The sequence below is a fragment of the Anabrus simplex genome, chromosome 5 (genome assembly GCF_040414725.1).
Source record: "Anabrus simplex isolate iqAnaSimp1 chromosome 5, ASM4041472v1, whole genome shotgun sequence".
NCBI lineage: Eukaryota > Metazoa > Arthropoda > Insecta > Orthoptera > Tettigoniidae > Anabrus > Anabrus simplex.
Genome location: NC_090269.1, coordinates 18,842,584 through 19,333,194, shown reverse-complemented (window position 1 = coordinate 19,333,194; position 490,611 = coordinate 18,842,584). Strand labels below are relative to the sequence as shown.

General features: G+C 38.4%; 2 protein-coding genes across 4 annotated transcripts; one reads left to right on the top strand and one right to left on the bottom strand.

Moving 5' to 3' along the window:
* Nucleotides 1–59,405: 59,405 nt before the first annotated feature.
* Nucleotides 59,406–117,928, bottom strand: Atg13 (Autophagy-related 13). Of its 3 annotated transcripts, none has more exons than XM_067146786.2 (5): nt 117,278–117,928; nt 116,840–117,188; nt 108,094–108,280; nt 83,843–84,161; nt 59,406–63,794 (listed from the first exon to the last, which is right to left on the bottom strand). In XM_067146786.2, the coding sequence occupies exons 1-5, from the start codon at nt 117,446–117,448 to the stop codon at nt 63,582–63,584; spliced, it is 1,239 nt and encodes a 412-aa protein (XP_067002887.1). In that variant the 5' UTR covers nt 117,449–117,928; the 3' UTR covers nt 59,406–63,581. The 3 variants fall into 3 exon arrangements, with proteins under 3 accessions (XP_067002887.1, XP_067002888.1, XP_067002889.1); XM_067146787.2 differs by having other exon boundaries at nt 83,852–84,161; XM_067146788.2 differs by lacking the exon at nt 59,406–63,794 and adding an exon at nt 71,812–72,202.
* Nucleotides 117,929–146,637: 28,709 nt separating this feature from the next.
* Taf1 (TATA-box binding protein associated factor 1) lies at nt 146,638–467,060 on the top strand. The gene is made up of 29 exons (XM_067146785.2): nt 146,638–146,902; nt 161,905–162,233; nt 231,713–232,059; nt 245,030–245,245; nt 257,263–257,445; nt 259,384–259,500; nt 259,746–259,933; nt 264,963–265,355; nt 266,205–266,445; nt 271,399–271,533; nt 274,244–274,467; nt 282,665–282,785; nt 282,872–283,013; nt 310,583–310,713; nt 334,794–335,015; nt 335,108–335,233; nt 349,581–349,714; nt 360,167–360,335; nt 360,423–360,570; nt 376,900–377,360; nt 382,736–382,918; nt 385,685–385,927; nt 392,214–392,358; nt 408,845–409,138; nt 415,375–415,517; nt 422,001–422,144; nt 446,082–446,220; nt 450,610–450,765; nt 466,663–467,060. Exons 2-29 carry the CDS (start codon nt 161,924–161,926, stop codon nt 466,908–466,910), a joined length of 5,703 nt encoding a protein of 1,900 aa, XP_067002886.1. The 5' UTR covers nt 146,638–146,902; nt 161,905–161,923; the 3' UTR covers nt 466,911–467,060.
* The last annotated feature ends 23,551 nt before the right edge of the window (nt 467,061–490,611 follow it).

Sequence of the window (490,611 nt, the reverse complement as noted above, 5' to 3'; positions counted from 1 at the left end):
TGAAGATGAAAGTGTTGGGACAAATACAAACACCCAGTCCCAAGCCAGAAGAATTAATCGGTCATGAATAAAATCCCTGACCTGGCTGGAGATAAAACCCGATAGCCTGAAACCGAAGGCCTCAATACTGACCATTCAGCCAAATAGTTGGACAAATGGGTTACTAACACTATTTACATTATTTTCATTGTTATGATTCCAGATGATTACAGGTTTAGTAGATTGTTATCTGTGTGATATAGGTGGAAAAACAAGGAGTGTTACACACAAAGCCTTTTCGCAGTCAGGTCACCAGTACAATTTCTTTCCTCTTCTCGTGGGACCAACACACAACACATCTTCAGGGAGGTTTTTTCCTTGACGCTGTGCTGGGAATATCTTCCGGGAAGCAGCAGCTGAGGAGACGAGATGGCCTTCGTGATTTAGAAGGTCGACCCATTGTTGGCTGCACCACTCCTCTAGACGATGACAATATTTCACCAAGTGTGAGTTGGAAATAGAGTCTCTGAAGTTTCCTGCCTTGTTTCTTGTAGAGGACATAGGCATTTAGGCAAACCATATCAATCCAGTATTGGAACAGCTTGAGACGTTCTTGAGCACTTTTATTGCTATGGAGTTGACTGTCATTCTTATCAACCCCTCCCATGTTCTTATTATAGTCCAGGGATAACACTGGTTTCTCAATAACTCCCTTCCTCGAGTTTATATTCTCCATGGAATCGTCATAGCAAGTGCTTACAATAGCGATATCACGCTTACCTTTCCACTTCATAATCATCTGTTTTTTCGATAGCCTGAAACACTTTTGCCCTTCTGTAATTTTGCCTTCTTCAAAAAGTCTGGAAACTCCTTTCTGTTAATCCTCATGGTCCCTACATCAGTTTTCCTTTCACAAATCTTATCTACCAATCTTGAGCTAGTATGCTAGTTATCAAGGTACAAACAATATCCCTTGTCTACTAACTTATAACTCTCTCCTGGATGGTTCTGACCATATACAGTATCCTTACAAATATACACAGTAAATTTCCAAACATATTCAAAACTAAACTCTCACAATTTGTTTCATGCCAGATCTGCTGCGTTTTTAGGGTATGAACTGTACCCAGCTTAGTCGTCCTCTCTAGAGGAGAAAGGATTCATCAACACACATTTTGCTCAGGAGTATAGATGGAAGAAAATTTCTTTAGGAGATGGTCGAGGATTGGCTGCGTTTTGTACAGTTCCCTATTGTGGGTCTGAGGATCAAACTTGGAATTATCTGCAAAGTGAAGGAATTTCAACAGCAGGTGGAATCATTTTTCGGACATAATTTTGGAGAAATAGGACATAGCTATACTTTCACATTTTGTGAAGTAGAGACCATTTTCTGGTTGTTCAACAACACCCTGTAGAAGGAGAAGTCTAGGATAGTTTTCATTTCAGCAGCATTTGTGTCTCTCCAGCTTCTCACTCAGGATCATGGTTTGAGGTTAGGGTTAGCAGTTAAAAATTGGCTAGCATACATGTTAGTCTGTTCAGCTAATAACAGGAATATATCATCTACGAACGCGCTGAAGTATTGTGCATCATTGTGTACGTCACTGAAGTCTATATTTATCTTATTTACCCCTGTAAAAGCAAACCTTGGTCTTGGGGCACCATTCACAACAAACTGAGCTGGCTGAGTTACGTTCTTAACATTGTCCGCGTCACTTGCTTCGTCAGGAACCTCTTCACTTTCAGGATCACTTTCACTGTCCTCTTCTTCAGTATGTATTCACTCATCATCAGATAAAGAAGATACCTCATAATCACTCTCTGCTTCTAAAACTGTCAAAATACCCCTACCAGCAAGCCAATCTACTTTATGTTTGGAAGCCATGTTTTGCAACATAAATGGCTGCGCAAGAGCTTCATGCAAGGCGCCAAAACAAATACATTTTAGGAAGCTGTGACAGCTCTACAAAACAATACACAGCGTGATATTGTGGAAAACATATCAACTAATACGATAGATTCCATAGTATCATCATATGCCTTCACCCTCAAGATAAATACGTGATAAATTTTACGATTGATTAGTGTCATCGTACCCATTTAAGGTTCAAAATATCATTCAAAAAGACAGAAATTATGTTCCAATAAACCAACATCATTAAAGGAAATAAGCATAAATGTTATGTTAAGAAGGAAGCCATGTTTTTCAATGTCGACTTAAGTTAACATACCTTTAAGATTTTTCAGTCTGTACAAAGAATGAACAAAGAATGACATGTTTCGTTCTTCAATAACTTCCTCAGATTCTATCAAATTACTTTAAATTATGCTTATATTTGTTCAATATTGTTTATGATGCATAAACTTGCCAATGATTGAGAGTTAGTAATATTATGAACAAGTATTAGCAAATAAAGATTGCAGTAGTATTCAGCCATCACCTTATTAACTTATAGAAGTGTTTTTGTACTTATCTGAGCTGTTACAGAGTAGCCCGTTGCTTCCAGACTGGTGTGGAAAGCTTCTGTGGGCATTAAACTCTGTTTCACGAAGTAGAGAGGGGAAGTAGGGGAGTGTTGTGGATCTTGCCTTCTGTCCATTGGAGAAGGTTATGTTTCTTCTTCATGTTATAATGTATGTTATGCATTAGGGAGTAAATACATCTTATTGGTTTTGATTAAATAAAGTATGGAATTGAATTTATTGTAATATGTTAGCTTTAGTGCTAAATATTATCCTAAAAATAAGTTTCAAGTGGCAAAAGACAGTGCATCAATTTAGAGAATTTACTAGAGATAAGAATATCCTATCCCACGTTCCAGACATTTAAATCAGAGATGACCTCCTGTGGGATTCATTAAGCGCTAATGCAAAAAGTACCGAGCTTGATAGCTGCAGTCGCTTCAGTGCGGCCAGTATTAGGGAAATAGTAGGTTCGAACCCCACTATCGGCAGCCCTAAAGATGGTTTTCCGTGGTTTCCCATTTTCACACCAGGCAAATGCTGGAGCTGTACCTCAAATAAGGCCACGGCCACTTCCTTCCCACTCCTAGCCCTTTCCTGTCTCATCGTCGCCATAAGAACTATCTGTGTCGGTGTGACATAAAGCAACTAGCAAAAAAAAAAAAAACACAAAAAGTGTAAATGTTGTCCAGATATTAATTCAGTAGGGTGAAGAGGTGGGAGTTTTTTAAATGTGAATGGGCATTCAGGTTGGTTATGTTAGCTTTTTAGGTATGTAAATTTCAATTGCTGCTTTAATATTCAAAGATTTGCTTTTATTTTCGACGTGTAAAATTTTTAGATCTGTGTTGATGTCTGCGAAATGGCGTCAACTGACATACGTGCTCTCCAAATGCTGAATGCCGATTGTATCTGATCGCATTTTTGTGTTCCTTGTATCTCGTGTGGAAATTACCAATGCAACATATATAAGCCAAATAAAATGGAATTATCAAAGATCTAAAAATTTTACACATCAAAAATGAAAGCAAATCATTAAATGTTAAGCCATTGGCATATTGATTTTCTAGCACTTTGCATGCCCACGATTAGAATTTACTTTACTTAAATCACAGTTCATGAGAACTTTAATTTATTAGTTATTACAGTTTTCTTATGCAAACTTTAATTTGGAAAAATTTGTTTCCCGTCATTCGACCAGGTCAGGAATGGAATGAATGAATGAATGAATCCCTCATTTAGCAGCAAGGATAGCAACTGTGCTGGCTGCCAAAGCCTGTCACACTCATATGGGGCAATGATTAATGACTGGCAAATGAAGTAAAATGGTGAGGGAGGGTTGTTGGAATGAAAGATGACACGAAAAATCGGAGTACCCGGAGGACAACCTGTCCCACCTCGATTTTTCCCAGTATAAATCTGACATGGAGTGACCAGGGTTTGAACCACACAACCCAGCGGTGAGAGGCTGGTGCGTTGCTGCCTGAGCCACGGAGGCACGCGAAACTTTAATTTATGAAATGGAAAAATCATAAATATTACCTTCGGATATTTTGGCATTTCAGTAGTTTTAATTTTTCATCCTTTTTAGCACTTCTGGCACGTGGCACTTGAACATTAGACACATCAACTATCACTATCAGAATTTTCTGATTCACTGTCACTTTTCTCGGATCCACCACTGTTACTATCACCACTGAACTAAATAATTCTTCACAGTCTGATGTTTCTCACTCACTTTCGGTATTCGTTTTGTTCATAATATCCGATATATTACTGCTAGCTAACAACTGCCTTCTACAAGCTATGCTACTCATCTACTTACCTTGGATAGAGACAGAGTGGGGAATAATTTTCAAGATTGATTATAATGCGAACTGTTTGAGATAATCAAACACAATTAAGATTGCAAGAAATAGCAACTCATCCTCTTTCCGAAGTTATATAACGTGTTAGTTCCATCACTTGATGAATGAAATACACGCTCAAAGCTACTCAAGCTCGGCTCCATGGTTGCAAGCCGTCTTTTCAAGGTCTATTGTAATGCGAACTGCTTGAGATAATGAAATACAATCTCCATTGCGAGAAAAAGCAACTTTTCCTCTTTCCGACAGTAATAATATGTCAGTGCCATCTCTTGGCAAACATCTGAAATATGTGCTCAAAGCTACTCGTGCTCGGCTCCACCGCTGCGAGTCGTCAAGCTACGTTATGTCCCGCGAACAATCGCACGGCTGAGAGATGTCAATACATGCCATTGAGTTTGTTCCGGGAATATCATGGAATGGGCAGACAAGGAAATAACCAAAGCATAAGTTAAAGCACTAAATTTTGAATTTGTTTTCTTTCCTTCATTTTTTTTACTTTAAAATTTTGAATTTAAAATCTGAATAAACAACAACAATGTACTAATGAGCTCGTCGGCTCCCACAAAAACAATGACTTAAAGTCAAAAATCAGGTACAAAATTAGAGAGAATTGTCAACTTGATAATATACAAGGGGATGAGCATTATAGCCTCGAACAGGTACACTATTTGTAAGAGCATGTTTGCTCCACTAATTTACATAGCCTAGGAGTCTGAGCTCCAAAAATTAATACAGTCCAGCCTCTCAGAGGCATAAGTTTCTTACAAAGTAATGCCTGACAAACTTTGCAGTCATTTCTTCTCAACAGTTACACACTGGTCTATAAACTAGTGATGGGCAGTCTGAGACAAGGTTTCGAGATTTCTTGAAATTTCTCGAGACTAGCGCAGGCACTATTTCTCCTGAGAAGTTTTGAGAGATCTTGAGAGCGTTGTCCCCACATTGTGTGATGAGCAGCATGCCATAGGCCTACAGGTATTCGGAGCTGAATGTTGTTTGTGCCGAGTTTGTGAATAGCAAATCACTCGCCTTCTCCATTCCGTAAATGTGTGTCACCAAGCGACTAGTGCGTTCATTTCTACTGAGGTCTGTTTTGTCGCAGTATAACATAATTATAAAGGATACGCATTCTGGCATTGTATGCACTGGTAGGTACACAAATGAATCGGCTAAGTACAGAAACTGACGTCTAATGTAGGTACACCTACCTGGATACTGGAGGCGTGGACTATTCAAACTCGAGATGAGGCAAGATGCGCCTTGCTGCACATGCAAAAACCATTACGCATGAGTGGAATTGTAATCTAAAATGCTTGAGTTTGCTCCAATTCTTTCGACAGGTAGGTAGAACTGCCAGTTGATGCTCCCACTCGGCACGTCTATAGAATAAGCTGTACATCGTTATCAGACCCCACCTTCAATATCACATGACCACTGCTTGTGTTTACCAATATTTTGGTGACGAAGGAAATAATTCCTTACAATATTATAGATTATTTGCGTCATAAATAGGTACTTCAATATATGACGGAACAATGTGTGATTATGTCTAGTTGTACTCAACAACTTGAAGATGATGTCCGAAACGCAAGGTAAGTTGTGGATTTTGGTTATTTTGAAGAGATGTCACATAGAACAGCCCGCTGTTCCAAAGAAGTAAAATGTGTCAGCTGAAATATACTTCTGGAATGGTCCGGCACTTAAAAATGCATAAAACCAATGAAAAGGAATCGTCACAGAATACCTCCGGCCCGGTCTGCATCACAAGAAGCTACCCTGTCGACAACGATTGCGAGGTATCCAGGTAGATGTACATCCTATCCACAGTTATTAACAAATTATACGGGTTATTCAGCTAAGAAGTCCACCTGAAATCACTCGTGAACGGTTTAAGATACTGACATTCTGTTTTCACTTTTGTTAATGGTATTAAGGGCCTCATAGTTCAACATGCAGTGCTTTCCTAGGCTTTTGACAAAATTTATCGTCACATACATTTCCATATGAGAACTGCCGCTGATATACTATGAATGTTACACTCGTAGTTACTGGGACGTCGCACAGCTTGCAGCACACGAGAATTGGTCTCGAGAGCGTTGCCTATCATCCGTATCAAAAGAATTGGAGCAAACTCAGGCATTTTAGATTACACGTCCACTCTTGTGTAATGGTGGTTGCATATGTAGCAAAGCACATCTTTCCCCATCTCAAGTTCGAATAATGCACGCCTATAGTATTCAAGTAGGTGTACATCCTATCTACAGTTACTCACAAATTATGCAGGGTTATTCAGCTAAGATGTCCACCCCAAATAAGTCTTGAACAGTTTAAGATACTCACATTCTGTTTTCACTTTTGTTATTGGTATTAAGGGGTTCCAGGCTTTAGACAAAATTTATTGGCTCACACATTTCCATATGAGAACGTTATTTCATGCAGTAACTGCTGATGATATTCTATCAAGAATATACTCGTAGTTGCTGGTACATCGCTCAGCTTGCACTACAGGAGAATCTGTTTCGAGATCTGCAACGTCAGTCTCGAGCGAGAGCGTTGCCCATCACTACTATAAAGAATTACAGTTTTAACAGCGGCAATGAGTGCCCATTTTAAATGGCCGTAATAAAAATAAAAAAGGGTTTAACATAATCGGTCATGAATAAAAGGCTGGGAGGCGAAACACTTACACTCCTTTTAGGAAAATTCTTAAAACACTAAGTGGGCTTATGGTCCGAAGTTGCGGAGGCTAAGCCTATTCTATAGAGGGTTGACTAAACAAGAAAGATTAAATGCCAAAAATGTGTTAAAAATTTAAGAGATTTGGAAAATTGTAGTCACCCCATACCAAGTTGAATGGGAATCAACAGAGGGTAATCGTACTTGTTCCCTTAATTTACATGTTTCCCAGCCAGGATTTGAGCAGAGTCCTCAGACTTGCCGAAAATCTAAATTTTAACTATTGAATAGAACTTTTACATAAACAGAAAGAGGTTTGAAACCTTCCTCTCAAGTTATCTGCCGGAGCTATCACGTTTAAGAAAATTCTCCCATTGTTTAGCTGGGCCTTCCGAATGCGGACCTATGGCCCCTGCCTCCGAATAACACGCCACACTCACTGAACTGGAGCGATGACGATGACAATACGGCGTAAAAGCGCCCAGTTTATATAGCATTTCGAGGGAAAGTTTCCAGAACTCTTTACAGATAGGCTGGATGCCAGTACACATCCCCAATACTAATTGGCTAGAGAAAATATTCACAAAATTTCTAATTGTTTATTAACTAAGGAAGAAGGAAGCAGTAGGCATACCTGCCAACCCTTCGTATTCATCTGGAAACTTTGCGTTTTTTAACTCGTCTTCCGATTTTCCGATTTATTTTTACTTCTTCCTATGTTTGAGCAATATAACGTCCAGTACGGTCAATACTCTTCCCCTAGGATAAATTATTGTGTGCTTTTGTAATTTACGCAACCCCATTTTCAATCTATTTATTTGATGCTTCATTTGACGAGTCTAAGGTCCGCCACCTTCGTGTATCGTATTTCCCACTCACTACAGTATTGTGTGTGTTTTACAGCTGGGAATTCGGAACGGCAATTGTCCTACAAGCGGGAGATGCTAGCAACTCCATTAATCGGGACGAAAGATTGAGTTCCTTATTGTGTTGTTCGCGCGTTGTTAAAATTGTTTCTGTGCGTAGTTTCGTTGGAGTTCTAGGCCGCGTCTGACTGTCCTTTTCTTTGCGGTTCTGTAATTTTCCCCCTGCGGAAGTCGCGTGTTAATAATATATGAGGTATTGATCTGTTTTATATGTGGTAGTTTTGTGTATTTCAGTGCATTCGTTCTTAGTTCATAATTTTAATGATTTGAATGTATTTTAGAGAGTTGTGTCATGTCGATGACAGTTTCTGGCATTTTCTCTTCTCATTATGGCCGCAAAACATAACACACGTTATCTCCATGTGTTCATTGATAGGTACCTATTGTACCCGCCCCTACCCAAGAAGGCACCGGCGTGAGATATCTACAGGGCGACCAAGGGTTGAAAGTATATTAGAATAGGCGCTTATCTAACATCTTAAAGGCATACTGGGTAGGAATACGGGTCATACCTAATTACAATGAGAACACATTCGGGTTAAAGTTTAGATTAACACAAGCGATTTATTAGGCCTTGATGATGATGAAAATGACGCATTTATAGTTACAAATGAATTACATGTATTATTATCAACTGTGGTTTGTTGTCGACGTTTAGTCGTGTGTGATGGATCCGAGTATTGTTTATCGCAGAGCAATTCGCCATGACGTGATACGAACGGAAAACATTTACCACAAACACTGAGGCTATATGATATTATTAACTAATAAGAGTAACCTGCATGCAATAAGTCTGAGCAATCCCTATACTAAAACACACAATTATTACCCAACGAAATACCAAGAAAGAACTCACATAAATATGGAACAAACGCCCGGGTTTGAACCGACCCTCACTCTGATACAATTCGCTGCCCTGATGATCAGGACCATCGTCAACACTAATTATTATCACAACATGATACATAAACAACTCAATGAAACACAGATTATATACAGTAAACACGTGAGACACCCCTCCTTCGTTTTGGCATTTTGGAGTACCAATGCCGACGCAGGGAACTGAACTGACACCCCGGTGGATGGAAGTAGGACACTGAAACCGTACCTATATTATACTCAAATGAATAATGACAGTAAACTAACAAATATTGGTACCAATCGCCGTTTCATTTAATAGCGAACACATCATCCCGGCGTGTTGAATATTTCCATTATTAGGCGATTCCTACAGGCCTTGTTTCCTTTAACTCATGGCTCCCCTCTTATACGAGCGGTCAAGCACACAAAAAAAACACTTTTCTTTACTAGGTCAAACGCCCCAACCCCCTGCCGTGGGCAGTTGATGGCTTTGGCCTTGACATGCGTAACACGGCCTTTCTTAACAAAAACACCCCATCTCGAGGTTCGTTCACAATAAACTGAGCTCTGTTGCTCATTAAGCAAATTGCATCGGCCCTTAGTACTTCACCTCAATTCAACACACTTATTCCTTCTACATTATCATGACGTCACGACGTGACGCCCGTTTCGATGATACCAATACTTACATGATTACCTTCATTACAATTTATTGTTATTATTATTATTATTATTATTATTATTATTATTATTGGATTCATCCTTACACTATCTTCCTACATGACTTACCTGGTAATTAGATCATACTGTGTGATCATACCGAACTTCCTCGTAATGACGACGTAATCAATCGCTAATAAAATTCGTGATTAACAGATAATTAATTTCTAATTACGTCACACGGTAATACAATGATGAATTAAATATTCACGCAGTGACCAACCCAATTAGATTTTCATACGGTGAATACTCAATTAAATATTCACATTCAATTATCCTCACGAGACTTACCTCATCCTCATATTGCACTTAACTTGTGATAAGCCTGGCAATTTATTGTAACAATGCCTATCTAAATATTTCAGTGGAGGGGCCTGTGGTGTCAGTTCCGTAGTCATCTCTCGTCGTTATGGGTGCTCACATAATCTAATTACACTATTTACCAGCCATGCATTATCAACGCTGGACAAACTACAAGCTAACTTGAATTATTCTGAATTACTAAAATTTGGTCTCCTGACGCATCAATAATTACAAGTTCCCCAAATAAAATTAATAAGTCAATCTACTACTGCATGCAAACTTATCGTATTATACCTTTATTTACAATTAATTGCTCAGACCTATTATTAATTAAATAAAGTAAATAAAAGCTACGTGCATCATGATAGCACATCTACATTAACTGAAGTTACAATCTCTAACATTATAGCGTCAGGTTATGATAACTGCTTCCCGCCCCATCTGATCATGTCATATTAAATATGGTTAATACTCATCTCCATCACTTGATGACCCGTTGTTGGCTTGGGAAGTCCATTACTGGTTTAGTGCTGACCCATGGGTACCAAAGCAGTTACTGGTGGCACCATTCTTCCTCGAGGCTAGGAGTCCATGGTTCTAGGTTGACGAAACCGCTGGCAGTAAATCCTGTGCACAAACACGTCACTGTTTTAATTCCACACACTGGTTAACAGCGTTCAGCGTGAACGTCCGGTCACGATCTCGGATACGACTACGTAGTCTGCGGTTCAGTACCGAATCTCGTCTATCTCTCAGCCACTATTCAGACTGCTGCTACGTAATACTATCGTGCTATAGTAATAATAATAATATTACTTTCTGCACTGAATGTTTGCGACACAACACGGTTTTATAAAAACTAACACTGGTGTCCCGGAGACCAAATCTATACACTGTTTATGCGAATTCTATTATTTCACTTGAAATTGAAGTTAAATTCACTTGAACAAAGAACTAATGAGAGCTTAACCAAACATAGCTTCGCCGTCGGTAAGCCGCGAGTCCCGAGTGACGCTCGTCCCTCACTGCAGTGGTTTTTACAAGGGAGCAATACCCCTTCCACTAGTTTGCGTACTGCCTATCCCCGGCACACTTGAGGTGTAATAGTACGGCTAATCAGGTGACCAATATTTAGTTGATGTGATTGAGACATATCCATTCAATTATCCTTCGGTGGATCTCCTTTAATTAATTAAAATCTGTCCGGCTTCCCCTACCACGCGGGGTGAACTCCCTCCGTCAAGGACGTGTCATGAGAATAAACAGATGGCCCCGGTACTTTTCCACGCAGAAACAACACAATATTCTTTCTTCTTCTGAAAGTTATCAAGAAAGGGGACATTAGACACTCTAAATAAATGTCCCAGTGACATTTATCCCTTTTAAATCGGGAGACAACTCCAGAATTCGAGTTTCATTAATTTCTAGATCGTAGATAATTAAGTTGGCTAGTCCGAATTCAGGATGACTCCTATATTTCGTTTCGAAAAAGTTGGTTTCCCCTCATTCTCTGAGTCTTGAGGAGGGATGTCTTCTCTCGAGTGATGTCATGGCGAATCCCCATTCATAACCCCTCTCGGGTCCAGATGGGCTTGCGTTCCACTGCGGGCCCTTGCTACACAAAGGACAATATGGCGCAATAGGTCGCAGACATAGAAATCTCGTAAAATAACTTTAAAGGACTCAATTTATCTATCTTAATGGTATGAATATTAATTAGTTTCAGTATTACCTGTATTAATGATATGAATATTAATCAATTTCAGTATTGTTTTCCTTAAATAGCATTGCGTGCGTAATTACGAAGATCAATATCAAACAAAGGTCCTTGGATCATGCCCCTGTCGGGTTCACTATAAAATTGAATTTTCATATTACAAATAAAGGAAACTATAATGCACTTTGTTCCATGTTTGCTACATTTTTTTGTAAACATTTTTGTTTTCCTATTATAAGATTTGTAATTTAATGGTTAGTTTGCCTTGTAACTGTTTATGTTGTCCTTTTTTCATCGAGACCGTGGCGCAATATACGTGATGAAATCGAAGAATTAAAAAAATCTTCCTATTTTTTTATGTCTAAATGTTGGCAGGTATGAGTAGGAGTGTTGACAACTTTGATACATGAAAAAAGAATCTTCAAAAACTAAGGTTAACCAACATAGAAAACTGAAATTTCCTTAAGAATTAATTGTCCTTAATCCCGCCAAAGGGGCCAATTAGGCCGAAGATAGAGACATCTAACAGTTGCAAACCCAAGTATCTTGCGTTAAATTAGTTGAAGTTCCATAACACAGATGGCTTTATAGAAGGCGTGCAGTTTAACAGGACGGAGAAGGTGTACCCCGGTACAGAGTTAAAGAAGGTATCGAAATTTACATTGCAAAACGAAAAGCTAAACAAGCCAACCTCAATGACCACACACATTTAAAAAATTAACTCCTATTTACACTACTTAATTTCTGAACAACATTCCGCACCTTTTGCATTAGCGCTTAATGAATCCCACAGGAGGTTACTCTTACTTAAAGGTCTGGAATGTGAGTTAGGATCTACTTATCTGTAGTAAATTCTCTGAATTTATGCAGCATCCTGGCCAATCCAGAGATTTTAGTAGGTTATCATTTATCAATAGAAATAATGTCTTATAAGATACACTTTAATACATTTCATACTTCGCTCAGTCAAATCATTAACATAAATTTAATCCCAAATAAACAACACCAACAACGATAATAATAAAACTACGAGTATAGTTCCACAAAAGGCATTCATATAAACGAAAATGACATATCGGAAAATTAGCCAGCCATTAAAAGCACATTAACCCTTAAATAGTTTTCAAAAACAGTTTAAAGTATGATAACAATATAGTAATAATAAAAATTAATTGCTTAATTTGAATGAACTCAAATATCAAGTAACAAACTGCAACACCATACATATATATATATAGCCAATCCAAAACATCATTTCCACTTTCCACACCAGATTGTAAAAAAGAAAAATAATAATAAAACTGCTAGTACAGTACCAAAATAGTTTACATAGGCAAAAATTGCATAATAGAAAATGACTGGTATAATGGGCAACCCATTAGATGCTCGTTAAGAACCCCTGCATAGTTTACAAAACAATTTTAATACAAGGATAATAATAATAACAACAATAATATTAAGGGGACCACTAAACATCACCCGAAATTAAAATACAGCATGTCATTGACCTAGCCAGTGCAGGGGACATGGCATGGCAAAAGGTCAATTCACTGACTAGTCAGCTGGAATCTTGCCAGCAATAGAGGGACAGTTTTGGAACAACTTGCATTCTATGCTAGCGTGGAGAGTAGATAGGACTTCATTAAGGTAAGTCCCAAATTTCAATTGTTTAAGGATTTAAACATAAATGTTCATACATTTCTAAATATCTTGAGTGTGATTTGATAGAATCTGATGTTCTTTCAAGAAGGAAACATGTCATCTATATATTAAAGGAGTTGTCCGACTCGTTGGCTGAATGGTCAGCGTACTGGCCTTTGGTTCAGAGGGTCCCGGGTTCAATTCCTAGCCGGGCCGGGTATTTTAACCTTCATTGGTTAATTCCAATGGCTTGGAGGCTGGGTGTTTGTGCTGTCCCCAACATTCCTGCAACTCGCACACCACACATAACACTATCCTCCACCACAATAACATGCAGTTACCTATACATGGCAGATGCCGTCTACCCTCTGCCTTATAAGGGCTGCACCCGGCTAGAAATAGCCACACAAAATTATTATTGTTAAAAGAGTTTACTAGAAACAGCTTCGTCCAGGCCATCCTCTCTACTGGACTTATTTGCTTCATTTTTATTTTATTCTCTCCAGAATTACATGCCAATGAATTATCAGGAATTGATAGTTGTCTAAATCCAATCAACTTTGAGTAATACTAAAATAAAATAATTAAATGATTACTCGAATAATTGCAGGCAAAGGAATACCCTAGCCTGTCAATACATTCTGTACTTAGTGAGTTGCATACAGTTAAGGAGGAATATCTTTATGTAAAGATATCAGCGAATCTAAATAATTAAAATGATGACTATAGGCAAACCTGCAATTTCAACCAAACTTGGTACACGTATGACTTAATGCTATCGGGAGAGAAATGCTGTGAGAATAAGCCACACTTAGCACGCCTAGGGGTGGAGTGTGGATGGACTGACATATAAAACTTTTTAAAAAAATGTATATTAGTGTTGAATCCATAGTTTTCGGGGTCGTTGAGATGAATAGTGACATTCTGGATGACATTTGAATCCAAATTCAGCCACTATCGGCATGAGATGAGAAAGAAAATGTCCAAAATGACCAAGATCAGTACTAAATTCACAGTTTTGGGGTTCTCTAGGCTGATTGGTGACAGTCCCAATGACACTTGGAATCGTGGATATTGCTGGGCTGAGCGGTTCAGTCGTTCAGGCGCTGGTCTTCTGACACCAACTTGGCAGGTTTGATCCAAATACGTGAGCCTCGTGTCTGTAGATTTACTGGCACATAAAAGAACTCCTGCGGGACTAAATTCTGGTGCCTCGACATCTCTGAAAACCGAAATGTAGTTAATGGGACGTAAAGCCATTAAAATTATTATTATTCATGTATATCATATCTATAGCGTGACTTCTAAAGACATACAATTACCACTTTTTTTTTTTTTTAGTATTTGAATGGATCAGTTACTTCCTAGACAGTCTGGGCTTCTACAAGTACAAAATTTCACACGAAACAAAATAATCTATAATTAAAACTTTAAATTAAACACACAACAATAACTCTAAAACTACAAAATAGTTTGTAGAAACCGAGTGAGTGGCTGCGCAATTTGGGTCACATAGCTGTCAGCTTGCATTGGGAGATAGTGGGTTCGAATCCCTGTTGGCAGCTTTGATGGTTTTCCATGGTTTCCTATTTTCACACCAGGCAAATGCTGTACTATAATTAAGGCCACGGTTTCTTCCTTCCCACTCCCAGCCCTTTCCTATCAGTGTCAGTGCAACATAAACAAATTGTAAAAGAAAAATTTGTAAATTATCAATCAGCGTCACAATAAAGAAATCTACAAGAGATCACTTCGCACATAATTAAAAGGTAATAAAAATCCTAAAGGTAAACGTTCAAAAAAGTGCCCGGGCAGCGCGTGGAGCAATTTCATATCAATGTACGTTATCTGACCTTGACCTATACATAACAAATGCTGCGGAGCAGCACGAGTCCTCTAGTTCTGTTTTAATTAAGTTGTTTTTTTTTGTTTTTGTTTTTTTTTTGCTAGTGGCTTTACGTCGCGCCGACACAGATAGGTCTTATGGCGACGATGGGATAGGAAAGGCCTAGGAGTTGGAAGGAAGCGGCCGTGGCCTTAATTAAGGTACAGCCCCAGCATTTGCCTGGTGTGAAAATGGGAAACCACGGAATTTAATTAAGTTGTTTCATTTTCAGGTATAATTCTGTTACCATCTGTTTTCTTTTTTTTCAGGTATTTTGTACATTAATTTATGAAAAATTAGACTTGACAGACCGAAGAACCTATAACAGTTATAAATTAAACAAGAATTGTCCCATATGAAAAGATAAAGTTGTACAGCATCCAGTATTTCTGCTCCCTTTAATAAACTCATTGAAGCCCTGAAACGAATTAATAATGGTATAGCTCTTGCATTTGTCATAAATCCATAATTTTTTTCACACTATGGAAAAAAACACAAGGAAATGCCTATTGCAGTTCTCAAATACAGTATCTAGATTTTGGGGAAATGACCACCAGTGTTTAAATGGACAGAATCCTTAACATCCCAAAATCTGAAAAACTAGCTGACCATGCAGAAAGTTATTAACCAATTACATTATTGAGTATATGTTACAAACTTCTGGAATGGTTAATCTGTAATTGGATCAACCCTTTGATTCCTATCAGTTTCCCCAGTCAGGCACACGTCTAGTAATGTACAGTCTCGAAAGTTCCTTGCTGTATGGCCACTCTTGCCCTAGCTAATCTTGGAGCCTTGGGAAGTCTGCATGTTGACACAAAGATGCAATTGAATAACATTATTTTCAGTAACAGTTGTCAACATGACATTGCCCAGAGCAAGGTCTGATGTAAAAATCATACACAAGATGTATCCAGAAACCATACTTTCCGGTGTCGACTCAGTTAAATGTAACCTAAAAGCTTTACAGTGTTCGACAGACTGAAAAGCTTTTAAGTTACTGTACCTTTAAATTTCAACAGCATTTATACACTGCTGAGGACTATGTGAATGTAAAGAGAAACTGAAGGCAGAAAAACCCTATTGTTGGTCAACAGATGGACATCACATTGTTCTTCAGTTTAGTAGAACTTGAAAAAATGATTGTGAATTGTGAAAGGACGTGGAAGATTTCATGATAAACTGGATAAAACTAAAGCTCTTGAAATCACGGTAATTTGCTATTTATGTCAAAACTAAATTTGATGGCGAATCTCGGGAAGTAAATCTAGAAAAGTCAAGACTGGGATGACCACAGGAAACTAGAGTTCAACTTTCATCGAGCATTAATACCTTTATGGTTGAATGGGAAACCTACCTCTGAAGCCAATCTTTGTGACCTTAAGTTGCTGATGCACGTTATACCTGCAGAATCCAAACAATTTTACCAGAAACTTGCAGGAGATTAAGATATAGTGGATGACATATATAGATTCAATGGAGATGCTGATTTTTAGTTTGAATGAATTTAGCTTAACAATCTTATTACCTGTCCAGTGTTTTGTGCGTATTTATGGGAGCAAATATTGCTTTTAATCACATATTCTCATCCAATTTTTTGTTTGACTGAGATAAGTAAATTTTGAGAGAAGGTAAAATCTATAATCCTGCAACACCAGTAATCCCAAATTTAGCAAAATCATGTTTGCTTGAATTTATATATATACCAAAAGTTAAACGTGAAGATCACGTAACCAACTTCTGGCGCTTGGTCTAGTGATGCATAACAGCATCCAATTATTCTTGCGTTTGTTTCAGTGTTCAACACTTTGAGCTTTCTTTTATTGCCTTGTTTTGGAAACATTGTGACACAGATAACTTAAATGCTCAGAGTGAGAACTGAAGCTAAACTGACAATAGTTGACAAGATGCAACCTTGCAATAGACTTTCTGAAACCTTTGTGAATGATTGGTGACGAACAGTAGGTCGATCTCAACAGCTGCCAAGAAGGCTCCCCCTCGGTCAACAGATGAGAATACCATGTGTTGTGAAGGGCAACTGTTGCTTCACACAGGGTATTTTCTGGGATGCTTTATACCTTATCTTTAAAGAAGATGCACAGTTTGTTATATTGTGGCAGGCACACAGAATTTTAGCTGAGGTTATTTAAGAAATGGAAAGATTATTGGATAATCTGGTGATCAGTTAATTAAGGTTCTACTTTGTCTTAAAAGCAGGAGAAATTTTGATTGTGCCTTATCCTAAGATGATTCATAACTTTTGTGGCGAAAGTGGTGAAAGCAAATTACCCTAAAGTAGGTCTTAATTTCTTCAGTGAAGAAAATTTTCTAAAAGTAAGATTACAACTTCAGAAAGAAATGCATACTGAAATACAACTTTCTTCATAACTTTGGAAAGAGGTGATAGTGGTGATTATTGTTTAAAGAGGAAGTGCACCTTAGCAACCGTACTCTATTAACACTAATGAGAGGAAAAATATGGAAGGGACTCGAAACTTCAAAAAATAAAGGTATCAGCTAAAGAAAGACAAGGGCCATGAATGGCATGAAGAAGAAGACTCCCTAGACCTCGCCACCTAAGAAAAGATTTTGACCAAGGGAGGTCAGATAGAATAGATGAAAGTGAGGAACCTGGCACAAGTAAGTGGAAGCAATGTCAGGACTCAAAATTTAAAAAGAATTACAGTGAAAACCCTGCTTAACTGAACTGAAGTGGGCAGCACCCTTTCGGATAACACATTTTTGCAGATAAACTATGGGAGTTATTATTAGAATGGACAAATATTCTACTCCTATGTATATGTAATATTGTTTAAATTCAAAATATTTAAGTATAAAGTACAGTACTCGATCAATCAATGATTCATCATTGATCTGCATTTAGGGCTGTTGCCTAGGTGGCAGATTTCCTTTCAGTTGTTTACCTAGTCTTTTCTTGATTTCAAAGAACTTAATTTATTGAACATAACATGTGATAAATTATTCCAATCTCTAATTCCTCTTCCTATAAATGAATATTTGCTCCAATTTGTCCTCTTGAGTTCAAAATTTATCATCATAATTATGATCTTTCCTAGACACACTATGTTATTTCATAAAATTGGAAATTTTCTTTTGAACTTCCTTCTTGCAATGCTTACAAGCAGCTATATCGTGCCACTGCCTGACGAGCATTGTGTCAACTGGTGTGGATTTGGCTGCTTTGTTTGACAAACCATAAGTATAGGTCAAGATAATGGCATTCCTTTAGTATGTTACTGGATAAACCACAGAAGTAGGGTTGTTTAATTTCTCACATTCAACTTTTTTCATAGTTTTGCTATTTGAATTGTTTGACAAGTGTTCCTAAAATATGGCTTCGCTTTTACCCAGTCAGGTACTGACAGCATATCATACTAGCACGAAAGCATGATTCAGTTGCTAAGTTTTGTAATAGCTTCCCATTTTGTCTAATTGCTTCAATTGTTATCGCAACATGTTTTCTTTTCACCGATATCTTAAAACGGCACATTTAAAGCTCTGGTAAATGTCAAAAGTAAAATACAATAGTACGCAAAAGTAACCCCTCGCCAATAAATGGAATGTGAGAATTTATGTTGCTTGCTGCAAGCAACGTTGCAAGCTTAATTTTGAGCACTGGTTCTGTAAATTACTTACTTAGTCATACCTCTTGTACCTTGTGGTGTCGAGGTTTGGCAGCGAGACCGCCAGGTCCAGTTGTCTCTCTTTGTGTACTTTAAGTAATGGGGTTTCAGAATAACAGGTAACTGGCCTGCTGCTTCCTAAGTCTGGTGGAAGGGCTACTTCCTCATGGCCTCCAGACCTGCCATATAGATAGTTCGCTACTTAGTTGTAGTTCACAGTTACTTCCTGAGATAGTGCATTATTCTCTGGCACCCTCATGTGTATCCAGAACCCTCCTCCTTTCTCAACGTGGGCTAGGGACCAGCTATGGCAGAGTTTCTGTAAATTAATGTGTTTCTTTTCACGATCAGTTTGGTTAAGCGAAGTTTGGTTAATCTAGGTTTTACTGTATTGTTATAGTCTTCAAAATACGACTGCACTCTGCCATGCCAGGAACTACCGTTTGTTTATGTCTGGTGCTCTGTCATCTGATAGAGGGGTGAGCTAAATCTACGACTGCTCTGTTTGTCAGTTGGTTAATAATAATTTTATTGTTTTTACGTCCCACTAACTACTATCAGTTGGTAAGTCCTTGGTGGTACAGTGGTTCCTTTTATCCTAATGTTCTGTGGATTAATGTGTATTGTATTGTTCATTTGCTCATGCTTATGTAGTTTTTCACACTATTGTGTCTGCAATTAAAATACTCACCTTAATTGTACTCTAAAATTAGTCTTGTCCTGTTGATAATGCGAGACTTACGCAATGACAGTACTCAGTCCACTGATGTGTCCGCTGCTTTCTATCCACTGTGATAAATACTATCACTGCCTTGTCCAAGCGCAATCATATCTTGAATAAGTAGATAATAGAAGGGAACACACAAGTACAATTCAAGTCGCACAGAAAGACGGGAATAATGAAAGGAATACATAACAGAAAAAATCCAGTAATAGGTCAGTGTGGGTAAAGGGAGAAAACACAAAAGTGATGATTATTATGGTGATTATTGTTTTAAGAGGAAGTACAACACTAATCAGAGGGAAAAATGGAAGGGGTCTGACACTTTGAAAATGAATGTGTCGGCCAAAGAAAGATAAGGCCTCAATACCTAATACCATCGAGGTCGGAAAAGAACAAAAATTGACTAAGGGAGGTTGGACACGATAGATGAAAGTGAGCGGCACAAGTAAGTGGAAGTAAAGCCAGGACTCAGCTAAGTGCGCCGTAGTTGCCAAGTGACACTCTCAAGTTCAGAGTCCCCAGGACCCCTTTTAGTTGCCCCTTACAACGGGCAGGGGCCACAGGGGAACACAAAAGGACAAGGACATTGAGTGAACCTCGAACCAACCCTCAGGACCAGGTGAAAATTCTTGACCTAGGCGGGAATCAAAACCATGACCTCCGGGTGAGAGGCAGGCACGCTACACTTGGCCCACGGAGACCGGCATTTAGGTAATGATAGAGGACTATATGTGACTATAAGGTTTAGCAGAGAGTAAGTGAAAAGTAAATTGAAGTATGATATGTGCGGAGAATCAGACTGTAGGACATGTTTAGGTCCAAGAACTTCCTTGAAGGAGACAGGAGGTTGAGGAATGTTGTCGGGTTCATTGGGACAAATTTCCACAAAATGTTCTCCAGAGACATTATCATATTCATTATCACTAGTTTCATCTACCGCTATATTCAGAGTAGTGCTGTTAGACACAATTAAACGCCTCTTCTTTAGCTGCGGTGATTCCACGGACATGTCCGGTATAATTTCGTCGCTACTCTCTGAACTAAATTCCCTATCGCTATCCGATAAATCATCCGTGTTAACTACGCACTGTTCCAAATACTGCATTAATTTATTGTCATCAATACCTGCTGAAAAAATATCACGTGAACAACATGCCATTTTCCTGTCACAAATCCACTCACTGCAAGGAGCAATCTCTTACTGACCGGTTAGTGGTATTTGTAAACACAGGAAACGACTCTTGTGAAAGGTATAACACCCTCTTAGAACTGCCAAAGCAAGACCAGGCACACAATAACATGTAGCCCCTTTACTACAGGTTGTAACAAAAGTATGCACGTCACTATAGGTTGCCTCAAAATTATGTATATCACAGAATTTTAAGCCGGCCGATGTAATCGGCTCTGGCAACTTCCGACTGGATTGTTAAAGTCCGACCAGATCGGCTCTGGCAATTTAAAGGGCGGATGCTCGCACTATCACCTGGCACCAAGAGAGTTAAACTAATCAGAAGGAAAGTGGAAGAAATCTGATACTTTGAAAAATGAAGGTATTGGCAAAAGAAAGGAAAGAACCACGAAGAGCGCAAAAATGAAAGACTCCCTAGGCCTTGCAAATATCTGGGTCAGAAAAGAACAAGCGTTGACCAAGGGAGGTCAGATAGGGAAGGTAAGAGCGAGAAACCTGACGCAAGTAAGTGGAAGCAACGCCAGACTCAGTGGGGGACCCGTCGCTGACAACCCACACTCCCAAGTTGAGAGGCCCTGGTCCCCCTTTTAGTCACCTCCTCTTACGACAGACAGGAGATACCGTTGACGTTATTCTATCATCCCCACCCATAGGGAGATGTAAGATTACTACTAAAATGTGATGCAGGAAATGGTCCGACGTAGTCTATGTACGAAGGTTGGAACTTAAATAATGGCAACTATTTATTTACACCAGATACATGTTAGCAACCTTTACTGTCCTTCAGTGTATTCATCAGCGTTGTGTACAACCCGTTGCCAGCGATGTGGAAGTCATAGAATACCTTTAGCAGTGCCTGTTCTGTTGATGGTATGAATGGAGTGGTCTACTGCCTGTCGAATCACTGCAACAGTTCTGAAGCGAATGCTGATGAATCGTCTGGTTTCAATCACTGTCCAGTAACGCGGTAAGACCATGCACTTCTTCTTCACTTGTAGGACGACCTGCCCAATGAATGTCCACCACAGTTTGCCGACCATCATTGAAGGCTTTTACCCAACATGCCACTTTTCTGTAAAGCAATGCAGATTCCCCGCAAGCCTCTTGAAGACCTTGATGACACTGTCGTGCTGTACGACCTCTGGCACATTCAGTCTTGATCCAACTCCCTTGTTCCTGTTTGGAAAACATAGTGACAACATTATGTTAGACCGCTAGCTCACACGTGACTGTGTTTCTCTCGCTTGTGCACACGCAGGTGATGTGGGAAGGGCGAGTCCATTTGCTCTGAGGTAAGGTAGGTATGTAACCAACGTGTGCTATCAGCAACAATATTAGATTCCGTTGCATAGCGTCTCCACAGCAGTTTTGCCACTATTTAAGTTCCAATCCTCGTATAAATGCTCCATGCCGCGAGATGCCTGATGAGATGACAATAGCCATAGCTTAGTCAACAATGTGGGCATACTAAGTAAGCAAGATTTACATGCTTTAACCATTTCTCTGATTTTGCCATCCATACTCTTCCAATAAACATTTCCCTGATTTTTTTCTCTTGTTTTGAAGATGCCTAAATGCCCCCCTAACTGGGTCTCATGATAGTATTTGAAGATCATAGGCCCAAGCACAGCTGGAACCACTACTTTCATCTTCTGATCGTGCCTTGAAGGGCAACACAAAACCCCGTTCCTCAACACATAAGGGACAACATGTTCCCCAGAAGAAAGGGTTTCCATTATAGGAGCCAGCACCAGATCTTCACATTGATATTTTCCAATATCACAAAATAACATAGGGGCATCAGTCAAAATAGCACTAATGCTAGAATGTATGGGCATAGGACGAGAAGAACTATCCTTCCTACTCACTGGTCTCAACCTCATGGGAAAAGATGCAGCTTAGTCCATCACCAACTACATTTTCTGATCCTCTAATATGTCGCACATCAAATTGGAATTCTGAGATCCTGATAGCCAAACAGGTGATATGCCCAGTACGACGAGGCCTAGTTAAGACCCAACTTAAAGCTTGATTGTCTGTTTCTAATTGAAATTCGACATGCTCCAGACAGAGGCAGAATTTCTCCAGGGCAAACAGGACTTCCAAACCTTCTAATTCATAGATATAGTTCTTGGCTTCTTGAGCCAATAAAGTCCTAGATGCATAGGCGATAGGCCACCTTCCAAGTTCCGTTTCCTGAAGAAGGACAGCAGCAACAGCAGATGAAGAGACATCAGTTTGGACTATGAATTTCTTAGAGAAATTGGGCATGGCTAATACAGGGGCGTTACAAAGAGCTAATTTAAGGTCTTCAAAAGCGGCTTGCTGCAACGGCCCCCATTTAAATTTGACACCTTTCCTACAAAGTAGGTTCAGGGGCGCCGCCCTATTAGCGAAGTTAGGAATAAATTTCCTGAAAAAATTCACCGTGCCTATGAACCTAGCTATTCCTTTGATGTCCTTAGGAGGCTTGAAGTTACGAATAGCCTGAGTTCTGAAGTTTATTTATTCGTGAAAATGAAAACCTACAACCTGTTTTCCAGTCATTGACCGGGTCAGGAATGTAATGAATGAAGTAGATATAGGCTATTAGTACGATGGGGTCGCTACTCCCAAAGTGATTTATTAATGACTGATAGATGCTATGAAATGAGAATGGAGAGTGTTGCTGGAATGAAAAATGACAGGGAAAACCGGAGTACCCGGAGAAAAACCTGTCCCGCCTCTGCTTTGTCCAGCACAAATCTCACATGGAGTGACCAGGATTTGAGCCACGGTATCCAGCGGTGAGAGGCCGACGCGCTGCCGTTTGAGCCACGGAGGCTCTACTTATTTATTCGTATCAGAAGCATACATTTTACATAGCATAATGGTACTTAATGACATACATATCAAATAGTGTCTGCCCAGAATTTTGCCAAATCACGGGCATTAGGTGTTACAGCCATCAAGTCCTCCATTGTGCAACTTAAAGGACACTTACTACAGTTCATGAAATGGGCTGTGGTTTGGTCTTCACCACATTTACATTGCCTGAATGTGCCAGAAAGCCCCACTTTACCATATTGATTCTTGATCTACCAACCCCAGTGACATCAACTAGTTCTGGAGTAGTCTATAGAAACACCATCGGGCGACACAATATGCCCTAAGAATGACATACAAGGCTTAGCAAAAGCTACCTTAGATAATTTAATAGTCAACCCAGCCTTACAAAGGCGACTGAAGACTTCCTTCAGATGATCTAAGTGCTCTTGGAAGGTCTCCGAATACACGACGACATCGCCAAGGTAATGACAAAGATATTCAAATTTGATGTCAAAGAAGACCCTATCCAGTAGTCTAGTAAGGACCGCCGCTCCCGTGGGAAGCACGAAAGACACGCGGTTGTATTCATGCAAATTCCAATCCATGGCAAAAGCCATTAGGTGTTTTGATTCTTCTGCCAGAGGTATTTGGTTATATGCCTGGTTAAGATCTAAGATGGTAAAGAACTTAGCCTTGCGAAACCATGAAAAACAAGAATGAACATCAGGAAGGGGCACAGATTGTAATATGACCTTATGGTTCAAAGCCTTATTATCAATAACAGGCCTGAAACCACCTTGGGGTTTCGGTACAAGGAAGATGGGCGATGAATACGCCGACTTTGAAGGTCGAATAATATCATCCCCTAACTTCCGATTAATAATTTCCTTAAGAGCCTTCATTTTAGGTGGAGATAGCCTATAAGGGGGAAACCTAACTGGAATAGAGTCGGTTAGCTCAGTCTTATATTCAATAAGGACAGTGATGCCAAGGGTATCTGGAAAAGACTGACACAACCTTCTAATACTTTCAGCTTGCTCCTCAGGTAGATGACTAAGTTCTAACGACATCTCACTCTGGGTAGGCGAAATAGATGAAAATGACATACAATTACATTTCAAAAGAGGAATTTTAAGATTACTAACAAACTTGAAGGTGCATGACTTGCTCTGAAGATCGAGTACAAGACCGGAATGAGACATGAAATCGGCCCCCAATATTACAGGCCAAGACAGTTGTTTAGCCACAAATAACATAATTTTCCACAGGGGTTTGTCAGTCACATAGATCCTACCCTTCCAAGGGCCTGGCTCAGACTGAGTACTTCAGACCTGCCACTCACCGGGCGCGCTTTTGTACATCACGTCACTCACCCAAACCCCACGTGACGAATACGGCAGCTCCTATTGGTAGAAACATCTCGCGATTGCTATTGGTCGATTTCGAGTTGAGAATTCCCAGTCGATTGGACTGTTTATCACTTTGATAGTTTGTATATGTGTTTTGAACCTGCCAACCCATTTTTAATTTTAATTTCACTATATGCAGCAGATCTACCTTCAACTAATGCTAGGAAGTTTATATACGCTGACGACATCTGTTTGGCAGCCCAGTCTGGTGATTTTGCTGGAGCAGAAACCACACTCACTAAAGATCTCTGCAGAATTGATAATTATTTTAAAACCTGGTGCCTTAAACCAAACATAACAAAAACAGAGGTCAGCTGCTTTCATTTGAGCAACAGACAAGCCAATTATGTCCCTCAGGTTCAATACGGAGGTCATATACTGAAGTTCAATCCTCATCCAAAATATCTAGGCGTTACCTTGGATCGACCCTTTCTTTTACAGCGAACATCTGCAAAACATGTGCCAAGATCAAAACCCGCAATAACATCCTGCACAAACTCACAGGAACAAGCTGGGGCCCATCTGCATCCACCCTCCGAACTACAGCACTTGCGTTAGTATAACCAGTAGCCGAATACTGCTGCCCAGTATGGCTCAACAGTGCCCATACAAAGAAGATAGACACTCAGTTAAACGATACAATGAGGACTATATCAGGAACCATCCAATCCACACCTTTGGATTGGTTACCAGTTCTTTCAAATATTCCACCTCCTCATCTCCGAAGATAAATGGCACTGAAGAAAGAATGGGTTAAATGCTGTGACAATCCCCTTCTACCAATACATCAAGACTGCCTACGTGAAGATCTCAGGCTGAAATCTAGGAACCCTTCTTGGTTACTAGGAAAGAGACTAGCCCAAGATGAATTTCATACTAACACTGCCTGGCGCGATGGGTGGGCAGCTTCAAACCCTGACCGATTAGGTCTAATTTCGGATCCAGTTATGCAACCTCCTGGTTTCAACTAACCCAGAAAAATCTCGTCATCACTTAATCGGATCAGAACTCAACATGGCAGATGCAACTTCTGGAAACACAAGTGGAAGATTACCAGCGACCCTTATTGCGACTGCTCTGACGTGCCTCAGACCGTTCAACATATCACCACAGAGTGCCCACTCCGAAGATTCAGTGGGACAATAAAGGATATCCACGAGGCCAGTGATGAAGCAGTGAGTTGGCTAACAAAACTGGACATTCAGCTTTAGCAGCAATGCAGATATTGATGAGCTCAAATGTATAAATATTGTTTGTTTATTACGTACTTGTTCTGTGTGTATAGATGAAACTTTTTTTTCCGTGTAATTGTACATATTTGTAAATAATCAAATTGTAACAATGTATCCTCATGCCATCATACATATTTATCTCACGTTATGGCCTTTCGTATGAAATAAATCCGTAATTATCACTTTGATGACCATGTGCGAGACCAGTCTACTTTGTCACCTTTGTTTATCATCTTGTTTATTTTCGTTTTAATGCTCTTTGAGTGTTTTTCACTGAAATTCTGAGTGGAATTTCTTGTTTGAAGAAGTAGAATATATTTGAGGTAAATGTTCCTTATTATTCTTATTTTATTAACCTCCTGAGGCCATAATATGAAAAGCATATCACACCAATTTAAATGAAATTCCAATAAATTAGATCACCAACTTTCCAGCTTGCTCAATGTTCTATTTATTTTATTGTTTAAAATATGTTTTGCGTGATATTTGATTCTATTTTTAAACAATGTCCTCTTACAAGGACACTGAGCCACAGGAGGTTTTATAAGTTATTAAGTTGATGATTGATAGCTGTTTCTGTTCCCAACAATATCTTTTTTAAAAGTTTTTTGCGAGGTGGTTGTTATTAATAACAATGACATGTGTATCATACATATTCATGTCACCTTTATGGCCTTTTGGCTGAAATAAATTCTTAATTAATTTAATTAAATTCAGTTGATGTAATGTTATATTATTTCTGATAAGCCACTATCGTTTTGATGGTATTGAAATTAGCAGTAAAAATATAAACTGATGACAGTGCATTTAATTATTTTCTTCTATTTCTTTTTATGCCTCAGACCATGCATGGAAAGTGAGAAATTTGTGGGATATACACCGATACCGAAGAGGTCCGGCAGCAGGGAATCTTATCTTATTTCATTATTTCCCTGTTCCTAGGCATGATATTTGCTTAGAGTGGCTGGACATTGTGGGAATCCAAAGGTTGCGGCTGCTTTCTTCGCAGCTGAGAAACCGCACTATGTGTTTGAGACATTTTTGCCGCTTCATCTATCCAGGACCTCTATCAAACATACTATCCCAGATAGAAGTAAGTAATTAGTATTATTATATTATATTATATTATATTATATTATATTATATTATATTATATTATATTATATTATATTATATTATATTATATTATATTATATTATATTATATTATTTGCAGATGATATTGTGATTTGGGGAGAAGACGACAGGAAGGTTCAAGAACAGTTGAATGTGGTGAATGGGAAGATCGAAGAATGTGGATTGAAAATAAGTGTAGAAAAGAGTAAACCTCCTGTTATGACTAGAGGGGAGAAAGAAGGGAAAGTTAAGATCAGACTTGCAGACAAGCCCCTGGAAGTAGTGAAAACGTTTAAATACCTGGGGAGTGAATTAATGGAGAATGCTCGACTGGATGCTGAGATTAGTAAAAGGATTCAAGCTGGAAGTTGTTTCTATCATAGTGTAAGAAACATGTTATGGGACAAAGATGTGCCAACAGAAGCAAAGGATACTATGTATAAGATGTATTACGTACCCATAACAACTTACGGAGCAGAAACTTGGACAATGACAAAGAAGGATGAGAGTCGAATACAGGCAGCCGAAATGAAGTTCTTGAGGAGTATGATACAGAAGAGTAGAAAAGACAAAATAAGGAATGAGAAAATCCAGGAAGAAATTGGAGTGGAAAAAATGAATGATAGAATAGAGAAGAGCCGACTAAGATGGTTTGGGCACATAAAGCGAATGAGCGATGAAAGAATGCCAAAAAAAGTGATGGAAATGCAAATCCAAGGAAGGAAAGGCCATGGACGACCACGATTGGGAAGGATACCATCCAACGCAGCATTATAGAAAGAAACCTGGACTGGGACACATTGTTGGAGGAGGAGTGGTGGAAAGACCGAAGAAAGTGGAGAGGAACCACATTTGCCTCTACCCGGCTACGGCTGGATAAAGGGAAATGATGATGATGATGATGATGATGATTAATATTATTAATGTTCACAGTACTGTTACCTATCAAATTTTCCTGTGGTTCATTTCAAATTGCTCTCCAGAGGTAATTATGATAAATTCATAAGTGGCAGACGAGGGTGAACCTCGCTTCTTACTTACTTACTTACATACTTACTCCATGGCTCTACGGTCCTTTAAGGACCTTAGCCTCCTTGACCACAGCTCTCCAGTCGTCCCGGTCTTCAGCACGCCTACGCCACCTCCTGACTCCAACGGTCCTCAGATCAGTCTCCACATCCTCCAGCCATCTCATCCGGGGCCGACCTCTCCTTCTCCTGCCCCCCAGGGTGTCCTGTCAGTGCTTTCCTTGGAAGTCTTCCCTCCTCCATCCATTGTACATGCCCCAGCCATCCAATTCGTCTCATTTTGATCGATGTCACCAAGTCCGGCTCCTTATACAATAATCTTATTTCTTCATTTGTTCTGATTCTCCATAAATCTCCCTCCTTCACCGGTCCAAATATCTTCCTCAGTACTTTCCTTTCCCACACATTTAATCTCCTCTCTGTGGCCTCAGTCAATACCCATGCCTCACTCCCATACATAAGCACTGGTTTAATTATTGTTTTGTAGAGAGTCAGTTTTAATTTCCTGCTTAAGTTTTTACTTCTCAGAAGGGGATTCAGTGCCCTGTAGGATCTGTTGGCAGCCTTAATTCAATTTACAATATCTGTCTCAACTTTATTTTCTGATGTTATTACTGAGCCAAGTTATGTGAAGCTATCTACTGCTTCAAAGGTGTAACCATCCACTTGGAGTTTTTCAGTGTTCCTTCCATTTCTCTCTGTTACCATATATTTAGATTTAGCCTCACTTATCTCCAAGCCCAAGGATCCAGCTGCATCTTTCAGCTCCCTCAAGGCAGTTGTAAGTGCCTCGTTACTTCTAGCAGATATCACCACATCATCTGCATAAGCCAAAATTTGGATCAGTCTATTGTAAATATTACCACCCGAATTAGTAGTTACTGATCTTACAGCTTTCTCCAACACTAGATTAAATAACACTGGTGATAAGGGGTCTCCCTGCCTTAGGCCTTCTTCGGTTCTGAAAGATCTTGACAGACTTCCCTGCACTTTTACCTGACTTCTGCTGTTCTCCAGGGTCATCTTAGTCAATTTTATTAACTTCTGTGGGAATTTAAACTCCTTCATTGTTTCCCACAATGTCGATCTCTTAACTTTGTCATAGGCTTGTTTAAAATCTATAAAAAGATGCCTTAGTCGAACGTTGTATTCATATGTCTTTTCCAGAGTCATTCTCATGGTGAAAATATGGTCCATCCTCGATCTTCCAGGTCTAAAACCAGCTTGGTACTCCCCTATAATTCTTTCCGCTCTACTACTAACTCTCTTTGTTATGGCTGTAGAGAGGATTTTGTATACTATACTCAATAATTCTTGCATTGCATGCGTGACCCCTTCTTATGTATAGGACATATATTTGCTAGTGTCCAGTCCTCTGGCATTGTACCTGTTTCCCATACCTTTTTTATTATCTCGTGTATTTTCTTCACCAACACTTCTCCTCCATGTTTTACCATTTCTGCTGTTATGAGGTCATTCCCTGGGGCTTTACTGCTCTTCAATTGTTTTATAATATCTCTTATTTCTTCAATCGATGGTGATCCCATATCGTCTTTATCCTCATCTCCATTCTCCTCATCCATCTCTTCCTCCTCACACTCATCTCCATATTCACCCTCCTCATCTCTCTCTGAAGTTTCCATATGGTCTGACAGAAAGTAATGTTTCAAAATGTTTTGCCCATTTTTCCAGAATTCGTTCTTTCCCAACAATGAGTCTATCAGTCTCATCCTTAAGCACATTCACTCTGGGTTGATATCCCTTCTTTACTTGTCCAACCGCATGGAAGAATTTTCTGCCTTGTTTGTTTTCAAAATTCTTCTGCATTTCATCCACTCTCTCCTTTTCTTCTATTCTTTTCTTGTTCCTTATCAATGTCTTTGCTATTCTCCGTTTCTCTTTAAAAACTGCAATATTATTTCGAGTGGGTCTCTGTAGCATTCTTTGTCGGGCAAGATTTCTCTCTTCCAGAACCTTATCCACTTCTTCGTCATACCATTTATTTCTACTCTGTTTCCATTTCTCTCCAAGTACTTCCTGCGCCGTTGTATTTATTGCTAGCTTGGTTTCCTCCCACATTGTGTTGATGTCCACATCTCTGTTTCTGCCCATCTGTAGTTTTCTTTGCAGCCGGTCTCTATATTCTTCCTCCTTCTTCTCATCTTTTAACAGTTCTACATTATAGATCTTGCTCTGCTCAGCTCTGTCCCTGGGTTTAATTGCCAGTCTTTCTCAGAACTTGATCCTCACCAGTATGTGATCTGAATCACTGTCTGCACCACACATGCTTCTCACATCTATTATATTGGAGGCATGTCGCGCATCTATCAGCACATGGTCTATCTGGTTCTTTGTCAGACCATCCGGTGATATCCATGTCTCTTTATGGATCTCCTTATGGGGAAAACATGTGCTCTTAATCACCAGCTCCTTGCTAAAGGCAAAGTCAATCAATTTCCACCCGTTTTCATTTGATTCTTGGTGTTTACTATGATATCCTGCCACTGGGTGGTTTTCTTTCTCTTTGCCTACTTTGGCATTATAATCCCCTAGGACAACTTTAACATCATACTTGGGCAACTTGTCATATACTTGCTCCATTTTTTCATAGAAATGTTCTTTCTCTTCCTCATCGGCATCCTCTGTTGGTGCATGGACACTAATTAGTGATATGTTGGCAAATCTCCCTCTCATTCTTAACCGGCATAGTCTGGTGCTTATTGCTTCATATTCAATCACATTATGACTGACCGATTTCTTGACCATAAACCCTGTTCCTATTCTATTTTCTTCCTCCCCACTATTGAACAAAATGTAGTGCTGTAGATCTGTCACCTCGATTGTCTTCCATCTTATCTCCTGTAATGCTGCCACATCTATCTGATATTTAAGTAATTCCTCCTCCAATTTTCTACTAGCCCCGGCCTGAAAGATACTTCTCACATTCCATGTTCCAATATATCCGTATCGTTGCCATTTAGTGCGCTTTAGTCGTCGTAAGTTTGGGGCCGTCCGGTTATCTTGATTTGGTTTCTGAACAATATGTAGTTTTGTGGTAGTGGAGTTGTTAGCTCCACGTACCAACCCCCAACCTGGAGGACCAGGGTATCACTCTTAGTCTGGATCATCACCTTAGACCTGTCCGGCTTGGGTGGCCCTACCAGGAGCATATGCTCCCGCCGGCATAGCTCTAAGGATCATTTGAACACGCAAGCCTCCAAAACACCCGGCAAAATGTATTTTGCCTTCGTCAAGGTGGTGATACCATCGGGAGGGAAACTCGCTTCTCATTATGAAAATTATTGTAATGCCCGTCATACCTAGTCTTGCCTTACCTAGTAAGTTGAAATTTGTACATCATTACTTCAGCCCAGTCTAAAAAACTTTCACACACGCATAACGACTGTCGTTTGTTTACACGCTCTCGGCCTTCTCGGGAAGGATGTTGTCAAGCAGTGCTCAGAGCTGCCAACCTCTGTACTTAGGAACTAATAAGTGAGTGGTGCTTCGATAGCTGGTGGAGGTGATTAATCATTAGTTCAGACCGTGAGCCAACATTTACACAGACACGTAACGACTGTCGTTTGTTTCCTTGCTCGCGGCCTTCTCAGAAAGGATGTTCTCCAGCAGTGCTCAGTGCTGCCAACCTCTGTACTTAGGAACTATGCTTCTATAGCTGGTGGTGGTGATTAGTTACACCATTGTTACAACGGATGAGATTCTTGCTGTGCGGACGGTTAGGATATGATCTGGACAAGATTCTTGCCGTGCGGATGGTTAGGATATGATCTGGACAAGACCATTGGTCTGGATGGTTAGAAGTCGCAAAGCGGCCGTAGGCCTCTAGTTTCGTTAGGAAACACGATTGGTCTGGACGGTTAGGATAGGATCTGGAAAAGATTCATGCCGTGCGGACGGTTAGGATAGGATCTGGACAAAATTCTTACCGTGCGGACTGTTAGGATAGGATCTGGACAAGACCATTGGTCTGGACGGTTAGAAGCCGCTAAGCGGCCCTAGGCCTCTGGTTTCGTGAGGAAACACGATTGGTCTGGACGGTTAGGATAGGACCTGGACAAGATTCTTGCCATGCGGACAGTTAGGATAGGATCTGTACAAAACCATTGGTCTGGATGGTGAGAAGCCACGAAGCGGCCCTAGGCATGTTAAATTTACTTGTGCTTTTATTGTGCTGTGGTTGGTAACGGATTATGATTAACTTTCTTCAAGGGAAGGAGATCACGTGCCACTTTACATTGGCCAGTAGGAATACAAGTAGCTATTTCAGAAATGAAAATGGCGTGTTATAATCTTAATTAGGTTATAAAAGTAAATATACTTCTTGGGGCGGGATGCTGGGTTCCTGGACATCGCAATGAACACATCTCTCCTCTAAGACGTTCTCCAAGTAAGACTGCAGTAATTTCCACTTATTTGTAACATTAGAAACATGTTGGTTCACGGGCTGAATTAATACCGGAGATTATTGTTACATGATAGACCATTGGTCTGGAGTGGTTCCTGCCGTGCGGGCAGTTAGGATAGGATCTGGGCAAGACCTGTGATATAGGCACATGCGAAGTGGGTCTGGGGGCATAAGCCCCCATGTTAGAAGCCGCGAAGCAGCCCTAGGCCTCTAGTTTTGTGTGGAAACACTATTGGTCTGGACTGGTTCTTGCCGTGCAGATGGTTAGGATAGGACCTGGACAAGACCATTGGTCTGGAGTGGTTCCTGCCGTGCGGGCAGTTAGGATAGGATCTGGACAAGACCTGTGATATAGGGACAAGCAAAGTTACATTTTTTTGCGCTTTCATTGTGCTGAGGTTGGTAACGAATTATGATTAACATTATCGACAAGAATGACAACAAGTGCCACTTTACATTGGCCAATGGGAATGCAAGTAGCTACTTCAGAAATAAAAATGGCGTGTAATACTCTTCATTAGGTTATAAAAGTAAATGTACTATTTGGGGCGGGACGGTGGGTTCCTGGACATTACAATGAACACATCTCTCCTCTGAGGTGCTCTCCAAGAAAGATTTCATTAATTTCCACTTACTTATAACATTAGAAATATGATGTCAACTGGGCTGAATTAATACCATTTGTACATCTCTTAGAGGCAGAGTGTAGCTGAAATTCTGAACATTTGAATGTACCTTTTTAAATTTTTGTCCATGTTCCTCTCAGCATGCAAGGATCTATTTTTGGAGACAGAGAATATCAAATTTGCAATAACAGTAAGATTTTCTTCATTAATTTCAACCAAACATGAACAGAGCAAAAATCAGTCCTTTAATATCCCTCAATAAAGTCAAGTGCTTAACAAATTTAGGTGGACAACTTGCTCAATGTAATTTTATTCCTGTTTTTCGTGCCTTAAGAACTGTAATGGGGCCATAATAACCATAGATGTTTATGAATGAATGATGTAATAAGATTTGAAAATTAATACCCTGCATTCACTGTAGTAGGGGAGGAAAAATTTCATATCTTACTTAGGGTTTCTTTTTTCCTTCCAATATAGATGTGCCTCGACATGAGTCTGGTCCTCGGTCAGGTCCTTCAGCTGCTACGAGTTCTGCTACTGCTGCTCCCACTGCCTCCACTCCTGCTGCTACTTCTACCACTGTTACTACCACTTGTAGTATTGCTGTTTCTACTACTACTGCCAATAGTGATACTGTTGAATCCTTACCAAAATGCTTAATTCCTTTCCGTTTCCTACAGGCATTGGCAAGCTTATCTTCAAAGTGTTAGAATCTAGAGTCAGAACGGTGAGTAGGCTAGTGCTCAAAAAGTTTGGTCCCTCATTTTTAATGAAGTTTCCTTTCCTGCTGGACTTCGTTACAATGTGACTTTGGATTAAATTAATGGGTACAAAGACTATGGACACCTAGGACGTACCAACAGATTTGCTGATCATGCCTTGGTGTTTATGGTTAGAGGTCTCCTCAGAAAATGGAAGCAACCTGTTGCTTACTTTTTCTGCAGAGGCACTGTATCCACTGAGAAACTTGAAAGTTTTGTTAAAGGATGTCATTCGTACTTTGCGGAAAACTGGCTTGGAAATTGTAGCAGGCGTGTGCTACTAGGGTCCCACAAACAGCAGGGTAATATGAGAGCCATGCAGTGAGACTCGCACTGGCTATCCTGGTCCGTTCTTCATAGTGGGAGGAAAGGAGATTGTTACAATCTTTGATCCTCCCCACCTTCTGAACACAACTGGAAATAACCTGTTTTCCCTTCCCATGGCGTGTTTTATGAACCTGGGAAGAAAGCGGAATGGAAACATCTAGTCATATTGTTCGAATATGACTCACAGAGGACGTTCCGCTTTTGTCACAGGCTCACAAAAGACCACATTCACTCCACAGGTTATAGGCCCATGCAAGTGAAATTGGGAGCCTAAGTATTCAGTCATGTAGTAGCAGCTACTATTGAATCATTGTTGGATGAACAAGCCAGAGTCCATGAAATATGTGTTATGCTCTCTTCCTCTATTTGCAGTTTGTAAGCATGTCCTTCTACACAGTAGTATCTGTTCAGTTTCTAAGTAATTTATGTTTCTGAATTTTGTGATGGTAAGTCATTCATATCATATGATGGAAAGAGTATTACAAGCTTCAGTACCTAACTACATATATAAAATAAGAGTTTTGTCTGTACATTGCTCAGAATTTTAAAAGAATAGTATCAGTCATGTCAACAGTAACAAGGAAATGCACTTTTTAGTTTTCCGTAATTTCTCTCTGTCTGTCTGTACGTACACGCAGCACAAGAATTTTTTGTTGTTGTTGTTGTTATTTTGCTTAACGTCGCACCGACACAGATATGTCTTATGGCGATGATGGGATAGGAAAGGTCTAGGAACTGGAAGGAAGCGGCCGTGGCCTTAATTAAGGTACAGCCCCGGCATTTGCCTGGTGTGAAAATGGGAAACCACGGAAAACCATCTGCAGGGCTGCCGACAGTGGAACTCGAACCCACTATCTCCCGATTACTGGATACTGGCCGCACTTAAGCGACTGCAGCTATCGAGCTCGGTCGGCACAAGAAAACGGCTCAAGAGAATTTAATGAAAACTGGTGTGTAAAGTCGGGGAATAAGTTGCTACAATCTAGGCCATAAACAATTTTAATCACGGTGAGTGAAATGGTAGTTTAGTCGAAGGCCTAAAATGTAATTCTCAAATATTTATGTTATTAGCGTTCCTATCGATAAATACTACATAAATAAAGTTATATAGCATTAAATTTCCAATCATGTCTGTCTTATACATTTTTACTGTACCGGCTATGATAACAGAGATATTGATGAATTTGTATTTTTATTTCTAAGTCCATATCAGTACCGAGTCATGAGAAAATGGGTAAACAGATTTAATGGAATGGTCTGTAAAGTCAGGGAATAAGGAACTACAGTCTATGCTATAAATAATTTTATAAGATGCCCTAATATCACAAAGTTGGAAGAAAACAAAATGTGAAGGCCTACAATATAGAAAGCTCATAAAATTGATCAACAGTAACATTACATTGACCATGGTTTGTTGTGATGTTCTTCGTCTCCCATGGTGCCACTCATCTCCGATAGATGGGGTTACTGCTGCGTACCGAATATAAGAATCTGCCCGAATATTGTTGGCAAGTAGCTGGGGAGTTAGATCTTTCTCTTTTTTAGCATGCCATTCCTCTGGTTCATAAGTTTTCTAATTTAATAATGTTATTTGCTTTACATCCCGCTAACTACTTTTATGGTTTTTGAAGACGCCGAGGTGCTGGAATTTAGTCCCGCGGGAGTTCTTTTACATGCCAGTAAATCTACTGACACGAGGCTGACATATTTGAGCACCTTCAAATACCACCAGACTGAGCTAGGATCGAACCTGCCGTGTTGGGGTCAGAAGGCCAGCACCTCAACCATCTGAGCCACTCAGCCCGGCCATACATTTTCTGATAGTACTGGTACGTAACACACTGGTTCATCATAGCATTCCAGCAGTGATTCCAGCCAATCAATCCCTACTCTGAAGCACTGATTGGAATGAGCCGTGTACACATTTAACGGAAAAATGGCAGAGTAGAGTTCGCGACTGTCTGCGGCCTGGTCATTACAGCACTGGGACTATGGACTGTAAGATCGGCACCGCAGACCTATTTGTGCGCACCGAGCTCAAAGCTGCAGTCGCGTAAGTGCGGCCAGTATCCAGTATTTGGGAGATAGTGGGTTCGAACCCCACTGTCGGCAGCCCTGAAGATGGTTTTCCGTGATTTCCCATTTTCACACCAGGCAAACGCTGGGGCTGTACCTTAATTAAGGCCATGGCTGCTTCCTTCCCAGTTCTAGCCCTTTCCTGTCCCATCACCGCCATAAGACCTAGCTGTGTCAGTGTGACGTAAAGCCAATAGCAAAATAAACCTGTTTGTAAAAAGTGAGAAAATGTGCGCTTTTCATTTGATCGAGTATTTTATATGATAACATTGGTTTTAATCACTACAATCCTACTGAAGTCATTGTAATGACCTATGTTGACTGCAGTTGAGAAAACTACAAAAAAGAGTCTTTTTGAGAATTCTGTAGCGAAGTAAGGGTACATCAGCTAGTAATTACATATGTCCATATTCATTCATGATGTATACAGTGTTCTCCCCAGAAATTTTCGTTACCTGGCTGGCAGGAATGAGTAGCCGGGCGTGGAATACTCGTAAAAAATAAATATGATAAAATTTCAACTTATTCCCCTCAGGCGATTAAAAATAATATTAGACAGGTAAACATTAACTGCAAAAATCAGATGTTTTAGTGGTATAACGAAGAAGACATAACAGAGTAGTTTGAACTTCTGATGTTCTACTGCTCGTTCATAATCACTATGGTTGCTGTGGAGAGCCAGAAGGGTTTGTTACATCCCGCAGGATCTAGTGCTCGCATGCGATTCCACGCTAATCCAGACACCGCTCGTGCACAACACTATGTGGTAAGCTGTACTCCGATGTAACTAGCGCAATTATGCTGACAATAATGAAGATTTTTCATTTAAATAAATGGTTTTGCAATGTTTACATTTTAATTTTGAACACATAATGACTGAAATATGTGTCGGTAGCTCAGGTGGCAGCACACTGTCCTCTCACCGCTGGGTTCCATGGTTCAAATCCCGGTCACTCCATGTAAGATTTGTGCTAGACAAAGCAGAGGCGGGACAGGTTTTTCCCCGGGTACTCCACTTTTCCCTGTCATCTCTCATTTCAGCACCACTCTCCAGTATCATTTAATCTGTCAGTCATTAATCATTGCCCCTGAGGAGTGCAACAGGCTTCGGCAGCCGGCCCAATTTCTATCCTCGCCACAAGATGGGGCCTCATTCATTCCATCCCTGACCCGGTCACTGACTGTAAAACAGGTTGTAGGTTTTCAGTGACTGAAATGTCTGTCTGTCTGTCTGTCTGTCTGTCTGTTAGGTCATCAGCCCACAGGCTGGTTGGATCCTCAAATAGCACCACCAACGGCTATGCAGTTACAGGGAAACTGCAAAAACCAGTGGCAGAGCCCAAATGAGGTGTACTAGGCAAGATGAGGAGTGAGGTAGTTTGCCATTGCTTTCCTCACTGGATCAGAAGGTGCTACTGCAACACGACTAATCCTATGAGCAACACCTTTCATAACACTCAGACACTAGTTGTGCCCCAAATGTCATTACTCAGCACCACCCATACCCCAGCAGCTTCCATATTGTCATCGCCATGGATGAGACTGGGACTTTGGTGGAAGCTACACTTTGCTCTGGCCTGTGCCAAGAGACGGATACAAAAGTACTGCATCCATCAAAAAATATTACGTAAACCGAGTGTGTTATTAGTGTGCAGCTGTGAGCTTGCATTCGGGAAATAGTGGGTTCGAACCCCACTGTCGGCAGCACTGGTGTTGGTTTCCCATTTTCACACCAGGTAAATGCTGGGGCTGTACCTTAATTAAGGCCGTAGCCGCTTTCTTCCAACTCCTAGCACTTTCCTATCCCATCATCGCCATATATCCTATCTGTGTCGGTACAACGTAAAGCAACCTGAAATATTGTGTAACTAGCACATGTGGGTTACGATAGCCGGGTGGTCAGTGAAAGGTCCTAGGGAGAACACTGTGTATGGGTTAAATATCGTTGAAGACTTCAAATTCAACAATTTCAATTTGTAAAATCCTAATGATTGGGTATTAATGTATTTAATTTTGTATTACAAAACACCCAGCAATTAGGCTACACACTGTGGTCACGTATCTGTGAGATTGCGCTCGGGCAGTGGTGGGTTCGAACCCCACTGTCGGCAACCTTGAAGATGGTTTCTCTTCACAACACAGTCCCTTGCACATGGTAATGTTGTGGAAGGTAGCAGCATATTTTTCATAATACTGTACATAAATTAGCGACCAATTCCTTGGACGTAGATCTTAATAGGTAGAGCTATCTTGTGACGTGGCATGGGAATGTTTTGTGCTGGATCAGTTGCCGTATTATTGTACGTAGATCCTGATGCTACATATTTCTTTCAATTTATTGGAACTCCTCTCCTGCGGATGGACTGAAAGGAAGCATTATTTGTACCCCCTGCACGTTGTAAGAGGGAACAATCACAGAATCTGTAATCACTCTCTTGTCTTTTAAGCCCACAAACATATTCATGATTCTATCCTTTTCCGTGTAGCACATAAATTTAGATATATCATACTGTCACATAAAATAGAACATTTTTAAGTACTGTAAATAGTGCGGAACAGTGAATACAAGGGATGCATACAATTTTGTACCTTGACATTGTTTATTATCTAAATGCAGATAATTGATTGAATGATATGTTGTGTTTTGGTGCAATATGTGGGAACAGAGTACGTGCTATCATGTCTTGGTTTCTTCAAACACTACTCTGCCAGAGACTTGTCATCCTCTAGCAGATGCAAAAGAAGTACAAATCTCAATATTTCTCAGTGTGTGGCCCTAGGTGCCTCATTTGACAGACTGAAAGATGTATCATAAGTTCCTTGAGAAAATCCAAATGGTGTTGCAGAAAACTTTTGACATGTCAGTGCACCGTTAGACTGCAGAAAGAGAGAAAAGTATTATGTTGTAACTTGTCAGTTCCAGTCTTTCTTTCATAAATGAATGATTTTGTATTTGTTTTGTATTGTATTCTAACTGATGATTAACACTACTGAATGTAATGTCATGAAATTATGATATAATATGATCACTAAAATTTTGGGAAAATTTCTACACAATCTTTATACTTGTAATTCTGTGGATAGTAGTAGAATATAGCTCCATAAATCAAAAGATCATGTTTGATTTCAGTTTACCTTTGAATCCTACAAACTCCATCCTTAGCATCTGAGTTTGCTAAATCACTTTTGTTCCTGTATACCATATTGCTTTCTTTCTTACATTGTATTTATATTTCGTTTCCTGCATAAGTGGCATATCTTGATACTATTGACTGTTGAGGTTGGCTTAAATAGTGTTAAAGAGGACTGACGTCCGAGGTGATGTTAGTGTCTATTTCTGTCGTAGTTCTCAATCAGCCATAAGGATTGCCAATCCCACTCACCTTCTGGTCACTTTCTTCCTTCCTTCATCCCTTTGTGAGTTAGCTTCTTTTTTCCTCAGCAGAAAAAAAAGCAGCACAGGCCAGGCCTGTCACTCTCATCCTTCATGGGTTTGTGAATTAGTAAAAATAAAATTATAATAAGCGGCACAGGCTGGTAAGCTTCTTTTCTTCAGCAAAAAATAATATAATTAATAATAATAAAGCACAGGCCAACCTCCAGGTGTATCATTGTTCAGTATGAAGTATTTCAGAAAAAGGTAACAGAAAGAAAGAAAAGAAAATGGAAAAAAGGTATGAAAGAAATGAAAAAAAAAAAAAAAAAAAGAAATGAATGAATAAATTTAATATAATATTTAAGAGTGAAGGGAGGATGTGAACCTGGGTACCCTCTGCGCTAAATGATTTAAATCGCCCGCCCGGTAATTTTAGTTCAGACCTCCTGATGGCCAGAGGCACTAGCATGCAATTCCCAGCAATCTTTGCGGCAGCCGTTGCGTACAGAAGTGAAAAATAACATTGAGAGTTGTCTCTTACTCATTCTCTATAATTTTCCAAGTAAATTTTGAGATTCAAACTTCAGCAAAAATGAAGCTTAAAATTTCTAATGGTGACGAGTTTGCTGAAACACATTTAATAGAGGACAAATAATAGTCCAGAAATCTACAGCAAGCCTTTAGTTTAGAGTACTACTCATCGGAAATAATGGAGCTAACCACTCCCTGAATCTAATAATGTTGTGATTGGTTCATTATTCACTTCAGTTTTCAAATATGGCACAAATCTAGGGGTCTCAGAAGCAATTTTAAGGCATTCCCTAGTGCCTTCGAACAATAATTTAGATGACGGTTCTTCCGTGAAGCATTCGTTGCCTAATTGAAGGGGGGGCTGAGCCTCGGGAAGGTGAACATGGTGACTCAGCCTATGACTATCGTCTGTCTTCGTGGAAGTAGTACCAGAAATTGAACAAGATGGTGTGCTGCTAAGTGAAGTGCAATTCTTGGCAAGATGGGAAAACGACCCGCTCTTGAAACAACCTTGGGATGGACCTGCTCCGTTCCTAGTTCCACTAGATTTATCAAGGGGCATTTTTTGATCTGCACGCATAACACTTGCGTGTGGAGAATGTTCGGCGAGATGGTGGCCGAGAACTGTTAAATGACGGAGGGGGCTCCCTGGCGATTCGTAATGTGTCAGCGTACCTCACTCCTTCAGCTGACACTGCCATTGTCTCGAGTTCTGAGAAGGTTTGGGGTTGAGAGGCGAAACATAGGTATGACCTATAGGGCGGAGAGATTCCTTCTACTATGGTTTGCACTATTTGATTTTCTGGAAAATGGATAGTGAATACCCTAGTGTAAAACTTTATATCTTGAATAAAGTCGGCAAGGTTGTTGTTCAACCTCTGTACTCTGAAGTAATACTTCTGTATTAGGGATGACATTGCTCTAGCAGGAATAAAGTTAGACAGAAGATGGGCATGGAAGTCTTCTATTAAAGATCTATCAGCTATTGCTTTTACTAATTTGTCCGAGAGGACGCCTACAGAATAGGGGTAAATTATTTGTAGAATTTGGGAATGAGTGAGAGCAAACACTCTGGCATGGTCTTGAAATTCAATTAAGAATCTTAGAAATAAAATCACCTCATTAGTTGAATTAATTGAAAATTTGGATATGCCTTCAAGCAACATGGCTAATGGTTGGGGCAAACTGCTAAAACCAGGTGGCATAATAGGTGATGGCATTGGAGGTTGAGGAGGTTCAAACACTGCATTACTCATAAAGAAAGGCAGAAGTTGTCTTAGATTTTCAGACACTTGTTCCGATGGGGCAGATGTTTGTTGAGTAGCCACAGATTTCCTACTCTCAATAGACCTATTAGAGCTCTCTTCCACAGCCAAGTTTACAGTTTGAACAGGGTCAATTTTGGCACTAGCGTCCCCAGACAACAATTGACAAACCCTATTAGACATATCCAATAAATGTTCGACCAAGTTACTAGCCTCTTTTGCATGATCATCCTTTAGTTTTAGAGACAATAGGTCCCTAGCCCTATTATAAAAATGAAACAGTCTAGCTTGAACTCTTTTAAGTTGATTACCAGAAGGATCACTTACTTCAAAAAAACTAACTACAGAAGCTAGCTTGGTGGTATTATCCGTGATAGTGGACAGAGCCTCATCAATATATTTATCCCCAAATGCTGGGTTACAAATCAGAAGTTCTAAAGATTCTTGAAGTTTGCAATATCTGCCACAACCGTGCCACCAAATTGGACCTTCCTAATTACAAGTTCGTAAATCAATTCCTCCTTGCGCAAGTACACGGGTGCAAGGACTTCACGAGGACCTGACATATAACAAATTTTGAAAATTTCCAGCAACCAAGAAAATTTTTAGAGTTTGGTGTTGATTTCTATCAGAAGCCATCAAAAGGGCTTGATCCAGACCCATTCAACCATGCTCTGCTACCACTTGTTCCGGGTATACCGTGGTGGACAGAGGTGAAAGCAGGTGCGGGCATGAATGGGTCTATCTAAGACAGTCAAAAGATTAATTAAAATTTTAAAATTAGTGTTATATTTCTTTCTTCAGGTATCTTTTGTTTTTTTCAAAGACAAACTTTATAATTCAGGTACAAAAGTTCATAAGATAGAGTAACGTTTAGAATATCGAATAACAACCACCTTGAGCTTGAAGCTTCCTTCAAAAAAACAGTCAAGGAGACGGACCTCCCGATTTCTTTTACAGAGTATTCAAAATACACAATGTTTCAAGAGCATCTTTTGCTCCACAAAATTATCTAGGAGACTACTCTCCGAACCTTATACCACACCGGCCTTTCAAAGGCACCATTTAACCATTACAGGGAAGAAGCGTCTTTCCTCTACTAAAATTTTACACTTGGAAACCTAGTTCCAGAAAGGTCTAGGCCTATCAAGGGCACAACCTACATTTTAACAATTCAAACAGTATTCACTGTCTTAGACACTCAACAGTCTAACCTCTTAACATACAAGAATGAAATTGAATTTTACAGGGGTATCGAATACCCATTCTACCGGGCCTTTGTGGAAAATAGCAGGTTAAAGTTACTGGCCCAAAAATCAAAATGATATGGAGGCGGACACTTGCAGTCCTTGAAATTTGCAATTAAAAGATCAAAACCCTATTTGGGCTTTTGGCCCGAAGTTACAGAGGCTAAGCCTAAACTACTGAGGTGACTACATAGAGAGAAAATTTGAATTACAAAGATTTCAAACTGAAACTGGTTATGAAATCATAGTTACCTCAAAATCAAGTTGATAGGGAATGCAAGAGGGTATCACACTCCCTATTCCCTGATTTTGGCTAAGTTCTATTGACTTGTTTGAAGTTTACATTTTAGAAAATTAAAGTTACATTAGTAAAGGTTGGGAACCTTCCCCTTGAGCTATCTTTCAAAGACTATCATTTAAATAGGACTGCCATTACTTGGAGCTGCTGGATTACTCCGCAATGGACGAGGCTCCCTGCCTCCTTTATAAACACACACACTAGACTGGAGCAATGAATAAGACCACATGGTCGAAAACATGCCAGCTTTTGTACTGAGAGGAAGGTTCTAGAGAGCTCTGGACTAAAGCCCGACACACCCCCAATTTCCATTGGGTAATTAAATAGATACAAGATGGATGTGATTGGTTGAAAAATAAATATACAAAATTTTCTATTGGCCTGCATCCAAAGTTGGCAGGAAGAGGTAGAAGTGTTGTGAACTTTAACATACAAAAAACTAAGAATAATCAACTCAGTGTAGTAAACTTCAAAATAATTTTTTTAAAAACCCTTACAATTTTAATAATTCCTCTTCACACCAGAGGGCATAAACATAGTTTGTAGTAGAGACATCTGTTGACAAAAGTTCAAAATTCTTGCGCTATGTGGTGCAAGTTTTAGATTCAAGATGGCATTTTCCAAGGCGCTTCATTTAAGTGAACGAGGCGGGTGTACTTCCCGGTACAATTCATTCAGCAAAATGTAACATATTTACATAATTCAACAAATATACTGCTTGATTTTACAGTGAAGTGTTGTGTGAATTTCCTGTTCACTGAAATTGAAAATAGTATTTAAAATTTATCAGGCGTCCGATGATAATATCTAGCCTTTAAATGGTGGGGGTTCCCATCATGAGTAAAGTACAAATATGTAAATGTATTTACCAAGTACATGTGAGTCGCCTAAAAGCAAAACTGATAAAGTTCACTCCAGCACATTTCCAGAAAATGGCAAAAAACCACTACCACCTTCCGTTAAGGCAGTTGCTTACGAAATATAAGCATAAAATCACAAAAAAATATCACTGATGATTAGAACAAGTAATAATGCTCGTAGTATTATTATTTAGACTGATATTGTTGTTTTAAAAGTGGACTTTATTGATTTTGCTTCTAAGAAGTGGACTTTATTCATTTTGCATGTAAGCAGTATGGATTTTACTCGTTTTGCTACTATTTATTAAAAGCACAAAATACAAGACGACATAATATCCACGTTTCTTTCACTATGGTTTAAGAGTGCCCTGGGTAGACATTTAAACACACAGTTCATGAGCTTTCTCTGTTGCACAGTTAAATTCATTATCGACATTTTCTTTGACATCTGACTAATGACTCTCCTAAGAGTCGAAGAAGTCAATGTAGAATTTCAGTGATGGGCTCAACTTCCATTCAGAGCCAAAGTGCAATTCAAGGAGCCTTTTCTCACATGACACTTTATTCTTGTTGACTGAAGTAGTGTTCTTTAGAACAGTTGAAGGGTTTATAGCTGACACTTCTTAGTTTTCATCAGGGATCTGTAGGTTCCAGTTCTATGATAGTAAAACGGCTCCCCATCCACAAGGACCATGAGATGAGACGTTTTTGTTCGTCTGAAAAAGTAGCGCTTGCAAGGTGCGAATTTAAAGTGCCATTGTTGAATAAGTTTCATGTGCTCTGTTGCTTCTTGTTTCCAGCTAAATATATCCATGTCAATCCCTGGCTGACGAATGGTTGAAAATCTTTCAATGATGTTAATGTAGGTTTGTGAATCTTCGATTACTTCTCTCTTCTTGAATTCTTTTTCACAGAGACCGAATAACCGATCAGGGGGAATGAAGGAATGACCTCTTACTGCAAAAATTAACTGTACTCCTCTACGTCTCTTGGTGCTTGCAGGAGCCAACTTCGGAGCATAGCTATCATCGTCCTATCGTCAACATTAGTGTGTTCTCTTGTACGAAAGCAAGCTAGCTACTTATCTCAATTCTTTTGCAACAGCTCTCTTAGTCGCACTGTGATTGACTCTTTTCTTTCTCGTCTTTGATGGAGACACTACAGAAGGTGATACTTCCATTTTCAAAAACAAGCAATCTCTGATATAAAACTACGAATAAAGCACTAGCAGACAGCATGTAGCTTTAGCATAATGGTAGCCATGTTATATGTTGTTGTCACGTGCCATAGAAGTAAGGTTCTGGTTGGTTGAAGCTTCCTTTACTCATTTTGCTTTTAAAATGCAGTGGACTTTATCCGTTTCGCATCTAACCTGAGTTTTTAAATGGGAAATATTTAAGGATGGTATGGATTTTGCTAGCATATTATTTCATGCTTCAGTAGACACATCTTTCACCGATATATTTCTACCATTATCTCATTTTTTGTAAAAAGTGGACTTTATCCGTTTTGCTTTTAGGCGACTCATGTACGGTATACCATCAAATAAATAACGTAACTGATGGTATTCCCGGTAAGTACGACCGTTTGTGAGTTATCTCACATAATTTCAACCCAAGCAACCACAAGCCACAGCTTATCCACCTTAACTCTGTATTGTATAGAAATGCTTGTAAAGCACCTCTTAAATTTGAATAGTGAAAACTGTAATTCATTACGTACATTACAAAAATATTTCAGGTTGTAGGCCTTTTTATTTTATCTGGTCAAAATATATGAACTGCAATGAACATTGTACTGGGAGGTACACCTCAACGCCGCACATTCATAATTAGCGCCTAAATAAACTCCCCTATCGAACAAAAGTGGAAACTACTACAACAGGAACTTAGAACTTTAATCAGATGTTACCACTGAGGAATCAGGTAATTGTTTAGTTGTAAAGTTTCCTAAACTAAGTGAATTTCTCCTTGTTTTGTTTGCCATTCATCAAGTAGTTTGGACATTTTTCTACAGATGACACTACTAAAAATTATCATCATGCACTCTGGTGCAAAGTGAAAGAACTTATATTTTAAAGAATTTTTGTATTTCTAGGTTTTTGTAACTGATTGATGTTCATTTATTTTTGGGTTGGCAATATTTCCTTTTTCTTTCTGCCAGTTTTGAATCTGGCCAATGAAAAATTTCTGTAATTAATTTTCAACCTATCACAGGCTTCTTGTTCGATTCTGAGTGTAGCTTTGAGATTAACCAATTAAATTGAGAGGGGGTGGCTGGTTTAGTCTTGAATGATCTCGAACCTTCCCCTAGGGCTTATAAACTGTGGCTCTTCACGGTTCTTGGCCAGTTGATCGTCGTCTATTTGAGTGTGTGTGTTAAGTACTCGGCAACCAGAACATCTATAAGGTAATGACCACATAACTTTATTCTTTCTTGCTACCTCCGCAGTTTAATCCGAGGGAAAAGTCCAAATCTTTAGTTATGTAACCTACTTTTCTAAAATGTAACTTTCTTCCGGCTAATGTAAAAACTTCATAAAATCTTTAAATGTAAACCGGGGATAGAGAGTGAAGTACCCTCTTGAGCTCCCCTTCATCTTGGTTTGAGGTGACTACGTTTTGGTAACTGTTTTTCCTTCTGTAATGTGTTAAAGTAATTTCTATACGAGTCACCTCAGTAATTTGGGAATAGCCCCTGTTTCATCGGCCGAGAGCCCTATAGGTTTTAATATTTCATTATCTGGAGCGCAGTGTACGCCTCCTTTCAGTTTGTGTTTCAGGCCGTTTACTTAACCGGTTATTCTTATTTAACAAAGGCCCTATAGGTTGGGTACTAGATACCCGTTCAATTTGTAAGTTGGGCCATGGAAGGCCAGAGAGTGTTAGAATTGTGTGTAATGTTGCCTTAAGCGGGCGGTTAATATTGGATGAACGTTGAAGAGCCTGTTAGCTCTTTTTCCAAGTTTTGATTATTGTAAAGAGTGCCTCTGAAAGGCCAGGTATTGTATTTAGGGAACAAGTGCTCTTGATTTAGGGGATTTCTGCCCCTGACTTTATGGTTCCTAATTTTTAACTCAAATGGTGTAAACTGGATCCGGTATATCTGACATTGTAAAATAGGGGCTTGAAGCCCAAAATTGTTAAAGTTCTGAATCTTGGATTTTCCTAGTCTTGTACCTGATATTCTGTTATTTGTTGACTTCTTGTTTTTTTGAAGAAATATAACCTTCAGTTCAAATTTTAAATTAAGTTTGATATTGAAGTTAGGCCCATTCAAGCCCGCACCTTCTTTCACCTCTTTCTGCTCCACGGGTGTCCCTGTAACAAACATAAATAACTTATTTCTTACAAGGTAATTGAAAATGACGTGGATTTTTATCCTCTTTGTTTCATTATTTTCTGCCTCCAATTTCTAACTCGTGTATCGTTGCAGTGATCGAGAGTGACTGGGAGAACTTCGCCCAACCTTCACGACTTGCAACGTAACCACGTAACTGTGGCTGAATAGCATACGCTCATCACCTGCCTGCCTCTCTGTACGTTTACAATGCTGCGAACCCGCGGGACGAAATGCCCAGTGTAAGCACCTCTGTTCTACACCCATTTCTGTCCTTTGTTTATCTGGCTTTCTTCTTATCCGAAATTAAGACTAAAAATCTGTCAAGTTCCTCAATAAGTGTTGAAGCCCACTCTCCTGATGAAGCTGGGCAGCAGAAATGAGCTCATCAGGTGCTGAGGGAAAACATTGAAGTGGCAATGGGCATGGCATTTAGCCTGAAGGAAGGAAGGCCACCCGAAAGTTGGGATAAGGGCATATGAAAGATTGCCGGAGAAAACTTGCAAAACACTGCTCAAGATCGCAGTGTATGTGGAAAAGACTACTAAGCACTTATATCAGTTGCCAATTTTAAGAGGCCACATCATTCAGTGATAGAACTGCCTGACTGTGATTGAGATATGTGCATGTGTGCATTTCGTGGGTCATCCTGAAACAAATTAAGACTAATAAAATAGACACTGTTTTTTTCGTAACAAAAGTTAGAATACACACCACATATCGGATATAATTGTAATCAGCGTTAATCAGCGGATCAGATACTGCAGGTTTCCATCGCCATCAAGAGCATTCTAGGATATCTCTATGTAGTGTATATATCTCGTGTTAATTTCCTCATGCCAGTTTAGACCAGAGGTCACACAAAAATTGAAGCTCAGTTTAATGCGCTCTTTGATATGATGAATAAGATGGGGGAGAAGATGGAAGAAAATCAAAAGAAGACAGAAGGCCAGAAAATGATGGAGAAGTTGGAAGAAGGTTATTAGAAGATGGAAGAAAGCCAGAAGAGGATAGCAGAAATTCAGCAGTGGCTGATAAAGGAGATGGGAGACTGTCAGAAAGAGATACAGTAGATGAAAACCAGAAGATGATTATGAAGGTGATTGAAGGTGACCAGAATGAGATGGAAGACCACCAGAAGATGATTTGTGACGGACAGAGAAAGATCGTCTACGGTCTCCACAAGATAAAGCATGTTCTGCAGGTCAATGCTCTGTCCTCAAGACTGCAAGTTCTGCTGCAGGAGGGAGGCAGAGCACCAAGTTCCCTGATGAATGACCACCGTGGAGTTTGAAGGAAATTGGAGCCATGACACCTGGATGAAAACACAGAGGGACGAGGACCTCACCTTTCCCTGCTCCCCCTGGCAATCTGCAGTACATGAGGCTATGGGATCTGCACCAGCGAAGACGCTGATTGAAAGAGAACTGCACTTTCCAGGGAATTTAGCATTTGGCCGACCTGAGGACCATCCTGCCTTGACCGACCGGTACTGCTTGGATCTGACAAGGAGACCATAGGTGTACACCCCGCTGTCTGGAAGAGTTCAAGAATAGAGAATGACCGATTGAAGGTACGGTATGACCCATGAATGGGTGAATATCATGGGATCGACCTGGGGTAACTTTATAACCCTGTAAAGAAGAGAGAATTGTTTTTCAAGCTCCAGAGAGGATGTGGAAAGGCCCTCATCACGTTCTGAGGAGGATAAATTATGTCAGCCATAGAGTACGACGGAGGCCAAGATGCAAGATGAACGCGGTTACTTCTGGACCGACGGGTGCCATACCGAGGAACAGCTAAGAAGGCAATTGATTGAGATGATTAGCTCTCGAAGGGGAGTAATGTTATGTGTCAGTCCTGTGGTAGCCCCTCGGTACTTCCTGGAAGGACTAGCGAGTCAGACGACTGAGCAGCTCCCAGCTGGCTTTTCCATGTATGGTTCTCTGTGCGTTTCTGCAAGGTGCAACAAGAATGTTCCATCTCTAGCAACATCATGAATATTTCGGCACACATCACACAAGGTATTAAAAAAAAAAAGGCTAGCCACGAACAGTTAATTAGTGTTGGACTCCTTGTGTGTTGGGGTTTGGTGGCTCGGCTGAGGGCGAGAGCAGTTTTGGCTGTTGCTAGTGTCCCAACGAATTGTTGTTGCATCAGGGTGTTGAGTGAGTAGCTGGACTGAGGATGGATGCTGGCTGCCACCAGTGTCCCAATGGAGTCAGAGTATCGTAGCGTAAGGAACAGAAGACTATGTACTGCCTTAGAGCACTGTGTGTGTATGTGTGTGCGTGCTTCTGTGGACTGAGGACCGTCGTAGAGTCAGCAATTGGTGCAGCTATCATGAATGTAATTGGTACAGTGTTAATGGTCATTGTTGTGAGGAGTATAGGAGTGTTGTCCTGCTGTTTAACACTGTTGAGCTTTTGCTGTTCACTGTATTAGACTGGGTGAATTACTGGATTGTCTCTGGAGTCAAATCACAGAACAGTCATCATGTGTTGTGTGGCCAGTAGCCCTGTGGTTAAACTTAGTAGTCTGCACGCAGCTGCTATATGAGTGACTGTCTTGAGAGCAATGAAAGGCTTGTTAATAAGGATTACTGTCCCTCAGGTAATACCAACGAGCTGGACTGCCTGCTGTGTGAAGAGAACGAAGACTTGTAAATAGCCAGCAATTAGTGAATGTAGTCATTCATGACTGAACAGAATTGTGTGTGTTTATTGGATCTTCCTGAAATAAATTAGAGCAATAAAACAATGTAACAATATAAAAAAGAACTCATCTTTATACATTTTATCAAACTTAATTCTGCTTCCTGTTCAACTGCACATACTCGATTTATTTATTCCAAATACCTAACTGAAAATTAATGGCTTCATAAAGTGGTAACATTAGGGATCTTGGCCCTCTCTTACACTTAACCACATATTGGTACTATATTTGAGATATTTGCTATATTAAATTGCCTCATTGTGAGATATATTGTTTGGTTTAACCTTTGGATGATTCAATCAAGATATGATGCAAGTCTTTTAGAATAAATAGCACATAAATGATGCCAGCTGTTCATTGAATTAACATAAAAGGTCTGAGCAAATGTGCCTATAGTTAAAATGAGGTAATTACTTAAAAGATTAGTATTTTCAGACAATATTCATAAGGGTGTTCAAGGAGAGTGGTAACATTTCAAATACCAGTACACAAGAAGTATTTTTGACTACAATTTATTCTCAATCTCATCTCACTTATATACATGGCAGTCCCTCTTAATATTCCTCAACTATAAATTAAAATATATAAATTTATATAATACACTTAACATACTTATAATTTAAATTCTATGTTTATTAATATACTTCAAGTTAGTTGCAAACAACTGCATGATTTTTAAGCAAAGAACTGGAAATTTAGATATTGTGACTTATAGTATATTTTGTACAAATTTCCCAAATTCATACACATTAGGTAAGCAACTGAAACATGTCCCTCAATCTTAGGCTAAGGGTTTCTATTCTACACCGAGGCTGATGATTTATTTATAATTTTGTGTGGCTATTACTAGCATGGTTCAGCCCGTTATGGTAGACACTTCAATGGCAATAGGTAGTGTCTATCATGTACTGGAAACTCTGTTATTGTGGTGTGCTAGTTGCAGGAATGTTGAGGACAGCATAAACAGCCAGTCTCCAGACCAAGGGAATTAATCATTTACAATAAAAATCCCAAGACCTGGCTAGGAATCCAGACCAGGAACCTGAGGCCTTAAGGCTAAGATGCTGACTAGACAGTCATGGAGCTGGACAGGGTGATTATTATTATGATTAGTATATACAGAGCGAGTTGGTCATGCATTTAGGGGCCTCAGCTGTGAGCTTGCATTCGGGAGATAGTGGGCTCAAACCTCACTGTCAGAAGCCCTGAAGGGGGTTTTCCATTGATTCCCATTTTCACACCAGGCAAATGCTGGGGATGTACCTTAACTAAGGCCACGACTGCTTCCTTCCCACTCCTAGCCCTTTCCTATCCCATTGTTGCCATAAGATCTATCTGCGTCACTGTGACTGGGAGTAGCTCTAAAATGCCTTTGGGAGTGGCGAACCCATCGTGATAAAAACCTATATGATAAGTGTACTGAAGCCTCGGAACAATGATAGGGCGTTCCCCACAAGCGACGTGCAAGTCTTGTGGTGGTGGGAGAAATGGCCGACCAGCAACCAAATACATCAAGATAGCAACCGTCAATGTAGTGACACTAACAGGGAAAGTGGAAGAAATTGTAGATTTTATGGTTGATAAAGATATAGCATTGCTGTGAATCAGTGAGACCAAATGGAAAGGAAAAGGCGAAAAGAAACTAAAGAAAGGATACACCTTATACTATAGTGGAGGAAGAGAAGCCAAAAATGGTGTAGGTCTCATGATTAGAAAAGACCTAAAGGAATACCTAGAATTGGTGGAAACTTAAATGACAGGTTGATTAAGGTCAGATTGAGACTTGAAACTGGTGTTACAAATATAATTCAAGGGTATGCTCCAAAAACAGGAAATACAGATACGGATCTAGAGGAATACCTTGAATATCTGGAAGACCATATACAGGACAAACAGGTTGTGATCATACGAGACATAAATGCCCAAATAGGTCAGGAAAGAAAAGATGAAGAGATTACAGGTCCATTTGGATATGGGAAGAGAAACAAGGCTAGAGATATTTTGGTAGACTTTTGTAGAAGGAATGAGCTGATCATTGGTAACACATGGTTTCGAAAGAAAAACAGTCAAGATAACAAGATATAGTTGGTATAACTGTAATATGTGGTGGGACGGAGAACTGAAACTATGGGACATATAATTTTAAAGTTTTTATTAACATGTCTGAAGGATTTCATTTTTGTTTGTAACTTCAAGATATATTGAACAGTATGAACACTGCAAGATGCAAAAGAGTTTTGAAGTGATTTTGTTGTATGTAAACTTAAATTAATGTCAGCAAGCATGTAAAAAGATACTTGGGACGTTTTAACTTGAAGAATTTCTTGAAGAATCGTTTGAAAATTATTTTTTGTAATTCTATATGTCAAAATTGTAATCCGATGGAAATGTAAAGGTGCTTTAGTTTGAAACATCCTATACCACACGCGTGGTTATTGCTGTTGCAATAAGTGTCGCAATAGGAACTCTCGAAAAGTTGCTAACTATCTTAATATAACCATATATGGTCATGGAATTCCATTCGCTAAAATAACGAGATTTCCTATTGGCGAAAGGATAGGGAATCTAGTGGAATTTGTTTCCCATTGGTGGATTGTGATTTGTCAATTTCCGGCCTTAGACCGCTTTGCGTGCGGGAGGCAAGTAGGCAGCGTCTATTCCATCTGACCGTCCTCTAGTGCAGTTGTGCTCGAGGGTTTCCTCTCCGGGGACCCTACCTCCTTATTAGCAAGTGCCATTTCAATGTTTTCTGATTTTGTTTGATTTAATTTAATTCCTTTACGTTTCGGTATATTCTTGCTTAACGTCATTTTCAAAGTTTTAAATTCAATGGGTTTGAGTTTGCCCTAGATTCCCGCTGTTTATAATTTCAAGTCTTTCACCTGTTGATTTAATCAACAATCCATCCATTTGTGTTTTTGGATTCATAATTGTATCTGTTTGTCAAAAGCGTTAAGTATCAGCTGCTTTGTGATTTAATTTTGTTTCTTGTAATTTTTCGTTTGTTATTTTTAATATAGTTGTGCTAGACGGTGATTCTTGCAAGTCTTTTCTCCCCCATAACACCATACCTTCCCATGGACCTCATAGGGTTCCAGTACCTTCCACCCTCTCAATTATTTTTAGGCCTGTAAGTGTTCCCTTGTATTTGATTTAATTTTCAGTATTGGAAGTTTCCATCACGTTTCCATGTTCCAATGTGAATTTTCCGCCACTGTGTCATTTTACTATTTCCTTATTCATATTATTAAGTGTCTATATTATTTTATCATGTTCTTTAATCACATTATTTTTTGTATTATGATTATTATTATTTATTATTATTATTATTCAGGTTTTATTATTATGCGTAAATGGTCCCTTTCGGAACACACGGAGCTTTATTTATGATTTCGTTTGCGGAGGATCCAGGATGCTTTCATCTGTTTATTATTATTATTTTTATTATTGTGTACGTGAGTTTCGAAGCCAACGTCACAGTAACAAAATAAAAAACTCAGACAGATTACATTTTGGTTGAGAAAGGCAACAGGATAATGTTGGTAGACGTAACAGCCCTCCCAAGTGAATCTTTCGAAGGAGATCACAGAGTTGTGATAGCTGAGTTAAAGATGGGAAAGATACAAAAGATGACTAAGATTAGGCAGAGAAAGCTAAGGGTGTGGAAATTGCAGAAGGAAATAAATGAAGAGTTCCAGACACACATTAACACGTTCAGTACCTGCTTCTGAGCGGGACACTTGAATGCCTGGACCAGCCATTTTCATGACCGGCCCTCTTGACGTGCATCAGTTAATAAAATTTACAATTACTCCTAAACTATGAATGTTAGAAAAATGATACTTTGTGCTTACTTCTTGTGAATATTTAAGGTGTGATATCTGGTGTGACAGGTTTCAAAATACATCTAATTTTATACAGCCTATCTGTATTTTCGGCATAATGATTACTGTCACTGAAGTGAAGAAATGAAAGAATATGAAGGAAACGTATTCGGAACATTGTTTTAGAAAATATCGGAGTATGAAAAACAGGGTCTTCGGTCCATTATATTTTTATATCAGGATTTTGGACTAATTGGTTTACACGATTGCATGATCGAATTCTTTGTGAAAGGCCGGGGCGCCGCACTTATCACTTGACTCGCGTATAAATTGGTCTGCTCACACACATACTGATAAAATTCGTCATTCATGAAAATACTCACGTAACTCAAAATATCCTGCTTATTTTCTATTTGAACATTTATAACTGAATTCTCTGTAAATAGTGGAACAGGTGGACAATAACTAGGATGATATGTATCAGGCACTTCACCTTCCTCTATAGGCCTATCGGATTCGGGAATCGGAATTTCCTCGTCACTCTCACTTTCACTATATGAGTCTATTTGAGGAATAAGTTCATCACCAGAATAATCATTGTGAACAATATCTAATAATTAATCTTCCGTAAGAAACTTTGTTTTATAAGCCATTATACTACACGCAGTAAGAACGACACGCACTGAATTGAAATCTCAAGTCCCGACTTGACACGCGAGGAAGTGCTGAGATATTCCCGCTAAAACAGCTAAGATAACATGAGCCCACTCAACGCCAGGGTTATCTCAAAAAGGTAAACCAACTTCCTGCTACAACCAGTAACGCTGACTAAGGTGTAAGACTGCATAGATGACGAATATAAACAGCATTGCTTCGCGCGGAACATTAAACGTCTTACGCCGTCCGCAGCATAGGAGCAAGCTTAAACGTCTTACGCCGTCCACGGTCCGCAATGAGTTAAAACAAGTATACCTAAGGAAGACATAGGAAGGGTTAAAGAAGAATGGGCATATTTTAAAACAGTCATGGTTGAGTTTGCAGAAAAGACCTGTGGAAGAGTATCAGGAAGGAAGAGACCCCAGAGCCGAGCACGAGAACAACCGTCGGTAAGTGAAGTATCTCTTGTTCAGGAGATATAATTTTAGCCTTCTTCTGGATTATTATTATTATAAAGATCAAGAAATAATAATAATGGGAAGAAACAAGTTTGGAAAAGATGGCTGAGAAACAGAACAACAGAATGCAAAACAGAATACAGGCGCAACATGAAGGCGTGCACCAAGGTGGTTCAAGAAGAGAAAAAGAAATGCTGGCAAAAATTCACTGAATCTCTGCAAGAAGATACAACCGGAAACAAAAAGATCTTATTCCAGTGGGTTAAAAAGAAGAAAAACCCAGGTGGTGCTAATTTCATTAAAAATGAACAGGAGGAAGTGATGACACAGAAGCAGGATATATTGCAGACGTGGGGAAAATACTTTGAACAGCTTTACAACGTGCAAAATACCTCAGTACAAGGAGAAATCGAAGAACCAGATTTAGTGCAGATGGAAGATAAGGAAAATGAGGTGTCCATGGCAGATATTGAGTGGGCCACTAAAACAATGAAACGAGGCAAGGCAGCTGGAATTGACGAGGTCACCACAGAAACGATAATAGTAGCAGGAGTAGTTGGTCTACAGTGGTTGTATAGACTCTTCCAAGAGTGATATGGAGAGAAAAGACTGTTCCAAAAGAGTGGACAAAAAGTGTCATCATACCAATTTTCAAGAAAGGAGACAGGAAGCAATGTGAAAATTACAGCTAAGATCCGTGAAAGAATCTTGGATAGACGAGTAAGAGACAGAGTAGAGGGAAAATTGGTAGAACACCAGTATGGATTCCACATTTGACCCAATATTTACATTGCGTCAAATGATGGAAAGGTATTGGGAATATGGAAAGGATATGGTAGTAACATTTCTAGATATTGAAAAGGCATATGACAGTGTCCCAAGGAATTTGGTATGGAAAACATTAACAGAGGCACAGATTGGGAATGAAACAATGCAGATGGTAATAGCATTGTATCAAAACTGCAAAAGCTGTGTTAGAACCAAAGTGGGTCAAACTAAATGGTTCAGAGTTGAAACAGGCTTAAGACAGGGAAGTGTATTGTCTCCCTTACTCTTCATTGTCATCATGGATATAATTCTACATAATATCAAGAAGATGATGGACGAGCAAATGAAGTCTATGCTCTTTGCTGATGACATTGTAGTAGTGATAATGAAGAGGAAATATAGACAAGTTGATTGTTGGAATGAAGAAGGTAAGAAATTCTGGAATGAAGATTAGTACTGCGAAAAGTAAGACTTTGATCATGACGAGAGGGAACAGAAAATTCAAGGGAGTGATAATAGGAAATTAACATCTTGAAGTACTGAACAATTTTAAATATTTGGGCAGCATGATGTCACAAGATTGAAATTTGGATGCAGAAGTTTCTACCAGTGTGTGAGAGACATTGTATGGAACAAAGATGTGCCAATGAAGTGCAAGAAGGTTTTATACTCGTCCTATTATAAACCTATACTGACCTATACTTCAGCAGCCTGGACGTTAACTAAGCGGAACTAAAGATACAAGCAGCTGAAATGAGGTTCTTGAGGAGCATACATGGAAAGACAAGATGAGATAGAATACGAAATGAGGAAATAAGGAGAAGTGTGGGAGTGTGTAAACTTCAAGAAGAGATTGATATAGCAAAGCTAAAATGGTTTGGACACATGATGAGAATGCCAGGAGAGAGAATACCAAAGAGACATTCATGGATACAGAGACTGAAAAGAGGCCTAGGGGACGTCCTAGAATGAGATGGAGGAGCTCTGCTGTGGACTGTATTGCAAATAGAGGAGTCGATAGCAAGAAAGTACTAGAAGAGGAATGGTGGAAAGATCGAGTAAGGTGGAGGGCTTTGGTACACTACCCTACCCAGAGAGAATCTGGAAAAGGGAATGGATGAAGAAAATATTGCCGAAGTTTTGGAAGGATAAGTAAATGTTTATGGAACTGAGAATGTGTGTGTCAGGATTCCTTTGACGAAATATGCAGGACTATCTCCCTTGTGACATTGAACAGTCCTCGTCCAGGTATCGTTCATTCTTCTGAGACAGCTGACCATTTCAGTTGGAAAACTTGGAAAAAAATTTCGTTCTTCATTGCAATAGTGAGATTTTTTATAGTACATTCTTGAAATTCTGTAATATTGAAAATATATGTATTTTTCCAATTTTTACGACATAAGAAAATATAATTTCCAAGATTTTTAGCAAATAAAAATCTGTTCCTTAATTACACATAATGGATAGCACATTATTCTCAGGTCAGTATTAAGTTCCTTTTACATTTTGTGACATTTTCAAAATTGGAAATTTTCAATGAATGGAATGTAAATTATCTTCATTCACTATTTTGCAACTGAATGTTCTCTTGCTGTAACTGATGACTTTCCTCACACTAGTATTGTGCGTTTCCACCCTTGGTGACAATGACAGATTCCACGTGATGCAGCGTGCTACCCACTATGTTCTGGATCATTTCCTGGAGGATGTGCATCGACTCCCTCAATAATGCTGGTCTCATTTTGTTCACGGTGTCAATATTTTGACACACACTTTACTCAACTATATCCCATAGGTGTTCAGTGGCATGTCTGGGCTTCAAGCTGGCCAGTTCAGGGTTTGTACCCCATCACGAAAAAATTCCAACACAAATGATATAGCGGTAGGCATTGTCGTGCATAAGTCTCAAGTTTTCGCCAACATAAAAAACAAAGGGTATTACATGCTCTGTTAACACCACCTTGATGCATCACTGTGCGTTCAGAGAACCTCCTGCAATGATAAGCTCCGTTCACAACTCAAAGCTGATACCACTCCTAACCCATGACGACACCTCCAAATGGAATCCTCTCAAGATATTGCAGGGTGAATATCATCCCACAGCCATTCTCCTTGATCTTTCAATATCATCAGGTGACCACAAACAAAATCACTATTCTTCTGTAAAGAGCACCATTAACCACTGATCCACAGTCCAGTTGATGTGCAAATTCTAACTGCTCTGCTTAGCACTGGGGAGTAAGCTGCATATAATATGGGCCTTCTTGATCTCAAATTGGCTCCCAGAAGTCTTTAGTTTTTACAGTCCTCTCACTTACAGCTATGTTTCTGCCTCTTGACAATTTCTGGCCTGAACTGTGATAGTGTAGTAATCATGCAAGGACCAGGAACTTGGCTGTTGTAGAACTCCGACAGCCTGATCCACTATCTATTAATTTGACCATATCTGTGGGCCTATATTGGTCCATATTGGCTACTTGCAGTTAATCTCAATCCTGTGAACCAGGAATTTAACTGGAAAGAATACAATCTCAACAACATAATACAATAGTGCATCAAAACAACTGGAACTAACAAGACAGATTCCAATTAAATTCCTGGTTCACAAGATCAAGATTAAGTACCCAGTTCACTCCATCATCTCAGCAGACGTTGGGTACTTCCAAGTGATGGATCATTCACATTAACTAAACAATGAATGCTTCGTCCATCATCTATTATAGCGATAGCTCTCATCTCTGCAAGTAGGAATCTTTTCTTTACAAATTGAAGAAATGTTACTTTCAGCAAAATTGATACCGTATATTGATAAACTATCAACAGCTTCTGCTTCGGTATCGTAGAAGCAATTAGAACATAAAAGGTTTTATTATCCTCAGGTACAATAAAATCAGCACCTAGCACTCATGAGTTAAAAAGCAGCTCATGGAGTGGCATTATGATCTCTTATCTCTAAAAATGGTCGAATACATGTTTGTTGGTTAGTAAGACTGCCCTAAATGGAAGCTGTCTCTGTATGTTGGTGTTTCTTCATTTCTAATTTAATTTTTACACAGTGATCCACTTTTATTTTTTTGCCGGTCAGCATATGTACACTTATAATCCTAGATGTGCAAATGGATGCATTCATCATCAAGTATTTGTTCTGGATGTAGTTTGAGAAATATATTCTAACCATCAAGCAGTCTAAGGAAAACAATCTCACCAACACAATACAATAAAGTATCAAAATACATACCATTATGTGAATTAAGTTACGTAGATCATTAATGTTGGGCATCTTAAAGTCAAGTAACGTAGTTCATTAGCACACCATTAACAGACAATATATAATGCACATTCCAACCCCCACTACATCAAACATTTCTCCAAAAGAATGAACTTGCTATGTACAGACTAATAACATTCATTCAAATATTCTGTATTTATCAAGAAAACAATTTAACTATTAATAAACTTTGTGTGAAATATAAAACTGCAACAAGAAAAAATAGCACCCAGTACAACATTTGCAGATTAGCAATTTCTTCCTTTAAATGGGTATTCAAAAAGAACCAGAGCCAAACAAAAAGAACTTTGATCAACATGTATTTGAAGTAAAAATTACTTGCAAGGAAGACTTAAAATCAATGCACAGCCATAATTATCCATGTGTTAGAATGATAAAGAGCTGCAGAGCTGGGACATGAAGCAATCCCATGAAGTTAAGTACAAATGGAAAGGGGTTATGAAGAGCAAAATCTAGCAACATATTACTCAACGGTAAGCTCAAGGGAAAAAAAACAAACAACAAATTAACAGATGAAGTAACATATTGTATTTAGATGCCTTAAATAGTTCATGAACATTCTTCTTCATATATGCCCCAAACAGGGTTTTAGATAAATTATTTTACAGATTACTTAATATTTTATCAGTCTTATAATAATATCATACTCTATGGTACCAGTAATATACAGCATGACTACCCTCGCTCAAAATTAACAATGTCCTTTTCTTGGATCATCAAGTAGCTGAATTCACAATAATTAATAGGATGCTAACTTTTTCGAAGGCAAATAATTCACAGTCTACAACAGGCATATGAATATAAAGGAACTTTCTTTAAAGAGCAATTTTAATACTTGCAGGGTGAGAAAAGGAAGAGCAAGACCACACAGGCAAGCATATATCACTCTGTCCCTCTCAACCTTCCTCACATCTCAGCGAGCACAAAACTCTCCGTCTCAATCCCTGCATTCCACAAAATTGTCAAGATTAAAATCTCGGAACAGCACAAGTGACTTGACATCTATTACACATATCGTATCTGAACACCTTCAATTTATTGGTAAACGGTAAATCTGGTCAAGAACCTTTTAGCACTTTCATTTTAGCCAGCTCCAGTCACATATTGTATACCAGATACGAGATTTGAACTGAAGGTGTTGCTATAAAAACAAGACATAATACTAAAAAAGAAGGGAAAATTCACCATCTGTCAAATCACAAGATGCAAGGAATGTAATACAGTCAACTCCACATTGTGCTGTCGGAAACAAACCAATTTCATTATCAAAAGCTATGCTTATGGCAACAAACGATTATTTTCAACTTTTAAAGTCTGCCCCAGCAGTTCAAAGGTAGTGTCCATAACATCATTCCAATTGTATGGGTAGTGGCATGATTTTTTTTCAATAATATTTGATTTTGCAAAAAGGAAACCACTGTTTGCAAAATAGAGACATGACATATAGCTTGAATTTTGCTGTAATTATTTTCTAAAATTATTCATAAAAGTCTCATTCATGCAATTTGTGGCATTATTTATGTAAAAGAGAGACAATATTGGTAATCATTCATTATTCCTTATGTAATCTCAATTAGGAATCAATATTACATAAATTACCCTTTCGCCCTGTATGGTGGCCATACCATTAAGGGATTTCCTAGAATATTAAGACTTACAGGTACTTCTGTCGAACTGGGAAATCCTTATACTGTCTTCCAATTCTCTTCAGACATGTAACGTTAGAATACATTTTCAAGCTCCTTATTTACCGTAAATTTCACTCCAGTTTTGCACTTATCGTAAAATAAGTAAATTTTGCTTTAAACTGGTCTTATTGCTTTAATTCACTACAATTTGCAAGAATAAAATCACTAGTTTCTTAATCAGAATCATATGATTTGTTAAGATATCTCAGAATCGCTTCAAATTATTTTTTGTTGCTTTTATCATCAACGCAAATAAATCATGCCTCTTGCTAAGAAAATTTCTGGCAGTCCATGTTATAATTGTTCACATCAAGATCTCTTGTGAAACACTAGTCATTCACACGATAAAAATAACTCTGATTTAGAAGTTGTCCAAATGTGTTCTGCTAAGCTGCCACATTGCAGCATAACTGAAACCTCCTTATAGGACTGCAACCTGGAAAATGATAATACTACCACTGCTGCATTTTATTAGCATCTCTTTTTACAATTCCCTTAACACTATGGTTTACAGCACTTTTCAAAATTAAAATTCAAACAGTAAATTTAATCTCGTCACAATTTTAATTTTTCAAGCCAATTTACAGAAAATGAACTGCTTAACTGAAACCGAACAATAATACCTCTTACAGTTCAACAAACGTTAATGAATTTATTCCAATTCCCCTCTTGAAAATGATGGAAAAAGCAACCTGCATTATGCCTAAAACATAATTTTACATCCATCAGCACAAAAACTACTCCCTATTCCAGAACAGGACAGCCTGTTCTGCAAGAGTTAACAAGTGAAGTCAAATTATCAGACAGAAGATATCTCGTAGCATTGTATGTAAACATACAGTTATTTAACAGGCAGACTAAAGATTAGTGTTCAATGAAGATATTGTCGTAGCTGAAAATTTGTAGATGGAAGGTTAATTACAACTTTAGATTGTTTCAAATGCTTACAACCTTACAATCTGAGATAAGACAGTTTAGCATTACTTATTCAAAAGAATACATCTTAATCCAAACATTGCTTTCAAACGATACTGTATATTGAACCATTTTGTTAAGTTTCAACTAACACTGAGCAAGGTATTTGAATTATTTTGTAAAATAATGCTGTATTCTATGAACATACCAATTTCAGTAATAATTCTCCATTAAGATTTCACTAAAAAGTTATTTTTCTTACACTCCCTTTTACATGTTCTGTGATGAATTTACCTCTACTGAAGTCTATAATACAAATACAAAAATCTAGAAAATTAATATTCCACACTTTTTAAAAAAATTATGTAAACACACAAATATAAATCAGGTCACACACAGGTATCACACAGCCTGAATAATGAAATGTATTTCCATGAAATGAAATAATGCATATCACAGAAAGAAAATTAATATTATTGAGCGTGCATATTAACCATACATTAAATAATTCGAAGGACTAGTTTAAACAGGATGTGCTCCACATGGCTGTTAATTTTGAGCACCATTTCTGTCCTTAAGATAACATGTCAATAATATTACCATGAACACTTCTGAAAATTCAGTTGTGTCATCCATAAAACCTTATTTAGATGATTTAATTATCTTCACAGAAAATAAAAATATCTTTCAGAAATAAATCCACAACCACGGTATTGAATACATTATTTGCTTAGCAATTGGCCACGATATATAAAAATATTTTTACAAAACATTAAAAGGTAATATCACCGGGAATTTCTGTACATCTCTGTTCATAATGTACAAGTAAATATACATCGTATATATATATATATATATACTGTATGCACAATGGACTTCATACTGATGAAAGTACTTTTGTAAAAAGACTCCTCGATGTTTCATAATTAGAGATACATGCAGAAAGATATTTAACTTTAGTACAATTGTACAGTTTGATTTAGCAATGAAAACCAGTAAAGAAAAAGAGGTACTTTTATGATTAAAACTAAAAACTGGTTTCCGTTTGTATGCTCTCAACTTCACATCTCAGATTTCTTGGAGCACATAGGATTTGTGTACACAAATTTAAAACAGTGAAATAACATGAATCTATTTTGTGATGAACAGATTTCATTTTCCTTTCCTCCATGAATTTTAGGATGCTTTGTATATGAATAAATAGTGAAATAAGATGAAACTATACATGGCATCCTACAGACATGATTTACTTTTTCTCCATGAATTTCAGGAAGCTTGCTTTTACATAATAATCCCTCAGGTGGAACCAAACATCCAGTTCTAAATAAATGCAATTTTTTTTAAAATCTATAAATAGATTATTACAGTAAATTGTTAATATTTCAGGAAGACAATAAAAAATGTACTTGATACTTCTGAACATAAAACCATTAAGAACAATCTCTGTGTTCTTCCTTTAATGTAACAGTTGCTCAGAAAAGGATCACTACAATAAAAAGACCTCTACAAATTTCTGAGCCCAATTTGACTTGTTTGATATCCTAGCTCAGTCTGGTGGTATTTGAAGGTGATCAAATGCACAACCTTTGTGTTGGTGTATCACCGCACGTTTTCAAAAATTAAGCAAAAATTTTCAATTTTTAAGAATAGCATTATGGTACTAGTAACAAGAACGATATGAAATCTTAACCTTATTTGTAGATTTCGTGTTATTTCACAGTTTGACATTTTTCTAAATGGCTAAATTATGATCTTAACATTCAAAGTAATTTTAAGAGGCAAGAAGTCATATAAACACATCCCTTGAAATTCGCTTTTGGTTCACTGCACAGACAAACAGATCATTATCGTATTTTCTTGGAGGAAATGACACCGCATCATTTACCACTGTTGATACTGCAAAGGTAGTATATTCACAAGTATTCACTCATCACTAAAGATGTCTGTTTAGTTATTGTTGTCATTCAAACAAAGAGAATTTAACATTTCATCATACTCTTGAATACAACTTTCGAATGCTTCTAGTGTCTTTGAAATATCTTCTACTTGTTCAGCCAGCGTGGGCTGTTCAGAAAATGTCTTCAGTGGGGGAGCACTTTGACACTCTCGATAAAATGCACCCAGGTCACTATTTGCATTATTGCCAGCAAAAGGAGTTTTCTGAAAACAAAAGTAAATTAAATTATTGAATATATTCCCAATACCACAAAGTCTAACAACTTTCCAGAATGTGTCATAATGAGCATAAGTGTCTACTCCCTGTGTCAGCTAACAGGAGGCAATATAAAGAAACAAAAAAAAAACTCTTGTTAAATGTTATCAATAGGGCTCGGATGTTTAGGAAAAGTCATATTTTTTCTTTGTCTCTATTTTCTTGCCTGATTGGATTTTCGTGCAAATCAGGTGATTATAGTCACAATTAAGTGATTTTTATTTGTCATATAAATGAATATTTTGGCTATTTTTTGTCATATGGTCATATTTTGAGCTATTTTCGTAGAAATGTCATATTTCGGCGGTTTGGCGACAGCTGTAGCTGTGCAAAATCGTCAACTTTCTGAATGAGAACTAGTATTTACAAAACTGCTTTTCCGTATCACATCTGTAGTTAATACAAATGTAATACTCTGCCTCTTCTATCAAGATCGTGCAGGAATTTTTTTCCTACAGTTTGTCAGCAAAATATATAGGAAATATATATATTAAGTCGAACTTTGGAATTATATCGATTGCAATTACTCGTTTAGAAGCTGCGAGCTTAGAAATTCATGCAAGTATTGAAATTGTGAGCCCAACAATCACATGGAATAGTTACATCAGTGTAAAATGGAAACTTTACAATGTGCTTAATCGAAGTGTCGGTTTTCGCTGTGTGTGCAAGATAAATGACGTTCTTAGAGTAGAAGGTACCAGTACATTTCAAGATGAGTGCATACTCGACAGCAGTGATTTAATATTATTTAAATATGCACCAATAACGTCTTGTAACGTAGAAAGGAGCTTCCCTTCTTACAAGAATGTGTTAAGAGATAATTGGAGGTCTTTTGCGCCTGATGCCTTAAGATGAATCCTGTCATACACTTCAATACTACCCGCGGAGGAGAATGAAAAAGTTATGTAAATTTGCACTATATGCCGAGCCGCCCTACCATGATGTATCGAAATACATCCACTTAATTCGTTTCATGGTGCTCAACTAAAATTTTAACACATTTGAGCAATATTAATGTAATCTGGGTTTAAACATTCCAAAATATGCTTTAAAAATAGATTGATTTCTAGTTTTCTTCGTATTTCAAATGACCAGTGAAGGGTACAAACATATTTTTACTTTTAAGATGTTGTGTGATCTATAATCTTAGCGAACTTAGTACTTTATTATAGGTATGCATTAACAAGTGAATCGAGGACAATAGACTGAATAACTGCTAAACATGTATATTCAGAAAATTAATGAAAGTAAGAATAAAGAATTTAGTTAACAAAGGAATTGCTGTTTCGATTTATAACTTATTTTAAATTGGCCACATTTAGATTAATAATTTTCGGGTTATATTTTGTAATTTTTACGACATATTTCGTCACTTTTAAGGTCATATTTCGTCACTTTTGAGGTCACATTTGCTTGATTATTTGGGCTATTTTTAGTTCTTAAACATCCGAGCCCTACTTTTCAATAACCTGGAGGTTGTGAAATGAATTTCCAAAACATGTAACAAATGTACGTTACACTTCATTCTTTTCTGTTCGTCAACAACAACTATTTTTAGATTTAATCTTAAGGAGAAATGTGATAGAACTCTGCAAAAGAGCCTAAGGAACAGTACTGGTGACCAGCATAGAAACATCCAAACTGCACACAGTGAACTGCTATTGTTGCATCAAGTTATGCTATGCTAAAAAAGGTAAACTTGTGTCCTCATCCTGAGGTGGTGCAGCTCTTTTCAGGCACACCCCCAATGGAGGAGAGGTGCATGTACCATTTCAACCACATACCAGCCCTCCTGCCATTCTTAAATTTCCGGCAGTACCGGGAATCAAACCAGGGCCCCCGAGGACAGCAGCTAACAACCCTAACCGATATGTTACGGAGGCAGACTATGCTATGCAGATCTGCAGATTTGAACTTTAACGTAAAGTGTGTAATACTGTTAAAATAGTTTTATCTATACTTGTCAGTGTAATTTAATTTAGTATTCTGTGTGTATCAAACTGCGAAGTGGCACCATTACACAAGACTACCACACTAGTGATTTTCACATACACCATAAGCAATTAAAGCTACTTAAGGGCCCATTCACAAAGCAAACGTAACCGTAAACTTAACGACGTAACGTAACCGTAAAATTAACGTAAAATTTGTGGTATTCACAACAGACGGACATACGTAACGTAAAGAAGACCCAGCAGCCAATCAAAACACTGCCGTGTACACAAGCAGGAAAGTCGGGTTATACATTTCTTATCTCGGAGTTTTGTTATATTTCAATACCCCGATGGAATCCAACAACGTGCTAGCAGAATTGATGTTACTGCATACATCTCTTGCTTTGCTCCTGGGAGCTGTGTATCTGAAAAGGCGAAATAGACAACGGCGCAGAAGATGGTGGGTTCATCCTTTGAATCAAAGGAGGTTATCACAGGGCGACTTTGGTAATCTACTGCAAGAAATGCGAGAAAATGATCCTCACGAGTTCTTTTTGTACATGCGGATGAAACCTGAGCAGTTTGACACGATCTTAAGTCTTGTGTCACCTTTTCTAATCAAAAGAAGTGTAAGGTCTCCTTTGCCGACGTCTATGCGCCTAGGTATCACTCTCCGGTAAGATGTTCCTTTATGATATCGTTTTCGTAAACTAGTAGTCAATCAATCAATCATTACTGATCTGCATTTTAGGGCAATCGCCCAGGTGGCAGATTCCATCTCTCTTGTTTTCCTAACCTTCTCAAATAAGTACAAATAAATTGGAAATTAATTGAACATCCCTCTTGATAAGTTGTTCCAGTCCCTAGCTCGCCTTCCTATAAACGAATATTTGCCTCAACTTGTCCTCTTGAATTCTTACTTTATATTGTGATCTATCCTACTTTTAAAGACACCACTGCAACTTATTCGTCTACCGTACTAATGTCATTCCACACCATATTTCCACTGACAGCACGAATAATACCACTTAGTCGAGCAGCTCGTCTCCTTTCTCCCAAATCTTCCCAGGCCAAACTTTGCAACATTTTTCTAACGGTACTCTTTTGTCAGAAATCACCCAAAACAAATCGAGCTGCTTTTCTTTGGATTTTTTTCCCAGTTCTTCAATCAAGTAATCCTTGTGAGAGTCCCCTACACTGGAACCATACTCCAGTTGGGATTTTACCAGAGACTTATGTGCCCTCTCCTTTACATCCTTACTACAACCCCCTAAATACCCTCATAACCATGTGCAGAGGTCTGTACCCTTTATTTGCAATCATATTTATGTGATTACCCCAAAGAAGATATTTCCTTATATTAACACCTAGGTTAAGACAGTGATCCCCTTAAGGAATGTTCACCCCATCAACGCAATAATTAAAAATGAGAGTACTTTTCATATTTGTGAAACTCACAACCTGACTTTTAACCCCGTTTATAATCATACCATTACCTACTGTCTACCTTTTTTTTAAACCTAGGAATTTCATTTTTGTCCGTATTGAACTGAGAAAGGATGATAGGAAAACTTAAAACGGTCCACCTTTTAATACAAAAATTTTTGTATTGAAAAGGTGGACCGTTTTAAGTTTTCCTATCATACTGTCTATCTCACAACATTATCGAGGTCATTTTGCAGTTGCTCACAATCTGGTAAACTTATTTATTACTTTGTACAGAATAACATCATCTGCAAAAAGCCTTATCTCTGATTTCAGTTCTTTACTCATACCAGTATCATTTATATATATATAAAAGGAAACAAACATCCAATAATACTGCCTTGAGGAATTTCCTTCTTAATTATTACAGGATCAGATAAAGCTTTGCCTACTATAATTCTATGAGTTGTATTTTCTAGAAATATAGCTACCCATTCAGTCATTCTTTTGTCTACTCCAGTTGCACACATTTTTGCTAGTAGTCTCCCACATCCACCCTATGAAATGCCTTGGACAGGTCAATGCCTTCTGTTGAGCCGGTTATTAATTTTGCAAACAAGTGTAATATAATCGGAAACAAGTACTTCAGATATTGTCTTTAGTATATCCCCAGGAATCGTATTAATTCCAGTTTTCAACTTTTGTACTTTATTGTAAATGTCCTTGTTATCATAGATACATTTTAATATTTCTTTAGTATTAATCACCTCATCTATTTGAAAATTAATAATAATAATGTTAATAATGTTATTTGTTTTACGTCCCACTAACTACTTTTTAAGGTCTTCGGAGACGCCGAGGTGCCGGAATTTAGTCCCGAAGGAGTTCTTTAACGTGCCAGTTAATCTACCGACACGGGGCTGTCGTATTTGAGCACCTTCAAATACCACCGGACTGAGCCAGGATTGAACCTGCCAAGTTGGAGTTAGAAGGCCAGCGCCTTAACCGTCTGAGCCACTCAGCCCGGCTATTTGAAAATTATCCTTGTAACCAACAATCTTTACATACTGCTGACTAAATACTTCTACCTTCTTAAGATCATCGCATACACTCTCCCCTTGCTCATTAACAATTCTTGGAATATCCTTGGAACTGTTTCTTCCTTAAAGGACCTACACATACCCTTCATTTTTCACAAAAATTTGTATGACTGCCAATTATATTTGCCACCATGTTATCCTTACCTGACTTCTTTGCTAGACTGAATTTCCTAGTAAGGTTCCTTCAATTTCTCCTTATTTCCACAGCCATTTCGGACTCAATTTCTTTCCAACTTGCACCTCCTTCTCTTTATTTCTCTGTTAGAGTATGTGGGTCTTTATCATTCCTTAGCACCTTTAAAAGTACAAACCTGTTTTCTCATTCCTCAATTGCTTTAAACCCACCCCACAGTATGTTATGTTTTCATTTACTGTTTTCCACCGATATTAGTTACTTTTTCAAAACTCCCTCATGCCTGTTTTATCAGCTATATGGTACTGACTAATAGACCTACTTTTGAGATCTTTCTTTCTATCCCACATAGCATATTATCTTATCAAATAATTCTGAATTGTGTCAGTGCTACCCCTTCCTGGTCTCTCTGCTCCAAAGAGATCAAGTTGCCTATTATCTTTAGAGATGAGTCTTACACCTAGAATTTCATGTTTGTCATCTTTAACTCTTTTAGCTTACAGATTCTTCTTTCACCAGAATGAATACTCCCTCTCCTACCATTCGTGTGCTATCTCTACGATACACACTCCAGTTCCGTGAGAAAATTTCAGCATCCATTATATCATTTCTCAGCCATGATTCAACTCTTGTTACAATATCTGGTTAAGTATATATCTATTGAAGTACTCAATTCTATTCCTTTCTTTATAGTACTTCTAGTTCAACACCAACATTTTTATGCCATCCCTACTTGACGTCCAGATCCCTGTACCCGTATCACTGCTTCCTGGACCACCCTGTTTCCCAGAATGTATCTCCCTATAACCCTCTTAAACAAATTTCCTAACATATTTACCAATGCTTTTTAAATGAAGCTCATCTGAGTGCAGATCCCTTTCTCCCACCCACCCATTAAGATATAGAAATCTCACTCCGTTTCCTACATACCCACTCCATAGTCTCGTACCACAATCTCCTTTCACTGCTCTTTCTCTTCTACTTTCCTCAACACCTGCCTTAACTTAATTCCTGGTTAACACTCAACCCCAGTTCCATTTCCTCCATGCACTTTCCCCACATGTCTAATAATGAAATCCCCCATGCACAGAAACTCAATCCTACCCACCCCACTTGATCCCCTCCCTACCTGGCAGCTGCAGAAGCTACTTCCTCCACCCTTTTCTCCCTCCCACGACCCTGTTACACCTGTCTTTTTTCTATCCTGTACTGTACGTTTCCATATCCTTCTGCTTTCACACTTCTCAGTATTGTAGTGTAGGAGTACATTAAGTACCTTACTGTCGTGTGATCTTTTTGTACTATCCTAGACAATATTTCTTTCTTTCCTTGGGGGAGAGGGGCACAGAATAATTTATTTTTCTTTTATTTTCATTCTTCCCCTTAAAATATTAAACCACCTGTCTTCTACAATTCCCCCTTTACTTTCTCATCCCTCTTTTACACCTACTGTATCCTGTACATTGTTTGAGGGAGGCCTTCCTGCATGTCCTCCAAGAGTATGCTAATTATCTCCCTCAAACTCTCCAACTCCTCCCTCATACTCCTTAACGCCTGGCCACATCCACAGTCCTTGGTCATTCTTTACAGAATAATGAAAAGAAAAAATAACTGATTCTGTGCCCAAAAAAAGAAAGGAAATAAATATTTTCTAGGACAGTACACAAAGATCACACGATATAAGGTAATTAATGAACTACTACCCTACAATACTACTTAGTTGTACTATATTTTATCCTACAACATCCTGACACCATAATTACTGAATTATAAGCTATAAATTTCTTTTTTTCCATATTAAAGTGAAATCATAAGAATAAATGGACAACCTTTTCAATACAATATATCAAGTAAATGATATTACATAAGTCTTGGGATTAGTTTCAGCCACCTATTGGCCATCTTCAGCCAAAGAGTGCTTGTTCCCTATCCACTCCTTTGTTAACATGGCCTACCTGCTTCCTAAAACAAGTCAGTGCTTGTTCTACGTCAGACATTAGAAGATTATAACATTAATTTTTGTTATTATATGTATTTTCATGTTATAGGCCTAGTTATTCCTACAACACTGTTTTTGTCTGGTATACATATATTTTAGTTGTCACATAATTTGTTTAATTTTTATTTGGATGAAGATGGCCACTAGGTGGTTTAAACTAGTCCCAAGACTTATGTAATATCATTTACTTGATATATTGTATTGGAAAGGTCAATTTATCCTTATAATTACTGAATATCAGTCATAATATTAAGACATATTGTATCAAAACTTTGTTCTGTTTCAGTTTCCTAGCAACTGGCGATTCTATCCCGAGTCTAGCATGGAACTACAGGATTGGAAAATCAACGGCATGCCAGGTGATAAATGAAACCACTCGTGCTATCTGGGATGCACTTCATGGGACATATCTACCGCTGCCTACTGAAGAAGATTTCCGGAGGATTGTGCAGGAGTTCTACACACAGTGGGATATGCCAAATTGCATTGGAGCTATACATGGCAAACACATTGTAATTCAAGCTCCAAGTAACTCAGGCTCACAATTTTTCAACTATAAAAAGACATTCAGCACAGTTTTAATGGCAGTGTGCGATGCCAATTACCGCTTTACTTATGTTGACATTGGAGCTTATGGCTCACAGTCTGATGGGGGAATATTCCGTCAATCGGATTTTGGACGTAGACTTTACGATGGTTTGCTCCCAATCCCTAACTCTCATCCCTTTCCAAATTCAACAAACCCCATGCCATACTACTTTGTTGGTGATGAGGCATTCCCCCTGAAAAGAAATTTAATGAGACCATTCTCAAAGGCTTCCTTAACTAGCCTAAAGACAAAGGTATTCAACTATCGCCTCTCGCGCGCTCGGCGAGTTATTGAAAATACTTTCAGTATTTTGGTTTCTCGGTGGCGTATTTTTCATAGAAATATCAATGCTAAGCCTGAAAATCTGGACAATATAATAAAAGCAACTGTGTGCCTTCACAATTTTTTAACAGTATCTGAAATGAATTCTCCAGCTAAATTATATTGCCCATCGGGATACACTGATAAAGAAATGGATGGCCAGGTACAGGATGGTGATTGGCGGATGAACATTCCGGGGAATATGGGTGCAATGCAACGTTTAAGGGGTAATCGCCAACGAGTTGGTGCACGGAATGCAACGTTTGAGGCCCAAGATGTGCAGGATAAAATTGCCGACTACCTCGTTTCACCGGCAGGTGCAATAGATGGGCAAATTGAATACATTTTGAGAGGAACTTTACTCGCTGGCTAGTGTAAGTTTCATTATTCATGTATTGTGATTTTAAATAAATATACATGTTAACTGAAAAATAAAATAAAAATATAAAAATAAATATCCACTTGTTTCACTGATCTTATTTACAAATTGTTTCTCCTCCGTGCCTTCTCTTTCGCTTCCACAGCTTGCAATCCACAAGGATAGTCATAATCTTCAGCGTACACTCATCCTTTATGTCCTCTGGCAGCTGAGATAAGCTCTTAGCCACGAACTGTGAAAATAAACTTTCTACACTATTTTGCATTTTCTCTGTGATTTTACTTGCACTCTCTGCCACTAGTTTTAAATGTTTCTCTATTAATTCATCTTGTGGTGTAGAGGAGCACCGTTTTTTACCACGGCGCTCAATGGATGGGCTGGCCAGAGTTGGAGTCCACTGAGCAGTAGGGGGAGAGAAAGCAGTGACATCAGAGCTGTTGTCACTCTCTACCTCCGTACCCCCAATGTCGAAAACTCTGAAAAAAGGAGAGAAAACACATTTAAACTGATGGCCGATTTGAGTGTAGTGAAACAGTAAGTAAACAAGAAAACATAGAAAATAATAATGTAAACAAGACATATATCAATATATATACATACCCATCATACTCAACGACGCAATGTTCAATTGCAGAGCAGCTGGGATCTGACTGGGAATTATCAGTACTGGAATTATTTCCCAAGTCTGGAAAATTACTGTACGTTTTTCGGGGCTTTATGTGGTCGTCTAAAAAAGACATCGCCTCCATTAGCGGCCACGGTTCTTGTCTCCATTTCGAGTATTTTTTTTTTCTTTACAATATCGCTCTCTCAGGCATTTCATTCGGGACTGGCAATGAGCAACTGAAATACAATGAAATATGCTGTAATGCAAGTGTAGAAAATGTATTTATTTTCACAACCTCTGCTAACTTCTATGTCTCATCAATGTGTCGTATAATTAATTAAACTAGTTAGCTAACTAGTCTAGGTATGCACGAAAATTAAGGTTATGGGAAATCTCAAACTGTACTTACCGTCAGATTTCATTGCTACAGCAATTTGCTTCCACGTATTATCTCTCAATACAGAGTCCTTGTAAGTTTTTTTCCTCTTATCATACAAACAAGGATTGTTCTGATATAAAATTACCAGTCTTTCGTCGAAAGAAGCCATCGCGCATGAAATACAATTTTTACCGGTACCTATGTTCTGATTGGCAGGTTCTCAAACTTAACGTAAAATTAACTGCAAGAGCTTGGAGTTTGCAATCGCTTAATTTTACGGAGTTGCGGTTAAGTTTACGTTGGCGCATTGTGAATGGTTCCATTAGATAACATGGCCACTAACTTCTAACTTAACGTTAATTTTAAATTTACGTTACGTTTGCATTGTGAATGAGCCTTAAGAGTGATAGAAAGTATTTGTAGAATTAATTAAAAGGATCAGTTACAACCCAAGTAATATACAGAAAGAAAGAAACTTGAAAATGAACACAAAATAGGGTACATTCATTTTGAAGTTCATATCATGCTATGTATCACAGTATTTTGTTAAATGTTGTCAACAGATTCTGACAGCAATCCCATACAAGTGACAAAGCTATTGGCAGAGACTATCAGTGTTTTCAGGACGAAAGCCTGCAGGTGGCCAGGATCGTTAAAGCATCACGTTTTTATGGTCTGACACCGTGGTTAGCCGGTTTGAGTCCCAATGGTGGAAAAAATGTTTACCATCAGAATGTTAGCTGGCAAGGTAGGAAGGGTGGTGGTATACAATTTCTAATCACTAGATTGCGTGTCAAATGTCTGTATTCAATTCTAAACCTTTCTGTAGTGTTCATGCAGAGTGAGAGCACTTGATGCTGCTGATGGCGATTCATATTTCGGATGGGGACGTTAAGCACTGAACCAGTCCCCTTCATGTAAATTGGCGGGAGTAGGCTATTTACCGACATTGGGTATCGCCTTCTCCCTGCCTCATTATCGGCATCACACACTACTAGATGTGCCAGGTCGCCCATGGCCGTCAACTAGAAAGACCCGCACCAGGCCTGCCACATGACATCACATCATATTAAGATAAATATTGTTCCAGTCAGAAAGGATTTCAAACTACTGGATAAATTATCAGGTATGATGCCTTCCTGAAGGCAGTAATTCAGCAGAAAGTTCACAAATTCTCATTCAGAATAACTGATTCCTTTCAACAACAAACATATGTCAATAACCTTTACTGTATACATTACTAATTGCAATTTTATGAAGTTTTGAATATGTTAGGCAGGGAGAAATTTAGTTACGTGGAAATGTAGTAAACAGGCTGGTCTATGCCGACTACTTTGTCTTAACGGCAGACTGTGGTGAAAGCCTGCAATCTAATATCTTCGAACTTGAAGTAGGTGAACAAATATGATAGGAAAATTAGCCTTTCCAAGACTGAAGTATTGTCAGTAGTGAAGAAACTTAAGAGAATTGAATGTCTGGTTGGGAATACAAAAACTCAAACAGGTAGATCATTTCATGAATACGATGTGTATTCTCCCACGATTATAGTGTAATAAGCAAGATTGAGTTAAGGTGTAGCAAAGTTAATGCAGTGAGCTTGCAGTTGCGATCAACAGTATTCTGTAAGAAAGAATTCAGCTACTGGACGAAAGTATCTTTACACCAGTCAGTTTCCAGACCAGCTTTGCTTTACGAGAGTGGAAGCTGTTTGTCAGGATATCTTATTCATTAATTAGATGTAACAGACATGAAAGTAGAAAGAATGATCACCGGTACAAACAACTGGGAGGACTGGCAGGCGGATACTAAGAATGAAGAGAGAAATATTAAGTTAAGAATGAACTCGACTGATAAAGCTGTACACAAACTGGCTTTGGTGGTGAAGTCATAAAAAGTGAATGGAGGGGCACAGGTTACCTAGGAGAATAATGGACTCTGTTTTAAACCTAAAACATTGGAGGGAGATGGTTAAAGTCTCTTTCTAACGATTTAAAGATAAGACTATGGACCAAAACGAGGCCACAGAGCTAGTTACAAATCGAGGATTGTGGAGGCTTTGAGTAAATTCATAGAGGCTTGCAAACAGCATGCTGAAAGGCAAAACAGTGTATAATGAAGATGTATATATGTATGTATGTATTATTAATAATAATCTTTACCATAATGGACAGTACTGGGTCTGTATTGATTTAATCACAGTAAATAGAGATGGATAATTCACCTAGTCAGTACTATGTATTAAAAATTTATTTGCATTTCACATTTACAATATATTATAACCTTCCAATGGCTGCTGGAAGAGAGTTAAAGAGAACATTGGAAGTTTATGGTAATGTAAAATTAATGAAATCATACGTGCAGGTACATCAGTAAATGAAATAACTCGCTCAGTTGAATAAATCTACTAAGTAAGATTACTGAATGCCTTTTGAAGGCTTGATATTGTTAGTTGGGAGCCAGTGCTCCAGGCATTAGGGGATTTCTGCCCTTAAGTAAAGTTATGATCCTTGTAAAGTTAAGTGTGTAGCTCAGGAATTATTAAGTGAGGGCTTGAAGCCCAAGATCTGATTATACCACCAATCTTGTCTTTCCTAGACTTGTTTATTGCTACTGGTACCTGTTACATTGTTACTTGTTTTTTTTTTAAGAGAAAAAAATATAACCTTTGTTACAGTTTTAAATTAACTTTGATTTAGTAGTTAAGACCCATTCACCCCGGCACCTTCTTTCACCTCTGCTGGTCCACGGGTAACCCCGTAACAATTATGATTAAAACTACAGATTTCTATGAATTTAACAGAGCAATCATGAGGCCAAGTTTGAATACATTACCTCCCATGTTAACTGAAACAGAATAGTCATAGTAATTGAGCTTATTTTAAGACTGTAGTTAGAAAACAATGCAAATGGTATAATAAAGGAGAATAAATCAAGAATACTGCTTATCAATACAACATTCTCAGCATGATATTTAAGCACTTATATTTTGTCATGGAAAAGGAACAATACACTTATTTGGTAATAAAACTTTTACATTAACATCAAAATACTATTAGGAAAGGAAATAGGACTGACAAATATTTAGTAATTTTAATGTTAACTCAAGCAGTTATAAAAATTTCATGCAGCTCAATGAAAAATATATGAAAATCTCACTACATCCTCAAAACAAACAGAAGATAGCTTTTAAAAATAGCATAACTACAATAAAAAAGAGGATTCCAATTCAAAGAAAGTAAACGAACTTCATGCACCAAACCAGGAGTTTAAAATACATTTTTTAAATTACAAATCTGGAGATTTGGAAAGACAAAAGGTGTAAAAGTGCATTGATAAATCACTAGAAAGAGAAAATCACCAGTTCAAAATTGTTCAACGTGTAACCACTTTGTATTAATACAGAGGCCCCAAATGGAAATAAGAATTCCCCTACCCTCATTAAAAGTAGTGAGATAAACTAATGTAACTAACAGGTAACTAAAAGAAGTTGTGTTAAAAGAATGATAAAAATATCAAATGCATAGTTTGGATGAATACACCTAGAACTACAGAATGAAATTCTCCAGTAATACAGTGCAAGCTTCAGTCTAGCTGTCAGTTAATCCGTGACATGTCTAAGTGGATGGTGCAATAGCCACCTGACCCATGTAGCTCACTCAGTAATGTTATGATCTCAGCTAGTTTGTGGTAGGGTTCTGTATATCATATGGCGTGTGTGCATACTTTCCATACGCTGTAAATCTTAAAAGAACGAATCTCCTGGAAGGGTAAGAAGAGAACTCCACAAAAGATTTCCTGAATCACAAGAGCCAAAGTATTACCGAATTAATAAAATTGTTAATAAATTTAAAACCACAGGTCAGTACTAAAGATAAACCAAGATAAACAACTGCTGTCTTAACCAACAATGAAAGGAAAAGGAAAAAAATAATTTTTTATGATGAGGTATGGTTTTATCTGCATGGCCATGTACATTTGCAAAATAACTGCCACTGATCAGAATAATTCATGAAATGACCTCAAAATAGAATGCTAAAAGAATTTTAGGGCAAATGCCTGAACAATACTACATTAATTCTGACCGATACACAGAATTAATACTGAAGAAGTTTCTTCCTCAACTGACATAACAGGAATAGCCACTCTGACATTTACAAGACGGGGCTACAGCACATTATTATTATTATTATTATTATTATTATTATTAAAGCGTCTTTATTGTGGCGAAGTTAGGGCTCCCAGCCCTTTCTTACACTTAACCACATTACAGCACGTAATTCAATAAATACAATGTGTAATATTTTCAGAGACAGAACAATAGTGCTGGCTTATAGCCAGCTTGGTCGCCCAATCTAACTTCTTGTAATTTCTATTTATGGGGTTGCGAGTGTATAGAAGTAACCACTGCAATATAGAAAAACTGAAAAATGCAAATTCACACCAGAATTTTAAAGATTCATGAAGCTGTATTGCAGAGGATGAACTGGAATATCACACGCTACAAAACACTTGTTTACAGGCAAAACATTGTCAATGAATCTGTGGTATGTAAACCTTCATTTGAATATTGTGGGCCGTGCGCCTAACTCATAATTAATTTTTTTAAGCAAAAACCATGTTTATCGACAGAAAAATGTTCAAAACTATTTACCAACCATTGCTGTCGATTAGTATTAGGTAATCAAAATGATTAATAATCAATTTATAGAAAGTCACAGTTTTTTATTGATTATTCCCGATAAACTATATCTGTAAGACACGATGTGTGTGTCATTTTCTTCCTGAATTTCTGGTTTCATATAACTTTCCTATCGATTATTACCAAAAAGCCAAACTGGCAACAGACATGACGCGAGATGCATGTTTCCACTTCCCGTCATTCCTGTTCGAATTTTGTTGTGCGTATAAGGTGATGTATTGTGATACGGTGTTTTATTGTTTTTTCTACCTGTTTTTTCAATCTCATTATCCATTCATCGAATTTTCTAAGCAATATTATACTGTTCTCAGAAATGACACTGGTGGTCAAGTGGTTAGTACCTTCGAGTTTCCAGTATTGCAGGTTTGATTCAGATCAAGTTTGGGAGATGACAAGAAAATGCAACAGCCACCTTTGTCGTTCGTCACCAATTTACACACACAAAAAATTATCCCTCTTGTTTATACAAGTTTGGCTACAGTGACTGACCCTAGTATTACTTCAGTGGTATGAATGAGGAGGAAAACTAGAATATCAACTCACCAGCAAACCCGCAAAAAAAAAAAAACTCCCAAAATTTCTTCTTAACGAGATTTAAGGAAAATGAATAATAATGATTAATGGTGCAAATATATTTGTGCCGAAAAACTCTTCTCATCTCACTGCATGACGTTTTATTGACAACATCACTCGTTAGTTACTTCCCTCCCTCATTTTAGACTCAAATTAAGTCAACTATCCCCTCTTATTCAACTCAAAACTCACATTTGACTGCATCATTCGAAGGGAAATCACTGACCCGCATAGAGAATACAAAATCTGCAAACTGCTGAGACTTCAAAATTGGCACAATTTCTAAGCCTCATGAATGACTACATCTGCAGGAAGATTGGGGAGGAGTAGGAGAAGAAGTGAAATTGTATATTTTCCTCATAATAACTTCAAATGACTAATGCATTCTTTAATTTAATTATAACATTTCCGTTCTCGAGAAACTACCAAAATTTTCATTAAAACTCCCAACATTTTTATTTACAATCTACAGATTTTTTATTTGTTGACCTGGCAACACTACTACTATGGTATGTGCTTAATACGCTGTTTATGTATGTTGAGTGTTCACCTGTTAACAATGGCCTTAAGTTGCTGAAAAGGCATATCAGGGAAACGAGTGAGTAGTGAAGTGTGCCTCATATTCATTACGAACTAGAAAATTTCACATTTTGTGATAGCCACAAATTTAAGACTGAAAATGTGAATAATGCAAAATAACCAAATACTTGCAATTTTGTAGATCATTCATTATAAATGAGTTATTTTTTTAAGCAAAAACCATGATTATCGACAGAAAACCATTTGAAACTATTTACAACATTAGTATTAATTGAAATGATTTAATAATTTATAGAACTGTCATATAGCTCCTTATCGATATTACCGATAAACTATATCTGAGACACTGTGCCTGTGTCGTTTTCTTCCCGAATTTCTGGTTTCATACAACTTTCCTACTGATTATTACTGAAAAGCCAAACTGGCTCGAGACATGACAGATTTCGGTTTCCACTTTCCGTCATTCCTGTTTGAACTTTGTTGTGCGTAAGGTGAAGAGAAGATATTTGCATCCGAGGTTATGAGGCGGGCGCACAGCTATAAATGACCACGAGAGGGCTTGGCAATATTCACATGAAGGTTTACATAGCACAGATTTATTGACAATGTTTTGAAAATTTTGTAAATGCAGAGTTGCATGGGAAAAAGACAGTATTGTAAAATATATTAACAGTGAAAAACACGTAACAAAAACACTGGTGACCAGGAATGAGTTAGCTGGAAAATTTATAATGTCCAATAACAGACCAACTATCTTGGTATTATAAATCTATTCATTCGGGACAAATATTTCAGGTTCCCCAAGGGAGTCAACATCTATATCATCTGATGACCAGGCAGGCATAAATTTCTTTAAATGAGACAAAGTCTGCCGGTGGCTCCCAGTAGCCTACGCAGTGACCTTCATGGTATGCACTAGCCATGCATCTTGGTAGGTGTGCTATTTACCGACTGATGAGCCCAAATTAGCACATTGGGGCGAAACGCTGGCGACCAGGAATGAGTTAGCTGAAAAATTTATTATGTCCAATATCGGACCAACTATATTGGTATTATAAATGTACTCATTCGGGACAAATTCATGGACATCCACGAAATTACTGTCTTGGCGGATACAAACTGTACAGTAGTGCAGATAATTTTGCTGACAATTTCTAAATAATGACGGTTACTGATTTTCAATCAGGTAAACTCATTTTCACTTGTGGTTAGGCGACCCTTGACAGTGGTATGGGAGAATGGCAATGTTTAAAGAGTCGTGAAACTATAAAGCCCTAAAGCTAAGCCAACCAGAATTCAATCGTTTAATTAAAGGTACTTTTCCCGAAACAATTACCCTTTCTCCTACACCCTTCAGCTCTGCCTTAAATTCCCCACCTCCTCCCCCTTCCAACCTCTCCCAAGCCACTTCCACTCTACCCAACCCGCATGCGCCTGTCTTCCTCCCCTCCCATATTCCTCCTTCCGCCACCGGTCGCACACTATCAGCTAAGCTACACACCGCAGCACGAGGTGAGTGTCCATTTGCCTTGAGGTAATCTTTTCCTCTTTCTGCGTACTTTGCATTTTACTGGCTTTTCTCAATTTTTATACATCCATTTTGTTTTCTGCTATGAACTGAGAGTTCCACCAAATTAATATCACCATACGTAGTGTCTACTTTCTCCTCAAGAAGAATTAAAAAACTTCATATTCAGTTTGCCCAATAATCAACCGCACAGCCCTATCAACATGTCTTGGTTACTTAATACACCAAGTACCAAATTCTCCTCTTAAGCTGATACAGTGAATATTCGACTCTTCTTCTAGAGAGTATCAACTACACAGTTTGTTACTCAGACATTATACATATTTGTATATTTTTATATATGTGTCAGTTTACATTGTGTTCATTCTTAGTACCATAGCACTCGGTCCACAACCATTATGTATTACCAGAACCTACTGAATTCCATGAGTCGAAAATCATACTGAAATTTTTAACCTACAACACAGAGCACCTCATTTGTACTTTTATGCCAGACTTTCAGCATGTTTAGTGCATTTGTATTATTTAATGCTTACCTATGTCACATGAAATATTTCAATTTCATTTGCAGCATTTTAAGTGCCATAGCCCTTGCCCAATTCAACCACACTTCATATTGTAAATTACATATTCATAAGATTCCTACTGCTTAGAAACATGTTTTAGGATTTCATCTGATTTTGTGAATGTTTAATATGGCTGATGATGACCCCGAGTAGGGTTGAAACTAGTCCCATGTAATGTAAATAACATTGTAAATACAACTTAGTACTGAATAGGTGGAAAACTCCTGTGTATAATTTGTGTGTTATCTCAGTTCAATACGGACCAACAACATGAAGTTCATAACCCTTTACGATGAGAGTTCTTGTAAAATCTAATATGGGTCAAAATAACCCTTTTGTCCTTCTAGGGTAATTGAATTATAGGGGCCAAGCTGTTAGGGCTGGGGCATCCAAATTTTAACGACAGCAAATAAAGCCTAAGTGATGAAAAGCCATACAGTCTGAACGAAATCTAAGATAAATTATGGCACAGCAGAGTGTTGAATTTATAAAAGGGTCGAAAATGACCCCTCCGTCTTTCTAGTGTTAAGATATCAGTTGAATATTTAAGATTTCAGTATACAGTATTTCTCATTATGTTACACGTGTCTTATGATTGCTGCATTTTACAGTGGCATTCGTTCACATATTTATTTAGTGTACCTAAGACAAAGGGATGAATTTTTGGTAAATTTCCAATTTCAATGCAACACAGTACTATTTTTTAAATTCATATATGTATAAATCTTAATCATTGAAGTTTATGTATCTGGAGATGTGCCATAAGAGGGACGAAACATGTCCTACATTTTAACACGACTTATTATCCTTGGCGATTTAAAGTATATCACGATTTGTATTGAAAGATGGAACTTGCTCGTGTATATCTCTTAAAAAGTCCATAGTAAATGGTTTTGCAAAAACTATAGGAGATGGGTTTATTCTACAGAATGATAATGCTCATCCGCATTGTGCAGCAGCTGTAAATGGATATCTGGAGGGACGTGGGATCCACAGAATGGATTGACTGGCGTCATTCCCAGGTGTGAACCACACAGAATAATGTGGACCTTCCATAAACGAGCAATTTCCAACCGTCAACATCCACCACTAATGATTCAGGCCCTATAAGATGCTGCAATTGAGGAGTAGGAATGTTTGACTCAAGAAATGCGAAGCATTCCCTGTCGCATTCCAGAGGGGCTCGGGATTTATGGAGGACCAACACGTTATTGACTCGTGATTGCATAGAAAACCGTCTTTAATTTGTGATGTTCTTACTGTGGAGATTCCTTAACCCCTTGACGCCGACCTCCATACATTGTATAGACCTCCTTTTCTTCAAATGTTGTCCACCACCATGCGTGGTATAGACCCCAGCAGGCTTAACTTCATTTTATTCTAGCTTGTAAAGTTTTAAAGTTGTACAGATGGAAATGGTATATCTTGGAATGTGAAGATCTCCCTTCCTTGTATATATGAATCAGCCCAAATCAGCGGTTTTTTTTTCTTTCTAATCTCTTTCTGCTTGAGAGCATATAGACCTAAATTTCTGCTGCATACTAGAAGATGTGTTTCAATACACTATATTGCCTTATGTAGACTGATATTATAAATCGACATCTCTTCACTGATATGAATGTTGACATCATCTGATGAGAATTCCTGTAAATCTTTCAACACCTTGAAACTTCTTATGACTGGCAATCACGTGACTCACCATCACTTTGAAATACGATATTGCGTGGCACAGAAGCATGGCAAGGTGCAGTCTGGATGAAGGGAAGTAATTAAGTTTTAATAAATCAGATGATAACAACACTACATCAGACTGAACTGAACAAAGCGAGCGTTGAACCATAATATAAGGAATGGGAGGGCATGGTGCATGCAGCCAAGTAATGGACAACAAAACAAGCCAAATTATATGCCCTCTTTCTTATGAAATAATCGTCACATTAACCTGGGATTTGTGCTAAATGAATCTTTGAACTATTGTTCCCGGTTCTTCCGCTCAAAGTTCCTGAGGCAACAATTACCCTAGTTTTCGCTGCATTGTGAAACAACCACGGAAAATACAAGAACGTCACTTCCATTCCATACAAAACGTGGAAAGGTCTCATCTCCATTACTATGCTATAAGGTAAATATAATTATTAATGAATGTAAACTACATTATTTTGAGTCTCTACTGTAAACATTTGAAAATCTGAGCCAAACTGTTGTAACAGTGAATTTTTAAAGAGATTGCTGTATTCTCCTAATGCTCGCTTTCTGAATTCCCTCCATCCGCTGGGTAAAGCAGCACTCAAATGATCCCGGTCTCTGAGAGATTACTGGGTTTGAAATTACAGAAGTGTACATTTTCATTGTATTCAATATTTCACATCAATCGGTTTCACCTCAGAACAACAATCTGGTATATGCTTAACATTTCTGAGGAGTGTAAAACATAAATCAAACCCATTTTTTACTTTTTTTTTAAAATGCCGCCTCCCCCCACAAATTAGGATACATGAATTATTTTCATATGTATAGTATTTCTTAGCAGGATTCAAACTTTCCCCTAGAAACTTCAACTGGCACACACAACCATGCTAGTGAAGGAATTTTGCATGTCAATTCCTCCTTGCAGTCCAAAGTAATAACAGCTGTCTTGAGGATGTGCAAAGATTTGACTTTTTTTTTTGTTTTCCAAGAGAAGCAGAAAAATTGCTCTGTTAAGCTCATTAAGATGTCATTCCTATACTTATGTACAAGAGGGATGGCAAAATCTTGGAAAGAGTTTCAATACTACAACTCTCTTGTTTTTTTGATATCTTAATATATATCAAAAATATCAATATAGCACCCTATATGTAGAGGCCAATCAATTTATGCATCCCACTGTTAAACTATAAACGTTTATTGAAAAAATGTCAACGTAATCCAATTTCCTGATTGTGAGCATAACAATTGTCTAGGATCCCTCTGATTCTCTGAAACAGTGTACCAGAATGACAAAAAATATATAATTCTTGATAGTATGAAGTATAATTTCCTAGTCCATTCTCATTCTCAGAATTACTGATATTAAATTTCGTATCTTTTTCTACACAGCCTCAACCCTGGCCATTCTACAATATTATTTATCAAAATTTTCAAAAAAGTTAGTAATAAGCCATTCAACATGCAGTTTAGTTTGGTCAGTAACATGCCACTACCCTCAGTTAGTGGGTGGGGTTAATTTGGGAGCTTATTATTACCAAGTCTACCATAATGAAGTCCTCATTGGCTGACACCATAGAGCAGCTTGAACGTCTTGAGTCTGCAGCTGAGTTACATCTAGGCGTAATGTTCCCATTCCCATCATCCTCGCCATCATCCCCACCAGTCACTTCATTATCTTGGCCAGTTGTCTGATGAGATGGCTGAGGAGGTGACTGCTGCCGTGGAGTCAGTAAACTGCTGAAGGGAATAGTAGGTATGACTAAATCTGATTCTAAAGGTTTAGGTGGAGGCCGACTACTGTCTGCAAAGGCTCCCACTTTGATTGTTTCACTAAGCGATGTATTATTTTCTTCACTGTAAAAAATATGGGAGAAATAAAAATAATCAAAATCAATATTATATGATGATGAAACAAAATGAGTACATCGGGTACATAAATAAAACCAAGTGAGAATGTGGAAATTAAAATTATAAGGAATATAAAAGGAGTTGACAAAACTTGCTAATGATTATTATGGTAGATGATTATATGATATATTTATATTGATACATGTAGCATACAGGGTCTCTCATATGAACTAAGACCATCAAAGCAGTGTTTTTACTCCCCGATATGTACACTGCAGTATGGGAGGCACACGCATAGTCCTTGACCTTGCGAGCAGCCTGCACATGTTCGAACTGGCAAGTATCAGTCGCCTTCTGAATCTCAGCTGTTAACATGATGAGACAGTTATTATTGCAACACCGTATTTTTGTATGTAAAAATTTTGGTTTCATCTTAATGGTTGTTTGAACAGTCATTACTCTTGCTATTGGTGTGCTGTTAGTGCAAGATGAAAAACTGGGCCTTTATTCTCCTTTCTTCAAGAAGACACTAAATGCAGAGAGGTACTAAGATGACATTTTGACACCATTCTTCCATTAATTAACAGAAGAAAAACTGCAAGGGCAGTTTCAACAAGAATCAGCTCCTGCTCATACAGCCGACGATTTCCTTCTTACAATCTCGGAAGTGTTTGCAGACAGAGTGATCAGTGCTGGTCTATTTCCCCCTCATTCTCCATATCTAACAGTGTGTGATCTTTACTTGTGGGGTAAACTGAAAGAAAAAGTGTATCGATCAAATCCTCACACATTGGAAAAAGTGAAAGAAAACTTTACAAATGAAATCAGAAATATTACAGCGGTAGAACTCACTCATGTCAGCCAGAATGTTGGTTTCCAGATACAATTCTGTACAACCCAGGAAGAACAACACTTCCAGCATTGTTTACAAGGTAAGATTTCAGGTCCTGCCAGCAAAGGCATAACAGTCTATAATGATGATGGATGCCTATTCACATTCATTCACATTTGCAATAACAGGGAATGAGTTGCCTAGTTGCATGAGAGTACTGTACATCTCGATCACGGCATGTTTGATTCCTATTCCCAAATAACAGGCATTAAGTTGCCTAATTACATGAACCTCCTAGCAAGAAAGGTCCTTCATAAAACATGGCGGCGTGTTCCCGTCCTCCTATATACAGCAATTCTTACCGGACTATAATGATGTAGCATAAGTCGTTCTCGCCTAGCGACAATCTGTCCATCAAGGTTGATTGAATCTTGGTGTGGCTTTGTAATTAAATTATAATTCCATAAAATTACTCATTATAAAAATCTACATATCCGATTTCGTTCAACCACTTCCTAAACACGCTCGTATTCTAATGCACCGTTGTGTCAAAATTTCAAGTCAATTGACTGACTACTTTTAGAGTTTTGCGATCACAAACATACGCAGGCTGAATTTTTATATATAATATTGAGGCAGCTGCCATAGCACAGAGTACAAAAACTGTGCGTTCGATCTTAGTTCATATGAGAGACCCAGTATATAGGAAGTTTTTCAACAGAAATTAGATAATACCAACTTAGCAATAGAAGTTTTTTTTAAACATTTTAAGCAAAACAGTTTATGAACATAAGAGATTTGTTAAAAATGCCAATAAGAACAGGAAGCAAGTTGTGAATGGCAATATTTAAGTATTAGGAACTGTGTCCTGAATCAAACATTCAAAAATGCAATGTTACTTCTCAATCAATGTAGCCTGCAGGCTAGAGGACAAACTGAAATTTATATCTAAGTGGTCAATAAATGATCATTTTACCATATATGGTCATCAAGAGATACAGTCTTGAACATATATTCCATGCAGTCGTATTGTCTGAAAACTTGACATACTGTGACCACCAGCAAGGTGACATCTGCCTTTTTCAGTGAAGTGCAGTTGCCAGCAACAAGATCTATGTATTCTTTTGAATGAGAAACAAAAGTTGCATCTCTAGTACATAATGATTTGTAAAATCATTGGATAATTTTGTGACAGGTGTTTTGTTCATTGACCAAAGATTTTGTGATTGTCTGCAATATCATGTAAAGCAGTTCATGGTCTAAGCAATGGTAGCCCATACTGACAGCAACTTCTTCATTCAATCAGATTCAGGAGGACACTACAGAAACTAAAAAACTACACCCACACTGATGATGCAAGAATTTTTTTTTTTGCTAGGGGCTTTACGTCGTACTGACACAGATAGGTCTTATGGCAACGATGGGATAGGAAAGGCCTAGGAGTTGGAAGGAAGCGGACGTGGCCTTAATTAAGGTACAGCCCCAGCATTTGCCTGGTGTGAAAATGGGAAACCACGGAAAACCATCTTCAGGGCTGCCGATAGTGGGATTTGAACCTACTATCTCCCGGATGCAAGCTCACAGCCGCGCGCCCCTATGCGCACGGCTAACTTGCCTGGTAATGCAAGAATTAACAAGCAAAAAGGGTGTTAGGTCCACCAGGACAATGCAAAGTCCATTTTTAAGGAATGAAACATTGTGACCTATCATACTTCATTTATCTGTACACTGCAATTCAGGTTAAATCTTTTTATATTCTCATTCTCTTGCCACTGAATTCCAGAATAAAAGCATCACAAAGGTTCCCATTTGAAGAGATCACTTTTCCTTAACATTTCCTCAATTTGCCTAATATTAAGTTCAAGCATTACATTCTCTGCCTTTCTAAAAATTTCTATTTCTTTTAAATAAGCTTTCCTGCAGTCTGGTCTATGTTTTAATTCACACACACAATATATGCACAACATTCTCTTGACAACAATTTCTTAGCATCTGTTCCTTTCAGTGATGTACAATAAGTCAGTGCTCACACCAGTCATCGTCCAGCTGTGAAACCCCTAGATCTGTATTATATTTTTCAATTTCTGATGCGTAAGCCCATTCTGATGTTATGCACCTAAGTCCTGTAGCTGCATAGAGTCTGACTGCTACATACATTAAGAACAGTGGAATGGTCCAACAGAACATTCCATTCTCCAGGAAAACTCTTCAATTTCAAGTTCATACATTTCCTACCATCAAAAAAAATCTTGAAGTTATTGCAACAGTGTTGTATAAGGGAAATAAAATTTAAACTGCACAAAAAGAAAAGGCATCAAAATCAAAGAATCCTCTTTGGAAGCTTGCTTGTTCTTTTAAGGGGCCAACATCGAAGGTCATCGGGCCCCTCTTTGGAAGAAATTATCTACCAAGGCTCACAAAGGCCCCTCGAATAGTTCAACCTAATATATCCACAGCTCTTCCTGTGGTGTCTGCCTTGTGCCTAAGCTTATTGGGTCATAATCTTGGATAATTCTAGAGATGACTTTGGTGAGTTTGCTACCTTAGAAATCAGCAACACAGTTGCCTAAGAAGATACTGTCAAATCTCTTATTCCTGCTCCAAACACTGTTTATTCCTTTGTCAAAGAAACATTTCCCACCATTTGTTTAACATTTTATATACCATATCATTGATACATCTCAAACCGAACCAAGTTTAGGTCAGTGATCGACAAATTCCCGGGATTCCATGACGAACCAAAACTTAACCGTGGGTGGACGGTAGAAAGAAGACAGGCTGCCAGATGCTAAAGTTTTGGGCTGTGAAGAAGGCTTCCAGAAACATGTAACTGTTACCTAACGTGGTCTCTAATGGCCATAAACAAATATATATATATATATATATATAAAATACCTTATTATAAATTCCTCTCAAACTAAACCTGTCTTACACATATTATTTAACAATCACTTATCTCACTATGTCAATCTGCATTTTCACATTACAAAGAAAAAAAAGTATCATCAATTCGCTTGCCTCTGTCAATGAAATGGTTTCTGTGGTCAAATAGTAGCACTTTTCTTAATGAAGTATGGTTTACGATTAATGACTATTCAACCTCAATACTTACCCTCCTTCAGGCCTAATGAAGTACAGTCGAAGAACATATGCAAACGCACATCATTCAACATTACAAAGAAGTAACACACTCACGAAAATACCAAAAAAATTACCGTGGAGTGGTCAAAACTGAATAATGACTGGTCAGGAACTGGACCCGTGCCTCTCATACAAATAAAACCCAGTATAGAAAGGCAATAACCCAAGACAGATGTAGTTTAAAACACAATAGGGTTTATTAAATTAAACTTTGGCTAAAGCAAGGATAAAGCAGTGGAAACGCAGAGGAAGTGAATACAACTTACATGTATAATCATGGACCTCTTAACGTTGCTTGACGTGATTGTGAGATCTTTTTAATGTCACCATCTTCTCATTCAATTGCATCATATTTTCTTCACAATAATATAATAATTTTGAGGCTGGGGAACAATCATCGATTTACAATATAATGAGATAAGGTCAAAACATTTCTTTCCTTACATGGAGATATCGTATAGTAACCAACTGGTAACCATAACCTTATCAGAAAAAGGGGACGAGGTCACACACATAAAAAATAATTCTTCTTCTTACGTAACAACAATCCCCAAGGAAATAGCATAGAGAAAAATATAATACATGGGCAAAGAAGTACTTTTGCCAAAAGATGAATCGTGAAATACAAAGAGGTTATAGGGAAGTGAAGGAAGCTAAAGGTTGCCATAGCTACAAAAAAAGTATACTCCCAGAGCATAAAATAATAAAAGTATAATGTGATCCCAAACTACAAATAGAAATGGCGGAATCAGCCTAAAATGGGGAATGAAACCAGCAATATGCCCAACCGAACACAAAAAGAAAATAAATGCCCGTAAGGATATATGAGAAATAAAGACAGAACAAACCCATCACTCACACTATCCATTCATACATGAATACACACAGATCAAATGTCCAAGGTATCACAAAAGCAAAACAGAGACAAACTGCATTGGAATTGCAGCAGCACAAGCATGCAAGCTCACAGCACATGGGCTTGATCTGAAAGATTAGATCCAAGATTCAGGGTGGCCGTAAATATAAGACAAGGCTCACCCCATCTTATAAAATCACAGAACAATCACGCTATTGAACACATTCATATCTGCTCTAGAGGCGAAAATGAATTGACCCAAGATAGTGTTATATGTACACATAACATAATGAGCTCAAGATGACACGTTTAGGAAGGAGACATAGATACAGGTCTCGAATACATAACCAAGGCAGATAATGACGTGCACCCATACACACAAAACGGGCTGCGTTACCTTCTTGTCCTTAGATAATAGTATAAATACATTCAGGAATAATAATAATAATGCGAAAGGAAAACAGAATACCACATCGCAACGATAAAAAGAGAAATAACACAAACGGGATCACAAAGACATTAAATCAAGTAGCCGTGGCAACCAAAGAAAAAGGTAAAATAACAAATACCTGGGGTCAAATTCCGTACACATTTGGTGATCCTGAACATAAAGTCAGGACAGAGAATTAGGTAAAGCAAGGTTTGCATCTCTTTCAAAAACCATTTGTACCACATGATACACATTTTGCAAGACAGTCTTGCCATCTTTTTGTTAAAAGCCCCTCTCCTTTTCAAGGAGAATATAAAAGCAAAAGGGTAGGGAAGAAAGAAATGTCTTGGAATATCAAAGTGGCATGGTGGCACCATCTGTCAAGTTAGGGAAGAAGTAGTTGTCAAGTCCAAGAAAGTTACAATATTGGAACAACAAACATATGGTATAGCCTCTAGAATATAGAATAATAGCACAGCTAGAGCAATGGAGCAAAAGAACATTTGGTTCGGCACACTATTTAGTTAAAATTAAAAATAGGAAAGAATTTCCACCAATCAATACTTGTTTATTGCTTATATTAAGCTACAGGACCGGTTTCAACCCCATATACAAGGTCATCTTCAGCTGAACCATGAATACATATTTATATGATGAAGCTTTGATTAAGACATGCCCCATTTGTATGTGACTAAATGCACATCATCATATGACATTCCCTTGACAATGCAATTTAATCAAAGCTTCATCATATAAATATGTATTCATGGTTCAGCTGAAGATGACCTTGTATGTGGGGTCGAAACCGGTCCTGTAGCTTAATATAAGCAATAAACAAGTATTGATTGGTGGAAATTCTTTCCTATTTTTAATTGTGTAATTCGTCAATACGGAAATGAAGATTATAGATTACGACACTATTTAGTTTTCAAGATTCTAGTACGTGAAAGGGGTAACTTGCCAACATTGTCTATTTTTAAAGCAGTCTCCTCTGCATTGTGCTACTTCTGAGAAGACACTCCTTCATATGATGTAAATGTTTCTACTGGTTTTCTAAATCAATGACTAATCAGTGCTTCCTTGTTAACATTGATGCTTTCATGGGACGTACTTGTAAACATGATAATTCTAGGCTTTTGGGTTTATGCCATCATAAGCCCATAATTATCATGTCTACAATTTTTCCTTCCCTGTGGGAAATAGAAACAAGATGCAAAGACCTTGACTTGGACTGAACAGTGGATGTACTCCTGATTCTCGCACACATTTCATTGTTTCCCAAGGTGTGCTGCAGAAATCTACAAATACTGGAATTAGTCTTCTTTCTCTTAGTGCTCTGAAGACCTAGGGAGAGGGCAAACTGTGGAACACCAACCAGTAGTACACCGCTTCTTGTTTGCTGAAGTGGAGAAGTTATGATATTTTGCAGAGAATAAAATGGCAATAACCATGGCAACTTAGTAATGATGATGACAAAGTATACAAATTCATATTTGTCTAGAACTTTGTCATGAGAACTTTCAGAACAAAATACCTAAAATAACTGGTACAGCCCACAACCATATTTAAAATGAATGAGACTAAATTAAAAACATTCTGAAGTGGTTTCAAAATTATTATTATTATTATTATTATTATTATAATAATAATTTGAGGATATTAGGTCGCGTAACGTTTATAATCTGATGCATTTCGATCCTGCGATCAGGATCGCCTTCAGAGCAATAAGAAATAATGTATTGGCAACTGTCACTCCACAGCAACCAGATTCAAGACAGAGACCCTGTTAGAAATATCGTTCATTCCAGGGCACTCCAGAGTCTGCCTCAGCAGACATCTCTGGCTGGCAAAGACTTAATTGCCTACAATGTTCTTTAACACTTGTTGCTACCTTCCTACATGTTTGGCCAACATAAACCGATCCATGGGAGCAAGGAATCATATTTCAGCACAGTTTAAACCAATAGGATCTTTAACATATCACAAACAATTGCCGCTGATGATATTAGGCTTAAAATGGTCTCGATATTGTGCCTTCTGAGAATATTGCCAATCCTGTCCGTGACAGATTGTACGTATGGCAAGAAGGCCAGGCTCAAAGGACGAGAATCACGTGACAATCTGTCTTTTAGCTTAGGATGTAGCACTTCGTCAATCCATTTCCTTGAGTAGCCACTGCTCAGGAATGTTCTGGTTAGGAACTCAAGTTCACCGTTTAATTTATCCTCCTCACAAACCTCCCTTGATTGGCTGACAAGGGTGTTAAGCACAGCACACCTGTGACAAGGATGGTGATGAGAGGACCCATGAAGATATCCATTAGTATGGGTGGGTTTATGGTAAACCAAATGACCTAAAGTTCCATCCGATTTCCTAGAAACGGAACCATCTAAGAATGGCAATGTTTGGATGTATACCGTTCGAGAGAGAGAGAGAGAGAGAGGATAATTCATGTTTGCCATGGGGCCAGATAACAAATGTGGCATTGACATCTCAACCAGATGGAAGGCTTGAGCGTGCAAGATTGTAGACAATGCTCTTCAAACTCTTGCATATAGAAATTAGCGATCACTGGTGCAAATGGCGATCCCCTGGCAACACACTAATCCACTACTAATTTGGATACTACTTCTATGTCTGGGCTCAAGAAGGGATTTAATTTTCACAATTTCACCTCTTAAGCTTCTGATTGAGATCATCTGTGGTGTTGAGGCTTCTTTAAAGCCTCTACCGGATCATTTCACTGAGGAGATCCATCTTGAAATTTCTACCATTTTTGTCAGACATTTCAAACCGCCTTGTCCTAACCCTGCTTCCAAAGAGCGGTATAGTCTTAAACAACTGAAAATGAACAAGAACTTGGTGTTGAAAGCTGATAAAGGCAATGCTACTGTGGTTATGAACACCGTTGACTCTAATAGCAAGATTGAGGAACTTCTTAGTGATCCCATCTATAAGGTGCTACAGAATGAGACTACCAATAACACTGATCGGAAAACAAGAATCTCTTCTTAAAGCTAGATCGATTCTGAGTGATGTTTCTCACTGTTTGCATCTGCAGGCTTCCACAGTTCCCCGTCTTTATGGTCTTCCTCAGATCTATAAAGACAGAGTTCCCTTTAGACCTATTGTCGATAGTATAGGTTCCCCTACATACAACCTTGCCAAATACCTTAGAGAACTTCTCGAGCCATACATAGGTAATGGAGCGTCCATCAGGAATTCATTGCAGTTTACTGGCATTTTATCCAATTTGCATGTCTCTTCTGGTGATATTCTAGTCAATCTACTAGCTTCTTGTTCCGTATTGATAATTCCAATGATCACAAGTATAAAGATTGGACTTTCCACCTAATCAATACTATTATTTATTATAAGGTACTTAAATTTACATCACAGTACCAGTTTCGACCCTATATATGGGTCATCGTCAGCTGTTGAAGATCTTTTTTAAAAATAACATAATATTAAAACACTACTTATTCTAATTTTAGATGGCTAATTCTAAGTTACACTGATACGTTGTAGTGTTTAAATGTGCTTGGATGAGAAATTTAAGTCTAAAATTGTTCAACAGTTCATTATATGACACTGATCTTGATGTTCAATCACACACACATTCTTTGATTTCTTTATTACAATGTTAAGTACTCTTAAGTTTAAAAAAAGTTATTTCTAACATAGCGAGTAGAAGGAAGAAATGTGATCACTCCCCTAGTTCATCGGTTCCTCCACTAGGCCGCTCTTCCAGCAGTATTTGAGCTTGAGCTTACAAGTCAGCATATGAATAAAAGACAATTATTGCATGCAAAATATTATCCTTTTGCTTACCATTCCAGAAGTCAGTTGTCATTTAGTTTAGATAGCTTCTGGATAGCCTTTGTGGTCTTAGAAGATTTCAGTTCCTTTCACATCTGTCTTGTTACAAAATAAAATCCGACATTTCATTTAATGTACCGGTAACACAAGCTTAGGGATAACATCCGCAACATGGTCATCGCAGTATCCTAATTCTTTTGAATTAATAATGATACTGTGCAAACTGTCCAAACACTCGTAAAATATATTGCCCCATGGACTATGTTCACAGGAGAGTTTTTGTTCCACTACACTTTCAACTTGCATGAACACATTATAAACTGCTCTTGAAGGATGTTTGAGGAAAGTACTATCAGTGCTGTATTTATTGCTATAGTCCCTAATAAATGTAAGGTCTGCGGCAAGTATTTCTTCAGTAAGCTTTCCGTGAAGCAGGCCAACACATTTATTACATTTTGTGACCTTGGATACATTGCGTACTATATATCCTCCTACAGTCTGCTTTCGTAGCGTAACGGTTAGTGTTATTAGCTGCCATCTTCGGGGGCCCGGGTTCGATTCCCGGTACTGCCAGGAATTTAAAACTGAAAGGAGGGCTGGTATGTGGTTGAAATGGTACATGTGCTCACCTCCAATGGGGGTGTGCTTGAAAAGAGCTGCACCACCTCAGGATGAGGACAAGTTTTTTTTATCCTCCTAGTTAATAAATCAAACACTCCTTTGCAAGATTGCGGCTACCACTGTTAATTAGACCTAAATTGTTCTCCCAGTCCGGTAAGAGGTCATCCATGTTCTCAGTAAAGTCTACTGCTTATCTTATTTTATTTTGTTTTATTTTGTTTTCTACTCCAGCCTTCTTAGCCAGTGTTCTCACTTGATTGACGAATGATGCCAATGTCAGTTCAAATTTGGGCTCACAATTACTACCCGATGACAGGGCATGTTTGGTTGGGATATAAATAGACTGCAACATGTGTAAATTCAAAAAATCTATTGTTGAAGGGTGGTCGTCACAACTTCATGAGCGTAGTATACCAAAGTGCCGTTCTAGTGTATCTTGATTAAATTTGGCTGTGAACACATATCGGAATCCATTATTCCATAAATACTCTGACACCTGTATGGTGCTCTCAATTGTTGCTCTTAGGGATTCACGAGTTCTTTCTGAAGCAAAAGTATTATTCTTCCCACTGAGGTTATCTCTCCATTTTATTAAGGTTTGATGCCCTATTGAATCTTTATAAAGAGCCCCTGCCGGTGTAGAAGTATTTAATACACGTATTAGGATGTTTAAATCTCTTGTGAACGTTTCTGTCGGTTCGCTGTCTTCAAATATCTCAGAGTTTATCTGTCTAAAGAACTTTATGCTGTTTGCAACAGAATTACTAAATAACTGAAAAGCAAGTCTCACGTTCATGTGCTAAAATGAGGCGAGGTCTATATGTGCAGACGTTAGCTTGTGGCAAACTTTCAAACCTGCAAATTTATGGCAGTTATCCATTTCAAAAACTTGTCGATAGAATTTAAAGTCCACAACTTCATTACTGTAATACACTCGCCTTTTGTCATGAAAATTATTTCTGATGCACTTAATTATATGTACAGCATCTGGAAAGGCCCCAAGTCTCCTACTAGAATCAAAAGGATTAGAAATAGAGCACAAGACCTTCCCTCCTTTTCCATTTATTCCTAAACATTTCCACACCTTTTTATTAGACTGACTTCCGTCTGAGGTGAAACTTATAATTCTGGCGCCAATTTGCTCCAGTTGTAAAACCACCTGGATTAAAATTCGTGACAAATTATCACCAGGTGTGGAATTTTGGCTTGCATACACAGCAACCGGTTGAACCCAATTATGCAATAGGGGCACACATACGAACACTAACGCATGATTTGAGAGTTTATTTTTCCCGCATTCTTGTGCGTGTTCTCCTAAATTTACGAATCCATCAACTTTTAATGAGTGTGTTAAACCGAACCTCTTCTCTCAGTTTTTTTTTTTTGGCTAATTGTTTTACGTCAAACCGACACAGATAGGTCTTATGGTGATGATGGGACAGGAAAGGGCTAGGAGTGGGAAGGAAGCGGCCGTGGCCTTAATTAAGGTACAGCCCCAGCATTTGCCTGGTGTGAAAATGGGAAACCACGGAAAACCATTTTCAGGGCTGCCGACAGTGGGGTTCAAACCTACTATCTCCCGAATACTGGATACTGGCTGCACTTAAGCGACTGCAGCTACTGAGCTCTGTCTCTCTCAGTTTTACTTCGTCATATATGGGAATTCCCTTGCGATTGTTTTCACTCTTCTCATCGCAGAAACAGTTCTCAATAGCACTAATGGCATGGGTGTTCACCCCGTACGGGCACTTAAAAAGACCTTTAACTAATTTTCGCAGGTGAGCCTCTGAAGGGAGGGGAATCATGTCATGCCTTAAACAGCGTCTATATCCCTTAGATGATTTAATTTTAAATAAGACTATCTAAAAGGAATTCATTATCATATCTCATCCTTTCTTATTTCTTAGCCGACATTTTTTAGCATGGTGTCAATAATCACCTTTTGCTTTCTGCTTAATGTCAGCTCACTTGAATAATTTGGCTGTAATTTGGAATCTTAGTTGTTTTTCTAGCAACAAAATCTTAGTATTAGCTATTTTCAATTTATTACGGATAGTCATTATAATACGTCCCTGTCCCTTTAGTTTGCTTCTAAGTGAACTTATTGTCTTTTCAGTTGTGTATGAATCTATTTCATTTCTTTTAGCACTCTCAGAAAAAGCATCGAAATTTAATTCGCGGTGAGACCTGTGTGATTTGTGTTTTGAACCTTCCTCTGTCTTTGGAGGCTGTCTTTTATGGGGTGATTTTCTTTTGTTTAAGTGTTTCGTGAGATATTGTGGCAAATTGGAGAATATATGAGGGACAGCGCCAGTTTTCAGTTTCCATCTATCTCTAGGAATTTCTGCCTGTTCGCCTTGTATTACAAATGAATCTGATTTAACAATAAATTCAACAGAAAAATATGAATCGCACACACAACGCTTATCAGAAAGCTTTTTGTCCTTTCTGAGAAATGCCTTTTCCCATTTTGAAAATTCTGCCTAATTTTTAGGTGGTGTTTACCTTTTGTAGTTTTGTAGCCAGACTTACATCCTGGAACGAAGCAAGTAGGCATTTTTTCCTCGTCGGAATTTTTGTAAGGTTTATAAACTCAGCACTACATTTACACTAAATAAAAGAATACCATCACCACGTAACACGCTCTTCACTTTCACTTAACAATAACCACGACAATTAAGTTTCTGCCTTCACAGAACACTACCGAACATAACCACATTAAAAACACAGATACCAATCCTCAGATAGCAACGGTGCTGCCCCTAGCGGACGATTCATCACAGTCCCTATACTAGCCAACAGGGAACAACTTAAGAGCTCACACTTTCTCTTCTACTCGTTATGTTTCTAATTTAAATGGTAGAATGTTTTTATAAAACTTGCGTCAGTAGAAAGTCTATGTTTTCTAAAAGTTTAATAATAAAGTATCACATGTCTTGATATTTTTAGTATAGTTTGAATTCCACAATAAAACAGGTGCGAGTTGTGTACTTTGAAGGGGCGTGGCGCGTACCCCACAAGTACACAGGTGACAGGTTAGGAACTGCAAGAAAATAATCCGACAGCACACGTTGTATTATTCACTTGACTCATAGTTACAAGCCTTGTAAAACTATCAATTCAATAGTTTTACCACATGTTCATTTTTATCCATGACTTTTTCAAGATTCTTTTTAGTATAGACTTACTGTAACATTAGTTGTTAAGTCAATCAGGAGCCTGATTTTATTTTAAGGTCAAATCATGGCTCATGATGCCTGCAAAATTTAAGGCGAAACATGTACCATATTTTTAAATAACATGTCAACAAATATTTTAACAAGGACAAAATCCTAATTGTTTGTGTCTAATTAGGTGGACAAAATAATGAAATAACTTATTTTTATTATATAAAGACAGCAAAATTCTCCAACAGATCGCAACTATGAAGAAGGGAACATTTTCACCACCCCATTTCAGATAACGAGGCATTAAACTTAGACAACTTGACCTTGAACAAACTACATAAAGATTTTAAATTTATTCACCCCTTCAAAACACACAACTCGCACCTGGTTTAGTGTAGAAGTCAAACTATGCTAAAAACATCAAGACATGTGATACTTTATTATTATACTTCTTAGAAAACAGACTTTCTACTGACACAAGTTTTATGAAAACATTGTACCATTTAAATTAGAAATAAGATTTTTTAAAACTTAAAATAAGAGTACTTAACATAGTAATACAGAAATCAAAGAATGTGTGTGTGTGATTGAACATCAAGATCAGTGTCATCATAATGAACTGTTGAACAATTTTAGACTTACATTTCTCATCCAAGCACATTTTAACATCACAACATATCAATGTAACTTGGATTTAACCATATAAAATTAAAATAAGTAGGGTTTTAATTCTTCTTCTTTCCGAATTTGGCCGCCTATGGACCGCATTGAACCTAAGGCTTCTTCTTCTTCTTCTCCTCCTCCTCCCAGAACCTCTTCATCCTTTCACTTCTGATCTTCCTTTCCTTCTCAGATATGATCAATCTGGGTCTACATTTTGGTGGTTTCTCCTGGAATGTTTTGATGCTGTCCACTCTGCTTCTAAATTCTTTTCTGTTGTAAATCATATCCATTGTAAGTCCATTTTCTATTGCATCTCTTTTTACCTCTTCGACCCACTTTGTCGAAGTTTTCAGTCCAGTGATTTACTTGAATATTTTTTAGCTGTTTCTCGTCCATTCTTTCTAGATGCCCATAGGATTTTAGCCTTCGCTTTTTTTTTTCTTCTTCAAGTCCTTGAAGCTCACCCTTTTTATTCATTGTCAGGCTCTCTGAAGCGTAGAGACCCTCTGGATTTACTACTGTGCTGTAGTGTCTAAGTTTCGCCTTGTAAGATATCGGTCTTTTGTTGTATCTGTTCTGAGTTAACCCGTAAACTAATTCTAGTTTTCTAATTCTTGCCCTATTCACCTCTTTATCCAATCTGTTAGGTTCTATCCATTCCCCTAGATATTTAAATTTCTCAGTTCATTTTACAGTCCCATGCTTCACTTCTGTCTCTCCCCTGATGTCCACATTCCATGTATTCTGTCTTCTCATATGAGACGTTGAGACCAGTCTTCTCAGCAATCTCATGTAGAGTATTCAGCATAATTTGGGCATTTTCTCGGTTGTGAGCCAACAGGTCAAGATCATCTGCGAAAGCCAAACACTTAATTTCTAAGTTCTGTCCTTTCCTCCCTAAATGTATTCTCCTTATTCCTTTCACTTCCAAAGCTTTTTCCCACGTCCCAATGATTTTTTCTAGGGCAATGTTAAAGAGAATTGGTGATAGGCAGTCCCCTTGCCTGACTCCTGTTTTAATTTCAAATGGTTCAGAAATTTCACAAAAAAATTTGACTTGAGAAAGTTTCCGTCAGGGTTCGTTTTATTAACATTCTTGTTTTCCTGTCAATTCCGAATTCTTCTAGGATGTTAAACAAAGTCTGCCTGTCAACTGAATAATACTTTTTTTTTTAAATCAATAAATACTACATGGTGTTCTGGCTTCTCAAAGCTCTTATTCTGAGAATGCTTTTCAGGTTAAATATTTGTCCTGCACATGATCTTCCTTTTCTAAATCCAGCTTGGTACACACCTATGAGATAGTCTGCCTGTTCAACTCTTCTCATTAGTACTTCAGAGAGTATCTTATGTGTTTGGGAGTAAAGAGATGACTCTATAGTTATTGATGTTCGTCCACTGTCTTGTGAAGTGGGTGTATAACAGCACACTTCCAATCATTGGGGGTCTTTTCATCTCTCCAGATTTTTCCAATGACGGCATGGATTGCTTTTGCTGCAGTTTCTCCTCCGAACTTCCACATTTCTGCAATAATTCCATCTTCACCTGGTGCTTTGCTGTTTTTAAGCTCATTTATTAGAGCTTCCATGGCTCAGACGGCAGCCTCTCACCGCTGGATACAGTGGTTCGAATACCGGTTGCTCCATGTGAGATTTGTGCTGGACAAAGCGGAGGCGGGACAGGTTTTTCTCCGGGTACTCCAGTTTTCCCTGTTATCTTTCATTCCAGCAACACTCTCCATTAACATCTCATCTGTCAGTCATTTATCATTGCCCCAGAGGAGAGCGACAGGCTTCGGCAGCCGGCACAACTCCTATCCTTGCCGCTAGATGAGGGGCTTCATTAATTCCATTCCTGACCCAGTCGAATGACTGAAAACAGGCTGTGGATATTCAAGCTCATTTATTATTTCCCTGATCTCTTCTAGATTTGGTGGTGTGGAATCTTGGTTATCCCGAGATAGATTTTTCGTATCCAATCTTTACACAGGTTCTGCACAATTCAGCAACATTTTGAAATTAACTGCAAGAAATTGACAATTTTCTTTGTTGTTTGTTACTACACTACCATCCTCCTGCTTGAAACACAAACTTGATGGCTGGTATCCCTGCAGTTCCTCTTTGAAGGTTTTGTAAAATGCTCGAGTGGTGTTCTTTCAAAAATCATCTATCTTATCCAACCTACTCCTATCATAATTTCTTTCCTCTGATCGTATGATCTTAGCTATTTCCTTCCTCTCATCCCTGAAAGTTTCCCCCATCTCTCTTCAGTTTTGTTGGAATGCCACCTCTTCCATGCTTGTAGTCTTCTGTCCAAAGCTTCATCAGACTCTTCATTCCACCACCTGTGTTTTTGTTTCCTCGCTGGACTCCACAAAACTTCACCTGCTTTAAACACTGACTTTTTGATCTCTTCCCAGCTGTTCATATTCAACTTCGACAATTTTTCACAATATGTCTCTTTGTTTTGTTTCAGAGTATCTGTAACAATTCTAAGCTTCCTCTTGGTTCTTTGTTTGTTTGTGTTTGTTTGTTTGGAATCTTACTTTAATCTCCGAGAGGTGGTGGTCTGAATCTATGTTTAAGCTTTTTCATACCTTGACGTTCAAGATTTTCCTTTGGTTTCTGGTTGTAATAGCAACAAGGTTGATCTGAAATTTCCCCAACAACATGTTAGGAGATGCCCATGTTTTCTTCTTGCTCGGGAGTGCCTTGAAGTGTGTACACATGAGTCAAGTTAAAATGTCTGCAGAAACTGATTAATCTTTTGCCATTACTGTTTGTTCTGTTATGTGCTGGATAGTCCCCCACTATTTTTCTCTACCTTCTTTCTTTACCTATCTGAGCATTGAAATCACCAACCAAAATTTTCACGTGGTGTTGTGGAATTTTGGACGTTATGTCTTCCAAGAATTTCCCAAAAATCATCTACCTTCTCTGGGTTTTTCTTGTTATCGTCATTTATTGGCGCATGTGCATTGATAACCGCATAAGCTATACTGCCAGATCTAAAGGACAGAAACAAGATCCTCTCTGTTGGTGAGGTGAAATTGATGGACTCCAAAATGTTACTTTTAACCATAAAGGATCGTTATATTTGCATTGTTTTTTATTGCCAGTTTTCCTTTGTAAATTCTATAACCACTACATTTCATGTGATTTTCATCAAGGTATCTTGTCTCTTGAAGTGCAAGTATGTAAATATCTCTTTCTCTCAAAATATCAGCAAGTTGTTTTAATTTTCCAACTTTTAGGAGCATGTTGATGTTCAGTGTTCCGAGCAGATGTTTTTGCTTGGTTCATATCTTTCTTGAGTAGGTTCTGGGAAGCTCACTCTTCCCTGCATGACGTTCCAGGCTCTCCAGAATCCAAAGGCCTGGTTGCACCGCTCACGACGGTGGGGGATTTCCATTTCCGGCTGCCCCCTGGAGTAGTCTTTCCTGAAGGCGTTTCCATCATGCCTTACGTTGAAGTTTGTTGGGAGGGTAAGCATTCCCTGCTCCTCCGAATTAAAACTGAGGTTGTAAGCCCCAGGGTTTGCTTTTCCACCCTCTAAACCATCGGGAATTTCCCTCTTCTGCTTTAGGGACCGTTGACCCTTTTCTTTTGCCTCAGTTGATCCGCGGGTGTTTATTTCGATGAACCTTATTCACACCTGTCCTGCATATCTACAGGAACCTCCCCTATCAACCATGGGGCCGCGCCGTGTCAGGGTTGAGGCCCCCTGCCCAATACCTTATGTAAGATCATATCCAACCCCTGCTTAGTTCCTGGAGTATGTTTACGTCCGCACCTCTGGAGGACAAATGCCTCACACCGCTGGTCTGAAAGATAGCCGACATTATAGGTCGGCTGTTTGATCTAAACAACGCCAAGAATTGAAAGTAGAATGCTCATCTTCTTGTGGCTTCTATGGTAGCAATGGCAAAGAAATAAAATGGGTGCCAGTTAGGGCAGATAGTTTAGTGAATTATATCGAGTGACTCTTGACTGTTATCTATGGAATAACTGAAGCAATGAATAAGACGGCTGACACTTACAGCATAAAAATTAATAATAAATATGAACCAAAAACACTATGAAACTACAGTAAATTCACTAGATAATACTACCACAAACTTAGTACTCAAAAGGAAGTCACAAATACTCCTCAGAAGCCACAAATGTAGCGCTGATCTTCTATATAGGAGGATATTTGACGCAGCACCATAACTGCTCAACTGCTGGACACGGAGTGTTTTAATATTTTGTTATTTTTAAAAAAGATCCAAGGTTCTTCAGCAGCTGAAGATGACCCACACATAGGGTCGAAACCGGTACTGTAATGTAAAATATTTTAAGTACCTTATAATAAATAATAGTATTGATTAGGTGAAAAATCCAATCTTTATACTTGTGATCATCGATATTCTAGTCAGTTATGATGTGTCTCTGTTCACTAGGGTTCCAATCATGGACACCTTGTCTCTATTGGGTAAAACCTTTCCTGGTGACATTGTTAATCTGTTTCACCTTGTCCTCACCACCTCATATTTCAGTTTTCCTGATACAACAATATATGAACAAATAGATGGTGTTGTCATGGGATCGCCATTGGCACCAGTCAACACTGATTTCTATATGCAAGAATTTGAAGAGCGTTGTCTTCAATATTGCACGCTCAAGGCTTCCATCTGGTTGAGATATGTTGATGACACATTTGTTATCTGGCCCCATGATGAACACGAATTAGTCTATCCATATTTTTTGGATCTCTTGAACAGTATACATCCAAACATTAAATTTACTATGGAGACTAAACATGTAGGATATTTGCCGTTCTTGGATGGTTTTGTTTCTAGGATATCAGATGGAACTTTAGGTATTCGATTTGCCATAAACCCACCCATACTAACAGATATCTTCACGAGTTCTCTCATCACCATCTTTGCCAAAAGCGTGCTGTGCTCAACACTTATCAACCAAGCAAGGGAGGTTTGTGAGGAGGATAAATTAAATGGTGAACTTGAGTTCCTAACCAGAACATTCCTGAGCAATGGCTACTCCAGGAAACAGACTGACAAAGTGCTACTACATCCTAAGCCGAAAGACAGACTATCACGTGATTCTCGGCCTTTGGCCAAACATGTAGGAAGGTAAAACAAGGGTTAAAGAACATTGCAGCCACTCACATCTTTGTCAGCCAGAGATGTCTGCTGTGACAGAACATGCCATACGTAATGACCATTTCATTTTTGACGCAACTTCTGTCATTTATAAAGAGAAATATTTTATGCCTAGAATCATTTGTGAGGTGATAGAAATTGTTAAACAACTGAATAATTTTAACAAAGGTGACAGCTATATACCAAGTAGATCATGGCTACCCTGTATAGTTAACTTGTCAAAATCTTTCTCCTTGACTCTGGAGGCGTTGGAATAAACTATAATATTACTAACAGGGTCCCTCTATCTTGAGCCTGGTTATTATGGAGTGACAGCTGTCAATACATTATTTGTTACTGCTCTGAAGACGACCCTGATCGCAGGATCAAAACATGTCAGCAGACTATAAACATTATGTGACCTAATATCCCCAAATTAAATGTTATAACGTCATTTAGTGGTCGTACAAGTATATGTATTAAGATGGTTTCAAAATATTTATGCACTCAATCTCACACTCCGTCAGAATCCATTTTCCTGTCATATTCCAGTCACTTCTGGAGAAACTTTTCATTCTGAAGATGTGTCCTCAAGTAATCTTCACACAATTCTTTGCTGAAGATACTAAAGAAAGTCATTATTTCCCGCCAGGTGCATTTCTGACTCGCAGCCATATGATCTCAGCCTCAAGTACTAAAACTCTGCTTAGCAAATCAATGTTTAGGACAATGAAAAATACATTGATTGCTAGTCCCAGCAGCAGAATAGCAAACAAAGTTCTTAACTACGTTAAGTGCACCTTTTGTAGAATTATGAAATGTGAGCATATTTGGATTTTTCCCTTCAAATGAGAACCTATGTCATCTCTATGGTGTAAGCTCGAAAGCTGGAAAACCACGTCAATTTTCTTTGAACAGTAAGAGACCTAAGTCTTTCTTCACTGATCCCAAAGATGCTGGATTTAACTTATCAGAATTTAGTCTGCAAGAAAATAGGAGGAATATATTTTTTTTTTTCCTAGCAGACTGTTTGGAATAGTTAGTCTATTGTTACAAGTGAACTATGTAGGATGAGTGGAATGTAAATTTTTTTAAGACTTTATTGGCGAAGTATCATATAATGTTTTATTTATCATGACCTAACCTGTACTGTTATTTGTAGAGCATAAGATAATTTAATGACCTAACCTGTACTGTATAATGTTGTAACATAGGCATTTGTAAATAGTAGAATTCTGTCTATAGTTCCTGGAAAGATCTAGAAAGTTACATAACTTTTGTACTGGGTGTGTTACTTTGTTGGTATGTGTTCTAGAAAGTGTGTTCTGTTTATTCTGGAAAAATACGACTTTCGCGATCATGCGTATTCTAGAATGTTAGTCTAAGTTCTCGATCAAAAGTAAGATTGTGATTGGTGAGTCTAGGTGGGGATAGGGAACACGTGCGTGCTGATTGGTTGCCTCCAAGGCCAGTAATTCCTATATATAGTGAGCGAGGCAGTGTTCGAGAAATTCTGTATCCTGAATTCTGTCGGTCTCGGTTTATCTGTCTGCGAGCAGCCTATCTGGTTGACGTCCCCCGGCTTCGGGGATGGCACTCTGCTCGGGTAAGCACTCTTGAATTCCGTTCCTGCTAAAAATCCCGTAATGTTCCGATTTGCTTTTCATACAGGAGTCTGCCCTAACCTCGCCTAGATTCACCAAATTAGTTACTTATGACGCCTTAGTTTTTCTGCTGGACTTACCTGTTCGTTTCCGAGGCATTCCCGTTTTGTTTCACTAAAATATGTATGTTGTAGTTTAATAGTATTTCCCTTGGGGTTTGCCTCTTATAGTTCTGTATCACTCTAGGTACGCTAGATTTTGGATAACCTGTAAATTTGCATTGAACTACTGCATTGGTAACTAGATGTACAGGTGATTTGTAATTTGAATTTACACTGCTATGAATAACCTATGTATATCACTGAACTTATAGCTCATAACTTGGAATGTATTTGTAGAATTAACTTGTAAATAATATTTTTAAAAACTAAGGATCACGGTGATTCATTTCGGAATCCGCTATCTAAGCCATGTCCATGCCTTTGGTAGGTTCCCAGCCCTTCCATCTTCCCGTTTGGTCGTTCACTAGTTGGCCCTACTGATAGTTACGTACTTGTTTTGTTGGAGATCCGCGTAATGCTAGTTACTGTTTTTCCGAGTGTGTAGTGTTTTCTTATATTGTGTATTGTATTCTTACCTTCCCCTTCTAACTGTGTTTGTGGTTTTTTTAGTGTTACCCCTGTAGTAGAGGTAACATCTATGACTAGTCAGAAGATTTACAAGCAAGAGGTACAGATATGAAGTATGTGTCAATAGTTACATTCAAACTAAAACCACTCATAGGTCACATCAGTCTTTCTGAAACACCACCAGAAGTATTATTCAATTGGTATGACCTTGTTTCCCTACATAGAACTCCAATATGACAGCCCTGAAAGTTTTTGAACAGCAAAGAGCGCCTATCTTTACGCCACACTTTAAGCACTCAATCTTAAATTGACAGTCCATTTTCCTGTCAGAGTTAGCACAGCTAACGTGTGAATATTGCATGTTCTTTACAAATATAGTACGTACACTCACTGCACCTTTTTTTTCACCTGTGATTTTTCTTTCAGTCATAATTGTAACATTTTTTCAGGCTCATCTGTGTCCTGGCAAAAGCTTCACTGGTCCTTAAAATGATCCAACACTTCGTTTATAGTGACATATTCAGTTGGAGCATAGGCACAAACATGATTTTCCACAAAATGTCTCAAAAAGAGTTCTTATATTTGTAATTGTTGAGTTTTTACCAATTCATTCAAGAATTACTGATATAGTGACTAAGAAGTTTAAAAGATTATATATTCAGGCATGTGCAAAAATATTCCGCTTCTACACCATCAGTCCACCGAACATCTTTTAAGCTGATACGAGTTGCTTTCAGAAGTCCTCCCAACTACAACATACCTCCCGTACAACTGCTTTTATTTATGTTTTGTTCCTGTTTACTATATCACTATCATGGGAATAATTAGGCTGCCCTTTAACAATTCTTTGGTTAGTAAAACTTACAATTCTGTCCGGCATATCCTCTGTAAAAAAGTACATTCCAAACTTCTAGAGTATTGATTAGACTATCAAGTGTAAGCAGGTGATGGTAAATCACCTGCTCCCGCAGCAAAGTCTTTCTTGACACCTAACTGTCCAGAATTCAGAATTCATCAACTTCCGCAGAATCATCTTCCTCTTTATTATCCAAAGCCAAGAGAGAACTGAACAAACATCAAACTCATCACTTCCCTAAAAAATGAACTGGCACTTTACAGCTCCCACTTCATTCTGACTAGCATTTACAACAGAGATGAGCACCACAAATTTCATTCTAGGGCGCTTGTCCATATTCAGCCTTTCCTCTTCACTTCGGCGGACCTAGATGAGAATGAGACAACAACTCATCATCGTCATTAACATCGTCCTACTCCAGTTGCCCGGGTGTGGTTACCAAGCCTCCTCCACTCCTTTCTGTCCTTCCACTTTTCCTGCTCCATTATTTCCGCCACATCCAATCCAGCTTCTCTAATGTCCTTCCAAATCTGATCCACCCACTCTTCTTCTCGGTCTTCCAACTGGTCTCTTTCCCTTAGCTTCTCTTTCTAATTCCCTTCTTGCTAGCCGTTTCTTTCCCATTCTTTTTACATGTCCAAACCATCTCAGTCTTGTCTTTTTTTAACCGATGTTCTTAAAAAATCATTTCTACAGCTTAGATCTTACTATCTTGCCTCTTATTAGTTACCAGCGTTTCTAGTCTGTATGTTACAAATGGTATGAAATACTGTTTATATAATGTTAATTTTGTTCTCTTGGGTACTCTGTCATCCCATAAAAGCTCTCTGACTTGAAGATAAAATGCTATAGGCCTACCTTTATTTAATCTGTTATTAATTTCAGGGTTGGTTTCATTACTTCCACTAAAATGCTACCCAGATATGTAAACTGTTCTACATTTTCTAAACGTTCTCCGTCTATGCTCACTTGGCTTCTCTTTTTCTCTTTTCAACAGTGCATGACTACAGTTGTCTTCTTACTAATTACCATTCCAAACTCCTTCAGATTTTCATTCTAAATGTCCAGTCTCCTTTGTACTTCCTTTCCTCCCTTTCCCCAAATCACCACATCATCTGCAAATACCAAAGCATTCACTTTGTCACTACTGATACTCTGTTTTACACGTTTTATGATTTCATCATTCAATATAATAAACAATAATGGTGACAGTGCACTTCCTTGCTTGAGACCTTTTTAGTATAAAATGTTTCAGTCACCACTCCCCACTTGTACACTGCTTTTATTCTCATGATACAACATTTTAATCTTTTAATTAATGATTTTGGTACAATCCTTTTCAGTAGGCATTCCCATATATGTTTTCTCTTGTATCACAAGCTTTTTCTAAATCTAAAAATATGAAGATGATTTTCTTGTTCCTTTCCAGATGTTTTATCATTATCATTTGCACTGCAAATATCAAGTCTATTGTTGATCTATTCAGTCTAAAGCCATACTGTTTTTCTTCTGTGTTTCTATTATATCCCTGTCTTTTGTCTATGACTTTCTCCATTATTTTTAGCCTATGTGATAACAGGATTATATGTACAAGTAAAAGACACAGACAAGTGACAAACAGGATAAAAACAACGATAGGTCAGCGAGGGAAGAGGGGGCAAGTGAAAGAGGAGATGAGGACAAATCCTATTATCTTTTTGTTTCTTCCCGTCTGATGCCTTTATTGTATATTTCCTGCATCAGCACAACACATCAGGTTTGGCAAAATGGCCTCTCCATGAGCGCAGATGCCTGCTGTCCGGATGAAGTTGGGATGCAGAAACAAACTTTGTCAGAGACTGAGAGGAAATGGATGTAGAAGAGGGATTGATGAGGAGAGCCAACCTACGTGAAGACAAGAGTATATGAAGATGTGGAGATCGTTCTTGTCCTTGTGTTCTCTTACAACTGTCTCCCTGTTGCTGTAACTATCTTATTTTGTACATTCTTATTTCTATATGTCTTGTTTTGTCCCTTGTTTGTTATTTTCCTTTACCTAGATCATCTTGCTAAATGGTTTTTTTTTTAGATGCAAACATTTTTCTTCCTCTAGGCATGAATATCAGACCCCCACACAAAAAAAATTAGAAAGTCTAGTACTATGCTAATATTTCTGACAACTAAACATAGCTCCTTACCTCTGCTGATAACGAAGATGCTTAGGACTCAAGTCAGGATGAAAATGATCACTCTTCACCATAATTGAACTATCTTTGCCAGTATGTTGAGGGGAGATAGTCATTTTTGTTCTGTATGCCACTTTCAAGTGCAAGGTTCCAACCGGTGTGCATAGTTGGCCAACTCTTACTTCACTATAGCCTTCACCTGGAAAAGGTTCACACATAAAAAGTAAAATGTATTTGATCTTTCACAGAGAATGAAGTTACACTCGTCTATACGTAGTAAAATTACCATACCATTTTAGAAAAATTAATGTGAAATTGCTCCTTCCTCTTCTGAATGACCTATAAATGAATGGGAAAAGGGCATCTTCTTTATTGCAACCAGGATCACACATTGTGCCACACACAGAAATAAAATGGCTCAGTCCAAAGGTATTTGAAGGTGCTCAAACAAGTCAGGCTAGTGTTGGTAGATTTACTGGTAAATGAACTGATGGACAAAATTCCCGGCTCCTCAGCTTTTCCGCAAAATCACCAAAGGTAGTTAGTTGGAGGAAAAACCGAGGGAGTTGGCCATGCAGTTAGGGGAGTGCAGCCATGAGCTTGCATTCGGGAGATAGTGGGTTTTAACTCCACTATGGGCAGTCCTGAAGATGGTTTTCCGTGGTTTCAAATTATCACACCAGGAAAATGCTGGGGCTGTACATTAAGGCCACGACCACTTTCTTCCCACTCCTAGCCCTTTCCTATCCCATCATTGCCATAAAACCTATCTGTGTTTGAGAGACGTAAAATAACTTGAAAAAGAAAAGAACTGATAAGAAAAAATAGAAGGTATATCCATAATCTAAACGTAAAACTGGTCAAGAAAAGTGTACCGGAGGTACACCCACTCCATACATTCAAACTGAGCGCTTTTTAGAAGGCCATCTGTTATATGATCAGTGAACCTTATATCAGAAGAAGTTTCAAACTATCTTCAGAGGTCTCTATTGTCGACTTGTGTGCCCCCTCTGGTGAGAGGATGGACAATTAATTATTTTGCTAAACTGAAGCATTTTTAGATTGTTTTTTGTGTTCTTAGGTTACTAGCACTGCTATCCCTTCCTTCTTCATGAAAATTTTCCATCAATCACAAATTCTGGATATTTATTAAATTAGCCAATCAAAATTTAGGGTGTGTACAGACAGAGCTTCGGCCCAGATAGTTCTGGAACATTCCTCTCCGCTATAAAAGCTAGGACCTTTTGGGCCATGTCGTCTTTTCCATCGCTCCAGTCAAGAAGTTTAAAGTGCGTTTGTAGCGGAGGAAAGCCTTGCCCATCGTCGGAAGGCCCACCAGCTCAAGATAATGGCAGACAAATTTTTAATCATGAGATAGTCTCAGAAAGCTGACTTGAGGGGAAGGTTTCAAAATTCTTTCGTAGTGTAAAACTATCAACTTTTCAATGTAAATCTCTAAGCAATAAAGAGGGTTAACCCTCTTTTAATTCCCATTCAACTTGGTTATTGGGTGACTATGATTTCATAAAATTAAAACTTTTCCCTTCTTTTGGAACTTAACTTTTCTCCATCTAGTCACCTCTGTAGTATAGGCTTAGCTACAGTAAATTCGGGCCATAAGCCTAAATAGACTCTCAAGATTTTTAAGACTAATTTCAAAGGAGTGCAAGTGTTCACATCCTAAATGTTCCGGGGTTACCCGTAGAGCAGAAAGAGGTTAAAGAAGGTGCCGAGGTGAATGGGTCTATCTACAATATCAAAATTGAATTAAAACTTTAAAAGGTTATATTTCTTTTCTAAAAACAAACTTAACAACATATCAGGTACAAAAGCAATCTTGAAACAAGACTAGAAAAATCCAAGAATCAGAACTTTGACAATTTTGGGCTTCAAGCCCCTAGTTTACAGTGTCAGAGATACCGGATTCAATTTACAAAATCTTTAATCCAAACTAAGGAATAATTTATCCAAGGACAGAAATCCCCTTAATTCAAGAACATTTGCTCACAATATCTTAGCCTCGCAGAGGCACACTTTACAGTTACAAAATTTTGAAAATGAGCTAAAAGGCTCTCAGTTTTCCAAGCCTACACAAAGCAACATTACATCAAGATATCCCAATCTCTGGCCTCTCAAGCCACAATTTACAAATGAACTTATTTCTACACACGGGAAGAACAGGTAAAATAAACGGCCCGAACACAAGCTGAATGGAGGCGTACACTGCGCTCCAGAAAATGAAATATTAAAACCTATAGGGCTCTTGGCCGAAGAAACAGGGGCTAATCCCAAGCTACTTGAGGTAGCACGCATGGAAATAACGGTAATACTTTATAGAAAAAAAAAAAAAAAAGGTTGCTAAATCGCAGGCACCTCAAACCAAGATGAAGGGGAGCTCGAGAGGGCAACTCACTCTCTATCCCCAATTTACAATTAAAGCTTTATGAAGTTTTACATTAGCCAAAAGAAAATTTACATTTTAGAAAAGAAGGTTACATAGTTAAAAATTCGGACCTTTCTCTTAGATTAAACTGCGGAGGTAGCAAGAAAGAATGATTTTATGTGGCCATTACCTTATAGATGTTCTAGCTGCCGACGAAAGAGGCCGCCCGCCTCCTGCTTAAACACACACTCAGAAAGAAGATGATGAATTGGCCAAGAAACGTGAAAAGCCGCAGTTTATAAACCCTCAGCAAAGGTTCAAGATCATTCAAGATGAATCAGGACACGCCCTCTTAATTTTATTGGGTAAACACAAAGTGAACAAGAAATGTGGGATTGGTTGAAAATTACAAAAATTAGCGATTGGCTAGATTCAAAACTGGCGGAAAGAAAAGGAAGTATTGCCAACCCAAAAAATGAACATAGATCAGTTATGGACAACCTAGAAATAAAAAACTTTAAATTATAAGTTCTTACATCTTGCACCAGGGTGCATAATCATAGTTTTTTTTGGCAGTGTCATCTGTGGAAGAATGTCCAAACTTCTTGATGAATGGCAAACAAAACAAGCAGCAATTCAGTCAGTTTAGGAAACTTCACAATAACAAAATTACTTAATATTTCGGTGGAGACATCTTCTGATTAAAATTCCGATTTGTGTCATCAGTTTCACTGTTTGACCAATAGAGGAGTTCATTAAGGCGCTTATTTTGAATGTGCGGCATTGAGGTGTACCTCCCGGTGCACTAAAATTTTGGTTTTCGCCCGATAAATTAAACATTTTTCATTAACGTCATGCAGAATAGACACCTTTTGCCTCTGTTGAAAATTTAACTATTCCTATTTAAGTATAACTCAGACTGTCGAGCGGGTAAGACAGTGAAAACCGTTTGTATTGATCTAGTGTTAAAATTTAGACTGTGCGTTGGAGAGGCTTGATTGTAATAAGTTTGGAGAGTAGTCTACTAGAGGATTTATTGAATGGAACGGCGGTGCTCTTTTGAACATTGTATCTTTGGAGCTTCAAGCTCACTCCGTAAATTATTGTGTACCTGATTGTGTTAGGGTTCTCAAATCACAATTGTTACTAGAGCTGACGAGCTCAATCTTGTCTATCCAACTGTTATTTGGTGTTGTTCATCTAGATTTGAATTCAGAAAAGAACAAAAGAAAGAGAAAGAAATAAAATTTCGAATGTTAGTTTTAAATTAAGATTCAATCTTTTCTCTGTCCACCCATTCACGCCAGCACTTTCTTACACCTCTGTGCTCCACGAAATCCCCATAACAAAAAGTGTAATTTTATCTCCGGAGTTTTTTCAACCAGTACTGGGCCCTCAACAGAGGAAATGCTGCTACAAGGATACTGAAGGTAGTCTCTATACTCTAGAGGAGCATCTACAATACGCATCTGGGCTCCATGCCAGCAGCCACCTAATTTACTTGCAGGCAATAACTCAAATGCATGGCAACAAGCCCAGTCGCATCCTTATGGAATAGTTCTAAAGTCTAGGGCGTCCTCCAGGGTTGATGAGAGTCAACAGAGCCTTGTCGATAGGAGAAATACACAAGAGCCACCATTGCACAGCTAGCGATGGCTCCACAAGCTAGGTTCCACATACCATCTTTCAATCTTTTATCCCTCAGTGTAGGCAGCATGACTGGACAGCATCACGAACTGGCGAAATCCCTCAAGAACAGATGCATCGATGCCTATGCTGAGCAGGAAATGCAACAGAGCAGAGAGAAAGCACATAACATTGGATGCGCATACATATTACAATAGTACACTCGTAACGATCAATAGTGTGGGTATTAATGTATTAGGAAAATTTTGATGGCTCTGTTTCTGAAGTCTAGCAATATGATGACAATCTGATGAAGGTATATATTGCTGATAATAGAAAAATTCACTTTTTCAGCAACCATGCTCCACAGGTTAGGCCTAACTTTAATGGAACCATACTCTAGTTAGGGTCTTACCGGAGACTTATATGCCCTCTCCTTTATATCCTATGGGAAAACATGTCTAATTACGTGAGTCAAATAGAACATCGTCTAAAGTATTTCTTTTTTTTTTCTAAATTTATTTTACGTCGCACCGACACGGATAGGTCTTATGGTGACGATGGGACAGGAAAGGCCTAGGAGTGGAAATGAAGCAGCCGTGGCTTTACAGTACAGCCCCAGCATTTGCCTGATGTGAAAAGGGGAAACCACAGAAAACCACCTTCAGGACAGCCGACAGTGGGGCTCGAACCCACTATCTCCCGGATGCAAGCTCACAGCCGCGCACCCCTAGCCACACGGCCAAATCGCCCGGTGTCTAAAGTATCAGTTTTAACAAAGCGTCCTCAAGTGAGCTACGGTTCTTAGCCACTTTGGCTAGTTGATAAGGACAGCCTTGCAGTAAAAACTTTTTTTGTTTACTATGTTTGGCTGAAAGATGAGTTTGTAGCCCTTTGGTTGGCCCTCCTAAGGTTTTTAATAGAGCCGGGAAGTACTTACACTACGCTGTTTTGCTATCTTTAGCGACCAAAAAATGGCTCCACACTGACGTTGCATCTTCGTCTTTCTTATGTTTGACGAAAAACTTTCTTTAGATAGAGACATAACCATTATAGTATGACAAATATCTTTAAAGAGAGAAAACTACATTAGTGCAATATCAACATAACTTACAAGAACTGCAGGAAATATACTTGTTTGTTATTGATAGCTATAAATTCAAGTACCTACTAATTACAAATCAGCTAAACAATAAAAGATGCTACTCAACTCGTATAATAAGAAGCGCAGTTTTTCACAAAACATCTCGGTCTGCTAGCGCAAACACTATACTAAAATCAGCTGGCAAAACAAGATGGCTGATGTCAGTGACAAACTGACAGATAAAAGGAGATGGCCAACTCGCTGACATAAAACGCACTGAGCGTTTTGCTTTACGCAGTCTATTTCGCAACTTTTTTAAAATTATGTCAATCCCAAAAATCTTGGGATCAAGAAAACTTAATCCCGAAAATTTTGGGATTTAAAAGCAGTCGGGATCTCAGAAATGAATCCTCTAGTTTCAGATCTCTCACATACTCCACAAGGATTTCATTTTCTGTGTCATTATATACTGAAATTGCATCATAGCCCATCTGGTGGCCATGATCGGTAAGGCGTGAAATCTGTATAGTCTGACACCGTGGTTAGCCGGTTCTAGAGAGGATCATTAGATTGTGTGCCAAGAGCCTGGATTAATTTCTAACCTCACAATATGGAGCGAGGGCATACGACACTGTTGATGCTGATTCGTCCACCGGATGAGGACATTTAAGCCTGGAGCAGACCAACTTGGTGCTATTCGACAGGAATAGGGTATGTGCTAGCACTGGGTTTCCCCCTCTCCCTTCCTACTATCACTCAATAATTCCTCTGAGGAGGATGACGTCAGGAAGGGCACCCAGTCGCAAAAACTCACTACAAATATTCATCTCACTTCATACCCGACACCATAGAGAAACAGGGCAAGGGTTGGACTTATACATCATGGATAACTCAAATCTGGCACACGCCATGACAAGTCACTTTCAAACTCTGCAGTTTCATTATTTTCATGGCCAACGAAAGAGTCTCTCGAAGGGAGTGTGGCCCTTGAATTGTTCACGACAGAATGGGCCACACATGATGCAAGAAACTGCCCTGCAGCCAATAGGAAAAAACGAAATGGCCTAATTTGAGATACTGAAACAGTGTCTTAATTTTTTCTATAAATATTAATTCTGGGGCAGGTTGATGGGTGCCTGTTAAATAAAAATAAAGGATCTCTCTTATCTACAGTGGACAGTGTGTTCACATCTTTGCATGATTTTCCCATTCCTAAAAATTTAAACTAGCTAGTGAAAAGGGCATAATTCCAGTCTGATTCACGCAACATTAGTATCATACATGGGTAACCACTTGCATCGTCAACATCTAGGCACAGTATGACTGCCGTATGTTTTATTTCTCGCAGATGATGTGATCATGCGGTGAACAAGGCTGCCAACCCCTGTCTACTTAGGAACTAAGACTAGTGCAAAGATAGGCTACAGGTACTAAACGACCTTTTTCTTGCTGTGCAGACCGTAAGCACCGCGGCCAAAGGGAGTCTCTCGAAGGGAGCGTGGCCCTTGAATTGTTCACGACTGAATGGCCTGCCATAGCAGCGCATTCTACGTGGGTTAGTGGTGAAATGCTGAATAATTTAGAATGACAGATAATTACAAAGCATACTAAATTGTTCTTGGTAGGTAAGGACTCAAGATCGAGACAGCAGTGTATTTAATGTCACAACATCTAGGCCCATAACCATTAATCTTTTTTGGATAAACACCAAATGTGTCACCAGAAATCTTTCACAAGCTGAGGGCCTACGACATGGGAGTGCTGAATGGACTCTTACAACCTTCAAAAATCCAAATACTGCTGCTGGGTTTGAACCCGCAATTAGGGATCTGGACGCAGATACACTACCAATGATTCAGAGAGTGAGTGGTTTGTCAAGGAAAAATCCATAAACATTAAACACACACATGTACATGTAAGTAGGTACTTAAAATTTACACAAGTACAATATTGCACAAATGGTGGGAGGTGCATGCCAGATCAAAGTCCTGTTTATGAAGAGTAAATATCTGAGAATTTTACACAAATACTGTCCTACTACATGTATTTTCACGAGAGTTTAATCCTGATGTAAACAAAACCTTGCCTTAGCACGTGGACATAGACATAGCTGATTGGAGAAGCAACCGTCGCTCTCACTCGACTGTATGCGAGCTCGAAGGAAAGTAGTACGTCGCGTTAATTTTAGTTTAGTTTATTACATTTAGAGAGTTTGGAAGAGAACGTAATCAAATTAAAATATGGTTTTCATATATACCAGTGTGTGTGTGTGTGTGTGTGTGTGTGTGTGTGTGTATATGCCTATATATGTTTTTTAATAAAATAGTGATTAAATAACAAGAAATGAAGGCACAAGGCATGGTGTAATACAGGAAGTCGTCTTGTAGTGGGGGAAAGTCCCAAGTTGTTAAGGGTGGAGGTAAGGTGTGGCATCTTGCAGCAGCAGTCAGTGAGTCAGTATTCATAGTGAGAGAAATGGAGCAAGAGGTAGGACCATTGCTTGTAGTAAAGCACAAAAGAGTAAAACCGCTCAGAAGTGACCAAAGGCAGTGCATTGTTATGAACGCAACTGCCTGTATTTGTCTTTTTGAGTTGTTTCTTTTCGATAGATGTTGTTACAGGATTATCAACAGTTCCGTCCGACATATCAGGAACTCTACAAGATAAGTGATATAAATTTCAACTCAAAAGTTGGTATTATATAAGGTTAGAGTCTACATGGTGAACATTTCAAACAGCTGTCCTAAGATAAACCTTCCGTGTGCAATTTTGTGGTCTAGCCAAAGAGAGCTTTCTTTAACATTCAGAAATGAATAAATAAATAAACGTAGGCCCTAATCTTCAGATGTAGATCTCCCTTCAAATCCCACAGTTTAGTTTCACACAGTTCAAAAACTGTTCATCTATTTTAAGTAGTGTACACAAATATGTTTATTCAGAAGTTCAGATCTTCGCACCGTTTTTGTATGCGATGTGCAGCCCTGTACGTCCGAACACGAGATCTTGGCGGGGTGGAGGTCAGTACTACACGCCCAGCGAATCACAACTTTTTCTTTGGCGGAGGAATGGACACACCCTGTATACATCAGGATTAAACTCTCGTGAAAAGCAGTATATTAACAGGAGAGGCATCTAGTTTGAATTCTGACATTTAAAACACTTTCTTTACAAAGTCAAGAAGTAACTTTGGTAGGCTGGTGTAACCCTCGTAACAGACATCAGCAATTTTAGAAGACACGCAGAGCCGAGTAATGTCAACATAGATATTTTCCAGCGATGTACAACTCTTTCTCATTCGTGCAGTGTCAGCATAGGATTAGCCGATATACAAGTACGTCTACAGAATTTTTACCCTTGGTCAATGATTGTTAGGTTGCAGTCAGTGATGAAATCATGTTTGTGTGTTTGCCATATAAAGAGTTAGATTCCATATTTTAAAAAATTCACCATTGATCAACAAATAGGCTACGACATTCTCGTAAAGGCAACTAATCACTTATGCCTCACAATATTGAACCTACGCCCACCATCTTACAGTTTTCCTGGTGAGTTCCAGGAGCATGCTCAACATGCTGTCTCAAGAGTACCCATCAAATTACGAGTTTTATTATAAATATTATTCAATAAGAAAGAACGAAAGTATCAGAAATTAAGAAGAAACTTACCTAAGTTATGTAACTGAGGCTCTCCCATATAGATGCGATAACAGATAACGTATGAATCAGGACCTTGCCGACGCGACAACTTGTAGGCTGGTGTAACCCTCGTAACAGATACCAGCGATTTTAGAAGAATGCCCATACGATTATAAACAGTGTATGTAACTCTCACTGATGGATCACACTGATCAGTCAACACACCTAAGCACCATGTTTCAAGAATCATTGTGTCACCTTCCACAGTTCGCAATGATATTTCAACAACCAAGGGAAATTGTGCAGCAACTATTCCAGTGCCTAAAGCTTTCTTCGTCTCCGAGAGTACATCTGGAATGTCTTGAATAGCTAAATTGAACTGTACAGAAAGAAAATAAAACGCTATAGAAAGAACACAGGAATCGGAATGAACAAGTACAATATTATGAATTCTACATATCCACTCACCCAGTCTGTGCCTGATGAATGTGGCTTGCATTTTGTATGAAATTTTTCACCTAAACGTGACTGCACAATAATCTGAGCAGCTTTTAGAGCAAAAAATTTGGTGAATTTATCCAAGTCTTTCTTGTCTTGAATACTCAATTTAACTGTAGCCATCTTCATGTCAATCAACATCGAATTATCCAATACTCTTATTACAAGATAAATTGAATAAATTTTAACCTTGGAAATTAAATGCAATGATTTCGGCCACGGTCACGTTTAAAATCACTTTTTACAAGTCAATATAAACGGTTTAACCTAGCTCTTAAGCCTACACGGCATAACTTGCATAAAATACAAATTAGAGGCATCTGCTTATAGATGACACTAATTCAATATCTATAGAAACCGGGGAAAATATTATTAGATAACCTCGTCACATTTTGCAATGGCGATCTTGAACCACTCCCACCACTACGTCAAAGCCGGGAGGTGTGTGCTGGAAATCCAATCACGAGGACGAATTCTCCGTCCACCTCCAGTGATTAGACAATATTCAAATTAGCCAAGCAAATTTCAAAGATAATGAAAACTGCACTTTCCGAAAACGTTCATCCAAACAATACGATAAACTATAGAAGTTCGCCAAATGTAGTTTCACACACGGAAGTCAATTCCACAGGCGTGCAACTTAAAATGAGTTGACGTGTTAAGAAGTCGACCTTCAATTGTTCCGGAAGGAAAAAGGGGAAGGACTCTTCAAATATGCACGGCTCGGATGAGGAGGGGACAGCAAATAAACCTGACATGTGGATGGCTGAAGTTGCTTTGCTGCCACAATGTGATTGGTTCAAATGAATGAAGAGCAGGGGGTGGGGCAAGACAGTTTACTATTAACCATAAATGTTCCTGATTTTTAAATGTATTCAAATCTACAAATGCAAGCAAAATATTGCCAACCGGAGTCCATTCTTCGTGGATTGAGGAATTAAATAAAGAGCCAACGAAGACGAGAAGTAGAAACAAAAGGACGTATATTTCCTTCCAGCGTATTTGAAAGTTAAATGGCACAGGTGGGACCGCTCAACCAGAAGGAATAAGTGATCATCCCTTCTATTCTCTATCCGAAAAGCACGACCGTAAAGAAAAATGGGTGGTTCCACATTCAGTAACATCAAAGTTATCGAGTGCCACGTCCTCTTAAATTAAAAAAAAAAGAAAGGCATGTTATCTTATCCAGCTATACACAAGAACATATGTTATTAATAGACTCAAGGTTGTCTGTTGCTCGCACAGAATATGCAAGGTTATTCACCTAAAGGCCGGTCTCCACTGATTAACATTTAACACCAACATGTTAAATTTAACATGTTACAATTGACATGTATATTGTGTTTGTGTCTTCCAATTGACTTTGCATGTTAACTCAGAATGTTGAGGTTAACACTTTTAACATGTTGGCGTGTTTTCCGCTCCAAGTGGAAAACATGTCAAGTCAATTCGTTCTTCGTGAGATGTTGGCACAGCTTCGGCAACTTCCTTGCCGTTTCCACGTCAACAGATAGCCAAACGGCGCAAACGACGTGCTTCTCGTGAAGTAGGATTATAGTTACAACACTCCGCAACACTCATTCTCTTTGTTGTAAGCTACAAATACAGTACCAGTACCGGTACGCGTACGCGTGTCGTTCTCTCTGCACTAGCCTATACTCAAATTTATAGTCAGAAATGGAGTGGAGCAAGATTCAGTTGGACTTAATTAATGATATAATAGAAAGGCCTTGTTTGTGTGATGTCTCATCAAAGAAATACAGAGATAAAGCGAAGAAAGCCGACAATTTCCAGGAACTCTATATTATAATTATTCCCGCGAGTGCATCGAAAAAAACCTAGCGTACCTCCGCTCCCAGTACAGTCGAGTATTGCAAAAAATCAGAAAAAGTCTGAAGTCGGGGGGCGGGAACGGACGAAGTTTATACCTACTTCATAGTGTCTTGCTTTTGAAGCAATGAGCAGGATGAGGGGAGGAAATGTGTCTAATAAAACTGCATTTGTAAATCATAACAAGAAGCAACAGTGGCAATAACAAAGGCCACATCTTTTTCATCTGAGTCCTTTGTCCTTGTTTGAAAATACTAGACACCACCTAAATTTATTACCGCAAACTGATATGATGAACTACCTACATATAAACAAAGAAAGTTAAGTTTTACATGTTTATTAAGTGTGGACACAATGTTAAATGAAACAGTATTCAACATTTAACATTTAACATGTTGATGGTGTCACCAGTTAACATTTAACACTTTTAACATTTAACATGTTGTTGTTAAATGTTAATCAGTGGAGACCGGCCTTAAAGGATAATGAACAACTTTGTCGACAGAAGTGTGATCAGATATTTTCCTTTTTCTTTTAGAACTCCGTACACATGGAGTACCTACCATCTACAATATTGCAGAACACAATGGTTTCAATAGAACCTTCATCAGTATAACCATCAATAGATACAAAAGCAGACCCAAGACTACCCTAGTAAAAGATTCCGCTCCTAAAGAAAAATTTTCCACATTCACTTTTAATAATAGTAGCATTTACCAAATTTCTAATATTTTCAAGAAACACAACATCAAAATAGCTTACAGAACCTCCCACACCAACTCCAAACTCATTTTCAATCCACACACTGTCAACAATAACAATAGCAACATCAACAACAAATATTTGAACTGGAGTTTACAAATTAAAGTGCCAGTCCTGTAATTCCAGCTACATAGGTCAAACAGGCCGCAATTTTGTCATAAGATACGCCGAACATCGCAACGCTCTCAAATATAATCGTTTTTCAGCTATGAGTGAACATCATAAAGCATCCAGCCACGAATACACTTCAATAGATAAAGACCTGAAAATCTTGCATTATGAGCAAAAAGGCACCTTGCTCAACGTTCTCGAGAGCATCCACATCGATTTAGATCAGTTTATGAACCCCATTCACGATTTAAATGAAGTCAGCGAGAAAGAGAACATTCTACTTGAAACATTAATTCCATACATTTGTCGGAATTTCCATTACACAAACAAACCCCACCTCCATCTCCCCGACTCACCAACACTCCCCCCTCCTCACACCAGCCCTGCACCACCCCTTCCCCCTCCGCTCCTTCCATCCTAACAAACACTGCCAAACCAACAATAGACTCGATCACACGACCGAGACCATCACTTTGAGAAGGCCACGCCATTCGAGCTTTAGAAGTCGGCGAGTAAACTAACATCCTCTTGAAACATTCATTCCATATATTTGCCAAACAAATCCCACCTCCATCTCTCCAACTCACCACCCCTCCCTTCCTCAAACCAGCCCTGCACCTCCCCTTCCCCCTCCGCTCCTTCCATCCTAGCAAACACAGCCGAACCAACAATAGACTCGATCGCGCGAACGAGACCGTTACTTTGAGAAGGCCAGGCCATTAGAGGGGACAACCACCTACTGCACACCGTAAGTTTAAGCTTTCTTCACAACCATTCCACACTTTTTACTTATCAACCCATGTTTCTCATACAACCTCCTTTTTTCCATTACAGATTAGAACTTCATTGACGGTTTCCACTAGATTACTTACAGTTTACTATGCATCTGTCTTCTACCTAACACAGCTTCTCAATTTTTATACGCGGCCCTTCCGACCCCTTTATAATACGGCAAGACACCAGCCAACATTATGAAACAATAATGACGCAGTTTTTAGTTTCAATTATTATTTTAAATTAACACCTGTTTCACTGAATTTTGTCGCAATAAGTTGTTTTTAGCTCTGCATATTGATGTAAATATTGTATATTTGTGCTAATTTTGTTTCCGTCTAGGCTCTCTTTGGTTTGTTTTTTCATTTGCTCTTTCATTATGTTTTTTAGCATTTTTTCAACTTATATTATTTAAATTTAAATTATTCCAACCCCCCTAATTTTTTTCACTGAAGATGGCTCAAGCGAGCCGAAACATGTTTGAATTTGTTTGCTCCGTCTAATGACGGAATATATGATGTATTGAATAGGAGGATACTCTCATTTTTCGCCATTGTAAAGTAAAATGTGAGAATGTTCAAGAACTAACAAGAACCACCTAGGTAGTAGAAGTGGATGGAATTACCGGTACTGTGGACCAGGAGACATGAACTATGTAAACCTACCAACTGTGAAAGTTGTAAGCATGTATTTTAATCAATAAAAAGTTGTATTTAAAAAATCCAAGGCCATCGCACACTTAAAAAAAAGTGTAGTCTGGGTTATTCCAAATCCGAGGTATCTTCTCCCCAAACCCCAATGACCTCGGATTATCGAGGCTCTACTCTATATAAAATATATAATATATAAATATATAATATAAAATATGCCCATCACACATATAATACGCATACAGCAAATTTTCTCTTTCTTTTCAGGAGATCAATTTAATAAGTGGAGAAATCTTACAGATACTTACTTCAAATTTCTTAAAACTATTAAAAGTACTAAAGGCCAGAATACAAAGAACTATAAAAACTGGCAATGGGCGAAACATATGGACTATTTTAAACCTTTTCTTGCCTACGCTAAAACAGACACGAACCTTGCGCCTCTGTAACTACGGGAGACGGAATATGACCTGGATTATAGCGAAGAATTGAGTGCAGAGCCTCATTCAGGTACTGAAGATGAGGGTGCAAGAAACACATCTGGTGAATTTGAAAGCATCCCGTCAACTACAACACAGCAAACCGCTACCGGTATTAATTACTTTTTTGTAATTCTTGCGAGATAAAGGGATAGTTAATGCTCTGAGGACCATGCTATTGTAAGCTGCTTCTTTTTTATGTATGTCTGGGTGCACAGAGGTCTGATGGATGGTATTGATGGTGTATATATTGAAGGATAAAGTGTTGTTGCTGTTGCGCATAATGGTTAAGTCCAGGTAATTAAGGGCTTTATTGTTTACTGACTCTATGGTGAATTTTATATGTGGATCAATGGAGTTGAGAAATCCAAGTACTGTGTTGCTGTTAGTGATGAGGGTGTCTAAAATAACAAAGGTGTCATCTACAAAGCGTGTCCAGTGTTGAATGCCATTGATCTGGCCAATGATCTGAGAATGCTCTAAATGATCAATGTAGATATCTGCAAGGATTCCTGAAGCTGGTGACCCCATGGGAAGACCTATCTGTTGGTAAATGACATTATTGAAAGTGAAGAAATTGTTGTTCAAAGTAAATTCCAGAATTCGAATAAATTCATCTATTTCGCCTATACTTAAATTGCTGAATTTGGAGAGATTGTTCTTGATCAATTGTACGGTGCTGTTAACGGGAACATTAGCATACATGTTAGTAATATCAAAAGAATGAAGAGTGTGGTGTTTGGATAAATTAAAGTGTTTGATCTTATTGCAGAATACTAAGGAGTTCTTTACGGATGTGTTGGCTTGAAAACGATAGTGTGACTTGAGGAATTTGTGAATGAATCGAGATACTTCATAGGTCGGACTGTTTCTGAAAATTGATAATGGGTCTTATGGGGATGTCTGCTTTATGGATCTCGGGTAGCGCTTTGGCTGTGGGAAGTTTCGGATTCATGATAATCATTTTGGATTTTTTAAGGTCATTAAACAGAAATGAAATGTTCTTGATGATGATTTTCAGGTCTCTTTGTATTTTATTAGTTGGGCATCTAATAAAAATATATAAACTAGATTACTATGATCATACTTGGTATGGATTAATAAAATGCAGAGTTACAGCACCAAGAAAATTATATCACCCTGTTCTTCCTGCAAAAATCAAAATTGACAAGAATGAAAAATTATTATTTCCTCTATGTTACAAGTGTACAGAGGAACAAATAAAATGTTGTAACCATACCGAAATAGAACGAAGTTTTATAGGCACATGGACAACGGACGAGGTCGGCAAGGCTATAGAAAAGGGATATAAAATACTAAACATATATGAAGTCTGGCATTTTGAAAACAAGAGCAACATATTATTTAGAGGGTATGTGAAAATCAAACTGGAAACAAGTCCTTGGAAAGATAATTTCGATAGCAAGGAATACTATATATAGGCTGTTAATGAAAAATTAGATATTAATCTAGATTTGGACAATATTGGAGAAAATCCAGGAAAACGCAATGTTTCAAAAACATGCTTAAATTCTTTATGGGGCAGGTTCGGTCACAGACAAAATATGAGTAAAACTGAATACGTAACTTTGCTAGACAGATTCTATGAAATTCTTCTAGACGACAGGTTAGAGAAAATAGATCTGAATTTTCTCAATGACGATATGGTTCAAATGAAGTACAACTTTAAAAATTATTATATTGAAAATAATACTGCGAAAAAAGTTTTTATTGCTGGGTTCACTACTTCAAACGCAAGACTACGCCTATATCACATGTTTGAAAAATTGTGGGATTCTGTGATATATTTCGATACGGATTCAATCGTGTACAAAAATAATGTTTTAAATACTGTAGAAACAGGTTGTATGTTAGGTGAATGGACAAATGAACTGGGAAAAGGTATTCACGGAATCGAATGGGCGTCAACAGGTCCTAAGAGTTATTATCTAAAAAAGAATGATAGTTCCGCTATTACGAAAATTTAAGGGCTTCACTCTAAATTGGAGAAATTTACAACGTCTGAATGGTGAAGCTATGGTAAAAATTATTGAATGCGAAGTAAGGGAAAATATACCATTACACTACGAGTTGCATTCAAGTTCTAAGGCCTCCGATTTTTTTTCTAACTAACTACTCACCCGAAAACGATGAAACTGGCGTTACTTCTCGACGTAATCACCCTGCAGACGTACACATTTTTCACAACGTCGACGCCATGATTCCATGGCAGCGGCGAAGGCTTCTTTAGGAGTATGTTTTGACCACTGGAAAATCGCCGAGGCAATAGCAGCACGGCTGGTGAATGTGCGGCCACGGAGAGTGTATTTCTTTGTTGGAAAAAGCTAAAAGTCACTAGGAGCCAGGTCAGGTGAGTAGGGAGCATGAGGGATCACTTCAATGTTGTTTTCACGAAGAAACGTTCGCGTAATGTTAGCTCGATGTGCGGGTGCGTTGTCTTGGTGAAACAGCACACGCGCAGCCTTTCCCGGACGTTTTTGTTGCAGTGCAGGAAGGAAATTGTTCTTCAAAATATTTTCGTACGATGCACCTGTTACTGTAGTGCCCTTTGGAAAGCAATGGGTAAGGATTACGCCCTCGCTGTACCAGAACATGGACACCATCATTTTTTCAGCACTGGCGGTTACTCGAAATTTTTTGGTGGCGGTGAATCTGTGTGCTTCCATTGAGCTGACTGGCGCTTTGTTTCTGGACTGAAAAATGGCATCCACGTCTCATCCATTGTCACAATCGACGAAAAGAAAGTCCCATTCATGCTGTCGTTGCATGTCAACATTGCTTGGCAACATGCCACACGGGCAGCCTTGTGGTCGTCCGTCAGCATTCGTGGCACCCACCTGGATGACACTTTTCGCATTTTCAGGTCGTCATGCAGGATTGTGTGCACAGAACCCACGGAAATGCCAACACTGGAGGCGATCTGTTCAACAGTCATTCGGCGATCCCCCAAAACAATTCTCTCCACTTTCTCGATCATGTCGTCAGACCGGCTTGTGCGAGCCCGAGGTTGTTTCGGATTGTTGTCACACGATGTTCTGCCTTCATTAAACTGTCACACCCACGAACGCACCTTCGACACATCCATAACTCCATGACCACATGTCTCCTTCAACTGTCGATGAATTTCAATTGGTGTCACACCACGCAAATTCAAAAAACGAATGATTGCACGCTGTTCACGTAAGGAAAACGTCGCCATTTTAAGTATCGAAAACAGTTCTCATTCACGCGGCTGGCGCTAAAAGTCCATCTGTCGTATAGTGCTGCCATCTCTGTGACGTTTTGACAACGAACGCGGGCTCCTTTTAAAACAATGCACTGTTTCTATTTCTTTCCAGTCTGGAGAAAAAAATCGGAGGCCTTAGAACTTGAATGCACATCGTAGAATCAAATATCCGGAGACGTTATACCTAAAAATTTAGTAAATAAGGACGTAACCAAACAATTTTCATTTGCGTACGATAAAAGAGTAGTTCTTCCTAATTATGATACCGTTCCGTATGGTTATTAACATAGCATAGACTAGATGTACTCTTATACTAACATATACACACTAAGATAGGCAAAACATACACACAGACTTGTGGGTATTTACTACCGCGACAGAGGTCTTTCATTCACAAAGACTTGTAGGCGTTTATAGCCGTTCCAGAGGTCTTTACATTCAAGGCTTACAGGCGTTTATAGCCATTGTCAGAGGCCTTCGTTCACTCAGACTAGCAGGCGTTTATAGCCAGAGGTCTTAACATATACATCTTTTATTTACAAGCGCTGTTAGATATTGCAAAACTCCGAACTTCGGAGAAACCCTGGGGGATTTTTCGAAGCCAGAGCTGGTTTTCTAATTTTTCCTCGATCTAACCCCAGGGTTTTTTCGCCCTTCTTACTCCTTCTACTATCTCTTCCCTTTCCTTTCGCTCGGAGAATCTGTAACGTTTCCAACCAGCTTCGGTTGTTAAACCTATCTGATAACGACATACAGTACGCAAGGGGCGAATCGTTCTACATAATTATCTCCTTCTCCTTTATAGCTCAGAATTTTTGAAAGGAATGAATAGAGATTCGAACCATGAGAGTAAGGGCCCTTTTCTCTCAAAAGAACAAATCCTAGACATTTACCCAATATCTAACCACCTGAGCTAACGTGGCTCGTTCTGCTAGGGATATATATACGAAGTCTTATAAATTCTTTCCAATACTTGGACTCGAACCGCCGATGTTAACATCACCAGACTAATACGTTACTCACTGCGCCACGATGACTTGTAGAGTGAATGCTAGATTAACTGGGTATATGATTTAATATTAATACCAGTATATTTCTGAAAGTCCAATCTGTAGTCATAAGAGTGCGCTTTGATTTTCTTTGTCTCGTAGTTAGCATAAATCACTGCTAGAGACCGGTAGAACTAGGATGATACAGTCATTGTCTAAAAGAGTGCACCATTATCGGAATTAGATTATGTCACTACTACATGCAATGTGTGGTTACATCATCACAGAGTAGTTGTCATTGAAAGTGGTATTGAGGAAGTGACCTTGCTAGCCGTGGTAAAGCTCCAAGAAGGTCGTTTCATCCGACAACACTATGGATGAATGAATGAGTGCTGTTAATTAGGAAATAATAATAATAATAATAATAATAATAATAATAATAATAATAATAATAATAATAATAATAACATAAAATTCTTAAATTGTAGGTATTTTATATTTTCATTTGCAGGGGCATCAGGGACAAATATACTAGTATTATAGTCCTAAATTTTTGTGTTTTCCTAGCCTTTTCATAAATGACTTCAAAGAAATTGGAAATATATTGAACATTTCCCTTGGTAACTTATTCCAATCCCTAACTCCCCTTCCTATAAACGAATATTTGCCAAAATTTGTCCCTTTGAATTCCAACTGTATACATTTTGATTTGATTTCACATTTTCCACTGTTCATTGTTACTTTTTACAAACTCCCTCATGCCCGTTTCATCAGCCATATGGTACTGCTTATAGTCCTAATCTTAATACCTTCCTTTCTTTCACATTTCTTTTTTAACTACCACAAAACAGCGTCGTGATGACTAATACCATCTATTACTTCGGTTTTTCTACAGAGCTCATCTGGTTTTACCAGCACCACATCCAGAATATCCTTTCCTCTAGTTGGTTCGATCACTTTCTGAATCAGATTCCCTTCCCATATTAACTTATTTGCAATTTATTGGTCATGATTTCTGTCGTCCGCATTACCTTCCCAATTGATATTTGAATTGAGATCACCAAATACAATCACGTTCCTTTCCATAGCATTTCCCACATAGCTGATTGTCTTGTCAAATAATTCTGAATCTGCGTCAGCGCTACCCTTTTCCGGTCTGTACACTCCAAATATATAAGTTTTATTATTATCTTTAGAGATGAGCCTTAAACCTAGAATTTCATGTATGTCATCTTTAACCTTTTCCGTAGTTTACAATTTCTTCTTTCACCAGACTGAATACTCCCTCTCCTACCATTCTTATCCTATCTCTACGATAAAAGTCAGTCGAACCAGCTCTGTCAGAAAAACTAATCACCTTCACAATAGCAGAGGGGACATTATCAACACGCTTTCCTACAAATTAGAATCAACACTCAAGCATCACTTCATATAAGGAATGAGTGTCCCCTTTTGACCTGTAGCATAACAAGGGTCAGCAACCATAATTTCAGTTATAGGATACAACCAGTTTTGATCTGCTGAATATCCATTCTTCACTTTTACAACGGAAATTAAGAAGAACGCCGGATTCGAATAATATGTTCTTTAATAATAATTATGCCAGCATATCGTCTTCTAGATTGTTAAACGTCCTTATACATTAAAAATAATACTCATTCACAGGGCGGCCACAAGACACAATTTAACATCAATGATTTGTACGCAGGATTGCAAAAAGTTTCGAGAAGGCAACAATTTATTACAACCAAAACCTGTTTGAATTTTTTTACCCATATTCTATTGAGTGTCCTAATCAAAAGCAAATGTTTTCTAGTATTTTTTAAATTCAATATAGGAACAGAATTTGAGCCATAGACATTCAGACTAAGCTTGAAAATTGGACGAGAGAGTCAAAAAATGTTTATTTTAATTCATACGATCTCTTTAACATTTAATAAACAACTCAGCCCAGCTGATTACTTACAGGTTTTTATTGTGGTCGCCATTGATGCTTTCACGGCCCCTTACTTATATACATGATACTTTATAGGCTTTTGGGATTATGCCGTGTCAAGGAAATAAGGTGAAAATTCTGCGTCCTCTGAAGAAATCTCGACTGTCCACGAGAAAGTCTTCTTAAACAATGACACTTTAAAATTTAGACATTATAATAGAAGTGGAAATGTTGCGTTCATTAGTGACCAGATGGCTCCCAGGACGTGGCACAACGCTAGCGTTCGAAGAGGAAGCTGACCGAACCCTAGAATCAGTCTAAGCGGTTCACATAAACGTGTGTAAGTAACATATGACATTGACAGGTGTATGATATAGACACCAGCCTGAATGAAACATCTGGCGACGAAGAACATGCGAATTTGGAAAACATCGAGACGAAACAACAACAGTGAAACGACAGGGAAGGGAACTACCTACGTAAATTCTTAATGGCTAACAACCAGGTATTCCTAATTGATAGCCGGTGTCCCTGTTGAAGTTGTCAGAATATCTACGTATTTCCACAGCTTCTCGTATAATCCTGCACGCGTAGTGTTTAGTGTGGGTAAGAGCTCGAGCATCTTGGAACATGACATCATGACCCGACGATAGAGCTTGCTCAGCTATTGCCTATTTGTCTGGTTGGTTGAGACGAATATTACGTTCGTGTTCTTTGATACGGGTACCAATGGACCAGCATGTTTGGCCGATTTATACCTTACCGCATGTATAGGGAATTTCGTATACCCCAGGGTGTAAGAGTGGGGACAATTTGTCCTTGGTTTTACTCAGACTGTGAGCAATTTTAGTGGCGGTGCCAAACACGGTTTTCAAATCAAATCAACTCAAATCAAATCCAATCAAAATCTCTTCCTTTGCAAATGAGGTGTCTACCTCGGTGGCAAATGGCACACTAAAATACATTATTGTCAAGCACTAAATATTAAATTAACAAGAGAAGACAATTTTCCTATAATACAATATTATACAATTTACGCTAACAATTTTTTATATTAAGCACACAGCTCATTCTTAATAATTTTATATTGTTTACTAAATTCTACTTATAATATCTACTGTACTACTTACAAATATAGTCAACTGATATACAGTATGTGGAATTACTTCAAATGATACTATACAACTGGTATAAGATTAAAATTTACATTGCATTTTTTTACCCATTCTGGAACCTAAGTAGCATAAGGACCTGCTGCGTCTTAACCAGAGCCCCTTTTGCCACTACTTTTCAGAGTTCCTGAAGGGACTTCACAGCTACCGTAGCGGTCCCAGGGCCCTCGAAGTCCCCACTGTACTTCACCCCTACAGGCAGTCCCCTACGTTGGCTGTCCAAACTCCTTAGTCCAGGGGGTGGAATTAATTAATTCACACCCATTTTTTATTTACATTAACCTGCACTCGTCGAATGCCCTCTAACACTTCATTTATTTTCTCTGTTGCTGTTTAATCTCTTGTTGAATATCTGTACACATTTTGGAAAAGGATCAAACACTACCCCTGGTAAACTGTTCCACTCCTTCACACCCTTCCCAATGAATGAAAATATACCGCAGTCGCTTCTGCTAACATTCCTGGTCAGTCCTGGTCAGTCCTGTCGATATAATTATTTTCCAACTGAAGCCTCTCACGGAAATCTCCCCATGCTTCTTCTCTTGTATAGGCTCTATATAATCCTATAAGTCTAGTTTTCTCCCTTCTCTAACTTAAAGTTTCCCACCCAAGTTCCTTTAACATATCTGATACACTACTCTTCTCCTGAAAGCCCCTGTTACAAATCTTGCTTCTTTCCTCTGCACACTATCTCTTTCTTTTATTAGGTATTCTTGGTGAGAAACTCAAACACTGTTTGCATATTCCAATAATGGACGAAACATACTTAAGTAACTTTTTTCTTTTAATTCTTTGTTGCATCCTTTAAGTAGCCTCATTATGACATGTAACGATCTGTACGATTTCCCAACAATGTCATCAACATGACCCTTCCAGTGCAAATAACTTTCAAAGCTCACACCTAAGTATTTGCACTTGCCATCTTTTGGGATAACTACCTCATCCAAAGTATATTCAAATTCAGTTTTAATGCTCATGTTTGTAAAAGTTGTAACAGTTGATTTGCCTCCATTAACCGTCATATTATTTTCTTCAACTCATTGTTGGATACTTTCAAGGTCCCTTTGTAATTGTGAACAATCCTCAATGTTATTTATGTCCCTCTAAACAATTATGTCATCTGCATACAAGCTTATTTTCGATGTTACATTGTTCCCCAAATCATTTGCGTATATTAAGAAAAGTAACGGACCGATTATACTACCCTGTGCAATTCCCTTTCAAACTTTCCCTTCCTGCAATACATTATTTCCTACTTTGACTTTATGAACCCTTGAATTTAGAAATGTTTTTATCCAACGTGTAACTCTTACATCCAATCATATTCCCTCCAATTTCTTTAATAATATTCCATGTTCCACTCTATCAAAGGCTTTGGAAAGATCTATGGCTATGCAATCTATATTGTGTTTGCGGAGGACCTTGGCAATTCGATCTGTGGTGTTGTGAATGTAAGGCAAGTAGGCAGTTCCCTACACTTCTTCCTTCTGTGAGCTTTGCTTGGTCGTTTCTCTGGATGCAGTTCCCTATGAATCTGCAAATCGCTGTGACCATTGCGGAGGACCTTGGCAATTCGATCTGTGGTGTTGTGAATGTAAGGCAAGTAGGCAGTTCCCTTCACTTCTTCCTTCTGTGAGCTTTGCTTGGTCGTTTCTCTGGATGCAGGTCGCTATGAATCTGCAAATCGCTGTGACCATTACCCTTGAACGCGACTTTGAGCGTGTCCATCTCCTCCTGGGTATATGATGACTCACAAATTCGTCTCGCCCTCTGGGAGAAAGTGTCGTGAGAATGCCTTGTTTTTGTGCTGGATGGTGGTGAGATTCTGCATGAGAACACTGTCAGCTATATTCATTATAATCATGCAAATGATAAGACCCCTTTATTTTCTGAAAATTTCCAACAATAGCTAAGCCATGTGCTAATTTTTGTGTGTAAGTTAAATATTGAAAATTTGTTACATATATCGAAACTAAATTCCTAAAAGAATGTGTTTCAATGTGCCCCAGTCTCCCCTACTTAACTTAAGTCACGGCCGCTTCCTTCCCTCTTCCTTGTCTACCCCTTCCAATTTTCATATTCCCCACTGAGACCCCTGTTCAGCATAGGAGGTCAGGGAGCCTGGGAGATGTACTGATCGTCCTTCCTAGCTGTATCCCCCGACCCAATGTCTCACCCTCCAGGACACTGCCCTTGAGGTGGTAGAGGTGAGATCCCTCGCTGGGTCCGATGAAAAAGCCAACACTGGAGGCTAAATAGATTAAGAAAGAAAGAAGGAAAGAGAGCAAGAAAGAAAGAAAGGAAAAATAACGGATATATTTTCAGCACTTCAATAGATATTTATGAGTTTATGAGTAGCCTGCCATACGTTTTTCATGATGTGAACTATTTTCAATTATTGCATAATCGAGACTGCTAGACTCTATGATTTTGATGCTCACTAGTGTTAATTTATTATGTGCCATTTCATCATTTTCAAAAGATATTATCTTATACGAAAGTAATACCAATTATCAGGTCTTTCACTTTTATGAAATTACATCTGTACTGCTAATAAAAATGCTGCCGTGCGAGCTATAACATACTCTCAGAAGGGGTGTGGTAACACTTTTCAAAACGTCACACGTCACCACTGTTAGCTCTAGAAGTTCAGTCCATCACTTGCTCCGTTTATATCAAATAATCTATAAGTAGAGTCCATCACTTGCTCCATATATATCAAATAAACAATAGCTCTAGAAGTATAGTGCATCACTTGCTCCATACATATAAAATAAACAATAGCTCTAGAAGTGGAGTGCATCACTTGCTCCATATATATATCGAATAAGCAATAGCTCTAGAAGTAGAGTCCATCACTTGCTTATATACGGATTATCCGAGAAGTCCCCGTCCTCCTAGTTTCATACGTTTCATATTACTTTTTTGTTATATTATGTAATGGACAATTGAGTTTGCATAATTGGGGAATTCAATAGTTGTTTTATTGCTATTGGTATCACTGCTGCTTGCCTTGTTGTCAGACCAAATACAATAGAGACAATACACGACACTTACGGATTTCGCCTTGCTAAAATGGGAGGCAATTCGATGGTGGCGCTCCTATTGACTTGACCTGAACAAATCGCGCTAAATTCAAATATCAATGGAAATGTATATTCGGAAATGGATAAATAAATTACGTCTAGAAAGAAAGTGGTACTGAGATATTAACTTCGAAGTTGCTAAAGCAGTTCTGGATAAATGAATGAAGAATTTTTTAAAAGGTTATTATTCAAATACTGAAATTAGACATATAAACAAGGTGTGAAATGGACTGCTGTGAAATGGCTTGATCTTTCATTTATGCATTACTTTTTAGCTTTAGCATATCTGCCTGAAATCTTACGGTTGGATTTGTCTTTTTTCCTCATTTAAAAACATTGTATCATCACATTAAGACATTTGTCAATAAAAATATCGGCACATTCCTTACACATATGATGCAATGAATTAACATTTAATAGCTGGACAATTTTCCTCTTAACATGAAGCCTACTAACAGAAAGAAAATCTATAAAATCCCGGCTTTAATCTGAGAAGAGGGATAAAAGAAAGAAAAGTTTGAAAATGTTGTCGATAGTGATGCTTTGAGGAATATTTACGTACAATTAGAGTAAAAATGTAACATACCCTTGGCTGTAGAATCGAGGATTTTTAAAGTCGCTGGCCTGGAAATGATCTGAACAGATCTTATAATTCTTATGCAAGCGTAACGTCCCTTCTTTCTTGTACACTTTATCCAAATCGCTTCTGTGACATTTCAAAACCCACAGATCACACCTACAACAACACATCGGTATTGAAGTTTAACTGCTGCACTATACAACCAAATATGCGTATTATATTTTAAGCCCGTTAAAACCTGGGTCGAGCAGGTCAGAAGATTATGAAGTACTATAAAAATCTCTGTCACTGGAAGAATATATATGCAAACACAATATTACTTACATGTTCTTGTCACGAGGGAACCTGAAGAACGACCGCGCTTTTTTCTCTACTTCGTAATTACTGCAGCCAAACACAGCACATACCTTTCCCCTCATGTTGAGAGGAGATATCTAGGAATGACACACGCTACTATTTCATTATGTCAACTCACTGAAAACGCATAAATAACACCAAAAACTTCACAAAAAAATACACGTGCTCTTATGACAGAATCAGTACCGTTCAGGTCTATCCGCTAGAGTGAGCTCCAATAGCTGTCCCTCGATATCTCGCTCAGTGTCGCGTATTGTCTCTACTGTATTTGGCCAGACTCATTTCAGTTGTTAGTCATGGCGGACGTGAGCAGACACAGCTACACTGTTGAGGAACGATTGGTGGCGTGTGTGTGGGTCCACGGACGACCACATACGGGGCAAACAATGACAGTGATAATCCGTGCATTTAGAGATTGCTTTGGCAAATCCCCACGTCGTAAGGCTACTCTGCTTGATTGGGAGAAACGTGTGTTTGCTGCAGGCAGTGTCAATGACAGGCCAAGTAGTGGACGTAAGGTGACGCGGGAAGAAACTTGTGCCGCCGTCGCTCAATCAATTGAGCAGTCTCCATTGAAATCCATTCGCAAAAGAGCAGCTGAACTTCAAGTACCGCGGTCAACAATGCATGACCACATTAAAAGGGATTTGAAAATGAAAGGATTTAGGCCTATGCATGTGAATGAATTATCTGACATGACATGGAGCAACGAGTTGCAGCCTGCCATGCTTTGTTGGCACAATCCCCAACTGCCGTGTCTCACTCAAGAGTGTTATTTTCTGATGAATGTGCGATATATCGCAGTTCACATAGGAGGAATGTGGTTTTCTGGTCTAAGGAAAATCCTCATTATGTGCAAGATTTGGAAAGGAACCCTCCTCATGTTATGTTATGGGCCGGGATATTATCGCGTCACTTGTGTGGACCGTACTTTTTTTGATGAGTATGTGAATAGAAAATCCTATTTGCATATGTTACAATCTTGGTTAATACCTCAGCTTCAAGACAAGGGAATCATGGGTCATGTGTGGTTACAACAGGATGGGGCTCCAGCACATTTTTCTATTCATTTGCGCGAGTTCCATGATGAACAATTTCAAGGCCGCTGGATTGGCTGTGGCTCACCAACATCTCCAGCCGCGTTGAAATGGCCACCACGAAGCTCGAATCTTACCACGCTTGACAACTCATTATGGGGAATAATCAAGTCCCATGTGGCTCAACGTCGGTACACGACTAATTAAGATTTGGGTCAAAGTGTGGAGGAAGCCTTTCGTTCCATAACTCCTGAGATGCTCCACAAGGTGTCAATGAGGACTTGGAGACGGATAGAACTCTGTGTAATTCATGATGGTGCACATACAGATTCCCTAGTTTCATAGTTTTATATGTAAGTACTCCACTATAATATGAAACGTATGAAACTAGGGATACGGGGACTTCTCGGACACTCTGTATATCAAATAAACAGAAACTCTAGAAGCGCAGTCCATCAGTTGCTCTGTATCTATAAAATAAACAATAGTACCAGAAGCACGGTCCATCAGTTGCTCTGTATCTATGAATAAGCAATGGCACCAGAAGCACAGACCATCACTTGTTCCATATGTATAAAATAAACAATAGCACCAGATGCACAGTCCATCAGTTGCTCTGTATGTATGAAAGTAAATAACAGCACCAGAAGTATAGTCCATCACTTACTACACATATTTAAAATAAACAATAGCACTGGTAGCACAGGATGCAGGAGCTATGCAAACATACTGCACAGGACTGAGCCAGTTAGATAAGTTCTTTCGCAGGGGAAACTTAGTCATTAGACTGAATTAGTCAAGGAGAAAGAAAAAGAAGAAGCAAAGTCCATCATATGCTCCATATATATAATAAACAATAACACCAGAACCACAGTCCGTCAGTTGTTCCACAATACCAGTAATGAGATGTGTATGATGTATCAGTGTGAGTTTATCCTTATTCTGTCTTGTAAATAAAATTAAAATGTGAATTACAACACTTGAGGAACACGAAGAAAAGAAATCACACTAAACGGAACTGGCCAAGAACTTTAACCATCATAGTTAAGTTCATTATCACCTTCTTGCAAATGATAGAGCTCTGAATGCACTATGGTTTTGATGGAAGCAATGGTTTTATCCTGCACTTCATTACTTTTAAGCTTTTTGAGGATGACTTTTTGTTGAGAAGAAAGACTGTTTTTGAACCTTCTTGTTGGAGGTTCACACTATACTGTTTGTGTTGGTGTAAAGCAAATTTCATTCTGACTGTCATTGGAGCATAGTGATGCTTTATAGCTTCAACAGCTTTAAGCTGCTTCAGAACTTTTTTAACTTATGCTTATCATTTTAAAGTAGTTCTAATTTCTCCATCGTTACCTGAATTGTTTTTAAATTTCTTCCATAATACATTCTGCCGTAGCTTCTGTAAGTTTATGCAATTGCTTCATGTGACATTGCAGTTCTAAGCAACCATCATTTTGTAGGGAAGAGGGAAGTGCTTGTTGAGAGGTACCAGCAAGGTTTTGTGTTAAATGCATGATAAAGTAGTGAACATATTTGCATATCATGGTTCTGGTAAGATAATCCAGGCATCTGCAAGAGAATGCCTGCACACAGATTTTGCGCTTATCACAGAGCAACTGACAACATTTCTCCAGCAATTTTTTCTCAACATGGTACATGCCTACTTTCCATTCATATTCTTTTTCATGAACTATTTCTTTCTGAATTACCAATGCAGTTTCATGCATCTTTTTAAACTATTAAAAATATTTATGGTGCTTGCCATTTATTAATTTCTGTATTCTGTCAAATTCCTTATCTTACACTAACTGTACCGTAAGGGGAATGTATACTCTTATCAAGTCCTTTAACACGGACACCTCCCAAATATTCATACTTTATGGTTCTATGAACTCTTTCTAGATGCATATTTGTGCTTATCTCACAACCTATTCTGAAGCATTTTGCCCACATCTGTGGAATACTTCTATAATATCTTCCAAAATACAAACCAAAGTTTTGGTTCTCTGGATCTTGTGCACATTCTTCAAAAAAATCTTCAAGTGCCCGTGAAGAATCCTTTTGATGAGGAAGAGACAGACGAATCTTCAAGGAAGTCATGACCTATTCGTGTTTTTGTGCATATTTAATTTTGGAGGAATTTTCAGTCCACCGAACTCGATAGCTGCTGTCGCTTAAGTGCGGTCAGTATCCAGTATTCGGGAGATAGTAGGTTCGAATCCCACTTTCGGCAGCCCTGAAAATGATTTTCCGTGGTTTCCTATTTTCACACCAGGAAAATGCTGGGGCTGTACCTTAATAAATGCCACGGCCGCTTCCTTCCCACTCCTAGCCCTCTCCTGTCCATCGTCGCCATAAGCCTTATCTGTGTCGGTGCGACGTAAAGCAACCAGCACAAAAAATTCAGTCCATACTTTAAACACATGCCATAGACATAGCATTCTCTGACCTGGCTCTCCCATGATATTCTTCCATGCCATGTGATACGTTTCAGTAATGTCAATCATAAAGTGTTTGGTATATAGAGAACCGGTTCTTTCCTTAATTTTCATGAAGAGTTATTCATAAATATAACAGTATCTTCAATTAGAAAATATGAACAACACATTTTCCTGAACAGAATTTAGCACCGTTTTGGCAGGCAGACCTAAACTTATCTGACCTGCTAAACACTCTCTCTCTCTCTGCCTTTGTAAGTTGTAGACGTTTTATTTTTCCGCCCCTGACCATAATGAGTAGCCCAAAACACTATATTTGTTTTTCTTCCCACTGTCACTCTGCAATGGCTGGTGCAACCTTCATTGATCTTTGGATATCCCTGTGTTTTAGAAGCTCTCAGCCTTGGTGCTCTACATTCACGAAACTTTCCTGAGCGATTGCAGTCATAGTAAATCACTTCGGAACCATCCGTTCTTCTTCTTCCTGTCCTGCGACAATACTGTGAATTGTTTTCTCGTTGCTTCTGTCTCAGCCACTCTTCAAATTCTGAAAAGGAAATAGTTAAAATAACCATCACATCTCTGCAAGCTCAGTAATTTTGCATTATAAAATCATCTGGAATGGTTCGTGATGTAGGTTACAGTAGTCACGTCCTAGTTCTTGAACTATGGGCAATGGCTGAGTTGACTAGTAAGTGGTTCTGTGGTTCAGGATTATATTTGCTATAGAATAGGAGTGGCTTATGCTCAAGTGGCTAGGACTGTACAGTCCACCGGTGGTCTGTAGCTAGACTACAATCCACCATTTATCCCTAGTCCTTTAGAGAAGAAATTCTCACCGGGAATATGTGTAAGTAGGGTACGGTAGCATCCTGCTTTACAGTATATTTACCAAGAGCGCTCAGAACATTTTAAGCACGCATTCGACCTATGGGATAAACAGAGTTCCACTTCCAGTTGACAGGTAAGGGACTCCTTGGAAACAATTTTGCGTAAGAATTGGAATTCGATGGGGAGCTATCAATTTCAATAGGGCTTATGGAAGAAAGGAAGTAGAACTGGCTGATTCAGCAGAGGATATATTTATATGGGTCATGAGTTAATAATATTACAGTAAGGTAGATAATGACAAAGTCTTAGTAAGTTATAATGTGTTTAAAAAGGGAACGGCAGAATGTGGGTTTAAGACTTTTCCTCTGGAATAGTATTGCGTGCAACATAGTTTTTGTTAAGTATGTAAATGGGCAAATGATGTGGGTAGATTTAGCATTTGGAGGAATTAGTATGAGAACTATCTCATTATATTTACCATCTGAGGATGAAGTTGACAAGTTTCATGAATCGGTAAGTGACATCATAGTCCGGATCAACTACAAGGATAAGATAGTGCTAATAGGCGATTTCATTGGTAGAGGTGGAAATAAAACTGAGAGATATGACAAGGTGATGGGTAAAGTGAGGAAGATGTGTAACAGGAAGCTAATAGCAATGGGAAATCTTTATTGGACTGCAATGCTAATATTCAAGCATAAGGCTATTCTCTGCTACATAAGGGAGGGTACGGGCACCAGATCCATAATAGACTATCATAACCAACTTTGTACTCAGAAATTCTGTCAGGATGTTCAGATATTCCATGGATTTTTGATGATACCATTATCTAACCTGTAGCGAACTAAATATCTCTAATCGTAGGATAGAGAGTGTGAAATACGGCATGTCTTCAGACGAATTAGTGTAGAAAATCTGCAGGATGAGGCAATTAGACAGAAGAATATGAATGTGATTAGTAAACATTTCAAAACAAAAGACAGTAAGTAAGTTCAGGATACAGAAAGGAAATTGGTGGCATACAGGGATGCTGTAGTAGAAACAGCAAGGGAATATCTAGGAACAACTGTGTGTAAAGATGGGAAAAAGCGAACGTCTTGGTGGAATGATAAAGTGAGAGCAGCTTGTAAACGTAAAAAGAAGGTGTATCAGAAATGGACGTTAGGACGTGTGCCATGCCACGGTGCTTCATGTCTTCCATTAACTCATTGTCAGTGTTCAAGATAAGATGACAGTGGTAGCTAACTCCACAAACCAGGTTCGAGGCTTTGTGCTATTTTCCTTTGATGGGGATTTTGCAAAGGGGTCGCACTTGAGCAACTGATCATCTTTAAGTGGGGTGCGGGTCTTGAGTAGCAAACTACCATTATGAGTTTTCTTTAAGTCTTCCAGTTTGCCGTAGACACCTTCAGTGTATCTACGGAACAAAACTCTCTTCACCACCTTGAAACCTTGCCCATCAGTTCTGGTTGCACGCAGAAACCTAGGGAATTTGTATCCCTTACTTTCATGCTGCGCCTCTTTCCGAGGGGTTGGCCTCATGAGGGAATCACAAGTTAAAGACTTGGGTGGCGGACGAACCTGGGCAGACCTGAGACGTTTAGAAGCCATGCCGAGAAACATCCTCCCCAGATGCCACCTACTCCGATCAGGGGCCTCTGTAGCTGAACCAAGCTGGCAAGGCAATACTCAAATGGAAATTCTAATTTCCCATGGAGGAAATTAGATTCTTTTCCACCAGTAGAGCATATCAAAAATCAGATCAAAAATTAGATGGATGGCTTTTCCGGCGTTTGCTCTATTAACCAGCGTTTCGTCTTAGGTCTGACACTAGACTCTTCAGAGTGGGATGTGTCAGACCCTACCCACTGACGCTGGGGTGTATGCAGGTGAACTTTTTTTTCCCACAAGGTTGGTTCATTCCTCCCCACATAGGGGAGGCGGGCCGCCAGCTGAACATTGCAGCTCTTTGGCCAATAGGAAAGAAAAATTACATAGAATTGCAAAACATAGAGAAGTATGTGTTGTACATACATATGGAATCAAAGTATATCATATCGCAAAGGATAACTGCAAGCAGAGACTTGTAATACATAACTGTAATGGAGAAAAAGCAACATTATTTAGATATGTAGGAAAAGGAACGGCAAGAAGAGTTATATATAGGATAAGTGATAAGGAAAAGGCATGACGGATAAGAGGACTGGAGAAAAAGACCAAGGTGTAATAGCAATAAAGTTATGTGATAGCACGGTTAGTGCCTTTGGATCAGTTTCACTGACATAGTGGGCATGTGCCAACACTGCCAAGAGCATCCTAAAAAATAATGATGAGAGCCGAAAGTAATAGTAGTCAGGGCAGTGGGGCAGCTAGAGGGGGGAAACTACGTGACATCAGAAGGAAAGAGGTGGGGGGAGGAAGGGGTAGGAGAATGACGATGAATAGCTTTAGCAAGAGGAGAAAGATTAAACGCTTCAGTAATGGAGAGATTTTGATGTGTGAGACCGGAAGTGAGGTAGGCGAGCCGGAGATCATGGATATGGGTGAGAATGGAGGGGAAGGAATGGTACGGTTGGAGGTTGGCAGTAGGTGTATCGTAGGGGAAATGGTAGGCTATACGTATAGCATGTCGGTCTAATGTAAGGATTTTCGTATATGATGTGGCGTCGGCAGTCAACCAAGTCAGAGAGGCATAAGTTACTACAGGGCGAATGAAGGTTTTATAGATATGTAATATTTGAGAAGGTCGGAGTCCCCACGTATTTCCGGAGAGAATACGGAGGACCCGAAAACGTTGTAGGGCTTTCTTATAGACTAGGTTAAGATGATGGAGCCATTTAAGGTTGTTTTGGAAAGTAATTCCGAGATATTTAAGAAGGGACGTTTCAGTTAATGGGATGTTATACATAGTGAGGTGAACACGATGGCGAGGACGACAGAGACGGGATTTAGTACGAAAAACGATGAATTGAGTCTTTGTAGGGTTAACAGTAATGTGCCAGGAATTTAGCCAGGAAGCCAGAATGTTTAGATATGTTTGCAGTTTACGTGTAAGGGTGGTAACAGTAGGGGTAAGAGCAAGGATAGCCAGGTCGTCCGCATATTGGTAAAGTCGAAGGGGATGGTCGGGATGAGGAATATCGTAGGTGAAAATGACGTACAGAATGGGAGAGAGAGGGGATCCCTGGGGCAGTCCGACTGCCACAGGGAAGGAATTTGAAAGTGTGCCATGAAGGAGAATTTGTGCAGTACGTTGATGTAGAAAATTATGAATAAAACGGGCTATGGTAATGGGAAGCGGGAGGTGACGAACTTTGTAGAGTAAGCCTGGATGCCATACAGAGTCAAAGGCTTTATTAACATCGAGACATACCAAGGCTGCAGTACGGCGAGGACGTAAGTAGGCATTGAGGGAGGCGGAAATGTGAAAGAGATGGTCCTGGGTAGCATGAAGGGAACGGAAACCGACTTGAGATTGGGGAAGAAGGCCTAGGGAGCGGAGATAAGACGATAGGCGCTTACTCAATATACCTTCGAGAATCTTGGAAAAAACCGTGAGAAGGGATATGGGACGGTAAGAGTGGAGGTCCGATAGAGGTTTGGCTGGTTTAGGAAAAAGGAGGATATTGGCATTACCCCAATGAGGGGGGTAGTAGCCAGTATAGAGGAGAAAGGTATAAACAATACTAAGTTGTTCAAGAAAGAGTGGTGGGGCTTCTTTGATATGGCGATAAGTGAGGCGGTCAGGGCCAGGAGAAGTGTTTTTCTTATTCTTCAGATAGTGGGAAATATCCGAGGGAGTAATAGGAACATTAATAGGATGAGTATAATCGACAGTAGGAAAGTGGTGAAAGGAAGGTTGAAATTCAGGGAGACGGGGGTGAGTATATTGGTGAATGATAGGTTCATCAGGGTGGAAGAGGTCAGGCGCAGCAGAAGGGGTGAAGAGAAGACGAAGATGGTTGGCAAAGAGGTCCGCTTTATCTTTGTCTGAAAGAGGACGGGGTGCGGGGGGGGGGGGGAGAAGTAAGTATGGGGTAAGAGGGAAGAGGTTTAGTTGTTTTCGTAAGGCGTCGGTAGGTGTGCCAGAATTGTCGGGGGTCATGGTAGTCAGCAAGATCAGTACATTTATCCGCAGGTGAACTTACCAGAAGCTTATTTATGAAGCATAGTCTGATAACTGCATACGGGAGATAAAACTCCACAATGGAATTAATGCCCGCTTAGCACTTCCAAATGGAAATTCTAAGTTCCCATGGAGGGAATTAGATTCTTTTCCACCAATAGAGCATATCAAAAATCAGATAAAAAATTAGATGGATGGCTTTTCCGGCGTTTGCTCTATTAACCAGCGTTTCGTCTTAGGTCTGACACTGGTGTCAGACCCTACCCACTGACGCTGGGGTGTATGCAGGTGAACATCATCATCATCATCATCATCAAAAGGTTCTTTCATTCCCACCTCAACTGAGGTGGGCGGGCCACAGCTAAACTAGTAGCTCTTAGGCCTAGTGAAACAGAGGGAAATGAGTAAAGTACACAAATTGAAAGTCGTATGTGTCGTACATACCGGAAAAGAAACTATAAAGGATGAGGCTCGGGGAAACCGCGACAAAAGGCGGGCCCAGGGGAGACCCACAAAGCACCCCCCAGGCAAGACCCTGCAAATACTAGAGGAGAGAGGTAAAGTTTATCGATCATGGATCTCGGGCGCGCTTATGAAGAAAGTAAAGACAAATAATTGTTACAATGGCATGAGTAAGTGCAGAGAGTACAAATATATAAGTAAATAAACACAGAGAGTGACAGAGCTACGGAACACAGTACCTAGAAATCTTAGTTCAAGAAAGACCGGGGCTGGGAAGGGAGAAATGTGAGAGGAGGAGAAGGGTATTGTTGCAAAAGAAAGTAATAGACAGTGGTGGTCATATTAATGAGGGACGTGGCAAATAGACGAAGAAGATCCAGGAGCGGGAAAGAGGGTAAAAGAGAGGTAGGTGGCGGTGGCAGGAAGGGTATAGCGGTCGGAGGGGGGTATAGAGAGGAGTGGAAGATAAGCGAGGAGAAGGAGGAATGGGTGGAGAGGAAGTTGGACGGGGCGGGGAGCGAGAACGTTCCACTCTATACGTTCGCCGGCGGAAAAGGACACCATTACTAACAAGATGGTCGACGTCAGTGGCGGAGGGAAGTTGCAGGCGAACCATGTAGGTTGGGCCGTCATCGTTGTAGATCCGGAACGCCCGATGCACGGAGACGCCGGCCTGTCGGAGTTTTTGCAGGACAACCTGATCAGAGATGGTAGGGTCCAAGCCCCTGATGACACAGCTGTGAGAGGAGGATGGGGAAGAATCAGAAGTAGCAGTGGAGGGGCCGGACATAACGAGACCCGTAGTAGCGACGGAACTGGCTGGGAAGAATGAGGGGTTGTCAAGGACGGAAACAGCAGAAGTGGACATGATAGGAGTCGGGTGGCTGACTGTAGATAGAGCAATCGAAGGAGGCGTGGAAGTGGAGACGGACGAAGAGGAGGTGGTAACAGTGACGGTTGAGGCAGTGCAAGTAGTGGAAGTAAGCGGAAGAGTGGTAGACGGTGTGGAAACCACAGGGGGGGATGACTTGGCGAGTTGACTGGAGGAACGACTTGTGGCGGCGTTTAGCGGTGCAGGAAAACGGCGACAGCTCGCTAAGAGCCCGTCAGGAGGTGTGACAGCTTCATGGAAAACATCCTTGATGATGACGCCCTCCCTGAGGATCTTCTGGGCCTCACACAAGTCAACGCACGAACAACGAATTGACTTGACATGTTTTCCACTTGGTGCGGAAAACACGCCAACATGTTAAAAGTGTTAACTCAACATTCTGAGTAAACATGCAAAGTCAATTGGAATACACAATCACAATATACATGTCAACTGTAAAATGTTAAATTTAACATGTTGGTGTTAAATGTTAAACAGTGGAGACCGGCCTTAATACAAGCTGACTGAGGCTATGAGCACAAGGACTCCCTTCCTGAAATATCTTGCAATAGCATGTACCCCATAGCGTATAAGAAACTGACCATCGCTAACTTGGGTTTCAGAACCTTTTTAACCTAAGGGTGAATCCTACCATGTCCTAAGAAGGACCTTAAGGCCGGTCTCCACTGTTTAACATTTAACACCAACATGTTGAATTTAACATGTTACAGTTGACATGTATATTTGTGATTGTGTCTTCCAATTGACTTTGCATGTTTACTCAGAATGTTGAGTTAACACTTTTAACATGTTGGCGTGTTTTCCGCTCCAAGTGGAAAACATGTCGAGTCAATTCGTTGTTCGTGCGTTGTCGGCACAGCTTCGGCAACTTCCATGATGTTTCCATGCCAACACATAACCTAAACGACGCAAACGACGTGCTCCTCATGAAGTAGGATTATAATTACAACACTCCGCAACAATCCTTCTCTTTGTTATAAGCTACAAATACAGTACACGCACGTGTGTCGTTCTCTCTGCACTATACTAAAATGTATAATCAGGAATGGAGTAGAGCAAGAAGATTTATCTGGACTTAATTAATGATATAATAGAAAGGCCTTATTTGTGGGATGTCTCATCAGAGGAATACAGATATAAAGCGAAGAAAGCGGACAGTTTCCAGGAACTCGAAAATATCTATAATTGTTCCCGCGAGTAAATGAAGAAAAACTAGCGTCCCTCCGCTCCCAGTACAGTCGAGAATTGCAGAAAGTTCAGAAAATTCGGTAGTCGGTAGCGGACGAAGTGGTTTGCTTTTGAAGCAATGAGCAGAGTGAGGGAAGGAAATGTGCCTAATAAAACTGCTTTTCTAAATTGAAACAGTGGCAATAACAAAGGCCAATTCCTCTTCACCTGAGTCCATTGTCCTTATTTAAAAATACTAGACACCATCTAAATGTATTACCATCAATTGATATGATGAACTACCTGTATATAAACAAAGGATGTTAAGTTTAACATGTTTATTAAGTGTGGACACAATGTTAAATGAAACAGTATTTGACATTTAACATTTAACATGCTGATGGTGTCACCAGTTAACATTTAACATGTTGTTGCTAAATGTTAATCAGTGGAGACCGGCCTTTAGGTGTAAAATTAATGATTTTTACAATTTGTAAGTGATTATTAAATGAAAATGTTTGCCAATTTCTAAGACTATTTAGCCACAGTAGACATGTTTATGATGTCATAGTTCACAGTCATCTTGTTGAACGTCACCACGATTAAACTATGACATCACAAGCCAACATCTGACATCTAAATTTGCGTAAAAATACAAAGCACACCATGGATTACAGCAGAAAATGATCCCTTCACATCACAAACTACTACGTTTACCTCAGAAATCACAATATCCTTTTTAAAGGACTTGGTTATGGAGGATAAGATAAGTACAGGGAGACCAAGACAATGATGGTTAGACTCGGTTTCTAATGATTGAAAGATAAGATGTATGGAACTAAATGTGGTTACAGAGCGAGTTAGAAATACAGAATTGTGGAGGTACATAGTAAGTTCACAGTGATTTGCAGACTGAACGCTGAACAGTCTATAATCAAGATGTATGTAAACGAACTAGTGCATTGCACTATTATGAACGGTTAAATCGCCAACGAATAGTAATTATTTTAAACCATAATAACAGAATCTGAGAGAGCAAAAATGTAATTGAATGTTTAAGTGGTCCGCCTCTGTGGTGTAGTGGTTAGTGTGCTTAGCTGCCACCCCAGGAGACCCGGGTTCGATTCCCGGCTCTGCCACGAAATTTGAAAAGTGGTACGAGGTCAACTGAATAGAGGTGGGTTCTATCCCCACGTCAGCCATCCTTGAAGTGGTTTTGCATGGTTTCCCACTTCTCTTCCTTGTAAATGCCGGGATGGCACCTAACTTAAGGCCACGGCCTTCTTCCTTCCCTCTTCCTTGTCTATCCCTTCTAATCTTCCCATCCCCCCGCAAGGCTCCTGTTCAGCATAGCAAGTGAGGCCGCCTGGGAAACGTACTTGTCATCATCCCCAGTTCTATCCTTCGACCCAGAGTCTGTAGGTCCAGGACACTGCCGTTGAGGCGGCAGAGGTAAACAGATAATGAAGAAGAAGGAAGAGAATGTTAAATGACATAGGATATGTAGATAAAGAAATATCTTACCTTGGAAGGAAGCAAATATCAACTGTTGCTTAGAGCTATGAATTTGATGTTGTTCCTCAAGATGTGTTATTAAATCTACTTTGAAATGGAAGCTTGCAGCGATTCATTAGCGTAGACCATACTGCCTCCTTCTCTCTATGGTCTAATTGCATATGTCTTCCAATTTTTTTAAAGGATAATACTCATATTACACTGACAGCAAGAGATCTGATAAGTTGACAAAGTCCATACAGAATCCAAGAGAGTGTACCAAAAATCAAGCGGAGTTCAACGCAATAATGGATCAAGTGAAACATACCGTGTAAATTTATTAATTTACCACCAAACCGCTTGGCACTACAGCCCTTGAAGGGTCTTGGCCTACCAAACGACCGCTGCTCAACCCGAAGGCTTGCATATTACGAGGTGTCGTGTAGTCAGCACGGCTGAGTGGACCACGAATCAGCCGTCAGGTCCAGGTAAATGTCCCTGATTATTACTAACTAAAAGACAAGATAACAGTAAATCGTGCAAACTTCATCCAGAATCCAAGACGATGTACCAAAAACCAAGCAGAGTTATACGTAATAATAGAAAAGCCCAGAATAATAACTGTAAATCGAGAATTTCATCCATAATCCAAGACAAAGACGCTACGAAGTACGTCGCTCTAAAAATTAAAATCATCGACCCTTGCCGCCAAACGCTAGGAAGGAGAACGCGGTAAAAATCCGAATTCGCTAGGAAGTAGTATGCGATAGAAATTCAAATCGCCGGCTATTACCGCCATTCTTATAGTTTAGTTTAATGTTAATAGATGGCACATGAGATACACACCGTTCGTGCTCAAATGGCCCTGAAAACAATTCTTCTTACCCCTCATTACAAGCATTGTCTTTGCTTACAAGGTGTGCACGTGCAGCGAGGAATCCAGTTGGCCGAGTGCTGGACTCGTATACGTTTCTGTGTAATGTCAAAACGTCATGTTTTGTTTATTTGTTTGTCAATAGTGTGTTCGGTGCTTCGTTTAAGTATTTGTGATGATGACGGTGGGAAGCTGATGGCTTAAACATTTATTGTTCTGGACTGTAACACAAATGTTTACTGCACTTTTTTATGTGTGGAACTAGAAATGATTTGTGTTATCCGTCTGAGATTTTGTAAGTTTTTCGATATTGCGTATGCTACTTAACCTCACTAATTTTGCCGTACCTTCCAATTTTGTCGTGATATTGTTTTGAAAGACATATTTTTCCCAGCTACTGTCGGTACCAAGTAATAGTGTACTGCTTTCTGTATCATTGCTGAAGAAAGGCTTATCAAATTATGTTGTTGGGTGTTTATAGTCTTCTCATTTGACGCCAAATCTGTTAGTGCACCGCTGCTCGAAAGTATAGGGCTTCGATCTTGCGGGGAGTTGAGTGAGATTTATTCATTACGTTGGTCAATTAATGTTATGTATCTATAAGACCTACTGTCTCTCATTGTTTCCTCTTTTCTCTGCAGGCTATTTTCTTTCCTTTTTCCTGCCCACCCCCCTTGGTCAACTATTTTCTTCTAGCGCTTGTTGTACAGGGTTTGCGAGATCCAGTAGGCCCCTAAGTCCTTTACTTCCCCAACCGTAATAGCCTTTTTAAAAATTTTCTTTAGTTGACATCTTTATTGTCCGAGTAATGTTAATAATAGTAATAATAATAATAATAATAATAATAATAACATTAAGAAACAATTCGTTTTGTTTAGTATTTTACAATATTTTCAGAAAGAGGTATAGGCCTATCCCTCTGTTTCAGTGGTTCAGGAATTCTTGGTGTTCATGTTACTATAATGCTATTAGTCTGAGTGGCTCAGATGGTAGGCTTTCTAAGTCCAAGATGAAGGGTTCTGTATAGACTCAGTCTAGTGGCATTTTGAAGTTGCTTGAATTCTTCAACCTAACATTAGTACCTATAGATTTACTAACATGTGAATAAATTCTGTGGGTAGTTCAGTATGTACTACGGAATTTCTATAGTATTCTAATGGAGTTGAAATGATGCAAATTTTCCATGGAATACTTGTAGAGGAGAGATGTGTTTACTATGAGAACCAGGGATCCAACCGCCAGCCCCTAGAAGTACATTTACTTTTATAACCTAATTAACTGTGACACGCGCTGTTCTCCATTAATCAGGAATGCACTAGCATTTCCATTGGCTGAGATATAATCAGCGATAGCGTCATTCCAGCAGTCATTCGGTCACTATAAAAACACAGCTAAATGCAACCTCTAAAGGAAACAATGTAGTGCTTCGCAGCCTATCTTTGCACATCCAGGCCAATCTCTGTCATGAGAACAGTGGCCCCTTTGGGGCCACATTCCCTTGAAGAGGCTTTTTTCTATGGCCACGACACTTACTACCAGCACAGCAAGAAGTTAGGTCATTTATTGGCTGTAATCTATCTTTGCACATCCAGGCCAGTCTCTGTTCTGTGTACTCCCCTCAAGAGGCTATTCTCTATGGCCACAGCGCATACTGTCTGCGCAGCAAGGATAAAGGGAATTTATTAGCTGTAATCTATCTTTGCACAGCCAGGCTAATCTCTGTCATGAGAACAATCCTTATTACGAGAGGCCTTTTTCTTTGGGCACAGCGCATCCTGTCTGCACGGCAAGATAAAAGGTCATAACTGATATTGGTCATGTGAGAATCCAAGAATAATTCATGAAACGCCACTTCATGACCTCAAAAGACGACTTTGGTGGTGTAGTATTACTGCTAAAACAACTGTAGGGCCAATTTCTTTTACCACCACCATTAAATTTCACCAATGTACAGAACTGATACTGATCGCAATTTGATGAATAAAGTGCACATGGTTTATAGGATAGAACAATTATGGCCAGCATGCTCTGCCTTTATAATGCCTTATGATTTCTATTTATAGGGTGATATTGTTATTTTATCTGAGACTGCAGAAGGTCTTGAGAAGCTGCTGAATGTTATGGACGAAGTCTTGGGTAAGGAGTACAAGATGAAAATAAGTAAGTCCAAAACGAAAGTATTGGAGTGCAGTCGAACAAAGGCAGGTGATGCAGGAAATATTAAATTAGGAAATGAAGTCTTAAAGGAAGTAAATGAATATTGTTACTTGGGTAGTAAAATAACTAACGATGGCAGAAGTAAGGAGGACATAAAATACAGATTAGCACAAGCAAGGAATAGCTTTCTTAAGAAAAGAAATTTGCTCACTTCAAACATTGATATTGGAATTAGAAAGATGTTTTTGAAGACTTTTGTGTGGAGCGTGGCATTGTATAGAAGTGAAACATGGACGATAACTAGCTCAGAAAGAAAGAGAATAGAAGCTTTTGAAATGTGGTGTTACAGAAGGATGCTGAAGGTGAGATGGATAGATCGGATCACAAATGAAGAGATACTGAATCAAATTGGCGAGAGGAGATCAATTTGGCTAAATTTGACGAGAAGAAGAGATAGAATGATAGGACACATCTTAAGACACCCAGGACTTGTTCAGCTGGTTTTTGAAGGAAGTGTTGTTGGTAAGAATGGTAGGGGTAGACCAAGGTATGAATATGACAAGCAGATTAGAGCAGATGTAGGATGAAATAGTTACGTAGAAATGAAAAAGCACAGGATAGGGTGGCATGGATGGCTGCATCAAACCAGTCTATGGACTGATGACTCAAACAACAACAGGGTAATTTGAAAGACAGAGTATAGAGAAGTAGTCACTTCACAACACAAGAACTGAAGAACTGAAAAATGCAATTTGCACTGAAATTTTGAAGTTTCATGAGGCTGAAGAGCTGGGACTTATCCAGTCATCATCTCCCTAGTTTCAAGTTCACAAGTTGGCAGCATTGTCCACCGTGTACTCACGTCTGTGAGAAAGAAACAAACGACAGTGAAAGCACGCCTAGATGTCAGCTGCAAATGGTGATTCATGGTACTAATATTCCACATTACATTTGCCCATTAATGTTTATCATCGCTATAATGTTTCATAACAAGGGAACTAACTTTTTGGGTTGGACCGGACAGATTATTTCAGTGAACCTTGGGAGAATGATCAGTTAATTTATCTTCAATTTAATGGCGATAACTAATTTTGTCATAAATCTAATGGTAGTGATAATTACTGAATGTAGCTGAGCGAATGAGAATATAGTTAGGGCCTAGTTGATGATGATGATGTAAAATGACCTTGCATGCATACTGTAGAAATATTTCAATAGTTCTTTTATAAAGTCTCATAAAGCATGTCAGCAGAGACAGAAATTCACGCTCCAAAAATCAATTTTACTTAGATGAATAGTATAGGTTTTCTGTACTTCTTTATTATTGATAATAGAAGCTAATGTAAAGTATAAATTCCGTAAGAGTTGCTATCCTTCCCGTGTGCGGCATGTCGGTAAACGAGAACATGGTCGCTGTCACTCCATTCCTTTATACTTGTAGCCAGTGCAATAGATAGAAAAACAGTGAAACCTACTGCATTACAGTAAAGTGCTGACTATGCTTTCCTTCAGTCTGTTGACGAGCATTGTAGCATGTGATATTCCAGTTTACTAGAGCTTTTCAGCCTCATGAATGTTCAAAATTTCAGTGCGAATTGCATTTTTCAGTTCTTGTGTTGTGCGGTGATTACTTCCCTACAGTCTGTCTTTCAAATTACTCCATAAATAGAAATCATAAGGCATTAAAAAGGAAGAGTGAGCTGGCCATAAACCTGCATTACTATAATCTTTCTGTCCCATAAACCACGTGCACTTAATTAATCTAATTACGATCGGTACGTATCAGTTCTGTATATCGGTGAAATTTAATGGTAGTGGTAAAAGAAATTGGCCCTACAATTGTTTTAGCAAACTAGCTGTGACCATGACATCACTGGGCAAGATATATGGGTGAGGTAGCTATTGCATCATCCACTTACCCAGACACAGTACAGGGAATAACCAGCAACTTGATTGAGACTCACACTAGGAAAATAAAAGGGAAGTCACCCACCATTCAGTACAATACTAAAATGAAATGATTATAAGTTACCGGTACAACATTTTGTATTTATGGTACGGGTTTTGATCTTCTCTTGAGGTTATCCTCAGACATACAATTCAAAATCGGCAAGTGTTGTTAAAAATGTGTACACAACATTTTAAAAATACACTTAAAGAATAACACTAAATTTACAAGACATGAGTACACGTGTGAAGAGCAGCGAAATGTAGTTCGATATTTGTGGGCCAAAGGGCATTCACAGAAATTCACAGAGACATGCATGGCGTGTATGGGGACGACTGTCTGGACTGTAACAATGTCTCCAGGTGGTGTGCATTCTTCCAAAAGGGCCGTGTGAACGTTAGTGATTTGCTGTGCTCCGGGCGGCCGGTAACGGCTTCAGCTCCGCAGAATGCCTGCGCCATTGAGGCAGCAATTTTGAACGTCTGGCGTGTGCACCTGTGAACCTTATCGCAGACATTCAACATTGCCTATGGAGCAGTGTACAATATTGTTCATGTGACATTGAAACTCTGTAAAGTTAGTGCTCGCTGGGTGCTTAAGAACCTGACAGACAACCACAGGGGCTAGTGAATGATGACAAGCATGGATCACTTAACGCATTATGCCGCAGGAGGACATGACTTTCTGAAAGGAATTGTCGCTGGTGATGAGTCATGGGCGTACCACTACATGCCTGAAACCGAACAGGCCACTATGGAGTGGAAACATGCTGGTTCCATAATACGAAAAAATTCCAAGTGACTCACTCTGCTAGGAAAGTGCTTGTGACAGTGTTTTGGGACATGTTTGGTGTGTTATTGGTGGACTTTGCTGAACACGGGTCTACTGTGAATGCTGCAGCCTACATTAAAACTTTGCTCGAGTTGCTTCTTGCCCTTCGTAACAAATGCCACAACATTAATGCTGGCGGTGGCAAACTTCTTCATGACAATGCCCGTCCCCATGTTGCTGCTCCTGTTCGTGAGAAACTTGCCAAATTTGGCTGGGAGGTGCTCCAGCATCCACCATACAGTCCGGACCTGGTACCTCCAGACTTTCATCTGTTTGGCCCCATGAAGAAATTCCTGGCCGGCCAACACTTTGCGACAGATGTGGAAGTGAAATCAGCAGTCCGCAGATGGCTATAGACCTACTCCAACCAAACGGACTTCTATGAACTGGGCATATTGAAATGGTACCACGATGGTGACTATGTAGAAAAGTAGGTCAGAAATGTAAATTCATTTGTGATTTGTTTGGTTTTGGTACATATTAAGCTTTTTTTTGGGGAAAAAAAATTGTGCGTTACTTTCCAATCTGTCCTTATAGCCTACATCTTGTACATTTCCTATTTACATTTCATAGGAACTTCTCTGTTCCGCACCAGGTTCCTTACATTCTGGTAGAATGTAGAAAGTATTAATATTAAAACATCAGTCTTCTAATCGCGGGTTATGAATCATTATAATTCTGGGTATCAGCAAAACCTTACAGCATAAATATATTACTCCTTGGTGCCAAACAGTATGCACATAGTATTTGTCATTTTCAGGAAATACGAAATTCCTGCGGCTTATATACAGACATACGTATAGTGTCGAAATTGATAGCAAAAAGTAAGTTAACAGGAAAGGCTCCAATAACAACGGCCAAACAACAAGCACACATCTATGAAATGGCAGCAAACAGTGAACAAGACGAGCGCCATCAGTGTGATAACTGTAGCAAGGCATTTGGAGGTAACGAGAGTGCAGTACAATGTGAAGCTTGCGACAAATGGCAACACATGGTTTGTAGCAGCATGTCAAAAGGTGAATGGGATATTATCATACAAAGACACCGCAAGCTAATATGATCATGTGCAGAATGTAAACCATCCAATCTAGAGAAAATAACTGCAAAGCTGGACGACATGCTAGCTAACATTGGGTGACCCGATGTCCAATTTTTAATGGGACTGTCCCTTTTTTTCATTGTGTTGTCTCATTCAGATTTTTAACGTGATGCCAAATGTCCTCTTTTTCCATACGTGGCAGTAAACTGATCTTTTTGCACTCCCTTTGTTTTGCATTTGAATTTGTTTTTGTGTCATTTTGATCTGATTCATTTTTATACTTCCTTAGTTTTGACATGACTTGAATGTTTTAAGGGAACGCAATTTTGGATATAAAAAAAATGATGATCTCTGGTTTCTGACAGCTCTCACATTCAGATAGTTCCTGTCAGGGAGCAGCTTTAATGCTTGGCGTGGTGAGCTTGCTCCATTGCACTCCATTGTTTGTTGTTCGAGATATATGTGCGTGTTAATATGGGGAAAATAAAGTGTACTTTCTCCAAAACCCTGAAAGATGAATTTCCTTTCTTGAAGGACGGAATGTACTTTAGGTGAAATGTACTTTATGTTGTTCAGCTTTTTCCGTTGAATATGGAGGACATGCCAATATTACATAGCACATTAAGAAAAATAAGCATATGTTGGCAGTTTCTGCAAGAACTTTCAATAGCATAACTTCCTAAGTACAATTAGACTACAAACACAGGAAGATCAATGTATCACTGCAGAAGAAGGGCTGTTTGCATTTCATACTGCAAAACACAACCATTATTTCCGTTCAATGGACTGCACAGCTCTTATCATCCAAGAACTATTTGAGAAGAAATTATTGTGTTCCAGGACAAAGTGCAAGCAGAACTGAAACATGCTAAGTATGTGTCTGTGATGGTTGATGCATCAAATCACAAAAGCTTAAAATTAACGCTGATTCTAGTTAGGTATTTCATTCCTACGAAACGTGTTCAGTGCCGAGTAATCTGTTTTCAGAACATTGGTGGAGAAACAGCAGATTTATTAGCTACGTATGTTCTGGACAGCTTTAAAAAAATATCATTTAGTTGACAAGATTTTCACGTTTTCTGCAGATAACTGTAACTCTAACTTTGTTGGGTTCAAGAGGGCCGGAACAAACAACCCATACAAGGTTCTATGACAAAAAATGAGCAGAATACATCGAGTTCGATAGCTGCAGTCGTTTAAGTGCAGCCAGTATGCAGTATTTGGGAGATAGTGGATTCAAACCCCACTGTTGGCAGCTCTGAAGATGGTTTTCCATCGTTTCCCATTTTCACACCAGGCAAATGCCGGGGCTGTACCTTAATTAAGGCCATGAATGCTTCCTTCCCACTCCTAGCCCTTTCCTGTCCTGTTGTCGCCATAAGAACTATCTGTGTCGGTGAGACATAAAGCGACTTGTAAAAAAATGAGCAGAATACAGTCAAACTGACATGGGAACATGGAAAACACATCTAACCAAAATAATTGCTTCAAGGAACACTAGACCACCATTCAGGTACCCAGAACGCAGAGAACAATCAGAAGTCATAACGGAAGATAAAATTGTACAAGCAATCAACGAAGGAAGAAATCGTAGAGCACCAGGACCAAATGGAGTCAGAAATGGGCATCTAAAAGAGACCATGAAGGAAATTTTACTGGTGTGGATTATTGTACTAACCAAATGTTTTGAAACTGGCAGCGTTCCATCAGACTGGAGGAAGGCAACAATCAGAATGCTGTATAATTGAAAAGGAGACGCAGGTGACCCGAATGCATACAGAGGAATCACGATGGGACAAACTGGATTGAAACTCCTAACAAGGATTCTAACAAAGAGAGTGGTGAATGAATTGGATCCACTGTTACCAGAAGAAAAATTTGAGTTCAGACAGAAAAGATCTACAATGGTGGCTCTGGAGAATTTACTAAGTCATATTCATGTCACCCTAGAAATATCAAGAGGCAAATTATTTATGGCATTCGTCGACTATTCCAAGGCATTTGATCTGGTGAACAGAAGACTTCTCATGGATAAGTTGGAGAAGCTAATTGGAACATCTAAAGTCACAACACTCATATCAAATCTGCTGGCAGAAAATTATGTAAAGGGGACGTCAAGCTGGATGTCATAGACAGTAGAAGTTCTTTAAGCCCTATATTATTTAACAGTTTCACCTCAGATGTAGCATCAGAGATAAAGGAAAAGATCAACATAAAAATGTACTTGTATGCTAATGACATGGCAATTGCGGCTGAAAACATTACAGAACTGCAACATGCGATGAACTTGCTGGTGGATTGGGCAAGCAGGAATGAAATGAAAATGAATCAGAAGACAGAACTAGTTGTATTTAGAAAAGGGGGTTAAACAAAATTAAGAGAACACGTGTCATGTAATAATGTCCGCGTCCGCAGAGTTAGCATTTTCAGATACTTTGGTGCGACCTTATGTGCAGCAGTTTCAGAATTCATCTAAGAGCTAGAATGGTCGTAGCATTGAGAACATCTCACAAATAGCCGTAGAGACAACCATGATGCTATTTTGAGTAAAAGTGTTACCGGTATTAATGTACAGGCTTGAGGTTATTGGAGAATTTCTGAGTGTAAAACAATTTGAAGATCTGGAAAAGATAAAATTTAGATATCTAAAGCGAATCCTGAGTGTATCAAGATGACTTGTTTACGAGCTTGCGAGGGGGAACTTTCCTGATCAAAGACCTGAGATATAATCTTGTTTTACCAGCAGGTGCTGCTTACGATAAACTTATGCCTAAGCTAAAAGAAGAAAAAATAGGGACATTTGGGATGACTTCTACTCGATGGAGATATGGAAGTAAATGGGCTACCAACTGAGACATACAGTCACAAGGTTGGCTGTTCACAGTTTCCACTTCAAGATGTGTGGGAATAAAGTATTCCATGAACCAAACATAAACTGTGTATGTAGGGTATGTGACCAAGTATGAGAAAGATACCTTATTCAGAAGTGTTCCTCGAGGATCTGTTCGATCAGTGAGTTTATCACGGATTAACATTTATGCCGAGAGCATTAGTGTGATAGGTAATATGTGTTAAGTTTCAGGCACTGTATGGAATTGCTTGTAAAGTTTTGTAGTGGTGATTAATGAAATGTTTCATCTATGCACATTGTTTGTCCAATCCTTGGCCCGTTGCTCTACGGGGTCGGGTATGAGGTGAGATGAATCTGTCGTGGCAGGTTTTTATGACTGGATGCTCTTCCTGATATCAACTTCATTAGAGGAGTTAATGAGATGAAATGAATGACGTGATATATGATAGTAGGAAGGGAGAGGGTGAAACCTGTTGCCGGCACATAGCTTACTCCTCTCGAATAGCACCAAGGGGTCATGTCATGTCGTTCTCGTCGGGGTATTTTCCGTGTGAGTGGAAGAAAGGTTATGTCATACCAGTGTTCAAGAAAGGAGACTGTGTTTGATAACTATAGGCCTGTTGTGTTATTGTCCCTGATTTTAAAGGTGGCAAAGAAGATCGTGTATAAGAGATTGTACTGTTCAGTTTCACAGTATATTGATCTAGCACAGCGCGGTTTTGTACAGAAACGCTCTACCCTGTCCAATATGGCGGTTTACATCAATTTCACCATTAGAATGTTGGCCGGCAGGGTAGGCGAGGTGGTGGTATACAATTTCTAATCACTAGATTGCGTGCCAAAAGCCTGGATTAAATTCCAAACCTCTCCGCAGTGCTCATATGGAGTGAGGGCATATGACGCTGTTGATGGTGATTCGTCCATCGGATGGGGACGTAAAGCCTTGAGCAGACAGATAGATAGATTTATTTATCATCAACAGCTTATGTTCCCAATTAAAGATGATTCAATAAAACATAATATACAACAAATACACCTTAAATAAATAACACTAATTTCCTAAAATAATAACCACGTTCAACCTAAATCTAGAGACCTTTTATATATGCATATTTACAACACCTTAAATAAATAAATAAATAAACAAATAAAACAAATCTCCTTAAATAATTGACATTATTAAACTACATCTAGTAACATTTTCATATTTACGAGTACATATTTTACAGATAGGGCCGTACATTAATGAAGTCATTAGGGCAAGTCTGATTTTAGACAGGGGTGAGTGAAAAAGGTCCACTGATTCACCCACCTCATTCAGTGATGTTTGTGCCCTCACAAGCCATGAGTTAGCCCATGCCACAGTTCTCACTTTAGGCAGATGAAAAATATACCTTTGCCTAGTATTGGGACGAGGAACATGTAATGGAATCAGCTCCAATAATGTTGAGCAATCCACTCTGTTCGTCAGACACTTATAAAGAAAGAGGGCTTTGGCACATCTGTGGCATGAGTGCAATGTCCTCATGTTCATAGTCTCGCAAAAAAGACTTGTAATTGGACGAAGAGAAATACCCAAACCCTTGTAGCTGATTCACTTCATGAACCTTATTTGGACTCTTTCCAAGTTTTGTATTAAATACAGCTGATAAGGTAGCCACACCTCGCAGCGGTATTCTAACGATGGCCTGATTAGAGTGCAAAACAAAGTTATTAGAGTTCTAGGAGAAATAAATTCAGCAAAGTTTCTTTTCAGACAGCACATGAACATCATGAACTCCCTAATCTTCTGGATGAGTTGCCAAATCTTCACGACCTGTACACAATTTCCTTTGCTAGGAACAAACTGCATCTGCTCATCCAGTATTTGTGGGAGGGAGGTCTTTAGCCTGTCATTCAGTATCGTGAACATCACTTTGCTGGCAGAGGACACGAGGACTATTGTGCGACAGTTCCTGAAGTCGAGTAGGGAGCCATACTTGAACAATGGTATCACAGCTTCAGCCAGTTCACAGATGTCCAAATCTTCTAGCTCATGTTGGGGAGTATGTGAACACCCAACTAGCCCATGTTCTTTAGGAGTTTAACAGTGATTCCATCAAAGACTCTTGCTTTCTGATTTTCAGCTCCTTCAGTGCATGTTCCACTTCTTTACTTTTGTGGGGATTGCTGATTTGAGGTCTTCAAAACCTGTTTTTCTAGCGTGGACCATTATGAACAGCCCTATGCAGTTCTCAGAGTATACTATACTGCAAGATTTTACAAAAAAAAAAAGCCATCTTGAGAACATTAAACACAGTAATAAGTATTCCCTTCGAAGAAACATTTCCTAAATTATGTCTGCCTACATGGTTGGGGTCGAATTGACAGTAGCAAAATGCAAGGGCTGGGGATTAAGTCACGGCAACTGCTTTTTTCCCCCCACATTTGTATGGTGTTACCATACAAGGGTCATATGTGCTTATGGTATATGGGCATAGTATGAGATGATGGTGTGTTGGACAGGCACAGTGTACAGGACTACCAGACAATTTAATATTTTTAGAGCACATCAGTGTTGAACAATTTTTTGTAAAAAAAAAAAAAAATTGTCATGCATTTGCAGTGTTCTCCGTAGGACCTTTTTAATGGGCGCATGGCCTGGCTAACATAACCTAGATATGTGCAAATGACATAATACAGTATTAATACATATTTGAGTCATTGGGGGCTCTGAATTGAAACATAAATACTGTAAAGATGTTTGTTTAAATGATAAATCTTCATTATTGTCAGCATATTTGTGTGTATTACATCGGAGTTTACATGTTTGGCTTGACTGTCATGTAGTGTCGTGCGTGAGCGGTGTCTGTACTAGCATGGAATCATATGCGAGCATTAGATTCCGCATGACGTCGCAAACCCGTAGAGCACTGCACAGAAGCCGAATGGTTCCTGGTGTTACATGGTTATGAACAAGCAGTAGAACACTAGAAGTTCATATTACTCTGTTATGTCTTGTTCATGATAATAACACTAAAATAATTCAATTTTGCGGTTAATGTTTACCTGTCTGATATTGTTAATGCCCTGAGGGGAATAAATTGACATTTTATCGTACTCATTTTTTACGTAGTATTAATCCCTGCCCGGCTACTTTTTCCTACCACCCGGCTGGTGAAAATTTCTAGGGATCATACTAATTTGTATTATTCCAATGTGTTGAAAGTTAACTATTACAACTTGCTAATGAAAAACAATGGCCGCATGTGCAGTTATTGGAATTACACAAATTTGTTTATTTCACTTCACATTTTTTCATTAATTAGTTGTTTAGCTTTTAGTTCATTTAGAATGTTTTTGATATTTGAAAACTTATGACTTATAAATGACAATATAAATGATATATGACATTTTCAATATTTAAATGTACATTCGGTTCTAACCGGCACCACCCTCTAGGACCCCGGTAACATCCTAGCGGTGATGAGGTTAATAACCTTACCCACCAGCTGAGGAAAAAAAAGGAAAAAGAGAGAGAGAGAGAGAGCCTGGTGTGAAGGTTGCTATTGTGTCAGCCCCAAATGGGTAGATTAAGCGAACACAAGAGAGAACAAGGGGGAAAGTGAAACAACAAGTCACAGTACATAAAAAAAATTCAAGGATAGAAACAACACGAGCAAACAACATGATATTAAAATTACCCAAAAGGAAGAAAATAGAGACACTTACCCAAAACGTGGAGGAAAAGCGGCTTAAGGCCCGTGGACACCCAAACCAAGAAATAGTTGCAGCGCTGCACCAAATGTGGTAAATGAAAACCAACTTTTAAGTGATATGAAAGAAAACTTTAATAGACATTTAAATGAGAGGTAACAATTCAAAAAGATGATATCTGGAGTGCACCTAGGTTCATCATTAAAAGTAGATTAAAGTCAGATAATAACTTGAACCAGGTTGTTTAAAAGAATGTAAATACTCGATTAACAGTAATTGGATTAACTTGCAAGAAATTAATATGATTAGTAAATAAATAGCCAACAAGGCAGCTTTAAATAAGAAAATGTAGACTTCATTTAACAAATAATAAAGGAACTAATCCGTAAATATCAACAACAAAAAACAACAGTGACCTCCATACCTCAAATAAGATAATTAAAATATTGATTTAAATGTGATCGATCACGCGATTAAGAGAAAAACAAATACCATGTTTAGTAAACAATCCGTAGTTCAATGACCTTTAGGCCGGTTGCCTTTTAACTTTACCACAATTCGTTCCAATTTCTACCAAGGGCAATTTCCAAGGGCACACGAAAATAAAGGTCGAAGTTACACATTTCGCCCAGACAAGGAACGAGACGAAACGACAGAGAGGTTGGCCGAAATAAATCACTTTATATGAAAGAAATGCCAACGATACCAGGCAACAAAAATATTTTCATCCAAGCAGCACACACGAACCAACAACAATCACCGTTAAAAACAAAAACCCACAACAATTACCCAAACACACGTTGCCATAGTAACGGACAAGCAAAGCACCATCTACAAATGAGAAGTAAAACCAACGGTTTAAATTAAAATTAAACAGAGATCCCAGAAACAATGCAAAAAAGATCAAAGAAAGGAGAAATAAATCCCAGAAGGCAAGGAACCCGAAGGAAAGCTAACCCCGCTACCTTGGAAACAGCGCCTTGGTTCACACCTTATGGTACAATAAAGTACAAAAAAAAAAAAACTTTTACTTAATTTTAAGATAAACATACTAATTTCTTTCACCGTGCGAACTGCATTCTAAAATGATTAAGTGCCGAAACCCTTTCCTATGTTTCACAGACGCACACGATATCCAGCACAAATTTCGAAGAGGAAGTCTTAATCCAAATATTATTATTATCATTACAGTTATCTTGAAGTACGCCGAAACACATAAATCTTCTTGCTTCCCCAGAATTACTTTAATCCAAAACAGTTACATACCTTTGAGTCCAGAAAAATTGAGAAGTTCAAACCTGGCCATTGTTATAGAAGACCGGCAACCACGAGGCCGTGAACTAAAGTTGTTCACCAAGGATCCTGGAGAATTATCGTAGCAAAAACATAATCCAATGAAACAGTAGGAGGCCAGCAACTAATGGAATAAGGGATAATCCCTCTTAAGGGAGGTATCACGGTGGTTTTAACACAACCACCCGCCGCATAGCGGAACACACACATTCACGTCCATCCATGGCGGCTGCAGAACGCCAACTCAACGGGAAGTAGTCGTTAGCAGTCAACAGCAGACTCGCGTCACACCACTCGCGCATGCGCAGTAGACGCAGACACAGAACTCAAAACAGCCGCGCAGGGCATGCTGTCCTCAAAAAAGTATATTGGCAAAAGCCGATTGACACAGAATTTCCAAATGGCAACACACACGCCAGTTCGAAAAGGTTATGGGGGGGAGTCTCAAACTACTTAATACTGTCTCACGGTAATTCTCTGACACTTATTGATGTAGTATGATGGGTGAGCTTGAATTTGTGATGAAAGCAGATCCAGTGTTGGTTGGATCTTCAAAACAGCAATACGCAGGTCCCCTTCCAGCTGCATTTGAGACCGATGCTTTGTCTTGATGATGTATGCCAATGCAGAAAATGTTGACTCACACAAATTGAAGCGAATTGTGATATCGATGTCCATTGCTTTTCTTACTAAATTTGGATATTCATTCCGAATCTGCACCCAAAAATCTGCACTCCGATTTAAATTAATTTTGAAGTGATATACAATAATAAAGTTTTATTATGAATCCACCTGTTCAATACATTATAATGTTGTCACATTTGAAATAACTTCATTAGCTAAAAAGTTAGAGATTATTCACTTGCAATAATTTTGAAGTGTTCGGTCACTTGACAGTTCTGTTAGCTTCTACTGTTGACAAGTGGGCTGTTTCGTTCGTATCAAATGGACTGCAAATCCAGTCATACTCAGCTGAAGGTTCTGGAAATTTATTCTCAAATTTTTGACAAAGGTTTTGGAGATGTGGTACGACAATTCCACTAATTTTACCAAAATCAAATTAATTTTTCTCCAGGAATTAATTCAGACAAGAAAGCATCTCACATTTACCTTCATCCATCTGGGTTTCCCAAAGTTCAAGTTTTCTCTTAAACACAAGCACTTTTCCACTTAGATAGATAATATTACTATTTCGTCCTGGAAGTGATACGTTAAGATCATTGAATTTCTCAAACACGTCAGCCAAGTAGTACAGTGTTAGAAGCTTTTTTTCATCCAGAAACAGAGCTGGGTCCATCATATGGGAATCTACTATGCTTATACACTGGACCATAGTGTTGATGTGTAATGAAAATGACCTTAAAGTGATGGTTTTTACACACTGAAGTACATAATATTTTAAGCTCACTTGCCTTCCCTGCTAATTTCCTGATTTAAAAAATATATACTTTAACAGTGCTTATTTTTTTCCCTTTTCAGATTGAATTGCTGAAACAAGATGGGTGACAGTGATGACGAAAGAGGGGGGTCAGATCCTGGGATTGATCTTACTGGTTTTCTCTTTGGTAACATTGATGAATCAGGTCAGTTGGAAAATGATGTCTTAGATAATGAATCAAAAAGACATCTTGCTTCATTGGGGAGGCTGGGGTTAAGCTCATTGCTGGAAGAAATGATCGGTGGTGATGTGAAGGAAGAGAAACTTAAGAGCGAGAGTGACTCTGACGAAGATGGTGATTTGCAAGATCATGATCATGCTCGAGAAGCTCACCGTCATCATGAACACGGAGAATCAAACAAGGATGAAAGTGAGTGTTTAAATAAGTTCTTTTGCTACAGTAGATTGTCGCGTTTCATCTTATACTCATGAAACTGTGTATAATGTATTTAGTTCATTGTATCAGTCAGTCCTCACCCATTGTATTAAGTCAGTACTGTTTGTTTAAATCTAATTTGTGGATACTTTTTGATGAAACATGTATCTAAAGCCTTTTAAAAAGATATAGAGGTGCATTCCAGGGCTGTACGAATAGTGGTTCTGTACCAGTAATTTTCTGTCTAGCATAATTAATTATCTCCTACTCTGTTATGTGACTGGTTTCACTGGAATGTTACATTGTTTTTGCGGTTTTGATCAGGTGGTACATTAGTCCTTTGCTGCTTGCTATGTAATACACCGTGGATAAGTGACTCATCTAGAGTTTGTGATGATTGTTATGAAGTATCGGTTCTGTTCAAAAGCTATTGAAATCTTTAGCAAGTACTGAGTATTCTTAAGGTTTCACTGTCATGTACTGCTATCTGTCTTCACAAATGAAATGTAATGCATGCATAGATTTACCACTCAGCTTCCAAGTTTCCCTTCTTTTATTATTATTTTACTGAACTCTTGGTTGGTGTGTGGATTCAGAATATAGTGATTCTAGAGAAGGCTTTCTGCATGCTTAAGTTTGAGGCGTCTGAATCTGTTATGATGTGACTTAAGATCGGTTTACATTTTTAGAAGGATATACATCATGAGAATAACATTTGTAGGTGGAAAAGAGACCTTTAAGAACCGGATGGTGTTAAGGTAGGTAATAGTTTAGGCTGTTCTTGTTTGTCTAATGATACTGCTGATAGAATGAGGGAGGCACATGACTAGAATTCAATAAAATAGCTGGCCAGAGAGTGAGAAATTTTGACTGTGAAAGATGTTATTGTAAACCATTAAACTGTGAAACTGTACAAGCTAGATTACTACTGATGATGATGATAATGGCGTGTGATCTCCGGAGAGGCCTGGTGCAGGTTTTTCAAGTTAACACCTTATAGCTGGTCTGTGAGGATGGGGTCCTAAGTATGATAAATTGTAATACTGAAGATGGCACACACACCCAACTCCCGAGCCATCGGAATTAACCAATGCTGGTTAAGATCCCTGACCTGGCCAGGAATTGAATCCAGGACCCCTTGGACCAAAGGCCAAACACACTAACCATTTAGCAATAGAGTCGGACCCCACTGTTCCACAGAGGGAGCTACTGCATATACTGTAAGTTACAGACAGGCAGGGCTTGTCCCAGGACATGTAGAAAAGGAGTGAGGAAGACTTTTGTGAAAGTCACATTTTCAATGATGAAGCATTTATTCTTCTGACTGGAAGGGGTTAACAGACTCAATGTCTATGTCCGAGTATGAGCTTGATTCTCTAAAAGTTAGCTTCCTTCATGCTCCCTTTCATGGGAAAGTTTATGGGCCTCTTTTCTCCTCTGAAACTACAGTGCGAGGTCCTCTCAGCCTACGTGATTGCAATTGAGGAGCTGTCTGATGTTGAGGTGGCGGCCCCAGTCTATAAAGCAAAGAGTAACGACCAAGAGGTGAGGCTGACTGGTTCAGACAGTTGAGGCGCTGGCCTTCTGACCCCAACTTGGCGGGTTCCATCCTGGCTCAGTCCACTGGTATTTGAAGGTGCTCAAATATGTCAGCCTTGTGTAGGTAGATTTTCTGGCATGCAAAATAACTCCTGTGGGACAAAATTCTGGCCCCTCAGCATCTCTGAAACAGTAAAAAGTAGTTGGAGGGACGTGAAAACAATAAGATAATATTAAAGACCGTAATCTGCAGGCCAAGGCCCATCAGGGCTTTTGTGCCTTTTGGTTTTTGTTTGAAGCTACAGTGGCTGTTTCTGCTTGCTATGACTAGCCACGTAATGGGTTTTCGCCACTATTGGACCATGATTACTGGGGAGTAAATGTTGTCGACCTAAAAAATCACTGAAAGTGATCAATAAAATGCCCTTAAATTTATGGACAAATTCTATAAAATTTGTAAAAGAAAGACTTCAAAATATTTGACCAAACTAAATGCTGGTGAAAGTGCAACAAAGGTTTTACAAGTAATATGTCCCTGCTCTATTCACTGCACAGCTCTCGTTGTACAGAAATATTCTCCTAATTTACATGGAATTGTATATAAATATTGACATAATGATTTGCTGGATGTAGTTCTTTGCCCCCCCGAAGAATGTGGGAACACTTATTGTTCTTTGCAATTGTTATAGCGTTCATTTTTTTTTTTCCTCTGTTTAATGTAATACTGGGCAAGAAACTTCCTTTCTGCACTCAGTTTAACACTGCCCAATTTTAACAAAATAAAACAAGCTCATCTGTTGTAAAAACGTCTTTCCCAAATTCATTCACTAGCTGAATTTAAACTACACTTTGTGAAATACCAAAGAAGTGGCTATGTGGTTTGGGTCACGTAGCTATTAGCTTGCATTCAGGAGATAGTGGGTTTTCCATGGTTTGTCATTTTTACACCAGGCAAATGCTGGGCCTACATCCTAATTACGGCCATGGTCACTTCCTTCCAACTCCTAGCCCTTTCATATTCCATTGTCGCCATAAGACCTATCTGTGTTGTTACGACGTAAAGTAAAAAAGAAAAAAAAAACACTTTGTGATGGTTTCACTTTTGGCACTTTTCTTGCAGAGAACTACGTACTGAAGGAAAAAGTTATGTATATAACTGTTGTTTCCAATCCCTTCTCGTTTCCATTTCTTCTTGGCCTTGAGGTACTGGGGGGTGTAAATGACTGGCTGTGTAGGGGCGAGGTCAAAGGTTGGTGCATTCCTTATGCTTAAGATATGTTAGGAAATACTTTCTCCTAATTATCAGAGTTCTGTAATTGTGTTCCTGCTCAGACCTTGTAAACACAAGACTCACAGGTATAAATCCTTTCCTTACCCTTACTTAGTCACCAACAACTGCTGTCAGTTTACTTGGTCATGAAAGATATTTAGCAAATTTAACCATATGTAAGAAAACATTTATGATTTTTTTAATGTTGTATTTGTGGACTTTTATCATATATGCATAAATTAAAAAAAAAAAAAAACTTTTACAATGATGTAAACATTCTTCAAAATACTATATATCGACCAAAAACTTTATAGAAAGTTGAAATAATAACTGTTCGTCCCAAATCAGCAAAGAATGCCAAATAAAAATGTGTTATTAGAGTTTGTTTGAATGTCTATATTACTGTGCAACATCCTAATGCAAAGGAAAAAAAAGATGACATTTCAGCAACATCCGCCCCCTAATGATTACAATGGCTGCATTTTCCTATAGTTGGTCTGAGTAGCTCAGGTGGCGGAGTGGTGGCCTTCTGAGCCCAATTTGACCGCTTTGATCCTGGCTCAGTCCGATGCTATTTGAAAGTGCTCAAATGTGTTGTCCTTGTATTGGTAGATTTACTGCCACTTAAAAAACTCCTTCGGGAAAAACTTCTGGCACCTCTGCATCCTTGAAAACCACCAGATTGTTTGTAATATTAGGGGTAATGTCAAGTTCTGGGGTTTACTAAATATTCATAATTTTTTCAGTATTAAGTATTGAGAATTAAGAATTACAGGCCCAAGTTGCCATAACATCACTAAGCATTATTCAGTCTAGATGAAATGGTTGAAAATGCAGTGGAGGTATTTACAATAATTTGTTAGGGCCACGTGGAGGATTTAGTGGATGGTACAAAGGACAAAAATAGGGGAATGTTAGAATGATTAGGTTTTGATCCCAGCTCCCTTGAAAAGGAAGAAGAAAAGGGTAATATCAGAGCCAATAGTATATACTCGTGTATATAGAAAACTTCCATATAAAAATTACATTGGTTCGTCGTTAAAACATTATTTAAAGACTATATGGTTCAAGGCCATTTTTGTTCTGTACTTAATATCTCTTCAACATGTACTAAATGTACGTAACACGACCTAATAGGTTGAAAGTCGGTTTTGATTACAATGCAGTCGTGAAAATTCAATATTCATTGACTTGGCTCTCAACGGGCGACTCAAACGCACTCTACAGAGTGATGGCTGTAGTGCCAGACCTGTAGCTTAGATCCTTTCCAACAGAACGAAGATGGCCTAGGCCACCATAGCTCAATTGGTAGAGCAACCGACGCGAAATCGGGAGGTTGTGGGTTCGGATCCCACTGGTGTCCGGTTGGCCATTTTTGTTCTGTACTTAACATCTTTTCAACACGTACTAAATGTACGTAACACGACCTAATAGGTTGAAAGTCGGTTTCGATTACAATGTGGTCGTGAAAATTCAATATTCATTGACTTGGCCCTCAACGGGCGACTTAAACGCACTCTACAGAGTGATGGCTGTAGTGCCAGACCTGTAGCTTAGATCCTTTCCAACAGAACGAAGATGGCCTTGGCCACCATAGCTCAATTGGTAGAGCAACCGACGCAAAATCGGGAGGTTGTGTGTTCGGATCCCACTGGTGTCCGGTTGGCCATTTTTGTTCTGTACTTAACATCTCTTCAACACGTACTAAATGTACGTAACACGACCTAATAGGTTGAAAGTCGGTTTCGATAATCTTTTTTGTTGTTTTTTATTTTCCAATAGTACATCAGACACTCTCACTAATGGCTCAATAGGGTTATCATTTGAGAAAATATTTTCGACCCATTTATAATGAAAGAGTATAATACAAAGAACATGAAAGATTGCAGGAAAGACTAGAACATTATCATAATATCTAATGAATAATGCCAAAATTGTTTGGTCCCTATAAACCATTTAGTAGGGCTAGGAAATCCGTATGTAAATAATTATAGTTAAGAGAAAGGGAGAAAACATGAACACATTAATGCAGAGGTGCACGTGAAGTTCAGAAAGGATCATATAATATAAACTATGAGAATATAGAAGGGAAATATTCGTTAATGCCCACAGTCTTCTCAGGGACTCCATGGAAGTAGATTAATTGGCTGAAAGAAAATGGGACTGGCAATGAAACATGGATATCTGCACATAATTACGAAAATGGGCAGTTAATTCAATTCATTAAATGTAAAGTACAATGAATTATCCACATTACTGAACTTCCTATGATTGGAAAATTAGCCCAGCTATGTTGGGAGATAATAGGCTTGTTAAAATGTAAAAAAAAACTTTCATAAAAATTACAATTAAATTTCAGAGACACTCAAGCACCTATTGTTTTCCATCTGAAACAGGCTAGCAATAGAAGAATGATTCAGGAAATGTTTGGAACAAGCAAACTGCAAAAAGCCCCCATTAATGGCAGCGTTTAAAAGTTTTTTAAAAAACGTTAAAGCAAGTCCAAGTCCAGCTTGCACCATTAGATATTGAATCACAGGAAACATGATCGAGAAATTGGAGGCAAGCTTTAAGAAAAAGTCTTTTAGCTTGAAGAAGCTAGCTGAAGTTGAGTTACCTCCTCCTTTCCCCTGCCTTGGCATGATGACCAGAAGTTTAAGCATGGGTGGCGTAGAGAGACTAGCCAAGGAGATTTTCAGCTCCACCTGAGGAGAACTCCACTTGTAGCCAGAGCAATGTCACATCCAAACTATCTTTACAGTCTAACTTAGTCCCATATTTATACAAGCTAAGGCAGGGCATAGAGAATATGAGAAGGTTTGAGAATTAAGCGTGGTAAGTTGAGTCAGACATGTGACGAAGTGACGTCACAGTTCCGGCGACAGCAGGCAGGCCATACACAGTTGATTGTGAGAGATATGCAGTGTAGGTAGCAAAGCAAGGAGTCGTAGAACAGACAAGGTCTAGCGTATGTTCATGAGTTTCCGTAGATTGTTGGAACAACATAGTGCAGTTGACGATTTCTCAAGTACTATGGTCGTCTGATGAGAAGTCGTGTGCGTGCGGGGTAGGGAATGTGGAGGGTAAGCATGGCTGCTGCACTTGCGCCAATCTCAAGTCTCAAGGCCTGACAAGAAACATTGGTTCCGTCCAGGGTGATTCTTGTGAACTAAGGTGCTACTGTGAAGTTTCAAATTGGTACTGGCAGGCCAATTGTGCTTAGTTACTGTAAGTACTGCATAATGAACACGCATCTGTTTCAGAGAGCTTGCACTGTTTATCGCAACTGATTTTTGCAGCATAGTGCATCTGCTCTAATCTGCTTGTCATATTCATACCTTGGTCTACCCCTACCGTTCTTACCACCTACACTTCCTTCAAAAACCAACTGAACAAGTCTCTGTTACTCGTGCCGTGCCTACAAGCTGCCGCGTTTTTTCGCGAGACGCAGATAGTAGGGCATTAATAATTATTATCATTATAATCAGTACATACCCCATTCCTGTTTGCCACTTGGCAATGGAATCTATGAGATGTTGGAAAAGTCTGGTTCATTTCTCATATTTGCCCAAAGTACTTACACATGACTTGTGATCACACTCATTTAGTACGGTAAGCCCACATGGGCATAGCATCTATAGAACAAATAGAATACCATTGAAAAAATGGTACTTGGCACATTTAGAATGTTATGTCTTCAGTTCATGGTACAAGTCAGAATCATGTCATCTTTCTGCTGTTGTTGTTTGAGTCATCAGTCCATAGACTGGTTTGATGCAGCTTCCATGCCACCCTATCCTGTGCTTTTTCATTTCTACGTAACTATTGCATCCTACATCTGCTCTAATCTGCTTGTCATATTCATACCTTGGTCTACCCCTACCGTTCTTACCACCTACACTTCCTTCAAAAACCAACTGAACAAGTCCTGGGTGTCTTAAGATGTGTCCTATCATTCTATCTCTTCTTCTCGTCAAATTTAGCCAAATCGATCTTCTCTCACCAATTCAATTCAGTATCTCTTCATTCGTGATTCGATCTATCCATCTCACCTTCAGCATTCTTCTGTAACACCACATTTCAAAAGCTTCTATTCTCTTCCTTTCTGAGCTAGTTATCGTCCATGTTTCACTTCCATACAATGCCACGCTCCACACAAAAGTCTTTAAAAACATTTTTCTAATTCCAATATCAATGTTTGAAGTGAGCAAATTTCTTTTCTTAAGAAAGCTCTTCCTTGCTTTTGCTAATCTGCATTTTATATCCTCCTTACTTCTGTCATCGTTAGTTATTTTACTACCTAAGTAACAATATTCATTTACTTCCTTTAAGACTTCATTTCCTAATCTAATATTTCCTACATCACCTGCCTTCGTTCTACTGCACTCCATTACTTTTGTTTTGGACTTATTTATTTTCATCTTGTACTCCTTACCCAAGACTTCACCCATACCATTCAGCAACTTCTCGAGATCTTCTGCAGTCTCAGATAAAATAACAATATCATCGGCAAATCTCAAGATTTTGATTTCCTCTCCTTGGACTACGATTCCCTTTCCAAATTTCTCTTTGATTTCCTTTACTGCCTGTTCTATGTAAACATTGAAAAGAAGAGGGGACAAACTGCAGCCTTGCCTCACTCCTTTCTGGATTGCTGCTTCTGTTTCAAAGCCCTCCATTCGTATCACTGCAGACTGATTTTTATACAGATTGTAGATAATTCTTCGTTCTCGGTATCTGATCCCTATCACCTTCAGAATCATAAATAGCTTGGTCCAGTCAACATTATCGAATGCCTTTTCTAGATCTACAAATGCCATGTACGTGGGCTTGTCCTTCTTGATTCGATCCTCTAAGATCAGGCGTAAAGTCAGGATTGCTTCACATTTCCTCTGAAGCCAATTTGATCTTCTCCCAACTCAGCTTCAACTTGTTTTTTCATTCTTCTGTAAATAATACGTGTTAAAATTTTGCAGGCATGAGATACTAAACTAATGGTGTGGTAGTTTTCACACCTGTCAGCACCGGCTTTTTTGGGAATTGGTATAACAACATTCTTCCGAAAATCGGATAGGATATAAATTCATTTTCTACCGTATCATACACTCATATGCTCTCTCTTTAATATATATTTTAAATATTCGTACGGTTGCAGAATAAATAATGTTATTGGTTTTACATTTCACTTAGCACACAAGAACAAATTCACCAACTTGACCTCAGGGCTCTGCTGCCTGAGCAACTCAGTCTGACTTTGACATCCTTATTAGTAGGATATGTGTTATAGTAGAATTGTATTAATAGTTATACTGAAAATTGAACATAAATGTTGACTTGTAACACTAGTTGGTGTGTGTGCCTCTGATCTTGGGTAAGTTAATACAGAGGGGTCCAGAAAAATGTAGACACTCTTTGATAGTCAATATTAGTGGAACAAAATGACATACCATTATTCTTGCACGGGGGGGGCGAAGCTGATTTTATGTGTTCAAAGTGACACCCATTAGCAGCCAAACAACATCGATGCCACTGAACTTCTGACCGAACTATGGCTGTCAGTGTTGCCTTTGTGATAGCTGCACAGGACGCCTCGATGGTTTCTTGTAGCTCTTTCAGTGTCGATAAACTTCATTTTTCAAGGTCCCCCATAGGTAGAAGTCAAGAAGAGATGTAATTTCTGAAGACCGTGGTGGGTACTCAACAGCTCCTCTTCGACCTATCCATCATCCAGGTACATTTTCACCCAAGTAAGCTCTGACATCTATGTGGTAGTGAGGCAGAGTGCCATCTTTTTGTAGGTAAAATCTTTCATTTCCAAACACCTTTGCACAGGTGAAAAGAATGAGTGTATCCTCCTAATTCAATACATCATATATTCCATATGATACATATATTCCATACGATGTGTTGAATTAGTAGGATACACTCATTTTTTCATCTTTGTATAGTGAAAACCGTCAATATGGAATGATTTTAATATGTTGTAATAATCCAAACACCTCTCGGATGGCAGGTAAAATTCATGTTTGCAGAATATGAAGATACACCTCACCAGTTACGGTACTTTCAAAGTACATGCAGTTGTGGCAGTTTAGAGTAGCATTCAGTTTAAATTGCACCTTGTCAGACTAGATAGCCATCCTTAAAAAACGTTCACCCTCGTGAAGCATGCCTTCAAACCACTCGCAGTACTCCATCCTTCGATCTGTGTCGTCCTCGTTCATAGCGTGCAGTGATCTTGGAATGTACACTTTTCCACTTTGCAACTTTCAGAATTCGTCGTACGGTTGATCGGCTTACCCCACTTTCACATGCACCCTGATTCATAGGTGTTTGAGGTGACCTAGTAAAATGTTGCAACACAGCAGCGCTGGAAGCTGGACTTGTTAATGTTTTTGGTCGACCAGACCTCTTCTTATGTACATCCTGAACAGTACTGTCAGCTTCAAACTCGAATACGATATATTGTTGTACGTGGTGGTGGCTGAGTTCCGTACACATTATGCCATTGCTGTTGAACCTCCATCATGTTTTTGTACTTCCAGTACTGCTTCCATACGGCCTTGCATTGCCCAAACGACAATCTTACTTCATTCATTGCTGTACTGTCATCTGTTGGAAAACATGCGTCAAGATTGTCATGCCATTCATGTAACCTTCATTGTCTGTTGAGAAAAAAATGAGACTATGCTACTGTGCAAGAATTCCAACAATATGTTATTTTGTTCTAAAGATATTAACTATCAGTGAGTGTCTACATTTTTCTGGACCCCTCTGTATGGTGTGTGCGTGCTTGTGTGTGTGTCTCTCCTAGTTTACTCTAAAAAAGGTATGTTGTTTGTATTGTTTATTTTCTTTCTTTTCAGCCCTGCATGGATTACCCAGTATTTTAGCATCATGGAATTTGGATGAATAAGGATATTTGTTATAGAAAGTATAATGTTGCCAGTTTTAATTAACGAGTAACTGAAAAGTACAAGAAATATTATTTTGTTATTTGCCATAGTGTATATATAATTTTTGTTTCATTTAATACTTTCATGAAATATGCTATTGAATATCAAGTTATGTCTCTGCAATTTTATCAACAAATATGAATTATTTATAACTGTATATTTTGTACTTCTTAACACTTTATGGACCTTTAATGGTTATGCATATCTGAGATATGGTGTTCATCAGGTAGTGAATTATTGGATTAGTATTCCAGAAACTATAAATATTTATATTTTTTAAAGTAAAAGCCAATATTTATGTTGATTTATGAAATAAATCATTGAAAATAATTTTTATTGTTGTTTTCTAATGCCATGATTCTTAGATTTGATATTATTAATCTTATTAGGCTATTTGACTCTTGATAGTGGAAATGTAACTTTAGTTAATGGGATTATGTTTTCACAAATATAGTATCATGCTATGTGTGGAAGGTACCAAATAATTTAAAGTGACGAGGCATCCCATTTTGAACAGAACAGTACCGTTTCTCAAGCTGTTATTCCGTTGATATGTTTTCTTGGGATGCCTATTTGTCCCATTTTGTTAGAAAATCAATTTGTTTTATGTTTATTGTAAAAAAAGTAACCAGTCAAATAGACAAGAGTGTTATTTGCTGCATCGTCTTTGTCTTTCATGGCCTTTTCCCCAGTTATCCATGGTTGGGACTAATGTGGATTAAATCTAATTAATCTTACGGCCAGATTCCCTTCCTGACGCCAATACTATGTTGAGGGATGTGTTTATTTATTTATTTATTTATTTATTTATTTATTTATTTATTTATTTATTTATTTATGTACATTTTATGGCCTACAAAGAATTTTTCAGTTTTCTGTCAGCCCAGTACTTCTTCATTCTCTCTGATCTTATCCTTCTTTCTTCATCGGAAATCACCCTTCCTATTCTGTTTGTTGATTCTGGTTTGCAGTCTGGTTTGCTTGTCTGTGAGTCTCCTGATTTTGTTGGTTTTGTTTCTTAGGTCTTCCGCTGTAATTTGTAGTTCATCCATATCTTCCTTGATTTCTGTAATCCACTGAATGTTGCACTTACTATTCCATAATTTTTCTATTATTCTCCTGATGATCCTGTTCTCTGGTGTCCTGATTAGATGTCCAAAAAATGAAATGCATTTCTTCCTGATTGTTCTCATTACTGGTTCTATTTCCTTGTAGACTGTTTCATTAGAAGCTACTCTCCAGTGTCCATATTTTTGGTATGATATGTTGATGCACGTTCAAATGATTCTTCTCTCTATCTTGAGTATTTTGTCTATTTGTGTAGTGTTAGTTGTTTTGAAGATGGTTTCACTTGCGTATGTTATTTCTGTTTGAGTGACTGTTTTGTAGTATTTTAATTTTGTTGCTATTGACAGGCCCTTTTTGTCGCAGGTATTCTTGGTGACATATTGTGCTCTGGTCAGTTTATTTATTCTGTTATGCCATGCTGGCTTTTCATTGAGGTTATATGTTATGATTTCTCCCAGATATTTAAATTTATCTACAATTTTGATTTCTTGGTTTGCTATGGCAATTTTGTTTATGAGTGGTGGGTCAGTTACTGTATTTTCAAAAGATATTCCAAGACCAATTTTCTGTGGTATTTCCTGTAGTAATATAACTTGTCTGGTGTCCTGAATATTGTTGGACAAGAGAGCAAGGTCATCAGCAAATCCTAGGCAATTTAAACTTATGTTGTCTTTGGGTCTTCCAATTCAGATGTTCTTTGGGTTAATCTTGTACCATTCCCTCATTATATATTCCAAGGCACAGTTGAATAACAGTGGTGACAAGCAATCTCCTTGTCTTAAGCCTGTTTTATGATGAATGGCTCAGAGAATTCCTCTCTGAACTTGACTTTTGATTTAGTATTGGTTAAGGTGAGTTCTATCAATTTGATTAATTTTGGATGGAGCCTAAAATTTCTTAAAATTTTCAACATTGAAGTTCTATGGATACAGTCGTAGGCTTTTTTGAAGTCCACAAAGGTTATTGTAAGAGGTTTGTTTTGCTTCTTCTAACATGCTATGGCTAATTTTAAAGTGATGATTTTTTCTGAACAGCTTCTCCAAGGTCTGAAGCCTCCTTGGTATTCACCTAATTCTTCCTCTAGTTGCTCTTTGATCCTCCTGTATAGGATTCTGGAGAAAATCTTGTATGTGCAGTCTAATAGAGAGATACCTCTGTAATTGTCTGGATTGCTTTTATCTCCTTTTTTGTGGAGTGGGTGGATTATGACTGTGGTCCAATGTTTGGGGAACTTTTCTGTTATCCAGATTTTTGTTAGGGCCATGTGTAAGGATGTTCAAACTGTATCACTGGCATATTTCCACATTTCTGCGAAAACTTGGTCTTCTTCGCATGCTTTATAATTTTTCAACTCTCTTGAGTGCTGTTTCCACCTCTTGGATTGTTGGGGCGTTTATGAGTTCAGGCGGAGTTTTGATGGGCGTGTCTGTATTAATTGCTAAAAGTTCCTGGAGTTCTTCACAATTCAAAAGTTTAATGAATGCTTTTGCCATGATTTTGGCATTTTCCTTGTCATTACGTGTCATTTTTCCATCCTCACTTTTCATTATTAATGTGGAAGGGGCAAATTTTTGTACTTGTTTTCCAAACATTTTGTAAAAGTCTCTGGAATTGGTTTTGTGGTAATTTTCGTATATTGAGTTGATTAGATCTTTCTGTGATTGTCTCTTGGTTTGCCTGATAATTTGTGTGAACTTTTTCCTGATATTTTTGAGGTTCGTTGCATTTTCTTCTGTTTTGTGTGTTTGAAATTTTAACCATGTCTGGTGTCTTTCTTCATGAATTTTGTCACATTCTGAGGTCTACCAGGCATGTTTTTTACGTGTGTTCAATGGGGCTAAATTTTCAGCTTGTTGCCTGAGAATTGGAACCAGTTCTTCTAAGTTATCTTTCAGTTTTATGTTTTGTGTGACTTCTCTATATTTATTTCTAATTAATTGGTGTGGATCAAAGTTTCTTCCTTCGTTTATTGCGTTTTGGTTTCTTTTTTAGTGGTGTGAACTTAATTTTGATTTTGACTATGTAATGATCTGAACCTATATCTACTCTTAATACTTTAACATTGTAGCTTTCTCTGTGGAAGGTTTTGTCCATAAATACGTGATCCAGCTGCCATTCACCTTTTCTCCAATCAGGATGTTTCCAAGTTTAAATTTTTTTGCGGTGGTTAGTAGTGTAGTGTGTTGTTTGTGAATACATTAGGACCATCGTAAACACCTAGCCCTGAGTTACATCAATTAACCAAACGTGGTTAAAATTCCTAGCCCAATGGGGAATCAAACTTGGTGCCATTGAACCGAAGTGAACGACACTGACCATTCAACCGAGGAGCCTGACAGTGTTATTTATCGAGTAGTAATAATTGAGTAATGTAATAATTTAGCCTTGTATTCATGTTAAATAAATAGGCCTATGCTTTTTCTATTTACATAATTTTCAAATAAAAAATCGAATGGGGCTGTTTTGGGGGTCACAGCTGCAAATATTTATGCGGGATTCATACTGTGCGAGAGATATCATTGAAAAAATCTGATCAGTATAGGTTTGATATTTTATTTCTTGATTCTGAACAGATTTACATGTCTTCAAGACCATGAGTTCCAGATCATTTTTCACAACTGGTACAATAGATGTCCTGCACTGAGATTCCAGCAATACAGAACTTGCATCATGATGCTCGGCTACTGTAACTTTGAAGCATTCTCAATAAGCCTTTTTTTTTTTTCATGCTATGCTAGACATTGGTGATTTTAAAATTTTTGGAATTCTGAGACAAGCTGCTCGATTCTCTTGAATGCGTTTTCAATCATTCTGAAGACATTTGTTGTTGATATTTCACAACATGTTACAAAAGGAGAACATTTTTCTCACTTCTCCGCACTACAGTTTTCTCAATTATGCACTTGGATTTTGTTTTTGCCATATACATGTTGAACCAACTGAGATTAATCAAAGGACACCTTACATGAAAGCAAGAGTCCAGAGCTACACTAATTGTTAGTTGCGTGGCATAACAGTTTTAGTACCACAAGATGGCAGCACAATTGTATCACTTCATTATGCCATACCAGGGTCAGACTCTTGTTGCCAGACATATTGGTACATTCCTTTTAAAAAGATATATTGAACACTGTCATTGTATGTATTGTCTATAATGTGTGTCTACCCTAAAAGACAGTACATGTTAAATGGGTACATTGATACCATATCTACTGCACATACTAAGTTGTGCAGGGCCATGCATATGATGTGATGAAACTGTTATACAGACTGGTTTTTAGAGAAAAATCTTGAAATTTCCATTATATTTGTTTGTTGCATATAAGTGTACCTTATGCTCTACAAATCAAATAATGGTACAGTTATTTAGTTACGGTGTGGCAAAGTTCAGATTGAGATTTAAATGAACACATAATAAAATATAATTTTAAAATTTAATTTCAGGTTTCAATCAATGCTAAATTCAGACACTACCAGGCAGTGATCTGCTGATTTAGCCACAAAGATGCACACATAATGCTGTCAGTTGGTACACTTACTTATTCACAATTATTTACAAATTAAATACACATAACCTAAATCACTGCCGTCACAACAAAATGGTTCACTCCGAAACATCAATAAACCACCATTCTAACAACTGCCTATCACGGAGCACATGGAGATTACAACCTTGAAACAGTTGACTGCTGATTGCCACAGCATGTCTGCCCAAACGCCACACTAGGTCACAAGTACAATTCCTGTTAAACCATAACTCCAACTAAACAGTAACTCGTCTCTACCATCAAGACCACCTCTTTATACCTGTGCCTGGCCAGGCTTCTTGAAAGATATGTTACAAAATACCTTCTCGTAAATTCTAGAGTGCTTAATACATAGATATAATGTACAGAATATTCTACCATCATCTGGTGCCAAAGGTACGTCATTCTGGATGTTACAGTGTGTTTCACAATACTGTAGTGGATTACACATGTATACAGGTAATAATAAATTATATACAGGTTCTTACATTAACTGAACTTATATAAATGTCTATATACAGTACATGTTTCATGACATAACCTCAAAAACAATGCAATCATCCGACTATGTAAATAATAATACTAGATGGATGTAAACACTTTATAGCTATACATTACTAGTCATAATAATGATAATAATAGTTGTTCCGGGGTTATATGTGGAACGCAGAGGTGAATTAACGTGCTGGTGGGAATGGGTCTAGGTACAGAGGTAGTTTTGTACAAAATAGAAATTCAGGAAAACCAAGAATTGGTAAGTTATGATTTGAGCTTCAAGCTCATAAGTTACAAAGTTTCCAACATCTCTAATGTTGCGTTTAGTTAGATAGGCAAGGAGACAAATCTCCCAATTTCTTTCACAGGAAATTCTAAATCACAATTTTGAAGAGCACTTTGCTCCAAAGGTTACAAAAGGCACCCTTCAATATCACACAAATATCTATTACATTACAAAAGAGCCTCTATGCTCTGTAATCCAACCAAGGAGACTGCGCTCCCAAACCCTAACCGCCTACTCAAGGCAACTTTTACCTTTTACACTAGAGATTAGTGTGTCTTTACTCAATAAAATTATACTTTCAGGCCTCTCTAGGCCCAACCTACAATTTACAATACCATATCAATTGCTTTAATTTTTTTAGTTTATACAGGGATATCTAGTACCCATTCTACTGGGCCTTTATGAAAATCAGCAGGGTGAATTACTGGCCCCAAAAACAAAATGTATGGAGGCGAACACTTGCGCTCCTTGAAATCAATGGTTAAAACCCTGCTGGGGCTTGTGGCCCAATGATGCAAAGGCTAATCCCAAACTAATGAGGTGACTAGATGGACAGGTTAATTTACAATTTACAAGTGAAAACAGTTACAAAATTGTAGTTACCCCAAGATTAATTGAAGGGGGATTTGAGAGGGTAACACACTCTCTATCCCCGGTTCAGTTAAGTACTTATGACTTACTTGAACTTTCACATGAGAAGGAAGAAAGTTTACATATTAGGAAATTGATTGTTACATAGTTAAAGATTGGAACCTTTCCCTCAAATTAGCTTGTGGAGATAACTACAGAGATAGAAAAATGGTGGCTATTACTTTAGCTGATGTTCTGCCTGCCGATGGGTGATGGCGCTGCCTCCTCTCTTAGCACACACACTCAATAGCACGACGATCAGTAAGACAAGTCAACTCAAAAAGGCGTTAGCTTTTATACCTGAGAGGAAGGTTCGAGAAGGCTCTGGACTAAAACCGGACACACCCTCTCACTTTATTGGCTAACTAGCTGATGTAACCGTGCTTCACTACGGAATTCTACATTGTATACAGAATTGTAGGTTAGGTAAAGTACACGTTGTGAGCAAGACTGTATTAAATTGCATAGTGGGGCCGATGACCTCGATGTTAGGCCCCTCTAAACAACAATCATCACCATCAAATTGCATAGCTTTTAACATTACCCTAGAAACGCGACAGAGAAATCACCAAACATCTTTTCTGATATGAAGATTGTGTTAGGGAATTTTCATTGTAATGGCAGGCCCGCTTGCCTACCATCAATCGCAACGAGGTTGGGGAATTGCAGTATAATGGCAAAGACACTCACTCTTCACCTGCCTTTTCACATCCTCAGAAAGACTGTCTTAGTGGTTTCTCCAACTGAAACGAAGTAGGTCATTGCAATAACGTCAGTAGGAATGGCACGAGTAAAAGCATTGATTTCACGTGATATACTCAATCAAATTAAAAACCACACATTTTCTCACTTTTAACGAACAGTACTACGCTGCGGATCTAACAGTCCAAAGTTCTAGAGCTGGAATGACCAGGCCATAGATTGCCGTGATCTGTGAACACTTAGTCATTTTTTGGGGGGGGGGGGGGAGGTCGAATAGTGGAGAGTCCCGGGGCCTAAAGTATGCCCTCTTACTAATCTGTTTCCTAGGAGTACCCAATGAGTCGGAAAATCTCAGTTCACTACACTGGCAGCGGAAAAATCTATCTAACTTGGAGGCAATTTTTTCCTCCAAGCCAGAGGAGAAACCCCCTCTTCACTGTTAATTTTGAATAAAATGAATGTAGAATTTAATGAAAGTGAAGAGGAAGGAGCTCTTTTTAAGAAACAGCTCTTTTCGTGGTTGAATTTTGAGTTATTTATTGAATTGTGGTGCTATAATTTGGAATATGCCTAAACTGTAATTCTAGACCAGATTATACCACTACTAAGTGAGCCTCTGCCTTAAGAGTGCACACTGCTTATTCAAAACAGCACGTCAGAGTAGAGAACGAATAGCTGGAATACTATGATGAACCAGTGAGTTCCGCACCAGCAGATGGCTAAATGGTTAGCGCGCTGGCCTTTGGACACAGGGGTCAAGGGTTCGATTCCCGTCAGGGTCGTGAATTTTAACCATAATTGGTTAATTTCTCTGGCACGGAGGCTGGGTGTATGTGTCGTCTTTATCGTCATTTCATCCTTATCACGACGCGCAGGTCGCCTACGGGAGTCAAATCAAAAAGACCTGCATCTTGCGAGCTGAAACTGTCCTCGGACACTCCTGGCACTAAAACCCATACTCCATTTCATTCAGTACGGTATCAGAAAAGTATGAACCAGAGGAGTGACTTGCTAAAGAAGAAAGTTTCTAACTCCCTAGCTATTTTCTGCCAATGTTCATTCAGGCTTTTATACTCGGTACGCAGCAGTAATCACATCTATCGGAGTTGAGCGGTGGTATGAGAGACAAAGAACTTCACCACAAAAAATGGTCAATGTAATGTTATTGTTGATCAATGTTATGCACTTTCAGTATTGTAGGCCTTCACATTTCGTTTTCTTCCGACTCTGAAATACCACTCTTATGCCTATTGCTCACGGTAAAATGTTTCGTAAAATTTGTTGTACAATTAATTTTATAAAATTTTGGTAAAAACAAGTTGTGTTGCTCACGGTAAAATTATTTTTAAAAATCCGTCGAAGCATCAGGATGGCCATCTATGAACTCACTTCCGAACTAAGATTTGTATGTGCTGCCATCTATTGATAAACTTTTAAACCAAGAATCAGCTGTTCAACTTACAGTATGTTTGAGAGTACAGCTCCAACAAACAAAGCTAAACTTGCTGCTTTAGCTGCACTTATATGTTGTACAATGGTAAAAAGGAAGAAAAGAAATGCCAGGAAATGCTGGACTCGGGATTGGATCAAAAGAAGAGAAGAAGGTAGAGGATTGCTGTCCTTGCTCGAATATTAGTTGAGGTTAGAAGTCCAGCATTCATATAGGGATTCAGCGATTGTGTTTTCTGCTTCTCTTCTTGCATTTCTGTTGTGGTCAAGTGGTGTTTTAACTTCTTACAAACAAGAATATTTCTGGTATTTGTCAGTAAAACACTAACAGCTTCTTTAGTCCACCTGGATCCTGCCATTTTAGAAAGAAGTGTTTGTCTACAATCGAGCTTCACAATCTTCTCACGGCGTAGCGCCAACATCATCGTGATGTCAGCTTCGCTGATTGGTTCATTTCATAAAATTAATTTTACGGAATAGAACATGTCCTATTTTATGAAAAGTTTTATCAAATGTTTTATAAAACTTGAATTTGACCGTGAGCAACAGAAATTTTATAAAACTAAATTATTGTACAATAAATTTGACAGAAAATTTTACCGTGAGCAACAGGCGTTATCATAGTCGGTACGGTAAAATTGAATAAAACATAAATTGTCGGAAATTGTATTCTCTATAACTTTTGTCATGTAGTACTTTTCGATAGGACCAATAACATACGTATTTAAAAATGAAATTTTAGGTGCCTTCCCCTAAATTACAATTTCACACAGGGCGAATAACATTGTTTATAGCTTAGACTGTAGTTTTTTATTCCCCGACTATATACAGACTTTCATTAAGTTCTGTTAACCCATTTTCTTGTGGCTCGCCATTGATATGGAGTTGGCAACAAAAGCACAAATTCATGAATATCTGTGTTATCATAGCCGGTACGGTAACAATGTATAAGACATAAATGATCAAAAATTTAATTCTATATAACTTTAGTTATGTAGAAATTGATAGGACCACTTATAATATGAATATTGGAGAATTAAATATTAGGCCTTCCACTAAACTACCGTTTCACTCAGCGTGAGTAAAATGATTTATAGCCTAGATTGTAGTGGCTCATCCCCCGACTTCATGTACCGATTTTCATTAAATTCTCTTCAGCCATTTTCTCGTGATGCGTGTACATACATACAGACAGACTGACAGAAGTTACGGAAAAGTAAAAAGTGCATTTCCTTGTTAGTATGGACATGACCGATACAGAAATACCATTCATTTCAAATTCTGAGCAATATACAGACAAAACTCTTATTTTATATATATAGATTACATGTGTACAAGAAGTGTTTGATTGGCTGAAAAATAAATACACAAAATTTATGATTGGCCAGACTCCAAAGCTGGCGGGATGAGTAAGAAGTGTTGCGACCCTTGAAGTATCAAAAATAAGGAAATTCAGTTCAGAAAACCTATAAACACAAAATTTCTTTAAATTTCTAGTTGTTCCACCTTGTACAAGAGTGCCTGACATCAGTTTTTTAATAGAGACATCTATGGAGAAAAGTCCAGACTTCTTGAGATAGTTGTTGTAAACTGTGATCCCCCCCCCCCCCAAAAAAAGAAAGACATCCGATTAGTTTAGGAAACTTTAAAATAACTCATTACTCTATCACTTTAGTAGTGACATCTGTTGATCAATGTCCCAACTTCTTTCACTAGTTGTTTCAATTTTTATGTGATAGATAGCGTTCTTCAAGGCGCTTCATTTAAATGCACAGGGTTGAGGTTTACCTCCCGGTACAGACCTTCCCCCTCAAGTCTCTCCTCACAGTTGAAGTTGAAATTTACTTGTTAGGAAAAACTTAGTTGTGACGGACATTTTCCTGAAACGATTCATTGTTAAGAATTACATTGAAAACGACTCTTAAAGTCTTCTTGTAGTCGTAGACTGGGATATACAATTCAAGTTTGATGGCAAGATTGGCCGTCGCCACCAATACCAGGGTAATGTCTGTTGGACCCATCAAGTACCCTCAGATACACCTCTCCCGCTACCATGAGAGGGGTAATCATGGTGATGGTCGCCACAGACCTGATATAGTAATGCTGCTCCATAATGTGTATGCAGTTGAGTTACCGCATCTCAGCCCTTGCCGGAAATAATGGAGCTCCGGCACGCCGTTCAGCAGGAGACTGGACCAGAGTAGAGTGGGCCCATATCCCACGCCGGCATCGCTCGCTAGATGTTGAGACACGGCCGCCGACGACTGAAAGGGCACTGAAACAGTAATTTATTCGGCAACAAAGATTGTTTGCTGGAGATTGAGGGTCTTTATTTTTTGCAGGTTCTGATGAAGCGGGCGGCCTGTTTGGCCGGGATTTGGAGACCGGGGCTAGGTAATGGCCACCAAGCCATGGACAACAGGAAAATCTTATGTGAGGGGAAGGTTGTACAAGATAATTCCCTTATGGTCAGGGCAGTAGGCCTCAATATTTCAAATGCTCTTCATCTAATTAATTTTAATATACAAGACTTACTGTAAGGAATATAACCTTTTCTTACTGCCAAGATTTAGTGGCCTATGTACTACCACAAGGAATTTATACTGGTTTCACCTGAGAAAGGTGAACCATAAATATCCTCTCAGTGGCTGGGTTGCTGACCAATAAAGTTACTGGGGTTAAGAAATCCAAAATAATACATGGCCCATGAAATCTGGGGGCAAGCTTGCACGCAGGTGAAGAATTTTTTACCATAATCGGATCTCCGACTTTTAAATTGGTGGGCCTCCGTCCATGATCATACCCTTTTCTAACATTTTCGTGAGAAGATTTAAGGTTACTTTTACCCTTTTTCCATAGATCTCTAATATTATCGGGATCTATTGTCTGGCAATATGTCATTGAGTGACCATAGATTAGACAGCGGCGTATTGGGAACAAATTTGAACATGAGAGATGCTGGAGTGAACTTGTGGGACTCATGAACAGCCGAATTTAAGGCAAACGATAACCAATGCAACGAAGTATCCCATCTGGAATGATCTTCATGATGAAAAGCAATCAACGCCGATTGAAGATTACGATTGACCCGCTCAGCCAGAGATGGTTGAGGTTAATAAACAGAAGTTGTTACATGTGAAATGGACGGGTCGAAACAGAATTTTCGGAATAAGTTGGATGTGAAAGCCTTAGCATTATCGGAAACTATGTATTGACCAGGACCAAAAGAAGCAAAGATAGTATTAAGACAAGAAATTGTAGACTGAGCAGTGGCCAGCTTAGTCGGAAACAACCATGAAAATCTAGTGAAGCCATTTACACACACCAGAATGAATTTATTTCCGTTCCCCTTTGATTGGGGGAAAGGTCCGACGTAGTCTATATATAGACGCTCTATGGGGCGAGATGCTTGATGCAATGACAACAGCCCTAGCTTATTAGACAAGGTGGGCTACTAAGCAAACAAGGTTTACAAGCTTTAACCATTTCTCTAATTTCACCGTCGATACTCTTCCAAATAAACATCTCTATGATCTTTTCCCGAGTTTTTAAGATGCGTGAATGCCCCCTTAATGGGTCTCATGATAGTATTTGAAGATCATGGGTACAAGCACAGCTGGAACCACTACTTTCATCTTCTGATCATGCCTCGAAGGGCAACACCAAACCCCGTTCCTCAATACATAAGGGCCAACATGTTCCCCAGAGGAGAGGGTTTCAATAATGGGAGCCAGGACTGGATCTTCATGTTGATATTTCTCAATATCCCAAAATAACAGGGGCATCAGTCAGAATAGCATTAATACATGAAGGTATAGGTGTGGGAAGAGAAGAACTATCTTCCTGTTCACTGGTCTCAACCTAATTGGAAAACATGCAGCTTACTCCATCAGCAATTACATTTTCTGATCCTCTAATGTGACGCACATCAAATTGGAATGCGGAAATCCTGATGGCCCAATGGGCAATACGTCCAGTATGATGAGGCCTAGCTAAGACCCAACTTAAGGCTTGATTATCTGTCTCTAATTCAAATTTGACATGTTCCAGATAAAGGCGGAACTTCTCTGGGGCAAACAATACTGCCAAACCCTCAAGTTCATAGATAAAATATTTGGCTTTTTGAGCCGATAAGGTCCTAGAAGCATAGGCGATGGGCCGCCTTTCGAGTTCTGTTTCCTGATGAAGGACAGCGGCATCCGTTTGGGCTATGAATTTCTTAGAGAAATTACGCATGACTAATACAGGGGCGTTACAAAGAGCTAATTTCAGGTCTTCAAAAGCAGCTTGCTGCAACGGCCCCATTCAAATTTGACGCCTTTCCTATGCAGTAAGTTCAGGTGCGCCGCCCTATTAGCGAAGTTAGGAATATATTTCCTGAAGAAATTCAACATGCCTATGAACTTGGCAATGCCTTTGATGTCCTTAGGAGGCTTGAAGTCACAAATAGCCTGAGTTCTGGAATGACCGAGCTCGATAGCTGCAGTCGCTTAAGTGCGGCCAGTATTCGGGAGATAGTAGGTTCGAACCCTACTGTCGGCAGCCCTGAAGATGTTTTTCCGTGCTTTCCCATTTTCACACCAGGCAAATGCTGGGGCTGTACCTTAATTAAGGCCACGGCTGCTTTCTTCCCACTCCTAGCCTTTCCTGTCCCATCATCGCCGTAAGACCTATCTGTGTCGGTGCGATGTAAAGCAACTAGATGGTCTATGGAAACACCATCGGGCGACACAATATGTCCTAAGAACGACATAGAGGGCTTAGCAGAAGCTACCTTAGTTTGACAGTCAACCCAGCCTTCCGAAGGCTATTGAGGACTTCCTCCAGATGATCTAAGTGTTCTTCGAAGGTTTCTAAAAACACGACAACATCATCAAGGTAATGATACAAATATTCAAATTTGATGTCAGAGAAGACCCTATCTAGCAGTCTAGTAAGAACAGCTGCCCCTGTGGGGAGCCCGAAAGGCACGTGGTTGTGTTCATACAAGTTCCAATCCATGGCGAAAGCCGTTAGATGCTTCGATTCTTCTGCTAAGGGTATCTGGTTATATGCCTGATTAAGATCAAGGATGGTAAAGAACTTGGCCTTCCGAAACCATGAAAAACAAGTGTGAAGATCAGGAAGGGGCACAGATTATAACACCACCTTACGGTTCAAAGCCCTGTAATCAATAACAGGCCTGAAGCCACCTTGGGGTTTCGGCACAAGAAAAATGGGCCGACTTGGAGGGTCGATTCATACCATCCTTTAACATCTGATTGATGATTTCCTTAAGAGCCTTCATTTTAGGTGGGGATAGCCTGTAAGGTGGAAACCTAACTGGAATAGAATCAGTTAGCTCAATCTTATATTCAATAAGGTCAGTAACGCCATGCGTATCCGAAAGTACGACATTAAAGGACTGACACAACCTTCTAATAGTTTCAGCCTGTTCCTGCGGTAGATGTCTAAGATCTAACATCTCACTCTGGGTAGGCGAAACAGATGAACATGAAACAGAATTACACTTCAAAAGAGGAATACTACAGTTACTAGCAAACTTGAAGGTGCACGACTTGCTCTGAATGTGGAGTACAAGACCAGTATTAGACATGAAACTGGCGCCAATATTACGGGGCAAGACAATTGTTTAGCAACAGACAACTTCACTTTCCAAGTAAACTTCGAAATGCAAATTTTAGACAAAAATGAAACCTAAAATTTCTAATGAAGAGGACTTAGCCCAAACACATTTCATAGATGAGATACAATAGTCCGGAAATTTACAAGAAGTTTTTAATTTAGAATACCACTCCTCGAAAATAATGGAACTCGCACTTCGTGAGTCTAATAGAGCCGTGACTGGTTCGTTATTTACTTCAGTATTCAGGAATGGCACGAATTCTGGTTTCTCTGGTGCAATTCTGAGGCATTCTCTAGGGCTTTCAAAAGACAGAAGAAATTTCACTTTTAACAGAATTTTTTCTTGGCTTAACAGGGGCTGAGCCTCGGGAAGGTGAACATGCTGATTCCGCCGATGACAATAGTCATTTCCTAATATCAGGGTTAATGGAGGTAGCACTTAAGATCAGTGCAATTCTTGGCAAGGGGAGCAAAGCAGCCACATTTAAATCAACCTGGAGAGGAACCAGCTCCGTTCCTATTTCTCCTCGATTTTATCAAGGGGCATTTGTTTTGAAGATGTTCGGTTGATCCACATGCATAACATTTGCAAGTGGGAAAGGTTCGGCGAGGTGGTGGCCGAGGACTGTTAGAAGACGGAGGGGGCTTCTTGGCGATTCATGTCAGCGTACCTTACCCCTTCGGCTGATACAGCCATGGCCTCTAATTCAGAGAAGGTTTAAGGTTGAGATGCAAAACATAGGTACGACTTATAGGGCGGAGAAATACCTGCGACAATCGTCTGCACTATTTGATCTTCAGGGAAATGAAGAGCAAATACCCTGGTGTAAAACTTAATATCCTGAATAAAGTCAGCAAGGTTTTTGTCCAATCACTGTACTCTAAAATAGTACTTCTGGATTAATGATGACATGGCTCTTGCCATAATGAAGTTAGCCAGTAGATGGGCATGAAAGTTTTCTATAGATGATCGATCAGCTATTGCTTGTACTATTTTGTCCAAGCCTGCACTCTTTTAAGTTGGTTGGCAGATGGATCACTCACTTCAAAGAAACTAACTATAGAAGATAGCTCGGTGGTATTGTCTGTGACAGTGGATAGAGCCTCATCAATTTCTTTCTCCCCAAATACCGGGATGCAAGTAGGTAGTTTTAACGACTCTTTAAGTTAGGCACTATTTGCCACAACCGTGCCTCCAGATTATACCTTTCTAATGAGGAGCTCATAGATCAATTCCTCCTTGCGCAAGTACCCGGGAGCGAGGACTTCGCGATGACCAAACATGTTTACAGAAAATGAAACAATTTAGAAAATTTCGAGCAGCTTGTCGATGGATCCAAAAATTATGAAGAAAGTCGCAGATCAAATATATAAATGTATTACGAAGCAAGTTCTTGAAGAGTAGATCGGCACTGTACTTCCAAAAGTTTCGTAAGTTGATCTGTGACTTTCTTCATAATTTTTGGATCTATCGACAAGCAGTGCTATTTCCTAAAATTATACAGTGCCTCATGGACTGCAGCTGAACTCTTCAAGAATGTACTTCATGCTACATTTAGATGTGTATTTAATTCTGGACTTCTTCACACACAGTGCTCTCTAACACATCTAACTCAAGAGACTTTTAGAAGCACAGTGTCAATCTACTTTTCAGGAACTTGTTACTTAATACATTTATGTATTTGATCGGTGACTTCTTCATAATTTTTGGATCTATCGATGGGCAGTGCTATTCCCTAAAATTATACAGTGCCTCATAAACTGCAATTGAACTTTTCAAGAATTTGCTCAATACTATATTTGGATACGTATTTGATTCTGGACTTCTTCCCATATTGACTATTTTTCAACGCACAGTACTCCCTAAAGATTTTAGTGCTTCAATATCAGCAACCTACAGAATTCTTTATACTTCGCATTTATTTATCTGTGCATTGTTTTACACTTATTTGTGATTGGTTGATGATGACCAAAAATACTGGACGAAACTGGTACCAATTTTAATTAAATAGGAATGTAAATTTACATTTCTTATTTTAATAGTATTGAAAGGTTGAACCATTTTATACTTTCTTTTAACTTATTAGTGAACTCACTTCAATACAGAACAATATGAAATTCTTATCTCTTAATTGTCTTTCCTGTCATACTTTCATACTTCTTAGGAATTTCATCTCACTGGCTTGAATTCTACTCTCTTCACAATAATAATTAAACTTATGTGTAATGGTTCACCTTTTCATTACTATATTATGCAATGTTTAAATTACATTTCTAATTTAGATTGTGATCACAATTTAATACAGATCAAAACCATGATTCTACTCTCTTGCCTGCTAGTCAAAGTCCAAGTCTCAGCTGCATAAGTCAGTATGGGTACATAGTATATTTTGTACATTCTCTCTTTACTTTTCCTTGGTACTTCTTTGCTCCAAACAAGTTTTCTTACACTTTGGTAGAATGCATTGCCCTGCTGTACTCTCCTGCTTATCTCCATGTCCACCCTACCATTTTGCATTAATTCATTTCCTAAGTAATTAAAGCTGTCCACAATTTCCAGTCTCTGACTTCCAATTTTCACAGTGCCCTTTCCTTGTCTTTCCCCTCTCGACATCACCATAGTCTTGCTTTTATCTGTACTGATTTTTATGCCATACTTCTCAATTTTTCGTTCAGTACACCTAGTTGTTGTTGCACTTCTTTGTTGTTCTTTCCCCAGATCACATCATCATCTGCAGATAGCAGTATATTCATGTCTTTATCTCCCTAGGCTTCTTTTGTTTCCTTTACAGTTTTGTCGATGACCATAATAAACAAAAGAGGTGACAGCACATTCCTCTGTCTTAGTCGAGTCTTATTCCTAAACCATTCTGTCTTTCCAACTGGGGTTAGTACCCTGCTAACACAGTTGTTGTACATTGCTTGCACCATTTCTAATATTTCTCTTCCAAGTCTCTTTTTAACCATGGTTTCCCAAACCTTCTCTCTGGGGACATATCATATGCCTTTTCTATATCTATGAAAGTCATGATCAGATCCTTTCCATATTCCCAGTTCTTTTCCATCAGCTGTCTCATGCTAAAGATTATGTCCATTGTAGATCTTCCACTCCTGAAGCTATATTGTTCTTGCTGTAACTCTCCTTCATCTTTCTTCTCATTCTTTTTTCTAATATCCTTGCCAGTACTTTAACTATGTGCGATATAAGTGTGATTCCTCTATAGTTACCACAAACTTTGTTATCCCCTTTCATAAACACTGGTATTATTATCCCTTTTTTCCAGTCTTCTGGTACACATTTGTGTTTCCACATACACTTTAGTTGTCAGTACAACCATTGCATACCAACAGGTCCAGCAGCCTTTAGCATTTCCACACTGATTTCATCCATCTCTGTTGCTTTTCCCATCTTCGTCTTCTGTACCGTTAATTCCACCTCCAGCATTGGTCATTCTCTGTTGTTGAGGCATCACACTGTATTGTTTCTATCTCCTCCGTACAGTTGTTCACATTCAATAGCATATCAAAATACTCCTTTCATCTTTATCTCTTCTGGGTGTGGTTAACAATTTCTCATCTTCCTTTTTCACTAGCTTTGAGATAACTCTTTCTGTCCTCTTACTTCTTATAAGTCCATACAGAATCCTTTTACTGCCACTTACATCCACTTCCATTTTTTTGTGTAAATTCTTCTCAACTCTTCTTCTTTTCTTCTCCTACCACCTTCTTACATCTCCGTTTGCTGTTGAGATACTTCCTTTTGCTTTCTTCTGTTTGATCTCGGATCCATTCTCACCAGCCTGTCTTGTTTTCTTTCACCACTTTCCTCACTTCCTCATTCTACAACGGTGTCTCCTTTTCTTTCACTGTTGTAGATGTCCTGCCACAAGAACCCTCTGTTGCACTAACAAATGCCTTTTTAAAACTGGCCCAAACCTCTTCTACATTTTCTACTTCAGTAACTGGGATTTGTTGCTTCAATCTCTCCTGAAAATCTTCCTGTACATTTTCATCTTTCAATTTCCATACTTTAATGTTACTATCTCTCATTGTTTTTCCATTTTTCCCAACCTTAATTTTGTTACCACAACTCGATGGTCCCCCTCAAATGCTTCTCCTGGTAAAGCTGTCACATCAATCAACTTTCTGCGATTTGTCCTTTCCACCAAAAAGTAGTCAGTTACTGATTTTGTTCTTCTGTCACCCTACCCATATCTCATAATTTTCCTGCTTTTTTCTTTCGAAACTATGTACTTCCCACTATCAGTCCATTCCTTTCACAGAAGTCCACTAGTTCCTCTCCGTCACAATTCATTTTTCCGTATCCATAGGGTTCAATGACTTCTTCCTTTCCTTGTCTCTTGCTTCCGACCTGTGCACTCAGATCTCCCATAATAACCATTTCCACACCTGAAATTTCTCTTTCTACTTCCTCCAAGAAACCTTCAATATCTTCTTCCCTGTTTTCCGTCTGTGGTGCATACACTTGTATGAAGTCCATCACTTCATTCTTCATCTTTAGTCTATTCCTCATTATTCTGTCACTCACACATTCTACCACTTCAACATACTCCTCCAATTGCTTCAAAATGATTAGTTTCACTCCATTTATTGCCTCTTGGCTACCACTCCAGTATAATGTGTATCCTTTCCTAAATTTCTTTCTTCTGTTACCTTTCCATTTCACTTCACTCAGCCCCATTATTTCCATCTTCTTCTCCTCCATGAAGTCTACTACTTCCTCAGCCTTTCCTGTCAGGGTCATAAGATTTACTATTCCTATCTTAATGTTGTTTACTGGTCACCCATTTCTTACAGTTCCCCCAGTACCCTGAGAACTGCACGTTGCCTGCAGGGGACGGCCTAACCTTTTCCAAGGCTGATTTACTAGTACCATATCATGTATAGGCTATATTACGACGGGCATTTTGTACCTGCTGCCAGGTGTTATTCTAGGCTGCTCCACTGAAGTACAGACACCTTCTGTAGCCGCTCCTATGGAGTACAGACGCTACAAGTTTCCCTCTTCCACCACCGATGTCGTACCAAAGTCCACCTTCTCCGCCACTGATGCAGTTGGGGTTTCACCCATACTCTGGGCTTGGGCCCTTCATATTTCTTACCTCTGGAGAGAGGGTGTCCCAGTATTTTAAAGCCCCCAGGAACTAGGCTACGTATTTCAACCAGCCGTACTGAGTTGTAGGCTGATTTACTAGTACCATATCATGTATAGGCTATATTACGACGGGCATTTTGTACCTGCTGCCAGGTGTTATTCTAGGCCGCTCCACTGAAGTACAGACACCTTCTGTAGCCGCTCCTATGGAGTACAGACGCTACAAGTTTCCCTCTTCCACCACCGATGTCGTACCAAAGTCCACCTTCTCCGCCACTGATGCAGTTGGGGTTTCACCCATACCCTGGGCTTGGGCCCTTCATATTTCTTACCTCTGGAGAGAGGGTGTCCCAGTATTTTAAAGCCCCCAGGAACTAGGCTACGTATTTCAACCAGCCGTACTGAGTTGTAGGCTGATTTACTAGTACCATATCATGTATAGGCTATATTACGACGGGCATTTTGTACCTGCTGCCAGGTGTTATTCTAAGCCGCTCCACTGAAGTACAGACACCTTCTGTAGCCGCTCCTATGGAGTACAGACGCTACAAGTTTCCCTCTTCCACCACCGATGTCGTACCAAAGTCCACCTTCTCCGCCACTGATGCAGTTGGGGTTTCACCCATACCCTGGGCTTGGGCCCTTCATATTTCTTACCTCTGGAGAGAGGGTGTCCTAGTATTTTAAAGCCCCCAGGATCTAGGCTTCGTATTTCAACCAGCCGTACTGAGTTGTAGGTTCCCCCTATTGCTACCTGGGGACGCGCCCTCTAGGGGTTAACAGGCTCCCCTGAAGGGAAGTTTGTGATTATTTGACCTAATACATTTGATGCTTTTGTACTTTTAAGAACATATTTAGTCATGAAAACGTTAATTTTTTAAAATGAATTACGTACCCGATGTGAAAGACCCAGGAACAGGAAAAGTGAACATACAGCATCATTGGAGGTAATATCACGGATAGTAGTGAGGCAGTTGCATCCGGGAGATAGTAGGTTTGAATCCCACTATCGGCAGCCCTGAAGATGGTTTTCCGTGGTTTCCCATTTTCACACCAGGCAAATGCTGGGGCTGTACCTTAATTAAGGCCACGGCCGCTTCCTTCCAACTCCTAGGCCTTTCCCATCCCCATCGTCGCCATAAGACCTATCTGTGTCGGTGCGACGTAAAGCCCCTAGCAAAAATAATAAAATAAAATAAAAGTAGTGAGGTAGTAGCTGATAGTAGTTGCTTCCTTTAGAAGCACCGTAAGGGATATATTTAACCCTACAGCAACGATTGTATTAAATGTGTAAGTATGATAGATATGAAGGGTGTAATGCTTTGTACACAAAGTGGGTCACACAGTGCTGTACCCGGCCTTTGCTCTTTCTCATACCACGTCCACTAACTTCTGTTACCCTCTAGACTACATGAATATGTGACTCATTGAAGATAGACTGTTCTTATGTTTTAATTTGTGATTTCGTCCTCAATTTAGAGTGGCATACAGAACTTTTAAACTAGGAGTTTTTCAACCTTGCCACAACCTCGTATTGTTTTAGATTCATCATGTCAAACTTGTTTGTATGTATTCTTTCTCATTGGTTTTAATATTACTCTTTCCAATATTTTTATGTATAGTTTTTTCATATTTTTTCATTGAAAATGGTTCAAAATGATCCGAAACATGTTTGATTAAAAATCATTGCATCAAAAGATGGATACATGTATTGAACGGGAGGATGTAAAACTTTTCTTTTGTAAAATGAAAACCATCAATACAGAATGTTACTAATATCTTGTAACACAAATGGGTGTCGGGAAATACTCGACATGCTGCAGTTTGAAGAAATTAATAATTCATAGTTTAGGGGTGACCTTATTGTCAGACTGCTGGAGGACAGAGGATGTTTGAGTAAATCATCGTCAACCTCCTGAATCATTCTGACTGTAATGTGAGGGAACTCCCTTGAACTGGAGAGGCTGTGTGAGATCTAGGCTGCTTGCCAGAGAATCATCTCATTGTCAAGTGCACATGGATTCTAAAACATCCAGAGATGTGTAGTGTCTTAACTGGGTATCACTTTGTTGATCTACCAGATTGCTTGACAGCTTGAAGACTTAGTGCTCCCTACTTCATCTTCCATTAATTTTTGCTTTGGTGGCTTCACTTACAGTGATGGGGTTATAAATTCAACTCGGATGTCACTAACTCTGGTATTTAAGGTACCTGCTCAGAAATTGAGAAGTTTTGGATTAGAATATCTGGAGTATTCAATATTTTCAGTCCAGTTATTTTTAACATGCGATGTTGTTATTGCAAATAATGTGTTATATAAATTGTTTTATATTTAATTCCTATGTCTCCTTGTGAATCAGAGGGCATGCAGGAAAGCTCTCCATTTGGTACATCCTGCAGCCAGTTTTTAACTTCATCCCACGTTTTCCCAATTCCAGTCAGTTCCTCTCTAACTGTTCATCTCCAAGTGTTCCTTTATATTCAAGAGGTCAAGTGAACTTTATCACTATTTACCCTATCCAAGGCTTTTGATAGGGTAAATCATGGGAGACTACTAACAAAAATGAGGGCTGTTGTGCTACAAAAGAGTCGTTAAATGGGTGGCTATAATTCTAGAAAATAGGACTCAGAGAATTAGAATAGGGGAAGCTTTATCTAATCTTGTAATGGTTAAGAGAGATGGGGGTCCCAAAAGGCAGTATTTTTTGGCCTTTGTTTTCTTATATGTTCATATAAATGATACAAGTAAAGAAGAGTAATCTCCACCTGTTGGTAGGGTTTACTGGAATGTAAAATTCCTGCGGAATAAAATTTCGGTATTGTAGCATCTCCGAAAACCATAAACATAGAGGAAGATAAAACTAACAACAGAAACATTATTATTAGTTAAGATTGTGTGCGACTACATAAAAGACCTCGACAGTGTTGTGAGATTGATAGCAGATGTTGGTAAGATGGTAAACGGGATGAAAAGTCAGGTTGTGAGTTTCACCAAAACAAAAAGTTCTCTCATTTTTAATTATTTTTGTTGATGGGTTAAAAGCACCTCATGGGGATCACTGTAAGTACTTTATTGAGGTTGTAAATAAAGATTAAAGATTGCATTGTATGTTTATAAAGTTATTTAGGGATTGTAGTAAGAATGTAAAAGAGAAGGCGAGTAAGTCTCTGGTAAGTCCCCAATTAAAATATGGTTCCAATGTATAGGACCCACACCAGGATTACTTGAAATACCAATACTTGATACGAGAACTGGAAAAGATGCAAAGGAAAGCAGCATGATTTGTTCTGGGTGGTTTCCGTTGAAAGAGTAGTGTTAAGAAAATGCTGCAAACTTTTGGATTGAGAAGACTGGGGAGTAAGAAGATGAGCTGCTCAAGTAAACCAAGAGTTTACTCATTTCTAAGCCTGACCAACTGTGAAAATAATCATGGATTCCCTGAGAATATAAATTGGTGGTGAAAGGTAACACCCTTCCAAAAACTCGGTTTTTCCTCAATATTGACCATGTCATTCATCCCTAGTAGTTTTGAGAAGCTTTTATAACTCTGTAGTAGTTAATGGTCAGGCTGAATAACTCAGAAGGTAGAGTGCTGTCTTTCTGAAACTAAGGTTCAGTCGGGTGGTATTTGAAGGTGATCAAATAAGCCAGCCACACGTTGGTGGGTTTACTGTCATGTAAAACTCCCACAGGATATATATATATATTTTAATGGCTCCACTGTGGTGATTCCCTTGTCCTTTTTTATAGGGAAATTTGATATTTCTTTATAATGAAAAACATTCAGCCATTGTAACGATGGAGATTGTGGTTGATATCATCTTGTTGCGTCTGCTCTTAATCGAAAAAATTCCTCTGCTGGATTTGTTACGGAAGTGATCATCAGTCTATTTTTCTTTTATAGCATTGTAAGCAATAGTATCTAACCCTTAAGATGATAGAAAATTGTCTCTGTTTCAAATATAAAATATGTTGGAAGTAAAAGAAATTTTAATTTTGAAGCTGATACAAGTTGTCCAATGAAATGTCATATGGCTTTTAGTGCTGGTATATCCCAGGACGGGTTTGGCTCGCCAGGTGCAGCATTTCTACTTGACGCCCGTAGGCAACCTGCACGTCGTGATGAGGATGAAATGATGATGAAGACAACACATACACCCAGCCCCCGTGCCGTAGGAATTAACCAATTAAGGTTAAAATCCCCGACCCGGCCAGGAATTGAACCTGGGACCCTCCGAATCGAAGGCCAGTACGCTGACCGTTCAGCCAACGAGTCGGACGCTGTTCAGTGATAGTACTATACTACGCTACTTCAGTACATTATCAAGGAAAACTGGTTGCAATCACAGTTTAATCCTTATAAAGGAATAATAATGATAGCACACTTTAAATAATAATAGAACAATGTATCCTTAAGATATGTTGAACATTCACCATTGTAAATGTTCCCAAAATTCTTTAATGTACGTATGGCGTTTTTGATCATGAGTTGTCCGTCTGATCGAGATGTTAAGCTTTGAGCAGATCCCTTGGAGCTATTCGACAGGATTTGGCTATATACTGGCACCAGATTTCACCCTCTCCCTTCCTGCTATAGTGTATCATGTCATTCATTTCATCTCATTAACTCCTGTGATGAGGTTGACATCAGGAAGGGCATCCAGTCATAAAATGTTGCTACAAAGATTCATCTCACTTCATACCCAATCCCATAGAGAAATGGGCTAGGGGTTGGAGATAAGAGACTCTCTCTCTCTCTCTCTCTCTTGGGATCTCTTTTTGGAAGGAGAACTGAATGATGCTGTTATTTATTTCATTAAGTTCATGTTGATAAAACAGATTTCAGCATTCAGAAGATTACAAGGAATTTGTTAAATAGCAAGCTGGCTATACAGTATTTAGGCACTCAGGCAATCAAGCACTCCTAGGCTTATGTCGGATGCATAGTTTTAGCTTTCAGTGAGAGTCTTATCCAACCAATCACATTAAATAAATCAAAAGGATCTTAACAACAATCAACATGAAATCTGCCTTTAAATACATTTAAAATGGTTGACATGGGTCACAGTTAACTGTGCGTTTGTACAATGTTGAACAGAGTTTTAAGATAACATTTTTTTTTTAAAGCTTGAAGTTGAGGAATATTGTAAAGTTCTTATTTGTTACTGTGGTTATAAAAAAAACATATGTTCTTTAAAGAACTTGAACTGATGATGATTTCAAGGAATTGAAACCGGTTTTCACTTAATAAATATTATGTATTATATAAAGTGTTGAATGGAGGAACATTCCTCAAATTGATTCCTGTTATATCTGGAGTCAATTTTAATGATGGTGCAGACCTTCATTTCGAGGTATTTTGTGGCTAAATGGTAAGTCGAATCACAAAATGGATGGCACAGTCTCTTTTTAATTTAGTGTGATCTACAACTCTGGTCCTATGACTTTTTGTCGTATCTCTATCCCTTATGTGTTAGAAAGAGTAGCATTTCTCAATTTTACATATACATTTGTATATTTTATACTTTGGCACACTTATAGGAAAGATAGTTATAAAATTTGGCACACACATTGACACGACCGATGGTCATATGCAAGTCAAATTTCATGATTTTAGCTTTCTGATAAATGTGCAAGAAATAATGTAAAGTGATAAAAATGTACACAAATTTCACCCTATTCAAAGTTTCTAACTCAATTTAACCCATAAGAGAAGAGATATGAGAAAATGTCATAGAATCAACCCTTTAGACCGCCAAAAGAGGCGTCTTGTAGTGCAGTCCGTTTGTCCATATAACGTACCATTTAGTAGCAGTTATTCTGTACATGAAGGTCTGCAGTATTGAAAACGCATATACTTTCATATGCCGATCTACACTATGTGATAAAAAGTATCCGGGCACCCCCAAAAACATACGTTTTTCATCTTAGGTGCATTGTGCTGTCACCTACTGCCAGGTACTCCATAGCAGCGACCTCAGTAGTCATTCGACATCTTGTAAGAGCAGAATGGAGCGCTCCGCGGAACTCACGGACTTCGAACGTGATCAGGTGATTGGGTGTCACTTATGTCAGAAGTCCTTATGCTAAATTTCCACACTCCTAAACATCCCTAGATCCACTGTTTCATGTGATAGTGAAGTGGAAATGTGAATGGACACATACAGCATGAAAGCGTGCAGGCCGACCTCGTCTGTTGATTGAAGAGACGACAGTTGAAGAGGGTTGTCAAGTGTAATAGGCAGGCATCTATCCAGACCATCATACAGGAATTCCAAACTGCATCAGGATCCACTCCAAGTACTATGACAGTATGGCGGGAGGTAAGAAAACTTGGATTTCATGGTAGAGTGGCTGACTATATGCCACACATCACACAGGTCAATGCCAAACGACGCTGCAAACTGTCTGCAAAATTTCTTGCCATAGTGGAGCAAATCTAGATCTCCAACTAACATATACACTATGTGATCAAAAGTATCCGGACACCCCCAGAAACATATGTTTTTCATCTTAGGTGCATTGTGCTGCCACCTACTGCCAGGTACTCCATAGCAGCAACCTCAGTAGTCATTCAACATCGTGAGAGAGCAGAATGGGGTGCTCCGCGTAACTCATGGACTTCGAACGTGGTCAGGTGATTGGGTGTCATTTGTGCCAGAAGTCTGTACGCGAGATTTCCACACTCCTAAACATTCCTAGGTCCACTGTTTCTGATGTGATAGTGAAGTGGAAACGTGAAGGGACACGTACAGCACGAAAGCGTACAGGCCGACCTCGTCTGCTGACTGACAGAGATCGCCGACAATTGAAGAGGGTCGTCAAGTGTAATAGGCAGGCATCTATCCAGACCATCACACAGGAATTCCAAACTGCATCAGGATCCAGTCCAAGTACTATGACAGTTCAGTGGGAGGTGAGAAAACTTGGATTTCATGGTCGAGCGGCTGCCCATAGGCCATATATCATGCAGGCCAATGCCAAATAACGCCTCGCTTGGTGTAAGGAGCGTAAACATTGGACGATTGAACAGTGGAAAAACGTTGTGTGGAATGACGAATCACGGTACACAATGTGGCGATCCGATGGCAGGGTTTGGGTACGGCGAATGCCTGGTGAACGTCATCTGCCAGCGTGTGTAGTGCGAACATTAAAATTCGGAGGCGGTGGTGTTATGGTGTGGTCGTGCTTTTCATGGAGGGGGCTTGCACCCCTTGTTGTTTTGCATGGCACTATCACATCACAGGCCTACATTGATGTTTTAAGCACCTTCTTGCTTCCCACTGTTGAAGAGCACTTCAGGGATGGCGATTGCATCTTTCAACACGATCGAGCACCTGTTCATAATGCACGGCCTGTGGCGGAGTGGTTACATGACAATAACAGCCCTGAAATCGACTGGCCTGCACAGAGTCCCAACCTGGATCCTATAGAATACCTTTGGGATGTTTTGGAACGCCGACTTCGTGCCAGGCCTCACCGACTGACATCGCTACCTCTCCTCAGTGCAGCGCTCCGTGAAGAATGGGCTGCCAAGCAACCGTCCAGCATCTGATTGAATGTGTGCCTGCGAGAGTGGAAGCTGTCATCAAGGCTAAGGGTGGGCCAACACCATATTGAATTCCAGCATTACCGATGGTGGGCGCCAAGAACTTGTACATCATGTTCAGCCAGGTGTCTGGATTCTTTTGATCACATAGTGTGTATATATTCATTGAAGTTGATTTGTAGCCGCAAATGAGTAAATTGACGGATATCGAAGTAAATTACTGTACATGCAGTGAATAAGTTTTTTTTTTTAATTGCACGTCTCTTAGAGTTATCCAAGAAACAGCATGGGGAGGTCCCCACATGTTGTTTCCAAAGTAAAGTGCGAGTTGTGGAGCTGTCACTTTCTGTACTTTTTGTTTAGCTATTTGTTTTACGTCGCACCAACACAGATAGGTCTTATGGCGATGATGGGATAGGAAAGCCGTAGGAATGGGAAGGAAGCGGCCGTGGTCTTAATTAAGGTAAAGCCCCAGGATTTGCCTGGTGTGAAAATGGGAAACCACGTAAAACCATCTTCAGGGCTGCCGACAGTGGGGTTCAAACCCACTATCTCCCAATTACTGGATACTGGCCGCACTTAAGCGACTGCAGCTATCGAGCTCGGTATATCAGATGTTTAGGCTGAACCTGAGCACTATCTTATGCTTAACTTTGGAGTCATTCAGGGTGAGGAGGTGGGAGGATTAGGGTAAATGTTGAATGACTTTAACAGTGATGGATTCTGCAAACTTATTTAATGGACTAGAGTGTGATCCAGTGTTGGGAATTTTTCCGCACTTCTCTTATTAAATTCTAGGTGCTTTTAGATCTTCTGATTCTATACATGTTGTACAATTCTGTTGTTTGAAAAGAATAATTCCATAAAAGACAAATTAACCCCGTTCACTCCTAAACCTACTGAACCAAGTTTGATGCATCTGTTAAATTCTTTCAACATTTTCCCTATTTTCCCACTTTGTGTTCCATTCTCTATCTCTATCATTTGATAGATGCAATCGCTGAAGTGCAGCCAGTATCCAGTAATTGGGAGATAGTGGGTTCGAGCCCCACTGTCGGCGGCCCTGAAGATGGTTTTCCTTGGTTTCCCATTTTCACACCAGGCGAATGCCGGGGCTATACCTTAATTAAGGCCATGGCCGCTTCCTTCCAATTCCTAGGCCTTTCCTCTCCCATCGTCGCCGTAAGGCATATCAATCAATCAATCATTCAATCACTACTGATCTGCATTTAGGGCAGTCGCCCAGGTAGCAGATTCCCTATCTGTTGTTTTCCTAGCCTTTTCTTAAATGATTGCAAAGAAATTGGGAATTTATCGAACATCACCCTTGATAAGTTATTCCTATCCCTAACTCCCCTTCCTATAAATGAATATTTGCCCCAATTTGTCCTCTTGAATTCTAACTTTATCTTCATATTGTGATCTTTCCTACTTTTAAAGATACCATTCAAATTTATTTGTCTACTGATGTCCTCCCACGCCATCTCTCCACTGACAGCTCGGAACATACCAATTAGCATCCTACAAACATAACACTTAGTCGAGCAGCTTGTCTCCTTTCTCCCAAGTCTTCCCAGCCCAGACTTTGCAACATTTTTTAACGCTACTCTTTTGTCGGAAATCACCCAGAACAAATCGAGTTGCTTTTCTTTGGATTTTTTCCACTTCTTGAAACAAGTAATCCTGGTGAGGGTCCCATATACTGGAACCATACTCTAGTTGGGGTCTTACCAGAGACTTATATGCCCTCTCCTATACATTCTTACTACAACCCCTAAATAACCCTCATAACCATGTGCAGAGATCTGTACCCTTTATTTACAATCATATTTATGTGATTACCCCAATGAAGATCTTTCCTTATTTTAAGACCTAGGTACTTACAATGATCCCCAAAGGGACTTTCACCCCATCAACGTAGAATTAAAACTGAGAGGGCTTTTCTATTTGTGAAATTCACAACCTGACTTTTAACCCTGGTTATCATCATACCTTTGCCTGCTGTCCACCTCACAACATTATTGAGGTCATTTTGCGGTTGCTCACAATCTTGCAACTTATTTATTATTCTGTACAGAATAACATCAGACGGCAGTGTGTCGGCCTCTCACCGCTGGATACCGTGGTTCAAATCCTGGTCACTCCACGGGGAGATTTGTGCTGGAGGAAGCAGGGGTGGGACAGGTTTTTCTCCGGGTACTCCAGTTTTCCCTGTCATCTCATTCCAGCAACACTCCATACTCATTTCATAGCATCTATCCATCATTAATCAGTTACTTTGGGAGTGGCGACCCCATCGTACTAATAGCCTATATATGGTTCATTAATTACATCCCTGACCCGGTCAAAGACAGGAAAACGGTTGTATGTTAAAAAAAAAAAAAAATAACAGAATAACATCATCTGCAAAACGCCTTATCTCTGATTCCACTTCTTTACACATATCATTGACATATATAAGAAAACATAAAGGTCCAATAATACTGCTTTGAGGACTTTTTCTCTTAATTATTACAAGGACAGATAATAATGTTGTCATTGGAAACTGTTCATAATAGAGAGGAATGTGCTTGCAAAAGCGAACAGGAAGGGTTTCAGTATAAAGAGGGATAATTATATGATCCACTGTCGGTAGCTTTCAGCTAGGAGAGAAGACACAATGGAAACAGGTAGGAAAGTTCCACTAATCATTTTCTAATCCATTAAACTACAGTTTGCAGCTGTATTGAATATAGTTGAATAAGGGCATATTATTTAGAAATGAATATATCCTTATGTGCAAGTTGTTTTTTGCTTAGTATGTAATATTGTACTTTCAGTTTTTCCTTCACTCCAAAATTATCTGGATTAAACACGCTAATTCTTTCCACATACAGTTATATTATTATTTAGTGATAATGTAAGCTATTTATATTTAATAACAAAACAAGGAAGGAAAAAATTAATGTTATGGTTCATAGCCCTCTAAGATTGGTTGATATGGGGTACAGAGTCATTTTAACTAAGATATTTTTATTTTTTGTGTAGTTTTTTCTTAATTGATAGCTTATGCCAGTTTTGTTATGAAAATAAAAAATTTTAATGTGAAGTAGTGGAGTTACATAACTTCTTGTCACATCTTAGTCTGTGAAGCTTGGACATTCGTTGCGTGGTCTAGTCATGTGTAGTGTCTGTAACCACTTTTGAGTGCATTCAAATAAAAAGAAAGACATTTTAAACATGAATTCAATTTAGAATAGTTGACACACCATAATTGAATCAAAATTAAACAAGGTTAAAATATACAACAACTAAGACCAGGATGTGGACAGCGGAGGAAGCCCTACGAGATAGTGGAACTTTGGTTTTTCGTGGCCAAAACATTTGGAAAAAGTAACTTTTCTAAGAGCTCAGTATATTTTTAAATGACATTTTTCAAAAATCAAAAAGGATAAAGCATGATTATGGAAAAGAAATAAAATTTAGTACAATATACATTTAAAAAACAAGAGGCACTTTGTGCTAAGACACCGAAATTTGACCATATTTTGAATGTCGTGGTTAACTCATAGGCAGTTCCATGAATTTCTGACCTCACTGGAAACAGACTATCAGGTGGTAACAGTGGTGGTGGTGATTATTGTTGTCATGTTAGGTGACTAAGTAGGGGTAAGACTCTTAAGCGATTCGTTCAGCTGATTGAAGAGATAAGGATATTTATGGGTATAAAGGGAAAACCTGTTCCTGAACTTTCTGATCCTGTCTGGATCATTGACTTAGCCTTTCTTACAGATACCACCATCCATCTGGATGCTCTAATATAGCATTGCAGGGTAGTGATCAGCTGGTTGTTACAGTGTTTGATAAAGTGCAGTGTTTCAAGTTGAAACTTGAACTGTGAAAAAACAATGTCGAGATCACAATGACATTCATTTTCCTAGTTTAATTGCTGTCGCAGCTGATATTGGTGATGATCACTGGCAGATTTCATTAAATAGGTCACCTTCAATTGCTTTTCCAGATATTTGTTTTGCCATTTTCAACTGATGTTAATTCAGCACCCTCTGACATCCAATTGGACTTAATCGATCTTCAGTGTGACAGCTATCTCCGAGAGAAGTGGAAAGCAGCACTTAGTATGGTTGATTTCTATTCATTTGTTCAGCAAGATCAATTTCCACATCTACATCAGCAAGCAGCTAGGATAATGAGCATCTTTGGTTCCATGTATTTATGCGACCAGATTTTCTTTGTCCTGGAAATATGTAAAAAAGTAAACACAGGTCACTCTTGTCAGATGATCACTTAAACTGTTTTATTCATTTCCATTCTTCTTAAAATATTATCCCCTATATTCAGTGTCTTACTGCACAGAAACAAAAGATACATTAAATTTTGAATTGAAAGGGAAAATTTGTTGTCCACAATAAGAGAGACAGGAGGTGACAGAGTGCAGAAAAATTAATAATAATGTTATTGACTTTACGTCCCACTAACTAAATTTTTTCCGGTTTTCGGAGATGCCGAGGTGCAACAATTTAGTCCCGCAGGAGTTCTTTTTCATGCCAGTAAATGTACCGACACAAGGCGGACGTATTTGAGCACCTTCCGATACCACCAGACTGAGCCAGGATTGAACCTGCCAAGTTAGGGTAAGAAGGCCAGCGCTTCAACCATCTGAGACACTCAGCCCAGCCAGAAGAAGTAAAGGACAGCAAACGTTCATTTAAGCATTCATTTTTGAAGTGCTGATTTTATTTTGTTTTATTTCCATTGGGCAAAATCCACGTCATTTTCAATTTATGGTGTAAGAAATAAGTTATTTTTGTTTATTGCAGTTTATGTTTTTTGCCCGGATACAATGCAATATTTTTCTACTGTATCCAATGAATTACAATTTTCACTAATATGTTTTAAGAGGCCCACCTGGTGGCTGTAATCGATAAGGCGCTGAAGTCTAAATGGTCTGACACCGTGGTTAGCCGGTTTGAGTCCCATTCGTCAGAAAAAAATGTTTACATCAGAATGTTGGCCGGCGGTTAGGGGAGGTGGTGGTATACAATTTCTAATCACTACATTGCGTGTCAGAAGCCTGGATTAAGTTCCAAACGTCTCCACAATGCTCATATGGAGTGAGGGTATATGACGCTGTTGATGGTGATTCGTCCGTTGGATGGAGGCGTTAAGCCTTTAGCAGACCCCTTGTGCTATTCCACAGGAGTAGGCTATGTGCCGGCACCGGGTTTTACCCTCTCCCTACTAACATATATCACGTCATTCATTTATTCTCATTAACTCCTCTGATGAGGTTGTCATGAAGGGCATCTGGTCATAAAAACCAGCCATGACAGATTCATCTCACCTCATACTCAACCCCGTAAGGAAATGGAACAAGGGTTGGACAAACAAAAACTAACATATTTTAAGAGATGCTTTAGAAGCATTTCTAATATAATAAGGAGTTAAGGCGGATAAGCTGTGGCTTATGGTTGCTTGGGTTTAAATTATCACCAACAATCCAATCATGCTTACTGGGAATAACATCACTTAGGTTATTTGAGGGCATACTGTATATCTGTTTGGTAGAAGGATTTACATTGTTGTTGTACTTTAGTCTTGAATAGTAAATATTTCTATCCTCGCTCATGATGAAACTCCCTCGCATTTAGAAGCTAGCTATTAATCATCGGACGCCTGATAAGTTTTAAATGCTATTCTCAGAAATTTAATGAACAGGGAAAGTCGCATAACACTGTAACACTTTGTAAAATCAAGCAGTAAACTTGTTCAATTATGTACGTATACTACAGTTTGCTGAATGAATAAAAGGAATTTTGCTTTGTTTAATGGAAATACTGTCATTCCCATCCAAGGAATTGTAAATGATGGCTTGTACGCTTAAACCCTGTATCTTCATAAATTGTAATCCAAGACCTGTCAGTTTTCTTTGAATGTATAAATATAAGAAAATAAAACTGACTGCACAGTATAAATCCAACTGGAGTATCTTGGAAAGATTGGTTATCTTGCAGTTATGAAGTTATTTTTCCAATACTGTAATCCAACTAAGGTTATTTTACAAGGAGATTCCCACCTTCCAATACTTGTCGGTTTCTTATAGCTATATATATATATATATATATACACACATACAGATAATCTGTCAATAGGACATGAAACTCATAAATTACGATTCTTATAGCTACCCAATTGAGATATATCAGGAACGAAACCCTAGCCAGAATATTAACTAAATAACAGATAATATCAATATATTGTTAGAAATGGCCACCAAATTGGATTTATCTAGGAAAGCCATCAAGAAGGATCCGGAAAAGCATCCAGTATGCTTCCCCTCCATTAGCCCCACTCTACGTACCATTCCCCCTACTTCCCCTACTCCCCCTACTTCTCCTTCCGCTTTCCCTCGCCTACTACAAGCTCCTCACACACATACAAACTCAGTCAGCCGACGACATGACGTAAGGGAGGATGCAAAACATAACACGACAATTTCACCTCATCACTGTACCTAATTCTCATGAGGTTTTCTCCTTTCTTATTTAAATTTTCTTTCTCGTTTCAGACTTATTTCAACAGTCAAACTTTAAATTCAACTCCAACTGTGGTGGTTTTCAAGAGTTCCCCCGAAAGTCATATTTTAAGAAAATCTTTTATATTGTTAATTTTACCATCAAGATTCAACAAGCATATACTTCTCCAGCCTTAAAAGAAGACCCCTTACGTAAATTTTATTCATTAACTTTGACATTGACTTGTTGGAATTTTTAACCCAACATGAACGAACATTTTATCTAATCATCATTATCATAATCATCATAAGTGTTTTATTTGTCCTGCCAATCTTAGTTAAATCTTTTAGCTGAAGATGTTCCGTAATTGAAACGAAACATGTTCTATTTAATATTATACTCGGAGATTAAGCTGGATTATTTTATGTAAATAATAAACTAGCTATAAGAAACCGACAAGTATTGGAAGGTGGAAATCTCTTTGTAACGTAACCTTAGTTGTGTTGAGCCAATATGGGATGAAAATGAAATTTATACTGTAATCCAGTCAACATTTCTCTGAGGAGGATAGTTTCATAGTCACAATTGAACATCACTTTTTCACTTCCCTGCCAAATGTGTTGAAGGCAACATGGATGCATGCTATGTAAGCTTCCCACGTTTACATCAGGTCAGCCCAGCTGAGCACCTCTGATGCACACTGTTCCCATTGCTCTCTGCCCTTGTCATGAACACCGTCATGCGGGACCTGTAGAGGAGTGGTCTCTTGGGCTGTCTTATCTGCAGGCGATGCCGCATTTGCCGATACCACTAGGAGAGGATTGCAGGGTCAAGTTAAAGACTTTTATTTATTCAGTCTGTAAAAAAATAATTTATGAGTGAATACATTTAGAAACTATCTAAGAAAGAGCACTTCAATTGTTTCTTTCTAGGTATAATTGTGGCTTTTTTTTCAGGTAGTTTCTAAATTTATTTATTAAAAATTAATTTTGGCAGACTGAAGAATCTAACAGTTATAAATGAACTGAGTCAAAACTGAAAAGAAATAGCTTCATATATCACAAAAAAATAAATGGAAGATTCAAGTTGAACATCACTCACAATGTGGTCTTAGACTGAACAAAAAGGAGACTGAATACCTGGAAACCATCCCAATCAACGACTCCATCCAAGTTGATGGTGAGAATTTAACGAAGATCATAAGCTTCAGGTATCTAGGATCTTGATGAATTGAAAAGTAGGATGAAGGCAGCATGGATGAGATGGAGGGAGGTCACAGGAATACTCTGCGACAGAAGGATGTTGCTACATTGAAGCCCAAAATATACCACACTGTAGTACGTCCTGTTACTTTATACGGTGTTGAATGTTAACCAGCTGACAAAGCTACAAAGCACCAATTACACAACATGGAAGTGTGTGTTTCATTGGTTGATGGGTATCACACTCCTGCGTCCTGTCAAAAACGACACAGTTCGCCAGCAAATGGGCATTGCACCCCTCACTGAGAAGGCACGCAAAATATGTCTCCACTGGTATGGTCACGTCTTGCGTGCCACACCTGGAACAATTACCAATTTCACCCACTCCTTTGAACATCCAAAACAACGCTGACATGGCGCAGTAAATGCTGATATGAAGACTCTCAACTTAAGACCACACAGTGCCCAAGATCGTGCAAATTGACGAGCCAATATTAAAATAGCGGACCCTGTACCAGCAGGAAAACAATAGAAGAAGAAGATTTGGAATGTAGATAATTTATGAATTGATTGTTGATACCAAAGTATTGTATTGAATGCGCTATCGCAACGTCCTATATAGTCTATATAGTTTATAGTCTTGGTGCAATGCCTCACGAATGCTGGGGCTCCAAAATTGTCAAACTCTTTGTGCGATGTATATCGGTTACTAGAATTAAATATTACGGTTTTATTTCAAGAAGTAAATTATGAGAAAAAGTTATGCTAGGTAAAAGGTAATGTTACAAGTAAAAATTACCTACTAAAAAGTATTTGTTACAAGTACCAGTAATTTGATTACTTATTTCCAAACTCTGGTCAAGGTATTCAAGATGATATTGGAAGGAAGATTGAGAATGAAATTAGAAAAGAAAATGGAAGAAGAACAGTATAGCTTCAGGAAAGATAGATCAACATTTGATCTGATTGTTACATTAAGGGGTTCGAACCCCACTGTCGGCAGCCCTGAAAATGGTTTTCCGTGGTTTCCCATTTTCACACCAGGCAGATGCTGGGGTTGTACCTTAATTAAGGCCACGGCCGCTTCCCTCCCATTCCTGGCCCTTCCCTGTCCCACCGTCGCCATAAGACCTATCTGTGTCGGTGCGACATAAAGCAACTAGCAAAAAAAAAAAAAGAAGTTACATTAAGGCACGTAAGGGAGAAAAAAGGGAATTTGCGAATCAATTTGTGATGACTTTCATACACTTTGAGAAGGCCTATGACAGTGTGCCAAGGCTGTTGTTTTGGGATGCACTGAGGAAAAACAAAAAAAAATAGACAGAGCAGAAATGCAAACGATAAAAGCTTTGTACTAGGAATCTGAAGACCTAGGTAAAAGGAACAAAATGGTTTCATGTGGAAACATGACTTTGGAATAGAGGCATGCTGCCTCCCATACTCTTTATCACAGGATGCCCGCCTGGTTACCATAATAGTAAATGCATCAAGTCTGTATTTTGGTCCCTTTGTTGGAAAAAAAGTTTTACATTCAGAATGTTGGCCGGTAGGTAGGAGAGATGGTGGTATACAATTTCTAATCTCTAGATTGCATGAAAAATGCCTGGATTCAATTCCAGATCTCTCCACAATGTTCATACAGAGTGAGAGCATATGATACTGTCATGGTAATTTGTCCAGTGGTTGGGGACGTTAATCCTTGAGCAGGTTCCTTAGTGATTTTTGACAATATTAGGCTATGTGCCAACACCAAGCTTCACTTCCCCACATCATCATCATCATCCCACATCCACATGCGCATGTTGCCCATGGGCGCCAAATAGATGGACGTGCACCAGGCAAGCTAAACATGTCCTCAGACACTCCTGGCACTAAAAGCCACCATATGATAAATAAATTCGTCACAGTCATGGATGAAATCCACTAGTGTATAAAACAGAAATGGGAAGAAGTATAGCAAAGGCCCTACGTTTGTAGATGGCATAGTGGTATGGGGGAGAAGATGATGGCTGGTGGGTGCACGGGGTCTGCCCGTCTGCCATTGATTCATCACTCCATCCTCCATGGAATAGCAACAAGCATGGCAATTACCTCACTTTTGCTGTTGTACTCCATGATTAGAATGTTCAAAAAGTTTTGATCTGTCCCTTCAACTGTTCTTGAGTTATGAAGTATTACAGAGTCTTCAGAACACAATTTTGAGGTGTATGCCCTCCACATAGAGATACCATATGTAAACTCATAAACAAATTGGGAGGAATGGTTTCTTTACTCGATAGGAAGCAAAGGGTTAAAAAAGTGTGCTTAAGGTGACACTCCAGAGATAAAAAGATATTTTTACCTAAGGCATGGATTTTCACGAAACTTTGTGAAAATATCCCCTACATAAAAGTAGAGGCATCACAAACATTTCATTCATATACAATTAATAGTTTCCCCCCCAAAATTTGAATTTTTTTGAAATTTTTAATTCCAGTTTTTTCATGATATTTAATTCATGTTTATGTAAGTTCGTAATTTCGTAGATAATACTTCTTTTAAAAGTACTACATATTGATTTTTCTGTATGTAATTTATATAAGGGGGATATATTGTACTAAAGTTTGTGTAATTTTTACGTTCTAAAATTTTGGACTTAAAAATCTTTACTACTTGAAAAAATTCTGCAATCAAAAATTCCGTATGTAGGTTTCTGAATATAGCTGTGAGACATATACCATACAAATTTTGTTACAATTGGCTGAATATTATGGGAGAAAAATGGAATTTAAATGTACAAATCACAATTAGTGGGAAAATTAAAGCGAAGTTCAATTGGCACTTTCCTCCTGATTCATTACCTAAAAGTCACCAGAACCATATGTTTTTCCTTCCCTTCCTTTCTTAGCAGCTTTTGTACGAATACTGGTAATTGCAAAGAACAGGCGTATTTGATTGAATTACCTAACAAAGCAACTCAGCAGATGTCTCACCCCTTTCTGCTGTGTGCAAACTGGTATTATTAAAGTGATAAATTGTTTAAATTCAACAAAATAACTTTGTAACAATAAAGAAGAAACTCAATCCTTTCAATTTCAGTCATAAAAATTTTTCCAAAATAACCAAAATATCGATTTTTATCTCCGGAGTGTCGCCTTAATGAGACGAAAGTAAACAAATTTGCAGAAAAATTAAAAGATATGCCTACAAAATCCCTACGATGACTTGGAAAAGAAACCAGAGTTTTGAATAGCTCAGCATGGCGAGCTAAGAAACCTACTAGGAGAGAAATAACCTTAGTTACAGAAGACAAATTAATGTGTGTGAATCAGAATTTCCTAACGATGCCAGAAACGCGTGGATGTAGGAAGAGAAATTTCCAACACCTGTTTTAAGGTATGTACTTAGTTTCATAATTTTAACTGTTATATCATGTTGTGCGATGCTTGTTGCTATGCCTCCGCCAGCCAACCAGTGATGAAAATTCACCGTACAAGAACAAGTTAATATATGGAATGAGGCAGTAGAAGAGTTTGTAATGAGAATAAGCATAGAGAAAACAGTAGTAATGACAAGAGGGGGGAAGATAGTAGAAAATGGAAAACCGTAGAAGTGTTGAGAAGTTTCAAATACTTGGGAAGTGTAATCACAGAAAGTATTTATAGAGAAATCAACAAGAAAGAGACCACAAGTAGGACCTTGATAAAAGTGGATGGATTCAGTGGAGGAGAGTTTAGAGAAAAGAAAGAAATGTGTGGTGGAGAGTCAGGAAATGTTAAGAGGTCTATGGTTGGTTATTATTTATTTATTTATTTATTTATTTATTTATTTATTTATTTATCCCAGGAGAAAATGGGAATTGAAGAAGAAGGAGAAGAAGACATTTCACTTATGGTATTTGTTGATACTGTCAAGAGAAGGATATCCTAATGATGTAGAGAATTCTAATTCATGGTTATGCTACTATTCAAGATGAGTTTTGCTAATACAGCGATCTGAAAAATGTTAAGTGTCCATACACTATGCATTACTTATTTTCATTTACTATTGTGTGTAAAAAAAGTACAAATCCTAGTGGTAGAATGTCAAGTGATACTAGCAGATGAAGTAACAGTTCTGGTTACTTTTTTCATCTCATGTTATAATTCCTTTTCACACACTCACAATTTTTGTCCTGTTTATTTATGTATGTATCTATTTATCGTATGGCTTTTAGTACCTGGAGTGCCCGAAGACACGTTTGGCTTGCCTGGTCAGTCTTTCTATTTAACGCCCTTGGATGAGCTACATGTCCGGATGCAGGATGATGATGATAATGAGGAAGGGAAAGGGTAAAACCCAGTGTTGACACATAGCCTATTCCCGTCAAAAAATACCAAGGGGTCCCCTCAAGGCTTAACTTCTCCATCTGACAGATGAATTGCCATCAACAGTTTTATGTGTCCTTACTCTGTATGAACACTGTAGAGAGGTTTGGAATTGAATCCAGGCTTTTGGCATGCAATGTAGTGATTAGAAATTGTATACCATCACCTCTCCTACTCTGCTGGCCAACATTCTGATGGTAATATTTTTTTCCACCAATGGGACTTGAACCAGCTCACCAAGATGTCAGATCATGTAGACTTGACGCTTTAATGATCGTGACCACCAGGCAGGCTTTGTCCTGTTGACAGGTACTTGTCCATTTCTTTGAAACTTTCACGCCATAGATTGTTGCATTTATGTACATGAACCTAGGTAAGCTACTTGTGAGAGTAATGAGTGATGGATTTGTTTGGCACATTATGGCTCTTGTCTCGCTGCCACTGTATTAGACTCTTGGCTAGCGAGTTATTGACCGAGCAAGTGGCTATGTGGTTTAGATCATATACCTATCAGCTTGCATTCGGGAGATAGTGGGTTCAAACCCCACTGTCAGCAGCCCTGAGGATGGTTTTCCATGGTTTCCCATTTTTCACACCAGGCAAGTGCTGGGGCTGTAACTTAATTAAGGCCACGGTAGCTTCCTTCCCGCTGGTCCTGCAGTATAGGGGTAGCATGCCTACCTCTTAACCGGAGGACCCGAGTTTGATTCCCTGCCAGGTCAGGGATTCTTACCTGTATCTGAGGACTGATTCGAGGTCAACTCAGCCTATGTGATTACAATTGAGGAGCTGTCTGGTGGTGGGATGGCAGCTCTGGTCTAGAGAGCCAAGAATAACAGCTGAGAGGATTCGTCATGCTGACCATACGACACCTCATAATCTGCAGGCCTTAGATCTGAGGAGTGGTCGCTGGTAGACCATGGCCTTCCGGGGCTGATGCGCCATAGGTTGGTTTTTTTTTAGCTTCCTTCCCGCTCCTGGTCCTTTCTTATATCATTGCCATAGACCTATCTGTGGCGGTGCAACGTAAAACAAATTGTAAAAATGCAAGGGCATTCAACTTGTTACTATTATATTCTAAAGCTACTGTTTTCTACAAAAGCACTTGTTCAATTAAAAAAATCACAGTACTGAATGCAGATAAACAAGATATTTTTGTGGTAAAAAATGAGTATAGTTTTGTTATAGGAGAACAGAGTTGGTACCAAGGGAGTTTGCATTATTAAATAAGATAAATTAACATACACAAACATCAAAAACTGGTTTTTATGCAAAGATAACAATCAGTATGATTATGGACATTATATGGAAGTCTCATCATGAATGTTTTCCAACACCTAATAAAAAAGATATTTTCTACTATCGTATACATTAAAAAGAAAGTATAATATTCTGGGGACTTTTTGAACCTAGGGTTATTTCCATGCTTAAAGTTTTGTTCACTGTATAGGTTATGAATACCTATGCATTTGATTTGTTTTATATTTATGCATTTGTATTATCATTACTGATTTAATGTTATACTTATTTGAGAATTTTTGAGTTTTTAAAAGTTGAAAAAGTTATAAAGTGAAGATAGTGTAAAGTTGGAATTCAAGAGGACAAATTGGGGCAAATACTCGTTCATAGGAAGAGGAATTAGAGATTGGAATAAGTGTTTGCAGTGGCTACACAGGGTGCTCAATACAGTTTGGAAAAATGACAAGAAACATGCTGATTGGAGCAAGGATGTCATTATCCCCCTGTTTACGAAAGGAAATCACCAGCAATGCTTCAACTACTGGGAAATAACACTCCTTTCTCATGGGCTCAAGATTCTTAAGAAAATCTTTAGAGAGCAGATTGCAAGTCATCTTAGCGCCACAGTTAAGAGGAACAATATGGCTTTAGACCTAATAGGTCCACATCAGACCTAATCTTCAGTGTCTGTATGTTAATGGAGAAATATTGGGGAAAAGGCAATATCTGTTTATGGTTTTCCTTGATACTGAGAAGGCATATGACAGCATTGCAGGAGAGAAGTTATCAGAATGCCTGAGAAAGAGGAATGTGCCAGAGGGACTGGTGAGGAAATTTCAGATGCTGTATGAGCGCTGTATCAGCTGTATGCAAGTGGGTGATGGGCGTTCATGATGGTTGCAGACCAAAAGTGGAGTCCAGCAAGGCAGTGCACTATCCCCAATATTGTTTATCAGCGTCATGGATGATGTAATGAAGAACATCAAGAAATCCTCTGGTGAACTAAATGCAGGGACTTTTGCTGATGACGTTATGATTTGGGGAGAAACTGAGGAACAAGTACAGTTGAGACTCAGTGAATGGAAGGTTAAGTTCCAGGAATTCGATCTCAAGATAAGCAAACCTTAAACAGTAGTGATGGCAATAAACAGAGAGGGACGACCTGTGAACATCATACTAGAAAACCATCCTGTAGAAAGCATGGAAAACTTTACATACCTTGGCAGTGTAAAATCTCGGGATACACTAGCCACAAAGGATGTGCCAAATAGAGTGCAGAAGAGCTCCCACTTTTACCAGCAAGTACGAACACTCTTCTGGGATCACAAAGTACCAATAAAATCAAAGCTGGTGATGTTCAATCAGTACTTCATACCAATCTGAACATGTGGTACTGAAATACGCACCCTTACAAAGAAGGACTGATTAAGGTTACAGGCAACTAAGATGAAGTTCCTGAGGTCCATAATTTAAAAAAAAACTGGATAAGTTAAGGAATGACGTGGTTAGACATGATGGGATTGAGACATCGTTGTTAGATTGAGTCATCATGTCCAGGTTGAGTTGGTTTGGGCATGTAATGAGGATGGAGCCAATAAGGACAGTGTATGTTAATTTGGAGAGACATGTGGCAGGAAAACTTAGTTTTAGAAAAGTAAACCTGTGTATATATGTTAATTTGCCAGAAAAAGAAAATTAAGGATGTGGAAAAGAATCAATCACAGATAGCATTTTTTACAAATTATGTGAAGAGATCACTCCCGGTCGAAACTATCTTTACACTGGTCTGTTTTCAGACTAACTTTGATGTGCAGGTGTGAAAGCTGGGTGGATATCTTATTCATAAGTTAGAAGTATCAGACATGCAAGTAGCGAGAAATATCACTGGTACAAACAGGTGGGAGCAATGGTAGGAGGGTATTTTAACAATAACAATGGAGCAATAACTGGCAAGTGTCGGTTACAGAAATTAGGAAGAAGATAGGTCGAGGGTTGGATGGATGGAAGAAAATGGAAACCTGGAGTGAACTTCAAAGGAATCTTTTAATTTTTCGTTTGAAGGATGTAAAAGGTGTGAATATGCCGATATTGGGTACTGAGTTACAAAGAGGAGGGAGACGGTGGAAGATAGAGTGTTGTTGTAAGGTTAGGCGCGGACGGGGCATATAATGAGTGCGCCGGTTGCATGTTGGGCGGGGAGGAACGTGTACAGGGAAGTACGCTGGAAGAGTATTACATTTGGTGTAGCCATTGATTATTTTATGGAGGTAATATAGATCAGAGAATTGTAAATGGCTTCTCAGGTCAAGTATACCCAGATAGTTCAAAATGTCAGATTTAGTTTTGTTCTTAAAAACAGGATTGCGAGTCTTAACAACGGAAGTGAAAAAGAGAAAAATACTATTTAGTTGAGATATGTTTGTGATGGCAGATGAGGACCAAATAGGGGAAACAAAAGTCAATAAAGGGGGGAACATATGAGACAAAGTATAATTTTAAGGCGTTAATATAATTAATTTCAGTGAATCTATAAAGAATGCCTAGGGTACGTATAGGATGGGATTTTATAGACTGAATATGTGCAAAGAAGGTTAGTTTACAGTCTGTTATAACACCTAGGTCTCTTAACTGAGAAGCCGATTGCAATGTATTTCCCTGCATAGCATAGGCACTATTCATTCCTTGCTTTAGCAATGAAAAGGAGATTGTATTGCACTTCTTAACATTGGAAGAAAGATTCCATTTCTTAAACCAGTCACCACACGAATTGAGCATAGTCTGTAATTCATCATCAGGTGTAGACACCTCTCTTAGAATTTTCAGGTCATTGGTGTACAAGAGGACGGCACACTGACTATTTTGGGTGCACGGAATTATGTCATCGATATAGAGAATAAAGAGTAGGGGTCCCAGAATACTGCCCTGGGATACACCTGACAACACAGATAACAATGATGAGGCAGATTCAGGGAGTACCACTCTTTGTTTTCTGCCAGAGAGGAAACTTGTTATCAATGACAAGACGGGGCCATGGATATTAACTCTGGTAGCGAGCTTATGAAGAAGAAGTGTGCGATCCACTGAGTCGAATGCTTTGGCCAGATCTATATAGATTACATCTAACTGAGATTTATTTTCTATTGCTGAAAAGATTTGGTTTTTGAGAACTGTGAGGTTAGTGAGGCATGATTTTCCGGGAGTGAATCCCTGTTGTTCTTCAGATAGGTACGGCTGTGTGAAAAAGAGGAGTCGGTGGGGATTATTCTTTTAAGGCAGAGGATAGTATTTGGCGGTATGATGAGATACCATGTTTGTTGCCAGATTTGGAAATAGGTGTGATATCAGCTTGTTTCCAGCTGTCAGGGAATGTACCAATAGCCATACACAGATTTAAAATTGTAGATAACGGTGCACAGAGAGATGCAGAAATATTCTTGAGTAATATAGGGCTAATATGATAGGGCCCGGTGGAGCGGTGTGTTGGGAGACTATTGAGAATATTTTGAACTTCGTTAGGGGCCGTTAATATTTGTGACAGTGAGCAACTGCAAACACTATTGATCTGTGGTAGTTCTGTGATAGGTGAACGAGGGGTAAAGGTAGAGTGAAAGTACCTTGTGAATTTTTGAGACCTTAATTCAGTTGGGACATCATCACTGTGTGGTTTAAGATTCAGTGGAATCCGGGGTGACTTTCTACGTGATGAAATGAGGGTCCAAATTTTTTTAGGGTTGTTTTAAAGGTTTCCAGTTATAGAAGTGATGTGCCGGTTATAGTAATTCTTAAGATGCGATTTTGACATTTTCCTGAGTTGTTTAAAAGTATTATACATGTGTGATTTGGGGATAGACTTCCAGAGCGACCACGCACAGCTTTTGTTCTTTAGTAGCAGTTTAGTTTTGGCACTCAGCCAGGGGGGATATTTGTGTGTTCTGTGTTTGGAGAAAGGTACATGCTGTTTAATAGTGGTAAATATTAAGTCCTCAGACAGGGAAACTGCACTGTTGATGTCATGCTCAGCTGATAACCAGCACCAAGGGAGGGATGACAAGTCCTGATTGACAACTGGCCAGTCTACTTTACTGCATAGAGGAAATGCTTGCCTCGCAGCGTGTGGGAAGTCTTTATGTCGATAAACAGGTAGACCGAGGGTAGCTTCGATTGAGTCATGGTCAGTGCTAAGAATGTTTCTGCCAACAGACACACTAACACTAGTTACTGTAGAGAAGAGGAGGTCCAATGTTGCCAGATTTGTGGTGAGCTTTAAGCAGAACTGATGTAGATGAAAACCATTTATGAAATTTGACAAAATAAATGAGTCCACATTGTCTGTTACTGTTCCAGGATATGTGTGAATTGAAATTACCAATTAGCACAATATCGTTGGATTTATTCAGAGCCAAAACCGTTGAATTAAAGCAATCTTCTAACGCTAGAGGGTGGGCGGTAGAAGTAGCCAACCAACAAATTTTTACTTCTGGAGATCGTAATTTCGACCCAGGTTATCTCGCATTCGGTTTCTAGGTCGGGTCTGTGACGGGCGTTTTTATTACTAACTGCAATCATTACACCGCCCCCATGATGACCAGTACCTCTGTTTTTACAAAACACTGAAAAGTTAGATGAGAATGGAAGTTCACCGTCCGAGACAAAATCAGGTAGGCCTAACCAAGTTTCAGTGAAACATAAGATATCAAACTCGCTAAATCAAGGTTCACTGAGTGCACAGTCAGTTAATTTGTTTTTCAGACTCTGGGTATTCTGATAATAAACATTAAGTGGTCCTGGATTTAAATTAACATCGCCAGAAAGAAGAAATAAGGAAACAAACACAGCACATGAGGAAGTATGGCGACCGTTTGTCCTTTCACAGGAAGAGAGAGGAGTATGGTGAAACATAGGGAGATCAGAAATGGACAAAGCGGAGAAAACATAATGCCATTCAGTGAAGCACCATTGTCGTATTGAATCATACGACACTTCACTTGCTTCAGGGATGGTTGTAGATATGAAAGCACAGTACGACACACTTCTGTACACAAGAAAGACTAGGAAAAGAAAGTAATATGTCGGAGGTACAAAAATACCACTGTTGCTGGTTGCTGCCATCTTGCCACTAATGATTTAAAGATAAGAGGTATAGAATCAAAAAAGGTCACAGAGCACACACAAATAGAAGATTGTGGAGGTATTTAGTGAATTCAAGGAAATATAAAGAGAGGTTGTCCACGAGGTGTTACCATTTATTTTATTTTATTTTATTTTATTTTATTTTATTTTATTTTATTTTATTTTATTTTTATTTTATTTTATTTTATTTTATTTCAACTTTCCTCAACTGGAGATTGCCCCTGAGGATGAAGAATCCTGTAAAACAAGAGAAATTTTAAAAGTAATTGTGAGGAGTTGATAACATAATGGTTGGTTAGTATATTTAGGGCAAGTAGTTCAGCATTCCTGCTAATGTCAATTGGTTTTTACACAACTGCATATCCTAATATGAAACAGCTGGAGCTTGCCGTCGCTAGACTGCTGGGCTTCTGCACATAATTTAAATACAGATTAATGTGTCTATTATTGGGTGTTCAGTATAACGCACTTAAGTACTGTTGCAGAAAGAAATGGTAAAAAGAATTTCAACGCAGAATACACAGACTGAAAATGCTCACCTCCATTTTGAAGAAACTTTAAATACTTTTGTTGCTGCTTTAGACGAAGGCCTGGACTTCGCCTTTATATTTTCTTGATCCAAAACATAAATCTGGAGTTAATATAATGAAATACCATTTTGGGTAAATATAATAGCAGATGATCTTCTGAACAACACAAATTTTGAAACACTTGAAGTTCGTTCATTATCTCTACACAGTTTGAAAATACACTACCTGACAAAAACAGTTGAGCACCAGTTGAAAGTGAATGAAACTACATATCGTCGTTGCTGGGACAAAACCTCCTATGTGATAATATTTTGGGGATACTGACCCGCAGCACGTACATTATGAAAAGCGAGAATGTCTTGGCAATATTCACACAATATTGCACCTTAAATGACAGAAACTTACCGGTCTAAGTTCTAAGCTAAAATATTTCACATAGGAGGTTTTGTCCCGCCAGCAACGATATGCTGAAAGACCATGTGCCACCGGGTTATACTTTAATTAAGACCACGGCCACTTCCTTCTCACTCCTAAGCCTTTCCTAGCCCATTGTCGCCATAAGACCTATCTGTGTTGGTGCGATGTAAAGCAACTTGTAAAAGACCATGTGCCTTTACTGAACTGATTACAATATGGGATGAAAGAGACAAGGCCATTGGCAGTTAAAGGTAGAATGTTGGTGCTAGGTCACCGCCCCTGTCCGCAATGCATGCCCTTATGCGGTTCAGAATAGTGTTGAACAGCCTTTGGATCCTCCCCTGAGGCAAGTTCGTCCACAGTTGTTTCAGCTGTCCCTCTAGATCCAGCAGGTTGGTACTGGTACAGAGTTGCCTTCCATTGTCATCCCACACTTGTTCAATGATGGAGAGGTTCGGGGAACTTGCTGACCAGGGGTGGACCTCACCATGCTCTAGGCAGTCCATACACACACGTGCTGTGTGTTAATGTGCATTATCTTGTTGGGCCATAAGGGATAGGACGTGCGGATGTATCGCTGTGCCGTCAAAGTCTGCCAAAGCACTATTAGAGGTGACCTGAATGCATATCCCATGGCTCCCCATACCATGATGCCAAGTATGTCTTTCCATAATGTGGGCAGGATCTTCCCTCTTCCTTTGATACCGCCAAACCCGAACACGATGGTCATCGGAGGTTATGGAGAAGCGGGACTCATCATTGAACATGATGCGATGCCAGTCATCCACTGTCCATGCCTCCCGGGCAAGGCACCACTCCAAACGCAGGTGTTCGTGTTCTGGTGTCAATGGCAACCGACGCATGGGGCGGTAGGACCCCAATCTGGTGGATTCGAGTCGTCGAGACACTGTGCGGGAACGCACAGGATGTTGTAGAGTCTCCAGTACATGTTCGCAGATGGTGGGTGCCGAAGTTAGGGGATCTTGCATTGCTTGGTGCACCATAGGACGGTCCTCCTTCGGGGGGATGTTTCTTGGTCGACCCGAACCTGCACGACATGATTGGGTGCCCTCATGTACCCATTGAGTCCAACATTGGGCCACTGTGACATCTGAATGGCCCAGATGCCTGGCAATTGCACAATAAGGCCAACCAGCCTCATGTAGTCCCAAAATACGGCCTCTGTCAAATGCTGTAATTTGGTGGATAGGTTGTCTAACGCATCTGCGAGGCATTGCGAGTGCTTTATAATGTACGTAGTCCTCTCTGCACGTCTTGCTTAACTGTGTGAGACTGAACTGCTCCTTGGGATGAGTAACCCTTCAAGGAAGGACTAACTATGGAGTTGTAGTTCTTTAAGTCCCTACCGATCAATGAGACGCTTGCATGCAATATGAGCAGGACGTGGTGGAACTAAAAGTAGGACTAAGATTACTCAGAACAGAAGGTTGGCCAGTGATTAGTGAAATGTAAATTTACTTGTGTAGATTGTTTGTATTATGTTATAGCAGTTGCGAAACCATAAAACTATCGTAATCTATAATCTTCATTTCCGTATTGACAATTGCACAATTAAAAATAGGAGAGGATTTCCACCAATCAATACTTATTTATTGTATATATTAAACTACAGGACCGGTTTCGACCTCATATTCAAGGTCATCTTCAGCTGAACCATACATACATATTTATATAATGAAGCTTTGATTAAGATTGTGGTGTTGAAGGAATGCCATATGATGATGATGTACATTTAGTTACATACAAATGGGGCACGTCTTAGTGTGAACTGGCGTATATGTCATTCTGTACAATATTGCAACTGTATGTCTAAAATGTTCTTGAGTATAAGCCCAAGAAGAACACGAAGTAGTACATTACAAGCTCGCATGTCAAACACAACTCAGCTACACCAACAACAACAAACATAACATCATTGCACAGCTACAAATGGGAAAGGAGCCACTACTTTGAAACCAATGTCATCCAAATTTACGGACGCCAAAAAGACAACATGAATTGGTTCTAATAAAAGGGCAACACACACAGCAGAGCGGAACATATTTTACTTGAATTTCATCCATACATTTGGCACCTTTTTTAAAATTGAAAGTGTTTTATCTCACATACGCACAGGAAGACAAAACTTTTATCCATGCAATTTTACAAACTCTAAGAATAGCAGCTGAAGTGTACAACTGTGAATAAGACTTAAATACGGAAGTTAGTCGATGTATTGACCACCAAGCAAGAACGAATGTTCATATGCATGAAGTGTTTTTATATATTGTTTTTATCTTGTACATATATATAAGTTAGTTTAGGAAAAGACGTGTTTTATACACTAGTTTTAAGACCTTCAACATTTTAGACATACAGTTGCAATATTGTACAGAATGACATATACGCCAGTTCACACTAAGACGTGCCCCATTTGTATGTAACTAAATGTACATCATCATCATATGGCATTCCTTCAACACCACAATCTTAATCAAAGCTTCATTATATAAATATGTATGTATGGTTCAGCTGAAGATGACCTTGAATATGAGGTCGAAACCGGTCCTGTAGTTTAATATATACAATAAATAAGTATTGATTGGTGGAAATCCTCTCCTATTTTTAACCATAAAACTAGGTGTACATTTATGTGTCAGCATCATCTTTTACATTTTCATGTCGGAGACTAGCTACGGAGCTGTAGTTCTTTTAGTCCCAGCCGACCAGTGAGAGGCTTGTATGCGATTTGAGCGGGATGCGATGGGACTAGGAGTAGAAGGTTGGCCCGGGACTCATTTACAGGATTGCACGGAGAGAACTTTCTACTGAAATGTAAATTTACTTGTGCAGATTGTCTGCAATATGAAACACCAGTATGGAAACCATAAAGCCTGGCCTAATGTAGGTATCGACACAATTTTTTTTTACATTTTTGTGTTCGTGATGTAAAGTACTAAAATTCAAATGCACTTAATGCGATATTTATAGGATTTGAAATCATAGCCCAGATTTCATAATCAGAATATTAATAATGTGGAATCACCAAACCTCATTGCTATGCCCTTTAAAACAGTCATGATCGTTAATTTTTAAAGGTACATTCGACTGCTGTGGTGTGAAGTGTGAGCAGGTATAACATACCCACTAGGGTGTCCCTTATTTTTCAAAGTTTTAATTTTGCAATGCGTAGGTTATTGTTTTATTCATTTGGGCCTAAAACACCCGAAAACAATTTTTTTTTTCCTGATTTGGAACAGTGCAACCCGTGCCAACTCGCGCGCAAACATGTCCATACAAGTTGCGTCACAAGAGTGGCACGCTGTCAATGTTATTGCCACTTAGTTTTCATTTATCGGGTAACTAGCACGGATTGTTTTATATTTCAAAGATGTCAGTGGAACTAAGGAGCAATAAAAAAAGCATTTTCTTGGTTGGTGAAGTAAATCACCAAATAACAGGCGCAAAATTACCGCCTAATCGTCAAGTTCTCGCACTTCTATTTTTCAACATACGTGAGGTTAAGTTGACTGTTAGTGAAAGCGCAAATCTTGTCATTCAAGAGTGCAATATATGGGAAAAGGCTAGTATACCTACCAGAGCTGTGCCTAATTGTGTTAAGAAGTTAGTGGGTCTCTATCAGGTCTGGCGAGAACTGCAAAAAAAATAGCAAGAAGATTCAGGATGTATATAGCCGCCGTGAAGAGAACTTTCAACTTGAATTAGATAATTTATTCGATATCGCACAAGCTGTTGCTCTTGAAAGAATAAAAATCGAAGAAGATAAAATATGTTTTCAAAAGCAAAGAGAGTCCAGGGTGCCTAGCGGGTGTTGACAAAAAGTTGGCTGAAATTGAAGAAAGGGCAAGGCTGAGAAAACTCGCAGAAGATAAAAAAAGACTAAAGCAAATGCCTTCCGCGAGCTCATTGGAATCTGCAAGTTTACAGACCTTTGATATACATGAAGACATAGAAGAACAATCTACAAGCTCTGAAGAAAGCCTGGAAGAATCTCTGCCATCCACATCTCAATCTGTTAAGTTCTTTAGCTTCGTCGACAAGAAGAGCAAGAAAACATTTTATCACATCTGAATTAGTTGCAACTTTAGACAGATGTCAACTAAGCATCAGAGATTCTGTTTATATAATTCAGTCTGTAGTAGAAGCACTTGGTCTTAGTTCTGACAATTACCGATCAACAAATCTTCCATCAACGCATTCGAACACAAATGAAAAAAAGATAGAGCGAGATCCATTAAATCCGATTTTCAGAATAACGTGCCCAAAGTAGTTACTGTTCATTGGGATGGAAAATTGTTACCTGCTCTGGATGTAAGAAGTTCTAAAGAAGAACGCCTACCAATTATTATTTCATACGACGAGGAAGAACAACTTCTTGCTGTGCCGAAGTTAGACAACTCTTCTGGCAAAGAGCAAGCGAAAGCAGTGTCAAATGCCCTTCATGACTGGAACCTGGACGATAAGGTACAAATAATGTGCTGTGATACAACAGCATCTAATACAGGACACTTGAACGGAGCTTGTGTGCTTTTAGAGCAAAAATTAGAAAGGGAGTTGTTACTCTGCTCAAAAGTGTGTTTGAATCAAAGATCCAACAAATCACTAGCAGTCCTGATATTCTGCTGTTTAGAAAGTTTAGAGACAACTGGAAGAATATTAATGCTAGTGCCATCGAACCGTGCACTAATTTTGTCCAACAACATCTCTGTGAGGCAAATATTATAGAATTGGTGACGTTTTTTAACTGGCAAAATCGACTGTACAAGATGATTATCGCAAGCTCATTAACCTTTTCCATCCCATGCCCGAGTTAACTCGGATGTCAATATTTCTCCTGCTGTCCCAAACACGAGTTAATTTGGATTTAAAGCAATGCGCTCTTGTTCACTTCCGAGTTCAGTCCAACATTGTTGACATGCTTTGTTCAGACGATGGACGATTCATAAATCGCCTTACCGTTTTTTGACGATAATTGTGTGCCTTGTGTTTTTTTTTTTCACAGCTGTCTTCGGAGATCGGTGCACGGCAGCATAGCAGAAGATTATATTTTAGAAATTTTAGGCAGTGATGACGAGTCTTTTTTTATGAATATAGTGGAGATAAGTTTCATTGAAAGACATTTATCACGCCAAGTTCTTTCAAGTTTTGGGAAAGTGTTAGGAGAAATCTATTGCTAATATTGTCGTTCTATGACTTTTCAGTAGCTGTATAAATACAAAGTATTTATGGCCTATTACAACCACTGTCGAAACGTCCAGAAAAATCTGGTATGGGGCATGCATAAGGCTGAAAGAAACTGGGAGTGAAAATGTAAAGCTCGCTATTGTTTTTCTGGGTGGAGACATTAAAAATAAAATAAAAATCAGACCTCCTGGTGCAATGCATCAAGCACGATGGATGGCAAGAGCTATTTACTCCTTAAAAATGTGTTTACTGAAGTCCCATTTAAAATGAGCGCTAAGGACAAACAAGCTTTACAAGATGTTTGTTTATTCATTGTGGCAGTTTATGTGAAGCCCTGGCTTGGATGTAGTTTGGCGATAAAAGCGCCGAATCAAGATTTTTTTATAAAGACCTTAAAAGATTACGAGAAAGTTGACAAGTTGATTTCCAATGCGGCTTTAAACAAGTTCAGTCTACACTTGTACTTGTCAGAGGAAATAGCCATCCTTTCAATTTTTGATAATGAAGTTGATGAGCAGACCAAAGGAAACATTGTAGAAAACTGACAAAAAGAAAGCATTGGTGATTCCAGAAAGAGATATGTTCCATTGAAAGAAGAGATGTCTGGCTCTCTATATGGTACATAGTAGACCAGTAGTGTTTAATCTGGTATTTAATTTAGAACTTATTTGTTTTATTTATAGGCAATACAAGTACTTTTTATCTTGTTTCAGGGAAATCTTTGAGTAATTTTGTTTCTGTCAAGAGTAAAGATTTAATTTCACGACTATTTATGAGGCACAGTCTGATAACTGCATATGGGAGATAAATCTCCACAATGGAATTATTGCCCGCCTAGTCGAGCAGCTCTTCTTCTTTCTCTCAATTCTTCCCAACCCAAACTTTGCAACATTTTTGTAACGCTACTCTTTTGTCGGAAATCACCCAGAACAAATCGAGCTGCTTTTCTTTGGATTTTTCCCAGTTCTTGAATCAGGTAATCCTGGTGAGGGTCCCATACACTGGAACCATACTCTAGTTGGGGTCTTACCAGAGACTTATATGCCCTCTCCTTTACATCCTTACTACAACCCCTAAACACCCTCATAACCATGTGCAGAGATCTGTACCCTTTATTTACAATCCCATTTATGTGATTACCCCAATGAAGATCTTTCCGTATATTAACACCCAGATACCTACAATGATCCCCAAAAGGAACTTTCACCCCATCAACGCAGTAATTAAAACTGAGAGGACTTTTCCTATTTGTGAAACTCACAACCTGACTTTTAGCCCCATTTATCAACATACCATTGCCTGCTGTTCATCTCACAACATTTTCGAGGTCACGTTGCAGTTGCTCACAATCTTGTAACTTATTTATCACTCTATAGAGAATAACATCATCCGCAAAAAGCCTTACCTCCGATTCCACTCCTTTACTCATATCATTTATATATATAAGAAAACATAAAGGTCCGATAACACTGCCCTGAGGAACTCGCCTCTCAACTATTACAGGGTCAGATAAAGCTTCACCTACTCTAACTCTCTGAGATCTATTTTCTAGAAATATAGCAACCCATTCAGTCACTCTTTTGTCTAGTCCAATTGCACTCATTTTTGCCAGTAGTCTCCCATGATCCACCCTATCAAATGCTTTAGACATGTCAATCGCGATACAGAAAAAATCATAACTCGAAGATTTTCTTATGATATTTTTATTTTATCTGAGTCTGCAGATCTGGAGAAATGGCTAAATTGTATCCTCTTGGAGAAGGAGTACAAGATGGAAATAAATAAATTCAAAATAAAAGTAATGGAGTACATTCAAATAAAGTCAGATGATGCAGAAAATAATTAGGAAATGAAGTCTTAAGGTGAATAGATGAATATTGTTACTTCGGTAGAAGAATGACTAATGATGGCAGAAGTAAGAAGCACATAAAATGCTAACTAGCACAAGGAAGGAAGATCTTTCTTAAGGAAAGAAATTTGCTTGGTTCGAACATCAATATAGGAAGTAAAAAGAAGCAAAACATGGACGATAAGCAGCTCAGAAAGAAAGAGAATAGGAGCTTTTGAAATATGATGTTAGAGAAGAATGCTGAAGGTGAGAAGGATAGACCAAATCACGAATGAAGAAAAACTGTATCAAATTGGTGAGAGGAGAATTGTTTGGCAAAATTTGACCAAAGGAAGGGATAGAATGGAAGGACATCTTAAGACACCCAGGACTTGTTCAGTTGGTTTTTAAGGGAAGTGTAGGTGGTAAGAACGATAGGGGTAGACCAAGGTATAAATATGACAAACTGATTAGTGTAGATGTATGATGTGCGGTAGTAGTTACATTGAAATGAAAAGGTTAGCATAGGATAGGGTGGTATGGAGGCCTGCATCAAACTAGTATAACTCATGACCCAATCAACAACAGCAACATAAAGAATTAATGTCGCACTACTACGAATGTGGTCCAACATGGAAAAAGGGGTGGGGGAAGAAGTTGCCATCATTGTTACGATGTGTACAGAGAAAGTCAAGGTATTCCACTAATTTTCATTGAATTGGATTATCTGTGTTTTTCGGTTTTTGGTGCACGTTCTCCCCTTTATTAGCCCAAATAACTGATAATTTACTGTATTCTTTCACTTTCACCCATCTTACAGACCAACGTGAAGATAATTTCATCAAGAATCAATTTCTTTTTCACAAAATACCGTTGATCTCTACTGTAAACTCACAACATTAGCTTTTGGTATACCTTGAGTTGATTTCTCTTAATATACTATCACCCAGGAAAAATACACATATTAAGTACTTGAAATAATCCATCTGTTCCAGTTTCGTATTGCCTACCTACAGTTAAGTTTCTTATCTACAGACATCATTATAGTTTTGGAAATTCTAATTTTTATGTCATACTTGCTGCAACTTTTTTCACTGAGCAAGTTGACCGTGCGGTTAGGGGCGTGCAGCTGTGAGCTTGCATTTGGAAGATAGTGTGTCAAACCCAACTGTCAGCAGCCCTGAAGATGGTTTTCCATGGTTTCCCATTTTCACACCTGGATAATTTAAATTTAAAGAACTAAAAGCTAAACAAGTGAAAATTGTTATATTGATTTTTATTCTTTGATGTTGTAATTAAGCTAGACTTTGATGATTTCTGATGAAGAGAATGTATATGATGTATAATTTATGAAAATCTTATCAATGCAAGAGACAGTGAGCTACATTTTGACACCTTATGAATATTGAATGTTTGTCTGGATTTTGCCTCTGTGTATAAGGCTGTAAAATAATTAAATTTATTCATAACATTTTTTGGAAATTTGGGCCATTAATAAAAGATTATATATCTCACAGTCCCCAGATCTCTTTGTAGGGGGAATTTGAAAAATAAAGGTTATGGAACAAAATCCTAATTTAGAAGAACTGAAATAAAATATTGTGAAAGAAATGGATACAATTTCAGATGATCAAAGCAAATTTCATAGAATGATGACAAATGTGTAAGTAGAAGAGAACATTTCCAACATCTTTTGAGATTAGACAGACACATGCTTATAACTGAAAGTGTGGGAATTCGAATCATTACAAAGCTAACATTTCCAGTTGCAGGCATGTTATATCGATTTCTTTGCTGGCTGGGCAACTTTGCAGTGAATGCCACTGTATTTGGTGAAGTGCAGCTTGCTAGTATCTCAGAGATGGTACTGGACTTAAATCCTCATTTCATGATCCAGACTTATGTGGCAAAATTAACTTTTCATTACATATCAAGTCATGAACCTGAAACTGTGTGATTGTCCTAATATAACTTATATTAAAATAATGCACATAAAACTCACAATTATACAGATGATGAGAAAAATTAAAATATAACAATTTGGATAAATTATCTGTTAAAAACATCAAACTTGAACTAAAATGCTATTTGCTTTAAACAAGTTTCTGCTGGAACAAAATAATTATATTAATTTGCTTTTATTTGTATATCTTGCCACAGTTAACAATATCTTCAAGTTCATTGATTGCACTGATACCTCATTTTGTACTCCTCTTTGGGGTTCAACCAATCTTTTTTCAGGTTTTCTAGCATTATAATTGCTTCAAATTTGATTTTTTATATGCTGCTGGAGAAACTTAACTATTTCCTTGAAAAAGGATTTTAAATCCAGTAATCTTTGATATCTCAAAGAGGAAGTAGTGTTAGATGTCCCAATAGAGTTGCTCTTATTCCGTGTGGGTGAGGAACGCAGATGAAGACTACATCCACGGTATCCCTGCCCTTTGTAAGAGACGACTAGAAGGGGTGTCCAAGGGATGATGACATTAGAACCATGAGATCACTTGTGATTAGTACCATTACGTACGGAGCACTATAGGTTGACCTTAATTGCGACTAGTATCACCTTGCAAGGAAAACCATAGGTCTACGTTATGTAGGAGCAGTAACATTGTGTGAGAACACCGTGGGTCTGAGTGTTACTTGTGATAAAGGTCATCATGTGTGTTCCGCTGTGTTCAGAATGTGACTGTGTTGCCTATGAGTAGTACCACTTTATGAGAAACACCATGAGTCTACATGGCCTGCGGTTAATACTGCTAAGAGAGAAACACCACGGGTTTGGCTGGTGCCCATGATTAGTACCACTGTGTGAGGAAAACCATTGATTTGCAGTATTATTACTTGAGGAACATTATGGGTTTGTGTTGCCTGTGGGCGTTACCATAATGTGTGATACACCGTGGGTCTGAATTGCCTATGGTCATTATCACTATATGAGCGACATGTGAGTATGCATGACTTGTGATTAGTTCCACCATGTGAGGAACACCACGGGAATACCGGCACCCGTGATTAGTCCCACTATGTGGGGAACACCATGGGTCTGCGTTGCTTGTGAGTTGTGCCCTTATGTGCGAAACAGTAGGGGTTTGTGTTACCTGTGAGTAGTGCTATTGTGTGTGACATACCATGGGTCTACATTACCTGTGATTAGTACCACCATGCGAGAAACACCATGAGTCTACGTTACCTGTGATTAGTACCACTGTAGGAGTAATACCATGGTTCTGCTTTACTAGCGATTGGTACCATTGTGAAGGGTTGATCTAGATTTAGTTTTAATGTTATTTTGCTTTATGTCCCACTAACTACTTTTACGGTTTTCGGAGACACCGAGGTGTCACAGAAGTTTGAGCACCTTCAAATACCACTGGACTGAACCAGGATTGAACCTGCCAAGTTGGGGTCAGAAGGCCAGCACTTCAACCATCTGAGCCTCTCTGACTGGCGATCTAGATTTTGGACCCCTTTAAATAATAAGCACAGTAATTTAGACATTGTAAATTGTATCCACTGATTTTTTTTTTTTCACGATCATTTTATCATAGAGGAAGAAGATCCATTTTAGTTTTGGACATATTTTTAAGTTAGATTGAATAGGACCGACAAGTTTTAATTGTGTTAAAACACCATTAATTTATGTTACCCACAGTTATGTTTTGTTCACATTTTAAAAATTATTATCCTGGCATGTTAGTCTTAAGAGATTATTAACGTTCGTATATTATACTATATATGGTTAAAAAGGTCCCAAACTTTGACCTAAAGGTTGTCTACAGGCTGAAGATGCCCAAATAATGGGTGATACATGTACCTGACCTTATAAGTCTACATAAATTCATGTTGGTTCAAACCACATTAAATGTGGAAAGTATTGAATAGGTGATTTTATAAATTATCCTTGAGATTCTATGCCATTTTCTCATCACCATTCGTTTTAGATTCTAGTCAGTGGGTACATTTTGAAGTTTTAATTTGCATTTTGTTACACCTTGTACCATTAGGGGCCTATGACCTAGCTGTTAGGCCCCTTTAAACGACAATCATCATCATCATCATCATCATCATCATCATTGTCGTCATCAAGAGTTGTCCCTTGTTAACTTCTTGCAGAGTACAAAGATTTTGACGTAGATATGTCTTAGAGCTGGGGGTCATCCGAAAATTAGTGTAATGAAAACAGTGTCATGTAACAAAATGTGTGATGGAAGTGTAATCTAACAACCATGCAGGCTGTGATGTAAAGTACGGATGGATGGCCACGACCGAGAGACATATAAGTCATACTTATGATTATTTAATTTTCCCATAGAGAAATTTGACACCATTTATTTTTGAAGCTTATGGCAACACCCAGATGATGTAAGTAATGTGGGTTCTCTTCAGTGAAATGAAATGGCGTATGGCTTTTAGTGCTGTGAGATCCCAGGACGGATTCAGCTCGCCAGGTGCAGGTCTTTTTATTTGAAGCCTGTAGGTGCCTTGCGCGTGATGATGAGGTTGAAATGATGATGAAGACAACACATACACCCAGCCCTGTGCCAGGGAAATTAACCAATGATGGTTAAAATTCTCAAATCAAACCTGGGACCCCTATGGCCAAAGGCCAGCACGCTAACCATTTAGCATGGAGCCGGACTTCTCTTCAGTGTAAATCCTACTCAACTACTCTATTTGCATACTCTATGCTTGTTTTATGCTGAAGCTCAATCAGGTAGATGCATGTAAGGCAGTATATTGCCACACAGTAACACTGTTACCTATCTTTTTTCCTGCTTACTCTTTTTCAGTGTGCAATAAATTAAACTTCATTTGACATCCTTAGTAAATGACGGACAATATAGTTGAGCTTGAAATAAGTATGAAGTCAGAATGGTAACATGAATAAACTTTAAGAATTGAATAACTGGGTGACCTGGCCATGCGGTTAGAGGTGCGCAGCTGTGAGCTTGCATCCAGGTGTTACTGGGTTCGAACCCCACCGTCGGCAGCCCTGAAGTTGTTTTTCCGTGGTTTCCCATTTTCACACCAGGCAAATGCTGGGGCTGTAACTTATTTAAGGCCACGGCCGCTTTGTTCCAACTCCTAGCTTTTTCCCATCCCATCATTGCCATAAAACCTATCTGTGCCTGTGTGTCATAAAGCAGATTGTTAAAAAAATCCTGTATTTAAAACCAGTTTTGAATTAGCTCATTCTTACTGTAGTACAAAGATTGTTTTTGCTTTCTAAGATTTTAGAGGAATTAAGTTTAGAGTGATACACATACATATAGAAAGACAGAAATGACAGAAAATAAAAAAATTGGACATGAACAGTACAGAAATACCATTCTCTTTTAATTCTGAGCAATGTAGAGACAAAACTCTTTATTTTATATACACTCACAAGCAAAAAAGCGAAACACTATGTATTTCAGACAAAATTTAATGTTAGTTAATGTTAGTTTTATAAATTAAATGTAATGACATTGCAACAATATAGCAATGCATCGTAAGTTAATTAGCCCATTTCAGAAGTTTCAGCAGAATCATTCTTTACATGGAGAATGGAAGTCTAACAGCCCTCTGGTACATCGAGGAGATTTTAGTGGATCACGTGGTGCCTTTTACACCTGTCATCGGCAAGAACTTTATCCTGATGCATGACAATGCTTGCCTACATGTTGCCGTTTTTGTAGAGTACCTGGATGAAGTGAGAATTGAGCGCTTGGCATGGCCTGCTCGTAGTTCCAGTCTAAACCACACATAACATGTCTGGGATATACTTGGGATACGTGCTTAGAGTCATTCCTCTGTCACACTGGTTCAACTTCAGGGTGTGCTCCAAGTAGATGGGAGCTCATACCACTAGAGAACATTTGAGATTGCATCCTGAGCATGCCTGATCGAATCACAGTTTTAAGTACAGCTAGAGGTGGTAATACCTGTTACTGAGGCAATGGAAATGTGTTGAAAATATGTGGACAGATGGACTGCGTATGAAACTGTGCAAAGCTCCAGGTTTCGACATTTCCAGATTCGTGTTGGCGGACTGTTATGATTGTCATGATCAACAATCTTTATCAGTTATTGCGCTGAAACTTCTCAAATGGGCTAAGTAACTTATGATACATTTCCATAGTGTTATAATATCATAATATTTGATTTTTACCATGTTTTAAACGGACTAACATTAACATTTGTCTGAAATATGTAGTGTTTCGCTTTTTTATTTCCGGTGAGTGTATATAGATGTACGCCAAGTTTTTCATATTAGATGTCAGTTGGATAGAATTATTGTATCCAGAATGGCCATTATAATTATTTTAGATTACCTGAAAAAAGTTCCATTATTGAGTCCTCATTGTTGACAGTACATCTCAATAAATAACAGTTGCTCTGTCTCTCAGTGTGCCAATGTTGTAACGAAAAGGAGACCATATATGGATCTTCCATCTCCGTTTTCCTTTAGTCTTATAATCTACGGCAGATTTTTGTGACAGGTCTCTTGTTTGGTGCAAGGAGTACAATTACAAAATCATTCTCTCTCCATAGTGCAACACTACCTGTATGGCGTACATAGTTTGTAATTTGTAACCTTTTGCTTCTGCAGCCTGTATCTGTTTGTAGATTGATTCTGTGTAATTGTTCTCCAATTACTCTCTTTAACTCTGCGTGTATTAAGAAAAAGTTGTTTGCTATTCTGTCATTTGGCAAACTCAAATATCTTGGGTCAGATACATAAATAAAATTAATTCATCCCTTCACCATATCACATCTTCAGCAAGTAGTGTTTCATATTCATTGTTGTACTGTTACACATGCAATTATTGTATGCTGCCTTTACAGAAATTTCTGTATATTTTCAGATTATGATATTAAGTCACCATCAGCAGTGGATTACTCAGATATCAATGAATTGGCTGATGATGATTATGCTGATTTCAAATCAGTATTACAGTCCTCAGCCATTAAGACTGAAGATGGTACAGATTATGATGCTGATGATGAAGGCACTGGATTGAAATCTGACACCCAGCTGATGCCTCCACCTCCACCATTGTTAGGGACAGATAAAGATGGCCACCCTCTTGAAGATGCAGCATCAATTGAGGCGAGAAAAAAGAAATTGGAGACACCCCTTGCTGCAATGTTACCTTCCAAATATGCTAATGTTGATGTCACTGAATTGTTTCCTGACTTTCGTATTGATAAGGTATGTGGTTTCAAATTATGTAGGAAAGTGCTTACAATTCACTGAACCGGTTGTTGACAGGTTAATGTTTATACTGTTGCGGTGGTAATGCCATTTAGCAGAGATGAGTGGTAGCCAAAAAGAGAGTACCTCTCACTTAATAGCGTTTACTGTACAGTAGTGTTATTGTTGATCAGTTCTAGGACATTGTAAGCCACCGCATTTAGTTTTCTTGCAGTTTGGCAATATTAGGACATCCAAGGTCATGGAAGTCTTTTGTTTTCACCTCTTTTTAGGATTAACTTTTCTTGTATTATTTTTTGTTACGTTTCCCTTCTCATTTTATTGTTTACCTTCATTATCATCCTGATCAATTTCAGTTGATTATCACACGGTTTTGTACGTTAAAGAGTAATTGCGACAGGAAGGACCATCATCGCCATTTAACTTGTTGCCTTGGCATTTGAACAATATTTCTTTGGCAGTGGTTTTTGGCGTTGATAGACATGGCATGGAAAAACTAAATTATTGAATATCTCTGTTATCATTACTCATAATTAATCTGTATTGTCATCCTCAACAAGATCATCATCATCATCGTCATCATCATCATCATCAATGTCCCACTCCAGTTGCCCGGTGTGGTTAACAAGCCTCCTCCACTCCTTTCTGTCCTTCCACTTTTCCTGCTCCATTACTTCCACCACATCTAATCCAGCTTCTCTAATGTCCTTCTAAATCTGATCCATCCACCTTCTTCTCGGTCCTCCAACTGGTCTCTTTCCTTTAACTTCTCTTTCTAATTCCCTTCTTGCTACCCGTTCCTTTCCCATTCTTTTTACATGTCTGAACCATCTCAGTCTTGCTTTCTGCATGTTCTGTACTAACGGTTCGATATTTAGCTCTTCTCTGATTTTAATATTTTGAATTCTATCTCTTCTTGTCTTTTTAACCGATGTTCTTAAAAATTTAATTTCTACTGCTTGGATCTTACTATCTTGTCTCTTATTAGTTAACAGCATTTCTAGTCCATATGTTACAATTGGTATGAAATATATAATGTTAATTTTATTCTCTTGGGCACTTTGTCATCCCATAAAAGCTCTCTGCCTTGATGATAAAATGTTGTACCTTTACTTAGTCTGTTATTAATTTCAGGATTGATTTCATTACTTACAAGTAATGTATGGCCCAGTGCAATCTCTGGGTATACCTAAACTTAAATATTGAGTTTTTAACAAATGTGTGCGTGCATATGAAAAGGGACCACATGTCGGGTATTGAGATAAAAGTACTGTCGTGTTCCATAATATCTAACTAATATCATGTAATTGAATCGAATGCCTCCGAAAGAAATTAAGGCCTTAAATTAGCATGTAATGTTGGAACTTCAGATTTCATAACTTTAGCTGTTTAAAAATTTGGCTGCTTTATGACACAAATAACTACTAAACTATTTAGAAGTTACACTGGCATTTACATTTTTATGTTCACTGGTATTATGACGTCGATTTTTTTAAAGAATATTACCAACAGGTATTATCTACAGACATATTTTTTCGTGGAGATCTATCTATCGATGCTAAGTCTCTGAGGTTTCATGACTTGCAGAAGGTCACTGAAGACAACTATCCTGCCGGGCGAATTGGTTGTGCGGTTAGGGGCGTGCAGCTGTGAGCTTGCATCTGGGGGATAGTGGGTTTGGGCTCCACTGTCTGCAGCCCTGAAGGTGCTTTTCCGTGGTTTCCTATTTTCACACTTGGCAAATGCTAGAGCTGTACCTTAATTAAGGCCACGCCTGATTCCTTCCCACTCCTAGGCCTTTCCTATCCCATCGTCGCCATAAGACCTATCTGTGTCGGTGTGATGTAAAGCAAGGTGTAAAAAATAAAAAAATAAAAATGAAGACAACTAATTGGCAACACTATTTCACTTTACAAAAATTATCACATACATTAATGATCATTAATCACAGCCAGCATAAGACAGGAATATCAGTTATTCATGCTGAACCCTACGTTTTGGGCATATTATATGCCCTTTCACCATTTGGTCCCAAAGTCCTACCTCTCCACAGTAGCTGCAGGTGGGTCAAGACCTCTTCTTTGAGGAAAACTTTCTCAGAATTGGTGGTTTTCTTTTCTGAGCCTTAATTATTTGTTTAGGCATTATACTTTTTCATACCTGCCAAGTATTCCGGTTTTTCCATAAAATATATGGATTTTGAGTGTGTTTTACGGTTGTACGGATGAACAATGTTATTGTACAAATTTTGAATATCCGCGCTTGGTTTCGCTTTCTGACGTCAAATCGGATTTGACTTTCGATAGTAGCTGGTAATACGAGATGCAGTGTTTGAAATTCGGCCAGTAAATGTATCGCTAATCGCATGATCGATTATCACAGAATTAACAGGTAATGAGCAAATTTTATTGTGCATACTTTAGAATAGATTGCTGTTGGAAAGGGCAAACGAGGTGCATTGGATTTGACTCGTAAAACGTTTTGAGGGCCAACGTAACCATGGAGGGCAGCTTAAACGATATAAGGATGTTCTAAAGTATAATCTTAAAAGATGTCATATTGATACGATCAACTGGGAAACTACAGCCGAGGATAAGCCCAAATGGCGTAGCATTGTATACAATGGAGTTTAACATCTAGAAAAAGATAGGAGAAGATTAGAAGCTGAGAGGAGGAACTGCAGGAAAGAACGAGCGAATGTGAGGGATGGCATTCTTGCACAACCATCTGCTGCAACTACTAGTGTGTGCTGTCACTGCAATAAAATCTGTGCATCCAGAATCCGACTGTTCAGCCATCTGAGACGACACAGTTAATATGTCCAAATGACATTGTATTTATATACTGCATATTCGCTGATGAATAAATGCCTATGATGATGATGATGACTGATAACTCACTCCAAAAGTTGGCACCTCTGTAATAATAATAATAATAATAATAATAATAATAATAATAATAATAATAATAATAATTTAAATATTTGGGAGAAATTATTCAGCCCTCTGGTTTAAACCGCGAAGCAAATAAAGAAAGAATTTCCAAATTACAGAAAGCATACAGGATCACTTGGAACAGGTATAATAAAAAATCAATATCTCGGAATGCAAAACTCAGACACTATATTACAGTGATCAAAACTGAAGCGTTATATGCCTCAGAAACCTTAATCATTGGTGGCAGTTCTTTAACCAAAGACATTGAGAAACAAGAAAGGAAAATTTTACAAAAATTTTTTTGGCTCAGTTTGTATAGATGGAATATGGAGAAAAAAATCATCCCAGGAGATATATTGTCATTCTGAAAAAATCTCTCACACTTTTCGGAAAAGACGATTGAAATTTTATGGACACATTATCAGAATGAACACTAACATGCTAACTAAAAGAATTCTCAACCTGGCCCTCTCATTAAAAACTAAGAACAGCTGGCTTTATGAAATTGAAACAGATCTCCAGGAAATCAACATCTCAGAAGACATTGTACAGGACAGATGTAAATTCAGAACCAAAATTGACAATCACCACTTTGAAGATAAATCCAACACCAGAGCTACTATAACTTGGACAGAAGAACGAAGGAAGAAGTTCAGCGAGAGGATGAAGAGATTTTGGGAGGAAAAGAAGGCCAACACATCAGCTAAGCAAGTTCAACTGTGCTCCTGAGTAGGGCATAATGATGTAAAAAAAAAAAAATCAATCAATCAATCAATCAATCAATCATACTGATCTGCATTTAGGGCAGTCGCCCAGGTGGCAGATTCCCTATCTGTTGCACCCTAGCCTTTTCCTAAATGATTTCAAAGAAATTGGAAATTTATTGAACATCTCCCTTGGTAAGTTATTCCAATCCCTAACTCCCCTTTCTATAAATGAATATTTGCCCCAGTTTGTCCTCTTGAATTCCAACTATCTTCATATTGGTATTATAAATTTACTCATTCAGGACAAATATTTTAGGTTCCCTATGGGAATCAACATCTACATCATTTGATGGCCAGGCAGGCATCTATTTTTGAAAATGAGACATAGCTCTCATAATGCATTGGCACTGCTGGTGGCTTCAAATAGCCTATGCAGTGGCCTCCACGGTATGCACTAGCCTTGCGTCTTGGGTGGTGTGCTAAGTCCCAACTGACGAGCCTAACTTAGCACACGAGGGCGAAACGCAGGCAACCAAGAATGAGTTAGCTGGAAAATTTATAATGTCCAATAACGGACCATTATATTGGTATTATAAATTTACTCATTCAGGACACATATTTTAGGTTCCCTATGGGAATCAACATCTACATCATTTGATGGCCAGGCAGGCATCTATTTTTGAAAATGAGACATAGCTCTCATAGTGCATTGGCACTGCTGGTGGCTTCAAATAGCCTATGCAGTGGCCTCCACGGTATGCACTAGCCTTGCGTCTTGGGTGGTGTGCTAAGTCCCAACTGAGGAGCCTAACTTAGCACACGAGGGCGAAACACAGGCAACCAAGAATGAGTTAGCTGGAAAATTTATAATGTCCAATAACGGACCATTATATTGGTATTACATACCACTTAGTCGAGCAGCTCTTCTTCTTTCTCTCAATTCTTCCCAACCCAAACATTGCAACATTTTTGTAACGCTACTCTTTTGTCGGAAATCACCCAGAACAAATCGAGCTGCTTTTCTTTGGATTTTTTCCAGTTCTTGAATCAGGTAATCCTGGTGAGGGTCCCATACACTGGAACCATACTCTAGTTGGGGTCTTACCAGAGACTTATATGCACTCTCTTTTACATCCTTACTACAACCCCTAAACACCCTCATAACCATGTGGAGAGATCTGTACCCTTGTTACCGTGATTCCGTGGTAGATAAAGATGAATGGGTCGATATAAGACAATCAAAAGATTAATTTAAAACTTTAAAATTAGAGCTATATTTCTTTCTTTGCTGTCTTTTGGTTTCTTTTCAAGTTTTAAATTTTACACTTTGCTAGGAAACCAACAATCCAGGTACAGAACTAGCTTGTTAGCTTAGGTAAAATGTTGGAAAAATCAGAATAATCAACAAATTGCCAGTGAACATTCTGAGCTTAAAGCTCCCAATTTACAAATGTTACTTGAGCACTACTCCTCCATTTAATCAAAAATCAAGGAGACGGATCTCCCAATTTCTTTTACACCATTAGTAAGAGCATCTTTGCTCTACAAGTTTATCTAGGAGACTACTCTCCAAACCTTATAACATTACAGCCTTTCAAAGGCACCATTAAACCTTTACATTAGTAGACAGAGCGTCCTGGCTCTATAAAATTTACAACTTAGGAACCTATTTCCAGAAATGTCCAGGCCTATCAAAGCCACATCCTACGTTTACAAAATAGAACAGTATTCACTATTTTAAAAGATCAACAGTCTAACATCTTTACATGAAAAGAATGAAAAGAGTTTAACAGGGGTATCGAGTATCCATTCTACCAGGCGTTTGTAAAAACGACAGGTTAAAGTTACTGGCTCAAAAATCAAAATGGTAAGGAGGCGGATACTTGTGCTCCTTGAAAATTGAGATGAAAAGCTTAAAACTCTTTTTGAGCTAATGGCCCGAAGTTACAAAGGCTAAGCCTATACTACTGAGGTGACTAGATGGAGAAAATATTTAAGTTACAAAGGTTACAAACTGAGAAAGTTTACAAAATCATAGTCACTTCAAAATCAAGTTGATAGAACACGAGAGGGTAGCTCACTCTCTATTCCCTTATTTTGGTTAAGTTCCTTCAGCTTTTTTGAAATTTACATTTGAATTTTGGAATTTACATTTTAGAAAATTAGAGTTACATTGTTAAAGATTGGAAACCTTCCCCTCGAGCTTTCAAAGACTAACACTTAGTTAAGCCAGAACTGCCATTACTGTGAGCTGATCAACTACTTGATGATGGACGAGGCACCCCGCATCCTTTATAAACACGCACACTAGACTGGAGCGATGAAATAAGACAACCTGGTTGAAAATAAGTCAGCTTTTATACCCGAGAGGAAGGTTCCAGAAAACTCTGGGCTAATGCCCGACCCACCTCAATTCTAATTGGTTAATCAAATAAACACCAGAAGCGTTTGATTGGAGGAAAAATCAATATACAAAATTTTCTATTGGCCAACATCTTAAGTTGGCGGGAAGAGATAGAAGTGTTGTAAAGTTTAACACACCGGAAACAAAGAATAATCAGTTCAGTTTAGGAAACCTTAGAATACAAAATTACTTTACAATTTTAACAGTTAATCTTCACACCAGAGGGCATAACATAAGTGTATAGTAGAGAAATCTGTAGGGAAATGTCCAAACTTCTTGAATTAATTGTTGCAACTTTTAGATTTTAGATGGCATTCTCCAAGGCGCTTCATTTAAATGAACAGGGCAGGTGTACCTTTCGGTACAATAATCATAATAATAATATTATTATGCGAAGAAGATCAGGAAACTGATCACGCAAAGCTCACTTCGAAGTTGTGCATTTCCTTCTTTGCCAGGCAGCCTTCAATTTTTCTCTCATCGTGGTTCTTTATTCTTCTATCCATTTGGCTCCTGTCTTCTTCTTGTAGTTTCTCTCTGACTCTACTTCCCACTTGTTGATTTTCGTTCTGTAGCAGGTTCGGTCTGCAATATCGCCCACTTTGGTTCTTGATTTTTCCAGGTCTTGGTGGATTTCCGATGTTTACCTATTTGTTTTGCTGTTTTCTGTTGCCGGACTTTGAGGTGACGCTGTGAGTGTGCTCCGTGTTTATCCCGCGCTAACTGCATTTAAAACAGCATATATAGTCCGTAAGTTGTGTGAAAAGTGGTGTTAAGTTGTAACTAGTAACTAGTGTACGTTGGAAGATGCCTTCAGTCAAAGGTGCACACGAAAGACTGGATAAATTTGAAGCAGCTATGAACAGGTTCGAGGCACGCCTAGAACTTGTTGATGGCTCCCAAGGCTCCAGCACAACCAACCCTGCTGGTAATTCCCTAGCTTCCTTGAGGCAGGAATTCATGGAATTTAGGTCAGCGATAACCAGTGAACTCAAGTCGCTTAGAGATGAACTAAATGATCTTCAACATAAACTGGAGGAACATGACGAGCTACTGGATGAGGCAGAGCAGTACAGTAGAAGAAACTGTTTGCTCATACATGGTATCGCCGAGGAACCAAATGAAGACATTTACAGAAAAGTGAAGGACGTATTCTCCAAACATCTAGAGTTGGAAGTGCCCATGGAAGGGATCGATAGAATCCACCGAATTGGAAAGCCTCAGAGGACAGCAGCAGAGGTACTAACAGCGGGTAAGCGGCCGATTATCGTCAAGTTCACTCGCTACTGGGAACGTGAACGCGTGTGGGGTGCTAAGCGCAAGCTAAAAGGCACGAAAATCCTGATCACTGAATCGCTGACAAGAACACGTAAGGCAATTTTAAATTCTGCTCGGGACAGATTCGGCATGAGAAATGTGTGGACACTAGATGGTCGTATTGTAGTTCTGCTTCCAGACGGCACTAAGAAGATTATTACCACGAATGCGGATTTGAAATCTTTAAAGTTTTAGTGGGATAAACGTTAACAACTATGTTTCTTGTAATTATTATTGTTGTTATTATTATAGTGTTTTTAAGAATGTGTGAATGTGTGTGTAAATGCCGGCAAGTGATTGTTAGCTGTCTCATTCTCCAGGAAGTCGAGGTGAGTTTCCTTCTTCTAAATAGCATGTATTGTTATCTTATAATCTACTTGTTGGAATTCTTAGTATTCAGCTAGACAGTTATTGTGCACCTGGACCTGACCTTGGCAGTGACAATATCAATAATCCCTCACTCTCGGTCTCTCCCTTCTCAGCAAGTACCGGTACTCTGTTGAAACATGCATTGTCGTCCTCTTCTTACAGTCTACAGTGTTGCCATGTAAATGCTCTTTCTCTTCCGGCGCACTACGACGAAATTCAAGCAATACTAACGGAAAATAATTTACATATACTTTGCATCTCTGAAACCTGGCTGTCTCCTAGCATCCCTTCCTCCATGGTTGATATCGATCGATATGATCTAATACGCTTCGATCGGTCGGACGGAAGGCGTGGTGGCGGGACAGCGATTTACTGTAGAAACGATCTACAGAGCCGAGTGGTATGTACTTCTTCCCAGGGTGTACGAACACGGCCGGAATTCATGTTCGTTGAAGTAAATATCAACAGACAAAAAGTGATGTTTTCTGTCATATACAAACCGCCTGGTGTAACTGATATGACCGAATTCGAAACGTCTTTACTAGACTTCCAGGCTATTTATGAACACATAATCATTATGGGTGACTTTAACTGTAAACTACTTAATACGACTCATGACAGTAAACGATTAGTAGATTTGTTTAGTACCTGTAACATGACCATTCTCCCACTACAACCCACGAACCACGTGTATGCAACAAACCGTTTATCACACACACTCATAGATCTCATTATAACGAACAACCCAGGTAAAGTAATAACCCATGGACAAATCCCTGTACCATCCATTTCGACCCACGACCTTATATATTTATCCTATTCCCTCAAAGTGCCTAAATACAAACCCAAGTACATAACTGTCAGAAATACGAAGGACTTAAACTTGGATTACTTGAAATATGACGCTTATCAACTACCGTGGGACGATATACGGAGTCTAAATGATACTGACGCTAAAGTTAACTTGTTTAATACGATGGTAAAGAACTTATATGACAGACATGCCCCCAAACGTCGAATAAAGGTTTCTCGCCCTTCTTGTCCATGGCTAGATGATGAAACCAAGAGAATGATGGCCCACCGTGACTCTTTATTTCGACATTATAAGCATACCCTAGATGACGCAGACTTCGAATCTTACCGGATCTTAAGAAATCGCACAAAGCAATTAATCAGAAATAAAAAATGTGCATATTTCCGGAATTTAGCTAACAACATAAATTCTAATCGTGCTTGGGACCAACTGAGAGCTCTGGGAATAGGAAAACATCAACAGAGACAGACAACTCCTGACATTCCACTTGACGAACTGAACGATTACTTTAGTAGAATAAATATTCAACCTACCCCAATTAACTGTACCGTCTCACCGCCCTCCCCTCCAGCCAATCCACCATTCACATTTCACAGTGTCACAGAAAATCAGGTTAAAAAGGCTTTGTACTCGATTAAATCAAAGGCCACAGGTGTAGACGATATTCCTATTGCTTTTATACATAACATTATGGGTGCTGTCCTGCCTATACTGACGCACATACTGAACGTTTGTTTACTAAACGGAACTTTCCCAACTGTTTGGAAAACAGCCAATATTATACCGGTACCTAAGAGTTTAGACCCACAATCACCCTCTGACTATCGTCCGGTGTCCATACTCCCTGCGCTTTCTAAAGCCTTCGAACGTTTAGTATACGAGCAGGTTCTGGAGTACCTAAATAAAAATGCTCTTTTGGACCCTTTGCAGTCTGGATTTAAGAAGGGGCACAGTACCGCGACAGCACTTTTGAAGGTTACTGAAGACATTAGAAATGCTATGGACAAACGACTGCTTACTATACTTATCCTTCTTGACTTCAGTAGCGCCTTTGACACTATAGACATTCAGACTATGATAAAGAAAATGGAACTACTAAATTTTGACCTGGCTGCGCTTAAGTTTTTTAGTTCTTATTTGAGTAACCGTCAACAGCGTGTAACAGTAAACGACAAGGTCTCTAAATGGAAAATGAAACTTAGTGGTGCCCCACAGGGCAGTATTCTAGGGCCCTTACTTTTCTGTATTTATATCAATGACATATCATCGGTGACAGGAAATAACACACATCACCTCTATGCTGACGATCTTCAGATTTATCGACACTGCAAGACTTCAGACTTAGATGAAACAATACAAGATATTAACAATGACCTCCGACGACTCAGTATATATGCACAACGAAATTCTCTTATACTAAACGCCACAAAATCTCAGGCAATCATAATAGGAACACGAAAATTACTGAACTGCTCAAACAATATTGCAATCCCGCCTATCCTACTGAATGGTAACATTATTCACTACAATAAAACAGTTAAAAATCTGGGCGTAATTATGAATGAAACACTTGATTGGTCTGATCACACGAAAATCATCTGTAAAAAGATTTTTGGAGCGCTACACCCTCTTAAACGGCAAAGGGATGTATTTCCATTTGAGCTTAAGGCCAAACTAATACAGACACTGGTTCTCCCTATTCTTGATTATTGTGACGTTGTTCTAGTTGATATGACAAGAGAAGAAACACTTAAACTTCAACGAGCACTGAATTCCTGCGTGCGATTTATTTACAATATTGGGTACGATGTTCACATTACTCCATACTATAAGGCTCTCTCATGGCTGAAGCCTGATAAACGTCGGCAGCTACACATTTTAACGATGGTATTTAGAGTACTAGCGGAAAGTCAGCCACTGTATATTTCTTCTAAATTCACCTTTCTATCATCATTTCACAACTTAAATACACGTTCCAGATCCACTCTTTCTATTCCAGTGCACCGCACAAATAAAATTAATAGATCGTTTGTAGTGACCGGCACCAGATTATGGAATTCCCTGCCAGCTCAGGTCAGAGAAACTAGCTCTTTACAAAGGTTTAAGGTCACCTGCCGAGACTACCTGCTGAGGACAGCTAACTGAATGGTTGAAGTATGAATGTGTGCGCGCCTGAGGATAAGTCATTATTAAGAGTTCTTACTTTTAATTAGTTTTATTATTAACTTAGTAATGTATTTAAAATTGCTCTCAATTCTATTAATTTTTTGTTTGGTTTTAACTATTTTAAATATCTCATAACTTTGTGTATGGTTTTGATTAGTATGTGGTTAAGTGGAAGAGAGGGCCTCGAGCCCTAACTTCGCCACTGAAAAAAAGGCATTAATAAATAATAAATAAATAAATAATATGTCCATAAAATTTCAGGCGTCTTTTTCTGATGTCAGCTGCAATGTTTGAGAGCTCCTCGGTTTTTGTACGAGACTGCAGTTGGTATCCCTCGTCAGTCACTTTTGGGCCGAGAATTTTCTGATGATTTTATGTTCCTCTTTCAGTATATCTAGATCCAGTGTTTCACTCGCGTATAGTATTTCACATTTGATAACGGTGTTGTAATGTCGACTTTTGGTGAAGATTGAGAGGCATTGTTTGTTGTAAATATTTTGCATTCGGCCGAGGGCTCTCTTGATTTTCTGGATGCAGACCTCGAGGGCCTTCTTTTCTTTTCCTGTTGATATTACAATTTCTCTGAGATATCGGAAATCAGTTACTTTTTCGATTGTGCCATATTTCGTGTTCAAATTCTGGAGGTTGCAGTGGTGGTTGTTGTTGTTGTTGTTGTTGTTATTATTATAGGATAATTATAATAATTATTATTAAGAGGTGTAAGAAGGTGCCAGGGTGAATGGGCGGACAAGGAAATGACCAGAGCATAAGTCAAAGCACTAAATCTTGAAATTTTTATTTCTTTCCCTTTTTTTAATTTTAAAATTTGATTTATTGAAGATTTGGAACAAACAACAACACATGAGCTCATCAGCTCTGATAACAACAGCAGACTATAAACCAAAAATTGGGTACAATAACAAGGTAACATATAAGGTATGAGCATTATATATTTGAACATGTACACTACTATAAGAGCATGTTTGCTCCACTAATATAAATCCTAGGAGACTGAGCTCCAATAGTTACTACAGTCCAGCCTCTCAGAGGCCAGAAGAGTGTGAAGAATTTAGAGGTTTAGAGAATTTGTCACCCCATACCAAGGTGAATGGGAATCGACAGAACCGGGCGAGTTGGTCGTGCGCGTAGAGGCGCGCGGCTGTGAGCTTGCATCCGGGAGATAGTAGGTTCGAATCCCACTATCGGCAGCCCTGAAAATGGTTTTCCGTGGTTTCCCATTTTCACACCAGGCAAATGCTGGGGCTGTACCTTAATTAAGGCCACGGCCGCTTCCTTCCAACTCCTAGGCCTTTCCTATCCCATCGTCGCCATAAGACCTATCTGTGTCGGTGCGACGTAAAGCCCCTAGCAAAAAAAAAAGGAATCGACAGAGGGTGAGCACTGTTTGTTCCCTTCATTTACATGTTTCCCAGCAGGGATTTGAACAGAGTCCTCAGACTTGCCGAAAATCTACATAGTTTTAAAAATAAGTTTTAGTTTAGTTTTAGTTTAGTTTGGTTTTAGTTTAAAAAATAACGTTGTGTAGTGCACAAAACAGCAAGGTCTGTAATTGACTGTTGTACAAATTAAGTGACCCTCGTATTCTATGTGCAATTTGTGTGCTTTATTGTTGAACTTGGAAAGGAAACAACTACACTTTGAGACATCTAATTACCAGATTCACCGTACACCGTTTCCAATTCAAGATATGTGTCAATGCCCGTTTTAATGATCCATATGAAGAATGGGAGATATCATGTGTTGGAATGTAGGAAACTCTTGGTGTCACTGTTGAAGTTTTTCACCAGTGAGGGCTAATAACTCTCTGTGTAATTATAATCATGGCCATTGGCTGCAATGAAGTTTTTATCATTTATTGTTTAAATAAAAAATTAAAAAATCACAATCATTCTAAAGGAAAAAAAATCCAAATTTTATTTTTGCCTTTTTGGTTTGTCAAGCTGGTATGTCATCGTATTCAATACAAGAAAAAAATATAGCTTTTAGTTTGTAAATGCTGAAGTAACATTTAGTTGACATTTTAGGATAATCAAATTGGAATGCAATTGCATTAGGTGATAAGGTTCTGACCCGTTTTGTTTTTTATTTATTTTGAAAGTGAAGCATTATCTGGTATGTACTGTAGTTGTGGAACTTACTTATTTTGATTTATCACTTGATGTCCTTGAATGATTTGTTGACATTTGGTAACACTGATACCTTTATCTTGTATATATATTTTCTTTCTCTTTAGGTACTTCGTTTCTCCCGCCTATTTGGTCCTGGCAAACCTAGTAGTTTGCCTCAAATCTGGCGAAGTGTGAGGAAGCGTCGCCGACGGCGTAAACAAATGCATCAGGATCATTCTGATTCTGGTTCAGATCAGGATACCCAAAGGGATAGGAGGCGAGGCTGGACCCTGAACTATGCTCCTCCTCCTGGTCCAGAGATGTGCAAGTCAGATGATGAGGCAAGTTATCATATTTGAAAGCCTGACTACTCTTACAGATTAATTGAAATATTCAATCTTTTGAGCTTTCCTGTTTCTGTAAAAAGTAAAATTCTTATTTGCGATGCCTTTTACCTACATAGATCCTGTGCCAGGTAAATGGTTGTGTATACTATTTTGGAAGAAATATGCCATATCCTCACACATATTTTTCAAAATATGGTGATGAAAAAGACGGGGTGTGGGTATTATTTCCATCAATGTTGATACAGTGCTTGTTACACAAAAATCTCTCTGCCAACTCTGTTCCTGCCACAAACAAGAAGCATGCCATATATACTGTATGTACCGGGAGGTAAACCTCAATGCCGCGCATTCAAAATTAGCGCCTTAATGAACTCCTCTTTTGAAGTAATGTGGAAACTACTACAACTGAAAATTGGAACTTTAATCAGAAGATGTTACCACCGTAATATTATGTAATTTTGTTATTGTACAGTTTCCTAAACTGGGTGAATTTCTCCTTGTTTTGTTTGCCATTCATCAAGAAGTTTGGACATTCTTCCATAGATGACACTGCCAGAAAAACTATGATCATGCACCCTGGTGCGAAGTGAAAGAACTTATGATTTAAAGGTTTTGTATTTCTAGGTTTTTGTAACTGATTGATGTTCATTTATTTTTGGGTTGGCAATATTTTCTCTTTCTTTCTGCCAGTTTTGAATCTAGCCAATCCCTAATTTTTGTAATAAATTTTCAACCTATCACAGGCTTCTTGTTCGATTCTGAATGCTACAAGGAATTCATCCAATAAAATTGAGAGGGTGTGGCTAGTTATGATCTCAAACCTTCCCTGGGGGTTTATAAACTGCGGATTTTCACGTTTCTTGGCCAATTGATCAACGTCTATCTGAGTGTGTGTGTTAAGCAGGAGGCGGGTGGCCTCTTTCGTCGGCAGCTAGAACATCTACAAGGTAATGGCCACATAACTTTATTCCTTCTTGCTAATTCCGCAGTTTAACCTGAGGGAAAGGTCCAACTCTTTAGTATGTAACAACTTTTCTAAAATGTAACTTTCTTCCGGCTAATGTAAAAACGTATAATAAAATCTTTGAAAATTTATCAACCTTAGCCTTCTGAGGCATTTTCTGGACCTTAATCAAATTATGAAGTCCAGGATACCTCCTTATTCATATTCTTACTGCATATGAATTAACAAAGACAGTGAACAGAAACCCCCAGCATTCATGGACGACCACTGACTGGGGGAAAGAGCATCCGCCCATCACAATCATCGCAATCACAAGCAACTAGGTTTGTTAGTTGTAAAAAAAAAACACCAACACAAATATATTCCAATTAACAAACTGACACAACAGATGATTAAACTATAACTTACTGCTACAGTACCTATTCTATGAATGTTATTATTGAGGAGAGCATTTTAAAGTTTCAAAAATTTCAAACAAATCAGGGAGTTTTTCAATATTAACTGTACCCGGCGGTACACCTCTACACCGTTTATTTAAAAGTTGCGCCAGCTGAAACTCCTCTTCTGGAGGAAGGTTGAACTTTATCTATTCTATTAATTCTCTACTTTCTCAGAAGATGTCACCACGTGGAAAATTTTGAGTTTGTGAACTGTGTCATTTTCGACGTACTTTTGTTTTGCTTGTATTAAGAAGTGTGAACTTTCTCTTCCAGAGGACACTACTGTAGATCAACAATAGTGCAACCTAGTGCGGAGTCAAAGAACTATTTTGTTGGAGAAAATTTAATTTCAGGAGTTTGTTCTTTGTTAAATTTCTTTCTGTCATTGTTTAAGTTGGCAATATTTACCCCTTTCTTCCCCTTGCTTTGAATGTATCCAATCACGAATTTCTTCAATGAATTTCTGACCAATCAGGGGTATCTTCCCCCATCTTGTATCTGTTGCGGGGTCCTACCCAATAAAATCTTTGTGGGAGGGTGTTTTCTTTCCCCTAACGCCTAGAATTTTCTGCGAGAGTATTTAAACTGCTGATTTTAGGGTCTCCGGGCCACTTCTGTTCCATCTTTCAGTGTATTAAGTACATAGCAGGAGGCGGGAAGCGCCTCTTTCCTCGGCAGCGATCTACTACCAGGTAATGGCCTATTAATATCTTCTTTTCTTGCTAGGTCGGCAGTTTAACTCTCGCGGCGGGTTCGAAGCGTTTTCCATCATGTAACCTTTTCCTAAAATGTAACTACTCTTTTCTTCTATTCTCTTGTAAAGCTACATTATGGGATAGAGAGTGCTAACCCTCTCGAGTTCCCACTCACATCGTCTTGAGGTGAACTTATTTTTCTCAACCAATTCTCCCGTAATGTAATGTAAATTGCCTTTAAGTCACCTCTGTAGTATGGGATTAGCCCTTGTATTAACGGCCTAGTGCCAAGTAGGTCTTAAGCAAAGTGTATTAGGAGTGCAAGTTCGCCTCCTCTCAAGTTGTATTTTAGAGGTCATGTATTAATCTTTTCTCACCTAATAGACCTCAGTAGGTTGGGTATTTTACCCCTGTGTATATGTCCTTTGAGGACAACTTGAAAGTTGAGTTTGGTGTGGCCTGGGAGAGGCTTAACTTTAAGAGCGAGTGGCTCTTTTCTAAAATTGAGAGTTGTATGCCTCGAGGAGGCTTTGCTGTGTAATTTGGAGCAAGGGCTCCAGGGTTTGAGTGGGGTCTTCTGCCCCTTTTGTTGAAATTGGTATATCGTAAAGTTGAGCTAGTTGCTCAAGAATTGTGTTTTCAGGGCTCGAAGCCCAAATTCTTTAATCCCTGTAATTGTACATTTCAAGTTGTATTTCGGCTACTAAGTACCTGTTCTATTTGTTGTTACCTAATTTTGAAAAGAAAATATAACCTTGTTAAATTTTAAAATTTAATTTCTCTTTAGTAGCTTGAGACCTATTCACCACCCAGCACCTTCTTTCATGCTTAACTACCACAAAAACTCGGTAACAAGTGGTAGCAGAGCGTGGTTGAATGGGTCTCAATTTTGCCCCTCTTGACGGTCAAACATTGCTTTAATTCAAACTCTAACCATTTTCTCAGTTGCTGGCATTTGTGAGTTTTTCAAATTCGTTCTGTCATCATGCCCGGCCCTCGCGATGTTCTCCTTCTTAACTATTTGCGCAAGGAGGAGTTGATATATGAATTGACTATTAGAAATGTGCAATCTGGAGGCACGGTTGCAATAGACACTAACAAGCTTAGAGAGTCCCTTGATTTACCCATTTCCATCCCCAATTTGGGAGAGAAAGAAATTGATGATTCTCTTTCCACGATCGTCGAAAATATTACTGGGCTAGCATCTGTAGTTAGTTTTTTTGATGAAAACGATCCGTCTCCTAATCAAATTAAGCGTGTGCAAGGCAGGCTGTATCACTTTGCAAATAGAGTTAATGATCTGTTGTCTCTAAAGGTGAATGACGTTCAGAGGAAGGACGCTAATACACTCCTTGAAACTATTTCTGAATTGTCTAATAAGGTCACTCAATTGCTAACCGGCGAAGTTCCTCCCAAAACTGATCAACCCGCCACGGTGAATGTAGGTAACGAGGAAGAGCCTCCTCAGGAGAAGTCAATAGGATAACCGTTGCTGCTCAAACTATCTCTGCCCCATCGAACAACGAATCTGAACGCCGTGCGTCATTGAGTAACATCCGCTCTGAATTAACTTCTTTGCCCTTGAAACCTTTAACGACTATGACACCTGGGTTCAGCAGCTTGCCTCATCCATTGGCAATGTTGCTTAGAGGTATCTCTAAGTTTTCCGTTAACACCACCAGTGACGTAATTTCATTTTTAAGATTTCTAGTGGAATTTCAGGATCATGCTCTTGTTTTTTCTCTTTCGCCATGTCAAATTTTGCAAATTATCTATCCGTATGCTATTGGTATTCTCTCTGATAAGATCGTAAGAGCCATTGCCGAGCAATCATCTATTGAGGATTTCCACGCCCATTTGCTAGCTAACTTCATCCCGGCTAGGGCCAGGTCCTCCCTTATTCAGAAATACTATTATCGGGTACAGCGCTTGGATGAAAACCTGGCAGACTTCATCCAAGATATTAAGTTTTATACTAGGGTGTTTGCTCTCCACTTCCCTGAGGATCAGATCGTGCAAGCTATTGTTGAAGGGATTTCACCACCCTACAGGTCATATTTGTGTTTCGCGGCGGGCCCGCAAACTTTCTCTGAACTTGAAGCGTTGGCCGTCTCAGCGGAAGGAGTTAGATACGCCGATTCTTTGCGTGTAGCGAAAGAACCCCCGCCTTCCTTTAGTAACACTCGGCCTCCACCTCGCCGATCAGTCAATCTCCGTAAATGTTATGCTTGCGGGTCGCCTGACCATCTGCGCAACAAGTGTCCACTGATCAAGCCAAGTGGGACTAGGAATGGAGCTGGCTCATCACAAGGCTGCTTTAAATGTGGGGCTTTCTCACATATCGCCAAGAATTGCCCAAACTCAAATAGCACCCCCTCCTGCTCAACTTCTGGTGCAAATTCCAGCTATTCCAATAATAAAAAGTGACTAGCGGCTTCGGCTGAGTCGACTAATTCTGCTTTCCAAGGCTCAGCCCCGGGCAAAAGGGTCGAGAATTCAGGGAATGAGCAATCTTCAAATTCTTTTTTTGAATGCCCCAGAGAGTGTCTTAGGATTGCGGCGGATACCCCCGCACCTGTTCCTTTTCTTAAGATTGAGTTAAATAACGAGCCTATAACAGCTCTCTTAGATTCAGGCAGTGTTTGTTCCATTATTTCGGCTGATTGGTATTCTAAATTGAAATCTGTTTGTAAACTACCTGTCTATGACTCTTCTCGTATTCAATATGTTTCGGCTAATTCATCTCCATTAGAAATTCTTGGTTCCGTACTGGTCAAAATTCGTATTTTTAAATTTACCTGGAAAATTAAACTGTTCGTGGCTAAACACTTGTCTTGCCCCATCATACTGGGAGCGGACTTCATTTCTCACACTGGTCTTGTGCTCGATCTCCAGTCTAGGTCGTGCACATTCAAATTTGTTTCTAGTTGTAAAATACCACTATTAAAGTGTAATTCTGTGTCGTGTTCTTCTATTTCGCCTACCCAGGATGAGATGTTGTTAGACCTTAGACATCTACCTGAGGAGCAGGCTGATAGTATTCGCAAACTGTGTCAGTCGTTTCCCGAGGTGTTCTCTGATTCTCTTGGTGTTACTGACCTTATTGAATACAAAATTGAGGTCACGGACTCGATTCCTGTCCGTTTTCCACCGTATAGGCTATCTCCACCTAAAATGAAGGCTCTGAAAGAAATCATCGATCAGATGTTGAAGGATGGTATTATTAGGCCCTCTAAGTCAGCGTATTCTTCGCCTATTTTTCTAGTCCCGAAACCCCAAGGAGGCTTCAGGCCTGTCATTGATTACAGGGCTCTCAATCGGAAGGTGGTGTTGCAATCTGTGCCCCTTCCCGACCTTCATTCTTGCTTTTCATGGTTTCGTAAGGCCAAGTTCTTCACCATCTTGGACTTGAATCAGGCCTATAATCAAATTCCCCTTGCCGAAGAGTCTAAACATCTTACAGCGTTTGCCACGGACTGGAATTTATATGAATACAACCGCGTGCCTTTCGGGCTCCCCACGGGAGCAGCTGTACTCACTAGGCTACTAGATAGGGTCTTCTCCGACATCAAATTTGAGTACTTATATCACTACTTGGATGATGTCGTCGTATTTTCAGAGACTTTTGAAGAACATCTAGATCATCTGCGAGAAGTTCTCGATCGCCTTCGTAAGGCTGGGTTAACTGTTATGTTGTCCAAGGTTGCCTTTGCTAAGCCCTCAATGTCATTCCTAGGGCATATTGTGTCACCCGATGGGGTAGCTGTCGATCATTCTAGAACACAGGCCATCCGTGATTTTAAACCTCCTAAGGACATCAAAGGTATCGCTAGATTCATTGGTATGGTGAATTTCTTCAGGAAGTTTATTCCTAATTTTGCTAATAGAGCGGCGCCCTTAAACCTTCTTCGTAGGAAAGGCATCAAATTCGAGTGGGGACCTTCTCAACAAGCCGCTTTCGAAGATCTTAAATTAGCTCTCTGTAATGCCCCTGTACTTGCTATGCCTGATTTCTCGAAGAAATTCATCGTCCAAACGGACGCGTCGTCGTCAGCTGTAGCTGCAGTCCTTCTTCAAGAGACTGAACTAGGGAGGCGTCCCATCGCCTATGCATCTAGGACTCTATCGGTTCAAGAAGCCAAGTATTCCATCTATGAGCTCGAAGGGTTGGCAGTCTTATTCGCCTTAGAAAAGTTCCGTCTCTATCTGGAACATGTCAAATTCGACCTGGAGACAGATAATCAAGCCTTAAGCTGGGTCTTAGGTAGGCCGCGTCGTACTGGTCGTATAGCCCGTTGGGCCATCCGTATTTCTGCCTTCCAATTTGATGTACGACATATCAGAGGTACCGAAAATGTTGTTGCCGATGGACTCAGCCGTATGTTTCATAACGACGTAGAGACCCACGAACCGGTCGACAGTTCATCACCTTCCGAGTCCATACTATCTGGTGTTAATGCCATCTTAACAGATGCTCCCATGCTCTTTAGGGATATCGAGAAATACCAACGTGAAGATCCGACGCTGGCTCCGATAATGGAAATCCTTTCTTCTGGGGAGCATGTCGTCCCTTATGTTCTGAGGAATGGTGTTTTATGTTGCCCTTCGAGGCATGACAAATGATGAAAGTTGTCGTTCCAGCTGTTCTCGTGCCTATGATCTTCAAATACTATCATGAGACCCCATTGGGGGGGCATCTTGGAATCTTTAAAACCCGTGAAAAGATTCGTGAAAGGTTCATCTGGAAAGGTATGGACGGTGAAATTCGTGAACTTGTAAAAGCCTGTAAATCTTGTTTGCTTAGTAAACCAACCATGTCCACTAAGGTAGGCCTTTTGTCTTCTCATCAAGCATCGCGCCCCATGGAACGCCTGTATATTGATTATGTAGGACCCTTCCCCCAGTCGAAGGGAAATGCCAACAAATTTATCCTTGTATGTGTAGATGGTTTTACTAGATTTTCCTGGTTATTTCCGACTAAGCTGGCTACCGCTCAGTCCACCATTACCTGCTTAAATTCTATTTTTGCTTCTTTTGGTCCGTGTCAATATATTGTATCTGATAATGCTAAGGCTTTTACATCTAATTTATTTCGTAAATTCTGTTTTGACTTATCAATATCTCATGTAACTACTTCTGCTTATTACCCGCAACCATCTCTGGCTGAACGAGTTAACCGTAATCTCAGGTCCGCTCTCATTGCTTATCATCATGAAGATCCTTCCAGGTGGGACACGTCCCTGCATTGGTTAGCTTTTGCTTTGAATTCGGCGGTTCATGAATCTCACAAGTTTACTCCAGCTTCTTTGATGTTCAAGTTTGTTCCCAACTCGCCGCTCTCTAACCTCTGGTCTCTGAGTGACATTCTGCCCGAGACAATAGACCCGGACAACATCAAAGATCTTTGGAAGAAGGCTAAAGCCAATCTTAAAGTGTCTCATGAAAAGGTTAGGGAAAGGTATGATCGTGGACGGAGACCCACCCCTTTGAAGGTAGGTGACCAGGTTATGGTCAAAAATTTTGTTCCCGCGGGCAAGCTTGCCCCCAGATTCCATGGGCCTTGTATCATTCTCGATTTTCTTACGCCGGTTACCTTATTGCTAAGTAATCCAGCCACCGAGAGGATATTTAGAGTTCACCTGTCCCAGGTGAAACCGGTGTAATTTCTGTGTTAACTTGCTTCATATTAGTTTGAAAGGATATGAAGGTTATATATTTTTTTTTTTTTTTTTTGAGTTTTACTTTTAAGGCATTCTGCACTACCTATAATATTTTGTTTCAGATGTAAGCTTTTTGTAAAACCTGTCCCGACCCGTTAAACTGCCATTCTGTCCTTGCCACGGCCATTACCACGCTCCCGTCTCCTGCTCCACCTTACACTGTGGCTTCATAATGTTTAATGCAATGGGTATCTACACGCCGCTGGCCCCTCAACCTCTCCATAAAGCCTGTACCCTCAAAGAAAATGATTGTCCAACACAATTCTGCCGTCTAGCTTTAATGTTTCAGCGCCCCCGCAGCCGCGCAGCGCCGTGCAGCGACTGGGGAGGGGGATGGGCCCCCTCCTCTCCAGCGAGGACGACATGTGCACGGCGAGCCGGAGCTCTCCTCCCGGCCAAGGCTGATGTGCGGCGCACGACCTGCTACATGCCCGCAGCCTGTATCTGTTCACCGCGGGCGCGGCGTACTTCAACACCTCTGCTCCCCTCATAGTGCGGGCGAGCGGTATCTCAGGGTACTTGAGGGGTCCGAGCGGCCTCCGTTGGACGCAAGCTGCAACGGCCGGTCCGGCCATTCGACTCAATCTACATCAACTACATGGACAGTCACCATAAGCAATAATTACATTTGGGAATTTAACAACAATATTTGGTGGACATCGCAAAACTTTTCTTCACTTTTAAGCATTAAAAGTTTATCTTCAGAAATTCAAATTCTACAAACTTAAAGACTTTCATTCACCTGCAACAACAACATTTTGAAACTGAATTAAGAAATCTTGTAAATGCTTCTGCTATCTATCTTCGTATCAACATCATTACTTGGACTTTGTTTCAAACTGATTTCATGTGTCACCCCTGGAGGAACTTTTGGGGGGGGAGGTCTGTACCCGGCGGTACACCTCTACACCGTTTATTTAAAAGTTGCGCCAGCTGAAACTCCTCTTCTGGAGGAAGGTTGAACTTTATCTATTCTATTAATTCTCTACTTTCTCAGAAGATGTCACCACGTGGAAAATTTTGAGTTTGTGAACTGTGTCATTTTCGACGTACTTTTGTTTTGCTTGTATTAAGAAGTGTGAACTTTCTCTTCCAGAGGACACTACTGTAGATCAACAATAGTGCAACCTAGTGCGGAGTCAAAGAACTATTTTGTTGGAGAAAATTTAATTTCAGGAGTTTGTTCTTTGTTAAATTTCTTTCTGTCATTGTTTAAGTTGGCAATATTTACCCCTTTCTTCCCCTTGCTTTGAATGTATCCAATCACGAATTTCTTCAATGAATTTCTGACCAATCAGGGGTATCTTCCCCCATCTTGTATCTGTTGCGGGGTCCTACCCAATAAAATCTTTGTGGGAGGGTGTTTTCTTTCCCCTAACGCCTAGAATTTTCTGCGAGAGTATTTAAACTGCTGATTTTAGGGTCTCCGGGCCACTTCTGTTCCATCTTTCAGTGTATTAAGTACATAGCAGGAGGCGGGAAGCGCCTCTTTCCTCGGCAGCGATCTACTACCAGGTAATGGCCTATTAATATCTTCTTTTCTTGCTAGGTCGGCAGTTTAACTCTCGCGGCGGGTTCGAAGCGTTTTCCATCATGTAACCTTTTCCTAAAATGTAACTACTCTTTTCTTCTATTCTCTTGTAAAGCTACATTATGGGATAGAGAGTGCTAACCCTCTCGAGTTCCCACTCACATCGTCTTGAGGTGAACTTATTTTTCTCAACCAATTCTCCCGTAATGTAATGTAAATTGCCTTTAAGTCACCTCTGTAGTATGGGATTAGCCCTTGTATTAACGGCCTAGTGCCAAGTAGGTCTTAAGCAAAGTGTATTAGGAGTGCAAGTTCGCCTCCTCTCAAGTTGTATTTTAGAGGTCATGTATTAATCTTTTCTCACCTAATAGACCTCAGTAGGTTGGGTATTTTACTCCTGTGTATATGTCCTTTGAGGACAACTTGAAAGTTGAGTTTGGTGTGGCCTGGGAGAGGCTTAACTTTAAGAGCGAGTGGCTCTTTTCTAAAATTGAGAGTTGTATGCCTCGAGGAGGCTTTGCTGTGTAATTTGGAGCAAGGGCTCCAGGGTTTGAGTGGGGTCTTCTGCCCCTTTTGTTGAAATTGGTATATCGTAAAGTTGAGCTAGTTGCTCAAGAATTGTGTTTTCAGGGCTCGAAGCCCAAATTCTTTAATCCCTGTAATTGTACATTTCAAGTTGTATTTCGGCTACTAAGTACCTGTTCTATTTGTTGTTACCTAATTTTGAAAAGAAAATATAACCTTGTTAAATTTTAAAATTTAATTTCTCTTTAGTAGCTTGAGACCTATTCACCACCCAGCACCTTCTTTCATGCTTAACTACCACAAAAACTCGGTAACATTAACGATGGTGGATTCTATGGAATGCATTTACTGCCTAGTTTATTTTGCCCCAAGAAGGGTGTTTTAATGTATTAAATAACCCAATTACATATAGTTACGATATTACTGAATTGGAATTATCCAACGAAGAACATCGTATGTGATGAAGTTACAATATTCTTTATTGGAGATGTGTGAACAACTAATTGCATAAGTCAAGTTATGATGTTTTTGTTTTGACATTTTAACCCAATAATGACCATCAACTTCAAGTTACGTCTTTTTTAAGTTAAATTTTATTTTTACTCCTTAAAATGAGCTGAAAGGAAGAATGGACTGAACTTAACACTCCTGAGACTGTTGCCTGTGAACAACACATCTTTAAAGACCATGAAGTTTGATATGTCTTTCAGAATAAATGATCATTTTACAGGTTAGACGATTTGGAGGTATAAGGGTATTTTTTAAAATTATTACCGGTAAGTATGAATTTTACCTTGCCAATTTTTTATTGTTTTGAAAATACAAATATAAAAACCTAACCAATGTAACTGTGAGACCACTATTATAAGTCGTTTTTAGTCACTAATTGCGCCTCTACAGGCATCAGATCAAAAGATCTACATTTGGTGAGCTGAACTTGTCCCTGGACACTCCCAGCACTAAAAGCCATACACCATTTCATTTACTAATTGTGCCTGATTCAGTTAGTTTGGCTAGAGTAGTTTGCAGATTTTTGTAGAATATCTGAAATAAGATTATGTGCACAAACAGACAGCAGTTCCTTCTTCTCTTCTGGAGCTACTGGCAACATTCCCGTATTACCATTACCAAGTTTTGAAATGTGAACTGATTCCCATCTTCCTTGTCGTTTCTAGCTAAACTTCCACATTTCTCCCCTAATCGGAGGCTTTAGCTGTTGTTGGTGGAAACTACCTTTCTGACACATAAACATGACTGGTCCTGCTGAACAAATGAATATACACTTACCTTGTAATTGAGTTGAGCAAACAGCCATGTTTTTCACTAAATCAACCATCAATTTGCATCTTGAATACATTTTGGAATGGGTAAAAGACTACATACGATAATCACCTTAGCATTTTAGATGGCATTTTACATTTCACTGGTAACATTTCTGCCTGTACTGTGTCTCGACTTCAGTGACAGGAAATGTCTCTCCCCAGTTGCTAAAATGAGAACTGCAATCAACTGATGATCTCTCACAAAGCAATTAGAATAGAAACTTGGAACATCTTGGTGTGTCAATGCGGCAGATACCCAAATCAGTGCTATCCTTAACATGCATTGTTGAACGAATGAGTTCAGTAGTTCCTGTAATATGATCGTAACTTTGCTTTTACAGGACTTGTTAACTTGTTATAAACAGCACTCCATTTAACAACATTGAACCTTAAGTTACGATGTTCTTAATTGGGACAAATTTAATAATAACAGTTATGATGTTCTTAAATACTGAATTAACAAAAAATATGTTGCAAATCAGGGTGGAATAATTTTTCAGCTGATAGAGCTCATTTTGTAAGTTCATGATAAGCGAATAATCTCAAAAGTACAAAAATGTCAGTTACTACGTTCTTAGTTGGAAGGGAAGTAAGACAACATAAGGCTATTAATATTATTACAAAAACAGAAATTGTCTTCCAGTGCAAAAAATAAAAATCACTAGCTTACACAAAAGCTTTGCACACGTTAAACTCATAAACAAGACAAATAAAGCAATGTGGTCTAAATAGTCCTTTACTCAGCATGTTATAAAGTACCGTAGATGTATACTTTTAAATAATGGTTGAATTAATGTTGATTTATTTGTTGTAGGAGAAGCTGTTATGCCCAGTAGAAGACAAAACTGAGGGAGGCAAGCAAGAACCGGGAGAAAACAATGATATGGGTCCAAGAGTTGCAGATTGGAGGTTTGGGCCAGCACAAGTTTGGTATGATATGTTAGAAGTGCCTGAAACAGGAGAGGGGTTCAACTATGGCTTCAAGCTCAAAGAACAGGTAGGTTTATACACCGTTTGAATTTTTTTTGTAGCACCCTAAAGAGTGATGTGCAATTGAATGTGGTTACAATAGTTGCATTTTGGAGAATTATAGTTAAACTGATGAACGTTTCAAAAACATCAGTCAGCAATTGGCGTGGTACCCATCACTTCATTGTGCTGTGTCCAGCCATGAACTGTACAGTATTGTGCACCTGGAGGGTTGAGTGTTGTTTGTGTGTGTTGCAGTCAAGTCATGCCTTGAAGATGGTTATGTGCCCTTGTTGTGCAGTTAGAGCCTGTTGAGGGGGGTTGCATCGTGGGACTTAACGGGACAGAATGGACGTATTAACAGATTACTGCACATGTTGGTCTTGATACACCCGTAGTGCAGGGATGTCATCATTGGCTCTCAGTTGAATTGGTACGCACTTTTAGGTCATATTCGGGACAGCTGTACCTCCAGATCAGTATATTTTTAAGACATTAATGGCAGACCATTATGCATCTGTAGCAGAGATCTAACTGAATGTGGCACGCGCACACACACGCGCTCTCTCTTTCTCTCTCTCTCTCTCGAGTTGTCTACATACGGTAGGACACATGTGCCCTTAGCCTAGCTTCCTCTTCTGTTGCAACACCATCGTGCACACTTCCTGTGGGTTTGGGCAAGGATTTAACCAGAGAATAGAATAGTGTTCTGCTCTGTTGTGTTTAGCAGTGAGAACAGATTCTGCTTTCATTCAAGTGATGACTGTTTACATATTTGCATCATCTTCTGGAGTGTATTCGCTCTCAACATAAGGGCCCAACTCCTGGTATGGTGATGAATGTTGTAAGCTACAATTCCTGTTTGAGACGGATTGCATCAGGAGAATTCATGCGGCTGGATGGACAAATTGATGGACTGTTGCATGCATTGGCCATGATTGGTGGTGTGGTGATGTTATCAACAGTGGTCACATGTAGACCAGGTTTAGTGTGGCCACATATGGGCATACATCAAGATCAGCATATTGTTTGGACATCACTGGCAGAATGTAAGACATCTGCAACAACTATCTGAATGAAAGTGGCACCAGCAGGATGCACATGTACCGTTGGGAACCATCTACTGGCACCAAGACTACAAACACATGTGCCTTTGGTCTGCCTTCCTCTCCTGTGGCAACACCATTGTGCATGTCTTCTGTGATATCGGACAAGGATTGCCTGGAGAATAGAATGGCATCCTGTTGTGTTTAGCAATGAGAGCAGGTTCTACCTTCATGCAAGAGATGACTGCTTATGTTTACAACATCTACATGGAGAGCAAATATTTCAGCGTGTATTCACCACTAACATATGGGTCCAACAACCTACAATTCCTGTTCACCTTTGGTGTTTGTGGTGAGTCCGTTAAATAGTGCCCTCTACATCCGGGAGATTGTTCGACTCATCCTGTTGCCATTCCTGCAATAGGATGTTGGTATACTGTTTCATCAGGAGAATGTTCGTTCACATACTGCTGCTGCTGCTACTACACGAGGTACTTTTTGTGGTGTTCAATTACTGCCCTAGCAAATGCATTTCCTAGAACTCTCTCCCATTGAACAATTATGGGACATGATAGGATCACTCAAACTACTAACCTTGTGCAGTTGCATCAACAGGTGCAAGAGGCATGAAACACTATACCACAGGATTTGTCACCTGCATAATCATCTACATACAAGAATTGAAGCCTGTGTGCCTGCTTGTGGGCGGGGGATTTACACTGTATGTTGATGTGGTGCTAAGCATCTTTAGTATTTGGTGTCTGTCATAGTTTGGTCATCAAACTATGTTACCTGTAGGTTGGCTTGGCATGCAGTCACATGGTGCATTTTTTTTCCATCAGTGTATTTTTATATATTCATTGTCCAATTTCTCCTTGTATTTATTATGTGAAACTAAAACGAGAATTGTTTTGTTTCAGGCAGAAGAAACTGAAGAAAAAGTATTGGGAGATTTTCCTGATGATTCATTTCTAATGGTTTCACAGCTACATTGGGAGGATGATGTAGTTTGGAATGGAGATGATATTAAGCACAAAGTAAGATATTTTTTCTTCATTAAATAATTATTTCTTAGAATGAGTCTGTGCAAGAAAATAATAATGTTGGCGAGAAGGTAAAAGTCCACACACACTCACATAAGAAACTTCGTGTCTCGGTATTAATATTCGTAATGTGTGTTTTTTGCCTAATTTCTCTTTCTAATAATGGAAATGTAACTAGTTCTAATTCATTATCATAATTTTAGATAGGAACATTATATCATATTTAAATTTTGCTCCAGGTGATGCAAAAATTAAATTGCAAAACGAATGCTGCTGGGTGGGTTCCTAGCAGTAGTAATCGGACTGCCCAGGCATTCAGTCAGCCAGGGAAGGGTGTACCACATATAGTTGGAGGAGCTGTGAGGTTAGCATCTAGTCAGATGGTCAATCCTTCCTCATCAAGCAACAAGCAGAACAAAACACAAATGTAAGTAAATGTTGTAATATAGTGATTCCTGGCTGGGCTTTAATACTTCTTTATCTTGTTCTTACTTCTGATTTTAGTTGGTGCTAGTCATCAAGTAATTAACCTGCTAAGTTCTTGATTTGAGATTATGGTTTCGATCCTGGCAGATACGGTGGATTTTTTAAGACAAGAAATTCCGAGCATGCCATGTGTTTCTTTGTAGCATGTAAAATAACCCCAGTGTACACATTAAGTGTTCATTTGACTAAGTTCACTCTGCATTCTAATCCTTCAGTATATAGTTTTGGTTTCTTTCATAGGAGTACTAACTGTAGTTGATGCAGTACTGTATACCTAACCTCTTAAAACATTCTTCTCCAGTTCCCATTTCCAATGTTTTCCTGGGTTGGGTTATGAATCAAGGACCTCCAACATTAACTGGTTATCCACCACTCTTTTCCTGCTTCCGGTATTTATTCTATCTTTCTCCTCTTTTCTCTATACTGTCTTCCACCTCTTTCAAGGCCTTCCTCGTGGTCACTTTCATATTGGTTTCTCTGTAAAAACCTTCTTTGGAACTTGTTTCTCCCATTTGCATCATGTATCCATACCATTTCAGTTTGCTTTTTTTTTTTTTTTTCTTTTCTTTTTTTTTGCTATCCATTTCTGTATTTTGAAACTCCAATCCTCTTATTGATCTCTTCATTTCTATTTCTGTCTGTTCTTGTCTTCCCTGCGAAGCCTCTAGGGTATTTCATCTCGGCTGTCTGAACTCTACTCTTATCTCGATTTTGTTGTCCATGTATCTTTCACATGTGTCAATCTCATGATATTTAATAATGATCATCATCATCATCATCATCATCATCATCATCATCATTTCCCTTTATCCAGCTGTAGCTGGGTAGGGGCAAATATGGTTCCTCTCCACTTTCTTCGGTCTTTCCACCACTCCTCCTCCAGCACTGTGTCCCAGTCCAGGTTTCTTTCTATAATGCTACGTTGGATGGTATCCTTCCATCTCAATCGTGGTCGTCCACGGCCTCTCCTTCCTTGGATTTGCATTTCCATCACTTTTTTTGGCATTCTTTCGTCGCTCATTCGCTTTATGTGCCCAAACCATCTTAGTCGGCTCTTCTCTATTCTATCATTCATTTTTTCCACTCCAATTTCTTCCCGGATTTTCTCATTCCTTATTTTGTCTCTTCTACTCTTCTGTATCATACTCCTCGAGAATTTCATTTCGGCTGCCTGTATTCGACTCTCATCCTACTTTGTCATTGTACAAGTTTCTGCTCCGTAAGTTGTTATGGGTACGTAATACATCTTGTACATAGTATCCTTTGCTTCCATTGGCACACCTTTGTCCCATAACATATTTCTTACACTATGATAGAAACAACTTCCAGCTTGAATCCTTTTACTAATCTCAGCATCCAGTCGAACATTCTCCATTAATTCACTCCCCAGATATTTAAACGTTTCCACTACTTCCAGGTGCTTGTCTGCAAGTCTAATCTGACCTTTCCCTTCTTTCTCCCCTCTAGTCATAACAAGAGTTTTACTCTTTTCTCTTTAATAATAATAATAATAATAATAATAATAATAATAATAATAATAATAATTGTTACAAGAATATTGTGGATCACAGAGGTGTAAGAAGGTGCTGGGATGAATGGACGGACAAGAAAATGACCAGAGCAAAAGAAGCACTAAATTTTGTATTTTTCTTTCTTTCCTTTTTTTTTTTTAATAGATAGAAAATCTGAGTAAACAACAAAAGTGAGCTCGTCAGCTCTGATAACAACAGTGGACCATAAGTCCAAAAATCAGGTACAAGAAGAAGAGAAAATTATCCACATGATAACCTACAAGGGATGAGCAATATACATTAAAACCTCATTAAGACATTTCTGCAGGACACAAGGAAAGAGAACATGTTAAACGAGAAAATGTACTACTGAATAGACAAATAAAAACTATCCAACATAGATATGGAAACACTATATACGATTTTTTCCGACATGGCATTTTACTTACATAAATTCAACTTCATGGTCTGTATCACACTTTAACAGATTCACAATTAAGTATTTTTTTTTATTTTCCACCTTGTCGATACATTTGTTGCTTATGGCGACTTATTGGTTAAAAATGGTACATGTTTCGTATATTATTAACATCTTCAGCCGCATAACACTGTTTAGATGAAAAATTCATATATAGACAAAGTATCAGTGCTTTGAGAGAAAGTGTTCACTTGTTGTTTACTCATGCTATTTCAATTTGATGCTGCACAGGTGACCTGCGTGTCTGCAAGGATGGGGCGGTACCTACAGTATGATGAGTGCTGATATCTCTCTCTCTCTCTCTCTCTCTCTCTCTCTCTCTCTCTCACAGCTAGAAATCGAACCTGAGACCCTTTGGACTTGAGGCTAGCACGTTAACAATCTACCCATGGATCCAGACGCATTTAATCATGAAAAACATTCTTCTATCTCACCTAAGTGCAAATGTGGTGACCATATAGTTTTGATCAGATTTTTTGAGAGATTATTTAGACCTATGTGCTTATCATCCTCTGTATGATTTTATTTTTGGAAAATGTATATAAAATGTAAATTTGACTTCAATAAAAATGATCCGTCATGAGAAATTCTCAGCGTCTCAGAATTTCTTTTCAATAGTGTATATGTGTGTCAAATTGCCCATTGTTAAGAAGGTTTTCATTCTCTTAAAAATGTTTATGAAGGTGCATAATTTTGGAAAATTTAGGAATAAGAAAAGTGTTGTGAATGTTATTTAGCTGCAGAATACCTACCAAATTGAGGTTGCATACGCTCTCAGGATATATACCTAAGGCATATAAGTCATACGATAAGCCTAATTCATTAGGTTATATATATTCCCGTTCATGAGAAGTTATCCAACATAGCCATTCAACACTGCGACTTTGTTAATTTCTTTTATGAAAAAAAAGTTAATTCCAATATTTATGGAAAGAGAGGTTAATATTAAGTATGAACGAGCAAGTGGCTATGTGGTTAGGATCGCGCAGCTGTGAGTTTGCATTCGGGTGGTAGTGGGTTCGAACCCCACTGTCGGCAACCCTGAAGATGGTTTTCTGTGGTTTCCCATTTTCACAGCAGGCAAATGCTGGGGCTGTACCTTAATTAAGGCCACAGCCGCTTCCTTCCTATTCCTAACTCTTTCCTATCCCATTGTCACTGTAACCGTACGCAAGATAATTATGCCTACACATACTAATAATAATAAATATTATAATAATGATAATAATAATACAAAAATGATGAAAATAATAATGATAATAAAACTGACACTTAATATGAAAAGTAAAATTGTGAAATGACACAGAAGCGGTGGTTACATATCAAAACGTGGAAACATGACGATTAACTAATCAAAACTTAAAATAGAACCAAATGCAAGGGAACACTTACAGGCCTAATAATGACAACTAAGAAAAGATTGTGGAAGGTGCAGGAGCCCTATAAGGTCCATGGGAAGGTATGATGTTATGGGGGAGAAAAGGGTTACAGGATTCACCCTCTAGCACAACTATATTAAAAATAACAAAGAAGGTTTACAAGAAGCAAGTTAAATTACACAGCAACTGATGCTTGACTCAACGACAGATACAGATTGACTAGCCAAAGCGAAAACATAATCAGAATATTTAAATCACCTAGTAAAACACAAGTTTAACATATGCAGAATTACACATGGGTTGTCATTTAAAAATTGCAGGTAAAAAATTTGAAATTACAACCAACAGGAATCTAGGGCAAACTCAGACACGTTCAATTTAAAACTTTGAAAATTACATTAAGCAAGGAAATACTGAAATACAAAAGAAATTAAATTAAATCAAACAAAATCAGAAAACATTGAGAATAACAGGAAAATAGCACTTACCGTGTAAAGCTTGAGTTCCCGAGGGGACTCCTCGAGCGCATCCGCACTCGAGCACGGTCAGATGTAAATGACGCCGAGCACACACATCATTTTCCTGAAGCTGGCAGAAGGCCGGAAATTGACAAATCACAATCCACCAATGGGAAACAAATTCCACTAGATTCCCGTTTTTTTCTCCAATAAAAAAATCTGTTATTTTTGCCAATCCAATTCAATCCAATTGTATAACCATATATGGTCATTTCCTGGCCTACTGATGCGTGAGGAATTACATCACCTGTTTCAACATCGGTAACCGCACGTGCGGTATAGGATGCCTCAAAATTAAGTTACCTTTTAAATTTCTTAATCACGTTACAAACATCAAATTAACATTTGGTCAAGTTACATAAAATTTGAATACAACAGTCACTTCAGAATACTTCTTGCATCTTGCAATGTTAATTTACAGTTCCATATATCTTGCTGTCCTAAATTACATTTTAAAAAATTATTACAGACATAATAATTTCTTTCAGTTACATAAAAAAATAATTCCAGCAGAGTCCAGAGTTCTTATTTCTTCATTTTTCACAATACAAAATATTACAAACAAAAATGAAATCTTTCAGACACGTTAAATAAAAACACTTTAAAAATTACATTTCCAAACACAATAATTACTTCTTGCAACGCACAATGCTTAGTTCCAGTTCTCCGTCCCACCACAGATTACAGTCACCATAAGACCTGTGTCAGTGCAACGTAAAGCAAATTGTAAATAAATAAAAATATTAAGTACAAAGTAGATTTGAACAATCATGGATAGTTATGAAAAGTATATCTTTTGTGTTCATTTGTTACTATTGTTAATTCTTGTTTATTCCTGCAAAGTTTATGAAATGAAATCAGAGTACATACATCTTATTCAAGCTGGATTAGAAAAAATTACATGAAGCCTAATTACTTATTTTGCTCCTTAGTTTACAGTGTTGCTTTTCCAGATTTTTAAATTATATTTTTTATTTTCTTTAGATTTACTAAGTCCTGGGAGAGAAGAAGGTAAAAAAAAAGTACAGTGCACTGTTTTGTTAATTCTGTAGCAAAGGATAAAATACTCATGTTTGGCTTACAGGTTGCTTAGCAAACCTCAGCAGCGATCAGAAGATAATACAGATGACACATGGTACTCAATATTCCCTGTAGAGAACGAGGAACTGGTATATGGTGCATGGGAAGATGAAGTTATATGGGATTCAGAGAATATGGAACGTATTCCAAAACCTAAAATTCTCACGTTAGATCCAAACGATGAGAATATTATTCTAGGTATTCCAGATGACGTCGATCCAGCTAAGCAGAGGCTTGATTCTGCCACTCCAGCAAAAGTTAAAATACCACATCCTCATGTGAAGAAGTCAAAAATCTTGCTGGGTAAAGCTGGTGTTATTAATGTAATGGAAGAAGACCCACCTCCTCCACCGCCAAAATCTCCTGATAGAGATCCATATAATGTTTCTAATGACAGGTAAATATTGTTGATCATTGAAATAGTGCTTGAAATATAAATATTTTATGTGTGAATGTTTATAGTTGTCACATCAATAATAATTTATAGATGTAGCCTCATCCAGTTGTAATTGATCGTTTTGTTGATATTTCCCCTTTTTAGAACCACAGATTGTTAGTCCTTTAGCTTAGAACCATAAAAGCTTGGTTAAGAAGGCTAAGAAATGTGTAACACACATTGAGGAAACAGTAAAAGATATTATACAAAGAAGATATTTCTTATGGTTCAAACTCTTTAGTTGTACTAAATATTTTGGAGGTCAAGGGTTGTACGAGAATTTTGGATCCTGTGATATTTTATATCTCCCTCTCCTCTTCATACTCTAATTTCTGTTATCTATTCCTTTCCAATATCATCTATCCTATTTAAAAGGCAGGAAAAATTGTAGACTGATAAGTTAACTACCATGCAGCAGCAGTGCAACTATGAGGTTATTTCATTTCATATTCATCCTATTTTAAAGTTTGTTCCAGTCCAAAATTGTATATTTTAAAAGAGACGCATATCATAGGAAACTTTGATATCTTTTTTACTTTTTTAAAAAGTTATCACTGTTTATATTTCAATCTGTATCTGCAATATTTTTCAAATCAAAGTGGAAGTAAATTTGAATAATTTGTGAACATTCTTATGTAATACTATTTATGATTTATCACTTGTTTCTTTCATGTACTCCTAAGTAATCACTGTTTATATTTTCTAGGTGATTTTTATGTAAGAGAATTTTAAGTATTCTTTTCGGTATAAATTTTGAAAGTTATTTTAAGTTTGCTGACTCATTATAATTTCCAACATGTAATGTTTTAGGTACTATATGCCTCGATGCTCTGAATCATCATTAAGATTAAAGGTTGGAGGAGGAAATTTGATCCAACATTCAACTCCAGTTGTAGAATTACGAGCTCCTTTTGTACAAACACACATGGGACCCATGAGACTCAGGAATTTCCATCGTCCTCCTATGAAGAGATTTTCTCATGGAGTTCTTGCACATCCTGGACCCCATTCTGTATTGCCCCTAGTAAAACATATTCGAAAAAAAGCCAAGGTAAGAAGGAGAAGGGGAAACTAGAGAGAGAAGGAACAACAAGAACTGAATAAGTAGAACCTGGTTTTTTGTAATGCAAAAATAGTATGTTTAGAAAGTGTTTGCTGTAGAATAGAAGTCAAACTGAGAATGATTCACTCTGGAAATGAAAAATATTCTTAACAACAGAAAGGAGAAAAGATACGTTTCATGTACTTTTGATCTATTTATTATTTGCATGATATAGGCAACTGGTTATGGAATTAGCTGGTTATGGAAGGGAAAACTTTGAGAGAAAGAATTCTTAACCTAATTTAGAACACAAAGTACTTCCACATAATCTCACACTGGACTGTTTTATTAAACTCTCGCTGATTGTAAAATGCCTAAATATTTATTCTTTTGCTCTAACCTATTCTAGGAAGTGTATATCATTCACAATCTTGTTTTGATGAGTAATTCTTCCTCTCAGTTTCTCCTTGACTGTATTACTTGTATTCTATACAAGGAAACCCATACAGCCAATGAAGAAGAGTTTCGGAAAAGGGGCCACATTAATAGTTACACAGCTCTTGGTGCAACATGTCACAGTGCACATGGTAGAGCTACTTATGTTCATAATAATATCCAAGTTGCCTCATTGCTCTTTCAAAACGAAAACGAAGACATCCATTGTGTTGCTGTGCAAGTGGCAGATGTTACTATTTTTAACATTTATAAACCCCCAAATGCACAGTGGCCAAGTACCGTTCTACCTACTGCTCAACACCCTGCAGTTTATACAGGCAACTTCAACAGCCATCACGAACTATGGAAGTACTGGAATAACAATGAATGTGAAACGAAACTCGTAGAATGGACAGAAATGAACTATCTCCATCTGATTTTTGACCCAAAAGATCTTGGTACTTTCCAATCAGCTGCATGGAATAGGGATTTCAATCCTGACCTGTGTTTTGTTAACTGCAATGAGGGAGGACAGCCCTTACATACCAGTCGTAAAGTGTTAAGACACGTTCTCCACAGTCAACATCGCCCCATTGTAGTGGATATTGGCATCAAAATTCCTGTTGTATGGTCAATACCACATGCTCGGTGGAACTTCAGAAAAGCAAATTGGTCAACATGTACCACTGACCTCAATAAATGTGTTCGGTGGATTGCTTCCATGCACAACAATTACAAGCGTTTCGTAGGTGCAGTTATGATGGTGGCTAAGAAGAGAATACCTAGAGGCTATAGAAAAGAATACATCCCTGGTTGGAATGTTGAGACTGATGTATTCTATAACGAATATCTCCAGAGTGGTGATGAAGACATAGCTGATGAACTTCTTTCCAGAATGGATACTACCCGGAGAGAATGGTGGATTGAAACAGTGGAGAATATCTACCTAACTCATTCCAGTAGAAGAGCTTGGAGGCTCCTCAGAAAACTTGGAGGAAGCACACCTTTGGTGAAGCAAAAGCATGGAGTTACTCCGGATGAAGTAGCATCTCACATCGTCACAACTTCTCAAACTCCATCAGATAAGAAACATACCAAATACATACGACGCCAGCTCCAAATTCTGAAATCAAGAGCACCTCCCACATCAAGGTATTCACAACCGTTTACAGTGCAAGATATCAATGCTGCTCTCAAAGACGTAAAACCAAATAAAGCTCCAGGTTTTGATGGCATTCATCCAGAATTTCTCATTCATTTAGGAAAGAATGCAAGAAGTTGGCTGGCAAGGTTTTATACCGACCTTCTACAGAATGGACAACTCCTGGCAGAATTCAAATGAACAAAAGTGGTTTCCATCTTCTAACCAGGTAAGCCTGCCAATGACCCAAGCAGTTATAGACCAATTGCCCTTCTTAGTTGCTGTTATAAGGTTTTTGAGAGGCTAATCTACAACAGAATCAGCGCAACTATTTTTCAGCATATTCCAGTTGATGAAGCCGGATTCGGGCCAAATCGTAGCTGCTGCGGTCAAGTGCTTTCACTGACATCCTACATTGAAGCAGGTTTCCAGAAACAACTTAAGACCTCAGCTGCATTAATTGATCTTACAGCAGCATTTGACACAGTCTGGAGGGAAGGATTAATTAACAAGCTTCTCCGAATTGTACCCTGTAGGACCATCGTGCAGGTTATAAATAATATGCTCATTGCCAGAAGATTTCAAGTGTGTATGGAAACAGTATGAGTAGAGAAAGGAAGCTCAAAAATGGATTACCTCAAGGATCGGTACTGTCTCCCCTACTGTTCAATTTGTATATCTCCGATCTCCCAGAAGCATCATCACGAAAATTCTGTTATGCTGATGATATAACACTAGCCACTCAACATCGAGACCTTAGTGTGACAGAAGAAGTGCTACAAAGAGACTTTATTTCACTTGAAACATACTTCAAGAAATGGCGACTGAATCCTAAACCGAGCAAAACTAAGTGTCATGTTTTCACCTGAATAATCGCCAAGCTGGCATTAAACTTTACATATGTTTTTGCCATTGTGAACTTCGGCACAGCTGGCATCCAAAATATTTGGGCATTACACTTGATCGCACACTATCTTACAAACAACATCTTATGAATCTGTCCGAAAAGCTCAAAACACATAATAATATCCTTCAGAAATTGTGTGGCTCAAGTTGGGGTTCATCAGCAAAGACTTCAAGATCTGCTTTGGGACTGGTTTTCTCGTGTGCTGAGTACTGTGCACCAGTTTGGCTGAATAGCCCATATACAAGACTCACTGATACTTAACTGAATGCTAGCATGTGGTTAATATCTGGTACTATCCAGTCCACACCCCTTTATTGGCTCCCAATTCTGTCAGGTATAATGCCGCCTGATTTAAGAAGATCAAATGCTCTCATTCGAGAGTTCAAGAATATAGAAATGAACCCTCAACTGCCTGTTCTGGATGATATTACTGTTCTCAAGATAATGAGGCTCAAGTCACGTCATCCATCTTTGCTTGATGATGTCACATTGGCTGATGGGAATTTTCACCCTTTAGAAGAATGAAGAAGTCGCTGGAAAGTTGCCACAGACAGTTCCTTACACAACATCTTTTCTGGTGAACATCTTCCTGGTGGACATCATCTACCGCGTAAGATTTGGACCACTCTGAATCAGGTGAGAACAAATCATGGACGATGCAGGGATGCCCTTCATAAGTGGAAATTTATTTCATCACCAGAGTGTGACTGTGGTGCATCTCGGCAGACGATCCCCCATATTGTAAGTGAATGTACACAACGTTCCTACACAGGTAGCCTGAGTGACTTTTTGGAACCAACAGAGGAAGCCATACAGTGGATCACCCAACTGGACATTCTGTTATAAAACATGTTTCTTGTCTGTGTATATTTGTAAATATTATATACTTGTATATACAGTAGAACCTCGATAATTCGAAATCGGTTAATTCAAAATCCCGCCTAATTCGAAGAAGCTCTCGTACCCGGAAACATGAGATACAGTTTTGCATGTTATTTAAATTGTTTAATTCGAAATACGGATAATTCGTAATTCGAAGTACAATGTCGGCCCCATTACCGAAATTCAGACTTTTAATTCGAATCTGCCTTTACATTTTAAAACAATAGTATGTTACAGAGTAATTTCTACTCGAAATTTATCCGCTCCGCGTCATAATAGAACGCGCGTTCCTTAACGTGGAAGGGTAGCTTTCCGCACTTACACTCACTTCGGTGGGTTTACAGTGCGCTTCATGATTGCTAAATTGAATGAAATCGGAATTCTTTTGTATTCAACCTTTTAATGAACGCCGTAATATCACTCAACAGGCAGTGTGTGGAAAAACAGAATCCGCGAACACTGGCGATGCCGGCAGTTGACGAAAAAGCGTAGGCACCGAACAATATTGTCATTGCCGGTGAAACTGCATTGCTTTATTTTAATGCAAGCCCAAACGGTCTTATGGTTTTAAATGGGTCATAGTAGTACGTTGCAATGCTCATGGGATGGAAGCGAGAAACTTTATCCCCTCGTCATAGGAAAGTTCGATAAACCACGATGTTTCAAGGGCGTCGGGCACTTTCCATGCCAGTACAAAGCATATAAAAATGCGAACAGTACAGAAATCCAAAAAAATAATGCATTTGCACAGGGGGACCGGCATAATTTATCCTCGTCTTTGATTGTGTGATTTTTTTTTTCTTTCGTTGCGTGAGGTTATGTTTGTCAGTGATTTATCCAAGTGCATTATTTGAACATTGTAAATGTACCTTGTTGGATACATGTCGGAAACAGTTTTTTTCCATGGCATTTGAAAGGTTTAAACTGTGAATCGAGGTGATTGCATGTATTAATGGGTCTTAGAATACTTTGTGACGCGGCAAGTGTTTACATTTCTGAAGTACGAAAGAAGTTGGCGGGAAATCGTACAAGGATATAGAGTCATAGAAAAGTTCGATTTTAAGGGCATCGGGTACTTCCTTTGTAAATACAAGGCATCTAAAATGCATTAAGTATAGTAATCCAATTAATAAAGCACTTGCACATGGGAGCCAGCATAGATTTCTCCTCGTCTTTGAATCATGCTTTTTTTTTTTCTTTCGTTACGTGAGGTTATGTTTGCCAGTGAGATATCCGAGTGAATTACTTGAATACTGTAAATGCACTTTCTTGGATACATTTTGGGAATAGTTCTTTTTTCATGGCATTTGAAGGGTATAAACTGTGAATCAAGGTTAACTGCATGCAGTAACAGGCCATAGAATATTTTGTAATGCGGCAAGGGTTGGTACTTCTGAATTGCGAATTGGCGGTTAATTCGAAATCACTTAATTCGAAGTCAGATTTTTGAGTCCCAACGACTTCGAATTAACGAGGTTTTACTGTATGTATCTAACTTGTTGCCTTATGCCAATAATAATACTTGTATTCGACTGTTATTTGATGATATTTCAACCATCTGAGATACATACCTGATGTTTTCTTTCTGTTCCATCAGCAAAGGGAGCAAGAACGTGCAGCGTCTGGTGGTGGAGATGTATTCTTCATGAGAACTGCTGAAGATCTTACTGGACGCGATGGGGATTTGGTTCTTATTGAGTTCTGTGAAGAACATCCACCTCTGATGAATCAGGTATACATTGACATTTGTCGTTTTAATACTTGATGGTGACTCAATGCAATTGTAATTTTGGAATAAAACCATACTTTAGTTTGAGGACATTCACTCTGGGGGCAGGAAATTCTAGTATTATATTTTTTATCAGAAAAAATGAAGTAGAAATAGTTGCATTAAATAGGTACATGTGAAGTTGTCTAAGGTAAATTTCATTTCTTTAAATATGTCCTCAGTATTTTATGGAATCGGATTAAGTTAATTTATCTCTTGGTTTTCTGTGGCATTAACCTGAAGTTCATATGACATTAGGTGGTTTGGTTCATGGAAGTCAGTGATAGATTTTCTGAACTTGTATACACAGTTTCTTTATTATATAAATATAATGGTAAAAGAACAGTGAAGTGTATGAATATACATCAAAGCCATGTAGGAGTTTGAAATTCTGAGGAAATAGATCAGTGTCAGATAGATGTATGGCAATTACTAGTTCAGATCCAAGGAATACTGACAGATCCTATCCCAGTCAAATCCATTCTAAACTAGGATGTCTTGTGATAAGAAAACTAAGAAATAGACATTGAGGCTTAAAAGTAGGGACTGACAGATCATCTGGAGAACTTTGCTGATGACCTATATTTGCTACTTATAATAGCTTCAACAACATGGGAGCAAATATGATGATCTGAAAGACAAAACAAAAATTGTCACCGTTCTAAAACAAACCATGCGGATTATCATTGCTGTCATAAAACCAACCCCACTGCACTGGCCTCCAGTCCTTAGCCTCATTCTTCCTCCATTCTAGACTGCAGGACCAAATAAAATACAGGCCAAAAAAACACTTCCAGTTCATCCATAGAATCACATCGGCCTGACTGAAATCCAGACACCCTTCTCTATTGCTGGCTCAAAAGCTGTTGAAAGAAAATTACTGTGGATTGTGAACCTGGAAAGAAGAATGGAGTGCAATCTTCAATCTTCGAGCCTATGCAGCCCCCGCCCAGATTTCATCTTTCGCAAAGTGTATGGGTCCCACTAAACAGAGTGCACACTGGACATGGAAGAAGGGACTCTGCAATGTATTCTTGACTGCAGGGAAGAATTCCAGACAATGCAACAAATCACCTCCAAATGCCCACACAGAACCTTCTGCAGGACTATTGTTGACATTCTGACTGCGAAAAAAATGGTTATTCAGTGGCTGCAACAACTAGATATCCCAGTTTAGTTTACTCTGGTGTTGGTATCCGTACCAAGTGCATGCAACTTACGAAAAACATAGGGACATTCACTTCAAAACAAATTAAACAATAGATCACTACATCTGATGAAAAGGGAATACCTATTCAAATTACTAATGTTCCCCTTAAAGCTACATAAGTCATTACCCATAATACTAATACTAATAATACTAATGAACAAACATAAATTATCAATCAAGTTGCTCATCTACACAGATAAGGATACCAACTCCCAGATCAACTTGAGAACATTGGCTGCTGTAGGAACAACGAAACAGTTCAGCATCATCCACAGCAGTTTTGATGTGTTATTTAATCTTAAGTTTGGATATGTTTGTTTGGACCTCATCAGTGTTTTAAATTAAGACTGTAAATTGTGTCATACCATAGTGTTTATATTATTATTGGTTATATGTGTGCTTATGTCTTCCAATTGGAGCGTGGCTGAAGGTGACCCAATATATATGGGGTCGAAACTAGTGCCAGTTTTATAAGACAATATACTGTACATCTAAAGATATTGAATAGGTGGACCCTTCTTATCCTTTGATAGTATTTTGTGGATTCAAAAACGTCATGAAATTCCTTACTAATGAGAACAAAATTAAAATCTATCAGAAAGTGGACTGGCACCCGCATCTTTAAGCGTGCAGAGGTAGTGCGAATGTTGAAATGTTTGAGTTTCACTCGAGTTTTGACTTGATCATTCAAGTTGGTTGAATCAAAGTTTTATTTATTTTAAAATGGCGGCCAAATTCACAGTTGAATGTAACCTCCAATTCATTGTCTAAGAGTGTGACCAGAAAATAATGTTTAATAACCCACTGCTCCAAGATAAAAGCCTTCTGCTGACATTTGTTTTTAGAAAGAGGCTGATCTGCAATAATACTTTGATATTTTTATTGGCCCCCATGCAAATGTTTTCATATTTTTGTTGTCTGATGTTTTTCACACCTTTCAGTGCAATTTTGTTATTTTATAATCCCCAGCAGAAAGGTTTCCTCATATTTGTTTTCTCGTGTTCTTCACACCTTTTAATATTCTCCTCTCATCCTTAGAAATGGTAGATAATAGTTTTCATTGTACCTGCAAATACATGACATTAAATGCTGTCGTATCGGAAAAAATCGCATCTAGTGTTTTCATATTCCTGTTGGATAGTTTTTATTCAAGTATTCATTAGTACGTTTTCTCGATTAACACATTCTTTCTCTTGTCCCCTGCAGAAACTTCTTAATGAGGCTTGGCTGAATATATTTAGTTTCATTTCTGTATGTATTTTTCTTTCTCCTTTCTGTATTGTACATATCTTTCTCTATTTCTGTATTGTGTTTTTCTTTCACTTTTCTGTATCATTTGTTTTGTAAATTATTCATTGTGTTTTCATCATATTCTTTCTTCCTCAGTTTGTGCTCGATTTCCTTTGATTCTACTTAAAAATTATTTTCTCTTGTGCATTTCCATATAAACTATTGTACTTGTAGGTTGGAATGTGCTCTAAAATCAAGAACTACTACAAAAGGAAAGCTGGTAAAGATCAAGGACCTCAAGAGTACCGCTATGGAGAGGTGGCATATGCCCATACATCACCATTTTTGGGAACATTACCTCCAGGCCAGTCACTACAAGCAGTTGAGAATAACATGTATCGGGCCCCAATTTATGAACACAAGATTCCAGAAACAGATTTTCTAGTCATTAGAACAAGGTATGTATATTTATCTAAGAACTTAAAGTTATTCTTCAGTGTTGCCATCTAAAATGTAGAGTATACAGTATATTAGCACGTTTCTTTAGTTATGTTTGGTTGAAAAGAATTATTTCTGTGGGATATATGGATAGTTCCGAGCTTTTTACAGTTGAACCTGCCCTAACGGGCAATTTTATTCAGCAGACACCTCTCTATACGGACATTTTTCCAATAAACTGATTTTATTTTACATAAGACGTGTTAAATAAGCCTCATTTAAGTGGACACCTCAAATTCCGGACAGCAGACATTGCCATTCGTCTCGTCCACTTGTCTTAAGCGGACACTTTACATGTTCCAGGACAAAATGGCCAAGCAGGCATCAATTTTTGTGGTGGGACAAAGTCTCTCATAGTGCGTTGGCACTGCCGGTGGCTTCAGGTGGCCTACGCATATCATCGTCATCATCATCATCATCATCATCATTTCCCCTTATTAAGCTCCTGCCGGGTTGGGGTATTTATGGTACTTCTCCATCTTCCTCTTTCCCACCATTCTTCTGCCACGATCTTGTCCCAGTCTAAATTTAGTCTTCTTATGCCGCTCTTCACTGATTCAATCCATCTTGTTCTAGGTCTTCCTCTTGCTCCCTTGCCCTCGCATTTTGCCTCCAGCATCTGTCTTCGAATTCTATTCTCCTCCATCCTCTTTATATGTCCAAACCACCTTAGTTTATTCTCTGCCTTTATATTATTCCATAACTTAAGTGTTTGAAATTGGTCCATTCAGCTTTGTAAGGAACTGTTTCATTCAAGAAGTAAAATGAAAATCGACATAAACTGAGATAGTCTACCTCATTGATGAAGTGACTCTGTACTGTCTCATGAGTTGAAAGCTACTGTTAAGAGATATAAAACTCTCTGCAGCGTTATTGGGATAAGTTGTTGTTTTTTTTTTTTTTTTGCTAGTGGCTTTATGTCGCATTGACACAGATAGGTCTTATGGCGACGATGGGATAGGAAATGCCTTGGAGTTGGAAGGAAGCGGCCGTGGCCTTACTTAAGGTACAGTCGCAGCATTTGCCTGGTGTGAAAATAGGAAACCACGGAAAACCATCTTCAGGGCTGTCGACAGTGGGATTCGAACCCACTATCTCCCGGATGCAAACTCACAGCCGCACGCCTCTAACCGCATGGCCAACTCGCCCGGTGGGATAAGTTTATTTTCAAGGAAGCAGAGTTAATACTATGATGGAAAGTGTTTTATGATTCCAGTTTTAGCAAGAATTTGAGGGTGGTAGCTATTTATTATATTGACATTAAGCTCTGTCTGTCTGTCTGTCTGTCTGTCTGTCTGTCTGTCTGTCTGTCTGTCTGTCTGTCTGTCTGTCTGTCTGTCTGTCTGTCTGTCTGTCTGTCTGCAGAGTATGTAAAACCACTGGTATAGACTGAAGCTACAGTAGAACCTCGTTAATCCATCACCTTCGGGACTGAGGCATGGTTGGAATCCAAGAAAGGTCGAATTCCCAGAGGAGCATTGGTATTTAATGTAAACTGTCATAATGATAAAAGTACAATAAGTACAGTTAGAAGTCCATTATAGTGAGAATTCATAACAGCAAAAAATTTATTCACTATAGTGGATTGTCATTTTACCAGATTTTTGTATAAAGTCGGAAGAAACCCCATACACATTAAAATCGGTATGAAAAGGCAATCAGTTTATTCAAAACTTGCGTTTCTGCAGATGATATCCACACTACGGCTTACTTCTTTGTTATTTTTTGTGAAAGTGTAAGTTTAATTTCATTCTGAAAAAATTTTAGTACCGTATTTCTCTGAATCCAAGACGAACCCCACTTTTTCCTTCAAAAATTTAAATCAGGCTCAAAAAGTGCTTTGTAAAATCATACGAATGCCTTTGTTGTACAGTACGCATTGTAGACGCTGAACATTGGCTTTTGTTTTGCCGGTTTTTTTTTTTTTGCAGCTGCACAATTATTCTTTATTTCTGCAGGTTTAATGACCATTAACTTAAAATTGGCATCATAATAGCGAAGAGAACCTGTTGAAAATTTGCCGGCAATACCTATTCCATGTGTCTCTACAATACGACGATCCATCAGGAAAATATTCTTGCTGCTTATAAAACTGTTACTTTTACTCAGCGTCAGATATAACCGGCTATTGTTATTCGTACGTCTCGCTGGCCGGATTCGGCCAATTTCAGCGGCTAGCAATGTATAGGCCTATTCACAGACGCTGAAGGTCAAGGAACGAGTTTATTGCGCCGCGGTATTGGCATTCTGCCCTTGAGTTTTTCGTGCACATACCTCACATTTTCATCTTCGACTTCTTTAAAGCATCCTTGTTGCGGACCACTGAATGCATTTTTTGTACAGTACGCATTTTTTAAAGCTGTCTTTGTCTTCATGCTAATGTCAAATATTGGCTTTAGTTAGCCCTGTGCACAATTATTCTACATTTCCAAGTGTTTAATAACCATTCACTTAAAATTGGCATCATAATATCGACGAGAACCCGTTGTTAGTTTGCCGGTAATACCTGTTCCACGTATCTTTGAAAATGACTATCCATCATGAAAATGTTCTTGCTGTCTATAAAACTTAATTTTACTAAGCGTCAGGTACAGTAGACGCGTTATAACTCTGCCACTCAGTAGTCGTGGCCTTTCTAGGAATTCGAAGGCTCGCATTTTCCGATGCCATTCTGCTGATTTGAGAAACTTTTTGTAGAGGCTAATGGAACGTCATTCCCTCTCCACTATTTCCCAAGATCCAGTGACGTTACACATAGGCACTGTACAACTGGTTGTCGCGGCTAGCGATGTATGATAAAGAGGTGGTCCGTTTATTGTCAGCGAGTTTTCTGTGTACGTGCGTGTGCGGGGGTGAAAAGAAGCAGCATGGTTACCGCAGTAGTTGCCAGTGGTATTTGTTACTGTTAGGTCGGGAATGCAAGACAACCCATTGATTTTTCACATTAAATTCTGAGAAGAAAAAAAAGTATTGGATTCGGAGAAATGGGGTATCGCTGAGAGGCTTCTGTGGCAAACATTTCAGATTTTTTCTTCAAACAGCGTCGCCTAACCTAATCGTGTATGTATCATGAAAACGTATTTGAAATGCATGTAGAGAAATGATAACCTCCTCGCTAAAAGTTTCCATGTGAATAGACTTTCCGAAATGTAACCAGATGCGAGAAAATATGAACTATCCTCTGAAATCAGTGATGTACTCTGCCATATCTTGAGGTGTATCATATTCTTACTTAACTTTAGCCTTTATTTTTAACAAGTTAACAACTGCTATTGGCCACGTTATTTATGCATTTATTACGAAAACGTGTTATCCTCTTTCATTTCAAATTTTCTTTATTTTACAGCAGTCAACGAGTATTAATTATCGACTCCAACATCGCCTTCGAATTTTGACGAGAGAGCTTGTAAATGCATATAGTGAGAAAACTATACTGTACCGAAGATGATTGATTGCATTTTGTGGCAAACGTTTCAGTTTTCTTATTCAAACATAACCGGGCCGACGACCTTCGATGTTAGGCCCCTTAAAGCAACAAGCATCAGCAGCCTAACATAACTGTACTATACGTATGATGAAAACACGCTTCAAGATCCAGTAGAGAAATTATAACCTTCTTGCTATAAATCTACATGATAATAACCTTTCCGTAATTTAACCAGATGTGAGAAAATATAAACTAACCTCTGAGATCAATTATGCACTCTGCCGTATCTCGAGGTGTATCCCATTCTTACTTAATTGCAGTATTTAGCATTAAAATTAAGCAATCGTTTAGTCAGCCTTTATTTTTAGTGAGTTAACAACACTTATCAAACATGTTATTTATGCATTTGTTATGAAAATGTCTTCTTTCATTTCAAATTTTCTTTATGAAACAGCCGTCGACAGGTATTACTATCGACCTTAACATCGCCTTCGAATTTCGATGATAATAATAATGTTATTTGCTTTACGTCCCACTAACTACTTTTACGGTCTTTGGAGACGCCGAGGTGCCGGAATTTAGTCCCACAGGAGTTCTTTTACGTGCCAGTAGATCTACCGACACGAGGCTGTCATATTTGAGCACCTTCAAATACCACCGGACTGAGCCAGGATCGAACCTGCCAAGTTGGGGTTAGAAGGCCAGCGCCTTAACCGTCTGAGCCACTCAGCCCGGCGAATTTTGATGAGAGAACTCAATAGTGGAAATAGCGATGAAACGATACCGAAGGTAATCGATCACATGCAGCATAATTGCTGGGGTGCATAAATATTGGTAACGGGAAAAATCGCACGCGCTTAAGCGTTCGTAATAACAGATGCGTCAGTCGCCGTGACCGGAGGATAATACACAGTTGTAACGGGGTTCTCGTTATATGCCGTACTTGCTATAGCGGACTTCTACTGTTCATACAGTACAATAATAAATAGGCATACCTTAAAGAATAAAAAATGTTGGTAATGCTCATTAGTCAGACAGAGGACATTTGAGATTTGACTGCTTTATCCCTCTGTTTTCTTATCTGCAAAATGTCCATGGGTATGGAACAAGAATTCTGTTTGGTGTACAGAAGAGCTAAATTGAAAGCCTGCTTGGTATCTGTATGGGATGTTCGACCAGGAGATTTGTCATTTTCATCATCATCATCATCGTCTTATTGTTCAGTAGTGTCTGCACTCTGGACGGAAGCTGCCATGATCTGATATTCATCTATTTCTTCTTCTGTTGTGCAGACAACATCAGTATGAGAAAGCCACTTGTCATGAACATCAAATTTCAAGATTTGCAAGTCTTGGATGTTTGCGTGTGTATCTTCATTTTGATCAATTTCAGCTGCCATGTGGGAGATTTTAGCCCTGTCCGGTTAATTCCTCTGGCTTGAAGTCTGGGTGTTTGTGTTTGTCTTATACTCCGTACGGCTCTAAATTGGCGTTTTGGCGGATTTTGGCTCTGTCTGGTGGTTATGCGCTGAAGCATAGACATCCAATCAATCCCAAGCTGTCATTCATATCGATTTATATCGGCAGAGCACGATCTCCGAACCTAGTTGCCAACTCTAATATTTATATTTACCACATGGTTAACCTATCTCGTTCAGCGTGTGTGCTATTCGGTACGGTTCGCGATATTTTGCATTTTCCTTCAGTAATTAGTGTGTTTTTCATATTGTTGGAGGGTTCCAGTGACTCTGAGATCAATAGAGTGTTCCCTTTGTAGGCCATAACCTCCTTCCAGTACCAGCCATTAGCGGTGAGTGACGTGTTATTTCCTCATTCTCTTTTATTCTTAATAATAATATATTCCCTTTTAGTGTCAGATGTTGTTAGTAAGTGTAGTTTTTGTGAATTTGTTTTCAATCCATATTCATTAGTTTTTCTGAGTGCGGTATTACATTTTACGAGGGCTGTTTATCGCTGTTGTATTGCATCAGCTGTTCTCGCGGGCGTAGCACGCTGGCAACAGAGGAAAGGCAATGCTCATTTGTTTTGCGAAACTTCAATTTAGAAGTAAGGCCGTGCGGAGTATAATACATACCTCATCATTTACACAAATTACCAACCACCATAGAAACACAAATGTTGATTACATTCCTCCATATCTATTTCGTATTAGGCATATGGCTGTAGAACTGGTCCAAGTCTACGTATGATGCAGATCTCACCCCCGACCCCACCAGGTTGTGGGAAAAGTGTCAGAGAAAAAAAAAAAGTAAAAAATCAAATAAATGTGTATAAATATATATATTGTAGCAGTAAAATAGTCCGACTTTATGAATGAATTTTAAAGTTAGCACGAAGTAGATCTCAGGGCAATACTGGATGATTAGGGCTTGGTACAGGAGGCAGGGTCCTATCTACAAGAAATTTTTTAAATAGATTGAATAATAGTTTTTTATTCAGAAAATGCATTTTAAAGTGCATATCACCTTACTGTTGATAGTTGGATGTCTTCAACATCGCCTTTTGATGACCCATGCTCCCCGTTCACCAGGCTGAATGGGACTGGGACACGTTCTGCAAGTTGCCAATATTACGTTGAGATAAGGCCGAAACACCCGGTCGGTTTGATATGGGTTTGAGTCTCAAACTTTCGACGTTCTGGACGATCTCTGACGATCTCCGACGATGTTGCGGGGTAATCACTCGTCACATAACGTATACGAGTGTCCAGAATTACACAGTCCCCCGACACTTTGGTTTAGCAGCACTGTTTCATTTAATGTGGTTGTGATATGCAGTCGAATTCACTCTTAATCTTGTAGACAGAATTTATAAGTTCACTAAAGATGAAGATGCGGGTAGCATCGAGATTGGAAGAAAAAAAGCATAGTTCATGAATGGAAATAATGAAACTGAAAATTGTTCAGGCACTTGGCACAGTTCGTGGTGATCTTACACTAAATAAAGTAGCACTTGACGTTGAAAGAAATGTATGACTGCTCTAGAGTTTATCAAAGACACTGCTGTCAGTCATGAAATAATACTAAACACTTTGATGAAGAAATAAGGTTGAAATGAAAAGCACAGTTCATTGTTAATCGCACTTGACATTAAATAAAATAGGTGACTGTTCAAGAGTTTATCAAAGATACTGCTGTCAGTCACACACAAATAATTTACACACTGTTCAGAAGAAATAATACACAGTTTTGTTTGAATTGGATAAAGAACACAGTTTGAGTTTGGAGTGAAACACTGGTGTCGTAGCACACGATTATGGTAATCACTTGCATTAACATTCATGTGAAAGTTCGAACACTTTCATAAACACCCTTGTTTATTAAATTATGCGGACTGAGATTTGACAAAAATGTCAACAGTTAATAGTATAACATAGTAGTGTCACACTGAAATTAATGATGTGTTCAGAGATTAAGTTCTGCTGACTGAGATTTAAAAAGAAACATCACAGTTCCTAGTATATCGCAGTAGTGTCACATTTAATTAATAATATTGGTTCAGAAACTAAGTTTCACACAGGTAACGTGGTAATAATAAGTTATATTGAGAAGTTTCTACAAGCGCACAGAATATAAGTTCAGCTCAACTGTTGTCACCTAAGTCTAATACATGACTTGTCATAATCAGAGTTCCAACACACGCAGAATTTATAAGTTCAACTTGACGGATATAATCCAAGTCTACTCTATAAAGACTTTGAATAATTTGATCTTTATCACACTCAAAAATTACAAGTTCAACTTGACTGATAGACTCAATGTCCATTATAAAGACTTCGTTATACATTAGAGTTCACACGCGCACAATTTATAATTTCAGCTCGACTGTCAGATTTCAAGTCCCACACGAAGACTTTGAATCATACGAAGTTAGACTTTGTCAGCACTTCGACGAACACTGCAGCGTGGAGAGTCAGGCTAGACACCCAGCTATGACTGTCTGATCAGGGTCAAGTGTGCTCAGCTTATATTCAGTTTGGGGTTCCTACGTCATCAGATAATGTGATACCTTTAAAGTTGATTATCTCGTGAATGCCTCGACGGATTTTCTTGAGATTCACAATTTGAGACGTTTATGTTATCCTCTTCAAAATGATGTATCACTCAAGTCACTGCAATTATTATTAGAGAAGTTTTTAAAATTTTTCCACATCGAATGTTCGCGAAGGGGTGACGTTCATATCCAGAGCGTACCAGGCCATGCAGGCTACACGTAGCGTCGGGCGGGTAGTTTGTCTTGTCCCTGCAGCTATGTCACACACACAGCTGTTGCCGGCTCATCTGCTCGCTCCTCCGTGCATAAACAAATCAAGTTCGTTCTGAATGTCTTGTGTGGTGATGAAGTACAATTAATAGTCAAAAAGTACGGCATGTACAGGTTGTAACTGGTACAATATATACATATATCAATATTTATTTATTTCTACTTAAGGAGTGCTTATATGTTGTTTAAACTGATCTTCTGCGCAATGAATCTGTGTTGATTTTGTGTTGATCTCCTGTAAAGACCGATGTAGTATATTCATTTATTTTTCAAATTGAAGTGAGTTAACATTTTTTTAAATCCCCTGGATAAAAGATTAACATGCCAAACTAGAAATTATCAGGCACAAATTTAAATCATGAGACTAGGATCTCAATTCTATGTAGCTTATTAGAAGCTACCCTCAAAATTTATTATAAACACATGATTTTTAACTGTCTTTTGCAGACAGCAGTATTACATCAGAGAAATTGATGCATTGTATGTTGCTGGTCAAGAATGCCCTTTGTATGAAGTACCTGGACCAAACTCTAAACGTGCCAACAACTTCGTGAGAGACTTCTTACAGGTATGAAATATTATGTAAGACACAAGTGATGTAATTTTACGTTGTTAGATGTTCATCATTAATACTTTCTCATTCCCATATTTTAGGTATTTATTTATCGCCTCTTTTGGAAAAGCCGTGATGTACCTCGGAGAATTAAGATGGATGATATAAAGAAAGCATTTCCTTCGCATTCAGAAAGTAGTATTAGAAAGCGGTTAAAGTTATGTGCAGACTTCAAGAGGACTGGTAAGTGGATTAATCAAATGTCCATTTAAAAATTATTCAAAGATAGGAACTTCAGCAGAGTGTTAGCTGTCTGTGGTATGTGACGGTTTGTCATTTGACAATTTCTTGGACTCATTATAGCTTTATTGGTTTATAAATATGATAACAATTTGGATATGTTAAATACAGTTTGATACATGTCTTCAGTTTTTCATAAATTAACATTCATAGACTTTGGAGAGTTTTAGTTGTATTGTCTTACCACATGTACATAATGTTTAGTTTTGTAGGTACAGTGTAAAACATTGAAATTAGCCTCAAGTACACAAAGTTATACTGGTATATATGCTAATTACTGTGTGTGAGGCATGTGCTCTATTGTGAAGTTTTCCTTCCTTCTAGATCCTCTGATGAGGAAAGCACAAGCCATGATAAATAATGATAATATAATCATTAGTAAGCAAGTCTCCATGGCTCAGACGGCAGCGCGTCGGCCTCTCACCGCTGGATACCGTGGTTCAAATCCCGGTCACTCCATGTGAGATTTGTGCTGGACAAAGCGGAGGCAGGACAGGTTTTTCTCCGGGTACTCCGGTTTTCCCTGTCATCTTTCATTCCAGCAACACTCTCCATTCTCATTTCATAGCATCTATCAGTCATTAATAAATCACTTTGGGAGTGGCGACCCCATCATACTAATAGCCTATATCTGCTTCATTCATTACATCCCTGACCCGGTCAATGACTGGAAAACAGGTTGTAGGTTTTCATTGATTTTTTCATTCATAAACATTAATAGAACCCAGAAGTTCAGCAAAAGTCCTTTTTTTATCATCATCATTTTACAGTTCCAGTTTCCCGGGTACTGCTGGCGAGCCTCTTCCATTCTGTCTTATTGAGATACATTCTGTTGTTAATGACGTCCTCCAGTGTCCTTCCCCGATCTGCAAGGTCCATCTTTATGATGTCCATCCAGTAGGTTCTTGGTCTTCCCACCATCCGTTTCCCTGCCACATGTCGCTCCAAGTTTACATACGCTGTCCTTATTGGCTCCATCCTCATTACATGCCCAAACCACCTCAGTCTGGACACGCTGATCTGATCTAACAATGATGTAACAATCCCAGCTTCCTTCCAAACCACATCATTCCTCAACTTGTCCTGTATGGTTTTTTTGAATTGTGGACCTAAGGAACTTCATCTCGGATGCCTGCAACCTTGATGAGTCTTTCTTAGTGAGGGTGCAGGTTTCAATACCATAGGTTAATATTGGTACAAAGTACTGATTGAACATCACCAGCTTTGATTTTGTTTGTACTTTGGGATCCCAGAGGACTGTTTGTACTTGCTGGTAAAAGTGAGAGCTCTTCTGCACTCTATTTGCCACCTCCTTTGTGGATAGTGTATCTCGAAATATTACACTGCCGAGGTATGTAAAGCTTTCCACACTTTCTAGTGGGTGGTTTCCTAGCGTGATGTTCACTGGCCATCCCTCTCTGTTTATTGCCATCACTACTATTTTTAGTTTGTTTATCTTGAGATTGAACTCCTGGAACTTAACCTTCCATTCATTGACTCTCGACTGTACTTGTTCCTCAGTTTCTCTCCAGATCATAACATCATGGACAAAGGCCATTGCATTTAGTTCACCAGAGGTTTTCTTGATGTTCTTCATTATATCATTCATGATGGTAATAAACAATAATGGGGATAGTGCACTGCCTTGCTGGACTCCACCTTCGGTCTTGAACCAGGGAGAATGTCCGTCACCCAATCGCACACAGCTGGTACAGTTCTCATACAGCATCTGAACTTTCATCACCAGTCCCCCTGGCACATCCCTTTTTCTTAGGCATTCCCATATTTCTCTCTTGCAATTCTGTCATATGCCTTCTCATTGTCAAGGAAATCCTCTTTCCCAATATTTTTCCATTAACATACGGACACTGAAGATTAGGTCTGTTGTGGACCTGTTAGGCCTGAAACCATACTGTTCCTCTTCAAACTGTGGCTCTAAGATGACTCGCAATCTGCTCTCTAAGATTTTCTCGAGAATCTTAAGCCCTTTGAGAAAGGAGTGTTATTCCCCGGTAGTTGGAGCATTTTTGGTGGTTTCCTTTCTTAAACAGGGGGATAATGACACCCTTACTCCAATCAGTGGGTATCTTGCCATCTTTCCAAACTGCATTGAGCACTCTGTGTACCCACTGTAAACCCTGGACTCCTGCAGCTTTAATCATGTCCATGCTGACTTCATCGATTCTTGGGGATTTCCTTTGCAGCATCTTCTTAAGAGCTGCTTCTGTTTCTGCCCATGTAATGGGAGGTACCTCTGTGCAGGTTTCAACAGCTGGTTCTTTTGTTCTCTGACCTGCTTCTGTCCTCTTCAATAGGTGATCAAAATGATTCCTCAGAACCTCTCTGATGTCCTCTTCTTTCGTGACCATGTTTCCATTAGGATCCTCAATTGCTTTGATGGTTTCATCTGAATTCCTGTTGTTTTTGATCACGCTGAACAATAGTTTCATATTGCCTCTGCCTTCTTCCTCATTTTTTGAGTAAATTTCTCCCACCACTTTATCTTCTCTTCTACTACTCTTTTAACTCTCAATTTCTTGTCCACGGTATGCACTAGCCAGCGTATTGGTAGGTGTGCTAGGTACCAACTGATGAGCCCACCCTAGCACATGAGGGCGAAACGCTGGCAACCAAGAATGAGTTAGCTGGAAAATTTATAATGTTCAATAATGGACCATTTACATTGGTATTATAAATTTACTCATTCGGGACAAATATTTCAGATTCCCTATGGGAATCAACATCTATATCACCCGGTAAACTTGTTCGAGGTCTCTGATCTTCCCCTCATCCTTTACCTACTCTGGCTTGGATTTCTATCTCATTATTTTTGTGCCATGTTCCTTTCCTTTATTGAGGATCTTACTCCCTCATTCAGCCAAGGTGTCTCTTTTCCCCTTACTCTCGCACTTGTCTTCCCGCAAACCTCTATTTCTTCTTTTATCAAGGTGTTTTTAAATCTTGTCCACTCTCCACTTCTTCTCTAGGCAGTTGTCCTCTTATACGGTCCTGATAGTCGGTCCTTTTTCCAATCTGTTGTAGTTCCCACACCTCAATCTTAAGTAATTTCCGGATTGTTATCTTTGGTACATTAATGTATTTCAGATCTGCTACTAATAAGCGGTGGTCGCTATTGAGGTTCTCACTTGGAATCGCCTTGACATCAGTCACAAGTCTACTTCTTTCTTTATCTGTAATGACATAGTCAATGACCGTCTTACTCTTTCCATCCCAGCTGTAGCGGGTAATCTTGTGACTGACCCTTTTGTTGAACCAGTTGTTTTTTAGTACCAAACAGTTCCTTATGCAGAAGTCTAGGAGTTGTTTGCCTTCTGAATTCCTTCTCCCATAGCCATGTGGTCCCATCACCTTCTCATAGCCATTCCTGTCTGTCCCGAGCTGTGCGTTGAGGTCCCCGATGATGATTACCCTCTCTTCACTTATGATCTCTTCTAGGTCTTCAAGAAACTTGTTCTTTTCATCTTGATTGCAGCCTGTCTGAGGGGCATAGACTTGCACCAGTGTCAGCTTCTCTTCCCCAAGTAGGACTGTTGCCTTTATTATCCTCTCATTGATGTACTGGATCTCTGTAATACCATCCAACTCTTTAGACAATATCAATCCTTCTCCATTTCTCATCTCTCTGTTGTTACCATTCCAGTAGAGAGTATAGCTTTTCTTCAACTCTTTCTTCCCTTTACCTTTCCATTAAGTTTTACTCAGTCTAGGATTGATATTTTCCTTCTCTCCATGATATCCACTAACTCTTCACATTTCCCAGTCAAACTGAGTACATGGATTGTTCCTATTTGAGTGTGTTGTCTTCTTCAGGGTTGTTGCACAATCGGAAGGCTTGGTCTATCATCAGGCGTAAGCCATCATACCTGCCGTGGGTCTGCGGGTGCTGTTGTCTACTCTGAGTTCTTTGTTTGCAACTGAGGCTCGTGTAAGTGTTGAAAGCGATTGCAGTTACTCTCCAACTGACTTGCTGGGCCTAACGTTAGAGAAGATTTTCTGTCAGGGTTATCGCCCTTAGCGTTTGGCAGTCCCCTACCACATCTGCAAGGCAGCAGCTTCCAGTTGAATTTATGTGTCATTTTCTACACAATGGCTTCAACAAGCCCCCTAAGGGTGAACTCCTCTGCCCATAGTCATTGGTTCTCCCTAGTTTGTCAAGTTTGGTAACAGCCGCCCAACCCTCGGCCAGACAGTCGCAGGTAGTACCATCTACTTTCGCATACGGTAGTAGGATGTACCTGACCTGACTTTTTCATCTAGGTGGATATATCGAAGTTAACATAGAGGCAAGGATGTTTCCATACGTTTGGGAATAGTAGGACCAGTTATTATTTTGCCTTTTTTGTGTGTGCCTATTTTAGCTTCCGTAGCCTATTTGGTAGCTTAATGCCTTTTTTTTGGGTGCCATTTCTAAGTTGTTGTGGATATTTTCTGCTGTTATGTATTAAAATTAATAAATAGAAAGAAAAATATGTAATTCTAATGTACTGTATTAATTATTTAATTAATTAATTTTAATTTTTTAGCCAACATAGGACTATTTTAGTCAGGTCCATACCTGCCAACCCTTCCGATTTACCCGGAAACTTTCCGATTTTTAACTCATCTTCCGGTTTTCCGATTTATTTTTATTTCTTCCTATTTTTGACCAATATAACCTCCAGTATGGTCAGTACTCTTCCCCTAGGACGAATTCTTATGTGTTTGTGTAATTTCCGCAACCTCATTTTTAAGCATATTTACCGGTATTTGATGCTTTATTTCGCGGGCGGATCATCCGTCGGCTTCGTGTATCATATTTCCCGCTCACTACAGGAGCGTATGTGCTGTTTCAGGTGGGAATTCGGGACGGAAATCGTCTTACGAGTCAGAGAAGGTCATGCGCACTAGCGACCACTAGGGACTCCGTTGATCGGCATGAAAGAGTGAGTTTGTTATTGTGTGGTTCGCGCGCTTGTTTCTGTGCGTGGTTTCGGTGGAGTTTTAGACAACGTGTTTTTTCTTGCGGTTCTGTGCTTTTCCCCCTGTGGAAATCATATGTTAATAATGTACGAGACATATTGATTTGTTTTGTATGTGGTAGTTTCGCGTATTTCAGTGCTTTTGTGTTGACCAGAGTTCATAATTTTAATGACTTCAATGTATTTCAGAGAGTTGTCTGTGACAGTTTGTGGTATTTTCTCTTCACATGATGACTACAAAACATAACAAACGTTATCTCCAAGTGTTCAGGGATACCTATAAAACTGAATTTCCGTTCATTTTACAGTCTAATAAAGGAAACTATTATGCATTTTGTTCCGTGTGTCGGTGTGATATTAATATCTCACATGGAGGGAAAACAGATATTGTAGCCCACAGTGTCACACAGAAACACAAAGATAGTGCTAGCTGTCTCGAAAGGAACAAAAAATTAAGTAATTTTTTTGTAGGTGGGAAGGAAGATGATGCAGTCACTCGAGCAGAATGTTTGTTCACGGCGTTCATTGTCGAACATAACCTTGCATTGTCTTGTTCGGACCACGCAGGGCCATTGTTCAGAAAGATGTTCCCAGATTCAGACATTGCGAAGAAATATGCGTGTGCTAGAACAAAAAGCATCTGCCATAATTAATGAAATGTCCCGTGATGCAGATAGTCAAGTGATTCAGACTTTAAAGTCTGAACCTTTTGCGATTTCAACTGATGGTAGCAATGATAAAGATAGTAAGCTCTATCCTATCGTCGTCTCGTTTTTCAACAAAGAATTGAAAAAGATTCTATTTCTATTTGCTATCCATGGAAAATTTGGAAGGCAATTCTACTGGTATTAATATTGCTAATTTGCTCCTGAATGTTCTGAAAAGATATGACGTTCCGATGGCAAACTGTATAGCTTTTAGCGCAGATAATGCTCCTGTTATGATGGGAAGAAAAAACGGTGTTGCTGCTAAACTAAGAGAGCAGTGCGAAAACATTATTATTATGAGATGCCCATGTCATTTAATTAATTTGGCTGCCATGAAGGGTGCAGACTCCCTTCCTGTCAAAATTGATCAGATGCTAATTCATATTTATTATTATTTAGACAAAAGCTCAAAGAGAAAAGATCATTTCAAAATGTATCAAGCTTTGTACCAAACTGATGTTAGAAAAATATTAAAGCATGTGTGTACACGCTGGTTATCCTTGGGGAAATGTTTGGAAAGATTGATTTCAGAGTTGGAGCCACTTCAGAGTTTTTTAAGGATGAAGTAAAGCAGTCCAATGGCACAGACACATCTCTGAAGTATTTCCAAATTCCCAAGCTAAAGGCACATGAAGATACCGAAATGGAACGTGGTCCTTGTGTCAGTAGAGTACAAGACCAAGCTTCTGTTATTTCTGGGAAAAGGAAGGCTGAGAGTAGTTCATCCTCATCTGTGAAGAAAATAAAGGAGTCTAGTTGCACTGCCAGTATTTCACGAGAGGAGAGACTATTTCTTTTTCTGTCTTCAACTTTAATAAAGCATTTTGCTCATTTCTGGCATTTATCATCCCTACATTTGAGAAAACTAATAAAGTTCTTCAGTCGCAAGCACCTCAGATTCATGTCATAAGATCAGTGCTGACGGATATGTTGAGGGACATTCTGTGTAGGTTTTTTAAGCCAGTGGTTATAAAACAATATCCTACAGTTTTAGAAGTCGTCTATCACACGAGAGAGAATCAGAAAGCGGATGATGATTTAGTAATTGGCTGTTCAACATCTCGTCTTGTAGAAAATCTGGCACCTGAGGAGAAGAAAAACTTTTATTTGCACGTCAGGAACTATTTTATTGCAGTTTGTGATTATATTATTCATAAATTTAATTTGAATAGTGATGTTTTTGTTAATGCTCAAGTAGCTCAGATAAATTCTTTGCAGGCTTCTTCCTTCAATGCTGTAAAGTATTTTGTTTCAAAGTTTCCTGTTAGGCCTATATTGCCAGTGAAAGATGGTGAAGATGAACAAGAAGCAATGGATGCATTACAGTGCCAGTTTTGTGTTCTCCAAGTGGAGGATTTACCATTGTCTGTTGTGCAAGGAGAAAGAGTAGATTGTTCTTGGTCTGCTATAGGGGATATACGAGGTGCAGATGGGTGTTTCAAATATGATAGAATCGCAAAAGTAATGCTCTCAATATTGACAATTCAACACAGCAATGCCGAGTGTGAAAGATTGTTCAGCCAGGTAAAAAAGACGAGGACACACTTCCGATCATCTCTGAATGACGAAAATCTCAGTAAACTGTTGGTGGTCAAATCAAGTCTAAGTGGAAAGTGTTATGAGCAGCAGTATGGCAGTGCATTGTTGAATCAATGCTAAACAAGTAAACACAGCAGTCTCTGTATCACCTACATGTGTATATTCTTCACCATTTGGTAAGTTGTAGTCAGTTCTTGACTTATCTGTCTAAATGTTACTATTCGTATGTATGTGTCATAAATTAGAATGATTATTAGGTACGTTTTCTTGCAATCGTTTGTGTTTTCTTAGTTTAAGATTTTAAATGTAATGGTTAATTCGCATTGTAACTGTAGATATGTATGCCTTTTATCTTGTCCTCTTTTTACCGAGACCGTGGCGCAATACACTTGATGAAATCCAAGTATTAAAAAATCTTCCTATTTTTGATTTCTAAAAGTTGGCAGGTATGCAGGTCTATGGAGGTTTTTCTTTTTTTTTGTCACCCCAATACTGTTTCATCCTTTCTGAATATGATTTTCTTTCTACTTATGGAATCACTCTTCCTATTCTCTACTTGTTGATTTTTGTCTGTAGTCTAGTGCTTTTATCTTTCAATATCTTGAGTGTACAGTATTTGTTTTGTATTTTAAATCTTCTATTCTCATTTGGGCTCTGCCATTGGTTTTTGCAATTTCCCTATAACTGCATAGCCTTTGGTGGTGCTATTTGGGGATCCAACCAGCCTCTGGGCTGAAGACCTAACAGACAGACTATTGTAATGTGTAATTCTCTCGTGTCTTCTTTAAGTGCTTTTTATTTATTTATTTTTTTTAAATTTATTTTTTACAGAGGGGAAGTTAGGGCTTGAAGCCCTCTCTTACACTTAACCTCATACTGATCAAAATCATAATTAAAATACTAAGTGCGCCCTTCCCGCATCCAGGTACGACTCAGTAAAAATTTCCCGACAGCCAGATGTAGTCTCAGGCCAATTCTTCTTATAAGAAAAATATGTAATTTTTCTTCTTTTTTTTTTTTTGGCTTAGATTAACGTGAGCTCCAAGAGAAGACAGGGACTGCTCGCAACATTTATCGATGGAACGTCTCCATTCTATCGCATTCTCGAATAAATCCTTCATTCACCGCAAAAATTCGAAGAAAATCGTATGAAAAATAACCTACTAACTAAATCTATCTACATCCAGCCTCTACAAATTATAACTCACTTAATTAAGAAAATATTAAAAGAAGACATTTATTAAATTAATCATGAATGAAAGAATAGAGAACTCAAATTGTCATGAAATTCCATCATCGACGTTTAAAATCAATCATTATTTACAATACTTTATATAAGTTAGCGCTGGCTTAATTAAAAAAAAAATTCATTAGTTCTGAAATGAACTTGTGTCCTCTAACATTTCATCATGTCTGAGAATTAATTCAGTTATTCAATTGTCATGTAAATAAATAATTAACTTGAAAGAAAGTTCATGGTTCATATCATATCACAATAACATTGAAATTAAAACTCAAATATTTCCTTAAAAATTGATAAATTTTGGATCTTTGTAATCTGAATTTGTTATTTAATTCATTCACTGGCATAGAAATATTTTCTGATGATTGATGGGCTAAGGTTACTGTCCCTTTTGCCTATCAAAATCTAGGCTCCTAACATCCTAGCCTATCATCTAAAATATTATATAAATTATTAATCACCACTCAAGAATATAAAATAATCTACAACACATTTCTAACTAAATAATTCTTAATTCGCTACTATATGGCTCAATATGCATATACTCACTCACTAGGCTCATATTTATTATATCAAGCTTGTCCAAGTGACTCCGCAAGTATTTTCATTGTGATATCCCGATATTATTTACCTCTGTTGTTCATGATGGCTATATCGACTTAATATACCTGTCACTGTATACACATTACGAGAATATGTCATATGATACAAATATTCTAACATCAACAGCTGTATTTGACATTATGGTAACCCTTTAATCTTAACTATACATATGTATCCACCATTCATACCTTGCATTATGTTATTCCCACGGCGTATATCTTTCATTGTGGTTGCATATCTTATTTGATCCTTCTGTTAATATTTCAACATTTACCGACCATATTTACGTCTTATTACAACCTAAATTAGCTGCCTCTGTGGATCAGCGGTAGAGTGTCGGCCTCCGGATCCCAAGATAGCGGGTTCAAACCCGGCAGAGGTAGTCGGATTTTTGAAGGGCGGAAAAAGTCCATTCGACACTCCATGTCGTACGATGTCGGCATGTAAAAGATCTCTGGTGACACATTTGGTGTTTACCCGACAAAATTCATTAAATCTCAGCCATAGACGCCCAAGAGAGTTTCGGTTTACTCGGTCTGCCATCTAGTGGGGGCCTAGAGTAAAACGGAACGTCGAAATTGACGAGCAGACAGCCAGATGGCGTCAAATTGAAATGTCTGCACACGGTAGCTGAGGCCATACGATTATTATTATTATTATTACAACCTAAATTCAGATTACCTCTCTCAAATTGCTTCACGTAACTTCACTCGCAACTATTTAACCTTCAATCAATTTGATATCATCATTATCAATACCACATTTCATATCTCATAACCTCTTCCTAAATAAATACATTTATTAAGACGTATTGTTCTTCTTTGCATTAATATTCCCCTATATGGATCAATTCTCTTCTCGTATATTGATGCTTAACCTTAATGTTTCATTCATGCATCTAGTGACGTTATTTGACAAGGAATAACTTGTATATATATCCCACTTCTTCTCATATCACCCATTTGTGACGTAATCATAACCTGAATGGCTTCACGAGACCCGTAAATAATATTTAACATTCGCAAATACACATATCTAGCTGTTCGATAGTCTACCTTCCTTCTCGTAATTTCAATGACTATGATTATCCACTTAATTTATGCATAGTCATTTCCTTCAAGGTATCGATCTAATTACATGCTAACTTAATATAGTATCAACAAACTATATGTAACACATGTCACTTCACTGTATCACTTGCACTTCTAAGTATCTCACACTTATAATACTTTATATTATATGCATATGCCTAGCTAAATTAAGAATTAATATATTTATAGTAAGACTTAGCTCGTCATTCATCAAGTAAGCCGTCTGTAGCTCTCTTTCTCCGTCACATCGCTGGTCACAACTGGTCACGGTCTGCAGTTTGGCTGGATTCCTCCTCTCACATTAGGTCTGGTGTACTGGCTGGATCATATCTCCCTCCAGATTGGTCCATCTCGAGTTTAGCAAGACATCATCATCTTCATACTGCAGCTGTCAATATCATCAAACAAATTTGACAAGTAACCGTTCATTTTGAAAATTTCTTAAAATAACATTCTCCTTTTAAGTATTCTATTATTTTTCTTTGCACTATGGTCAATCAGTTATCTATATTTGCTTAGAATCTTCGGTCTTGTCTTAGAAGAATCTACTATTTTAAATTATTTATCTTCTGAAAACTCAATTATTCCTTAATTCTTCTTCTCAAGGAATGATTCTTGCTTATCTTTCTCTTCCTTCAACACTTCTGGATAGTGAGCTCCAAAGTGTTGCTATATTGCGTATCGGATCTATTGGCGAACATATTTAAATAAAATACTTGTATTTTACAGCGTCCTTATATTTTTTTACTGTACTATAGCAAGTATCTTGCCGTATTTTCTTATTTAGAAGCAATAATACTTCTGAAATTCCGATATAGACGTGATTATTCCTCTTTTCTGACGTAGTAGTAACGACTTGCTTCCTATCGCCTTCAGCTCAATTTTTCAAGTGTGAATATTAATAATAGATAATATTTTAGTTGTTTTTTTGAAACAATTCACCTGACATTGCTCTGTTCTTCACCGCCTTTTAAAAGTGTATGTCCCAAGTTAGTTATGGCCTCCTAATATACTTATATCTTGATTCTCTTGTATACAATTTTCGCCTGTGTGGTCCATACATTCACTTAACGCCATTTTGTAATACGTCGGAAAATGCAATGGGCACATCTTTCTTCCCTGCATCGGAGGAAGTCGTTCTCCTTAAATGGTGCGCGGAATCTTTTACTTCTTACTCTCTTAAGCCTCTTCTCAGATTGATGTTTCAACCTTTCTTTGACCATCCTAGCTATTTCTTGAGCATCGGGTTTCTTTTCTAGTGATACATTGATTATATTATCCGATGTCCTTTGTGGATAATTACTGTTATGTACCACATTGGGAGTCTGACCGATCGACTCGTTTACTGTGTTGTTAAGGCTTTCTTCTATGGTCTCGAGTACATCAATCCATCTCCAGTGACATTGGCTACAATATATTCTACAAAACTTGGCTATCTCTTTCATGTACCTTTCCACTGGATTAGCTGATGGATGCCATACCGAATATAATATATGTCTTATATCCATACTTCTCATCTGCTCTCAGAACTTAATAGATGTGAATTGTGTTCCCCAGTCTGTTAATATCTTATCGGTTTTTCCCATTTCAAGTAGGCTATCACTTTATTAGTTAAGCATCGCAGAATCTGCTTTGTATTTGCCCGTTGTATAGGCGGAAGAGAAATGTATTTCGAGAAGTCATCTATTATTACCAATATATATATTTTCTTCCTTTCTTAGCCATTGGTAATTTCCCAAAACTATCAATTGCGTAGATCTCTCTTGCTTTTGATGGTAAAATAGAAATGGGTTGGTGGCTGTTAATGTAGTTGTTGTGTTTTACTCGCTGGCATATGTCACATGTCTTCACGGTATTCCTGACCAACTTTCTCAGTACTGTCCAGGCGAACTTTTCCATTAGAGTACTTATTTACTTTATGGATTCCTGTGTGACCTGTTATTTTATGGGTATGCCATATTAACACGTTGAGTACTTGCTTCTGAGCGGGACACTTGAATGCCTGGACCGGCCATTTTCATGCCCGGCCCTCTAGACGTGCATCACTTAATACAATTTACATTTACTCCTAAACTATAAGTGTTAGAAAAATGATACTTTGTGCTTACCTGTAGTAAATATTTAAGGTGTGATATATGGTGTGACAGGTTTCAAAATACGTCTAATTTTGTACAGCCTATCTATATTTTCGGCATAACGATTACTGTCACCGAAGTGAAGAAATGAATATGAAGGAAGCGTATTCAGAACATTGTTTTAGAAAATATCGTAGTATGAATAACAGGGTCTTCGGTCCAGTACATTTTTATATCAGGATTTTGGACTAATCGGTTTCCACGATTGCATGATCGAATTCTTTGTGAAAGGCCGGGGCGCCACACTTATCACTTGACTCGCGTATAGATTGGTCTGCTCACACATACTGATAAAATTCGTCATTCATGGAAATACTCACGTAACTCAAAATATCCTGCTTATTTTCTATTTGAACGTTTATACCTGAAGTCTCTGTAAATGGTGGAACGGGTGGACAATAACTAGAATGATATGTATCAGGCACTTCACTTTTCTCTACAGGCCTATCGGATTCGGGAATCGCAATTTCCTCACCACTCTCACTTTCACTATCTGAGTCTATTTCAGGAATAAGTTCATCACCAGAATAATCATTGTGAACAATATCTATTTAATCTTCCGTAAGAAACTTTGTATTAAAAGCCATTATACTACACTCTGTAAGGACGACACGCACTGCATTGGAATCTCAAGTACCGAATTGACGCGCGAGGAAGTTATGAGATTTTCCAGCTAAAACTGCTGAGATAAACATGAGCCCACTCAACGCGAGGGTTATCTCAACAAGGTCAACCAACTTCCTGCTACAACCAGTAACGCTGACTAAGGTGTAAGAATGCATAGATGACGAATATAAACAGCATTGCTTCGCACGAAACATTAAACGTCTCACGCCGTCCACGGCCCGCAGCATAGGAGCAAGCTTGAACGTCTTACGCCGTCCACGGTCCGCAATGAGTTAATTCCCATTGCAGCTCTTGTGGTACTATAATTCTTTTCTTATTCATGGTGCTGTCCACATACTTGGTCAATATGCCATCTACTATTTCTTATTTGGGTTTTAATAAAGATTCCGTTTCATCTCCTGTTAATTTATCAATGATGGACTTTAACATTTCATCTGATCTCTGAAATTCTCACAAATTTTCTAATTACCTTAACAGCTCTTCATCTTGATGATCCATTATCATTTGTAAGATATTTTCTTCTTGGTCTGTTGGATTCTGACTCAATGCCAGCCAAGACGTTATCTTTGCTACTACAATGCTCGATTTTAAGGTTGAATTGCTGGGTAAATAACATCCATCTTGTCACCCTTTCGCTTACCATTACCGCTTTCAATCCAAATGTGAGCGCCTTGTGATCTGTTCTTATGATCATGGGGTATCCATAAATTATTCGTCTCCATTGTTGCAGTGCATGTACGATAGCAAGAAGTTGAAGCTCAGTAGTTGTATAATGTTGCTCATGTTTCCGCAACTTTCTACTGGTGAAGCCTAGATATGTTCGCTTTCGATTTTCCTTTCCTTCCTGATATAAACATGCTCCAACACCAACGTTCAATGCATCTGCCTGGATAATGAATTCTTTTTCATAATCTAGGTATCCCAACTTGATACTTGCCTCATCAGCTCTTTCATTTTGATGAAGGCCTGCTCAGTTTCTTCGTTCCATTTCCACCTGTTGTTCATTTTTAACAGATTCTGCTGTGGTGCAGCTATCTCTTTGTAACCTTCACAATGGTCAGAAAAGAATTGGGTCATTCCCAGGAATTGTCTAATATGTTTCACTTTTGTAGGACGCAAAATTTCACAAATTGCTTTTATCTTTACAGGGTTATGCTTTATCCCTTCGCCGTCTATCACATGTCTGATGAACAATACTTGATTTTAACAGAACTTAGACTTTGCCAGATTGATTTTAAATCCGGTCTTCTGCGAGTTACTCAGTAATTTCTCTAATTTCTCGCAGTGATCTTTGAATGTTACGCTGCCAAACACTAGATCATCGATATAGCAATTTACGTATTCCTTTACCTCCGCAGTTAAGTTTCTGTCCAGGGCTCTGATTAGCACTGCACAACTATTTTTCAAGCCGAACGGTAGCCTACAGTAGTGTATGTTTAGTTATTGAACATGAATCCGGTTAATAACCTTGACTTTTCCTCCAGTACGATATGGTGGAACGATGAAGTACAATCCATGCTCGAGAAGTATTACATGTTCCTAAACTTCTTTATTATGTCTTTGATTTTTGGTACTTGGTTATATTCTGGAATGAGTTTTTCGTTGAGCTTTCTAGCATCGAGACATACCCTCAGGCTTCCATTACTTTTCTTTACTATCACTAGCGGGTTTAGGTACGGAGTGGTAGTCTTTGTAATTATCCCATCAGCTAGCATCTCGTCAATAATCTTCTTTACTTCCAGGAAATATTTTTCTGGGACATCGTAGATTTTCCCTCTATAAGGTGTCCAGTCGTTGACCAATAATTTATATTTGAAATTAGGTGTCCTGGTTTATTTTTAAACACCTCTGTGTATTTTTCTAGAATCCCATATAGCTTTCACTTCTCTATTGACGATATTTCTGCCTCAGAGTTACTCCTCCAGATCTCATGATTTTCTTCTTCCTCCTCTTCAGTAGTGATTATCTTCTCGATTTTCTTAATCAATTCTAAGTCCATCTCTTGATAACATTCAGTTCCATCCAGTTCCTGATTTTCTCTGGTGATGATATCTACTTCTTTTCCCTCAATTTTCAAATGTCCATTGTCATCCATGGTATTACTCAGCTGGATAGTTTCTATTGACTGCATTCCATTGTCCTCTGTTACTGGAAATCTAACCTCCTGTTTCCCTATGTCGATTGTCATTCATGTAGTCAACGTGAAATCTATTCCGGAAATAATAATATACTTTATTTTCTTCATTATTATGAAGGGATGCTCAAATTTATATCTTCCATCCATTATGCTGAGATACACTTGGATATTGCACTCTAGTCCGGGATTATCCCTCTTATTTTTACTCCAGATACGGGTATCGTTGGTATATAAATTTTCTTGCTTATCTCTTGAAAAAGTGCATGTGCCATCACATTAATGCTGGCTCTTGAATCTACCAAACAGTGTATTTTAATATCAGCTACTGTCACTATCATCACTGGTAAACTGAATTTACTTTTTTCTACACCAGGAATATTATCCTCAATTAGTTCATCTGGTTGAATATCCCAATGATCAACTTGTGCAATAATCCAACTATGAATTTTGTCTGAGTTCTCTCTTCTTTCATCAGTTACTATTTCATAACTCTTCAATTCGTAATTGGCATTTTTTTCCTTTTTATTTTCTCTCAGATGCTTCTGAGTTACTTGTAAATTCTGCAGTATCTGGGTTTAGCCTTTCATCTTCTGCCCTCCTTTGTTTGTAATGTTTCAGTTCTAGACTTTCTGCACCCTCGATATCTCCATTTATATCCTTATCGCGAATAGTATTCTCCCATCGATTCTTGTTCCTTGTTGCTTCACGCAATTCTTGAATATACTTCCCGTTATCATAATTTCTCCTATAATTATTTTGTCCTCGTCTGTCATTAAACCATGTTCTAGTTTTGTAATATTGTTAATTTCTGTTTCCTCTATATCGTGGATTAACTCTATGATATGGACTGCATCTATTATTATTCTGTCCGTATCCTCCGCTTGAGTTTCCACTCCATTGACAACTACATCTCTCCTGCCCTTTTTCTCTTTTTCTGCTGTAGTTTGTCGACCTATTTTCCGGCTTCTTGCTTTCATTATTACTCATATTCTCGGATGTAGTAGTATTTACTGCCTCTTCTTGGCTTACATTCCGTGGATTCCTGTATACCGTATATGTTGACGTCATATCTATCTGTCTCAAAGTATTTTCCATGCTGACTGCAGTTTCTATATTCAGGGCTGCTAACAATCTCTGCACCTCTGGTGGAAATTGTCTTTGGATGATCCTTATGGCCTCCAGTTCACTTGGTGCTGAGTCTAAGTCCTGAAATCGATTGAATCGATAGGAGAAATTATCACTGTATCATGTCTGGTTTGTTGAAGCATATTTTCTTGCGTATAATTCGAGCCTTCATTGCTGTTGTATTTCAGAATTCCAAAAACCTTCTTAAAAATGCAGCCTTAAAATCCTCATAATCGTGGAAACTGTATTTAAAGGCTTGGAACCATATATTTGGGTTTGCGTCCAGAGGTTTCTCTATTACCCACAATTTCTTATCTTCAGGCACCCTGTTTTCTCGAAAATGCTCTTCAATCTCCCTAAGAAATTGTTTAGGTGAGATTTTCGCTGTATTGTCAAAATGTTTGGGACGATCGTCATAAGTTTTTATTATATTTATTATCGACGGTCTATCTCTATGGTTACTTCCACTTATATCATTATTCTGCCTGTTCGAATCAGCTATCCCTGATGACGTGGTTTCCCTTTCGTTGATTTAGAGTTCAATTGCTTTCTGTTTTTTGCTGTAACTTGACATAACAGATTTCTAATACCAATATAATGGTCCGTTATTGGACATTATACATTTTCCAGCTAACTCATTCTTGGTTGCCTGCGTTTCGCTCTCGTGTGCTAAGTTGGGCTCATCAGTTGGTACTTAGCACACCTACCAAGACACAAGGCTAGTGCATACCGTGGAGGCCACTGCATAGGCTACTTGAAGCCACCAGCAGTGCCAATGCACTATGAGAGACTATGTCTCACTTCCAAAAATTGATGCCTGCCTGGCCATCAGATGATATAGATGTTGATTCCCATAGGGAACATGAAATATTTGTCCTGAATGAGTAAATTGATAATACCAATATCTATCTATCTATCTATCTAGGTATTCTGCCTTATGGCAGGTCTTGTCATGGGATGAACCTCTTCCACTGTTGCCTGTCCTGCGCCAAGTTTTTCATGTCCGAATATTTATTTCCTTGGATATTGTCCAACATTTGATATTTTTTCCTTCCTCTTCCTCGTTTGCCTTTCACCATTCCTTCTATTCCTTCTTTCAGTAAACAGTCCCTCCTCAAACAATGTCCAACCCAGTTCATTTTTCTCCTTCTAATGGTTTGTAAAATACTTCGTTCTTCTCCAACTCTTCGTAATACCTCCTCATTCCTTACCCGGTCTTCCCATTTCACTCGTTCTATTCTCCTCCATACCCACATCTCTAGTGCCTCCAATCTTCTCTCATCTTTCTTTCTCAATGTCCAAGTCTCTGCGCCATACAGCGCTATGCTCCAAATGTAACACTTAGCAAGTCTTTTCCTCAAATCTTTGTTTAGTGGTCCACAAAATAATTTTGATTTTTTCCTAAAGCCTTCTTTTGCTATGGCAATTCTTTTCTTAATTTCTGTTGTGCAATACATATCATCTCTGATCATACTTCCCAAATACTTGAAGTTACTGACTTGCTCTATTTCTTCTCCTCCTATACTAATATGACAACTTCTACCTTTTCCTCCAATTATCATACTTTTGGTCTTCTTCTTATTAATTCTCATTCCATATTCTTCTAGTTTCATGTTGAGTTTATCTAACATTTGTATCATTTCACGTTCGCTTTCTCCCATCACAACCATATCATCTGCAAATCTTATACATTCTACTCTCCTACCTCCAACACAAACTCCACTATTTCCATTAAAACTTTCATTGATTATTTCTTCGAGATAGATGTTGAATAGTGTCGGTGATAAAGAGCAGCCCTGTCTTACACCTCTTCCTAATTCAATTTCTTCACTTAACTCATCTCCTATTCTCACTCTTGCTCTCTGGTTTATATACAAATTCTTTATTAGCCTTCTATCCCTCCAATCAACTCCATGTTTCTTCAGGATTGTCATCAATTTGTCCCATCTGACACAGTCAAAAGCCTTCTCAAGGTCAATAAATACAGCATAAACCTTACTTTACTTGTGATGTAGTGTCAGTGATGGTTTACTTGATTAAATTTTTAGTTTTTTCATCTACCCCAAATTCCTCCAAAGTGCTTATGAAGATTGTTCTGTCGATTAAATCATACGCTTTCTTGAAATCAACAAATACAATCACTAATTTTTTGGCTGTGAGAGCGCGCAGTTGTATTATGGAGTTCAAATTGAAAATTTGTTCACTGCATGATCTTCCTTTCTGGAATCCTGCCTGGTATTCGCCCCTTTCTTTTTTCGATTATCTCCTCAATTCTATTTTGTAATGCCTTAGATAAGATCTAAGAAGCAACTGGTGGAAATGATATTCCTCTGTAATTATTAACATTTATTCTGCCTCCTTTTTTGTGCAGTGGGTGTATTAATGCCATTTTCCAATCTTTTAGGATACTCTCTGTCCACCAAATTTCCTAAAACAGTGCTTCTAGTTGAGGCACTAGGTGTTCGCCAGCGTACTTCAATAACTCTGCGTCTATTGAATCATCACCTGACGTCTTGTTGTTTTTCAGTGCTTTTATTATTATTTGTCTGATTTCATCTTTGTTGGGTGGTTTTGAGTCCAGTATTTTGTTCATGGGTTTTTTAAATGTCAGAGTTTCTTCAGCTTTTTAACAGTTATGGAGTTTCTGGAAATAATTTGCAAGGAGCTCACAATTCTCTTCATTTCCAGTGATTAGATTAGGTAATAAGAACGGACATATTTATTAAATTGTTAATATGGTACATGTTTCACTCATTTTTGTGAGCATCAGCCAATTACAGTAAAACCTTGTTAATTCAAAGTCGTTGGGACTCAAAAATCGGACTTCGAATTACGTGATTTCGAATTAACCGCCAATTCGCAATTCAGAAGTACCAACCCTTGCCGCGTTACAAAATATTCTAAGGCCCGTTACTGCATGCAGTTAACCATGATTCACAGTTTATACCTTTCAAATGCCATGAAAAAAGAGCTATTTCCAAAATGTATCCAAGAAGGTGCATTTACAGTATTCAAATAATGCACTCGGATATCTCACTGGTAAACATAACACCGGGCGAGTTGGCCGAGCGCGTAGAGGCGCGCGGCTGTGAGCTTGCATCCGGGAGATAGTAGGTTCGAATCCCACTATCGGCAGCCCTGAAGATGGTTTTCCGTGGTTTCCCATTTTCACACCAGGCAAATGCTGGGGCTGTACCTTAATTAAGGCCACGGCCGCTTCCTTCCAACTCCTAGGCCTTTCCTATCCCATCGTCGCCATAAGACCTATCTGTGTCGGTGCGACGTAAAGCCCCTAGCAAAAAAAAAAGGTAAACATAACCTCACACAACGAAAGAAAACAAAAACCACGATTCTAAGACGAGAAATCTATGATTCCCATGTGCAAGTGCTTTATTAATTGGATTACTATACTGTATGCAGTTTAGATGCCTTGTATTTACACAAAAAGTACCCGATGCCCTTAAAATAGAACTTTCCTATGACTATCCTTGTACGATTTCCCGCCATAGCACTTCTCTCGTACTTCAGAAATGTAAACACTTGCCGCGTCACAAAGTATTCTAAAACCCATTAATACATGCAATCACCTCGATTCACAGTTTAAAGCTTTCAAATTCCATGGGAAAAGCTATTTCCGAAATGTATCCAACAAGATGCATTTACAGTGTTCAAATAATGCACTTGGATAAATCACTGACAAACATAACCTCACGCAACGAAAGAAAAAAAATCGCACAATTCAAAGACGAGGATAAATTATGCCGGTTCCCCTGTGCAAATCATTATTTTTTGGATTTCTGTACTGTTTGCATTTTTAGATGCTTTGTACTGGCATGGAAAGCGCCCGAAGCCCTTAAAACATTGTAGCTTCAGTAAATATGTTGGAAGGTAGTCCGCCTAGTCAATACAATTCATTTATTTACCTTTCATCTTAACATCTAGTACATGTTTCGAGAATATTATGCATTCTCTTCCTCAGCTAGTGGATTAAAATTCAGTATACAATAAGACCTGACTAAAATACAGGGGCCCCCATTAAAATTCAAAACAATGAGTATGACAATGTGACACTTAAAAATTTTGGATAGTACAAACATAGAATTAAAATCCCATTTTGTCAAGTACAAATTAAAAACACAATATCGTCTAATTAATGTCTAATTAAATACAACGTCTTGTGATGATATGAATTCACAGTGTCCTTGAAGTTGCGTTGCGTAGTTCAAAAATGTTGAGTTAAGGATGAATGAAATTGCATTAAAAATTGAAGTCCTGCCGATATCCACCGTTAATGGGTGTTAAAATGATGTCTATTTAAATTAAAATATTGGACACAGCGTCGTATAATGATGTGAAATTACGGTGTCCTAGGAATTATAATACTATCTTACGTAGTTCAATTGGATTTGTACAAGAATAAATGAAGTTGCGTTAAAACTTGGAGTCCTGCCATTATCTTCGGTTGATAGATGTATTATGCAGCCAGGTTGAAAATAGGTTAAAATGGTCTATAAAAAGGAAATGAATTAAAAATTAACAAAAGGCTCCGACATGAACAAATGAGAATACAACGGGGTAAAAATATTAAACCTTACCAGTGTGATGATGTAAATATTACGTGTGGCATGCATGTGTTAGATAGATGTTGAGGCACCTGATGTTGTATGGCAACTGGTTACAGAATTACATTGGGTTGCGTGTTGGATGGAAGGAGGGGTGGAAGGAACCGCCCCTGATACTACAGTCATACTTCCCCCCTTACACGCTTGACATCATTTGGCCTCTTACTAGGGTATTGGGTTACCAATTTAAACAACTGATTGTCTTCTGCAATGTGTTCATTTAGGTTGTTCTCATTATCAAATTTTTGCAATTTGTATATTTCTAATTTCTCTAAGGCATTCATTTGTTTGCCTTTGCTTAATGAATGTAATAAAGTCATATCACGTTCAATATTTGTGAAATGATGGTTGCTTTCATGCATGTGTTCACACATTGCAGACTATCTAGAATGTTTTCGTGCATTGACATGCTCTTTATACCGTACCACCACACTTCTACCTGACTGTCCGACATATTTTTTTCCGCAATCTTAGCACAACAGTTTGTATACTCCTGATTTACTGAACCTACTGTTGGTGTTTACGCTATTCGAATTGAACAATAAATTGTTATTATTATTGTCTGTCCTAAAGGATACATGGATATTGTGTTTTCTAAATAGTTTAGCCAAACTGTATGATTGTTTATTAATGTAAGTGAATGTAGCGAATTTCTTTTTTTCTTCCTTATTTACAAGTAGGGTGTTAGGTCTATTCACGACCTTACTCTTTATCCTATTGACATAGCTTTTGGGGTAACCGTTTCTTTTGGCAATATCTTGTATAATGTTTATCTCTTTATTAAAATCATTTCTGTTTAATGGTATTCTTACTGCTCTATTGATGAAGCTGTAAAATGCCGCTTTCTTATGTTCTCCTGGGTGGTTCGAGTCTTTCCTAATAACAACATCTGTGTGTGTAGGTTTTCTAAATACTTGGTAAATCAGGTTTTTATTGTCTCTAGTTAATGTTACGTCTAAGTAGTTTAGACTTTTATTATCTTCCGACTCGATTGTAAACATTATATGTTTATCAAGGTTGTTTAATTGGTCTAACAGTTCGTTTGGCTTGAGTTCTTGTTCGTTAATGATAGCGAACGCGTCATCAACAAACCTTAACCATAAGTCTAATCCTTTTATTTTACCGATTATTTTATTAAATTCCATATGGTCCATAAATATATCTGCAAGAATACCAGACGCTGGTGATCCCATGGCCAACCCATTAACTTGTTTGTACACGTTGTTGTTGAAAGTAAAAAAGTTGTTTTCTAATATAAACTTTAATAAGTTGATGAATTCATCAATTTCTACTTTACTCAACGAACTATGTGTGTTTAAGTTGTTCTTAACAATGTTGATAGTCTCCGTGATCGGAATATTCGAGTACATATCTTTCACATCAAAGCTATGGATAGTATTATATTGCGATAAAATTAAATTTTTTGTCCTATCACAAAAATCTATGGTATTGCGGAGACTTGTATCTACATTAAATCTGTAATGTTTCTTTAAAAACGTGTGTACAAATTTGGCCGTTTTATATGTAGGACTGTTTCTGAAGTTAACAATTGGTCTAATAGATATGCCTTCTTTGTGTACCTTAGGCATAGCCCTCAATTTCGGTAATCCTGGGTTCATATTTACCAAGCATTTTGTTTCATTCGAATTCATCAAAAAATTATTGTTAGCTAAAATTTGTTTGAAAGTCTTTTGCATGTTGTTAATGGGGTCCTTCTTTATCTGACGAAAGTTGTCTCCCTTCAGGAAATCATTCGTTTTACTGATGTAATCATCTTTATTCATTAAAACTATAGTGTTACCCTTGTCAGCTTTCGTGACAATTATGTTATTATCTTTAATCTTCTTATTAATCTTTCGGAGATTGTTATTAGTGTGGGTATCTGCGATGGTTTTATGTTCCATTATTTTACAAATTTTATTTTTAGCCTCGAACCTCATGTTCTCTTGTTTGTCTATGGGTACCTCTGCAATTGCTACTTCAGATTCCGCTATCAGTTTCACTAGTTCTCTATTTTGGACAGTCTTACTCGTGTGTGGCCAGTTATGTTTGGGACCCTTACTTAAGATTTCGACTTCGTCATCGTTGAAATCAACGTTGGTCAGGTTTTTGAGTGGCGCATAAAATGTGTGTGTTGTCGTGTATGTGTTGTTATTTCGTATTTCATCTTTGGTGATGCATTTGTCTTCAATGAGCCTCTGGTATTTTCTATCTAAAATATCTTGTTTTTTCTTTAATATTGTAAATAATGAGAGGTCAATGTTAAATTGCGCCTCCTCCCATTCCAGAGTCGAAATTTGACTAGTGATGAGTAGGTGTAATTCATAAAGCGTGTTGTTCAGCTTCGTTTTTTTAAGGTGTAAGAACCTGATTTCATCTTTAATCCACAAGTGATTTACTTTCCGCTGTGTTCTCATTTCATGACGCAGCAATCTATCTCTCTCTACCACATAATATACACACTGAGTGCGAGTGATGTATATGTCACTAAATGTGAATGTCCAAACCCGCCACCCACTTCACTGCTTCGGGTGTTGCTGAGTTGAGGTCTTCCATGGTGCCAGTGAAAGCATGGAGTGGACATTCCTGCACTACATGTTTCATTGTTTGTAGAACCTCCCCACAATCACAGTATGGAGAAACTGACCAGCCCCAGGTGTGTAAAGTAGATGCTGTTCCACCTACTCCACATCTCATGCGGTTTAGTCTACTCCAGGTGCAACGTGGCAGATCAAAGCCTGCCAGCTTTGTGGATGGGTTATTAATATCCACTATTGCCCGAGGTGGGGATAAAGACCACTCTGTTAACCATTTAGAGGTGGGGTTGAATTCGCTAGATGTTATCTCCACGGCTGTCTTCCAAGCAGGCTGGCGAGACTTCAGGCGTGTGCATTTCTGTCTGATATCCTCATGAACAGGTAGACGTTCATTCTTTAGCATTCTGGTCCATAGCTGAAAAAGGGCCTTCTGTCTCCTGATATGTGGAGGTAGTATATTGACATGATACTGGATAGGCTTTTGGGCTTATGCCGTGTCAAGAAAATAAGGTAAAACTCTTTACGTTTCACAGAGAACTGTGCTCTGCATCATCAGAAGAAAATCTCGACTGTTCACGAGAAAGGCTTCTTAAACAAAGACTTTTTTGAAATTTAGACGTTATAATAGAAGTGCAAATGCTTCGTTCATTCGTCACCAGATGGCTCCCCGGGCATGGCACAGCGCTAGTGTTCGAAGCGGAAGCTGACTGAACCATCAGGATCAGTCTAAGAGGGTCACATAACATGTGTACGTAATATATGACATTGACAGGTGTATGACATTGACACAAGCCTGGAATGAAACATCTGGCGATGAGGAACGTACGAATTTGGAAAACACCGAGACAAAATAACAATAGTGAAGGAACAGGGAAGGGAACTATCTATGTAAATCCTTAATGGCTGGCAACGAGGTATTACTTAATTGATAGCCAGTGTCCTTGTTGAAATTGTTAGCATTTCTACGTATTTCCACAACTTCCCATATAATCCTGGACCTGTAGTGTCTAGTGTGGGTAAGAGCTCGAGCATCTTGGATTATGACATCATGAGCCGATGATAGAGCATGCTCAGCTATTGCCAATTTGTCTGGCTGGTTGAGACGAATATTACGTTCATGTTCCTTGATACGGGTACCAATGGACCGACATGTACTTACGATAAGGTATACATCGGCCAAACATGCCGGCGGGTATACGAAATTCCCTGTACTTGCGGTAAGGTATACATACGTCTTGGTTCAAGACCTTTCTAGATCAGCAACTGTATTTACAACTTGCTTCATAAGATACTTTCAACGCACCATTTCAACAAGAACCTCGGCTATTTTACAGTGTTTAACACATATCACTTAATATGATATAATAAACATACAAGAGGACAAACCAATATAAAAAGACCTTTCCACTAAAACAGTTTGCTTGTCATTATCAACCTACATTGACATATCAACTTAATTTATTTATCTTGGTTAAAATTGACATTGCACTGAAATTCTTCATCTGTTAACTCCAAGTTGAAGCCCTATTAGAATATTCTACATTCTATTGTGTATATACTCGTGAGGAACAATTTATGACTAAGTGTTTGTTTACTTCTATTAACATGTCAAACATAGCTACAACGTCTCTTTAAGTCGGGCTGAGTGGCTCAGACGGTTAAGGCGCTGGCCTTCTGACCCCAACTTGGCAGGTTCGATCCTGGCTCAGTCCGGTGGTATTTTGAAGGTGCTCAAATACGTCAGCCTCGTGTCAGTAGATTTACTGGCACGTAAAAGAACTCCTGCGGGACTAAATTCCGGCACCTCGGCGTCTCCGAAAACTGTAAAAGAGTAGTTAGCGGGACGTAAAACAAATAACATTATTATTATTACGTCTCTTTAAAAATTAATCAGACTGTTCAACAGATTAAAAATACGACAGATCAAAAGCTGATCATTATATTTTACTGCAAACACATATAGTAAAAAAACCAAAATTTCTTTTAATATGTCATTCTTTTTATTACATTTACCAAGGTGTACACCTTATAAAAAATCGACCACTGTTGTATTAATGACTATCAGTTTATACACGTAAATATTACTTTAGTTTTAATCTGTATATTTTCTAATTTTACTAGTATGATACTACTATAAGGGACATGATCAATGTATTTTATTGTTCTTGTATAATTTATTCTAGGCTGATGATGACATACAGTTTTGTCGAAACCGGTACCAAAAGTTCATAAATGTGATGATTTAACAGAAATGTAGAAATTTTAACGTAATATATAGTATTGAAAAGGTGGATCTTATCATTTGCTTTGTTTATTGTGAATCTTGATTCAATGCGGAACCTGAAGAAAGAAATCCTTTAAAAAAAAAAGGCGGCATGGCTTGGCCGCCATCTTCGTCACATACCATAGTGTACATGCAACAAGCGGTAGTTACCACAGATACAAACATTCACCGCGCTGCCATCTGTTGTCATTTTTGGGTACTGCTTGCACTAGATTGATCATAAGATTACTTACCATACTATACATGCAATAACTCGATTTTGAACAAAATGTCACTTACCATAGTTTACACCCAAGCCTCATTTATTCCTCCATTCAATATAACTTCATCTGCAGAAAGCCTTATCTGTGATTCCAGTTCCTTATTCATATCATTATGTATATAAGAAACCATAGAGTTCCAATAACACCACCTTGTGGGACCCCTTCTTAATAATTACAGGATTATGTAATGCTTCACGTACTCTAATTCTCTGAGTTCTGTTTACTAGAAATTTAGCCATCCGTTCAGTCACTTCTTTGTCTAGTCTAATATTCCTCATTTTTATTAGTAATTTTCCATAATGTGTCCTGTCAAAGGCCTTGGATAGGTCAGTAGTGATAGAGTACATTTGATGTCGTGAATCAAAAATATCTGCTGTACCTTGTTGGAATCCTCCAAGTTGTGCCTCACAGGAATAACCTTTCTTAAACCCAAACTGCCTTCTATCAAACCAATTAGTAATGTTGCAAAGATGTTTCCCTAATATAATCTGAACGAATGCTTTCCCAGAGCTTTCATACAACTCACGTCAAGCTGATTGACCTGTAATTATACACAGTTTTATCACCCTTTCCTTTGTTCATTGGAGCTACTATATAAACTCCCCAGTCATTTGATGTAGTTCCATCATGCAAACAGTAATCAGATGTGTGCTTCAGTTCATCATCACTTTCATTTCTCCTTGTCTAGATCCTGCCAGGTATTTATTTACCATCACTCATTTTTAGGTTATTGGTATGATGGAGTCGCCACTCCCAAAGGCATTTTAGAACTACTACCAGCCATTATTCAGGCCGCCCCTTACATGGGGAATAGACTCCCTTGCAGCCGCTAACGTGGGTAACAAACGCTACTGATGAATAGTGTACTCATACTATTCCCTGAATACTGGGCTGCCTCTTCCACAATCTCCACCGTTCTGAAGTCCCATCTTCTCCTCTGTAGATTCCGTTGAGGTCTTCACTCATAAATCCAGAGGTGTAGAGCCACAGTAGAACTGGTTGACCATGGACTAGCCTTGGCCACTTGTAGGCTTACTCTGGAGTGTCCTTCCTGGCACCTATTTCTGCCATAAAGCACCTGCACATCTCCTTCCATGCTCTGCTAAATTCAGTTCCGTGGTAAGTTCCTTCAGTTTCTCCTTACTTCCATAACCTTTCCTAACTCTTATTTCTTTCCAACGTGCACTTCCTTCTTAATCAAACCTGGGCAAGAATAAGAATGAAGCAGTGGAAGCAGCATAAACTCCTATAAGTTATATTACTTTATCCATAACAGAGATGTGCAGGGACTTAAAATAATTTCTGAAGTAGAAATGCATCAAGAAAATTAATCTTCAATGCAAACTCTCATATCATATTTTTTAATGTAAAGAGGAAAATTAATGTCATGTCTTTTTATTTTAATCTAGAAGTTTCACTGCAATGTGTTAATGTTTATATTACTGTATTAGATTATTCCCACTCGTGGAGTGGTGCGTGTGTTAACGCGCTACGGCTTTGGTTCCAGGCGTGTTCATGTTAAAGTTATTTTACTGTATATGCATAATTTGGTAATTTTACACGAATTTATCATATATTTATTTAAGACTGCAGACTACATGGTTGTTTTTATCTTAACAGGAATGGATTCTAATTGGTGGGTGATCAAACCAGACTTTCGCCTTCCAACAGAGGAAGAAATTCGAGCTATGGTGTCTCCTGAACAATGCTGCGCTTATTTCAGCATGATAGCTGCTGAGCAAAGGCTCAAGGTATGTAACTTTTACGTTAGAATGTTTATGTTTTCACTGTTTGTAGCTCTACATACTGTAGCAAAATGTTGTGTCTAAATAGAATTTTCTTACATTTTTTCAAAAACCATTCAATCATAAATAATATCATGATGAATAGAATACCTAGTAGGATCACTCCGCTCTCTTGACATTGTCGTTGGTGGCCCTGCCGGAGTGTGGCGCTGCAGTCGCAACGAACCAGCTGCAACAGCACGTGTGCCAAATTGTCAACGAAGGTAATAGCGCGTGTGTGTGTGTGAAGTCATGGTGATAATTTTAACGCCCATCGAGGGGTTCCTGATTCTAAATTGGGTTACGGAAGGAAGCCTGATGGTAGACAATTTTTATACCATCAAAAGAAAATAATCTGTTTGCGGAGTGGGCGAGAGTTATTCCATGGAAAGATAAGCAGTTGTCAGCCAAAAGCAGAATATGTGACCTGCATTTTTTGGCACATTTAATTAACATAAAGTTGGACTGTTTCGTTGTGAATGGTAAAAACGTTGAACTTCCTCGTGTGAGGTGGAAATTAAAACCAGTAGTGGTGCCTCATATTTTTTCCAAATTTGCCAAAATACCTAACCACTGAGGTAAAAGAGCGAAAGGCACCCAGTAGGAAAAGGAATGAAGACAGTATCAAGAGAATAAGTAACAAGAATCACGATGTGAGTGAAGCAGTGATGGCAGCAATAAGCAGTAAGGTTCAAGGTCAGCCTGGTTGTAGTCAGATTCATGGCCAGTCTAGTTGTTTTACCGATGCCCAAAAGCCAATAGTGTCTCTCAGAAGGCGACTAAAGAACACAACTCATAATTTAATGCGAGCTAAATGTCTCTTTCCTCAGTCAGAGCTAGGATTAATTTCCTAAAGGGGCAGATTAAGAACATGGAATGTTTAATGTTTTATGTGCTCTGTTTAAAAAGTATTTTTTTTAGAGTATGTAAAGCGCAACATTGTTTTCGCTTTTCGTAATGTTCCATTTTATCTCGGGGCCGATAACCTTCGAAGTTAGGTCCCTTTAAACAACAAGCATCATCATCATCATCATCATCACCATTTTATCTCGTGTGTTCTCTTATTAAAGTCCAAAGATATTTCTTTATGGGGACCAAGAATATTTTTTGCAACTCTCTGAGAGTATCTATCTATATATATAAAAGCAAGTCGGGCTGGAGCGATGTATATATAAATATTTAAAAATGAAAAAAGACGTGAATTAATGAGGCACTTCCAGAAATCTCAGAAATTTGAAACTTGGTACGAGGGAAACTGATGACCCCAAGATCCCTAGAAAAATCCGAAATTCTCAAAATTCCCTGAAGGGGGCACGCTGGGGGGGCTCAAATTTTGGGCTCAGCATAAGAACACAGTCGTATAGTATATCCAAAACGATAACCTATAGGTTTCGTGGGCTTAAAAATTTTCGGGAATTTCCTCATTTTTATCCCCTATCCCCCCAAATCAAGATGGCGGCACAACCTGCCAGACGAGGTAGACAATTGAAATTTGGTGAATATATAGCTTTTGGTCCCTAACCGACGGGAAAATTCCAAGATGTTCAAATTTTTCACTTTTTACCCCCAAAGATATCGAAATATGGAGGCAATTTTAATGACTGTGCAGACATTCCTTTTGAGCTATTTTTTGGCTAAACGGTAAGTCGTATCACAAAACGGATGGCACAATGTCCCTTCAATTCGGAGTGATCTACAACTTTGGTCCTGTGACATTTTGTCGTATCTCTCTCCCTTATACGTTAAATTTGGCCGTATTTCTGGATTGTTCGTATATTTGGTGATTTTTACAAGTAAATTTCAATGTTTGACACACTTATAAGAATGATAGGATGATCGCGCTAGGTGTGCACATTGGCACCATTAAGAGACATATGTGTACGAAATTTCATGATTCTAGCTTATACATAAGTAGGCAAATTGTAATGTAAAATGTTAAAAATGCACCCAAATTTCACCCTATCCAATATTTGAACTCAATTTACCCCCTTAATATGGGAGATACGAGGATATGGTTTAAAAAGAAAGATTTAGAGCGATAAATGAGGCGTCTGATGGCGCAAACCGTTTCTTAATATCATAAACCGTTTAGGAGATATGAATCTCGAAGTGGAAGTCTGCACTTTTCAACGTGCTCATGCTTATCCGTCATCTATCTATATATATAAAAGCAAGTCGGGCTGGAGCGATGTATATATAAATATTTAAAAATGAAAAAAGACGTGAATTAATGAGGCACTTCCAGAAATCTCAGAAATTTGAAACTTGGTACGAGGGAAACTGATGACCCCAAGATCCCTAGAAAAATCCGAAATTCTCAAAATTCCCTGAAGGGGGCACGCTGGGGGGGCTCAAATTTTGGGCTCAGCATAAGAACACAGTCGTATAGTATATCCAAAACGATAACCTATAGGTTTCGTGGGCTTAAAAATTTTCGGGAATTTCCTCATTTTTATCCCCTATCCCCCCAAATCAAGATGGCGGCACAACCTGCCAGACGAGGTAGACAATTGAAATTTGGTGAATATATAGCTTTTGGTCCCTAACCGACGGGAAAATTCCAAGATGTTCAAATTTTTCACTTTTTACCCCCAAAGATATCGAAATATGGAGGCAATTTTAATGACTGTGCAGACATTCCTTTTGAGCTATTTTTTGGCTAAACGGTAAGTCGTATCACAAAACGGATGGCACAATGTCCCTTCAATTCGGAGTGATCTACAACTTTGGTCCTGTGACATTTTGTCGTATCACTCTCCCTTATACGTTAAATTTGGCTGTATTTCTGGATTGTTCGTAAATTTGGTGATTTTTACAAGTAAATTTCAATGTTTGACACACTTATAAGAATGATAGGAATATCGCGCTAGGTGTGCACATTGGCACCATTAAGGGACATATGTGTACCAAATTTCATGATTCTAGCTTATACATAAGTAGGCAAATTGTAATGTAAAATGTTAAAAATGCACCCAAATTTCACCCTATCCAATATTTGAACTCAATTTACCCCCTTAATATGGGAGATACGAGGATATGGTTTAAAAAGAAAGATTTAGAGCGATAAATGAGGCGTCTGATGGCGCAAACCGTTTCTTAATATCATAAACCGTTTAGGAGATATGAATCTCGAAGTGGAAGTCTGCACTTTTCAACGTGCCCATGCTTATCCGTCATATATATATAAATAAAATCGTAACGACCGTGTGTCTGTACATTGATTATTTTGGCGAAATTTCCGTACAGTTATCCGCTTCAGGTGTAATAATGACCATCTGCATCATTTTTAGCTTTGGTGTCTGTTTGTCTGTTTGTTTGTCTGTTTGTCTGTTTGTCTGTCCTTCTATAACTTGAAAACTACTGGATATATTTCCACCAAACTTAATATTTAGAATCCACCTCTCCTTGGGTAGGTTTTAGCGCAAAAAATAAAATCGTAACGACCGTTTGTCTGTACATTGATTATTTTGGCGAAATTTCCGTACAGTTATCCGTTTCAGGTGTAATAATGACCATCTGCATCATTTTTGGCTTTGGTGTCTGTCTGTTTGTTTGTCTTTTTGTCTCTTTGTCTGTTTGTCTGTTTGTCTGTCCTTCTATAATTTGAAAACTACTAAATATATATATTTCCACCAAACTTCATATTTAGTATCCACCTGTCCTTGGGTAGGTTTTAGCGCAAATATCGTTTCTAAATCCCTGAACTGAGTGGGGATTTTTACGAAACCGAAACCGTGATTTTGCACTCCCTCAAAGTATACACAACCGAACTTAATGGAAATCAACCTGCCTTAATGAAAATTAATTTCTAAACCTTTTTTTCTCATGTGCATCATTTCGATAACAGGATTTAGTAAGGGAGATATCATTAACGGACCGTTTTTCGGTACAAATCCCAGCGGACTTAACGCAAGAGCGGGTGCGTGTAAAGCGTACTTCTTACAACTTGAAAACTAACAAGATATTTGAACCAAACTTTATATATAGCATCCATCTGTCCGAGGGTAGGTTTCCTTGGTGTCTGTTAGTTAGTTAGTTTGTTTGTTTGTTTGTTGGTCTGTTTGTCTTTCTCTAACTTGAAAACTACTGGATATATTTCCACCAAACTTCATATTTAGAATCCACCTGGCCTTTGGGGAGGTTTTAGGGCAAATATTGTTTCTAAATCCCTGAACTAATTGGGGGTTTATACGAAACCGAAACCGTGAATTGCACTCCCTCAAAATACACACAACAAAACTTAATGGAAATCTACCTGCCTTAATGGAAATTAATTTCCAAACCTTTTCTTCACATGTGCATCATTTCAATCACTTACAGGAAAGATAGTATGATCAAACTCTACACGAACATTGGCCCGCCCAGTACCCATATATGAGCCAAATGCTATGTCACATAATTATCCGAAAAGTAATGCAATGTAAGATATTCTTACACAAATTTCAACCTATTCAACGTTTCTGATTCAATCTGACCCATGAATAGATTAGATGCGAGAAAATATCATAGGACCAGCAATTTAGATCGCTAAATACTGCTCCTTACGGTACGATCCTTTGTCGATATGACGTACCGTTTAGCAGCAGTTAATCTGTAAATGAAGGTCCGCAATATTGTAAACATTCATATACTTTCGGATGTCCATCTGTATATATTCATTGATGTCGATTTGTAGCGATCGAGAAAGGATGTGTCTGCTATTGTAATCAGTACTCCCTACAACGACTTTGACTGCTGGCAGTAGGAATGGGGTCCTTCTCCAACTCCTGTGTAACTGGCATTAGTAAGGAGGGCCTACCATTTTAATGAATAATTCACTTTTCGATTTGTCTTGCAGAAGGCAAGGGATCATGCAGTTTTGTTCGAAAGTCCCCTACTCTATTGTGTTTGGCTCTAGGCCAGGGTGCCCGCCATTATAAACAAATGTTCCAATCTAAAATTTGACTAGCATTAGGCATAGTGGCCTGCTATTTTCATGGAAACTCACTAATTCTGTGTGACTGGCAGTAAGCTGGCTAGCAGCAGTAAAAAGGGACTGTCATTATAATGATAACTGCACAACTCAATTTTGACTGGTGGTAGGGAAGTTTTATTATAATAAAAACTCCTCAACTGTAACCTGTCTGAAAGTAGGAAATGGGTCTGCCATTGTAACTAAAACTCCCCAAAACGATTGTGACCGCGCAGTAGGCATTGGGGCCTGCAATTATAATGTAAACTTGCCAACTCGATTGTGAATGGCAGTAGGCAAGTGAGCCTGCCGCTATCATCACAACTCCGCAACCCTCACTTTACATTGGAAACAACGTATGTGGACCTCCCCATGCTATTTCTCGGATAAGGCTAAGAGACATGCAATTTTAAAACAATCTCATTTGATGAACGCACAGTATTTACGTCGATATCCGTATACAATGTAGAATACCGTAGCGAAGCACGGGTACATTTGCTAGTATATATATAAAAGCAAGTTGGTCTGGAACGATGTATATATAAATATTTAAAAATGAAAATAGACGTTAATTAATGAGGCACTTCCAAAAATCTCAGAAATTTGAAACTTGGTACGGGAGAAGCTGGTGACCCCAGGATCCCTAGAAAAATCGAAAATTCTCAAAATTCCCTGAAGGGGGCATGCTGAGGGCCTCAAATTTTGGGCTCAGCATATGAACGCAGTCGTATAATTTATCCAAAACGACAACCTATAGGTTTCGTGGGCTTAAACATTTTCAGGAATTTCCTCATTTTTATCCCCCGTCCCCCCAAATCAAGATGGCGGCACAACCTGCCAGACGAGGTAGAAAATTGAAATTTGGAGAAATTATAGCTTTTAATCCCTAACTGACGGAAAAATTCCAAGATGTTCAAATTTTTCACTTTTTACCCCCAAAGATATTGAAATATGGAGGCAATTTTAATGACTGTGCAGACATTCCTTTTGAGGTATTTGTTGGCTAAACAATAAGTCATATCACAAAACGGATGGTACAATCTCCATTCAGTTTGGTGATCTACAACTTTGGTCCTATGAGTTTTTGTCGTCTCTCTCTCCCTTATACGTTAAATTGGGCTCTCTTGTTGGATTGTACCTAAATTTCGCACCTTGTACACTTGTAATTGATGGTTTGAATCAATTATCGGAAAGATAGGATCATCAAATTGTACACGAATATTGGCCCACCCAGGAGCTGTATGTGTGTCAAATTCTATGTTTTAAGCTGTGACATAAGTATCTGAAAAGTAATTCAACATGTGAAAAGCTTACACCAATTTCACCCTATTCAACTTATCTAAACCAATCTTACCTTTAAATAGATGAGATACTTGTACATGTGGCCAGAGGCATCTTTTCGTACAATCCGTTTTTCGATATGATGTACCGTTTAGGAACAGTTATTCTGTAAATGAAGGTAAACATCCATATACTTCCGTATGACGATCTATATTCATTCACTGAAATTGATTTGTAGCAATCTAGAAAGGGTTTGTCTGCCATTGTTATTAAATACTTTGCAAATCGATAGTGACTGTTAGAAGGAGGGCATCTGCTATTGTAATCAGTCCTCCCCACATCGACTTTGACAGGCAGTAAGAATGGGGTCATCCTCCAACTCCTGTTCACCATTGTAATGAATAATTCCCGTCTCGATTCGACTAGCAGAAAACAAGGGAGCGTGCAATTTTTTTCAAAACTCTTTTGCCCGATTCTATTTGTCAGTAGGCAGGGGAGTCTCCCATTATAAACAACTTTACCCATCTAAAATGTGACTGACATTAGGCATAGTGGCCTGCTATTATAATGGAAACTCACCAACTCGGTGTGACTGGGAGTAAGCTGACAGGCATTAGAAAATGCATCTGCCATTATAATGATAAGAACACAACTCAATTTTGACTGGCAGTAGGGAAGGTCCTCGCAAATATAATAAAAGTTCCTCAACTGTAAAATATCTGAAAGTAGGAAATGGGGTCGGCCATTGTAATGAAACCTCCCCAAATCGATTTTGGCCGTGCACTAGGCACTGGGGCCTGCCGTTAAATGAAAATTACCAACTTCTTTGTGAATTGCAGTAGACAAGTGTACTTGCCGTTATCATCGCAATTGCGCAAATCGCACTTACATTCGAAACAACATCTGTGGATTACACAATGCTCTTTCTCGAATAAAGCCAAGACACATGCAATTTAAAAAATCTTATTCACTTCATGTGCAGTAATTTACTTTGATATCTGTATACAATGTAGAGTATCGTAGCGAAGCATGGGTACATTTGCTAGTTATTCATAAGTCTAAACAATTGAGTGTGGTACTTGGTTATTTGCATATCAGTGTAACCTCCACTAAAACAGCTGACCATGTAGCATTGGCAATTGGCGCTTGAACTCGGTGAGTGATCTCACTAGGTATTCTATTCGTCATGATAATACTGAAGTTGTAGGAAAATTATGAGATTCCAATACTCTGTAAATAGTTTTTTCCATACAGAGAAGTATAAATTCAGAATTGCAGACTTAAAAATTTCTAAAATGAAAATTCATGGCATATAACAAGACAAACATGAATGGTAAGAGGTTGATAGAGTTGTGTGAGAAATTCTACCTGAATATCATGTTTGCCAAATTCCAGAAGAAGCCAAAGAAACAAACAACGTGGAGATCCCCTAACAAATTATTGGGTGAATTCCAGATTGACCATGTTGCGATCAGCTATGACAATTCCAGGGAAATTCAAGTTGGTCCAAGGGGCCAACTTCGACTCTGACCACTACCTAACAAAAGTTAAGATGAAACTAACACCAGAAAAGAGAAAAAATGGTGGAACAAGAATTGCAAGGTACAGAATAGAGGATCTGAAGCTCAATCAGCAGATCGTGGATGAATACCAGAGCAGAATAAACAAGATTCAAAGCCACAGTTGGTCTGACATGGCAACATCAATACAAGAAGCCACGGAACAAACAATCTTACAAAGTAAAAAAGAAGAAACATCCGTGGTTGAATGAAGTTTGCGAGGAAGCACTACAAAAAAGAGCTCAAACATGGAAGAAATGGAATGCAACAAAAAAAGACAGAAGACTGGGAGGCATTCAAAGCATAAAGGAAAACAACTTCCAAAATCGTAAGAGGCGGAAGGAAATGCTACGATACACAACAACTAAAGAAAATAGAAAAATATTTCATGAAAAATAATGTACGTAATTTCTACCAAACATTCAGGCAGTGGTGTGTGTTGAACTTATTCGTTACCCCAGTTGCAAAAATGTTTTTTAACTATAAGCAATCATAGCCCACTGCACTCTCTAAAGTCAACATTACCATTTTATTAACTCACTTGATAACTAAGTGGAAATATAACAAGCAAACAGACCAAACAAAGAAACAAAAAAACAAACAAACAATAAATAAATAAATAAATAAATAAATTTTAGATATTAAAAAACTTTTGAAATTAGAACTCACATGAATGATTTTTGGAGGTGAACTCAGCTGCATATTTGCCCAGTAGCTGGTACTCTGCTGTCGGGAAGGGGGGTTAAAATCTAGCTGAGATTTGTAATGTGAAAGAGAGTTTGGTGCACCTTGAAGAATTCCTCCGAGATGATATTTTGCCATTCTGCCAAAATAGTGAGCAGTAAATGAGGTTATTAATTTTGTGTTGATTAGTGACAGAGTGGTCTGTCCTGAATCATGTCAACAACGTTGACATCATCATTTAAAGGTGAACTCCATTCTTCTCTCCTGCATAGCAAAGTAGCAAACAGTTCTTTCAAAAAATGAATCTTTCTGGCGAACATCTTCCAGTAATGCTACTTCAATGGAAAGCAGTGCCAAGCTTTGAAAGTCTTTTTTCTCCCATTCTATTCCTTGAGTAGGTTTTTATTCTTTTTAAAGCTGAGAAGGTCCTTTCCATCGATGCAGTAGACACTGGTATGGTACAAATGATCGCAATTAACATAGAAAGTTGTGGGAAACAACAAATTAATGATCATTTTGTAAAGAGGCTCATTAATTCATACTGTAGAACACCGTTAGTTCATTTCTCAACCTAATTTCATCAAAATGGCCAGGGTATGAATTTAGAAGACTAGAAATTTCAGCTTGAGGGATATTTTCCTGATAAATTTCATACTTTCCTCTCTCCGCAGATATTAGTCCTAAGAAGTTCAGCTTCCATAATCCTGAAAGTGCATTTCGAGGTGACTGTCAACATTACAAATATTTCCCAGTAAATTTGTTTGTAATTAGGACTGTTTCTTTTTGTTGGCTCACCAATTTCTTGTGCTGTTTCTTCATAGATGAACTCAAATTCGCCCCTTAACGAATAAATGGCCTTCCGAATTTCATCAACTTTTCTCTGGCAGAAAATGATGTAGAAAGTTTTTGTCTGGAGGATATTGTAGAGAACATCAGTGAAAGCAAATATTTTGTCAAATGTCCTAAGGAGAAAACAAAATGTGAAATCTTTCAGTGTGAGGAGGTAACCTTTCACTGGAGCTAAAATTTCATTCTCAATTTCGAGAGAATTGCATAATATTGAGTTAAAAACTTCACACAAATCACTTCTGTGAATGAACACGGTGCTCACTAACCTGTTTGTATAGTTCCACCTAGTAGGTTCCATTGGGGGTACGCCTGGAAAGAGCTGCACCACCTCAGGATGAGGACACACCTAGTAGGTGAAATACTAGGAAGTCTTCTATGCAAATACTCTTCCAGGAATTTAGCCCGTTTATGTGAACGTGAAAAGAAGGCAGCAATACCATTAAGAGAGCTAAAAAAAATATTTTCCATTCAGACAACTTGTTCACGGTATGGGACAAAACTAGATTTAACCAGTGTGCATAGCAATGAATAAATAAAGCTTGAGGATGTGTTATTTTAATTAAAGCTTGCACTCCATTCATTTGCCCGGCCATTGAAGCAGCTCCATCGTAAGACTGCACAATTAACTTGTTATTACAGTCAAACTCGGTCAAATATTATCTTACGATTTCTAAAATGCCTAAAGTTGTTCAGTTTTCACTGACGTCATTATACCCGACAAATCTTTCCTTTGTTTGCCCATTGTAAACAATGTAGAACAATGGAGAGTTGTGCAGTGTTGGAAACATCAGGTGTCTTGTCCACTAAAACCAAAACAAACTTGGCTTCTTTCAATTCAGATTTTATTTCTTCCAGCAGCGAGTTTGCCACTGCATCAATTAAATCATTCTGAATTTTTTTTGATACACCCTTAAAAACGGATGTGATTCCCTGTTTGAGCTGGTCATCTAGTTGTGTGTCTATCCTAACTTTACCAAACAACACTAAGAGATAAGATGCTCTGACTCTTCGTGAGGAACAGCTGCAATGGTTAAATTTCCCAGATTAATATACCCTGTTTTAGTCCAGCTTGTGTTTCTGTCTTTACCAAAAAGAAGGCAAGACCAACAGAACAGAGCATTCACTTTGGTGCATCCTGTCAACCAAACATATTTTTTGTACGAAGAAGCAGTGAAGTGTCTAGTGAAACCTTTTACTTGTTTTGTTAAATCTGGTAAATTGGTCTACCCTCTTTTATAAGGCTGCCTTTTTTGTGGAAAGGTCTAGCTGAGAAAGGCCTTTCAAGAATATTTTTCACTACACACTCGCACATATTTCCAAATTGATATTCACGGCAGTGACGACACCATCATAACTTAATGTACAGCATCACGACGCATAACACACGTTCATCATCATCATCATCATCATCATTTCCCAACTCCAGTTTCCCGGGTGTGATGTACAAGCGCTCGCCATCTCCTTCTGTCTTCATACATCTTCTGATCCAGTACATCCTCCCATTTGTATCCTCTCTCCTCCACATCTGACCTTACAGTCTCTATCCAATGTTTTCTTGGTCTTCTTCCTACGAGATTAAGGTTGAAATATTTTCTGGCAGGTCTTTCCCTGTTCATTCTCATTATGTGCCCATACCACTGAAGTCTGCATTTCTTTATGACACTGATAATAGGAACCTCAATACCAGCTACTTTCCTATTCACTTCATTTCTGATCTTGTCCCTTCTGGTTGTTTGGTTCATGGTTCTAATGAATCTCATTTCAGTTGCTTGGGTTCTACTGAAGTTTTTGTTGAGTAGGGTACATGTCTCTAAACCGTACGTGAGGATTGGTACGAAGTAAGTGTGGTACATGATTGTTTTCGCTTTCTGTGGTATTTTGCAGTCCCAGAGGAGATTTCTGACTTGGCTGTAGAAGTTCGATGCTTTCTGTGTCCTGCTGAGTATTTCCTGCCTAACAGTGTTGTCTTTTGATATTGTGCTTCCGAGGTACTTGAAGTGGGAGGCTGATTCGATTTTTGCTCCTTCTAGAAATATATTCGAGCTTGTTCCTTCCCTGTTGATGGTCATTTCCACTGTCTTTGTTTTGCTCATCTTCAGTCCAAAATTTTTGAATGTGTTGTTCCATTCATTAAGTTTCTTCTGAACTTCAGCTTCTGTCTCTCCCCATAAAAGTACATCATCAGCAAATACCAGGGCGTTTGGTTCACTGTCCATTTTCTTGATAGATTTGATGACCTTGTCCATTACTATTACGTGGTGACAGAGCACTTTCTTGTTGGACACTTCTCTTTGTTTCAAACCATTTTGATCATCTGTTGCCTATCTGGACACAGCTGTAGCACTTCCGGTATAGCACACATTATGTTCACGAATAATGGCATAAAACTCACAAAAACTTAACCTGTAATCCAAGAGGAACACTACAAAAATTCACTATATACCACCATTACAGACAACCAAATACAACATTCGCTTAGCTCTGTGTTCATGCTTGGGCAACCTAAATATTTTTCTGCGACTATCGGAAAACATACTGCGGTACACGTGCCATCATTGAATTGCTTGAAAAAACTTTATACGTGCCGAAATCCAAGAATAAAATATATTCTTTTATATTACAATTGATTTCATAAACAGGCTTAGATTAGTAGCATACAGAGTATAACAATAAGGTATGGCTAAACTTTCAGAACACATTCCTCACTTGTAGAAGAAGAAAATATGTTGTGTAGACATGGGTCTGGAAATGCTTTATTTCTGTACTAGCTGATGTACCCATGCTTCGCTACTGGATTCTCATAAAGACTGTCTTTGTGGTTTTCCTACCTGAAGTCGTCAGAAGGAATGTAATGATTAAAAGCAATGTTATATAAAATACTCGATCAAATTAACAAACCGCACATTTTCTCGCTTTTAACGAATAGTACTACGGTGCCGATCTAACAGTCCAAAGTTCCAGTGCTGCAATGACCAAACCGCAGACCCCCGTGAACACTTCTTTGCCATTATTCCGTTAAATGTGCACACTGCTCATTCCAATCAGTGCCTCAGAGTAGGAATTGAATAGCTCGAATGCTATGATGAACCAGTTTGTTACGTATCAGTAGTATCAGGAATTTATCTAACTCCCCAGCTACTTCCCGCCAATTTTCAGGCAGGCTGTTATACTCGGTACGACCGGGTGAGTTGGCTGTGTGATTAGGGGCGCATAGCTGTGAGGTTGGATCCGGAAGGTAGTGGGTTTGAACTCCACTGTCGACAGCCCTGAAGATGGTTTTCCGTGGTCTCCAATTTTCACACCAGGAAAATGCTGGAGTTGTAACGTAATTAACGTAGGGGCTGCTTCCTTCCCACTCCTAGCCCTTTCGTATCCCATCGTCGCCATGAGTCCTATTTGTATTGGCGTAACGTAGAGAAAATTTAAAATAGAAACTCTGTATACAGCAGTAGTCCCATGTATCGGAGATGAATGGCAACAGAGACACAAAGCAAATCACAACAAACAATGATCAATGTAATGTTATTGTTGATCAATGTTATGAGCTTTCTGTATTGTAGGCCTTCACATTCAGTTTTCTTTCGACTCTGTAATATAAGACCGTCTTATAAAATTAATTATAGCGTAGACTGTAGTTCCTTATTCCCCGAATTTACATACCGATTTTAATTAAATTCTGTTTACCCATTTTCTCGTGACGGCGCTGATATGATCTTAGCAACAAAAATCCATATTGATGAATATCTCCGTTATCATAGTCGGTACGGTCAAAATGTATAAGACATAAATGATCGAAAATTTAATTGTATGTAACTTTATTTATATAGTAATTGTCAATAAGATCACTAATAACACAAATATTCGAGAATTAAATTTTGAGCCTTCCCCTGAACTACCATTTCGCTCAGCATAAATAAAGTTATTTATGGTCTAGATTGTAGCGACTTATTCCCCGACTTTGCATACCGATTTTCATTAGATTCTCTTTAGCCATTTTGTAGTGATGCGTGTACATACATACAGACAGACGGACGGACGGACGGACGGACGGACGGACGGACGGACGGACGGACGGACGGACGGACGGACGGACGGACGGACGGACGGACGGACGGACGGACGGACGGACAGACAGACAGACAGACAGACAGACAGACAGACAGACAGACAGACAGACAGACAGAAATTACGGAAAAGAAAAAAGTGCATTTCCTTGTTACTATGGGCATGACTGATACAGAAATACCATCCTTTTAAAATTTTTAGCAATGTACAGACAAAACTCTTATTTTATATATATATAGATTAGAACTCATTTTCTACAAATCTGCATAGTACCAGGTGACTTGGCCATGCATTTAGGGGCACACAGCTGTGAGCTTGCATCCGGGAGATAGTGGGTTCGAACCCCACCGTCGGCGGCCCTGAGGATGGTTTTCCATGGTTCCCATTTTCACACCAGGCAAATGCTGGGGCTGTACCTTAAGCCCATGGCTGCTTCCTTCCCACTCCTAGGCCTCTCCTATTCCATTGACACCATAAAACCTATCTGTGTCAGTGTGACGTAAAAAAAAAAAAAAAAAAGAATTCTGTATACTACATTAATCATGGAAAACATACAAGAACAGAATATACCAGGATACAACATGAAACTACTTTCTTACTTGAAATGTTCAAAACGCATTTTGTTAGCATTGATACAAGCATCACCCTGTATCATTTTCTTAAAAGTTAGATGCTGGGTGGTATCAAACTTCAGCAAGTTAATAGCATTATTACCGATCTATGGAAACAATCATAAATTTTTTTGTGTTACATACAGGTAAAATGTAAACTCAGCTGCACAAATGTGTAAGCTGGCTACAAATACCTTTCAGAGAATATAAAATTAGGCATAACCTTGAAAAATCCTTTATTATATCTGATACGGATATATTGTGGATCATAGAGGTGTAAAAAGGTGCTGGGCGGACTATCGTTCTACGTTGCGATTTTATTTTACGTAAATAAATATCACACGAGAACACGTTCACTTCCTTATATAAATTACTTTATTTACACTGTACGTCACAACACACAATTATACACAGTCGCAAATGACACTATATACAACACTCAATAGCGGAGTACCCTGAAGTCGGTTCTGACCAGTACAGATATCAACAACACTGACTCACGCACTACAACATGCACTCTCTTGAATTCACCGCCTCACTCGAGTCCAATACTTAGACTGTCTCACTGACTTGACAGCTCGATATTTGTACTATTCGATCAGCCATCTTAGAATGATCGACTTCTGGAAGAGTTCTTACAACACTCACTCGAAACATTGATTGACCAGCTAGTCTAATGGGTACTTGAACTTTCCTCTACTATTTACAAATGTACATGGAAATATCTACAACATTCATAATATCTCTACATGTATCTGGATAATGAAACCTTACAGTAAGTTTCCAGAACCCTTCATATATACCAAATTGTAGTACAATAAGTCTAACATACGAACATTATGAAATTTTCTACTGCTTTCGACTCTATGGATTGTGGGGTTAAACTTATACACAATACGTATTTGTGGTTATACAATTTTATACTACAGTACATATTTACAGAGAAACCATAATCATGTTTAACACTTAATAAAAGATAATTTAGCATTAAATAAACTATAATTAAAATATATTAAACATACTAATTGAAGGTTTTACACCAATTACGATGTCGTACCTACGACAGGACAAGGAATTGCCCAGAGCATAAGTTAATGCACTAAATTTTGAAATTTTATTTCCTTCCCTTTTTTTTACTTTAAAATTTGATAAATAGAAGTTCTGAATAAACAATAACAATGATTTTAAATCCAACAACAGGTACAATACTAGAGAGAATTATAAACATGATAATATACGAAGGGATGAGCTTTATAGCTCTGAAAAAGGTACACTATTTTACAAGAGCATATTTGCTCCATTTACTTACATAGCATAGGAGTCTGAGCTCCAAAATTAATACAGTCCAGCCTCTCAGAGGCATAAATTTGTTATAGCACACAAGGTTATACCTGACAGTCTTCGAATAAGGTATGTACAGTCACTTAGCCCTGTTTTGGGCTTATCTTCTGTTCAACAGTTTTTCACTTTCTTTTACAGGAACATAAGCAGGGGCAGTAAGTGCCCATACTAAATGGCCTTAATCATCATCATTACCCGTTTCCAGCTTCCCGGGTCGGGTTGTGAATCAAGGACCTTCATCGCTGCCTCTCTCTCCACCACTCTTCTCCTTTTTTAAGTACATCTTCTGGTTTTCCTCCCCTCTTCTCTATGCATTCCCACACTGAATCTGTCCACCTATTTCAGGATCTTCCTCGTGGTCTCTTTCCTGTAAACTTGCCTGAAAAAGCTTTTTTTTTGCACTCTCTCTTCTCAACATTCTCATCATATGCCCATACCACTTTAGCTTTGTTGTTTCTATCCTGTCTTGAAGTTTCAAGATTTCTGTCCTTTTCCTTATCTCTTCATTTCTAATTCTATTCTTTCTGGTCTTGCCCTCAATACCTCGTAGGAATTTTATCTCCGCTGTCTGTATTCTACTCTCCTCTCGTTTTGTTGAAGTCCACGATCCAGCTGCATAGGTTAGTATGGGTTCATAATAGGTTGAATATAATACTTTCTTACATTTCTTCGGGACATCTTGGTTCCATAAAATACCCCTTACACTCTGGTAGAAGCTGTTTGCTTGTTGTATTCTTTTCTCAATTTCCTCAGTTATCTTTTCGTCTTCTGTGATCACACTTCCCAAGTACTTGAAACTTTTAACCACTTCCAGAATTTTACCATTCAGTTTTATCTTTCCTCTTCCTTCCTTCCTTCCTTCCTTCCTTCCTTCCTTCCTTCCTTCCTTCCTTCCTTCCCCTTGTCATTGCTATTGTTTTACTTTTCTCTGTGCTTACTATCGTCCCCAGTTTTTCTATCTTTTGATTCCATACATCTACTTGTTTTTGCACTTCCGTTTCATCCTCACCCCATATCACTATATCATCTGTAAACAACATGGCTTTTGTTGCCTGTCTTCCCAATCTCTGTTTAATGTTCTTATGAATTTCATCCATGACTATGATGACTATGATGACTTCCCTGTCGGAGACCAGTTTCAGCTTTAAACCATTTTGTTTTTCCTATACTAGCCTTCACACTGCTAACACAATTTTTGTACATAACTTTTATCATTTGCACTTCCACTCTGTTAACTTGTTTTTTTCCTTAATATGTCCCATACTAACTGTCTGGGCACACTGTCATAAGCTTTCTCATTGTCAATAAATGTCATCACTATATCTTTTCCAAACTCCCATCTTTTCTCCATCATATGTCTCAATGTAAACATCAGGTCAAATGTTGATCTGTCTTTCCTAAAACCATACTGTTCTTCTTCCGTTTCTCCTTCTAACTTCCTCCTCAGTCTTCCTCCCAGTACTCTCTCAAATATCTTAGCTACATGGGAAAAAAGGGTGATCCATCTGTAGTTATTATATTCCTTTTTATCACTTTTTTAAATATCGGGATAATTAAATCCTTTCCCCACTAAATAGCCTTAATGTAAAAAGAAAATGGCTGAACAGGATTGGCCATGAGCAAAAGGGTAGAAGGCGATACACTTGCACTCTTTCTAGAAGTTCTTTTTAAAAAATTTGCTTTACGTTGCACTGATACAGATAGGTCTTACTGCGACGATGGGGCAGGAAAGGGCTAGGAGTGGGAAGGAAGCGACTGTGGCCTTAATTAAGGTACAGCCCCAGCACTTGCCTGGTGTGAAACCACGGAAAACCATCTTCAGCGCTGCCGACAGTGTGGTTCGAACCACTATCTCCCGAATACTGGATACTGGCCGCACTAAAGCGACTGCAGCTATCGAGCTCGGTCTACAAGTTTTAATACCCTAAGTGGGCTTATGGCCCAAAGATACAGTGGCTAAGCCTATTCTACATCGGGGTGACTATATGAGAAACAATAAATTCCAAAGAGTGTTAAGAATTTTAGATGATTAGAAACTTTAGTCACCCCACACTAAATTCAATGGGAATCAACAGAGGGCAATCGCTCTTTGTTCCCTTATGTTATATGTTTCCCAGCACGGATTTGAACAGAGTCCTCAGATTTGCTAAAAACCTACATTTAAACCATGTTTGTGGGTTACTGTAGTCACGTCCTAGTTTGTGAACCATGGGCAACGGCTGAGTGGCCTAGTAAGTGGTCCTGAGAGTCGGGATACCAGTTGCTATGGAATGGGAGTGGGCATCTCGGACATATTCTGAGTCGTGGCCTTCCTTGTGCTCAGGCGGCTAGGACTATACAATTCACCGGTGGTCCATAACCCGTCAGAGGAGAGATCCTCACTTGGACTATGTGCAAGTAGGGCAGCATCCTGCTTCATGAATTTACCGAGCTCAGAACACTTTAAGCAAGCCTCGGACCTATGGGAGTAATGGAGTCCCACTCCCATTTGACAGGCGAGGGACTCCTTGGAAACAACTTGGCGAACGAAATGGAATTCGATGGGGAGCTATCAATATTAATGGGGCTTATGGAAGAAAGAAGGTAGAACTGGCTGAGTCAGCAAAGAGGATGCATCTGGATGTGCTAGGAGTAAGTGATATTCGGGTAAGGGGAGATAAGGAGGAAGAGATAGGAGATTATAAAGTGTACTTGACGGGTGTTAGAAAGGGAAGGGCAGAGTCTGGGGTAGGTCTCTTTATCAGGAATACCATTGCACGCAACATAGTTTCTGTTAGGCACGTAAATGAGCGAATGATGTGGGTAGATTTGTCAGTGGGAGGAATTAGGACAAGGATTGTGTCTGTGTATTCACCATGTGAGGGTGCAGATGAGGATGAAGTTGACAAGTTTTATGAAGCATTGAGTGACATTGTGGTCAGGGTCAACAGCAAGGATAGAATAGTGCTAATGGGCGATTTCAATGCGAGAGTTGGGAATAGAACTGAAGGATACGAAAGGGTGATTGGTAAATGTGGGGAAGATATGGAAGCTAATGGGAATGGGAAGCGTTTGCTGGACTTCTGTGCTAGTATGGGTTTAGCTGTTACGAATACATTCTTCAAGCATAAGGCTATTCACCGCTACACATGGGAGGCTAGGGGTACCAGATCCATAATAGACTATATCTTAACAGACTTTGAATTCAGGAAATCTTTTAGGAATGTACGAGTTTTTCGGGGATTTTTCGATGATACAGACCACTATCTGATCTGTAGTGAACTAAGTATCTCTAGGCCTAGGGTAGAGAAAGTGAAATCTGTCTGCAAACGAATAAGGGTAGAAAATCTCCAGGACGAGGAAATTAGACAGAAGTACATGGATATGATTAGTGAGAAGTTTCGAACAGTAGACAGTAAGCAGGTTCAGGATATAGAAAGTGAATGGGTGTCATACAGGGATGCTGTAGTAGAAACTGCAAGGGAATGTCTAGGAACAACTGTGTGTAAAGATGGGAAAAGGCGAACATCTTGGTGGAATGATGAAGTGAGAGCAGCCTGTAAACGTAAAAAGAAGGCTTATCAGAAATGGCTCCAAACAAGGGCCGAGGCAGACAGGGATTTGTACATAGATGAAAGAAACAGAGCGAAACAAATAGTTGTTGAATCCAAAAAGAAGTCATGGGAAGATTTTGGTAATAACCTGGAAAGGCTAGGTCAAGCAGCAGGGAAACCTTTCTGGACAGTAATAAAGAATCTTAGGAAGGGAGGGAGAAAGGAAATGAACAGTGTTTTGAGTAATTCAGGTGAACTCATAATAGATCCCAGGGAATCACTGGAGAGGTGGAGGGAATATTTTGAACATCTTCTTAATGTAAAAGGAAATCATCATGGTGGTGTTGCAAACAGTCAAGCTCATGGGGAGGAGGAAAATGATGTTGGTGAAATTATGCTTGAGGAAGTGGAAAGGATAGTAAATAAACTCCATTGTCATAAGGCAGCAGGAATAGATGAAATTAGACCTGAAATGGTGAAGTATAGTGGGAAGGCAGGGATGAAATGGCTTCATAGAGTAGTAAAATTAGCGTGGAGTGTTGGTAAGGTACCTTCAGATTGGACAAAAGCAGTAATTGCACCTATCTATAAGCAAGGGAACGGGAAGGATTGCAATAACTATCGAGGTATCTCATTGATTAGTATACCAGGCAAAGTATTCACTGGCATCTTGGAAGGGAGGGTGCGATCAGTCGTTGAGAGGAAGTTGGATGAAAACCAGTGTGGTTTCAGACCACAGAGAGGCTATCAGGATCAGATTTTCAGTATGCGCCAAGTAATTGAAAAATGCTACGAGAGGAATAGGAAGTTGTGTTTATGTTTCGTAGATCTAGAGAAAGCATATGACAGGGTACCGAGGGAAAAGATGTTCGCTATACTGGGGGACTATGGAATTAAAGGTAGATTATTAAAATCAATCAAAGGCATTTATGTTGACAATTGGGCTTCAGTGAGAATTGATGGTAGAATGAGTTCTTGGTTCAGGGTACTTACAGGAGTTAGACAAGGCTGTAATCTTTCACCTTTGCTGTTTGTAGTTTACATGGATCATATGCTGAAAGGTATAAAATGGCAGGGAGGGATTCAGTTAGGTGGAAATGTAGTAAATAGTTTGGCCTATGCTGACGACTTGGTCTTAATGGCAGATTGTGCCGAAAGCCTGCAGTCTAACATCTTAGATCTTGAAAATAGGTGCAATGAGTATGGTATGAAAATTAGCCTCTCGAAGACTAAATTGATGTCAGTAGGTAAGAAATTCAACAGAATTGAATGTCAGATTGGTGATACAAAGCTAGAACAGGTCGATAATTTCAAGTATTTAGGTTGTGTTTTTTCCCAGGATGGTAATATAGTAAGCGAGATTGAATCAAGGTGTAGTAAAGCTAATGCAGTGAGCTCGCAGTTGCGATCAGCAGTATTCTGTAAGAAGGAAGTCAGCTCCCAGACGAAACTATCTTTACATCGGTCTGTTTTCAGACCAACTTTGCTTTACGGGAGCGAAAGCTGGGTGGACTCAGGATATCTTATTCATAAGTTAGAAGTAACAGACATGAAAGTAGCAAGAATGATTGCCGGTACAAACAGGTGGGAACAATGGCAGGAGGGTACTCGGAATGAGGAGATAAAGGCTAATTTAGGAATGAACTCGATGGATGAAGCTGTACGCATAAACCGGCTTCGGTGGTGGGGTCATGTGAGGCGAATGGAGGGGGATAGGTTACCTAGGAGAATAATGGACTCTGTTATGGAGGGTAAGAGAAGTAGAGGGAGACCAAGACGACGATGGTTAGACTCTGTTTCTAACGATTTAAAGATAAGAGGTATAGAACTAAATGAGGCCACAACACTAGTTGCAAATCGAGGATTGTGGCGACGTTTAGTAAATTCTTAGAGGCTTGCAGACTGAACGCTGAAAGGCATAACAGTCTATAATGATAATGTATGTATGTATGTTAAACCACGAAGTTAGAACTTTACACGAATAAAAGAAGTTTGAAACCCTCCCCTCAAGCTATCTGCTGGAGCTATCATATGTTAAGAAAATTCTGTCATTACCTTGAGTTGCTGGGCCTTCTGAACACTAACCTGCGGCCTCTGCCTCCTTAGTACACGCCACACATAATCAAGTAGAGCGATGAAGATGATGATACAGTCCTAAAGTGCCCAGCTTTTATAGCATTTTGAGGGGAAGTTTCCAGAACTCTTTACAGATAGGCTGGATGCCTGTACACACCCTCAATTTTAATTGACTAGAGAAAATATTCCAAAAATTCCTGATTGGTTGGTAACTATAGAAGAAGGAAGCAGTAGGAGTGTTGACAACTTTGATACATGAACAAAACAATCTTCAAAAACTAAAGTTATCGAACTTTAAGAATTCGACTTTCTCTTAAGAATTAATTGTCCTTAATCCCACCAGAGGGTGCACTTAGGCCGATGGTAGAGACATCTAACAGGTGTAAACCCAAGTATCTTGCATTACATTAGTTTTAGTTCAATAACATAGATGGCCTTATAGAAAGCGTGCAGTTTAACTGTACGTAGAAGATGTACCCCTGGTACAATATCACTTACTTATAACGTGGTTTGTGTGTTAGCTTCTTGTTCCTAAGAACAGAGGTTCAATCCTCGTGGAGGTCTGTGGGTTTTTTGTCTTGTCATTCATGTTAACATGTAAATGAGGAAAAGTAACAAACATAAAGAGTAACACACAACAGGATAAATATAGTTACAGAATGGTATAGGAGAAGGGACCAAGAGAAAGATGAGACCAAGGACAAACATGAAAAGAGAACCACATTTTCATACTCCACTGACTTTGCATAGATGGGCTGGGCATTCAAACATGTTATGGGGGATATTTTGACAGATCTTCAGTATTGGTGTGGAAAGTGTTGGGAAAGAAGATAAGTCAGGAAAACAAAAGAACCAAAAATGATAATGGTGAATACAGGTGGTAAACTACTAGGTACACATGATGGCAAACACAGATGAGGAAATTGATCCCAATGGGACAGTACAATCAAATATATATACAGAAAAATAAGAACATAGAAACACATAACAGGATACACATTACAGTGTACAAAAAGAATGTTATTGATTACTCAGCTCAGTGACTCATTTACCTTATTTTGTGCTTTTAATTTGATTGTTATTTTAATATTGTCTTTCTTTCTATGTACGGCTGTTGGCTGTAATAATTATAAACAAATAAACATTTAAAACAGGGACAGGTCAATTTGGGAAGATCTGAAGATCTGTCACTGTGATCCCTCAGTGAAAGGGGTGCCCACTCTCTTGATAAAAGTGGATAGTAGAAATGAGTTTGTCAGGGGCTAAGAAAAAATTAATGTAAAAGAACTGGAATTTATTAGCAGAGGCTCTGCCTATGTGAAGATGGGAATTTATGATGATGTGTAGATTATCCTTGTCCTTTTTATTTTAATGTCTGCTGAAAGACTTTGATGTGTTAGTGATGGTAAACCTGTTTTCAAGTTTGTCCTTGTCTCTTCTTTATGTTGCTTCCTCTTCATACTCTGACCTACTGCTGTATACTGTTATGCTCCTTTTCATATTTTTATGTTTTTTTTGCTTCGAGTTAGTTAGGTGATGATGAACCCATTATTCATCCCCAGTAGCAGTTCTTCTGAGCAGAGCTTCCCCTTAATCATGAACAGACTTTTTGGGCAATTTTTTGATTGTGAATCAACTTCTGGAGTTTCCAGCTTGAGCATACATTTTTGAATTCTATTAATTGTACATGATGCTGAAGGCTATGATGAAAGTACTATCTATCAACTTGTTTCATCCCATCTCACACAATTTCTTCTATCAAATTCTGAATGGAATGAGCAGTTCTCTCTTCTTTGGTAGGTCTTGAACATCCTTGAACTTATTTAATCGTCCAATTATATACTATTAACATGAGAAATGTCGTGTACAGCTGTACACATAGTTTATCAGTTATCTGGGTTGTATACTCCTCTGATGATGGTTCTCCACCATTCACAGCTTGGATCTTAAGCAGGCACCTCCAACATCACATCTCAGATGCCTGAATACACCTTGTCAGCTTGGAGTTCAGCTACCACATTTCACCACCGCACAGTCTCACTGATCAAACAAATATCTACTTTAATGAATTTCTTCCTGAGTTATAGGCTCAGTACAGTGTTAGTTGGCATTTTCTGGTAATTGTAGAACACTGCTTTTGCCATTCCAACCTGCATCTTGATATTTTGTTGACTGTATTTGTATTCCAATATTATCCTACCAATGTTAAGATATTTGTTCGAGTGCCTCATCGTGAATGGAAATTTTGACATCTTTCCTCCATTTACCTACTCTCATTGTTTTTATATTTGCTGTGTTTTTATGTCTGTATACAATAAACAAAAGTAATCTCTCTAAGAAAATCATTTGCACACTCAGCCATTTATCATACTGTAGGATGCATTTTCCTAATCCCACAACATCCCATCCTGCCTCAAGGACTGGTACCTAGGGTAAAAGCCTAAGAGGCCTGAAGAAAGCAGTTTTTCAATTGATGCCAGTCGTGAAAGTCCACATCATTACCTTCTATTATGTGTTGACAATCCGAGGCTCTTGATCAGAAACTATCATCTTATTATCAAAGTGAGAGAATTTTGGTTCCAAGTCCTAAGCATGTCTTTGTTTTCAACTCACTCTTGTTTGTATGTAGAGATTACATATTTGCTGCCCACTTTTACAGCCATAGTTCAGTTTGTGACTTCCTGTGTTAAATCCATGCCATTTAATACTAAATGAGCCAGGGCAGCTCCAGTGACCCCAGAAATAACTGGAATAGCTTAAAATTCTTCCCTTTAAGCTATGACATGTTCCATGATAGAAAGGAAATGTCTGAGCTGCGTGCGGTTCAGACGTAGTGATTTTCAGAAACTGTCCTAAGTGCCTCCATCCCCTTTATTCCCATACAAATAATGGAGTAGTTCCTTATTATTTCAAGTTCTAAGGAGCCTATTTCAATCTTCCTTCCCCAGTATATAATTGTATTACAAGGTACACCATATTTTCATAGTTTTCTAGATTCCACACAGTCATACATAAGAACATAGGACTCTGATACATTTAATGTATGTCTAATCCCATAACATTTTGTTTATTAACTTCATACTCTTTTCCCCCCAAGGATGCTGGGTATGGTGAAAAATTTCTGTTTACTCCTCAAGAAGATGATGATGAAGAGATGCAACTGAAGATGGATGATGAAGTGAAAGTTGCTCCATGGAACACTACACGAGCGTACATTCAAGCAATTAAGGGAAAATGTCTGCTACAGTTAACTGGACCTGCTGATCCTACTGGCTGTGGTGAAGGATTTTCCTACGTTCGAGTTCCAAACAAACCCACGGTATGTTTAGAACTGTAATTTGATGAGATATAAACTAATTTATTTGAAAATTATGAATACATTTTCCAACCAGTAACATTTTTATTCCACAGCAAAGTAAAGAAGAACAAGAAGCTCAGCCTAAGAGGACTGTGACGGGTACTGATGCTGATTTGCGAAGATTGTCTCTCAACAATGCTAAAGCTCTTCTGAGAAAATTTGGAGTGCCTGAGGAAGAGGTAAGGATAATAGTTTTTGTATAATGGCACGGTGTTCAAAACTCACTGTGATAAATCCACTTATTCTTCTTAAAATATTTCAGTGTAATGAATATTTGAATAGTAAAATTATTACTCAAACCCAACAGAAATAATAATTTTAACAAAATACAAATAAATGTATCAAGGTTCTTTTATGTGGAGAAATATATCTGTTAAAGCTTCAATTAAATTGTGCCCTATTCTACTTTTTAGCTTTCAAACTGCAAAAATAGAAAATAATTTTGGTTGATGGGAAATAAGCTTTTTTTCTTTTGCTAAACCATGCATTAGCTTGCCCCTATCCATCTGTTCTGTCCTCTTCAGCCACTGTCATTTGTGAATCATGGTTATAATCTCAATTACAGTTGTTCCATACTTACTTGCTGTTTAACATCATTAATGACATAAGATGTTATAAAGTTTTCATCCTGGAATGAATTGAAATCTGCTGAGAGACTCAAGTGTCATTTTGTTACCTTGGTTCATCTTTTTCTTGCAGTAATTTTTCTCACTGAGCCTTATGGTATGTTTACTTCTCAAGAAGGAAGTGGCATTTTTGTACTGTACTGTTAAGTACCGCAATTTCATCCCACCATTCAATGTTCTCTCTTTTCTGTAATTTATTACTCTAACCTTTGCAATGGCATTATTTCTTAATTCACTTCTCTTTCCGGTCTTTACCCTAATTACTTGGGGTCAGTACTAAAGTGGATTAAACCTAATTTCACAACCAGACGCTAACCCTTTGCGGAGGGGCGTATTCACTATTACTGTATTTCTCCCGATCCAAGACGACCCCCACTTTTTCCTTCAAAAAAATTAAATCAGGCTTAAAAACTGCTTTGTAAAATCATATGAATGCTTTTCTGTACAGTATGCATTTTTTGACTGTCTTTCTCTTCATGCCAGTGCCGAACATTGGCTTTAGTTATGACTTTTTTTTTTGTGGTGCCTGTACAATTATTCTTTATTTCTGTGGGTTTAGTAACCATTAACTTAACATTGGCATCATAATATCAAAGAGAACCCATTGAAAATTTTCTGGCAATACCTGTTCCACATACCTCTACAATATGATGATCCATCAGGAAAATATTCCTGCTGTCTATAAATCTGTTACTTTTACTCAGCGTCGGGTACAACCGGCTGCCACTACACGCATGTCTCGCTTGCTGGGTTCGGCCAACTTCAGTGGCTAGCTATGCATAGGCCCAATAAAGACGCGGACCTTGAAGGTCAACGAATGAGTTTATTGTGCCGTGGTATGGCCATTCTGCCCTTGCGTTTTTTGCGCACATACCCTACAATTTCATCTTCGACTTCTTTAAAGCATCCTTGTTGCAGGTCACTGAATTAATTTTTTTACAGTATGCATTTTTAAGCTATCTTTGCCTTCACGCTAACGCCGAATATTGACTTTAGTTAGGCCTGTGCCATATTTTCTTGTGGTGGCACGATTATTCTTCACTTCCATGTGTTTAATAACCATTCATTAAAATTGGCATCACAACATCGACGAGAACCCGTTGAAAATTTGCCGGCAATACCTGTTCCACGTATCTTTACAATATGACAATCCATCACGAAAATATTCCTTCTGTCTATAGAACTTAATTTTAATCAGTGTCGAGTACAGTAGACATGTTATAACTCTGCCACTGAGTAGCCATGGCCTTTCTAAGAATTCAAAGACTTGCATGTTTCCATGCCATTCTGCGAATTTGAGAAACGTTTTTGTAGAGACTAATAGAATGTCATTCTCTCTTCACTATTTGCCGAGATCCAGTGACCTTACACAGAGGCACTGTACAACCGGTTGCCGTGGCTAGCGATGTAAAATAAAGAGGCGGATGTTGATTGTCAACGAGTTTTGTGCGCACGCACAGCGTGGTTGCCGAGGTAGCTGCCAGTGGTGTTCAGTACTGTTAGGTCACAAATACAGAACGACCCTTGATTTTTCACAGGAGATTCTGAGAAAAAAGTGTCGTCTTTGATTTGGAGAAATACGGTACAGTGAAACCTCGATTCTCCGTTTTTCGAGGGACCATGAAAATAAAACGTACAACACGGGAAAACGGAACATCCGGGAATGAATGAAAACCATCAACAATTTGGCTAAACATCACAAAAATGAAATATGTATAATTATAATCTTACAAAAACTCCTAAACCAAACCAAACTACAGCCCCAGTGGGACTTTGCCTGCCAAGCGACCGCTGTTCAGCCCGAAGGCCTGCAGATTACGAGGTGCGACGAATCCTCTCGGCCGATATTCCTCGCTCTGTAGATCGGAGTCGCCATCTCACCATTAGATAGCTGCACAATTAAAGGTAATCACGTAGGCTGAGTGGACCTGGAATCACACTTATATCCAGGTAAAATTGCCTGACCTTGTCGCAATCGAACCCGGGCCCTCTGGATGGGAGGCGGGCATGTTAGACCGCGAAATCGCATTAATTACCGATACGCGAGTTCAAAATCTCGAGACTTTATATTCAGTTTTACAGGGGAATCTTCGTCAGTTTCCCGTGAAAACAACTTTCAGTTCAGCAACTTTGATTAGCCTAGCCAAACTCTTCGAAAAATCTAATAACGCCAAGCCAAACGACAATCGACCACAAGTAGTTTTTAATTCTCTCATCTAATAAAATAAAGCACATTAGATACAAAAGCACCCAAAATGATAGCGAAACCCGTTCATTTCTTAATCTTTCATTGTAATTTGGTCCCCGGTATACTGTTCGTAGTCAGTTTCTGAAAATCTCGTACCGCGCAAATTAGGTCTACATCGACTTTTTCAACATAATTGAACTCGAAAACATGGTTTCAAATGTAAGTATCGATTCTTAAAAGTTCTCGAATGCATTATATTCAATTCTGCGCGTCACAAATCCAATCAAATTGGAAAGATAAAAGAAATATCAAAACTTCAGAAATTACAGTTATTCGTGACCTTGAGGTCATCTGTAAAGCGCGCTCGCTGCACATGTCAGTACGAGTTTGAAATGATACCAACCATTTAAAATGTAACGTGCGCAAATAAAACGACTGCGGTTTTTTGGTATTTTAACACGAAAACGTAAAATTTCCAGTCTTACAGTAATAGGCAATCCCAAAACCTCCCATGGCTTTCTTTTTTTTTTTTTTTTTAATGTAAGGTGCAACATCTGTTTTGGTCTCGCTAACATAATCATGTAGGATAATATCAAAAATACTGAATTTGTTTTAAGAAGGAGCAGTTTCGATTCCTGCCTGAAAGCCCAGTTACTCTGCATTGCCCTGAGCAAAGTGCCGAAAACCTCTTCGGCAGTACGAACGAAAAAAATGTAAAAATATAAACATCTAACTCTGGACATAATATGGACGTTTTATAAGTGCGAACATTCGACGAAACTCGTTCCGTCTTCAAGCAGAGCTGTCGAAATGCGCCGTATCTCCTTGCAATTATTGTTGTGGCCACTTTCTGCTTTATGATTTTCCGAGATTCTCTAAACAATACCAACCGAATGCGATGCTAAGGTGGTCCCTTATGCAAGTTCACCGCCGATCGCTTTTCCAGTACGGGTACAGTACTTGCTTTAATTATCGCAGTGACGGGGCGTTAACGCCAAGATCCATAAATATGGCATAGCCGTCCTTTCGTGAGATACAGTTTATTAAAAAACGATTGATCGAGGATTTAGCGTTGATGGGACTGGAATTTCTGGACGGTTGATCCGGGAAATCGTTTCTTCAAGGAACGGATAATGCGGGACTTTTACAACGTGATTTAATTACGATGCTCGCGGGACCACGTAATTTGAACGCATATTCCGGGAAAACGTATTTCCTGGGAACGGATAATCGAGGTTCCACTGTACATCTTTTTGTGGTGGTTGATAATAATATTTGTTGTACATAAATGAAGATGTGCATTAGGTTGGCAGGGTGGGGAAGGGGACATAAAATAATTGGAATAAGACGGTACACTAATAAATATATGCGACCAAACCAAACATACGCAGGGTAAAACTTAATTTACAGGTAGTTCAAACGACAGTTACGGAAAGAATGTGGAAGTACTGCATTGGCATTATTTCTTAATTCACTTCTCTTTCTGGTCTTTTCCCTAATTACTTGGGGTCAGTACTAAAGTGGATTAAATCTAATTTCACAACCAGACGCTAACCCTTTGTGGAGGGGCGTATTCACTATTACCGTATTTCTCCCCATCCAAGACGACCCCCACTTTTTCTTTCAAAAAAATTAAATTAGGCTTAAAAACTGCTTTGATATTGTGATGCCAATTTTAATGAATGGTTATTAAACACATGGAAATGAAGAATAATCGTGCTACCACAAGAAAATATGGCACAGTACTCAATACATTACATTTTTCACGTAGAGTACGAGTTCTGCTTTCGCAGTCGTTTTGATGGCAGCACCCTATTGAGGTCCGTGGGAAGGTATGATGTTATCCTTTTCAGACCTGAAAGAAAACTGGCGGTGTGAATTTTTGTTTGTACGTCAAAAACTGACTAAAATGCTCTTAAATACGTATATTTTTAGTTTATTCTACAAAATAAAAGTTACAATTGTGCATGTCAGGACTTAAAATTCACTACTTACAAAAAAGAAAAATTACCTCAATGCATGTGAATATACATATGTACATGATCAAATGTTCTATTTTACAATGGGGAATAATTTAAAACAGTTAAAAATCTTCGTTCAAACACAAGTAAACATTACATTTTCTACGCTGAGGACGTGTTTTGCTTTTACTGCCTTTTTGGCGGCACCACCTTGTCGTCAGACCTGAAAAAAACTGGAGGTGTGAGATTTCGTTTGTATGTCAAAAACTTACTAAAATGCTCTCAGATACATGTTTTTACAGTTTATTTTACAAAATAAGAACTATTGGCTGAAGAACAGAACCCACACAATTGTACGTGTCAGGACTTAATTCACTACTTACAAAAAAAAAAAAAAAAGTTCAGCTCAGTACATGTGAATATACACATGTACATGATCAAATGTTCTATTTTACAGTGTGGAACTATTTTAAACAATTAAAATATTATACATTACATTTTTCACGTAGAGTACGAGTTCTGCTTTTGCAGTCGTTTTGATGGCAGCACTCAGCACTCCCGCATGCACTGTCTGTAGGAAAACCTAGCCCACACAATTGTGCGTATCAACATTCAAAACCTCATGGTATTATGTACGGTGTTGTAAGTTCACAATTTACGTTCGCTAAACAATTTACACACTTCATTGATTGTATTCTGATATTCAGTAAAGCTTCTAGATTAATAGGAATGCAATAAATAAATACTTACTTTAGGCATTACTGCATCCTGCCATCCTGCTGATGAACTGTATTTTTAAACTCTTCTTCCTGCCCCCTGGTGGTTAAGTGGTAAATAAAAACAACTGAAGTACTTGCTATGTGTCCCGCACAAGCACTGCAGTCCGGTCTAGCACCAAGAAAACGTCAAAGAAGCTCAGACATAAATAAAATACGAACCCGCACAATAAATTGTGTGTACACAGGCTGAAAGGGGTATGGGAAAGAAAAGGTTCTCGATAGTCACCCTCGACTAATCTATTAATTATTAACAAAATGAAATGAAATGGCGTATAGCTTTTAGTCCTGGGAGTTTCCGAGTGCATGTTCAACAAAATGAAAAGGATACAAAATCAAATTAAACAAACCAAACAAATGACATAGTAGGGGACAATTAGAACACTAAATCAAAGGACATTTAAATAAACTTACAAAACAATAAGTAATCTAATCAAGCTCTTCGGACAATAGGAAATTAACTTCAACATAGAATTGACACTGAATGACTGAAGGCAATCTCAGATAAAATAAAAATTTTAATATGACGTACAATATCGCTATCCAAGAAAGAAAATTACATTAACATTAAATTACAAAATGCTAAGCCTGAAAAGAGAAAGGCAGAGGCCGGAAATGGACCAATCACAAAGTAAGCAATAGGGACACAGAATTTCACCAGACTCCCGTATTCACCAATTAAAATGTTAATATACTGACCAATCAGTATACATCTCACTACATCAGCAAGTTTCTGGATGTTCCAGTTGCAAAACATAGAAATTTTCATTATTAAAAATCTACATCTGGCAGTACAAGCTGCCACAAAAGTTAGTTAGCAATATTGTTAAATGCACCATTACTCAACATTACAAAATTCTTTCAAACCAAAATCAACTTTCATATTCTTCATAGATCGAAACCTTCATAATTAACAGTTCATAATGTCTCGTTTTCTTCACATTTCCAAATTTAGATAGATAAAAAAATATATACATAAGTGCGATTGAGATTTCAATGTCCTTAATGTTTTTCTTGAGGTTTCCGAAATTACAATACAACATCTTTCAAAATACAATGAAACACAGCTGTCGTAATACCATGGCATCCTCCCCCTCTTCAAATTCGAGCATAGCTCGAAGCTAATAAGTTTTACTATAATTTAAGTTAACTGGGGGTTTGACCTGACACTCAGCACCACTTCAATTCAGTTTATACTGATCTGCATTTAGGGCAGTCACCCAGGTGGCAGATTCCCAACGGTTGTCTTCGTAGCCTTTATAAAAAATGATTTCAATGACATTGAAAATTTATTGAACATCTCCCTTGGTAAGTTATTCCAGTCCCTAACTCCCCTTCCTATAAATGAATTTTTGCCCCAATGTGTTCTCTTGTATTCCAACTTTATCTTCATATTGTGATCTTTCCTACTTTTAAATACGCCACTCAAACTTAATCGTCTACTAATGTTATTCCATGCCATTTCTCCGCTGACAGCTTGGAACAACTCATTCAGTAGAGCAGCTCGTCTCCTTTCTCCCAATTCTTCCCAACCCAAACATTGCAACATTTTTGTAAAGCTACTCTTTTGTCGGAAATCACCCAGAACAAATCGAGCTGCTTTTCTTTGGATTTTTTCCAATTCTTGAATCAAGTAATCTTGGTGAGGGTCCCATACACTGGAACCATACTCTAGTTGGGGTCATACCAGAGACTTATAAGCCCTGTCCTTTACATCCTTACAACAACCCCATAACACCCTCATAACCATGTGCAGAGATATGTATCCTTTATTTACAATCTCATTTATGTGATTACCCCAATGAAGATCTTTCCTTATATTAATACTACCCCAATGAAGATCTTTCCTTATATTAATACCCAGATACTTATAATCATCCCCAAAAGGAACTTTCACATAAAATTTACTGATAAACTGAATATCCAAATGAAATAAAAAATGAGAACAGTTCAAGAGTCCGCATAAAGAAATCCAACTCACTGATATAAGAAATAAAAAGGCACAAACAACACCTTCATACCAGGGACTATCAGATTACAGCATGACACACCAAGATCACCAAGCCTATCTGTCCTCCAACACTCAACAGTACAAGTACACATACGAAACACCGGTGAAATGACGCCTGAATCAGGCAGTACCAACCAAGGAAAAAGGGCACAACATGACCTCAATACTACCAATTCCTTCACACGACGGTACAAGAACATAATACACACAAACCACCTGTGCGATGACCCCTAAATCAAGTAGTACCAGCAAAAGAAAAAGGCAAAACATGACCTCAGTATTCTTGATTCCATCACACAACAATGAGGCTATATTAGAACCAGTATCGTACTCCCAGGAGAGGAATGGCCTCTCAGCAACTAGTCCTAAGTCTCAGTACATATAAATGCCTTCCCAAGGCACCCAAGACAAAAACAAATGACATCCACTATATTTACAATATATATAAATATGGATGGACAGATATGATAAGGCTACCAAATTTAGGAAGCTTACTCAGCTCACAGGACCCCATAATCAAGTGAACTGGGTAAATGAATATAGAAGACACCAGCCAGAAACAGATGAGAATAAACACTGAGAAATTTAAATTAAGAATGGATAATTAAAAGTAATTAATTAAATTTTACTAAATTGTAACACCTGAAAAATTTCACGACAGATTTTAATGGCGAATTTAGAATAACTGAAACACAAATCTTGATGACCTGCTAAGCAACAACAAATTTAACTGAAATTAATAGCTCAGAATAATGATACCGAAAACATCTGAAGAAAACCTTCCTAGTACATAATTTACAATAAACAATGGACACTATTCTCCATCTAGCCACCTTATACAAAGAAAGAGATTACTGAAGAATCTCATATCAGACGAATGCCAGATTTCAAATATGTCATGAGCGCAAGTGCAGATCCATAATCCATCAAATGTTTGCCACAGTGGCCTCAGCTTTGTTTGGTCTAACAATATGGTGAACTACATGCCACCGTATGAGACTATGCCAGTCTTGATAGAACCCTCCCTAGCTAGTATAGGAATACATGGGTAAATAAAAATACATGACAAGGAAACAGACAATTACACGATGGAAAAGCTCAACAGACCAACAAGGAACATTTTCAAACACATTAAGAAACCCCATAACCTCTTATCTGATTTAAGACTTTAGTAACTGGTCAGGAACCGCCCCAAGTAGTCCCATACCTACTTGGAAATGAACCCAGGTACAGTAGAAGACCGAACACAACACAGCACATGTCTAGAAATTTAGATATACCCTGAGTCAAAACACGACATTACAGAATTTTGTTTTATAATCACACACGAAGAATGGGAGCCTCCGTGGCTCAGATGGCAGCGCGTCGGCCTCTCACCGCTGGATACCGTGGTTCAAATCCCGGTCCTTCCATGTGAGATTTGTGCTGGACAATGCGGAGGCGGGACAGGTTTTTCTCTGGGTACTCCGGTTTTCCCTGTCATCTTTCATTCCAGCAACACTCTCCATTATCATTTCATCGCGTTTATCAGTCATTAATAATCACCTTGGGAGTGGCGACCCCATTGTAATAACAGCCTATATATGGTTCATTCATTACATCCCTGACGTGGTCAAAGACTGGACAACCAGGTTGTAGGTTTTCAATCACACACGAAGAATAATGCCAAATAAATCACAGCAGGTGACAAGAGATGAAATTTGAAAATAATTTGCTGAAACACCAGATTGCAACACAGAAAAACACTTGAAAAAGATAGACGAAAAATTACCAAGTTAACCTAAAATTTGTTGCTGAATATTTACCAGAACTGATGTTTAAAAAAAAATCCAATGAAACTCCATGCTAAAACTTATTAACCCAAACACGATGATTAGTACAATAATCAACACTACAGTTTACAAAATCTGAAGAAAAGCAAACAGAACGCGACACGAGATAACTCTAGGATGTAAGGTGTGCATAACTCGCAGTGGATCAAGCGCTCAGCTATCTTCAACACAGATACTTACTTCAGCTGTTTCGTGAAGTCAGATAAGGAAGTGCAGCACCCAACATAATTTAATGACGTAGTTCCAAGCAGCAGATAATCACGCAGATATTACGATAGAAACACACGGATCTAGAAAACTTTCAATGATCAAACACATATTGAAACTTATTAGAGAAAACTTACAGAATTTGAACATGGCACATGCAATGTGATAATATAACTTTATATGAAAATCAACGATTAAAACGAGGAAAAAAAAAAGGAAATTACGGACAGTGAATTACCATTTCCTCCAACCGTTAATTACAGGGTGATTCCCAGCAACATATACTCTACATCCCGGAATGAATAACACATTTAGCTGCGTAATCCGGAAATAATAGGCAGGTCCCTCGTGATGTGAATCTCAAACTCAAGAAAGGATCATGAAAAACAACAGAAACCGGCATTAGGAATGCACACGTAACAATTAAACCACTTAAAATGTAGTGAAAAAATATTACAATATTAGGATATAAATAGACTTTTGAAATTTAGCTGAGAACAATTGGCGCAGGCCTCCCTGTCTTCCACAACCCACGCTCTGCTAACATTGTAGCACTTGAGCACTCTACACATTGTAATAATAATAATGAAATAGAGATATATGGAACAAAATAAAATTACCACCATGGTTCGAGATGCAAAAACTTTAACTTATAGGTCTACTAAATGACAACTACGGAAGGATGTGAAAAGCAGAAGGAACCCTACTAGACCATGCGATCGTATCTCATTGTGGAGAAAGAAAGGTTCCCGTCTAACACCCTCAGCTAATCTATTAATTATTAACAAAATGAAAAAGATACACAATTAAATGAAACAAAATAACATAGCAGATGAGAATTAAGAACACGTAAATAAAAGGATATTTAAATACATTTATAAAACACAAACCGTACTCTGATCAAGTTCTTCGGACGATAGGAATTAAACTTTAACATAGAAGTTGACACAGAATGAATTGAGGCAACCTCACACGAAATAAAGATTTTAATATGACATACAATATTGCTATTCAAGAGAGAAAATTACATTTAAATTTAATTACAAAATGCTGAGCCTGTAAAGAGAATTGCCTCCGAAAACAAAGATGCTATTACTGTCTGTCGAGGCATAGTCATTTAGAAAACCCAAAATTGGTGAATGTGGAAGTCTAGGGGGAAACTCCGATACACAAAATTAAAAGTTACATTACCATGGAAAGTTACTTAAATAAAACAAAGGTCGAAACACCAAACTGAATAGCGCTCACCGTGAGGTCGGAATCCACATGATGAAATGGACCCGAGGCGTGTCTGCTCGCTAAGTTGCTCAAAAGCAAAAGAAAACAACCAAACAATGCTCTCGCAGATGAGCCGAGATACTGGAAATTGTGCGATCACGAGTGGACCAATGATATTAGAATCATTCTGTATTGAAGGTTTTCACTTTACAAAGGTGAAAAATTGAGTGTATCCTCCTAATTTAATACATCATATATTCCATTATTAGACGGAGTAATCAAATTCAAACATGTTTCGGCTCATTTGAGCCATCGTCAATGAAAAAGGGGGGTGAAATGATTTACACAATACAAGCTAAAAAATGCCAGAAAACATAATGAAGGAACAAAAGAGAGCCTAGATGGAAACAAAATTAGCACAATATACAATATTAACATCATCATGTGGAGCAAAAAACAATTCACTGCGATAAAATTCAGTGAAACAGGGGTTAACACAAAACATAATTGAAACTAAAAACTGTGTTAACCTAAAAAGAAAAGAAATGAAAACAAATGATACAGCTGATACAGATGGAAATGAACAATAAGTGCACATACAGGCTTGATTTCTCAAACTTTTTCGCACCCGCTCCCCTCCTAGGCAATTCGATGTGATGGGTTTCTACAAAGATAGATTTTCGACAGTGATTTCATCCTGTTTTGTATTGTTATAAAACCAATATTTTGTAAACTAAGAGGACCGCAACCTGACTGTGTGCATTTATTGTTCATTTCCATCTGTATCATTTGTTTTCATTTCTTTTTAGGTTAACACAGTTTTTAGTTTCAATAATGTTTTGTATTAACCCCTGTTTCACTGAATTTTATCGCAGTGAGTTGTTTTTTGCTCCACATGATGACGTAAATATTGTATATTGTGCTAATTTTGTTTCCTTCTAGGTTCTCTCTTGTTTTTTTTCATTTGTTCCTTCATTATGGTTTTTGGCGTTTTTTAGCTTGTATTATGTAAATCATTTCAAACCCCCACTTTCACTGAAGATGGCTCAAACGAGCCGAAACATGTTTGAATTTGATTACTCCATCTAATAATGGAATATGTGATGTATTGAAGTAGAAGGATACACTCAATTTTTTACCTTTGTAAAGTGGACCAATGAGGACACTGAATTTCCCCAGACCTCCACATTCACCCATTAAAAGTGTTGTTATACTGACCAATCAGTATATATCTCATTACATCAGCAAGGTTCTGGATGTTTCGATTGCAAAACATAGAAATTTCCTTACTAAAGTTTTACACATGGCAGTACAAGCTGCCTCGAAAGTTTATGATGATAATAATTTCTAGCTTGCCGTCCCAACACAGGTCACAATTAGGATAATCACATGTGACCAGACCCTAAGCTAGAGGAATTTAACCCAATCTAGCGAAAATCTCTCACCCAGCTGGAAATCAAACCCAGGCCCCCCTGAACCGAAGGCTACTTTACTGACCATTTAGCCAAGGAGTCGCACTTGGTTAAAACATGGTGACTGCTAATTTAACTGTTCGCTTTTATTGTCGTCACCATATTGACACATACAATTTTGTTTATACTCTAACTGCAGATCAGAGTAAGAATCTTGGATCACTAAAAAAAAAAAAAAAAAGGCACCTCATTTCAGAAACACACAATGGGGAAAAAAAAATTCTGTTCATGAAGAATGGCTTCTCAATACAAACTTTTAAAATGTTGGAGGAAAGAAAACATCAATTACAACTGTCTTGACGTGTGAACTAGGAAAGAAAGTTTCTTTGTCCTTACTTTCATATACAATTGGACTGTGTATCACTCCTTATCTATCACTGTGTTTAATACAGGTTCCATTGTCTTATACTGTACAGTTAAGTAAGTTCATCCACCTATGCCAGGGTCTCTCTTTTCTTTCATTTAGCATTCTAATTTTTGCTTTACCGGGCGAGTGGGCAGTGCAGTTAGGGGCGCGCAGCTGTGAGCTTGCATCCGGGAGGTAGTGGGTTCGAGGATCACTGTCGGTAGTTCCAAAGATGGTTTTCCGTGGTTTTCCATTTTCACACCAGTCAAATGCTGGGGCTGTACCTTAATTAAGGCCACGGCCACTTCCTTCCCACTCCTAGCTCTGTCCTATCCCATCGTCGCCTTAAGACCTATCTGTGTCGGTGCGACGTAAAACCAATAGATAAAAATTATTTTTTTTGGTAATCCTTCTTCATTCATCATTTCTAAAGCTGGCCATCTCTCTCCATTTTCTTCATTTTTGTTTTGATATACATTCGCACCATGATATCTCGAATCACCTCAGGAGCTAAATTTTATTTTGAGTTTGCAAAATTTTGAGATAGAGAGAAATCCCATTTTTGAGCATATATACCCCATAATGAAATTATATGTATTTACCCATTGATAAAGTGTTAATTAACCATATAAAAACAAACTTGAAGTATTTTATCATTTGAATTACAATACTAACTATAGCATCTCGTTGAAGACGGAATACATACAGGAGAGGAATATGAAACATACCGTCGTTAACACATTGGGAAAATATTTATTAGTTAGGTGTGTTTTTTTTTTTTTTTTTTACTCGTAAGCTTGTTTTCTTCCACCACCAACAGTTATTGCTGTGAAAACACTATCATTTACATTCGACTGACATTGTATTTAGGATCGAAGAGTAACCACTGCATTTAACACCTGGTCGGCTGACGGTACAGGAGAGGGTAGACAGATATGTGCTATGTAAATATACCGAGGAAGATATACTGTTGTGCGTTAAGGAACAATAACACACAAACACAAACCTTAAATATTGCATTGTACAGTTAATGTTTTCCAAATTTGAGTTACAGAATATTGTCGGCTTCTAGGGAAAGAACTTCTGCTTTGAGAAATTGAGAAATTTGTGTAATCAGAGTCTGGGAAATAGAGAAATAAATACACCTAAAGAATAGGACATATGGTCGAGAAATTGAAGTTACTTAGAGATAAAAATTCATATAATGGAGGTTCAATATATTGAGATTCAACTTTATTAATCAAGAGAGATAGGAACTGTGAAGGGAGGATAGGGTATGCACATGAGGAAGAACCCAATGGCTGACTAGTGTGGGTAGAAGAAGCAACAGATTCATAATGTTGTGAAGGTCTCCATTACTTTAATATGTTTGTCTCTGGCTTTTATGTGCTCTTTGCCTTCTGTCTTTCTTATTGGCTTCCAGAGCATTAAAGTATTCCAGTGAGACAAAATGATGACATCCTAACATCTTTTCTATAGCATTTAAAGGTTCATTAAACAAATAACATTATATTTTCTTTCTTTCCTCATATCATCACCATTGCCATGCATTTTTCACATTGATTCTTGTTTCATTTTGTCCAAACTTCCCACTTGAACCATCAAGCTGCTTTTACTTCTTCTTTTTCCTCAATTCACAATATTGTTTGCAAATATGAGGGCTATTTTGTTTTCTACTTCTGGTGGGACATAAAATAAAGACAAATCTTCAATAATTAGGAGGTAGCAACCCTGTCCCAAAAATTGACATTAACAAATTTGCAAAAACCTATGATATGTATATGTATTATAGGCTGAGGAAGATAGCCATTTATCCGAGTGTTTAGGTTCCACAGAAGGTTTTGCACTTTTTAGTTGTTGTTGGATTAAAAGTCATGTTTTATTTTCAGATCAAAAAACTCTCTCGTTGGGAAGTTATTGATGTGGTGAGAACTCTTTCAACTGAAAAGGCAAAAGCAGGTGAAGAAGGAATGACAAAATTCTCTCGAGGCAACAGATTTTCTATTGCTGAGCATCAAGAAAGGTGAGTGTTTGTGGAGCCATTAACAACTAGAAAAATATGAACATATAAGATACAAAACATTTCTTCTTTTTTCTTCTTCTCCCCCTTTTTCTCCTCCTCCTTCTTCTTCTTCTTCTTCTGAAGTAGTGTCCAGACAGAAGGGCAATCATGGAGTAATTTTTCCTGTTCAAGACATATCATTTCTCAAAATTGATAGTATTATCCATCATTGAAATTTTTTTTTTTTTTAAATGTTCCATACACGTGTTTGTTATTACAAGTGGAATTAATATTATAAATACAAATAGGTTTAGGTAGTTAATTTTTTCAAAATAAGAAAAGGAATAGCCGAAGTTACATTTACTGAAAAACTTTTCAATTAAAAAAAGCACATTTATTAATATTCTGAATTAACACCTTAAAATTAAAACATTGTTGTTTGTAAATTATTTGTTGGTGAAGTTCATTACTAAGTGCACTGATGTAGTTTGGTTATGATCTGGCACTTTATGGCATGAGATCATTGCTTGCAAATTTATAAACATCTTCACAGTTTGTACTTGTATGATCGTAATTCACTGTCACTTGAAGTTGAGCTTTAATGAAATTGACAGAACATCCATTTCTATTTATTGTTAATGAAGAATTTATTTCCATGAATGTATTAGATCTCGGGATGCTGAATAAAATTAATACCACTTTACTTAAAATGTATTGCAAACCATCCACTTCATGGTCCGTATCGATAGATCAATCAGTCAATCTGCTTGATTACTTAAAATGTTTATAACATTGTGTTCAGGTACTGAAAACGAAAACCTGAAACCTGTTTTCCAGTCTTTGACCGGGTCAGGGATGTAATGAATGAACCGTATATAGGCTATTATTACAATGGGGTCGCTGCTCCTAAGGTGATTATTAATGACTGATAAATGCTATGAAATGATAATGGAGAGTGTTGCTGGAATGAAAGATGACAGGGAAAGCGGAGTACCCGGAGAAAAACCTGTCCCGCCCCTGCTTTGTCCAGCACAAATCTCACATGGAGCGACCGGGATTTGAACTTCGGTATCCAGTGGTGAGAGGCCGACGCACTGCCGTCGTGTTCAGGCTCTAAAGAAGGAAAAAAAAGAAAACCCACTTTCTTCAAAATGTCACCATCTTCTATCTTTACCTTTTCAATGAGTTAGCTGTACATTACAGCGCCTGAAGGGTGGCGTTTGCTGAGAGACAGCTATAGGAAACTATTAACCAAGTCGACCCTGCAACATGGTGTTTGATTTTCATCGGCGAAAACCTCAGTTTTACACTTCTGTCGACGTCGGCTTGTGCATCATGAACCGGAACTCCACTTACGAAACAGTGTGTTACCAATGGTAACCTGTAGATTCCTGGGTCTCCATTTTGATAAGAGACTAACGTGGCAGCCCCACACCCGTCAGTTGAAGGCTGCCTGCATGAAGTTTCTCAGCGGCATTTCTTGGGGGGATGACCATGCGGTGCTGCTACGTTTTTACACGGCAGCAGTCCTCTCCTGAATTGACTATGCAAGTGTAGCTTATGGCTCAGCATCGAAATCTACGCTGAGCCTTTTAGACAGTATACACCAAAGTGGAGTTAGGCTGGCAACGGGAGCTTTCCGTACTAGCCCCATTCCCAACCTACTCGCCGAAGCGGGAGTTCCATCTTTACAGATGAGGAGGCAGCAGTTATTCCTCACATACACTTGTCAAAACTCGTGAAATGCCGCTACATCCAGGCTGTCAATGCATATTTAGTACCCAACACCACCAGAGGTACCAAGAACAGCCGAATGCCACACGGCCGGTTGGGTTTCGAATTGATAGCTTGTGTCAAGATTTAAGTATAGATATCAGTTGTTGTCTTAAACAAACTTTTAGCAAGGTACCTCCGTGGTTAGTTCCGCGACCGGAAATACGTCTAGACCTACTCCATGGACCCAAGGTGAACACAGATTCCTCCATTTATCGGAGGTATTTCCAGGACTTCGTTCACCAATATCCGGCCGTGAGACATATCTTCACGGATGGTTCTAAAATTGGAGAACATGTTGGTTGCTCTTTCATCACCGTTGATATGAGCATGATCTCGCTTCCTAGTGTATGTAGCGTGTATACTGCAGAGTTTTACGCCATCTTAGAAGCTCTGTAGTTTGCATTGGGTGACAAAAGGAACCACTTTCTTATGTGTACCGACTCGTTAAGTTCTCTGCAGTCTATTGAAACCCATTTCTCGCAACACCCACTGGTGCAGCAGATTCATGACCTTCTAGCCAGGTTAACTAAACCTGTCACTAGAATCACTTTTGCATGGCTTCCAAGCCACATTGGGATTGCGAGAAACGAATTTGCGGATATAGCTGCAAAGGAGGCGGTACCGTCAAACGGGGCGATTTTGGACACAGAGGAAGTTTCGGACAGTATGGTAGATTTGCTGTATTTTGTTGCATAGCAATAAGCCGCCGGTGCTTTGCACTTCCGCGCGCGTTTTAGTTTGACATTGAAGTTATGTTTCCCGCGTTCTGTGCTTTTTATTACAAATCGACTTCATACTTTGGAAAATTTCCCGTGTGCATTGGCATTGTTGAAAGTTCATGCATTAACATTAAGTGGATACTTTCGAATGTTGTGGCTGGAAGGAATGCATTATAATTATGGTTCTTAGTGAGATCAACTGACTGAAGGATTTATAAACGATTGCTGTGGAATTTTGGTGTGATTTAGTGAAAAATAGTGTTTTACGCACATTTTACTGAAAACTGAACGCAGTCTGGGTGATTTCGGACTATGCCTAGAAATTATCAGAGGCAGAAAAAAGCTGCTTCGAGGTGTAATTGCGAACCAAAATTATTAGAAAAAGCCGTACATTATATTAAAAATGGCAAGTTGTCTTATAGGAAAGCATTTGATTTCTATGGAATGCCGTGATCCACCCTACAAAATAAAGTGCGTAATGTACATCCAAAAAATGGGAAGACAACCAATGCTAAATGAGAAAGAAGGAAATGCTCAAGGGAGCTCGTCACCCTTCGGCCATGCTTCAACCCAACACAACCTGCTACTTCACGCTGCCGCCACAAATAAAATGTTCTTCCTGGGAAGTCGAATTTTGGCTGTGTTCCGCCGAGATGAAAGCAGGAAGTAGTGCAGAAACAAGTGATGGCGCTGGCAGCAGCAGTGAAAATGAATGCGATGAAGCACACAATGAATGTAATGACGTTCTAGTGTTGCAAGAAGAGGCTTTCCTTGTTGCAGATTATAAATACAAGTTGAGGAACCAAGAGCATACGGGCAGTATTTTGGCCTGGCCTGAAATATTCGTTCAAGGGATGTGGATGTCAAATACTTGTGCCCATATAAAAACAGCAGAAAAGTGTTTGTGTTCCCTAACATCCCTGCTGAGGATACAATAGCTAAAGAACAAAGTTTGAAAATACTTCCAGTCCAAATTGAGAAGAGAGGAATGCTTATTTTCAAAGAAAACATATTTTAGATTTATAGGCCGTGGCAACTATATGTTCATTGTATCGATCTTTTTTTGGTCTGAGATTTGTATCATTCGTAAGAAAATTTATTAAGATTTCTCAATAGGATCTCTGTGCAGTTTATAACTATTAATATTTCAGTTTAGACTGGAAAACTTTACATTTACTTTGTCAGAAAAAACAAAGATAGATCAGTAACACATTCCATTTATCATTACAATGATTTTAACCAGCTAGTCATATTTTGGACACTTTGAGAACACTTTAAATATCACAAAACTAAAGCAAACAGAATAAAGAATTGAAATAAAGGACTATTTATGTCCAAAATCACCTAATACGCTTTGAAACTTCGGACAGTGGTTTTTTGTTTTCTCAGGAAAACCTGTGTTGGCATATATTTTTCATTTGTAGGGTATTGCTTTAATTGGATATATTCGTCATTATTAGGATGATAAACAATACAATTTAAGATTCCCTTTTTGAGTTAAGGCGAAAATAACCTCAAAACCATCCGAAATCACCCCGTTTGATGGTACTTTTACCTCCAAGACCTATTAATCTACCTGCTAAGAATATTTGTTCTCAGCTACGGCTTGGCGTCCTAATCAGAGTGGCTAGCTAACTGAATTCCCAATAAGCTGAGAGCAATTAAGAAGACAACCTCCATGTGGCATTCCTCTTTCCTACCTTCACATAGAGAGGCCATAGTATTGTGTAGGCTGAAGATAGGTCATGGATGATCTACACACTCTTATCTCCTAAAGAGGGAAGACCCTCCAGTGTGTTCTTGTGGTGCTGACTTCACCGTGGCCCACATCCTCACAGAGTGCACCGATCTCTCTGGCCTAAGGCGGAACCTCGGCCTGCAGGAAACACTTGAACACATACTAGCCAATGACGCGGCTACTGCTGATCTCGTCATCCGCTTTATGTGCGACAGTGGATTAATCAAGGGTTTGTAAATTACAAGTATACTGTTACTCAGGGAATGCACGTTCCCTTTTGATTCGTTAGGAATTTTTCGGCCTAATTCAAGAATTTTTTGTTTTATTTTGTATTGCGTTTTGAAATTCCTTCGTTAAATAAATTAGTTTATTTTAAATTTATTTTCCACTAATTTGTTCAGAGAGGGTGACTACCTAGTTGTACTTCCTCTTAAAACAAAAATCATCACCACCACCACCACCACCACCTGTCATGATAACTCCTAAACTCTTCATACAAGATCAGATCAAAAAGTTTCTAGATTAGCTCTACAGTGCACCACTAGATGGCAGCACAGTGTTGCACTATCAGCTGTAGTGACCTTCAACCTTCACATCACTGTGTTAATATCAGAAGTTTCAATAGTGATGTTTTTTTTTTTTTTTTTTTTTTTTTTAAACATTTAGGTGTGGTAGTCTGTAGTTGCATCATGGAGAGGAAAGTGGAGCAACGAGTTACCCCGAAATTTTGCGATAAACTGGGCAAATCAGTCACAGAGACATAGAACGTGCTTCGGCAAGCATACAGCAATGAGGTACCGAGTCATATGCAATGTTTTGAGTGGTACAGGTGATTCACAGGTGGAGGAACATCCCTTCTACGAGCATCACCCTGGAAAATGTGGAACAAATTTGGGGACTTGTGCGTGAGAATCATTTGAAGGTGATGAAGACATTGGAGTCTTTATGCTGTTGTGTCATACGGGTTAGTGCAGACAATCCGAATGCCAGAATTGAACATGTGTCGTGTCACTTCCAAGATTGTCTCCTGTTTCCTGACCCCGGGAGTGGAATGAACATTGTGTCGCAGTGTGCCAAGATTTCCATGAGCATATATAACAAATTGTACCATTTAATTGCCCTGATTATTTTGGAACGAGATGTTAAAATTGCTATTTTGCCATGAATAACGATAAAGTGTCATACGTCATGTGGCAGAAATGTACAGACATGTGGAATCAAAGAGGCAGAAAATACGGACTATAACTTACAGACATGTGGAATCAAAGAGGCCGTAAATATGAAGTAAGAAAGTACACAACAACGGAATCCAAATGGCAGTGAGTTAGATAAATGCTTTGAGTTTAAATTGTTAAAAAAGACCAACAGTAGGAACAATCGAACATTACACTTTAAAAAAAACAAGACGAAGTTTTATGTAAGGATTGATACACAAGAAAAATAGCTTGTTTTAAAAGGAAGGTTTCTTTGAATACTGAGAAAACGAGACAACATTTAATCATAACGCTATATTCCTATTATACGGAAGAAGATTCCTAATTGGAATATCCGAAAGAGAACAAAAAGAATAGCTGAGCGCAGATTGGAACCGAATTAAAGATTATCATATATTTATTAGAGAAGACGTTGAAAATCACTTAAAGTATTTGATCATAAAACAAGGCAATATTTAAGACACCATTTAGATCATTCAAACTAAAGTATTGACATTTGAGACGTCATAATCTACCTTGTTTATCATAGAAATAATTCAAGAAAGTTCTATAAATAGCAAGATATGAAACTAATGATGCTTTCAAATATGTTTCTTATGCTTGTCTATGAGATCACCGCGATAACCAGCTAAATTGAAGATGTAATTGACGTCTGGCTGTAACCCGATCGGCTATTCCTACAAACCCGAGACTAGAGACCACAACCTGGATATGTGGCAGCCATAATCCGGAGATGATCTCCCCACAGGAGAACGAGTGAACATCCATCCCAGTCCAGAAATGCAGGCAGAATAAATTAAGTTTCGTTATATTTATTTAAAATTTATTAATAACAGAGTACGATCATCAAAATAATTCCTAATAACCTATAATAAAAAGTAATGATGGTATTTTCAAGGGGAATTTCACTTGATGCTGAGTATTTCAACTGATTTAAGTAGAAATGGCAAATTATTGATGGTAGTGTCTTCATAATGTTTTATCAATATCATTAACAAGCTAGAAAATTTCATCTATGGTGTTCCTTGACTATTTGCAACCATGTGATCGAATTATGAAATGATACGACCATGATATAACCTTATTTCCAAATTTGTTGAGGATATGTTGGAGAATTTTGCATATTTCTTAGGGAATATTTTGGAATACGTCTAATTACGATTAATATATATATATTTACTTATTAGTATATTATTATAGGAATGCTACACACCTGAAACATTACTTATTCTGCCTACATTTATTAATAAAATTGATTTTGAACAATATGAAACAATGATCGAATATTATGTAAAAAAAGAAAAAGAAAAAGAAAAAGAAACATTTCATTGATTCTATTTAAAGAAAAAGAAGCATTTCATTTCATTCTATTTTCTCTAATAATTATGTACATATGTAAAACACAATATCGTATAAATATTTGATATGTGGATGGAACATAGTAACATGTCAAGATTTTATATTTCAAAAGAATTTAACAACTCTTAGGTTATATTCCTGAAGAATTACATTTTATTTTATTCTCATTATATCTTTTCTTTAATTTTTGAGTTCGGCAGTTGAAATGATTGATTAATTTATGTCAAGATAAGGAGTTAAATAATTTTTTTTAAATTTATTTATTTTTGGAGGAAAATATAGGATTTAAATTACTTTATTTATGAAAGTGAGACCTTGGATGATAAAAAAAAGTTTGATGGATTTTGAATTGAAGATGAGGAAAATAATAATTTCAGAATAATATTTTTATATACCTTGAATGAAATGCTACTGTGTACAAGAGATTGATGTGGAAAGATTTTAAATTATCCTATTTTTAAAGATCTTGAATAAAGTTAGTAGTTAAGAATTTAACTTAATATTATTTTCATTTATAAATTAAAGGATTAATCTAAGTAAATTTCATAAGGGCTGATAAATAATTGAATATTAAATCAAGTATATTTTGATTTGATGACTTGATTGATATGCCGAGATACTAAAAATTAAGAGAGGGAATTCTCACTTGGACACACATAAAAAATTTTCTTTGTATAATTAAATCCCTGAGACATAATTCGTAGCTAGCCGAGGATGTTCTTGTACGCCAGCAGAGGACACCCAAATAAAAGATGCAAGAAAAATTGATGCCCAACTGTGAAGCAAAAAGAGAAAGGCACCGGGGTTAGAAAAGAAAAGAGTCGCTAACGGTTCAAGATAAATGATCCCCAGTCCAGTTGCGGTTCAAGAAAATTTGGCGCCCAACAGTGGGGCAGAAAAAGGAAGAAAGAGAGAAGAGAAAGACACTGTGGGTGTGTGTATGTTGCTGCATATCCTCCTCTCATACATTTAATTTGAGCACTTCTATGGCACTTTCAAAGTCCTTGAAATGAAACTTGTTCAAAGTGGAATCGCATGGGACCAAAATATTTTTCTTTGTTAGAAACAACTGTGTGTAAAGATGGGAAGAAGCGAACATTTTGATAAAATGATGAAATGACAGCAGCTTGTGAACATAAAAAGAAGGCATATCAGAAATGGCTCCAAACAAGGACTGATCCAGACAGGGAATAGTTCATAGATGAAAGAAACAAATAATTGTTAAATCCAACAAGTTGTGGGGAAGATTTCAGTAATAACCTGGAAAGGCTGGGTCAAGTGGCAGGAGACCTTTCTGGACAGTAATAAAGAATCTTGGAGGGAAAATGAAAATGAATAGTGTTTTGGGTAAATCAGGAGACCTCATAAAAGATCACTGAAAATCATTGGACAGGTGGAAGGAATATTTTGAAAATCTTCTCAACTTAACAGGAAATCTTTCTGGTGACGTTGCGAACAGCTGAGATCATGTGGAGAATGGTTACAATAATTAGTTTTATTATGAATGTAATTTAAGCTAGCCCCAACAGAAAACTGCTGTGATTTGTAGATTCAGTGCCTTATTTCCACAGGAATCTATAATTTTTCTCCAGTGATACAAAAAAAAATTCCTTCTTGTTCCTTAGTGTCATTATCCTTTCAAATACATTGTTCATAAATGTTAAGATTTTACCCTATAAATGTTTTCTTAAACATGCCCTTGAGTCTATCAACACAGATTTCTACGTTTTAAGCACTCATAAATGCCAGTTGACTATATCAGGGTTTTTTTCCAGTCTTTGGAGAACTGAAAACAAGCACCTAATCCTGGCTATACGCATTAAAAGCTGATGTTTATTTGATATATGTAGGCAAGTCAATAAGTATCTGCAATTTTTCTCTGATTGTTTTTAGATTGGCTCTATGGTGTTGTGTGGCACCGTTGTCCGTGTCTGTGATGGGTTTCAGCATTATCAGATCAGTACAGCTTGCGCTGTTATGATGTAAAGATGGCCGCGCCACTCTCTCTTTGCACCAAGGAAGAACAGCGTTCCGTAATCCGTCTTTTGTCGTCTGAGGGTGTACTAGGAGCAGAAATTCATAGAAGACTTTCAGCACAATACGGGGACAATGTTTTGCCACAGCGAAGTGTTTACCAGTGGACTGAACAGTTCAAAAGCAGTCGCACCAACATGAACGATGAGGATTACCACCTGTTTGCTCCACTTAAAGATGCTCTAAGAGTTCCGATCAACAAGTGAAGGAAGTGGCGCGTATGTTGTTTGCTGCAAAACCAGAAACCTTTTTTTGACCTTTTTTGCAGTGGGTATCAGAAAGCTTATGAAATGGCGGACCGTGTGCATTGAAAAGCAGGGTGACTATGTTGAAAAATGATATCAATAAAAAAGTGTGTACTCTTTTGTAATAAATTATAAAAATCCATTTGCAGCCATAACTGATGCCAATAATGAACAAGTGTATGATATGATCCTGAATAACAGACAAGTGACTGTTGATGACGTGGCAAACCAAATACACATTAGCTGTGGTTCTACGTGTGCAATCATGCATAACAGGCTTAACTTTAACATCGTCTGTTCGAGATGAGTTCCAAAACAACTCCATCAAGAGTAGAAGTGCAATCGTGTGAGAATCTTAAGAAATTCAAGAGTCAACCTTCTCCAGGAAAAGTGATGCTCACATTTTTTTGGGACTCCTGGAACATTACCAGTAAAAGTGAACATTACAGTGATATGCTGGTAAACAAGCTTTTACATGCAATTTACAATAAACGCAGAGGTCAATTGTCAGAAGGAGTTCTTTTGTTGCATGACAATGCGCGTCCACATACCGCTGCCACATCGCTCATACTCTTCAGATGCTGCGTTTTGAGATGTTGGAGCATCCTGCGGACAGTGCTGATCTCGTCCCGTCAGATTACCACCTGTTTGCTCCACTTAAAGATGCTCTAAGAGCTCCGATCAACAAGTGAAGGAAATGGCGCATATGTTGTTTGCTGCAAACCCAGAAACCTTTTTTGACCTTTTTTGCAGTGGGTATCAGAAAGCTTATGAAATGGTGGACCATGTGCATTGAAAAGCAGGGTGACTATGTTGAAAAATGATATCAATAAAAAAGTGTGTACTCTTTTGTAATAAATTATAAAAATTGAATGCAAATACTTATTGACTTGCCCTCGTAACTATCCACTTTAATTTCAAACAATGGCTAGACCAACTGAAGATAGATGTAGAGAGTAGAGGAAGCAACTGGAGGGTGATCACAGAGAGAGAGACTTACATGGACAGACAACGCCTGCAAGAGCTCGTTCAATACCACCTTACCCGGCAAGCTGGAAGGGTTAGATGAAGATGATGATGCTAGTTTTTTTGCTAGTTGTTTTACGTCGCACCGACACAGATATGTCTTATGGCGACGATGGGAGAGGACAGGGCTAGGAGTGGGAAGGAAGCGGCCGTGGCCTTAATTAAGGTACAGCCCCAGCATTTGCCTGGTGTGTAAATGGGAAACCACGGAAAACCATTTTCAGGGCTGCCGACAGTGGGATTCGAACCTACTATCTCCCGAATACTGGATACTGGCCGCACTTAAGCGACTGCAGCTATCGAGCTCGGTGATGATGATGATGATGATGATGATTAAAGGATTTCCTATTCTTGTGTTACAGGTACAAAGAAGAATGCCAGAGAATATTTGACCTGCAGAATCGTGTTCTTTCTTCAAATGAAGTTCTATCTACTGATGAAGGTGAAAGCTCTGATGAAGATAGCTCAGATATTGAAGAAATGGGCAAAAATATAGAAAATATGCTTTCCAACAAGAAAACAAGCACCCAGGTGAGTTTAACAACCATTTAATTTTATATTATCATGAAGCAAAAATCACACTTTAATGGAAACTCTTCCTATCTTTTTATATAATAGCTGTCTTTGGAAAAAGAGGAACAGGAGCGTCATGAATTGAGGAAAATGATCATGGGAGAAGGTGGGGACCAAGATCAAAGGAAGAACAAAGATAAGAAGAAAGAAGATGATGACAACCAATCTCTAACTGGTTATAGCTCTCAACCTGGTATGTAACATAAATATGTGCATTGGCAGAGTTACTGATAGATGTATCTCTATATTTCAAAATTAAGTTTAAATTCTATTTACCTATAATTATTTTTAAAAAAAGTTATGAATACTATGGGCATTTGTGACATTAAACTGTCACTTTTGCCTGTAAACATACCTCAAGTACTTGTGTATAGCATAAACTCAAGTTAACAATATTGTTTGTGTGGGGATAAAAAGATAACAAATCCATAGCACATGCAGCTCTTTAAAGACCTTGATCTGCCAAGACAACCATTGCCTATCAAGATAGCCTGCAGATACAGTCAAAACTAGTTAGGACGTTTTTGTAGTGACCAAAAAATGGAACGTCACATAGAGAGAGTGTGCTAAAATATGAAAAACAATTTCGCTGTTAAATTTAAGAAAGAAACAAGTGTTTAATGAAATAAATAAAGAAATAATACATTTTAAGAACACCAACATACTAAAACTTTAATGTCAAACGTTCTTAGAAACGCGAACTGTACATGTCACTGACAATTATGTTTGTAGTTGTAACATCAAAGTCCAACATCTGGGCGATTTGCACACGGTTCACATGTTGTTTAGCTTCCACTTACTCAATAAACTTTAATTTTTCGTCGTCTATAAAGTGTCTAGCTTTCCTCTTCTCCATAAGTGAATGTCCTGCAAGCCACTATGCACAAGTACAGTAGGCCTAATTTATGTACGTTGTTACACAATTCATTTACAAGCGTAAAATTAAGTACCAACATGTCAGTTGTATACAAAGTACAATAGGCCTAATTTACATACGCTGTTACACATGTAAGTACTGTAGGCCTAATTTACGTATTTACGTATACACGTCACTCGAGTCGCTTTCACACGGCATGGGTGTAACACACACCCGTGTCACCATGTGTAGTAATGAATATTAAGTTAAAAGAAGGTATATAATGGTTCCACTTTTCAATACTATTAAAATAAGAAATGTAAGTTTACATTCCTATTTAATTAAAATTGGTCCCGGTTTCAACCAGTATTCATGGTCATCATCAACCAAATACAAATAAGTGTAAAACAATGCATAGAAAAATGAAATGTGAAGTTTAAATAATTCTGTTTGGTTTCTGCTAGTGAAAATCTTTAAGGAGCACTGTGCGTTGAAATATAGCCAAAAAACACAAATAAGATGCACAGGTAAGAATGAAGTTTAGATGATGCTGTCAGATGCAGTTTAGGGCCGATGATCTCAGATGTTAGGCCCCTTTAAACAACATGCATCAGATGCAGTTTATGGAGCACCGTAACACATAAGGAAGCACTGTGCATTGAGATTTCAAAGTTATGTAGAAGTCTAAAGTCAAATATGTATTTTTTAATTGTAGTTTATGAGGCACTGTATAATTTTATCAATCAATCAATCAATCAATCAATCAATCAATCAATCAATCAATCAATCAATCAATCAATCACTACTGATCTGCATTTAGGGCAGCTGCCCAGGTGGCAGATTCCCGCAGATTCCCTATCTGTTGTTTTCCTAGCCTTTTCTTAAATGATTGCAAAGAAATTGGAAATTTATTGAACATCTCCCTTGGTAAGTTATTCCAATCCCTAACTCCCCTTCCTATAAACGAATATTTGCCCCAATTTGTTCTCTTGAATTCCAACTTTATCTTCGTATTGTGATCCTTCCTACTTTTAAAGACACCATCCAAACTTATTCGTCTACTGATGTCCTCCCACGCCACCTCTCCCCTGACAGCTCAGAACATACCACTTAGTCGAGCAGCTTGTCTCCTTTCTCCCAAGTCTTCCCAGCCCAAACTTTGCAACATTTTTGTAACACTACTCTTTTGTCGGAAATCACCCAGAACAAATTGAGCTGCTTTTCTTTGGATTTTTTCCAGTTCTTGAATCAAGTAATCCTGGTAAGGGTCCCATACACTGGAACCATACTCTAGTTGGGGTCTCACCAGAGACAAATATGCTCTCTCCTTTACCTCCTTACTACAACCCCTAAATACTCTCATAACCATGTGCAGAGATCTGTACCCTTCATTTACAATTCCATGTATGTGATTACCCCAATGAAGATCTTTCCTTATATTAATACCTAGGTATTTACAATGATCCCCAAAGGGAACTTTCACCCCATCAACGCAGTAATTAAAACTGAGAGGACTTTTCCTATTTGTGAAACTCACAACCTGACTTTTATTCCCGTTTATCATCATACCGTTGCCTACTGTCCATCTCACAACATTATCGAGGTCATTTTGCAATTGGTCACAATCTTGTAACATATTTATTACTCTGTAGAGAATAACGTCATCTGCGAAAAGCCTTAAGCATCAGTAATGCGTGTCCATTTTAATATTAATATTTTAATAGTATTAAAAGATGGAACCATAACTTAATATTGAACTCACCTCAATACGGAACAGTATGAAATTCTTGTCTCTTAGTATGTAGTATGGGTGGTTTCACCTGCTTCCACTGAATCTTACACACACAATAGGTCGAGTAGTGCAAAAATCCCTGCACTTTCCAGTGGATCCTTTTCAGTCTGGGTAATAAATATGGACCATCATAGTTTTCGTTTACCTCCTACATTAAGAAAATATTAAAATAGTTCACGCATGCTATGTCGTTCACATTCCTTTAGAGAAGGAGATGGGTACAATTTTGAGGATAATCTCTCAATAAATGATATCACACTTCCCCAAAATACCACTGGTATTTCCGACATTAAAGTTATTAAGTTTTCAATGTCTATTTCAGGCTCCATAACAACCGCTGTAAATCACACAGGAAAAGAAAAACATACAAATAACTTTTAAATTGGAAATGAGAAATAAATATGTCAAATGGGAGAGACCCGACCTACAGTATTTTTGTTTATCGTCTAAATCCATTTCTGATGATGATGCTGATGCTTGTTGTTTAAAGGGGCCTAACATCGAAGGTCATCGGCCCAAATCCATTTCTACTTCCTTATAGGTACACTATCGGGTTCTGATACAGGCTGCAGTACTGATTTTGCGAGCACAGCCGATCCGCAGTGTATAACAACGTGCTTAAATACCGCAACTCACCACAGGTTGCCCACTCAAACATTTCTGCCGTGCGCTGTTACTCTCCGCCTGCACATCATCTGAAAGATTCTATTTGAACAATGAGTTCTTAGTTTAAGCCTGGACGGACCGGCGGCTAGACGCAGAAGCGGGTCGAATGCATGCTGTCTGAAAGAGGCCTCATGAAAATTAAGTACCAACACGTCAGACGGAAAGATAATAAGACTGGCTTGGGACTGATGCTCCCTGCAGCTGTAGGCCAACACGGAACCGCGCTCTGGGACCGTGAAATAAAGTTCTCTGCCAAATCCCTACCCAGGCCAGTTGTCGCTGGCCTGTCGAGCGCGCAACGTGACTGGAACGCTAATTTAAATTTATTATGGGGGGGAGTTACGAACGTACCAAAGAGTGACGGAAATGTGCTATCCAGGTTTCTTTAGCATGTATTTAATAGGACACGTCCTGGGACTTTGGAATAATGACGTTATAACCAGGGAAATGCGCTAGAGAGGGACGTCTTAACCAGTCTAGACTGTATTTGCGTGTACTTGGTCCATGTGATAACATCATCAACCATATTGCTTGCTGTTTTCACTGGGTCCACTACATTTCAGAAAACTTTACGGTTGAACAAGGCTGAGCAAACCCTGTTTCAAATAACACTTCACAATGAAAATCCTCAAAGTGACTGGGAATTAAACGTGGGGTATCCAGGTATCTGGGGTATACCCCTTCATGTACCACAGAGCTGGTTTACATATTTCAATACTGATGACAAATCTCGTACTTACTTTGTAACAGAGTTCACTGATTTGTTCTTCAGTTAATGCATAGTACCTGGCTGATCAAGCTTTGCTTGGAATCATTGTGAACTTTTATTTATTCTTGATGAACAGTGATAAAGAATCATGAAAAAAGACAGTGATTTAGAAATCACTTTTTTGAAATATGGTTGAAGAAAAGACTAAGTAAACAATTGATGGGCTGTCTGCCACGTGGGCGACTGCCCTAAATGCAGATTGGTGGCAATTAATTGAAGCGGGGACTAGAACAGTGGCACTTTCATGTTCATTTCTCCAGTACAGTACTGTCCACCAAAGAGAGTAAACCAAATAGGGAAAAGTAGTAAATCTATCTCAGTCTGAACAATATTTACTTGATACATATAGATATCATTGTACCGAGAGGTACATCTCTACGCCGCAAGTTTAAATATTGCGCCAATAAGCACTCGTCTACAGGAGAAACTCTGAACTTTAAAAACTGGATCAACTCATTGGTTTCTCAGAAGATGTCACTACAGTACATTTTGTGATTACGAAGTTGTCAATACTGTGTGGAGTTCAACTTGTTTTGTTTTCCATGTGGACGTTCTCTTATAGATGTCTCTACTAAAAAAACGGATTATGCACCCTGGTGCGAAGTTAAGGAACCTTTTGAAGAAATTTTGTATTCATAAGTTTTCTCTTTACTAAATTTTGTTCTTTCATTTGTGGGTTGGCAATATTAATCTTTTCTTTCTGCCTGTTTTGAATTGAGCCAATCCAGAATTTCTGTAATTAATTTTTGACCAATCATGTATTTCTTCTTCGACTTTGAGTGTATTTTCAAGACGGACCAATAAAGAAAGAGGGTGTGGCTTGATTATTCATGAAAGGTCTCGAATCTTCCATGAGGGTATAAAACTGCTGATTTTCTTGTCTCTGGGCCACTCGAACAACATCTAGCATAGTGTATGGAAGTATAGCAGGATTACATGTTATAAACCTCATTTTAGGTCCGTATTGAAAATTTTACAGTTCAACAATAATAAAGGTGTTTTAATTTGTTCCACCTATCCAATACTTATATTTTCACTTATAGTGGTTACATAAATAGATTCTTAGTTACATGGGACATGTTTCACCCTCGATTAAGGGCATCTTCAGCCTAAACACAATCATCAACAATACAACTAATTTAAAAGTGGAAGTTAAAAGTTTAGTCAGTTATTAAAATTCGGAACATAAAAATGTGAAAAGTGATACAATATATAAAGATGCTGGCGTAGGGATGTGGCGACCCCATCGCCCAGTGGGAAACCACTGCAATCAGCTACCCGAGTATTGGCGGGAAAACCATAACATATGCGGAGTATGGAGGAAATGCCTACTCCCAGTCCTGAACAACTAGGATGAACTTGTAGCACTTCATTCATCACCAATTCATACTTCATTAATCACCTTTCCAGATCACATCTGGAATTGTAAAGCCTGACCTTGGTCAGAAATGTTTCGATCGAAAGATCAGACAATCAATGATGATGAGTCTTCTAATGAATAAATCCACCGGTGTGGACAAACAACAACAAGGATCTGCACAAAGACACCACTCGGAATCGGTGGGGTGTCAAGTAGAAGACCTAGGCGAATCGGAGCGCCTGGAAGTCCAACAGACAATTGACAGACAGCTGACAGACAGTGGACTAACCCAACAATGTAAGAAGAGACTTAAGTTCAACAAATCAGGAAAATTTTCATACTTTGCAACATTAAACATTAATTCACTAAGTAAGGTGGGCAAGTTGAAACATTTAACTGATGTGATGGACCAACATAGGATTTTAATAATGGCTTTACAAGAACTTAGGAACACAGACCAGGACCCAATTGAATCAGGAGGTTATCGTCTCTACAAAGGACCTCCAGGAGAAAGAGTAATGAAGAATGTCCCTCAATTTGGTGTAGGTTTTCTTGTTCATAGTAGCATAATAGACTCAATTGAAGAATTTTCTTCAAAATCTTCGAGGATGGCACTTCTAACAATTAAAGTAGGGAATAAAACTTATACTTTAATAAATGTCCATGCACCAACAAATGACAAAAACAATAAAGATAGAGAAGGAGTTGAAAACTTTTGGGAGGAACTTGATTACATATTAGCGAAGATCCCTGATGAGCATATAAAAATCTTACTTGGAGATTTCAATGCTAAAATAGGCAGAGAAAAGAAGTATCGCACAGTTGTAGGAAAATGGCCAGCTCATAAATTAACGAACAAAAATGGCCAAAGATTAATTGAACTTTGTGCAGATCATAGACTCGTTTTGGAAACCACCAGATTCATGAGGCGACCACATAAACTTATGACATGGAAATGCCCTAACGTAAAATTGGGAGAGTTTCAGATTGATCATGTTGCCATGGATAAAGATTATCATAAAGAAATTTATAATGTCAGAGTCCTCCGTGGGGTAGACATTGACTCGGATCATTATATCTCAAAAATAAAAATCAAGTTAACACCAAAAAGGAAACACAAACATAATCATCTCAAAGCAAGGAGAAATTATGATCCCAGTTACTTAATAAATAATAAAATATATTTAGAGAGATCCAAAACACCTTTAAATGACAAATTAGAGACAATGATCAACAAACTTAAAACCATAGCTGAAGAAATTGCCCCAATCAAAAGGAGAAAGAAACATGCGTGGTGGAACGAGGAATGTGACAAAGCAATTCAAGCAAGACACAAGGCATGGATAAATGATCAACAGAGGAAAACGGAAAAATCTCGAGAAGAACTAATTAATGCCAGAAGACAAACAGCTAAAGAAATTAGGACAATTAAAAGGAATTATCAAAAGGAAATGCTTAGCACTATAGAAGAAACATTCAATCAGCATAAAACAAGAGACTATTACAAAACATTCAAGCAATATCAATCTAAATTTACCCCTCCCACACTTATGTTAAGAAATAAAAATGGTAAAATGGCACACAATAATCAGGATAATGCTAACATTCTTGCAGAATACTTTAAAGAGTTACTTAATTGTGAGGATCCTGTGGAACATTTAGAATTTGATCCTAACCCAAAAAATAAAACTCCATTACAAAAGATTATACCACCAGTTTACAATGAAGTGAAAACGGCAATTAATGCACTTAAAAACTACAAAGCAGCAGGAGAGAATCAAATAGTAGCAGAAATATGGAAGAATGCTAATGATCAGACTATTCAAAACCTACATAAATACATCATTGATATTTGGAACACGGAGAAGCTTCCTGAGGAATGGAATACAGCGATAATCCACCCGCTGCACAAGAAAGGTGATCGCTCCGATCCAAATAATTATCGGGGGATATCCTTACTTGATATTACATACAAGATTTTATCCAAGATTATATACACAAGAATCCAAGAACAACTCGACCAAGAACTTGGAGAATATCAGGGAGGATTTCGACCAGGTAGAAGCTGTCCAGATCAAATCATTAGTTTAAAATGGATAATGAAGCACCAAAGAGTTCGAAGTAAGGGTCTGGTCATCACGTTTGTAGATTTTAAAAAAGCATACGACAGTATTCATCGTGACTCATTATTAAAAAGCCTTAAAGAATTTGGCTTACATCAAAAACTTGTTAACCTCATTAATATGACTTTTAAAAATACGAAGGCAAAAGTTAAATTTAGAGGTGAATTATCAGAATCATTCACTATAAGAACTGGACTTCGACAAGGAGACGGACTTTCACCATTGTTATTTAATTGTGCATTGGAGAAGGTTATGCGTGAATGGAACAAGAAATGCCAACCAACTATCAAGATCGGTAGAAATATTAAACTCAACTGCCTTGCTTTTGCGGACGATTTAGCATTACTTGCAAATACAATAGAAGAGGCTAAATTTCAAATTGAACAACTAGAAATTGTAGCTAAAAAAATGGGATTACAAATTTCATTTGAAAAAACAGAAATGATGCCAACTTTTAAAGTTGATTTACCAGTTATTCAGCTGAACAGTAATAAAGAGATTAAAATTGTTCAGAAATTCAAATATCTTGGGGAAATAATAACATGGAACACAAATGAAAAAGAAGCAATAGAACACAGAACAACTAAATTTAAACAAGCACAAAGACTTACCTGGCCAACCTATAAAAAAAAATCTCTTTCGATAAACGCTAAGCTGAAACACTATAATTCCATAGTTAAACCAGAGGCAACCTATGCTAGTGAAACTTTATTCAAATTAAATGTAAAATCTACAACAGACAAATTACAGAAAACTGAGAGAAGAATTCTTAGAACAATTATTAATAAAAAACACCAAGTTGATGGACAGTGGAGATTGTTGCCTAACAACATTGTCTATCGTGAATGTGAATCAATAATATCTACAATGCGTAAAAGAAGAATTTCCTTTTTCTGTCACATATCAAGATTAGCAGACACCAGGATATTGAAACAACTATTCGATTACTTTTTGAAGAATAAAATCAATAATAATTGGTTCAAAGAAGTTCAGGACGATTTGGAAGAATTGGGTATAACTCGGCAACAAATCAAAGACAGAAAAGAGAAGAGGATTTTGAAGAACAAAAGCATAAGTCTCAAACTAAAAGCAGTTGAACGGAAACAATATACTATATCGGACACACAAAGGGCTTCCAGGTCGGAGAGGATGAAAAAGTTCTGGGAGAAGAAGAAGAAGAAATTAACTCAAATGTATTGATTTCAGTGCTCCAATGTGGGCGTAAAATATGTAAATAATAATATAAAGATGCTAATGGACAACTGTCTTATGATTAAACTATAATCTTGTCAGAGACTAAAACTTCTTCTATTACAATTCTAATTAAAAACAGTTCATATAAAATATTAGTGGAAAACCAAAGTGGTAATAATATAAAGCCAACGACATGAGGGCGTGAACACAAGCATAAACTTGATTGTCATGAATACAATCTTTCCAAGGCCGCTGATGAAATTCGTCAGCAAGTGAGACAGAAGCATCTGTTGAAAGAATGTAAGTGACCCTTAGCACCGGTAGGTAATAAAAATGGCTGAAACCTTGCCAGAAAATGTCAGTAGATGCAGAAATAATGTTTTCTGTAAGAGAAGGAAAAGAAGAAATAAGAAATTGAACGTAAGGAGAGAATTCGGTTTACATAAAATTGAAACAGATGAGGACTTACATGTAAGTGGAAGTTGTTATTTGTTATCTACTGTTGTGTTGGTTGCTGCCCGTCTGTTGGCTCTGAGTCTGGTGTTGTAACTGTGCTGCAGAGGCGGCAGTGAACTCGGAGGGGAAGGAATAGGGGAGTGCGGAAGGGAGGAGAGGACGGGTGGAGTCAATTGTGACGAGGCTTCAAACTCTAATACTCTAATACTCCTCCCATACCCACAGATATTAGGCCTACTTCCAGCAATACGGTTGACTCCGCCCCTGTGTCAGCAAGGTTGTTGCAATTACCATGGACAGCCAAGCAAACAGATGATTCTGTCATTCAGGAAATTGGAATACAAGAAAGCCTATACCAAGTGGTGTACGACAGATTCCTGCTATTCTTTGGTGATATTATGAAGAGAAAGAGTGACAAACTGGAAAAGCTAATTGTCCAAGAAAAAGTTTATAGCAAAAGGTCATTAGAACAGGTCACAATGGGATGGGTTGATCAGATAAGAGAGATCACTAACACCTTGGAGAACTACTGTCCAGAAGACTCAAGATCGTACAGAAAGCCATCAACTTAAGAGAGAAGTAACAAAGTCCTTGGGTCATGATAGTCATGAGTGAAATGACTAGAGAGAGAGAAATGTGAAGACCCTAAAAATATTAACAAATCAGATATTAGACATAAGCAAGGCTAATTATGATGAAATTTCTGCTGCATGGCCTACATGATACCCTAATGGAGAATCTCATACTTCACTCTGCTATAAACCTTTCTGAATTTTGAAAAGCATGCTATGTGTACCTCTACTGAATATCTAAGATGTTGAATAGATTTTTATTAGTTAGTAATTGAAAATAAATTAGTAATTAACACCCAAATCTTTGCTCAACCATTATCACAGTATTTTCTGGTTAAACTACGAGATGTTGGGGCGATCAAAGCACATTCCAAAGTTCAGAGTTGCTAGATCTGCATGCAGAGTTGACCGAAACCTACCAAGTGAGAACAAGTGAGCCGAGCACCTTAGGGAATTCATGCAATAGTACACAGACTTCTAAAAGATATATCAGGAAATCAAATGAAATGATTAATCTTATCAGAATCAATATTATTTGTAATTAGAAGGTGAAGGATTATCTCATTCTATGACAACTTTCTTTATGTGTTCGTACAAATATCACACTCACTACTGTTGTAGAAAACCAATCATATTATGATGATCTATGTTAGAGAGACGTGACAGGAAAACGTATAGTGTGAAGACCAAGAACCCACTGGATAGACATTGCAGATCAGGGAAGGACCCTGAAGGACATGATTAACAACAGAATGTATCTCAATATGACAGAGTGGAAGAGGCTCGCCCACAGTACCGGGGAAACTGGGACTGTAAAATGATGATGATGATGATGATGATGATGATTATTATTATTATTATTATTATTATTATTATTATTATTATTATTATTATTATTATTATTATTATTATTATTATTATTATTATTATTATTATTATTATTATTGTGTTTTGGTGGATCAGCAGAGGTGAAAGAAGGTGCTGGAATGAGTCTAACTACAAGTCTGAAAGATGAATTTAAAATTTAAATAAAGGTTATATTTTCAACTGATAACAAGGTGAAGTAACAAAGAAAAATCAGGTACAATGCAACTTTACAAACGAAAGCACTAGTTAAGTTTTTAGAATTCTGGGCTACGAGCCCCCAAGTTTAACAATTTCTGAGCTCTCAGCTCACAACCACAAATTACCAAAGGGCAGAAAACCCCTAATTACATGGAGCATTTGCTCCCACCTAGTAATGTCAAGCCCCCTAGAGGCACCTTTCAAAATACCAGAAAGAGCTGACCGCTCTCAATTTTTCAAGCCTATCAAAAGACCATAAACGGACTTTACTACAAACTGCCCTCAAGGCACACTTACAAAGAAACAGGGGTATCTTGTACCCATTCTACCGGGCCTTAGTGGACAAATACTATGTTAATAAAAACGGCCCAAAACGCAAAAGGAATAGAGGCGTGAATTAGCACTCCTAAATACACATTTTAAAACCTAAGTGGCGCTAGGCCGATACACAGGGGCTGTTCCCACACTATATAGGTGACTTGTATAAGAAAATTTTAACACATTAGGAAAGATTAGAAAATCAGTTACAAAAACATAGTCACCTCAAGTCGAAATGAAGGGGAGCTCGAGAGGGTAAAGCACTCTCTATCCCCGATTTACATTTAAAGTAATAAGAAAATGTTTACATAAGCCGGCACTAATTTACATTTTAAACAGTTAGGATACTTGAAAAGGTTTCGAACCTTCCCCAGGGGTTAAACTGTTGACCAAGAAAGAAAAGATGTTAAGAGGCCATTACCTTTGCTGGAGAGCTGCTGCTCGAAGGAAGAGGCGCAACTTGCCCCCTGCTATACTTCCATACACTAAGCTAGATGTTGTTGAAGTGGCGAAGAGCCAAGAAAATCAGCAGTTTTTAAACCCTCGTGGAAGATTCGAGACCTTTCATGAATAATAAAAACACACCCGCTCAACTTTATTGGGTAGCTAAGAGTTACACATGGAAATTTGAAGAAGAAACCTCTGATAGGTGGAAAATTCATTACAGAAATTACTGATTGGCTAAGTTCAAAACAGGCGGAAAGAAAGCTTAATATTGCCAACCCACAAATGAAAGAACAAAATTTAGTAAAGACCAAAACTTACGAATACAAAATTTCTTCAAAAAGTTCCTTCCCTTCACACCAGGGTGCATGATCATAGTTTTTTAGTAGACATATCTGTCAGAGAAGGTCCACACTTCTTGATCAACCAAAAAAACAAAAACAAATCGAAATACACACAGTGGCATCTTCTGAGGAACTGTTGGATTAATTCAGTTGTTAAAATTCAGAGTTTCTCCGGTAGAAAGTAATTTAAGGCGGAAAATTCAAATGTGCGGCGTATAGGTGTACCAACCGGTACAATTATTATTATTATTATTATTATTATTATTATTATTATTATTATTATTATTATTATTATTATTATTATTATTATTATCACCAAGAGAGTTTGCCGTGCGGTTAGGGTCGCGCAGCTGTGAGCTATCATTCAGGAGATAGTGGGTTCGAACCCCACTGTTGGCAGCCCTGAAGATAATTTTCCATGGTTTCCCATTTTCACACCAGGCAAATGCTGGGGCTGTACTTTAATTAAGGCCACGCCCGCTTCCTTCCCACTCCTATCCCTTTTCTATCCTATTGTCACCATAAGATCTATCTGTGTAAAAAAATTGTAAAATAAATATTTATTATTATTATTGTTACGGGGATACCGTGGTTTACAGTGGTGTAAGAAGGTGTGGACATGAATGAATGGAGAGAGAAAAGACCAAAGTATAATTTAAAACTCTAAAATTCAAAATTTTATTTCTTTCCTTGTTTTTTCAGATTTTAAACTTCGTTAAACAAGTAACAGCTGGATAGTCAGAAGGGGAGTTCTTCAGCTCTTATACAGATAGTTATTCAAATAAGGTACAATAGACATAATGAATTTTAAGGAATTAGGTAGCTCAAACATTACACTATTATCAACAGCACTACTGTTCCAATCAATTACAAGTCAGGAGATTGGGCTCCAAAATTTACCACATTAGAAAAGAGCATCTTAGCCCCACATAATTACCTAGGAGACTACTCTAAAAAATCTACAAGCTTCCAGCCTTTCAAAGGCACAATTCAACTTTTACATTAGGTTAACAACAACCAGTTTCCGCTGTCTTATTCACTCGACAGGCTAAGTTACATTTGAATAGTTAAACATCAGCAGAGGCAATGAGTGCCTATTCTACATGGCCTTATTGAAAAACAAAAGGTTATAGTGGCCAAAAATTAAAATGTTAGGAGGTGAACACATGCACTCCTTTGAAATACACTTGAAAATACTTAAAACCCTATGTGTGCTTATGCCCCAAAGTTACAGAGGCTAAGCCTATACCACGGAGGTGACTAGATGGAGAGAACGTTTTAAATTACAAAGAAGATATAAATTTTAAAGTTTACAAAATCATAGTCACCTCAAGATCAAGTTGAAGGGGAATACAAGAGGGTTCACCTCTTTATTCCCTGAGTTAGACAAAGGTCTTAGACCTGCTTGAAAATTTACATAGGAAAGATGATGTTAAGATTTTTGAAACAAAATTTTGAAACTTTCCCCTCGAGTGTGCTTTCTGAGACTATTACATGATTAAAAGATGTCTGCTATTACTTGGAGGGCCTTACGGAAATGGGCGAGGCATGTCCCCTGCCTCCTCTATGAACACACTCTACTGCTGGACTGGAGCGATCGAAAGACAACATGGTCCAAAAGGTCCTGGCTTTTATAGCGGAGAGGAAGATTCCAGAATTCTCTGGGCCGAAACCCTGGACACACCTACAAATACCATTGGATAATCAAATAAATATTTAAAAATTCCAGATTGGTCGAACATTTAGAAGAAGGAGAAGAAGAAGAAGAAGAAGAAGAAGAAGAAGAAGAAGAAGAAGAAGAAGGAACTTATAGCATTGCTAATAACCTAAGAACACAAAGAAAGAATTTACAACACTCCAGTGCTGAAAACCTCGAAATTACAAATTTCCTAGAAAATTAATTGTTAATCTTCCTACCAGAGGGAGCACCTAAATCGACAGTAGAGACATCTGACGATAAACGTTCAAACTTCTTCTGAAATGAGTTTCACCGTTCATATTATAGATGGCCTTCTAAAAGGCACTTAGTTTGAAAGTACGAAGCTGGTGTACCTCTGGTAAAAATTATTATTATTATTTATTATTACTTTTTTAAATAATGTTCATTCTGATACGATTAATCATTTTATTGGATTTCCCGAGTAAACTGCTGATAGTCTTAACCTGTAGCACTTGAATTTGTTTAACTGGTCTATTTTTCTGGAGGTGTATGACTGTACTGCTATCTGTTCTTAAAGCTAAAACTATTTATTTGCAAAACTCAAGCTGGAATAAAAGACTTTACATACTTACACAAACACTGAATATGCAGAATTTACTAATGTCCCCGTGTGTATTCACTTGTCAAATTGTGTGGGAGCTTCATAAAACCAGCATGGGTAGGCTGAGCAGAGCAATAATCTTCTTCTAATGAACTGGAGCTTTCTCAACTTTAGATTAACTGAATCTTTCTGAAAGACACCGATGCTCACTTCCTGAATCAAGTTCCAAAAAGCATTCATCGTCACTCGAGTTCAAATCATTCACAATTGTGATTATATCAGTATTACTTAGCCCGCTTGATTTGCTTGAGGCCAGTTTGCGCCTTCCAACTGTAAACACAGCACTCGATATACATTCCACTGATTACTTGCCCAAATCACACTAAAAATTACATTCAGAAAGCTATGGTTTCCGTAAAATCTAGGTATTGCCTAAGAATAACTAGCTACGTAAATTCTTTCATAAAAACATGTTATTCTTGTAGTAAACATTCTGTCGCAATGCGCACAACAGAAAATCGCGATGTTGGAACAATTCCAACATACGAGCTTAAAGGGTTAAGAGTATTTAGAGTCCAAAACTTTGTCTGATAGATGTTCTTTAATGTGTCTGTAAATCCAGGCCCAGCCTAAATTAATATCTTACACGTTAATGATGTTGGTGACCCCCATACGGCTTCAAAGTCCCTTAAACACATAAGTGTAAATCATCCATTATAATATATTAAATGACTTGAAGACTTAATCCACTTCATAACATCAAGGTTATTGTAATTTAGTTGATGCTACTGTGCCTCGTCTGTTGTACACTCTTCTATGGTAATACTTTCAAAACTTCACACTAACTTTTAATTCATACTAAAATGCTAAGAGTTGTTTTTTGTAGACACATTCACCACCCTCCAAAGGAATTGGACTATCCCACATTGTCTCTCAAGTTTTCTGCTTCTAATTTTGCTTGCCACGAAAATATTCATCATTTGAGAGTGATCCAAGTGTTTGACAGTGCTATTTTCAATTGAGATGCTTGCTAAAGCTGACAAATGGACCTGGTTCATTGTAGAGTGCAAATATGTTTGTACCGGGCGATTTGGCCGTGCGCGTAGAGGCGCGCGGCTGTGAGCTTGCATCCGAGAGATAGTAAGTTCGAATCCCACTATCGGCAGCCCTGAAGATGGTTTTCCGTGGTTTCCCATTTTCACACCAGGCAAATGCTGGGGCTGTACCTTAATTAAGGCCACGGCCGCTTCCTTCCAACTCCTAGGCCTTTCCTATCCCATCGTTGCCATAAGACCTATCTGTGTCGGTGCGATGTAAAACCTCTAGCAAAAAAAAATATATATGTTTGTATTAATTATTTTGAACTCAGTATAATAGACAGAGCATTTCCAGCTTAACACCTTTGTCAAAAAGAACTAATTACTGAGAGAATTGGCTGCGTGGTTTGGGTCACATAGCTGTGAGCATGCATTCGAGAGATGGTAGGTTTAAAGGCAGCCCTGAAGATAGTTTACCATTTTCATAGTAGGCCGTACTTGAATAAAGGCTGTGGCCACTTCTTTCTTAGTACTAGCCCCTTTTTCAACCTTGAATTGCTGGAAACCTTCTGTGTGCTAGTGCAACATTGAACACTAGCAAATTGATATTATCTAAGGTCAAATTATTTTGTTCAATGGCATGCCTACTTTCTATCCTCTCTCTGTTACTTAGAGGTTCTAATTACTTATGGTTTCATACCTCATATAGAACCTTCAAACTGTCAGGATACCGTATTAATTTTACAGAAAGCTTCTGCTTGTTCTTGCTTGGTATCGGAAGTGATCCACAATATAATGTAATTGGTTTGGGGCTCGACTTTAGTTACATTAATGGTGCTCAAATTCTAGAGACCTGTGCCAGCAGATTTACTGACATGTTAAAGAACTTTTTTTTTTCATGAAAAAATTCTGGTGTGTGAGTGTCTCATAAAATAAGTAGCAATTGGATGTTAAACACATAATCATCATCATCATCATCATCATCATCATCATCATCATCATCATCATCATCATCATCACAAAAGATTTTGGAAAGCTCTTGTCAGAGGAGCAAACCTGTCAAATGGCTGATACACGATGAATGAATGAATGAATGAATGAACAAACGAACGAATGAAACAACAAATACTACCACTCCAGAAACAAACAAAAAATTATATTGGTCTTACAGTTCCTTTTTAATTGTTTAATCGTACTATTTTTCAACTCTTATTTGTGTATACCTATTTTGGCTGCTGTCAGTTATTGGAAATTTTTTCTTATAGGAAGAGTCTTAAAAATCTACAGAACATTCCGTAATCCCGATGGTAAAGAGTACACCAGAATTGAAATTGTTCGCAAACCTGCTGTGATTGACACATACACCAAAATTCGTACAACAAAAGATGAAGCATTTATCCGTCAGTTTGCTACTTTGGATGAACATCAGAAAGAGGAGATGAAACGTGAGAAACGACGCATTCAAGAGCAGCTGCGGCGTATTAAACGTAACCAAGAAAGGGAGAGGATGTTGGGAAGGACAAATTTTACCCACAACAATCCAACTGATCCTGTTACCAGTAATAATGCACCCAGCAGTACTGTCCCTGGCATTACTCCCAGTGCTCCTCAACCTCATCCACTGCAGTTGCCTCTTCCCCATCATCCTCCTCACAGCTCCACTCCAAAGAGGAAGAAACCCAAACTGAAACCTGATTTGAAGCTCAAATGTGGAGCTTGTGGCAATGTAAGTTTGATAATTGAATTATTTTTAAGATTAAATTATACAAGAACTGTCAATCTAGGAAAATAGCTTCATTTAAATGCTGAGATGTATTATTTTCATAACCTTCTGGTATTTCCTTTCCTAGATTGTTTATGTTGTCTGTATTCCACTAATGTGCAAGTCCATGGTGTTTTGCTGTTCCATGACTTGGATGATTTAGTTGAGCTGTAACAATTTAATTTTGCAAGTCTTTGGGTTATAAACTCTTCAACACGTAGGCATGAAATAATTAGATTTTTTGGTTTGTTATATTTCCTTTGCAATTGTATTAATTTTGTCCATGTTTTACCCTCTGGTCAGGTATGTTTGATACATCATTTATCTATTTCTGTTTGCTTATCTAAACTTTTATGCTCTTCATAAATATATCCTATGGTTTCCTTCTTATTCTCTTGTCTTTCTGTTTGAAATCAAGCTTCTTTCTACTAGCAAAATAATTCAGCTTCCTTAAAGTTTATAGTACTGAGCTCAATAGCTGCAGTCGCTTAAGTGCGGCTAGTATCCAGTAATACCAATATAAATGGTCCGTTATTGGACATTATAAATTTTCCAGCTAACTCATTCTTGGTTGCCAGCGTTTCGCCCTCGTGTGCTAGGGTGGGCTCATCAGTTGGTACCTAGCACACCTACCAATACGCTGGCTAGTGCATACCGTGGAGGCCACTGCGTAGGCTAACTGGAGCCACCGGCAGCGCCAATGCACCAAGAGACTTTGTCTCATTACCAAAAATTGATGCCTGCTTGGCCATCAGATGATAAAGATGTTGATTCCCATAGGGAATCTGAAATATTTGTCCTGAATGAGTAAATTTATAATACCAATATAAATGGTCCGTTATTGGACATTATAAATTTTCCAGGTAACTCATTCTTGGTTGCCAGCGTTTCGCCCTCGTGTGCTAGGGTGGGCTCATCAGTTGGTACCTAGCACACCTACCAATACGCTGGCTAGTGCATACCGTGGAGGCCACTGCGTAGGCTAACTGGAACCACCGGCAGCGTCATTGCACCAAGAGACTTTGTCTCATTACCAGAAATTGATGCCTGCTTGGCCATCAGATGATAAAGATGTTGATTCCCATTAAAAGGTTTAACATGATCAGCCATGGACAAAAGTTTAGGAGGTAAAACGCTTGGACTCTTTTTAGAAAAACACTTAAAACCCTAAATGGTCTTTGGCCCAAAGTTGCAGAGGGGTGACTAACTGAAAAAATATTAAATGCCAAAGGATTGTGAAGAATTTATAGATTTAGAAAATTTTAGTCACCCCATACCAAGTTGAATGGGAATTAACAGAGGGTGAACACTCTTTTTTGAACAGATTCCTCAGACATGCCAAAAGTTGACATTTAAACAATGACTTTAGAACTTTACATTAATAAAAGAAGTTTGAAACTTTCCCCTCAAGTTATCTGCCTGGAGCTATCACATGTTAAGAAATTTCTGCCATTACCTTGAGTAGTTGGGCCTTCCGAACGACAGCGGGCAGCCCTGCCTCCTAATAACATGTTGCACTCACTGGACCGGAGCAAGGAAGATGACAATACAGCCCTCAAACAACCAGATTTTATAGCATCTCAGAGGAGAAAGTTCCAGAACTCTTTATAGATAGGCTGGATGCCTGTACACACCCCCAATTTTAATTGGCTAGAGCAGATATTCCAAAAATATGTGATTGGTTCATAATTTTTAATTTTTAACCATATTTGGTTAATTCCCCTGTGATGTAGATGTTGATTCCCTAAAATATTTGTCCTGAATGAGTAAATTTATAATACCAATATAATGGTCCATTATTGGACATCATAAATTTCCAGCTAACTCATTCTTGGTTGCCTGCGTTTCGCCCTCGTGTGCTAAGTTAGGCTCGTCAGTTGGGACTTAGCACACCACCCAAGACGCAAGGCTAGTGCATACCGTGGAGGCATAGTCTCATAGTGCGTTGGCACTGCTGGTGGCTTCAAATAGCCTATGCAGTGGCCTCCACGGTATGCACTAGCCTTGCGTCTTGGGTGGTGTGCTAAGTCCCAACTGACGAGCCTAACTTAGCACACGAGGGCGAAACGCAGGCAACCAAGAATGAGTTAGCTGGAAATTTATGATGTCCAATAATGGACCATTATATTGGTATTATAATTCCCCTGTCACGGGGACTGGGTGTATGTGCTGTCCTCATCATCATTTCATCCTCATCACGACGCGCATTATTATTATTATTATTATTATTATTATTATTATTATTATTATTATTATTATAATATGCGAATAAGCCCATTAAGACTACGCGAAGTACTTAGAGGCGTGCATTTGCCTTCCTCTGTGCCCATATTTCTTTCATTCTTTTACTGTGGGCTTCCTTTCTGTCTTCAGACCAGGTTATTCCAGTCTTCTTCTTTGGTCTTTTCTCTTGGTCAACTTGCCATTTATGAATTTTGGATCTGAAGATTACCCTGTTTTGAACATCTGCTGGTGTAATTCCTGCCTGTTTCAAAACGGTTTGAATTTCACCAATCCATTTCATTGTGTTTGTTTTAGCCTTATTCCTATTTTCACAGAATTCAACTATTTGTTTGGTAAGTCCATGTGGTCGCATTCTGTTACTATGACCATAGAATCTTAGCTTGCGTTTTCTAATATCACTTTGAATATTTGTGTATTGTTTGATTTCCTGTCTACCTTTAATTTAGTATTCGTTGGTGAGTTTCAGGCCTAGAATTTTTCTTATGATTTTGCGTTCCTTTTTCTCAATGATTTCAAATTCTGCTTCCTGTTCAAAATTAGCATCTTTGATCCATAAAGACATTCTGGTTTAATTACTGTATTGTAATGTCTTAGTGTTGTATGCTTGGAGATACATTTTCTGTTATAGACATTTTGAGTTAGTCGATGTGCAGTTTCCATCTTTTGGCATCTAATTTCATTGTCTTTTGTTTCGAGTCCATTTTCCTGAATTGTTTCACCAACGTACTTAAATTGTGATACTCTTTTAATTTTGCCATATTTAGTTTCATTGCATTTCGGTGCATATTTGTTGCAGATCATATATTCTGTCGTTTTAAAAGATATCTGAAGGCACACTTTTTCTGCAATTTCTTTCAGGAGTTCAATCTAATTTTGGGCTGTTGAAATGTCTCTGGTTAGTATTGCTAGGTCATCCGCAAATGCTAAGCAGTCTATTGCTAGTTTTCCTCTGCCTAAAGTGATTGGTTGGTGAATTTTGAGGATCAATTTTTGTTTGTGCCATTCTTGTATCACTTTTTCCAGGACACAGTTGAAGAATAAGGGTGAGATTACATCTCCTGGTCTTACTCTCATTTTGATTTCAAAGGGATCTGAGGTTTCTCCCATGAATGTAATCTTGGACTTCATGTCTGTCAGAGTCTGTTTTATGATTGAAAGTGTTTTCATGTCTAAACCTTGTTCTTTCAATATTTGAAAGAGTGATTTGTGATCCACTGAATCATAGGCTTTTCTGAAATCAACAAATGTGCAGACTAAATTTTTGTTATAAATTCTCTGATGTCTTAGGATTAGCTTTAGGTTCAAGATTTGCTCTGGACACAATTGGCCTGGTCTGAATCCTGCCTGATATTTTCCGATTTGTGGTTCTAGTTGTTCTTGTACTCTATCAAGAAGACATTGGGATAGAATTTTGTATGCAACCAATACTAGTGAGATTCCTCTGTAGTTGTTTACATCAGTTCTGTCTCCCTTCTTGTGTAGTGAGTGTATTAATGCATTTTTCCAGTCTTCTTGGATTTGTTTTGTTTTCTAAATGTCTTGCATTTTTTTTTGTGATTTCTTTTATGGTGTTTGGGCCTGCTGATTTGAGGACTTCTGCTATTATTCCATCCTCACCCGATGCTTTGTTGTTTTTAAGTCTTTTGATCTGTCTTGTGATTTCTTCTTCATCTGGTGGCAATGAATTTGGATTAGTATTTTCAGGTTCTTTTGGAGAAAATCTTCATGTTGGTTCTGGACAGTTCAGTAATTCTTTAAAATATCTGACGAGTTCCCCACAGTTTTCTTGGTTGTTTAGTGCCAACTGTCCATTTTCTTTCTTGAAACAGAGACTTTGTTGTTGAACTCCTGCAAGCTTCGTTTTGAAATTCTTGCAGAAATTTCATGTGTTGTTTCTCTCAAAGTCTTTCTCGATTTCAAGTAGTTGATCCTTTCCAAATTTCCTTTTGGTCTGTCTGATCGATTGAGCTGTCTCTTTCCTCACTGCCAGGAATGTTTTGTAGTTATTCTCCATCTTTTTGCTGTTCCAGGTTTTGTATGCCTTCTGTTGAGATTGGATTGCTTGTTCACACTCCTCATTCCACCAACAGTGTCTCTTCTTTTTCTGCAGAGGAATTAGTGATTGTGCTGCTGTAATCAGTTTGCTTTTGAGTTGTTGCCAATTTTTTGCCTCCTTTCTCTCTAATTCTTCTGTGAGAAATGGTTGGATCTTAGTGGGGTAAAATTTTGGGATTAATGGTTTCTTCTTTGTGAATTTCTGAGGTTTCAATTGTAGTTTGATTCTTGTCAGGTAATGATCTGCATCTATGTTTGCACCTCTTCTGACATGAACATTCAAAATTTCTCTGTGGTTTGGATAAGAGATTGCTACATGGTTGATTTGGAATTCGCCGGTGAGTGTATTCAATGATCTCCATGTCATTTGTTTTGATGGTTTCTTTTTTAAGTGTGTTGACATGATTTTAAGGTTGAATAACCTGCAGAGTTCAACTAATCTTTGTCCATTTTGGTTGGTCCATTTATGTGCTGGGAATTTTCCTGTTGTTTTTCTGTGTTTTCTTTCTTTGCCTAATTCTGCATGGAAGTCACCTAATAAGATTTTGACGTGGTTTGGAGGAATTTTGGATATTATTTTTTCTAGAGTTTCCCAGGATTTGTCTACCTTTTCAGTCCATTTTATTGTCCTCATTGATTGGTAATTTTTTATTACAGTTTTTTTTTCAGTGTCTCTTTTTTGTTTCTTTTGTGCTACTTGTTTTAGCTACATTATTAATTGTGGAGTCAACCAAAGTTGTCTTAAATCTATTGCATTCATCTTTCCATGCTTAGTGCAGTTACTTTGTAAAATAGTTTTTGTAGGCTGAAAGAAAAATATATATAAACACACACATTTGAAAAGAAATCTGTTAGTCATTTTCTAATGGCTAGGCCTAGCGAGACAAATTTTAAAAAAAGAAAGAAATTTTAGCACGTGAGTGAGTGAGTGAGATAGCTGTTGTTTGTAGCCCATTATTTGATAGAAATACGCTCTCATATTTATATGTAATGTCTTAGAAAAAGTTAGTTTGATTGATGGATATTGTGTGTTCCCTAAGGTCGGCCACATGCGTACAAACAAGGCATGTCCTCTCTATCAACCATCAGCTCCTGCACCTCCTGTCAACGTTGCAATGACTGAAGAACAGGAGGAGGAAATTGAAAAGCAGTTAAATGCTGATGATGAAGATTTGGTCAATGTAGATGGTACCAAAGTAAAGTTATCTGGGAAACTTCTTAAGGTAAGTCTTTCATGCTAGTTTAAATTCTGTTTTTTTATTTTTTATTGGGGAAACTGGGAAAAGTTAGTTAGTTTAATTTTCCTTATATTACAAGTGACAAATTTCATGATCAGTTCCATATTGACTTGACATTTCATTTCAATACAATAATTTTCTATACAGTTAGACTATCCACTTAATTATAAACAGAAATTATAGTCATATTTTACAAGTAGTACGTGTTTTGACCTACATTGGATCTTCTTCACCTACTTCTCTTAAAAATCTTAAAATAGGTGGTCACATAAAGACATTATAAAAATGAGACAAGCAAAACAATAAGTACACTTAAAAATTTAATAGCATCATGCAGTATCTTTCTTTTGTCTAAAATATTTCTTCTTGAGTGTAAAAGCCAGTAGCGACTGTATGGTTGTAGAATAGTCTTATGTGTAAATAAACAAAACAGATGCTTTGTTAAATGAGAAAAATAGGCCAGGGGAGCATCTTTTATGTGTGGTTGTAATTGGGCCTTGTTTAAATACAGAGTACAATCTGGAATAGGCCTTTGACTCCGTTCCTAGAGAAGCTATGTGGATGGTATTACGGCGCTTTGGCTGCCCTGACTGTTTTGTAGGCTTAATCCAGGCTCCTCGTGATGGAATGGTTGGATGAGTTCTTCACCTGAATGAGCTATCAGAAGAATTCCCTAACACAAATGGGCTTAAGCAAGGCTGCCCTATACTTGGCAGCCATGCTTCACGAGATTTCTACTATCGACCATGTAGGTGTGGATATTAAGTTTCAGTATCATGGCGGACTGTTCAACCAAACCAGCCTTCGTATTCAGAGATTGACTCATAATACTCGCATAATGGAGCTTCAGTATGCTGATGACAATGCAACACCTTCCCATACAAACATCCATCAAGTGTTTTAAGGAAGCTTATGAACGATTTGGTCTGGCCATCAACACTCATAAGACTAAAGTACTTGCGCAGCCAGCACCAGGTAGTACGTCCCTGAACTAAATGTCACCATGGTAGGAACACCTCTTGAACAGGTAGATCAGTTCACCTACTTGGCAGTATTCTAACTACATGCTACAACTCAGAAAAGGATATCAAAAATAGAATATGCTCTGCCCATGCAGCTTATGGCTGCCTTTCCCACAGAGTTTTCTTGAATAAAATATATACCAAACTAATGGTGTACCGAGCTGTAGTCATAACAACATTACTATATGAATGTGAAACCTGGACACTTTACCGTCGTGATATAAAGAAACTGGAATGCTTCTATTAGCAGAAACTTACAGTAGATCCATCATGAACATCAAATGGGATGACTGCATAAGCAGTGTGGCAGTTCTTGACAAGGCACATACAAACAGCATAGAAGCTTTCATCATCACTCATCAGCTTAGATGGGTTGGTCACATCCAATGTATGAATGATAGAAGACTGCCTAAACAACTTCTCTACAGTGAGACTGGTTATGGCTAAATGCCTCATGGTGCTCCTTTGAAATGTTATAAAGACCAGCTTAAGTAGACTATGAATAGCACCAACATAAATGCTAACACCTGGGCAATAACTGCACAGAACCATGTTCTTTGGCACAAAGCTAGTGCAGAAGGTGTCTCACTCTTTGAGCAGGGACGTTGCAGACAAGAAATTGAAACCCATGAAAAGCGGAAACTATGTTGATCCAACCGCGTCCTCCACCCACCTTTAGGCGTGACCTTTGTGGCTGCATGTTTCATGCAAAGAATAGCTTGATCAGTCATCAGCAACATCTCCACAGAAACTTTAAGAAGAATTGCAGGAGGGAAAAGTATTCTCGGAAATGATTAGCGGCTGACGATGACTTCTTATAAAAGTATGTCAAAGCAGAAAGTTGGATATGTTATTTGACAGTAGCAAAATGAATTTTAATTTTCTTCTGGACTTGATAAAAATAGTCTAGAAAGAGAAGAAAATAAGTATGCTAAAGAGATGTAAAGGTGATGTTGAAAACAATAAGAAAAGGCTAGGAGTGGGAAGGAATTGATCGTGGCCTTGATTGAGGTACAGCCCCAGGATTTGTCTGGCAGTGAAAATCGGAAACCATAATTTCCCTATATATTTTATTTTAAAGAAAGATTTAAGGTTAAAAATAATTTACCTTATAGTGAGCAAGTTTTGCTTGAAATTAGCAAACAAGATTTGATATGAATACATTCTTGATTACCATTGTTGTTGTATATTCCCAGACTTCCACTACATATAAACTTTTCTTTCTTTCCATCTTTCGTCTCCCTGTGTTTACCCACCTTTATCTTAATTCTGCATTTCACACATCAATATTTGAATATCTCTCAAGAGCAGTTCTCTAAAGTAATGCAGATGTGCACCCTTGTTAAGAAGTTGGGAAGGAGAAACAATCAGATTAGAGTTTGAGAAGATTTGAGGTCAGTGAGGAAAAATGCTAGTGTGTGAAAAAGTTGAGTTTATTCTTATCTTCTTTTGTATTTATGTTTGACCTTTTGTTTCATGCCTGAAGCTTCTTATACTGATACTGTAACTCAGTTGTTTTGTGCTAGTTTTGTGTCTTTAATGTATATTCTTGTAATCAATTAAAACTGTCCTAACAAGGTGGAATTTTTAAAATTATTTTTTAATCAAGTTATTTAGATTATTTTTCTATATTTTTTCATTTCTGCATTAATAATTGTGTTGTTTGTAGAACTTGAATTTTATATGTTTATGTATTTATCGTGGAACTTAACATGTATAAATTGTTTAGCATGCAGAAGAAATGAAGCGAAGAACTCTGTTGCTAAAAGTCCCAAAAGAAGCTGTCCATTCCCGTAAGCGTCGCCGTGCGGTCAATGAAATGCATTGTGACTACTTGAAACGGCAACAACGACCTGCCAACCGTCGCCGTACTGATCCAGTAGTGGTATTATCTACCATTCTTGAATCCATTCTCAATGAAATGAGAGATATGCCGGATGTTCAGCCTTTCCTCTTCCCTGTTAATGCGAAGGTGTGTATGAAATAAGTTTTAAGATTAGATATTTATATTGAAATTTGAATCACCTTTTGGGTACCTATATGAAAGATTTAGGACTTTCTTGGTGTTACTTTAATATTAAATGAGGTGCTGCAAAATGTCCACAGATATGTTGAATAACTATTGTATGTATATCTTCCCCTTAGTTTTGTTTTCTGATACGGGGTCGGGGAAGAGGTGAGATGAAATTAAATGGCATGTTTTTATTGCCGGATGCCCTTCCAGGTATCAACCTCAGTTGAGGAGCTAATGAAGATGAAATTAATGATGATAAATGAAAGTGGGTAAGGAGATGGAAGGAAGCAGCTTTGGCCTGTGAATAGGAACTCTCCCAGCATTTTCCTAGAAGTGAAAATGATCAACCACAGGAAACCATTCTCAGGACAACTGACAGTGGTTTTCAAAACCACGCGTCTTCCAAATGCAGAGCTTGGCTCGATAGCCATAGTGCATTAATGCGCACAGCCACTCCGCTCAGTATGTTGAATAACTATTATTTCTCATAAATATAATAGTTATCTCTTTATTCATTTTATAGATCTAAAATGATGATGTGTGTTATAAATGATGATATAGATGCTGAATAGCCATTTGCTTCGTTGAGTCAGAACAATGTATTTGTATATTTAGGCCTTTGTGAATTGCTTATTTGTATTTTATTGTCCTTTTTGCTTCATACAGATAAACAAGGAATATTGTAATCAGCTGCCTTCTTTAGTGTGTCTGCATGTATGATGGTCTCTGATGTAGTGGTTTCTATGATAGTATATTATCATGTAAAGTTGTCCCATTACTAGATGATTGTATTTTTCTACAGTGAATACAAAACATTTATGGGGAAATTCTACTCAGGGCAACCACTGAAAGTTGTTTAACCCTGATATTGAACTATTCAACTTCAGTTTTATGATCCTCTCTAGGTCATCATCATCAGCATCATAGAACCCTTCCAGTATACCAGGTAGGGTGGTGTTGAATGAGTTTTTGCCATCTTTGTTTGTCCAGAAATGCCTCCTCTACCACCACTGACTACCAATTCTCTCTTCTCTCCACATCCTCTCTCAGCTGGTGTAGGTCTTCCCACGGGCCTTTTTCCTTCATCCTTTCTTGCTTTCCTCTCTAGGTACCTGTTTAAATCTACATGGCCGTGAAAGCTAGTTAAACTATATTACCCTTCCATTTCAGCATTAGTATCTTTAAACATTATTTACCTCTAATGCATACATAAATATCAGAATTGACATGAGTTAATGCAAATCATAATTGGAGAAAATTGTTGGAGGACTATAATCACCATATGTACATAGCCACTTTTTATGTGAATTTAATTATATTTGCTGAATAACATAAATTATACTGCTTTGTATAACCTTCAAGAGATGTCTGCAATCAGCGGAAGCAGAATTTAAGTAAGAGATGTGACACTGATTTTTCTTGTGGGTAAAAAGCAAGAAATACTTAAACAAAATCAATTAATCCGTCTGTCCGTTTGTGTACATGTTTTAGAGCTAAAATCGTATTATCATAATATAACAATATTACTTTCAAATCCACCTTCAACTGCACCATTTTCAATGTAAGAACCATTTAAATTTTTTAATTGTAATCCATCTCATACTTGGTTATAAGCTGCACCTTGACCTGACATTTACTCTAATAAAAGTTATAGAAAATTATCACTCTAAAAAAATCTTACGACGGCGGTATACAAACTGATAACAAAAACCAAGTCAAATATAACATGTATTATCGATTATAGGACAGATTCCTCTGAAAAGACTAAAACACCGCCAAATTCTTTGAGTTTCAAGAACATAACTATTACTACTCCATCCGACCCTCCCTCCCTCCCTCCGTCCGTCCATCACATAGCCTACTCAACAAGTATAATTAAAGAACCACCTAATCGATACTTTATTTTTTGCGTTGGGCAAAATTAAATATACATTATCACTCACAGAACATGTTTCGACCACTTAGTGGTCTTCATCAGCTGGATAAGGAAAACTTAGATGAAAAATATTGGACAATAAGCACAAGCGTTAATCTTTAGGTTATGGAAAAAATATTTGCTGTGTCGATTGTTTGATTGGTAAAGGATCTTTGGTATCTTCTTTGTTATAAAATGGTGGTCATTTGGTTAGGGCAGCTTGCCTCACGTTATCATATCTTGGAAAGATGTTTATTCTGCACTGCCTTGGGGATCTGTCTTTGTGCACGACCTAGTGTAGTAGCGATGTGACATGGTTTGATTGTTCGTGCAATCCACAGAAGAAAAGGGAAGTGGAGTTGTGTCATCATGTAGTATATCATTTGAGGGAGGAGACTTAGATGACCGCCATTTTATAACAGAGAAGATACCGAAGAACTTTTACCAATCAAACAATCGGCACAAAAATATTTTTTCCATAACCTAAAGATTAATGTTTGTGCTTATTGTCCAATATTTTTCATCTAAGTTTTCCTTATACAGCTGATGATGACCACTAAGTGGTCGAAACATGTTCTGTGAGTGATAATGTATATTTAATTTTGCCCAACACAAAAAATAAAGTATCGATTAGGTGGTTCTTTAATTATACTTGTTGATTATACTCATCGATACGGTAATGAAGTGGACAACTTGCAATACATAGCCTACTGTCGAATAGCATCAAGTAGTCTGCTGAAGGCTTAACATCCCCACCCAAGGGATGAATCACCATCAACAGCATCATATGCCCTCACGCAATATGAACACTGAGGAGAGGTTGGGAATTGAATACAGACTTTTGGCACGCAATCTGATGACTAGAAAATACATACTACCATCTCTCCTACCCTGCCAGCAAAAATTTTTTTCCACCAACGTGACTTGAACTGTCTAACCACAATGTCAGACCACACAGTGTACCAGGAACGCTTGTACGTAGCTATCTTGGAGAGAATGGATTTACGCAAGGTGTGTACGGTCCATGCTTGGAATGTATACAGAGAGTGAGGTTTCTGAAGGAAACTTTTAAAATTGAACTGCTTGTTTATTCATAAAAGAAGACAAGTTGCATATCACCTTCAATACAGCCGGAGTTGGAAAAGAGCAGTGAATGTCATTTGTGTTGTGATAGGCAATGTCCCTCGCTGCTGGTACTCCGTCCCACACCATAGGTCAACTCTCTGTACAATGGGACTATGTGAATCCCCATGATGACTAGAAGTTCTGGAAGTTCTGGCAGATCGCAGACCGTCTGGGAGTCCAAGTTCCAGGGTCACTCATTCGGTACGATTGTGTACACTCGAATGATTATTGTAGCAGTTTGAAATTAAATTGAATGGTTTGAATGGTTCTCTGAAGGGAGTAAAGAAATGTGCTTATACCATGTAGAATGTCAGTAGAATCAATCACGAATATTTCTTTACTATAACTGCACTTACGAAAATAAAGAGATTATTCTGTGGTTCGAATGTTAATGGGATCAAACATGCACTCAAAAGCAAAATTCACTCGACCCAGTTTTTAAAGATTTTCAAAAGAAACGTTTCACTTGGCACAGTGTTGAAAATAAATCATTCACTTGGCACAGTTTGAAAATTTCACTGGGTACAGTGTTAAATATATTCAAAGTAATGATTCACTTGTGCATTTCACAGTACATGAAGTAAGAGGACTCAAATGAGTAAGAAGTTTTGTTATGTCCTACTATTGTCAGAATTATATACAAGTCATTGAGACTACATGTTAAGTACAGATGTGTGAATTTAGTTCCGTTCGCACGCTATCGTAACACGACACTTGTTGTTTACAGAATGTGAATTTAGTTCTGTTCACACAGGAGAATATGGGGTATTTAGTTACGAAGGTAAATAATGCTTCGTTCACTGAGACCAGTTGAGTCTTATACACTGTCTTAAAGAATAAGTCACTATCTCCATTCAAAGAAAGAATTTGAATTACACTTGGAAAGACAAGTCCTAAGATTAGCACTTGACATTCAACTAAGTTTAAATTCGCAGTTCCAAAATCTAAGTTGAATTGCACAGTTCTAATATAACTTGAAAAATGCAAGTCCAACATACACTGTTCGGAATATGAACTGATAGAAAATATTCAGTCACCTCTATGCGATGGATTCCTGTCGAAATTCATAGTAACACACTGTCTGTCATTTCACGTGGTCTTCAATTGATGCGAAACCAGGTGGTCGCATCCCAAAATTTCCCTGTAACTTCAATTTGCAATAACGTTGTCAATTTTCCATGGATGTGCTTGAGACTTCATAATTATGCATAGTTTACCGTTGGCTACATGGTGATGTAGTCCAAGGTGTGATGCTAATTTTATTTATTGAGTTATTGGGCACAGAAGTATAGAACATTCTATATGACGTAGCCTGTCCTTGACCGACCAGCACCGAGCTCACTCCTCCTTCACTAGCTGTGGTCTGCTAATCTCACGTGCAGCGGGTATTTTAAACTTTAAATACTTCAAGACGGGGCGCTATCTCAGCGTTCTTGGTTCAATAGACTTGACACCTTAATAATCGTGGCTACCAGACAGGCAATATTTATTCCTAATGGGAGTGTCAAACTATAATTTGATTTCATCATTTAAGGATATCATTTCAACAAAAGTTCACAGTGTTCAGGATTCCCAATCTTACAATTCCTATTCGAAACTTAGTTTTTGATTCTGAAAGGCAAGGCAGTCAAATATAGCAGGTGGAGATACATATCTTCCTTTAGTGTATTATCACTGCATTGTGCTTTAAGCCCTTAATCAGGGAGTTTCCACTGAGAAACGAGCATTTGTAGCTGAAAATATAGTTTGACTGAAAATCAGTTAATTCTTCATGCCGATTATCATGATGTGGCTCGTCACGCCCATTACTCTACCACAAATGACTAAGAAACTTGTCCCACCCATTATGCACTTCCACGAATGACAAAGGAACTTGTCCCTCCCATTATGCGTGCATGCCTTCACGGAAGATAAGTTATCCAGTCCTGCCTGCTGTGACATAAATATATCTTATGGCTTCGAGTCATGTGAAAAATTTCCATTGTGGAAGTTAGCATCACAAAATGTGTAACAATAACGTATGGCTATGACTAATTTAATTTAATTTAATTTCGTGTGGCTATTTCTAGCCAAGTGCAGCCCTTGTAAGGCAGACCCTCCAATGAGGGTGGGCGGCATCTGCCATTTGTAGGACACTGCGTGTTATTGTGGTGGAGGATAGTGTTAAGTGTGGTGTGTGAGTTGCAGGGATGTTGGGGACAGCACGAACACCCAGCCCCCGGGCCACTGGAATTAACCAATGAAGGTTAAAATCCCCGACCTGGCCGGGAATCGAACCCGGGACCCTCTGAACCGAAGGCCAGTATGCTGACCATTCAGCCAACGAGTCGGACATGGCTATGACTGAGAGCCATTTTATGATCATTTGATTTTTAATTTTTGCAGACGGAAAAGCTTTTGATTTGTGTTCGGTAATTCAAACCATAATTCAGTATTTGATTTGAATTCTTACAACTACATTATAATGAGACTACGTCTGGTACTAAGTAAGAACCAATAAAACAATGCCACTGCTGTAATAAAATACATTATTATTACCCGAAATGAATTTCTTATAACAATATGGCAAAAAAAAAAAGCATTGAAAAACAAAAGTAAAGGACTGTACTGTACATGATATTACAAAAAGAATTGTAAGACTTTCTTCAAAGAAATTTTTTTCTGTGAGTCTCTATTTACAGTGGTACAGAAGCAAGCTCACTGTGAGTTTAACCACTTGTACTATCCTCGTTATCCAAAGAGTTGTCATCTAATTCATTATCTGAATCAGTGAGATGAAGAATAGTTTCATCATCCAAACGAGGGCGCTTAGCAGTTATGTACAGAATAAAACGCAATGAAATATTGGTGTGCACTGTGGCGCAGTAACTCTGGAGCCTTTTGACGATCATAGGACTACATTCAGTAATAAAAAGAGACGAGCTTTAGGTGAGTTACTTGATCGAGTAACAATTATTGGTAGATGAATTAACTTGTTATGCCCAGTTAAGAGGTTGAAGAAGGGTTGTGCTGGTATCTCAACTGTGTTAGCCAGCATCTTACAGAGTAAAGTAATTAATCATATTTAACGATGATGATCATTCATATTTCTTGATTAATGAGGTAGCTGTTCTGGTATGTGAAATCACTCATATTTTGAGATATAGAACTTGTGAGGTTGTGAATGACATATTCTTTATCTGTATGTAATTCCTTTGATTGCAGATCGTTCCAGATTATTATAAAATTGTAACTCGACCAATGGATCTTCAGACTATTCGAGAAAATCTGAGAATAAAAAAATATCAGAGCAGAGAGGAATTTCTTGCAGATGTGAATCAGATTGTGGAAAATTCTACACTCTATAATGGTATGGTGCACCGTATATTTGTATAATTTTGTAATATCTAGAAATATTTGGTGATGGTCATTGTTTTAAATGACTTACAGTGGAACCTCGATTCTCCGTTTTTTGAGGGACCATGAAAATAAAATGTACAACACAGGAAAACGGAAAATCCGGGAATGAATGAAAACCATCAACAATTTGGCTAAACATCACAAAAATGAAACATGTATAATTATAATGATTCAAAAACTCCTAAACCAAACCAAACTACAGCCCCAATGGGACTTTGCCTGTCAAGCGACCGCTACTCAGCCCGAAGGCCTGCAGATTACGAGGTGACGCGTGGTCAGTGTGACATATCCTCTCGGGCGATATTCCTGGCTCTCTAGATCGGGGTCACTATCTGACCATTAGGTAGCTCCTCAATTAAAGGTAATCACGTAGGCTGAGTGGGCCTGGAACCAGCCCTTATATCCAGGTAAAATTGCCTGACCTTGTCGGAATCGAACCCAGGCCCTCTGAATGAGAGGTAGGCATGTTAGAGTGCGAAACCGCATTAAATACTGGTACGCGAGTTCAAAATCTCGATACTTTATATTCAATTTTACAGGGGAATCTTAGTCAGTTTCCTATGAAAATTTCTTTTAGTTCAGCAACTTTAGTTCAGCCAAACTCTTCGAAAAATCTAATAACGCCAAGCCAAACGACAATCGACCACAAGCAGTTTTTAATTCTCTCATCTAATAAAATAAAGTACATTAGATACAAAAGCGCCCAACATGATGGCGAAATCCCTTCTTTTCTTAATCTTTCATTGTAATTTGGTCTCCGGTATACTGTTCATAGTCAGTTTTAAATTAGGCCTATACCGACTTTTAAAGGTTATGTTGAACTCGAAAACATGGTTTCGAATGTAAGTAACTTATCGAATCTCAAAGTTCTCGAATGCATTATATTAAATTCTGCCTGTCACTAATCCAATCAAATTGTAAAAAAAAAAAAAAAAAATTACGGTTATTCGTGACCTTGAGGTCATCTGGAAAGGACGCTCGCTGCATGTCAGTACCGGTACGAGTTGGAAATGATACAAACCATTTAAATGTAACGTGCGGAAAAACAGTAATAGGCAATCCCAAAACCTCCCACGGCTTTCTTTTTTAATGTAAGGTGCAACATCTATTCTGGTCTCGTTAACATAATCGTGTACGATAATATTAAAATACTAAATTTGTGTTAAGAAGGAGCAGTTTTGATTCCTGCCCGAAAGCCCAGTTACTCTGCAGTGCCCTGAGGAAAGTGCCGAAAACCTGTTTGGCAGTACGATCAAAAAAAAAAAAAAAGTAAAAAAATGTAAACATCTAACCCTGGATAGAATGTGGACATTTTATAAGTGCGAACATTTGACGAAACTTGTTCCGTCTTCAAGCAGAGCTGTTGAAATGCGCCGTGTCTCCTTACAGTATTGTAGTGGCCGCTCTCTGCTTTATGATTTCCGAGATTCTTTAAACAATATCTACTACCGAAATGTGATGCTAAGATGGTCCCTTATGCAAGTTCACCGCCGATCGCTTTTCAGGTACAGTACTTGCTCTAATTATCACAATGGTGGGGCGTTAACGCCAAGATCCATAAGTATGCCATAACCGTCCTGTCGTGAGATACAGTTTATTAAAAAATTATTGATCGAGGATTTAGCGTTGATGGGACTGAAATTTCTGGACGGTTGATCCGGGAAATCGTTTGTTCGAGGAACGGATGATGTAGGATTTTTACAACGTGATTTAATTACGATGCTCGTGGGGCCACATAATTTGAACACATATTCCGGGTAAATGTAGTTTCCGGGAATGGATAATCGAGGTTCCACTGAACTCGTAAATGCAAATTCATGCAAGAACAATATTTGTTTTCATGTAGGATGCGAACCCTTTCATTATCAAGATTACTACGGAAAATGACTGACTATCAAAAAATTATTAAGGGAAATCAGGGTCATTCGCCATGTAGAAATCTTCTGTTGGATATAAATTCTATCACACAGAACACACTTCCACCTTCAGACATGTGTATGTCAATATTTTACCCACTTTACATGTTACAGATTCTATACTCAGAATGAATTGGATCGATGGACGTGATAAAGTCAACATCAGGGTCTGGAAGAAAGAGTATCTAATATTCTACTTAGCCACTACATCGAACTCATAAGTTGCATATTGACATCTACACAAATACTTCGTTAAAACAAGGTCCACAGAACAACTGTTTTAGAGAAAATCTTTTCCAGTCTCACTTGACTTGTAATTGACATAACCATCTTTTTCGTAACAAGAATTGTCTCTAATGAAAATATTTTACAATAGATAGCCAAGAACATTTTCAAGCAAATAAAGTTTGATTCATCAGTGTTCTTCCTAGGACCTTTTCAGTGGGTGCACTGCCCTGCCGTTTTTACAGACCACCTGGCTAACATAACCTAGACATATTGTTAATACATATTTGAGTCATTTGGTGTTCCAACCAAATCAAAATTTAAAATACTGTAAAACTGTTTATTTAAATGATAAATCTTGAATATCTTCAGCAAAATTGCAACAATTGCATCAGAGTTTAAATGTTTTGCTTGACTATCGTGTGGTGTGCGTGGGCGATCCCTGGATTAGTGTGGAATCTCATGCGAGCACATGATTCGACATGTCACAAACCCGCATGGCATTCTGTAGCAACAAAGTGGTAAGCTCCATTGTTACATTATTATGAACGAGTAGTAGAACACTAGAACTTCAAAACAATCTTGTATGTCTTGTTCATCATAATAACACTAAAATAGTTCAATTTTGCAGTTAAGTTTACCTGTCTTATATTACCGTTAATGCTCCGAGTTGAAAAATTTGAAATTTGTTCATTTTCATTCTTACATATTCCCCATCCAGCTACTCATTTCTGCCACCCGGCTGATGAAAGTGGGGAGAACACTGTACACTGTCTTTAATGAACAGTGTGTTTACATGTCTCAATATACATCAAAAACATGTACAGTTTTAACATGGCAATTTAATGTGATTAGCTTCAATCAAGTCCTTATAATAAATTCGTTGTAAGAATTTCATATAAATATTTTAAATATGACTTCAGAATCCAAAAATTAAAGTAACATGTTGTGATGGCTTGAGGTGCACAACTCATGGTAGGCCGTCTCCCTCCAGAATGAGTTTGAGGATAACTACAAGTGGCCAGTCGATTCTCTTACAGTTGTTGTAAGTTTATGAAAACAACTCCAGGAACTAGGTTGTGTTTCTTGCTCTTAGACATGAGCGTAAGTTGACCCAAGTACTCAGTCTGGAAATGCTGCCTCAAGCTTTCCATTATTAGTTGCTGATACTTTCTCGTGCCTAAATTGATGACTTGGACAGTATCACAATCAGGTAGACCTGTCTCCTTTTAATGCCTTGAAGGATCATTGATGGAGTTACTGGAACCAGATCAAAACCATCTTCTGAGACATACCGTATTTTCTTGCGTAATTAACACACTTTTTTTGATGAAAAATACAGGTGAAAATTTCGGATATGTAAATTATTCGAGGAATTCTGACATTTAAAAAAGTATTTACAATTCATTTACATTTAAAAGATATATCAGATATATTATACACACAATTGGTTCAACTCATTTGCAGTTAATCGTTAGTTGGTGAAAAATTCTGGCGTGGGATTTGTTCTGAAAAGTCAAATAGGGTACATCAGGTGAGTTGAACACGTGGATTTGAAGTACCAACACTGGAAAATATTCTTCCCGGTACGAGCTGACAATATGACCTGAAGTGAAGTAAACATGTACTAATAAAAGTACAATTCATGTAAGTACATAATAATGACATGCCAGCAAAAAAAGAAAACTGTCGCAATACGAGAAGGACTGGGCATCCAAGGAGGGACCCCTGCTATGTATATTTACCCAAACCGTTCATATCTAATCTTTTATGAGTGACATGTCCATTCACCCTTTTTCTTGGACATGAACGTTGATTTCTCACAAAAATTTTATTTAGGCATTGGTTTTCATTTTTGAACAACATAAGGTGCAAGCTTTCTGCCATCATCTGTTACAGCAATCATTGCCAAAGAGAACAGCATTACAGTACATCATTCTTTTTCGCTTTCAGTAGTGCGTACAATAACACTCGATGTCCCTTTCTTATTGGTTGTTTGACTTTGTGGCATACAGAAACTGATTGGCATCTGACCTGTGGCTCCTGTTTGGGAGAGCAAATATTCCTTCACTTTATGCTTCTCAATCACAAAGCAATGAAAATCAATTACTTTTTGGTTGAAATCATTCAACATTTTGTGGCATAATGGTGTTCTTCGTCAAAGAGAAAGTCCATTTCTCTTCATAAAATTAATCATCAAGCCTTGGCTAACCTTCAAATCCGAGACACTGATTCCATGTGCAGCAGTTATTTCTCGTCCTTTAAAATACAGCATTTTGTGAGAAACGGCATATCCAACGTTTAAGCAGATCCTCCCCTACTTTCGGAAACTTGCTGGTTTTTGGTTCATGATATGCTTTGTGAGACTTGTTGGTCGCTTGAAGTGCACTTCTCTGTTACCGCGGTAGCGCACGTTGTATTCGGACACTGAATATTTGCGGCCCACTACCCTATTCCATATGTTTTGGCGAAACTGATCACCGCGACTTTATATGATGCATTGTTAGTCACCGAGCTCGATAGTTGCAGTCGCTTAAGTGTGGCCAGTATCCAGTATTCGGGAGATAGTGGTTCAAACCCCATTGTCGGCAGCCCTTAAGATGGTTTTCCATGGTTTCCCATTTTCACATCAGGCAAATGCTGAGGCTGTACTTTAATTAAGGCCACAGCCGCTTCCTTCCCGCTCCTAGCCCTTTCCAGTCCCATCGTCGCCATAAGACCTATCCGTGTCAGTGCGACATAAAATAACTTGTAAAAATAAAAATAAAAAACATTATTAGTCCAATACCTGCTCACTGTGGACTAACAAACAATTTTGAGATCAGAGAAAGTGCATGTCCCATACCCGAAACATTCGTAAAATACGTTTGTACCAGACTTCACTTTGCGCTGATTCTCTCACTGAACTAGTGCATTGGTATTTCCTACCGGCTGATAGCAGCACGTTACCCAGTATATGAAATGCAGTAGGAAGGCTGCTACCTGAGTAGTTGATATCTTTATTTTGAAACACATTCGGAGTGGCGTGATGGATGTTAGAAGAAGTGGGTGCGTCAAATACATGAACATTTCTTTTTCTCCACTTTGGATCCAAAAATATTGAGGTGCGTAATTTATGCAAGGGCGCTAATGATGCAAGAAGATTTAGTAGGTCAGGGGTCTGGAATTCAACATCACTTCGCATTCACACAAATACAGTTGACAGTTCTTTTGTAGTAAGCCTAGCTTTCGCAACGGTCTTCCTTAAGAGTTGTTTCAGAAGACCAATTAGTCTTGGATTGACCTCCACTCAGTCCTTTTCACACTGCTATATTTGGCTATTTTTCTCCCAGTTTAAACTGTTGAAAGCATTGGAGATCCCCATAAAGTTAGTTCCATTATCAGAGGATAAGGAATGCAATACTTCCAAGTGAACTGTTCAATTGACTGCACAGTAAATAGATAAATCCACACCTTCTTTTCATAGGCATTAAGAGATCTCATCATATCAACATCAGTTATCTTAAAGACTGAAGCATCTCTTATGTATGTTTCTAGCAAAGGTGGAGGATTAACAGTCACCATCTTCCTACTATGCCTTCTGTAGATGATACATCTGGAAATGATGACTCATACAGTCCTTTTTGTCCTTGTAATACCTACCAATATGACAATTTTTCACATGAATGAGCCTGAATACAACTGGATGTTTACAGGGAAGTACTATGGGCAATCTCAAATCCATCATATCTTTCCTGTCCATCAGTTTTGTGGTTAGATGAATTATTCCATAGTTATCTTCACATGGAACGAGAGAGGATAGGTGATCTTCAACTTCATTGAAAGCATTTTGGGCTTCTTTTACAGCTGTTCTTTCAGCATCATCCAGTTCTTTTACAGTGAGTCCACCTCTGTTTGGCTCAGATCCTTCAATTTTATGACCATGGTTGGTGATAAATTGAAGGATCCATCCAATCATGCATACAGTCTGACTGAACTTGGAAAAGTAATTATGTTACCAACTGTTATTTTCACTTCTGCACAACAAAGACACAGAACAATTTTCCCTCTCATCAGTAACTTATTCATCAACTAACAGATTCTTTTCCATTGGCCATTTATCCTGAGAAAGCTGCAACCATGCAAGCCCCTTCCACCATCTCAATACTATAAGCTTACCAACAGAACATCCTCTGCTAGGAAGATCAGCTGGATTTTGAGCTCCAGGGATATATCTCCATGTTCCTTTTGGGGTCATTTTGGTAATTTCCTGCACTCTATTATTTACAAAGGTTTTCCACAGCTCTTCTCATCTGATCCAGGCAATCACTGTGCAAGAAACACTTCAGAAAAACAGTTTTGGGCATTGTAAGTCTAGTCCTTGCAATATGCTATTGGTCAGTCGAGTACCTATCATAGCTGGTCATTTAATTATGTTTAGAAGTCCCCTGTCTTAACACACTATAGTATTCTGGAACTTCTGGGTTCTGAAGATACAATACACTGGTGTATGGAATTGTATTGTGTGCTTTACGCTGCTCTTCAGAGATGAATTCTCTTTTATTTATTTTCCTGTTGCCCATTGTGGGCCAGGTCAGACCAAACCTTATGACTCTAAACCTCTGATGGGCCTTGGCCTACCAAGTGGCTGCTGCTCAGCCCAAAGGTCTACAGATTACGAGTTTATGAGTGGCCAGTACGATGAATCTCCTTGGCCATTATTCCTGACTTTCTAGCTCAGGGCCGCTACCTCGCCATCGGATAGCTCCTCAGTTGTAATCATGAAGGCTGATTGAACCTCAAACCAGCCCTCAGATCCAGGTAGAAATCCCTGACTTGGTCCACAATTAAACCCAGGGCCTCTGGGTAAGGGGCAGCCTAACTACCCCTAAATTGCAGGGCTGGCATGGGCCAATTTAAGTGAATATTTATTTTTCACGACCGCAAGGTAACACTACAGGCAACAAACCTGCCTCTACAGTTCTGGAGGCAGTAGTGCTAGACCTGTAGCTCAGATCCCTTTCAACAGAATAAATATCATCTAGGTTACCATAGCTCAACTGGAAGACCATCCAACATGAAATCAGAAGGTTGTGTGTTTGGATCTTACTGGTGTTCAGTTGGCCATGTTTATTCTGTACTTAACATCTCTTTGACTATATTATACAGAGTGGTCATAAACAACATGAACCAGGTAATGAGCATTACAGGGTTGGCCAAACTGATAAACAATTTGAATGCTGGGGCTGTACCTTAATTAAGGCCACGGATGCTTCCTTCCCACTCCTAGCCCTCTCCTGTCCCATCGTCACCATAAGACATATCTATGTCGGTGCAACGTAAAGCAACTTGCAAAAAAACAAAAATGAAAAAATCATTCACTATCACGTGTCGTCATTTTATCAGCTGCTGAAGTTAGCAAATCAGACCCCTTCCCGGGATTATTTAAATGGGCATAGTGCAGCGGTGTTGCCAAGTCTGCAGGTTGCTTAGACCGGCTTGACATTCATACCAAGAAATCAGCATCAAACACAAACACACTGTGTAGGTTTCAGCTGGTGTCACCGCAGCGTACTTGCTGAGGCGTGATCCTGTCAGTTCGGAGGGCCGTGTTCAAAACCCTCACATAGTGGTGCTCTCAAGCCAGTTTTGTGCCATGTGCAGTTTTTGGAACATTGCTGCACAAAGCACTTTTGAATTTGCCTATGAAGTGAAGAGTAAGTGGAGTAGAAAAGAAAATGGTCAGAGATGGATAAAAGGCTAACTTTAGCAGCTGATAAAATGACAACGGTGGGAGAATTTTTTTTTCAAACTATTTATCAGTATGACCAACTCTCTAAAACTCATATATATGGTTCACGTTTCCGACCACCCTGTATGTATCAAACACAACCTAATAATTTGGAAGTATATTTTATATACATTGATTTCTATTAAATTCTAAGGAATTTGTGAGTAGAATCATGAGATAGCTTTCCTTTTATCCATCTCTGACCATTTTCTTTTCTATTCCACTTACTCATCGCCTTCCCCAACTATGTTAATCTCTTAGCAGTATTTGTCACACTAGAGCATTTCTGCACGTTATTTTTGTCTTCTTCTTCATCCATTCCCTCTTCCAGATTCTCTCTGGTAAGGTAGTGTACTTAATCTTTCCATCATTCCTCTTCTAGTACTTTATTGCTATCGACTCCCTCTATCTGCAAAACAGTCCACAACAGAGCTCCTCCATCTCCTTCTAGGACGTCCCCTAGGCCTCTTTCCAGTCTCTGTATCCATGAATGGTCTCTTTGGTATTCTCTCTCCTGGCATTCTCATCATGTGTCCAAACCATTTTAGCTTTGCTATATCAATCTCTTCTTGAAGTTTACACACTCCCACGCTTCTCCTTATTTCCTCATTTCGAATTCTATTTCGTCTTGTCTTTCCCTGTATTCTCCTCAACAACCTCATTTCAGCTACTTGTATCTTACTGTACAAGCATTAATTTAAATACCTGAATTAACAGCACCAGTCACCATCCTCGACCATAAATATACAGTACTCCTGATTTTTTTGTCATACCTACTTGTTTCTATTCTGGTGTGTACAGGACTTGACATTGCCAACTGCGATGACTAATAATCATCATCATTTCATCATTCCAGCAAGCTCTTCCAAATTGTCCTGCCCACCCACAGCTAGCAATCCATTATATTTTGCCAATTTATAGACCACAATTTGTTTGTTCCTAGCATGATAATGCCTTCCTCTAGGTGTTTCTCCTTTCCTAGTTTGTTCAAAATACTCGCTTGGGATCCTGTTGGAAGTAATTTTTGTCATATGACCCTACCATTGCAATCTTTAAAGTTTTAATGTTAATTTTCCAAATGCAGTCTTTATCGTTTATCCTCAACTTTTATTTTATTCTTTGTTGTCTTCTGTAGGCAAGAATCGGCAAGAACTTGCTTTCAATATCCTGGAGATTACTATTGGCTGGTCTAGTTGGCATTTCAGTTTTTTATCTTTAGGTCAAGATTAGTATAAGATCTGTTTTATATTGAGTAATTTTAGAAGGCTGTGGAAATTTTCAATTCCAAATTATCTGATAGACAGTGTGGTAGAATTTTGATGTTACTTATATTCTTGTTTGATAGCTTTGCTTCTATGAAGAATACCATAAAATATTTCAATTTGTTGACAATATCCATTTCTTCATTTCAACTCTCAAATGGACTGTTTCAGAACGTCTGCTCATCACTTAACCAACTGTCTTAGTTCTGTTGATGATCTGTCCTTTTTCTACCGCTTTTCCTACACCTGTGGGGTCATGGGTGCGAACTGTGTCGCATACGTAGATTTGGCCCTGTTTTATGGCTGGATGCCCTTCCTGATGCTAACCCTATATGAAGGCATGTAATCACTGGAGACGAGAATTGTAGGCACTAAAAACAGTTAAAATAGGCAGGCATATAGGTTCTTAAGGTAGCCAAAATAGGCATTTAAATAGGCACTAACGTGTAAAATAGGCAACAAAATAGGCATGAAAAAATTGCTTATAATTTAATTACACACTCAATTACTATTGTTCCGTTTTTTTTTTGTTTTTTTTTGTGGATCGCAGAGGTGAAAGGGTGCCAGGATGAATGGGTCTAACTACAATGTCAAGAATTGAATTTTAAAACTTAAACTGAAGGTTATATTTTCAAAAATTTCAAACTTAACAATTTTTTACAGGTACAAGTAGCAATCATTAAACAAGTCTAGGAAAGACAAAATTAGTGGTTTTAACAGATCGTGGGCTTCAAACCCTCGCTTTACTTTTGCTGAGCTCCTAGCTCAAATTTACAAAAGAGCACCAATTTATACAAGGGCAGAAATCCCCTAATTCAAAGAGCACTTGCTCCTAAAATTACAACATCTAGCTTTCAAGAGGCATACAGTAATCTCTCAGTTTTCCAAGCCTACTCAAGGCAACATTGCGTGAAAATCTAATAATCTCTGGCCTTACAAGGCACTATTTACAAATAGAAATCTCATTACACAGAGGTATCTAGTACCCAACCTACAGGGCCTTAGTGAAAAACAACAGGTTTAATAAACAGCCCGAGTACAATTTGAATGGAGGCAAAGACTGAGCTCCAAAAATTTAAAAACCTATAGGGCGCTTGGCCGATAAAACAGGGGCTATTCCCAACCTACTTAGGTAGCACTCATGGAAATCACTTTAATACATTGCAAAAATGAAAGGTTACAAAAACATGGCACCTCAAACCAAGATGACGGGGAGCTCGAGAGGGTACTTCACTCTCTATCCCCGATTTACAGTTAAAGGGTTTATGAAGTTTTACATTAGCCGGCAGAGTTTTACATTTTTTGAAAAGTAGGTTACATAGTTAATGAATCAGACCTTTCCCTTGGGTTAAACTGCAGAGCAAGCAAGAAATAAAGATGTTATGTGGCCATTACCTTGTAGAAATTCTAGCAGCTGAAGAAGAGGCCGCCCGCCTCCTGCTTGACACACACACTCGGTAAGATGACGATCAATTGGTCAAGAGACATGAAAATCCGCAGTTTTTAAACCCTCGGGGAAAGTTCGAGACCATTCAAGATTAAACTAGCCACACCCTCTCATTTTTATTGGTTAATTTAAAAGTTACACTCAAAATCGAAGAAGACTGTGATTAGTAGAAAATTAATTACAGAAATTATTGATTGGTTGGATTCAAAACTGGCGGAAAGGAAAGGTAAATATTGCCAACCCAAAAATAAATGAACATCAATTAGACGATTTGGTCTTAATGGCCGATTGTGCCGAAAGCCTACAGTCTAATATCTTGGAACTAGAAAATAGGTGCAATGAGTATGGTATGAAAATTAGCCTCTTGAAGACTAAATTGATGTCAGTAGGTGGGAAATTCAACAGAATTGAATGTCAGATTGGTGATACAAAGCTAGAATAGGTCGATAATTTCAAGTATTTAGGTTGTGTGTTCTCCCAGGATGGTAATATTGTAAGTGAGATTGAATCAAGGTGTCATAAAGCTAATGCAGTGAGCTCGCAGCTGCGATCAACAGTATTCTGTAAGAAGGAAGTGAGCTCCCAGACGAAACTATCTTTACATCGGTCTGTTTTCAGAACAGCTTTGCTTTATGGGAGCGAAAGCTGGGTGGACTCAGGATATCTTATTCATAAGTTAGAAGTAACAGACATGAAAGTAGCAAGAATGATTGCTGGGACAAACAGGTGGGAACAATGGCAGGAGGGTACTCGGAATGAGGAGATAAAGGCTAATTTAGGAATTAACTTGATCGATGAAGCTGTACGCATAAACCGGCTTCAGTGGTGGGGTCATGTGAGGCGAATGGAGGAGGATAGGTTACCTAGGAGAATAATGGACTCTGCTATGGAGGGTAAAAGAAGTAGAGGTAGACCAAGACGATGATGGTTAGACTCGGTTTCTAACGATTTAAAGATAAGAGGTATAGAACTAAATGAGGCCACAACACTAGTTGCAAATCGAGGATTGTGGCGACGTTTAGTAAATTCACAGAGGCTTGCAGACTAAACGCTGAAAGGCATAACAGTCTATAATGATAATGTATGTATGTATGTATGCATGCAATTAGTTAAAAAAAAACCTAGAAATACAAAACTTCTTTAAATTATAGGTTCTTTCACTTCGCACCAGGGTGCATGATCATAGTTTTTAGTGGTGTCATCTGTGGAAGAGTGTCCAAACTTCTTGATGAATGTCAAACAAAACAAGTAGAAATTCACTCAGTTTAGGAAACTGCATAATAACAAAATTACATAATATTTTCGGTGGTGACATCTTCTGATTAAAGTTCCAACTTGTTGTATTATTGGTTTCACATTTGATTGATAGAGGAGTTATTTTAGGCGCTCATTTTGAATCCGCGGCGTAGAGGTGTACCTCCTGGTACAACTATAAAAGGAATTTACAAGCAGCATTTCAATGTTTTCCGGTAACAATCTTGTTCTCCTGTCATGCGTAATGTTTTTGTATTGAGAGAAAGATCTCTCAACATCACATGAAGTGATTGGACAAAACTTCAGTGAAGTCACTTCATCTGGTTTTATTTCGCTGACAGCGGCTGCCTTCCCAGAGGTTCAGACAAAACTTCCTCTGACTTCTTCCACAATCCTAAATGACTCCACCAGGGGAATGCCACTCTTCTCCAACTTGGTGATTGCTCCTGGCAGTTTGTTGAAATTTGAAGATGCTCCGGTTTATGCAGCGGCATATTAGCTCCACATTGCAGTGCATAGGTCTGAAAAAAATGGTTGTTGGTCGCTGCCCAAAGTGGACTGGTAGAAAGGCTGCATTGATACAGATTTCTGTACTCGTATCAGATGCATCGCAGTATTTTGTAAGTTGATCTATGTGGTATTTTTCTCACATTTGATCTGAAAAATAATAAAATTGACATAAATTATATTGCCCCTCTATCTTAAATTTCTACAGTTGGGCTAATTGGCAATAATGCTTAGTATATATCATGCATTTGTTTCATATAAAAGGACTATTAGAGATGATGTTTCTAGAAGTACAAAACTTTAAAAGTAGGAAAAAGGGAATTAGTAATTTACATGGAAATATGTCTTCAAGGATTTTCAGTTATAATTTGGCAGTATCGTGTCGAGTTCACAGGGTGAAAAAATATAATTAAAAAGATGTGAAATGATACTGGAGTAGCGTAGAGGAGAGATCCATCCTTTATGCTTGCCAAGGATCCACCAAGCTGGCCCTAGTAGTATTCTTACTTATATAGAAGAATGAAAGCAAAACTTAGACACTACATCACAGTGGTAAAGCTTCATAGAGCTGACAATGAATAAAAAAGGGTGAGCTTCATGATCTCGAAAAAAGGAGAGGAGAATCTTAAGGAAAATTTTAGGACCACAAAAAATGCTGATGGGGAGTGAGAAATAGAAAAAAATGATGATCTCTACAAATACACCAAAAAAATCACTGTCACCATGTGAAAGCGAAGGCTAAAATTCTATGGCCATCTAGGAAGAATGGATGAGAAACGACTAAGAAAATATTCAAGTACATCACTGGACTAAAAGCTTCGACGAAGTGGGTAGAAAAGGTAAAAAAGATGCAATAGAAAGTGGAATTACAATGGATATGATTCACAACAGAAAATAATTTAGAAGCCGAGTATACAGCATCAAAACATTCCAGGAGAAACCACCAAAATGTAGACCCAAATTGGTCATATCTGAGAAAGAAAGGAAGATTATAAGTGAAAGGATGAAGAGGTTCTGGGAGGAGAAGAATAGGGAGAAGAAGAAGAGAAAGCCTTAGGTTCAGTAGGGTCCATAGGCGGCCAAATTCAGAAACAAGAAGAAGAAGGAGGCATTTTAAATCTCAGATTTGTGAACATTTTATTTCTATTCGCCAGCTTTGATCAGCCAGGTCAGCTGTCACGAAGACTATTTTCTGTTGCCTGCAATAGATACTCCATCGTGTGTGTCCATAAGGCCGCCACCCACATTGAAAATTAAAAACCATGTAATTTGAAATTGCCGTGACATGCGCCCATAACCTTATTTTTGTCACAATTTATTAAGACTCTAGAGGCGATGCTAGAGGCTTGTTAACCTGGGAGCTTACGCCCCTCAGACTCTCTTTGCTTCCTCCATACCCCCCCTCCCCCTTCTCACAAGCACAACGGTTACTAACCGGACATCACCAATCCAGATCAACAGTCTTTTCCTGGCCTGGTTTTGTGAAGATAGTCTTGGCAGCCTTGTAAAACATGCTGTAGCCTCGTCCTAGCCGGGCTACATTGGATCTACAACCTGTGTTTTGCGTAGGCTTAGCAGAAATGTAATAGAATTCACGACTTTTTTTTTTGCAAGTTTTTTATGTCGCACCGACACAGATAGGTCTTATGGCGACGATGGGACAGGAAAGGGCTGGAGTGGTTAGGAAGCAACCGTGGCCTTAATTAAGGTACAACCCCAGCATTTGCCTGGTGTGAAAATGGGAAATCACGGAAAACCATCTTCAGGGCTGCCGACAGTGGGGTTCTGTTCACATTTGTTTAAAGGGAGTTTTTAAAATTGCATTTCAGTTGTAAATCTCTATTTTCACAAGAAGTGAATCACAGTTCAAAATACCGATTTAATTTTCATCCATTACCTCCTTCAGTAATTTAATGATTGTTTACATTTTTGCAATATAAAATAATAATTGAAAGTTTACGATTAATACCGCATTGCAACAAAAGAACTTGCCACAATACATGAATAGGCCTATATTTGCTATAATGAAATGCGATCATAGTTCTCAAACACAAAAAAAGACAAAAGGAACAAACGAACACCTCCTTATTGCAAACTTGACAGACTACCCTTCCATCCGTAGTGAAATTGGGATCTCCCATGATCCAGTACTTCACCTAGTAGGACGTCTTCGACGATTTTTCTTTGTGCATTGCCACAAACACACTTCTTTTTCTTCTTCCACTTCACAATAAATCACAACACGTTCTCAACATAAAGCGTACGCATACTACAGTTCGCATCAAAAGGGAGGTACAGGGCATACAGGTTGTGCAACAGTTCGACGTTGACTGGTTCTCTCATATGTCTTAGGAGGTTGGAGGGGTTGAAAGCTTCGAGGTCAAATTGTTCAGTCCGGTGGTATTTGAAGGTGCTCAAATACGACAGCCCCGTGTCGGTAGATTTACTGGCACGTTAAAGAACTCCTGCGGGACTAAATTCCGGCACCTCGGCGTCTCCGAAGACCTTAAAAAGTAGTTAGTGGGACGTAAAGCAAATAACATTATTATCAAATTGTTCCTTGTTTCTCCTGATGGAAATTTCCTTAGACCTATTTCTGGTGACTTCTGAGAATTACCATTTTTGTTCATGCGGTAAACAGATATTGAAAAAAAGAAAATAATTCTGTCAAGCACAATAGCTACAATATAACGCACAGTCGACAGTCAAAAGGCATCAAATAGGCATTTATACTCCAAATAGGCACAAACCACTGAAATAGAAATGTATAGGCACAATAAAATCAACGATATATAGCTAAAAAGACCCTAAAATGGATTTATATCTCAAAAGCCTACTTTTCTGAACACAGGAATAAAATAGGCAAATTTCCGTCTCTAGTAGTCACTATTGCATGTTTCTGTGGTGGTTGGTAGTGTAGTGTGTTGTGTGAATATGAAGAAGAAAGTGTTGGTACAAACACAAACACCCAGTCCCCGAGCCAGAAGAATTAATCAGAGGCGATTAAAATCTCTGATTTAGAAATTGTTACAATAATAAAAACCACCTTTCCAATACTTAGTAATCCTTTATATTTAGGATAAAACCATTAACATATATTAAAAATAGGACATGTGCCGCTCATGCTTTGTGAGCATCATCAGCCAAAATAACTTAATTCAAGGTAGGTCAGGGCCCTGATCCCAGTACATGTAATGTAAAAAATGTCTATTAATACAACGATAAAACTAATTACAACAATATAAAAAAATGATCAGTAAGAATATAATATGTCTATTAAAACATTTGGTGACATTAAAATAGCTCAAAGTGTAGGTGAATGATATGAATTATTATAACAATTTCTAATTCTGAATTCCAATACGGCTTTATAATCAGATTTATAACTTGCAATAAAATCCCTGACCCGGCCGAGAATCGAATCTGGGACCCTCTGAACTGAAGGCCTCAATGCTGACGATTCAGCCAATGAGTCAGACTGTTGAGGATCTGTCCATTCTTTTAAATTCTACCTGGACTTCGCTTTTTGTTTTACACCAGTTTGATCTCTGTCCATGGATTAATACATACTGTAGTTCCTGATTTATCAATATAATTAACCTACTGGAGAAATATCTGACTCCTTGGCTGAATGGTCAACATAGTTGCTTTTGGTTCAGAGGGCCCCAGGTTAGATTCCCGGCCGGATCTTAGATTTTAACCCTAAATGGTCAAAATCCCTGGCATGGGGACTGGGTATTTGTTGTCCCCAACATCTCTGCAACCCAGACATAGCACTATCCTCCACTACAATCACACAGTTTCCCTTATAAAGCAGATGCTAATAATAATAATATTAATAATGGAGAAATGAGCTTATTCAGAACTTCCTTACATCTTCCCATACATTCCTTTGTGTTACATGTTTATGTGCTTTTTCAGTGTTTAAATTTATGGCTATAATCATTTTTATTTTCTCCTATGCTACTTTTCTTTCCTAATTAAAACAAAATGGGGGTTATGATTGACTACAGGTTTTAATACAACTACATAAGAATTAATTTTATTTCTTACAGGTGCTAAAAGTTCATTAACTGTGGCTGCTAAGCGAATGCTGAGTTTGTGTGTAGAAAGACTTGGAGAGAAAGAAGAACGTCTTATGAGACTAGAGAAAGCCATCAACCCATTGCTGGATGATGATGACCAAGTGGCTCTCTCCTTCATATTGGACAATGTGGTTAACAATAAGCTGAAGGGAATGTCTGAATCTTGGCCTTTCCTAAAGCCTGTTAATAAGAAGCTTGTCAAAGATTACTATAGTGTTATCAAATACCCAATGGATTTGGAAACTGTTGCCAAGAAAGTGAATGGTAAGTTAATAATATCAGTATTCTTTTAATTACTTGAATGTAAAGATAACATGTAATAGTCATCATAGTTGGCTGTTACTTGATGTCGCTGTGCATTTTGCAACTTAGTTTGATTTATAATATATACAGCTAAAATTGGTTAGGACGTTTTTGTGGGGACTGAAAAAATATAGCGTTATAAAGAGGGAGCATGCTAAAAAATTAAAAACAATTAAGGTTAGGTTCGAACGGAAGAATAATTACGATTAAAACAAAGAAACAAATGTTTACAATTATAATTAAAGAAATAAATAAAGAAATAATACATTTTAAGAGCACCAACATGACAGCTGTATGCATACATACAGTAGGGCTAATTTACGAACGTTGTTACACAATTCACTTACGAACATAAAATTAAGCACCAGCACATAACACGGGCTACTGTTGCACGATCCAAACAAACACATACCCACAACAAAGACTGGTGTGAGACTGACGCTCCCTGCAGCTGTAGGCCGACTTGCTAGGGCCATGAAATTAAATTCTCTACCAAATCCTTACCCATTCTAGTCGTCGCTGGCACATCGTGTGCGGCAATGTGGCTGGGAACGTGCTGAAGAGTGACATAAATGTGCTATCCAGGTTTCTTTCGTATGTACATAACAGGACATGGACTGGGACTTTTGAATAATGATGTAATAACCAGGAAAACGTGCTGGAAAGGGGGGGGGGGGGTCTAAATCACTTTCGACTGTATATATATTTCTGGTGTCTAAACAACCTGTTCTTTACATTAAACATGCATCTTCATAAATTGCCTGGACAAATGAGGGAGTGTACAGTTGTTTGTATTTGACAAAGCTGTGATGTTTGTCTTCTCTATACAATGTGGATTTACAGAACACCAATAGCATGGGGTGTGAGTGTTAATATTCCTAGTTAGGTGGAACCTTACCTTGTCTGTAAAGAACACAAGGTGAGGGTCGATTGAACCCTCAGTCACTGGTGACAGAAACCACTCGCAATAATGAACACATGCTGCAGGATAAGCTGATTTAAAATTATGAACACATGAGCATTTGTAAGGTTTGAGTTATAATAATGTTATTGCTGTATATACATAATTCACTGAAACCCAAACTTCTTGTGCTAATTTCTACAATCGATGAATTTAATCTAATCTTTTCTTATTATCCATATTGACTATGATGTTTGTATCCCCCCAGTTCAACACAATTTGTATTACATTTTTCAAGCATATATTATTTTACAGTAGGAATACATGTTTTGTCCCATCATGGCGGCATCTTCAGTTCCTTAATGCTGATTGCGGTAATGATTTTTATGGCAAACATGGAAGTTTTGCATTAATTTCTTCTGATTTTCCTTCTGCTAACTCTGTGTGGCTTTGCGTGTGTTTCTGGTTTAGCACAACCAGTAGTCTCAGACTTATTCAAAACATAGTGAATTGAAATCCTGGAAGGAGTCAGTTGTTCAGAGAACCTCTTAATGAACTGTGTACGAATGCCACAAGCTGATTCATATTTTTAGCTGTGCACGAGCAGTCAGGTTTTATACTGAAAACCCTCTACTTTGCTTGCGATGAAAATGTGAATTAAACTCAAAACCACCAGAATGAGGTGTGAGACAGAAAAGTGGTCAACTGATCAGAAATCCCTCCAAGAATTCCATAATCGTGTAAGACCAAAACTTCAAGAGTTATGCTTATGCGTCGTTACATCAATGTCCCAAACATGGAATAAAGTCAAAGAGGCAATTTCTTTTCCTCTTTCAGTCAGAAAAGCAACTGCCAAGAGCAAAACAACCATGGTTATCACTCTCCACATGTTGACTGATTGAAGATATGGAAGATCTGAAGAGAAGTGACTCCAAACCACTCAAGATGTAAATAAATATAAGGTCCTCTGTTGAGAAATACAATGGAACTGTAAAGCAGACAAGACACAATTCATACACAGTGTGTGCACAAACATAGAGCAACATCAAAACCACAACGAAACATGAAAACTGTTCAAAAAGTTGTCCAGTATCATATCACTTGTGAATTTAAACCTTATACAGTAGAAGTCCACTATAGCAAATGCGGTATATAGCAAGAACTTCATTTTTACGACAGATTTTTCCTGTCCCTTGAAAATCCCTATATTAAACAGTGTACTATTCTTCAGTTATTGCGAGAACCCAGTCACTGATGCATTGTTTATTACAAGCGATTAAGCGCGTGTTGTATTTCTGTTATCAATATTTATGCACTTCAGAGATTATATTGAATGCGATCGATGATCTTCATTAGTTTTCTCGCTATGTGCACTAGCGAGCTCTTTCGTCGACGATCAAACTCGTAGGTGATGTTGGAGTCGATTAGTGATGCTCATCGACTAGTGTTCTATAAACATTATTCGAAATGGAAGGGAAGATGTTTCCGCAATAAGTGCATAAATAATATGGCCGATAGCAGTTATTAACTCATTAGAAATATAGGCAGAAATAAATGACCATGTCATTTTAATGCTATGTATTGAAATTAAGTAAGAATGTTATACACCTCAAAATACGGCACAGAGTGGATGACTGATTTCAGAGGAAAGAGAATGTTTTAAGCGAGAAAATGTACTGTTGAATATATGAATAAAAACTATCCAACAGTCATTTGTAAACACCTGATATGGTTTTGGTTTTCCTTTATCAACATGCGTGCATTTTACGTCGTGTAGGTACGGGTACTGTGAAAGATATAGTCTATCGTTTCTATAAAGATGAGATGAGAGTATTAAAAGACGTGAAAAATACAATAAAACAAATTCGTAAACCTTTTCCTCTAGGGATTATTAAATAACAACAGTGTATTAAAAGATGTGTAAAACACCAGACAACAGATATAGAAACGTTTGCTCTGGGGTTCATAAAAGAATCAGTGCATTAATGCAGATCACACACTCTTTCTAAAACAAATGTCAGCTGAAGCCTCATATTTCAGACCAATGGGTTATTAAACATTTTTTCTGGCTATGAATTATTTGGAGGTTAAACTTGGCCATGTGCCTGAGAATGACTGACCATCAACTTGAATGTGACAACACTTTGATCGACTAGATTCAAAACTCAAAGGTGCAAGTTTCAACATGCGCGCAACCATCGAAAGATGCGGATGTCTGTCCTCTTACTGGATTTTAATTTTGTCTTCATTAGTCAGCGATTTTACGACTTTTTCACCATTCATACCACAAGACAAATATGCACCACGCTAGTCAACTTCACACGATTATGTTCTTAATCCGTAGGAATGGTATCATGCGACAGATGTTCACTACCCTTCTCTGTATCACTCAACACAGAACAAATTTGTAACTTCTGAATGGAATGCAAATTACAAGCACAGACCGCCTTACTGGGTTATTCAGCGATATCAATTAAAACCAGAAAGCAAAATTGAACTTTCCTGAGGCTAATGGCTTGCTTCCCAAAGGTGTAATTTACCCTGTAAAGTTCAAGAATTCAAGGCCATTTCCGTTTTTGACGCAACATTCCCAGACCTGCTTCCTGTGGCAAGGGCTCTAATCTGCATTTAAAATCACGTTCCTTTCACACGAGATGACAAAGAGCATTTTCAGGGCTAGGAAAAATGCAATCATTTTGAACGGTAATAGTAAAAATTTGTGACGCGATAGGTGACGTATTTCTAATGGATTTAATATGATGTGAATTGGGACTCTGAATTTACGAGGTACTAAGCAAGAAATTATTGTAATGAGGAACGCATTAATGAGGTTTCACTGTATTTTCTCGCGTCTAGTTAAATTCCGGAAAGGCTATTCCCATGTAAATTTATAGTAAAAAGGTTATTATTACTCTACTTGCACTTGAAATATGTTTTCATGATTCATATGAGTTTAGGTTAGGTTAGGTGACGCTGTTTGAATAAGAAAACGGAAACAATTGCCGCAGAAGCCACTGGAGTGATACTACTCCAATTTTTTTAGAATTAAATTTAAAGCTTTCACGTCTCAGAATTAAAAAAATAACTAACGAGTAAACCATAGTGTGAAAATATGCGAAAACACAAGTGTTGAACAAATGGATTTTCGTTGCATACTGATTTTGATGTGTGTAAGCTTTAGAATTTTACGAAAATCGGATATAACGACAATCCACTATAGTGAGTAAATTTTTCGCCATTATGAATTCTCGCTATAACGGACTTCTACTGTACTTGGGTGGTAGACGACAGCAATGGAATTCTCATTAATAACAAGGAAGTAGCCGCCTAGAGATGATGGCAATGTTGTGAAGAAAATAACAACCTCTTTGACAACATAACAACTGAACACCTTGAAATGGAACCCGCTATTTTAAATTCAAAAATACCATTAAGGAAGTAGCCACTTAGAGGTGATGGCAATGTTGTGAAGAAAATAACAACCTCTTTGACAACATAACAACTGAACACCTTGAAATGGAACCCACTATTTTAAATTCAAGAATAATATTAAGTACCTGAAAAACGGCAAAGCCCCAGATATTGACAAGATACAGATGAGATTTTTAAATGAATGGGAATTCATTCCTTGTGTAATAGTATATGGAGTACCAGGGAGTGATTGAAATATTGGACAGGCTCAGTGTTTGTTCTACTGCACAAGAAAAGTTCAGTCAGGAACTGTTCTAATTATGACATCATTGCCTTACTTATATTTTCACTCAATGTTCATTTTGGACACTAGGATGTTTGTATAAGCTAACATAAAAAATGCAAGAAACATAATTTCAAGAAGCAGTTCAATGTATGGACTCGCATGTCAGTGATGTTTTGCTGATCATTTCATTTTATTTTTGATCTAACGTCTGAAAGACTGAGAAATAGTTCAAAATACATTCAAGACATGTACAATCTTTTATTTGCACACTTGTTTTTAATATAACGATGTTTATCATTTACAGCAAGAGAATTTAATGTTTTTATGCAGTTACCGTATGCTTCATGACCATATAGTCATGTTTTAATATTTTAATTAATTATTTTACTGAAGATGGCCCAAACATAGGGCCAAAACACGTATTGATTATGAATAAAATATATTTGTTTTGAACAGGAGGAAACATCAGAATTCATAAATCTTATATAATTTGTAGTTTTTATCGAAATATAAGAAACATGGGACCAGATTCTCAATATGAGACAAATAATAGAAAAAACTTGAGAGTTCTATATACCTGTACTCAACTGTTTCCTGGATTATCATAAAGTTTCTTGGGAGAAGTTGTGGCTGGAGCTCCACAATTTTGGTGTCCCGCATCTGATAATGCTGGTACAAAGTCTGTACAAATGTAACACTGTGGCTGTAAAAGTAGACAACGCCATCTGAGATTTCTTCCACGTGTCTTGAGGTGTTGGTGAAGGATGCATCGTGTCTCCTCAACTCTACAACATCTGTGCCGAGTACATCCTTATAGCTCATAAGGTATAAATTTGGCACATCCCACCGCTGCACTAGTTTTAATGCAAGACATGACATTGAGGCCACCAATCACAGCTGTAGATCCTGCACACTATCGACATGTAATTATTTGTCTCAACACTGAGCCTTGCATTCAAATCAGTGTAATGGTGGGAAGCACCTAAAGTTCTGGACTATAGGAAAGCACTTGATGATTGGGTAGGAGTTATTTCAATCAGTGGGAGAAAGATTAACAACTTGCACTTCACTGATGGCACAACTCTCCTTGCCAGCAGTGAAGAAGAGCTTGTAGAAATGCTCAGAAGAGTAATTGCTAGTCTAGAGTTTGGACCAGAAATCAGTCTTAATAAGTCTGAAACTGGTAATTAATTAAGCAGCTCAGGTTCAGCTCACAGACCAGTTGAGAGATACAGAGCATATGAATGATTCTGTAGGTACATGAGCTCAGCGGATGATGATGATGATGATGATGATGATGATGATGATGATAGATACAATCTATTGTGTTCATATATGAAGGTTGGTTGCATTATTATAACATCATTTGTTCTCCTGAAAATTTTACCCAAATGGAGTTATGCAGTTTTCTTGCTAAGCCAATAATATAGGCTACATAATTATTAGAAAACTGGAAAAAACGAGAGTTACTAATAGGAAGAGTATCATTTTCAGTTCTTTAATAATTTATATTATATCAAGTATTTATGATATTACCTCATGTTGTGCATGTTAACACTTTGTCCTCCAAAATATCATACATCTTATACTTGGTTTCAGCTCATAAATACCACAACCGTTATGAATTCCTAGCTGACATTGAACGCATTCTTCAGAATTGCATTATTTACAATGGTAAAGACTCAACATACACACAGAAGGCTGAGACCCTTGTGAAGATGTGCCAGGCTACATTGAATGAGGTAAGATGATAGAATTTGTAAGATGATGTAAAATAGGGAACAAAGAATTTAAGAGACAGAGTGTTTGAATAGAGCTTTAGCCAGTGGAAGAAAACCAAAGATGCATGGGTTTTTGTTCATACCATGCTCATGTACCTGCTGATAGGTAAGGTGGTGTTGCAGCTGTGATGGCACAATTACCATTAATAAACCAATGTAATGTGGAAGAAGCTGCCCATAACATTCCCCAAAGTCCTTTGATCTTTACATGGTTACCATCTTGCTGACCAAATTATACAGTGATAAGACAAGAATTAATTTAGACAAATTTTTATATAAATAAAAAGATGCTTTACAAAACAAGGAGTATCAGCTGAAGGCAAATGAGATCAACTTATCAATTACTTCATAAATATTTTGGTTAAGTTTATAGTAATTTTAGTTACGGTTAAATAATTAAGGCAATAATTCTCTGTTACTGATATTAATAATTCAGGGAAGTGAAAAGAAACAGAATTCAGGATTCAAATAAATTATTAAATATCAAGAGAAATTCAAGAAGAAAAGGATGGTATCAGGTAAATATAAATTCAATATGTATTAGTAATAAGACAATATGATCTCAAAGTATAATCACCTTGAATCAAATTTGTGAATAATTTATCACAGCTCAGATTATTAATATTATTAATATATAATTAATATTAATGTAAATCATTGAGGTGGAAGAATATGTAAATTATTTTGTTTCGGTGTTTTCCAAATTTGTATGTTCCTCATCACCAGATGGTTCATTCCAGGCTATGTGTTAAGTATCAAACTTTCATAATATGTGTACACCTGTCATGCCTCCCCGTCCTCCTAGACAGACCCACTCTCATTAATCTCTGTTTTCCTACACTTTCTTTCCATTCTTCTGCTATGTTCTGTTCGTCTGTTCTGGAAGTCTTTCATTGCACTTTATTTTATTATTTTTATTTCTATTAATTCTTCTACCACATTCATCGCTGATTCATCTGATGACCTTTCTGTTACCTCACAACACACGTACGGTGTAACAAGATACATCTTAATTGGAGCTTAGAGGGTGCCGTCAGCTCTTGCTTGGAATGCTAGGGCTGCGCTAGCGAACAGTGTGCCATCTGGTGACGAATAAGCGTACAACTTACTTAGACCAACGGTAAAGCATTCTTAAATTCAAACCTTCATTATTGGAGAAGTCTTCCTCATGAACAGTCCAGATTTTCTTCTGAAGACACAGAGCAAAGTTCTCTGCAAAAGGTAAAGATTTTCACCTTGTTTTCTTGACATGACAAAAGTCCAAAAGCTTATATCATATCTATAATACAATTGTAATACACAGAATTACATGATGGTAAATGAGGCAACATATAGGGAGTGAGAACGTCTCAATTCCAGACAAAATAATGTTGATCTAAGAATGTTAATCCAAAAATAGAAGATTAAATTATTTTAGAAAGACAATCTACATTGTTGAAGTTAAACCTTGAAGTGAAACAGAAGATAATGGATTGTGAAAGTAAGAAATCCATGTAACAATTCAATAGAAACTTAACATTACAAATGGCATAAGCCATATCATAAACAAACAGAAATTTAGAAGAAAGGGTCAATAGAATTTATAAAATACAACAGATACATACAGAATAAAGACACAAAAGGGTCAAATCTGGGGCAAAATCCCCAATAAAAGAGAGGTCCTACATGATGTTGCTGTATATGACAATGTCTCAATAGCTGTAACACTGATCTCAGCTTGAGAGAAGTCTCAAGACTAGAAGCATGAGTCAGATCCTTGCATCGCAGCTAACTGGATAAACACAAACAGGAAGATTTGAAAAGATGCAGTTAGTGGAGAAATGACAATGCTGATAATAATAAAACATAATAGTGAAATAATAATGATGATAAAAATTGTTATTTTTTAATTTGATATTTTATGGGCTACATTGGACCACTCTAGCCAATTATAAGAAATGTAGTGTGGGAAAATACAGTTCCCGTAAAAGCTAAACAAACAATGTTCAAATCTTACTTCCTGCCAGTCATGACATACAGGTTGGAGACCTATGTGTTACTGAAAAGAGACATCAGCAAACTGCAAGCATGTGAAATGAAATTTTTACGATCTGCTGTGCAAAAAACAAGAAGAGACAGAATTGGAAATGAGTGCATTAGAAATGACATGCAAGTAACCTGTATGATGGAAGAAAGACTACATATTGCACGGTTGAAATGGTTTGGACATGTGCAAAGTATGAAAGAGACTAGAACCCCCAGACAATACTTGGAAATGGCAGTAACTGGAAAGAGACCTGTTGGACATCCCAGAAGAAGGTGGCTGGACCAAATAAATACAGACCTTATCGAGAAAGGAACAACACTGCAGGATGTGAAGGAGAGGAACTCTATAATGACAGGAACCGATGGAGGCATATTGTCCACAAAAGTCATACAGCCTGCTGGAAGGATACCCAGATGATGATGATGGTGATGATAAAGATGAGTCAATTATACAGAGGATTTTTTGCTTTTCTATCTGCCCAATATTTCTTCATTCTGAAAGATCCTGCCTTCCTTTCTTCAATTGAAAACACTCTTCCATTAGACCTTTTATTAATCTTGGTCCGTAGCCTGGTGTGTGTTTGTCTCTTATGTTCTTAAGATCATCCTTAATTTCCGTAATACATTTAATCTTGGTCTTGCTATTCCATAATTTTTCAATTATTCTTCTGGCTAATTGATGGTGATGGTGGTGGTGGTGATTATTATTGTTTTAAGAGGAAATACAACTAGGCAACCATCCTCTACATAACACTAATCAGGAAGAAAATATGGAAAGGATCTGACATTTCAAAAGCTGAAGGTATCGGTCAAAGAAAGACAGGAGCCATGAAGGGTGTGAAACAGAAAGACTCCCTAGGCCTCGTTATCTAATACTCAGGGTCGGAAAAGAACAATAGTTGACCAAGGGAGGTTGGGTAGGATAGATGAAAGTGAGGAGCCTGACACAAGTAAGTGGAAGCAGTGCCAGGTCTCAGCTAAGAGCCCCGTGTTCATCTGTCCATGTTCCTAAGTTAAGAGCCCCTGAGGCTCCTTTTAGTCACCTCTTACAACAGGCAGGGGATACCATGAGTTTCTACTTCCCCCACCTACAGGGGGATCTTCTGTTAATTCCGTTGTTAGGTGTTCTGATAAGATGTACCAATATAAATGGTCTGTTATTGGACATTATAATACCAATATAAATGGTCTGTTATTGGACATTATAATACCAGTATAAATGGTCTGTTATTGGACATTATAAATTTTCCAGCTAACTCATTCCTGTTTGCCAGCGTTTTGCTCTCGTGTGCTAGGTTGGGCTCATCAGTTGATACCTAGCACACCTACCAAGATGCTGGCTAGCGCATACCGTGGAGGCCACTGCGTAGGCTACTTGGACCCACCGGCAGTGCCAATACACTCTGAGAGACTTTGTCTCTTTACCAAAAATTGATGCCTGCTTGGCCATCAGATGATATAGATGTTGATTCATGATTTTTTTTTTTCCTAATTGTGCTCAATACCGGTTCCATTTCCTTATAAAATGTTTTATTTGATGCTATTCTCCTTCGTCCAGTAACTTGATATTTTTTATTTATGCATGTTCTAATTATTATTCTTTCTGCTGTAAGTATTTTGTTTATTTCAGCTGTATTGGTAGTTTAAAAAAAATGGTTTCACTAGCATAAGTTATTTCAGGCTTTGTGACTGTTTCATAATGTCTTAATTTTGCTGCTTTTGCTGCTATTGATAAACTTTTTTTCTTAAATTTGTCACTTGGTAATATAATTTGCTTTGTTCATTTTATTTATTCTACTATGCCCAGCTGGCTTCTTATGAAGATTATGAGTTAATATTTTCTAAGATAGTTCAAAGTAAGATTCGTCATCATCATTATCATCATCACCACCATCATCATCATCCTCATTTTCCCATTTCCAGCTGACACTGGGTGGGTGCAAATATGATTCCTCTCCACTTTGTTCTGTCATTCCACCCTCCTTCTTCCAACACAATGTTCCAATGTTAAACCATTTCCATAACGTTGTTTGGCGGTAGCTTGTCCATGCCTGACCGAGTCATCAGCGGCACTGCAAGTTTTGACGTCAGCTGTTGGTTGGGGTTTGCCTTTCTTGTTTCCATTAGTGCTTTGACGAGCTTCACATTCCCCCTGATTATTGCAGTTGTGAGCAGAGAGTTCCGCAGGTAGAGTGCCTCACAATCTGCGTTCCGCTTCTCCACCAGCATTAGTAACGTTGTCTAAATTAGCATCTGGCCGCATGCATAGAGCATGCAACATGTTCTTCCCATTACACTTGCAATTGCCATCATCTGTGAAATCAAAGGCTTTGTCATCTTCACTTTATTCCATCTTTGCCCGAACATTGGGATTGCCCCCATATTCAAGCAAAAGTTCACACATTTCAAGGTGTCTCTTGGCAGGGAACCATTAGTGCTAGTACATGAAGTAGACTTAGGCCTCCATCTAGGAAATTGGAACCATATCTGCTTAGTTCATATCGGCTCTTGCTACGATGGGCTTGCCACACCCAACGGTGTTTTATACCTACTGCCAGGTTCATAATTAGGCTGCCCCCAACATGAAGACAGACGCCTTTCGTAGCCGCCCCTCTGGAGTACAGACGCTACGGGTTTGCCCCTCCGCCATCTCCACCATACCGAAGTCCACCTTCTCCGCCATAGATGCCGTTGAGTTCTTCACTCGCAACCCTGAGCTGGGACCCATACCAGATGTTAAACACCGGGTCAGTGTACTGTGGGACTCGCATAGGAAGGGCCACCACTCCATGGGTAGTGCTGCTTCCGAAGAGGGTCCCTATCTGCTTCCTAGAAAGGTTACGAAATAATAATGTTACACAGCTTAAGCCAGTGACATTGCTCTCGATGTTATCCTTTACTATTTCATTCACAGGGAAACCTTGCTGGCCAAAGGTATGTCATCTAGATGAAAAGCTATGTTAGAATTATAAACTTTATGAATATCAGATTCACGTACAACTTGTGCATTATTAGTATAGCCTATATGATATTTTGTATGACATTGCAAGTTTTCATTAATTTGGGATGACAAGGGTAACAACCACAAACAGCTTTCTGAAGTTCACAGGTTCTCATGGGGTAAGGTACTCATAAGGCTCTTTGAATGAAGACAGAAAGTCCTATTACTTGTAAACAAAATCAACAAGGATTATGTTTCATTCTTTGTTGATGAGTAGTTGCTAAGTGCATTGGTGTATCTTTCACACAACTTCTCAAATCTAAATGAATTCAATCTCAAGTTAATTCTTTGACCGTCCTCAATCTTCATGAAAAAATAAAGGGGTTTGAAAGGAAACATAGTCTATGGGTCAGTTGCATAAAATACAAAGGACTGTCACCATTTCCTGCTCTATGGATTTTTTAGTGGGAAATGCAGTATTAAAAAAGAATTATGTGAGACATAATGTTCCCATCTCAAAACTGTGAAGTCACCATTTGAACATTACTTTCCTAAGTGTACGTGATGACTTTTCATGGATTCATGATCCTTTCCACTGTGATATTCAAAGTAACAAACTTTCATCAAATGAAAGATAATAGTTATTGGATTACTGGTATTATTTGCAGTTGATCTGCATTTAGGGCTATCGCCCAGGTGGCAGATTCCGTATCAATTGTTAATGTAGTCATTTCCTAAATAATTTCAAAGAATTTGGAAATTTATCGATCATCTCCCTTGGTAAATTGTTCCAATCCCTATTATTCCTATGAATGAATATTTGCCCCAATTAGTCTTCTTGAATTCCAATTGTATCAATTTTATCTTCATATTGTGATCTTTCCTTAAAATCTCTTCTCAAACTTATTCATCTAGTAATGTCATTCGACTCTTGTATGATACTGGGCTTAAAATGAAATACAATGTAGAAGGTATGATTAATTTCTGGACATCATCGCCAGTGGAAAGAGAGTTCAGGGAACTTTCCAGAGGTACTTTAAAAGTGATAATTCCCTTTCTTTCTACATATCTATGTGTGAAAGGGTTTATCATCACTAACTGAAATAACAAATGAAGTACAGAAATCAACTTGATGTAGGTACTAATTTCAGACTTCAGCTCACTTGCATGTGTCCAAATATTGAACATCTGTTCAAGGGTTGGCAGGTTTATCCATCTCATTAATGTAAGTATCATGTTTGTAAAATTTCCTGCTTGTTTAATTTTTGTTGTTTTTTAAAGGTTAATTTTAAGCTATCTGAAAAATAGCTTTAGTAGAGTAGATAGCTTCTTATAATACATTTTCTTAGACATAAGATTGTAAAACGGTACTACCCCCAGGACTTTCTTTGAGTTCAAGTCTAAATGGTAAGATTTTTATGTCTTTCACATTTATAAGAATTGTTCTGAGTATTGCTGAAACACTAATACCATTTCAGTATGGAGATCATCTAACGCAGTTGGAGCGTAGTATCAGTCTGGCTCAGGAGCGGGCCCTCGAGCAAGCAGAAGTGGATTCACTTGGAACGTGGCTTGGAGGAGAAGAAGAGAATTATACTATTGCTGAACCAGATATGCGTGGGGTAAGGGTGCTCAGCTCAATAAGGACAATTTTCTTTGCTGAAGTTGCACTTTGTTTCTTGTGTTATAAATAGGTTTGCAATATGGAACTGATGTACTTTCTGTAGATAGTCTATTGTGATGAAAATTTGCAATTTCTTTCATATCTATGTATACACATGCAGGAATTTACATTTTTTTGTGAACTTGTTAACATAAATTACCAGCAGCTTTTAAACCCTTTAAAAGCAGGTGGTTGACATTGTATTCAGCAGGAGAAAGGATCCTGCAATTGTTCCCAGCCCTGCAATGCTACTGCCTTCGTCAGGATAGGAAGTCTGTGCCTTAATCAATTAGCAGCTGTTGTGAAAAGGACTCTACTGAGCTGTATCTTTTGCTTCTTTCCTCAACCATGCACATTTTTCACGCCCAAATTTGATCAGTTGTGGCACAACAACCAAACACCGCAACAAATAACAAATAATGGAAGCAGACCCCAGCATTTTTCATTAATACCACAAGCAAATTTTGCAACTGCCCCATGCAACAAGGTACAAGGATAAGGGAAATCACAACACAGATAAAGATAAAGGTGACAAATGTGGAATCTGGACAAGACCACTGTCGTACAGGACGTAGCAGAGGGTGGATCAGGTAACATTCAACACAAATGACAAAGACAATTTTCCTGAAAACAACAGAATGCATGAATCATAAGTTTAAAATAAATGAAATTTAGTGAATAAATGGTGGGTGGAGGAAGAAAACATCGCAATATAAAAAATCTGAAATAATAATAAAAATAGTAAAACTTGAAAAATTAAAATTATAAAAAGAAAACTCTTTAAAATAAATGTACTTGGTTACCCTATAATTATTTCATAACTTAAAATTTATCAATACAATGCACTCCTGATAATTCGCGTGCGGATAATTCGCTTTGCGGTTAATTCGTAGGTCTCGGAAAGTTATTTTTTAAAGTATAATTCTTACACCCACTAATCATCACACTAAGTAAAATTTTCACTGCATAGTTTAAGAGAATTTTAATGTGATGCGTGGAGACGAAGTCATTGATATTTGGGGAGACTGCACTTCGTTTCTCTACGATGGCAGTAGGCCTAGATGCACACTGCTACCAGAATGCTGCAAACTTGGAAACATTCAAGCATGTTGCTGCACGTGGCACAGCACAGATTACCGTAATCTTGGAAGCAGAGACAATGAAAGAGGAATGCACTTGGAATTTACCCTCCCTTTTCCCACAGCCCATGGTTGCTGAACTGTAAGCCAAGTGAAGGGTAGGTGCACCGACAGCGAGTGTATTGTAGGCTACCGTACAATACTTGAGAAGTGTGAACGGAGTGGGGAAGTCTTTTCGAAGTTTCGAATAAGTCAGTAGTAAGAGTTTTTAATATGAGTGGTCAAAAAATGAAACTTAAAAGGTTAACTGTCAGTGAAAAAATGAAAATTATAGGAAGCCTGGAGAAAGGCAAGGGGTCATCAAAGTTAGCCCATGAGTTTGGTGTGGGTGAAACAACAGTGAGAGACATGAAGAAGCAAAAGGAAATCCTCATAAATTTTCTGCTAATTGTGATCGTTCATCGTCCCGGAAATCAATGAGAACATTGGACTATGCAAATCTAGACGAAGCCATGATACGGTGGTTTAATAAGAAACAAGCGGAAGGTATTCCTGTGTCCGGCTCAATGTGTGCTGAGCAAGCAAAACATTTTCACAATGATCTTGGCTTAGGAGGCGATTTTAAGGCATCTTCTGGCTGGCTTACGTGGTTTAAGAAACGCTATGAAATATGAGAAATTGCTATTCATGGAGAGCGACTCAGCGCAGACACGGGTGCTGCTGAAAAGTTTGCACAGGAATTTCAATCATTCATTGAAAAAGAACAGCTTGACTTTAGACAACTTTACAATGCAGACGAAACAGAGTTGTATTGGAAATGTTTACCGTCCCGAAGATTAGTGATGCAACAAGAACAGCAAGCCCCAGGCCGCGAAACATCCAAGGAAAGACTAACCATTATGGCATGTGTTAACGCAAGTGGTGATCATAAATTAAAATTATTAGCGATAGGGAAATCCAGAAAAACTCCGTTGTTTTAAACGAGAGAATGTACCTTTGCAGTACTACCATCAAAAGGCAGCGTGGATGGACGCACAGATATTTAAGGACTGGTTTCACAATCGTTTTGTGAAACAAGTGACGGCCTACCTAATTAAGCAGTCACTGCCAATTAAAGCAGTGCTCTTGATTGACAATGCGCCTTCTCATCCACACGAAAGGGAACTTAAAGAAGGTGATATTTACGTGAAATACATTCCCCCTAATGTAACTTCTATTCTCCAACCTATGGACCAAGGCGTTATTGCTGCTTTAAAGAAGGACTTCAGTTTGTTGGATGCTCTTCAGGCAGTCAGTAAGTCATGGGATAAAATTACCGCTACTACGCTCCCACGATCATGGAAATCTGTTCTAGGGGAAGAGCAAGCATTTGCCGGCTTCAGTGACGATGATGTTTCGAACGGGCAGCGTAGTTTCTCTACGATGATATTATTACGGGGTTACCCATGGAATGCAGAGGTGAAAGAAGGTGCGGGCTGGAATGGGTCTATCCACAATATGAAACCGAAACTTAAAATTTAACCGAAGATTATATTTTCAATAGACAACAAGATTTAACAAATTTTCACTAGGTGATATAACAAAAATCAGGTACAAGATATACTTTTTACAAACGAAAGCACAAGTTCAGGGATCTTCACCAGTTCTGGGCTTCGAGCCCCAATTTACAATCCTTAAGCTACTAGCCCAACTTTACCCAGGCATACATTTGTTCAAAGGGCAGAAAACCCCTTCATTCAAGGAGCACTTGCTCCCAACTTTTAACCTCAAGCCTCCTAGAGGCACTTTTCAAACACAAGAAAGAGCTGACCTGCTCTCAAATTTCTGAACCTATCAAAGGCAACAACAAACATTACTATCAACTGCCCTCAAGGCGCACTTACAAAGAAACAGGGGTACCTTGTACCCAACCTACTGGGCCTTCGTTGAAAAAGAATAGGTTAAGTAAATGGCCCAAAATGCAAAACAGATTGGAGGCGTGTACTTGCACTCCTAAATGAAGAAACAGGGGCTAATCCCAAACTATGGAGGTGACTCGTATGAGAAAACTTTAAGACATTACAGAAGGGAAGAAACAGTTACAAAACCTAGTCACCTCAAACCAAAAATGAAGGGGAGCTCAAGAGAGTAAAGCACTCTCTATCCCCGTTTTACAGTTAAAGATTTGTGAAGTTTTACAAAAGCGACGGCAAATTACATGTTTCAAGATAGGTTACATAGTAAAGGTTTCGGAACTTCCCTGCGGTTTAGACTGCTGAGCTAGCGAGAAATAAAGATGTTAAGTGGCCATTACCTTGTTGAAGAGCTGCTGCCGGATGAAAGAGGCGCTTCCCGCCTCCTGCTACACTTCTATACACTAGGCTAGATGTTGTTCAAGTGGCCGAGAGACAAGAAAATCAGCAGTTTTTATATTCTCGGGGAAGATTCGAGACCTTTCATGAATAAAATAGCCACACCCACAGGCTTTTATTGGCTAGCTAAAAGTTACACATCAAAATTGAAGAAGAAAGACACGATTGGTCAAAAATTAATTACAGAAAACTTGATTGGCTAACTTCAAAACTGGAGGAAAGAAAATCTTAATATTGCCAACCCACAAATGAAAGAATGAAATTTAGTTATAGGAAAACTTATGAGTACAAAATATCTTCAAGAAAAGTTCCTTCACTTTGCACCAGGGTGCATGATCATAGTTTTTTAGTAGAGACATCTATAAGAGAATGTCCACACTTCTTGATCAATGGAAAACAAAACAAGTTGAAATCCACACAGTATTGACAACTTCGTAATCACAAAATTTACGGTAGTGACATCTTCTGAGAAAACTTATGAGTTGATATAGTTGTTAAAGTTCAGAGTTTCTCCTCTAGAGGAGTACTTAAAGGCAGAAAATTCAAATGTGTGGCGTATAGGTGTACCAGCCGGTACAGATATCATTATTGAAAAACCTGGATAAATGCCAAGATGCAGAAGAAAGTGACATTATTGAGTGGTTAGATGTCGATAAGGACGATTATTGTTTCAGACATGAAAGTGAGGAGGATATTGCACGGAATTTGATGGTTGGTGAGGAAGACAGAGATTCAGATGATATTGAGTGCAGGAGTGATGCAACGGGAACTCTGAAAGTTTCCCACAGCCAAGCTAGTGTCTCTATAGACACACTTATGTCTTACTTAGAAAATAGAGATGAATTTTCAATTTCAGGTATTGTTTTCTTGAGAAATGTATGATCCAAAATTAGAAAAAATGAACAATCATCAAAGAAACAAAAAGTGATGACTTATTTTTTTCATTAGATACAAATGTTTTCATAATCTACATGGCATTTTGTAATTTTTCTCTAGTGTGTCTTACAATACAATGTGAAGTGTTATAATTATTTTCTGCTTGTTCATAAAATACATTTCATTATTTTAACCTATGGTTTTGTTTTTACTAGGCTTAAAAATGACTGAAGATAATTCGCGGAAGTGTGTGCATTAATTACTGCGAATTATCGGGAGTGCACTGTAATAAACTACAGTTGAATAATTCCATTTATAAGGCCTTTGTGCACCATAGTTCCCTTCTGACACTAAAAAGTTTGAAATGGGTACCCATATTAAACTAATTCACCTAAGTCTTCAATTGGACACTGAAGCACATCAGAAAATGTCAAAAAAAATTTAACTAGGCAACTCAAAATGAGAAAATAAAGTAATAACTCACCAAAATGTGAAATTAAGAAACTTAAAATTTATGGATTATAACTGAGCATCTTTAAAACGGGCCAATCAGCAGCGTCTGTACTTCAGTGGAGCGGCTGTGAATGGCGTCTGTTCTCCGTATTAGGGGCAGCCTAAATATTACCTGGCAGTAGGTATAAAATGCCCTCAACGACAGGCTAAGTGACCAGCCGGTTGAGGTATTCTTCGTCGCATCTATGGCTACGTCTTCTTAAAATTTGGAACATGCTAGGGCGTTCCTCCAAAGCGACGTGAGCCACTTGCACCCGCGTGACATGAGAAATGTGCAAGGGTTACCTTCCCATGGACGGAGTAGGTTAAAGAAGTTAGTCCAACAAGAGCAATTAAGAGTAAGATTTGCTACACTAAATATTGGAACGTTGACTGGCCGACATCGTGAGCTAGCAGAAATGTTGAAGAACAGGTATGTTAATATTGCCTGCATACAGGAGACCAAGTGGAGAGGTTCCAAGCCAAAAGAAATTGGAGATGACTACAAACTCATCTATCATGGCACCAGCACAACATCGAATGGTGTGGCAATAGTGGTTGGCCTATGCTACCGCAACAATATCACGAGTGTCGTCAGAGTGTCGGATAGGCTCATGTCTGTCAAGATTAATTTAACATCAATAACTGCCCGTATCATATCTTGCTATGCACCTCAAACTGGATGCACGGAAAATGAGAAGGATGAGTTCTGGAAGAGTCTTGATGCCCATCTTGGAACAATTCCTCCAGATGAGTTCATTTTCCTGGGGGGGGAGACTAAATGGACATGTCGGATCTCAGTGGGATGGAAATGGGCGATGTCATGGAGGATATGGTCTTGGCACACAAAACGATGAGGGATGTAGCATACTTGATTGTGCAGAGGGTCGTGACCTAGTTGTGACCAACACATATTTCAAGAAAAGGATAACACATCTAGCTACATATACCAGTGGAGGTCATGCTACTCAGATCGATTACTGGATGGTTCGACAACAAGACCTGAAGATGGTAATGGATACAAAAGTGATTCCATATAACACCATTGCCCCACAAACTGCTTGCTTGTTCTGGTTATTCGAAAAACTGTCAAACCTCCTAAGGCACCTAAAACTGGACATGAACGTATCAAGTGGTGGAAAATGAGTGTCCACAAGAACGAAATGAACACAGCTTTAATCAATTTCTTAGTGAAGCCTGACCAGTCAGTTGAGGACATGTGGGAAGATGGTGCAAAACAGATACATCAGGCAGCAACAGTAACTTTGGGAAAAACAAAACCCAGGCGAAAATACATTGATAGACAGACCTGGTGGTGGGATGATGAAGTCCAACAAGCTATCAAGGAGAAAAAGGTAGCCTTTAGGACATGGTGGAAGACACGCCTGGATACTGACCTTCAGAGATATAAACTGCTGAAATCAGCAGCGAAAAGAGCAGTGGCTGCTGCAAAAGATCGTTGTTATCAGGATCTGTACGACTAGCTTGACACACCAGCAGGAGAAAATAACGTTTATCGCCTTGTAAAGTCCCGCAACCTTTCAACCCAGGACATTGGATACATCATGCATATCAAGGGAGCTGACAACAAATTACTGCGGGACCAACAAGCTATCCTTCAATGATGGTCAGACTGTTTTGTACATATCAGCAACAAAGAATTTGATCATCCACTGATTGCAAGCTCTGATCCTGTCTTCGGACCCGTGCCTTTGATTATGGCAGAGGAAGTAATGATTACCATAAAGAAGATGAAGAATGGAAAAGCAACTTGCCCAGATGACATACCAGCAGAAATTTGGAAAATTCTTGGCAAGCCCGCTGCAGAATTCCTTGCCGGACTCTTCAACCAGATCATAATCGAGAAGAAACTTCTCCACGCATGGACAACTAGCACGACAGTCCCAATATGGAAGGGTAAAGGAGACGTGGGCGACTGCTCGACATACCGCCCTATTCGACTCCTCTGCCATACACTGAAGATATTCGAATGAGTGCTGGACAACAGGCTCAGAAGCATTGTCACAGTAACATCCAATCAGTGTGGATTTGTTAAGGGCTGCAGCACCATTGATGCCATCCATGCCACACGTCTATCGATGGAAAAACATAGGGAGAGCCAGAAGAGTGTACACATGGCATTTCTGGACTTAGAAAAAGCATTTGACCGAGTCCCAGATGACCTGATCTGGCGAGATCTTCATATTCATGAAGTTCCGGAAGCCTATGTAAGCTGGGTACAACTTATGTACCACAATACAACTAGTGTGGTCCGGAGTCCAGCTGGAATCTCTCCGTCTTTTGATATCACCGTGGGTGTACATCAGGGCTCAGCTCTATCACCATTATTATTCATCCTCTGCTTGGATACAAGCAACAGCTGACATACAGACATCGCATCCGTGGACCCTTCTGTATGCGGATGATGTGGTACCTGCCCATCAAACACGCCCTGGACTCCAACGCCATACACAAACTTAGAGTGACAAATTAGCTGAGAATGGTCTGCACCTGAACACCCAGAAAACGGAATACCTAGAATGTGGCCCCAAACTAGTGGGACCATAAGGTTCAATAATCAAGACTTGTCGAAAACCATGCATTTTAAATACCTGGGATCAATTGTCACTTCGAACTGTGATGCCACTTTTGATACCCGAGTGCAGGTAAATGCAGCCTGGCTCAAGTGGAGACAAGTCACCAGAGTCCTCTGCGATAAAAAGATGCCTCACCATCTAAAGGCAAAAATTTACAAGACCGTGGTACGCCCAGCAGCTATTTACGGGGCAGAATGTCGTCCATTGACAAAAAAGCATGAGCAGACTCTTCGTACAATGGAAATGAAGATGCTTCGATGGACTCTTAGACTGACTCGATGTGACCACATAAGAAATGAAGATGTTCGACAAAGGCTTGGCGTCGCTCCAATTGGGAACATGCATCATTTTCAAAAATATTTTTTTTGAAAAGCACACCAATGAAATAGTACGTAAACGTATTACATTGTGGTATGTTGCCTTGTTTTCTACCATTAAAAAAATATTTAATAGTGCCTTTCCGCAAGGCGAGTGAAACGGCCTCTGACGTAAGCGGCGCGCTGTGACGACACGATCCAGTACCGCATGGAGCTCTACCAGCCGTTGTGCATCAGCCGTTGCTAAAAGCCGATTGTTTATTATTCATGATCGCGAATAACTTCGAAATGACAGAAGAAACGTTCAAAACAGCACAGTCAGACAATCTACCATGTGTAGATGTCATCATTCTTGAAAAATTTGACTTTTGTGGCCGCAGAAATTCGCGGATAACAAGCAAGTTTGTAAGTGGCGTCTTTTATATACGTGCAATGTACTGTAACCCATAGTATTAGGATAACAACGAACCTGGATAGATATCACATCACTTTCAACATTTCCTTCTAGACTGATTCCCCTATTAAAGAATAACATTACATTTTCGGGCTTTCAGCATTAGTAAAGTAAGAAATCGGATTTCAGCACTAACATAAACATATAGGTAGCATTATAGTACTAGTCCGCTTCTGTGGTGTAGTGGTTAATGTGTGTCACTCCCGGAGGCCCGGTTTCGATTCCCGGCTCTGCCACGAAAGTTGAAAACAAATAGTACGAGGGCTGGAACGGGGTCTATTCAGCCTCGGGAGGTCAACTGAGTAGAACGGTTTCGAATCCCACCTCAGCCATCCTCGAAGTGGTTTTTCGTATTTTCCTACTCCTCCTCCAGGCACCTAAGGCCACGGCCGTTTCCTTCCCTCTTCCTTGTCTATCCCTTCCGATCCTCCCATCCTCCAACAAGGCCCCTGTTGAGCATAACAGGTGAGGCCGCCTGGGCGAGGTAATGGCCCTCCTCATCAGTTTCATCACCATACTCAAAGTCTCACGTTCCAGGACACTGTCCTTGAAGTGGTAGAGGTGAAATCCCTCGCTGAGTCCGAGAGAAAACCAACCCTGAAGGATAAACTGATTAAGAAAGAAAGAAAGAAGGAAAGAAAGAAAGATCATAGTACCATAGGGCTATAATCTATCATTCCCCCCCCCCCCCCCAAAAAAAATATATATATTTATGGTTGGGACAACTGGCCTACCCATTTCCGGGGCCCATGAAAGAGAATTAAATATCTTTGTGGAGGGAAAAAATTAAACATGATAAAGATAAATATGACTTCATCTAGTTTTCACAAGTCGGGCTGAGTGGTTCAGACGGTTGAGGTGCTGGCCTTCTGACCCCAACTTGGCAGGTTCGATCCTGGTTCAGTCCGGTGGTAGTTGAAGGTGCTCAAATACGTCAGCCTCGTATCGGTAGATTTACTGGCACGTAAAAGAACTCCTGCAGGACTAAATTCCTGCACATCGGCGTCTCCCAAAAATCGTAGAAGTAGTTAGCGAGGCGTGAAGGCAATAACATTAATTACATTTGGCTTTTAACAAGCTGAGCATATCAGGAAAGCAAAGTGTCCTGGTGACATTTTAGTCGCTCAATACAGGAATGTCATTGGGTGCTGTGACTTTTACTTTTTTTTTTTTTTTTGCTTTACGTCACACCGTCACATATAGGTCTTATGGCGACGATGGGACAGGAAAGGCCTAGGAATGGGAACAAAGCGGCCGTGGCCTTAGGTACAGCCTCAGCATTTGCCTGGTGTGAAAATGGGAAACCACGCATAACCATCTTCAGGGCTGCCGGCAGTGGGGTTCAAAACCCACTATCTCCCGGATGCGAGCTCACAGCTGCGCGCTCCTAACCGCACGGCCAACTCGCGCGGTATTTTTACCCTTCGGTTTATTGACTTGGCTTGTATAACCTAAAACTTTGGCTAAGTAGGTTAATATTTTAAACACCTACATCACTATTTTCACGTGTGTGCAATTATGTTATTTATTTCATTAATATTATGATAATTATTATAATTGAGCATTGTTAACTTATAAGACCCCCAACAGACAAGCATTGGTTTTGTGTAGAGTTATACGTTTGTTAAATTCACGTTGTTTCCTTTCATGATGTACACGCCTATTCTTTGTTACATTATAGAGTATTTAGATATAGCCTAAATTTCTTTACCAATTAAGCTCTTCAATAAAGACATACATAACTGTCCCATGCCAAGATATATTGGTAGAATTAGAGCTGTCAAAATGGTTCATAACCCCTTTGATTTATTATCTTGACATGGATCACCCAAAACATAGGTTAGGTTTGGAGAATACTTTAATAATCAGCATTATTTAATGCACTGTTTATTACTTTCATATTCCAAGATGTAATTGAAGCATTTAAATAAAGCATAATACATTAAAATTTAAAGTTTTACCACTAGAACAGCTGACATGGAAAAGTGATTTGAAAATTCAAACAAATTCATCTTACGTTAAAATCTTCAAAAAAATAAACTGTAGACTTTTCCGATATATCACCAGCATTTCTCCGGCTCGCCAAAATCCATTTCTGCCTAGTTTTAGCGTCTTTGGAACATTTATGAACAATTTGTTTGGTATGGTATGCGATGTGCTATTGCACATCGGAACTCTACACCATTTATAAGTTTTCTGCCTCACTGTCTGCGCAGGATTCATTTTAAGTCTAAAATATACCACTCAGATTATTATCCAATGTATAGACCTCGAATTTAACCATACCAGACACTAACAAAAAGTAGAAATACGCGAAGTGCATCCTGCTTCTCACAGCACACTATGTGTTATTTCGTCTGCTAATTCAGTCAACCTGTACGATGACGTCAGACCAATGAGATCGCGTACTTGCGTGACGTGACATTTTCGTAGATTTTAATCATGTTTGGAGTTATTATTTGTACATTCTGATCACATTTTTGAATTCTGCATTAAATTTTGAATCAGATTAGCATATTTTTAATTAAAACCCCGGATCATGCATGTTCCCTATTGTGGAGAAAGTAAGGGCAGCACGTCTCCGCTGGTTCGGTCACGTTATGGGAAGGAAGGATGACTCGGTTGCTAAAACAGCTCTCCAAGTTGATCCGGGAGGAATACGATCACGTGGAAGGCCTTTAAAGCAGTGGACTGACAATATCAAAGCCGACATGCACAACGTTGGTTTAAAACCTGAGGATGTCAGCAATAGGACGAAATGGAGGAGATGTAGCAAAACAGCGGACCCCATACTTTGGAATAAACGCTAGGAAAGAGAGAGAGAGAGAGAGAGAGAGAGAGAACTGAGCAAACTGAGATTCTGTCAAACATTATACCAATAAGTTTTATGTTAAATGAAATTAAAAGGGTTAATAAAGTAACAAGTTCACAAAAAAATTAAATTCGCAAATAGAAATATGTGACTGAGACCGTTGTTCCCTTATAATATCAGTAAAATCACTTAATACACAGCTCTTGCAAGTTCTGCCACCATCATTAACAACAATAGGAATGCCCAAAAGTACAATGCATCCATCTTGCAAGACGATCTGTCAACAATATTGATGATAACGGATTACATAACGTTATGTAATCATTTCTAATTGCAGGTAAGTAATAGCAACAACGGTCTCAAGAACAAGTGGCATAACAATAAACAAACCCAGGAAGCAAACTACATAAGAAATAAGGTGCAAGAAATTAAGGTAAAAATTGGCGGTAGGCTGTCACTATTGTAATGGCCGCAGGGTTTTGAGGGTTTCGTAGACTTACTCATTAGAAATATTCCATTATTAAATTTATTATTCTATACAACTGACCACGATGTATTCACGACAGCTAGCCTCCAACTGAGCACGTGAGTTAACACAGCGCCATCCTTTAACAGAGTGTGTGTATGACATCAATCTTTCTTTTCCATTATAAAATTTGTTATTTTTTTATTTTGCTATTTTGCTTTATGCCGCACCGACACAGATAAGTCTTATGGCGACGATGGGACAGGAAAGGCCTAGGAATGGGAAGGAAGCAGCCGTGGCTTTAATTAAGGTACAGCCTCAGCATTTGCCTGGTGTGAAAATGGGAAACCACGGAAAACCATCTTCAGGGCTGCCGACAGTGGGGTTCGAACCCACTATCTCCCGGATGCGAGCTCACAGCTGCACGCTCCTAACCGCATGACCTTCTCGCCCGGTAAAATTTGTTATTCTATACAACTGACCACGATGTATTCACAGTGACAGCTAACCTCCAAGTGAGCGCGCGAGTCAACACAGTGCCATCTTATAACAGAGTATGCATGTGATGTCACATATTTTGCACAATGTTGCTTTACTTTGAAGCACTATTTCATGAAAACTACATTTCAGATTTTCAGTTTGTTTTTTTCCATCTGCAACAAGTAGCCTCCTCTTTTACCTGTCAATTGAGACTTTAAACTTAATCGTAAGTTAAATATTCTTGGCAATATATGCGTTCTACCCAAACACTAAAAGCGTCTTAACATTTTTCCTTCCATGTACCCGTTGTTGAGGAACATAAGTCTACATTTTTTAAATTTTTTTTTATTACTATATATTAATAGTGACTTCAGTGATCTATTGAAACATAAATTTTTAACTATCTAATATATGAGGTGAACTTATTTTCGTTTGAAAGTTACAATCGTGGTGTGGCCCCAGCATCTAATAATATTTTGCTAATGACCATGAAACAGTCGTGTTCAAGCTTGGTGAACCTGAAATCTTTTTCACACACCAAACAATATAATTACATAATTTAGGACATTTACCATTTAAATAAACCTTTAAAAAGCACCACAACATACAATTAATTATGTACAATTTAAGGTAATGCACCTTACACAGAATTGTCACATTTTCAAATTTTATAATAATAATAATAATAATAATAATAATAATAATAATAATAATAATAATAATAATAATAATAATTTATTATAATATTATTTATTATTATTTTACAAGTTCCAAGATTAGTATTTTTGAGGGAGGTAACACTCAATAGCCTCGTAAAATTAAAATTCATGAATAAACATATGTTGTTTGACACTTTTGGGTGTAATTAAGCTGGTGAAGAAGTCACTTTTAAAATGTGACAATATCCAATGAAAGGAAGGTAGACATGTTGAATTTGAATATGACTCATTTAGGAACACACAGTTGCTCAGAAGTAGAATCTGTGACATAGGGACTAAGGTATTTATTTTCCGAAAGGTGACTTACCAGACGGTGTGATGGTGTTTTCAATTTAAAACTCTCAATTTATAGCTCACCAAATACAGTATTCAGTTTGTAACACCACAGTTATATGGGCAATTTGAACAGAAGAAGTCACATGAATAAGATATACATAGTCAGAAAATAAAAGAGGAGGAGGAGGAGGAGGAGGATAGTTTGTTACAAAATACTCATTTTTTAATTTTAGAAGGATCAAAATGTTGAAATGTCTTGGTAAATAGAGTGAACAAAAGGCAGTTTGTCAAATTTTACACAAATATTTTTAATATAACAAATCAGAATAAATCTACAAGTTTAGTTAAAATAGCACTGCTTTGTTGCAAAATTTCCCTGTCTCATTTAGATTCAACATTTCATCATCAATCACAATCTTTAGATTGTCGATATCGCTAAGTTTTCTTGAGAATACTAGAGCTTTTACTAATCCCTGGGATATGAAATCAAAGGGAATAAATAACATAGCTGAGGATGCCTGTCTGATGTTTAATGATAATTTCCATTCAGAAAGGTTCTGGCATGAATTCTGAAGTGTTACTAATAAACAGGGAGCAGGATAATGTCATATGGTATTTGCGAATACTTCTCTGTTGTAACTGAAGTCACTTGCATTACCTTAAATTGTATATAATTAATTGTATGCTGTGGTGTTTTAAAGGCTTATTTAAATGGTAAATGTCCTAAATTATGTAATTGTATTGTTTGGTGTGTGAGAAAGATTTTCGGTTCGCCACGCTTAACATGACTCTATATACAATAATAAAGTTTTATTATGAATCCACCTGTTCAATACATTATAATGTTGTCACATTTAAAATAACTTCATTAGTTAAAAAGTTATATATGGGACATGTTTCGCTCCCTTACAGAGCATCATCAGCCAAATCTGAATCTCGAATAATTGTTATTTACTTAAATAATGACTTAAGAACTATTAGAACATTTTTGACAAACTTAAAACTTATTCTATTAGAATATCATAAAATATAAAATCTTTGTATACATGGCTTAATTACATATGCTTAATAGGAAGATACATTAAAATTATGGAAGAGAGAGTGCTAAAATATAAAATAAAATAAAAATATATATATCATGTCCAAAATCTTAGAGAGACGTGAAAATCAATCTTAGGAGTTAAATTTGAGGATTTTCTTGGCAGTGAGATCTGGTAAAAAAGTTATTTATCCCTAGTGGATAAGAGTCTATAAAGATTCAAATTATCGTCAATTTGATGATTGAACTTGTAACAGGATAAATGTTGGTCTTCAAGAAATTTAAATGCTTGTTGTCATATGACCTCGGCGAATGCTGTTGAAAAGATATGTTCTTAATAGATGTCAATGACCGTTCGTTGAACTAATGGATTTGATAAGGATGATTGAAAGGGACGTAAATCAACGTTTGTATTGAAAGCTGCTGCTTGGTTTATCTTGTTGAATGTAAGAGACGTGTTTGTCGTGTCTTCAAGCCAGAGTGGTTCCTCTTTGATCTCTACTTTCACGTCCATCTCACACTGCAAATGAAGTAGTTTGAATGAGCTGAGGTTGTAAACTCCTTCCAATGATGCTGCACAGCAGCAAGGTTGAGGTTGTGGACACAGTGTAAAATGATACAAGTCACAATAACTTAATGAAGAGAAGTAACAAAATTAGTTAATTGGAAGGAGTTTACAACCTCAGCTCATTCAAACTACTTCATTTGCAGTGTGAGATGGACGTGAAAGTAGAGATTAAAGAGGAACCACTCTGGCTTGAAGACACGACAAACACGTCTCTTACATTCAACAAGATAAACCAAGCAGCAGCTTTCAATACAAACGTTGATTTACGTCCCTTTCAGTCACCCTTATCAAATCCATTAGTTCAACGAACGGTCATTGACATCTATTAAGAACATATCTTTTCAACAGCATTCGCTGAGGTCATATGACAACAAGCATTTAAATTTCTTGAAGACCAACATTTATCCTGTTACAAGTTCAATCATCAAATTGACGATAATTTGAATCTTTATAGACTCTTATCCACTAGGGATAAATAACTTTTTTACCAGATCTCACTGCCAAGAAAATCCTCAAATTTAACTCCTAAGATTGATTTTCACGTCTCTCTAAGATTTTGGACATGATATATATATTTTTATTTTATTTTATATTTTAGCACTCTCTCGTCCATAATTTTAATGTATCTTCCTATTAAGCATATGTAATTAAGCCATGTATACAAAGATTTTATATTTTATGATATTCTAATAGAATAAGTTTTAAGTTTGTCAAAAATGTTCTAATAGTTCTTAAGTCATTATTTAAGTAAATAACAATTATTCGAGATTCAGATTTGGCTGATGATGCTCTGTAAGGGAGCGAAACATGTCCCATATATAACTTTTTAACTAATGAAGTTATTTTAAATGTGACAACATTATAATGTATTGAACAGGTGGATTCATAATAAAACTTTATTATTGTATATGAACAGATTTCAATACGGATTAAAACATGAGATTAGTCACTTGCAATAACATGACTCTTTCGTGGTCAATAGCAAAAATATTATTAGACCCTTGAACTTAAATACCAATCAATCAATCAATCAATCAATCAATCAATCAATCAATCAATCAATCAATCAATCAATCAATCAATCAATCAATCAATCAATCAACCAACCAACCAATCAATCAATCAATCAGTCAGTCAGTCAGTCAGTCAGTCAGTCAGTCAAACAACCAATCAATCAGTCAATCATATCAAACATATTATTTTGAACTGCAACTATGGCACAAGTCTGATAGAATAATCAGCAGCTCCTTCAAATAAATACATGTGTTTACTGCATGGAAAGATTATTGCTGGGTTTCTCGTGAAGAGATAGAAGGAGAGCGTATGACATACACTTAGTTACTAAGGTTACTGACATCATTCAAAGGGTGGCAACAGTGAAATGGCAGTGGGTTGGACATATCGATTGTAGAAAGGACTGTTGATGGACAAAATTATTTTTGTTCTTGAGTGGAGCCCTAAAAAATATCGGAGGCCAAGAGGAAGATCACCAGACGGATGGGACAAGAACTGAGAACTACTGGAGTTTATTGGCAAAGAATTGTCCTAGACTGTAGTGTGTGGAAAGAACTATTACATATTATCTTGCTCACAGACTTTTGGAGGTCACATCATATAATGACAGAATTGGCTGAATGTTGATAATACTAGTATTGCTTTAGAACTTAACATTAACAAAATACAAATAACAAACAAGGTCCAAATCACCAACAACTATGATCTGAGTATCCAGACTAAGATATTTTACAAAGCCATAGTGACACCAACAATTACTTTTGGATGCGAGACTTGGAATACTTACAGAAGACACTTAAAATATATGGAGAAATACTATCTGCACTGTCTTAGAAGAATACTTAAAGTAGCAGGACCATTGAACAAATCTCCAAATCTTGGAAGAGGCCAATAACACGAGCATTTAGACAATGATTATTAAAGATCAATGGGCCAGCCACGATGTCCACACGCCTAACACATATCTTTCACAGCAAGTGATGTATTCTCAAGTGGACAATGGTACAGTGATATTCTGAAGTCTAATCAGCCACTGGGAAGACATAGCATCTGGGTTGTTGTGGTGATGTATTGTCCTTGAGGGCCCTCAGCATTTTGAACTGCAACAATGGCACAAGTCTGATAGAATAAATATTTCAAACAGAAGAATTGACCACCAAGTTTTACTACAGTGAGGAGCTTTTGTAGATTTGGTGTGCCAGCATTGTGACAGAGATCTGCCATGCAAAGAATCCATAATTCTGTGCCTTGATGTATTTGCGAGATCATTGAATGCTGTATGATGATGATTACATTTAGTTTCATTTTCCAAACTTTTGTATGGATTTCTATCTAAGAATCACATTTATGCCTGTTGAATCTGCCATTTATATTGAACTTTTTTAAATATAATTTTTCAAGTTATTTGGATTGACTTCTTTTAATATGTATGTCACCTTCATGGACCTGAAGAAGGTATTTTATAAAATTGAGTGGGATAACTTATTCATACATGCAGAAGGAACGAGGTGTCGAGGACAAGGACAAGGATGACAATATGGAGATTTTACAAGAATGAGATAGCTGTTCTTGTGATATGGAGAGTATAAAATGGAGGTCTGCATCAGATAAGAAGTTTGACAAGCCTTCTCGCTCTGGACAATCCTTCTTAACGCATACATCCACAAAGCCATAGATGAAGTGGAAGACAATTTACTAGTGACTGGAGGCATTGAGATCCAAGAGCAAAGAATGACCCTGCTCTGTTTTGCAGATGACATTGCAACCTTGGTAGAAACAGAAGACACTCTGAACATGATCCTAGCACAGATGGAAACTACCTTCAGCACAGTACAATATGTGTATTGACAATGCAAAACCCAAGGTCCTTGTAAGTAGTCAGTGCCTAACTGTATTTTAAGTGTTGAACGACTGGAAAATGTGCAAGAGTTCACATATCTTGACAGTAAAATAACAGCCGGTGGAAGAAGTGTTTGAGAATGGCCAGTCACATCAGCCAAACCAAAACAGCGTTTAGTATGGAAAACTCTTCACATCAAGCAACATCAGTATAAGACTTAGGAAATGCCTGGTAATAATATGAGTTGAGCACATTGCACGTGATAAATTTCATTTTTGAGCCCGTATTGTCAAAAAATATCAACTTGTAAACATTTAAATTTATAATTCCACCTTTACTATACTGTAATCGTCTTTATTAATAAGATTACATTAAACTATATTGGTGATCATGTTTTGTCCTCTTATGGGACATCTTTAGTCACACATAAAATCATTGGAAATATGGTAAGGACCCATTAAAATGAGTGAATAAAAAGTCTATGAATCTTGCGATGCGACGTATTAGCATCTTGTCAATCTTGAATCTTAAAATAGCACAACATGAACATGATGTGAACCATGAAGTCCAGTTATTGCACAGGTTAAAATGTCATTACATGCGTGGAATTGCACAAATATAATACAACATGAGTGGCTATGCAAATTAAATTAACCATATAGTTATCTTGACATTGTGAACAAATTCTACATCTTCTTGAATGTGTACATAAAGTAGTGTAATATTAATGCCACGTCAGATAGCTTCTTGTGATGAATTCAAGAAAGGTGGAATTATGTTGAATGACGCAAGTTGAACGTGGTTGTGTTGTTGACAATATGGGCCTAAAAAAGAAAGAAATATGAATGAACTAATGAAAATTCAATGCAAACTGTGTGCCGATCTGGTCACTCATCTCCTTGCCCGTCCTGTGGCGTCCACATCACATCAAGTGTTGAAGCTAACGGAGTGCAGTCCTCGAAAGCTGTTGAGATGTAAGGGAGAGGTGTGAGGTAATGCATTACTTACGCACCTTAGTGTAAAGAATTTAATAATTATCGCCTCGAAAAGTATATTGATTTCTTCTGATATTTCATTCAGATTATAAATCGGGTTGCATTTTTTAAAATCAGTATTTATAAAAGTGTTTTCCAAAATATTCAATAGATTCCCTTTCGTACTGAAATTGAGAATTTGAAGGTCTTGTTTTATGTTCATGAAGGTATGATTGGTATCAACCATATGAGAACCAATTGCCGAGAATCCATATTTCGACGCATTATCATGTTCCTTATACATGATGCTAAAATTGCAGCCTGTCTGTCCAATGTAACTGGTGGGATATTGCTGGCCCTTTAATTTGTGAACACCCCACAACCTCCCCTCTTCTACGACAAGTGGATAACAATGCACATTGAAGATTTTAACACGACCTTATAAGAGCATGAACTTTTTTTAATAAGAATTTAAAATTCATAATATGATTCTTGCTTAAATTTTAAATGTTTTAAACTGCAATATGTATATGTCAGTTGTCCGGCTCCATGGCTAATGGTTAGCGTGCTGGCTTTTGGTCACAGGAGTCCCGGGTTCGATTCCCAGCAAGGTCAGGAATGTTAATCATAATTGGTTAATTTCGCTGGCACGGGGACTGGGTGTATGTGTCGTCTTCATCATCATTTCATCCTCATCACGACGTGCAGGTCGCCTACAGGAGTCAAATCATAACACCAGGCCTCTCCGGAGGACACAAGGCATTTCATATCATTTCATATGTCAGTTTTAAGCAATCTACTGAAGATGATCCAGTTAGGATCAAAACATGTATAGATGTGTTATATGTGAAATTGAAGTTTTTAAAATTCACATTAACAATAATGTATTGAATAAGGAGGATACTGTTCAATAATAAATCATTGTTATAGTGATTTAAAGATTATAAGTTCAGGTGTCAATACGGAAACATGAAATTTATATTTTGTGGATAGGGTATGTCTCGAGACACAAAAGTCTCCTATGCACAGTACTGGAAAGCTTTGTGAAAGGGAAAAAATGGGAAGACAAATAATGCATGACAATAGCCAGTCATCCACATAGAGATTATACAGATGTTTGGATCAGTATATTTCCATCTTGAGGGTGCTTATTATGCATTTATGCATATCATGCATTTTACACTTGATAGTCAGGTCAGGTACATCTTGCTACCGTATGTGACAGTAGACGGTACTATCTGTGACTGTCTGGCCGAGGGTTGGGCGGCTGTTACCAAACCTGACAAACTAAGGGAGAACCAATGGCTATGGGCAGAGGAGTTCACCCTTAGGGGGCTTGTTGAAGCCATTGTGTAGGAAATGACACATAAATTCAACTGGAAGCTGCTGCCTTGCATATGTGGCAGGGGACTGCTAAAGGCTAATGGTGATAACCCTGACAGAAAATCTTCTCTAACGTTAGGCCTAGCAAGTCAGTTGGTGAGTAACTGCGATCGCTTTCAACACTTATATGAGCCTCGGATGCAAACAAAGAACTCGGAGTAGACAACAGCACCTGCAGACCCACGCCAGGCATGATGGCTTACAGCCTGATGATAGGCCAAGCCTTGCGATTGTGCAACAACCCCAGAGAAGACAACACACTCGAAGAGGAACAATCCAGTGTACTCAGTTTGACTGGGAAATATGAAGAGTTAGTGGATATCATGGAGAGAAGGACTGAGTGAAACTAAATAGAAAGGTAAAGGGAAGAAAGAGTTGAGGAAAACTATACTGTCTACTGGAATGAAAACAACAGAGAGATGAGGAATGGAGTAGGATTGTTATTGTCTAAAGAGTTCAGTGGTATTACAGAGATCCAGTACATTAATGACAGGATAATAAAGGCAACAGTTCACCTTGGGAAAGAGAAACTGACAGTGGTGCAAGTGTATGCCCCTCAGACGGGTTGCAATCAAGATGAAAAGAACAAGTTTCTTGAAGACCTAGAAAAGACCATCAGTGAAGAGAGGGCAATCATCATCGGGGACCTCAACACACAGCTTGCGACAGACAGGAATGGCTATGAAAAGGTGATGGGACCACATGGCTATGGGAGAAGGAGTTCAGAAGGGGAACATCTCCTAGACTTCTGCATAAGAAACTGTTTGGTAGTAAAAAACAGTTGGTTCAACAAAAGAGTCAGTCACAAGGTTACCCGTTACAGCTGAAATGGAAAGAGCAAGACAGTCATTGACTATGTCATTACAAATAAAGAAAGAAGTAGACTTGTGACTGATGTCAAGGTGATTCCAAGTGAGAACCTCAATAGCGACCACCGCTTATTAGTAGCAGATCTGAAAGACAAAGATAACAACCAGGAAATTACCTAAGATTAAGGTGTGGGAACTACAACAGATTGGAAAAAGGACCGACTATCAGGTTCGTATAAGAGGACAACTGCCTAGAGAAGAAGTGGAGAGTGGACAAGATTTAAAAACACCTTAATAAAAGAAGCAATAGAGGTTTGCGGGAAGGCAAGTGCGAGAGTAAGGGAAAAAGAGACATTCTGGTGGAATGAGAGAGTAAGATCCTCGATAAAGAAAGGAACACGGCACAAAGAGAACAAGATAGAGAGAAATTCAAGCCAGAACAGGTAAGGGACGAGGGGAAGATCAGAGACCTCGAACAAGTTTACCGGGACAAGGAATTGAGAGTTAAAAGAGTGGTAGAAGAGGAGACGATAAAGTGCTGGGAGAAATTTACTCAAAAACTAAAGGAAGACAGCAGAGGCAATATGAAACTATTGTTCAGTGAGATAAAAACAAAAGGAATTCAGTTGAAACCATCAAAGCAATTGAGGATCCTAATGGAAACCTGGCCAGGAAAGAAGAGGACATCAGAGAGGTTCTTAGGAATCATTTTGATTACCTATTGAACAGGACAGAAGCAGATTAGAGAACAAAAGAACCAGCTGTTGAAACCTGCACAAAGGTACTTCCCATTACATGGGCAGAAACAGAAGCAGCCCTTAAGAAGACGCTGCAAGGGAAGTCCCCAGGAATCGATGAAGTCAGCACAGACATGATTAAAGCAGCAGGAGTCCAGGGTTTATAGTGGCTACACAGAGTGCTCAATGTAGTTTGGAAAGATGGCAAGATACCTACTGATTGGAGCAAGGGTATCATTATCCCGCTGTTTAAGAAAAGAAACCACCGAAAATGCTCCAACTACTGGCGAATAACACTCCTTTCTCATGGGCTTAAGATTCTTGAGAACTTAGAGAGCAGATTGCGAGTCATCTTAGAGCCACAGTTTGAAGAGGAACAGTATGGCTTCAGGCCTAGCAGGTCCACAACAGACCTAATCTTCAGTGTCCGTATGTTAATGGAAAAGTATTGGGAAAAAGGCAAAGATCTGTTTATGTTTTTCCTTGACATTGAGAAGGCATATGACAGCATTGCAAGAGAGAAGATATGGGAATGCCTGAGAAAAAGGAATGTGCCAGAGGGACTGGTGAGGAAAGTTCAGATGCTGTATGAGAACTGTACCAGCTGTGTGCGATTGGGTGACGGACATTCATCCTGGTTCAAGACCGAAAGTGGAGTCCAGCAAGGCAGTGCACTATTCCCATTATTGTTTATCACCGTCATGGATGACATAATGAAGAACATCAACAAAACCTCTGGTGAACTAAATGCAGTGTCCTTCACTGATGACGTTATGATCTGGGGAGAAACTAAGGAACAATAGTACAGTTTAGACTCAATGAATGGAAGGTTAAGTTCCAGGAGTTCAATCTCAAGATAAACAAACTCAAAACAGTAGTGATGGCAATAAACAGAGAGTGCGACCAGCAATCATCATGCTAGGAAACCATCCACTAGAAAGTGTGGAAAGCTTTACATACCTCGGCAGTGTAATATCTCGAGATACACTAGCCACAAAGGAGGTGGCAAATAGTGCAGAAGAGCTCTCACTTTTACCAGCAAGTACGAACACTCCTCTGGGATCCCAGAGTACCAACAAAATCAAAGCTGGTGATGTTTAATCAGTACTTCATACCAGTCCTAACCTATGGTATTGTAACCTGCACCCTCACTAAGAAAGACTCTTCAAGGGTGCAGGCATCCAAGATGAAGTTCCTTAGGTCCACAATTCAAAAAACCATACAGGAGAAGTTGAGGAATGATGCGGTTAGGAAGGAAGCTGGGATTGTTACATCATTGTTAGATTGGATCAGCATGTCCAGACTGAGGTGGTTTGGGCATGTAATGAGGATGGAGCCAATAAGGACAGCGTATGTTAACTTGGAGTGACATGTGGCAGGGAAACGGATGGTGGGAAGACCAAGAACCCACTGGATGGACATCGTAAATATGGACATTGCAGATCGGGGAAGGACACTGGAGGACGTCATTAACAACAGAACGTATCTCAATAAGACAGAATGGAAGAGGCTCGCCAACAATACCCGGGAAACTGGAACTGTAAAATGATGATGATGATGATGATGATGACACTTGATCTTGAAGTTCTGCAGAAACTTTTCTAGTATATTTTTGTGGACTTTCAACTATAGTTAATGCCAGTGTTTGTTTTTATTATATTGTATCACATTTAGAGTGTCAGCATTAAGGAGCAAAGCTTCTCAGCAAGCTTACTTGAAACAGCCAAAGTGTATTTAATCCATGAGTATTGAATTTTCACGACCGCATTGTAATCGAAACAGACTTTCAACGTATTAGGTCATGTTACGTACATGTAGTACGTGTTGAAGAGATGTTAAGTACAGAACAAAAATAGCCAGCCGGACACCAGTGGGATCCGAACCCACAACCTCCCACTGGTGTCCGGCTGGCCATTTTTGTTCTGTACTTAACATCTCTTCAACACGTACTACATGTACGTAACACGACCTAATACGTTGAAAGTCTGTTTCGATTACAATGCGGTCGTGAAAATTCAATATTCATTGACATGCCCCACAACGGGCGACGTAAACGCACTCTACAGTGTGCTAGCAGCAGTGCCAGACCTGTAGCTCAGATCCTTCCATACAGAACAAAGATGGCCTAGGCCACCATAGCTCAATTGGTAGAGCAACCGACGCGAAATCGGGAGGTTGTGGGTTCGGATCCCACTGGTGTCCGGCTGGCCATTTTTGTTCTGTACTTAACATCTCTTCAACACGTACTACATGTACGTAACACGACCTAATACGTTGAAAGTCTGTTTCGATTGTATTTAATCCACTTATATTATTGATTCTAAAGTTAAAAATATATCTATTTCAGCTGTAAGTTAATGATCCATGTCAATGTGAATTAAAATTCTTGAATTAAATATCATCGCTGGGAAGAATCAAGAACTGTTTTCCAGATCTTGTGGTAATTCTTTATGCATTATCGTTTTTGGCTAAACAGAAACTTTCCTTCAATTCAGGAACAAAAGATTTTAGTAAATTAACTCATGACCCCACTCAGTACTACAAGCTAATAATTTACATCATAATGAAAAGGGTCAACTTTCTTATATTTGTACCACACTTGTAATTTTTCAGAGTCAAACAAGTTCTCCAGATCATCCATATGGGAAGTCTCATTTGGACGACTTTGATTTTGTGGACGTGGAGGGTGATTTGGAAGGAGAAATGGCACGCAGTGGAGTAAGAATGAAGAAAAAGGATGTTTTAGAGGAAGGTAAGAGTGACTTTATGACTTATTTAATCTCTGTCTGCATTTTGCTCATGTTGATTTGCAATGGATATAAGAGAGAGATGAAATTACCTTACATCCATAGGAGCAGCATTGTACCGCCTTGTAAATCAATAGAGGTTGAATTTCGTTGCTTAGTGAGCTGTCTGAATGATTAGTTTCCATTCAGATTTGTTATAGACTTTTATGCTCCACCATTCATTCGTTCATTCACTCATTCTCTACACAGTTATTGCCCTGTTTATTAGCAGAAGTCTGGTTACTGCTTCTTTTTCTTCTCCTCCTCCTTTCCTGGCTGTAAGTGTACCCACATGGATGCTCCCAAGTATCGTTTATTCAAGGACTTTTTGGCTGTACGCCACCATGTTGCTCTCGGACGCCCATGTCCTCTCCTTGGTTCCTCCATTGCAAGAGCTCTCTTAATCGGATGATCTTCATCTCAAATACAAGTAACTACTATCTGCGCACTTTCTATCGATAGATTTGTGTACGGGTTTGAGGAGTAAGGAGGGAGCATTTCCGGTTCCAGTAGTACTGCCAACTGAATGGAAATGAAATCTGAATTGAATCAATAATATGATCGATCGATATGAATTTTGCTAAACCTTTGTTATCTTAAGCCAACAACTGTGTCACAAACACATTATATAACATTATATAACATTTCTCGATGCGAACCTTATTCCTAGAGTGAATTCTATAGTTTGGCTTTGCTGTGTAAATAACAACAGTACTAGTACGTAAAGTGTACGCCAGATGTTGCACAGCGATGCATAAGCGATTCATAGTTTGTGTTTCAAAGGTTGCCAGTACGAATCTCGAAGATTGCTGAGGTCGACCAATTCAGCACTAGGGTGTAAATCTATCCAGAAAAGGTGCGCAGATAGTAATCTCATATCTGTTCCGTATTGAAGATAACAATAAGAAAATTCTTTCAAGAATAACATTTACTGTGTCCACCTATTCAATACAATAATATTCTGTAGTGATTAAATCCTACATGACTTACATATGCTAGTTAGGAACACGTTTCGCTCTAGTTTTGGGCATCTTCAGCCTAATAATAATCTTAAGGTCAAGTCTTTAAACCAGTCAAACATTAGAACTTAAAATTAGAAACAATGGTCTTATTAATTAATGTACACATTGTAAATCTATGTAAATATCACCTGAAGCACAATTTTTTGTAAACATTTTTAAGCATAAGACCATTGTTGCTAATTTTAAGTTCTAATATTTAATTGGTTTAAAGACTTGACCTTAAAATTATTATTGGGCTGAAGATGCCCAAAACTAGGGCGAAACATGTTCCTAATTAGTATATTGTTGTTGTCGGGACAAAAACTCCTAAGTGATAATATTTTTGGAGATATACTGACCTGCAGCACATACGTTATGAAGAGCGAGAATGCCTTGACAATATTCACACAATATTGCACCTTACATAACAGAACCTTACCGGCCAAAGTTCTGAGCTAAAATATTTCACATAGGAGGTTTTGTCCCGGCGGCGACGATATGTAAGTCATGTAGGATTTAATCACTACAGAATATAATTGTATTGAATAGGTGGACACAGTAAATTTTATTCTTGAAAGAATTTTCTTATTGATCTTCATCTCGACGTTATACATGTTCTTACCAGTGCAACTGCCGCTCCTCCAATTTCTCACTGATAGGGCTGCCTCGAGCTCTTCACTTGTTTCACCAATTAGGACGATATCGTCTGTGTATAGAAGGGTGCATGGTAGTTGTGTCATCAGTTGTTCTGTGAGATAGTTAATAACTGTATTGAATAAGATTGGGCTCAAAGCTTAACCTTGATGAACACCAACCTCAACCTCCCAAAGATACCAGAACTAGGCTTTACTTTTTTAGAAGGACGGATGTACATGTCCTGGATCAGCCTCATATACTCCTCCAGAACATTTTGGTGTTGCAGTGCAGTCCAAACGATTTCTCTAGGAACACGGTCGAATGCTTCTCTAAATCAATGAAAACCATGTGGAGATCCTTGTGAATGTTTCTCCATCTGTATTCGGAGAGTTTGAATCACATCACTAGTTGAGACTCCACTTGTAAAGCCGCACTGGTTCCTATGGATGTTTATAATTTTCTTCATGTGATTGGCAATAACACGTTTCCAAATTTTTAGTGTGTGTGTGAGGTGAGTTTACTATTTGATGAAAATCTGCAGTTCTGCTAATTCCATAAATAAATAAATAAATAACCTAGATGGCTTGAGTATGTCTTCTTTATTTATGTTCCTTAATGTAGTGATCTAATTGTTGTTCTCTCTTGACACCACATATCTAATATTCCTCTCCTTTACTATTCTGCTACATCAGTGGTCCTGTATTCACTTTCGTAAAATATATGTAAGGAATTAAATGCCTAACTTCATATGTGATATCCATATACTGGAATCTTTTTCTGTACAAATTCATGTATGAAAAATAGGAACTCATTAGAATAATCACAGTGAGATATCAGGGTGGGAAGAGCGAGCCCATCTATGTAAAGACAGCAGTGTACGAAAATGTGGAGATGTTTTTCTGTGTTTATGTTTGTCCTTGTCCATGTTTTTCTCTTTTTTTCCCTTGCTACCTCTCCTCACATTAACCTGTCATACAGTTCATACAGTCTTGATCTTGCCCCATGTGACTTTGCACTCTTCCCAGAAGTGAAGATGAAGCTGAAAGGGCGGCGTTTTGCATCCGACGAGGAGCTTCTGGCAGCATGGGAACAAGAGTGTGAAAATGTAACCGATGAAAAGTGGCAGAGTTGGTTCAGTGACTGGTTTCGACGTATGGAGAAGTGTATTGAGTGTGGTGGAAATTATTTTGAAAAGGTCTAAAGCGTTCACTCACATTGCAAAACTTTCCTAGTGCCCTTTGTATGTAAGTTCTTTCTTTATACAACATCATTGTTTGTTCATTTCCATTACCTACAGTCCCTGGCCAACTGGAGCTTGGTTGTTACATATTCTAAAATATTGGTCAAGCAAAGTAAAAGACCTGGCTAAAATGAATGCTGTTACTATTGTACAACAGCATCATAAATAAAGCTGAGTTTACACGGGGGATATGGAAATGGATGGTACACAGTTCTTCATTAGGATAATCTACTTTATTATTAAAGGAATTAGAAGAATGTCTTCAGTAATACAAAATGTGTATCAACATGTCAACAGACATTTTTTAAACTTTCAAACCACGGTATTTTTTACTTACAGGATACACACTGTCTGCAGCAGCGCCTGATTGCGTAAGAATCTTATATTTTTGTTTACTTCTATCAAGTACGTTGATCTAAGGCTTTTGATTCTCTTTTGCGTTCCTTTCATTCTAAATCTAATAGCTATGCTATCTGTATTTTTTCCGATCATGTTGTTGTGACATCATTATTGCTATATTCCCCACAGGCATTCATGCTCTTTACAAACATTAATGAACTTGGACTTTAAGTCGTAATCCTACTTTGGTGGAATTTTGACGAACACTTGCCCTTGTATCCGGCCTTTATTTTCTCATTGTTCTGTCCCGAGCACGTTCACACAAGGACAGGACAGTAAGAGCGATGGTGGGTGGAAGACATTGTCTCAACAGATAGGAAGCAAGGCTAACTCGCAAGACTGTAGCTCAGGAAAATATTGTCTTGTCATCTTGTATTGTCCAGTCTATTGTCCCCGTGTAAACTCTGCTTAAAATTCAGTGTATCTTTCCTGAATAGCCAATCTCTGACTGGAACAAGAAATACATAAAAATCAGAGACACTGGCTATCAGTTAAGTAATACATGGTTGCCAGTCATTAAGGATTTAAGTAGGTAGTACTCTTCTCTGTCCTTTCTGTATTATTACTTCGTTTCAGTGTTTCGTATTTTCGTCATCACCAGTTCGCTCATTCAAAGCTATGGGTTATGTGTTATGTCATATTGTAGCTTAATGTCGTCAGCTCCCGCTTGGGGCGCTGTGCCTGGATACATTGAGCCACCTGGTGCAAACCACTACATTTCTCCAATGGTAAAATATTCTTAAATTCACACCCTCAGTATTGCAGAAGGCTTCCTCGGGAACATTCAAGACTTTTCTTCTGAAGACGTGGAGCGAAGCTCTTTGCGAAACATAAAGAGTTTCACCTTGTTTTCTTGACACGGCATAAGCCCAAATGCAAAAGCCCACAGCATGTCTACAAGCACGGGGCATGAAAGCATCAGTGTTAACAGAATGATGATATCCATATATAATAAGGTCCATAGTAGTTCTGGCATCATTTCTGTCAAGAAGTTAGTGACAGTGTTGAACAGAATTGGACACAGTACCAGTCCCTAATGTAATTGCTAAGTGATGACATATATCTTGTATTTGTTCCAGATCTCCAGTTTTCAAGTGAAGAAGAAATGGATGACCAGCCTCTTTCTGAAGTTGATCCTCTACCTGATGACGATAGTCAGCAAGCAGCAGAAGCTATGGTGCAACTTGGTAATATGAGTTATTATCCACAGCCTTCAGCAGTGCAACAAGAACAAGGTAAGAGTCATTCCTTATATGTAGTCATTAGAAGAATCATAGTTTTCAAATTTGGAAAATACGTTGGAACTCAGTTTATAAGTAGCCCTACATCCTTTTGGTACATACAGTAGAACCTCGATTATACGTTCCCGGGAACTACATGTTCCCGTATTATTCGTTCAAATTACGTGGTCCCGTGAGCATCTTAATTAAAACACGTTGTAAAAATCCTGCATTATCTGTTCCTTGTAGAAACGATTTCCCGGATCAACCGTCCAGAAATTTCAGTCCCATCAATGCTAAATCCTCGATCACACGTTTTTCAAGACACTGGTATCTCACGAAAGGACGGCTATGGCATACTTACGGATCTTGGTGTTGACGTCCCGTCATTGCGGTAATTTGAGGAAGTACTGTACTAGAAAAGCGATCGGTGGTGAACTTGCACAAGGGGCCATCTTAGCATCACATTCGGTTGGTATTGTTTAGAGAATCCTCGGAAATCATAAAGCAGAGAGTGTCCACAACAATTGGAAGGAGACAGGGTGCATTTCGACAGCTCTACTTGAAGACGGAACGAGTTTCGTCAAATGTTCGTACTTGCAAAACATCTACATTTTGTCCTGGGTTAGATGTTAATTTTTTTTAAATACTTTTTTCGAGTGTATCGCCGAACAGGTTTTTGGCACTTCCCTCAGGGCACTGTATAGTCACTGGGCTTTCGGGCAGGAATCGAAACTGCTCCTTCTTAAGTAACACAAATTTAGTATTTTAATATTATCATATACGATTATGTTATCGAGACCAGAACAGATGTTACACCTTACATAAGTAAAGCCATGGGAGGTTTTGGGATTGCCTATTACTGTTTTGGTCCTAATATAAGACTGGGAATTTCATGTTTTTGTTTTAAAATATTGTAAAAACCGCAGTCGTTTTATTTGCGCACGTTACATTTAAAAACTTTGTATCATTTCGCTCTCGTACCGACTTGTACAGCGAGCGCGCTTTCCATCTGAGCTCAAGGTCGCAAATAACTGTAATTTCGGAAGTGTTAATGATACTTTTCTCTTTCCAATTTGATTGTGATTACTGGCGGGCAGAATTGAATATAATGCATTTGAAAACTTGAGAATAGAAATTTACATTCGAAACCATACTGTATTCTCGAGTTCAACGTAACCTTTAAAAGTCAATGTAGGCCTAATTTACTTGGTACAAGATTTCCATAAACTGACTACGAACAGTATACCGGTTACCAAATTACAATGAAAGATTTAAAAAAGGGATTTCGCTGTCATGTTAGGCGCTTTTTTATCTAACGTGCCTTATTTTATTAGATTAAAGAAGTGAAAACTACTGTACTGGGGTCAATTGTTGTTTGACTTGGCGTTACGGGGATTAGATTTTTCGAAAAGTTTGGCTTATCAGAGTTGTTGAACTGGAAGAAGTTTTCAGAGGAAACTGACGAAGTTTCCCAGGTAAAACAATTTAAGTATCGAGATTTTTATGTCGCATGCCGGTAAGTAATGTTCAACACTAGGTTTATCGCAGCGGTCAAAATGACCGTTTCCAGTTCTGTTTTCTCTATCACTCTCGTTATGCGGTTAGGACGAACAAATCCTTTGGTGGCTTTTAATGACTTTAAGTGTACTTTTCGGCATATAGCTTCAAATACCCATAACTCATTTCTTGTTGGTGCAGTGAGGTCATATACCTCCTTTTACCGGACACTCATTTTGACCACTACTGCAGTGGCTATATATCAGACTTTTTTGGCATTCATTTCAAGCGGACTATCATTCCAACAAGCTGTAACAGTATATTTTATTACTGTAATGTCAAATATAGCGTATTTGTGTGCTACAACGGGGCAGCTGTTGGCTCTTTTCAAACAGTAATTGAAGTACACTGGCAAGAAAATATAGTCAGTATTTGTTCAGTAATAAATGGTATGCAATCATAACGAGCAGTCAATTGTCTTGCTCAGTGGTTACAAACATTCAAACTAGATTTCCCAATTATTTGTCATTACTCTGAAAAAATATGTTCTCACGTAGTCTGCTGGCGGATGCCGAAATTCTGGACCATTTACATAATATTTCCCCATAACAGTCGAGTGACCTCAAGGGTTAAGTAATTAACAGCCAAATGGTTATACACGCACAACAGCAAAACTGCTGATGAAAAAGGTACGCCTATTTGACATTAGTCATTTTGTATTTACATAATTCTGTGTACAGTGTAAGTAAACCACGTGGTTTCTTCGATTCAATGAAAAATTTACCTGCAAGGATCGGCTGAAAACTGATAGATTTGCGCTTGTCTCCGTTGTGTGGGACTTCGACTGACCAGGTGAGAACATTATTGTGGATGAACAGCTTTTCCCCATTTATGCAGTATATAGCCAATGAACCAGACAAGTTTGGCTGTCTATGTGGAAGCCAAGTATGTCATAAACGGTTTTCCCTATCTTGCGAAAGATGAAACGTGACCCACCACTCATTCTCTAAGTGAACATGTAGCATTGTGTCTTGCTCAGCCTTTCATCAATCACGGAAGAAATATCACTAGTGATAACCTTTTCACGTCACTGAAACTAGCAAAATCATTGAAGGAAAAAAACACAAGTATTGTAGGCACTCTGACCCGTAGTATGAGAGAAGTTCCTCCTTCTGTGGAGACCAACAGTGACCCATGCTACAGCACAGTAGTGTACAAAAATGAGGATGCAACTCTCACGTCCTACCAAGGTAAAAAGTACAGGACTGTCCTCATTCTCAGTACAGTACATATTGACGTAAGTATCAGCGAACAACATCCGAAGAAAAAACCTGAAACAGTCCATTCTTATAATTCTACCAAATTTGGTGTCGACATAGTTGAACAAATAGACCATAAGTACCTGGTAAAATCGATGAGTCGGCGTTGTCTTCTTCAACATATCAGATCTCGCTGGTATAAATGCGTATGCATTGTATAAGGCAACAGCCAGCAAGCAAATACCGTGTATTCCTGAGACAGCTGGCAACCGATCTAGCGCATCCATATGCATCTTGTCAGATTAGTAGGCCTTTCGAGACCATCGTCGCTGTTGGCTGCAATAATGAGGCCCCAGCCCCCGAAGAGATTTCACATCGCAGTCAATGTCAGGTCGCAGTTTGCAAAAGGAACAAGACAAAGCAAAGGTGTGCAATCTGTAAAAAACTGGTCTGGCATAACTGCACTTCGAAGGCGACCCTGCAAAGTGTGTGTGTACACTGTGAGAAATAAATTGAAAAGAAGAAAGTGACATTCATTCAGATATGTAAGCTAAGTGTGTAGGAAGTACATTCTGCCTTACTCATATACTTATTTATTCAGAATAATGTTTACAAGTCCTACATGATCATAATCAAATTATATAGCGTCTATAATGTTTTTGTACTCAATTTGAACTTCTTTCTGGGACCAATATCATCAAGAAATGAACATGTGTTACTATCGGTCAAAATGACCGCTTTGGTAAAAGTTGGTAGAAAGAATGTTTGGTAATCCTAGTGTTAAAGCCCGCCCTGCGGTCTAACTTCTCTGCCTCTCACCTGGAGGCCACGGGTTCGATTCCCGGCCAGGTCAGGCATTTTTACCTGGATATGAGGGCTGCTTCCAGGTTCACTCATTTTACGATTACCTTTAATTGAGGAGCTATTTAATGGTGAGATGGCGACTCCGGTCTAGAGAACCAGGAATAACGGCCGAGATTATTTGTCACACTGACCATGCGTTACCTCGAAATCTGTAGGCCTTCGGACCGAGCAGCGGTCGCTTGGTAGGCGGAAGGCCCATTGGGGCTGTAGTATGGTTTGGTTTAGGGGTGTTTGTAAGATTATAAGTATACATATTTCATTTTCCGTTTTCCCGTGTTGTACGTTTTTTTCCAGTGGTCCCTCCAAAAACGGAGAATCGAGGTTCCACTGTAATTCTAAATTCTGTTCAGAAATACATTTACAAATAGAAACAAAATAAATCCTTAAACTATTCTTATAAATTCATGCATGCACTTCAAGTCAAACTATGAGATAGTCAGATTTAATGGCAATTGTCATATATACCTGGCCTGATTTGTAGTTTCCAATTTTTGGCTTTAAATCGCTTGTACGAGGACGGTTTGAAAAGTTCTCGGAATCACCGCTAGATGTCGGTGCTAGAGCAACGAGGTTCCCGCGCAATAATCACACATCCTTTGTAAGTGAACACGTGGCGCGTCAGTGCTCTAGCTGCAGGAGTGTGGTAGTGACGACTCTTCGTTGTTGTTCCCGCGTAGAGATTTGTGACAATGGAAAAAACTGAGATTCGAGCAGTGATTAAATACTTTGTAAACAAAGGTATGAAAGCAAAGGAAATTCATGCCGACTTTCAGGACACACTGGGGGACTCTGCTCCTTCATTTTCAACTGTTGCCAAGTGGACCAGCGAGTTTAAATTTGGTCGGGAGAGCTTGGATGATGATCCGCGTAGTGGACGGCCAAAAGGTGTTCCGACCTCAGAATTTATCGCAAAAGTGTATAAAATGGTCATGGAGGATCGTCGACTGAAAGTGCGGGAGATTGCTGAAGCTGTAGGGATGTCTTCTGAACGGGTATATTATATTTTAACCAAAGAATTAGGTATGAAAAAAATATCCGCAAGATGGGTGCCGCGGCTCTTGACATTGGACAATAAACGCACCAGATTGGAAATGTCCAAACAAAGTCTGGCCCGTTTTCAGTGCAGCCAACAAGATTTTTTGCGCCGGTTTGTGACTACAGATGAAACTTGGGTCCACTACTATACCCCAGAGACTAAACAGCAGTCAAAGCAGTGGAAACATGCTGATTCACCACCACCAAAGAAAGCAAAGGCAGTGCGTTCGGCCGGAAAGGTCATGGCCTCAGTTTTCTGGGATGCAAAAGGCATTCTGCTGATAGATTATCTTCCTACTGGCCAAACAATTACGGGGCAATACTATGCAAACCTCCTAGACCAGGGATGGCGAACCTTTTCCAACTAGTGTGCCATTTTAAGTCTGGTTTATTATTCTCACCTGTTGTTCGTGCCACTTGGTATTTTCGTTTAAGAAATGGCTCTACCTCCAACATGCCTCCCCCCCCCCCCCAATCAAACCACGACTTCCTTTCCAAATTACCAATTATGCTTCATAATGTTATTTATTTATTCATTTTTTATTTACTGATTTATTTATTGTTTAGATATATATCATGTAAATACACTTGATTGCATGTTCCGTGGTCATATTTTTGCAAAATACACATTTTTAAATATGTAAGTTTTGAGGATACCTAATATTATTTGTAAAAACATAATAAGCTCCCATTGTAACACACTTCGCCATTAAATATAATTAGCGGGCGAGTTGGCCACGCGTTTAGGGGCGCTCAGCTGTCAGCTTGCATCCGGGAGATAGTGGGTTTGTTCCCCACTGTCGGCAACACTGACTATGGTTTTCCGTGGTTTGCTATTTTCACACCAGGCAAATGCTGCGGGTGTACCTTAATTAAGGCCACGGCCGCTTCCTTCCCATTCCTAGGCCTTTCCTATTCCATCGTCGCCATAAGACCTATCTGTGTCGGTGCGATGTAAAACAAATTGTAAAAAAAATTAGACATAAAATAAAAAATACGGCCGGTAATATTTCCAATGGACTTCACTTCCTCCATTAGCTTCATTATCTTTCTATGATGTCGTAGTTCGTATGCTCAACAATTTAACTTATTTCTCCCTCATCACATCTCCACAACGAAATCGGAATAAAACAGCTATCCTCGCTTGTAAAATCGCATCCATGCTTTCATCAAAACACACTGAATATATCTGGGCGTTATCCAAATTAGCTTTCAATTGATCCGGATCTTCTTCACTCATTCTTATTATTCTATCCTTGACAGCAGTTCAGCTGGCTGGCATTCCTTTAATTCTGTTAATTAGTTGTTGCTTGTTAGGGAAGTTTTCAAATAATGTGTCGGACGTCAATAAGAAAGTTTCTTTGAAGAACCCACCGTCGGAAAGCAGGGGCTGCCTGGCCGAGGTGGTAAAGACGTGCTCGGTTCGCCGGAAAGGACGTGGATTCGAATCCCCGTCAGGAAGTCGTAAAATTTGAGACACGATATTTCCACTTCCGGAGGTGCACATGGCCCCGAGGTTCACTCAGCCTACACCAAAAATGAGTACCAGGTGAATTCCTGGGGGCAAAAGCGGCCGGGTGTAGAGCCAACCACTCTACCCCATCTAGTGCCGAGGATACGGATAGTGGAAGCCTTTACCTTCCACCCCTCCAAGGGTCTTCATGGAGATGACTTTGCTTTGCCGTCAGAAAGCGGTTTCCCATGCATGTTATACTATGCAGTGAGACAGTTGGAAACAGCCGCACTGATACTATTCCTAAGGCGGAAATAGGACACAAAGAACTACTTTGTTTTGTGTAATGTTGGATATTTTGCGAAAGGAACTCTCTTCTTTCTTCATTTGGCATGGAACGAACATTTTAGTCTAGAAATGGCGCTTTACTTTAAATGTGAGGAATAAAATTGTTTTCGAAAACAGGCAATATATGTTTCTATCAGTTCGAATTCCCCTGCTCACTGTTCTTGAAAAATACGGTCATTACCTTCGTTAAGTTTCTGTTCTTTTCGGCACCGAAAACATGTTTGCAACACCGCCAGAAAATGACACTTATCTCACTCGACTTTCGGACCTATCATTGTAGCAGTGTTGCCATACTGCACGTCCGAATATAACAAGTATTTAGATTTTCGATATTTATTTCTTACACGTGAAACAATATAAGACGTATTGTCTGTAGTACAAGGCGTATATAAAAACATTGGTATGATCATATGTTCATGTGGCGTGCCACCGAGATCGTGTTCGCGTGTCACCTAGTGACACGCGTGTCATAGGTTCGCCATCCCTGTCCTAGACCAACTACACGAAAAGATACGCGAAACAAGGCCTGGTTTGGCAAGGAAAAAGGTCATCTTTCATCAGGACAACGCTCTGCCGCACACAAGTGTTATTGCCATGGCAAAACTTCATGAACTGGGGTACGAAGTGTTGCCACATCCACCTTATTCACCTGATTTGGCACCATCAGACTTTCATCTATTCCCCAATCTGAAAATTTTCCTCGGTGGACGGAGATTTCCTACAAGGGAAGAACTGACAGCCGAATTGGAGAGGTATTTTGCAGGCCTGGAGGAATCTCATTTTCGAGATGGGATCAAGGCATTGGAACATCACTGGACCAAATGCATTAGTCTACAGGGAAACTATGTTGAAAAATAAAAGCAGTTCCACCGAGGTAAGATACTTAATTCTAGTACATTCCAAGAACTTTTCAAAGCACCTGCGTACAGTAGAAGTCCCTTATAGAGAGAATTTATAACTGGGAAACATTTACTCGCTGTCGTGGTTTGTCGTTTCATCCGATTTTTCATAAAGATCTGGTAAAAAACCCACATTTAAAGATAAAAATTTCATTGTTCCGTATTGAAATTATTGATGTTAAAAATTAAATAATTGAAAAGGAGGTTCAACCTATTCAATACTTAAAAGAAAGAAATGCAGTAATCACATTACTATTTAAATGGGACCGGTTTCGACCTTAGTCCAGGTCATCATCAGCCGTAAAAACATGTACAATGTTTATGAATATTGGAGGTCAGTTTCACACTATCACTCTTCCTCGTTTAATTTATTCTTCCTTCTCTATTTAAAAAAAAAAAAAAAAAAAAACCACGACCTTCATTTCGGTTCTCCTCTTTCAAATTTTAACTCTTGTCTTGCGCCAACTTCGACTACTTCAATCATAACCTAAACATTTTTCATTTTAAAAATAGCGCACTGTGCATATAAGTTTTCATTTGTTTTCCGATATTGCGCTTTTTACTACATTTTTTTCTTCTCTCTACAATTGTTTTTTCAAGTCAACTGTTTTCCAAGAACTTAGCAGGAGTACAAGTACTCATTCAATTATACTGATTTGCGTCGTATATTTTTATATACGTACTTAACTTCCCGCAACCGTGACAAATTCTGGACCTTCAAAACATTCTCCACTCTACTTTGGCGTTCGACCGCAGCGCATGACCTTGAATGTGGCGCGCTGATCACCAGGAGCTAGCGGCTTTCTATTACAAATCTATTCGTCTGCAACTTCAAGTTATTTTTGATCTTCGTATATTAGTTGATAGTGTTGTGACTTTGTGCATTATAGAATGTGGTGTCGTGTCTTTGTGCCTATCAGAGTGTGAAACTGACCTCCAATATTCATAAACATTGTACATGTTTTTACGGCTGATGATGACCTGGACTAAGGTCGAAACCGGTCCCATTTAAATAGTAATGTGATTACTGCATTTCTTTCTTTTAAGTATTGAATAGGTTGAACCTCCTTTTCAATTATTTAATTTTTAACAAAAAACCCACACACATTAAAATCGGTATGCACCGGCAATCAGTTTGATCAAAACTTGCTTTTTCACATATTTCCATACTACGGCTACTTGTTAGTTATGTTTTTAATTCCGAGACGTGAACTTGTATATTTGAATTAATTCTGAATAATTGGAGTAGTATCACTTCAGTGACTTCTGTGGCAAATGTTTCTGTTTTCTTATTCAAACAGTGTCACCTAACCTAACTTAACCTTATATGTATCATGAAAATAAATTTCAAGTGTCAGTAATGATAATCATTCCAGTATAAATTTGCATGTGAATAGCCACTTTGGAATTTAACCAGACGCAAGAAAATATAGTGAAATATCGTTAGTGCATTCCTCATTAAGACGATTCATCACTTAGCACGTCGTAAATTCAAAGTCCTGATTCACATTGTAGAACCCTTGTCACAGGAGGCAAGTCGGGGAAAGTTGCAGAAAAATTCCTGAACTACAAGGTAAATTAGGTTAGCATCAGGAAAGTTCAGTTTTGCTCTCCAGTTTTCATCGGTATTTCAGAATAACCCACTAAGCCTGTTTGTGCTTGTATTTTGCGTTCCATTCAGATGTTAGAAATTCATTCTGTGTGGAGTGATACAGTGAATGTTAGTGAATATTTGTTGTGTGGTTGTGAAATTGCGTACTAAGGAAGAGGTCAGGCATCTGCATCTTTGAACTGTTCAAAGTTGACAATATGGGCTAAACATGTCATACATTACTTGTAAAAAATCTTTCAACGGTGGCACGTATGTTGAAACTCGCACATGACCTAGTTTAATCTCTAAATAATTCATAGTTGAAGAGTGTGACGAGAAATAGGCCTAATGCTTAATAATCCACTGGTCCAAAATATAATGCTTCAGTTCTGATACTTTTATGGGCCCCAGTGCAAATGTTCTTACATTTGCTGTCTGGTGTTTTACATATGTTTTAGTACACTTTTGCTATTTAATAATCTCCAGTGGAAAAGGTTTTCATCTTTTTCATGTCTTTAAATACTCTCATCTCATTTTTAAAAAAATGGTAGATAGCCTATATCTTTCGCTGTACCTGTACATACGCGACGTAAAATGCACACATATTAGAAATAAAACCCAACATATCAAGTGTTTACATATACCTGTTGGATAGTTTTTATTCAACCGTACATTTTCTTGCTTAACACATTCTCTTTCCTTGTCCTCTGTAGAAACATCCTAATGATGTTTAACTGAATGAAATAACCTCTGAAATCATTATTTTGAGGTGTATCACATTCATACTTAATTTCAGTACATATCATTAAAATTAAACAATTGTTTACTTCAGCATTAATTTTTAATGAGTAAACTACTGCTATTGGCCACATTACTTATGCATTTATTACAGAAACAGGTTCTCTTTAATTTCAAATTGTGTTTACAGAACACCGGTTGACAAGTATTATTAATCAATTCTGACATCACCTTCAAGTTCAACTGTCGACAAGAGAGTTCATTAGTGCACATAGTAAGAAAACTATACCGAAGATGATCGATCGCATTGAGTATAATCGCTGGAGTGCATAAATATCGATAACGGAAAAAGTAACGTACGGTTAACTGCTCGTAATAACGGATGGATCAGTGACAGGGCTCTCTCTGTAACCGAAGGATAGCACACAGTTTAATATAGAAATTTTCAAGGGACATAAAAAACTGTTGCTACAACAGAGTTCTCGCTATAGTGGACTTCTACTGTATATCTATTTTCATGCAAAGCCTGAGGGAAATGCGTACTGAACAGGAATAGAAGAAGCACCCTGATTGACACAATACAGAAGGGTTGTTATTAAAAAAGGAGAAATATAGACACTGTGTGGATTTAAAAAAAAAAAGCACATGATAAACGTATTTACATTTCAACTGAAGATTGTCATAACGAAGAAATGCGATGATGTACAATTCCAGAAATTTTCAATCAATCAGTTAATCATCAGTAATCTGCAGTTAGGGCTGTTGTCCAGGTAGCAGATTCCCTATCTGTTGTTTTACCGAGCCTTTTCAAAGAACTTAGAAATTTATCGAACATTTCCTTGATAAATTATTGCAATCTCTGGACCGTATCCAGGTGGCACAGTAATGTTGGTACCAAAAGAAATAAGGCCATAGCATTATTGTTTTGCAAAATTTTTTCTCTGAAATTTGTTGAAATATTATTATCTCTAGTAATAATGATTCACTTATATAAATACAAATGTCAAGTAGGACATGTTTCATCCCTTCTTCTGAGACATCTTCAGCTTCTTAATGAAGTCAGAACAGTTCAAAAAACAAAAAAACATTGAATAAAATTATACACACAAGATGATGCAATGTATGTCAACTTATAGTCTTAAATACATATCATTATTATAATATGGATGTATCTCACGTTAAAAAATCTTTAATACTTGGAGTGCGCGACGAGTGTAATATTACGCTGTTTGATTTCTCGTGCTTTGTGTTGAATGGAAATTCTAAGTTCCCATGGAGGGAATTAGATATTTTTCCACCAATAGAGCATATAAAAAATCAGATCAAAATTAGATGTATGGCTTTTCAGGCATTTGCTCCATTAACCAGCGTTTCATCTTAGGTCTGACACTAGACTCGTCAGAGTGGGATGTGTCAGACCCTAGCCGCTGATGCTGGGGTGTATGCAGGTGAACTTATCAGAAGCCTATTTAAGAGGCACAGTCTGATAACTGCATACGGGAGATAAAACTCCACAATGGAATTAATGCCCGCCTAGCAATTTCAAATGGAAATTCTAAGTTCCCGTGGAGGGAATTAGATATTTTTCCACCAATAGAGCATATAAAAAATCAGATCAAAATTAGATGTATGGCTTTTCAGGCATTTGCTCCATTAACCAGCGTTTCATCTTAGGTCTGACACTAGACTCGTCAGAGTGGGATGTGTCAGACCCTAGCTGCTGATGCTGGGGTGTATGCAGGTGAACTTATCAGAAGCCTGTTTAAGAGGCACAGTCTGATAACTGCATACGGGAGATAAAACTCCACAATGGAATTAATGCCCGCCTAGCAATTCCAAATGGAAATTCTAAGTTCCCGTGGAGGGAATTGGATATTTTTCCACCAATAGAGCATATCAAAAATCAGATCAAAATTAGATGTATGGCTTTTCAGGCATTTGCTCTATTAACCAGCGTTTTGTCTTAGGTCTGACACTAGACTCATCAGAGTCAGAGCAAACGCCTGAAAAGCCATACATCTAATTTTGATCTGATTTTTGATATGCTCTATTGGTGGAAAAATATCTAATTCCCTCCATGGGAACTTAGAATTTCCATTTGGAATTGCTAGGCGGGCATTAATTCCATTGTGGAGTTTTATCTCCCGTATGCAGTTATCAGGCTGTGCCTCTTAAATAGGCTTCTGATAAGTTCACCTGCATACACCCCAGCATCAGTGGGTAGGGTCTGACACATCCCACTCTGACGAGTCTAGTGTCAGACCTAAGATAAAACGCTTGTTAATAGAGCAAACGCCTGAAAAGCCATACATCTAATTTTGATCTGACTTTGTGTTGAAGACGAACGTAACATTACAGCTCTAGCACTCCTTTGTGGATTCCAGTAAGTATGAAGTTGCACATACTATCACTACAAGTAGATAGCACTACGTCACTGTTTAGCGGAAGAATATTGATCTGTTCGAAGGCATGAAAACTCATTTATTATATCATCAAGTATAAAACAGTGAAGTGGTGGAAAAAACTGGCCTTCCATCTCATTGCGATCGTAATAGCGGATGGTTCTATTGTTTACAACACTCTGAAAGCAAAGAAACTCAGCACCTCCCACTTTGTTCAAGATTAGTGTTGTCTGCAGGCAGTGATTTTGAACCCAACACCTTCAGTTAGAAGATAGCTCGGTTCACTCAAAAACATTTTTAAGACTGAGTTTCTCTTTCTGAAGGTAAAAAGAAGGCACAGAGAAGATGTATGGTTTGCAGTGACAAGGAAAACCATCGCACGAGCAAGTCCGGGAGAAAAGACACTTCATATCAGTGTAGTGACTGTGATGATGGACTTTGTGTCCCCCTTGTTTCAAAATTTACCATACCATAGTACATAAGAAGCGACATTTTTGGTTTTCAGATCAAAGTAGTGTGTGATATCGATTAAATGATTATTGAGATTTATTTCAACAATGTAGTGCGAGCATATGTGATTTTACAATTTTAATGCGTTTTAATACTTTTTCTTCCTGAAAAAAATTGAGTAATTTTGCACTATTTTTTACAATACAGTTTTTCAATCAAATTGACTAAATGTGTAGTGTAAGGATTCAGAAATCGAACGGACTCTTCAATTTATTAGTAACTCAAACTGCATTCATTTTGTGCCATTCTGAACATAGCCATAAATTCTGGAAATCAGCCAGCACACAGATGAGGAGCAACATTTAAGGCATCATTAGGGTAGGTGTTAAAAACATGATTCTTGGTGTCGAAAGACAGTCAAGTATGCCTATGTAGGGCAAATGTGATATTGTTAACATAAATACACTTAAAGTATGACTATGTATTTAAAAATTTTTGCATCGTAAAACTGTATGAGTATGTATGTTGACATTTTGAATGCAGCAGAATGTTCTTGAACAACTTTCTTGTTTATGTACAGTAAAACCTTGTTAAGACATTTCTGCAAGGGGCATGGGAAAAGAACATATTAAGCTAGAAAACGTACTTCTGAATACACGAATAAAAAGTATCCAACAGGGATATGGAAACACTAGATGCAATTTTTTCCAACACGAGGGCATTTTACATTGTGGATCCACGGATACAGTGAAAGCTATATCTACCATTTCTAAAGATCAGAGGAGATAATTAAAAGTTGTGAAAAGAATGAGAGAACAAATATGAAAAATCTTTTCTGCTGGGGGTTATAAAATAACAACAGAGCACTGAAAGGTGTGAAAAATACCAGACAACAAATATGAAAACGTTTGCACACAGGCCCATAAAAATATCAACATAGATCACACTCTTTCTAAAACAAATGTTAGTAGAAGCCTTCTATTTGGACCAGTGGTTATAGAAGCCTTCTATTTCGGACCAATGGGTTATTAAACATTACTTTATGGTCATACTCTTAAAGCCGGTCTCCACTGTTTAACATTTAACACCAACATGTTAAATTTAACATGTTACAGTTGACGTGTATATTGTGATTGTCTCTTCCAATTGACTTTGCATGTTAACTCAGAATGCTGAGTTAACACTTTTAACATGTTGGCGTGTTTTCCGCTCCAAGTGGAAGACATGTCAAGTCAATTCGTTGTTCGTGCATTGTCGGCACAGCTTTGGCAACTTCCATGATGTTTCCATGCCAACACATAACCTAAACGACGCAAACGACGTGCTCCTCATGAAGTAGGATTATAATTACAACACTCCGCAACTCTCCTTCTCTTTGTTATAAGCTACAAATACAGTACACGCACGTGTGTCGTTCTCTCTGCACTATACTAAAATGTATAGTCAGAAATGGAGTAGAGCAAGGAGATTACTCTGGAGTTAATTAATGATATAATAGAAAGGCCTTATTTGTGGGTCTCATCAGAGGAATACAGATATAAAGCGAAGAAAGCCGACAGTTTCCAGGAACTCAAAAATATCTATAATTGTTCCTGCGAGTAAATCGAAAAAAAAAAAAAAACTAGCGTCCCTCCGCTCCCAGTACAGTCGAGAATTGCAGAAAGTTCAGAAAATTCGGTAGTCGGGAGCGGACGAAGTTTATACCCTGTACTTCAAAGTGGTTTGCTTTTGAAGCAATGAGCAGAGTGAATGGAGGAAATGTGCCTAATAAAACTGCATTTCTAAATCATAACAAGAAGCAACAGTGGCAATAACAAAGGCCAATTCCTCTTCACCTGAGTCCATTGTCCTTATTTGAAAATACTAGACACCATCTAAATGTATTACCATAAATTGATATGATGAACTACCTGTATATTAACAAAGGATGTCACGTTTAACATGTTTATTAAGTGTGGACACAATGTTAAATGAAACAGTTTTTGACATTTAACATGCTGATGGTGTCACCAGTTAACATTTAACACTTTTAACATTTAACATGTTGTTGTTAAATGTTAATCAGTGGAGACCGGCCTTTAGACAATGAATTGAAGGTTACACTCGATAATGTGCGACTGCAAGAGAATTACTTTGGCTGCCATCTTGAATCTGACATAACTTCGACCACCTTGAGTGATTGAATCAAAACTCAAAGGTGTGAGATTCAACATTCACGCCACTGCTGCTTTCAAAACAAGGTAAATGCCTTTAACTGCCTGTAATAGTTTCTGACAAGGCTCTGGTAGATTGTCATGGATGCATTGGAAATCAGTCTTGCCTAGAGATAGCCCATTCTACATTGATAGAACGCGGTGCTCTTGCGTGTCTGCCAACTTGGTGGAAGCAGAATTTGATGCAGACACAAATGGACCTCCATTTCACTTTTTGCACAGAGCACATAATACATAGTTACAAACACAAAGTGTAGTGTCACTGCACAGAACAAGTGGGTTTTTCAGCACACTCACTCATCATAGTAGGGTAAAATTGCTTTTGGCAGGTAAGTTATAACATATAAGCGTGGGAGGTATGGTCTGGGAATTCATTGACTAGAGTGGTTATATGTCTCATTTCTATATGTCCTTGTTAGAAGCTGGTTTAGATATGCCTTTTCTTTACATTAGCAATTTAGCCTAACTGTATCATTCTCCCAGGTTGTACATTTTTATACACTGTTGTTCTAAGTCATTCCCTTCTTGTTTATAATGCAGCATCCCTAATGTCTCCTATTCCCATAAAATATCATGAACACTCTAACTGTTTATTCTTTTCTTGCTAATCATGCCCATATGCCTTCTGTCACCTGTATAAAACCTCTTTGTTTTGTGTCTCCTTTTTCTGGTATTTATCTGACCTCCTCCTTTATCCAACTTCCTGCATCAAGACTGAAGTTCCCTCACTGACTATGAATGGTTGTTCTTTTATGAAGGAAGAAGCTCAACAGCCATGCAGAATAGACCTGGAAGAATTGGAACATGTGCATATATATTAACATCACATCTTCCTACCACGATTTTGTTATCCATATCTGTTTGATGATTACCAAGCTCAGTAGCTGCAGTCGCTTAAACGTGGCCAGTATCCAATATTTGGGTGATAGTGGGTTCAAACCCCACTTTCAGCAGCTCTGAAGATGATTTTCCATAGTTTCCCATTTTCACACCAGTCAAATGCTGGGGGCTATACCTTAATTAAGGCCACAGCTGCTTCCTTCCCACTCCGAGCCCTTTCCTGTCCCATCACTGCCATACTACCTATCTGTGTTGGTGCGACATAAAGCAACTTGTAAAGAAAATGTTTGATGATTTTGTAATTTTTTTGTATGTTTCAGAAGAGAGTATGGATGTAGATCCTAATTATGATCCTTCAGACTTCCTACTTCATGGTCTGCCCCAGCAACGTTCTGAACAACTGCGTGAGGGTTCCAGCCATGAGAAGATCAATGATGATTTGGAAGTGAGTGAGTCAGAAGATGAAATGACTGCTGCAGCAAATTCAGCTACGCCGGGGGAGCCTATCCCAGATCCACCCAAGAAAGAAATAGAAGAAGAGGATGATGGTGGTGGTCTATGGTTTTAATTGAAGAGACACTACATTTATTTATTCATATAGAATATGAAGTATATTGTACATTTTGTCAGTAGTGAAAATTAATCTTTTATCTAGTTGTATAGAATGTGTACAGTAATTAAGGATATATATAAAAACACTATATATGTTTTATATTTATACCGTAACTATCTGAATATAAAAGCAACCCTAAACAACATCTGAGTTTTTGAGGCAGTGTCTTATTTATATATATCATGCCATGCCATGAATCATAACATTTTCAATACTTTCTATCAACCTTCCAGCTTTCTGCATGTGACAATTGCTTGCACTTGTTAACCCATTCGCCTCACATTTAAATACCATAGGAGTTCACTAAGAAATCACATTTAAATACCGCTCTACGGCCGACGTCATCACACTATTATTTAGAAAATCATACAAAACCAACCAGTTTCCTTTCTGAAAATTTGCATGCATGATAACGAAGTAATAAACTTACCAATGCCGCTATTTTAGTACGTCTGCTGGGTGTGGTACACCTCAAAACATTCTTCTAAGTGAAGAGCTATGCCACACTTTTTGCACTGCCAGCAACTTTCGCTTCTTTTACCCCGGCTGTAGCACACAACACACCTTCTTGTGACTTTTGATTTCTTCTCTGTAGGGGGAATATGCATAGGAAAGTGGGCCCATGATTTAGCTTGTAATCTGGTTGGGGTGGTGCTCGCTGAAGGTCGACCTCGAACCGAGTACTCCGGCAACTGAACAGTCTCTAGTAGCTGCTGTGCAATGCTAGTTCGAAGTCTGTGTAGCTCGTCTTTCTGTTAGCAGCGATCTTGTGATACACAGTGAAGGAATTGAAAATACACATATCTAGGAGGTAAAAGAATATTTTCCTCTACCCTTTCACTGTGCGTCGCATGACGGGGAACAGAGCTGTAACCTGATCCTGAAGGTCCAACACCACCCATCCCCTTCTGATATTCAAGGCCACACTTGGGCTTTATCACTTCTTCCCTCGGGGTTTGTCCTCTCTTTCGTCTGAGTTTGCCTGTCCCTGTCATGTCAGCTGATTTGTGTTTAGTGGTGAGAAAGCAAACATCCTTGTTATCTTTCCACTTCACACACAACATACTGTTGGCAGCCCACGTCTCATACTCTCCACGTTTCAGTTTCGTCTTACTGATATCGCGAGTCATGTCTTTTCGGTTCTGTCTAACAGTTCCAATTACATTCATCTGCTTGTCGCGTAGCCTTTTGAATAAATGTGGGGAAGAATACCAGTTATCTAAAAACAATGTACGTCCTCAGCCTAACAAGGGTTCACACATGTTGAGCACAACGTTTGTACTTGCTGGCAGACTTGGATCTGTTACATCGTCACCTACATAAATTTTGAAAGACAGACAGTAGCCAGAACTTGATTCACAAATTTTGTAAATTTTTATTCCAAACTTTCATCTAGAGCAATGTCTTGTGAAGGTAAATATAATTCTGAAAATTTGGAGCAGAAATGTTGTATTATAGGCATAATCTTTCTTAGTTTGTCACTACTATCGACTTGTTCATCATCAACAAAATGTAAAAATCGTGAAATTATAATAAATCTTCCCCATCTCATGGTTTCATGAAAAATAGGAGTGTTTATACACCTGTTTTTACTCCAGTATAACTGTATTCTTGACTTTCACACTTGTGACATTAGTATAACTAACGCAAAATATGCCCTAATTTCGTCGGGTGTAGTCTCAAACCATTTGTCATAGTCTCACCTTTTTTCTGTCAGGATTGCTCAACTGTTTTGCTGCATATGAATTTGACTCAACAGATATTTTGTCAAACAAAGGGTTCGTGTGTTCACAAAAAACCGAGAGTTCAGATAGTGGCTGCGTTTCAAACTTTTTCATTAAGTTTTCACTAACACCACTGTATTCACTAAACTTATGTATAACAGGTTTATTGTCACTTTTTGTCCAGTTCCAGTCAGTCAAGTTAGTCTGTGCCGAGGTACGAGCTCGTTTCGAAAGACTCGGCACATCGTCGTTATTTGCATCACTTTCCGTATCATCAGAACTACTATACACATCTCTAGTACTCGAACTAAGTACTTCAGGGTCTATTTCGTCGTCACAAACATCACTGCCTTCAATATCACTCTCTAAAACACTATCTATTAGCTTGTTCCCGGCTTTGACTAGTGGGGTAACCGCAAGGTAAACACAGCCATTGCCTGCGCCCCATATTCTTTCAGTCGTGTTCACCTGTTATAGTGTGCGGAGTGCAGGGTAGAATACTCGGCCGCCTGGAAGCAGGCCAGACACAGACTGAAGTCGCCGTATCCTTGAATGTGCCACAAATTGTCATTTCCAGGGTTTGGAGATGATTTAGAGACACAGGAGATGTTAGTTGTAGGCCAGTACCAGGTCGACCAAGAGTAACCACCCCACAGCAGGACCGATATCTGGCCTTGACCGCCCCACAAAATCGGAGTGCACCTGCAAGACAATTGTCGGCGGAGCTTGCAGCCTTCTCAGGTGTTGCTGTGTACCGGAGGCTCTGAACAGCAGGGCTGTTTGACCGAGGTCCAGCGGTGTACGTCCCGCTCTTTCCAGAATAGAGATGTTAGTTGTAGGCCAGTACCAGGTCGACCAAGAGTAAACACCCCACAGCAGGACCGATACTGTGGAGCCGTCAAAATCGAAACTGGACCATGAATGAATGGAGGCATGTGCTCTTCACAGATGAATCCCGCTTCAGTTTGCAGAATGATTCCCGTCGCACATTAATCTGGAGAGAACCAGGTACTCGATACAACCACAAGAACATCGTGGAACGGGATCAGTATGGTGGTAGTGGTGTCAAGGTGTGGGGTGGCATCATGTTGAATGGCCGTACGGACCTGCACATCCTCATAGGTGGTCTGAGGAACGCTGTTAATGCTCAGAGAGATACAGGGATGAGGTACTGAGACTACATGTTCGACTCTTCAGAGGTGCAGTTGGTCCAGACCTTCTCTTAATGGATGATAATGCCCGACTGCACCGCTCTGCTCTGGTGGATGAATTTCTGGCTGGGGAAGACATTCATCGCATTGACTGGCCAGCGAGGTCTGCGGACCTGAATCCTTTAGAACATGCCTGGGATGAATTGGCGAGGCGAATTGCATCCCGTCAGCCTTCACCAAGGCCCATTCAAGACCTTCGCATTGCCCTTTCGGAGGAATGGGATCGACTGCCACAAGAGCTCTTGGACCATCAGACAGTGAGCATGCCATGTCGCTGCGAAGCATGTGTGGCCGTTAGGGTTAACCATACACCCTATTAACAGCATATTTTGTTGTGGAAGACATTGCCAAGTTTTGTTAGTTGTTGTCAAAGGTGTACTTTAGCTATCAGAACCTTTCTGACACACTTTTCTTGGACAAGTTGTGTGACATATGGTGTGTGAGTCAGCTTCCGTTTGTTCAGCAATCCGTTCTGACATTCCTATCAGGCGGTATGGCCTCATTTAGTGATTATGGTTAACTTTTGGACACTAGTGTACAACACTACAGATTTCTCCATCAGCTACATAGAGGAAATATAAACAAAGTAAACATAAAAAGATTACAACTAGTTGAGACTGAAATTGCACTTTAGCTGTGTCAACGCAGTATCCCCTTCCTTGGATCATCCCCCCCACCCACCTTCCAACGGCTAACCTGTAGTTAGGCCGGGGGGGGCACTCTATCACTATTCTCTTCCTTTCCTCTCTCCTCTCATGGAAACCTGTGCTGAGAGAGGGGAACATCTTCCAGGCTTCCCCGTCGGAACGCCAAATGTAGGAGCCTCCCATCACCCCGCCCCCCCTCCCCCTTCCCTTGTGAATTCAGAGCTGATCTACCTTACTTGAATTAGGTCATTGTCTCTCCTACATTTGTTGACACAGGTAGAATTATCTTGCGAAGCACCTTCACAACACGTTCTTCTGTCTTTACTATGTTCATTTTATATAACAATAAGAAGCAGACATAAAAGACCCCATCATTCGTAACCCCTGTTAAACCCTTCACTCCTAAAAAATATTTCCTTCACTTAATTTCTTAATACACAATTTCCTCACTGCACTTAAATATTTACATACACTACCTGCACATTTCCATTCTTTCACAAGCCACAAAATAATTTTTTGTTCATTACCAGTCTGGCTTAATTTGTTTATCTGGTTCTCGCTCAATAACTTTTCTCTCAATCTGTTGGTTTTTTTACACTCAAATATCAGATGGTAATTTGCCCTCACTTCACCACATAAAATACATACCAATGTATCTTCTATTTCTTATCCATCCTTTATTCTTATACAAATCCATCAACCACCATAAAAATCCACTTCTCGCCGATCTGTCTACGTTACTAATTCTTATCCTACTAACTAAACTAATCCTATTAAATATGTCTAGTGTGTGTCTTTTCCAGCATTCCGTCCACCAAGTTTGTAGTTTTGTATCCTTTACCCTCCTTATAACAACTTCCAAAATCCTTTTAACTGTATTAACCCAGCATTTACTATACCTACTGATGTATCCACAAAGACACACACAAAATGCTATCAAAAGGTACACTTATTTATTTAGAACTAATTATTTGCACATTAACACGCATAACCTTAATCACTGCCGTCACAAACAAAACTCTACTGCGGAAAACATCAACAAACCACCATTTTTAACAACTACCTATCACTAAGGACATGGAGATTACAACCTTGAAACAGTTGACTACTGACTGCTTACATTAGCATGTCGACCTTAAACACAACACAACTCCTGTTAAATAATAACTCCTCTCCACCATCGAGACCATCTCTTTATATAGGTTGCCTGGCCAGGTTTCCAGAAGGATATCTCATAACATCTTCTAGTAATTTCTAGAGTGCCTGAAGCCTAGATATAATGTAAAGAATATTCTACTAGTTCTCATCTTACCTAGTGTTATTCTGGAAATTACAATGTGTTGCACAATACTGTAGTGGATTACACATCATATATACAGGTAATAATAAATTATATACTATTAATTACAGGTTCTTACATTAACTAAACTTATATACAGTATATAGTTCATGACATAACTAGAGCCTTGCATGGATAAGCAAAATAATATCTGCATCCGAATGGTTATCTGCATCCGAAAAATTGTTATCCGCAGATAATTTAAATATTTAACTACAATATATTACACCCAAGGTATCTGTTAACATAATACAATAGGCCGGATACCTGGCACCGGAACCCCTATAGTTAGAGCTCTGCACGGATGCGGATATCCGCGAGGTTAGTGTCTTGGCGGATGCAAACTGTATGGCAGTGCGGATTATTTTGCTGATAATTTCTAAATAATGACGTTTATTGATTTTCATTTAGGTATACTCTTGTTTTTCCTTGAGGTTAGGTGACCCTTGTCATTGGCATGGGAGAACACATATATAAAGAGCCTTGAGACCATAAAGCCGTAAATCTGACCTAGGTCTAACTGGCTCCTGCCCAGAATTAATGGAAGGAAGGAATAATAAGGTCAATACGTTGGTAGTTGACGCAAAAGAAAATTCCTCGTAAACCTGTGACTGGTAGGGGTTCTGGTGCCAGGTATCAGACCTATTGTATTATGTTAACAGATCTATCCATTTCAAGAACCTGGGTGTAATATACTGTAGTTAAATATGTACAATATCCGCGGATAACCACCTGCGGATGTAGATAACCATTCGCGAATGCGGGTGAAGGAAGTGCAGATGTGGATATTATTTTGTATATCTGCGCAGGGCTCTATCCATAGTCACAGGTTTATGAGGGATTTTCTCTTGCAACAACTACCAACAAATTTACCTTTGTTCCTTCCTTTCATTAATTGTGGGCAAGAGCCAGTTAGGCTTTGCGGATTTTTGGTCTCAAGGCCATACCAATGTCAAGGGTCGCCTAACCACAAGCAAAAACATGAGTATACCTAAGCGAAAATAACTAAACATCATTATTTAGAAATTATCAGCAAAATTATCCACACTGCCATACAGTTTGTATCCGCCAAAACACTAATTTTGCAGATATCCGCATCCGTGCAGGGCTCTAGATATAACCTCACAAACAATGCGATCGTAAATAATAATAATTCGAGCTCGATACTTGCATTATTTACCCATGGGTTAAAGGATATTGTTTTTAAGTTATATCAGTCTATTACACTGCTTGCAACAGTAAGCCACCTACCCCCCCCTCCTTAATCGCCACCAATATCTCAATACCATCTTCACAATTTCTACTTCCATAAACTCCCCGGAAATTACTATTGCCCCAGAACTGGCAGTGCAAAGCAGAACACTCATCATCGTTTTGCTGAATCTACTGGCTATTACCCCAGTTCACCTAGAGCCACCGGCGAGTGCAGACGTACGGAGTGGAGGGTCCCTGGAGTGGGAGAAGGTAGTGTAAGTGCGGAGTGTTGGAAGTCAGCGAGGTGCTTACAGGCAATGATTGGTACAGAGCAGTACAGGGCGAGCATAGGTGGTTGGGAGGGAAGGAAGAAGAAAGAAGAAGTGAAGACAAGAAGATGTAGAATAGAACTGGATAAAATAGGATACTTTATACTTTCTGCAGCGGTGATTTTGATATTGCTTTGGATCGGGGGAGTAGAACTGAACCCAGGTCCGCCTTCCAGAGGAAATATGAGCTGGGAGGACATGGAAACAATCAGAAAAATCGTAAAAGAGGTGGTAGCAGAGACATGTCCCTTCGAACAAATCAAGAACATGATCAAGGAACAAACGAGGGAGTTTGAAAAAATGAAGGGGTGGTTTCAGGAAAAGGTAGAAGACACAGCTTCACAGGTGAGAAGAAATGGTGAAGAAATTTCAGCATTAAGAGAGGAGATAGGGAGATTGGAAGAGGAGATATCGAAACTGAAAGCCGACGTAGTTGTTAACACCCGAAGTCGCAGAAATAAATGCTTATTTATATATGGAGTGCAAGAGGGTAAGAAGGAAGATAAGACGAGTATAATTTATAAAGTAGTGGACATAATTCAGGGTAAAATGAAAATAAATTTCAGTGAAGTGGACATTGATGATGTGACAAGAGTGGGAAGATTTAGAGGTAATAGGCCTATCAAAATGCAATTATTTTCTACATTGATGGCTGATACAGTGGTGCGTAATGCAGGTAACGTGCAAAGGGAAAAAATATGGATAAGGAGAGACATGGGAGCTGAAGCGTGGAGGAATGAAAGAACCCTTAAAAAACACATGATACGAGCTAGGCAGCAAGGGTTGAATGCAGTCATCAGAGGACAGGAATTAGTGGTGACAGGCAACAGATGGAGGAGAATATGGTCGGTGAATAGACTGATGGACCTAGAACGGAGGATGAAACAAGATGAGGAGGCTAAGAGAAGTGTAGTGAATAACGGGGATGACAAACGAGTGGAAGATAATAGGCAAGTGAAAGATAACGAGGGTAGAAGTGTAATTATAGGAAGTATTACTGAAAAGTGTCAAGAGAGACAGAGCGAGGTGCTAAGTGGAAGTATGAACAACGGCAAGGAAAGAGCAGTGGACGGACAGTGCAGGAGAGAGGCTGAAGAACAAAGGGGTGATGGGGGAAAGGAGAGTGAGCAACAAGAAGCTGAGAGAGCTGAGTGTAGTGGTGTAGTTAGGCAAGATCAGGGTATAAAAGTAAGGTCAGAGTTAACCCGTGAGTACCTCGTGCGGAATCTGAGTAGGAGCGCAGGGAGAGATAGAAGCTATACGGATATGTTGAGAGCTATGAAAAGTAATGAGGGTTTTGTTACAAGAAGTAAAAAACAATAATATAGCGAGTAAGTAAGTAATTAAGGGCGTGGAGGCTGAAATGTTGTGATGGAGAAGTGGTATATAAGTTATGATATGTTATAGGGTTGAAATGTGGTGTTGGAGAAGTGGTGGTATAAGATGGTGGATGGCAGTTTGTTGATATTTGGAGCTGGAGGAGTGGTGGTAAATGTGGTGTTGGATAAGTGTTATATCGTTGGAATGTGGTGTGGGAGAAGTGGTGATGTAAGTAGAGGTGGTATATAATGTGGAGTTGGTGTTGTACTGCTGAGATGTGGTGTTGGAGGTATTGAAGGCTTAGTATTTATGATTAGGTGATGTATGGTTTGGTATTATGTACGGTTTGGTATTGAGATGGTTTATTTACGGCTGATTTCGTGGGAGTTGGGAGGTGGTATTAATGTATTGGTGTCTGGTATGGCTATTTAATTTTTGGAGCTGGAAAGAGGTGAGTTTATTATCATTTTGTATTGTATTGGTGTCTGGTATAAATGCTGAGTGATGGCAGACGAGTGTGTGTTAGGGCTGAAATGTGGTGTTGGAAGTAGAGGTGGTATATGTTGAAATGTGGTGTTGGAAAGGTATGGAGATGTAGTAATGTAACTTGGCTATTTGTAAATTTTGGTTTGGTAGAAGATGGAGTTTTCAGTAGGTAATTATGATGGGTAATAGGATGAGTATGAGTGTATGGTAAATTGAGTAAGTTATGATATGTTATAGGGTTGAAATGTGGTGTTGGAGAAGTGGTGGTATAAGATGGTGGATGGCAGAAGGTGAGTGTATTTGTGGAAGGAGTAGAGCTGGTATGCTGAAGTGTGGTGTTGGAAGTATTGAAGGCTTAGTATTTATGATTAATTTATGATTAATTTATGATTAATATATGATTTATGATTAATTTATGAGGTGTTATGTGTTATGATTTAGGAGGTGTCATATAGTTGGAATGTGGTGGGGAGAAGTGGTGAGCTGGAAAGAGGTGAGTTACTATCAATGTGTAAATTTTGGTTTGTTTGTATGGAGAGGAGGAAGAAATATGAGGTTGGAGAGGTGTTAGTATATGCGTGATTGGTATTTGTTATTCATTGCCGAAACTGTTGGGAGATGGAGAGGTAAATTTTATTATGGAGGGTTATGGCGGAATAAATTGAAAGGAAGCAATGTTAATGCGGATTGGTAAAAGCTGTGGTATGATGGATTGGAATGCAATGACGGAATATGGCTGGTTTGGAATGCAACCTGGTAATGCTGCTATTGCAGCTTATGCTGGAGTAGGTCAGGGAACAATAGAGGTGATGAAAATGCTGAAGTAAGAAGGTTGCGTACGTGAGAGTGATAACAAGCAGGAAGTTGTAACACCAGCAGTAGAATGTAAACATTGACCAGGCTGTTGTGAATTGATGTAGATGGAGTTGGTTCTGGTATAAAACCGGGACGGTATTGTTCATTTCATTTTATGTTATTTAGTATATAGTGGAGAGGGGTGGCTCAGGTTGGACTATGCTTATTAATCTTATTAGTTATTTATTATTATTATTGTGAACATGTATTCGGGGCTGAACGCCTGTTTTGTTCACTAATAAATACAATACAATACTGGCTATTACTTACTTAGTAGACCGTCATATTTTTAAAATTTGCTAGATGTGTTATAATATATAAAGAATTTTAAAATCTCAAGTGCTAGCTGATGTGAAACAAACAACATTTTTTCATTACTATAATTATCTCAGACAACCAAAAAGAAGAAAGAATTGTGTAAATATCTCCTATAGGTACAGGGAGATATTTTTTCTAAACCCTTAAAAATGCCCAGTCCAGAACCTTTGTTAGGGATATTCAGGCCCAGACCAGAATGGGTTAACAATGACAGGTCAGTGAAGGCTCTCTCCTAATCAATCCCTGATCTTCTACATCCATTTCTTCTCAGCCCTCAGCGAGCTTGTTCCTGCTTTCCAGGCATCAACAATCATTGAGGGGCCATCTTGACATATCTTCAGTTTTCATGTGAGAAGTGTAAGTGCTGCTTTGCCTTTCCTGTGCAGAAAGAACACTGCCAACGCCCATGATGAAATGACTGCAGATGTGCATGAAAAATGCTTCTTTTTGGAACAGCTAGAGTGTAATACGCCAAAAGGAGCAGTTATTGCTTCAGATAGTACGTCGTGCCACTTGCAGTCCAAAGTTGGCTTGTGGGGCACATGATATGATGACTTACGCAGAAATGCATTCCTTTTTGAGGACAGGATGATTAAAAAGCACAAGTTGAGAGGGAAAAATATTTATAAATTGGAAGAAATGGCACAAAGAGTGTGGGTCGTACTGTGCTTTGTTTAACCCCACATCATTGTGAGCTCAATCCCATTGAAATGATATGGGTGCGACTGAAGTTGTACACATGACTCAACAACACAACGTTGAAGTCTAAAGATGGAGACTTTAATGGCTCATAGTTATTATGCCCACGCATCAGATGAAGGCAAACAAGAATGATTTTTAATGGGTCTTACAAGTAATACATTTCTTGTTGGTTATGTATTGACTAACAAACTCATAAAATTCTTATTATTTTATGATTTCATTTATACGTAGGCAAGTCAGTAATAATCTGCAATTTTGCTCTAATTGTCGTTAGGTTGACTGTATGGCGTTGTTAGCTCACCAGCCGCTAGATGACACCTTTGTCTACGCAAGTGGTAGGTTTCAGCATTATCAGATCAGTACAGCTAGCGCTGTTGCGATGTAAAGATGGCCGAGCCACTCTTTGTTTGCACCAAGGAAGAACAGCGCTCCTTATCCTTTTTTTTTTTTTTTTTTTTTTGTTGTCTGAGGGTGTACCAAGAGCGGAAATTCATAGGAGACTTTCAGCACAATACAGCGACAATGTTTTGCCACAGTGAAGTGTTTATCAGTAAATTGAACAGTTCAAAAGGGGTCACACGAGCATAAAGGATGAGGAAAGATCCGGGCATCCATCTGCAGCCATAACTGATGCCAATATTGAACAAGTGCGTGATATGATCCTGAATAACAGGCTTAACTTTCACAAAGTCTGTTCGAGATGAATTCCAAAACAACTCTATGAAGAACATAAGTGCAATTGTGTGAGAATCTGTCAGCACCTACTGGACTGCCATGCAAACGAAGGTGAAACGTTTCTGAAATGGATCGTCACTAGAGATGAAACATGCATTCACCACTTTGAACCAGAGAGAAAACATCAGAGCATGGAATAGAAGCATCTGCTGTGGCAAAACATTGTCCCCGTATTGTGCTGAAAGTCTTCTATGAATTTCCGCTCCTGGAAAAAATGGAGACCACAAAAAACGGATTATGGAACACTGTTCTTCTTTGGTGCAAGCAGAGAAAGGCGTGGCCATCTTTACGTCGCAACAGCGCACGCTGTTCTGATCTGATAATGCTAAAACGGTACCACTGACGTAGACAACTGTGCCATCTAGTGGCTGGTGAGCACACAACGCCATAGAGCCAACCTAAAGACAATTAGTGCAAAATTGCAGATACTTATTGACTTGCCCTCGTACTAATGCATAGTCCAATTCAACTAAAAATTGAACATTCTTCTCCCTAGCATTCATTCTGCATAATTGTAGGGTCCACTTTTCTGCACTTCGCTTTCCATTGCTTCTGATCCTTGGCATCAACTGGAGTAATGCCCACCAAGCACATCCTCCTGTGGTGTTAAAGATGTTGATTCCCTGTGGTGTGTCAAGTCATATCTTCTTTGGCCATCCCCATGGTTGATGGCTCTTGGGATTCAAATCTAGTGCCACCTACGCAACTGCTGCACTGTACGTGACCATACCATCTTAGACGAGTCTCCCGCATCTTGTCAGTAATATTGGAGCCACTCCAAACACTGCTCTGACATCCTGGTTCGTTATGTGGTCTTATTTACTGAGTTCCTAGAGGCCATCGAAGCATCCTCATTTCCATGACATGGAGATGTTGTTCCTGTCTTTTTGTGACTGGCCAGCATTCCCCCCCCCGTGTAGTGCTACAGGATGAACGAACGTTCTATAAATCTTTGATTTTAAGTACAACTAGCTTTTCTGGTCAAAAAGGACTCCCGTAACTTGGTGCTTTATCCAGGCTGTGTTTACTCTATTCCTTGTATCTGACAGTGTATCACAATCTGAAACACTGACCGATCCCAAATGTTTAAACTGATTCGTTTTAGGAAGATCAACACCGTCTATGTTGATAGACCCATTTCATTGCTCTCCACACTCCAAGTATTCAATTTTCCTGACGTTAAGTCACAGTCCATATTCATCCAAGTGACTTTTCCACTGTTGGACTAGCTGTTGCAATTCTTGCCGAGATTCGCAGGAGACCATGATGTAATCAGCATAAACAAGATTACAAGGATGTGATGTCTGCAACTTTACAGTGATGGTGTCCAAGCATAGAGTGAATAAATGTGGAGACAAAGCCGATCCCTGGTGCACGCTGACTTGGATATTAAATGGTGCAGATGTTCCTGCAGCGTATCAGACATAGCTGGTGACATTCCAATATAGGAGCTAGATCCATTGAATGTAAAAGAAAAAACTGTATTTATGTAGAACATTTGATTCATCACGATTATATTCAGCTAGATATTACTGATAATACCTAGGTAAAGTGCACAAATCACTTCAATTGCAACAAAAATGAACATACAGGTATACGTACTTAAAAACCAAACATCAAAGTTTATGGGAATTCAAGTCCTATTTTTCTGTTAATAAAAACAGTCTTCCCATTCCCATATAGAATGATGACATTTTAATAATAATAATAATAATAATAATAAGTCTGCTATCCAATTCATCACCTCAATGCTGCCCATGTGGTCTTTCCTCAGCAACTGCACTTATGGAGGGAGCATCACCGTTGATTATGGACAGCGATAGTAATAAATATTTAACTCAAATGATGTATTTAAGTTATGAGTGCATGGTATTATTATTTATACATATTAACAAAATTAACTAATTAATTATGTAATTTACCTTTAATGCTTGTAAAAGAAATCAACTATCTTTATGCATTGAAAGTGTAATGAAGTGTTTCCTGTAGTGATTAAAACTTACTGAACTGAATTCAAACTTGAATTTATATTCCATCACATAAAAAAATCACAACTAATTACACATAAATATACACAGTACATCATGCAGGCAATAATTCAAGGAAGAATTCAACTTCTTATCCCTCTGTGTATTAGTAGAAATAAGGCAAAAGTGTGCACGAGTGGTACTTATTCCAACATATGGTAGAGACGTGCTATAACAGGCACATGGGCACTGAGACAAGAAAAGCTTCTGCTAAGTTTTTCGTTTGTGACTGTATAGGAAAGCTGAACAGTTGTGCAAAAGGAGACAGCTCGATAGAGGCACTGAAGATGTGGATATGGAGGAGGATCACCAGAATGAGCTGGCCTGTTACAGTGATAGGAAACCGAACTTGTACGCCATTTGCTGAGACACAGTAAGTTTCTCACAAATATTTTTGAAGGAAAATTGCTGGGAACGAGAGGCAGAGGAAGCACCAGAAAATCATACTTTGAGGAAACGGAGAAGAGAGCAGGAACAAGGCTTTGTCTTTAGTACATAATGATGATAACTATAAAACCACATAAATAAAAATCTGGCAAATCAGTCTGGTTCCTTTATTGTTTAACCAAGAGTTACACACTGCATGTAACAATACCTTCCAACTTAAACAGTAATAAAGTAATAAATATTTGATTTAATTATAAAAATTATAAAAAACCCTTACATTTGAAATGCAAATGCTAAATTGCACAAAAAAAGAGTACAGCCATAACTCAAGATACATTTTTTAAAACATTGTACATTCATAGTAAAAGTACACAGCCCTCCCTTAAAGAGAGATTAGGAAGAAAATAAAACCTTTGGTAATATTATTTGTTGAAGAATATTTCCTAAAAAGGAACCACAAAACACCACAACATACAAATCTATCACAAGTTGAAACAATTGCACAATATACTGTACCTTTAAGATTTTTCTCTTCAATGTGTTACTATTATTAATGTGTATAATTAAAAGCTACAACTGTGATGTGGACTGGGGGCAGTAGCCAACTGAAGCACAAGGATCAAGCACTTACTAAAGCAAACTGTGTACTAATAATCCATCTGAATAGGCTAAAAATAACTTCTCACTCTTACACACCAGATAAACAATAACAATTTACACACTGCTTTTAGTATGTGCTTGATTTCTATTACTAACAGCTATCAACCTTGACTGCATTTGGTGAACATCTGTATTACTGGTTTAGACTTAAAGGTATCTAAGATGTTCTTAAGTGCACAGTGACTAGGATTATTTTATATACAGAAGTGCGATGGAAGACACTTAGGACAAGAATTTTTCTACAGAGGGAAGAGAGTGAGTTATAATCTTGTACTTGAAATTCTTATTCTAAATACTATACTGAATCTTATTTGATAATACTGGATGAATGACAGATGTAAACTCTGTAAGAATTTCATTGAATGAGGCAACCTCAAATGCCTTTTCATATGATCCATTAATCTTTTCTTTCTGGGGCTAAACATTTGTTTTGTTATACATCTCATAACAATAACAACAGTAAGTTGTCAGTTTAAGATTTGGCTCCTACTTTACCCATAACAGGCCTTGTGCGGTCCCTGGGACTCCACAAGTTTTTATTTTATTGTTCTGTGTTATTCCTAATGCCCAGTGATCATGTCCTGCCCAGTACCTTCTAGTTGTTCAATGTGGCGTTAAGAGCTGTCGTGATAATATTTGGATGTGCTTTCCAGAACAGGTTATAGAAAATTTGTAGTCCGGTGACCTCATAACGCCAGTTACACTACTTGTCTAATTTGAGGCACCTTTCTTTTTTTATTCATCATTAATAGTTAGGCCAAATAATAAACTGCAGAAGGCTCATGTAAAATCCAACTCAAACTGAACTGATCTCAGGGACAGTAACATAACAAATGTATTTTGGGCCTACAGATATGGTACCATGGTGCCAAGTCAAATAAGGGTGATGTAAATGGTCACTACTTACTATTGATGGCACAGGTTGAGACCTTTTCCAAAATGCAATGAATCATAAAATATGTGCAACCTTCCCTATATCTAGGAGTAGCAAGCCTGCCTTTTACCAGAATGCCCCAGATTTGGTTCTTGGCCAGGACAGGTATTTTTACCTGGGCCTTAGGGCTGATTCAAGGTCCAATGAGCCTAACTGAGAATAATAGGTGCTATCTGGTCCAAGAATAACAGCTGAAATGACCCACTGCGTTGCCCACACACACCTTGTAATCTGCAGACCTTTGGGCTGAGTAAATGTCACTTGGTAGGTGTTGTACCATAGGACTTGTCGTCAATCAATCAATCAATCAATCAATCAATCAATCAATCAATCAATCAATCAATCAATCAATCATTACTGATGTGCATTTAGGGCAGTCACCCAGGTGACAGATTCCCTATCTGTTGTTTTCCTAGCCTTTTCTTAAATGATTACAAAGAATTTGGAAATTTATTGAACATCAATCACTACTGATTTGCATTTAGGGGCAGTTGCCCAGGTGGCAGATTCCCAATTTGTTTTTTTCCTAGCCTTTTCTCCTTTGGTAAGGTATTCCAATCCCTAACTCCCTTTTCTATAAATGAATATTTGCCCCAATTTTCTTTTCTTTGTCTTTTTATCTTGTTTGCCTCTGATCTGACAACTCAGATAACCATGATCTTTACAAAGCAGACAACCTGTAAGCTTTGTATGTTTTCACTGAATTACATTTTTTGACAAAATTAAGTTCATTTTAAGACCCTTTAATCACATTGTGAATATGAGATTTAAGAATTTAAAAAAATACAGTTCACAAATTAATTTACATATTTATGAAATACTTTATGTATACATTAGAAAAAGAATACTTTAAAACAAGGGTGTCAAAACTTGCCCACCGTCAGCGCAATGCCTGTGCTAGAAATACCTGTCTACACGGATACAAGTCTCTTCCCCTCAGTCTGCTTGTATTTGGGCTGTGCACGGCTATCAATGACAGGCTCCAGTTACCTGGTTTGGTCTACAAGCAATAGTTGAAACATATAGCTATGTGGACTGTGGCATAAGGATTGACACAGTAATTTGTTAGTGTGTGTGTACTTTTGTATCAACATGGTTATTTGAGATACTACTTTAATCCAAGCCTATTTTCCCTTGTTTAAATTTATAAAAACATGTTGTTTTGCTGCAGAAGCGATGTACAAGCTGCATAGTATTCAGCATTATTCTGCTTCATAATTTTTATTTTGTACTTTATGGCAACCATTAAAATAATTACTTATTTTCTTAGTACAGGGTGATTACAAAGCATGGTGTTTCGTGCATTTTACACGAACACTGTATTGAACACATTTAATATGTTCTTATAATGAAAGAATAAATTATATACATGTATTGCATAGAGTACCATAGCTATGAACATGTAATATACACCCCTTCAGGCTTGAGCTATCTAATAACGTCCCAGACTAGCGTGTGTAACAACTATTTCTCATGCACACACAGCTGTCAGTCAGCTTGTGACCTCAACAGGCCTGTTTTAAAACATTTTAAATATTTCATTAAAATTTTTATACAAATTATATGATAACAAACCGAGCAATGACCATGCAACATTACATTTTAGAAACTGGAAAATGTGTAGTTTCAAATCTGTGCAGTCCCAGGATCCTCACAATGCCAGTTGTACTGTAACCAAATGTGTCATGACAGTCGTTAAGGGTTAAAGGTATTTGTCAACCTAATCAGTTACCAAAAATGGAAGAACAAAAAAGCACTGATTCCTTATTAAGAGATCAAATTCTATGCATCAGTGCTTTCAATACACACACTCAAGTGTCACTCAGGTAAGATTATCGCTTACTCTCATGACAGTCACTGTTATGTTTCGTCTGCTTCTTGTACTCTGCAGAAAAACAAGTTACAAGGATTTTTCAATACATGAAAAACATATTTTACATTATTTTATTTAAAGTAAATCACCTTCTTGAGATATTGGGACAGACGATCTCTCATACATTATGGTATAACTACTTTAATAAATGATAATACAATAATACATTTGAAGGAGAATAAGAAACAAATGTCTATTTTAATCTGGAGACAGCATCATTATGCTAATAAAAAACTATTAAAATACAGGATGGCACACAATAAAATAGCCCGGGCCAGTTCAGTGTAATTACAGAAGAAGAAGAATACAGAAGTGAAGTACTGAAAATTCACCATTTATAGAAGATATTGGGCGTGGTCCCCTGCAGCATTAATGTGCACCACTATGCACATTTGATTATGTTTAGGTACAACACCTTGGTATTGATGGTAGTGATTTCATGGCTGATATCTTTCAGTTCCTGTATTGTGTGTGGATTTGTTTCATACACATTGTTCTTCAAGTATCCTTGCATGAAATAATCTCAGGTTGAAAGATGTGGAGGATGTGGTGACTAAAAATTTTTGCTAAGTTTTTTCTCCAGAGAAGACATCATAAACTCGCTTGCAGGGATATTTTAGATATGTAGCATGTCATCTCATCCCTGCTAGAAGCAGCAGCTCTGTCTTTCCACTTGAGTGATTTGATTACAACATCTACTATGTCCCCTTCAAATTTGGCCTACAACGAACATTTTATTGTGTGTGGAAATAAGAGGCTATCATTCCTTTTGTAAAGGGAGATATATTTCAAGTTCAGTCTTACACAGTCGTGTTCGCATGCATAGAACTGGTTTTTACAGATTTTTCAATTTATCAGTCAGCTGTGTCATGTGACCTACTTGAAATTTCAAGGCCAGGCTAATTAACAGCACGTGTGGAATATTCTGAAGAGTGTGAGATCTAGAATTATAGTAACCTAGCAGGTGCAAGTACGACGTCCAATTACGAGACGACATTGTGACACATCCACCTGGTAAATGCTTAAATACCCACGTTTTACGAACAAACGCTCTTTTACATTCTCATTCTACGACAATCTGATACTCTGATACTCTTACATTCTGTTCTACGACACTCTGAAACTCTTATATTCTGATTCTATGACACTTGACATTCTGGTAGTCGTCGAGTAACGCAGATTTTCGAGAGCTACGTTTTGTACTGTTCTTCAATAAATTCAACGTAGTTGAGTGTGGAAACACAGAATAAAATTTTGTGTTAGTTTCAGCATTCACCTTATCAAGAGACAAGAGGACCGCAACGTGTTCGCCAATCTTCGCCAGGATGTTTCAACTACCATCCGAGGGAGAAACCTACAAGATTACTGATCTAGACTTGGCTGTCAACATGGAGAATTAAGATGTAGGAATTATCTAACATGGGAAGATAGCGACTGGGGCAGATTACCATCAATATGTGAGCGGGCAGATCCAGAACATCGACACTAAAAAGAGAATACATTATTAAGAATAAAAGAGAATGAGGAAATACCACATCATTCACCGCTAATGGCTGGCACAGGAAGGGGGTTATAGCCTACAAAGAGAACACTCCACTGATCTCAGAGTCACTTTCTAGCCACTTTTCTTTCCCAAATTACACTGAGACATGCTAAACATGCGCAAACTAAGTGCACTAACCAATATACGAACGTAACTAAAACTAAAGCTATTTTTATACACTGAACTATTAAACCTGTATTGTACTAACTTATGTTATGCTAAACTGTAAACTACGTGACACTGTACTATACTAGAGAGATAAAGATTAATATGAAAAACACTAATAACTGAAGAAAAATACAAAAGATCATGAACCGTACCAAATACCATACACGCTGAGCGAGATAGGTTAACCACAGGGTGAATGTAAATATTAGAGTTGACAACTAGGTTTCCAGATCACACTCTGCTGATATAAGTCGATATGAATGGTAGCTTTGGATTGGTTGGATGTCTATGTTTCAGCACATAACCACCAGACAGAGGCAAAATCAGCCAAAACATCAATTTAGAAGTAAAGCAGCTGACTGATTCGACGTGTTCCAGTAGGGAACTGTCATCGTATTGAGAGAAGGTGGGCCATCCAATATTTTAATTGGGTTTTGGATGAATGGCTTAATGACATGTTTGCAGATGAAACACAGATATGACTTAGGTTAGGTACATGATGACAAAGGGTGTGAAGATGTAAAGGACATGGTGGGAAGTACCAGCAAGTTCAAGAGATGCATGCTTTTGGAGGTGGTGATGTAATGTTCAGGGCTGGGATTAGGCATGGCCGTCATATACCTCTGATACCAATTCGAGGGACGTTAACTGCCCAGCGGTATACCGATTAAATTCTCTGATGATTTGTACAACCCTTTAGGGATGAATACGGTGGCAAATTCATGTTCATCGACAACCTCACCAAGGTACTTCAGTGAGGAAACTGAATGACTCAGGTAGGTATCAACCATATGAATTGGCCAGCTAATTCACTGGACATGAACTGCATTGAGCATGCAGGGGGCAGGTTGAAAAAGGCTGTTCTTGATCATCCACAACCTCTACCGACACTCCCAGACCTCATCAGATTTTCCAAGATAGAATAGGAGCTTCTTCCTCAAGATGACGTCAATGTACTAACTGCAAGCATGCTACAGCATGTCAAAGACCAGAGCAATGCCAGAGAAGGCCATACTCAGTACTAAGGAAGAAGGAACAACCTTCACCCAAAAAAAAAAAAAAAACCACTCACAAATACAAATTGTAACCTTTTCAATATTAATGTTTATTTTGCATTAGATATTGGAAGGAAAAAATTACAGTTTGTAAAAGTTTATATTTCAATGTTGTCTCTCTCTGTGATGCAATGAATAACTCTTTGTAACTTTGTTATTGCATTGCATCCTTGATATTCCTAACTTTTTTTTTTTTTTTTTTTTCGTGGTGTATGTATAAGGATAAGGAAACAGAAGAAAAGAAAAAAAAATGGTTAATACCGGTGACAGAAGACTGTACATACAGTTTTCATAGGCTATATTTAACTATTTTACAATCTCCTGATAAGTTCCTGTTTGTCTTTCACAAAGTCCTACCTTGACATGCCAGCATATTTTTCCTAATTTATAATCATCATCATCATCATCATCATCATCCTCTGTGGTAAGATTCTATACTCCTTCGTAGCTTCTTGTTTTTGATATGGTATACAAGTGTCCTTGTACTGTTTATTGTTTCCTTTCTATTACCAATCTCCAGGGGCTCACAGCTTGTAATGATATCCCCAGGGCTCCCCTGACTGTTGTAAGAGGTAACTAAAAGGGGCTACAGGGGCTCTTACCTTGAAAGCACGGGTTGCTACCACAGGACCCTTAACCGAGTCCTGGCATTGCTTTCACTTATTTGTGCCAGGTTCTTTACTTTCATCTATCCTATCTGACCTCCCTCGGTCAACTCTTGTTCTTTTGTGACCCTGGCGGTATTAGGTTTATTCGGCCTAAAGAGTCTTTCATTTTCACGCCGTTCATGGCCCTTCCTTTTCTTTTGCCGATACCTTCATTTTCAAAGTGTTAGACCTCCTTAATTCTTTCCTTCTGATTAGTGTTAATGAGAATGGTTACCCAGTTGTACTTCCTCTTCAAACAGTAATCACCACCATCACCGACCCTGGAGCACCAGATGAGTCTGGCGTTGCTTCCACCTATTGGTGCAGGCTCCTCTATTTTAGCTTTCATATCTGACCTCCCTTTACTGTTCTCCTCCAACCCTAACTGAACGTCTTCCTGTTGATGCTTGTTGTTGAAAGGGGCCTAACATCGAGGTCATCGGCCCCGTCTTCCTGTTGAGGGGAACTGATAACTCTATTCCCTCCCACAGTTACATCAATAATGGCCATCATCACCTTTCTAACTTCTGGCATGTGAACAGAATTAAGTTTACTTAGGACCATTAGCGACAACTTTTCTCCAGATGAATTTCGCATCTTTTCCACTTATGCCAGATATGTTTCATGGCTCTTCCCTTACTTTATTTATTTCTGTCATTTGTGAACAGATCACAGTACTATTAGTCTCCACTAACAAGAAAAAATTATATTCTGGTTGAAGATACCATAGTAATATTTACATCTCACAAATTGTTTGTAATCAACTGAATCCGAGTTTCAAAACAATGTTTAGAAATCCCTCTTGAAAATTTACTAAGAAAGGATCATCTTTGTTCTCTCAAGAGTTTTATAAGTACCTTTACAAGAAGCATTGCTCTTCCAGCTATTCTCTCAAATATGTCTAGAGACAATCTTATGAAGTGATGCAGTACCAACATGATGACGACATTCAGATGTTTAATTTCACTTGTCAAAGTAGTACTGACAGCGGAGTTACAACTGTCTGTCTTGTAGTTTCATTTTATTTTATTTTTCTCATGAAAATGAAGAATCTTGGTAGGTTTGTGAATCAAATGTTTATCAGTTCAATTATTTTCTGTGCAATAATTTTTGCAACTATCTAACCGAAATCACCTTTATTTACTTGCTTGTATGTGAAAGCACTGTCTGATAATGTGATTGCATGTGTAAATTGTGACAGGTTTTCCAGAGAAAGAAAAGAGAAAAGTGTATTGTATTTAGACCGTTTTGTAGAGAAAGAAAAGGAAAAAAAAAAAAATGTTGCATTAGGCATGTAACTATGACTAAATTGTAAAGGGTTATCGTTATTGTTACCATTGATGCTTTCACGGCCCGTACTTATAGATAGGATATTGTATAGGATATTGAGCTTATGCTGTGTCAAGAAAATAAGGTGAAATTCGTTACGTTTCGCAGAGAACTGTGTTCTGCGTCCTCAGAAGAAATCTCGACTGTCCACGAGAAAGGCTTCTTAAATGATGACTCTTTAAAATTTAGACGTTATAATAGAAGTGCAGTACAAACTGGGCACAACTCTTCCACTTTTTCAAATGTTTGTGAACAATGGTCCTTACACTGTCCTTGCCTACACCCACTTCATCTGCTATCATTCGTAAGGACAGTCGGCCGATCATTCACAAGCATCTGTTGCACTCATTCGATGTTGTCTGCAGATGTGCTTGTGGTTGGTCGACCTGAACACGCCTCATCCTCAACACCTTCCTTTCCATCTCAAAAGCATTTAAACCAGTCAAAAACGCACTTTTTACTCACTGCTTGGGTGTGGTAAATTGCATTAACATTGCGTGTGTTTCCGTTGCCGTTTTGCATGGGTGGAAGCAAAACTTCATGTTAACGTGTTGCTCCGTTTTTCACTCCATTGTGCAATGACATGAGTCCTCACACTGACTCTGTGCAATGTGTTGCAGCGTTCGACTCTGTTCAACTGTGTTGAGTTGACCAATAGGGGGCACTTGGTGTCATGTCTCGCAATGTGTATGCGCGAGTGCATCGTCCGAACTAGCACGGTGTACAACCTAGGTGACCATTCATCAAACTTTTCAGACACAGGTTGTATTATTTTAATATCATGTGGTTCCTATTACCTTTCATCATTGTATTCTGAAGGTTGTATTCCGTAAAGTGTCTTTTAATTAGCTTCTTTGACTTAAGGGAATAGCCCTTGATAAATTACTCCTGAACTTGTATGTTTTGACCTATGCTAACTTGAATTTTGAATTGATGAATTATGTTTGTAATGTTTATTTTGGAAAAAATATTGATCACCGTTGGTTTTTCTTAAAATCCGCAACCTACGTATCCCCATGGCTCTGGTAGGGTTCCCACACCTGCTCCACATCCTTTCTTATAGTTGTCACGTTACCCAACCTGATGTTTACTTGTTTAATTTTTTGATGCAGTCTATTTGGTGTTTTGGTTTATCTTAAAGGTGTCCAAATTCCATGTAATTTAAGTTTTATTTTTTATTATTATTATTTACCTTGTGTTGTGTAACTGGAACCCAGTTACACGAATAAAATTATCTGGAGTGAGTACTGAGATAAGAGCTCAAGGATTTGAAATAAGCTACTTTACCTTAGATCATGTATGGAAAACCATACCCCTGATACTGTTCTCAGGTCAGAACTTTAATTCCTATATCATCCAACTGTGGAATTAGCCAGTCTTGTTGTAGTGTAGAATGAGAATGAACATGCTTTTTATGAAGGCGAACATAGGCCAATTATGCATTTATACTGACACCGTATAGAGTATTAATCAAGAGCATTTCATCAAATCACGAGCGACACATCTCTACTTTTCATGAGGCTAAATCGTGAAACAGTGTGTAGTGCTATATTTTACCTGACACAAATTTTTTGATCTGAGAGAAAGGAGAAGGGTGTAACACCTGTAGAGGCTAAAAGTACTGTGAGGAGCGGGTTCTGTATAAAACAAAAGTTAGCCGTGTGTGAACAAAACAGGCTATGATATTTTTAATTTCGTTTGACCAAAAGTGGCTTTACATTATATGTAGTTTTATTACTTAGATTGTAATTACAGTATGCCGAACACATCACATCTTTTGTGACCCTTAGCATGGCATATGCCAGGCAAGTAAATCCACTCTCATTTCTCAGTACTACTTCTTAAGCATCACTTCATCTTTAGCTACATCTGCTCAGTACTTGCTGGGTCGACATCACTCTCAGAGCTGTGTGGGGTTTTGATAACAGAACTGTTGTAAGAGAGCCGCCCCAAATTATACTCTGGAAATGTTATACTCAAAAGTTGTTAAATATCGTAAGTACTTAGAAATCAGTACAATTCTGGTACAGTATTTTCGATGAACAGTGGCGGTACATGTTAAATTCACCATGGGTGCAAGTGGAGATTTTGAACTTTCATGCCGCATACTGCATTCAACCACCGCTAAGAGTATTCATCCAGTACAATGTTAAGTACAGTATGGGAATGTTTG

Excerpts from the sequence above, each read along its gene's own strand:
- Taf1 (XM_067146785.2), top strand. The coding sequence starts at position 161,924 with ATGGGTGACAGTGATGACGAAAGAGGGGGGTCAGATCCTGGGATTGAT. Across the intron at positions 310,714-334,793 it reads CTGCTGAGCAAAGGCTCAAG|GATGCTGGGTATGGTGAAAA; the intron begins GTATGTAACTTT and ends TTTCCCCCCAAG. Across the intron at positions 450,766-466,662 it reads AGCAGTGCAACAAGAACAAG|AAGAGAGTATGGATGTAGAT; the intron begins GTAAGAGTCATT and ends TGTATGTTTCAG.
- Atg13 (XM_067146786.2), bottom strand. The coding sequence starts at position 117,448 with ATGTTGATTGACATGAAGATGGCTACAGTTAAATTGAGTATTCAAGAC. Across the intron at positions 84,162-108,093 it reads CATCTTCGTTATCAGCAGAG|TGAAGAAAATAATACATCGC; the intron begins GTAAGGAGCTAT and ends TATTTTTTACAG. Across the intron at positions 63,795-83,842 it reads ACTTCATTATGGTAGACTTG|AAAACTCCTTTTGCTGGCAA; the intron begins GTAATAATAAGC and ends TTTTGTTTTCAG.